General features: G+C 38.0%; 1 protein-coding gene and 1 pseudogene across 1 annotated transcript; one reads left to right on the top strand and one right to left on the bottom strand.

The window, feature by feature from the left end:
• Positions 1–304,345: 304,345 nt before the first annotated feature.
• NXPH1 (neurexophilin 1) lies at positions 304,346–552,181 on the bottom strand. Its single transcript, XM_004582342.4, has 2 exons — positions 551,818–552,181; positions 304,346–306,291 (listed from the first exon to the last, which is right to left on the bottom strand). Exons 1-2 carry the CDS (start codon positions 551,869–551,871, stop codon positions 305,530–305,532), a joined length of 816 nt encoding a protein of 271 aa, XP_004582399.1. The 5' UTR covers positions 551,872–552,181; the 3' UTR covers positions 304,346–305,529.
• On the top strand, positions 363,730–364,507 carry LOC105941650 (small ribosomal subunit protein eS1-like; annotated as a pseudogene).
• Positions 552,182–576,716: the final 24,535 nt, after the last annotated feature.

The raw sequence follows: 576,716 nt of genomic DNA, 5'->3' as shown, positions 1-576,716 counted from the left end.
CTGTCAGCCACAGAGCAGAGCTTTCTTTGTCAATTCCTGGGGTGCAGGAGCCACAAGATGTTCTCAGATTGCCACACTCAGGCTGCAGGGTGATTCCCTTTATGGTGGGACCCCAGGGTGCTGTCTGGCTAAGATTTGGTCTGCATCCTTGGGTGCTTTCTGGCTAGTACCTTATGGATGGTGGTAAAATACATTACTCATTTTTTCATTATGTGAGACGCAAAGGGACAGCTCTGACTCTCAAATAGGACTATGCATTCATGGGTTTACCAAAACTCACAGGATCTTCCAGTTCACAGTCAGATCTAGTTATTAGATAAAGTTTTTCTTTCCTTTTTTTTTTTGGAGTTACACTGTTGGTGAATAACAATACATTAAATTCATTAACTCCATTACCCAATATAATTACACTATGAAAATTATAATTAGTTTGAGCTGAAAAGACGACCATTCTAACCACAAAAAAATCAAAATCATGTTTAGCATTTGTGGCTACAAAAGCAAAAATAAAAACAATTGATGCAATACTTTTTAAGCATTTATGTGTATTTAAATTATTAAGGATATAAGATAATAAATGAAAACATAACATTCATACAATACATATTTGATCAAAATTTACCATCCCCCCAAATTTTGTTAAAATTTCACTGTTCCTGAACTTTGAGAAAAGGATCTAATGCAGTTCCTTAGGTGAGCCCATGATATTACATTCTTATTTTTACATTTATTATATTAGTGTAGACTGAGGCTGTTAACTTTTGTTTGTATGCATAATTCTAATGAATAATTTTGCATTGTGAATGCTACACCAAAACTCACTTCATTCCATGTATGTCAACTTTTTAAACTGCTTTCATTGTTCCAACGTGAACATTACTGGAACGGACAATTTTATGTGTAAGTTTCTTTCCCATTTTTTAATGACAACCTTTGTGAAATTAGAATTAAAATTATTGACTAAAGGAAACAGTTTGTACTGAGGGGTTTTACAAGCACAATGGAAATCACTACTATGAGAAACAGATTAATTTCTTCTCACTCTATTAAACAGATATTGTTAGATTTATTATGCCTACCTGCTTGGAAATTGTTTATTATCTGACTAGGAACCACTCTATGATTAATAACAATGTATTTGCTTCAGTAAAGCATATCCAACAATTTAATCTTGTGAAATTTCAATTCATGTTCTCAGATTAAAGTGTTTCATTACTATTTCTACTGTATTGTGGATTTTACTTTTTCACCAATGTAAGACTACCTTCATAAATACTTACTTTTTTTTCATTACTTCTTGCCACTCTGCCCACTGTTTTTCTGAGTTTGGTCATTTTAGTTATCATATTACTTCTAGATACATGTGCATGTTAATATTTTCCCATTTAGTTAAAACAGTAAAGCCAGTAAGGTATTTTATGAAACCATTCCTGTGAGCATCATGTCTATTCTCCACGACACCTTGTGGCAATCTACTCTAGCATTTTTGCTGGCTGAGTATTATTCCTTTACAAGTTCTGTTTAATAAAATGCCTATTTTCGCAAGTAGTATAAACTTGAATGTTACCTATAGTACAACATTTTTTAAAGTAAAAGAAGTCAGAAGTTTTCATAATATCCATGTTTTTAGCAAACTGATTCTCTATCCATGCCTTGTCCATATTTTTTTATATGTTGTGCATTTTCATTAAATACACAACTTACATGTTTGTTTTTATATTATGTAATACTCATTTAACTAAATCTATTAGTGACTTTATTTACTAATAAATTTTATTTATAATTTTATTTTATTAGTAGTATTTGATAGCAATTTACTAGTAAGATAAATCGATTACTAATTTTACTAGCAATGGTTTATGTCTACCTTTTATGTATTTTAATTTATAATTTTGCAATTGAATAATGATCTTTTTAACACTTATATATGTCAAATAAGAACTAAGAATCACACATTAAAGCATTTAATATTTAAAATTTTAATTTGTAATATTTATTTTTAACAGTACATATTATTGACTTATTTGTCATGCTATATATTTACTTATTTACACAGCCAATCACTTAGGGAAAGACAGTGAGAAAGAGATCCTCCAAGCGCTAGTTTACCCCATAAATGGTCACATCACTCAGGGTTAGGACAGGCTAAAGCCATGAGCAAGGAATGCCACCCTGGTCTCCCACCTGAACGGCAGGTACCCAAGCATCTGGGCCACTGTTCGCTTTCTCTCCTGGCACATTAGCATGGAAGTTGCATCCGAAGCTGAGCCAGCGAGCCAGGACTTGAAGTGACATACCAATATCAAGTACTGGAGTCACAGTGGCTCTCTAATTGTTATATTTAAGCTATTGCAATTTTTCTCTTGACTATTTGTTCTTTATAAATCTTTGTATTTAATTTTAATCTTATGCATAAACATCATATATGTTTAAACTTGTGCTTAATTTATCTTTATACCTATCAGCACTTAAAACATTTACAGAAGTTTTAATTGTGTGTTTAAGAATAAATATCTTTTGCAACAAGATTTTCTAAATTACTGTATAAGTGAAAGTATCATTAACCTATCATATTCTACAGTGGTATTTCTGGTGCTTTAAGTAACAGGAGATACACTTTTCATCTATCTTTTTGCAATAAATGTGGCACGGCTAGTACCACTTGGCAGTGCATCAGGTTACGGTGGTCGTTACACACACACACACACATACACAAACATGCACACACATTCTCTCTCTCTGAGAGTCATGTAGTTTATCATTACAAAATGCTGACTAAGTCATGTCTTAAGCTATACTATAATATTTTCTTAGGAATTTCTGGAAGAGTAATTCTTCCCCCAGAGCTTCCTGTAACTTCTCTACCACATCCCAACAGAATAATGCAGTATGTGGGTTTGTACTTTCTGGATAAGTGGGGAAAAAAAGGAGTGGAGAGTGCAACCAAGCAGAGGGCATCAGAAACCACATCATTTGGGTATGGCTTCTGCAGCGATGCGGACTATGCCTGGGATGCCTGTGTCGCTGTACTGGAGTTGCTGCAGAGGAGTCTTGTCTCCGCTCTCTACTTTGAGCATCCTGCTAACGGGCAACCCAAAAAAGTGAAGGCGATGGCCCATGTAGTTGGATCTCTGACACTTGGTTATGATCTGCATTGAGTTCCCTTGCTTTGCATAGTCATGTCTGTCGAAGGCATTTGAGGAAGGAACCAGTTGATTAGAGATCAACTAATATCTCTCTTTTTATTTTTCAAGAAGTATTTATTTTTATTGAAAATGCAGATATATAGAAAAAAGGAGACACAGAGAGAAAGATCTTCTATCTACTGATTCACTCCCCAAGCGGCCTCAATCTCCAAGCGGCCACAACAGCCGTTCACAGCTAAGCCGATCCGAGGCCAGGATCCAGGAGCTTCTTCCTGATCTCCCACATGGGTGCAGAGTCCAAAGGCTTTGGGTCATCCTGCACTGCTTTCCCAGGCCACAAGTAGGGAGCTGGAAAGGAAGTGGAGCAGCCAGGACACTAACTGGCATCCATAAGGGATACCCAGAGTGTGCAAGGTGAGCACTTTAGCTACTAGGCTATCACACCAACCCCAAAATCTCTTTCTTATTGCTTGTCTCGCCCTGTCCATCTCCATCTCTTTCTACCTTTAAATAGGCGAAATAAATAATTAGCAATAATAAATAATAAAGCACACTTCATTTCTTCAGTGAATTGCTAAATTCGTCAATTTTTTGTCTTGTTAAAACATTAACTTATATTCATTAACTAGTAGGCCCAGTATCTTAGATGAGATTTATATTGAATTATTTATTTGCTAATTGAAAAGTCAAAATAGTTGAATAATTTGCATATGATTATTAAACATCATTTTCTTGATAAAAATTCCTCCATGATCATTTCCAGTACATCCTGTGCATTAAATCAGTATCAGTCTCACTTGTTTCAGATTGCAATCATTCTTCACATTCCTCACCGTGTGGAAGCATCACAGTTTGGTCCACAGTCACACAAAACTCTCCTGATACATGAGTCTGAGTGTATTGGTCCATTTCTCCCCATTTTTCCAAATGCATTTATGTATTTTCAAGTCATATCTCCATTCAAGTTTTCTTAAATTACCTAACAATGTGCCATGAGTTCTTGGCAGGCCCTCAGCCACCTGAGAGAGAAAGAAAACACTAGGACCACTCTAGCTTTGGAAGCCAGTGCTCTGATTAAGTTGCTTCATATCACTAAGATTAGCACTTCATCTCCAGCTACGTCTAATACTTACTTGCCAAGTTGTGAGAGAAAAAAATACACAAGTCACATGTGTGACATGGCATACATATTATTTTCATCTTTCACTGGCCAATGCTAGCAATTACAACTGAAAAGTAAAACATGTATGTATGTAAGGATAAATGGTATCAACTTCCTGCTAATGTAGATATTTCTTTGAATTTTTACTTCTACTTCTAGCACAATATTATAAAGTTGTTTTCAAACAACATCTAGTAGTAGCAACAGACACTCACATTATATATTATCATTTGTAGTCAGTCATATATCACAAAGACGAAAACTTGAAACTTCCATAAAAATTGTATTTTGCAATGTAACCAAAATATCTAATAATTACTGAATCCTACTGATACACAAGGCAATGTAATACAATAGCTGCTATTTTTCAAATTTTATTAAATGATCTAATATAGCACATGCAAGTGTTATATTGGAACTGAGATGTAAATTTAGTACAGAGTTCTACCTTCACACATCCTATCTTCTTCTAGTCATTGCCAGGGTTGAACTACTTTTGATTCATTTACTACTGAAAATAACAACACTGTGACATTGGCATTAGGTTTAGTCAATAAATGTAATGTAAACTTACATATGAGTATTGACATGGATTCCATTAACATGTGTTACAGTCCAGGAGCTGCATAAACAAAGCTTTGATTTTTCCACTTGTGGATTTCAATGTTGCTGTAGGTATTGGAGATCTCTTTTAACACAGTGAATTTGGCTCTAACACCCTTTCACTGCTGCAAGCATCAACAAAAGCTTCAATCAAAACACTTGATTCAAATTTTAAGATGAAAATACATGCCAAATGTTTCAGCATTTAGCAATGTCTAAATTATACAAACATTGAATGTTTTTCGAAGCATGTTTGTGTTAGACCATAAAATATTCAAAAATAATCTTTATAGAAACTTTGACCGTAACACTGCCTTCATTTTAAATAACTAATTAGAAACTTAACAGCAACGCTATTCTCCACTAATCTGTATGAAATAAATTTTATCAATTTTTTCCTCTGATTTTAATAATATCAGCTACAATTTTCAGATATTTATGCAAGAGAAAAGGCTGATCTTTTGGGTGATTTGGGTATAGAAATTGGTTACACAGACCTGGCTTTAAGTTTTTGATATTCTTTCTTCTCAACCCTCATAGAAATGGGAACACAATGATACCCCTACTTGTTCAAGATGAGAGATCTGATGCTGATTTGCAAACTAACTCGGATCCACAATAACAGCAGCAACATAGTGTCTGGGGTTGTGACGTTACTGGTTAAGTCACTGACTGTGGAGCCATCATCTTGGATGAGTGCTGGTTAGAGTCCCAGCAGCTTCTCTTTCTACAAAGATCCCTACCAATGCCCCCTGGCAATCAGCAGAAGCTGACGTGAGAATCTGGACCTCACCACTCACGTAGGCAACCCAGATGGAGTTCCAAGCTCCTGCCTTGAGCCTGGCCCAACCCTGGCCATTGCAACAATGTGGGGAGTGAACCTGCAAATGGGAAACCTCTGTTGAGCCCTGCCTCTACTTAACTGTTTCAAATAAAAAGTTTTACAAATCCCCTAATACACAGAGAGCTTATTCTACTCTTCATCTATTTTAATTACAAACCTGTGTAATAGTTTTCAGCCTAACCTTTAAAGAAGATTAAACAGGGAGTTAAAAAATAATTCTGGCCATCTGTATTAACAAAACAACTAATAAAAAATTGAATACATTGGTAGCTTTCTGCATTGGTTTCCATTGATTAGACTTTGGAAATGCTGGATATTATATCTGTGCTGACACGATGGCCATTCATTTCCACTAAAAATACATCCTTCCTTTCCATTGGAAAAAAAAAAAGGCTATATGACTAGATTTTTGGTTACTGTTTTCGTGTTTTGTGTTTTGCTGATGTTGGTGGGTATGGCATAGAAATACTGATTAACTGAATCAGATTCACTGTTCGTGCTTGTTCCGGGTCACCATGGTGGGGCCTGAGGCATTAAGATTTGAGGGATGGGCCCAGCGGTGTGGTGACCTAGCAGCTAAAGTCCTCGCCTTGAACGCCCCAGGATTCCATATGGGCGCCGGTTCTAATCCCGGCAACTCCACTTCCCATTCAGCTCCCTGCTTGTGGCCTGGGAAAGCAGTTGAGGACAGCCCAAAGCTTTGGGATCCTGCACCCACATAGGAGACCAGGAAGAGGTTCCTGGTTCCTGGCTTCGGATCAGCACAGTACCAGCCGTTGCGGTCACCTGGGGAGTGAAACATTGGATGGAAGATCTTCCTCTCTGTCTCTCCTCCTCTGTGTATCTGACTTTGTAATAAAAATAAATAAATCTTGTTAAAAAAAGATTTGAGGGACAGAATGTGAAGATCCATGCAGTTCTTAACATGAGATAATTTACAATAACATTCGGCAAAAACAAGAACTCGAGATTGTGAGGGAAAGTGCACAAGACAAGGAAAAGTGTAGTTTTCAGACCTCACTCCCTGCAGGGGTTTGTTGTCTGGGCGGGAGTGTCCCTGTGAATTCTGCTGCTGAGACTTTATAACTTGAGAAAATTCCTGAGTAAAACGATAAAGAAAGGAGAGCAGAAATACAGATACTTCATCAGACAGGACTTTGGTAAGTGCTCCAGGCTGACATTTCTGGAAAGAAGAAATCCAATTTTTGGCATTTGTCGATCTCCATGGTATAAATGGTTCCACCACCAGCAATTCTAATTTAGCAATATGCATAGATCAACACTGAATTTGGAAGAGCTGATTACACAGATTGTGTGGGAATAAGCATAAGTCAGCTAGGCATGCCAGAATTTAGTTCAGGATGAAACTCATGTATATGAATCTGCAGAAAACTATTGGGGAAACTATCAGAAATACACTATATATTTCTAGAAATAGAGATTGGCTTGGGTTTCCAGGCTATTACAATTTAACCAAAGACAGTAACTGGGCTTTGGGCAACATCACAGTTCTACTAGGCTTATTGTTGCCAGATATGAAAAGTAGTTTGAAGTGTTCTGATCCTCCTTTATAACTTTAAGTACAGTCAACTCTATCTTACATCATGGGTCACACTTTGCCCATTAGGTCAACTCTGCATTCCAAGCACTCTTCTTGTCATTGGGATATAATGAGGAAGAAGACAGACAAGCCTCTTGCCCTTATCAATTTTTGCTTCAACTGTGACAAGCTTCTTGATTTGTTTCACACTACCTGGTGTCTTCATTCAATCACTTTGAACACTGTGGCCAGATGAGTTTCTCGACTGTAAAAATCATGACTTCATCTCCCAATTATATTCAACACACACAGTTCAGGATTAACCCTTGCCTAGCTTAGCCCAACACATACATTTACTCTTTCCTATTACAGTGGTACTGAGTCTCTTGTCACTCTGAACATACAATAAATCCAGGATTGCTTTTCTACATATTCTGTTTTTTGCCTGCAGTGCTTGCTCTCACTTTTCCTAGAACAAGTTGTTTCTTCATTGCCACCTCTACTGTACTCTATGAGCAATTATTTGTTCTTGTCTTAACAGGGCTCCCCAGTGTGTGCAGAGCACCACCTAAGGCCACCGTTCAGTGAGCAGTCTAAGTTGTGATGAGTGTGACAAGCCATTGTATAAATGGTACCTCCAAGTTTTTTTTTTTTAAGTAGAGCAATTTTATTTAGAATTAGATGTGAACACACCAAGATAGCAGAATGGGTTTTGAATATTTTGCACAATTCTCCTATAAAGACATCTGAAACCTCATTTTTCTAAAACGTTTTACTAAATCCAAGGAAAGAAAGTTTTCAAATCTGAATGTAGTGCACACATAACACCTTAAGGACTAATGCACAACTATTCCATAATCTATTTCTATTCAACGTGAATCACCTTCGGTTATTAAAATTAACTTTTTCAATAGGTTGTTTTTGATATTTTATTAGCTCTTACATATCTCTAGACTCCAATAATTGTATGTTGTTATATTTTTCCTTCTACCTATATATTCATACAGCAACTGGTAATAGTCTCTGATGATGCTTCGAATCACAGTTAATTAGCAGAGCAGAAGATTCTGCGGTCACTATGCCTCTCCAGTAAATCATGATAGACACATATTTTCAATTTCTTTTTATTACAGCTTGTGTCGTGAAGAGTGAATGGCCTCAGAACAACATCAAGCACGTGCAAAGTGGTTTCATTGCTGGAAACAGAAAACGCTGGAACCAAAGCAGGTCATTCGTTTTACAGACCAATTGCTTTTTCCATTTGTATTTTAACATTGTGTCCACAGCATTTCCTGGCTGACCATTGGAAAAATCCGTAATAAACACATCATGTAAAACCTGTACAGTACACTAAGACTGTGCTATACTACCTTATCAGATAATTAGTCTAATCAACACTACTATTTGTTCTGTTGAAGAAAAGCCTTACAGTAGCTTAGTGAATATTATTCTAATAAGCTGTAAGTATGACTTGGATCCGTGTACTACATATGTTTTAAATTCACTTTTTGGAAATATGATAATTTTCAGCATTTTATACAAAATTCACTTTTTTTTCAAATATGCTTTATTGTGTTTTTTCTTAAAACATGAACCCTAGATTTTACAGTTGTAATTTCATTACACCCTATAATTTCAAGAAACATCTAGATATATGGCAAATGATGTGTAGGTGTGAAGATTTCTATGGAAAATGAACTAAAAATACATTTGGGGATGCATAATTTTCTCAAGGCTCACAGAGTGATTTGGCATTTCATTCTAATAATAAGTATCATGATCTCACAAATCATTTTTTCCACATGTTAACATGATTCCACTTAAAAGTATTTGGACAGTTTTAATATTTATCATTATTGTGTTTTGATTTACTGAAACAGGCTTAAATTGATAGATATTATTAACTGTACCATATGTATATACATACACACACACACACACACACACACTTCCTGGTGAAGAAAGATATAAGACAGCCTCCACATTAATGCAGTCTAGGGAACTGTCAACTTCCTATTTTTATACTGTGATAAATTAAAAGTCGTGAGCTTAATAAAATGCCACTGACTAGTCCACCATGCTTTGAGGAGTAGACAAAGCAGTTAATATTTACTCAGAATTTTTAATTAATACATAGTCTTTTGTTTTGTAGCTTAATTATATAACAAACAAATGATTAGTTTGGACTACAGATGGATATAATCTTATAATGGAACCTGAGGCTTTTTTTTTTTTTAACTGGGATTGTTTTTCTTGGCCAAATATTTAACACTTCATTTAACTAGCTTTCACTGGATTTGCCCAGACAGTAATTCAGCAATATGAGTGATACTTGCAGCACATCTGACACCATGGTACAGTTACTCCTGGTGTCTGAACACCTGCGAGACAATGATGCCATACACGATGTTCACTGGGGCATCCCTGATGTGGAACTGGATGCCATGCTTGTCCGGTTGCATGCTTTATATTCACCGGGGGAGAGAGAGAGAGTCAGAGAGACAGAGAGCGAGAGACAGAGAGACAGAGAGAGACAGATAAAGAGTTGTATAGATACAGATATATTTCTGTGATAGAATCTTTGCTATTTGTTAAGGAATTATCCAAGTTTACTATACCAAATTACTTGGTCTTTTTTTTTTCAGTTACTTAAATTCCAAATGACTGCTTCATTTCATTGTATTTATAGAAAAACACCAGTAACTACTGTATTTATACGAAACTAGAGATAACGGATACTTCTTCCCTCTCTGCCCACAGAACTGTTGTAAAACAATCTTCAACTTTACATAGGTAGAAAAGTAACAAAAACACTGATACCTATTTCATGAAGTAAGGGGGGGTCACAGGAAATTAAAGAAATGACTTTAGTTACTGAACTTTCCAATTAATACGAAATTCACTTTTTCAAACTCTTAATCAACCCATAAATATATTTCACCTGAGCTGAGGCCTGGATTACTGTCACAGGTGGAACGCACAGGCTTTGTCTGGGACTATGGGGTGGCTGGCATAACAGAAGCTGAGCCTATAGGCAGACCAAACACCACACTCAATGATGAGAGCTGTGTTTTCCTTCAGTTTTGCAGGCCAGGCCTGATTTTCAATTAACACCATGACGTGTTTTGAAAATATTTGCCTGACACAGTATTTAACAATGTGTTCTCACAATATGGTGAGATTTTCTTTTACTGGCTCTCCATTAAAAAACATTTGGATAAAAATATAAAATCTAATCTGTTGGGAGAGTGCATATTTACATGTAGCCTGTGAAACTGTAAAACAAACACCACTCAGGTTGGGCCACACATATAAGGTAGAAAGTGTGGATAATATTCCACTAGCATTCACCTGAAGGCTTACATAGAGAAAAATCTACATAAAATGATATTTATCTATGTTAATATTTACTGATGTATAGTCAGGAGCCTAAATAATAGTATAATGAGACACCATTGCACACCTGAATATCTAGAGACTAGTGAAAAAGAAAGGAACTTTTAAAAATGTATTCTGGATTATTTTCTGTAATATACTTTAATACATAAATTACTGATGATTTTTTAATGAGGTAGAATATCTAAATACCAAAAAATAACCATATTTAACAGTTGTACATACTGCAGGATCCTCTCTCTATATATATAGATATAATTTGTATAAATATAAATCTAACTTTTATAAATATAAAAACATACATACTGTGTTGTGTATTCAAATAAAGATAATTAAAAACTAAAACTTCACAAAATTGAATATATTCGTTTAGGCATTTCAAGATTAAGCACCCACTGTGTCAATTTTTATTTTTCAGTGCTTTTCTTTTTTAACTTTTAAGACACATTTTGATTTGCATGAGATTTAAATGTATGTAGGGTGTGACATTTGGTGTGAGTCAAATCTCAGCAGCTTTTATTGTACTTTCACACCAGCTTTTTACTCAGATATTTCTGTATACCCAATGAGTAACACAACAGAACACCACCGAATAGCACATTATTGGATTTGCAGAGAAGAATTTAACATTTAAACAGATTGAAAACAGAGTAATACTCAAAATAGCATGACAGTGAATTTGCATATGTTACTCAATCAATTATACATCTGAAGTTTATACATTGTAGTAGCTCTGGCTGGCATAATAAAATGCCAGAGACTAGGTGGCTGATGGAGGAAGAATTTGTTCCTTCCTGTTGAGCAGCCTGGCAGCTCCACTGCCTCGACACAAGCAGAGTCAACTCCCAGTGAAAGCCCCTTCCCAGCGTCAGGGTGGCAGCAGGCTTTCTGCTCACTTTTTCTTCACACAATGTGTACAAAGAGAAAGAACACTTTGAACCCTTCCTCTTCTTGTATGGAATATATTCCATCATGGGAACTCCACTCCCATAACCTCATCAGTAGTCATCCATTGTCTTCCAAAAGACGCTACCTCTAAATGCTGGTAAAATGGGCTTAGGGCTTTATCATGTGACTTCTGGGAACATACATTCAGTCCAAGACATGCAGCGCAAGTTCCTCACAAATTTTCTCTGATTTTAGTAACTTAGTTTGGAAGCACAATACAAATTCAGGTAATATGAATACATGGAAACAGCTACCATTCAAAAATTTGGACTGTACATTTAGAAATAATTGCCAGCTCACTGACTGCAATTGATTCGACAATTTATAGTATGCCCCACTAGGATAAAAAAATACAAAAATAAATATTTCTTTCAAGAGCTTATAATCCTGCAGAAATACAGATTATTTAAGTTAGGGAGAAAATAAATGACAGAAGCTAAGACAGTTGCATATTTTGTGTGTAGGTTGTTTCCTAAAAGAAACTACGGTTGATTTTACAAATGGGAAGTAACGGGCAGTTCTTGGACTAAACTCAGGCGTCAAGAAAACCAGATCTTAGCCAGACACTGCCATCTTCATGAAATGTATTCACGATCACATTTTAATTTAAGCTTGGTAAACAAATTCCAAATGGACAGTGAGGCATGTACATGGAAGATATGGTATTCATGCTCGCTGTTCCTTGCACCCGGGGAACAGGGTGCACTCCTAAACTCATGGCATTCAGGATCCCTGCACTGCGGCAAGCCCACAGCCATGTGTGGGAGTTTACCAAGAAGAGATGAGCATAAGGTAAGTACTCTGCTTTCCTTTCCAACTGAAACACATTTCAAATGCAGAAAGTCATGATGTTTCAAAACAAACAAATTTAAAAGAACCTTGGATCTCTTTTACACATGCCAGCTTCTTCTGGCTAACTCCTTGTAATAAAGGTGATGACTGAAGAGAAAGCAAAATGTAACACAGCCCTTACTTGCTATCCCTCTCTGCCCTTTCTTCAGCATCTATAAAGTAAAGGTAGAATGCTGATAGAAAATGTGCATACCAAGGGGTGAAACACAACAGCTCAGTTACATTTGTGTGCAACTCTTTTAGTAACAAAGAAATTCACAGTTCACAAAATATGAGTTGTATACTTCATGATTCTACATGCTACCATTTAATGTCTAAATTGAAATTGCAGCATGATAGAAGAAAATTTTTAACTTATTTGCTTCATTTAATGGAAATCAAACAAAAAAAGATATTTGATATGTCTAAAGATCATGCCAGAAAGGAAAATACATATTAATATTACTACCCTTTTTCCTGCTTTTTGAATTATCATTTTGCATCACTTCACAAATTATGGAGTTGGCCTTAGAGACACTATTTGATTGGTCATGTGGGAAGCATTAAATATGCACCTTAAGGTTGTTTTTGGTAAGCCAATGCATGCCTGTCATATCCTGGTCTTTCCCACCTTTTGTGCTTCCTACAACTATACTGATTTTACAATTCCATATGCCCCCCAAATTCAAACAATAATTGAGATAAGAAAAACATTTGAAATTTAAACCTTTGTTCTCATTTTTCATATATGACTGCACATGGCTACCTTCACAGCAGAGTTAAGCAGTTTTAGACAATATAGTATAAAAAGCCAAAAATACTTATTTCTCTACAATGAAGGCATCTTGATCCCTACTAGAGAAAAACAAATTACAAGAACTACAACAAAGAATTCCACTATTTTGGAGTTTACTATGCCCTTTTTAAATTATTATTATCGGATCTACAGAGAGAAGGAGAGACACAGATTTCTATCCACTGGTTCACTCCCGAAGTGGCCACAATGGCCGTGGCTGAGCACAGGAGCCCGGAGCTTCTTCTGTGTCTCCCACATGGTTGCAAGGGTCCAAGGCTATGGGTCATGCTCTATTGCTTTTGCAGGCTGCAAGCAGAGAGCTGAATGGGAGGTGCAGCAGCTGGGACACAAACTGGCACTCATATGGGAGACTGGTAGTTGCAAGGTGAATATTTAGTCACTAAGTTATTGCGCTTATACTGGCCCAAAATCTACTATGCATTAATTACAACATTAGGCAAGTTGATATTCTAGGAAAATTAAAACAACACATCTGGAAAGAAGTATGATTCTTCCAGTATGAAGAACATGGATTAAGAGATTTCTAATCTGACTCTGGGGAACAGAACTGGGTGGTTAGCAAGCGCTGCTGACATATCTGGCAGCAGGTCCAAACTATGATCTCTACACTGGCAACCAACTTTCTAGCACCAAGCTTCCCCCAAGAACCTACACTGAGTTTCATAGCTATAACCAAACAAGACAAGTTTGTTTTGCACTGGGAAAAAGCAAGGGATTGAAAAGAATGCAGTGTTTTATAAATTTACTCATTTAGTTAAATGTAAGTAATAATGTAAAATTTTCCTTTTTGGAGGTTTTTGATTTAGTGTAAAATTATGAATCCAAATGTAGAAGTAATTATTTGCATGTTTTAAAAGTTATATTGAAGAGAAAATTTAGAATCATTAATTATAAAGGCAGATACACAGAGAGGAGGAGAGACAGAGAGGAAAGAGTTTCCGGCTGCTGGTTCACTCCCCAGGTGGTCACAAGAGCTGGAGCTGAGCCGATCGGAAGCCAGCAGCCGGGAATTTCTTCTGGGTCTCCCACATATGTGCAGAGTCCCAAGGTTTTGGGCCATTCTCGACTGCTTTCCCAGGCCACCAGCAGGGAGCTGGAATGGGAAACAGTGCTGCTGTGACATGAACTGCTGCCCATATGAAATCCTGCTGCATGCAAGCCGAGGACTTTAGCCACTAGTCTACTGTGCTGGGGGACAAAGCACTTCATTCTTTTAAAGATCAGGTTAAAAGGCAGAGTTGTAACTATACACTTCTAACTGTACTAAATGTTGAATTAACTGCAGTGTATAATCATGCTTAAAATAGGTCAGAAGAGTCTAGTTGGGCTGATTATCAATATGCCCCTAGATGCAGTATAGTATGCATCTCTATTTGCAAATAATCACTTTTGTGTAGTTTTATATTTTTGTAGTTACCACAAATTATGGAAAACCTAATATTTTTCTTTTGTGATTGTCATATTTCACTAAGTATAATGGTTTACAGTTGTATTGACATTGTTTCAAAGATTTAATTTTTTTAATGATGATTTGGTTTCACCTGAATTGCAATATTCATTAAAGAAAGATATTTTTGTTGCTTCCAAAAAAAAAAAAGGCAAGGGATTAGAACACCACGCACATGCTGATGACTAAACAATCCTACTCGGAGTTACTTTGCAAAAACACATCTTGTTATTTTTTCCCAGAGCTAACAGTGAATAAACATGACTAGGAAAAGGTGTTACTCTGGAATTTTGAAAAAATGTGTTAAGTGGCATCAGGTAAGCTATTTATCCAAGAACTTTGTAATGCTGTGCTCATTCTGCACATTCAGCTTTTGTCAACCTCACTCCTCATTCTGGAAATTTCTTACTTGAGTTTTAAAGTAATGAATTCCACATAGTATAACATGGAATTGTTGTGACATTCTAACGTCATGTAACAGAACTAGAGTGAGGCAGGAGTCTATTACACCTGAAATGCACTTCTGTTATTCAAGGCAGGCTCAAAATCTGTAAAAGTCAAGTTCAAGGAAGTCCATTTTCACCACCATTGATTTTCAGTGAAGGCAGACTTTTTCACCTCATTGATTTTGATGTTGATTGAGTCATGTTCATTTGACTGGTATTTGGAAGCTTGTTCATTTCTGATGGGTTAATTTGCCTAGGATCACTGAACACTTGCTTGGATCTAAAGCTATTATTAGCTAACACTATCTTAACACACATATTAAGAAAGTTAAAAAGCTAATAATTAAAATAATTTAGCTTTCCAAAAACTTTACTTACTTCAAATATTTAACTTTAAATAAATTTGTAATGTTAAAATAAATCACACACACATATGTTTTCACTTCAAAATTCATACAAAAAACAAGAACTTTAGAGGGGAAAATGACTTCCACAAATATGTGATTTACAAATGTCAAAAAGTGTGATTGAACATTAATAGCTGAAAGTGAAAAAGAAAATTTTGAAAACAAAACTAAAATACTCAGATCACTTTCCAACTTTGAAGTCATGCTTTTGTTATCTAATTATCACCACTCAGCTTCTGTATTTATTCAAAACTCATAAAATGGAACCTTTCTTCCTAAATAGAACTTTCTACCTGTGAATATCAATAAGCAGTCCACTGGAGAGCATCTGGCCCATGTCTGAGATAATAATTGCATTTGTGACACGTTTACGGTCCTTCCTTTCATTAATTTTTATCTTGGAAATGTTCACTGTTCTAGCAGTCAGGTCTGCTAGTACAACTTACAGTGAAGTCCTTTACAGCTATGTGCCTGAAGCACTGACAACTATGTGTAAGATTCTGACTCTGTGACCTCATTAGAAACTAACTCATCTCTGCACCCCCTATGATTTTAACTGCCTTACAAAACCAGAAATCTCTGGAGTTGGTTATGCAGAACAGCCTGTGTGCTGGCTTCCCTCAGCCCTGTGTGGGGCGCACTTGGATCTCCTGGGCCCTGGCTTCAGGTGAACCCTGTCCTGGATGTTGTAGCAACTCCAGGGGTCTATCAGAATGCAAACAATCTCCATCACAACAAGAAAGATCTCTCTCATACACATATCCTTCCTCCTCACTCTCCTCCATGTTTCCTTCCCTGTGTGTCTGTCACCCTCTAATGCTTGACCTTTCAAAATAAGCACATACGAACACAAACACACACACATGCGCGCGTCATTTGGAATGTGTGCCATGTAGGAAATTTGTTTATTATCACCACTCCCCTTCAACTAAGTTTTGTACATAAAATGTAAATGGTTTCATTTCAGTATGGACATATTTCTGAAACAACTTGTTCAGTTTTGCCACACTGCATCAAAATCTATGGTGTTGCCATTTTTGTCATAAGCAAGAGATCCATAGTAGCAAGAACACACATTCCGCATTCTTACTTTTAATTTCACTGTGTGCCTTGTACATAATACCTAAATTTCAAATATAATTTTGTAATCAGAAAAAAGGAACTGATGTATTAGCCAGCATATAATTGAGAACCTATTTATTTTTTAACTGCCATAATAAATTCTCACTAGGACATTTCAATATTTGAAGAACATTAGGAAGTCCAACAATTTCCATATTATACGCTAGAGCAAAGCAAGGGTTTTGTTGTATTGTTTCCTTTACTTGAAAGGTATATGTGTGTGTTGGGGGATGGTATGCACTTGGTGTAGCAGTTAAGATTCCAACGTTGAAATAGTCACAGTCAAGGTAAATAGTGCTTTCATTTTGCAAAGTAAAATATTCAACTCCCAGACTGGCCAGTTGACACACTCACTCTCCCTTTTTCTAGTAAGGGTGAGTTACAGAAGGGGAGAGATGGAGAGATTTTTTTCCATCTGTTGTTTCACACCAAAAATGGTCACTATGGCTCAAACAGAGACAGCCTGAAGCCAAGAGTTCCTGGATTTCCCACAGGGATGTCAGGGACCCTATCGTCCCTGATTCGTTCCCAGCTGCATTAGCAGGGAGCAGGACTGGAAGTGGAGCAGCCATGACCTGCACCAGCACCCAGGTGGAATGCAGGCTTGTGCCCTGGGAGGGCAGCTCAGGACAGCCCAAGGCCTTGGGAACCTGACCTCAACACAAGGACCAGAAAAGGCTTCTGGCACCTGACTTAGGATCAGCTCAACTCCGGCTGTGGTAGTGACTAGGGAAGTGAACCAGTGGACAGAAAATCTTTCTTTCTGTCTCTCCTCCTTTCCACAAATCTCCCTTTCCAATATATTTTTTCTTAAGGATAAAAATTACTCTATTCCAAATAGTTATGAAATCCATATGTAATTCCTTCACAATCCACATTCCCATGGGCTTCCTGAAACTCTCATTATAAGTAATTTATTTGCAAACATAAATTCCCAAGAATCCTAAATCAATACCTGAAATAATTATCTCTGGGATAATGAGTGGGAAGGTTAGAAAAATGGTGAAATTGCATTGATAAACTTTCAAAAATTTGGTAGTATTTTATTGTTTAAGGGGAGTAGACGTAGAAATTTATTGCTATTCAAATATGCACACATATATTTCTTTTCAAATTTTGTAATTTTAACTACTTTTTTCCAATTTTTTATTTCTTATGCTACAGTTCCTTAGGTTCATGGTTTTCCCCTACCATCTTCCCTGCTCCTCTTCTTCAGCATTTTCCCTTTAGCCACAGTCAGAGGTCCAACATTCTTCTATTTAAGTGTATCATGATATCGTAGGTAGGCAATGGATAAAAGTAATCAAGAAAATTAAATAACTAAGTAAAATCCAACATGTCTCTATGATCAAAATGTCTAAACAAAATGATTTGCAGAAGAAATATCATTTAGTATAATAAAAGTCATATAGAGCAACCAGCATCTAACATCATACTGCGTGAGGACAAATTTAAGGATTTTTCTGCAAGATCTAGAAAAATGTAAGTGTATGCCTTTTCACCACATCTACACAGCACAGGAATAAAATTTCTAGGCATAGCAATAAGGTGAAAGGCAGAAAGGAAGGGCATTCTAAGAGGGAGGGAAAAAGTCAATTTGCCACTTTTTGGAAGATTAAATGATCTTACACATATTAGGAAATCCTAAAGACTGCCAAAATTTTTGAATTAATAAACAAATTTAGCAAACTTGTATCAAAGTTAGTGCATAAAAATCAGTATCATTTTTATAAATCAGCTACAAATTGTGAAAAATATCCTTTCGCACAGATGAAAAAGAGCAATAACTACTATAATTTCATAAAAAGGAAATATTTCTACATTGAAAATAAGGAAACATGGACCAAAAAAGATTGAAGAAGACATAAAGAACTGGAAATTCATTTTAGGTTCACAGATTGGCAAAATCAATAGTATTAAAATACCATATAAAGCACAGTAATTACACCTTCAGTGCTTTCCCTATCAAAATTTCAGGGACATTTTCCCCAAAACTAGAAAAAAAGTCTGAAATTTGCATGGGACCAAAAAAAAATGACTAGTCAAAATAATATTGAGCAACAAGAGCAAATACTCCTCATATTTTAAAATTATTATAAAGTTACAATAATTAAAACAGCATAGACACAAAACCAGACACATATACCAATGGAGAAGCTAAATAAAGGTAAAAAAAAAAGGTTTAAAAATGCACTGAAAGAATACTGTTGAATTTAGAAAGTAGCAAGGATACCGGATAGCCACATACAGAAGAATGAAACTAAATGAAAATTACAAGAAAATATATAGGAAACACTTTAGCACAATGAAATAGAGCAGGAATTTTGTAACCAGTTTCAATAATCATAGGAAACAAAGACAGGCATAACCAAGCAGACAAGGAAATAGAGACCTCTGGCTTCTCATGTAATACAGGTTTTAGAACACACAACATTCCTTTTTTGTTTCAGTCCAAACGACACAGCTGACAAGGGTGCATTGCAAATTCATGAATGCACCTCTCTTTGAAACAGCATGGATTTGTGAAAACAATCATAGTCTTCCAGAATGATGACATTTTACATTTTGCCATAGGCTCTTCGTTAAACTGCTGTTTGATTTTGTGTATCTCCAAGTGGGAGTTTGGTGCCTCAGACAGAAACAAAACATCTAGTGTGAACAGAATCCAATAGGCTCTTACTTATTTTACCATAGCACTTCTGCAATTGGAGCTTGCACAATTATTGTCATGACCTGTCACTTTTCAGAAGAGTTTATGAGTACACTCACACTTTTAGGAAAGAAACAATGGCTTTATGTTGAGATATTTCGTAAATATTTTATGCACATACAAAATGCAAGCTAAAACAGCAATAAATCATCTTTCTAGTTTGAAAACGACATTAGGGGGTCCATCTTCCTCATCAAAATAGTAATACATTTAAATAAAAACACTCAACATTAGAATGAATTGTTACCTAATTATCTGAAGGAGTCATTACACTTCAATAATTGTTTTGTCAAATAGAAGCTAATCTGAATTGGAGAAACCAAAACCCTATAAATTTGTGTTACAAGCTGTTTCACTGACATATGATCTCAGAAATATGATTACACATAGCTGGATTTCATGTATGGACAAATTTTAATTTGGTCTAAGGACACTGAATACATTGTCTCTCCAGGCAACGTAGTATTAGGCAAACAAAATATACAATCTTTGATCATCAAAACGGACTTAAGATTTTCAACAGAAAATTCCACTGCTATTAACATTTGTCAAAACAGTGGTTTCCTAGATAATATGTATGAAATCAATGTGATTATGAGAGAAACCCCATGTGAAAGTTCAGCATTACTGTCCTTTTTTCAAAGTGATACAGAATTTAGGTACTACGTCCAAGATTGGTGAACTCTTCAATGGAGATGAAAGATTTGAAATGCACACATAACTAAAAGCCCAAGAATCCCCCATTTTCTCATTGGAAATCACCGCAGCATATCAGTTTGAATTTTGCATGGTATCACTTTTAAACAGAAATTCTTCTGAAGGGTTAATTTATTTTAAAAACTATAAAAATAAGGCAAGAAAAGCCAGTATTTAGTCATTACCTTTCATCTGTTCTATCCCAAGTCAGACCTCTGCAGGTGTGCAAGTATTATAGCACAGACACCCTGCTGACCCTGGGTGTGCACCGGGCCCATTCCGTGGGTCTACATATGACAACTGTGACAGTCCTTGAATGATACCATTTGGATAAGCACTTTTTTTTTTTACTAAAACACAAAATATTTATTCTTTGAAAGGCAGAGACACAGAGACAGAGATACAGAGTTATTCATAGACAGAGAGGGCTTTGACCCGCTGGTTTAATCCCCACATCCCACATTTGCCACTGCTCTGGCGACCTCAGAGCATTTTGGAAAGATTGTCCTTGTGTGCTCTAAAGCCACATTAAATTCTTATTATTTCATAGTTTAAATGGACATTTTTTCCCTTATGTTTTATAGTTTAGGCCTCATTGTGAGGAGGAAGGAGTGAGGGGCTCCTCCTTTGCCTTGGGAGTAGGAGACTTGGATCTGAGTTCTGGTTCTCCCTGTAGACTAAAGGCCCAGTGAAAAAATTTGCCCGGTCTTCATGAGACTGTGGCTTCTTTTTTATTATTATTATTAATTATTTTGCATTATGTGACAGTTTCATAGGCTCTGGGAATCCCCCCACCCCTCCCCACGCCCCTCCCCTCTGGTGGATTCCTCCACCTTGATGCAGTATTACAGTTCAAATTCAATCAAGATTCTTTCCTTGCAAATGTATACCAAGCATAGAGTCCAGCTACTTATTGTCCAGATGGGTTGAACAGTTTCTTGGGGAGACCATTTCTGGTCTGAAGTTAGAGCTGGTAGAATTGGATAAGCACTTTTCAGTGGCTTCCTTTTACTTGTGTTATTTCCATCGTTAAAATGGACACACACAAACATAAAAAACATAGGAGCACATATGATTTCCCCCTCTCCATGAATTTATTAGAGAAGGGGTCACTACACACCTTCACCATGTATTTTGGTTGGGCTTAATGTAAAATTAAAAAAAAATAAAGGAGAGAGGGAGCAAGGGAGGGAGGAGGAGGAGAGAAATAGAGTGAAAAAGAGAGCGAGAAAGGGCAGAGAGAGATCAAAATGTATGGTTCCAGTAATCATTGTATTACTCATGAACAGTATAACATTTATACTTTCTGCTTTTGTTTAGCAGTAAGCTCCAAGTAGCTGGAAATGAACAACTCTGGGCTTCTGAATCCCTCCTTATTCAAGGAAGCTCAACTTGATCTATTTTGAGGCCAGATCAGGGAAGCCTTTTTCCTTTCTGCTAGAAACTAACACATCAGCAGCAGAAGCTGAAAAAACACCATTACGATGCTCGCTAGGTGTGTTCCTATAGGCCACGTGCATGCTGTACTGTCAATTCAACCTGAAGACCTGCTTGCATTTGCTGGAACATCATTCACAAGCCCCTCCCAAGATAAAGGCCGAAAGGTCACCTTCTCCTCCCCAAAACTTGTGACTTTTTTTTCTCTTTTCAGCTATCTCCTGAATATTCTTTTCATTTACAACAATCTAATGTAGAAGTACTATAAAATTATGAGTCCTTTTCCATAAATTCTGAGATGCAGTGATAACCATGAAGGGTCATCTAGCTCCATTAGAATGCTCATTCCACTTTAGGAATTACTGAATTTTCTCTACATCTTGTCCACAAGCTACAACAGAATAGTTTCTTTCTCATAAGTGTAATGCTGTAATTTAATCATGAATAACTTTACGTATTAAATACAAAAACTGGTATCACAGAAGTGACTTGGTATTGCACAAGAAGGGATTCTCTTTCATAAATTTATTTTTTACAAGGTGAACATATTTCATCTGTTTCCCCATACATTTTTAGGAGCACACTGATACCTCCTACCTTACACTCTCTCCTACATGTTTTTATGTTTACAATGACATACTTTGTTTCCTTAACACTCCATCAGGTAAAGAATTGAACAAACAGCAAGCAGAAAAAAAAGCCTGTTCCTCCAAAGTTCAAACTAAGATGGTAAATAATAACCAAATCCAGGAATTTTCTGAGGCTAAATGTTCTGAATAATGGTAAAAAAAAAATAAGCTTGTTCAATGAGTCTTGGTGTACAGTATTCGGTATGTTTAAATTTTTTTGTGTGTTATGTTCTTGTCACAAAAATATGAACAACAGAAAATATGTGGGTGCTAACGGGAACCCATGTACCACTCAGGCCCTATGTACAAAATTTTATTCTTCAAAAAGTTATATTTTTAAAGCATCTAAAATACTCATTTATAATAAAAGATGAAAAATTACAGTAACCAAATTACCATTTTCTAGTAAATAATTTAGTCTAAAAATTCATATGCTCTTTTAGTATCAAGTAAAAAATAATATTGTTTCATTAGTGTTCAATTAACTACACATGCCACTGGAAAATAAAGTGTACAGCACACTAGTCTATACATTCCTTAAAAGAAACTTTTATGTAGACGAGTCATCATTCTCTGAATACTAGTGGAAGAAATGCTCAATCTCCATCCAAGGTAAAATTTTAGTTATCTTACTAACATCTCTAGATTATACCTTGAGTTTTCCTATTTCCATTGATATTCTCATTTTTAACTGGCTTATGTGGAGGGATCTACTGGAACTGTCTTGCAAAGCATTTAATGAGACAATAGATTCTAGTAACCAAGCAGTATCTGCACACAGGAGTTCATGAGTGCATGCTCAGAAAAGGGAAAACAAGGGTATGTGTAGTTTTCCTTTAAATTTACTGCATTAAAAAAAAAGTATAAAGTTCAGTCTTGACAAATTGGAAGAATAGTGTAGTTTATTACTGTTAATTTTACATTGACTTATTTCCTTTGCTACTATAAATTTATTAAATAAAAATGGCTTTTCAAAATTTCTGCCAATGCTTTTCTGCAAGCACAGTGTTAGTGTTCATTTTGCAAAAGAACCAGGCCTGCTGTGTTCCAACAGTATCACATGGTGACCAACTTCTTCTCATGAAAAACCCCAGGCCACACAGCCTTTGCAATATTATCCAGTTTCTAGGTCAATGAGCTCCTGTTGCTTTATTCTGATCTTCCTGGAACTGATTTGGTTTCTGACTGGGCAAGTGCCGTTTAACAACAACAACAAAATCCTTGCCTAGAGGCTTTAACACCAATGGATCTGTTTGTATATGTTTTCAACATTATCGAATCCCTATGCTTTGTTAGTCTGATTATGACAAAGATGAGTAGTTTATTTCATATATAATGAGTCAATGGTTATATATGCAAAGATTTCAAATTCAAAAATGGATTTACTTATGAGAGCAAGAGAGAGAGAGAGACAGACAGACAGACCCATCATCCACTAATTCATTCCTCAAAAGACCACAGTATGTAGGCATGGACTAAAGTATCGAGTTAGGAACTCAATTCAGGTCTCCTATTTGAGCAGGGACTAACTACTTGCACTATCATGCTGTCTGCTAGGGCCTGTATTGGCAGGAAGTGGGAGTCAGGGGCCAGAACCAGAAATCAAACCCAGGTACTCAGATGTGGGCTATGAGGGTGTTAGTACTGTAAGCACCAAGATACAGGCTAACACCCTAACTGCTTTTAAAACATATGACATGCTATAGGTTTTTAATATGCAATCACAAAAAAAGTGAAAATGAAGATACAAACCACTGTAGGATGAAGTTTCAAAATCGAGACTAATACATGAAAAGCAAATGTGATATTCTAAGTAAACGCACACTTAAATCTCCTGGTCAGTGTGCAAAACTGATTATAAAAATGTTGAACAGTTATTTCTATTGGGTTTATATGGTTTAGTTATTTTAAAATGGTTTTTGTATTTTTTCAGGAACTATACACGTCACAAATACAAGCATAGTGTACTATGTATTACATAACATATACATATCATCTCCAGATCGGGAAGGAGATATTTGAAAGAGAAATATAAGAAAAATCATAAGGCTGATTTATTTGCCACCCAGTTTTCAATAATCGCTTATTTACTATAAAAAAGCTCAATAAATCTTATGTGATTCCTTCACTGTCTATATGCAAAAGTACAGATTTTCTTCAGTAATAAAAAAATTGTGGTAAGATTTAAATTTTTAAAATTTTTTCCATGACAGTTTTGTAGGCAGAAGAATTCCTGCCAGCTCTCCTTCATCTTTCTCTATTTCTGCCCCACACTATTTTCCCCCATTTTATCACAACAGTATAGTCCTTCAGCAAAGTGACAATTCCAACATCCTGCTATATCATGGCCTTGTAGAAATAGGCAATAGTAGAAAATCTAGTTTCATATTGTCAAAGTATATTTCAAGCTTTCATTGGGAATCCTCATTTATTAAGGAGTATTAATGACTATCACATCATATCTTCACTTCAAAGTATGTTAGTCTCCATTATACAGTTCATCTGAAAAATGATCTATCCTATGACCCAGCTATCAAATTCTTGAGAACAGATCCAAAGGAAGTGAGATCTACATATGAGAAACTGACCAGCAGCTTCACTTACTGCAGCAAAATCCACAACAGCAAAAGCATGGAAACAACGCAGAGGCCTATTAAAAATATGAATGGATAAAGAAACTGTGGCATATCCATTCCATAGAATACTACTCAGCCATTAAAAGAATGAAATTCTATCACTGACAATAAAATAGTCTCATCCAGAGACAGTTGTGCTCAATGAAATAAACCAATCCCAGAATGATAAATTATCATGTGTTTTCTCTGATAAAAGGCAACATCCATCAAAGTATAAAACAAATAAATATATAGGTAAACATGTATATACATATATTCTGACAATTGTGATAAGTTTTAAAAAGTTTGCTTGTACTTATCAATTATATGAATAGTGAACATGGAAAGCTATGTTAAGTACAATGTACAAAATGGTAGCCTTCATCACGAATTATTTGCAAACAACAGCTTGGTGCAGATATATATTCCAAAGAATCTACATGGTGGGAAAGGACGAACACATGGCCATGTACCTGAAGTGTAGACTAGAATCATGGCAGGTGTATGCAATTGAAGCTGATACTTGGGAAAAGAACAAGTTATATAAGGATGGGTAACATGTAGATGGTCACTATTAATATCTGCATCATGTCTAACTTTTCTAATTATAGTTTCCTGCAAAAATAAATAACAGCAATAGGCACTTATGGAGTACCCTGTTGTTCAGTCAGTTCTTCACATTTGATATTACATGCGATTTTGCCAAATGTCTTCAAATATATCATTGTATTAACACCCATTTTGTAAGACAGAAAAGGAACCAGAAAAATCTGTCCAATGATATAGCTATCAGGTGACAGAGAGCAGGGTGTTCTAACACCAAATCTTGTATTTTGCATAGGATAATATTTTCCACCAACATAATGTTTTTCCTTTTATGTGGCTAGAGTACATAATGTGAAATAAGTACCATCATAGTCACCTTCCATTTTAAAAGACCTTCAAATAAAAACACTGGAAGAGATTTTAAAAAGGGTGGTGACAAGTTCTATAGAATATATATTGTTATTTTTAAAAAAATGTTATAAAAGCTATTTAACAACTTTATAGTAACTAAGAAGATAATACAGATTGTTGTAAAAGTGGCTGTTCATTTTATTTATATTACCATTATAGAATCATTACAGACTTTTGGTTTTCAAGTTATTACAAGAACCACAGAACAAGGGCAAGCATCATCCTAAATATTAACTTTCTCTTTAACATCCATACACTTTATGCAATGCTACCAGTTTTTTTTTTAATAAAGTTTGAAAGAGAAAGTGGAACACCACCACTTATTTTAATCAGATGATTCAGAAGTTGTTGATGAGAAAAGTGCCAGATATCGGCTTTGACAATCAATTTTCATGGTAAAATGGGGAGTTAAAAAATGAATAAATGAAAGGAATAGAACAGCTGAACTACACTGAGATTGAATTTGTAGTAGATAAAGCCCTTGCAGTCCTGTCCTATTTTGTAGAGGTAACTTGGCTGAAAAGTAAATTTGGAAATCCACTAACGCAGATGTAATCTGTAAAAAAGCTTTTGAAAGACTACAAAAACAGTTTTATCAACTTTTTGATGAAAATTCCATTCTAAGCTTGAAATTGTTCAAAATCTTGGAATTTAGAATTAAAGTAGGGGCCTGGCACCATGACAAGGCAAATTAAACAACTGCCTTTGACACCAGCACCAGAAGCCTTTGAGTCTCTGTTTACCCATTTCCAACCCAGCTTCCTACTGAGGCCCCCGAAGGCAACAGATGATGACCCATGTATTCTGGTCCCTGGTGTGCCCATGGGAGGTCTGACCAGGATGCAATTACAAGATGCTGCCTTTGACCTGGCTCAGACCTGGCTGTGGAGGCTATTTAAGGAGTGAACCAGCAGAGAGAGAATATACTTTTCTTCATCATTCCATTTTTCAAGAATTATCTTTTTTAAATGTAGGAAAATATACTGTCAACCTTAAACAAAAAAGGAAAGAAGTACCACTAATCTATTGTTTAATGTATTATTGCTACAACCTTTAAAATTATCCTTTTCACTGTGAACAGTATGCCAGTGAAGTATGCTCGAGACTATGTGTACAGGCTCAGCATGATCAATGCTCAGAACATCAGCAGCATGAGATCCAGCCTAGATTCCATTATAACTTAGCTGCAGATTTTCCATGATATATCTTTTCTTGGCCTGCAATTCAGAGATCTAATTATAATGAGCACTAATCTCCATCCTGGAAAAAAACAACTTTACAATTTATTTTAATTTATGCTTTTATAACAGGAACTCAATGAGGCAGAGCATTCAGAGGCTGTTATGCAACACTTTTGGCCCGAAAATTCTCTAACAGACAAGAACATCTGTGTCATGGGATTCATTCTCCTTCTCACATGTCTGTCTCTTCTGTTGCCTCTCTCTCTCTCTTCTACTCTCTCCTCCCTAACCTTTACTAATTCTGTTTTCTTCAGGATTCATTAATGGTATGTGAATGTGTTCAGTAAAATGCCATGCAAACTTGTGCAAGATTAATAAGATGGATTTCCAATCTATCAGGTCACTGTCTTGTTAATGAATTCTGCATGTACAGATGAAGGTTTGCTATTAGACATATGCATTCCACAACACTGTTCTTTTAGACGAATGCCTTTATTTTCTTAGCCCTGCCTTAAACTGAAATCTATAATGCGCAAGTTAATGGTTAACTATCATCCCTTTATGAGGCAACCTTTACTTGTAAATGATGCTTGTTTCTCTAAAATAAATGCCACCATGGCCAATTCCATATTACTGGGTAGTATCAATTGGTTCAAAATTGCCTAAAAATTTAACAATTGACTTTCACAAGCCATTATGGACTTATTTCGGCAGGCCACTAATTGAAATACATTATTTAGTGACTCATGTTGAATCTAGTAATATTTTCATTCATTAAAATGTAATGTTTCGGGCCCGGCGGCGTGGCCTAGCAGCTAAAGTCCTCGCCTTGAACACCCCAGGATCCCATATGGGCGCCGGTTCTAATCCCGGCAGCTCCACTTCCCATCCAGCTCCCTGCTTGTGGCCTGGGAAAGCAGTCAAGGACGGCCCAATGCTTTGGGATCCTGCACCCGCATGGGAGAACCTGAAGAGGTTCCTGGTTCCCAGCTTCGGATCGGCGCATACAGGCCATTGCAGCCCACTTGGGGAGTGAATCATCAGATGGAAGATCTTCCTCTCTGTCTCTCCTCCTCTCTGTATATCTGACTTTGTAATAAAAAATAAATAAATCTTAAAAAAAAGGTAATGTTTCTTGTGAATCAAGTTTTAAATACTATGAAATTTTCTTAATTTTAGGCTATTGCTTGTAAGTAAATGTAAAATCTAATTTTGAAGACTTATTTTCAGCTTTTTTTGCAATTTTCATTGAGACATTATTGATATAGAATATCAATATTACCACAAAATAAAGCTGAAGCATGTATTTATCACCTCACAGGTTCCCCTTTCTTTTCATGGTTAGGCAAAGGATTTGCTCTCAGAAAATTTTTGCATATATTACAGTGCAGACACTTTGATGAACTAAGTATCAGACACAGAGGACAAATTGCATTATTTCATTGATAGAAATGTTGAACTTAAGTAGCCATGAATTATTTAAGTGTGAAATATTATGGGGTAAGGAATATGGAACAGAGAAATGCAGGAGGTATTCGAGGCTATAAACATGTGTTGATGGGATGAATAGGTTCTAGATCTAGTATACAGTATGATGCCTGTAATAGTTATGCAAATATTAATCTTGTATTCTTCAAACTGATTCAACTCCTTCATTTACATTAGTGTTCATATGATTGTTTAATCTCTAAGACTCCGTGCATTTGAATGCTAAGTATATCATTACAGCTAACATAGTTCTATAATGGATTTTTGTACAATCTGTCACTCCCTGCCATTTGACCACAATGTCTAGAACATTTATACTTAATGTAACTGACAATGATTTTGAATTGAGCTCCATTACCCGGTTTATGACTTTCACACATTCTGTTCTTTTCCTCTACTACTGTCTTCCTTTGTTCAATATTGAAACTCCCTTGTGAGTTCATGCCATTTCCTCTGAGAATTTCAATAGCATCTTAAAACATCCATTTATAGAATCAGCTTGCTTTTAATAATGTTAAAAAATATCACTCCATTATAACAACATTCCCACCTCTTTCTGTGAAATTAAAGTAATAAATATTAGGTCTTTATCATGATGAGCCATCAGTATTCTAATTATTTTATGTACAGATTTAAGTTATATGGCAAAAAAGGTCTGTGAGCAAATAAATTAAATGGAAAAACTACCGAGAAATTAGGGAGGAGAGTAATATTGTCTGACTACATCTTGCTTTACATTTTACTGCATCCCTTGCTTTAGTTGACACTGCAGCTTTTTGGGTAGTAAAGGAGAAACAGTGTAGTCTGTAAAACAACAGGCTAAAAAGTGGATGCAAAAACTTGAGATTCTTGTCATTGAATGGAAGGAAAATAAAAAGATGACTTTCAGATTTTGTACAAGAAGTAGAACAGAAATTCTTATCAGTTATAGAAAGAGGATTTACAGAAGAATTGGTTTGGCAGGTAAAAATCAAATGTGTTTATAATATGAAATTGGGGTTTGCTAGGCAATGCTGTTGCAGGAGCAGTGGTAGGAGGAGACTGTCTACATTGTTCTGGTTTGTGTCTTGCGCTTGAGAAATGTGGCAGGTTATTTTCACCAGATTTCACACACATAGAACTGCAGCATACTGTGCTAACAATCTGCTCGACCCTTGGGTCACAGTTTCTCCTCTACACCAAGTAGGTCAAGAATGTTGAAGTCTTTCTCTTTCACAGTCTCTCTGCTCTGCTTGGTTCTCTGGCTCATAACCATGAAGCAAGAAGTATACAGAGAAGGAAGAGTGATCAAAAAAAGTGAAATCTATTGAAGAAAGTAGAGAATGTTCCCTGTAGCTGGTAGAGGCTTTGTAGATAAAGGGCTGTGACCAGGGGTTTTATATGTTTCTAAATAAGTTTGATTGATTAATTGACATATATGCTAATGAAGCATTCAACATGTGTCCATCAGAGAACTGATGTTGGGAGTAGCATATTTAGTATAATTGTTAGAGTGTTCAGGTGGGTCTGAAATGGGCACAACATGGGCAGACACACCCAAAAGTATCCAAAGACTGCATTCTATTTATGTCTCCCATCTCTTCAGGAGTCTTCTGGATTACACTGTGTATGACTCACATTTTACGGGTCCTTGGGATTCTTCTCAAGATTAGATTCTGATCTTAGAAGTGTAAAATTAGATTGCAGTGGTTTTATTTAGAAAGTCTAACAAGATTAATTTCCAGGATTACAAAGAGCTTCAGAAATTCAGTGACAACAATACAATCCTGTGAAGAAATGGTCTGCCACATGACCCCGCTATCCCACTTTTGGGAATGTGTCCACAGGAATTAAATCTGCATATGAAAAAGTGACCAGCAACTTTACTGCAGCGCAATCTACAAGAGCTAAGAAATGGAAACAACCAAGACACCTGTTAAAAGAGGAATGGATAAAGTAACTGTGGTAGATCAACTCCATGCAATACCAATCAGCCATTTAAAAAGAAGGCAATTCTACCATCTGCAACAAAATGGTACCAACTAGAGAACATTATGCTCAGTGAATCCCAAAAGGAAAAGCATCACATGTTCTCTCTGATATAAGGCAACTTTCAAGCAAAATACATGAATAGATATATAGGTAAACATGTATGTATATGTGTGTGTGTGAGTTTATCTAGAGGAACTGCATAACGGAGGGAAGTATACCATGAAGTGGAGATACATTACAGTTTACACATCTCAATTCTGAGTAAAACATGGACTCCTGATGAAACTGTTAAATAAAAAGAGCAGGAAAATGTTTTTGAGGAGATATACAAAGAAATAGTTGCTATTATGGACATGGGAAAGCAAGGATACGCCATGAGGTTGAGCATTCCAGCTAATGAGATTGCAAGAATCAGAACATGATAAAGGAACTAACTTGAGTGATGAGTTTTTGTGATGGGGATAAAAGGCAAAAATAACTTGGAAATCACATTGCATAAAAGCACACCAATAACTTAGCTGCAAGAAATACTTGCAAAAAGATATTTTTGAATGATTTGCAAGGACACAGAGGAATTAAGATTAATGGTTAATTGATATGTACTCAAAAAACCATTTTCTCAAAGATGATGAAGCAGAAGCAAAGAATGAGGGTGGGGATGATGTTGTTGACGACCCATCTGGGCAGCTGGGGAACCTCGTGGTGTATCTACTAATCAAAGGGCTACTCCATACCAAAGTGTTGACAGGTAAAGATTATAAAGTGAGCTAAGAGTGATGTAATCAACCATTTACTGAATGGTTCTGTCAAGCTGAAAGTAAAGCAAGAAAGGTATCCATGGAAGACGGGCATCTATGTAGACCTTAAGTTTTATATCAATTACATAATTAAAATGTCCATTGAACCTGATGAAGTAATCTATTAACTTTTTTCTGTAATTTCTTTCTACAGAATAATAAACCAGTTTAAAAGGAAGTAGAATTCCCAGCCCAAAGGTATTCAGTCACTTATTTCAAACTCAGAATCCAAATTCCTATCTCAGATGCCAGAACTTTAAACCACCATTAAGAATGCTTCTCCCCACATGCGCCTGTGACCTACAGAACAATTTTAATATGCAGGTGAACTAGACGTGTGTGGTATACACCCCCACCTCTATTTCTCTGTATTGAAACAGTCAGCTGATGATAAACTAACATAGTCTAAGTGATTCAGTCAGGCTGTAAATACATTGTTTAAGATGCTGAGAGCAGAGCGGGACTTTTAAGATACCAGATAAACGATATCTTTTAAAAAGAGCTCTTGTAAAATGCTGCATGTTTTTAGGGTATGAAATAGCCTGATTTCAAATCTCTAGTTCATTGCAAAAAGTTGGAAACTGTCTACTTATGAATACTTTTGTCTCACAGCAGAATAAGGAGAAAGGGATTAAATGAAAAGTTCCCATGGATTCTAGGGGGTTTGTCTGAGTGTGAAAGTGCTGCGGCAATTGAATATGTTTTATATACTGTAGCATTTTAAGATTTTGGAAGTATTACAAGTAAATGATTTAACTACTTTCAGCTGTCCTGTAAGTTGTTCATAATCACTGATTTTGCTTTTCAGATGAGCATAATAAAGTTCTCAATATAGCTCCTTCAATGGCAACAGCACTGCTGACTCTTCAGTATGAGACCATGCAATTGCTACAGGATATCTTCTCATCCCAGAAAAACAAAATTTTTAAAAATCTATGCAGAGGCTGTCTGATATGTCTTTGGCTTCATTTTTTTGTTAGAGGTGCTAAGTCTTTGAAAACTCAGATACTTTTAATAAAATTTCTTGTAGAATTAATGGCCTCTGAGCTCAGTAATGCGACAAATAACTGTTTCTCAACTTGGCAGTTTATTTTCCATGGTGTGATTGACAGCCAGTCCCGCTGTTGTTACATTACATTGTGTCAAGTGTGTGTGTGTGTGTGAGCATGCGTGGGGGGACCAATGACATCATCTGGCTTCTAACAACCAACCATGGTACCCTATTTTGTTGAGAGAGCCTATACATCTATACATTTCATTTTGGTCACAACTCTGATCATTTCTTTGGAAGACAACAAAACAATACAAGTATCTAGCGAAAGTAGGCACTGGGCCTAGAATTAAGGCTGCTGACATGCTTACTGAATATTGATCTGACATGATGAGTTTCCTCTCCTTTTTGGAATCTGCTTTCAATATCAAGGAATTCCATTTTTTAGATGAAAATGAGGTAATGGTAAATTTCATGAATACAATAAAATTAAGTATGATAAGATACTGTCAATTAGGTCTAGAAAACTCAAGTTTTATTTTTGAGTATTAGGTTGTTTGAAGTTTTTATGATTAACCAATAAAACTAGTAGGAGAGAACATGCGATTGATTGATTTTATTATTCAGGACGTTGCCCCCATCTCCAGAATCAGGATATGAGGAAGAAGCAGCATAGAATATTATTTCATAAGTGTCCATGACAACTGTGACTGAAGAAGTAGGGACTAATTTAAGCAGAATTTAAAAAAAGATGATTGTGCCTAGCATAATGGCTCAATGGCTAAATCCTCACCTTGCAAGTACAGGGATGCCATATGGACACTGGTTCATTTCCTGGCGGCTCCACTTTTCATGTAGCTCCCTGCTTATGGATGGCCAAGTAAGCACAGAGGATGGCTCAAAGTCTTAGGACCCTGCATCTGTGTGGGAGACCTGAAAGAAGCTCCTCACTCCTGGCTTTGGATTGGCTCAGCTACAGACATAGTGGCTAGTAGAAGAGTGAACCAGATGATGGAAGATCTTTCTGTCTCTCCTTCTCTCCATTAATCTGACCTCTCTTTCCAGTAAAAATCTTTTTTAAAAAAAGAAATGATGCACATTTTTCATAAGAATTGGATGCTGTTGATAATGATTCATGGCAGAAAGTTTTCATTCTGATAAAAAAAAAGATCTGCCACAGATCATACAGATTAAAATGATTTTAAATAACAGTAAGTATCTGTAACATAAAAGGTATCACTTTGGACTTTCTATCTTTGCCTCTAACTACAATGCCATGATATACTTCAACAACAGAATGGTAAACACTTTACTGTTACTAGAAGACTACACTATTGTTCTACCATAGGCTGAATGGTGGGTGGGGAATCAGGAGGGCAGAATCTCTGTACCTACAAAACTGTGTCATGGAATATAGTAGCAACAAGGAATAGAAATATCATCCTGGCTGCCACGATGTGTGATGCTGTCCTCACATATGGGCATAAGTTCATGTCCAGCCTGTTCCAGATCTGCTCCAGCTCCCTGCTGGGAAAAACAGCAGAAGATCATGCAAGTTCTTGGGCCCCTGCCATCCACATGGGAAACCAGGAAGAACCTTCTGGCTGTTGGTTGGGCCTAGCCCAGTTCTGACCATCTGGGGGTGGTGACGAGACACTGGGTAGAGCTCTTGTAACCCTCTGCCCCCATAACTCCAACTTTCAAATAAATGAATAAACTTTTTCTTCTAAAAGAAGCATTTCATTTCAATATTTTGCACTTCTGTCATGTTAATAGTAGACGTTTCAAGGTTATCTATATATTATACAAATGTATATGCACAGCTTTAAAAGCTCTTATTTTTAGATTATAATTTCAATATCAAATAAAATTGAATATTACTATATATAAACATTAAAATGGATAATATGGAAAGAATGGAACATTTGCACAAAATAAATCTAATAATGTAGAAAAATACTATAATTGAACTTACTTTTAAAACAAGATTTAAAATACATAAAAAAACATCAATTGCCCAATCTTAACATTTCCAAATATGAAATGATCTGTAATTTTTTATTAATTTTATTTTTTGTTAGAATTGTTAAGTTTGTCTAATGGGGCATCAGTTTGCATACTGCTTAACAGAAAATCATCTTTTCAAATTAAATAGATTTTATCAATCTCCCTTGATTTTGTCTAATGAAGTTAGCACTGCTTTTGATAACTTAAATTTTCGACACGGTTCTGACTTTATGTCACAGTATGCCACAGAAATACTTACATCATCACTTTTCAATCTTCTAACAAAATATTTGAACAGAATTATCACCTACAGTGAACATCTGCAAACTATAAAATACTGGCAAACATCACTGTGATCTATTTATTTATGGAAAGTTCGACAAAACTCTTCGCAGCAACACTCATACACGCAGGTATTTTATTTTCCTCAAATTTTGTTTTTAGTTCTGCTTTTTTCCTCAGGTCATCAGCATAGAGCTGGATTGCAAGTTCAGCAACTGGGCCATAAACTGGCCCTGGCTTCGTAGGTGGCGGATTTGCCTTCTCTAAACCACCATGGGCCTATTAGTCTATTATTTTTCATCTTTTAAAGGGAGGACACTTATTCATCCTGGATTGTCTGTAATCTTACCTGAGCCTCTCCCACACATTCCTGAACTTTTTTCTTGCTGTGACAACTAGTGATCTCACCAACATACACTGGAAACAGTGCACACTTCATCTCCTTGGGCTCTTAGCAGCACTTGGCTCTTTGCTTGGCACCTTTCATTCCTAGAGATTTCACTGAATCAGAATCTTCTAGTTTTCTTTTTATATCTATGAAAGATCTATGCTGATATGTTTTGTTTTTGTACATCAATTCTTTTATACATTTTTTTCATTTTGTACTTTTCTATGAAAACTCAATATCATGATCTACTTATGCATTTATTAAACATGACATCTGTCATGGATACAATTTTAAATTATTGTTTTTTAAAATTTATTTATTTGAAAGGCAGAGTGACAGAGAAAAAGGGCAGGAGGGAGGAAGGTCAGCTGCTTCAAAGGCGTAGATGCTCTGTGAGTAGCATCACGAGGGGAGTGTCAAACATCACCTTGGAGGGTGACTGATGCACAGCAACAAAAGTATAAACACAACATTACCATCAAATTCTCAAAGTTGAAAAATACATTCCATTGAAGCAGGGATCTGGTGAGTTTCACTTCAATATCAGATGTCATTGCACTGCCTTTGCAATCAGTTTTTAAAAAGCCAAATTGTCAGAAATTCTAGTAAGACTACTCTTATATTATTTGGGTTTTATGCCTTCTTACATTCCTGTATTTATACACATACAATACATGTATGAATGCATACACACATATGGCCCCAAAATATAAGAACTATACACGTTATATGTATGTTCTTTATTTTTTAATGTCAAGAGCATCTCTTCTGTGCACTAATCCATCTCAAGTATTCTGGTAGGAATTTCACCTGGATGTAGTATTCTCTCACTCTCCTGCTTCTACTCCCTTCTCTTTCCTTTATTTCATTGTTTTAGAAGTTTCTGACTATAGAATATACTAATTTTTTGGCCTTTTTTAGGTTTCAGTCCTAGTACTTGGCTTGCTAATCTAACAGCAATAGAACTTCATTATCACTTGTAGTCACAACTAGAAACTTTGTCCTCATTTACATTTAAATGACATTGCCTTGTAGCAAACATCAATATTTAAAATATAAACATGTACACATTTCATGTGTTTTTCTGTTTATTTTAAAAAAACAGATTCACAGGTTTTTATTTGAAATGTCAAAATTGTGAGATGCACCATTTATCAAATAGAAAAGTAAGGGTAGCACTTTGGGCCTTCTTGAGTTTCTTTTTACAGTTCTTCCATCGACTCACTTGGAACCGCCAGTTAATGGAGTTTGGTTGAGCTGACTGTAAAGTGAGATGGCCATGCTGACCTGTCTTCCAGAGCATACTAAAGTTCAATACATCAGAGCCTAGCTAGTTCTTTAAGGTTCTCTGATGAATCCTACCATGTAACTGAAGTGTTAGAGCAGCAAACTGGCGAGTGTTCTTTACATCAGTTATTACTAAATAGGTACCACAGAGGAGTAGCATTTCAAGACTTAATGAAATTTTCACTTTGTGAGATAACGTTTAGCTAAAGCCTGGGTAACAGGTTGTATTAGCCTCAGAAAACGTCTTCATTTCAATATTTATTCGTCAATTTTGCCCTGTTACATCTGATAACTGACACAAACAAGCTCTTTTAAAATGAATTGTGGATGAGTAATTGCATTTTGCACGGTTACATGTTTCAGTATCATCACTTGCTTCTCAGATCAGTTGTAGTTCACAGCCCTGTCACTGTTGCAACCTTAAATATAATAAGTTGGTGGTGTATTTTAAATGATCTAAACTCAGCGTTAAAATTAATTTTAGTTTGATTTTTAACATGTACTGATTAAACTTAAGCAGCTAAATATCTTAGACATGTAACTTCAATGTTGTGTCCTCCCCTATCAGAACAAAATTGGGCATCTTCCCATACACAATAGACGAAAAAAGTAATTACTATCAATCAGTGACTAAGCAACAGATTGGACTATTTAGACAGACTCATTCATACACAGATTTGCAGCAGTGTTCAGCTCCTCTGATTAGATTCCATAGATTTTAAATTGTAGCTAATTAGGCTGTCATAGGTTCATTAATGGCTCTACTGAATCAGCACTCCCTCACCTGCATGCATATTAAAGCTCATTAGCTCCCTTGTCTAAAATACCACCTGCATTAATTGCTGCCGATGCACCAGGACTCTTCAGAAGGCTCTTCTGACAAGGGTGCTACCTGCTCGTAGTGCCCTGTGCCCCTGAAAGCTCTTCAGGAGCGCTCACACATAAACTTCATGGTGCTGCACACGTGGGGAGACTGCAGCTGTTACAAGTGCAGTCAAGCCTGCTTTGCGCTTAACAGCAGGATAGAAATAATTAGTGATGCCCGTGCTATTCCGTTTAACACAAGGCCATAGGACCCAATGCTGAGCTTTTCCTAAAACCACCCCTGTCTACAGAATGAGCTCCCAAGTCACCTTTCTTGGTTCTTGATTCTTTAAGTAGCTTCCACAAAATCCTAAAACTAAATCAGAGAATATGGCAGTTTTCATTTAGTCCACGGCTTCTGTCCCTCAAGTGTGTGATTAGGCTATCTCAGTTCATGGCTGCCAAAGATACTACTTCAGTTAACCTATTATGACAGCATGTTGTAAAAACCAGCTCCACTGCCAAGTCAAATCACCCCCTTGTCTATTTCTACCCTTATTATTTGTTATCTACTTCCTGCCTTCATATTTTACATTCTCATAGAGAACCTCCCCTACCCCCTCTTTTTTGCTGGAGTCGGGGAGGGGTGCAGATGGAAGAGATGTTGAATTCCGAGTTACTAACAGACTCTCACGAGAAGTCCACTTTCTCAGAAAGGATCTTTACTATGGGTGAGCTGAACAGGCTGCTAAGACTCTGTGGTATTGTGACACAGATTATAGACAACACATGGACATATAAAACACATCAGTGATATAATCACAACCATAACACACCGGAGAGAATACATTAGGATTCAAACAGATGAAGCTTTAAATACTGTCCCTGCCTGCACTGTTGGGAGACACCACAGTGACAGCATGTTGGACTTGGGAAAGTTCACGAAAGACACTCATTGTAAGACTGGGGAAATCAGTGGGGACTGGAGGAGAAACTCCAGTGCCTATTAAACTGTGTCATAGAACAAAATAATAAAATAGTAACTTCCATAATTTATTTGTTTTGTGAGTTCTTATATATATATAATTGTGAGATTATTCATCCTTTATTGTTAGAATAAACTGAACTTGGATTTATGTTTTTTCATTCAAAAATTTAATACATACATGGCTTCCTTCTTAATTTTTTTCTTAAATTTCAACGAAGATGCCATCAAAAGAAGTGTGGATAAAGACCTGTGGTACATCTACTCTATGGAATATTACTCAGCCACTAGAAAGAATGAAATTCTACCATTTGAAACAAAATAGTCCCAACTCGAGAACATTATGCTCAGTGAAATAAGGCAATCCCAAAAGGACAAATATCATATGCTCTCTTCAACATAAGGCAACGTTCAGGTAAAACACAAGATTAATAGAGGTAAACATGCATATGTCTATATAGTCATCTAGAGGAACTGTATAATAGAGACCATCATATCCAGATGTAAAGATACAATGCAGTAAGCATCTCTACTTCCAAATCAAAGCTGGACTCCCAATTAAACTGTTAAATAAATCTTGACAATAGGATGCTATGCTTCTGCCATCGTCTATACCTACACTGTCAGGACACACTTAAATAGCAGAATGATGTACTTGTGACTGTTTTTGAAGGATTACACTGTTGTCATAATACAGGGGAAATCAGTGAGCAGGAGGGATACTGGGGAAGGTAGAAGGAAAAAATCCCTGAGCCTATGAAACTATATCATAAAATAAAAATTTTAAAAATCAACAATGGCTATGTCTCCTTTGGAATTTTATCTTAGTTGGTTTTTAATGTTTGCTCTATTTTTATCATGCTTTTGCCTCTATCTTCTTGAAGCCTTCTCTATATCTTACTCTTACATCATAATTTGGACTTAGTGTATGAATTAAAATATTGTATAAGAAAGAGTCTGAACTGCTATTTGAGATGAATAAATTTGTAGTGGCCATTAAAATGTCTTAATAAAAAAATTTTAATTTTCTAAATAACAGCAATTTATTTTTATCTTAATGTTTTTAAGAAAAACTATTTACCCAATTAATTTTGTTCAATTTTGTTGCTTTTAGGAAATAAAATGAATTGTTACATTTTGTCTTCTTGCCGAAGATTCAGTAATAGAGGTTGTTTACCCACTAGTAAAGATCTGTTAGTGCTGCAATACAGCGGTCCTTTGTAGTAATAACTACATTGTATTTTAGAATGCGTAAGTCTCGCTTTTTGGTTTAAAATCTTTCTACAATGACAAGCTGAATTTTTTCTTTAATTTACATTTTCAATGAAATTAAGGCTGGGAATTTATGTAGGAGTGATATTTACTAAGCATATTTACATAATAACACAATTGTAATTTTTTTGCTCATTTTTAATTATGGACTTAATTTCTAAAGGTGATTATGGATCTTATGTAAAGATTTTTAATTACTAGTTGAATGATTTTACATATTGTTATATCCGTATTTCTATTTCTTTTTTATTCAATCTGTGTCTTCCCAGGATTTGCACATTTCCTTTATTTAATTTGCATTGTCCTAGAAATTTCTGATTTAGCACACTTGTTCTTTGACACTGAGAACGTTCTCATAGTATCTTGAAAATTTCTAATATCCTGGAATCATGATTATAATTAAGATAAATAACATCCTTCCAAAACTTTAACAAAAAAACCTAAAATGACAAATATTGTAAGCATCATCTTCACCTTCAAAGTAAAAAAAAATATGAAATGACCTTAATTAAAGGAAAGGAGATTCAAGTTTGACAACACCTTCAATGCAATAGCAGCATGTTGGAGAACACTGCTGAAGGTGGCATTCTAGTGCATAAGCTGCTTCCTGGGACTAAGCCTGTTCCACCGTGCTCTCACTGTCACAATCCTCCATTATTAACACAACAACACTGCTTGTATCAATACTGAATTTCAGGGGATACACGTGGATTTCAATACATCATTTCATCTTTAGAACCAGTACAATTTGTGTGTAATTCTCTTGGCAACAAGGTATATTTTCTAGTCAGGGTTTAGCTTTCTCCTTTGCATTACTCACAGAAATAAAGTATATGGAAACACATATTCAATGAAATTAGCATTTTAACTCACATATCTTCAGAATTAGTCTTCAGATGATAAAAAAAAAAAAAAAAAACAGGTTTTTTGAGGAAACAGAATCCTCCTGGTGCAAACTGTGTGCACTTGACCGGTCCTAAGATCTCTTCCTCTTTGTATTCTAGGGATACACTTTTAGTACTTACATTACATCAAAACTACAGACTTCAAACTTTCATGTGCTTTGAAGTTTGGGTGAATAGACAGGTTGTTCTTAGAACATTCATAAATCCAATTATTTATCACCTTTTGTCCTAAAGCCTTAAATTGCATCCTTCTATAAATCTATTTTTAATTAACTAATACATAAAAATTATCATAGAGGGTCACATGTGATATTCCCGTCAGCAAAAGTTATAAAGGTTATCTATGACAAACCAACAGGTAGTGTTGCACAGAACACTGAAAAGGTGACAGCATCTCCTCTCAGATCTGAAAAAGACATTAATTTCAATATTCATTTAATATAGTATTAGGTTAGCCAGAATAATTAGGGAAATGAAAGAAATTAAAATTAAAATCAAGGAAGTATATCCATGCTTGTAAATAGAATGATTTCATACAAGAAAAAATATACAAAAGCTATGCCAAAAGCTGTTTGAACTGATAAAAGCAACTTAGTAAAGTCACAGGATGCAAAATTAATAAGCAAAATAATAGTATGTCTATATTCCAGTAATGATCTTCCAGAAAGGTAAAGAACTCTATCAACACCAGTCATAAAAGTTTTAAATATTTAGAAATGAATTTGAAGCAGTTGAGACCTCTGTGATAATTATCAAACACCGATGAATGGAATAATCAAGGACATAAATAAACTATATCCCCTTTCATGAGTTTAAAAGAATGAATATCATCAAAATATCAATCTTCCTTAGCACAGTGCACATGTTCAGTATAATTCATACGGAAATACCAGACATCGCTTATACATTTAACATTTTAAAATCCTAATATTCTCATGGGACCAGAACAGCCAAAGTAATCTCAAAATGAAAAGTCAAGTTGGAAGCCTTACAATACCTGATATTAAAGTGTACTAAAACTGTAGTAATTAAAACAGCATGACACTGCACTAAATCTGTCACCTACATTAATGGAACACAACAGAAATCCCAGTCACTGGTTCACATACACAAAAGCAACCGATTCTTGACATAGATGTCAAAACGTATGTTAGAGAAAGGATTTTCTTTCCAATAAAAGATGATGGCAAAACTTGAAATACACATGAGAAAGAGTGGAGCTGCATTATTTCCCATCACTATACACAACTGCAGAAGGGGGGCCCAGATCTAAATGTAAGACCTGAAACTATAAATTGTGCTAGATAAAAGACATAAAAGAAGCACCACAATACATTCATGTAGCCTTGACTTCTTGGAAAAAATCCCAGTAAGAATATGCAACAAAAGGAAAACTAGACAACTGGGATTAGATCAAATTGAGAAGCTTTGTACAGCAAAAGCAGTAATAAATGCGATGAGGAGACTGTTGACAACAGGAGGGGGGAGGATGCTGCAAGCTACTTGTCCAGTGAAAGATTAATATCCAAAATAGAGCATGCATTCAAAAATTGAAATCAAGCGAACAATCTGGTTAGGATGCAGGCAATGAATCTGAAAAGGCAGTTCTCAGAGGAAATACAAATGGCCACAAATATATAACTAATTTTTCATACCATTAGCCACCCAGGAAATATACAACATCTCAATGAAATATTACATGAGCCCTAATAGAATGACTATTGTCAAGAATAAATTAACACATATTCAAAGCAACATGGGAAAATATGAACCATTAGACGTTGCTTTGGGGAATGTAAATTGATAGAATACCTGATGGAAAAAGTCTGAAGATTTCTTAGAAACCAGAAAGGCTGCCAGATGATCCAGGAATCCTGCTCCTAAGAACACAGCGAAAACTATGAAATCACTGAATAAATAATTGCTTACCTTTTTATTGTAACACTGTCTGTAAGAACAAGGTTTGGGATCAACCAAGATATTCATTAACAGAAAAACGGATAAAGATAATGTGATACACACACACACACACACACACACACACACACACACAGAAATACTCTTCAGCCATAAGCAACATGAATTCCTGTCATTTAACAAAATTGATGGAATGGGATTGGGGGTACCATGTTAAGTGACATACACCAGGAATGAAGACAAATAATGAAAGTTCTTTCTCACGTTTTGGAGCTAAAAATAAGGAAGCAAGGGAGGGAGGGAGGGAGGAGATAGAAAAGGGAGAGAGGAAGGAAAAGAGGTAAGCAGGGCTGGAGGGAGACAGGGAAGGAGGGGATGGTCATATGTGGAGTGAAATAGTGGATAGAAGATCTTTTTCTGTCTCTCCTTCTCTCTATAAATGCGCCTCTCCGATAAAAATAAATAAAACTTTTAAAGAGAAACAACTCGATTTGAACACAGAATTTTAATTAATAGCTGCTGGGTGGAAGTGATGGAAGAGTTTGGACACCAAAGCATGTAAATAAGTTGCATGTGTGGCGCATTAATTGTGATAAATACATTGCAGTTATGCAAGAGGTTTATAGTAGGAAGAGATGCATGTGGCTTGTAGATTTGTCAAATAAATCACACTAATGTAACAACAGGGGAAACTAGGTTGGAGTGCATGGATCTTTGTAGTATTTTTGCTTTCTAAATTTCAAAATACTCTGAAATTCAACATTTAAAACATCTTTCAATCTACTCCAAAACACTGAAACTCTGCAAAGCTCTTCTAATGAGGCCAGCATTACTGATTAAAAAAAAAGATGCAATATAGAAAGAAAACTCAGAGCAACATGCTCAATGAAATAGATGCAAATATTATTAGCCATTAGCAAACGGAATCCAATATCACATCAAATAGATCATATATGATGACCAAGTGGAATTTATTCATGAGATGTGATCAAAAATTCCAAAACTGATAAAGTTCACAAAACATTAAAAAATTGAATGAACAAAAATGAACAAAAACTGCACAATCTTAATAGAGACCAAGAAGCACTTGATAAGATTCAACATCCTTTCATATTAAAAAATGGAGAAACCGTTTGTAAATCATAAAAACCGTCACTTTAAAAAGACATCATTTTGTCCATCCTTGTGATCATTAATTTCGTATTTCATTGAAGCATCCATTATGTAGAGCAAGTAGACTTAATAGCCAACGAATGACATCATTCTAGCATCAACCAAGTGTGATATGAAAATGAAAACAACTAAAGAGGGGATCATTGCAACATAAAAGCCTTAAGCAAATACAAACTAAAGACTTAATTAGGAACATTCAGCTGAGAATTTCAGCATCCCCAATGCTTATACATCTTATTCTGGCAAGAACTGTCGAAACTGAGTTGTAAAATCACATTGACAGAATGAATGTGAATGATTCAGCAGCCTGTTATGGGAGAGATTAATAGCTTCTGTTCTCAAACAAGTTAATCTCTCTGTAAAAATATGGTGCCTTTAGGTTACTGTGGGAGAAAAGAATGAACTACTTACATGATAGATCTGTAAAAGAGTGTGTGATTCAGATGCTACACCAATGTCTTATCAGCAGTGTTTTTCAGGGAATAAAGGTCCTAATACGTAGCATAGAACAAGTATATTCATCGAACTGCTTACCTACGTGATTATGCTGAGCCAGTGGATTAGTGAACATTAAGGAAACTGAACCAAAAGAAACCGAAGACTGAGACACACTCCAGGTCAGGGATTTTAGTAATTACCAAGCATAGAGTACTCAATGCATTCTTAATTAATTTGTACTAATACCAATTTGGTAATTAACTATCAGAACTAAATTCTTCATAATTATAAAAGGAAAACCAATTCACAACTTTAAGTGTGCTGTCCCCTAGACAGAGCTGCAAAAAAATATAAAAAACCAATTTTCTACATTTCTGTTGCATTGAAGTGCAACACTATTCAAGTGACAGATGTGCAGTACTTCAGCTAGGTTACTTATCACAGCATAGCAATGAGCAATCAATCTATGTTGGGGAAAGTCTAATGGAATGATGGGGAAAAAATAATAACTCAGAACTTCAGACAGGATTCTAATGGAAATGATTTTAATATAATTGTTTAAAATTATATACTGCTATAAATATGCATGTTTATGAAACTGGAAATACTTGTTAACATTAAGATTTATAAAGTGCCACATTTCTTGTTGCCACAGATTATTATCAAAAGCATTCAAAACACAATTTCTATCTAACAATGAGCTTCTGAGAATTAAAAATAATTGGCATCTTACTATCACTTAGGGAAGGGCAGCAGCAGAACATGATTTCCTTTGATTGAGTTCATATTGTACGCTAGACTCTGATAGTGAAACACTTAGGTACACATTTAGCTTTTGAAATTATGACAGTGAAATATAAATGTATACACACATACAGTCACACTTAGGCTTTTTTGACAGTAAGAAATCAATTAAATTCACAGTGACAGAATTTGCAGGAAAAAATATGAAATAATGCAAAATGATCATATGCCCAGGCAATAATAAAAAAGTAAGATGGAAATAAGTATGTATTTTCTTCGAACTTTTTAAATGTCTTTCACATGCATGCATTTCAAACTTGTTTTGCACAAAACTACACTCACCACACTTATCTTTTAATGAAAAACTTTTAAAAATGCCTCCATAACACGTAAGTCTCCCCTGGCTTCATTGAAATGGTCAAACCTTCCAAGTCTGTTTCCTCCCTGACTGTACCCATAACTAAATTTGTAAGGCTAACAACGCCAGTAAGTGTTTCGCAGACGGAAACTTCCCTATACAGAAGTTCACGGCTGAACTACACACATATGTTTAAGTCTACTGTTTTAATTGTTCAGATTCTTTAATTTCCTTAGAGAAAAATGGAACCAACTTGACTACATCAGTTAATTAAGAAATTATATTTCCTAACATTTTACAACTTCTCTAAGAAATATGCACATATTCATATATGAATATTCATTTATATATGAATTGCATACATTTATGTGTATATTATATACATCTGTGTATAGTTGAGAATATTTTCACTGCATGGGCCATTCTTCTGTCTACGGTATTCAATGTGAGCACTACTGCAGATTTTAAAGGCCTCTTCAGAAACAGAGGTCCACCTAACCTTTATTGTTAACCTGAAACAATGTTTAAATCACTTTTTTTTAAATTATTTTGCATTATGTGACAGTTTCATAGGCTCTGGGAATCCCCCCACCCCTCCCCACGCCCCTCCCCTCTGGTGGATTCCTCCACCTTGATGCTGCATTACAGTTCAAATTCAATCAAGATTCTTTCCTTGCAAACGTATATCAAGCATAGAGTCCAGCTACTTATTGTCCAGATGGGTTGAACAGTTTCTTGGGGAGACCATTTCTGGTCTGAAGTTAGAGCTGGTAGAATATCATTCCAGTCAATTAAGAGTCCCAATATAACATCAACAGCAATTTGCAACATTATGGAATCGACATGGTTTTGAGTAACCAGTATGTTAAAAAAAAAAAAAAGCAAGTTCTTAACCACAACCTATGATTAGCTCATTAGCTCACTGATATTTCAATTTTAGTTTATATACAGGACCGGCTGCTATATACCTTAAAATGGCTATAAGGTACCATTCAGCTGTCTCGTGTCTATTTCATTTTAGTATTTAGCCATTTGTTGTGTTGAAGTATAATTTTGTTGATCTTGGCAGATTTTAGGATAATCTAGACTGGCTTGTAACAGAACATTTTTTTTGGCGGGGGGGGGGGGAAGAAATCCTCAGCACCATGGTGAGGAGTGACTAATCTTTGTGTCCCACCCAGCAAGGCATGAGCCAATCCACGCCAGCTCTTTCCTGTCAGATTCCAAGCTCTACTTTTTGTTGTTTGTCTATTTATTTTAGTTTTTTTTAGTTTGTATGATTGTTTGTTTGCTATGAGGGGTTTTTTGAGTGATCCCGATGGTCATTGCGAGGGAGAGTGGGGGTCCAGAGGTGGAGCCTTACAAAAAGCAATTTGGACGGAAGGAAGCTGCTTCAAATTGTCACTAAACTGCCTTTTAATCAAGTTGACAGTAGCTATATATGTCTGCCAAACACAATTCAATCATGTGTATGTATATTATATGTGTAAGTATGTGTTTATATATATGTATATATGTGTGTATACATACCTCAATTCAAGTAGAGATATATAGATCAGAATCACACCTTCTACAGATCCTTTTAAAGGGCGATATTGTTTCTGGAGACCTATTGTAACCTCATAGGCAATCCTAAACTGCTGCTCTATTTACTGTACAGTTCAACCGAGGAGAACACCTTAATGTGAATCATGACTAGATATAAATGATCATAAAATTTAGATGCGGGAAATCTAAGATTTTGTGACCATTATCCATTGTACATAAAGACTGCAGAATGGACCAAAGTTTGGAATTCACCCTTAGGCCAGTGGTTGCAATAATAATCACCAGAACATGTTGATTCACAAGTGGAATTTGGTGAGAGAGCTAGAGTGTGCAGAAGCAAGAGTCGCTGGACTCTGGACACATTTACCTCCTTCAAACATTTCCCTAACCATACTTTCCTCTTTTGAACAAGCAAATGAACACGTAAGAAAAATTATTAAAAAAAAATCCAGGTAATTAAAGCTCCTTAAAATGGTGCCTTTAATTTTCTCATATATTATTTTCATAATAATATCCATTATCTTATGTTCAATTTTTCTCAAAATTTGCTGACATGGAAAATGAATATTTTTATATAATGATTAAAAGCTATATCTTGGCCAATTTTAAACAATGAATTATGCTTAAATATTTCCCTTGAGAAATCTTCCAAACACACCAATGGTAGTAAAGCAATCATCTCTTAATTCGGAATCAAACTGAATTAGCAAATAATTCAGTGTTGAGTTGTAAGACGTATTTTTTGCTTGCTTCTATAGCTCACATTTCCCCATTAAAGTTGTTCTAAAATACAAGTGTACAGGACATTATCTTCCTTCAATAAACTCAGCGCATTGTTTTCTATCATATCTCCCCCTTTCTGTATCTCCCTGGTGGGAGTCTTCAATGGGTGCACTGACTAATCCAGTCTCAGTCCTTTCCCCTGTGTTAGTCCCTTAGTTTCAGGAACAACCCCTTACATTTGTGGAAGTGTTTATCTAGTAGGAAACTACACAGAAATTCTCAGCTTTTTCTCTCAATTTTATGTCACAATGGCCTTTTCATTTTGGGCTCCTTCCTCAGCCTCTGGAGGCCAAACCTTCCTGCTCTCCACAGCGTCACCCTTCAGCTCACACGCAGGCAAGCACATCAACATTCCAACAACCATTTTCACCTTTCCACATGTGAAACTCGTATCTCTAATTTGGTGTGCTTTTCCCTATGTTCCCTGTGTTCTTAACTGAATGATTTCACCGATTTCTAGGCCATAAACTCCCACATATACTCATATCCCACAACTACATTCATAAGTATTTTATAATTCTATATAAATGTCTACAGTTTACTTCACTAAAGGAAGTGTTTCTGTCCCTCTCCAGATCAAAATGGTAAAATCGCACATGCATTCTCTCTAGGGAGGCATTAAGAAATGCCCTTTAAGGGGTGTCTCTACACACTGTATAAGATGACAATTGCCTGAACAAATAGGTGTGTAGAATGGGGAGATGAAACATTGGTAACACAGGGACAGAGAAAAAGCTTTTGCTACTTGGTAGCTTCATTTTTTTTTCCCCATTGTATATTTAAAGATAACGAAGAACAGCTATTGAACATGCATTAAGTCAGACTGCGTTACACTGACAAAATAAGGCCTTCAGTCAACCAAATATATACAAATACCTTACCTGCCATCACATAGGTAATATGGAAACGTTTATCTCTAAATGCTATCTGTGTGTGTGTGTGAGAGAGAGAGAGAGAGAGAGAGAGAGAGAGAGAGAGGGAGGAGAAATGTATTATATATGTTTGAGGTGTAGAACACGAGGTTTGACACATGTACTCATAGTGAAAGGGTGATCACAGCCAGGCAAATTCACATAATTTAATATATCACATAATTACACCTTTCTGTGATAAACTGCTATCTTGTTTTCTCAATAAATCCTTTACCACATGTGAAGTGAAAGAGTTGACAATCTGGGGTACATGCAAAAATCAAGCACCTATAACTGGCACTTTTTAAAAAAAAATTCAAACTACAAGACATGCCAGTTAAGAATAGGCTTTCATATTTCAGCCACTGGAAGCTCAAGGCTTACCTGCTGAATCATGAACTCTATTACATAAGGAATCATATCATAATTGGATTCCATTCATCAACCTTCCTGCTTAAGCACCATTTTAATGGCTGTTATTCATAAAGAAAAAAATGTGCCCGCATCTAAAATATCTAAAATGCAACCATTGGTCTTTGAAATAGCTCAGTGATAGGTCATAATTATGTTCAGGTACAGATCATTTTGTTTTTGGTTTGTGAAGGTGGATGACTGGACTGTTCATTTGTTCAGAGCACGTTTTAACGCGGCCACAGTTTGGTCACCTAGGTAAGCAGATTCGCACAAAACAGTCACTGTGTTCTGATATTTATTTCACCACACCAGCAATATCATTTAATAAACATGTTGTACAAATCATTTTATCTTTAGCAACAAAATATTTGAGAGTGTTCTTCATTAACTGATAAGGTACTGTGCTATGAAAAATGTTTTTCTCACTTGAGCATCAACATCATACAGTACGATTTAGTGATAACTCAAATTCAGCCATTTAAAATATAAAATACCAAGGTAAAAAAATTAGAAACTCTTAAATATAAAATAAATTCACAGTATAGGATAAACAGACATCATAATATTGGGGTCTCAGTAATTTCAAGATTCTATGTGAAGTACAGTATTCTATACTGTCATGCCCCAACTTAATACAAAATGTTAATTTATAACACTTTTATTTTTGCCCATATATCAAAGTGCAGTACTTATAGTATAAGGATACAAATTAGTTGATGTCATGGATACAGAGTTCCTGAACAAAATGATTTCTAGGGAAAAACAACTAAAATTGATCTTTGAATTGCACTTGATCAGTGGTCACTCGAAATGAGGAGCTCATAATACCACAGCCATCAACAGAAAGGCAAAGGGGAAGAAAGAAACAGAAAACTCAACTTTATAAAATTTAGCTAGTTATTCCAAAGAGAATGCCCAGTGCCTGAAGTGATAGTTAATAAATTTCTCATCCAGAGGTAGCAGACTCAGTATTATACTCTTTATTTTTTACTTAATCATTTATTTCACTTAAGAATCAGTGGTCAACTGATTATGATTGTCAAATGATTTTGGAAAAGCTGAATATTTTAAATGCTAATAATTCAAGTAAAAGGCAAATATCCTCTTTTATTGAGGTGTGTTTATTTTTTCTGTCCTTCAAATGTGTTTTTATAATTTCAGTACCTGAGTGTGAACAGCAGTTAGTGCACAATTTACTCTAATTACAGACAATCAAGATAATGAAGTTTAAAAAATCAGATACTGTGCATGTGTTGGCTTCTGGCTGCAGCTTGCTATGCTCCTACAACAAACATACAATACTTTTGAGGTGAGTGCTACAGGTCTCCAACTAAGAACTGCTAACTTAACAAGATGATAGCAAGTTCTTTTAAAAGAGAGGATCTGGCATTTGGTTATGCCCTGCTGTGTTAAAAAATTTCAAAAGTGGCAATTAACAGCAGGTCTTCCATCCTGGCATGGTAGGCAGAAAAGAGACGCCTCTAGAAAGGAAATGAAGCAAAACCTATACGGGGACAACCACAACAGAGCAGGTGACACCTTGCTTGATCAATACTCACAATTGTTACAAACAGCTTTTACAGAAAAGCATCAGAACTTTGTACCAGTGAAGCATTAGAAATTAAATCCATAAGGTATTCATGAATAAGAAAATGTCTCAGCTCTGATTTTTAAGCTTGATAAAAATAAAAGGAAGCATATATTGATTTAACGTCAACTATTAGAGGAAATGTTTTTATTTGCTTGATGATTTGAAATAATAGTTTCTGAATTTCTTCTGCACCACGGGTTTGATTTACTGCAACTTTAAATGTAATTTCGAGTGTACATTATCTTCAAAAGATACACACAAATCAGAAACTTCAACTCTTAGCAAGGACTTTAAGCAGCAACATTAGGAAGAAGCTTTTTATTTTACATTGTAAGTACTTTGTGGAATGCTATCAATGAGCAAAAGGGAATTCCAAGTGACTGCATTTGTTTTTAAACATACCTTAATACATATCTTTGAAACAATGTGATCTTTATATTCATCTAAAATTTTGAAGATTGTATGCTTTGCTTGCACCAAAGCCTACCTCTTATTTATTTTCATTTATGTATTTGGAAAGTCAGAGCTAGAGGGAAAGACAGGAGATATCTCCCACCCACTGGTTCACTTCCTTAATGGCCTCAGTGGTCAGGGCAGTCTGAAGTCATGTCTCCCACATGGATGGAAAGGGCCCAAACACTTGGGTCATCTGTTGCTGCTCTTCCCAGACAATTAGTATGGGGTTGGATAGGAAGTGGAGCAACTGGGATACAAACTGGTGTCCATTTGGGAGGACAATATTACAGCTAAGCCACAGCACCAGGTCCAATGCCAACGTTTTAAACCTAATCTCTTATCTAGCAAGATGTCTAAATCAGAAAGGAGTCTATGCATTCTCTATCCAGCCATCCTTCTATCTGAGCAGGACCTTGATAAAATGAGAACTCAATTTCCAAATTATCATTACTGTAATCCACAGTACAGGGATAGTTCCATCTGGAGCAAGCATTTGTGATAAAAGATAATTGCTTCAATTTAAAGAACTCATTGATATATCCCATATCCATTTAAAGGAATATTTCTGTATATTTAATACAGAAATTAAGGAAAAGGCACCATCAATTCCAGATACAAAAACTGAGTTTGTTCCTCAAGAAAGATTCATATATATGTGCATATATATCAATAAATACGGAAGTATATGTTTGAAGAAGTTAAACACCTTCTGGAATATTTCTTATCAGCACTAACACTGTTAATGTACAAATTCTTTTCAATTTTTCAGCAGGAGATTTCATTCTTCTCTAATTCTGCCCTAGGACCCACTTCAGCAATACTTTCTGCCTTAGATTAATTACCCTGATCTAATTCATTTAGTGGAGGACAGCTGCGGTACGTGGGTTGCCCACTGATGTATTGTGTTAAATGACGCCCATCTGTCATCGCAGCATATCAGCATGGATTCAGTGTCACCCACTTCATTGGCTCTGCTGAAATGTGAAATGCAGCTACAATGTTTACTACTGTTGTTAATTTAATACCTACACCTTTAATAACCTGACTGCTGTCACTCGCCAAAGAATGATACATGATGGCCGGCAAAGAACCAGATAGAAAGCCTCACCTGGACAGCAGAACAGACACCCTGGTACAGTTAATCACAATGCCAGTGGGCGAAACTGCATGACAAACTCCCCCCCCCCAAAAAAAAAAATTATGGAGAAACAAAGGGACAGTGTCAGCAACACTTAGGGCAAACTTAATCATTGGTTGTCTTGAAAAGGAATTTTTTAATAGACTTTTTTGCATTTTATGATTTTTATCTTGGACTTTTTTTTTATGTTGCTCTCACCACAGCACTCCCAATTTGTAAAACCCCATGTGCTTCGTTGGAAACTGGACGATGAAAGAATAATACTCTCTCTCTACCTCTCTTTTTTTCAAAGAAATATACAAAGTTGAAAAAAAAATGAAAATGCACTCCTGCCTTGTAGATAAAATACTGAAATATTTATATAAAAAGTATGTAAGCAGTTAATTTCCGCAGGTCACTAAGTATGTTCTTTTTATCCATTCACTTTGATATCCTTACCTATAGTCTGTGTAAAACAAGTATGTACACATTATGACTGTCAGTGATTGAGTATAATCACATGTGGAACTTGTTGACAAGCTTTGTGCTAACTGGAATAAAGTTCAAGCTATTTGGATGTAAATACAGGTAGAAATCCAGGCCTAAGTAGCCAACGCAACCTTGGAAAAAAAAGAACAAAGCTAAAGGTACTACAATACCATCTATCTGGGCAGAGTGAAACTACGTGGGCCATCACCTGCTTCCTCTCTGAGTATGCATTCACCTGGAATCACGTCAGAGACAGGGTGGGCATTCAAACCCAGACAGCTTCCTGTGGGGTGTGCAATGCTTAGCCAATAAATCAAACATGCATCTCAGAGATGGTTAATTGGTATTTCAACCAGTATCTTAATTGATAGGCTGAATGCCTGCCCCTCATTTCAAATGTTATATCCTTCTGGCACATGATTAATATTTTTATTAGCAGAAAGAGAATCCTTTCGTCTGTTGGTTCCTTACCTAGAAGCCTGCAATGTCTGGAGCCAGAAGAAGCTGAAGCCAAGAGTCTTGAACCCAACCTAATCTCCCACATGGGCAACAGAGACTAAAGTACTCAGCACGTCACCTGGTGCCTCTCAGGGTATACATTAGCACAAGACTGTAACAAGAAGCTGAGCTGGACTAGCGCTAAGTCATGGTCATCTTGGTTACAGATGTCCTGAGTGGCATCTTCGCTTCCATGACAAAAACCTATCCTGTGATCATTTGTCTGAAAGCATTAACTTATAGCATAGTTGCAACAAAGATACCAGGGTCACCTTTCCATAATCTATTGCATCTATCATTTTCCTGTAAAATGAAGCTCCTCTGAAAAGAAAGATTTTCATTAAAAATTGTAGTTAGAGATTACAATGATGGAACTGACGTGTGTAATACTGTTAGATGATCAATGTCCACGCACATTAGGAAATTGAGTATATGTATGTTTACTTAAATCTGCTTACTTCAAATATTATATTCTGTGTGCTTTGACATACACCTCCAGAAAATAAGTGAATGCCAATATCACAGAAATTCATTCTTGGGAATTCAGACCAGAGTTGCCATTTTTGGTTTTTCAAATGTACCATTATCTTATTTTGTTTGTTGTAGCATTATAATCTGCTCCAGTAGCAAATACATGCAGTCATATGCTTTTCTACTCTGCATAGAGGATGCAGCAATGCCTGAATTGGTGATTGTAGCCTGTTTATAAAGCATAGTTTCTGGAGATAAATTTTGTTCTTTTACTCTGCTTTGGGTATGAATGCATTCTGGGTAAGGAAAACTACGAGTTTCTCCTGTAAACAGAGCAGGCTGCCATGAAACAAGAACCACTCTCTCTATTCTGTAAGTATGCTTGGTCTCTTGAGAATAACGTGGACTAAGCTCGTCTCGTTCCAAACATACAAATATTTCCTCCAAGTTTTCAAAGTATCTGGAGCTAATTATAAAATGAAGATTGTTCTCCACATCCAACAACAAATCAAAATGAAGCAAAAGGTATAGGTGTACAATCTATAAGTGAAATCATAGAGAATGCAATTTTGAATGTTGAATTCTAGTTAACATTCTTTTTGTCCTAACAGCTAAATAGTCAGAAGTTGTTCAAAGTCAATGTCTCCAAGGAACCTATCTATGCTGATATATAGTGTTATTTTAATCAGTTCTATGAGTCTCTTCCTCGGATATTTGAATGTCTCGATACTGGTTATGAAATTTTGTCTTACTATTGCTTACTTAAAAGCCAAAAATAATACCATCACCAATTAGCTACTACAGAAAATAAGACAGAGGAATAATAAAGACCAATAAAATAAGCATTAAGAGGACTGAGCAACTGGGTCAATTCTGTTAGGGAATCTTTCACTACTACAAAGAAACATTTTAGTATCATTCCATTGAGAAGGTAGAGCAGGCCCATCTAACAACCTCCCTCTTCTCTCAAATGTGACAACTTCTAGCCAAATTTATATCCAATGAGAAACTATATAAAAACATGTTATTCACTCACCAGAATGAGATCAGGGTTACTATTACATAGCCTGCATATTTTAACAGCATAAGAAAAATACTGCATGTAACTTCATGACATTACATTAAAAAAAACTGACAGTGCATTAAAAGAAACTGATAAATTCTCAAAAGACAAGTTACCAAAGTTTAATTGTGCAACAATAGGAGTAAAGGAAATAAGTTACTAGAAACATCCTTATGTCCAGACCAGCCCAGTGCACATGCTGCCAGGCACAGGAATCACAGCTGGGAGCAAGTCCAGTGGGAGATACTGGGAGTCCTTCTGACTGGGCTGCAGCTCCTCCTGGTGAATGTGAGGACCTAGCATGTGGTGGGCAGGGTTAGGGTGGGCTGCAGTGCCCAAAGGTTTCCAGAGGAAGAAGGGCAGAACAAATCGATCAATTACCCCAGTGAAACTTGACAGCAAACTTTTGGGCAAATGAAGACTCTCAGGTGGACTATGTCAGCCAATTGACCTTGGAAGGATTTCCTCATCCTTGCAGCATCAATAGCAACAGCATCTCAGAACGACTGAAACCACTGAGCAGAACCCTCAGAACATGCTCCGCAACGAGGACCCCGGGATGACATCGGGTACTGAGGAGCCTAAGTGTGGTCTTTCTCATTTTATCCTCCCCTCTCCCAGATACAGAAAGATGAAAATGGAAATGTGGAAACACTGATCTTCACCCCATTTTCCTGATCCTCGACCCTTCCCGCTCTGATCAACTATGTAAACATCAAAAATAAAATTTAAAAGGAAAGGAAAAAAAGAATATGTCTTTATGTATGCCTTAAGTATGCCTTTATGTGTCACAGGCATAGAAGATATTTGAAATATGGGATTACAAAGGTCTAAAAAGAGAACAATATGTCAAAGTGTTGTCAAATATTCAATGATATGGGCACTTGGCAAGTTAAGGCTGGCATACCAGAGAATGGCTTTGGTAGAACAACAGGAACAAATGTCAAATTAAAAAAAAAAGATTAAGTGAATTGTCTGGCAGCTGAAGTTGAATTAAGGTATAATTTCAAGAATTGTATACATAAGGTAAATTTTTTTAAAAGGAAAATAAGGTCAAGGAAATACTTCAGTTCACAAATTTCTATTAATTCAATATAATTTGAAAATACTTTCTCTTGTGTACACTTTATTCATAGCAATTGCATGTTTACCAAAAAACCTGAGATATTTAAAATCAATATCATCAGTCAATATGTATATCATTGTTGACATTAAAGTATAATTTGGAACAAATGTTAGAATTTCTGGAATAGTCTGTAAATGCATGAGAGCAACCGGATCATTTTTAGAATATTAAACTAAGACTAATTGCTGGGATTTTTTGTATATACTACTTTACTAGGTTGCATGGAATCAGGAAATAATGGAACCGTCTTTGGCTTTAGAATCAGAGGCAAAAGACACACATTCCAGGAAGTATTTTAATCTCTGATAGAGTTCTCAGAAGCTTATCTGGTAGTTCTTCAGAAAAAAATCCAGAAGCCTGTGTGTGGGTATGTGTGTAGGCTCATTGAAGTTGGAAGTCAGGAAAACCAAGCTTAATTTTAGGAGGATAAAGTAAGCAAAGGTGTGGTCGAGTCCAGAAATAACTGTCAGGATTCATACCTCCAAATAGCTGAGTGATACAAGCTTTTAAGGAGTAAATACAAAACCAGAAACAAATTACTAACTAGAAGGACTAAGGCAAAGATCAACTTCCTAGGGGTCACCAGTGATTGCTCAATCTTCACTAATAAATTATAAACTAGTTTCTTACAAGCATCTCAAGTATTTTCCTGGCTCAAAGAGTAAACTCTATCACCCAGTCATCTCTCTAGTCTGCAATAATTTTAACTCTTACCTTCCTTCTAGCCCCTAAGCATATGCCATGGACGGCCTACTTCATTCACAACACATTTGCTTTCCTTTTGGATGTGGTCATGCCAATTTCCTCAAAGTTATGTAAACAGATCATCATTCTTTTTTCTCCAGGAACGTAAAATTCTCATTTCCTTTATACTCAATATCTCCTTCCACAGAATGTCATATGCTCCACAGAGGTTAATGCAAATATAAGTCAGTCATGAATTCAAATTGTAATTCACAATTGCTGAGATATGGAAACCATCTAAATGCTCCTTGACATACTAGTGGATTTAAAATGATGGTAAATACCAGACATTATTATTCCACCTTAATAAAGGAAGACCTTCGCTTGCAAAACATGTACGAAACAGAGTATGCCAAGTGAAACAAGCCAAAAGTCGACAGATCTAACATTTACTTAATCCCTATATAAAGAAAAAGATGCAAACAGAATTGAAGAACAGTAGTTATCAGGGGAAAGGAGGAACAAAAAATATGGACAATTAAGTAAAAGATAAATTTGAGTTAGGCTGAATATGTCTAGGCATGCAATATATAGTATGAGGACTATAACTTTGTATTAATTTTTGAAATAATATTGCATTTATATTGAAATGTGCAAAATGAGTAGACTTCAGATGCTCTTACAAAAACGAATGTAATTCCCAGATACATGAAGAAAACAATGTGAAAATAATAGTCTTACCCACTTTCCTGTAGCCATTGAACCTTTTACCCTAATTAACTATGTAAAGATGGTCAAAATATAATAAAAAATGAAAAAAATGAATGCAATTATAGATGATAATGCTTATGTTAACATGGTTATGAGCATTTCAGCATGTGTACCTAAATCTAAATGTTTACCTCTTTAATATCTATAATAAAAATGAATAAGAGAAGTCAAATCAAGTTAAAGGTGAACATCTTCTTACCTTTTCAGAACTGGCAGCTGAATCCTTCTTGACAAGGATGTTCAAATCCACAGAATCAAAACTGTAGACCGTCCCACACTGGAGTGCAGACACAGAGTGGAAGAGGAAGTGGTTATTGTGCCTTCTCTTACTGAAATGTTATTAACACATTTTTCTGCATACCCCAAGCAAAGAATTTAAGGTTATTCTTTACACATATTTCCCATTGTTTTGGAAAAATCATCTTTATTCTCGTCAACCAGCTGAAAACCAAGAACAGAACAAACAGTGAGTAGAGCTTGCTGTCTCTGCCACCTCCATTCTTTCCATGCCAAAAGATTCAAGAGGGTGCTTTTACACAGAATCAGACAGTCACCCTGGGATCCCTCCACCCTGCTGAGCAGAACCCTCCAAGCCTGATCACAGATTAAACCTACCCAGTAGATCAGGATGGGGAGCAGGCCTCTCCATCACGGTGCACGTGGTTCTCCAGACCTACAAAATTAGAAAATAAGAGTGTTTAATCTCTCTTCATCATCTATAGAACTAACAGTGGGGTGGAATAAGCACAAAAACAGCTCACACTCAAAAAGAGAAAAAAAAATAACTTAGATTTAAATGAACAATAACAAAGATAAAGTTGTTGAATCACTATTAATAAGAGCAGCTCCCCAATGAGTTCTTGGAGAGCCGATTTTTTTAGATCCAGCTTGTGGAATGGTATTTTCCTATGCATTTTCATCCATCACCCTTGGTTTCAACTTCTGTGACATTTCCTAGCCTCACGTGTCTCCAGTGTCTAAGGTAGTTGTCTTTAAGAACATCCTTTCAGCAAGACACCATGTCATAGAAAATCACAACTTAAAAAAAATAGGCAAAAAAAGAATATATTCATTGTAGGCCTGCGCATTCCTCCTAGAATGAAAAACAGAGGAATAAATTTGAGTGCAACATAGAGCTTTGTTTGTTACTTTGTCATGCTCTTACAAGTAGGCTTCTGGTATCTTCATAATTCGATGAAGGTACAATTACCCTGCCCTCAGATTCCTTTGAAGTACCGACCGTCAAATATCTCACACAGAAAGATGTTCAGCCAGAACATCTAGTTTTTAATTTTGTCTCTGCACATCTCCCTCTCAGGTTAATGAGTGCACAGTAAGGCCATTTGAAACAATAGCCTTGATTGGGAAAGAAACACCTTAATTTCGCTTGTGTAAACCATCTAGAATTTCATAGACTGACAGATAATCGTAGTAGGTCACATATTAAAAGGTCTGAGAAACAACCTTATCTACTGCTACAGATGTCATTTTGCTAACAATAGCATTTGTTTCAAGACAGAAAGGTGTGATTTGTCAAAGTTGCTTATGCGATCTTTTGAAATGGTCAAGTTGTAAGTTAGCTTAAACCTTAAGTCCAAAATGAGCATGCATTTGTATTAACTGATTTTCACATATGTCAGATGAATATTTGATATCAGTACCAGCTAGACTGAGATAATCTGGGGGTTTGGGAGAGGACATGTGTACAATCTGATACAACGAAAGTTTATTGTCATCATCAAATATGTAGTTTGAGTCACACTATTTATAAACAATGGCTCAGTTCTAGACAAAGGACTTGTCCTTCCTCATTGATGGCAGTTTCTAGCATATTATTAATGCATAGTTTTTGTGTAAATAACATTGTCCTGCTTATTTTTATATGAATATATATTTTAAAATTTTTAATACGATTTCTTAGGCACAGAGATTCACTTTCCACCAACTGATCTCCAATTCCTCCAAATGGTCCCCCCATTATAATAATACAGTCCTCCAGTAACAGTCACAAGTCAAAACTTCTGCTATGTAATTATATCATGCCATCATAGGTTTCCCAGGCCACAAGCAGGGAGCTGGTTCGTAAGTGGAGCAGCCAGACACAAACTGGCACCCATATGGGATCTCAGTACTTGCAAGGCCAAGATTTAGCCACTGAGCCATCATGCCACCCCCTTTGCTGCTATTTTAAAGGTGATTATACTTAAAAGTTATTTCTCAGCCATGGAGTTACTTGTATATTATAGGGCCATTGATTTATGTTAATTAATTTTATCCTGCTATCCTGGCAAACTTGAGTTCCAAAACTTGAGCTCCTTTTAATTGAGGCTTTTAGTTCTCTATATACAGAATCATGACCACTGAAAAAAAGGATAATTTTATTTTCTCATTTCCAATTTGACTTCCTTTAACTTTTTTCTTGCTTACCAGCTCTGGTGAGGACATCCAATACTATGTTGAATAGCAATGGTGAAAGTGGACATCCTTGTCTAGTTCCCGGTCTTAGTGCAAAAGCTTCCAGTCTTTCCACTCAGTGTGATGCTAGCATTGGACTTTTTGCATACGGCTTTGATGGTGTTGTAGAATGTTTCTTCTATGCCTATCTTACTTAGGGTTTTGGGCAAAAAGTGGTGTTGGATTTTACCAGATGCTTTTTCTGCATCTATTGAGATAATCATATAATTTTTGTTATTCAATCTGTTGATGTACAATATCACATATATTGAGTAGGAAATGTTAAACCACCATTGCATTACAGGGATATATTCCACCTGGGTATGGATGAATGATCTGATGAATTGTTGGATTCTGTTGGGTATTATTTTGTAGATTTCTGCACCTATGTTCATCAGGGATATTGGTCTGTAGCTTGCTTTCTCTGTTGTGTCTGTACCTGGCTTTGGTATTAAGGGGATGTTGGCTTCATAGTACGAGTTTGGAAGGATTATCTCCCTTTGCATTGTTTTTGAATAGCTTGTGGAGGATTGAGGTAAGTTTTTCTTGAAACATTTGGCAGAATTCAGCAGTGAAAGCATCTGGTGCTGGGCTCCTCTTTGTTGAGAGGGACTTAATTACTGATTCAATCTCTGTCCTGGTTATAGGTCCTTTTAGATTTTAATTGCTTCAGGATTAATTTTGGTAGATTGTATGTGCCTAAACAGCTATCCATTTCTTCTGGGTCTTCTGATTTGCTGGTATATGATTCTTGTAATAGATCCCGATTATTCTATGCATGTCTGAGGTATCCCACATTATATTTCCTTTTTCATATCTAGTCACTTCAATTCTGATTAGTGGATTTTTGTCATTGGAGCCAGTTTTTAAGCTGTGGCATCCACAGGTCTACAAGTCTACTTTACTGATGCAGCTTAGTGCCCGGTTCTCTGCCATCACTCAAGCCACTCCGTCTGGCCAGTACCAGTCCTGGGCTTCTCTGCTACACTTCTGTCATGACCTCCACAGTCGGTTCACAGGTTGCCACTCCATGTCTGCTCAGCCTTTTTCTCACTCCTACTTCCAGTGGTATCTAGGATTAGGGAGATGACATCTGTGACTTCAACCAAATCACAGAGCCATCAGTGGTGTCCGTTGCATGGATTTTTTTTTCCTCTTCTTGCAGGAACCTGCTAGCACTTAAGTCTTGGAACAACCCTGACATATTTTGAATGGAACCCATGGGATGTCAAGTTGGTATTATTTTAATGCTGGGACCACTGCAATACATTGAGCTGAAAGCAAGTTTTATTTCCCTGGCTCTGAGTATAAATAGCTCACTGCTGTCTTTCCCCTGGAGCTTTATCCCCAGTTCACAAGAATAACAGGGCATTGGTGGGGGTCTGAGCTGTGAATCCACCATGTTCGCACACCTTTCCACTAGATCTCTGCCACTCTGTTTCCGTTCATGGCTGGATTCAAAACATCAGCAGGACCCATGGTTCTATGGCTGAGTCCTCCTGAGTTCCTGGTGAAATCCCCTTTCCTCCTGGCCACCAGTGGAGTTCAAATATTGCAACTGGGGTTGCTGATCACTGCAGCACCATTCTACTTTCTCTGCTCTTTCCCCCCAGCCAGGGTCTCCAGTTGTTCCTCTGCCATCAACCTGGACTCTTATTTCCCAGGATTGCATCCCTTCTCTGCTTCTCCTTAACTCATCCTTCTCCAACCATTTGAACCTGTCCTCACCCTATTCCTCTCTTGCATTCGCCCAACTTTCTATGTCTAAATGTGTACTGCGTGCTTTAAACATCTGTTTGCTACAAATTTCTGCACTTTGATCTATTAATCTGATATATGGAGCTCTGTCTTCCTTAGAATTAAACAGTTTGAAATAACATGAATTATTAAAGGTTAAGGACTGTATTTTCATTATAAATTTTCATTGCACTGTAATAAAAAATGCAAAAGATTAAAAACTGATTTAGAAAGTAATCCTTAAATCTCTTTTTCAAGTGACTTTCGTTCTCAATAAGATGAGATTTTAAGATTTCATATTACTTGCAATGAGATTTGCATTATTGTCATGCTTGTTTTTGCAGATAATCAGGGTTTAGTTTACTTTAAAAATGAAAATAATCCTCGAATCCAATTGCAGTAAGAAATCTGATCAGTAAGAAAAAGAAATCACTAACCTGCACATTGCACTGGTTTGCGCTTGGAAACAAATTCTATCGATCTGAACTAGAAAGCATTGAATAATCAAAAATTAAGCAATAGTTGCAAAGTCAGGAAAGAAGTTCTGGGGAACAGAGATATTTTGCCAAACTGATTACCCTTTAAGCACAGTTCATCACTTCACTTAATTATTTCCAAAATAATTTTGTGTCAGATGCCAAAATTGACATTTATTTTTAAAAAAGTGTTTGAGGAAAGTATTGAGCTTGAAGTTTAAAGCACGTGGCAAATAAAAGTGTCCAGTATTTCCTTCAGAGGTTACTCTTAAAGACCTTTCCCTCTTTATGGAGCAACATCATTAACATTTACAGTTATATAACAGACACAAATAAAAGACTTAATTTGATAGGAATTTATTAATCGTCCTTGTATAGGATTACTCTCTACTGTCAGGCAAGGGATACATAATTGGGGAAGACTTTTAATGAAATTATAGCTTTACTAAAGTTAAGGCACTTACTATGGCAAAAATCTAAGCTTAGCAATTTGATAGCAAACAATTTCAAAGGAATCAAAAAGATGAAAGTGGAGAAATACCTAACGTTTGGTATCAGACTGATGCTAGTTTGCTGTTGGTATTTTCATTTATTAGATAAATAGCAAAACAGCATTAATTTAATTACTTAGTCCTGATCTTCTTTTCTATAATGTAGGAGTAAGAAATATTTCCATATTAAACACAAAAATAATTTTCTTTGTTGGCAGGTATCCAATAAAAACAAGAAGTTAAAAGATTATCACTCAAATGTGATATACAAAAGGTACAAAAAAAGCCTGAGGAAATCAGTAAAAGTCATTTTACTGAAATATTCATTTTAACTGTAAGTTATACCTCTGACCTTTGAGATGTGTGTGTGTATATATATATATATATATTTAAATTTTGTATCATTTTTTAAATGCAAGGGTATCTTTCTTTTTTTTATATTTTTATTGTATTGTTGTTGACAATCTTTACATAGTTAATTACAGTTAAAAAAAAAGGTTCAGGGGGTATAGGGAAGTGGGCAATACTGTTATGTCCATATTGTTTCCATCATGTATCTGAGGTAAAGGGGGATATTGAGGGAGAAGCCCCACCTGGTTTCCTGCCCACCCAAAGTCCCGGATGTGGGGCATGCTCTGAGATATTTGCTCAAGTGGTTTTAACAGTTCTTCAGTTATGAATCGCTGCCAGTTTCGCTCAATGAGGTCGTCCACTGATTTACACAGTCCATGATAGGGTCTTCATTTGCCCAGTATTTCGCTGCCATCATATAGCTGAGATGAATGATTGACCTGTTCTGTCTTCTGTCTTTTCTTGGTTAGAGTTCTGAGTCCAGCAGTTCAATTGGGGAGATCTTCAAAGAAACTTTGAGGTATTCCCAGATCAGGTTCCCGTATGTTCTAGTAAGCACAGGGCCCGGCACAGTCCATCTCCACGATCAGCTGGTGGTTGCAGTTGCTGGGTTGGTTCTGCTCTCAGTCCCGACTTGCACTGGAACCAATGGGTGTTGTAGTCCAACCTGGTTCTGCCCAGCACATACTCGGCCCTTTTATCAAATGATGGGAGCTGTAGCCCAGTGGAGGCGACCCACAATAACCCCCTCCAGCCATGCCTCCCACCCTGGCCTGCCAATGTGCATAGCCGACTAGTCCAGTCTGTTCCACCTCCCATTTGGCTCCTATACCTATCAATGGAATGGGTATTAAAGCTTAGTTCCTTCTAACCAACTCAACCATCTAGCCCTCACGGATGTTGCTGAGTGTCTCTTCATCTAGCCACTCCAGCCTTCGTCCTAGTTCTGATGTCCTCCCGCGGGAGTAGTGACCCAAGAGGGGGGAACCCACTACTTCCTTAGTCTGGTCTGTCCCCATTTCTGCCCATGCTATCCAGTGGGAGTGGCTGTCCGGCGAGGGGACCAGCCCCTCAATCCCCCCGCTGGCTCTGCCCTCTCCCTTCCTGGTTCTCATGTGTGCTGGTTGGGTGCTGCATTCAAATCTAGTACAGGTAACCTCACCTTGGCTTTCTGTCTCGTGTACTAGTTCTTGTCACGACCAAACCCGGCCCGACCCACACCCCGTTGTGGCGCCTGGGTTTGCCAGTGGATGACATGTACCGTTTCAGCCCAGTCCACCCCGACCCATGCCAAATGTATGCCGGTGGGAAACTTTCCATGGCCTATTCTGGGCAGTTTCCTATCCTGCTTCTTGTGCTTATTTTGCACTAACCAGGGGGTCCATGAGCCAGCCCTACTCAGTTCACCTTCTGTCCTAGCAGGGACAGTGGTTTATCTGGCTGGCTTTCACCCCGTTCTGGTTCTTGTTGGATGTATCAGCCTGGCCATGGCTCGTCCATGCCCACGTATAGCTCACAGATGGCTCAGTAGGGGATTGAGACCTTGCCTAGTCAGTCCCACGTCTACCCTGGTTCCCCAGGACACCAGTTGGTGTTGGTGTTTGGCCCGGCCTGGCACAACCAATCCCAGCCACACTAGTGCCACGGGAGAGTACAACTGTTGCCTAGCCAGATCGCAGCCCCCATTCCAGCACACTTGCTCCTTAGTGGGAACCTCATCCCATTTAGGGTGTCCAAGGGTATCTTTCTTAAGTACCCGGGAAGCATTACTGTAAAATGTAGTCATCAAGGAAAATCAGGCTTCATGTTTCCTGCTTTTGTAAAAGGACAGAAGCCTAACTTTTCTGGAACCAACACTCCAAGTAGTGAAATTACCTTCTGTGCAGAAGATAAGCAGAAGTTTACTGCTATGTTTGATCAAAGAACACAAACACCTTAAGATCTGACACACCATATGTCTTTAAAACTCCTTTTTGTATCTGTGGACTTGGCTACCAAATTTGCTCACGTTTCTCTACCCTATTCTAGTTTCCTTGAGTAAATTCTTCCTTGCAGTTTTTCCTTCGACAGAAATAGGAAACAGCCTAGACTTGCTTCCGCCATCTTCCCATGGGCAGCAGCCTTTCATTCTCAGATGTAAGTGAAGTCATAGCCTTGGGACCCTGTACCTGCATAGGAGACCCAGAAGAAGCTCCTGGCTCCTGGCTTTGGCTCAGCTCCGGCCATTGTGGCCACTTGGACAGGGAACCAGAGGATGGGAGATCTTTGTTTCTGTCTCTCCTTCTATCTATAAATCTGACTTTCCAATAAAAATAAATCTTTACTTTAAAAAGTACGTATCTAGAGTGCTAAATACATATGGACCTGTTTTAACTCATATAATCCAAAGTCCAGCATAATATCTGCTTCATGTCACTGATCACCTGAATGTATGTTTCTATGGGCAACGTGAGGTTCCAATACACTGAAAACCATTGGCCAACAGGAATTATGTAGATAAATGTGCCATCAGTGAGAGTGTAGGAAAATGAGAAGACATACATATAAGCCCCAAACAGTAAAAAGCTTGATGTGATTCAGACACTCTAACATTAACAATGAAAGATTAATCTTAAGAATGATAAAAATGAAAGTTCTATGAACCAAGACTGAATTAGACTGGGCTGAGATTGAGCCAGATAATAAATTACAACACACCAGATGAATCTTTGTAAAACATAAATCTATGTATCTTTTCTCTGCATCGAATCTCACAAAGATATTCTCATTTCCTTCAGAAATTGTAATACGACGTGCAAGAGCCTTCATATTTTGCTATTTATACTCACGTCTACATTAATCTATTTTCTCACATAGCTGAAACCTCAGTGATGGTAAACTGCCCCAATCTCTGCTGACTGAGTCAACGTTTTCCTTGAATTTACATTTGGCTCATGTCTTCCACTATTTTGGAACTCATCAGAAATGCAATCATTCCTTTTCTGCAGTGAGGTGTGGTGGACTGAAAATATGCCATGTTGCACTCACACAAATGTCCGTCACATGACTCATCACTGAATTTCCACGTGGCTTTCCTCTGTGTACGCTGCCACCTTGTCACACAACTAACCACCAACAATTGGCCAGGGAGGAAATCTACATTAACTGCCTTCATTACTCCATAATTATTGCCATACCTTAGGTATAGTAGACACTTCAGAATTAACCAGTAGATATTTAAGAAAAAGAATGATTTGACAAAGGGAGGAGGAGGTGGAAGAAGTTGCCACCATTTTTACAATTTCATCTTTTGCTTTACAAGCAAAATCATTAACATGGTATTTATGCCTTGAGAAAAAAAAAACCTCAAATTTACAGCCTTTCTGTTACACTCTAATTCAAGTTCAGAATTAGCATTTTATATTCCATGTGGTGGAAATGAGAGAGTGCCATTTGTGTAATTTAATAACTTGTGTAAGAAAAATCCAGTGGAACCAGCTTAGTGATAAAGGAGGAGACAGGGTCATTTTGTTAGAATTCAACTCTGCATTAGTTTCCTTTTGCTGCTATAAAAATGATGAGAATTTTACTGACAAAAATGTAGTATATTATCTTATAAGACTAAACATGCATCTAAATAAAATCAGTAGGCTCAGGAGGCTTTCAATGGCAAAATATTTTTATGTGCAAACTCTATATTCTGTTGTCTCAATATAAAACATGTTCTGATATCTGACTTTGAATACCTAATCACAGCTAAATAGTGATGTAAATAAATCGCGAGGAACAAAATTGAGTCCATATTACAGAAAAATGTTCAAATGTGCTGCGTGTCATGCTGACATCCACATTGGCAATGATTTGAACACCAGTTGCTCCAATCCTGATCCAGTTGCCTACTTACATGCTAGCGAAAGCAGGGGAAAATGGCTCATGTGCTTGGGTTCCTGCACACACATAAAAGACAACACAAAGTTTCCTAGCTCCTAATTCCAGTCTGACCCAACCCAGGCCATTGAAGTCATTTGGGAAGTGAAACAGCAGATGGAAGATTTGTGTATCTAGGTATGCATGTCTCTTCCCATCCTTCTCTCACCCTTACCCCTGTCTTTAACCATGCCATTCAAACAAATGAGTTTAACCTAAAAAGAAACAGATACTGTCATCTGGGTAAAAAGAAGTATGATAAATGACTGGTTGAAAATACTGTGTATACAACAATTTTCTGTGTTCTATTAGGAAAACGTGTTGTGTAGGAGAATATTACTATCTGTTTACTTGACCAAGAAAAGACAAGTGCAGAGTAACGACGTCTCCAAATTCATAGATAAGGATGAAAACATAGATACTGATCTGACTACATGTGTGAATATCAATAACAGTGAAGTGGATGTAGAGAAGTTGAGATTCAGTTTCATGCGCAGACCTACTATAACACAATGTCTCGGTTCAAATCTTAGCTCCACTTCTGATTATGTGCTTCCAGTCAATGTGCTCTGTTAGGCAGCACATGGTGCTTCAGCCACTTGGGTGTCTATCATTCACATAGACAATGCGGACTGAGTTCTTGGCTTTTAACTTTGTCCTCATCCAGGGCATTTATGGTATAAAGCAGTGGATAAGAATAGTCTCTTAGGCTTTATATGTTTCTCTAAATCTCTCTCTTTCTCTTTCTCCACCCCATTCCTACATTGCAAATGTAAATAAATATAATTTTAAAAAATAATTTCATATTCCATATTTATGCTTTTTGGAACTTAAAATTATTCTGAATATACTACCTCTGAGTTCTCAAATCTATTAAAACAATTATCTTTCCAAAATTAGATGATTTTTAAATTTAGAATTAAAATTTTAATTAACAGATCTATGCATGTCATGTTCTATATGTTTAAATGTAAAACAGAAGCAAGAGAATATTTTGCATTCACACCTGGTAATAAATGTTAGAGAAGAATTGAAGGAGTAAAGTAACCAACCACCCTCCCACCCCGGCCCCAAGCCAACCATCGGGTTCTCCTTCCAGAAAAGGACAAGCAGAGAATGGCATGCAATTTCTAAAATGGATCTTTTACAAAGTTGCATTGTGCTGTTTAGTGACACATAGTTCATGATGAGAATTCCAAACTACAAGGTAGTTATTCAAACAGAATTTAAACCAAGGGCTTCATTGATATGCTTCCTAAAACAAGGGGTTCTTTTAATTAGAAAAATCTATGCTGCTTTATTTCCTGGCAATATTTGTGGGAACTCTCACTAGAAAGTTCTCACAGACAGCCAAACACAGGAAACACACAGAGATTTCCTTTGCTTGGCATAGTTGACTCACTCTTCAGTCTAGATCTCCATGCCACCCTCCCCAGGCCAGACAGCAATGCTTGTTTCCTCATCAGACTGAAATCCATCAGATTTCACAGTCAAGGAAATAATTTCTTGGTATTCAAATAGAATATCCATTATGCTATTTTCTGTTTTATGAATCCATGACACAAGATATTGGCTCACTTGTTTTCTGTTAACTGTAGCCCAGAGAAGAAAACATAATTAGCAAAAAAAGTTTGCTCCACAACAGTTACAACGTCCCCATTAATCAGGTCTGAGTTCTCTTTTCACCATGAAAATGATCACATATACCATGCCACCTTCAGAAAGTTTCCTGAAGCTCAATTAAAGGATAACATTATTTTGGTTAAACTCACGCATTTTAAAGACCTTCAAACATTTCATGTAAAATTACTATTAGGAAAGGTCCATGCATGGATTTAAACATATCTTGTAGCAAATTAATCTGAAAATCTAGTTTCAGTTTTCATTGAACTTTTAAAGTACATGGATATTTATTTTTCAGGGGGAAAAACTCTTTAACCCCTAAGTCATCCTATAATAAGGATGATTATACAGAAAATGGTAAACTTCTACAAAAAAGCTTATTTTATGTAGATACTGAGAGAAAAGAATGTTTTGGATCATTTCATTGAACTCACTTATAGTCCTTTGTGTAACACTTGGATTTTAATTTGTCCATGAGAAAACTGAGTTGAAGCACATACTTATATTTTTCAGTTTATTTGAGGAGAGAGAAAAAATGTGTCTTCTGAGTTTATTAATCAAATGTCCAATGACCAGCATTAGGCCAGGAACTCAATGATTGGTACACACCCAACTCCTTGAGCCATCACCAATGATTTCCAAACTTTGCAATAGCCAAAAACCAGAATCATGTGACGAAGAATTAACACATGAGGCATTTGAGTAGTGACTAGGTTGCATGGACAAAGCCCTCACGCATGGCATTAACAACGTAAAAGAAATCAGAAAAAAATCCATCACCACTTGCATTAGCTAAGCAACTCATGAGAATACACTGTCTATAAACCAGAAAACAGCTTCTCACCAGGTAGAGCCATGCACCAGCCAGCATGTTGGACTGGCTTCCAGAAATGTGAGAAATGAATGGCATTTTCAAGTCATCTACTATGTGCTATTTTTGTTATGGTGGCTCAAATCAGCTAGAATGGTACTGGAACTTAGATTGTGCATGGATTTGCAATATCAATTCTCTATCCTACTCCATATAAACTTATATAAGCTACCCATTTTCATGTTGTCAATACGCAGACAATTTGAAATTAGAACACATACTGAATGGTCATGTACTAAGAACCACGTTTCTGCACTGCAAACTGATTACATTTTGGGGAAAGACGGATTCGTAATGAAACATTTTTTGGTATAACATTATATATCCACAGTTGCATAGCATTAATCTGGTAGAAACAGAAGTCTGAGGGCAGATTAGAGAATAAAATTCACCTATGAGTGTTCAATGTGCCATGAATATCTTTCAGTGATGAAGGATAGGAAAACTTGTGTTAACTGTATCAGTCAGTTTACTGTAGCTGAATAGATTTAATTGTAACAATTTTTAAATGTCTGGTTAGAAAAATTTCCTAATTTTTTAAAGTCAGACTGATTAGCCAGATGATTATAGTATCTAGCTATTCTCTAGTCTAAATGATGCACTTTCGTAGATTATTAATATGTAATTTCAATTATCCGAGTATATCAAAAAAGCAGCTGAAACCAGTATATCAGAAATTGCTTAGCAGTATTTACAATCGTCATGATGTGAAATCCCCTTACATGCCCACTGATGGAAGAATGTATGAAGAAAATTCAGTATGTAAATGCAACAGGATATTTTAAATCATAAGACATGGAATCCTGACATTTACAACAAAGTGGGTTGGAACTGAAGGACATTATGTTAAGTGAAATAAGCTAGACACAGCAATATATATAAATATTTATTACATATTTATGACATGTTCTTTATCATATGTGAAAGATGCAAAAAAAATTAAAGTTGACTTGAATTTAGAATCATGGCTGCGAAACACTGGGAGAAACGGATGTAGATGTTAAGAGATTAGGTAACGTATCAGCGACAGAAGTAACAGATTCTCATGTTCTACAGCACAGTAGGGCTGACAGAGTCACAACAATGAACTGTAAACTCTAGAAAGACCTAGAGAAAGATCACTGCAAAGGTCCAGATACACTGAAAGGATTTAGAAATAAGCATGTTAACTGATGGATGAAGCTACCTTACATCACATGCATTTGTTGGAACAGTGCACTATGCTCCCATACAGCTGAACGCATATAAAAATGCTAAAAATTTTTAAAAATATCTAACAGCTATCTAACTATTCTACTTTTACACATATGTCTGACCCTTTCTCTCTTTAGAAACCAGACTAATAAAACTGGTAATAAAACTTACCATTAGCCAAGCTGTTACACATTTGAACGTGAAAGAGACACTATTAATAATCACGTCAATAGGGCGGTATGAAACAGAGCATTGCCAATCAAACCCAAAGAAAATCATACCCTCCAGTCTCAGTCACTCAGAGAAAACACATTTTTATCCTTTTATGTTTTCTAAAGAAACAAAGTTATCAAAAGTTTCCAGAACTAAAATAAACAAATCATAATTTGGTGAGAAACCACTGATTGGCATTCTAGGAAGCATTTTCTTCTCCTCTGACATTTTCTAAAGGTCAGAAACTTTGAGTGCTGGGATGATTCTGCATCTGAGAATGAGAAATGAAACGGTATACCAGAATTTGTCCAAATAGCAGGCACTTAGACCTGGTGGATGGTTTTAATGTGCATGCACAATTATCCAAATTTAACCTTTCTCATTAACAATCTTATTCAAACCTGTTATCTATGACCAAAAAAAACACACCAGGTTTTATGTGACTGAGAATCGAGAAATAATTTCAATTACCTGATTCAGTCAGTTCCTCTTCCATCTTATTTCTGGCAGATCGTCAACTTGTAAATAACTTTGACAACTGGAAACCGTGGCATACCATTGTCAATCAAGTCAAACCATATTTTTCACAGACCAGAAATGTGATGAAAAGTGACTTCAGGGGTGGAGCTATTTGGTACAGAGTGAGCTGCACATCTGACTGAGAATTCTAAACCTGACTGCCTTGACTGTGCTGGGGACAGTTATGATTTAATGATTTAATACATTACTGTCAAACTGATGTGACACGATTACCTAGTCATTGCTAAACTTAGAGGTGCAGTTAAAGAGAGCCTCCATTAACATTCAAGAAGCCATCTACTAATCGGGTTCACCATGTTGAGAGCAAGAAAGCTAGAATATGAAATGGAGCCTGAACTCAAACCCAGGCCCAACAAGCCAGGATGTGTGCACTACAGGTAGCATCTTAAAAGCCATGAAAAATGTACACCATTCTATGAGCATAACATTGACTTGAAAACCTTGGTATAATTAGCATTCACTCCTTTACCCAGCAATGCAACCTCTACAACTCACACAAAACTTGCATAGTACAATTTCAGAAGATGTCCTTAAAATATCAATTCAGAATGTTCAAAAAAGAGAAACTCAAAAGGAATTTCAACTTCTAAAAGTTAAAAGGCAAGCATAAATTTGAAATTCATTAAAAGACAAAAGTATTATACAAAACATACATTTTGGGGTGTATTTACTTTTTTAGAATATGGGTGAATTCTCACTTTCAGTCAACATCCTGATCCACACGTTTGCTAAACACAGAACTACTGCAGGTGAGATGCCCATATCTAATAAAATTTTTAATATGAAGTATCTTGTGACTTTTTTGGTTGTTGAATAGTTCTATAAGAGCATGAGAATGTCACTAGCAAATAAACACGCCTGCAAAGCAAAGCTGGCATGCCCGCTATCAAATCACTCACTTGATTTCCTACTTTTCTGGATCCACAAAATCGTAAATCATTCTTGTTCTAACAAGTAATTGATTATAAGTTTCTTCTTAAGTCCTGTGAACAATCCGTGACCATTTATGGGTGCTTTCTGAAGGATTATGAAGGATCAAGGTGAAAAGCAGAGGACTCGGGGGCAATAGACACCCTAGAGTTCTAAGAAGTCCTAAAATGCTTCCCGTGCTGGTGTGTCCCAAGTTTGTTCAGCACTTGTCTTTAACCCCATCCTTTCAGAGTTCTGAAACTCTCATGTCTTAAATGTTTAGGCCTACATTCTCATCACCCTGCATCAGTCCCTACTCTTCATGGTTCAATTCTTTGTTACATGGATTACTGCTAGAGCCTCATTCAGAGTCACCTACAACTACCTTGGTCCCAGAAGTTAACAGAAAACCTTAAATCCACTGGAAGCAGGGGTAGTAAAATACTGATAATTGGTTGATTCCCACCACAATAATAAGAAACATGCTTAACAGAATGGATCATGCTATGCAATATAGCACAGGATAGGAAATTTAACATAATAATTTACACATGGATTAATGATAGAATTTATTTAGGATTTATTTAGGATTTATTTGTATAGTTTTATTTTTGAAGAATTTAGAAAAATCTGTAGAAAGTCAGGAAATCACTATCCATATGCTTATAGTAGTCTTTTAAACAGAACTGTTATGTGTGTTTGTATTTAAACATCAGTATGTATATTCATTTAATTTCTCACGAGAGTGCTAAAGCACTTGGAGCAGGTCAAGTTATTGAGTGCAGCTGGACTGATGTCTTATTTAAGGCAGAGAATATATATTTTCTTCCTCTGAACTTAGATGCACTCCCTGTAACACTTAGTACAGTGTAGACCACTAGGTAAGCACTCAATAAGTGTTCGAGTAAATGAATAGCACTAGGATAGGATGTGCTGAGAGAACAGATAAAAAGAGTATCAAACAATGACAGAGAAGATTGTTGGAAAGATAGCAATTGATTAGTAGTTGCCAGAAGCCATTCAATATTGTTCCCACGTCAACAAAAGAGGACAAACACACACAAAAAAAGATCAATTTTGCTTTTTATCATGCATTGCTATAGCAAACTCTCGCATCACTTTCCCTAACAGAGTAAATGCAGAAGGGCACTTTTGCGCGGTTCCTACATGAGGTAAATTAGCATCATTACGTATTCAGTTCTCCTCTCTTCCTCCACTACCCCAGAGTGGCATTATCATAGACAAAAGGACTGTGTAGGAAGACCTACCTAGGAAGACAATTGACTTCAATCTATGTTAAAACACATTTTGCCGCCTGGGTTCCATATACCAATATATTGAACTTCCTCTGCTGATTTTCTCTCATTTACAAAGCACTATATGTGGTAACTGTAGTTTTTAGAAATAGCAACCTCATATTTTCAAGAGGCTCCATAAGCCTACTGATTTTGTAAGTATTACTTGACGTGAGAAATGAGATTTGAACAATGTATAAGCTGCTAGGAGCAGCAATAAAATTGAAATTAAAATTTTCAGAGATATCGGGGATGTACTTATAACTCACTGGGTGGGACACAAAGATTAGTTACTCCTCACTGGGGTATGGAAGATTTCTCTGCACACCCCTCCTAAAACTGTTCACCTAAACTGTTGACATATGTCTTGTTCTAGAGTTATAGACTACCCAAAAAACAGTCAGGTTCAGAGAAACCATGCTTCAATGCTATAAATTGCTAAATACTAAAACTAAAATAGACAGGAGACAGCTGAATGGTAATCTATAGCCATTTTAAGGTGTATAGAACACGGTTGAATATAAACCGAAATGGAAATGTCTATGAAGAAGTCACAGGTTGTGGTTGAGAACCTGCATTTTTCCTACTAACATATTTGTTAATCAATACCATGTCAATTAATGTCATAATGTTGTAAATGGTTGTAAATATTATGTTGGGGCTTTTAATTGATCGGGATGATACTCTGCTGGCTCTACCTTCAGACCAGAGATGGTCTCACCAAGAAACTATTGAACTTACCAGGACAATAAGATGCTGGACTGTATGCTTGGTAAATACCTCCAATGAAAGAATCTCAGCTGGATTTGAACTTTGGAAATGCAACAAGGTGGAGCAATCCGCCGTGGGGGGAGGGTTTGGGGAAGGGTGGGGGGAATCCCAGTGCATATAAAAATGTGCCACATAATGCAATGTAATTAATAAAAAATAATAAAAATAATTTAAAAGTAAATTAAAAAATTTTTTTTCGGAGATAAAAAAATCTCACAGGCTTATCTAACCACTGAGTCACTCTGCACACAGGCAGGGAGGACAGCAAAACTAAAGCATCACGCACGATCAAATACAGAATGATCACTTACAAACTTCCATCCTTGAATCTGTGATGTTTACAATAGAAGTATCTTAGGTGCAATATGTCTACCTGAAGGCACCACATCATTTCTCTACTTACTGTTTTACCCTTAGGGATTCTACTGATCTGGCAAAGGCATTTGAAGTTAAAACTCCCTGGATGGTCATCAAATTTATCATGTTCATCAGAAGAAATTACTATTAAAGATTTTAAGCAGGAGAACCCAATATAAATTGGAACTTCATAATAATGTATGATCGTGTTTCCAGAGATGACCTCTGGCATGTATCTATAGATCTATCCAGATGGCTTTCAGGCCTAATGACTTACTGTCGTTGAGACAAATGAAAAAATAATCCAGTAAAATTAAAATTACTTACTACTTCTTAATCTCAACAAGTTTTTAATGGCAATGCTATGTATTGCTGTATTCTTCTAACATTCTAGTTTTCAAGATAACCCACTTCAACAGTGAAAGAACAAAAATGATTAGTGAGAATAGAAAAGATACACAGAGCATCTGAGTAAATGAAGCATATTCGTGAATACTAATAAAATGTGACTTAGATTAAAATGTCACTGTTATTAAACTACTTAATAAATGTCAAATAAATTATAAAATGATATTGCAGACCTTGTGACTGCCACTTTATCAGGGAAGGCACCATCAATTGTTTTCAAATTCTTTTGTGTGTTTCACCTGATACAAAGAGTTACATTCCTTCTGTGAAGGTAACTTTCTTCCTTGCTGAATTGAATTCCATACCATTATACTTGAGCAGGCAAACTTTGGGCCTAGATAAAATTTTCTCTCCTTCCCCAAAGCAGTTTGTAAATTACTATACTTGTACCAAGGCCTTCAACTATACAAACTTTCACAAATTTTCTCAGCATCCTAGGAAAAGGTATTGCAAGCATATTCAATATCTCCAGTATATTCAATCTACATAGGAAAGATTGATTTCCAGAGAAATTATTTTGCTCCAATGGCCAAATGCAAAAGCTCAGGTAGATATTTAAGAAGAAGAAGAGGTAACCAAAGAAAGAGTACAGTGTTTTATAGACTAAAACAATGTCTAATGACCAGGACCTTTGATAGCTGCCCTGTTTAAGTTTCTGTAAAAACAGCTATATGATTTACTGGGTGAAGTTCCAATTTGCATACAGAGTTACACCATAGAAATGGATGTAAAACTTGGATCCTATTCTGTCCATTTTCTTCCTCACATAATTTCAAATTGTTTAACTGATTATCTATAAATAGAAGATTTTCATTTATTTCTCATGAAATAACTGTTATGCAACTTTGAACTTTGCACTATTTCTTGTTTTGAGACAAGCTTTTTCTCCAATTCACGCCCACAGTGTATGCTGATACATAAAGTTTGGCTAACATGTTTTCTTCTAGATTTTACATTCATTCCTCCTGTGTATTTGTCCAAAATTGCATTTTCATAGACAGCATATGCCTCATGTTTCCCTCTAGCAGGATGACAAATTTGATTTCAGTATTTATTTTCTTCCTTTTTATAGCTTGATTCAGATTTATCAAGTAATTTCAAATACTATCTTCTATTTCAACTATTCTATACATGTTAAGTATATAGAGATTATAATGTATATTTATAATACTATAACCTGTATAATTTGTGTAGTATTTTGTTAAAATATTTCAAAAACTACAAATATGTGAAGTAGTAATTTCATGAAACTTCTCATTGCTTTATTCATTATTCCCATTCATCTTACGCTGATGTTACATTACAAATCAGAGAATTTTTGGTATCTTAAAAGTCTCTGTTCTCTTTAAGGAAATTAATGAGACAAAAATATGTCTACACAAACCTACATATTTACTATTGCCAATATTCTTCATTTACTTCCATAGATTAAGTTTTCCTTGAGTATTAATTCTTTGATCTTTCCTTAAATGTTTATTTTAATACATGATTGATTCGGAAAATTAATTTTAGTTTATTTTGCTGTTGACCTTCATTTCTGAAGAATTTGTTGGCAGTTTGGCATATAAATATATTGACAGACTTTCTCATGTCTTTCAAAAGATTATATCCCATCTATTGTTTCTCTCATTATCAGTTTGATCTTACGTAAAAGGGGTGATAGAGCTGTGCCACCCTTTAGTTTGCTACGTAAATGCCATCTTCCCTGTTTCAGAAGCAGGTCATGGGCAGAGGATATCAACCCAGACCTCCCAGGATTATGGCAGAGACCCAACCCCATGAGCTGTTCTTTGTCATTTTCTAAAATGCACATAGCAGGAAGTTGGAATTAAGGTAAGACAGGAATCCCTCATGCTCTGTCTTCAGGGCCTCATTAGCAGGAATTAGAATCAAGAGCTGAATCAAACTCAGCCATTCCAACACTGGATGAGAGCAGCCCAAGTGGCAGCTAAACTGTGCCAAATGTCCTCCTCCCCAGGAAAGCTGTATTTTTCATCCTCAGATTTCAATATCTACCTTTTCATTCCATGAATTTCAACCTAGAAACTCTGAAAATCTCCTGAGACTCACGACCTGTGCTTATAATCCATTGTTTTTCACTATGGACTAGAAATTATTTATTAAACAAAATGTGTAGTAAACGCAGGACAAACCTTTTAAATTTTCCTTTGCTCACAGAACTAACTAGTGATATCATACATTTTGTTTCATCTCATATTCGCTTCTTCTGGGAGACAACTTGCCAACACAGAGGTTAGTCGAATTTTGAATCTGAGGTAAACAAGCATTGCATTCAATTAAGCCTCTTACTGAAATAAAAAAAAATCAGCACGTAAAAATGCTCAAAATCTTACAATCAAGGAAAATGTCAACTTAAAAATATACAAAACAAAAACACGAAGGTGTGTCATTCAGACCACAGTGCAGATGAGTATCGAGTGGAAACCTGAGATGTTCAATCTAGAAAGATACCCTCTGTAGTTGTACACTCTCTGATTGTCATTATAATCAGATAATGTATAGTTTAGAAACTAAATTACTGTGTAGATGAATCAAAGGCAGAGAAGACAAAGGGGTACTTAAAAATTCATGAAAAAACAAAATTGAAAAATGAGTCTGTTTGGATATAAAAATGTTACAGTCACGCATGTTTTATGCTGAATTTTTGAAAATGATTTTGTCTTGAAATCATATTACCACCACCACTGACCACAGAAATCTTCAATTTCCAACAAGTCGCTGTGCTGAAGAATTTGAACAGAATTCAGGAATGAGATATATAAGGCATACTACAACCCTGTGGTTGGTCCTTGAAAGAGCAAAGACTGGATAATAGAGAAGTCATTCAAAATGTGTGAAGACAGTATAGGTTACCTGATTAGCTCTCCAACATTTAATAAGTATTTACTATTTAATATATTTTTAATTAAAAAATTAAATATTATGTAATAAATATTATTATAACATTAATGATGCAATGTAAATAATGTGGATAGTCAGGAATAAGTAAACTGCCACTTTCTGAAATAGCATCAGCTGACCAGTTTGAAGGGTAAACAGAACATTAAGACAGAGACAAAAACTCAGTAGATCATGTAGCCATAGAGATCAGGAACAGAACATAACAGGATACGGAAAACATGCATATGTATAGTAAGAATATAATAAATCTTGATGTACATATTAACGAAAAAATCATTCAAATATAAATTGAGTAGACAAAAGAATAAAATGCAGAAAAAGACAGCGTGAAGACTGAAGGGCAATTTCTCATCACAGTTTCCTATTCAATATTCACAGTAAGATTTATGGTTCTGCCAAGATACTGCTCTCTACCCTCGGAGCTGTGAAGGAATCTCATGACCACATAAGCAACTAACCTGCCCTGGAACTAAAGTGGGCAACAAGAGCAGCAGTAAATAACCATACTGTTGACTTGGAAATACATCTTTCCACTCAAATAACGCAGTAACAACTGTGTGGAAAGAGAATGAATGCATGTTTACAAACTCTCACGAAAGAATCAATTTGCTGAATATAACACAGTTCACTGGTTGAATTTCATTTTCATGAATAGCTGTTAAAGAAAAACGACGAGAATTGAAGGACTAAACATTAAATGCCAAAGGAAAACTACTAAATAACAAAAATTAGAATTATGACAACATTGCATGTGTGCATACACATATTCGCAAAAGCTCCAAACATATTAAGAGGAAATTGGTGCATTTAATATGCTATCATTAAATAGATAGGTAAGGACCTGGGACATAAGGCCAGCCATATTTCACAGGGGGATGAGAAGTCACCTGTGATAACTGCATTTTGTTCGGGCAAGTTCACCTCCCTGCCTCTCCACTTCTGATTCAGCTCTCTGCCTGAGTACTCTTAACAGTGTTTGGACCTCGGACATGCACCCACCCATCCATATGGAAGACCAGGATGAAGTTTCTGGCTGCTACTTTGTCTAACCAGCCAGCTCAGCCATTTCAGGCACACAGAAGGTATCTAATCCTCCTCTCTAACTCCCTTTTCTCCTTCCCTCTAACTCGTTCATCCTTTCTGTCTCTCCTTCTCTCCCTCTTTCTCTTCTCTCCCTTTCCTGTTCTCCTTCGCCCTCTCCTGCCTCCTCCTCTTATGTCTTAAGAAAGCACTCCAGAAAATGAAATATATTTGCCAAAGTTTTTTTTGCAGAATTCCTCAATTAGACATAAATTGTATGTGAGAAGCCAAGAACATCTGAAAAAAAAACGGAAGATGAAAAAGATGTGCAATATATGAATATACTGTTACAAAAGACATAATAAATCTAGCTATAACAGTAGGTATAGAGTTAGGGTTTTTTTTTTACTTTTTTTTATTAATTATTATGCATTATGTGACAGTTTCATAGGCTCTGGGAATCCCCCCACCCCTCCCCACGCCCCTCCCCCCTGGTGGATTCCTCCACCTTGGTGCAGTATTACAGTTCAAATTCAATCAAGATTCTTTCCTTGCAAACATATACCAAACATAGAGTCCAGCTACTTATTTAGACAGGCTTTATTAAACACGAGCAGAAAGAATACAAGAATCCCTATGCAAAGTTTTCAGATAGAACAAGACACATTTGCTCTTATTTAGCATGTAATCAAAGACACAAAAGATAAGTTAAATTTGTGAAGGGAATCTCTATGACTGCCAGGATTCTAACCAAAATCACGTGTACATACATTTACAGTTATAATTTATTCTCATTTAACATTTTTAACGTTGTAAGTATTCAATGTTGAATTTTAACATTCAATAGTATAAGAATTCTCTTGCTCTGTCTCTGCTTATCTTTCTTTAAAAATGTATCTTTTAAATGATTTTTTAAAGGCCTCGTATATTGTAAGCATAAAGTGAGTGTCACTGATTGTGTCCTATACAGTTTTCATGAAGCATTCTAAGGATTATCAGAATACATTGTATTTTCATTGTAAGATGTGTCACAAAACACTAATTAATTGCCACAAATGACTGCATCCAGTAGGTTCCCCAGGCTGTACCTTACTGTCAGCTGCTGGGATCACCTTTTCAGCTGGTGAGAAAATGTTACGCATCAAGACTTGTCTGATGTTACCTGGATTTTAGGGTAAGGCATTATTATCTATGTTAAGGTCAACATTTTATTTTCGTATTCCAAATGAAGACAGAAGTTCAAAATAGCTGCGTGTGATTTGAATCTATTTCACGGCACCAGAGTCTGACATTTCACCTTTCCAAAATAAGGAATCCCTCTAGAGCATAAATTGATGATAGCGTGCCAATCACGCTTTAAAGTTTCTCAATCATGCTGAAAGAAAGGAGAGGAAATTCAATAAATGTAGGAACTCAAATAGAGATTGAGGCCAAAAGGAGTGAATACGACTTATTTATGAGAGAATCCATGATTACTGTTAATTTTCCTTTTTGAGGTTCACGGTGAAATTCAATCTAATTTTCCAGATATATTCTGAAGATATAGTTGAGTAAGACACAAATCATTGCTGAACATTGGGTTTCATTACTGCGGCGTATCTAGAAAAACTAGTTTGAGTGTAGTATATATACCTCGTTTTAGTTTACAAATAATGAGTTCTTCATTATTCATCTGCAGTGCTGAGTAAAGGAAAATGTATATGAACAAAAAGCATACTAGCCAGAATTCTAACTTGTACCCCTGTTATTTCAATGGAAATGAAAGACTGTAAACATTTTCACGGCCAGGGACTGGCATTAGACTGCAGATGATTAAGCTGCTGCGGAAGGGCCCAATATCCTGTTCCCAGTATCAGTGCTAATGTTTCGCTTCCAATATAGCTCCCTGCTAATATGCTTAGGAAGCAGCACATAATGACTAGGTCCTATAACTCCTAATGCCTGTGCAGTAAGAGCTGGTGAGGTATAAATCAGTGAGAGTATCATACTCTGCCTTTCAGTAAAAAAAAATTTTTAAAGAAAGAAAAAGCAGGGAGAATCTGGCCTGAAGGCTCAATGACTAAATCCTCACCTTGCAAGCGCCAGGATCCCATGCAGGCACCAGTTCCTGTCCCGGCTGCTCTACTTCTCATCCAGCTTCCTGCTTATGAACTGGGAAAGCTGTAGAGGATGGCTGAAAGCCTTGGGACCCTTACCCACACGGGACACCCAGAAGAAGCTCCTGTCTTTGGTTCTAGACATTGCAGCCATGTGGGGAGTGAACCAGTAGAATAGAAGGTCTTTTTCTGTTTCTCTTTCACTGTAAACCTCCCTTTCCAATAAAAAAATAAGCAAATCTTAGAAAGAAAAACAAAGGGTACTACTGACCTTAACATTTATTTTACAGAATGGAAAGTTAGTAAGGTCATTTACACAGTAGTACTCAAGGCCTAATTTCCTGAGTTAGAAGGCCTTGATTCCAAACCCAATTCTTCCATTTGATGACTCAATGACCTCATAAGAGATACTTAACTCATTTTTTTCTCAGTTTGTCAATATAACGAGAAAACAAAAGTTCATGTCAGAGATCCTTGTTAAGGCACATGGAGTTCAAAAAGTAAAACTTGGCCCTGAACAAACTTTAAAAAGCTTTTTTTCCCCTTATGTGTACCAATTAATAACTACAGGAATCTTTCTAAATAAAATGTGCCTTAATAACAAAATGTGCTTCTAAATTGTATAAGTACAAATCACAATCTAAAATATTTTACTCAGCATTAGAATTGAAAAATTGCTGCTGCGTTTTTGTCTTGCTATTCCACCTTTTGCAAGATGTATATTTAAAGCTTGCCAAAATTTAAGCCATACTGAACTAGACACAAAATAACCAAGAGATAATTTTATTTGCTTGGTCATTCTAACCATTGATGTCAGTTTTTTCAAATAACATGGCCACAATAAATACTGAGTGCTGTTCAGACAATAGATTGGGTAACTGTTACTGATTATTGTATGAATGCATAAGCTACAAATAACACATTCATCTCGATTCAGAGTATATATGAAGTCAGTTAATTTATAGCCTCTCTGCCCATAGTTTTCAAAATTTCTCATTTTTGATAATAGAGGCTTCCAAACCAAGGCTCAAAATCAAAACCTCAAATTACGAAAATTAAACTGTTTTTCTCTTTTTTTGTCTATAATGTTGTAAGTCACTTCAAATGTAGAAATTAATTAAATCCCGTTGTATTATTGGGTTTCTACTTTGAGAAAATGACTTTTTGTACTTAAAGCTCTTAAGTGCTCTCTGGAGACTTACACTTTCATTCTAAGGTAATTTTTCCCCAGTATTTAAGCTCTTTTGCTTGCAAGGAAATTTCACAGTAAAATAGAACCCTGCAGCCTCATAGGAGTGTGAAGGTGTTTATTTTCTTTTTCGTAAGTTAGTCATTCTCAAATAAATGTAAAATAATAATAAGCTTTATCTATTGACAATGTGAACCAGGCAACCATACCTACTCCACTGACAATGATCGAGTTTTCAGGTTTGCATGAAGAATGAATCCCACAGTAAGTCTATCCATCGTCTTCCTCAGCATTCTCTTACGTGTGCATGTGTATGCAACACACAGGTGTTCAGACTTGAGGATTTCTTTCTGCTCTAGGAAACCTCAGGTTTGTCCCTTACTTCCATCAACTGGTTGGATGAGGCCGACACACTTTACCTAGGGAAATGTCCTCTGCTTGAAGCTTCAAATTGTGCAGTGTTTCATCTTGAACTCTTTAAATGAGACTCTGTACAAAACTCTGATGATGTTTACCTGTTATATTTTGCTGAGACAGATCTGTTATGCATCACAGAGTTTCTGAGATACAACCCCAAGGCTTGCAAAAGACACTTCTTCCAAATGTCTACAACACTTTTTGTTGTTGTGTGTGACTTCTCATGCTTTTATGTCAATCATCCAATAATTTTACTACTCAAATGATGTGTCTATCAATATTTGTCACCATTTTAAGATTACTTAGCTGTTTCTTACAGTAAAACTAGGTGAAATATCACACTTTTCTTAGAATGGTTTTGTTCAGTGTGATAAAATATATATATATAGCAAGGCTTAATATTTTAAATACTTTGAGGTATAATTCAGGATTTTAAAAAAACATTACATTACTTTTCAATTATCCAGATTTGGTAGTGGCTAACCACTGACCTAATGCTGTGTTTCTTTGTTTTCAAATATTTGCATTGAAATACATCCATGTTCATTTGTTTATGAAGTGACTGTAACACTAGAGCTGTTGCAAGAAAATCTACATGACACAGAGAGCCAAAAACACCTATTGCCTGAATCTTTAAGCAAAAATTCTAAACTATGTACTGCACATGATATTTCTGTCACATTTGAAAATTACATATTTCTATGGAACATTTTTAAAATTTCTGAAGCAGAACCAGCTCTATTAACTGATTATGACAACGGGAAAGTTTTTCCATGGATTGGTCCCCAGTCTCCTCGAGATGCATGTGTTGAATTAGATTGTTTCTATGATTTCCCTGTAAACTGAGCATAAATTAACCAGGCCATCTAATTCCTCAGTGGATATTATTCACAATCCTAGCTCCAATGTTGGTATCTTGACTCTCTAGTCTTTGAGGCTTTCAGAGCTCAAAGACTGGATTCACAAATGTAAAACTTATAATAACCTAGTAGAATACAAACTATTCAATGGAATTTGAAATATCAAAGAACTAAGTAGATAATATACATAATAATGTTACATAACACATAATAGATTATATAATGTTACATAATTAACTTTATTTATAATTGCAAGCTAACCAGAGCCATTTTCTTGTGCCTTCAGCAGCTCTGCTATTTGCTCCTTTATTGTTGAAAGTGAACACCAGTTTTGGCATGTCTACCATCCACAATTACTTCAGGTTTTCACAGTCTCCATGGATTTTCCAGACTACACAAGACTGCATTCAATAGATTGATAGGCAAAATAAGTGAGTCTTAGGAAACCTGATAAAACCAAACACACACACTCACACTCAGCTAAATAAATAGAATTATAAAAACCTTTGTGATTATTACATCATGCCATGTTTTTCACAATGATGAAACTAAAATCAATCCTTGCTGGAACGATGAGGCCACAGTAAGTAGAGCAATGAAAAAACAGTAGTTGGAAATTCAACTTTAATTCATCTTCAGTAAATGATTCCCAGGTACTAAGGTAATTTCCAGGTGGACACAGACATACCCTTGGTGGGAACAATTTCTTAAATGCATAAGAATGATAGAGGATACAAGTCTAAATGTTCTCACTTGCAAGGAAAGCATAACAAACTCCTAGAAATCAGACTAGAAAATAAATTCTTGACAAAACATAATGAATGAATTAATTTTGAGACAAATTTTTGTATTTGTACAAGCCTAAGAAAAGGTAAAAAAAAAAAACTCAGTCTTTAAACGGTTAAGAACATACTATAGCAAATGACCTCATGTTCTACTTTCAAAGTGTTGTAAGAACAGAACGCAGGACATGCTGCTCACATTCAGCAAGGCGTAAATGAGTATTTCATAGAAGACATATACAAAGATAGACTAACATTACCCCAACACGCAAAGGTGCAACTTCAAGAATTACCCACTTAGTCAACAACAAAAATGAAATGAAGGAACACTATTAATATTATGACTAGATGAATCCCCTGCTATAAGCTATCAATTTTGTAAGGCACATTTTTCAGTTGTCCTAAGTGGATGTATTTGCATTTCACTGAGTGATACAGCAACGACGACTATCAGTAAAACTACTAGACATTCTGTAGAAATCACCGTTGACAGATTTTAACTGACTTGAGTCTGAAAAAAAACCCATAACAAGATGTTAATAACATGAAAGATTTTGTAGCAGATTTGCTAAATCAGATTATTTTTATCAGTGAATAAAATAAGGCTCTTTGCTGCAAATTTATCTAGTTGGTCAGCTGGAAACACAATGCTTCATCTACACCTTTTCCATCTTACCATGAACACTGAATATGCTAAATAGCTACAACTTCTAAACTACAAAATGTGCTTAGGCAAAATCATCTGGTGAAATCTTAAATGAATGGCCCTAATATGTTTATATTTTGAATATACTACACTGATCTACACAAATAATCATTTTATTTACTCTAGAGAAGGAAAAAGGGATGAAATGGGTGTGTTTTCAGTCATCAGACCTACATGTCATTATTCATGAGAATTAAAATTGTGCCTATGTGTCAGCAGAAAGTATATACAGAAAAATGATAGGGAAAGGACAAAACGTAGAACGATTTCTTTTAAATTTGGGCAGCAGTTGATCCCTTGACAGAAGAATATTCACATCTAGAAACAAGTGCTAAGCACTCAACTTTTGCTTTTTTTTTTTTTTGACAACTACCAAACACTGGAGTAAATTAAAGTAACTAAAGTTAGAAAGTAATCAACAGCGTGTGTTTTCTCTTTTAATTTAAAAGAAAATGCAGTTCTGGTTCAGCAGCCAAGGTTTAGAGTTCCTTTTAATCCTTCCTCCGTTTTTCCTTTCAAAAATATTCTCCATTTAGCTGGTGGAGATAACTAGTAACACAAGCTTGAATTAACAAACAAAAAAGGCATAATAACAAAGCACCAAATATGCATGTCTGATATCTGAATTATATTTTATTCTAATTTGAACAAAGGTCTTTACCCTTTCCAGAAATAAGGTCATTGAAATCTGCCTCCATGTATTTATTTAGGATTATCTGTATACAGTCTTCCCCCTTCATTAGCGTCTTAGCAAATTCTTCTTCTATCTTGTGGTTATTCATTTCACCACAAATTGAAGTTTTATCTTGATAGATGGGTTTAAAAACTAGGTATTTTAGACGTTTCCAGATTTTGCTCAGTGTTTTTAAAAGATACCTTTCCATCAATGAACCGCGGATCATTTTTCCCCCATCAAAGGAGAAGCACACGGGGAAGAGAAGCATGAAGGTCATCACTGAAGAGTCATAAACCATCGTGAATAATGTCAGAACTATAATTTAATTAGGGCCCCATCTGTCAGTTTCTGTTTGACGAGCACTAAATGTCCAATTATCATTTAATATCTGCTCTAATCAGTTCTGGCAAATTTTGCAGGCACACAAGAGATGACATTAATACACGAAAGTGAGGCTACTCTTGCCACAGTATCAGATGGAAACCATGAGCAGCTCTGGCTTACAAAGGGGAAGGTAAGAATTTACTGCAATTAGCGCTGATGACATTTTATACCAACATTGCACAGTGTCTAAAACAAAGAAATTCCCTTTGTTCTCACGAGAACTTAAGACAACATCGCTACCCAAGGCGCTGTAAGAATTAATGTGAAGATTCTAAAAAATTTAAATGGGATTAGGTACTCCATGGTACTTGACACAATCTCTATGAAAGTTAGCTTCCTCAATGTTCATCCTCAATGTTTCAACAATCCCTGCTTCCCCTAAGGAAAGGCTTTGCTTGCATATGCTTGTCCCTTGAGAATTTTGTAAAGCAACGCACACATTGAATCAAGTTCGATTTAAAAACATCATTTTCAAAAGTATTATAACTTAGCTGATATTTATTTTAGTGAAATGAACAGACATTTTACATATTTCTTCCAGATCTATAAACAAGTAGTCCATGTGCAGGTGCTCATGATCAATTGTGTAGTTTTTAAACACTGGCGTAACCTAAAGGCTTTTGACTATCATCAAGTTATTGATACTGTGTGATAATCCACGCACCATTCTTTCATCACTAGCATCTTCGTGTCCCCTGGTGAATCCTCCACTTATTTTCTAACTTTTAATATGAGAAAACAGTAGACTTTTGTTGTTGATTCTACACATGAAAACTAAGAAGAAATTTCATGTTTGCCACAGATTCATTTTATCAAGGCAGGTTACTCTAGATGGAAGAAACGGAGGGTAAGAGCTGTTTGACCTGGCTACCACTGAGATAAACAGATCAGTAAACTGCTCCTACCTGTAATGTTTACAATTATCTATAACTATACATGGAATCAGATTTTGGAATCATGCATATTTACAACATATACAGGCTTATGCTAGTCAAGCCACAAGAAAAATTGCTAAGTTTGAGTTCTTGGTTTCAAGGTATAAATGATTGTTTACTGTAATAAAAATCAGAACTTAGTTTAAACTTGTATCAGTGTGTCTATGAAGTAAACTTCTGAATTACTTGGCACATTCTAACACACAGTCTATTCACTGTAGTCTTTTGAGCCAACTCTTCTGCAGGACACACCTTTCTCCATTTGCTCTATAACATGCATACTTAAAGGTACTAATCACATGTTCTGGCCTACTACCTGAGCCACATACCAAGCCTGTTCTCAAACAAAATGCACCGTGTGTCCTCAAGCATATTAAAAAATAATATGCATATTATTTTATAGCATATTAAAAAATAAATCTCAGTTCTATTGACTTGAAATTAGGCCTTTTTTTCTAACACAGAATTCCGCTAATAATCAGTACAGGGTATACCCTTTGCACAAAATTCTGAGTCCAATCTCAAATGTTCTTTCTAAATGACCTGACTTGCAAGTCTTCACAAAGTGACCATTCTTATGAAAACGCTTTAAGGAAACTAACGTTCTCCCTGTATTGCCTTCTGGTTGCTAAGAAGACAAAGGCTTTTGCCAAGGCCTCTGCAGTGAGCATCACTAAGCACTCAGACTAAACCTATCTGCCTTACACTCTATATGTAAACTAACCCGGCATTTCTGGTTGAAACAGTCACTACCAAAATACATTTCCAGCCCTGTCAGATAGTGGCTGACTGGACAGTTTGAGGGTGGGCTGATTCCAGCAAAGGTCTGTCAGGCTATGGCGGGTTTGTTTGAATCCTGACTATTCTGCCCATCCAGAACACAATCCAATTCAGAGAATTTAGAGAAACATAGGAAAGGTCAAATATGAGAGCACTTTTGCACTGCTACTGTACACGGCAAATTCTCATTATGTTTCCCTAAGTGCACCCTTCAACCTGTAACTTATGAAAGCCGGCTGCGCCTAGAAGCCAGAACTTTAATTGTCACTTTTTATAAACACTAGCAGGAGCATCCCTGGGTCACAACTGAAGGGAATTTTATTGAAAAAAGTAATGTAAAATAAAGCAGCAAATTCAAACCCCAAAACAATCCTTCCCCACAGAACAGTTAACTGCAAGCCTTCTTCTAGGAGACAGAACATTATTGATCCGAAATGCCTTGAAGAGCAGCCCTGATTTCAAAGAAAATGGACTCTATTTTAAAAGACAAGTTCCTTGATTCTTATTATTCTAAAATAGGTTTATATGTGTTTGGAATCAAGGAGTTCATTAAACTAATCCGTGAGACTGTTTATGTGTCATTTAATTAAGAAATTATACTTGAATCATAATCCCCAAAGCACTGTAGCACAGAATGCTTTCTGAGCTATGAAAAGAGCATTGATTGCACGTAGGTTGGGGATCCGTTAGCTCCCCCTGGTTATGACAGCTCCAGAAACTTCCATTTCAGAATCAAAAAGCAATTGGAAGAAGAACCACTACCACTGCTAACGTTCTCTTAAACCTTGCTTGAATGCATTCGTTTAGGGGAAGAGGTGCTACACACAGGAACTGAACTCGGGCTCTCTCTTTTCTGAGTTGTCATATTCAGGTATATCACACAGGAGGGAAGGAGGCTGAGTAGTTCAGTCACTCAGTATCCCTGCATCTTCCTTCCTCTGAAAAGTGACAAATTGTCTCACAAGCAAAAGCCGTTTCTCTGTCATAATCTCTAGGTTATTACACACTAACAACTGGTTAGATACATGAAGGCAGAATGCCAAGACAGGGCATTTCTCAATTTTCTCATGCTTTGTAAACTTTAAGAACTCTGAAAAATCCCATGTCACTCTGCATATTTACTCTGTTTAATCACTTAACCTTTGTATGGTTTTTATTTGCATAAAGAAAATCCTCCCGCATTTACTTTTAACATATTGGTTACTCATTACTATGTCAATTAATTCCATAATGATGTAAATTTTTGCTGATGGTATGTTGGAGCTTTCAATTGACTGGGATGATACTCTGCTGGCTCTGTCATCAGACCAGAGAGGGTATACCTAAGAAACCGTTGAACTTGACTGGACAATAAGATGCTGGACTCTATGTTTGGTATACGCTTGCAATGGGGAAATCTCAACTGAACTTGAGCTGTGGTTATGCAATAAGGTGGAGGAATCCACCATGGTGGGAGGGTTTGGGGAGGGGTGGGGAGAACCCAAGTATCTATGTAACTGTGTCACATAATACAATGTAATTACTGAAGTTAAATAATAAATAATTAAAAAAAAAAAAAAAAAAAAGAAAATCCTCAAGTGAAACAGAACTTGTAGGCAATCATAAAAAAATTTGCATACCTGTTAATCATGTCCAATCTAAGTCACATCTTATCATATATAGAACAACCAGGGACAGACAGTTGGTGCCTCAGTTGGCATCCTGGCCTTTGACCCTCAGGGGCAGCACTGCCTACTGAAGCAGTCAGTTCTCTGCCACACATGTGAGAGGCTCCCATGCATGACTGGGCTGCTGACCCCAGCCTGACCCAGCCGTGGCTGTTGCAGGGATTTTAAAAATGCATTTATTAATATATACAGCAGTTTTTATCTAGTTCATAGAGTTCTAAGAATATAGTACTACTTCCCTTCCGCCCACCTTTTACCTTCCTTCATTTTTTTTTTAAGTTTTGTGTTAACATAATTAAAATGACAGTCACAGGCTTAGCTGCTCCACTTCAGTTTGACATGTAAAAGGAAAAGCAGTGTTCAGAAGGAATATAGACAAGGGCTACAAATAATGATCAAATCCCATGATGTTGACTTCACTCATAAACATTCATTGTCTTCATACTCTACATTAACTACCACAAATCAGAGAAAACACGTGATACTTGTCTTTTTGGATCTGGCTTAGTTCATAAAGCATGGCAGTTATCAGCTGCATTCATCAAATACGAAATAGACTCTTTACTCTTGTCATAATCTGCTGCCTATCAAACGAAACCAAAATTTAATGTAGACCAGTATAAATAATTATGGAAAAGGTAGGGGTAAAATGTGATGTCAGATATAGATATAGATATAGATTATGAATTTCTTTTACTCTGACCTGATACAAACAAAAAGTCATGAAAAATCTGTAAGGAGTTTAGCTAATATTTATCAAGTATAAATAATTTACAGATACATAACATTTTGTCACCGTGCATTAAAATAAACTAATTAAAACTCACATTTAGGCACAGGGCCTACATTTCCCAAAGAAAGTATCAATCTAGTACAAAGGTAGTATAACCTAGATTGGAATGATAGCTTTTTTATGGCATGGATGTATTATTAACCTAGGATAAATGACTTTATCATCAAGAATCATGGGCCACACATCAACTCAAACATAAAAAGGAAAGAGAACACAAACCCAAAGCACGTACGAATTATAAATATCAATTTATGTTGAGTTTTTCTTTTAATTTTGAAAGTAGAAATATCTCACTCCAAAAGCTGCCTGAATTCCTTGAGCTAAATGAAAATATACTCACATTCAACCTACCTATTAATTATACCTGTCAATTTTGGTCTTTTAGTGGAAAATGGCAATTAAAATATCATATATAAAAAACAAAAAATCAAAACAGTAAATTTTTTTGCTTTAGAAACTTGTATTTTTGTCTATTTTCTTATTTCTAATATTAGGAATCAAAGCACACTCCTTCTTTAGGGTATTTCAACCAAATGTGTAATTTATTTAATTTTAATTTACTGGAAAATCATGAAATAAAAATGAAAAGGATGTATGGTCATTTAGCTTAAATGCAATGGAAGTTTTTCCTCTTTCTTACCTTAAGAAAAGACTTATCCACTAACGCGTATCTGGGACTGCTAACGTCTGTGAATTCATGATCCCATTAAGGGCTGGGTGCTACATTGAAGAACAAAGTTGCTCAAAACTTATCTGTTGCAGGTAAGTAAACAAACACATCCTTGTTCCTCAGTTTACCCTCTAGGTCCTTCAAAGCTCTGGTGTTTCACCTCCGTCTTTCCCCTTTTTACGCTCCTGTCGCACTCCCATGTTGGCCACACACACTTTCGATTCCCTTCTACACAGCCCCACAGCCAATATCCCTATTTTTTTTTTTAGCCACAGCTGAAAAACTTGGTCAGCTTTTCATTCTGTCTTTGATTTTTGAAGTGATCTTCCAACCTCGACAGGTAAACCCTGGCAGAGGGTAAATTTTGAGTTCTCTATAAATATCCAGCCCACATTCTTTGTTCTGAATTGGAAGAAGGAGATAAATAGACATATCTAACAGTCTTAATCTGTGCCTTGAACAATTCAAAACACTGTGCTCTATCTGGCACATCAGTTAAGCTATCCCTTGGCATGCCTCCACCCCAATCAGAGTGTCTGGGAGGTTCCAGTTCCAGCCGACTTACACTTGGAAACGGCAGGTGAAGGCTCGAGTACTTGGATCCTGGCCACAAACACGGGAAATGGAGAATGTATTCCTGGCTCTTGGTTTCAACTTTGCCCACCTGCAGCGGTTAAGCATCATTTGGGAAGCGAATAAATGGATAAAAATCTCCTGTTGTTTTCCTCTCCCTGCCTTTCAAATAAAAATGAATTAATGAATGTGTGAAATACTGGGTACTAAAATAGAATTTTATTTTCTACCCATTTTATCTTGTATTTGTTAAATCAGTATAATAGCGCATTTTTTTTTTTTTACAGATAGAAGGCACTGCCTGCTGAGATGGCTTCAAAAAAATAAAAATAGTACAATTATCTCTATGTCTATCCCTTTCCTATATGCAACCTTTAATTAAACATTTCTATGCTCAGGTACATTAAAATTTTAAAAAGTATGAATCCTGCATTCCAATAAATACTTTAAATTGGTGCTGTTAAAGTCAATGACAAATTTTAAGTCACCTATTATTATAATAGGAACCATCCCATGGGAGAAAGTCACAGTGAAGATGAGAACAATTAGGATTAATTGAATTTCTGATCACTGAAGGCAGACACAGGACTATCTGAGCTAAATACAGGAAAACTGGATTTTGCCTCCCTAGAAAAGGACATTAGTATTTAAAAATAAGACTTAACACACATCATAGCTCATAATTTTTTTAAGGAGAAAGGAGGCATTTTGGTAGATTGACATGAATTACAAAGAAGGTCAATAGGAAATCTAAATCTCAGAAAATTACTCAGGTTTCACTATACATCTGTATAAGAAGTCCCAGAGAAGTATGCAGCGCTTTAAGATAACACGTGGCTCAGAGGTCAAGTCATCACTCGGAACACCTGTTACCCCCAGTGTGAGTGCCTGGTTTCAATCTTGGCTGCTCTGTTTCTGATCCAGATTCTTCCTAATGTGCAATGTGGTGGTGCGGGGGGGGGGGGGGGGGGCAGTGGGGCTCCAGCCCTTGGCTTTCTGCCACCCAGCTAGGGCCTTCCATTTGCAGTCTGCCCAAACCCTGGCTGTTGCAAGCAATTAGGGACTGGTTCAGACAATGGAAGATTTCACAACGAAACTGTATCACATAATACAATGTAATCAATGAATAAAAAAATATATAAAAAAATAAAAAAATGAATATAGTATTCCAAAAACTATAAAACTACTTCCTGAAGTTGCTGAGACTGTATTCATTAATACTATATACATTTCTGCTTAGAAAAAAATGGTGCTATGAACTGGAAACAATAAAAGATTTACTTATTTACTAGGGAAGTAAAAGTTATACAGAAAAGGAGATAGAAACACAGAAAGAGAGATGATGCATCCATTGACTCACTTCCAAAATGTCTAACATTTAGAGCTGGGCTGATCTGAAACCAGAGCCACAATCTCCTTCCAGGTCATCCGCGTGGGTGCTGAGGCCCAAGCAACTGAACCATTCTCTGCTGCTTTCCCAGGCCATAATCATGGAGTTATATTGGGAAGTGGGGCAGCCCAGACATGAACCAGTGTCTATCTGGGGTGGCAGCACTTGCTAGTAGAGGATTAGCCTGTTATACCACCATGTTGGACATACGAACTGAAAATTTTATAAACCAGTTGGTGTGTTAGTTTTAGAGATGTTATGAAATGTAGTACACTGAGTTAACTGAACTGTTTAAAAGTATGTTTAAAAGTTGAAAAGTATGTTCTTATATTTCATAAAGGGGTGTCATTAGTTCCAATAAGATTCAGAGTTAAAAAAGATGAAGATGAAGATGTAAATACCTAGACTAGAATTACGCTGGGTAGAAGAGTTCCAGTGGTTTGTGGACACTTGTGTATTTATTGATAATTAGAACCAATTAAAGAATCAGATTTATATCCTCTTCTCACAATAAATTGACTGTACATATACATATATAGCATATACATACATAGTATATATACACATATTCATATATCTATGCATAAATATATATCAAAAAATCAAGAAATGATCAAATGTCAACAATTTGAATTCCCAAGTAGGAGACTGCTTAATCATGTACACTAGCGTTATACTTAGATTATATGGAATAAAGATACATCAAAATGGCATAGAAATAAAATACAGTAAAGGATATTTAGTACTTACTTTTTTAAATAAAATTTTCATTACCTGAACTTAAATGAACAGACTTGAAAATCATTTCTACTAAAATATGCAAAGCTGTGAGGCAAATACAAAAGGTAGCAAAAACACAAAGTAAAATGAAAGTAAATAAAAATGAAAGGGAAATTATTAATTGGAAATTCTGTTATAGTGTTCATCCTATGTTGAGCGCAGTACCAGGCTTTTCTATGTGTGTGTATCTGTTCCTAGTAACTATTTCAGTTGTGCAAGAAATTGATATATGATGATATCTACAACTGGATATGTAGTAGAAACTGATACATTGTGTTAACCTACAACCAGGCAGATAGTAGATACTAACTGGATTTGAACACGGGATTCTGCACTGCAGACTGAATTTTATGGGATAAACTATATTGGTTTTCTGGTTATATTTTCAACAAGTTTTATGCAAGAAAATGTAAGGAATTAAAGAGAAAAATATGAAAAAATCAAATATGACCTTGGGATGTTACTAAAACAAGAAAAGCAGTCACTATCCCTGACACATAAAACAAGGCTAAAGATACATGACGTGAAAGAAAAGACAGGCAATTTCCCCTTTTCCCTTTGAAATTCAATTTATGGTGTTCAATGCTTTAGATATTCAGCAATAGCTGTGATCTATAAATATTTAATATAAATGAAATCATAAGTATAACTCAGAGTAAATGCTAATTAAAAGTATAAAGATTGGTAGTTACTCTTCTCAAAAAAAACTTCCAGATGGTGTTTAATCAGTATACCTGACTATGTTTAAGAATGGTGTAATTTAAATAAGTCAAAAGCAATTTTTCAGGTATAGAAGCCAAATTATAAAGAGTATGAGTCCTCATCACAATCCTTTTACTAGACCATTCTTCTTTTGTAGTTACACACTTCACTACAAACATTCTTGTATATGGTTTCTTAAATTTAAAATATTTTTCCTCATGGACCTTATTTAAGCAATTTATAAACCAGAAACTATATTTATTCAACTATAATCAAACTATATTTATTCAACTGCCAACAACATAAGGAGGCTCCGGTCATCTCCATACTCTAATAATTTGAAATAATCCCAAAGAAAAGTCATCTCCAAAAGAATCTCAACTGGAAGTTTCTGGCTTATATATTGCTAAAACTAAACCCAACAGCAATCATGAACTAGTATCAGCAGCACCACCACACATAATCAGATTTAGATTAAGCAAGCAACACTGACTCAGTTACATTGGTCTTTCCCTTGCTTGCCTAGCTGTTATGAATATGTATGTGTAAATAGGTAAGTATGCACCTCTCTCTGATTTTTTAATAACAAGTGTACCTCTGGCTGACCTTCTGAACCCTAAGCATAAAAATTCAATTAGAATTAATAATGATTTGTGTATAAATTTTAACAAATGTCTACCCAACTGACCAAACACATACTGGATTTTAATATGTAACATTTTATATACAACACAATGCTGCTTTTAAAAACACAGAACATTTTAATTCCATAATGGAGGTACACTAGATTGATGCTTAGATTTCTGACACTTTTTACTCATAATGCAAGCCATACAAATTCTTGTTGGAAAAAACAGTCATTGCAAATTTATAGATCATCTAATACAGTACTTTGGCATGTGGGTAAAGAACAGGTGTATTTAACAGAACTCTGAGTCACCTATTGAACAAATGAACAAGTCTTAGAGAGGTCAACTGATTGAATCAAGTTTTCAAAGCCAGTTTTGTTAATAGTTGGATATTGTGCCCTGGCTTTTAAAAAGTCATTTCCCCTGGCTTTTTGAAGCCCTAAGGTTCTTAGGTTTTCCCTGTAATGTTGGGGCACTGATGAAAGAAAAAAAAAAATCTCAACAGTAAGGTTATGTTGAAAAGACCTTAATCATTACTAACTTATGGACAGATTATAAAGAACAGGTTATCAAAAAGGAAAAGTGAAGTATCTTAAAGCTATGAAATGTTACTGGGACAAACTAAAAGAATTTTTTTTTAAGGAGAACCTAAGAAAACAAGGAACGATTGAGTCAAATAAAAGATCATTTTCAGAGAAGTGCTTGACCATAAGGGACAAAATAGACAAAGGTGAACAATTATAATTGGAACTGGGGAGAGAAGCTGCTCATCCTTCTTGTTAGCATAATTTGAAGTGCTGAGTAAATCCATCTCCTGGAAATTTGCTGCTGTTACAGATACAAGTCATCCTCTCAAGACAGGGATTAGCGTCATTAGATAATCTACAAGAAGGGAGGAGGACACAAAACACAGGCTCACAGATTTTCGTAACAGTTTGGGAAATGTTATTTGCTCAGAGGAAATCTGAGAATTTTCAAATCTTTGCTGGAATCTCTAATTGGAAAATGGAGCATTGAGTGGGTTCCAAATCAAGTAAATCTTGGAAATTTCTTTTCCAGAAATATGTGTGCCTTTCATATAAAAATGGCATCATAATGGTTCGTAAAATTGAAGAACTCTCACACCCCATACAAATTTGAGGTCTTATCAGAAAGTATTTTGTAATTCAAATGTGGTCTTTTCTAGAAAGCATCTGATATTGTGGAGACACAATTTAAAAAATTTCAGGACTCTTACAGAAGCACTCTTGTAATAAGCTCTTAGTGGTCTCCTAGTTCTAAACCAAAACAAATTAATAGGTCCATAGGTCATTGCAATATTGCACTACACCTTTTTGTATTGTTCAAAACTTTCATCAGTACACACACACACACAGCTTACAATTAACATTGTTTGTGTTCCTTCTGAATGCATTTGATTTTATGAAAATGTGAGGATTTGGGGAGATAACTAGGTCACAGCCATGGAACTCATAGGAATGGGGTTGATGTAGGCATAAAAGCCTCTGAGGAGCAATCTCTCACCGTAGACTCTGAGAGGATACAGCTAAAAGGTACCACCCGTAAATGAGAACACGTCCCAACTTAACAAGGCACCTGGTGTTTCAGCAGTAGGACCTTGGCATTCTCAACTCAAGGACAGAAATAAACATCTTGTGTGTGGGCTCTTAGATTATTCTGTTTAATCCCAAATTGATTAAAACACATGGTTACTGTAACACTAACTTTAAGATTTCATTTTTATTAGAAAGTCAGATATACAGAGAGGAGGAGACACAGAGACAAAGATCTTCCATATGCTGATTCATTCCTGAGTAGCTGCAATGGGCAGAGCCAGGATCCCATATGGGTGCCATTTCTAATCCCAGCAGTGCAGCTTTCCATCATCACCCTACTTGTGGCTTGGGAAAGCAGTCAAGGACGACCCAGGGTCTTGGGACCCTGTACCCGCGTGGGAGACAAGGAAGAGGCTCCGTGCTCCTGGCTTCAGACTGGCACAGCTACAGCCATTGTGGCTGCTTTAGGACTGAATCATGAGATGGATTATCTTCCTCTCTGTCTCTCCTCCTCTCTGAATATTTGACTTTCCAAAAAAAATAAAGTTCATTCAGTAATAGATATGAATATAAATAGATGTGCATAATGTGCATATATATAGAAACATATATGAATACATATAATTTTCTTATAATTTAATAGTTTCTTGCTTATATAATGTTTAAATATATATGTATATATAAACTATTATATATATCAACTAAATATCAAACTAGTAGATTTAATGGCAATTTTCATATTCCAATAAGTTGTTTCTATTGTTATACAGTTTAAAATATTTTCTAATTTCTTCTCTCAAATGGTATATATGTGTGTGTGCATATATGTATATATACATATATGAATCTAATTAAAAATTTAACGAAGAAAATATCAGGCCTCCTGCTTACCACATGAGCAAGTTCTCTAAAATGTTTAAAAAAGAGGTATTAATTTCACATAATCTCTTTCAGAAAGCTGAACAGCAGGGAACACTTCCCTGTGTATGATTTTACCACTTGTTTAAATCTGCAACAAAAAAGTCTGGTGTGTGGGGCTAGTACCATGGCATAACATTTCAGACCTCTGCCTAAGACACTGGCATTCCGTGTGGTCACGGGTTAGCATTCTGGCCTTTCCACTTCCACCCCAGCTCCCTGCTGGTGGCCTGGGAAGGCAACTGAGGAAGGCTCGAATGTTTGGGTCGCTGCACCCACACAGGAAACCCCGAAACAGCTCTGGGCCCTGGGGATTCAGATGGACCTAGCGTTGGCCTCGCAGTCTTTTGGGAGTAAACCAGCAGATGGAACATCTGTCCCTCTCACTTCACCTTTACAACAGAAATAAATAATCTTACAAAAAATAGGCTGTTGGTTTTGGCTTAAAAATAGGAAAAACACAGGAGAGCATATTAGTGTACCTAGTGAGACACACATATCAAGGAGAACTGATTTAAAGAAAAGTGCAAATATAATTCAGGCTTTCTGGCAAATAGTATTAACTTCATTGTGTACATATTATGTAACTGTGTATATTTTATACACAATACATACACACCTATTTAAAAACTAAATATTGATTTATTCTTTGTATCATAGTTGAACTTTCTTAAAATTGATATGGATATGAATATAAAACTCAGAAGTACAATAATAATAAGGTGTGTAACATTATTTCAACCACTATTTCAAAGTAATCGTGAATATAGTAATTCTGGAACAAGAACTCACATGCTGCATTGAGAAAAGACATCACAGGCTGGTTTTGCGGCACAGCAAGTCAAACCACCGGTTGCAGTACTTGCATCCATGAGTGTTTGTTGGGAACTCTCAACTTCTCCACTTCTGGTTCATTCCCTGATAATGCTTCCAAGAAGCCAACCGAAGATGACTGAGATGCTTCAACTGTGGGGCCCGGCCAACCACAGGGGGACCATAATAGAATCCCTAGCTTCTGGCTTCAGACCAGTCCAGCACTTGCCATTGAGGCCATTCTGGTGAAGCTAAGACCTCTTTGTCTCTCGCCCTGCCTCTGCTGCTCCACTTTTAACTAAATAGATCTTTATCAGAAGAGAGTAGAGGAGCAATTTTTAAAATTTATTCGGAATTTTTTTCACTCTCAAAATTATTTTTTGGAGGAAGTAATCTCAGGTAGGAGAGTAACACTTTCTGTCTCTAACCTATGTCAACTATTTTGGAGACACTATCGTAACCCTTTCTAGATGTCAAATATAGAAATATGTGGAGTGTAAGTTAGGACATGGGTTTAATACCTGTATCCTCTATGAGAGCGCTTCCGTTCAAGTCCCTTTTCCTCTTCCAATTACAAATCCCTGCTAATGTGCGCTCTGACAAACAGAGAATGGCCCAGCTACTTGACCCAAGTAGTCCCTGTCCCCGCTGAGAAAGACCTAGGTCTAAGTTTTGACTCCTTGCTTTGGCCTGGGTCGCTGTTGGCAGTTGCAGAGTGACCTGGCAGGTGAGCAATGCCCCCTCCTCCCCTTTTTCTCTGTTTCCATCTTTCAAACAAAAATTTCAAAATGTTGTCTAGAGTTTAAGGTATTCAAATGTAAAAGATTTCCTTTACATGTACCACATCTGGAATGCGGCCAGATGCAGGTTCTTCTGGGCTCTCATGAGGGTAAAAGGGATCTATGTACTTGCCTATTGAAGGCCATTAGCAGGGAGCAGGATGGGAAGTAAAAGAGCCAGAATGAACTGGCACCCATATCCCAGGCTGGCATTGTAGATAGTGACCTTACCTGCTGTGTACCACTATACTGACCACTGGGGAACTCAATTTAAAATTTTTAATTAAAACATCAAGTAGTATAGTGGTACATATGTAGATATTGCTAGATAAGTTTACTAAATACATAGCACATCATCTTCAATGATCACAGCTATGGTTGTCATTGTTACTGTTTCTTCCTAGTTCTGGAATGTCTAGTCCCACCTCCCATTGCTTTATTACATTTTATAGTTTCAAGGAGCACCTGCTACTCATTCCAGACTCCTATACAAAGATTTTTAGGAATTGTTCAGAAGAAATTGCTTCCTTTTCTCAGCCTTGTCATAGAAGTAAAATTTCAATAGTAGTTACTTCTTTGAACAATGTTTTAACTGTGTCCTTAATATATGTTACACTGGAGAATTTCTTTTCTATTCTCCCCTACTGCCAAGAAGAGTTGGGAAGTTTTTCTCTTCCCACATGTTTAAAGTCTGCCTAATTTTGTCTATTTAAGCTTATCTTGGGCAGTATACAATTGAGAAATCAGTAATTGAGTTATGTTATCAGTGAATTATACAGCTAACCCAGATGCTTAGTTACCAAAAAATCATGTGAAGGGTTACATTATTCAAATCAGATCCAGTGCAGCCGTCAACACTGATCAAATTAATGGGATAATTGCTAAATCACTACTCTGTTTTGAGCTACAAAGACACACATTTGGAATCCCTCGCTGCATATTTCAAAGCACTGAGAGTTCTAATCTAAGTGGGACCCCAGAGCCAGAAAGACCTCTTGCCACCTTAGAGGGTGAGCGTGCAGGGAACAGCACAATACAATTTCTCTTGTATTTAAGGTGAAAATGGAAAATATTTTTTATCTATTCTTTAGGAGTCATTGAGATGTGTATTTTCTCTGAGATCTCATCTCCCATCACATATTCAAATCCAAACAATTTCAAAACCTAAGAAAGTAATTTTAATTAAGACAAGTCATGTCTTTTGACTTTTTAGGAAAATTCCAAAGACTGACAATAGACCTTAATACCCAGATTGTCTTATATGGGACATTTGCTTTCATAAACCGTGCAGTTATCTAAAGCTAATCCTGTAGAGAAACTAATCAAGGAAGGTGTAACACAAATGCAAAACATCTGATTAACGAGAGGGAAGGCAAATCTTGGGCAAAGAACTGAATATTATAATGAAATTGCTGCTGAATGGAGAGGTGAAGACTTCAAACTCATTCTAATTAAGCTAGTGAGTGGAATCCCCTAAGACCAACAAGAATTGAACAGCTAAGAATCAGTTTGTTCTTTACTGATTAACAGTTCATCATGTCCCAAGCACAACCCTGCTCCCTAATTATGAATATATTTTCAGGCCTCTGCTTTAATCTCTACACTTTTTATGGGTGCACAAGTCTTAATCAACTAAACGGAAAAGTGCCTACAACCACTAAGTGTCTTGAGAGGCCTTCCTACAGCTTAGGAAGCAAATATTTGCATCCTTTTGTGTCACAGTGGTAAACATAAGCTGACCTTTATCGAGAGAAAACGGCCCATAAGTGGCAAATACGTATCAACACAAGGCATGTGCTTTCTAAATAATGATTGTTCTTTATCAAGTTCTTGCTCTGAACGAAAACATGGGACACCACCCCCACGAGAGAGAATGAAAATGAGTATAGAATCATTAATAATTGGAAGGGTCTTCAAAATTTCTAGGAACACATCAATTATGGAACACAGCAACTATGAAAAACTAGGGATGTATTTCAACAAGTTTTGCACCAAAATAAATGTCATTCACTCCACTTTTACTAGAAACATTTTTAGGTATTCATGTTTAATTCTCTATATATTTGTGAACGAGATATATACTTCTTACATATTTTACTTTTGTAAGTCATGCTTCATTGTACTAGCACAAATTAACATTAACATTTTCTTAATGCACTAAATTTTTAATACTTATTTACTTGTCATATATATTGTAATTTATTAGTTAATAATCATTTAGTTTAACGTTAATAACAGCTTATTAAGACGTAATATGAAAAACCCCATTTTACATTTATAATTATTTCCTATAGATATCTCCCACAATGGGCTTCATCCTCCTTCAAAGAATTGAAGCTCAAAGAAATACTGTAGATTTCCAGATAAAGTTCTCTCATTTGCTCATAGTAATTTCCTTCTAATTAACTACTCCCTCCATTCGTATAGCTTCTGGAATGTTTTATTTTTAATATAGCTTAGCACCCCCGCTTCTAGGCTCCATAGCTGCAACAGTTGTTAGCATCATAAGTTCAATGTTTTCTCTATCTTCAATCTAGGAATAAGGTTCATGTGAGTATAGCCCTACCCAGTTTGGAAAGGCTAATATAATACGGCTACTTAAACAAAACTGTGTCAGTACCTATAGAAAGCAGCAGAAATAATTTGTTTTTATGTTTTATTTTAAGATTGATTATAATTACTTAATTGATTACTCTTTATGTACCAGGAAGTTGTCAGACACTTCCTACGATGTGAATTTGAGAGATGTCATCTCTTTCGGCTGAGACTCAAGGGAATTAAATAACTTGCCTACTTAATTCAACCAACATGCAACAGAGGTATTTGAGAGAGAAGTTTTTGAGTCCAATTATTACACTAATTTGATTTCATTATTTGTCCTTTTAATCAGGATAATTAGGAATGTATCGATATAATAAGATAATCAGACATGAAGTGATAAGGAGATGAGTGGTGGTTGAGTCAGTTTGGTGAGGGAAAACAGGTAATTCGATTGTGACAGATTGTGCAAACTAAAGTCAACTGAACGTTTAATTTTAATCTATTTATTCTTAGACCTCGAGACTAAAAGTGCTCAATTTTTAGTCTCAAAAGCCTATAGATTTCAACATGTGTATAAATCACTTAGTCCAATGTTTGGCACATAGTAAATTCTCCCTAAATTTGATCACATTATTACTGTTTTTGTCATTTTGTAGTCAATACTACATCTTCAATTAAAGTATTTCCTAATGTTAATAAGCTTGTACAAGAAAGTAAAGAGAAATGGATACACTTTGCTATAAAAGCCCCAGTTGCAATCCAACTGAGACTTATTGCCAGAATAGGATAGGGAGTCCTGCCTCCTAAGTTTGCCTTAACAACATTTGATGGTGGAGCTAAAAAAAATTGAAGTAGAAGAACTTTAAAAAGAATCTACTTTGACAAATCAGCTTATTTTTTCCTTTTCTATTTCCTACTGTATTTAGTAAATCTACATCCTTTTATGAAAAATAATATTCTGAAACCAGAGATCCAGAGAAAAGAGGGAGAACCACTCCCCAAATGGGTGCATGGTCATGACTCTGTCAAGTCAAAGCCTGGAGCCAAGGGATTGACAAATGGCCTAAACACTTGGGCCGCTTTTCTCAGCTTTCCAAGGCCATTGAGAAGAAGTGGGATTGGAAGTGGAGCAACGAGGACATGAACCAGTACCCATCTCAGATACTGTCACTGCAGTTGGTGGCTTTATCTGTACAGTCCCTAGAAAAGAATTTTGTCTTAATCCTCTAGAACAATTTTATTCTGTCTTTAAAAAGAGGCCTTATTGAGGTACTACTGACAAAAGAAAAAAGAAAAAAAATGGAAACCCTATATATGTATTCACATCACCAAATTTGGGTATATGAATATATCTGTGACAATACCACAATCAATGTAATAAGCGCTATGTATCACCTCCTAAAGTTTTCTTATATTCTTTGGTCTTTGATGCTACTATCAAACATTTAAGCACACAATGTCATACTAACTATATTATATAACTATGGTTTATGTGTATGTATGTGTGTGTGTGTGTGTGTGTGTGTATACACATATACCACAGTTATAGAATCAGCATCAGTGAATCAGCACCGGCTCTTAAAATTAAGCCCATATTGCATGAACTCCCTTCCTCTTTGCCTCTTTGCTTCCTTTATTTTTACTTTTGTTCTTAGCAGCCTCACTATAGGTCATAGGTACAACTTTCAGTACATAATGCATTTTACATATTGAATAAAATATTATTCCAGAACAATATTCATATTTCAGTCACAATCTTAGATTACTTGTGTCACTACCACAAAATGCCAGTGATATGAGGCATATAAATTATAGACATTTGTATGTCATAGTTCCAAAGCCTAGAAATAGACTCAGTGGATGGTGAGGATTGTGCCCTTGTTCACAAAAGTGTTTTGGTTGCATTTCCTGAGTAAGGGGTGCTCATAGGTCAGCGCTCCCCATCTTAAGGGCACTGAACTGATTGATTAAAGCCAATCCCCTCCCCAAGCTCCTATCTACCAACACTCTGACACTGGGAAGTATGCTGAAAAAGTCATACTGACTTTGGGTTGCAAAGACATTCATTCCGTAGCATTGAAGTGCTGTCATACTTTTCCCGCTATGAAACAAACAGGTAACTTACCATCTTAATAGGAAGTAACAAGAAAACTGTTTTTGAATCAATTACTAACTATTTTTGCTTGAATGTAATACTGTCTGCATATTTCCTTGACCCTTCTGTCATACCACAGTAGCAGCCACAAACAATAGGTAAATGAATAGGTATAGGTGCGGCTAAGTTCCTACACAATGTTTATGCATAAAACAAGTAGAAGGTCATTGGCTGAAATTCCATTTTGTCTTGAGATGTAGGAGACACACAGAAATTTCAAAACTGTAATGGCTATACACCATAATAATATGGCAGAGTTTGGAATATAAACTAGTTCGGTAGAGGAATTTAATAGAAAATGGAATTATCTAACTAATATTTCTCTCACTATAGGTTTTTAATTTAAAAATCAAATTAATACACATTTATTACCACTGGAAATAAATTTCCTCTGTAGAACACACCATTTGTTCAAATCTTAAGTAAAACTGGACAGAAAATGCCAACTTTCCCAGAGATCGCATCTCACAAAATAGTTAGTTTCAAGGCATTTCTTGAAAACATATTATGGCCTAGAGTGAATCTCCACCAATTACAAGGCTTTTCACCTTAAAGGCCACACAAGAGTTTGGTTCATAAGTATTTAGTTAACATTATATAATAATTAGATTAATTAAGCACTGGTATAATTCCTTTTGTAACTTCAATTCTGCCTTGCTCATTCTACATGCAGCAGAATGGCACATTCACCTCCACCCATTTGCCTGAGCAGTGAGGAGAACAGCCTGAGTTTGATCGACAGCACCCACTATCAGCACAAGGTTCTTCCATCTCATGGGAAAAATGCACAAGGTATGCTTCTGTCTGGTTTGTCCTTTGCTATACCAAAGAAATAAATACAAACTCTGGTTTTTTTCCCATGCTTTCTTCATGCTTTAATAATCCCACATTTTAATTTTTATGGAAAGAGAAATTAGTTTTCCACTCCCTGGAATAAGAATTTTTCCTGCATGCAGTACATGCAGTACAACCTCTGACAGGGATGTGAAAAGCCTGCAAATGAACTCTGGGTACTGGAAAGTCCACAGATGACGTCTTCCAGGAGACGCCTTTCGCTGCCATTTCCACATCAGATTTCTGGAAGCCAGAAATGGTCAAAGACAAAACTCCAGAAACCCTAATGTTACCTTTATTTTTCATAATCTGTAATTTATCATTACCATTTGGTCCAACAAGTTTAACATTTTTCCCTCTGACTCCTCTATGTTTAAGTTAATTATAAACACGGGCTTTGTAAGTGGCAGCGGCTAAATATGGATTCTTTTTTCTTTAGCTGGATAAAAATTTGCATTCTGCAGTCAGATGATACTTTTTTCCCACATCCTCCTTCTCGTGTCTTCAACCTCTCAAACCTACAGTGCTTTCTTTTTTTTTTCTAGCTTGATCTTTCACCATATTCCTGAATCTTAGGATAATGTAAGAATGGATGGTAATGATGTCACCCCAAACGACTTTTCCACCTGGCTACTTCAGGCAGTACCATCTCTACTTTATCAAAGCAGCTCTTTCCCTCCCATGATTCCCTGGCAGAGCTGAAGGCTTTGTTCCCGATGGCAATCAAATAACTTAGCAGCAGTGCCTCCATTATAACCTTTAAGGTGTAGTTTTAACTCTAATCCACTTGCACACGTCTGCAGCTCCATTAAAACATGAGCTCCTTCAAGGCAGGAAATGTATGTTTCTTTATGTCTATAGTCCCTATCACAGTATGTGACTTATAATATGCAATCAGAAAATGAGGTGGCGAAGAATGTGTGGGCTGAAGGCAGGAGTGGAAGCAGAGCTCCTAATCCCCTCCTAAATGAAAAACGAATAGTTGAAATAAACTGCAAAACTGGAGATCACTTAGTGAACAATTTCTGAAAGAGTAACATTTAGACACTATTTAATTCTGTATCAAAAAGAGAGGTGGAAATATTATTTTCTGTTTCCTATTCTAAATCTTTTTTTTTTTTTTAAAGATTTATTCATTTTATTACAGCCAGATATACAGAGAGGAGGAGAGAGAGAGGAAGATCTTCCGTCCGATGTTTCACTCCCCAAGTGAGCCGCAACGGGCCGGTGCGCGCCGATCCGAAGCCGGGAACCAGGAACCTCTTCCGGGTCTCCCACGTGGGTGCAGGGTCCCAATGCATTGGGCCGTCCTCAACTGCTTTCCCAGGCCACAAGCAGGGAGCTGGATGGGAAGTGGAGCTGCCGGGATTAGAACCGGCGCCCATATGGGATCCCGGGGCTTTCAAGGTGAGGACTTTAGCTGCTAGGCCACGCCGCCGGGCCCTCCTATTCTAAATCTTAACTATGCCTTTTTCAAAATTAGTTCAACATGCAATTAGACTTACAGAAAGACAATTTTTTTTTTTTTTACTTCAGGTAAAGAATAAGAAGTTAGAGTGGGAAGAAGGCAAAAACAGAATTTCTGCAAAAAAAAAAAACAAAAACAAAAAAAAAAAAAACTTTCTCATAGAGCAACCTCAGAGACCATAACCTCCTTTTTAAAAATAAAAATTTAAAACATTTACCGTTTTCCATGATTTGGTTTTAGAGGAATCGGGATTCAACACTCCCTCTCTCCCCCTCCTCGCTCCCCGTTCCGCCTTAGCACCATCTGTCCCTATTTTATCACAGCAATACAGTCCCTTAGGAAAACCTACAAGCTTAACTTCTGATATTTCAGTGTATCATGACATGTTCTAAGACAGGTAAACACAAAGTTCAAAACATATATGTACTTGCATATGAACTGTGCAAGGGAGGACAGCACAGCCTGAAGCAAAGCCTCTACTGAAGATGTCTCTATTCACAAAATAAGATTTTATGTAAAAAACGTAAATATACCTCTACATAATAACATCCGTTAAAGATACCCATCAGTTCCAAACTATGCACAGGCTATGGTAGAAAGGCATTATAATTCCAAACTATCTGCTTATCTCTTTTGGTTTAATAATTCTTAGCACAGCTGATGAAATTCATTGTGTTGTCAGAAAGTGAACAAGCCAGAGAGTTAATGTGTGTGTGACATTGTACATGAGCACACGTTTGTAGGCATTTAAGGAAGGCCAGCCATGTTCAGTACAACATAAGTGAAAATGTAAGCTTTACCTATACCTGCATAATGTTAGTATTTCATTATTATTGTTGTAAAAATTTTGTTTTATTATAGTTAATCAATAAAATCAATTCACATCTTCCAGATCGCTACATTATCTTTAAGGGTTTATCTTTCAGGGAAAAGTGTACTGGCATCTTTGTGTCATATTATTAAAATAACACATAACTAAATGACTGAAATATCTATGTCTTAATACAAGCCATAGCACAATAATCCCTGGATTATCTGTCCTCTTTGGCTCAAAGAAAAATAACTCCATAATTTTTGAAACCTAAATTGTACCTTTGTTCTCACAGGCCCGGTGTAAAATCTTTCTCTTTAATTCTTGAAGAGCAAACCTACTGGAGACCTGTTGAGATTAATTTGCTGCATATAGGGCACCTTCCAAAATTTTGCAAGAATTGGGTCCAGCATGATAGCCTAGCAGCTAAAATCCTTGCCTTAAATGCTTCAGGATCCCATGATTGCTGACTGCAATCCTGGCAGCCCCACTTCCCATCCAGCTCCCTGCTTGTAGCCTAGGGAAGCAGTCGAGGACGGCCCAAAGCTTTGGGATCCTGCACCCATGTGGGAGACCCAGAAGTTCCTGGATCCTGGCCTCGGATTGAGTCAGCTCCAGCTGTTGCAGCCACTTGGGGAGTGAATCAGCAGATAGAAGATCTTCCTCTCTGTCTCTCCTGCTCTCTCTATACCTGCCTTTCCAATAAAAATTAATCTTTAAAACAATTGTAAGAATTCCCACACGGCTACATATGGAGTCAGCTACTTATCTGTTCATTTAGTTAGCAAGCATGTGTCACATGCATCCTTGTATCAGACACTGCACTGGACTGCAGATGTTCAGGTTTATTTGGGGTGTATGGCTGGGAAACCATGATTTCACAGGGTTATAATAACATCCCAGCCTATGAAATCAGGTAAGTTGCCAAGAACAACCAACTTTATAAGCTACATACTACATCTATGTCAAAATAGAGTATCAAAAAGATGAGGATTTAAAAGTCTTGAAAGAGGAATTCAAGAATATTGAGGAAAAAAGATGCATTTTAAGGTGATTTTTCATTTTCAATACAGAGCATCAGAATTTAAGATTTAAAGTAACATCAGAAATATTACCCTACTTGAATTCCTCAACCTCAAAATCTGTCACCTGGGACAAATACATTCTGCTATTGCACAATTATCAGGATTAAGGATGAATTGGATTCAAAATAAATATTAAGTCTAACATTGGGAAAAGTTGGGAAAGTCATAATACCAATCTAGTAGTGACAGTATTGGCAGAAAATACAAGTTTGCCTCAAATAATTTAATGGAGGAGACAGGTGTATTTGGAGAGCAGAAGGAAGTATTTGCCTTCATTACAATTATGGTGATTGCTGAATGCTGCAACTCTACATACATATTCAATTCCTTCAAAGTAAAACTTGCGGGCAGTCTTATCACCTTGAAAAACATATATCTATATATGCTTAGGGATAAATTTTCCAAACAAAGAGCTATGAATACGAGATTACTTCAGAAAGCTCATGAAAAATGTTCATGCATTGAAAAGTTGATTTTCACATCAACTTTTGAAATTAGCCTTGAATGTTTTCAGTTGCCTATATGAATTCTGTTGTCCTATTGCTTCCCAAATGCACCTCTTTAAACAAATGGCTCATGTACTCTAAGCAGGGATGATACTGTCATCTGTTTTTAGTCCATGATGATGTCATGTCCTGATCCTCTGACCTACGTGTAATTATTCTGAGGTGAGTGATACTGAAGGCCCAAGAATACAGGACATAAATTATCTCCAAGGGGGAGTGAGAGCAAGCATTTACTGTATCAGGGCTGATGAAACACCTATTCATGGTTATAGACAGGCAGGAGAGGAGTGCAAGAAACAGAGACAGATCTCTCCGAGTTATACACAGAGGGCAGTGCAAGCCTAAGGAGCCAGAGCCTCAGTGTGTTTCACACCCCTGCAACGTCCAACATAATACTTCCTATTGACTGACACCTTACACATAGGAAACAACACTGGGCGCTTCCAGAGATGAAAAGCTAAGTCAGATGGGAAGCTGAAGGATGAATCGAGTTAGTAGGAGTGACATATATTGCATTTCTTAGAAACACAAAATATGTGTAATGCAGAATGATTAATTTTTGCCTGAAGAGATGTATACAATCACTATAGAAAAAAAAGAAAGATTGAATGCAGCAAACATCAGACCACTTAAGATATAAGCACTTGGATCAATATTTCTAGAGTATTCTTAGTCTAAACAGCAAGAATTTTACTTACATGTGCCCTGGGCTTATTTTCTTATTATTATTGTAGCCAATGTAACTTTCACCATCATGAAATATCATAAAAAAAACACACAACAAAAAGTGATATAGCCATTTCTGAGAAGGAAGAGAAGGAAACAAAACTTTCACAGATGTAAAGAACGATACAGGGTAGCATGTTTCTGAAGATAGTGACTATAATCATTGGCATTTAAACTTAAATGGTGTGGAGGGGGCGGGGGCAGCATGATATCCCAGTGGCTAAATCCTCACCTTGCATCTGCCAAGATCCCATATGGACACTGGTTCCTACACTGGCTGATCCATTTTCCATCCAGCTGGGAAAGCAGTAGAGGATGGCCCAAAGCCTTGCGACCCTGCATCTGCCTTAGAAACCTGGAGAGGCTCCCGGCTAGTTACAAATCTGGAATAGGGTCTGCTAGCACAGCTGGGAGCATGACCACTGCTGGAGGAGAGCGTGCACCAAGTGTCCTGTGAGCTTTCCCCTCCACAAAGGAGGGACTCCAATGATCACAGCTCTTTCACAGTGTTTTATCAGAATACACTGGCGGTTTTAAGTTTCTGGTTTCTTGGAGATCAAATTACAAATACATATGAAATCTCTAGACATTCATAGCCATTTTACTTCTCATACTCTGATGTCCTCAACCAGACTCTTTCCTCACTTTTAACACCTTAGTATATTGCTAGTTATATTTGGTCCACATACAATAGATGTATTTAGTTTGTGGTACAAAGCATGCCTGAGACATCTTCCTGGAAGTAGAAGTTAGATGTATCATCTTATATCCTTGATATTAAGTATTTCTAAACATAGAAGAATTGGTCATTGGTTTGCGTAAGATTTTTCTCCATTCCAGCATATCTGAAGTGAAGGAAATGTGTGGGCTGCCTTTCAGAGAGATTTTTAGTTTTGAATATAGATTAACATTTTCAAATATTAATTTTACCCCTATGAGACCTGTGGAAATCACTTTGCCAGTTATGTTTTCAACTAAAGTTAAGGGAGCAGATTAAAATCACAGTGGAGAATAGAAACTCTGTATGGTGACAGCATGAGATTTCTCCGAAGTGGAGTGAATACTTTGTTTCATAGCATTACGAATTAAATGTAAATGCCTGCTTTAATTCAAAGATGATGGAAACTGTCTAAATGCAGACGATAATTGATTTACCCTCTTCTCATCTGCATTCGAGAACCTTCAGCAACTTTCTCTTCCTTTGGTAGAAACCATTAGCAGCAAGCTGCAGACAGGAGAAGTCACCCCTGGGGCAGCTGCACACCCTCAGGGAGGACCACAAGATGCTGAGAGGAAGACTATGCTTCTTTGTTTTTGTTGACCCCATGCCTTTAATGCACAAGTGTCTGCAGAGTTTATGCCACATATAATGGCAAGGAAAGAAAAGAAACCCTCTCACACATTGCATGTGTCTTCCTACCTTAAAGACTTCTTTCATGGCCACTCCTTTTCTGGGAAAAGGTCATTTCAAACATCTTTCTTTCCTGAAAGAAGCCATGCTTTGCAGGCTATATTCATCAAGCACTGAAGTGTACTAAATTATAAGTTCTTGATTTCATTATTCATTGGTCCAGTGTTAAGTTCCGAGCATGTGTTTCGAAATGGCACATAATCCAGACTACAGGATGGGAAAAAAACAAAGAAGAAAGGAAAACTTCCGGCTAGCTTGTAGCGTTTTTCTCACAGAGTGGGATTTGTGAATCTATCAGGTATCTCAATGTAGAAAGACTTTGATTCAGATGCCCAGTTGATTAGTATCATTTGAAACATTAAACATAGAAGGTTCAGCTTTGGTTTCCTCCTCTTAAAGAACATGATGGAAATGCAGAAAAATACAAAATCATAAGGTACTATACATAATATAAAGAGTATGTAACTAGATTGACATCCATTATGTGTCATATGCTCCTATGTTAGACATGGCTATTTTTGTGCATATTTGAAACACAGTTACGGGTGTTCTGCTACACATTACGCATTACTTAAGAGAAGGAACCCAAGATTACTCAATTGCATCCTAGCTCCTCCTGCTCAACAAATTGTTGATGTCAATAATACCACTGCACAGCAACACACCAGTGCAATAGGTTGTTTACTACATCACTGACATTGTAAAATATGTGTAGAATAAAGAGAATAAAAGGATGCATGGTCATGTGCCAATTATCCTCTTAAAAAAATGAAGGCAATGATTAATTTGAAGTTCCATCCGCCCCCTCATACATTCTTTCCTCTTGTCAACTTTCTCTAATACATTCACAGGACTAAATGAATCTTGTGTCCACTTGTTCTTTCTGATTTTAATAAAAATGCCTCTAGTTACAAATACTTTGATTTTTTCAAGTATATCAACTTTAAACAAAATTATACTGTACTCATCTGTGCTTATGTTTATATATAATGTTTATTTTATATATAATAGTCTTGAAATACAGCATAATGAAAGTGATATTTTCATTTTAAATTACATCATACTGTCTACCGATCATCTATAGTCAAAACAAAATCCATAAAGTGTTCCCCAGGTGCATCACATTTAAGTTTTCAGACTGAAATGGAAATTTGGTTTTGAAGTAAATCCACAATATACATCTCTTACATCTTTTCTGTGTAAAACAAATTGCACAAATCTAGTTTATGAAGAGCATTTCCTGGGTTATCTGCGATGCCAGTTCCATCATATATTAACTTTCACATATCTGGATGTTTCTTAACACTCCTCTTTGGAATGATTCACTTGTTTCAATGTCATTGTCACACAATTTTAATTATTTCTTAAATAAAATACTAGTATACTTTTTTATATATTTTTCTTTTGCTTTTTTTTTAATTTAATTTTATTTTATTTTATTTTATTTTTAATTTTATTTTAAATTCGTTAATTACATTGTATTATGTGACACAGTTTCATAGATACTTGGATTCTCCCCACTCCCCCCAAACCCTCCCACCATGGTGGATTCCTCCACCTTGTTGCATAACCACAGTTCAAGTTCAGTTGAGATTCCCCCATTGCAAGCATATACTAAACATAGAGTCCAGCATCTTATTGTCTAGTCAAGTTCAACGGCTTCTTAGGTATACCCTCTCTGGTCTGACGACAGGGCCAGCAGAGTATCATCCCAGTCAATTAAAAGCTCCAACATACCATCAGCAAAAATTTACATCATTATGGAATTAATTGACATAGTAATGAGTAACCAATATGGTAAAAGTAAATGCGAGTTCTTGAAGGCTGTCCTGGGACCCTGAGGAGCAGATTGGGAATGCCTCTGAGCGCACCATGCCATGGGCTGGAGTGGGGGAGGAGCTAGCAGGATCCAGGCGGGGACCCAAGCGGCTTGGCCCCAGGCCGCCATGCGGCCCGGGTGCTTGGGTCCCTGCCATGATTCCAGCCTAACACAGCCAAGCTTTCCACCACGTACGTGCGTACATGGGGTGCGAGGCTCTCGGACGGCCAGTGCGCCATTTGGCGCCAGGCTTCGCCTGCTGGCCGCCCGGCCAGGAAGTTCTGGAATTTGGTTTCTCTGATATGCTGCATGAGACGCTCCGTGCAGAACCCACAGTACTCTGAGAATATGTATTAGTCCTTAAGCTTTTCAAAGGCATTTAATCTTCCTCTGAAGAACCTGTAGTCACTTTATAGTGCCGATCGCCAACATCAGCTCACTTAAAAGGCAAAATTCCGGGCTTGTCCAGCAGGATGCCCCATTACCTGATAGGATGAGGGATCAGCAGAGGGGTCACAGAAGGCAGGACTATGACATTGACTGGCATTCAAGAACCATACTCGGGGCTAGAATGTGTGAGGCATGCGTGGACCAATCCCCTGAAACTCTGACCCCATCGGACGGTTTAAAAGGGCCGGTGGAGTCTATGCAGGAGGCATGACAGTCTATAGGGAGCTCTGGGCCGACCAGAGCAACCTCTGGCATACTTAACACTGGCTGGCAACAGGCCTGGTTGGAGAGCATGGGGGAGGCCTTCGCTACGTGGAGCCTACCACTAAGGGGCACAGGAACTGGAGGGAGGCTGAGTTCTGGTCGGGTCACAGTTGTAATCCCTTGGCACAAATATCAATTCGGATTTGACGCACCATGCCGGATTAGACCACAGCACAGTTTGGTGCTCTGGAGGACCAGGATAGATGTTGGATGGGCTCGGCTAGGCATCAACCACATCTGAGCCATATATGAGATATACGTGGGTATGGACGAGCCGTGGCTGGGCTGAAACTCTCAACAGCAGGAACCAGAATGGATTGCAGAGCGGAGCTGGCCGAAGGACCTGCTGGAATGCATGAAGCCCGACACCATGAAGGAGTCGGAGGGAGGAACCTGAACAGATCCTCTGACAGGACACTGACTCTACAAATAAACGCAGGAAGCATGGAGGTAAATAACCCAGAAGAGGCTTTGGAATGTGACCCACTGGCATACACTTGGCTCGGGTTGGGGCAGACCAGGCTGAGTCGGTTCACGTCATCCACTGGCAAGTCCAAGTGCTGAAACTGTGTGGGGGCCTGGCCGGGTTTGGTTGCGATAAAAAAAAAAAAAAAAAAAAAAAACAGTACAAAACACAAAATGCCAAGGTGAAAGTCTTTGCCCCAGCTACTCAAACCTGCCTTTAAGGTGCTACAGTTTTCAGACTTCATAACTAAGAAATATTTTCCAGCAAGTAACTGGACAGAGAAAGCGTAGCTATGCTCTAAAACAGACAGCTTGTCGGATTTGATCTGCGAACTATAGTTTGCTGACACTTAGTTTAAGTCATCCAGCTCCAAGAGACACCACCTCGCTGTTTTGTACTTACATTGCTGAAGATGCTACAAGTCATGGAGACTGATGCCCCGACTTTACCTGGAGGGCTGTTTCTGAAGCAGCACCCTTTCCCACAGTGTGCAAGGAATTCTAATTGCACTCAAGCACATCAAGGTCTTGTCTAACTTCCAGGCGACTTTTCTTATGGTTCTTACTGCTTCTCCCAATTTGCACAGGTATTTATTCCTCTAGAGTTCAAGTCCAGGCCATTCCTTGGTGATGATGCTTTTGTTTCTGTCCTGTGAACTCATGCCACAGATATTAAAATAAAGCTTGAGTGACATAGTATCACTCTTAAATTTTGTTGGAATTGTTCAAGATCTCTAAGGAGTGATTGGGCTTGAGATTCTTGCTGTCATCCTCACAGAACCCAGGGTCTGTTACCAAAATGCATAAATAGAGAATTCCCGCTAGCAATGTTTAACTACTGTTATGACATTTTGGTTCCCCAGAATTGCAAAACATATTTTCCCTTGCAGTAAAGCAACTGATTAGTTTATAGGGTTGGGAATGTCCAGCCTGTGAGCCAGATAAAATCCACAAAAATTATTTTGTCTTAGATTTACAGGAGAACCATGGGAGGGACTCAAAATTCAATCAATTAATAACAGGCTAATTTTCCTTGATAACTTTTGTGGTGTGCAAATTATTCTATAAATATCCAAATCGCCCTTGGTAGACAAAAAGTTCCCCATGCCAGAAGGCAAAGAACATTAGGCTCAGAGAAAGTGATAGAAAAGTGAAGCCTCATCTCTGCTTTCAAAAATACCTACAAAAAATTAGATTTTCTAAGTCCCCCAACTGTCTCAGATGTTTAATTTAAGGCTTATAACACCAAGACATCCTGCTAGGTAGAGAGAAAAAGGTGAAATTATTAGGAACATGTGATAACATATGATACATTCTCAAACGCACCCTGGAAAACTCATTAAATATCCTCAAGTCTTCTCTAATTATCCCAGTGGCCTACCAGCAGTTTCTATAACATCGTAATAAAGAAGATATTTTTAACTGGCAAATGTTCAGGCTTTCATAAAATTTGGGGGAAAGAATTCCATTTCTTACTAAATAAAAAAAAGATTTCTTGTGTAGGAGATCCAACATAAGGTAGCAAAGAGCTTTGATTATTATATTTCAAATCCTGGGAGTCAAATGTAAAAGCTAAAAGCAAATTCTTTTCCTCTGTGGGAGAACACTCCACAGAACAAAGGTCTTGTACTACCCAGGACTTAGCTGAGTTTTCGGTGTTGATTTTCCTCACTTTTCTTTTCAAGATCAGAATGTCTCTATTAGTGCCTTTTAGACAGGAATATCATGCAGAGAATTGAAAGGGCACCACGGACTGGAAAACATGACTATTGTATAGATTACATACATTGCCATTCATTTAATTATAAAGTGATTCCATTTCATGTATATTTTGCACTGGCTAACGGTATCTGTTAAAAGCCCAAAAACTGAGTAGCAAAAGTGAAGACTGAGTTGATCATTTTCTTAAAGACCTTCACTAATGGGCTTTTTATTTCTAAATGAAAGAAAGGCAGGGACAAGGAACACAGACTGTCATGTGCTAGGAAATGAATGCAGTGTTTTAATGAAGCATGTACATGGTTCATGCATGTGTGCCTATGTCATGCTGAATACACACACAAATATGCATACACCTGCAGGTAAGGGTACACATATGTATGTTTGAGTTTATGTTCATGTACATAGAAACTGTTTACATAGAGCATTTTTCTAATCGTGTATAGTCTGTGATTAAGCATTCAAAATTTTCTAGTTTAATCAAACTGAGACATTACAAGTAAGTCATATGTAAGAAATTGTGGGTTTTTTAGGAAGATTCAAAATCTGAACATGAGTAGAAATTTCAGTTGTAAATCCTGATAGATTATCGATCATTCATATACTTTATTTAAATTTAAGTAAAATATAAGGCCCATCTAAACCACTCTTCATCCCTTTGAGAGGACTCTTGGGAAATCTGTGAGTCATGCTGAGTTTTAAGAGTCAATAATGAGATCGGTAGCCAGAAATAGAGTGCACATTTTAGCAGACTTACCAATGCCAAACTTCTCTTACAAGAGACCTATTTCTTAATGTTCTGAAAATGTAGCAGCCAGTCTAATTTCAAGTGAGCCATCTTAGATGTTTTGTTTTGTGGGGGAAATATGACAGAGCATCGCTAACTGTCGCTAAGTGTCAGAAGTGAACATAAGTGTCAGCAGATGTAGAATGGATGCTGTCGCTGTTGAGAAGAGCGTGGTCACAACAGACTGGATAAGGCAAGAGTTAATGTGCCAGACCCATGCAGAGGCAGTCCAAGAACACACCAAAGTGTCCCTGAACCTTTGTTCCCAGTAAAAGTAAACTCCAGGGGAGTCACTGTGTCAAAATGTTTTCCAGAATCCTGGGAGTCCTTGGGAAAAGGCAGCACAAGAGTACAAGTATCTGCCTAGGTCCATAGGGAAACTCCGGACAAATTTTCACAGGAAAACAGCATTTGCAATGTTTGATGGCACTAAGAAGAGAGGGTTCTTTTTCAGCCTAAAGATAGAATGTCTATTGGAGCTCTTACAAGGTAGAATGTGTATTGGAGCTCTTGCAAGATACTACTGGAAAAACCAACAGGACAGTGCCAATTTAGATGTGATGTGTTATAAAACCAAGAAGCAGATCTGCTTCCTACTCATGACCAGCTACAGTGAAATGAAAGGTACGTTTAATGCTAGGGAATATAAGATAGTTTCTGAAAGATTGGGAATAAAATAATTTCACAAAATACTTAGAAATGCATGCATACTCTTTTCAGAATACATATTGTCCATGATTTTTTAAGAGATCTCATACAAGTAAAAAGATGCTTAGTATCCATTATTCTCAGAATAAAAATTGTTACCGTTATCACAACTGAGCTCTGAAATGGCAGCCTTCATTTCTGTAAGTTTCAGACGTAAGCATCAGATTCTAGGTGTGTAAATGTATATAAAAATGGCAACCATATTACAGATCTGGTTAGAGAGTTAAAGTAAATATATATACCTGAAGGTTTTCTTTGTAATGCATTTGACACAGAGTAAGCACTAAAGAAACACTAGCTCAAGGTTTTGCTTAGCAGCTTGTAGAAAAACAGTAAATAGGGCTCTAAACCCCCGAATTTCAATGAGACAAGGAAACAGTGAAAAAAGGGCTCCATTTTGATTTCATAATTCATAACTCAACCAATACAATCATTCATATGACTGCTTTATCTTCTTAACCACAAATAACAGCAATATTTAATAATAATGCCTATAACTAACTAATTAGAGTATATAGGAAATAGGTCTACTATTTTACAAAAAGGCAGTGATTGGGAAAATTTAGAAACCTGAGCAATTCAGTTCCTATTTTGTATATTCATGGGCCAAGTATGATTTCAGACTTCTTGAAAGACTGTCATGCTGTTATTGTTTGTGCTCCTTTCCTAAGGATACCATTAAGCCCCTTGAAATCACCCCATTTCTATAAAAATGACTTTTCCTGAGCACTCTTCATTATTGCATTACAAATGTGATATTCTACCTACTTCCCATCAGTAGTCCATGAAGCGTCTCAGCTTTCATGACAATTTCAGAGCTGTTTATACATAGAATTTCACTTATGAGGCCATTTGCTTATACATGTCATACAAAAGGTAATGTTATACACTTGGAAATCCAGAGTTGAGGCAGAGCAATTATGGCTGTTTTCATGGAAATTTTAATTTGGGAGGGGATCCCAAAGCATCGAAATATGTGACTTATCTATAGCTTTGTCCAGACAAACCAGCTATTTGTAACATGCTCACAACTGAGACGCAAACAGTGCCTTCTGCTGCATTTCCAATGATTTCCAACGAAATCCCATCATCTTGCAAGAGTCAGTACTTACTTTTCCAAAACACACTACAGTTTTGTTTTTACAATTTTTGGAATTCAATGGCCAAAATATTGCAGGAAGGTCATCATTGGTGATCACTGATTGCTTGGGGCAGGAGAAGATATTTATGTATAATTTTTTCAAATACACAACTGAAAAGCTCTGTACTATGTCTCATTCTAAATGTTGTTTCCCTTACTTTAACAGCAGCTTAGGTTAAATGGTCTTCTCTTTGTTAATACTTTCTTGTGTAACTTTTGGTGCATACACTGCTAATAGAAAATGTATATTCAGATTCTTTCTTGGTCATATATGGATTGTAGGATAGGGATTTTCCTACCTTTTCTTCTCATTGACTAAAAAAAAAAATGAAGCAGGCTACTGGAGATACTTTTCTTATTTTGGATTTCCTAAAACCTTAAAGGAATCAAGACAATCAGGCACTGAGGGGACTGGAAGTCAACAACAGCAACAAAAGTGTATTAGAAGGTCAAAGTGTATTCACTGGAGGACCCAAACAGGACAGGATGGATGACCAGTAAGGATCACATCCAGCCTTCCTATCAGTGGGGGATTATGCAAAACACTGGTGCCCTGGGCTATAGATCCCTGTGTCCCCAAATCTGAGCATAACAGGGTGGGTGGGACCAGGGAGGTAGGGGTGGCTGCACATTGAGCCACTGCCTTCCTTATATCCCCTTCCAACCCTGTTCTGAGTAAGTTCTTCTAGGCAATCAGGGGGAGACTGCCAAGATCATGTTCTACTTTTCTAGAATGCTGAGAGCTATGGCATTATAACACCCAGCCCGTCAAGTGTAACAGAAGCAGAGCACATTTGACATGGGAAGAAAGAACTGCTATTTCACAGGGCTACAGAAAAGTGGTTGAAACAGGAACAAAATAACAAATGTCACAGAAGATCAAATGAGACACACACTCCTCCTAACATCATCTCAGCTCGCTGCTATCTGGGCTCCTAAAAGAGAATTCAAAAACAGAAAAGGCCCCACAACTCAAACATAATTGTATTCACTAAGAAAAAAAAAAAGAAACCTTAATTAAATTTCCAGCAAATGGGGTGATCCAGATCAGCAGAAAATAATTGCTCCCATTCGGCATTATTTATTTTATCAGGCTATTGTGCCTTCTTATGCTAGTCTCCATGAATCATTTATTTAGCAGTCGCTTTAACAGAATCATGTGAGGTATGGTTCCTTTTTCCCAAAGGCAATCAGCTCTTGCCTGGGCCAAAGTGTACACAGACCTCTTTGGTAATATGAAAGCCTATTCAGGCATAGTGCTTCACTGTGGTCACACTTCATCATCCTCAACGGGGCCGGCCGTTCATTTAATCATCGTCAGCCGGCTCCACCCATCCTCGCTCTTGCCCAACTACCTTCAGGTTCACAAATGGAACAGACGCATGGATGCCATTAATGATGGTTAATTTTTTTCCTCAGGTTGCACAGATGGCTCAGTTATTTTAATTCACGAGAAAGCCTCAGATTTCTCCTTGTCAGTATGAGCTCTTCCATTGTAAACCTATCTTCAATTTACATATTTCTTTATGTTTATTGATTTTATATCATTCTTTCATATCTATGTTTACATATGCAGACTTATATGCTACTCTGGAAATAAATTTGAGTGGAAAGAATTTTTTTTCATCATAGGCCAGTTCTGGGCCCACTCTTTCTCAGTTTGTGTATTTCCTATGTCCTTATTTGACTGCTTTGATCACCAAACAGTGACTGGAAACTAGATTTTGTAAACAAAAGGAGCTTTGGAAAACTTTGCGGAAGATTTGCATTATTGAAAACCTGCAGCACAGAAATGCACTGTACCACAGGGAGCGTCTTTCAGTTCATTCTGTACAAATCTTGCAACAAACAGTTGTGTGCTGTCGATGTTAGGACAGAAGGGCAAGAACCAAAGACCAAAGACTAAAGGCTCCAGCCTGGTGGGATCCAATCTAGCAGACCAGAGCTTTTCAACAATGATTCACAACCACTGACTAACTTGTATTTTTAAATACTTGCCTGAATCTTTGTAAAGATTCATTTATTTTATTCGTATTTCAGATTTACAGACAGAAGGAGAGTCAGAAAACTCTTCTGTGCACTGGTTCATTCCCCAAGTGGCTGCAATGGCTAGAGCTGAGCCAATCCAAAGCCAGGGGCCAGTAGCTTCTTGTGGGTCTCCCACACAGGTCCCAAGGCTTTAGGTTGTTCTCAAATGCTTTTGCAGGCCACAAGCAGCGAGCCTGATGGGAAGTAGAGCAGACAGAACACAAACTGGCATCCATATCGAATCCTATGCATACAGGGCCACTAGGCTACCGAGCTGGGTCCTTCCCTGAAACTTAATTGTGATTTCAAATTTGAGTTTCCTGGATAAAAGGCCTAAATTTGTTTTTGTAATAAGACTTAACATCCTCAAGTACTTTACAATATTTCAAAGTCTTTTAAAATACCTCATCCTTAGAATAAATGCTATTTTATTAAACTCAATCACAAAAGGAACCAGTAATCCATTAAATACCCAAAGATTATTATGCCAACCAGAATTCGTATTTCCATAATTTGGAAAAACAGACAAAACTTTATTATTAAACAGTCATAAATATATAAAGAAAATGGAATAATGCAATCACCTTCCAATTCTGCTGGTTTAAAACATGTTTTCCTGTCCCTATTTCTTCATTTAATAAAAATGCAATTTTTCAAGTAATTAACATTTCAGACCACAATAAAAACAATAGAAGTTTTGGACAGAATTGTATTATATTCAATGATTCCATTTCCAAAACAGGAAATACGTATTTCAAAAATAATATATAATAAGAGAATGCTTTTCCTTCTGAACGTCAGAAACCTTGCTTTCAAACAAGGGGCCGTTTCAGTTCAATGAAAAGGATCTTTGTTGTGACTTAATTTCCTGTTTGTCAATCCATCTGCCATGAATATGTTGTTGGATAAGTAAACATATCCTGAGTAATACCTTTGGGTACAACCTAGCTGTGAGGGTACTACAGTGTGCCAAATGAAATTAAAACTTAAAGCTTATTGTTCACAATCAGAAATTTTGAGCTTGAATGTCCGTTCTCAACATCTTTTGCCAGTGTACAAAGCTGGCTGATGCACACACTCTGTCCAGCAGGCTGTCAGATATTCACATCTGAAGTGATGCGCACCTTCACTTACGCTCCAACATCCACAAACACTCACATCGAGCTCTTCGCAAGAGAGAAGTATCCGAGGGCTCTTTAACCCACAGCCCACCACATGCCACTTCGTTGGTTGATGAGAAATTATCACATGAGTACTGTAGTCATTGACTCAACTATCTTAATTTCACAAATGACAAATCTGAGACCCAGGAAAATTGCATCACTCAACGTTGTATTCTGTGACCTAACTGAGCCATATTCTCTGCTTCTGAACCCCAAATCTTCCCACGATTACACATTTGAGCTACTCAAGTTTCTGGTAAAATAAATTCAAGTCTGATGGGAAGTAGAAGAGCCAGAACACAAACTGGTACCCATATGGGATCAGGTATGATGTATGTTACCATGACCTATTGGCCTAATTCTTCACTGCCACTGAAATATCTGCCATCAGCAATAATAATCTAATAATAAACATGTAAAAATAAGACTTTCCTCACTTGCAACATTATTTTTCATCATGCGCATAGCTATACTCTTCGCAGTTGAAGAGTTCTTGGATTGCCTTTCATTGACCCCTTCACTTTTTCAAATTATTAAACTATCTTCCCATATAAATTCTGAAACAATAATTTTATTGCTTTGCACACTGTTTTTTCAATTCACATCCTGAATAATCATTACAGCAGAATAGGCATACTTAGGATTTTACTGACATTTCTTTATGAAACTCATCACTTTTGTCCCAAATCAAGAAGGCCAGGGCCCGGCGGCGTGACCTAGTGGCTAAACTCCTCGACTTGAACACCCCGGGATCCCATATGGGCGCCGGTTCTAATCCCGGCAGCTCCACTTCCCATCCAGCTCCCTGCTTGTGGCCTGGGAAAGCAGTTGAGGACGGCCCAAAGACTTGGGACCCTGCACCCGTGTGGGAGACCCGGAATAGGTTCCTGGTTCCCAGCATCGGATTGGCGCAGCACCGGCCCGTTGTGGCTCACCTAGGGAGTGAAACATAGGATGGAAGATCTTCCTCTGTCTCTCCTCCTCTCTGTATATCCGGCTTTCCAATAATAATAAAAAAATCTTTAAAAAAAAAAAAGGCGGCCAATATTTTTTCTTTCTTTTAAGAGATTTATTTATTTCTTATTGGAAAGGCAGATAGACTGAAAGGAGGAGAGAGAGGAAGATCTCTGTCCACCGATTCACTCCCCAGGTGGCCACAACAGCCAGAGCTGAGCCGATCAAAAGCTGAGCTGATCTGAAGCCAGAAGCCAAGTGCTTGTCCGGGTCTCCCACGCGGGTGCAGGGTGCCATGGCTTTGAGCCATCTTCGACTGCTTTTCCAAGCTGCGAGCAGGGAGCTGGATGGGAAGCGGGGCTGCAGGACACAAACCAGTGCCTATATGGGATCCCAGCACATGCAACATGAGGACGTTAGCCACTAGGCTACGGGGCTGTGCCTGATAATTTCACTTTTTAAAATTTCATCGATACTTTTATAATTTGACATTCATGTGTTTACCCACAATCTATGGCCATCTCTGGATCACGTGAGAAGCGGGTCTCAGATGGTGCTTAAAGGAACAAAAAGAAGACAATGCCCAGTGCATGCTCCATCTGTCCACTGTCCTCAAATCCAAGACTGTGTTGGAGTGACAGCAACTTACAGACAGTAGAAGTATTTCAGTCTAATTTCATTCCCCAAGGATGAAAATCACTCGTCCCGCTTCCTTGCACAGTATCAGTTCTTTAGAGGATACTCTTCATCTCTCTTGTCTTCTTAGTATCATACTGAATTAATGTTAAAACTCAGAATCAGCAACCTAAGAGTCACCCTATAGCCAAATTGCCTCTATTCTGCTAGATGATAAAATAAAGTGATATTGTTATGCCAATAGTTATATAGGGAGAACACTCTCAGGCACTCTTCAGCCTCTGTACCAATCATTACCCTATACTCATTACAAAGCAACTAAATTTCTGAAAATATGAATCATTACTTCTGTTGTTTCATTCTTAGAAGATTCTTGAGTTTCTGAGTGGGATATTTAATAAATATGCAGATAAGGGTATAAAGTCCTCCAATTTGTGCCCTGATCTGTTTCCAAGTCCTTAAAGCAGTCACTTCCTATTACATGAGATTATTCAGATCCACTCCTGCATCTAATGCTTACAGAGCCTTAGCCTGAAGCCATTTTTCTGTCCCATTTATTCAGGGTGAAAGTAATTTGGAGACATAACAGAGAAAATGGGTGTTTTCTCTCTGGATAAAAATTTTGAGTTTCTCTAAGATGGCTGAGAAACAACCCCATGAGAAAAAAGTGAAGTTACATGTGTGCTAAAAAGCGAAACAATGATTTTGTCATTTCTGGCACCAACCCAGAATCCTCAAGGCTTGTAGTTGTCTTACGTTTTCAAAGTGTGCTCTCTCATTCTCTCCATCTACAAACTTACTCATGCATTTTCCATTAATGTTTTGAACTTTGACATACAGGAGTTTCATTTTGCTTTTACAATGCCAACTTTTAAAAAGTGCTGCATTAGAGATTTGGCATAGCAGTTAAGACACATCTTTGGACACAAATATTGCGGGTAAAATCTGAGTTCAACTTTCAACCCTGCTCTTCCTCTCTGAAGATGCTGGAAAGCAGCAGGGAATGCAAAGTACTTGGATCCCTGCTACCATCAAGGGAAACCTAGATTGAATGCCCTGTTCCTGGCTTCAGCCTGGCCCATCCCACTCACTGTGGGCAACTGGGAATTTAACCAGCATATAGAAATCTCCATACCCCAATCTTGAAAAACAAAAGAGACAAATATCATTGATACTCTCCTGTCTGTGGTAACTAATACAGGCTATAAAAATGTCATCCTGTGTGGGATTGGTATCTTGAGCTTTTATTACTGATTACAGCCCGTTTCTACACTCCTGAGGCATAGAGAGCTTTCTTTTTTAATTTTATATTTGTTGAAATTTTTTCTCAATGGAGTGGTAAGCCTATGACGATAAAGTGAAATGAAAGTGTGCTATTGTAAAAAATAAAGAAGGAAAATGAAGGTAGTTGGGGGAGCAGGCAGCATGTATCATGTTCCCAAAACTGCATCATAAAAATACACAAAATTGATGCATTTTATGTAAGTAAAGCAAACTTTTAAAAATTTAAAAGCTAATTAAAAAATAAGTGTTTTACACTTTTGAGTCACTTTTTTTCCCTAAACTGTCAGCTTAAGAGAAGACCAAGTGTCACTAAGTACCTTGTCTACTTGTTGGAAAACTGGAAAGGTGCGATCTCAGAATGCCAGTGAGTTGTTGTAGATCTTGTCCTGTCACACCTTTCTACAACAGATGTCATTGCTACACATAATGGACCAAACGCATTACCTTAAAAGTGAAAGAACTAGTTTTTTAGGAATCATATAAAAACTGTTATATTTGTCTAAAAAACAAATATACGTACTAGATGGAAGATTTTGTTAAAGTACAAAAATATTGAAAATTAATTTGAGAATAACCAAGTCAGAAAAGAAAACTTCACCTCTGTACAAAATCAAAATGAGTGCTGGCAAAGATCTTGTCAGTTGGTTTTCTAAGTTGGTAATTAACCAATGTCTTATTTTCAGACTGTTTATTCAATCTATCATGCAATAATTTGTTCATTCTTCCTAAGCCAAGGATTCAAAACATAAGCTGTTAAAGAAATGGCAATATATTTACTAGTGCACAAGATAATCCAAGGCACTTGTCAAAAGTAAATGCCTCAGTTCTGGAATTAAAATTTCTCTGTAATAATTTAGACTGCTCTCATTATTCTTGAGGACAATACATGGAAAAAGAACAAGTCCAATTATTAAACACCTCACTGATATTGGTTAGAAACAGATCTCTGTACTTGCTTAGTTAAGTTCTATAATAGAGATATTCTTTCTAGAATTAGCTTAACTTCAAGATATTTGATGATGTTACCCTTCTTTTGGACAATGGAGGACCAATCCTTGAAAGTGCCTCATGAATTTACTATTTTAGTATTTTATTGTAGTAATATATTTAACCTCATATCAGTGGTTTTTCTGATTATTATCTATCCCAGAACTGAAGATGCCCATGTTCTCTTATCAGAATACCTGATGGAATTCTCACCTCCATCTCCCAAGTCCACCGTCCTGGTGAACCAGAGGCAATGACCATGGCTCAGATGATTGGCCCCTGCCACACATGAAGAGATTTGTTTGTGTATCTAGCTTGATTTTAGCCTGTTGTATGCAGTTGGGAGTAGACCAGTTGATGGTATAGCTTGTTCTATTGACTTACAACCTGTTTGTCTGTCTCCACCTATCTGCCTGCCCATGTAAAAGTTATATATAGACACTATGGACATGGAAAATCAAGGCATTAAACAAAGTTTATGAGCATTTTTACTCTTCTTTTCAAACGCATTTAGTAACCACAATTCTGGATTAAGGCTCACAATGCCAGTCTAATCACCTTAAGTTAAATCACTTCTTTCTGTAACTAAATTAAATTTTAAAAATAAATACCTAGGGCCTGGTGTGGCAGCCTTGCAGCTGAAGTCCTCACCTTGCATTGCCAGGATCCCATATGGATGCCGGTTCTAATCCCGACAGCCCGGTTTCCCATCCAGCTCTCTGCTTGTGGCCTGGGAAAGCAGACAAGGATGGTCCAAAGCCTTGAGACCCTCTACGTGCGTGGGAGACCCAGAAGAGGCTCCTGGCTTTGGACTGGCTCAGCTCCAGCCATTGTGTGTATCTGTGGAGTGAATCAACAGATGGAAGATCTTCCTCTCCATCTCTCATGTTCTCTGTATATCTGATTTTCCAATAAAATAAATCTTTTTAAAAAATACATACCTAAAAGGTAAAACAGAATGATTACCTACTCCTTTGTTTTGTTTTCTAGATTTTCAGAAATATTTATCTTTTTTTTAAAAAAAAGATTTTATTATTATTGGAAAGCCAGATATACAGAGAGGAGGAAAGACAGAGAGGAAGATCTTCCATCTGATGATTCACTCCCCAAGTGAGCCACAACGGGCCGGTGCTGCGCCAATCCGATGCCGGGACCAGGAACCTCTTCTGGGTCTCCCACGCAGGCGCAGGGTCCCAAAGCTTTGGGCCGTCCTCAACTGCTTTCCCAGGCCACTAGCAGGGAGCTGGATGGGAAGTGGAGCTGCCGGGATTAGAACCGGCTCCCATATGGGATCCTGGCGCGTTTAAGGCGAGAAGTTTAGCCACTAGGCCACGCCGCCGGGCCCAAGATTTATCTTTTGTTTGAAAGGCAGATTTTACATAAAGAGGACAGAGGTCTTCTAGCCACTAATTAACTCCCCAAGTGGCCGTAGTGGCCATAACCTGAGCTTCTGTCAATTGAAATAACTTCAAATTTTTTTCAACCTGTCACAGTTTACCCTGTCTCTGGATATTCTTTCAGTAATAGTCTTTCTTCTTACATACACTGGATTATTTTATATTATTCTTTTTCAAGTTCCAATCACATGCTATCTTAGGAAGAATGATTTTATTTTCCCAGTCAAAAAAAAAACTACAAATCTCTTCTGTGCCATTACCACTTAAAAATAACATCAGAACACTTATCATATAAATGCACATGTTTGTGTGTTATCCTAATCATACTGGGGTAAAAGCAGATACACGACAAAGTGTGCAGGTTGCCAATAGGAACGCCTACATTCCATATTGGAGAGCTTGGTTTGAATTCTAACCCTTCTGTTTCAGATTCATATTCCTGCTAATATTCCTTCTAGAATGAGCCAACAGGTGACAGGTCACATTTTGGGACTTCCTGCTGCGCTCGCAGGAGCATCAAACAGAATGCCTGGCTTCTGGCTTCACTTCTGATTTATTTAGGAAATGAATCAGCTGATAGAAGATCTTTCACTCTATTTCAAGGAAATGAATACAGATACCGTGATGTCTGGTCATACAAACGTTCATGAATATTCCAATTTAAGGATGAACAAGTTCAAACCAATGAAATAAACTGTCAACCATCTCAAACTAAAGATTACATAAACTGAGTTGCTCTAGAGAATAACTGAAAAGGTAAGGGTGGTAAGGGTGGTTACTGTACCTGATACTGTAATATCTGAACAAAATAACACGCAAATAACTGCACATCAACAGTCTATGTGTGCATATGCAAACATACACACACTTAGTCAACCAAATGTTATATCATTTTATTTTGCTTGCCTGCAAATAACATTGATTCTTTGGTGTGTTTGCGTGTGTGAGAGACAGGCAGACAGAGAGAAAGACGACGAGAAGGAGGAAGATGGAGGGAGAGAGGACACAGGCATGGAGAGAGAGACATGGGGACACAGAGGCCAGAACAGAGGCCATCTCAAAGGGCAATCTGAATTCAACCTTTAATTTAGGCTGAAATGTAGAATAAAGATGACACTTGGATAAATGTGAGAATTTCAGTTCTTAGAACTAACTCTGCAACCAAGGAAGCATTTTCCTGCGTAAGTCCAGATGTCTATTTTCATCATTAATGACTTTTCAGATTGTCTAATAGGAGCTTTGAGAGCACAGAAACTAATTCACCACCTCTCATTTTTAGAGAACCTTTCTAATGATGTCCTGAATATGCAACGCATGTTGACTACTAGGAAGAATTACAAAGCACTGGGGAACCGAGGATAGACACCTGACATGCTCTGCAGAGGGGGTGGGATTCCCCCGAATAGTAAAAGAATTCATCTAATTATATGTGATCTCTTCTCAAGATGACTTCAAAATTCAAAGATTAATTATTTTTAGAATTTCATTTTCTTCCAGGAACTTGGGATTTAGGTACAACAAAGGATATTTTTTTCTCCTTGAACACAAACTTCATAAGTAAGTCACAGGACAAACTTCATTTCAAAATCTGCTGCCAACTTGAGTCTGAATTTTTAGTGAGAAGATTTTTCTGGAGGTTTCTCAGGAAAATACCTTTTTAATGAAGCAAGTTCAACTCAAACTTTCACACCTACACTGACAAAATCAGAAAGCTCAATTTTTAATTAAGTGGGTTCAAAATCTCTACACCATCATTGTCCCTGTCATATTTGGTGGTCTTTTTACTTATATGGGCCAGCGACTATGATAATGAAAATCCTTAAAAGTCGGAAGGTGCTGTTTCTAAAGTAAGAAGTGGCATTTTTTTTCTATTTAACGACACAAAATGATGCTTATAAAATTAAAACTGTGATGTACATGCACGACATTCTGTCTCAGCACAGCACGTGCTAACTTCCTACAACATTCCAAGCATTGAGACTGGAAGAGTACGTAAATTCAACAAGAGGATAGTTATTCTACCTGAAACTATAGCATAGATGAGAAAAACAAGCAATCACAGATAAATTTGTCAAATGTATGACATATCCTGCCATATTTCATTACTTGTCTGCAGAAAAACAAAGCCAGGGACAAGAACACTACGTTCTGGGTAGAACAGATGCGCTTCTCAACTGAGAAGACCAGGAATCACGCCAGAGAGTGTAACATCTGAGGACCAACTAAAGAAGGCATTGGGAAGAAGACAGAAAAGACTAAGAAAGTATTTGTAATAAAAAGTATCTTACTTTTATCAACTAGGTGGTAATACCTAGGAAGTATTGGGAATAAGAAACTTCAGAGTAACTCTTCCTAGAGCTCCAGATACTCCTCTGACAAGTGACGCTCTCATACAGGGTAAGCAGGGTACTTCCCTGTTGATGCACCAATTCCAGTATTCCTAGGCCTTACTTGTGATCACCCAAGATAATGGTGAAGCCAGCATTCAGTCTAATTCAAAGGTTACGCCTTCAGCCAGGCGGACACTGACAGATACAAAATCTAGAGAAAAATGTTGCAAAACCTCAAGTGTCTGCTGAATGTGATGAATCAAGAATTAAATGGTAGGCTGAGAAAATTAGTGGTATTAAATCAAGGAAGTGGGGCTGATCTACAATTTGAAAGGAAAGAACACTGGGCAGCAATTAAGGGGAAGGAAGTTGTTTGATACATTTAGGATCAGCTGGATGAAGGCTTGCAGATGGTAGAAGGGGTACTGAGTGTGAGCAAAAAAGAAAGTGCAGAGCCAAGTTCTTTGCTCAAACTCTCACACTGTTCAAAAGCTAGAAAGGCCCTCATCGGGGCCTGAGCTGCCTAGCTGGTGGTGACCTCCACTAAATTATAGACCTCAAGCAGTTGGATTATGAATATAAGGATATAAAACTCAGGAAGATGGTTGATAACACACTTGATACTGGTTCAAGCTTAATTTTATAAATTAGTTTTAAAAGCAATGCTTATGAAAATTTCATAACTAAAAATAAGTAGCTTTTTTAAAGTTCCCTATTCTCGGTATCTAGCCTTTAATTTTCATTATTTACAATTCTAACGTTTTAGATTATTTTTCTGAAAAGGAGATAACTTCCCTGATTATATATACATTACATGTTTAATAAAAATAAACCATGTAATCAGTAAAATATTTGGATATATGAATGATTTCAATCTTAATGACAGGGTATGTATTGATTAAGCCAATTAAAATTATAAGTTAAAAATCTGTCATATCACAGGTATGAAGTAAGTATGTGCTAAATACTTAAGGAATGGAAACTGTATTCATGTACTCATTCATCAGTCAACATTTACAGATCTCATACGATGTAACCTGGACTAATGCTATTACTAAGATGAGGTGGTGAAGGGAATGTTCCCCTGTTATGAATTTACCATAGAAGTAAACCAATATTGAAGTGCTACTTTAAAAGCCTATGCGGATGTCTGTGCTTGGCTGGGTGTTGGGTCAAGTGACAATGATGTTACTACGTAAAATGGTGACAACTGAATTGACTAACGAATGTTTAAACATTTGTATTTTTTTGTTAACTCTATGAGTGAGGAAAATAAATGTCAGACCACTAAAAGCCACAGATACGACTGATGGTGTATAAGGAGGATGAGAAATAAAAACTTCTCGTTAAATATTACAGACTTAATATCTTAAGTTTTACCTTATCACCTTATGGAGAACCAGAGACCAAAAGGTACAACTAAAATTACACAGTTAATAGTCCAATTTGGAAAACAGACACCTTAAATTAGGCTTTACATTCTCCAATATTATTTTTATGATATTGACTCATAACTAATGTGTTGGCATGGATGCTACACTGTTCTGGCTTCCAATGTTTCAGAGTTAATCACTGCTTGGAGTTGATCCATTGGGGATCAGCTATGGTGTGGGGACTATACAAGTATAAAATACCACCCACAACGACAGACTGTTTTTAAATTTTACTTAACCTATGAAGAAAATCATCCTGGAGTAAGTCATCAAAAGAAATGGTTTTAAATCAATAGCAACCCAAAATAAAGATGTTTCAGAATGTCTTTACAAGACAATCAGAAATCAACTTATTTCTCATCTTTAGAATCATCTACACTTACTTTATGATTCTCCAAAGTTAACTATTCTTAGAAAAGTACTTCATATTTTCTATAATCATATATTAAAACACTTGAATATAAGTCCTTTGTTTCTCAAAATATTATTTAAACACTGCAGTTTATATTTGAGTTACACTCATTGAACAATCACACATCTTGTTTCCATATCATCTTGAGAACGTACTTGGGGGCATACTACATTTTTGAGGCTTTTATCTTTTACTATTTATTTACTTAGGTGAAACAGATTGGACAGAGAGAAATGAGAGGGGAGGAAGGGATGAAGCAAGGAAGCGGGGGGGTGAGGAGAAGAATAAAGAAAGGATGAATGGAGGGAAGGAAGAAGGAGGGCGGAAGAAAAATATGGAGAGGGAGGCAGGAAGTAAGGGTATCTAACCTTAGGGTCAGTCCTCAAATGCATACAGTGGCGAAGGTATGACCAAGTTAAACCCAGGGACCAAGGATTCAGTCTAGGTTCAAAGAAGGTGATGGGAATCAAACCCCTTGAACAATCACCACCTGCAAGCACGGTACACCTAAGCAGGAAGCTGGAAAGGATAGTGGAGTTTTTACTGAACCCAGGCTCTCCAACATGAACTGTCAGCGTCCTTAGCAGGGTTTTAACTGCTATACTGCTGCCCACTTCTAAGGTTTTCTTCTTTCACTATTTTTCTTTCCCATTTCTAAGTAGATATTATGAATTAAAATGAATTAATCAAGTTACATGACATGCAAAACAGAAACAAACATTGCTTCATAATGAGGGAATATAAATCTTTAAAAAATTTCCCCAAAAATATTATTAAAAAATTTTTTTCTCCACAGATATTTGTATTTTCTTAAATGAACTTGAGGTCTTTTGTAAGAAATATAAACGAAAACTAATACATACACATAGGAAAACTGTAGGTGAGTCCAACTGACAGCCTAGTTACCCTTTCCCTAATGAAAGCAAGAGCTAGTAGCTCTGCATCCACTACAACCAAGCTGTGGCTGAGGTAGATCAATCTCATATAGTTCACTGGTGTAGGAAAAAAAACATCATCCACCAAACTGGGCAGTTAACTCTACGACATAGTTGCTATGTCCCACAAGAAAATTGACATTGAAAAGATTATACTACATGTCCATGACCCCCCAAATCAATACAAATGAGAAGCAGATGTAGGCTTCAACATTTGTTTAGTAACGAAGCACTTTCTAATGTTCTTAGAATGCAGTTTCTCTGAAAGAAAACATCCAAGTCAACAGATGAAACTTTAGGCAGGTTAGCCCTTGACATGCAGCCCACTTCCGCTTGGAAAGGCTACAGACACACACAGCCACATTTGTCAGTGAGTCAACATCCTGAACCAGGATTGCCTCTGGAGAGCTTTTATCCTGGGCAGCACAGGGATGCACTTGCAGATTCTTAAGATGAAGCCCTCAACACCCATATGAGACTGAAGAGAACAACGGAGAGCAACAGAACTTTTGACTTATCTAGTTTGCACCTGAGAAGAACATCAACCAGCAAGCAAGAAAGCAAGAAAATCAACGACAACCTTTTTTCCCCTTTATCCATGCTTGTCCAACAGCCAAATCAGAATTTGTTCATTCACAGGCAGGTGTATCAGGGACAGGTGGCTGGAATCCTGCTGCCATAAACTCTATGGTAAATGACCACTAAAGTGCAATGTTCCTTTTCCCCCAAGTACTCTTCAGGAAAGACTCTCGCCCTAACTACTTGCATGGGCTCCTCTGTCTCCGAAGTCAGAGAATTTTATATTGAAAATTATTTTTTTGTAAACCTTTATTTAGATCATGGAGATAATGTGGAATATAAAAGCATTTCAATATAAATACATCCCAATCATGATAATCATCAGGTCCCCCAACCAATCATGTTGTATGTTAGTTAGCATTATGTTCCCAAATGTAAAGTCTGAATGGGTAGGGGGTGGGCAATATATTATTAACATACAACTTTGGTGTTAAATTTCCTTTGGTTGACTTGAAATACTTTTTATCGCAATAGAATGGCACTGGATGCTCTATCTAAAAATAAAGTATGTGACTATAAAATGCATTCATCCGTTATTTTTCCCTCTTTCATCATTTAATTGCCTGATTTTCCATAAATATACTAAAAAGGAATAGAATGGATTAGTTGAGCTCAATTTACTTCTCTGGACAAGATCTGAGCAATTAAAGAGATCAATCCTATTTATAATACTTTCTGATTCCAACATTTCCCAGGTTAGAATGTCTTTCTTTGTATTTAGAATATAAAAGCTCCACAGATCACATTACTAATTGGAAAAGTTTTTTTTATCAATTTCATTAACTGTGAATATATTTCGCATTGTTATATCATTGAACAAAGCAGCATACTTTAAAAAGCAGCTTTAAAGTGAAGGAAATTAACAATATGCCCCATATTAACTTTAATCTGCCGAAGCATCTTGGTAGGCGTTGTGCTATGATAAACTAAATCACAGATCAGTGCTGAACTGTTTTCAATTTCAGCAATCTAGTGAAATGGCTACTTGTTCCATATGTTGTTTGTTCTGAAATGTGAAGGGTATTTTATATTAAACATCTGCTTGCATATTGGTTCCATAACCACATTCATCTAAGGAAAAAATTACAAACTTCATTGAGAGCATTTTATGACCTTTAAATATACAATATAACAACACTTCCCTTAGACTGACAATAAAGCAAGCATTCAGCTTTGATAGAATATTCTCAGGGCTAACGTTGCCAGAATCCATGGCATATTTTATATCATTGCAAACAAGTGTATGAATGCAACCAATAAGAACAACAGAAGGCTTGAAAGTAGGGTGTGATTTTTTTGTTTTCATTTCTTCATTTACAATATGAAAAAAATCTCTCAAAAATCTCTTAATGGGTGGAAATTTTCACTCTTGTCTGGACGTCTAAAGCCTTCTGTACTGATTCTAACAGACGCTTTGAGTACTTCCAAGTGACATTTTTACACTCTCCCCTTTTTGGAAACAAGCTATGCATTTATTTCTTGAGTATACCTGGCATAGTCTACGTTTTACGCCAGTTTCACACCAGCCGTCATTCAGATTCTGTTTTATGCTTACTGCCTTCATGTACCAAAGAAAGGCACTCAAATGTGATCATAGATCATAGAATTCTTCTACACGAATCCTTCCTATTAAACATTTATTGCCTGTTAAAAGTCTCAATGATGTGAATTCCTAAAAGCTATCACATTTGCACTCTTTCAGTAAGCGAATTCTATGATCTTCCTTAGATACCTCGTAACTATCATTTACTGCCATACAATCTTATATCCATGAAATTCTTAAACTGTTACTGTTGAAACTGGAAGCATATTAAATATAGGTGTGTATATTTTGTTTTCTTGTCTGCCTATTTATTGCTTATCTTGGCATTATAATCTAATATGTATTTTCACATTTAGAATTACATCTATTTGTCATCCAGAAAAATACAAGTTATGACTTTCAAACCAAATTCCACTTATCTTTGACAAGCTACCATAATAGGAAAACAGCTTGCACAAGAACTGCTATATCCATGCCTAACAATCTGAGAAAAGTATACTGTTTTGTGCTGTATGAGTAGATACATTTGACTTATTTCTTGGAACAACCAAATGACATACGTTGAGTGATTGCTTTATTTCTCCTTGTTGCAAAACAGAATTTCCCTCATTCTTAGGTCTTTATTCAGTTGTTCTCAATGTTGTCTGCACATGAAAAAAAAAATGACCTGTGAATCATTTAAAGTCATAGACACTCAGTCCTCAACCGGGACATCTAAACCAGATTCCACAGAGATGAAGTTCACGAATCTGTTTCTTTTTAACGCTCTCCAGGTGATGTGGCACTGGATTTAAACAGCATCAGTTTAAAGGTTAGGTATAGTCACAAGAACAGGATGAAACTGAGTCAATGAGCCCTGCACTGAAGACTGTTCTAGAGTAGTGAGGGTGCACCCTCTAATCCCGTCCTGGAAGACAGCAAGGCTCTTGTGCGCCTGCATCTGCATGCTCAGTCAACTCCAAGAGGAATATGAATTTCTATAAATTTTGGTTATCTTCTCAGCCCAGTGACACAGTTGAAGCATGATTTATTTCTGGCCTATGAGATAAATAACGTCCATCCAATTAAACTCAGTTCATGAAACTGTAATAAACGATATTGTCTATCGTGACCTCCTCTGGACTTTGTAGTGTTGGATTTTGTGCTTTTAAACTTGGTAGGTTGCTATCAGGAATCCTAATTCTTCCAAATTCCAGTGACACAGCATACAGCTATACATGTTCATCACTGTATGTCAAGAAACCATATGAGTAAAGCAGAACATTGACAGCAGAAAAGCCTGCCTTTATCCCTCAACTTAGCACAAATTTATCTCAACCTATGTAAGTCAGTGAAGCCTGGTTTAAGGAGGATAGGAATGATATGAGGGTTGATCCTTTTTGATCCAGTAGATGTGGAGGGGTGCCTTGTGCAAATATGATGCAAGTGTAGTCTGAGCACCTCTCCAGAAAAATCTTGAAACCTGATTACACTTTCAGTCAACAAGGGATACTTCAAATGAGAGTACAGAATGGGTATCATTCTGAGGCAAGTGTATCAGATCCTGGAAACAGAGCCTAGCTACTTTATAAAATGTGTATTTATCTGAAACAGAGATACACAGGGAACAAGGGAAGGAGACAGAGCGACATCAAGATCTTCCATCCCCTTAGCCAGGGCTGGGCCAGGCGGAAGCCAAGAGTCAGCTGCTTTATCCAAGTTTCCCCAGGAGTGCAGGGTGCCCAGGACTTGGGCTATCTTCCACCATATAAAGCAAATTATAGAGTTGATAGCAGAAACTAAGCTTGGAGAAGAGTGATCATGGAGCTCCAACTCAGATTTCATTTATTCATCCTCTAATTCAAGAATTTGGAAAACATGATTAGATATGTATGTTAAGTGAGGAAAGTACACCACATTCTAGAATAACAGCCATGATCTCAACCATAGGATGCTTGTATATTGAAGGGATAGTACCGAAAATGAGTTCCATGACTCATCATCCTAAAGATGAATTATAAATGCTGGTTAACCTCATGAAGAATAAGACATTCTAAGAAGTATAAACTGAAATATAAACAAGAATGACTTCCTCAAATTTTGACATGAGTTGAAGAAGGAAGCAGATAGTGAGAATGAAGAGAGAACAAAGATAGAAAGGAACAGAACCAGGAAAGGGAAAAATAAAAAAAAAAACAAAAAAAGAAGGGAAGGAATTTTTACAGTAAGTAGCATGAGCAAACATGTTGACAACTGTTGAGTCAGCCAGATGACGTGAAAAAGAAGTGCACAGTGTTTCACAACCTAAATTCGTTGATGAGTGGGTAATTTGGTGAAACTGGAAACTCCATTGAATATGTAATTGAAAGCAGATTTGGGGACAAAAATCTTTGTGTACTACAAAGCTTTTCCATAACTGACATTTTACTTGCACTATTTCAAACACCCCTCATAAATGTCAATTATGTATGGATACTTTTACATAGGAGCTGAAAATTATGGATAGGATATGTGCAGAAGTTTCACTAGAAAGTAAAACAAATCGTTGGAGAAGGATGTAACATGATTTTGGTCTTCACATAGTTTAGTTTAAATGACTGAATGTGCTTGAGATACAAGGATAACTTACTGGAAGGGCAAACTGGAACTATGTTAAAGACAAGCAATGACACATGAGAGGAGAGATACAATCTAAAGCTAGGGGTAGGGACAGCTCTGCTGGGATCCAGGCCACTGCATTCATGCCAACTCCAGACAAAGGGTGGATGTGGACAAGAAAAAAAAGCACAGAGTAGGTGGCTATTTGTAATCTTTCACTCAAAACTGAATAAAACAATTGAGTTTTGGAGGAGGAAAGGAGAAAACTGAGTAGAAAAGACGCACACACAAAATTTTAAAAACAGTGAAAAAAACTGCTAGGCAAATTCGTCACCACTTGAAACAGAAAACAAGACTCACAAAATTCTCAGACATTGAATTTTCCCTCCAACACACAATAGGCCCAAAATCCACAGCAATGGTTCTGCAACTGGGTGACATCCAGGGTCCTTATTTAGATACGGGTCACTCCTGTATGTCTGGAGACAATGGGTTGCGTAAACCTGGAAATCCTACTGCAATTTAGTGGGTGCAGGTGAGGAATACCACCATATATTCTAAACAAGAACCTCTGATCCGTACTAACGGTGTGGAAACTGGAGATTATTATTAATTGGAAGATAAATGCAAAACTTAGAATGCTGTGCCACTGAATGCTTTCAAATTTTAAAGAACTTTAACATTAGCATAGGTTCCAGTTGCTTTATATGCCTCTAAGTAAATAGATTGATTTAATTACTAAAAAATTGGTACTAGTGATTCAGGCCATCTTTTTGTTTTTCCTTTCCTGAGACCATGTGAAAAAGAATTTCTCATTAATATCAAAAAAGTAAGTGTAACAAACTAATTCATCCCTTGCTTTCTCGATCCTCTACTTTCCCAACACAGCTTGCCTTCTGGCAACAGAAGTGTATGTTTTCAACACCAAAGCATTTCCATGACCTCGACTATTGCCACAAATTGGGAGTGTTCCAGAGACTTTCAGGATAAGAATAACTAGCTTTCTCACATCAAGGGCTAAGGACAAGATATTGCAAATAATGCTACCAATGTGTTCCTTCAAATTCTAAATACAAATTCCTATACTGCAATATTAGCAGTATAATGGGTACATTCCCTACTGCAGTGGCTAAAGGATGCATAATCCATCTTTGATGTTGAACAATATTCTGTAACTAGGAATTATTAAAGATCAAAGCAGAAATATAATGAAGCCACAATCCTACTCTGCTAAAAACAACTGGTGAAGAACTTTCACATGGGAATGCCTACAATATTTTAAGCCTGTGTTCTTTATGCAGATAGGTCAAATAAATCAATGGAAAACATACATTAAAAGGGGGACAATATTCCATTAAAAGCCTGAGGCTTAAGATATAAAATATTGTTTGCTTTGATATTTATATTCTACTGCTATCTTATTAGTAGTTGCAGTAAATTGCATTTCATGGATAATTTGTTTCAATACAAAATCACAGTAACAATATTCCTGCAAGTTGAAGACTTGCAGATTTCATCTTTTAAAAATGTATAGAAATTTTGATTCCTTACAAACAGGTGAAACAAAGTAAGTTCAAACCTTCAAACCCAATTGTGTAAACTGTACGAAAACTTAATTCTTTTTCCATGCTACTTAGATGAATAGCACATTTTTATTAAAAAATTACCATTATTGGACATGACACAATGTTTACATGGACCAAAACAGATAGGTTAACTGTCCTGTGTTTGTGGAAATGTAAAAATAACATCAATTTCACACAAACTATGTAAATAGTATTGAAATCACCTTTTAAAAATGTATTGATTTGAGAGGTAGAAGCATAGAAGTCAAATGGGGTTTCAACCAACCTCAAATACCTAGAAAAATGACTCTCCATAAAATATTTATTTGAAAAGCATTACAAAGAGAGATTTTTCTAGTGGTTCACACCCCAAGTGGCTCCCACTGCTGGCTCAGGACAAATTCAGGAGCCCTAAACTCCACGCCGGTCTGTTACCTGGGTGCCACGGGCCCAAGCGCTTCTATCATCTCTCCTTACTTTCCCACAAACATTACCAGGGAGCTGCCTTAGTGACACAGCAGCAACCAGAAACTGCACTGGACACCAACGTGGATGTAGTTTCTTGCTAGGAGTGGTCAGTACAGAGGGAGAGAGAGTAGTTCACTCCACTTAAGAGCCTGTGTTTTATGGTGAGTGACAGTTTACTAATTGATCAACTTGTTCTCCTTGTTACTCAGGGACTCCAAAGGGACACAAAAGGTCTCATGCATACTGAGGGATAAAAGAGGGATATTATTCCTCATCTTTTATAAATGGATTTAGACATTCCAATGCAAAGTTTGTATTTTAAAAGCATTTTTTCCACAAAGAAAATGTTTTTGCTATATGTAATACAAGTCATATTAATAATTTAAAGTACTAAAATCATGTTTTTCTCTTCAGAATAATGAATATTCCAGATTATTTTTCTTGAGTGCTATTAAACTTGATACAGCAGATTCTCCTCTCAACATAGGAAAATTTCTAAGGTCCTTCCAATGATACAAGCATTTTTTGTTCAAAACTCTAAACAATCAGATTTAAATTAATAATCAAAGAAATTGTCAGTAAAGTTACTAATAAAATGCTTTAACAAAATCTACCATGAATTGTGACAGACACAATTAGATAAATTTCTGGTCTCCGCTCAAGCACTGTTTTACAATGAATAGATGATTCTTCAAGATGCAGCAAAGACAAACCCTAGAACAAACATGCCTGTTACCCCTTACTAGTTCAGGCAACCAGGACAATCAAACAGGTAGCAGGCTATCCATGCCCAGGGCAGAGGAAAGGTTCTGATGCCTTCATCACTTTAGAAATTAAACTGATTTTTCAGCACACGTGCAGACAGAGATTTGGAGAAATGAACTCAACTGCACAATTTCCTCTAGTTAATAAACACAACACACGATATAGTTTGAAGCACCCATTTTGTACGTACATTTTTTACATACTCTTAGAAAAACACTTATTCACTTTTACCTAAGTGAATTCATGTTTATACATACTGTAATGAAAGCATACCTCAGAACGCATTCCTTGCACAAAACAGCTATTTTTTTGCTTTTGTATGTTTTAAAAATTTAAAAACATCCCCAAATGGTTTAATGATATGTAAGAGCACATAAAACCTCCATTAGTATTTTATTAAGAGATTCTATGCATAAAAACAAGTGACTTTCTCATGCTGCTCTTACAAGTGATCTCCTTAGTAATAAACGATATCTATCCTGTTGTGGTCTTGCTTTTCAATCTTTGATTACAACAAGATTCCTGCTATTGTTTGTAATTGATCATCATAACAGATTCTGACTCGGACCCTTTAGTGGTGGCGACTCCCACAGAAGACCCAATGCTTCTGCTCTCTCTCAATTCTCCATTGCTCCAGTGAGCATTCAGCCTGCCAACTAAGGCACTGGTGAAAACATCACACACGAGTTCCTGGAACTCATATCTGACTCCGCATTTCCATAAACACACACAATAGGAGGCAGCCATGTCATTCGTACCCTGGGAATTCTGGGCATCCAAATGGGAGATCTGGATTGAGTTTTAACCTCAGGAAATCTCTGCCCTGCCTTGTGGGCATTTGGAGAAAGAACTTAAGAGTTCTCTCTCTCTCTCTCGCTTTCTTTCCCTCTCAACTTACATTTTTGTTAATAAAATTAGAAAAACTTTTCCATAACTAGTCATACTTCTATCTCTGGAATTTGTATATTCTGAAAAGTTTCCTTGGGCCAGGCAATGCCTTGGGAAAGGTTATTTGAAATGAGACTTCTCTGGCGATCTGATAAATCAGTTCGTATATGACACATTAAAACTGCCTCTCCGAATGTGCACACAGTCAACTAGAAATTATTAATGTATGAAAAAATGGAAAACAGGCTTCAATTGAGATGCCATAATCTAAATGATACACATTGAAAGCACAACAAAATCCTACAAATCTTAACAGGACTGCTTTATTAAAGAGCAGTTGCTTTGCTTTTGGAATCACTGTTTCAAAAGCAAAGTGTATCTCATTTCACTTGCAATTTGATAATGAGATTCAAGCCAACATTAAAGAATGGCATATTTGTTTTCTGAAGGGTATTCCCCAGGCATGCCCAAAGCCAGCCTGGTTTCCTCTCCGTGCCATTGTTTGCACAGATTGTAAATATCACTCGAGTTTTTCTGTATCCTATCATAAACTCCCAAATTCCAAATGACCTCCCAAATCTACCACATAGCAAATGTTGCTTTAATATCTCGAAAGACAGTTTTTAAATTAAAAAATAAAATCCCTTCAACAAAGGTCACATAAGCACCATCTTTACAAAGGGAAGACGTTTCTACTGTCTATTCTATCTCCATTTTGATTGTGGACTGCCTGCTGGTCTACTTAGCATTCTGTTCTCTAAAAGGCTTATTAATGGGGTCTAGAGGGAAGCTGTCAGAAATGGCAGGCTGAATCAAGGGATTTTCCTTCAACAACCAAATGACACACTGAAGCTGGAGAATTAAGCAGATGACTAACTGGTGCCCTTTTGTCTGAAGATGAAGGTGGGACTGCCAACTTGCGAATCAGAGACTGACATTTGGGTGGATTAAACCATCCTGCTATTGTACTGCTAGTTGATAAGCACTGCTGTTTTCTTGATCTCAAGTGCCCCAACAAAGCCTTCTCAGTTCTTAGAGTCATGTTTGTAGAAACCCTCAGCTGAGCTTTCGCTGTAAACATTTATCCACCCAGAAACAGTGCTCTGACACTAACTGAGAAGAAGCGCTGGCTTCCAGGTATTTAATTAAAACATTAAGGAAAAAGCCTTCATGTCAACATTCACAAGTACTTTCTTATAGCTGAGGGTGGCTATAATTGACTTTCCCTGCAAATGCATCCCTCCCCTTCCCAGCCGCAGTTGCTGGAGGTTCACTTGGCTTCACGCTGTTAGTTGTGGCTTTGAGACTTTGCCCCATGCTGTCACTTTCCTGATTCTCTCAATCTGGTTGTTAGCTTTAATTTCTAAAATCATGATTGGATGGCAACAAGGGGCTTTAATGAAGAGTGAAAAAGTCATTTGTTAAATAGCATTAAGAATTCTTATTTGCACTGCTGTATAATGTGGTCAAGTCAAATACTTTCGGCTTTTATGAATCATCCAATTTCTTTTACCATATAATTAATGTTAATAAGGAGAAGGCATTGTATAGGAACTAAATGTATCATAATAGCTGTTGGCTCTGGGTGTAAATTCCTGCTGGGCTACTATTTTCATTCTGAGGTACTGGCATGACTGTGTGTTACAAGGAAAGACATGGAGAACAAATCACATATGGTTATTTGTTGACGAAGTCCATACAATACAAGTACCTATTTTGCCTGTGAAGTTGCATTTTTCAATAGACAGTGAAAAGATATCCTGTAATGCCATGTTAGTGCACCTTCCTGAACTGCAGTATTTCTAAAAGAACATTCATCTCATCTGTGCTTTGAACCATTGAATGTAATAAAGGGAGATTGCCCGTGATATTCCCATCAAAGCATCAAGTAAATTGAGAGGATCTTACCTCTCCTTCCATGAAATGTGTAAATTTCACAAAACATTGTAAACCAATCAGGATGTTAGCAACCAAGGTTTCTTGAGAGGGGCAGTAAGAGTTTTCCTAAATCATGTGCTAAACTCACAGAGAACACAAATAATTTATGTACTTCAACATGTTCAGTGAATTAATCCATTTAAGGATAATATGGCTTTAACACCAACCTCTTCATTAGGCAAAATACCATTTATCTGACACACACAAAAAAAATTAACGTGTCAACATAACACACTCTTACTGAGGGCTTGCCAATTCAGAACCACGAGCCTAAAAAGTGAGTGTGTGTGTTGAAGACCAGAGAAACAGGTGTGCTGAGCTGAATCTCTTCATTTCTTTAACCTTCTATTTTGTGAAAACTAGATGGAAGTTTAAAGCCTAAATTACAGATAAGACTCAATTCGGCTTGGAATGTGGTCACACTGGCTGACTTTGCTCCTCGTGTGTGAGTCTCTGCCTTAATGAACCACAGTTTGCCAGAGTTCTCAGATCCTTTCCATTATACTTTTCATTGGCCTGGCTTTTAATCTAGTGTTTAATGTAAATATGTTCTGTTGCTTTCACAACCACATTAATGGCAAGCAACAACTTCAGCCTTCTGCTTCTACCAGGATCCTGGCCTCATTTCTCATATGTGTGTGTGCGCGTGCGTGCATGCGCCAACCATACCACTCTGCACACTGGCACTAGGTCGTCTGTTGCTTATGGATGCCATCTGCCAGCTAATGTTACATACCCAAAGCACAACTACTCACACCATCCTGCACATGACCCACATCTACTCAGTATGCATTCCTTGTTTGATTTGGCCTCTCATACTATCAATCCATTGGAAATGGGGACTACACATTTCATTTCCTCTAATATGCTCTTCCTCTGCTCTGATTAAGGCAGAACAGGAGAGAAGATTATTTTGGTTAAAGGTAATTTAATATCTCATGCAATATCATTCCACCTGTATTTCCTCACAAGTGCATTTCACTGTGGCTTACCAACTTCAAAACTAGCCTCTATCTACTATGCATCCTTCTTTATTGGCTTTTAAGAGATGTATTTTTTATTGGAAAGGGAAATTTACAGAGAGAAGAGAGAAAAAGATCTTCCATCCACTGGTTTACTCCTAAAATGAATGTAACAGCTAGAGTTGATCCAATCCAAAGCCAGGAGCTTCCCTTCTTATCTTCCACACATGGAAGCATGGTCTCAAGGCTTTGGGCCATCCTCCTCTGCTCTCCCAGGCCACAAGCAGGGAACTGGATGGGAAGTGGAACATTCAGGACACAAACCAGAGTCCACATAGGATGCTGGTGCTCACAAGCAGAGGATTAGCCAGTTGAGCCAACAAATTAGCCCTATTAACCCCAACTAATAACATCCAATATCATATACAGCCACTTGTTTAATTTTTGGTTAAGTTAACCCTTTATAATTTCAGTGTAACTGAAACATTGCCTGAATAGCTTTTGTGTACAGGTACCATGTAAAATACTACACATATAGTGATGGAAAAAAATTCTGATTCTGCAAAGTGTTCTCTAATGAAACACAGCTCGATTACTTTCTCAAATCTCCTCATTGTGTTTTGTTCCCTCAACCAATAGTAAATTGACATTCCTGCTAGAAAACAACACACACATAACTCAGTTACTAGGAATGTATTTACAGAATTCTTATTTGCCTTGAGTATTCAGTAGATCAGTCCATTGCCCTTGAGAATTTGGGTATTCTTGATTCCTTCTTTAATCCTCCAATTGCATCTAAGTATCAAGTTAGTGTTCATCTTTTGAACCTAATTATGCCACTTGGAGGTAGCATCAGATTCAAAAGTGAATGTATTCAAATTATACATGTTGAGAGAATAACTAGCGCCATGATCCCCTTTCCCTCTATTTGAATACTCTGAGTGTGCCTCTTACACTCTCACACAAAGTTTATCAGGCTGTTGTGAACTACAGTCACCCTATTCCTCTAACTGTATTTTGGTATCCAATTTTCCTCTACTCCTCCTTCCCTCAATTTCCAACCTCTAGAAACCATTTTTCTTTTCTCAGTTCTACTTGAACAACATACTTTATAACTCAATTAAGACGACAAATATATTACAATTATTTAAAGAGTTGCCTTTATTCCAAAGTCTAAAATAAATCACTGTTTACAGAGTTGATAGGATTCTACACATTTCTGCTGTGTCTCAAAAATATTAGCAAAAAACTTGAGAAACTTGTTACTTTTCTTCAATAATTTTAGATTGACACTTATTATACTGTCCAAAATTTACAAGAAGTAATCAGCCCATTTAATGGCAGAGGAATTGATTTCAGTCATTTTCATTTAAAAGCAAGCATAAATTAGCATACATGTTAATAAATGAGGTTTTGATTTTGGCCTAAAAGCTGATTATTTTTAAGAAAAGTCAGCCTATAGATGACAGTTAAAGATAAAATTGATTGAATAGAAAGAAATGAGAAATATGTTTTAATTCATTTACTCTCCTAAATATGTAACATTAATTGTGTAAATTTCTTAATCAGAGAACATTTCAAATGATACAGGAAAAAATTGATGAACAGGACTTTTCTCAGGTACCCATGAACTGTCATTGTTAACCACGACTTTCAAACCTAATTGGAGAGACCTATGTGAGTTGCCTTGATGCAGGAGTTTTTTCAATCCAACATTAACTTATGTCACCTCTGTTGAAGAATTAATTAACCCAAAAAGGTAAGGACTGCAAACAGCCTTAGATAATTTACATGTGTAATATAATTTCCAGGATGTAATGTTGTACCATAAAATCGGTAATTTCTTTATTACCGTGAACCACGATGAATTCTAATAGCTGAAAGGAAATTATGAGTTGTTTGGAATCTGGTTTTCAGAGAGCTCCCTGGGAATTATCACAGACCTTGCCATATCACAACATCTCACTTTCCCTCTGCAAACACAGAGTGTCTCACGTTTGCTCCTTGTTTTGTCCTCACGACTTGACAATGGTCTGAGTACAGAAAACAGCAATCAGGGAGACAGGAACTGCTCATGGTTTCCTGAAGAATGTGGGAGGGAGGATACTAGGAAGGGTTTTCAGCATTCTAACCCCTCACCTGCCTCCACCTTTCCTAGGCTGCCTCTCCAGACTGCCCGCAGCGCTGGTGTTGTCAAGATATCACTTTATCCTAAACAAAGATTTATGAAACTCATTGTATTATCTTTTTCTTTCAAAATAGTGAAATGTGTATGTTATAGAAGCTCTAAGTTGGAATATATCACTTAAAGAGTTCTATTCTTTTCTGTTTTTCTCAGATTTTTAACCTTTTCATGATTTCTTCCCTTGAATTATAATAAGGAAAAAAACCCTAGACCTTATTTTAATAGATTGAAGTAACCCACACAAATAGAAAAATCCAACATTTAGCAATGTGTATTTAAAATGCAGGTTACACTACCAAGCTGGACTAGAATCTACAAGGACACATACATACTTACGCTGCACAACAGCTTCTAATGTACTAAAAAAATGTCCATGTTTTCCAGAACTGTATCATGCTGAACTGTGTATGTAGTATGTCAGTCATTGGAATTTCATCATGGATCAAAATTGCTAAACTAGCTGTTGTTTTCTAAGGCTTTCATGTAAGGGCTTAACTTTGGGAGCCTTGGAAATAGATTCCTGCAGCTGCAATGACTACAAAAGCATGCTGAAAACCATATCCCAGTGGAACGTCCCTTGCCTGTTAGGGACTGCCTAAATGTTTAATGACATTAGCTCTCTGCAAACGGCATTCATTTCCTGCATATGCAAATTTTCTTAATGCGAACACCCCCCATAACAGGTAGAATATATAAAGTTAATGAAGCCATGTAATTACAATCTCTATGGTGACTGCAATCCCCTGAGAACAATAATGTGATAATATACATGAGTTTTGACTTTCTTTGGAAACAACAGCTTATAATTTGAAAATAGATAGTAAAATATTTTCACTATTTTGCCTTAACTCCTAAGGCAAAAACAGGTACAAATAGATTATGCTCTTTACGAATGAAATACAAAATTATAAAAGAAAGGAAAAACACCATGTTCATAATTGTCTATTATCCATTTTTAGTGCTTTCATATGGCTTCGGTTTAAGGTCTTCTTTCCTGTTAATCAGGAAAACACAAGGGCCTGTTGGATACAGATTTTTCTTAAATCCTTGCCTTTTTTTTTTTTTTTTTTTTTTTTTTTTGCTATTTTCAATGATGTAACTGAAGCTAACAAATTTTGACTATTAAAAAATCTGAGGTAACTAAGTCTGACCCTGGGTCTCTGACCCATTGTTTGATTAACGATTTTATTTGAACCCTGAAAACTGATGCAATGCTTAGAAGGACTGGGATACTGGCCACAAAACAGGGAGCCAGGGATGATGGAATAGATAGGAGGCCTCACTTCTTAGCTCTCTTTTCCATATCTGTAATCATGTGGCAGCATTTTTGCTTCACTCTACAAATCCTGATCTTCCCTTCTGAGGACGGATCCCATACGGAGAAGTCATCCTGTACCTCCTCGTATCCTAGCAACCTAGATAAACCCTCTCTATTTTCCCCCAAATCCTCATTCTCTGTCATTGTGTTTGCTTATAGTTAATGCTTGGTTTCAGCTCAGTAATAATCAGGCTACCTAACCGTATGTATTACTAGTATACTAACTTTGTAGGACTAATCATATTAACCTAAGAAACAACATCTTCAAGTATTTCTCAGTAATTTAGAAAGCCTTGGAATAGGAGTGAAAAGATAATTTTTAGAAATTTTTGACATATGGGCTTTCATTTCACTATAATTACCTTGTTTTTGACAGAACAGGAGCAAACAAGCAACATAACGGAAAGTCTACAGCTACGTTGCTTTGTCCCTAGGAATCAATCTGTCCTCAGCCAAAGTGAAAAATGACAATACCAAAGTAGATTTATAGCTCACAAAGCTTTTTATCCATTAGATGCGATGATACTTCAATTATCTTTTCCCACTTTCACATTTGTCTGCTCCCTCTACCAGAGCACCCCCATCAATAGTCACACTTGCTGCATATCACTCAGAAACTTACAATGGTACATCTGATACTGTTCCATACAATGAGATCCAACAGTCTACACCCACCTGTATGAATTTGGCCAAAAGGGAATCTCCCTTTACACAACAACTGATTCCACTCACCTTACCTCTCTCTCACACACAATGAAGGACATTTTGTCAATCAAGCAGCAAATTTGGTTGAGGGCACACAGCTACTGAGAACTTGGTATGCCCAGAAGAGCTCAAAGGTTTATTCACTCACAAAAATACAAACTAATAAAGCAATATTCAGCTTTACACAACTACATGTTTGAAAAATTAATCATTTGAAATTATTTTGAGAGTACTAACTGATTTTCTTAAACCTTCCAAATTTAACACAGCACAGTAGAGATACAAGCAGATCTGGTCAAGCCCTGCAATGGACGGACGGACACACATACACACACACACCATTGTTGCTTACTCTTTACTAAGCTTTCTTCTTTGGAGCAGTTTTGACTCAACACAGTATATCAAGAGCAGAAGTCCCCACACGCCCTCTGATCCCACACATGTACGACCTTCTTGGTGTTTACATACTGCACAAGACGGGTAGAAACTATGTCTGAACATACAATAACACACCCTTATTGCTTGGAATCCATAATTAAGGCTCACTATGTGATACAGCTTACAAGTTTTGACAAATACGTAAGGACTTGTATTCACTCCTGTAGCATCTTAGAGCATAGTTTCACAGTACTAAAAGTCCTCTACTCTCCACCTACTCATCTTCCCTCTCCCAACCCTGGAAAGCACTCATCTTTTACTGTCTATATCGTTTATCTGTCTCCAAGATGTTATATAATAGTTGGACTTGGAGTGTACAGCCTTTACAAACTGTCTTCTTTCATTACCAATATGCATTTAGGTTTCATCCATGTATTTTCATGACTGCCTTGAGATATATTTTATGAATCACAAAATAATTTAAATTTTCTGGATATATAATTTATATTTATATCCCTACTAATGATTTCTTGGTCATCTCCAAATGATGTACATGTAAAATAAATCTTCCAAAAATACATCTTTTGGTGTGGATGTAAGTTATCAGATATTTGCTTAAACTTCGAGGAGAGGATAGTACTTGACTAATTTTCATAAGCTGGCTTCTGTATCAGAACAGATTTGGGAAAAGGAGTATGTTCATCTAAGTAAATGTTAAAAATAAGCACAAAGAAAAAATATCTTTGGTTTTGGTTAATATACCAATTATTTAAAAGGAACATGTGGAAAAGTAATAGAAAATATCAAATCAATAAAGTAGATATGGCTCTCCCACACAGGTGATAGGAACGTTAGAATTTTGCCAATTTTCTGAAGTTTTCCCAAATACATCAGCAGGAGGGCGGATCAGAAGCCTAGCAGGCAGGACTTGAACCAGCACCCTGCTATGAGGTGTGCACACACAGGCAGTGGCTTATTCCACTGTGGCACACCTCAATATTTGATTTTAAAGTCTGCTGCTTTGGGGATGATCATTTTATTAAGTTTTCAAAGTTTTTTTCAAAACTTATTATTCTGAATACTTTAAATTTTGAGATCTGTAATCAAAATCAAAATTAACACTGAATACAAATAAAGCAATATATTTTTATTGGGGAATCTAAAGACCTTTGGAGCCTTGGCAATATTTTCAAATGTTTAGAAATCTTAATAATTAAGATTTCATGAGCCAATAGCTCCATGAGGTCGCAACGCTAATATCTTTCAAATAATATATAATGATGGATTCAAACCTTTGACGCTTTCAGTAAGAGTTTCAAAACATGACATTTAGTTTAACTTTTAACAAAGTAGAAATTTTTCTAGTGCACATTTTCCTCTGTGGCTCAGCATAGACAGGAGGGAATTCCTGCTCACTGTTTGAGGTCCATCAGATTTTGTTGGGTCACATTTGAAATTGAAGATGCTAAATTGTACCTAAGCAGTCCAGACAGCCTTAACGTATCCTTATTTAAGAGATAAAATGCTCACCCTCCATAATTTATCATAGCCATTCAAGGTTAAATCATTGTTGTAAGTTCTATCACAGGGTCCCTCATTCCCTGCCCTATGATTACATAGGAAGTGGCTCCAATTCTCCTGTCAATTTTATCTCTGAGTTGGCATCCTTTTTTTCTATTTATTCAATGCATGACTCCCCTACCATCGAAGGCATTTCAATAAAAAATATTATTTCAACAACAGCCTAGCTCTATGTTTCTGACTATTCATAATCTGAAAAGCACTGAAAACACTACAATGCCCGTCTATCATTTACCAACTGACTATGACTTGCACAAAACAGTGCTATAACATGATAAAATTGGTTCTCAGAAAATTGTTAGCCACCTGAGCGTAAGTGAGTGTTGTCTGGAATAGGGATGGGATTGCTCTCTGGAATGGAGTGCATAAGAGTTAAATGACCAAGAACTACTTGGAAAGTGAAGTCCCCAGTGTTCAGCATCCCTGAAAGGAAGCCTGGGATGAACACACTTGCAACAATCACCAACCATGAAGAGACTGCGAAGAGGAAATAAAATTTTACACGTGGACACCGACCAAAAGCAGGAGAGAAAACACTGAAAGTTTTTGAACACTCCTACATCAATTAACCACAATATTTGGCTTGGCATTATTTTACTCAGCTGTTTGTTTCTCATTCTTCCTTCTGCTCTGCCCTCATGCTTTCACATGCTTTCAGTTCTCTTCCTGCTTGGTTTGCCATAAGCTAAATAAATCAACTGCAATGCTAAGTGTCTGATTTCTAAACTAAAATATGTGCTTCATGTTTAAAATGTACACTACACTCTGCCTAAATGTCTTCTATCAAGTGTCCCAATCCTATCCTTCTCTAGAAAAGAAAATTTACGTTAATTATAGAATTATGAGAATTCAAAAATTAATCCTGGTTTTAGAAAACACTGTACTGGGTTCATACATTCCTTAATATGGTTTAAAGTTACATCTTGAAAGCTGTAGTCATAAAACTACATCTCCCATGTTGTAGTCAGAAATATTTTTCTATAAATGAAACTTAGAATGAGAAGCTATGAAAGAGAAGCCAAAACAAAAAGCCTCTTCCAAACAAAAGCCTCTTTCATATTTCCAAGGTAAACATGATCAAAATAACAAGGCTGACTAAACAATAGAAGTTCTACAGCCATGCCACATTCAAGCATTTTCAGACAGACTTAACACCACACGAAATATCTAACAAGCTCCCAGTTGCCATATTACAGAGAACTGCATCAAACACGAACAATCCAACTTTGTTCCTAAAATGGAAATCTAAGCAAAAATAAGAACTTAAAAAAAGGAAACTAAGAAGTTTTCGCTCAAAACTGGAAAGGAATAAGAGAAACAAACAAAACAAAGCCAAAAAAAGAAACAGACTAAAACCCCATAGTGGAGGATCAGCTATGGTCAGAACATATGTTGCAGATTCATGAACTGGCATTGCATTGCTGCAGAAAGCAAACCAGATCAATGGCTGGTTGTACAACCTAGCAAATGTGTTACCATACCCAATCAACAAGTACTCATACTGTCCAAATTATAGTACTGGGAAGAAACATATGTGTGCATTATAATGGTTGAAATTGTTGAATTTTTTTTGTTTTGGTCACACATTGATGTAGCCAACTTAAAAGCACTGGCTATACAAATGAACCATGATACAAATTCAAGTTCCGCTCATATGCTTCCAGATGTCTTCAATAATTGTATTTTCAGAATATTGATCTGCATTTATCAGTAACACATGGAAGTTACTTACCACAAGGCCTAAGAATATAAACACTGAATAAATGCTAATTGTTCCTAGAGGAAATGGAACAGCAGAGAATATCTGATAAAAGTGGGTTCATGTTAATACGGATAAGATACACTGTGCGTAGGAATGAATTTGCTGATCATGTGGTACATGAAACACCTCAGGAAATCACAAGTATGTCTTCATATTTAAAGATCACGTCCTACCTCCATTTGTGCACCCAGCTGTTGTCCCAGATTCTCTTGGAAGTTTGCAACCAAAAAAAAAGTTCCTCAATTCTTAACGCTGTCATCTAGAAAACAAAACAAAGTGGCAGTGTCAACCGAAGTTGAAGATGAAATTACAATGTTCTACCATAGGAATGATTAATTTTACGAAGAAATCAAAATAAGTCGCCTTCCTGGAGCACAAAGTAGCCACTACTAACCTACAAATAACCCAGCCAGAGTGGGGAGACACGCAGCGGAAAGATCGTGTAGCTCATGGCATCCTTAAAAAGCTCTCCTTACCAGGCTCTGAATCAAAAATGGATTATTCACCCAAAGCTTTTTGATACTTGAAGGGTTTCTTGGCTGTTTCTTTCAAAGTGATCACTGAGCAGGTCCCACCAATGCAGCAGCAGCCGTCACTGAGACACGGACTTAAAATTGCTGCCACATGGATGGAAAATCAGGAAAGAAAAGTGCCTTCATACACTCAGAAAACATTTTCTTTAAAATGATAAAAGCTTAGCACGTGAAAAACACTTTTCATATCATGGATAAAACCACTGCTACTTCTGCAATTACCCACCAGACCAGACCTCTGAGACCAATAGCTCTTAATTTTTTTCTTTAGATCACATACCTGATTTAACTGGGTGTCTTTACAGCACCTACACCTAGCAATTCTCTCCTTCACCTACCCAGTTATTTTATCATTCTGCTTCAAAGAAGAGCAATTAAAATAACTCATAGAAAATAACACTTTGAATCAAGATGAAAGGAGCCCAGGGTTATTCAGCAGACATTAGGTGGGAAATGGAAGATTTCAAAGCTGGTAAGTATTTTATGGTGGTTCAATTTAGTTCATTAAATGTTTGTTCAATACCAAGCATGCATGCTCTGCACCATAAGGGTATATGAAAGATAAACAAATGAGAAGCTGGCCTTCAGTGGGCTTTAATATAGGTGTCAAATATTTTTACACATGCAAGTAATTTTCAGTTTGTGGCAAGTGTTTCACTGGATCTACAGGATATTCAAGACAATTAAGGAGAAGTGGTGATAAGAAACTAAAGCTTTTGACTGATTTTACCAGAAAAAGCCAAACGGAATTTAGCCTGAGAAGGTAGACATCAAGGTTCAAGAGGATTATCTACAGGCCTGGTAAAGTAGCCTAGTGGCTAAAGTCCTTGCCTTGCACACTCCAGTATTCCATATGGGCGTTGGTTCATGTCTCGGCAGCCCTGCTTCCCATCCAGCTCCCTGCTTGTGGCCTGGGAAAGCAGTAGAGGGCAGCCCAAAGCCTTGGGACCCTGCACCCGCGTGTCAGACCTGGAAGAAGTTCCTGGCTCCTGCCTTTGAATTGGCTCAGCTCCGGCCATTGTGGCCGCTTGGGGAGTGCATTAACAGACAGAAGATCTTCCTCTCTGCCCTTCTTTAAAATGAGTATATCTGCCTTTTCTAATAAAAATGAATATATATCGGCCCTTCTAATAAAAGTGAATATATCTTAAAAAAATATATGCTCATCTAAGTTTGGAGAATGCTCAAAGGCAATGGATCCTGGGAATGCTGAGACTTCAACATTGGTTGTGGCATTTGGGCAAATGAGAAAGGATGGGAAATGTCTAGAAAGTAGACCTAGTATTAGATGTTACACTGACATGCTATGCCAGGGAATCTGGATTGTAGAGGCCCTTCATGACTTGAGAGCCTTTGCTGTTGTGCAACAGAGACATGACACAATGGGAACACCGATTAGGCACCCACGTAGTGAGCCATTTGTCATAGGTGGTCTTAGCCAGGCTGACCTGAAGATGATTTGCAGCAGGAATCCTGAGAGGAGAAGGCTGAAGCAGGCAATGGATACGCAGAAGGGAACCAGCTGTACGTTACAGCTGAGAGAACTAAGTTCCATGGGAAAAATGATATGAAGATTATTCTAAAATTGTAAGAGTAACTCTCAACAAGAGAGGTGCTGTCTTCTGAAAAATTTGATGAACTGAAATTAAGAACAATGAATAACAAAACATACATTGTTGTTATTTGGTAAGTGGATTGCATCTTATATTTGATGAAACATGGAACTTTATTTTAGGGCCTTCATTCTGAACTTTCTCAGCATGATTTAATAAAACTGCAGTATGTGAATATACAAACTAGCATAAGAGTCATTACTTTCATTAAGAATATCACAGTGAATAAATTAACCCAAAACAATAAAACCTGAACAGTTGATATATGCAAGTCATTTACATCTGGTAGACTCATTTGGGGCAGGGAAGAATAAATGGGTTATGGTGGAGGTTTCATTAGCACTTGCATTTCAATTGACTTCGAAGCACACAATAAGAGTACAAAAGCAATAAATATCATCCATAAACAAGAGTACCATACAGTCTGTGTGTGTGTTTTTCTTAACAAGATGTTCTGTGCCATTACACTTTAATAGTCCTGTTGAATTTTCAATATGAAGAAAGCTAAAGAGGCCTGCCGTGGTGCCATCACTGTATTCTGCACCCATATTTTATCTTCCTTTATTACATCACTCGACATTCAAAGCTACGCACATGATGATGTCTCCCGGGAAATGCCACAGATGCTTCAGGAAGACGGAAGCTACAGGCTAGCCTCTTTTGCATTCTATTCCTGATGCTAAGGGACTTGGTTCAGGTGATGCAAAATAAATTCTTATTCTAAGTTATTTAATAACACCATGTCATAGCTATCCAATTTATAAACCTGAAGATTTATTGCTAGGTACAGATACTTTAAAGGTTTTTTTCATCTAGCATCCTGTTAATATCCTAAACTCTACACTGCTCACTGCGATGTTGGGGGAAGAATAAAGCTGGCCATGTACTGCTCAGTTTACATGCCAGCCTATGGGAACAAGTTTCTGTTTCAGCTAGTCTAAATCAGCATTCTTTTTCAAAAGGTTTTATATTCTGTATGAGACCAGAATAATGATTCTTTGCTTCAATTTGATAATGCAGAATTGCATTCTCAATCTTGGTCCAAGAAAAAGCTTATAGAAAGCAAAGATGCAAAAAAAAAAAGATGCTCGTCATAAAATCTGAGTAAAATTAGCAATATTCATGGAATGTACATGTACAGAAAGGGACCTTGGACACAGATCGAGGTTAGCAAACTAATACAGGGCAGGTCATTTTTCTGTGGACACAGTAGCTAAAGAGTAGAAAACTCCATACAATCTTTTCCAGAACTGCCATTACAAGCCCTAACTACCATTCAAGGTAAAAACGGATGAGCCCATTCATTGCTGGTAATACACCTGCACAGCTTACATATCTCTTCACTTGACAGGATGCACTCTGCCTTTGTTGCTCAGGAACACTACCCCGACCCCCAGAAGTGCATCAAGACCATCACGCTTAAAGTAGTCCTACCCCCAACACACTTGGCTCTTCTCATATTGCCTCATCTGTTTGTTCATAGTACCACAACCTTAGTCTTTAAGATATTTGTGTCAATGCCGTGTGCTTGTTGTCGCTACTAGAATGTGATCTTTAAAGCAAACAGGAATCGTGTTTATCCCTCCCTTTTCAATCTTCCACAAAATGTGAGGACTGGGTAAGTTTGCTCTTTTAAAGATGTATTTACTTATTTGAGAGTCAGAATTGGAAGGGGAGCAGGAAAGACAGAACAGGGGAGATACAGAGCTCCTAGCCACCTTTCATTTCCCAATTGTCCAGAGTCCAGTACTGTGCCAGGCTCAGGTCAGGAACCTGAAACTCCATCTGAGCCCCCAGTATGGGTGGCAGGACCCCAGGCACTCAAGCCATTTTGTACTGCTTTCTCAAGTGCACAGCTTGGAGCTGGATCAAAAAAGTAGCATCCGGGACACAAACCAGGGTTTATAGGGATGCTTGCATTACAGGCAGCTGCTTAACCTGATGAGCCACAATGTTAGTCCCTAAAATATTTTTGAAGGAAAGAAGAAACAAAGACAGGAGAGGAGAGAAGAGGAAAAAACAGAAGCACACTATGTTTTTGGTTTGTTTTATTATACACATTAACTGGCACTAGAGTTTGATTACCACTGCATAATTTAACTGCTTTAGGTCTCATTTTTAATATGAAAATCACAAGCTGAATTGTTTTATTAGTGCCAAGGCTAAATGGTACAATAATTGTGAAGTACTTACAAATTTTTCAACATAATGCTTAGACTGTGGCAATCTGTAAATCCTTAAAGAAAGTTAAACAATTATTGTTAGCTATTATTACTGAATATCCACTGAACATAACATCATGACTAAGTTTCTTCTCTATATCTGTGGTAAGGAAATTAAAGGTCACTATTTAATGCATATTGGGTCTTTATTAATTATCAATCCTCCACTTATTATGCACGTGAGTATGTCCTTTCTATGAGGCAACATGATAATAATGTATATTTCTGAAGTTATTATGAGCCTGCAGCCATTCTGTGATCTTCATATCTTTTATCTTATTCAATCTTTACAGATTGCCAGAGGTAGTAGCTAATTATTCTTATCTTCATTTCCCTATGACTAAACTGAGGAATAGAGATTAATTAATCAACTCAAATAAGTAGCAGACATTGGTTTTCCAGAGGAGACCCAGCAACAGGGATAGCCCTGCTTAGGTACGGTAAACAGTGCTCACAGGGTTTGGCAGTAACATGGCCTTTGGGGTTGCTCCTGGAAGTGGTGATTACTTCTAGAACTGTTCATGGAGTAGTACTATGATGGTTCTCCTACATACTCAGGAAGCAGATAAGCCACAGAATTCAAACTGTCCAAAGTCTAGAAAGCATTACAATGATACTTAAACAAACCTTGACCTTGGGGCTAGTCCTGAGAGTGTTTCTTATTCTCTCAAAATACTTCTCTTGTATTTTACTTGGAGGTGCTCAAGCAGAAATTAATGTGCACCAGAAACACTAAGTATCTCCAATAAACTACTCACATCTCTGTGATCCATCAAACCTGCTCATAGTGACTAGAACACTCAGTACTAGCTGGTGAATGCAGTCACCAAACAGCGTTCCACACTACTGGTATGTTAGGCTTCAAGACCAGTGAGGAGTCACTGACTTACTCAGTAACTACAATAGAAAGATGAGAAAATAAATTTTGTTTGACTATAGATTATTATTTCTAAGGCTTCTGCTAAAAATATTGTGTTAGCATGATAAACTAATCAATATTTATGAAATGTTTAATCTGTATTTAGTAACAATTCTGTTAAGAAATTTAACACAAATTAACAATGACTCCCTAACAACTAATCTATATATACTCACATTTCAATTTTCCCCATTCCACTTAACAGGAAAAAAAAAGTTTTAGTTATGCCCATGATGTCATGCAACTTTGTATATGACGGATTGGGGACTTAATGTCATGCATTGCCAAATCCAATCCCAAAGATCTATCTCCATGCAAACTAGACGGAGGAGCACCCTGCACCACTGTCTGATCACTGTCTCTAGCACCACCTCATGATACCACCACAGCAACCTAAACATGATACACAGATTGCTCTGCTTCCAATTGCCTTCCACCATCACTGAAATCTTGGCTCTGTGAAATCCACATCTACCAAACACAGAGGGTACCCATGTCTAGGCTTAGGGGACCCTAGGAATCCTTTTTAAATGCCTGCTTGAGTAAGTGTTTGAGATCAGTGTGTGAGACACCATTTGGGGCAAAAGCAAATTATGTTAGAGCGTCTCGGTTCCACTTGTGATTTTAGATTCCTGCTGATACATACGAGGGAGTGGGAGACGGTGGGTATTCCTCTCACCTATGTGGGAGATGGGGATTTCATTTCAGGCCTCTGGTTTCAGTTTGGTCTACCTCCAACTGTTGAAGGCATTCAGGGTGTAAGCCAATGGGAGGACGATCTGTTTTTGTGCCTTTCTAAACAGTATTTTGATATTTTTATTATTATAGAACAAAAAGCCAAGCTCCTTTTCAGAACACGTTACTAACAAGAAAGTCATATTGGGTAATGTTATAAATCAGAAACATACTCAATTTTCAAAATGTTTCAGAACCAGAAACTAAAGCTTCTGGTGCTGCTGCCTTCACACTTGTATTTTCAATTTCTGTGAATGGATATGCTGCTGCTGAATTTTAGGAATATCCCTGCTGCTTCCTACAAGCTGGTTAACTCGGCAGCACAAGCATCTGAAACAGAAGCTTTTAGTGTCCTGGGATATGAAGTGTGTGTCCTTTCCTTCTTCTGTAACAATCAAATAGCATTCCTCCTGCTCCCTGTGTACTTGGTCCAAGAGCTTCTGGATGGACTGAGAAAATGAATAATTAAGCCAAGTAGAAATGTTCTATTAAATGAGAATTGGTTAGGGGTCTGAAGGGGAGCAGCATAGGAAATAGGGTCGCAGGGTTCCGAGTGCTGAGAAGGACGGCCAGCTCTTTCAGACCCACAAAGCCCCTTTGATGAGATAAAGAGGATGTTAAAGTCCACAGATTCCTGGATTCCTCATTTGCAATTGGCTTTCATCAAGAAACACCTCTGCTACGTGATCCTTAAGGATCAATGAAAACTTGATTTTAACCTCTCCTAAAGCCGCTAAAAGAGCTAAGATTCTCAATAAATTATAAAATAAATACTGCATACTTTAATTATCTCCTTGATTTGAGCAATGATAGTCTTTTACATTTTTCCCCAGAAATGACACATTTATGATTAATTTGACAACCACGGAAACACTTAGCCTTTATAGCATTTTGCACATTTAGAGACATTTATAAATATCCAATTAATCCCCACATTTTGGTAGGCGGGTATTAAACTTTTTTTTCCCTAGGAGTATGGCACTGGCTATAGAAAATACTGTGGCTTCTGCAAAACCCAACACTTGTAAGACTTACCTGGAGTGTAACTCAAAGCCCTGCAGGAAGATTTTAAAAGAAGGCTTTAAGAAAAAATAATTCTATCATTTCACTGCTACAAGAAAGAAACATTTTAAGTTCTAATTAAGCTTGGTCAAAATCTTAAATTATATAGTAGTATTTTTACATTTCAAAACTTGGCATTTCAATAAACTCCACTGCACATAATGCTTTGAAGAATAACAAAAGTATTTCTGATTGATTTTATGGACAAGTAAAATCACCAACTAATTGCATTTGTGAACTTTAGAAAGTATTTATGAACCTTAGATACATAAAGGTTTCATTTTAAAGTTAGTACTTATTGAATATATAAATGTGTCCAGAATTTCTAAAAGCAGATTTCACTCTCACAAGGGAATTAGACATGAGCCTCAGAGAGATGAAATTACTTGTGCTCATGTAGCCATCATGCAAATCTACTCCCAAGAGTGAGTCCACTCAGTTCAGAACGCTGACTCTTAAACCACCACCTTGCTGCTTTCTTAGGAAATGTACATTTAGATTAAGGGGCTACAGTACTTTAAACACATCCAGTGTCAGGAAGTTAACAAATCAAAACTCAAGTATATTTATAAGATGATTACATTTTAAACTTGGGGCTGGTTTTGGCAAGTTAAGCTGGCATCTGAGATGCCAGTATCCGATTTCACAAGCCCTAACTTCAGTCCCAGTTTCTCAGCTTACAGCTGAGCTCCTGGCGCCTGCGCCAGGGAAGGCAGCGAAAGATGACCTCGGGTTCTGAAACCACCACAGGAGGCCCAGATGGAGTTCCACGCTTCCGGTTTTAGCTTGGTCTAGCCCAGGCCATTAGAGTTGTTTGTGGACTGAATTAGCAGATAAAATAACTCACACTCTATCACTCTTCTTTCAAATAAATTTTAAAACAATGTATTAAAACTAATGAAATAACTAGCAAATTGTTGCTTTATGGCTATATTGTTTTATAATCTCTAAAGGAGACTCAATTTTTCTTCATCTCCAAAGGAAATACTGGTTAGGTCTCTATTTTCCATTGTAGGTCTTTGATTTTTTTTTACTTGTACCAATCACATCTCTTGTTAAGCCAACTCTCTCCATGTTCCAGCTTCCAGCTGCACAAAGCATCAGACGCTGTCTTGATTAACAAAGCCTGTGTTTTGCAGCAGGTCATGAGAGAAAGTCAACAAAAGCATCTGTTTCCACAGAACATCCACGTTTGTTTCATCTATAGGCTATTTCATCACATGCTAAAACTTATAGACACAATTTTATCCAGCATAAAATCTTAGAATGCCTGAACCAGATAGTAAAATTGTACACCAGGAGCTTGTTTTGGCTAGATCAACTGGCAAAATGTACGTGACATCTAAAAAAAATTAGAAAAAATTCAAAAATTAAAATACAAATATCTCATCTAGGGTCTGGATAGAGACGTAGAAATACACAGATACATAACAAGGTATACCTAGACTGAATACTTATGTGGGAGAAGTATACTGACCACGAAAGCACAAGGAAGAGTAAAAGGAAAAGGGTTCAATAAAGAGAAGAGTTAGTGTTAATCCCTCGAGAGTCAACAGACCGCTGAAAAAGATTTCTAAAGGAAGGACTCTCCACACCAGTTGTACACCAAGTTGAGTTTGACTAGAATAAAATAAGCAAGGCACAATTCAGGAGAATAAATCTATTTTTCCACACACATCTTTAATTAGCTGTTTTACGTCTATTTCTATATAGCTGTTTTATTTCTGTATTTGTTTCATGTTAAATATATGTATTCATTTAAAATAACCTGACATCTTCATAATCCCCTGTGTTTCTGTGCAAGATTATGGCATGTGTGCCATTTGTGTTCATCTCTGAAGCACTGTGCTGTTTTCTTGATCCAAGCCTGAACTGTACCTCCCTTCGCCTTAGGGAGTACTTCTATTATCAAAACTGTACCTTTGTAAGATCTTGTAGCCTTCTTTTCTACAGCGAGGCAAATGGCAAGGTTCAGAGCCCACCTTACAGAATACTTTTGCTCTCAAAAAATTGTAATTTGTCATTTATACTTGATGATTTTCAGCTTTCCAGAGAAAATGATATAATATGTAGGTGGCGGACTTCATTTGGCAGCACTAGCTGCTAACTCAGAATCATGTTAAACGGTAACAGTATAAGGGACACTTGTGACTTCCTCCTTATAAAGAGAAATGCCTATGTCAAAATGACATTACACAAAAGCATAGGATCTATCAGACTAGAACAGTAAGAGGCGTACAGAAAAAGAAAAGCTCCACAAGAAAACAATAATACAGGGCAGCCAATGAGGGAATGAAGCGCTTCTGTAGACACAGGTATTGATTGGAGGTTGGCTAATGCAAAAACAAATGAGGTGGCAAAAATTTATTAAAATAAGGGTTGATATGCTGGCTCAACGGGCTAATCTACCTACAAGCAACAGGATCCCATATGGGCACCAGTTTGTGTCCGAACTGCTCTGCTTACTATCCAGCACCCTGCTTATAGTCTGGGAAAGCAGGGCGCATGGCCCAAACCCTTGGGACCCTGCACTAGTGTGGGAGAGCTGGAAGAAGCTCCTGGCTCCTGCATTGATTCGTTCCCAGCCAATGCAGTCATTTGGGGAGTAAACCAGACGATGGAATATCTTTTTCTCTACCTTTCCTTCTGTTAATCTGCCTTTGTAAGAAAAATAATTTTACATAAGAAAGCTTAACTAAAAATAGTGTTAAATGTGAGCGGAGACAAATGAAAGAAAGGAAGATTCAGTGAAATCAAACTTTTGCTAATGTGTCCAATAGGGTTAGATTTAAAACTGAATTTCATAATCGCCAAATACCTAAAATATCACAACAAAGTTAATGAGGCTGACTTTCATCTAAGATTAGTTTCATCAAACTACTAGGAACCATACAAGATCAAGCCATTCTGACCCGTGTCTCTAGGACTTGGCCTTACACAGCATGGGAATTCAGATACGTCAACATTTTGAGGTCCCTTTCCCTATAATAGTTAAATGAGAAAGTACACACACTGGAATGTAATACAGAGTGCACAGTCAGTGACGGACACTGCATAAGACAATTCCTCAATCAATTGGGCAAATCCATCAGGAAGGCTTTCTATCTGGGCTGAGTCCACACACACATCTGCAGAACAGGACACCCTTTGATTGGCTGCGAGGTACTTAATATAGCGCATGTACAGTCAGGCAATGTGTTCTTGGCATACCCTAGGTGAGGTGAATATGAAGTATGTCATTTATTAACAAAAGCTTTTTTGTAGAGGGGCAAGTCAAAGTTACTAAAAAATTACATCAGGACATAATAAGCTAAATAGAGTTTGGGACATAACCCTTGTTGGTAATAAAATACATTGTTGGAATATTCCTGCTTATTTATTAACAATAAGGAAGAAGAATGGATTGAACAAGAAGCTAACATTGTCCAGCACATGAAATTAAAATGTTAACTAGTTTTTCTTGTCTCTTCATTCTAGTCACGGCAAGAAATCTGCAATTTTCAATTTGTTATTTTAATTTTATAAAATCAACTTCTAAATTATTTCAATATTGAAAAGAATAATAATTAAACATCCTCACTTTTATATTGTCAGGTTTTTCGGAGAGGTACTGTGCTCATTCAACTGAAAATCTAAATTAACTAGTAGGAATGAACAATACAGTCTCAGATTCTCTTTAAAATATATTCCTACGCAAGTTATAATTTTTAAGATAAAATCAAATCTTGTATTTTCCTTTATACAATGGAATTAGTGGTTTTGATTTTGCTAATCCATAAGTAGAGTTACCACTGCCTAAAACTACATAGTTTTTTATATAACTTAAATAAATTTTAATTCATAAGAGGGAAAATATAAGTATATCCTCAGAATACATATGTAACTATAGAATAAGTATTGCATTTCCTACATTTTTGGCTTCTTTTGTTAAAGTTCAGAATGGAAAAGCATACTCGTGCCTTTAACAAGTGGAAGAATAGGACCATCCCTGGTCAGGTATGTGTGGTAGGGCAGAAGAGAATATGGGCGGTGCAGTTGGCTGGGTTTGGGGGATAGCATGTGAAACAATTTGGCTCTGGTGTTCCACATCATCTTTTCCCAGATCGTTTCTTTCATGAACCCCAAGCACACAAAATGAAAGACAAATGGTGCCCATATTGCAGAGTCCCATGCCATGGAAAGTGTGTCGGCATTATAGACTCTGCTGTATCCTGACACATTCAAAAGCAAAGGTGACGAGTAACCAAGACACGGGTCCCCACAGAGAACGCAGGAAGTTATAAACAGGTCCGTTTCCCTTTTTCTCCACTGAGCATAATCTATTCTCACTGAAAATCCAAAGTATTAAACAGAAATTCATTTGTGTGTTAAGAGAAGCTTTAGATATATTAAAAAGGAAAAAAAAATACCTCTTCAAAGCCTCCCTTTCTTTGAAATAGACAAAAAGGAAGGTGAGCTCCATCTGAGAACTGTTCAAAGAATCATAATCTAAGTAAAAGGGGAAAAATGAAAATATGTTCAAAGTCATCTCTGTTTCTTCAGAAACATTTTACAAATAGAATCAAGGGAGTATTTGCTTAGGGCAATAAAGCCAGACTCACAAGAGAATGAAAACGATACACATGATGTTTACAGAAGAACGTTATTCATTTGAAGTAAATTCACCTTACAGAACACAGAGCTTACAGAATTAAGGCGAATCATCATTACATTTCAGGAAATGGGCAACCTGGAACGTGGGAACTTGCTACATGAAATGCATTACAAAGTACACTTTATACTTATATATGAAAATGTGACTATTTAACACTATTTGTAATAATTTATGAACAATCTTAAGGAATACACATCGCATCCCCTGTCACTAAACTGGAATCAACTGGCTAGTGGGATTCTTCAGTTTCTATGCGAGCATGTTACATTAACTACTAAAACTGATTACAGTCTTATGCTGAAATATGATAAAATAGGATTTTGCTGGTTTTGGCTGAAGCATAACTATAAATGAAATAGATTCTTGCATTCCCCATGAACACATTTCTGACTTCATGCATGAACAGGGAAACTTCGTGAAAGCTGGCAGTGCTTGGGTTGGATGAAGGATTTTTCAAAGTCATCTGATCTTTAGATTTAGGTGGGGAAAGCTTAGAATGCAGGCATCCATGTTCTGCTCAAGTTTCCAAGTACAGACATGCACTGAATCATTCAATCAAAATAGATACGTAGTTCTCTGACTGCAGGAAGCAAGTATGTATCACATAGATATCAAAGTATCTGCTAAGAACAATTAGTATATGGTTTTAAAACAAAAGATTGTATTTAGAATCATTCTGCATTTGTTGTCTGAGAGCTGTTAGTGGAGTTCAAGCCAAAATTTCTTCTTCTGTGGGAGGAGGATGGCAGTGCGTACGTCTCAGTTATTTTGAGCAAAGTACTACTTAATGGAAACAAGACATTGTACAAAGAGTATGCTCACTCTATTAATGCAGTTTTCATGACTATCAAAGTACCTGAAGCTAAATACATTAAACAGAAAAATGATTTTTTGTTTAACTCACAAGTTGGGGTTGAGCACCCACACTGCATAGTATTGGTTACTATGTGGGCCCCTTCACTACATCACACCGTATCACACCAGAGCATCATGGTATGAGCAAGTGCAAAAGTATGGAGGTCACAAGCCAAGGCACAAAAACTAAAATGTGCAGGCAGTAGCCAGTCTTGGGCTTTTGCAGCAATTCCCTTGCAAGAACTAGCAGGGGTTCTGTGAGAATCACATTAATTCCGTTCAACTGTAGTATCTGAGGATCCTACTACGAGGAGTTTAGATCATAACTCTTAAAGGCCATACCATCTTTCACATTACCATACTGGCAACCAACCTCCAGCACATGAATCTTCAGAGACTGAATCACATCAAAATTATAGAATTTCACCCTTGGCCCCCAGGATCCATAATTTTTGAAGTGCAAGATAGTGTTACTCCATCTCTGATAGTTTCAAAGTCTCACTGCAGCTCAAAGCTATAGGTCGCAAGTCTCATAGGAGGGTCAAAGCAAAACTATTCCTACCTGTGAGTCTGACAAGACAAACATTGCTGCAGTTTCCAGGTATAAAGACATTATTGGCAGAAGGTGAATAATTTCGTTTCTAGAAAGGTAGAAATGAATAACTGGCTCAAAGCAGGACTGAAGTGCAGCAAGGCAGACAGTAAACCCTGAAGGTCAGTGCCCTGTACACACAGCAGCAAGAAGGGGGCCTCCTGGCCTCTGTGGCAACCCCATCACTATTGCCTGGGTGACCACAGTCAGGATGGACACTCATTCTATACAGTGATGGCTAGGACCTTCTCAGACTGCTGTTGTATAGCACCAGCGTCACCACCTTGCTGGAGTCCTAACTCTGTTATGGTTCCATTCACAGGATTTATTAAAGGATTTGTACAAGAACTCTTAACTTCTGGCAAGTTTCTGCAAACATGCCCCAAAGTCTTGATAGAAACTCCCATGACACCATAATTCTTGCATTCTATATATTAACACAGTGACTCCAGCAAAAGCCCTGCCTGGACCTGCCTAAACCACAAATGAGGGAGTCACAAGCCACTTCCCAAATATCAGAAAGTAGAATCCAGGGTTAGCCTGCACAGCTAGGCTGCAATGAGAATCCGGGGGGGCTGTTTTGGAAGCCAGCATGTTCTTTCAACTTTCCGAACCTGTGTGTGCAGAGATGGCCTCAAAGAATTCTTTGTAATAGCTTAGCAAGGGTGACCTTTACTGGACTTTCCAATGGGATCATTATTTATATCTTAGATATTTATTCTCCTGTTCTAAACCCAACCAGAAGCATCCATAATACTCCACTTAAAACCCATTCTAGATTTTTTCCCATCCTAATTGTCTAAACTACTCCAATCTTTTCCCATTATCCAGACAGATTTACAGTAATGACTTAACTGCTCAATGGCATTTTCTTATATCCTTCTGTGTACCACCACAAAATACCTCAGTCCATTTAGAAAGAAAGAGGTTTACTTAGCTCACATATTTGGAACCTGAAAGTGTGCATGACATAGAACTGGCTCTTACGAAGCTTCTCTGGGCTGTATCACATCACAGAAGGCATTGTGATTGACTTTGATGTAAGGGGAGATCACCTGATGAGCTAGGAAGTTAGGGAGATGGGGGGGGCAATTTTTGCTGTTTTATAGCAAACTTTTGCTTTTTCAAATCAGAATCACATCAGTATTGAATAAATCCCTCCAAGGTCTGAAAGACCTAATTACTTTGCACTAGGGCCACCTCCTTTACATCACCACGTTGGAGACCAAGACCCAAGCATATGAACCCTTGTAAGACAAATCACTTGGAAGTGAGAGCGTGTGTGTGTTTGTTATAAACACACTCAAAAATATTAGTTATCCTGTTTTTAGTGTACCAAAGGTTACATATGATATTATAGGAAAAAATAAAAGCACATGAAATCTCATATGCCTCCTTCAAGAGAAAGGCATAGATGCAAAGACTTATTGTACATATACTAACCACTTCCACAGAAATAGCCACAACAGCCATGGCTGCCCAGGCCAAAGCCTGGACTCCACCTGCAGCTCCCTGTTGGTGACAAGGGCGCAAATATTGTCCCAGGCACAAAGAGCAATTGAGAGGTGAAACTGTTGGTATAGAGACATTGCACAAAGTGGCTTAATCCACTGTGGCACAACGCCCAATTAAACATTTCTTGAAATTGATATCCACATAAGCGTAATGTTGTTATTTTTTTATGCTGACACTACTGCATTTACAGTTTTTTTTTTTAACGTGGCATAATATATTTGCTTCAAAATCTGGCAAGCAGAAAAAAAAATTGATACAAGAAAGGAATGCCTGAAGCTGTGAAGGTGCATAAGAGGACATTTTCTGCTTTGTAATGTTCTCATGAAATGGAAAGTAGCGTTTTGTGGGTGGAGGTAAAGAAAGTTAAGGAAAATCAACATTTAGCATAGGTTTCCTACGTCAGAAATGATATCAAAAGGATGTCATGCAGTGTTAATAACTTCCTCTAGTGATTTGCCAGACAAGCGAGCAACTACTACATACAGAGCCATTTACTAAGCACTTTAAATACATCAGCTTGTTTATTTAACTAGTATACTAGACAAGCTTTCTTGCCATTCCAATTTTGAGGAAAGACTTAAAGCTTTAAGTTTTCCATTTCTTTACACAACCAGTCAGCAATTAAGATTCAAACCTAGACCTTTCTGAATTCAGTGTTTTATTAAAATATCCAACTGACTAATACAGACTACATACATTTCAAGTTGTGCAGTGTAACAAGATGCACTATGCTTACACTGTGTTCCGACAATGACAGTCAGATGAATTTACACCCTCATTACGATTCAGAGATAGTCCTCATTTGTGCATGGGGACTACGAGGATATTTAAAAATCTGCTCTCTTGCCAAATTCCAAGAGCAAGACAGTTTTAGCTACAGCTGCCGGGCTGCACTTCTTTACCTACTGTGAAGTCCATGTCCTTTACCCAGCATCCTCCTACATACCTGGGAACCACCATTCCGATTCCCGATTCTCAGAGTTCAACATTTTAGATTCTGCATCTACATGAGATGAGGCAGTATTTGCCTTTCTGTATTTGACTTTCTCACCATCATGTCCAGCACATTCCTTCACATCATTGCAAATGTAAGATTTTCTTTACCTGGTGGAGTAGTATCTTGTTATTTTTTTAAACAACAACAAAACCACATTTCTTTTACAAATCTATCAACAGGCTATTAAGTTGACACCTTTCACTGGCTACGTTGAACATGAAGGTATAGCAATCTCTTTGTAATATTGATTTCAACTCCTTTGGATATAAGGTCAGTATTAGAATGCCCAGTTTCTCCTGGTAATAGTGTAGGGTGAAACATGGGAAGCACAATGCTATGTGAGAGACTATGAGAGACAACAAGGTGTTCTTGGGATTAAAATGGTAAAAATACCATCAACAGAGAATTCAAGTGACAGATAAAGGACTCCCCAGTTTAAAATATCTTGAAAATGAGAGGTAATGATGGCAAAGCTGTAGAGGTGGAATATAATTTAGGAACATAATGAACAAGTTACATTGAGACTATTTTTACATAGAATTCAACAGAATTTCACATTCATGGGTTAAAAAAAAATGGAAAATTTCTTTTGCCAGCCTGATTCTATATTTGAAGATGGAAAGGAAAATGGGTCTCTCCAAAGTGCATTCCTGCAGGTTATCAATAAACTCTCAAACAGCATCAAGGGTAAAAGCAGGCAGTTCTGTCATTTATGAAAATTAAGAATACAGTAAACATACTTGGATCAGTCACAAGTGTAGCAAGTAGCAAAAACCAAATTTTTACCTGTATCTCCTCTGTCTATTAATTGTTTTCTTTCTACTCCATCACACAACCTCACAGACCTTTGTTTCCCTATCACATCAGAACATGAAGTTTGCGATATGTTTCTGAAGGGGATCTTGTGACATTATAGAAAATTAAACATTATAAAACACTAAGCTTCATGAACATTAGAAATGTGTTTTATAAATGTAAAATGATAAGTGCCTGGTATATGTAAGAGCTATGCTTTATGCTTCTAGCAAGGATTTAACACGACTTTTGAGAGTTACTTCTGGGGGTTTCTACTTACATTTAAATTCAGTACTTGTCATTGCTCTCTGTTTATGTTACCTTTGGTATTGGTTGCACTCCCCAATGAATAAAATCTGTGTTGTGTTGGTAAACACAAATAGAGGGGATGTAATTCTCTTTTCAAAGATTATCTTAATTGGAACCACAATAAGAAAAACAGCGAGGATAAATGATGTGAGGATGTTTGGATCCAGGAAAGAGTGGACTCTGTGATTGTGGGGAACAGCCCGCTCACGGGGAGAGTGGCTGCTAATGAGGACGGATGCATCACCTAAGTGTACATGAAACAGCAGCAGCAAAGAAGAAACAGTGATGCATGCCGAGAGCCCCTTCTCTGAACAATGCCTGTTCGAGCACTGCGTTGACGCCAATGAACAGCATTCTCCTATGTATTGTCCAATAAGTAAAATGGCACGATGGAAACAAATATCATCAACTCTAAGAAGCCAGAAACTGGGAGTTCTTCTGTTTTCCAAACAAAAGAATTTTCCACTGTCTAAATGTCTGACAAGCAGACACATCTTTTACTCAGGTGAGAGTTTGTTTCATTCTCAGTGCAAAGATGAATTAATGCCAGATAAGAAAATTATTTCCATAGGAGGGTAAAAGGTATCTATTGGGTTGAGTATATTAATAACTAATGACTACAGCCAAGTTTTACTGAAAACAGTTGAGAAACATAAAACAATAGAATAAAAGCTTGCTTGTCTAGTTCTTGCTAGATATGGAAGCAACTGTATTTATTTATGTTTTCCAGTAAATTCAGATAAAATGTGCTTATGGATAAAAACATTTATCACAAAAAAGAATGTGCCACTTCATAATTTGAAGAAAAAGAAAAGGCAAAAACATTTTGTCCAGCAAGCTATTATGAATGGAAAGCAATAATCTGGTTTCCAAATAATTACAATACCACCTTATGGTTATATTATATATTTTCTCTGAGGGCTCAAGAAGTCAACTCCTTATAGGGCATAATGGAATTTTTTATCATTGAAATTAATGACATTTCTGGTAGGGAAACACAAAAATGATAAATAATATTTGACTTTTGCTGTGTTGGCACAATATAGGTGCAGAGAAAAATTTAGAAATTTGCGGTTTCATATTTTCAATCGTAAGTAGATAAAAAGAACCATCTAGGGACTCCCATAAATTTTACATGAAATCTTTGGGAGTCGAGTTTGAATTACAAAGGTGAAAATTACACCAAACATAAAAGGTTTATCCTCAATTTAAACTATCCACTGGAGACCTAAGTCTCTGCATGAACTTAGATATCTGTGAGATGATACTCAGTTTCAGAAATAAAAAAGACAAAATATGTATTATAATGTGACCTGAAAATCTGACGTATTTATCTGCTGTTACTATATTGACAAAAACAGTCAACTCAACATTTGCTTTGTCCCAATCGATGTGTTGTCTGTGGTCAAAAGTCTCATGGTTACTGCATCTGTTCCTACCCTCCAAAAAGAGACCCGGTGATGTACTGTCAGCGAAGATGAAATGACGAATGACTGTCAAGGTCATGTGCTTCCTGCAGATGTTACTTACTGGGAGCACTCCAGTATGACACCCACTTCTTCAGAAGAAAAAGTGGAACTTAGAAACATCCAGTTCCATCCCTCGGTTATTGCTAAGGCAAAGAGAACACGGAACACATGCCTTATGTAGGCTTCACAGACATGCTTCAAAATGTTCAAGGACCCAGTGGAACTAAGTTCTATTTTGGTACAAGAATTTGAAACTCATGAGAAATCTTCAAAATGGTCACTGGAAATACTTATCATGAACACCGTATGCATATAACTCAAATGATTTTGCACCAAAACATTCCATGAACTTTCTGGAATATCCTCTTATAATACAAATTTCTAGAAAAGTTAGTTCAAAATTGTTTTACTGATCACCCATATTATTCTTGATCGCTGATTTAGACTAAATCAATATATGTGTGTGTATATATGTGTTGTGTATATGTATGTATGTGTGCACATGTATATATACATGCTTATAATCAAGGTGATGCATATTCCAAGAAGCGAAGCAATTTTTAGTATAGGAGTGTCAATATCAATATTCTTTAATAAATTTTGAATCTGATTAGCTTAATTAGCACTACACTGGTAAATAAGCTGTATCCATTTATTCTTTCACTCTTTTTACATGTAGTAAGTGAATGCTGTTGTGTACATTCAAGGAATAAGGCCAATAAAAAACAACCAATTTTAAGCAACTTAGATTTTTAAGGAGAAATTGTCCAAGGTAAATATATTGGTTGGTGATATCATTTTGGAGAAAAAGAGTAAAACACTGTGTAAGGTAATATGAATGGAGTCTCACCTAAATACAATAACCAGAAAAGGCTAATTTGGAATTAAAATTTGAGTAAAGGTCTCAAATCAGAAAGGCATGAGGAAGAATACTCCAGGCAGCAGGAACAATGAATGCCAAGGAGCAGTGCAACAAGAGAGAGGAGATCAAAGCAGAAGTTTTTGGGAACCAGGAAAGGGACTGATTGCTAAGGCCCCGAGGCCTTTGAAATGTCTTGGACAGTTAAACATCCTAGATCTGTAAGCAGAGAAATGAGCTGACCTTTCTTATGTAACAACATCTTCTGGCTGCTGAGCTGAATATACTGTTAGCTGGAGCAATGTTAGGAGGGAAATGAATCAGACCTTTTTGCAAAAAAAGGTAAATAGAAGACGATTGTGACATTTAGGGAGGAAAAAACATCACTGCATTATTGAAATCATATCTACAAAATACATTAAATTTCAAATGGTACGCTGAGAAAATTCTTCAAACCTAAAACACTGAATTTATTACTCAAGTTTCTATACTCAGATCTCTTCCCTAGTCTTTGATTATGCATAAACAGATAAGCACTCAAACTGTGATGAGATTTGATCGGAGGGATCATTGGGGCAGGGTAAGTTGTAAGGATGTCACCAATCAGTAATACAGAACATTGGGGCTATTAATAGTAAAATAAAATTCTACATTTCCGTCTGAAGAAACAAGAGGTACAAGAAGCTTCTTGAATCTGGACAGGATTTATCTATAGGGAAATGTCCTCACATAAGAGTCTTTTCTGGAACCCTAATTACACCAACCGATGGACCAACAGGGGAATGACCATTCTTACATTACATTCCACACATTCAGGAATTACTGAGCAAGTGTGGGGTATTTTAGAGGCTATCCAGAAAATGAAATCATATTTTATTTGCCCAAATATCTATTTCATATTCTTTACCAATTTCTCTTATTTTGACCTTCATACTGCCAGTCTAAAAATATCTTAAATACACTAAAACTCACTCATTTTTCCAAGTTAAATAAATTCTCAGGATGATTCTCCTTATACAGTAAGTCAAAGTAAACTCAAAAACTCTTAGGCCAATAACGTTCTTTAACAAGAAAATAACAAGACTGAGAAAAACAAATAGTGTCTTTATTACCTTTTATCTTTTGAATATTTTCATATATGAAAACTCAGTTGGAAAAAATAGAAAAAGATGCAAACTTGACTGAGGCACGGAGATCTCCACATTGTGTGTAAAATGATGTTGTTAGCAATCTAAAGCCAACACCACTCTCTGATAGTCTAACAAGTTCAAATGCATTCAGTTACTCAGAAACCAATTCACTTCTCTACAATTCAGTGATGACTGGAGTGTGAAATATTTCACTTGAAAGATAATTTTCATTGCTGCCCTTTTCACCTACACATTCAGATCCTTTCCTGCTGTGTGGCTTCTAGGAGTATTTCCAGATAGATGTATTAAGCTCTGATTGAAATGAGTCAGGCAGACGGGAAAGCACAACCTATCAGTTAACTCATGAAAAAACATCCCATTTCTTCCCATTTCCCTTATTTAATGAACAAGCACTTTGCAAAGCATCTCTCAAGTTCTACGTGATAATGTACTTGTTTTTACTTCTGTTAGAAAATACATTCCAGGTTCCACTGTGATCACGATCCCTACTTTCTTGAAGTAATTCAGAATAAAAGCCTGTGTCATTTACGATTTACCTAAACGACAATGTTAAAATAATTATAATTGATTATTTTCTCTGGGAAAATTATCAATCTCAACACAGAATTTAAGAAATCGATATAGTTCTGAGCTGGTTGAGCGGAAAGAGTGCGTGCTTCATAATCAGAATTATTTTTATTTTGCAGATACTACTTCCCATGAGATTCTAAACACCATTTTGTAAATGTTAACATTCGCTTCTCACAAAAAGCCTTTGAAGTCATTAGAATTGTTCTTATTTAAATATAGTGGTAATGGCAGCAAGGTATAAGGCATCAAATAACTAGCCAAAAGTATGGCTTATAGGTAGTACGGTAAGGGTTCGAGATTAATTAGTTCTCATTTCTAACATCTAGAAAACAAATCCCACTTAAAACATCAAAGAAAGTATTGAGTTCTATCACCCTAGTGTGCACCGTATTGCCTGGAATACGTAAACATTATTGTTAGCTGGTTTTAGCAAAATGGATGTAAATGATGCCAGTTCTTTCATACCCTTGGATTTATGAAAGACTGTCACACCACAGTTTCCCCCAAACTCATAACCAAGGATTATCTTTCTTATTAATTTACTACACATGGCCCTGGTAGCCTATTGGCTAAAGTCCTTGCCTTACACATGCCCGGCATCCCATATTGGTGCCGGTTCTAATCCCAGCCCCACTTCTTATCTAGCTCCCTGCTTGTGGCCTGGAAAACCAGTTGAGGACGGCCCAAAGCCTTTGGATCCTGCACCCACGTGGGAGATGTGGAAGAGGTTCCACACTCCTGGCTTCGGATCGGCACAGCTCCGTTCACTACTATGGCCACTTGGGGAGTGAATCAACAGATGGAAGATCTTTCCTGTCTGTTTCTCCTCCTCTCTGTATATTTGACTTTCCAATAATTTTTTTAAAGTAAAACAAACTGTACAAAAATTCTTTATTTCCCACTACACATTATTCAAAACTGGAAAACTTCATCTTACCCCATTTGAGTTTCCTCCTTTCATCCGCCAAGGTTTGAGAAGGCAAATCATTAGCTCTATCCAACTAGATGAACCCATTTGTGAGACAGCAAATCAGATCTTACATCGTCTGGGTCAACTTTATTAAGCTGGAAGGAAAACTAGGCATCACTATGGAAATTCAGAGATGGTCTTTGCCTTTTCTCCATCACTTCTACTACCATCTTACACCCTCCTTTGGTGGACACTAGAATTCCCTCTTGGCAATCCTGAGATTTGTCTAGTATTAGCTAGGAACGTGAAAAACAAGAAGCTTCCTTCTAGAATCTCTTTAAATTCTATGACTGAATTTACATATATGACAGACAAGAGAGATGGGCAAGATCAAGAACAAGGTTTTTTTCCCCCCTTAACTTTCTGTCTGTTCTAGCAGCGGAGATGGACACTTTTGCTTTCATTTTGGCTACTTCTGATTTCACTTTCCAGAGCTCAAAATTTGTTCATTTCCTACGGTCAGGATATCAATACATAAATATTATAACCAATGAAAAGGCTAAAGACTTGACTCAAGTATATCCTTAATACACTTTCAACAACTTCTCAATTCCCTCAGGACTGCCCCCCATGATTAGGAATCATTGCTTTCATTTCGTCTCACCTGTACTTCATTTCCATTTTGAAAATAAGCTATGTCGCCACCCTGACACTTCCTGAGAAGTACTCTAGGCCCTTCACGTAGACCTTCCAATTTGCCCACATCCATTTCAATTCCTCTCTACTATTAATACTGAGTTGAAGCCATGTGACATTAGGGTTTTCTGTGACACACCTTTCATGTTCTTTAACGCCACCTCCATAAAGCATAGCTTGAGAAGAAAATTCGCATCTATAAGGGTTACTACTCTCTGTGCCACAATCATGTTTTTCAGTCCCTTTTGGATAAAACGAAGCTAAATGAGATAAAGTAAACGTACTTCTACTCTATTGGCATGTCACTTGGATCAACCAGGTGTCACCAGCAGCATTGGATCTGTCTACTTACCTCTTCCCACCCCAGACTGAAGAGCAGGTTTGGAAACTGAATTTTCTTTATACTTTCTGTGGCACCAAACAGTAACTGGTAAATGACCATTTGCCTAAGGGGGTTATGGTGCATTTGGGATACCAACATCCCTTACTGGAGTCTCTGGGTTTGAGTTCCAACTCAGTTTCTGATCCAGCTTCCTGCCAATATGCCTGGGAACCACCAGATGATAGTACAAGTATTTGGGCACCTGTAGAAGATCTATGTGGAAGATCCAAATAGATTTCCAGGCTGGCAGTTATGGCCTGGCCTCACTCCAGTGGCATTTGGGAGAGTGATCCAATGCCTGAGGAATCCCTCCCAGTTCACCTCAGTCACTTCTTGAATTTGTCTAAAGGACAATGGAATAGATAGTTTACATACAAATTCACTGAATCCACAAAGAGTATAATTTTAAAATTTCACAAATTTGAGGTTTGACATGAGATTCTGAAATTTGTATTAAAAGTCACTGAATGTTTGGAAATGGCATTCTCTAAAATTAAAGTGGAGTAGTAATGGTCATCTTTATTTGCCAAAGGCATAGTTAGCATCTAAAACCAACCTGGCTCAGCTCCGAGCTGCATCTAGAGAAGTGTTCTAGCTGTGACTTCAGCTACTTGAGGTCATTTAGATTAAGTCCTTTCTCCTTGACTCAAAATTGTTTTACTACCTTCCACACTCTTTTGTATGCAAATTATGCAAATAGTGGAAGAACAGTAAAGAAAACTTTTATTAATTTGCATTTGTTTTGTGTAATGTTAAAAATCATTCAAGAGGTGGTTAAAATGGGAAGAGTCCATGAGGTAAGTTCTTAAGTGAAAATTTGAAACAGCATGCATGGGGTATCCACCGAAACTGCTTCCCTATAAACAGCCATTGGAATAATTAGGAGAGAATAAACGCAACAAAAAAGATTTAGAAGTTTGATATACCAAGTGACTCCAGTAATTGCTTAAAACAAATTCCTTTCAAAGTGCAAAGCGAAAAAGTGTTGAGAAAGCAATTATCACCTGTAATCTAAATATCATTTGATCGCATGTGGAAACTAATGGATTTATGAATATTGAAAGCAACTACAGCTTCTTCAAAGGATGAAAACATGTATTCACTCATCTATCCATTAATTCAAGTCATTAAGAATGTGATGTGACAGGCCCTAGCATTCAATGGCAAACTATAATAAACTGATTAGACAAAATAAACCATAAAACACAGGGATAAACAAATTATCCAAATATTAGGGCAGTCTCTATTGAACAAGTAAGTAGTTCTTTTGATAGGAATCATACATTTACCGGTGAGAAATCTGTCAGAGCAGCCAGGAAGCACCACCCTCAGGATTTGACTTTTTGCTCGAGACCCAAAGAATAACAAGGACAAGAAATCCAGGTCAGGTGAGGTGATAGTGAACACATTAGATCTCAAACACAAGCTCCATGTCTTTGAAGAAAAGACTAAAAAGGTAAAATGAAAAAAATTCCAAAAGAAAGATGATGCTTAGAAATCCGGCCATGAGCTGAGTCACTACATTAACTTTGTAGATGAGGATAAGGAGTTTCAGTGCCTTCTATCATGGTTAAGATTTTTAACAGGAAAGTAGTACTTTCTAAAAGGCTTTTCAAAACAAGGCTTTGTGGCAAAATTAGAGAAACAGAAAAAATATTCAGATTAATATAGAAGGCTACTGAAGTGAGAGAAGCCAGAGATTATCGAGGTTTGCCCTTGAGTATGTTAGCAGATGTTCTTATGAAAGAATAAATGGCATCAATGCAAGTGCAGTGTCACTTCCTGTACAGATACGCGTCTGAGAAGTAGACCCGGAGAACTGTTCATTGACCAAATGCAGTTTTGACAGGAAAAGAAGAACTGAGATGATTCTTGATTACTGCAACTGAAGTACCATGTAAAAATGAGAAACAGCCTCAGTGGAGACCTCAGTTAGATGACTGGCTGGTTGGTGTTCTGTTTTCCTTTGTTTTAGTAGAGGTTTTCACTGAATCTGTAAAACATCACACATGGGTTTCAGGAATTACCAGCTTCTTGTTTCTGTAGCTACACAGCACTTACTCTGAATCATGCATCTGCTGAACCATCTCTTTTTACAGAGAAAATCCATAATTTTTCTGATACCTCTGGTTTCAACTATGACTTGCCGAGTTAAGACAGCTGAATTTGATTAAAGTTCAATGTCATGTCCTTTAAAAATTGACTCACCTCTTGGCACTGGACTAGCGAAGAAGCAATAGACAGCCTCATTCAGAGTCTGTACTTAAATCTTTTCCACTCTATTTCTTAGTGGAAAAAGATTTATCTAATTTCAACAAGAAATCCATCCTTCTCGATAATGGCAATAATGAAAACACAAACACATAAAAGCATCTCTTCTTGTGGTGGAAACTTAGTGCAATTCCCTTGAAGTTCTGTTGATGATCCAAATATTGTGAATGATTACTCTCTGCTTTCCTACCATTCATCAGCCTCTTGTTACCAAGAACACTGAGGTCTCCCTGAAAGCCACTGAAAATGCTCCAGTTTCTTAGAGCCCCTTCACCATCACGGCACATCCCTGAGTCAGGTTCATATTTCCTGACATGCCAGATTGCACAGAATGATCTACATTCTTATCCTGGATGTAGCAAAGGTTCAGAGGATTGGTTCTGAACTACTATTACCATAAGAAATACTACCATTGGTTCTGAACTCAATTACCATAAGGAAGATTCACTAATATTACCATTGGTTCTGAACTCAATTACTATAAGAAAGATTCAGCAAGATAGCTAAGTAATATGACGAAAGCTCACAAGAGATAACCTGGAGTCATTAGGATATAGTCACATATTTTATCATGTTCTTGAGACAAAGGATTATCCAAGTACCAGCTGTCAGACCAAAAAGATATGACGTGCAACGATCACTCAAATGGTCAACAGAAAAAACCTGAGACTTAAAAACACTTCCTGTTAAAGCACCACCCAATAGGAGTCAACTAGTACTGAATTTGGGCTTTGTTTCTGGATTCAACTGTGCTTGAACTCCCTACATTTAGTTTTAAGATTTTTCACATATCCAAAGAAGCTCCTGTAATTTAATAAACGTATTTACTATTTTCAAAGAATGAATTAACACGTTAATTTCAGCGCTTTGCATAAAGATTTCATTTTAACAAACTAACATGACAAAGAGCTGGCTGTTGTTTAACAAAAATATGGCTAAAATGTCAAATGGAAACAAATGCTTTTTTGTGTCAGTCTTTCAGGATACCTGACCTGGAATATTAGAAAGAAATGCAGCTAGTGCACAAAGGTACTTCAAAAGTTTCACGGAAAATCAATATCATGATAACATCATGCATGAAATTCAAAAATTTTTTTCACCAAAGTAAATTCAGCTGTTATTCATTCATTTTGAAAGGAAATGAAGGAGGAAGATGAAGAATTTCCACACGTTGCTTCCCTCCCCAATAGGCCACAATGATCTGGGTAACCTCATTTTGAGGCATCAAGAATCTTACGCACTCTGATCTTCCTCTCCATATTTTATTGGCTACTCGCTCATTTTTCTTTGCTCTTCTTACCATATCTGTGTGACCTCGAAAACCTGGAAAATCCCAAGTCTCAGTTCTGAGCTTAGAACCTTCCCTTGGAATATTGTTCCCTTGGGGACCACTTAACATGCCCCAAACTCCCAATTCCAAGTCATCACGCACATTTCTTTGCTGAACCCCAGACTTGGTTCTGCAACTGCGCACTTGATTTGTTAGTGGATGCTAGATATTTCAAAGACTAAAAGTGTGATCTGTAACTAATCCTCCAAACACAGCCTTTTACAGTCTTTCCAAAACACTTTATCCTTCATGTTTATTAGAAGTTTCCCTTACCCCAAAATTCCACTCATCATTAACCTTTGCTTTAAATTCCTCTGGGAGCATATTCTTTTGGCTTTACTTTCAAACTGCATGCAGTGGATGAATATTTCTTACTATCTCCTCCACTCTTATCCTAATACAGACCACCAATACCTTTCAGTTGAATTATTGCATAGCCTTCCAGTTCAGAAGTATGCATATTCTTTTCTGTTAAGAGTTAGATAGAATTTTTTTAAGCAATGTTGACCCTAAGGTCCTTGTTGCAAAAACTACATACATCTGTCACAATGTGAACAAACAACTGTAGGCAATGGAAAGAGTGAAAATTCTAAATAGTTTTTTTTTTTTATTTAATGGAACAAGCAATTCCCGATCTGCTCTTTGGAGAACTGTTGGGTAGTATCTGTTCTACTCAGTCTCCATGATGTTCGTCCTTGTTTTCCAGTAAATATTCTCTATGCGAGAACTATAGTAATCCACTTTAAATACAAATTGTAATACATGGTATGCATTTCTAAACTCTGTACTAATTCCAGCTCACTTATACCTTAATATGGTGCTTTGAATTTCTGGAGGGAACCCTGTGATTCAGTCACTGATATTTCTGCTGCTGGTTGAACTATATACATGAGGGCATTTGTTCTGTCCTTGGGGCAAAATCCACAGAACTGAAGAATTTTCTCTCTACCTCCCTTAGGTCTTTCCAATTTGAGAAAACATCAACCTTTTCTAACCATGTTCTACTCCTGCTTTCCTTTCTCTGCTGAAATTTCAGCGCCATATACTGACGTAAGAAGTCTTCTGCTTTTAATTCATCAGCCCTCACCTTAGCCTATTGCTCATTAGAACATTAGGATATAGTTAAGGACAATCATGTTTAAATTGTCCCCTCCTCTAACCAGCTTTGAATACATGGCTAAGGACCAATAAAAACACACTGAATGAAGCATTCTAGAAGAACATGGGGTAGGAAAGTGTCTTCAGTCTAGATTAACAGAAACTACTGCATTACCATAGTCAAGGTTATTTATGATTTTTGAAGTAATTTACCAAGCTTTACGTCAAAGTTAAATGATTCACTTGACATCTGGATGGCCTATTTTTCCATCATGAAAGGTAGAATTACCGTAACTGCCTTCAATGTTAGTCACAACAGAAAAAGTTCATATGTGTAACATTTGTAGCTTACAAGTTTGTTTTTCATTTTCTCATATGAAGTTCACAACTAAACTAGGCGAACCAACTATCTTGCTTATGGTCATAGAATCTCAGTGACCTCTTCACAACATTCTAGGAGTCACAGCCCCATTCATCTACATTCTAATCGTGCTGTCTAGAGTCAGACTTTCGGGTTCTGTCATGATAATGCAATCAGCTCTAACGTGAGATCTCCAACAGTCTCAGTCATGAGAAAAGTACATAATTAATAAGTGCTTAGCAGCACTGGAATCAGGATTTAATCTTTCTGCCAGCATGGTTTCTTCCACCTTGCATGCTTCCTTTATGGCAACTTCAGAAGTAGTAAAAGATCCCTGTATATCAAGGCTAAAGAATAAAGACTATATATAAACTCCTATACACGCCTAGTGGTGATACACCTAGGCAATGAGACTCTTGAAATAAAGACTGATACACACCCACCACAGAATTGGTCTCTAGACGCTTGTTGTAAACACAAACAGAACATGAACAGGACAGGTGAGGGATTGGAAGACAGATTCTTTCATGATTCTAAAGCAATCTTGGAATGTACTGTTTCAGCCATGGAACTCCGGTGTCAGTACGATGTGAGATGCAGTTTAAGAACGTAGAATTTGTGACCTTGCTTTAATCCTGAATCTTTAGCGTTAAGCCTGGAATTGAATTTCTAACAATTGATCAGATTCCTATACATAGGAAAGCTTCAGAAATTTCATTCAACTTGCATTTTGTGAAAAAAAAATAATGCTAGTATTTTTAAATTTAAAAAAATATTGTCTCATTTCACCTTTTAGTTTCATTTCTCACAAAATTTTTTCAAGTATCCTTATTTACTTTAGCTTTCCAACCAGAACTTTCCTATTCAAAATCTCATCTGGAACCAGCAGCAAAGACATTGCCTGGATAATGTGCAGTGAATGCGCATTCTCACATCTTCTCCCCCAAGCTACTGCATCGGGGTCTAAGATCGCCAGGTGATCTACACAGAAATTACAATTTAAAAAGCACCAATTTTGAAAATATCTTCCTATAAGCAACAAAACAAAAATTATTACTTCCTCTATTAGCTAGTCTCTGCTTTATACCCTTAATCACTCTCCGCTGCTCCTTTAGAGCTGCACATGGAAAATGGACCATTAATTTAACTACGGTAGGATTATGTAACCCATGCAAACAGAACACTAGCAGAGGAAAGAACCTTGGGGAATTTCTTCTCAGTGAGCACTTTCATTTCACAGATTCAGAAAATTAGTCTCAGAAAGGTCATCTGGGCCCACAAAGGTAACTATTGGCTGGGTACTAATGGCTAACTAATATACTTCAAGCCTTGTAATTCTGAATTCCCAGCTACTTTAATTATATACTGCTTCCTCCGAGTTTAACTTAAAATTGGTATATTATTAAAAATTCAGCCCGTGCCTTATACTCTTTCAAAGCAACATTAAGTATATAGGTAATTCATATGTGCTACTCAAATGTGATCTCACCGCAGGTCTAAAGAGGGACTAAATACAAATACAGAATAGGCTCCTCTATAATCTGGAAAATGATTTTTTTAATCTAATTCCTCTTTCAGAATAATTATTCAAAATCAATCACTGTCAGTTTACACCAATAAGAAGAGAAGAGATAGACAATATTGGTGATTTCTGTGAGGTTCAATTACTTCCCAAGATGAGAAGATGAAATCATTTCAACAACTGGGAATTGCATTGTAACTATTTCTAAATGGAGTTTAGCTGCATCATTTTACATTCCAGGGCCTTTGGTCTCCAATGTTCATTTTTTGTGTGTGAAAAATATACGCACAGTGGTTTTAAGATGGTATTTTAGAACTAATTACAACCCTTTTCAGCATTCCTAAAGGAGGCTTTCTAAGCAGAAGCAAATGCCTTCTTTTATTTCTTTTTGTCTAGTCAAAAAGGAATGACAAGCAACTGAGTATTGAATGATTCTCTTTTCAAATGTGAAAGGAACGCACAAGAAAGGAATGTGCCAGTAAAGCAATGATATGGTGAATTTACATATTAATGATGAGCAGCCTGTACACATGATTAAATTCTCAAGTAAGTTATTCTGTCTCTCCACCCCAACTTGTGTGAAATCACTTAGTATAGTGCCTGGCTTAATGGTTCAAAATAAACAGTATTGTTTTCATATGACCTAAACCCCACCACAAGCAGTGCGCCCAGTATTAAGTCAGGTTTTAAAACATCTAATTAGCATCTTCAGAACCGAAAGTATTGTGTAACTCAAAGTGTCATGGTCTTCACTTGAAAATTGCATAGTAATGTTGGTCAGGAAACCAACAATATTAGTTCAAGAACTCAATTAGTAATTTTCAAATTGTGAGGTGGGGCAAACACTGTGCCAATTCATGGTCCATCTGACACCATTTCTGACCAAATGCTCTATTATGTAAGAATTTCTTGTTTTCTATGGAAATTTACTATTGCAACTGCAGTAGCTCAGTGCTTAGACCTCAAATATCAGAATGAACAAAGCACACTGGGTTACGAAGAATTCATAAGACTAAAATTATTTTTAAGAAACTAAATGAGATATAGCATTAATTATCCATTTGATGATTATTTTGGACAATTGAAGCCTCACTTTTTTCTGTGAATTGCGTATGTGAGGAGTGGTTTGAATATCAGTCATGGAGACTAAGACCATCCCATCTTGCTCCAAGAGCCATTTCCTGCTTCCCCTTCCCCACAGCTTGCGAAATTTGCATCATTCTGGTTACCCACCAATCAGATTTGACCTTGCGCATAACCTGAGAATCCCACTCCCCCATCTCTGGCCTCTCACCCTAGTCTCCACCCACCTACTTGAGGTTCAGATAATCTCGTCGTCCCCCCACCCCTGTCTTCAGAGGAAGCACACAGCCCACAGAGCCCTTCCCTTCTTCCCCATCTCTACCCCTCCCCCTCTCTCTCCCCCATTCCCCTCCATCTTGACCCTTCCTCTGCCCTGGCAGTCCCCAACCTGCCACCTGGCAGTCCCCAACCTGCCATCTGGCAGATCTGTCCCTTCCAGTTTTCTCCCCCTCCACTCCTGCTTCCATTCCTACCCTGCTGGAAAAAGGACCTACTAAGCACCTTGCTGCATCTGTGATTTTCGCTTGCGGTAAACTAATCGTGAAAAGAGGACTTGGCTGCGGGAATTAGCTGCACGTAACAATGTAAAAACTTTAAATGTGCTCAAAACCTAAATTGTCATATCAAGTACCTGGCTCATGTTACAGATTGAGAATCTTTCTTCCTTTTCCCACATCAGACCTGGGGATCCTTGCATACCTACTTTAAAGACAATTAAAACAATTTGTAGTTTCTAGAATATTAGTTCAATTCACACTAATTCTCACACTCAGGTATCAGCACTCTATTGGGCAGAATGGCCAAAAAGGGTAGCCAACAATCTGAAGGGCAGTACAATTTGATTACGTGTAATACCATATTGCGAACAAGTTTGCACTTTAGAGAAGGCAAAAAAAGTCTGAGCTTTGCAGCTTTATTTTCCTAGACAGAGATGACCAAAATTTATGTCGTCACCAAACAGTTTCCACATGAAGTATCAGTTGTTAATGCACAAAGTCAGACATTGAAAATGTCAGACCAAAGAATGCTGACTGGCTGGGGATACATTACTGACAAACACCATACATTCTTCCTGGAAAAGCATGAAGACAAAACAGCCAGAGGACGCCTTTATCCACTTTCCTATGCCTTTTGCCTGAGAGATTTATTAGTAACAAATAAAATCTGCATCTCCATTCCTTCCAGAATTAATAAACTGACTGTGCTTGGCATTTGAGGAATTCAACAAATCTCACCTCTAGTATCTTACATTCAATTACAGAGGATGTAACACAGATTTGAGGAAGAAGCTGAAAGTTGAGTAACTGTTAGTCCATCCTTCTATAGTCACTCAAATAAGGGATCTATAATTGTGTTAAAGTCCTTAAAAAGGATAAGAAACAACAAAAATATATGGATTAAGTGGGACTACTCAGGTATTAGCATGAATAATTCTCGAAACTATTACTACCCCTGGGAGACTTGAAAACAGAAAGTGGTACTCTGAGTGCCTCCAATCACCATACTCCTGTGATTTGGGGAACAGATGTGTAACATGTGGGATGTCAAGAGAGAATCCTGGTTCACTTCAACAGCAAGATAGAAATGTCACCCACTAAAATAGGCAAATACTTGAGGAACAAAATCAATCACATGTGCCAGTATGCAAAAATTTATACTCCTACTGATCTTACTGCAGACCAGGAGCCTACAGTAACAGCAGAAGGGAGCACAGAGAACCCCAACTGACAAACAACATTTATAAGGGAAACAATTTATAAAAATTGTAAAAAGGAATCGGGGCTGTAGAATACTGGGTAAAGTTGCAGCCTGTTGCACCAGCACCACTTATAGAAACTAGTTTGAGTCTTGGCTGTTCCACTTCCAATCCAGCTCACCGCTAATGCACCTGGGAAAGCAGCAGAGGGTGTCTTCAGTTCTTGGGCCCCTGCTGTCAAAGTGGGCAACCTTAAAGCACCTCCTGGCTCAGGCTGGCAGAGCCCCAGCTGCTGTGAACATTTAGGGAGTAAATCAGTGCAAGGAAGACCTGTATCTCCAATTCTGCCTTCACAAAGGAAAAACTAAACAAAACAAAAAGTATATTAAAAGTATTTTAAATTAACATCAATTACCTAATAATTAGAAAATCAACCAACATTGTTTAAAATTATCTTGACTTTGTATCTAAGTTTAAAGAAATAAAATATTAGCAGCCATTTAGGATCATTCCAGAAAAAATGCACATCTATAATGTAGCAATACCAAATTTCACACAGATTGATGAGGTTAATGATGAGATTAAAAGCAGAACTAACATTGAATATAAACGCTACAGTTCAGGAGGTAACATGAGGCATAGGCAGATTTAGTTTTCTGGTTTAACTCCTCGAGAAACCAGGATCTTTACACAGAGCCTGATTAAATCATGATTCTGAACAAGAAAAGGATTTAAATATTTAAAAATCAGCAATTTCTCTATTCATCTGTATTCTTCAAAGAAAATATCTTTCTACTTGTTTTTATTTTTGAAGTTTGCTATTCCTTTTTATCATTTTATGATACAGTTCCATAGGACCTCTCAGTATCAAATTTTATACATTAGATAACACTGAATATAAAACCTGTGCAGAAATATCCAAGTTCGCACACTGTTGGTAAAATTAATAAAATCCACAGAATGATAAAGCTTCTTCTCGCCCTCTAAAAAGCTACCAAATTTTTAAATGCATGTATTTTTAAATGTAATAATTCAATGTTCAGGGACTTTTTTTCTCCAGATGTTGTCCAATGTAGGAGAAATAACTGAGTGCAAGGATACTGGCTGCAGAATTTTAGAGATCGGAAAATATCTCAATAGTTATAAGTATAACATAGTCACATTTTACCCCATTTTATTCATAAAATATAAAGGGATCTTGTCAGGGCTGTAAATACCAACATTATTGAGTGCACATACTACATTTAAAAAACAAAGTGTATACATTCAAAATTTGTTTTCAAAAGGTAAATTTCTGTGGCTGCCATTGGGTAGATCAGGCAAAGACATCACCCACGTGTGCTTTGGTCCAAATCCCAGCTGCTTCACTTCTGATCCAGATCCCGAACAAGCCTGGGGAAAGCAGTGGAAAATGGCCCAAGTGCTTGAGCCCTGGCCATCAACAGGGAGACTCAGACTAAGCTCCTGGCTTCATCCTGGCTCAAGCCCAGCTGTTGCAGCCACTGCAGAAGCGAATCGGTTAACAGATCATTGCTGTCCACTCCCCAAGTGGCCACAATGGTGAAGCCAGGAGCTTTCGTCCAAGTCTCCCACAAGGGTTCAGGTTGCCAAGGCTCTGGGCCATCTTCTATCACCGTAACTCAAGTAATAACTTGTAATTTCAAGTAAATAAATCTCCTCTTTTAAAAAGGCAAATTCATGCGTATTTATGTAATGTTTACATCTTTACTCAGAATCAACATAGTCTGCCATTGTCTTATTCATTTTCTTTTGGGCTGGCAGCAGTATCATGATGGTGTCAATGGTAGTTGGAGATGTCCCTCTCAGAGAGTCCAGTCATAACTCATGGAATTTCATGGAATTCAGCAGGTAACTCTCCTGAACTTGTATTAGTATTTCTTTGAATCAGTATTTAAAAGCATTCAATTGTCTTACTTATTAGAGCTCTGGATATTTTCCTATTTTTTCTGAGTCACTTCGCATTATTTGTCTAATTTATTACCATACAATTAATCAGAATTCTCTTACAACTTTCTGTAAAAACTGCAGTAATGTCTTGAGTTTCACTTTCTAAATTTCCATTATTTGTATACCATGCAGTTAGGTTTTAACTTCTTTCTCAATTTCAATTGAAATATTATTCTAATATTTCAATTTAAGAAACTTGTCAAGATTTTTTCAGAATTCTTTATAACTACAAAAACTTATAACCCATCTAAATTTTCCACTAAAGATTGTAAATAGAACTCCTGTGTCTCTCAGCAACACATATTACACAGATAAAAATCTAATATCACATTTGAAATATTTGAGTTGAAAATGGTTAAAATACAGCTATTTTTAAAGGGAAGTGAAATTACACATGAAGTATGAAGATACCCTTAACTTTGAAAGACATCACAGGACATGAAATTTTCGAATTTTTCTTGGCTCTTTGTAGGAGGACATTGTGACCGTAGAAGGTCAGTGAGCACAGGATTACAGTTGGTTGGACCTTATTGGATATCATTTGCATAAGAACAGTTGAGTGGACAGTATGTATATGAGATCACCTGGTGGAATATACAAGACAAAAGAGTTCCAAACAAAAGCATTGATGGTTTTGTTGATGTGCTCAATACTTCCTCGCTAATCCTGTATGAACCTCAGTGTATAAAGTCTGATGCTACTAATAAACTACGGCTTTTGACCATCAGTCAGGGTCCACGCGTGTTATTATCGGCTCCGTGCACCAAGTCCATCGCTGCGGGACAGCGACACCCTTAACTTTGAAAGACATCACAGGACATGAAATTTTCGAATTTTTCTTGGCTCTACTGAGAGTATTCAACTTTGAGCTAAATATTTTAAAATTTTCGATCTTAAGGAAAACAATTGAGTGAAATGATAATCAATGAATTATCCTACATGTGGTTTTGGATACCAGTCAGGTCACCAAGAATTGGGTAACTTAATTTGGCTAATGTTGGCCAGATTTGTACATCACACTGTCAGGCCCAGAGTCAGAAAGAGAAATATGAGAAACATATTTCACAATTATGTTTTGCTCCAACCTTGGCCAGCCTCACTCATTCCTTCAAAAGCAATATTGTCTAACTTGAAATAGTTGATTCTGTATTAGTAAAATATAACTGATTTTTCTGGATCTCTATGTGGTTTGCAAGACTTAAGTGTTGGCATTTGCAAATTTTATGGTGCTCCAGGGCTTAAGGCAATGCACTAAGAATATAGCAAATGGAGAACAGAATTCTAATTTTGCTCCACATGTAGGATGAAGAAGATATTTTTCAGTGGTTTAGACTGAATCCATGTGAGGTCTGACATGAACAGTCAGTGCCATTCTTGTCTCAGCCTCACACAGACATACTTATTGACTTCCATCCTCCATTTTGGAATGAGAGATACAGAGGATGTAGCCTCTTGACCAATTCTGCTTGTGCAATGTGGCTCCCTCCATGCCTGCGGACCATCTTCCCTGTGTTAGCAGATCTAAACCTATTGAAGTGATGTCCTCCTATGCATAAAACCTGGAATTTGGTTGCAGAAATTACTTGAGCTACCCTATTGAATAACATTACTCTAAACTGTTTTATTCTAATCTTGAGCCCCAAAAAGCAATTAAAAGATTACCATTACTGCATCTGATACTTACATCATTTTTATGCATAAACATAGAAATGATAAACAAAAAGCAGAACAAATTTTTCTTGGTATGCTGGCATTTTTTTGTTTGTTTGTATGCCTGCATGTTTGCTACTATCAAGAGTCCAAACCATTCTGCCACTTTCACTTCTTGACCAAAGAACAGAGAATGAGCCAGGCATATAACCTTTCTTTAGGGGACATCAGCACTTGCACTGGCCTTTTCTACAAAGCTCCGTTCCTATCAGGTTTTTCACCTGATGGAAACCATCTGCTAGTTGAAGTTGCCCTGCATGAACCCATGATCATGTCCTAACACTTCAATCAAAGGGCCAAGAAAGGTGACTTGAACCCATTTTCCTGGAAAACTCAATTCCTTAGGTTTACAACATGGACATAAGTGAAAGCATGGCTCACAGTAATGGCATTGGCACAATGACTGATAAGAATCCTATTTTTTCATTTCCCTTAATTATATCACTATTTTTTTTTAAATGAGCTCTTAATAGAGGGTGATAAAAGAACAAATACAGGGCACAGAGTGGTATACTAGTGGCTAAATCCCCACCTTGCATCCACCGGGATCCCATATGGGCACCAGATCTAATTCCAGCTGTTTCACTTTTCAACCAGCTCCCTGCTTGTGGCCCGGGAAAGGAGGATATCCCAAAGCCTTGGGACCCTGCACCCACATGGGAGACCCACATGGGAGACCCACAAGGAGATCCTGGCTCCTGGCTTCAGATTGGCTCAGCTCCAGCCATTGCAGCCACTTGGGGAATGAACCAAGTCAGAAGATCTTCCTCTACGTCTCTTTCTGTGGATCTAATAAAAATAAATCAATCTTTAAAAAAAACTAAATATATTCTAAGAAATTGAGAGAGCAACATTCATATCCTGGGTATGTTAGGACACTGGCTTTCTTCCTTATTTCTTCGCTGTATACACCCATAGAAATCACACAAAGTTCACTTGAGAAGCCCAATACAAAGGATCAGCATATGCAGACCAAAACATTTTCACACTTACTGTTTGAATTCTCATCTCACCACAGGTTGACTGCTTATCCACTATGGCCTTTGCAGTTGACATGTAGTGACTAACCAATTGTTCACTCAATTGCTTAACAAAAGGCTTCAAGTCCTGCTGTCCAAGGAAGCAATATGATGTGGTTATGTTGTAAGTCATTGTTTGCATTTTCTGTAAATTCTGTTTTCCACTGACTATATCTCTGTAGTAATACTCAATTTATCTGAGTGTGCTCACTTTGCTTGAAAATTTTATACCATTAGTATATTCTGGATTTTATCATTGCAAATACATAAAGAAGAGATGAAGTAATACAATTCAATTTAAATAAGGAATATCATTCAAAAAATCAGGTGATACTGATGTTAGCAAGATAGTTCTGAGATTAAAATAGAAAATGTGAAGAACAAAGCTAGCAGCATTAATAAAAAAAATTGCCCTATTATCTATCAGTGTGTCACGCTTATCCTCACCAGTGATACTGCTTTAGAAGTAAATATCATACAAATACAGGTTTGACATCTTTTCCTGAAAGATTTCTATGTCTTTCACTGATCAAATAAAATAATCTTACTTATAAACAAACTTATGCAAAGTGGAGTCGACTTCAATTCCTGAAGATCCTTATAAGTCACTCACTAGAGATTACGCAGGAAATAGAACTTTGTTTGCATTTAGAATGTGGAAGATCTGGGAGGATGTGCAATACACCATCTCTGAAAGAAATCAGTTGAAAGCCAATGATAAGCTTCAATAAATTTATACAAAACGCATTTACCAATCCTTCGAGTGGGAAGAAACAAAGGTGTTGCAGTCAACACACGCAGATCAAAAATTGCACATTCTATAAAGAGCAAGAACTCAGTTTGTCAGCAGTGCAGGGTTGAAAACAGATCCTGCCATCAGTTCTGTGACTCCAAGGGTGAATTTATTAACCTCCTGATATCCCTGTTACACTGTAAGCAACTTGAGGGCAAAGAGTCTATCCTTCTCTTAGCAGAGCCTGGTACATAGTAAAAACTTAATAAACTTCTAGGAAATGGAAGAATCCAGCAAACCAACTACTGTAGGATATCTTATCACTTACTAAACGCACATGTTAGCCTAAAACCAATTTACAGTAATATTTTAACAAGACATATATTGGGCCTGGCGGCGTGGCCTAGCGGCTAAAGTCCTTGCCTTGAAAGCCCCGGGATCCCAAATGGGCGCCGGTTCTAATCCAGGCAGCTCCACTTCCCATCCAGCTCCCTGCTTGTGGCCTGGGAAAGCAGTTGAGGAGGGCCCAAAGCTTGGGACCCTGCACCCGCGTGGGAGACCTGGAAGAGGTTCCTGGTTCCCGGCATCGGACTGGTGCAGCACCAGCCCGTTGCGGCTCACTTGGGGAGTGAAACATAGGATGGAAGATCTTCCTCTTTGTCTCTCCTCCTCTCTGTATATCTGGCTTTCCAATAACAACAATAAAATCTTTAAAAAAAAAAAAAAAGACATATATTGACCGAACCCTTGCTGCAGCGTGAAGTGGGTCTTGTGGAAGGTAAAACACAGAGATGCAATTGCAGTACTTTGAAGTAGTCATTGCCAGGCGATAGCAGGAGGAAGAAAGCAGGACCGACACTGGAGAGGCATTACCAACAGTGACTAAGAGAATTTTGTGACTGCATGTGATTTAAGACAATCAATATAAAAACAAAAATAGGAATGACTTGGCAACACACCTTATAGAAGACTTCATTTAAACTCACAGATCTTCATTTCCAACTATGCATTCCTTAAATGGCCCCAGAATAAACTCACCGCAGTATTTTCAGGATTACTAAGCTTAAGTTCTTTTGCCTTGTTCCTGTCCACATGGATTGTCTATTGGCTTCAATTCCCTTTCTTGCCTGGTAAACTAGCACGACTGCCTCTAAGCTTGGGTAAATACTGCAGATAAAAAATGGGTAAGTTTCTAATAGCTGGTAACAAGCTACATTTTTGAGCAACCAACTGAGTTTTTTTCTCTCTCTTCAAAACTTTATTATAAAGAAACCAGATCTCATGTGTTTCATAGGTATAATTCTAAGATCAACATGCTTCTCTCACTTCTCCCTCCCCATCCACTCTTCCTTTTTACAAATCTTTGCAAAACAATTTCAATCAACTCTATAACCAGAGGCTTAATGCATCACGAATCTAATACTCAACAAGCAAAAAGCAGAAAACCCAATCCTATAGGAGATTAAACAGCTAAAAACAAATCGCAAGATGCTCATTTCATTCCTATGACCCCTTTCATTATAGTATCTGATTGTGTTTGTATTAAGATCAAGAGAAGGGAGCCACATGACACTGCTATCCAGGAATGTTTGCAATGCCCAACCACCCTAACCTTGTCTTTGCAAAAGGCTAACACCCACCCAGATGAGTATCCCATGCTGTAAGTCACAAGCATGCAAACTGAGGGGCTTCTGCCTTCTCCCACATCCCCACCCCTCACAACTAGGATGTATAAACGCCCAGTGTTGTATACTTTGGGCAGCCAGTTCCCTCCCGCGTTCACCCCACCTTGTGGAAGTGGTCATGGAAGCTGTCAATCAGATTCTCTCCCCCAAGATCCTTTTCCTGAACCAAAAGCCACTGTCTGTCTCTCTCTCACTTATGTTCAGAGTATTATCAGGGCTTGTTTCTTTGGGAAGTCTCTCTCCTGGACTACAAGTGGCCTTCTCCTCCCCATGTGCTCACATGGTCTTCCCTTTGGTGTGTCTGAACCCCGGTCTAACATAACAGCGGTCACATTGAATTAGGGCTCTCCTTAAGGACCCTGTATAATCATAATACTCTCAACTCAAGGACCGACGTCCCAGAGCAGCCACCTTTTAAGGTAAGCAGAACTACAGCTTCAACCTATGAATTTTCAGAGGATATCACAGCCTGTAACATTCAGGTAAAGTTCATTCTAGAAGAATTAAGAAATCATTCTAAAAGAATCGGAATCTGACCTTTCTGTCCTCAAGTGATTTCAAAGAAATTTGAATTTCTATGAATTCCTTGAGATCACAGGCAAAATACTCTGTATCTAGGAATTTTAAGTTCAAAACACTTTCTTTCATAAGTTTATTTGATGATATTTGTAAATTTTGTCTTTACTTCAGAATGCAAACGTGTAAATTTTTTTATGTTGAAGCGTGTAAAGACTACCTGAGCATTTAAGAAAACACACACCATAAAGGAAAATTTAGATGGATTTGATCATACAAATCATCAACATTTTTATGGAAAAAATCAATTGTTAAGGCTAAAAGCGAAAGTCTTGGGGGAAACAATTACTGCATAGACAGGGAGGTAGCATAAATTGCACTTACATATACCGGTTTGAAATGAGATCTCCAGCTCTATGTTAGCCTGGTGTTACCAGCTATGTGACTTTCAACAAACTGTGTTTCTTTCCAGATTTAATTTTTTTAAACTTTCTTCAGTTCTACAATGGAGATTGCAATACTGTCTAATAGTTCAAATATCAAGCAAGTTATGTTGAATATAACTGCAAACAGTCCAATGGCTAGCTCATTGCATTTCATCAGTTTTTAAAAAGGAAATGTTAAAACATACTGATGTGTAGAGTTACACGTATCACTTTTTAAAAATTTTGCAAAAATTTAATGAAAATTGGCAATATACATGAGCCAAAAAAATGAAGCACCATAAAAATAGAATTATTAGAAACAAAATTCAACCTTATACTCAGGCTAAAAAAATGCCAATGGAAGAGAATGCTTCAAAATTGAACCTAACTTAGAAATTATTAATGTAGAATGTCTACCATATAGCAACTACTGAATATTAAATGAACAGTTCTCACATTAAAAATATGGATTCATTTAATTTATAACTTAGAAATCATGATAGCATATAGACATAATTAAGTACTTTTGAAGGAAATAAATGTATTCAGAAAATGGCAATGTAGGATTTTAAAGGAATTTCAATGTATTTCTAAATCAAGGCGGGTAGTTAATAATTTCATGCTTACTCAAGGTAAGTATCTGTACACAATTCTGTTGTAATAGTTCCCAATGTAATTGATATGAGAGGGTTTCAGTCTCCTGTTTTTGAAAGTAACTTTCCTGGGGAATACAGAGACATTCACCCTTTCTACCACCTTCACTCACCTGTCAGGGCACACTCTCCTATCGCAATGGCATAGCAGGCACCAAGGCTCTAACTAGGGTCTACTGAGCTACATGAGCATGAGCCCACCACCCGTGTTTGTCCACAGGCACAGCTTCGACGAGGAAGATGTCCTCCTTCATGGGTTCATAAATGTCTTGTCCTGGTTTGTTTCAGGAAGGAAATTGGAAGTTACATGTCAATGTGCTACTGAAAGCACAAGGCAATGGACTATCTCAACAAAACAGCAAAATGGCTATTCCAGAATTGGTGATTTCGGATATTATCTGAGCACAGAAGTTTGACAGTGTTCTGTGTAATGACTCATACTCTTGTGTTTCATACTTAATCACTTCATCTCTTCAGCATTGGTATACTTTCATCACTCCACTAGACACAAATACGGAGAATTGGGATACTAGCTACCTTAGTATACTCAGGCTGTTAAAACAACACAAAACAAAAAACCCTTATATCAGGTCTTTTATCAGGAACACATAGTTATTGCTATGATTCTGAAGGCTGGGAATTTCATGACCCAGGCTCTGGAGATCCAAGGTCTCTTAACAGCTCTTTCCCTATAGATAGTACCATCTAGCTGACAAAAGCAAATGCCATTTTCTCACGTGACTGAAGGGTAGAGGAACCCCCTCGTGTGTCTTTTAGAAGGACACTAATTCACCCATGAGTGCTGAATCCTCCTCAACTTGGTATCTACTGAAGAACTAATCTAAATAGAGTTACACTGGACATCAAATTGCAACTCATGAATTTTGACATTATAATTAACTAGTACATAATACCAGCCTTCCATAAAAAGTAAAGATTGGCAGTTTAAAGACCTTTACAACTGAACTGACAAAGAAATTAGACCACAAAACTCCTAAAACCTGTATACTTGAAGTAACTGTACTGATTCTCAACCCGTGAAGTTTCATTATCTTTAGTTTTGTTCAACCAGTTTATAGAAAAAAATGAACTTTCCTAGAGTGTGAATACAGAGTGGCACAATGCTTTGATTCAAGTCTGATGTAGCAGCAAAGTACAGAGAGTAACCACTCACAGGCCATCAGAGTGAAAAGGCACCTTGAAATACTGAAGCCTTGGCAAAACTTCTACATCCAAGGCCAATTCTCCCTCCAAGTCTTGCCACTTCCCATTATTTCCTAAGTTTCTTAGCATGAGTTACAGAACGGGTCGCCTCACCTAGGAATTTATGAAACAGACTTATCGTAAGCTTGGAACACAATAAACAGACTGGAGTAATGTGAAGTTTCAAGTAATACACAGAGAGGAAAAGGGAGCTCATTGTAAAATATTTATAAAGCATATGCTTTCAGACTTGAAAAAACATCCATGAGACGAGCCCACATCAGCATACACCTGTCTCACTCTCGTGTTGGGGTATATACGAGTTGACACATGACAGAATTATCCCGAGACTGCTGTGGTGCTTTTTGATTGCCAATTGCTGCTGCTCCCACACTGCAACGAGAGCACTGGCCTTCCTGTGACAGGCTCGGCATGAAGCGGGGATGGCAGGATGTGTCCCTGAATGCATGTATCCTCCATCTGGCTTTGACAAGCTACAAATTTCTTCTGTACTCTGAGTCACATTACTAGCAGTGAATTTTCATCAGCCATGATTCTTTAACCCCCAAAATCAATTTTCTCCACCGTTAAAGTGTGGCTTACTATCTTAATATAAAATTCTTCTGATCCTTTTCCATGTTTAATTTTGCCCTATTCAGAACCCATTTGGGTGGAGTCTTTTAAAAATTTTGATAGACTGCAGATTACCATGTAAACCCTATAGACTAGGTAGAAAATTCTGCACACTGAATATGTGCGCATGTGTTGTATGTATCTGTATGGGTATGCAGTTATAAATGCATTCATGCTTTATGCCATTTTGCAAAACATTTTATCCTCAGGTGGGCTCAAGAAGACATTTTTCCTTTTAATTCTCTCCGAAGTAACAAATTGTCTAGCTCCCAAATGTTGCTTACCATGACTCATTTGTAGCCTTAGGGACGGTTACTTTATTACCTTTCTGAACTGTACTTCAAAGGAATTAATTAATTGATGCTGTTAGCAGCCTCATCCTGACAAAAACATATGATACTCAAATGTTAAACATGGAACCTCAGATGAAACTGTCATGAAAAAGCTCAAAGTGGTTATTAATATGGCTCTTGATAAATATCTGCTCAGCCTCACACTGAGCCTCGTCTGTTTTCATCTCGGAAAGTAGTTAATCTGATTGATGAAGATCCCGGTTCAGATTGTCTCCCATGCTGAGTTTAATAATGGCATTTCTTTTTTTTTTTTTTTCAAAAAATTCTTATGTTGAAGTGAAGATGTTTGTGCCGCCTTACTCAACAGTTTTTAGGAACACAAGCCTTAAATGTTGTTCTAGCATTCCCTTAAATTACAAGAACTCCTTACTGCCAGAATCTCGTCACCACAGATGAGACTGGTTTTCAGGCCTGCCCTCTTTACAAACTAAGTTTCATGTGGATACTGCCAACGCTGTTGCCAAGCCTCCAGGCACAGACACGCAAGCCCATCAAGATAAATCAGGCAGCCAGCAGCGATGGGTTGCAAGCTTGTACTCATCATCATTATCCACCGTCTCCATGAGCCATCGTCTTTTTTCCCTCTTAATTCAGTTCAAACAGTTCTAGAATAAGTGTAGTTCTAGCAATAGCCAACACAATAGATAATAACCAATGCAATATGGCTTTATACTCAAATAATGTGAGTTCCCTCCAGCCACCCTAATTCTGAGTGGTAACACATCCCTGAGTGTATTTTACTGAAAAAGTCAAATAATATTGGCCTGGTACGCTAGCCTAGCGGCTAAAGTCCTCATCTTACATGCACCGGGATACCATTTGGACACCAGTTCTAGTCCTGGCAACTCTGTTTCCCATCCAGCTCTCTGCTTGTGACCTGGGAAAACAGTCAAGGATGGCCATCAAACTGATAATTGTTCATATATTTTTAAATTTACAGTAAACCTAAAAGGACAATACCAGGAAGTTTAATTTCTTCACAGGCTCAAGGATCAATCTACTATTCCCTTCCTTTCTCAACTTGGGCTATCAAATAAGCTTCCAGGAGGCCAGAATTAAGGAAGTGTCTACAAGTACAAAACTGGATTGTGTGCACACATTCTGAGTTCTATTGTTCTTAAGGTCTTTGCCAGTTGAAGACTACTCATTTTACTCACTGAATAATTTTTGTTTCCCAAATTTTATTTGCCTTTTTAAATTTTGTAATGTTTCTATCACTGTCATTGTTTTCAGGGGAATGCTAATCTAGGGAATCAAGTACTTGATTTTTACCTAATTTCTATCAGGGTTTTAACACTGGGGCTTTATATACAAATTTACTGTAACAGTCCTTTTCAATCACATCAAAATTTGCTTTGTTATGGTAACCTAAGACCACCCTCACTCAATACTCAGCAATATGCCATAGTTTTCACTTCTCAATTTAGGTAAATGTACATGGAGAAGTTCCTGGCACAGACCATCATATTAACCCTTATTAAGATAACTGTTTACTGAATAATTCCTAACAAAGCAAACCACTTAAGAAGATATAGAATTTCGCATTAGATGCAGTCTTTTCTTTTTAAAGATTTCTTTTTACAGAAACGCAGATTTACAGAGAGAAGGAGTCTCCCAGTCACCAGTTAACTCCCCAAAACGGGCACAATGGCCAGAGCGGAGCATTTGTGAAGCCAAGAGCCAGGAGCTTCTTTCAGATCTCTCATGTGAGTGCAGGGTCCCAAGGCTCTGGCTCCGGGTTGGCTCAGCACTGGCCGATGCTCCCACTGGGGGAGCGAATCAGCAGATGGAAGATCTTCCTCTCTCTCTCCTTCCCTCTGTATATCTGACTTTCCAAAAAAAAAAAAATAAGCAAATACTTTTTTTACAAAGGTAAAAAGCACATAACTATTTTTTAACAAATGAGAAATTTTCAGTTGATACATTTCTTGTATCAACAAACTGGAACAATTATTTCTCATCAATGTCACATGTTCACAATGGGTTACATAAAATTTTTCTAAAATGTTGGGCTTTATTTCAGGAATGAAGACTCTCCAATAAAGGATCAGCCTTTATCAAGCGAACTGCCAGTTCTGAAGAAGGAAGAGGAAACAGGGCAACATCAGAAACAGCACAAAGTCCCTTCATTCAAATGCAACTGGCCCAGGTAAATTGCGGAGAAAGAAATCATTATATTCTGTACCAGGAACATCCAGAGTAACATTAAAATGTGAGGATATTTAATCCCAATATTACAAAGACATATTTATTTTAACCTTAAAATTACTGGATGTTTGCTTTAAAAACATTGGTTGTATGTGAATATGTCTATTTTGTGATCAAGTATCAATTTTAACATATGGTTTCAAGGTCATTTCCATTGATAAAAACTTATACTCCATTATGATTAATTCATCAATTTACCTAATCTTAATAATGTATATTATTATATGGATTTTCTGGAGATTGAGATTACTATTTATTATAAACTGGAATAAGAGACCTTCCTTGCCAGAGTGTGTCCTTAAATGGAAATGGACATAAACTAAGGCTATTTATCAGTGAACTTACACATTGAATCAGATTCATTTTCATATAAAAATATATACAATTTCCCCTGTTTATATTAAAAAATCATCTGCTATCCTTGGAATCGATACAGGGAACATTGATCTGTCTTGTTTATATGTCCAAGTAGGATACAAAGATTCAATAATTTTTGTAATTTCATGGAAATTTGCAAGGAAAACTACCAATTTCATGGTGATATCTAGGGAAATGTGATGATTTCATGCAGATTTAATTCTCTGTCCCTAGCCAGCCACAAACACAACTCACATGAGTTTAAATACAGACAGCTTCTAGTAAGATCCACAGCATTTTGATTATGAAAATGAATAAGCAAAGTAGAGACTTTAAAACTTCGAACTGTTTGTTAAAAAATTAGGGGAATGAGAATATATTTCCTTGAAGCAGTCTTCAAAAACATAAATCTTCATTTAAAATCATCTTAAAGAGAATTCCCACAAATTCACAAATCAGTATGAGCACAAATTGAGAATTCTTTTCTGTAAATAACAGAAATTAACATTTCACATCTCATGCTAATCAATCTATATAATGCTGACTATTGATAAAATCACAGGAGAGATGGTAACTTTAAATACTTTCATGAATCAATAATGGAGTGTACTACTGAAAATTCCTAATAATCAGAGATTTCTGTGCTGTTGAGTATAGCATTTATTGTCAGTTACATTCTCTCCTTCCTCTTTTTTAAGTTGGCATCATACACAATTTTCCTGCAATTTCAGTTAGTGCTTACATATTTTAGGGCGGGGAGGCAGTGGTACACTGGCTCAAAGGGTTGATCTTTGCCTACAATTATTGGCATCCCAGACTGGTGTGATTCATGTCCCAGCTGTTCCACTTCCCATCCAGCCCTCTGCTTACGGCCTATGAAGGCGGTAAAGGATGGTTTAAACCCATGTACGTTTGCAACTATGTGGGAGACATGGAAGAGTTGGTTCCTGGTTTCCCACTGGCTCAGCTTCACCCACTAGGGAGTGAACCAGTAGATGGAAAATCTCTCTCTGATGCACTTCTGTCTTTCCATCAAAATAAATGAATCTTTTTTTAAAGTACTTTATAAACTATGCAGTCTTCTTTATCAAAGACAGTGTTTCTAGATTTTAACAAAAAAGACTAGATGGCACAGAAATTCTACCAGGCCCTGTATAATAGCCTACTGGCTAAATCCTCACCTTGCATGTTCCAGAATCCCATATGGGCATCACTTCATGTCCTGATTGCTCCATTTCCTATTCAGCTTTCTTCTTGTATTCTATGAAAGCAGTAGAGGATGGTCCGAGGCCTTGGGACCTTGTGCCCAATGGGAGATCCAGAACAAGCTTCTGGCTCGTGGTTCCAGATTGGTCTGGGCCCACTTGGGCCCACTTGGGGAGTGAACCAGTGGACTGAAGATTTCTCTCTATATATCTACCTTTCCATTAAAAACAATAAATCTTATTTTAAAAAGAAATAAATCTTATCAAGACAGGCAAGTGCTCAAAGCTAGGTACTTATTTGTAGGTGAAAGAACAGAGGCTGGATTGGACTCTAGCAGCAAGGTACAGTTTATGTCATTATAAATAAGCAGTACTAGACATGCTTTCATTCACATTTTAAATCTGCGTGGTGTATATGATGAGCATGGCTTGTAAGGACGTATAATTACGAGCAGGAAAACAACTGAAGAGATAGTAATGAGTGAAGGGGCTGCCTGAAACATCAGGATTAAGAGCTTTAAGTGACTAAATCTTACGTCAAAATGAATGGATTAAATCTTTATGAGTTTCTAAGCAGACCTCTGAGAAAGTATGTTGGATGGCTACTTCAATCAGCAGGATGTACACACATATACGTACATGTTAATATGTATGCACATTAACAATGATGTAAAATAGAGAAATGGCATAAGAAATAAAAACTAGACCACCGTTATTGGAGAAAACAAAAATTTTGCCTACTTTTTAGTAAGTTATAAAAATGAAGCTCAAATGACAATATGTTAAGGTTAGCTCCCAAAGCAAACAATCTGCAAAATCTAATTCTAAGAGAAACTTAAATTTCAAAGACACTATAATAACAATTGTAAAGAAAGATAAAGAGTAAATTGTTGTAAATTGCATATAGGATAAAGAACTACAGTTAAACCATGAAAAGAGTCAAAGTCATAGAATAAATTCACTGAAGACATGTGTGAATGTTAAACATGAGAGATGGTAACAAAAGCTTAAAGATCATTTGCATTAAATGAATGGGTCAGGTCTTCAAGAGTTCTACAGTTTTCTCTTAACAGTCTGTGATGACATTTTGCAATCAAGTGATAAGTGCATAATTCCATATAGAAAATATTGTTACTGTAGCAAAATTCCAAACACCAAACTGAAAGCCATGTGGCTCCTTAAATATGTAATAACATTTGATAAATTTACTTTTAAATGAATGCCTTTAGTGATCGCATAAATAATGACAACCGTTTATATTTTAACTAATGCTTCCAAGGATATTGGGTTTTAGCTGTTTATAAAAGCAAATTCTTAAAACTACAAAGACCTGGGCACAGTGTGTTAGCGTACTGGCCAAAGTCCTTGCCTTGTATGCGCCAGGATCCCATATGAGTGCCGGTTCTAATCCCAGCAACTCTTTCCCATCCATCTCCCTGCTTGTAACCTGGGAAAACAGTCGAGAACGGCCCAAGGGCTTGGGACCCTGCACCCACATGGGAGACCCAGAAGAGGCTACAGGCTCCTGGCTTCATATCAGTTCATCTCCAGCTGTTGCAATTACTTGGTGAGTAAATCAGATGGAAGATCTTCCTCTCTCCTCCTCTTTGACTTCCAATAAAAATTTTAAATCTTGTAAGAAATGATGATCTGAACACAAATCTGAGATGACATAATCGATATGGAACCATATTATGAAATGCAACCCTAAGTATGATGATGATATCAGAGAATATATTTCCTACAATCATACTGCAACATTGAACAGCCTTTGCCATGACAACAATAAATCAAAAATCAATCGGGAATATTTTGCTTTCCTAAAGCTGATACTGCGTTCTTTCAAACATGGCTACAGATTCAAGAAAGACTCTCTCAGACAATAGGTAGATAGGAAGGACAACTTGTTTCAGGGTAAAATATTATATTTCCAAAATTAATTATATAAGGAATCATGGTTCTTTGGATGATAATAAATTTTATAGTAATATCAAAGTTTGATATTATGCAAACCATGAAGGTAATAATTACTGTTATCTAGCTCTGAATAAATTTTGCATTGTTTATTGAATCAATACATGAATATATGAAAGCATACAATGGAATAATTTAATCATAACACAATTAAATTTATTTTAAGAAACATGTTGCTATCCAAAAGTAGGCAACAGAGACTCGGGAAAATTCAGTTCCAGTTACATTCTTCTGTACGCAGTCTTATCAATGTCCTCAAACCTGAAGCTACATTTCAGGTTTTGTGACTTTCTACAGAAAATGATACTGACTTGCTGCTTAAATTAATTTTACACTTAAATAGTGTATATAACTTTTTTTTCAATGTAGTAGTTCTAACAGACAGCTACGATTACACTGTCTAGTTAACTGATGGTGCTCACTGATGTGATCGGTGCGCGAAGCTGAAACAGAGAGACAGGATGAAGGCTAATATTTAGAGTTCCATTGCAAAGTGAAGCAAATGAATAGTCATCCTGGTGTTTCAATTCCATTTGAAATGGTGCATGTGGCATTTTCCAACAAAAGATGCAATTAACGTCATGGCTAGCACTGTCACATTACATTGGAAAACACTTCACTAGTTGTCTGTCAAAATCAAAGCAGCTGTCACAATTTAACATAAAAACTATTTTAAAGAATTTCCTGTATACTGATGTTAAGTCAAACCAGTAATTACAGATAACAGCCAGAAATTCAGGCTAGAAAATTAACATATATTCACCCCCAATATTGTTTTACATCTACCCTTTCTTGAGACTTTTCTGAAGATGTGACTTTGAAAGAACAGCTTACAAAGATAACAGTATTGTGTATAGTAATAGTATTATGACAGTGATTTATTATTCCAAAACACAAAAGGTATTTTCTTCCACCAATACCGCATCAGATGGCTACCATAAAAATGTAGACTTTATTCCATGTAACTTTATAATCCTTAGGACAATGTTACCCCTTTCAGTCTTGAGAGATTTTTTTAGGTTTCCACATTTGCTTCACTGTCTAAGATGAGACATATGCAAATAGGATAGCAAGGACATTGTGATAGCCAGTTTATATTCCTTTTTTTAAGATTTATTTTTTTATTGCAAAGTCAGATGTGCAGAGAGACGGAGAGACACAAAGAAAGATCTTCTGTCCATTGGTTCACTCCCCAAGTGGCTGCAATGGCTGGAGCTGAGCCACGTGGGTGCAGGGTCCCAACGCTTTGGGCCATCATCTATTGCTTTTCCAGGGCATAAGCAGGGAGCTGGATGGGAAGTGGGGCTGCCAGGACAAGAACCAGCTTCCATATGGGATCCTAGTTGAGACAAGGTGAGGATTTAGCCAATAAGCTATCATGCAGGGTCTGTCAGTTTACATTTCTAACTCCACTTTTCTTAGGAGTGTCCTCCTTTTAAGAGATGATAGTTAGACAGATAGAGATAGATAAAGATAGATGGATAGATAGATAGATATAGTAAACATTATTAACACATCAGTCTCAAGAGCAACTGTGACAACTGATATCAAGCCGAGGTAAACACGAGAAACTGTCTCCTTCTCAGAGTTTAAAGTCCTCTACGTTGCTGTAACAGCTATAAACTAACATTTGTTTACTTGGTGAGAGCAAGACCAAAAACCTTGCCATGCTGATTAGCAGTCATCTTGATATTAGCAACACTAACCTCCCTTGGAATGATGCACTGAGATTAAGTAGTTTAATCAGGAAAGGCCTCAGAATACATTTACAGCCTCCAAATTTAAAAGCTAATTCACCTAGTCCTTGAGCAAACCAATGGAAGGAAGTAGTTCAGCGATGAAGAGGTATTTCTGAGGATGGAAGGTGATATTTGCCTAAATTAGGTTTGATTCCCAGTTCTGTTATTAGCTTGAATCAAGGTGAGTGACGTTAATTGAAAGACATGGGTTGAATTCTCAACTTCAGGATCTCCAGCATGGAGCTCCATTACCCAGGGTGACACCAGTGAAGATCATTATCCCTTCAGGACCACAACAGCTTTTGAGAGGAACTGGACGTACAAAGTCATTAGAGCAGAGCCTGATCTGTGAGGTCTGTCTTCAAACACATTGTTCGGCATTAACACAAGATGCTGGAACATATACAGCATGACAATTGGCTTAGATCCACAAAAATAAGCAACTTTAAATTCTACAACTAATCATCATTTGACAATACAAATATAAAATGTGTAGGCAAACGTTAAGGGCACAGTTAATACTCCTGTTCATACAAGTGAGGCTTCACGCAAGTGGAAAAATAAAAAAATTATTAATTTTTGCACTTTTTGCCCAGGCACAAAGACATGAAATGATACCCAGAATGTGAAAGAAGCTTAACCATAAAAAAAAATCAACAAAAGGTTAATGTGGAATGGATTGATACTCTGTGCTACATTTAGAATTCATATTAGGGGAGGGATGGGAGTCGAGGACAAGAGAAGTGGGGAAAAAAGTATTGCCAATGTCAAACGGGGACTCTATGATGGACTATGTCAATCAATGGATTCTTCAAAGACCTCATATGCTTGGAGTGGCAAGGTTGCCAGCGATTCATAACTGGTGAACTATCAAACCCACTTGAGCAAGAACCTCGGAGCATGCCCTACATCCGGGACCTGGGGAGGGTGGGAAATTGGGTGGGCCTTCTCCCTTAATACCCTCCTTTAAACATGCAAGAAACAATATGGAAATAGTCGTCTTACCCACTTTTCAATAGCCCTTGAACCTTTTTTTTTTTTTTACCATAATTAACTATGTAAAGATTGTCCAAAATATTAAAAAAATTTTTAAAAAAAGTACTGCCATTATTTTATTTTATTTTTTTTACAAAGTCAGATATACTGAGAGGAGGAGAGATAGAGAGGAAGTGGAGCTGCCGGGATTAGAACCAGCGGCCATATGGGATCAAGGCGAGGACCTTATAATGGCATTGCCCACTTTCCTATCCCCCTGAACCTTTTTTTTCCTTTTTTCTTTTTTTTTTCTTTTTCCTTTAACTGTAATTAACTATGTAAAGATTGTCAACAACAATACAATAATAAAATAAAAAAAAAAAAAAAAAAAAGTACTGCCAATGTCAAAGCCATGTAATTTTTGCTATGAAAACATTAGTCAACTAAAGCACTCTGATTACATTCATTGAGCATTTTTAGAATGACTTAGAAAAATGGAGGACTGATTAGTCATTTTGAAGAGTTAAGGAATTGGAAGAAGCAGGTGAGAATGGGTATGGCTATAAATGCCAAGCTAGAGCATTGCATTGAAGAGATGTCTGCCTTGGTGCATCAGTGTACACATTCTGGTTACTCTGGTTTTGCAAGAGGTTACTACTGGGGGAAACAAAGCAGAGTGCACGGGAGTCTCTACTTCCTACAAGTACATGTGAGTTCACGGTATTTCAAGTCTTTAAAAATCCAACTGAATGGATCTGAATCAGAACAGGGATTGGGAGAGAAAGGAGAAGAGGGAGAGAGAAATTCAAGGAGTTCCATGAATTTGAACAAAATTTCCAGTTGCAAAAAGTAATTAGATGAGGCAGAGTCCTCACTTTCCAATTTACTGAGGACCCAAGGGAGAATGTTCTGGAGAAATTCCCCATAAGGCAAATATTCTTTGCTTTCAAAATGGAGTATGCTTTAGAATAAACCATAAGCAATCTAAAATGGATAACTACCTTCACAAACTGCCAGAGATTTCATCATTGTTGTGATTTTGTTAAACTATATGTAAGAGAATTTCCTTTATGGTTCTGCTAGCAAAAATAACAAGCAAGGAACTCCTGCAACAAAACCACTTAAATCTGCAAACTATGATTGGATACTATAATAAATAAAAATGAATTCATTTTATGCTTTAGAATGTAACTAAATGCTTATCTTCCCCTAACTAGGTACATAAATGTATTAAAACTGATTGAAATTTACATATTTTCCACGGCAGGTATGTGATCATTTGTCAAACAGTAAAAAGGAAGGTAGGTGATAAACTGCTCACGATTCTGTTTATTATTTTACCCCTTTACTAGGTAAATTTCCATTAAATCTTGGTGTTACGGGCAGATTTCACAGCAGGAACACCCAGAAGCTGACTTTAGAAAGGAAAGAATTGTCCTTTTAAAGCGTAAAAGAATCCATGCATTGATTGATTTTCTTGTCTTCCCCTTCAAATCCTTTGAAAAATGATCAAAAAGTGTCTCCATTTTATATACCACAATTTCTTTTCAATAGCTTTTCCTCCACAACAGAGTCAGAGCTCTGCCTTCCTAACTAAAGAGCAAAAAGCTGGCTGAGAGGGAAAACGGCTCGACTATACCAGCCCTGGGCTGCCATTAAATGTGCCAACACGGGAAAGGTCAAAGAAAGGGGCTCAACTCAGACTCAGGGCCTCTGCCCAATGAGCCTTACTAGATAAAATGGTTTCCCTTTGTGGTTCATCTCCTAGGCATCCCTCATCCACATGGATTTCCACTTTTCTATTTACCTAGTATACTTCTGTTTGCTTTCAATGTTACACCTATGACATCACATAACCACCCAGGCCCAAGATCTAGAAGGGACAATGTTCGCAGATTTCATGAAATGCTTCATCACTGGAGGGTATGTGCATTTTAACCATTTCCTGATAATTATAGCCCACAAAACTCATGCCAAAAGATGTCAACCAACACAATGTGAGAAACTTTCAGATATATGGAAATTGCTCTGAATAAAAGCTTTTTTGAAAGTATCTTAGTTCTGACAAGTGTAAGTAGCTTTGTTACACTTTTGGTAAAATATGTGCCCAATGGTTTTAATTTTTTTCCTGGGGCTATTCAGCATAGGTTGATCCCTCCTAATTTGACAGTCAATATTATACCTGAAGACAAATATGCCTTCCACATGTTTTCTGTCATATCTATCCTTTGCCTTCTTGACTCATTGCAGTTTCAAACAGCCTTCAAGTTCATTTTAAGTAAGTTTTTGGTACTAATTTTTTGTTTCATTTTGAGTTTTTGTTTCGAATTTTGTCATCTTGATCATCACCCATCGGACCTTTGCCATTTTAAAGACTGGTGAGTGTGGTATGACAGTTAAACCCAGACCTACTCACTCAATATACTACTTACTGTTAATTGCATTGCCTTTGTGAATAGCTTGTCATCTCCCTGAGTCAATTCTACCTTTGTGAAATATTAAGAAAGCATGCACATACCTCCCAAGATTTTCACCTGGGTTATAGTAACTATTCTCACCTACTCAGAGCATTTAACTAATGGCGGCAGATAGTGCTCATTCAACATCAGCTGTCACATTACCATCATCATCATCCCCAGTCTCAGAAACAGTCAGCCAAGTTGAACAGGACTATCCTCACTCACTCTGCTCCCTTCAATATGACCTAAGCGCTCATTTGTGAGATTTGAATATTATAATCCATAAAACCTGCAACTCTTCAAAGTGGACCAAATACAATCACGGAAGGCTTTACTATGAAGTTGGTCTTGAAGCAGTAAAACGACAGAACTACATGAGAATCCTTTCAAGATGGATAACGCAAACCGATACATTGCTCCTGAAAGAGTGCTTAGTCGTGTCTGCTTGGAACAGGAAAGACCAATAGCTGAAGAGAGGACAATCATTTTGGAAGGGTGAACTAAGACTGATGTAATTACAGAAACACCTTTGATACCAATGAAGTCCCTGTTTCAGCATGGTCTGTGGATATTGGACATTTCAGACACAGGTGTTGGAACTAGATATTGGTAGGCAGTAGTCATGTCTCCTATTGCACCTCTGGAATTTTCAAGTTTGGATGAGGAAAGTGTCCAACTACTGGGAATTTACCCAAAGGAAATCAAATAAGCATATGAAAGGATTATCCTCGTCAAGTTATAGTATCTCAATTTCTAACAGCCAAGATACAGAATCAATACAGATGCCATTAACTGATAACTGAATAAAGAAAATGCAGTTTATATACATGATGGGATGCTACTCAACCAAAAAAGAATGAAACACTATCTTGTGCATAAATGAATGGATGTAACTGGAGACCATTAAGCTAGGTAAAATAAGCCAGAACAAAGATTGGTGTCAAGGTTTCTTAGATACCTGATAGCTAACACACAGAGCATAAAAAACCTGAATGGGTAAGTAAAGGTGCCATTTTACAATTTGATTGTTTATAGTCCTTGTGTATATTCCTGTGGAGAAGACTTTGTAGTCTTCCCTGGTTGGATACTGTATTTAGCTGAGCATTAAGCAAGTGGTTTTAAGTGGTTGTAAGCAAGTGGTGCAGTGGAACGGCAAGCTGTTCCTCTGCCTGTGGCACCAACATCCCATAAGGGCACGGTTTAAGTGCTGGGGAACTGTTTCCAGTCCAGCTCCCTGAGGTTGGCCTGGGAAGGCAGTGGAGAATGGCCTCTGGTCTTGGGTCCCTGTGCCTATATTGGGAACCTGGATGAGGCTCTTGGTTCCAAACTTCAGAATGGCTCAGTCCTGGCCATTGTGACCATTTGAGGAGTAGGCCAGTGGATGGAAGATCTGTCTCTCCCTGTCTCTCTGTGGCTCTTTCAAGTAAAACAAACACATCTTTGCAACAACAACAAAAAATATGGTCACAAAAATCTAAAGAGGGAATAAGGAAAAGGAGATACGTTCTTAGAATTGCACATGCAAAACAAAGGAAAAATGTTATCTGTACATGAGTAAAGTTAACAGAAAACAAAAAGAAAAAATAAACATGACCAAAAATACAAGGGCAACTCAATGCTTCAGAAAAAACAGAATTAAAAGATAATGCCCATTTTCTACAAATACAATGAAGACATCTTAACAGAACAGAATTCCTTCCTAGATCTTTTGTTTAAAACAACTATTAAATCTTAATTTTCGTATTCAAGTGAAAATGTGGAGAGACAATCTTTAAAAACTTATGTAATATTTTTCTAAAGAGAAGAAAATATTTGAATTGGCAGAGGTGAACATGAAAAAGTAAGAAATTACCCTCAATGGGTCAGATTTATCCTGACAGTAGGAATATTCATTCTAGTCAGAAACACGAGCGATTGTACAGTCTCCTTATTTCATTACAACATTAAGTCCGCTGAAATCCTACATTCTGGCCCTTGGTAGACAAACCTGCTTGTATTGAAGCAGATTCCTGTCCTCTAGTTTATAGCGGAATCTGTCTTTTACAATACATTCTCACAGGTAGTTCTGCTGCAGAAAACCTTACGTGGCCACGAATGCACAGCTATTGCAAGGTACATGCAGTGTGACTCAATGGAGCATGGACACAATCCTTTTGACAATTTTGCCCTGGGAAACCCTAAAATGAACTTGCTAAATCTTCCTTGGCTCATTGGTTGAGGAAATTCTCCCTGGAACCTGAGAATAGCAAACAGAATAAGTTGTTGAATTCCCACCTGCATATTAGCCCGTAGTTCACACCAAGATTACTTAACCATGTCCCCTTAAAGGAGCTGAGTTAGAGAAAATCAACCTCTGGCAGAAGGAAGAATTGCACCATGCAAAGATGAGAAAACCCATTTGTCTCCATGATGGTGACATTAAACGCAAACCAGAATAGGGAACCCTCCTTCATCACTACCAGTCCCCATTAGGCTCTGAGACAGCCTCCTCCTGGCCCTGCTGAATACCCTAGTGTGGAGGAGGAGGGGAGATAAGCCCTGCTGGTGACCTCAGCATCCTACAGATCATGGTCATTTACATATACTGCAACCTGTCCTTCATGACTCTGCTGATCGTTTCTCTCAGCACCACTTCCTCAGACACAGTGGCATAGTAAATGCCAATTCTCTACTGCTGTAATAACATTTCTGGAAATACTGTCAAGAAATGCTCCATGAAATTGTGTTTCGGGGGCCATGTCAGTGACTGAAAAATCAAGGAGGTAAGCTCATGAAAACCATACTGTATTATATGAAGATGAATTGTAACTAAGAAGTCAAAACTCGAGTCGTTAGTACTTTCTATTTTCTTGTCAGAAAATGAGGAAAAGCTGTAAATGAAGCCGCACTATTTCTTTTCATTCATTAAATTCTGGTTACAAATAAGCTATACCTATGCAATATTTAAGGTAAGCATCATAATGCAGAGATCACACAAAACTGGTAAATATGAACTTCATCACGCAGTAAGTTTTAAGACTTTGTATCAATGTATGTATACATACGCTTCTTAAAATTCATTGACATTTAAAGATCTTCAATTAAGCACTTTTTAAATTTTAAAGTAATCACAAAGAATTTTAGGATAGTCATAAATCTGAACAAGCAAACATGGTTACTGCATTCTAGAAATTGAAGTTTCTCATTGTAGAAATTCTTCTTCCAAGCACTTACAGGGAGCTTTTAAGGACTGTGGTCATTGCTATTTTGATGTTTAAAAATGAACTCCCAAACTACTTCTTTCTCATCTCCGAAATTTTCTGATCTTTCTTCTATTACACTGGATTCAATGATTTAGACACTTGATTAATGTTAAATTTTAAAACCTAATGGAATATTATCAATTTAAATAAATCATAAGGCTTAACTGGTAATGATTTGAAAATTAAGTAAATCATTAAATTGAAATATTAATGACGGTTGAAAATGTAAGATCTATTGAATCCCTTCAATGACTATACTTTCTCATAAAATAGCCAATTCCATGATCTTCTTTTTACTTTTACTTTCAAGATAAATGAGGAAGGTAGAGAATTCTGGGCCTGGACATACACCATCCTATCCCAAGGAAGAGAGTCTGGGGAAGTATTGGAGTGGGAGCAGCTGAGGGCATGTTTAACAGGGAAGTAATGATTTCTGAGGTCTTCCACGGACCAGGTCACTGCACCCACAGGTAGCAGAGCGAGCTGAAACAGTGGTTTACAGGGGACCAACCAAACGTCACATCTGAGTCAGGCCAAGGCACCTGCACACATGGGGGACTGGGCTGAACTAAGTACCATCACCTGCGGCCACCTGGCACTCAAGAGCTGGGCTGGGCGAATGCCTGGCTGAGCCAGGCTGCGGTACTCACCTGTGAGTGTTGGAGCAGGGGATGGGCCACAGCATCCACTAGAATGCCAGAGAGAAGATTCCTGACAGGAACCCTGAAGGGGAGCTGGAGCTTGGGCTGGGAGGAGGCTGTGCTGGGCCAGGCCAGGCAACAGCACCTGCCAGCACATCCATGGTTCAGGAAGGAAGGTAGACCATGCCATGCTGTCTCCACTAGCATATGTGAAATCCAGGCCTGGGAGTAGGACTGGTGGAGAACTTGGGGACATCCCCTATTAGGCCACAGCTCCAGCTGGGGAACATAAGTGCTGGGGCTGAAGGCAAAGCTGGCCAGGCCAATCTGTAGCACTCACCATCATTTGTGTGGGCCAGGTCTGGGGATAGCCTAGGCTGGGTTAGGCCTCAAAAAGAATTCACAAAGTCAAAATTAAATTCTTACATAATTTGACAATTCCTACAAGATGCAGAATTCATGTATCTGTCCTATTCTAATCTGCTATTCTTGATACCAAGAATTTTGAGAATGTTTAGGGTACTTTAACTTTTATTGGTTTCTATAGTTTATTTCTGTAGTGGTTTGCATTAGATTTTTCTCATTTTGGCCTACCATGTCATTCTCAAATGATGCCCAGTTTGATCAAGATATTTCATTTGTGGGGCCCAGCATGATAGCGTAGCAGCTAAAGTCCTCACCTTGAACGCACCGGGATCCCATATGGGCACCAGTTCTAAACCTGGCGGACCCGCTTCCCATCCAACTCCCTGCTTGTGACTGGCAAAGCAGTCGAGGACAGCCCAAAGCTTTGGGACCCTGCACCCACATGGGAGACCTGGAAGAAGCTCCAGGCTTCTAGCTTCAGATTGGCTCAGCTCCAGCCATTGCAGTCACTTGGGGAGTGAATCATCGGACGGAAGATCTTCCTCCCTGTCTCTCCTCCTTTCTGTATATCTGCCTTTCCAATAAAAATGCATCTTTAAAAAAAGATACTTCATTTCTGTACATTATGTTACAATGGTACTTGGAAATTGTATCTGTTCATAAAGCTAAGCTGTAATTTTAGAGACTATCAAATTCTCATAATGCTTTAGTATCAAGGTAATAAACAAGGAACTGGTGAGAAATTTTCTCTTGTTATTTGGAAGAGTTTGTATGCAGCATGTATCATGTGTTTCTTCAATGTTTGGAAATAAGAACTTCTGAGATTATGGGAATTAGGTAATTAAACATTAACATACAAAATCCTGAATTTTCTAATACTACTCAACGAAAAGCCCTACAATTTTTTTTGAGTCTTCAATATAATTTTTTTAAAAATATGCAAACATAATCCTTTATTAGAAAATACTATACCACTATCAATTTTGCCTTTATTCTACTCCTTTTTTCTGAGTTTACCACATTATATTAAATTCTTTAATATTCCTCCAGATTAAACTCATTTTTTTGAAGAATCTTATCTGGTCCTTAAAATTCAATGTTAATTTGGGTACAGAAGTATATGAATAACTAACACACAGAAAAGTTAAGTGCAAATTCTAGGAGGTCCTATGGAGATGAGAGAATGAAATGACAGGGTTGTTTTTGTGGGAGAATTCTCTGTATGGGAAGATTTTAGGGGAATTCAGCAAGAAAAGTGTAACATGTGTCTTTGCAAGCCAAGCAGAAACCATTTGCCAAGGTTCTTTCTCGGGCAGGAGCAGTGGCCATCGAAGGCAATGTAAGAATTCAGAGGTAATTGCGGCTCAGCTACTGAGAGAGATCAACTGGAGCATGAAACAACAAATCATATTACTCTACGGGACATGTTCAGCCGTTACACATCTTTGTTATTTACCAATCAATTTACAGAAAGGTGAAAATCAATGGTAAGCAAAGATACAGAGAAGTCAGGGACTTAGAGGGTTTTGTAGAATCAATGATCTATTAGCGGGGCTAGAGACAAAAGAAATGGAGATATGGGAATTAATTTGTAACATTTTCAAGGGAAGGAAACATTAGTCATTATAGAAGTGTGGCAAGTAATTGAGGCAACAGTAATTTTGAATATTATAGGTAACTGACATAAAATATATCATTCAACGGAAGTACTTAACAATTACATTTTAATTCATTGTTTCCATTATGATGGCCAAGTGTACACTAGCTTGATGCAAAGCAAAATTTCAATAATTTGAATCATTTAGTAAAATTGAGGTTTGCAAAAGCCAGCACAGTTTATACATCTGTGATCCTTAAATTCATAGAGCTACAGTTGAAGCCATCAAGCCATGCTTTCTTGGAAACATTTTGCTTATATAACAAAATGAATTGTTTTTTTCTTTTTTAAGTTTTATGACAGATCACACTATTCTTCCCAAGTATAAGGATATTAGGGAATTTTAAAATTCACTTTTGTCATATTACATATTAACCAAGTTTGATAGACACATAGAACTTCATATACTTTTGAGAATTGTTAAAAGTATCCCACCAGTAGCTTGAACTTCCTGTTGTATTTGCATGTTTTCCAAAGTCACTAGGTAACAATTCACAATGGAGGTCTTGGGTATGGGTAATCCTAGCAACTTAATAGAATACTCCAGCACAGGTGGGCATGTATGGACTCATACAATTTGTTCCTTTTTTGAAAAGGTGACAATGAGTTTTGCATGTGTCTACTATGCTATATATGTTATATTACATGTTATAAAAACAGAAAATGTTAGTAATAAAGTTAAAGTTTATTGTTATGCATTATATCATGAATGTTGCTTTTGGATTTTTGAGTTAAAGAACTGTATAGGATATTTGAATATTTTCATCCATTTTAATCAACACTTCTTCAGAATATCATGCCTGTTTTAGAAAAATTATTGGGGTCCTGAGAAGCAAGCCTTGCTACTGACTTGTCAAAATTTTACGTCTTAAGAATTGAAGGACTTAAACGAAGCCTGTGATTTCTGCCACAAAGCTGATCTAGTCTTCCCTGTCCAGTATTACCGCTGCCAGTGCCTTTTCCCCTAGAGTGGCACATGCCAGTATGCGCAAATAGCCTGCCAACACAGCCCTTTGCATGGTGTACTAATCACTGCATTTATGAATAGATAATATGCATGGGCATAACACATAACTGAAAAGATTTAGAAAGAGCAAGCCTGGAAACAAATAGCAAATGATCTTCCTTCTCACCCTGTTCACCAGATACTGATTTTCATTCCAGAAACAAGCACTATACATTTCTTACCTCCACCAGGAAATTTATTGTAAATTTGATACTATGTGTGCTTGTGTGCATTTAACCATTTTACATTTGTGTGCAGCTGTTAATGTCTCCCCTCCCCAAAAAAACCCCAGTTATTGCAAGTCACTAATGTATTTGAAGAGCAAGTGACTATGAGAAAGACCATTCTTCCATCTACTGGTTCCTTCCCCAAATGTTTACAATAATGGGCTACTCTGAAGCATTAGTGGCAGAGACCTAAGAACTCAGTGCCAATATGGCCCCTCAATGATTTGGTCAAATAGGTAGTGTTCATTAAAGGAGCTGAGGTTTGACATCCCCAGCCTACCACCATAAGACTGTTGGCTCTTGCAGCAAGTGTGGCCAGCCCAACATGGCATGCCCACCCAGGTAGCATGAAAGCTCAGTCTGTACCATTCAAATTCACTTCTCTGCATCACCCAACCCTCCCTTTCTTTGTACTATTCAAACCTACTTTCCATGTCCTGCCAAATTCCTTCTTCTCTATGTACCAAAATAAATACATAAAGAAATCTCATGTTCCACGATGTTGTATGTTTAGAACTCATACCATCTGTAACTGAAGGCTGTGTCTCCACAATGACCTTCAGGTTATTATTGTAACTTCATAATAAAATCACCATGGGCCTCTACTTCACTCCAATCTTGAATCTGATGGTACTACTTTATTTTTCCGAAGCAAGATGAAAAAGGCAGTAACCAAGTCTCAAACCAGTCTGTCTTGCCTGAACCTTCAACTAAGACCCATCCCAAACACTACCCAACAGCATAAAAAGGATGGCAAAAACCTTGCAGAGTTTTCTGGAAACTGGATTGGAAGTACATCAGAAACTTAAATACAACCACTCCAGTATAAGATCCAGTTATCCCAAGTCTTACCCATTGCACCAAAAGGGATAGTCTACCACAAACATTTTCATGGGACATTAATGGTGAAGATGTGGAGGTTCTTCAAAAAATAAGAGTTCTACTAGTGAGTACATGACCAAATGAAATGAAGTCAGTGTATCAAAGAGACACTTGCAGTCCCACAATTACAATGTTATTCAGAATATCCAGGTTATAAAATGAACCTGAAAAACCATCAGTGCAAAAGATCGAAATATGGTGCATGCTTACATATGTACAATGAAATACAATTCAGCCAAAAAAAATGACCCATTATTTGCAACAAAGATGCACCTGGAAGACATTCTATTGAGTTAAACAACCCAGAACTGAAAGCCAAGCTGAAAGCCAAGCACATTATCTTGCTCATATGTAGATTTACTATTGGTTGTAGAGAATAAGTGTGAGAAAGGAGCAATTCAGATGATACTAGGTCACTTCCATGGAAGATGTGTTCATAGCAAAGTACTCAAAAGGACTGACTTGAAATCAAATTATCCAATGATTCTTAGGCCAGAAGTCCCAAAGTTACTGTATGATCAAAGTGTAAGTTATACCATTTTATGGCACATTTAGGTAAAAATGGTTAGACATTCTGTACCCGAGGGTTTGATATCTATTTCCCCACAAAACGATAAAAGTTCAAGATGAACTTATTAAACAGTACATTCACAAGTCAAAGTATTACAGTGTACCCCTTTAGCACAATTATTATGTGTCATTCATATGGTTTTCTGTCACTAGGACCTCAAATTGGGTTGAAGAAACCAAAAAGACCTCATCCATTTATCAGTGCTCACGTTGTTTTACCATGTTCTCTCATCTTAAAATAACCTATTCATATAGTAAATGCAAGGCAGTAAGCAGAAAAAGCATGTGTAGTTTCTTGATCCTAGACTTAAAACTCTTAGAAAGCGATGTGGACGATGTACTGTTTGTCAAAGCATGTCACAAAGGCAGCCCAAAACCACTGGACTGGCAGACAGAGACCTACCACCTGTCCATGATAGAGGCCATGATTTTCACAACTATGTGTGTACACACATGTACACATGCACAAATTATGATATGTTACACAATGCTATGATTCACTTTTTTATAGTTAACAGTATCTTTTGGTTTGGTTATATTAATTAGACATTCCTGACTCTACAGCTGTCATAACATTTATAGTCTTTCCTTCCAATTACTGTTACAATCAATATTGTAATGGAGTTCTTGGTTTTATGGCTTATCCATGTTAGCTCTTCCAGAGATAAATGCCTAATGTTAATAGGGTATGTGCATAAATTAACCTCTACCCCTAAAATCTTGCAAAATGAAGGCCTAGCCCCAGAAATTCAGGGTATGATTTTTTTTTTGCATACAAGGTCACTACAGTTATAATTAAAATTAGGACATACTATAATAGGGTGGACTTCTAAACCCATGTGACTGATGGACTTACAAGTAGAAAGTCTGAATGCAGAGAATGATCTGTAAGAACTTAAATAATGCTGTTACATTGCTTGAGTGCCAAGCAACTTCCAGAATCAAAGAGAAACCCTTACCCATTTCCCTGATTTTCTAATCAACATGACAAGGCTGGGAACCTGATTTTGGAATTGTGGCCTCCAGAATCATTCGACAATAAATGTCTATGGTTTTAAGTCAGTTGGTTTTGGTCTTTGTTATGTGAGCAATGAACAACTCACATTTCTGTGGAAGTGACGTATACTTTATTCTCCAGCAACATTTGACACTGTTGTTTAGTGAACTCTTTGTCCACTTTCCTGCAGGTTTTGTACTTTTGCCAATTTGACAGGTAAGAACAAAAAGATCTGGTGGTGGTATTCCTCTTCTTTCTCCCCTACCCTTTGAGTACTTTTTGATATGCATAAGGCAGTTGTATTTTCAGAGCATTAACTTGGCATAAATGAGATGCTAGCAATAAAAATTTCATAGTATGTTCTTTTCAACATGCATTTCTTAGGGACTTCAACGCTCCATGGAAATATTTTTAGAAGTCCTTAATTATAAAGGTTCTCTTCCACTTTTCAGTTGAGAACATTGAATCTTCTCCATTTTTAATGCCCCTTTTCCTTTATTATTCTATTTATATGATAATACACAATTTCTACGAGTATCAGTTGAGTTTCTTCTGAAGTGTCAGGAAGAGAGAGAAGCATTTGTATGCCAGAGCAAGGGTGGACAACTACAGAGACAATTCCAAAACCATATTATATGATCAAGATCGGTGCAGGTATATGATCATTAGAATCATGCTACAGTGCTTGCCCTAGTCAGGACAAAATGGAAGCTCTGCTAATTTCTAAAACTTGACTCCTACAAGTTATTACAGGCATGGAAAGAAACCGGTTCCAAAGCCAGGACAGACCAATTGAGGACACTCCAATAACTAGAAGAGAGCAGAAACACACCTATGAAAGGTTCAACATACCATCGCACCCTTGGAATAAGAATCTGAAAGCTTCCATGTGCCCAAGTTGTGTCTGGTGATTGAAATGCTGCTTTATCAAGCCCAATGAACTGTTTATATCTTGTTTAACAATAATCCCCCATCATCTCACTTAAGACATTTATGGAACATGGAAAATTGTCCAATCTAATGAAATTTACTATCTGGTGAAGGGGAAATGATTGATTATAGTCCAAGTAAGAAAAATGTGACTTACTCATAGTTTTAAAAAAATCATACAGTTTTTGCCAGGACTTGTCAAAGTTATCTGTATGAAAATTAGTTACTGAATTCAACCTGCTACACAGCTAAGATTTCATTGCCTGAAGCAGAATTGGACCTCGTGGAGAAGTCAATGAGTTCTTACTTGTAACTTATTTCATCCCAGTATTAAATTTGCTCTAGTTCTCTCCCTCCAAATATGTTTTTGAAAAGGTTGTAATGTGCTATCTTTTTACTTAGTGTCACTTTCATTTTCACATACCCAATGTGGCACTAGTAAGCATACAAAAGGCAAGAGATGGACAGAAGAGGTAAAAAGTGAAAATGCATCAATGAAAATTAAACTGACAGTATTGCCTAAATAATGGAGGGAGAAATGTATTTTCTCCACACAATTTAATACCTTTTTCTTGTTATCATATACTATGTAATTAATCACATTAAAATCCAGTGTCTTACAACACTAACATTTACCCTTCTTAAAAGTCTGCAATTGAAGCAAGGCTTAGTTGAGGCAGTTTGTTTGCAGCACTGAATGTCAGATGGGACGGCTTCAGGCTGCAGTGGGATCATCATGAGGCTTGCTCATTCACAGATCTGGCCGCTGACGCTGGAACGACTTGAGCTACCGGGGGCTTTAACAGCAAGAGGTCTTCTGGCATCTGTCTTCATTTCTATGTGGCCTGTAATTGTGGTTTCTCTAGCATGACAGCTTCAAAAATCCTACTTCCTACACATGCTCTCTGAGATCCCAGATGTAGTTCCTGAGCGACAGAAATCTCCAAGAGGAAGCTCATGACACAGCCTTAAAAGACAAGCCATGTCATATTAGCACATTCTACTCATTAAGACAGTCACAAAGCCTCACTCGATGTAAGGAGGGACTCCAGTTCTTCGTGAAGTTTGGCAAGGTTTTGGAAGAATATGTAGTATAAGAAACGATAGTGCAGCAATTTTGGAATAGGTGTATATTTCCTAAGTAATTAGTAACTGATTTTATTTTGCATTGTACTGCAGAGGAGACTCTACATGTATGGACATAAACACACACCATCAGGACAGACTGGGCTACAATTCCACGGCATCATTTTCTTCAAATCATATTTGTAGTCTGGATGTGATAGGATTAGTGTATCCAGTGTGTCATTCCAGTATTGCTATGTTCCTTATGGAGTTAGTGTATTTCCACAAATATGTACCATTTTACAGTACAAGCTTCTTGGCATCCTCAAGTGACTGATTCAATCTAGTTTATTTAAAAAAAAAGAGCCCAAATAATTCCCAATGTTAGTTTAAAAAAAAAAACTGGACAGAATGGCAGATTTCACACTAGATCCCAGCTTTTGTTTACCGTCTGATTCAGCTAAAACTCAGATTTTAATTTCCTCTGCTTCCAAAGCGTGAATAGTACATAGTGAAGAAGATCGATTAAAAAGTTCAAATGAAAAATGAAAAACCTGTTCCAGAACTGCTCTGGGAGGGCTTTGAAGTTCATGGCTGGGGGGAATTAGGAGACTACAGACTTAAGCTATTTGTAATGAAAGGAATGGTTTTGGTTTCAGCAGCTCAACTAAGTTCTTGCCTTTAAAAATAACTCTTCTTCAGAACTAGTGTTGTGATGTAAAAAAAATTTCAGCTGTCATTCTCGGTCTATGCTACAGACTCAAGTGATAAGTTTTTAATACACTTGATGTCTTTAAAAGGAAATTACCTAATTAATACCACTGTCAAACTCACTTTTCCCTAAGATAGATCAAGAAAACATGCTTAATAATTCACACGATCCATGTGCATAAGGCAAACCAAGTGAAACATGTGGATCCCCGCAAGAACACAGAAGCCCAGGATTTTAACTGAAGCTGATTCCTTATTCCATTCTTGAGTTGCTCTGTGACCCTGAGTAAGTTCATTTAATCACTTTCCTTATCAGCAAAATGCTAACTCCCTGAACGATTTTCTTTTGGAGTGAAATATAACACTGAAATGTCTATGAAGATTGTAAATAATGATACAATTTCATATTTATGTGGCTTATAGTGGACATGTTCTTTTTCTATCTGCCTATATTCGTACCTGGAGAAAAACATTACCACTTAATCCAGAATCCTGCATTGTTCTAGAACCTTCCCTGTTAGCCAACCTCTATGTCCAGGCTTCTCCCTTTGTTAGACCTACACTACCTATGCTTCTGGTGCTAACTCGACCAACCCAAGCTATGCAACTTCATTATGTAATTTCTCTTCTGAAACATTCTGATATTCACAGTAGAAAAGTGAAGGTTTTTGTGAATCTTAAAATCACATCCATCACATACCTCTTGTAGTATGTTCACTGAATTAAAAAAAAAACCCATACCCACCCTTACACCATATATGTATCAATAGTAAGACCTATGGTGGGCTTTCTTTTAACACATTAAATGTTAGCTTGTCACTCTTGAGTAGTACAGGGAAAATATCAGCAGATATGCATCTGGCTAAGGATTAACATTTATAATACACAAACAGTTCAAGGGATGCACCAGTAACAAAACAGGTAACCCAGTCAAAAAGTGATCTAAACATATGAATAGGCATTTTTTTAAAAATGATGATGTAGAGATGTCTTAAACACACACAAAAATGCATAGGATTGCTAGCTATCAGGGCAACGGAAATAAAAGTCACAATGAGGTTTCACTTACAATGGGCATAATCCTGAAACCAAAAAAAAAAAAATAAATGCTGACAAGAATATGGAGAAATAGGTACATTAATGCCTTGTGGACTACAATGTAACAGTACAACTCTATGGAAGACAGTATGGTGACCTCCTCACAAATCTGAAAATACAGCTACTCTATATGACCCAATCATTCCACTCTTCAGAATTTTACCAAGGAAATGAATTTTGCACAAAGTTACCTGTACCCCCATCTTAAAGCAGCTTAATCCACAATAGTTAAGATACAAAATCAATCCACATATCTAGTAACTGGATTGATGACTGGGTAAAGAAAAGGTGGTACATTCACATGATGGAATTCTAAGCTATTAAAAAGAATCAAATTCTGTCTTTTACAATCTTACAAAGCCTCAAGTTTTAAAATGTCATTTCAACAAACTTCCAAGTCACCCCTCCTTTTTTTGGAAACCAAATATTTTCATAGAAACTGTCATACTGAGATTCCACAGAAGCCTAAGAAAACCATTCTTTTAAAATTGAGCAGTTGATTCTCAAATTCATGCAAAACCATCAGATGGCCTAACCAATGTTTAGATTAGCTTCATTGAATATGAGAAAATACAACAAATTTCACAAAGGTGACCTAACATTGATTGGATAAAGGCATTTTCAATAAGACTCTAATGCCATTAGCCATGTTATACTAACTGACCCATTATCTTCATGGATGTACCATATGTGAACCAACTGTACATGAAAATTTGTGAGCTTAACTTCAAAGGAAATTGGTGACAGACCTCACAGGCTGCATAGTAGCATTAACAAAACTGTCACACACAAAGCCTTACTCTCCACTCTTCAAAATTAACTAAGAAAAGTTAAGAACTACAGACATGTTGAACATAAGAATGATGATAGAAACACAAGATCATTCCATACACTCTTGTTCAATGGCATGTAGCAGGCATGTTTCTCAAGCACAATGATTGTTAAACCAAATAAATGGTAGCATGTATCCCACAGAGCTGAATCAAAGTCATTTTATATTGTGTTATTGTTTCAAGAAAATTATTCCTTCAAAAAAATCATTCCTGGTAGTAGTTTACTTACTATGGCTCTTCGGGACGGATTCCTTAGTCACCAACTTATAAATCAAAGATTAAGTCCAAAACATCAGATCTTTAAAAATAATGCTTTCTTTACATATAAGATAGTATCAGAAGTACTATGTCACAGCTTGGCAATATTTCAGTGGAGCAGCTAGAAACTCAGATATCTATATTATCGATAAGCTTGACGCATGGGTCAAGCTGAAATTATAAAAGGGGATGACTGTCATAATGCACAACAGTGGAGAAATCACTTATTACTACCATGGGATCCACAAACAGCTGGAAGCCAAATGCCAAGTTTGGCTGTGACACATCTCTTGGAATTACAACAGTTACAACTGACTTTCACACTAGTTTGTTGTGTTTCATAAATATTTTCTTCAATGCTCAGATCTGTTCTTTGAAATCTAGATACTAACACCAAGACGGTAATTGTTTGATTATGTGAGTTATAATCATAGCTTAAGTCCCATCTCTTTCATCTCCCAGCTCTACTACATTATGGATGGGAGAAATTGACACCATCTCTGTTAACCTTTAGAAATGCTCCATAAATCATTCCTTGTTTGTGAAACCATCTAATTGTTAATCTATAATTCTTTAATATGCTTTGATTTTGGATTGATCTGTTGTCAGCTAACAGAAAATGCCTATAGCTGTATTAATCCTATTATAGAGTGCCAGTGAAACTGTGTAATGAATTCTGAAAAGCTTGCTTGCTAGACCCCAATATTAAGGGTGATTATACTTGCATTCATTCTCTTATTCTTCATTATAAAGCTTCTGGTTATATTAATTGTATTTAGTGAGATTCAGTATTTCTTTTGTTCCTAACTATCTGTGAGCTGATACCAGTATCAGTTTTGAAAAATGTCATTACCATGCATATTATTTAGATCCTTCTCAATGGTAAATAAATTCACAACCAAAATGTTACAATTTATCAACAGATTAAATCCTGCTGTAAGAAAATAAAGTATGGGATATGGTAGAATTAAGTAGGGTTTATCAAGAGTAGATAAAATATTCTAGAAAAAGTTCTGCATGTTGAGTTCCTGCTATATTCACAGTACCATTAATCCGCTAATAGATGGATAAATCTGTCTTAGATAAGACTACTTGTTAAGGGAAGTACAATTTCTATTGCATTAATCACCCTATATAAAAGTACAAAGCATCGGCCTGAAAACCTATGATACCTTATCAATTTTAGTTTGATGAGTGGCTTCAGAGAAGCAATAGTTTTCTTTTTTAACCCTGATGAAAAGTATTGTCAATAATATGTCTTATTTTTTAAAAACGGAGTAGTTGCATTATAGAAACAATTTTGTTGATAGTGCATTTTATGAAAGCCAACAGAGTTTTAGAACGATTAATAGTTCTGAGGCTCAGAGCACATGGTCACATACACAGTTTGGAGCCTGAAGAAGAAATGCAAGTGTCCATACAATGAGAGTCAAGCCAGGATGTTACAGGAACATGAAATACTGAATTTGGGAGAACCTAGGCTCTTGGGTGTGTCAACATTTTGTTACTTTAACAGAATATCTGGGAGGAGCATCTTAGAATGGTTTATGTTGGATTGCAGGTTTGGAGATTCATAATATGGGATCAGGAGCCCTCATTAGTCTGGCATTTGATGATGATAAAATCCAGAAGGGAGGCTTGCACAGTGTCTTCAGGGAGCAGAGAAAGACAGCAAACTCAACTGCCGTTTACTTTGTCCTTAAGGAACAATCCAGATTCTAGCATGAGGCTACAGCCCAGAAACCTAATCCAACCACATACAGCTACATAAGGCTTCCATCTTAATCCATCACCTAGTAACATCAATTTATTAATACTCTGTGATTAGAAGTCTGCACAAGACAGGTGAGAAAAATCTAGTTAATGGCCTTTATACATGTTTGAACAATTATATATAATTTTGACAACTCTAGAAAATCCTTTGTGTAAAATTTTCAAAGCCATTTTTAAAATCTTAAATTTAAAGCCATCGTCATCCTCTTGTATCAATACCAATCATTTTGCAAAAAATATCATGAATTATTATTAAAGACCGGGTTTCTAAGCAAATTTTTGCTGTTTAACTCCATTTAGACTTTGGTTACAAGAAGTGCCACTATTTGTTTCCTCTTGGGATGTTTGAGTGTGACAAAAATTGGATGGCAATGCCAATTAAGTGAATTCTTTCTTACAAAAAATGGCGTAAAATGTGTAGGAAAATATTTACAATAAAAACCCAGGTTTATAGGAAACTCAACTTCAACTTGGTGCTCTTTATTTGGATAAGTTTGGTAACTAAAAAAAGAACCTGAAATTTTGGAGAAAATACTAGAAGAAAAATCTATACCAATATAGCAAGGTACTATTACAGCTATGGTATTTTTTTATACTAGCTCAACATTAATCAAGATTTTATCCAAAGGTCTTGTATCTGGATAAAAGTATTAAAATCATCCACATATTTGTTTCAATATTCTAGTGGGCATTTGCTTTTTTTTCTACCTGATTTTACTTTAATTTCCACTTTGAAGCAATATATAACTCAGCCTTTTGAAACATGATTTTAAAGACAGACTATATGTAAAGGTAAAGTAATATTGAATTAAATGAGACCTTTCTCTGTATAGGTACAATTTTAAAAACAGCAAGAAAGATTTAACACAGTAAAGTAAATGCATTCAGGATTGAAACTCAAACCAACTAAAATAAATTCACACTTCCATTGTGACCTTCATACTCCCTAAATGCATTTTAAACAGTAGGTTGCCTTTCTTTTTATAGTGCAGAGCTGTATGCTATCAGAAAGAACAGAAAACTTAAATATACTAAACCAGTTACGCAGGGAACATGCCAAACACATGTCCCCGCCTGACAGCCCTCTTTATTTCCCAATATTTATCTTAAAATAGGACTAGATGTTGATTAGCTATCTGGAGTCTTTACCTTAGTAAAGGAGACAATGAATGCCTATACATTTATATATGTTGTCCATTAGTGAAAATGGCTGGCTGAAGTAGAAAAAAAAAAACACAGAGCATATAGTTAAAGTTGAGCAGAAATTGTGGTTTCCTAGATTTTCCAAATAATCTAGGAGTTCCACAAATCTCTCTTCTATAGTGTTGCCTTTTTATTTTATTTGGCAGTTTTTTCGGGCCCACCTTTTGGGAAGTCCTTTATAAAATGAAATTAACTTAAGTCCTGATACTAACAATATTTTTTCAGAAACAAGAGAAAAAGAAAGCTGTAAGATTTTTACTTTTCTTTACTGACAGAACTCAAATGAATTCCCAACTCTCTTCTACTATAGTAATAATCACTTTTTCACAGTAATAATGATTTTATTACAATTCTTATTAATGCATATTAGATATCATTAAATGCTATCTGGTTCATAGCATCCTAAATTTGTTCAAAAGTGTTCAAACTAAGTATTTTCCATAGTTATCACAAAGGTTAACATACAAATGAGGCCAGTATGTATTCTGAAGGCTTAACAGTTTGTGTGTTGAAACACAGAACAGATGAATTCAATAAAAACATACATATGGAAAATGCCATGCCAGCTCCACTATTCAGTAAGAAGACATATTATTTAATCAAAAGTATTCTCAAGAACTACTTGTTTAGAATTTTTGGACAAGGTATATTCCAGTTTTTTTATTTAAGACAAAACTGTACAAACTAAATACACATATTTTAATATAAATACTGCAACCAGCTCTTTCAAAACACGCATTTAATAACCTAGAAAATCATCTATCTCACATTCCCTCCAATCAGCTCCTGATATAATCTTTCACTATCCTAGAATAGGTTATTTTTCCCCTAATCTTTTTTTTGTCTTTTTCGTCTAGTTTCTCTCAATCAACACAGTGTCTGAGACTGACCTGTTATTCTGTGTCATTCTTTTAGTTACCGTAATTTTATTGCGTGCATACTGTGAAGTCTAGTTGAAAATACTATAAACAACACTGGGAAAGACAGCTGTATTCCAATATTGTGTGGAAGCTGATTTTTATTACTTGTGAGTAAATATGTAGGGATCATAGAGTAGTTTCATGTTACTATTTACAAGGAACTATTTAAAAGTGTTTTATACAGACTGTGGGAAAGCAAACTTCTACAAAAAGCCTCACACCAAAAATCTAAGCTTCTGCTAATCATGTGATACTCAATTTCATCATATTGTCAAAGTACCAAGAAACCAAAACACCAGAACAAACAAACTGCTCAAGAAATGGGCACGGGAAATGGGAAGACATTTCACAAAAGAACAAACCCAAATGGCAAACAAGCATATGAAAAAATGCTCAAGTTCCCTGGCAATAAGCGAAATCCAAATGAAGACAACAATGAGGTACCACCTAACTCCAGTAAAGATGGCACACATAATACCACCAACACTTGCTGGCAAGGATGTGGGGAAAAGGGAACCTTTCTCCACTGCTGGTGGGACTGCAGACTTGTACAGCCTCTATGGGAATCAGTTTGGCGAATACTCAAACAACTGAAAATCAACATACCATATGATCCAGCAATAGCACTCCTAGGGATATATCTAAAACATCTACACAAGAAACCAACATGCACGCCTATGTTCATAGCAGCACAATCTACAATCGCAAAAACCTGGAAGCAACCAAAATGCTCATCAATAGAAGACTGGATAAGAAAGCTATGGTTCATCTACTCTATGGAATACTACTCAGCTATTAAAAACGAAATGCAGTTCTTTGTGGCCAAATGAGCCCGACTGGAATCCATCATGCTAAGAGAAATGAACCAATCCCAAAAGGTTAAATACCATATGTTTGCCTTAATCTGAGATGAAAAGATGACAACTTGGAAGATAGTACCTGTATATTGTAATATTAGTGCAGTCTCTAACAACCTGTATCCAATCCAATAAGATAATGCGATATAATCTATAAACCAAGAATTAATGTCAGAATACGTAAGATCTACATCGAAAAACTGTAAAACCTACTATACCCTCAATACGCTATGTTAATCCGTGATGGGGAGGGAGTGCAGGGAAGTCTTTCAGGACCATAAAAAGAGTGAGAAAAAAAGTACAATATAGCCTATCAAGATCAAATCTGGTAATTCATAGACAACAGACTCAAAGCAGCACTAAACAATAGCAAAACTACTATACCAATGCATGAGGGGGAAATTGGGTGCGATCCTGACAACCTCTTAACAGGAGGTCATGTGCGTGGAGCAGGGGGGCACTCCAGAGTGGAGCAGGTGGTAAGGAGGAAGCTTGGATCCCAACCATGAAGACTCCCAGACCTTCACCACAAACTATTAATACAAGCAACAAGGACTATATCCCAACTGCCAAGGAGGCCACAGGGAATTGGATACCCTCGGAGGCCGAGTACTCTGAGGTCACCCATCCCCAACCGGAGCTTCCGCAGGGGATGGAAGAAGTCCAAACACTACCGTGCAGAAACCAACGTCGTCGGAAAGACAACCAGAAGCCCTGAGCGGTCCGCAGAAACAGAAGAACAATAAACGTCCTTCGAGCTCTCTCTGGTCCGAGCCTGGCTCCACCTCTGGACCCCCACCCTCCCTCGCGATGACCACCGGGATCGCTCCGAAACCCCTCATAGCAAACAATCATAGAAACTAAAAAAATCTAAAATAAATAGACAAACAACAAGAAGTAGAGCTTGGAATCTGACAGGAAAGAGCTGGCATGGATTGGCTCATGCTTCGCTGGGTGGGACACAAAGATTAGTCACTCCTAATCATGGTGTTGAGGATTTTCCTGCACAGTCCCCCCACAAAAAAAATGTTCTGCACCTTAATTGTCGACAAATGTCTTGTTGAGTTACAAGCCAGTCTAGATTATCCTAAAATCTGCCAAGATCAGCAAAATTATACTTCAACACAACAAATGGCTCAATACGAAAATGAAATAGACACGAGACAGCTAAATGGTACCTTATAGCCATTTTAACGTATATAGCAGCCGGTCCGGTCCTGTATATAAACTAAACTTGAAATGTCAATGAGCTAATCAGAGGTTGTGGTTAAGAACTTGCTTTTTTTTTTTTTAACATACTGGTTACTCAAAACCATGTCAATTCCATAATGTTGCAAATTGCTGTTGATATTATATTGGGACTCTTAATTGACTGGGATGATATTCTACCAGCTCTAACTTTGGACCAGAAATGGTCTCCCCAAGAAACTGTTCAACCCATCTGGACAATAAGTAGCTGGACTCTATGCTTGGTATACGTTTGCAAGGAAAGAATCTTGATTGAATTTGAACTGTAATACTGCATCAAGGTGGAGGAATCCACCAGGGGGGAGGGGAGGGGAGGGGAGGGGTGGGGGGATTCCCAGAGCCTATGAAACTGTCACATAATGCGAAATAAATAAAAAAAATATGCTGAATAGATGTAATAGCATTCCAATAAAACTTTAAGGAAAGAAGTGACTCATGAATCATACTGTTCTCCATCTTACTGAAGCTCCAGCTATATACAGAACACATCACCGTGGAAAGTTTCTTTCATTTGTTTCTATATTCTTTCAAAATTTCTTCCATTTGCCTCTATGTTCTTCAGATTAGATAATTTCTGTAAATAACGATTCCTACTCAATGGTGATTAAATACATCTATATACATCTTCATTTCAGAAGGTTTAATTTTACTGTCTCCTTTTAAATGTATTTTCTTTCTATTTGCCAGGTGAGAAACAATCTTCCATCTACTGATTCACTCTCCGAATACCCAGAACAGTTCAGTATGTGCCAAGTAGAAGCAAGGAGCCTGGCACTCCATCGGGATCTGGTATGCCAGTAGCAGGAACTCGAGTGCTAGGGTTACCATTTGTTGCCTTCCAGGGTACAGAGTTAGTAGAGTGCTGCATGAGAAGGTTCACGGTGACTTGAACCAAAATTTTAATACGGTATTCAGGCCTACCAAAAAACAAAAGCATTGTGATGCCAACCACTTACTCTTAGAATTTACACTTTTATATTTCCCATTGTTCTTATGGGATAGAGGTATTTATTCGTAATAATGGTCATTCCCTTCATAATTTCAGTGTTTCTAACATCTATTTTGAAAGTGCCTTGCACTAATTTCAGTATTTGTGTTATTACATGTTCTAATTCCATCGACTTTTTCTCTTGACCTGAGAAACTTTTCCCCTGCCTTTTTGCAAAGAATATTGATTTGTTTTGAAGGATTTATTGTACACTTAGTATTACAGATACAAAACAAACTTGGGATTCTTCAATGAGAATGAAGAATTCCTCCTGTAACTCAATTAATGATCAATATTGTTTTTATACCTATTAAAGACCATCTCTTGGCTTTGCTTTTAATCTCAAAGTAAAGCTTTTAGTGCTGAAGTCTAAATACAAACCCCAAAGTGTGGCCACTTATAGATTTCAATGGAAAACCGAACGCATTTATTATAAAACATCTCATATATGGAAGAGAATTTTAAAATGCAAACTATATATTTCTTGGGGTGGGGGTGTCACAAATTCCTGCTAAATTTTGAGTTACTGAGATGTGTTTTCTTAGATATTTGGAGTCCCATCTGTACATATGAAAGATTGTCGGAAAGCATATAACACATTTAAGTCCCCCCTCTGTAACAGCACCACTTTCCTAACTTTCCTTCTAAATTTACAGCCCCATTTGCAACGCTGAAGTCCATACTGAGGACTCACGTCTGCATCTGTCAGCTCCCATACAACACAGGGAATGCTTCAATGGGAAAGCCATACCGACATGTGTTTCACCCAAGGAGGTTAACTTATTTCAAATTTGGAATCCTCACATTGCTGCCTGCTTTAATGACTTTCTAGTGCATTAAAATATGATTCATTTTTCAGAGATTATAACTGTTCTAACAAGGAGTAATAGTTGATACAAATTTGTTTTTTCACTCCTAGAATGAATAATTTGTTTTGGAGTAAATTGCAATTAAGTTATATATCAATCATCATGACTGATGCTGAAGTTTTTGACATTTGGTGAACAGATCCCACACATACCACTAAAAGACAAATTTATAGTGATATGAAGTTACAAATTGATAATCATATGTATAGATAAATTATCCCTTAAAATCTGATATTCTTTCAACTATAAGTAGTTTTTATGAAACAGAATATGAAGATACATAAGATACATTTGCTATTCAGAATTATCTTACCATTTACTTTGTTTCATGTTTAGTGGAACAGATAGGATACAATTTAAGAACAATTTTAAAACCACTTAGGCAATTTGGTTGCATAAACACTGAAAATTGAGGTAAAGATGAGAACTTACAGATCTGGTGACCACCTGCCCACAGAGACATCAACAGGAGCAGCTGTATACAACCCAGATCAGCCAAGAGTAATGGAAGCAAGGCAGTGCACAAAAATGAAGTCTCTAGTTGTGCCCCTTTATCAAGTGGAAGACTGTGCTCTGGTGGCACTAATTTGTTTAGGCATGTAGCAGCACCATTCGATTACAAACCTGGTATGTTCCTCCAAGGTTACAGAGTGCCTGGTGAGTGTGAGACCCACCTGTGACCCACCTAAGGTCTGCCAACGAACAGAAGAGCAGCTCCTTTCACCAACCAATCTTGAACAGAAAACAAAGCATCCTAGACTCCCTTAAAGCTCAACATCAAGCTGATAAAATCCACCAGGGAATACATTAAAATGGTCTGTCTGCAGAAAGTGACATTAGACCTATTTTAGTGGCCAAAAGAGTTCCATGTTCCTAGCTTAGAAATTTGATCATCCAAAAGCGTCAGCAGTGGCAAATGGTGTAGAACAGGGACTTGAGACAACCCAGCAGTACGAGTTCCAGAAAGAGAACCGCAAGTTAGATTACGAAAACTAAGCCTTCAGTGCACGAAAGATTAAAGGTTCCAAGAGCATCAAAAACTTCCACGGAAATCTGATCTTACCTAACAGCAAAGTAAGATACCAGGAACTACTCATTAGGAAGCTGGATTTTTGGAAAGCCTAGATGAATATTTCAAAATAGTCGATTTAAGTGAAGTCAGTGAAATTCAAGGGAACACAGGAAATTGACTCAACATTCTAACAGATCAATTTAAGATGGACATTGAAGTAAATGTACAAAATCTAACTGAATTCCTTAACTGAATAATGCACTAAGTGAAATACGAAATGCAAGAAGAATACTTGATAGCAGAATAGGTGAAACAGAATAAACAGTCAGTGAACCTGAAGGCAAGCTTTTGACAATATTTGGCTGGAATAAAAAAATTAAGATGAATGAATAAATTTATGGGAAATACAGGAGATCTTGAAAAGAGAAAATATTCAAGTGGTTTGGATTCAAGGACTACATGAGGATGATAAAGAGATGGAAAAATCCTTCCAAGAGATAATATTGGAAAACTTTACAAACCTGCAGGCAGAGTCATCTGCCCAAGTACAGGAAAATCAAAGGTCACCAGCCAGAGTCAAACCAATCAGGACTACACACACATGTAATCAGGTTCTACGAGATGGAAGATTGAGCATTTCAAATGCTGTAAGAGACAAGAAGGCAGTAACACTTAACAGGAGTCGCCACCTTCTGCTTCTGTGTTTTTCAAGTTGAAACCCAGCAGAATAGGAGGAGGTGGAGTAAAAAATGATCTCTGAGTAGAAACAGAATTCCAGCAAAATTTCCTTCAGCTATGAGCACTACGGGCATTCCCAAGTAAAGCCGAGCAGATTTACACCAGACCTGTGTTACAACAAATGTTCAAGGGTGTCCTTCCAGCTGAAGAGTTGCTAACAGAACAGAAGGTAGACAGCTCACTAGTCAGTAACTGTACCAAAAAAAAAAAAAATCACAACAAAGTAATATTCTTAGTGTGGTATAGCAATCATTCATACCTTTAATTGTGATAAGCAAAACACTTCTGTCATCACTAAAGCATTCAGAGACACAAATAAGGGAGGTAAATGTAACAAAAATTCAAAATATGAACTGCAATGGTTCAGAAATGTCAAATATTTTTCCAGGATTTCTTGCTTTGATTTTACCTCTTCTCCTAGTTTTAGAATCAATGTTAAGATCGGATCTATACCTGATAGTATGTTATAACCCAAAGAACATTTTTTATAATCAAGAAAGCAAACCCTATGTATTGGTTTACTAAAAATAATCAAGTAATCAAAGCATATCACCAGAAAAAAGATCAGTTAATCACAAATAAAGAGTACAATTTTGGATCAAGGACAGAAGTAACTACCATTAAAAATAAAGGCCAAAGCGCCCAGCACAGCAGCTTAGCAGCTAAAGTCCTTGCCTTGCACGCACTGGGATCCCATATGGGCATCGGTTCATGTCCCAGCAGCCCCGCTTCCTATCCAGATTTCTGCTTGTGGCCTGGGAAAGCAGAAGAGAATGGCCCAAAGCCTTGGGACCCTGCCCCTGCATGTGGGAGACACGGAAGAAAACTCCTGGTTCCTGGCTTCGGATCGGTACAGCTCTGGCCATTGTGGCAGCTCCTCTGTTTCTCCTCTTCTCTGTATATCTGACTTTCCAATAAAAACAAATCTTAAAAAATAAAGGCCAAGTATCAAAATGCAAGAGTAAGGCATTATCTGCATCTAACTCAAACACCAATGAACCAAATTCTCTTCTCAAAACAGATCAAACCAATGCTACTTTGAAGAAACTCATTTCATCTCTAAAAACCTAGACTATGAAAATATGAAACAGGACATTCCATGCAAATGAAACCACCACAGAAGTAACCATACTTCTATCATATAAAATGCTTTTAAAGTACTAAGAAGAGACCAATAAGGTCATTATACCATGAAATTGTACTTGCAAATATGTTTCCAATATAGAGATGACAGATAGTATAAAAGCATCAACAAAATGAAGAGCTCGTTCTTTTGAGAGATGAACACCACAGATAAATCCTTTTCTAGACTAACAAATAGCCAAAGTTAAAATAAAATACATTCCACAAAGCAAAGCCCAGACCCAGAGTTTCATTAATAATTTTGTCAAACAATTAAGGAAAAATTAACATCAATCATTCTTAAATTATTTCTGAAAATAGAGAATTCATAATCACTTCTACACAATTCATCAATTCTCATGTTACTGTGATATTAAAAGATTTTCTATGTATTCATAGATACAATTCAGAGACTCTTTCACTTAAAATTTACAAAACAAATTGTGAGGTAGTAATACAAGGAGTTCGTGTATACCACTACCACCTTCAATTATTAACATCTGCTATTAGCATATTTCACAATTATTAACCATTCACATACAACTTTCCTTGATCTAACTGCTGTGTACTGTAACTCCTGCTTGACCTTGATCACAAATTCAAGAAAACAGCGATAGTTTTATCAACTGCTAAGCCACTTGAAATGCATTAATACAACTGCTACTTTACACACTTTGGATTAATAGCTGGTGTGAGAACAAGCAATTCACTTTTTCCTGACTAGAGTATTATACACCTTTACACAAAAGCATCACCAAGTAGTGAGGTGATAACTACCTTCCTCCTAACCCAGTTATAGTGGATCTACTTATTTTCTGAAGTATGTAGTGTTTGGTGCTATGAACAGAGATTTGATTGATCTAAGTGATAATCTCTGAGCTCCTACTGAACTCTGTTGACATTTTTTTGAAAGATTTATTCATTTTATTACAGCCAGATATACACAGAGGAGGAGAGACAGAGAGGAAGATCTTCCGTCCGATGATTCACTCCCCAAGTGAGCCGCAACGGGCCGATGTGCGCCGATCTGAAGCCGGGAACCTGGAACCTCTTCCGGGTCTCCCAAGCGGGTGCAGGGTCCCAATGCTTTGGGCCATCCTCAACTGCTTTCCCAGGCCACAAGTAGGGAGCTGGATGGGAAGTGGAGCTGCTGGGATTAGAACCTGCGCCCATATGGGATCCCGGGGCTTTCAAGGCGAGGACTTTAGCTGCTAGGCCACGCCGCCGGGCCCTGTTGATATTTTTTAAGTCATCATTTTGTGAGTAAATAGCCAGTAGAGCAATCAATGCAACTAATGTTTTCTCATGGCATACGGAGTCTCTGACGTCTCCTTTTTCTTCCCTAACATACTACAAAAGAAACCACCGCACACTGGCGCAAGATAATTTTGATGCTTGATTTTCCCAAGTCAACATAGTGTTTTTCACTCAAAGGGCATATTAAACTGCTGCTTTATTTTTCCTCCATAAATGGAAAATCTTAAAGCCATCTTTTATATGTTGTATGAAAAATGACAGTGCTCTTTATTGGCAATGACTCAATAGATGAATGTGCTGATTAATAAGCTACGGTAAGTACAGCATACAATGACAAACCTGTGGTACAGCATAAGCTCAACACTCATTTGTTGTCTTTTTGTTAATTTATCAATTGTGGCATAAATTACAAGGTATTTATTCTGGTTAGTATTAGCCCATATAAATCTGAATACCTCCCTTTGAACTTCTAACTTCTTTGCCATTGAGTTAAACAAGATCATCCAAGACACGAGGATGTATCGCTGCAGACAGACTCCTGTCATTTGATTCATTGCATAAATACATCCAGATTTCACATGAACTTTCCTCATCTGCATCTCAGGCTATTGATCTTTATCTCTGCATTTGAATGTGTGTGTGGCATTACACTGCAACACAAAATGTTTTCAGGATAATTAAGTACCTCGTCTTTTGAAATAAATCACAAAAAGGCTTTATGCCGAATACACTGATCAATTTACAACTAAAATTTTTTAACATGCTCTATTCTGCAGTATCATTTTTCAAATTCAACTATTTATAAAGTTTTACCCACTTGATTGGCTGATTCACATGAGCAACAGTAAAGTGTCTTTGAAAATTGTTTTGTAGCTTTCAGATTAAAAGTTGCTTATAAATGTTTATGATTCTCTGATATGGGAATTGATCGATCTAACAAGCTTAAACTGCATTATATTTCACAAAAACCATTAGAGCCTTGAGGCAAAGTCATCAAATAGAAATAGCAACATTAATCAAAAAACGACCCTCCACAATAATTGGAGCATTAATAAGAATGAGTGTGTTGAAGTAAAACAGTTAACACTGTATACTCTGCTGAACAAGCTACCTCCTCTTTCCTTTTTTTAAATGGAGATGATCCTCTTCCGAATAATGGACTGTAATCCCTTTTGGCAGCCAGGAACCACCATCGAATAAGCTTTCCTTCTCTACTGAATACTTCTGGTCAACAAGTATTTATGTGCTGGAAGCAATGCAGTAAACTAACCATGATTCCAGACTTTGTGATCGACTTTGTAATTGCTAGTTAGCTACTCTAAGGGCACAGTTTTAATTGAAAAAGCTGGGAGATGCATAATTATGAAACACATTTTTTTAAAATTCGAGATAACATTTTCAATTTTTTCTTATAGTCAAGAATTTTAGGATGCACTAAATTAAAGAGTTTAACAAAAAACTAAAAACAGCACATTTCAGCAGGAATATACAAAAGCCTAAAAACCAGAATCGAAAGGGTAAATTTCACTCAAATGCATTAAATCTTAGAATGGCCACAGGATGGCAAATAGCACATATTCTTCCATATGTGAGATAAAATTATTTTTTAAATCAGAAACTAAAGCTAAAAGCAATGTCTGCTATTTCTTGTTGCAAATTTACAATGTTTTGTCAGACTCGTAAGTCTGTCCAACTGCTAAGAATGATGTATTATTATAGTTTTAAAGATCTGTGATAAGTATATATTGATCAAATATTAAGAGGTTTTACATTATACTTTTATTTCCAGTAAGTACAAAGTACACATGCACACTCAACTATATTGAGTATGGAAAACTAGCCATTGTATTACTAATGTTTTCAGTTATGTTTTAGGATTGCATCTGTGCTGGTATTCCAAGTCTTGTAAATGTGCCATGGTTAGAACCTGAGATCTAAGCGTTCTTTGGCTACAACTACTGAAAATGTATCAGGCCTCTTTGAATCTCAGCATGCCTGCATTCTCCATGATGCCCACACTTCCCCAGGGAAGAGGTGCCAAGTATGTCTCTATGGCTCTGCATCTTTCCATTACGGTATTTACTTATGGTGTGAGATGTTTTCCAGTTAGCACAAGCCAGGAAGCAATCAAGACAGTGTTAACTCCAGTTTTGGTTTTCCATTCTGAGTACATGCATCCATCTCCGTGAGTGCTTTGAGAATACAGTATCATATTCATGATGTGTATATATACATATATACATAAATATATACATATACATTACAGTGTCATATGCATGTATCATTACATTGGATAAAGAAATCTGGTTAATGCCAGAATACAGTAAAAGAGTAAAATAAAACCTAGTCCTTGTTTTTTAATAGCCATACCCTAGAGCACGTTCTTTTACCACCAAAGTTGAACGCACTTATGGGAGCTATATGTCACATGATGAAATATTCACTGGAATTGGTCTCTGCCATATCTAAGAAAATAGCTTCAGATTCATAAATTCCAGGCTGATTATCTTTGAGAGGCAGTAATGAGAAGCACTGTAACAGGGAGCTCTAAATTAGAACACATATATTTTTCATGACAAAAGAAATGCAAATATGATCATAGCTAATATGCTAATAGTACTTCTCTATTAATAACTATAAACTCAAGTCTAGCTTGGACCAACAGCATACGCTTATATTCTCTTCATAAAATACCAAAGATTCCTGAGGGTAGGAACAAAGTTGTGTCTATAATACATTTTTTACAGACTATTTTGGTTTTGAGGAAAATGTACTGTAAGTATATATTGTAGTATAACTTAATCCACAGAATGTCTTAGGCTTTCTTAAAAGAGATCTCATTAGTTAATGAGAAAAGCACCTTTGACTTTTTAGGTGTAAGAGCCATCAAGTGATTCAGTTGATTGTAAACTTACAATTATTAGTTCACTTAGCCACTTTATACTGTCAGAAAATTGACTGTATCTGAAAATGGCATAGAGTTCCAATGCCCTGTCCAGTTGTGTGTGTGAACATACCTATGTTTACAATTTAGAATTTAAATGACAATCTTCTGATGCAGAGTAATAGAAATGCCTTTTTAAAAATCTGAATTAGTTTAGATTTTAAATTGCCTTATAAAGAAGTTAGTATTTATCTACTTTGGGGTTGCTATCCGGTTTTAATTTTGTCAGATCTTCAAAAGAATACACCAGGATCTCACTAGAAACTATGCAAAAATTTTCCTGCAGCTTATACAGAACTTTTAGAAAACATGGTGTGCTAATAAGTCCTAAATGGAAATCTGATACGAACTTTAAGGGGTTCAAAGACAATCCCTCCCTGGCAGTAGTCTTAAACCAGGATAGCAGATAAGAGAGAACGCAGCAAGAAAAATTTGCAAAGAAAAGTTTTCCATGCAAGCAGTTAGTGAAGCAAGAAATCTTCATTTATTAATTCACTTATATTCATGTAACGGTGTGACAAGTATTTGCCAATTCAAACATAATTGGAAATGATGGCAAAGCAACATGCACTACTTCAACCTGACAACCAACGCATCTAAGAGGGGAAATCCCCTTCTGCTAAGAAATATTAATAGTTACTATCTACTGTGGTGAAAAATTCAATTATAAGCCCAAGAGGAATAATCAGTCTTAGTAATGGATTTTAATCTAAAATGGAAGATAAAAAATAGGTGCATGCATTAAAACATGTTAATTTCAGTGTATACATGTTATGTTTTTAATGTACTTTTACAAACTGGAAACAACCAATATTAATAGAAAAGAGATGAGGTTAGTCTATGCATCCACTTGTTAATTTACAAGCAATGATTATTATATATACTTCTTGCTATAAAGTTATAAAATAACTGCAAAATTAAACAGTACAGAGTGGGCACTGTCACTAAGCTTATCTGCATGCCAAAACCTAAAAAATAATGAGCACAAATATATATGTATTACTATCACAGAAGAGTTCAGTTGAGTGTGTGGAAACGTTGCCAGAGCACTGGGAAATGTTTTCTGTTTTATCTGTCAATAGCAAGCCCCATCAGCTTAATTGGAGCCAATGTTCAGCTTCCAAAATGGATTCAATGACATTGATAACTCCATTCACCAGGAATGGTCAATGTAAAATATGATTTTCTTAACAGAAAGGGGCATAATACTGATAAATAAACTCCTAATAATGGAAATGTCAGAGACAGAGAAGTGCAACGAATCATTTATATATGACTTGAAATAAAAGGTGAAAATGGTAGACTCATGTACAGACCACTAACTCATGCACATTCGACCACTTATTAACCACTTGGTGGCCAAGTGTCATCGAGTTTCCATGTATGGAAGAAATCCACTCATTATTTCTTTGTTTAGTCCATTCAATTATTCAAAGTATTACTAATATCCAAAAGGAAGAGCAGATATTTGACCATTGTTTCTTAGTCATCATGGGTAACACAGTTTTCAAGACAAAGATAGGAATATTGATAGAGCAACAAGACTCAATCATTCATCTATTTATTGCTATTGCTTGGATTTGTAAGCATTTCTCAACTGAATTTACTTTATATACAAGGGATGTGCATTGGAAGAGGCATTGTAAAAATTAGCACTTCAATGTCATTTGTCAATAAAAACATTTTAAAAATCTAACAAACTTATTTTTGAGTAACAAAAGGCTTTACATATTTTCAAAATAGGGAGATGAATTCATTTTGGTTGATTTTTAAAGATTTATTTATTTTTTTTTTATTACAAAGTCAGAGGAGGAGAGAGAAAGGAAGATCTTCCGCCCGACGATTCACTCCCCAAATGAGCCGCAACGAGCCGGTGCTGTGCCGATTCGAAGCTGAGAACCAGGAACCTCTTCCGGGTCTCCCATGTGGGTGCAGGATCCCAGAGCTTTGGGCCGTCCTCGACTGCTTTCCCAGGCCATAAGCAGGGAGCTGGATGGGAAGTGGAGCTGCCAGGATTAGAACTGGCGCCGCTAGGCCACGCCGCCAGGCCCCATTTTGGTTGATTTGCACTTATCACCCCTCTCCTCAAAGAAAAGGGGAATAATCCTGCTGCTTAATGCCTACCTAAAATTTTGAGTTAGTTCCTGAATGTATCAACAAACTAAAATGGAACCTTTCCTGCATATTATAGAGCTGGAAAGATCAACTGAGATAACCCATATTCAATATATAATAGTTTCACTTTCCTCACATTTCTACATTTAGTCCAACTTCGACTTTCATTACTATTATCTAGGGAGTGTGAAGCCTAAGTGTGGCCTTCCTTTGCATTGCTACAATCCCTGCATATTTTAAGAGACTAGCATTAGTCACAAGGAAGCCATTGGGAGAAGCCACTAGAGCACAGCACTGATGGTTTCATGCCAGTCGTTTCCACACCTCCCTTCTGAGATGTGCTTTGTGAGGGAAACTTCAACTCCTTGTTACTTCCATTCATTCATCACTATATGTATTTTTCCAATCCAACTAAAAATTGATATTCTCAATTTAAACGGCAGTGCTTTAACTGGTCTCCCTGTTTTCTCCTATAGTAGGAGACCTTAAGAGTTTATTGAAATAGAATTTCAAACAAAGTTTATTTTGGTGCATTTTATATGAAATCCATGAGAAATATCATTCCATAAGCACTTACTGAAAAAATTTTAAATATGCTTGAATTTCAATTTGTGCACAGTAAAAACAAACACCTTTTAATTCCATTTTTAAAAATCCAGCCAATTTTTCATTTACCTTGTATTCTTTCTCTGGTGGATGTGGTTCAAAACTATAAAACATTTTGAAATCTTTCTTATCTGCCAAACAAGACAATTTTGACTCCCATGGTCTAATTATTACTCAATATTTCCACTTCAGTTTCACATCACATATTCTTAAAAGATCTTCTTGAAAACACATCTTGTTCCCTCTCTTCACCTCCCATTCACTACCCACAACATGCCTTCCTGACTACTTCTTTCCAACTAGTGTACCAGAACAACATTACAAGTGCTTACAAAATACCTCTGTCACTGAGTCATAAAGGTAGTAAACTGAATACACCCTTTTTATCTGTTAGCACGGATAAAATGCAACTTGACATTAAGGACATGTTTATCAGCGTGAATGGAGAACATACGTATTTGTATAACATTCCTCTGCAAAAGCAGTAAAATCCAGTAAGTAAGGCTCAGTTGTGTACTTTTATCCCATGTGTACTTTTATCCCATGTTCATTTCCCTCTTATTTTTACCCAAACTGTCAGCATTAAAATGGAGATATGAGAATATTATACTTTCAGAAGGCATCTTAAGCTTATGAAATGTTTTTAAAGCAGAAGTTAATGATACGTTAGCTTATGCTATTTAATTCCTAGAGTAGCGTAAGAAAGTGTGCAATTGATTTTAGTGTAATATTTGTGGTTTATTACAGATGCCAGGAAGTGTACTTTTCCTATATAAAGCAATCAAGCACACCATGGACCTGCCTTTACTGTCAGAATTAATGCAAGATTTCCGAGGACACTGTCCAATGCTAAAGAATATGTATACGGGAACCGCCTATAGAAATAGGTTTTAAGGAAGTGTTACCTACACAAAATCTTCAAACACAGCTGTGTGTTCAGGAGACCTCAGAGTCTTTTACTATGTCAGGATTTACTTCATATAAAATACAATCCTGTGATACTGTCTTGTCAAAACTTCTATCTGGATCATTTCTGCCCAGATTATACCTGCACTGACTCTTCATTTTAGTCACTCTATCCTTGAATTTTGCTGACCTCCAATTGGCATAGACATGACTATCCTACTGAATTTGTAATTCTATGAAATGGTCATTTTTAATTGTTTTTAAACCTCTAAAGGAACACACTCAACAACGGCAACCATATCTGGTTTCATCACTGTAGTGATGATAGCCACATCCAATATGGATGTGTGTATGTTTGACACACAAACAGGACACAGTATGACAGAGAAACACCTAACTAGTGTGCCATCTGCCTAGGGTAAATTCTATTGGTTTGCTTTATAGAAACGATTTTGCCACGTAAAATAACAGCTTCTACAATCAGGTCAAATTTTTTTACATCAACTTGCAAATTGAACTGTACTTTTCATTTTACGTTTTCACCATGAAGCTTCAAGAGAAAACATGAAAGTATGTCACAGAGCTTTCTCTTTGATCAAATTTACAGAGGAATTTCTCAGTAATAGAGTTTGTTGAGGTCATTTAAAATCACACAAAAACAATGAATGAGACACATGCGAGTATAAATTTGTGATAGCATAGATTTTTCTTCTGAAGCTTGGGTTTAGTCTGAAAATTCCAAAGAACACATTTTACAAATCTTCACTGCCCCAAAGACTGTAAATGTATCCCATATTCAGGTGGCTTAACTGGATAAATATCACAACTGTGTAGGGATTTAGCAGGTGTACCAATAGTTCTCTCCCCATACTCTATCCAATGCAGGCACATTCTAACACCAGTGTCAACTACCCCAGAAGTTTTAGCCAATCTCTCTAAACACAGGAAACACTTTTTCCTCTTTGATCTGGTTTATATGATCACAGAAGACTCTCAGCTTCTAAGAAAACATGTTAAATGCTTCTCTCCACTGAACTGGAGATTCATGGAAAGAATGATCAGCATTTCAGGTTGCCTGGTTCCTGAAGGATTCACACCTCTTGACCTTGACCTTTAGGCATGACTATTCTTAATGCCTATGCAGATGTATAGGCCATTCCCCTCTCATTTTATCATGTAATTCTCAACTACTTTACTTTGGTAAATCTTATTTTTTCTCCCTTATCTGTACGGCCACACTACGTATTCATAGCAATACTCAGAACTCTTTCTTTTAATATAGCATGTGGATGGAGACCACATGGGCAGCCCCTAGTTGAGAGTCATTCACCAATGACTCTAATGGATGATTGGTCATTCCTCCCTGAGCTCCTTCAAGGCTTTCCTCAAAATACATGTCAAATATGTCTCAGGCTGAATTAATTTAATGTGTGGAATACTTGTTTTGTTGATATTTACTTTATACATGAGAATGCTGAGCCTCAGATAAGTTCAAACAATATATATACAGGTCAACGTGGCTACTACAGGAAAGAAAAACACCCCCCCTCAGCTCTAACCTAGCATTCTCAGAGTTTCAGGAAAAATCAATCATTTTCTATTTTGCTGCTAAAAATTCTTCCTAGACTTTTACTTAAAACCATTTATGAGTCTTTAAAATACATTACAACTTGTAGACATGTTCATGTTTGTTGCAACACTAAGACAATTATCCAAACTGTCAAAAGTATACATATAGTCAAAGAATTAGTCACACTTAAGTATACATAGTCACACTCAGAAGTGAACAGTCACACTAAGAAAGTCACACTCAGAAATGTGCAGCCACACTCAGAAAATTATGCAGTCACAGAGAATTGTGCAGAGTTTCACAGACTATGCAGTACCTAGTCATTTAGTATACACACAATCACACTCACAAATGTACAAACTCAGCGAAGTATACATGTATTCACACTCACAGAAGTATGCAGTCACACTCAGAAGTAGAGTCACATTCAGCGAAGTATACAGTCACACTCATAATGAAGTACATACACAGCTACATTCAGAAGTATGTACAGTCACACTCACGTGTACAGTCACACTCAGAAGTGTACAGTCACACACAGAAGTGTACAATCACACTCAGAAGTGTACAATCACACTCAGAATTATATATATAGACCCAATGAGAAAACTCCTTGTCAAGAAATGTGTTTAAATAATGTATAAGTGTTTTCCAGTATTTTAAAAATCTAAAAATTTAAAAAATTTAAAAACCTCAAACAAAAGTTGACTAAACCCCATGTTATCTGCTAGAAGGCTATTATTTCTTGGTTACATTCATTTTTTTTATAAAAATACTATTTGAAATCAAGCAAAAGGAAAGAGGGAGAGGAAGAGAATGAATACTTCATTTGGAAATCGCTTATTTATCTCTCAATTTTCAGATAAATTTCTGCTTCCGCTTTCCAGGAATGCATTATTTTCCTCATCAAATGACACTACATTTTGTTACAGCCCCTGTAAGTCCCAATCAAAACGTGTAGTGCAATTCAACTCAAGAATCATAAATACGTATCTTCGAACCAAACAAAACCTTTGCCATAGTGTGTGTGTGAGTTTTATTTTTGGTTAGTATTGTTCATGACATCAGTAGACAAGACCCTCAAAAAATAACTAACATGCTGGTGTTAAAACCAGATCACGGGCCCGGCAGCGTGGCCTAGCGGCTAAAGTCCTTGCCTTGAACGCCCAGGATCCCATATGGGCGCCGGTTCTAATCCTGGCAGCTCCACTTCCCATCCAGCTCCCTGCTTGTGGCCTGGGAAAGCAGTTGAGGACGGCCCAAGGCTTTGGGACCCTGCACCCGCGTGGGAGACCTGGAAGAGGTTCCTGGTTCCCGGCATCGGACTGGTGCAGCACCAGCCCGTTGCGGCTCACTTGGGGAGTGAAACATCGGATGGAAGATCTTCCTCTCTGTCTCTCCTCCTCTCTGTATATCCGGCTTTCCAATAATAATAATAAAATCTTTAAAAAAAAAACCAGATCACATAATCTTGACCTTAAAACAACACTAATAAACTAGATTGAGGGGGAAGCATTTTTCTTTAGCCACAAATCAGATCTATTCTAATCACCTTGATCTTCTGCATAATAATGTGGCAGAAAGCACACAGAACACAGAAATTGCTTCTACTCATTTACTTAGGTCTTAAGATAAATAACAAAATATGCAGGAAAATTAAAGAGAAGGCAGGATAACTGTGGTTAACCCAAAACTATAAAAATTTAATGCACCAGAACTTAGACTTACATATTGTTTCTATATTGAAATAGAGCTAAATATTAAAGAAAATCACTAAATATGGGTCAATTTCATCTAAAAAAGCCATAATGCCTGAATAAACATCCTAGCAGGTACATTTGTGAAGTATTAATTTACTAACAAAAACAAAGCGAAGAGTGAAAGCACTCTTGGTCTTGGTCTTGGTCTTGGGTTTGGTCTTACAGCATCTGAACAGATGTATTTGCTAGAAATGCATCTTTTCTCCATCTTCTTTACCCCACAGTCACCTCTCCAGGACTGGCATTGTATATTGCACAATGTGTCTCGAGCAATAAAGGAGATTTGAGTTGATCAGTAGCCAATGAGCAGCTGTTCACTTTGATCCTACCGTTTCGGGTATCTAGACTTGATCAATGAACCAAATCTTCAATATAGACAGAAAGCAAGGGAGAAGCCAGCATTGCTCAACGCCCCATCTTCAGGTATTTAGTTTGTGTCATTTTTATAAAAACTCATTTGCAGTAGTTGAGGCCTGTTGGTGCCACCACTGAAGTTGGTGAGATCACATGATCTGACTCATAATCCCATTAATTTCAATAGCAATTCCGGATATATTCTTAACAGTCCAGAATAACTGTTAACTTTTCATTCTACAGAATGTTCTTGTGCTAGCCGAGGAATCACCTCCCCAGAGTGAGCCACCCAGTTATCCCGAAGCAATCACTCAAGAGTTGCTTTGCATCAACTTTATCTGGAACTACTCATCAGCGAAACCTAATTAGATGTACCATTTTCCTATTCTTCAATTTCTCAAAGTAAATCTGAAGACTTTTTCCTCACTTTTTCCAATTAGTAAGTCTGGTTTTAGTACAGATATAAAATTTGGGTGTTGATTTCCCTGACATCTCAAACTAAAATTTTCAGGTGAAAAAAAAAATTAAAAACTTAGTTATCTTATAATAAAAATTATGCTGGCTCTACTTGACTAGATTGCTTCAGAACTAAAGCTTTGAAACCTGTCACAGGTCTTAAAAATAAAATTGCTTGAGTAGCTGAGGAGAACCGTATTAAAATGCAAATTTCCAGCTGTTAATATTTCTTCAAAAACCAATAATCCCTTAAGGCCACCAATATGTCATAATACTTAATGGAAAAATATCCCTTAGGCAGAATGGCCTTTCTAAGTTGACTTTTGATTAAACTTAAAATATTATATGGCAAAAATTTTTACATAAAAAATTGAACATAAATATAGGACTCCACTGAAATACCATCCAATTTGCAACTGGAAGAATGAGTGAGCCCAATTTTAACGTTCCAAATTGTCAAGAATACTCACTGTTTGAGAATTAACAAAACACATGTCCCTCCCAAAAGACTGATTTTTTCTATATATATATGTGTGTGTTTCTATATGTATGTGAAAGATACTAAAGTTTCAAATGTTACAAAAGTATCTTGGCAAAATATATCTACTGAACAAAATGAGAAAAAAAACCCTAGACTTAAATACTAAATAGTTACATGGTTAAGTAAGACTGCCAGAGGTCTTAAATGTCAAAAATGAAGATTTATGAAGAATGTTCTCACTGCTATAGTATTGTATGAGACTTATCAGCAACACCCAGTTCTTCATTTTCAACTCAGCCACATTTGCAACCCAAACATTTCTGTAGATCTACCGAAAATAACCCAAGTAGCAAAAAATGCAAACACAGAACACTCCCTTATTCATGTTTCCTGCTCTAGATTACAAGACTTCAATTTGTTATTTAGTACCTTTAAGATATTAAACACCCTACTGGTTTTCTATCCAAAACAGGTAAATACCTCTGAATTTTATCCCTCCTTTGCAAGTGCATCTTGTCCTATCCAATTTCATTTTTCCTGCAAGGTGTTATGACCTACCAGCTAAGGGCAGTAATGGGAGTAGTAATCCATTTCAACATGTGCACATATCTACATGCAGGTGATCAATGAAAACTCACATTTACTGTATACCAATCTCACAGATATAACTGAATGTAAGTGGTTCCAGATTGCAAATCAATTGCAAGTTGGTGTGCAACAAGTTATGCTTTAGAATCCAAATACACCAATAAATAAGCAGCCAATGGTATTTATGGGCATTTAAACACTCTTATCAAAACTGTTCCACTGTTCCTTTCCTTTAGTAAAAGCTTAATACAAAAGTCTCATAGTATGTTTTCTTAAGTAAACACATACAAGTTGATTAATCTCACTGAGTCATTTCCAGCTCCCCAAACTAGTATGAATTGTTCCATTGTATCTAATTCTTATAGCTTCCAACAAAGTTCAGATTTTCTCACACTGATTTCACCCAGATTTCTACCACATATACATGTAGCTTGAACTATTTTCCCATATCTGATTCATTTAAAGGATAAAAACAAATCCTGGATTAATATTCCTGAAACCATCTAAGGTTTTGCAATGAATCCTTAAATTTTATAAGCTATGGGCCAGCGTTAGTGGCTAATGTCCTCGCCTTGCATGTGTTGGGATCCCATATGAGGCACCAGTTCCTGTTCCAGATGCTCCAGTTTGCACCCAGCTCCCTGCCTGTGGCCTGGGAAAGCAGTCCAGAATGGTCCCGTGCCTACGGATCTGCATTCGTGTGGGAGACCTTGAGAAGCTCCTGGCTCCTGGCTTTGGATTGGCTCAGCTCTGGTCGTTGTGGTCACTTGGGGAGTGAGTCAGCAAATTGAAGATCTTTTCTCTATCTCCTCACTATAAATCTGCCTTTCCAATAAAAATAAATACTTGCAAAAATTATATGCTGTGTCTACATTCTAAAGAAATAATTACAAAGCTATATACACTACCAATAAGAAATTCACATTAATTATCATTACTTTTAACATTAGATATAGCCAGTACATGAGCCCTTTCAGTGTTATCCTTGCATTTTCATAAGTACATATTCAGAATAAAAATATTTTAAAACTTTCTAAGTTTTTAAACCTTTCACACGGATTGCCAGGCTGAAACTACTTCACTACCAGTTTTAATTAACTAGTAAGGAAAAATTAACACTAATTTATCCGTTTTTCATTGGCTATCAAGAAACACTTTCATTACCTGAAGTCAGAATACAAACTTAGAAAAAGAATTAATGAAATATAGGTTGATATTCCTTATACACAGATTCAAAACTTCTCAACCCCCCCCCAAAAAAAACTAGCAACATCTATTAAAAGGGGAGTGAATTATAACTAAGCAGGTTTGTCTCTGGACTGTCAATAGAAAAATCAGTTGAAAATTACCTCTGACAAAAGTCATCACCCATTCAATATACACTCAGTATTTCCAAAGTTTATTAAAAAACGGGGTTAAAATAATCGATTGTTCTAGCATAATTTGTCAAGTGACAGATGTGATAGTGTTTATTTGGAGACACTGTACTTCTAGGATATAGAAATTTTTTCTCGAATTTGAGGAGCCCTAGCCAATAAGCTGCTTCCCCACCTCCTAATGAACTACATACTGTCAATCTACTGGGATCCTCAAAGTTGCACTACAGGTCTCTGGAGCTTTTGGCATTTTCCCTCATTCTTTTCTATGCCCTTTCTTCCACTGATCATTTATAACTGCAAGTTTCTTTCTGATAAAAGTGCCTCTCCCTCCTAAATTTCACATTGCTGTAACTGTTACCTTTAACTTAAGTAGTTCAATTTGTTTTCTTTATATTTCCGTTCTTGATACTCTTTATTTGAAGAAGAATTGCCACTTTTTCTTAAAATATGACTTTATGTATTTTCCTGGTTAGAGTTAGCCTAGTGTAACTGAATGTCTTCCTGTGTTGAAAACCTGTCATTTCAGATACTGTATTATAGTGCTTGGATTCTGATCTATTGTTGGATTTTATTGGGTTATCAGAAAGGCAGATTTATAGGGAGGAGATACAATGACAAACATCTGTCCACTGGTTCACTCCTCAAGTGGCCACAATGCCCACAGCTGAGCCTATCCGATGCCAGGAGCCAGAAACCTTTTTCCCAGGCTCATCCTGGGAACATTCTAGGCTTTGGAACATCCTGTTTTTCCAGGCCATAAACATGGAGTCAAATGGGAAGTGGAAAAGCCAGGACACAAACCAGCACCAATATGGGATCCCAGCACATGCAAGGTGAGGATCCAGCCACTGAACCATCACTCCAGGCCCTTCTGGGATTTTTCTTTAGTAGTTTATTTGTTTACTTCAGTACCAGGGCTGGCATACAAAGGTTTGTATCCAACATGTAGTATCCTTATTTTCAAAGTCATTTCTCAGATGTCGCACTCAACAGGCAGACAGAAGGTTTAGAAGTCAATTTTTGAGAGGCGCTACACAAAATCTGTGAGCTAATCTAGCCGCTTTGCAATCGATATCTGAATGGGTTTAGAAATGCCTGCACACTTTTAACAGTATACAGCAATCTTTGGCTTTTCTTATCTGCTATTCAAGGCTGCAAAGTAAGGGGGAGGATGTGTGGGTGGGTGGGTGTATAATGCATTTATGCACCTGAGAATCTATCCAACCAACGAAGCTGAAGAAAACATGAATGTCCATAATCCAAAAACACCTAACAGTATCTCATTCAACAGGCAAAATGTGATTTGAAATGCATGACACTAAACTTAAAATTCCTCCTTTAACCTATTAACATGTAGGTGCTGTCTAAGCTCTCCCCAAGCCTGTATAGGTTTTTAACTGCTTTGCCCTCTGGCCATAGTGAAACTGGTTCCTCAAAGGTGATACAATCCCAAGGAGGATCACCGAAATGGACCACACTTGATGCCCTGTGCAGCCACAGAAGCAGCTCAACTATTCTGGAGTTACATGCTGTATGAATCCTCATGTCACATACAGAAGCTCCATGTTTTACACACAGCTCAGCTAAGCCTTAAAACCATCCTATAATTGGTGCCAGGCTCGTGCCACTTTTGCTCGAGTCACACATCCGAGCTCCAAATATTAAGGAGAAAATTCAAACTTTCACAATTATGACTTGTTCAAATTCCTGTCTGACAGAATCCATGGGTGTTTAAATAGACTATTTTCTGATATTTCTAGGGTTTGAGATTTTTTTTTTGACACAAACCTGAGATGAATACATACAGAAATGTATAAAACTTTTCAGTTTACACAGTGTGGGGAGACTGTCATTTTTATCAGCGATAAAATAAGTTACAAGCAACTCCACAATTTCACAACCTTGTGTAGACAAGATACTAGGTTCCAATTGAATTTTAAATATTCTTAGCACCATTATTTTGTAAGATAAATAGCTTTAAAAGCAATCTTCATAAAGCCTTGGAAAACTGTTACTTGCTGTTTTTAATCCAGCGCTTAAGAAATACATTTTTTTAAAGATTTATTCATTTTATTACAGCCAGATATACACAGAGGAGGAGAGACAGAGAGGAAGATCTTCCATCCGATGTTTCACTCCCCAAGTGAGCCGCAACAGACCGGTGCGCGCCGATCTGAAGCCGGGAACCAGGAACCTCTTCCGGGTATCCCACGCGGGTGCAGGGTCCCAATGCATTGGGTCGTCCTCAACTGCTTTCCCAGGCCACAAGCAGGGAGCTGGATGGGAAGTGGAGCTGCCGGGAATAGAACCGGCGCCCATATGGGATCCCAGGGCATTCAAGGCGAGGACCTTAGCTGCTAGGCCACGCTGCCGGGCCCAAGAAATACATTTTATAAAAGAATTTGAAATTGAAAGGATTAGGCATTCCCCTCATTATCTGGTATTGGAAAACAACCTATTGTATTCCAATTTTTTGATGAAGTATTCGAGAGGGAAAATGCTTATATTCATTCAACAAGGACATATATTCCCATTTTATGGATGAGTAGGCTGTGATTTGAAGTGATTAGCAGCAAGTCAAGGTGTCAAGTGTTTGAAGACAATATTCAGATGTGGTCTTACTCCAGCAACCTGGAGACTGTACCTTAACCAACTTCAAAACAGGTTGTCACAACTGGACTGTTGTTTTGCTTGTTGTTTTATATACGAAAGATTGTGTAATGGTGTTATTCAGGAGCCTCACTGTAGTAACCATACGAAGTCATTTCTCAGGACACATGAGCACAATGCTGTGTGACAGGAAGTAGGTTAATGACATGTAATGATAAAACTATGACAGCATGTCAGAAATAAAGGAGAGAAACTTTAATTCATTCAAGATCTCATCGGCAATAACAAAGTTTGAGTTACTGATCCTACCTTTCTAACTCCAAAATACTCTTGTTCTATGCCAGTTCGTTCTGAAATTATCTGTGGCACTCCATTACGTATGTCGGGTTGGTTAGTTAACTTTCTTTAAGCATTCAAGCATTATCTAGATGTTGTTGAGTTAGTTTGTAGGTGTGAAATTATGCCAACGATCAGCTGTCCTTGGGCTTACTGCCCCTCTTGCTACCTTCTTTGTGGACTTCACACTGACTTGCCTGCCCTCATAATCCTATAACAGCAATGTCTGCAATAGACTGACTGAAGTGTATGCCTGTGGATTCTTTTCTTCGGATCAGGGTATGACAGATACGAATACAGAAGTGTTAATTGCTCTGGGCCCTCAAATCACATTTAGTCTCTGTTCCATGAACAATTTTTTGACAAGTTCCATGAGTGATTTCTTGCTTTGTCAGTGTTCATCAATAATGAACACCCAATAAGTACCATTTACATACTGTCAGGGTTTTCAGGATCATTTTTAATGCATTTGGAAGACATCAGGATATTAACCACTCCAAACTCAAAAAGGAAAAAGTAAACTTTAAGAGTCTTGTATCAGGCAAGTCTAAGTTTCCATAAAAAAAGGAAAAAAATGTTGAGATATCAAGTATAGATTGGGTATTAAATGTTTTATTTTTATGATATCTTATGTTTTCTAGCTTTTCTATTACCTTCTACCATTTCATTCAGGAACTTTTAATTGTATGAAAAATACAGAAATCAAACATTGACCAAAGGCTAAGAAAGGCAAACAGACTATAGAAACTCAAGAGATCTTCATAATGGTTTGCAAAGTGTTGGTAAACTAATCCTTACACAAATATTCCCGAAACACACATGAACTTCTGACATCTCTATATAAATAATGGCTGATTCTAGATACAAGAATATTAGAAAAATGAACAAAAAATATACTTCCTTTCTATGTTTATTAGCCATGTAGCTAAACAAAGAATAAATATACAGAACTCAGGAAAACTGAAGTCTGTATCCCAACCTTTCTATTTGTTACAACGGTTCAGTGGTTTAAAGGTTATATTTATACTTCAAATTTCATCTTTACTGGGTAGAGTTTATCTCCCACGTACAGTAATGCTTTGTTTCTGGAAAATTCAGAAGTCTAAGTAACTAAGTCCTAGAAACATAAAGCCATAAAATTGTTCCATCATGATCCCATCAACTACTCTAATACACCTGAGCAGTTGAATCAAATCTTAAGTGTCAGTAATTATAATAAGAAAACACCTTATGTAATCTTCATAGTTCTCATATGAGACATATACCCAATCTTTCCAAAAAAGGGCTCTAAAATTATAATGCAAGCCACTATGAAAGCTTCCTAATCCTAAAGTTCCTTTTAAGCAGAGGTTGGTGCTACCAGCTGAGCTGCTGCGTTTTTAGCTATCATAATATATTTCCTTTTTTCCCCCCTTTTCTGATCCTCTGTCTTGCTGAGCAGCCTCATGCCCAGCAGGATTCTTTAGTCCCAAACTAATTGGCAAAAATCCTCCTGAGAAGACAGATTTCACTATCTTAACATCTCAGATTATGTCTGTGATCTCACCTGTACAAGGCTGTTGGACACAAGCAACCCAGGCTGCCATTTGTCAAATGGCATAATTACTGGGAATCTGTATTTTATGGTAGGACTTTTTCCTAGAGCCCCCTGATGTTTGCATAATGCAATTCACTCAGATGCTAATATTTTTCTGAGTTTATTATGTTCAGAACACTTAATCTTTTTTATGCATTCAAACTAGAATAGCATTCCGTTATTTTCCAAATTGTTCTCACGGAGATTATGTACTCTCAAAGTCATATTAAATTCTACAGCAAAGGATAAAGTTTGTTTTTCCCTAATTAATTCAATCTGTTTATGCACATTTGCCCAGCATACATTTTCCCCTCTTTTCCTGTGGATGGTGACATTTCTTCCAACAGAATATAGCCAGATGAAACAAACAATAAAATACGTATGCCAACATAGATCCACTGTCCCACTGAAGTGCAGAAGACCCCTGCACCACTGCTATCATCGTGTGGCAGGTAAGTAACACGAAATGCTTCATGGTTTTGAGATGTCCGCAAGTTTCTCAGATGTAAAGCGTGATTATAACGAAGTATTCTTTATCCTTGTCTAGATTGATATGTGGCAAAAGATTAAAGGGGCTTGGCTTTATAGCTTTCAGTTTAAATATTCTCTCAAGTTGTATTTATTATTCCCTATTTTTTCTACTGCCTCAGAAAAAAGTTACATTCTGGGTCTAAAGTATTTCAAAATAACTACAGAATTACAAACGTATGTGAAATACGACTTGTAGCTCAATTTATTGTATGAGCCATTCAACAGGTTAAGGCTACCAGATTTGATAAAATGTCCAAAGTATGATGCATTCATTACAAAGTAAATGCTTACTGTATAAATCTTATTTATAAAATACTAATATCTTAGAAATGAACCCCCAAACAAGTAATCCCACTGTTTCTCAGATCAAAATCAATTTGATTCTCAAAAAACTTCTGATGCTTTCAAAGAGGTTCAACTTTAAAAACTCTTGTTTCACACATTATATTCATCTAAGAAATTGAGATTAGAACACAGAATTTGAAACTATGTTAGTATTCATAATATGAATATAGCATAGTACAACTACTCTAAACCGTAAGTCCAGATTTCATGTACAAGCTTCCTATTAAGTTTTCTATACTGCTGATGGCTTTATTTAAATTTTAGAGAAAACCACATACTCTAGACCTATTAAATAGAACTTCAAAAATCACTGCCAACAGTACTTAGATTTTATACAATAAATATGTAAATAAAACAGTATATTTGAACAAATTAGTAACCCTATGGTATTTTTACAAAGGTTGCTTTCATATCTGCTTTCCAGAGATTGAGTTAATACCAAAGAAGCCATGTGATTGAATTACATCAGACTCTCTAGAGTTACTATCCTTACTTTCTGCATAAGGATCATGAGGGAGAAAATAAATTTGTTTGGAAATGTAGTGATTTGCAACTAGATCCGTTTATTGTTTGCTATAATATATCAGAAAGAGGCTGGTAAATATTGGAGATTGCCTAAATGTGATATTATTCAAAGTAATCTATCATGACAAATGAAGAGATCATTTCATGGTATTTACTGGTGTCACTCTGTAGCAAACATTATACATCATTTTCCCTGGGCTCAGGTCATTACAAGGAAGAACAAAATCACTCAACTATCGTTGCTTGAGACAACACTGTTTGAAATTAAGGGATAGCTTGTTTTTCGTTCTCGTCAGTTCCAGCAAACAATCCAATCTGAACAAGAGAGCATGTTCAGAAATGCTCTCCACACGGCAAAGAACTACGTTTTTAAAATGCCATTCATTAATTTCTGGATATGACATATCAAACACCTGAGGATGACTGTCTGATATACGCAGAAATCAGCCATGATCCTTCAACACTGTAGCTAATTATTTCACAGGTTTATGTGGTATCTTAGCTTCAATAAATCAAATTGCATAGGAATGGTGTGGTAGCATCATTAATTCACATTAATTCACCACAGGCATAGCATCACACAGGGTCACCGGATTATGTCCCAGCTGCCTCACTTCTGATCGAACTACCTGCTTAAGGCCTGGGAAACAAGTAGAGAATTGTTCAAGTCTTTGTGGCCCTGCCACCCATGTGGGAGACCTACAGGGAGCTTCTGATTCCTATCTTCTAACTTTGGACCGGCTCAGCACTGGCCATCACAACCATCAGGGGAGTGAAGTAACAAACAGAAGACCTCCGTCTCTGCCTCCATCAAACCTACCTTTCAAGTTAAAAAAAATTTATAAAGCAAATTGTCCTTCAGTAATTGTTCTATAATACAATTAATCAGTAGTTGCAACTGAATTTCTCAAGAGAAAATGTTAGTAAGAACATAACTCAGTACTGTTAAATTTTTGCCTTGAAAACACTGTCAAAAAAAATACATCACCGCTAAATCCCATGTTGCTTCCCAAGCTATAAGACATGCAGCACAAAAGGAAGCTGGGAAAGTGGTCATGATTCACCTTGGGGAGCTCCACTCCCATTGTGGCTTGCCTTTATGATCTCTCCTTGAGAACAGGACACACAGTACCAATAGTGGGAGGCCGCCCCAAGGCCCAAATGAGAAGCTTAGTATTAAAATTAGAAACCTACTTACTACACAGTTTAAGATTACGTTTATTGGGCCTGGTGCAATGGCGTAGTGGTTAAGGTCCTCGCCTTGCATGAGCCGGGATCCCATATGGCGCTGGTTCTAACCCCGGCGGCCCCGCTTCCCATCCAGCTCCCTGCTTGTGGCCTGGGAAAGCAGTGGAGGACAGCCCAAAGCTTTGGGACCCTGCACCCTTGTGGGAGACCCAGAAGAGGCTCCTGGCTTCCCACTGGCTCAGCTCCAGCCGTTGCGGCCACTTGGGGAGTGAATCATCGGACGGAAGACCTTCCTCTTTGACTCTCCTCTCTGTATATCTGCCTTTCCAGTAAAAATAAGAAAGATTACGTTTATTGCCAAAAACAAGCCCTGGATTCAACACAATGCATTCAATAAATGACACTGGGAAAATGGGTGTAAATATGCTGAGAATTGACTTTCTCCTCCCTCACCCTGTCCAAAGATCAACTCAAACTATATCAGAAGTATCAATACATTAGGATCTAAATTATGATATTAGAAGAACACATAACGGAAGCACTTTGACGGCACTCACATAAGCAGCGATTTTCAGCCTAAGACCCCAAAAGCACAGGCAATAAAAGCAAACTAGGCCCGGCGCAGTAGTGTAGTGGTTAAAGTCCTCGCCTTGAACATGCCAGGATCCCATATGGGTGCCAATTCTAATCCCAGCAGCTCCACTTCCCATCCAGTTCCCTCCTTGTGGCCTGGGAAAGCAGTCGAGGAAGGCCCAAAGCCTTGGGACCTTCATCCACGTGGGAGACCCAGAAGGAAGTTCCTGGCTCCTGGCTTCAGATTGGCACAGCACCGGCTGTTGCGGCCACTTGGGGAGTGAATCATTGGATAGAAGCTCTTCCTCTGTGTCTCTCCTCCTCTCTGTATATCTGCCTTTCAAATAAAAATAAACTTTTAAAAAGGAAAAAGGCATACTAAAGAAAGACAACTGTATCAAGCTAAAGTTTCTACACACCAAACCTGATCATCAGCAGAGTGTAGACACAACTGACAATGAAATACCCTGCAACTGGCGGTGAGATCCAGCACACATGATGAGCTCAAAAAGTCAACAGAAACAAAAGCAATATTATTACGAATTGGGCAAGATAGAAATAGGTATTTCTCAACAGATAGTCAAATGATCAACAAATACATAGAAAAATATTCAGTGTTTTTGGTTTTCAGGGAAATGGAAATCAAAATGAGGTGTCAATTTACTTCAATCTCAACTCAAAGAAAAAAGTAACAAATGGTAGAGAGAATATGCAGAGGTGGCTGGTAGGAATTCAAATTGGTACTCCATTATGCAAAACAACATAGATGCTTTTCACAAAGCTAGAACTATCTGCCCTGTGACCCGAATATACGTATTAGAGTTGAGACCAAAATGCAAAAATGGTCTCTCAAAGCAATAGCAGACCTTTTGTTTTTCCTGAAGATTTAAGTCTATCTCTGGGAACTCATCCTAATACCTAATTTGGTCTACATTCACGATGGTCTGATTTCACATTTCTTCTAGGCTCAAAAAATTAGCATGAAACTCAATGGAATTCTTTTGAAATGCTAGCTGGAAGCAGCTAGGGAAGCAAAGGATCAGTGAACAGCATTAAACAACCCCAGCCTTAGTGCAGTAAACCAAGTTCAGGACCTTGAACTATAGACTATCACCAAAGCTACCAAACTTTAATTCTCAATGTGATCTTTTGTTCATATTCAACACTTCTCATGAGACGTGTGTACTCTTAATTTGCTAAATCCATCTGTTAGCTCATTTATTAAAAGTAAACATTCATTGTAACATCCTTATTTTTTCTAAGTTATTTTTATTAGAAAGGTAGATTTACATAGGAGTCAGAAAGATCTTCCTTCCTTCTGCTGGTTCACTCCAACTGTCTGCAACAACCAGGGCTGGATCAATCCGAAGCCAGGAGCCTGAAGCTTCTCGCAGATCTCCCACATGGGTGCAAGGTTCCAAGGTTTTGAGCCATCATCTAACTTCTTTCCATAGCCAAGAACAGGGAGCTGGGTGGAAAGTGAAGCAGCCAATACACAAACCAGCACTCATCTAGGATCCTGGCACATGCAGCACAAGGATTTAGCTACTGAGACTGCACATCGGATCCAGCAATACCCTTTTTGGAAACAAGAAGCCCATACATAAGTTGTTTATCTTCTCCTGGCAGAAGACTGTCCCACTCTTGACAACTGAGCTGTCAGTGGTTCAAATCCGTGCATGCTGTTGAGGTTTGGTCATTTACAGCATTATGGGTGCTCAACATCCCCTAGCCCATCTTTTCAAGTACCTACAACAATCATTGTAAAATCAAGCAGAGTTGACACGTAAGAGGAAGCAGGAGGGAAAAGAGGGGAGTAGACAGTTTGGTATCATTCTATTAGCCATCATTATTGAAAAATGTGTGTAGCCACTGGAGAAATAGGAAGACTTGAAAACTGAGCAAAAACCTTCATCACCACACAGGTGAACTAGTTGGAAAGATGGGGAAAATATAGGATCATAAATGACAGTCAACTTATCCAAAACATGTCAAAGGGATGAGAATGTATGCATTAGTTTACGTTTTCAGCATGTGTAACTTTTATGTTACTATCCATCTACGCTCATAGTCCTTCCTTTAATTTCTCTGACTTTTGAAACTTGGATTGCCTTTCAACTGGTCATAAAATTTCAAGGTTTTGCTTTATTATTTTTAATGGATTAACAGTCATCTGTACTTCAGGAATGTTCAACAACCCCAGGAACATGTGTAAAATGAAAGGTCTGAAAGAAATGATACAATGAATATATGTGCAGTGAAATTTAACAGAATGCGCACTGGCATTTTAGTAGAGCCTAACTGTACTTTTTTCAACTACAATAACTGAGGAATATTAAACAATCTGAATGTAATGCTGCCTGCCTCCCACATGAACTTCGTTCCTTCTTCATGATCAAGTGAATTGTTTTGTAAACTTTTGTCAGGCTCACTCAAGCTCTGCTAATATTTTACTGATGGTGTGATTCAGTGTAGCAGACATTTGATCTTTTCTCACATTTTCAAGTATCTAGTTGTGCCACGTGGGATTTGAGTTTAGCTGGTAAGATGCAGGCAATAATTCATTCTTGGTCATCTCACTCACAGACAAAACAAAAGCACATTATTAACTCCCCATTTAAATTCTGACTACTTAAATTATGGCTAATGTCAGTGCAATATAGCTCTAATTTTATATAGATGTTTAAGAATTGCAAACAAAAATACTGTCTGAATTTCCATACAAAATACCAAAGTCTACAAGATCCTGTTTTGCCTGTCTCAAACATATCTGCGAGTACTCACTTCAATAACCGTCATAGCTCATTCTGCAAAGCAGCACTATCCTCCCTTGGAACAACTTTGGGTATATTGCACTTTTCGTTGCAAAGATTTTACTGCCTCGTTTCACCTATTAATTCTTGTCTTTTCCTCAAATCTCAAATTGAACAGCACCTTATCAAGACAGTCCTTGCACTGCTGCACATTAGCCAAGGTTCTTCGGGGAAACATAAAACATTTATTTATAGAGAAAAATAATTTTAATTGAAGGAATTAGTTCACAGGATTGTAAGGTCAAGCAAGCCCAGAATTTTCAGGACAAGTCAGCAGGCCTGAGAACTAAGAAAAGGCTGAGAGCATGTGGTATTATGTTCAAATGCAATTCAAAGAAGAGTTTCCTCTTGGAGACTTCATGATTTTTTCTTTGTGTCCTTCAAAAGATTGGATGGGACTCTGATAATTGCATTAGACAGAATTCATGTTTTTGGCTGCTAGGTTTCATTTTTGATAAATCATTAAACTGACAAAAATGTTCCTACAACAGTATTTTTCATGCTTTGTCTCCATATATTTCACAGCCAAGTGTTTTAAGATCACAAATGTTTATTGTAGTAAGGATTCATTATATCAAGTGAAGGAAAAATGTAACTTAAGTCATTCGTGAAGCTTTCCATAGGGTGTCTGTTATGTGAAGGGACATATCTGAATTGAAGTTGGGATAACTCTACTGAAATACAAAGTATTATTAAAAAAAGAAAAGTAGCACAAGCAAATGTATTTCACCACAATGCATAATCTAGATAAAGCAAATTTATACAAGCACATAATCTATTAAGACTAAATCCACAGATAAATGTGAAATTGAATAAATTCATAATAACTACAAAGTAATTAAATTCTCCCAACAACAAAAAAAAGACTTGGAACTAATGGCTTCACTTGTGAATTTAAACAAATATTTAGAAAAGAATGAACACTAATCCTTTAGAAATATTTCCAAATATTTGAAGAGGAGGAACGTTTTCTAACACATTCTGTAAGACCAGCATCTCCCTGCCAGAAAAGGATATCATAAGAAAACATTCCAAAGGATCATTTATGAACAGATACATAAATATTCAATATATTTCCAGTGAACTATATTCAACATCTCAAAAGTATTATAAACCACAAGCAACATAGAAATCACACGAAAATGCCATTAGTTCATACAATGAAATGAAAAATGGGAAAAATACCTAAGACATTAACACAATGTTTGGATTCCTCATTTTTTCCTGTATTATGCCCTTTGCAACTCTAATCTCCCTCCAAAGATGCCAAGTGACAGACCGTGTGCACTGTATCATCTTCAAATGAATGAGCCAGAAGTTGTCCAATGTTGAGATGAGCATGTACGTTTCAAACAGAGCAAAAAGTCGGCCCCCAAGGCAGTTCCAGGAGTGCTCAGACACGCTCAAGCCAAGCCATCTGCTGAAGCTGGACCTCAGTTCCCTCACCAGTTTTGTCCTTATTGCTCTGTTTTTAGAGACTTTCATCCCTCCCCAGTGGTTGTTAGCTGTGAGACTTGCTGGGAAGTTATGTGGGAGAGACAGGAGACTTCTTAGACTCCTAGTACAAGCAGTAACAAATGTTGACTTCCCTGGTTGCACTAAGCAGCAGATATTTTCCGTTCATTTTCAGTAAGTGAAGACAGCAGACAAAAATGCATATAGGAGTAAGAAAGCGACAACCACTTAGAAAGAATCACTCTTATTCCAGTTGTTTCTATTCTGGATGTATTATTCTCCATGCCCCCACCCCAAAATGTAGGCTATGGAGGACACAGCCACATTCATAACTACATTATTCACAACAAGATAATGTGGATACAGCTTGAGTCCCCACTACCTGGTGAACAGACATGCAAAATAGGCTGTCTACCTTCAATGTTTATTCAGCCAGAAAAAGGAAGGAGATTCTAACACTTGTTCTAACACATCAGAATGTTATGCTAAGTGAAACCAATCACACAATAACAAAATGGTATGATGACGTTTATGTGAGGTACTTCGAACAGTCAAAATTAGAAAAACAAATTAAGATGGTGGTAGACAAATGCTGGTCAGTGAGAGTAGTGAGTTACTGTTCAAAGAGTACAGCATTTTTTAAAGATTCAGGAAATGGGCAAGAGTGCATGTATAAAGTAGAAGTGAACACCCAAAACGCCTGAGATAATTTTCATATACAAACGCTTTTTTAAATGATAAAATTACAAAGAAACAAATAACAAATGCTCAACATATGAAGAAAGTAAAATGATAATACATTAACCATAAAAGGAAATCCTTAATCAGTGATAACTTCTCATAGACGGGAAGATGATGATTTTCCAAAAACTAAGCTATAGATTAAAAATAATTCAATTAAGATCTGGGGAAATAAGCTAATTACAAAACTCATGTGAAATGTAAATTGTCAAAAACACTCAGTATTATTTTGGAAAACTTGACAGTATTCACAAAATATTGACACTTAGACTTTTAGAAATATTCCTTTTAAAAGTGGGAAAAAACACAAAAATGTTTAAAGCTACATTACTCAGAATCTGACAATGGAAATAACCGAGTCAAGAGTTCACCAAGATAAAATAGATATATAATTTATGGCATTTTGCATAATATGCAATCTAATTTACAACAATGAGAATGGATCACCTCCTGTTAGATGAGATAACAGTAAATAAATATCACAGTCACTGAGATGGAAAAAGTCTTATTTTGAAAGATTAAGAATTATATGACCCAATTAATATGAAGTTTAAGCAAATATTAAAAATCAGGATGGCGATTTCCCTTTGGAAGATGAGAAAGGGCAGTGATTGAACGAAGGCGTGAAATGACAAGAATGGCCCTCTGATTCCTGACTTAGACATGATAACATCTATCTTTACCAGGAGCTTAGCTTTGAGCTAAACACTTACCACTTGAGCACTTTCAGGCCATCAGGAAAAAATACAATTCTAGAAATAAAACTGAGAATATATTCCAGAAACTAGGAAAAAAAATACATAACAGCTAAAAATGGATAAGGAAGTAAGAACTATCCAGAAGGATCAACTCATCAGGACAAAACAGAGGAATGTATTAAAATCACTTAAGAATATGATCCACAGAAATTAAGGAAAAATATAAACAGACTCCAGATTACATATTAACATTTCAGAAGATGAGTGAGAATAATGTGAGATGGAAAAGGACTTCATGGAAAAGAGATTCTGCAGCAGTTTACAAAAAGGAGATAGCCACTTTGCTTTTCAACAGCAACTCAGTAAGTCTACATCACTCTAAACTGCAACCTAAACAAAGTTATTTAGTCAGGAGTAAAGCTCTACCCGTAAGAATTCCACATCCTCTTTCTTAGAAAGTAAAGATGTACAGCCAGTAACAAGTGAGTATAAGCTAATGAAGACGAAAAACCCTAATGTTGTATACAGCACGTAGTGCCCGATGAGAAGAGTATTACACCAGTCAAAGCGAGAACACTCAAGTATAGACTCAAGCAAGACAGGTGGAGCTCAGGGAACCATCTCCAGCAAAACTGAGATGGGGAAGAATTCAGTAGATTTAAGCCTATGTAAAATAGTTTCTAATTTTAACACAAGTTTAGTCAAAATGATACGGGACTATAAAACAGAAAAGAGCCAAGGTTATTACTAATTACAAGAGAAACTGAACAACAAAAACAAAAAAAATCTATCTGTAACACTTGGAGAGGAAATGGCAATACAGAAATACAATAATGTGAATGTTGAAAAGTATAGCGACTAGAGAGAAGGATCAAGGTGCTTCTACCTGCTTGAATTGGAAGCCTATTTTCTAAAATCAGTAAATAAGAAATATGAATATCAGCACATTATTTAACAATAGAAAGATACAAGTTTTGACATGGGTTCTGGGAATACTGATGACTGCATAAAATGTTTTTCCTCTTTGGCCATATGAATGCGCTTTATAAGTCATATACTTACATAGGTGTGACAATATTTAAGCAAAGTTTCTCTGCTCTCAAATGGATTATAATTTTGCCTAAGCATATGAAACTCCAGTGTTTACAATTTAAAACCTCCAAGAACATCACCAAATGTTCACTTAATTTCAGAAGCTGTTTCATCTCTGATATATTGTATATCCAACTTAGGGCAGATGTTGGTATCATCCTACTCTCTGGTTATCCAAGCACATAAATTTAAGTATTTCATATCTTGATCCCTAATTGAAAGTTTCCTTTTTCACTTTGATAAATGTGATACGGATTTCTCTACTGTTGAACAGTAAGGATTTGGATGTCACACACAGACAACCAGCATGGAAGCACTGGTTTGGTATAATGTTCTTATTGCATTACACTCTCACTCTTCTTCATTGCCCTACTTCCTCTCACCTGTGTATTTATGCCCGCCTAATCTCCAAAGAGATTACGTCAGTATTCCTAACATCGAAGCCTATTGCTGTGTCTAACTCATCACTGTCCCTTCCCCACTAATAGCATGCAATGGGAGGGTCCACCTTTTAACATCAGCTACACCAAGTTACTCATCACAATTATGTCTCCATAGTTCAGGTCCTAGGTATATCAGATGCATCCTTCCACTCCATTTAAGAAAGATCAATCCCTGCTTCCTACTTCCAGCTCTCAGGGTGAATTACTAATCTACACTTTCTTCAATAATTCCTCTTTTTATTGTGCAGTCTATATCAATTTTAATTCTGAACTGCAAGTACTATTAATCTTTTTAATTTTGCCTTCAATGTAAGGGATTAGTAATTCGCAAGCACTGCAATTCTATTAATCAAAAAATTTATCTTCAATAGAAAAAAATTAATGAGCCCACTCAGAACACACTGATGTAATCTACAGATTCACTTCCACACTACAAGGAACTGCCTGTGTGTTACCAACCCAACAAAGCATTGTGTTTATGTAGCTAGAAAATGTAGGCACAACATCAAAAACCATGAGCACAATGGAATTCCCGAGAAGACCACACACCGTCAACTGCTTTTATTTACAAACCCATCACTTCCAAACCTTCAGCCCAGAAAGTAAAAAGCACGAATCATTGACTCATGGAACTCAGATTCCAGAAAACACATTTTACAAACTAACTTGGAATGTATAAGTAGTACTTTTTTACTATTACACAACTCAGAAATATATTTTGTGACTAACACAAACTTCAAAAATGTTTCTAAAAAGAAATCAAATGGCCCTGCCACTAGACTTTACATGTTGGCAGTCTGGCTTTGTCAATAATGGCTGTGTCATGCCAGGCAAGTTGCCTCAAAACAAAGCGTGACACTTTCCCTCCTCTGTAAAATGTGTATAAAACGAGGAATGGAAGTACCAACTTCAAGGATTATTTTGAAAATAAATATTACAACCTGTACATTACTTAGAATATTCCTAGCATATGTAACTTTCCAAAAAAAATTGTCTTTAATACAATTCATGACTTTGACAAGTTTCCTAATCATTCAGTATGGTTTCAAAATGCACATAAACATAGTTGTGTTGTCGTCACATGAGGATGCCAAAAGCTTTAACAGCATCATGCCAATCCATTCCAGCTAAGATATAACCACTTCAAAGAGGCAATGAATTGGACTACAAACAAAGGTTAGAGTCAGCAGAAAAATGTTATGAAAGTAATTAAGAAATTTCTCCTATAGAAGTCTTTCTGGGTCCAGTGAAATGGCTTCAGTGGCTAAATTCTCACCTTGAAGGCACTGGAACCCTATGTGGTCACAGGTTCATATCCCAGCTGCTCCACATCCCATCTATATGGCCTGAAGCCTTGGACCCTGCACCCAAATAGAGGGACCTGGAAGAAGATCCTGGCTCCTGGATTTGGACTGGCTCAGCTCCAGCCATTGTGGCCACTTGGGAGTGAACCAGCAGATGCAAGATCTTTCCCTCTGTTTCCTTTTTTCTGTAACAATCTGCCTTTCCAATAAAAAAAAAGTTTTTCAATTATTCCTCTCAAGAAATGCCCTTGATTTTTTAACCCCGGCCTTTATGCTCATGAGTATGTATATAGCAAATATTTTAAAGTGGGCCAAGAAAACCAAATTAAAGAGAAACAGAGCCATCTGGATAAGATACCAGTTTCGCCCTCTGCATTCATTCTCAGCACATCCAAAAACATTGTAAAACCAGTAATTAGCTTTAGTGACATGAGGCTGGTTCTTCAGAGTTTGCAGTGATTGAATTTCACAGTAATATTAGAAATACAACGACAATGTAGAAACAACTGTTTGGCTAGTCTACTCCAGTCAACGGTAACTTTTGGCAAAAGGCAAAATAAAAATACAGAATGATGTCATTCCATTTGGAAGACAGAATAATTATAGTTTATTTTTGCTTGTTTTTTCCTATTCAACCACTGATACGACCATCATCTTCTCATGGCTATTGCTGCAGAAACCACAAAGAGAATAAACAGGGGAGCTATTTGCAAATACTTGTATTTACTGCACTACACTTATGAGATGCTACAGTTCCTTGGCTAAAGAGAACATTTATTAAACTCCCGTGAGAGTGACATTCCAAGTTAGATCAGCACACATTTCATGGATGAAATGGATCTAATTTTTATCTACAAAACATTTCATCCCACAGCTACCAAATCCATACTCCTTTCACTGGTGCATGGATACTTCCCTATTACAGACTGTACGCTAAGTCACAAAACCAGTCCCAGTAATGGTCCATGCATAGACATGTGAATCCATGGGAAAGAATAAAACCCACCAAAATTAATACACACATCTGCAACTGATTTTCGACAAATGAGCTAAAATTGATCCCACTGAGAAAGGACAATCTCTTCAACAGATGGGGTTGGAGAAACTGCATCTACATATACAGGGGTATGAAACAGAACACCACGCACAAAAAGTGAACTCAAAATGGATCAAGATTTCAATGTGTGAACAAACAACATCGAAAGAATAGAGGAAGTCATTGGGAAACGGCAAGACATGGACCCAGGCAAAACCTGCTTAGAAAATATCCCAACAGCGCAAGCAACAAAACCAACACACGATTGCTTAAAGTTCAAAAGCCTCTGTACTGCAACAACAGGCAACTGACACCAAGGAGAAAATATCTGCAACTGGCATAGCATTAACATCCAGAATCTAGACACAGCAAGAAATTCAACAAGAAAAATTAACAAACAAGCAAAAGATTAAATAGATTTCTCAAAGGACAAAATACAAATGGCCAGACACATACGGAAAGGCTCAGGTGATCAGACTTCAGGACTATATAAACATCACGATAAAATGTCCCCTCGCCCAGGTTAAATGGGAGTCAAAAATTCAAAACTTCATTCAACAGAGAAAATGCTATTCATACAGTGTTGCTGGCAGTGTAAACCAGTACCACCATTATAGAAGACAGTATTGAGACTACTCAGGAATCTGAAAATAGATCTACCTTATGACTCATCCATACCACTTCTGGCAATTCACCCAAGGGCAATTACATGAGCGTCTGAAGGAGTTAACACTGCCAGTGCTTATTTTATCTCAAGTCACAATAGGTGTGACACAAAATCAACCTAAATGTCTTATCAACCATCTGGATAAAGAAAATGTGATACATAAACACAGTCTCTAAAAATACTACAACTGTAAATACAATGAAATCTCTTTTGCACCAAGCAGAAGGAAAATGGAAGCCATTATGCTTAGTGAAATAAGCCAGTCCCCCCTCCAAAATAACACCATGTTTTCTGATATGTTTCAGTTAATATAGAATGCGAACACACACAGGAATAGCATGGACAGCTTGTGATATGACTCCTGCTTTCAGCCCTTGTTGATACTCCTGCGGAACTGCGGTCTTCCTACAGATTGCTTTGTTCAGTAGCATGGTTAGAGATGAGTCAGCTTGAGAGTACAGGGTGGACTGAAAGCAGGTCGTTACAAAATTTATGAAACAAAACATGAATCAAGCAGGGGAACAGAGGGTAAAAGAAGGTAAGCGGGAAGTACAGCTAGAACCGTACCTAAGAAATACATGAAGTATGGTTTTTATAGTAATAAAAATAGAAAAACGGGTTTATAAGTGATGGCTACATCCACTGAAGTTTTCAAGTCCTACCTGTGGGAATTTCACCAGCCTGGCAAACAAAGTTTGCTTAATGGGCTTGTCCTGGATAAGCCTTATCTGGAGAGGCAACAGCAGTAACTAGAATACCCTTACTCATACCCTTACTAAGTACCTCCCTGGTGCCAGGTGCTGCTCATGAATAATGTGCAATAATGTGCAGTAAGTGACAACTCTCAGGATGTTTTTTTTCTTTAGTAATTCACTTATTAGTAAATTTAATTATAGTCACGGGAGAAGTCCAACGAAGGCCTGAGGCTGCTCACATACTGGGACAGAGAATCAGTATCTCCAGGTTAGAGTAGGCCTTACAGAGCACCTGGTTCAACCACGTGCAGGTGAGGAAGTCAACTCTACAAAAGCTCAGGTGAGTAGAGCTGACTTGTGAAGGACTCCTAATTAGCTCCCAGACTTCTCCGGTCTCAGGCCAGTATTTTTCCTACCCCACAGTAGCTTGTCTGCAATCTTAATGACTCACCTTTGGCTCACCGAAGTCCAAGGGATGACTCAGATCAGACAAGGCAGAGAGTTGTATCCTGACAGGACAGAGTAGAGAGGCAGAGAAAACTTCGCTGTGTCCTGTAAGTCATTGCACTTACGCAACCCCATCTGGGCCGAGGGCTAGTCCTGACTTTGCAACTCTTATTACCAGTGTCTCCTCTAAGTAGAGGAAGGGAGAGCAAAAATAAAGAATCCTCCTTGCATGGCAAGGCGCTTTAGTACAGAGATTCACCAACGTTATCCTGTGAAGAGCCAGTTAGGATGTATTTCAGCCTTCCTTAGCTTAAACATCTTTGTTGCAACCTCTTCATATTGCCACTGCTGCATAAAGATGGCCACAGACTCAGTATGTACCAGGAGTGTAGCTCTGATCCCAGAAGGCTGTGCTGTGGACACCGAACTATGAATTTCAGATAATGCTCATGTGTCACTAGAGATTACTCTTTTGCTGTTTTCAACTATTTAAAAGAGACATTCTTATCTCTCTAGCCATACAAAATGGGAAGTTGACCTTAATTTGTCAACCTCTGCTTTACAGGAATACAGATAAAAGTAACAGAGGGCCCCAGTGCCATTAACATAATGTGCTTACAAGAAAAAGACTACGTGGGTCCAGCATTACGATATTGCTGTGATTTTACTTATGTACTTTAAGGACGTCATCACGCCCTGTATAATACCAACAGCCACCGCTCAGATACAGCTTTGAAATTCGTTTTGGGAAAAGTCTTTTACTAGATACTTCTTAATGCAATATTCTACCACTTCTAGTGAACAATAAGCTACAAACTCCACAACCACTCTGATTACGGAGCATGTCAAATGTAGCTTTTGCAGTCCAAAGATTCAACTTTCTCCCCCTGCCTCCTTCTAGCTGAAGCAGCACCCTATTAGGCTGATCACAAGTCTAACAAAAAGTTTCAATTCTTTCTAAATCCGAAAGAATGATCTGAGGCAAATACAAAATGCCCTTACAAAGCCAAGCAAGATAATTTGAAAAAAAAAATGTAATGACTTTCAGGTTCATGAAATGTGATATTGACAACAGCAGAAATAAATTGCTCCTATTTAACTGCAGTCCAGCTCAGAAGAGATGAGCTTCAGCCATGCTCCCACAATGCAGCGGGAGCCGGATGCTGAGAGACACACTCTATTAAGACCAAAGTGCTATTACAGAGACAGACTTAGGCTGTAGATTTGGAAATGGTGGAGGAGAAAAAATGCCTCAATCTATACATCTCAGGGACTGACAGCACTTGGCTTCTTATAAATCTAAGTAAAGTTATTAAGTGGCTGAGAAATGTACCACTGGCAGCCAACCTGAGACAACAATGGAAAATGGATAACCGACAGACAAGACAGACAAGTAAAACGCCTAGAAAAGATGCTTGCTCACAGACTCTGGGAGGTAATAAACTCTGCAAATGGGATTTGGGCTGAATCTTTCGGCACCAAGTAATAGCAGATACCGAACAGAAACTAAATAGCTGATTATCACCTGCTATTCCCCAAATACAGTAGAGTTAGATGATCTGAATCCTATTGGAAAATGTTCTGAAACTTACTAGCTGGGAGAAACGTGCTGAACGGAGTCAGAACATACTGACACAGCTCTAAGCTCGCTTCACTAACTGCAGGAAATGAACAGTGAAACCCACAGTGATGCCTTACTTCTCCATTCCTGAAGCTTCACCCAATAGTATCAACTAGGGGGAAAACTACGCATGTATGAATATCGAGATAAGAAATCAGCTTGACAATTTCTCTGCTGTCACTTCCTCTAGGTTGAAGAATCTTAGAAAACAAACATTTAAGAGGTCATTTTTCATTTGCTACAAAGTTTAATGCCAAGTATATGCTTGCGTTCTCTTACAGAATACATATGGGTGAGGATGGAATCACACTAGCTAACTGTTATTGAGCCCCATTTCCCGGGATGAATAACAAACCAATTAAAAAGCAAATAGGACGCATCAGGTAGAGGGCCTGAGTGTGATACTCAGGAACTCTGAGTTCAAATCCTAATTACCACCAACTACATGCCTGATTGTTAATCAGCTGGGTTTATGCTCAAGGGAACTCAAGTCGCAGGAGATAGGAGATTGTCTCTACGACGTCCAGTCCTGCCATTCTCACCCTCTTCTTTACGGGCTTCTGTCTCAAAAAGAACGTGTCGCTTTATAAATCAAACTTAGGTGCTGTAACTAGGGGAGTAGCAGCACTGGGGAGACCGAAGCTTATGAATTTCTCATCTCCTCCCTTGACATAATTGGGCCCTTCCCCAATCCCACCCCATTCATTTCTCCCAGCTGTCAGACAAGCCAGAAGCAACCACACGGTCCCACACAATTCTCTTCTTAAATAAAAAGCCACAAATTCTAAGAACTTTAATTTTAAAGTGCAAAGTCATTAAGTTCTTGAATGCTCTCCTCACTAGAAATACTGAAAAATATTGAGTAGCCCATGAGTGCCCAGATGAAAAAAGAACTGAAAATTCCTCAGCCAGTTTTATTGCTACATTTTATGCTCTGAAGTGCAATGCACTGCAATTTCTGCTACAATTTGCACATTCATTTATAAAGTAGATCAATTAAAGATAACTGGACAAATGCTTGATTATATTCTGAAGCCTAAATTTAATATTACTTCCGGATGGGACTCTAATATTATCATAGATTCAATCTCTCACATTTTCCTCTTAGAGTTTCAGCTGTTATAAATCAACCAAGTGGTATTTACAATGTACATTGGATTTTGTTTTCTATCACAAAAACAGCAAAGGGGGAGAAGGAGAGTGAATGTCAAGAAACTCCCTGATATCAGATCAAAAATTTAATATTAAACAAAAGGGATTTAAACACTTAGCAATCAAGTTTGGACAACTTCAAGAAAACCTTTGTTTCTACATCCAACTCAAAAGTAGTAAAACCCCTAGTCTCATTAAGTGCAACTTTGCATCATTGGATACACCTGTCAGGTAACTCGCGCCCTTCTGTTCTTCTGTAAATCAGCAGATCAAGACAGAAGTAACGAGTGGTTGTGTACAGTTAAATATATTCTCGGAAATGCTAATGCACTGTTTAAGCCCCCAGTGCACCACAGAAGTATCTACAAATTAACATGTGTCTTCCAGCAGACTGTATTGAAATATATCTTAAAATTCTTAAGCTGTGCATAATTTATTATCTGGGATTCCACTTTAGGAGTTTGTCCTGAGTCATAAAATTCAGGGGTGACCGTCTCCCTTTCATTATACTGTGCCGCAAACATAACAGCAATGATTAAATAAATTATGAGACATGCTGATTTAATAACATGCTATATTAAAATTAGATTACAGATATTACTAAAACCCTCATTAATATTATGCATTACAGCTATCAATGTGTTCTATAGATGCTAGAAACCTTCCCCGGTTTCCATCTGTATGCCAGCAGCCAACTCCTACCCTGAGGCCTGCGTCTACTGCCCCAGAACCTGGGAGCCCAGTGTAGGCCAAAGGGCCAATCAACCAAACCCACCATCTGTTCACTCTGGGCCCTGAAGTAGCGGCTTAAAGCAACCATGACAATCTAGTGCCACCCTGTCCTCTTGCCCCAGTTCTGGGTGAGCAGGAAGTCTGAAGTGGGCAATGAAAATATTAAATTTGGACCCAGGCTCTTATCTTCCACAAAAATAAAATTACTGACTCATATCGCGTAAAAACAGTAACAGAATACAACTGGGGTCATGAAGGAATAAAGTCACATCGACGCACGAAGAGGGGGAGAGAGGGCTTTCCCACACCCAGAAACAGCCCACATAAGTGGGTCTAAGAGTTGTCCCTAAGCTAGAGAGAAAATAAAAACCAAAAAATCGGTACCTGTATTAGGGAACAGCCGCCAGAACGCTGCAGTTGAAGCACAAACAGGTGAGCAGAGACGCCACGCGACACCTCAAGGAAGGTCCGGGGCAGAAAGAACGCTTCCTTAACTCACGCGCCTCCTTTTATAAGGCAGGGGGCGGGCCTCTAATTGAATATGCAAATACATTGTCCCGGATATAACAGAGGCATTCTGGGAAGGCAGGTGTAAGCAAATGAAAATTAAAGAGCCTGCCTTTAAATACCTTGCCTGCCTGTTCCCTTCATACCAAGTGTTTCAAATTCCCCAATCACCCACCTCTTTCCTTTGCCCGGTTTCAGAAGAGTTTCCTGTAGCAGAGGCCCTCCCCCAATGTTTTAAACCTTTTCCTTTTCTCTAGTGAACTTCTTTGCGTCTGGAAGGTTCTTGTCCAGAACCCGGGGACACAGGAGATCAAACTATTCAGGGAATAAATACGACCCTTCCACCCGAAGATGCGGTCGCTCATTGGGGTTTGTGTGTAAATACCACGGCTCACTCCTAGACAGGGGACTAGGGAGGCGTGGAGATGAGTTTGAGTCGGATCCTTTACCTGATCTAGTAGATTTCATGGAGGGCTGAGCCCAAGTCACGTGATGGGAGCAGGCTCAGGAGTTGCTTGTTTTGTCAGTAACGCCTTCCCTCTCCTAATTCAAGGTTTGCTACTCTCGCCCGGGAATCCCAGGCATAGCAGCCTTCTCTTAGCATCTCCTTTCGCAAATAGCCTTCATCATTTCCACCTGCGTGCTGCAGCCATCTCAACGCCCACAGCCAGCCTCTCTCATCGGAGGCAAACACAGCAAATTCCCTTCTTGCACAAAATTAGGACTTTCCCAAAGGCATCTGAGAACACAGAACACCAAACACTCAGATGTTTTCTCAGAGCAGTAAGGGAAAAACACTTTTCTCTGTACTTACATTACAGCTTTCCCTAGTCATAGAGAAAAAATGTAAGAAAAAAATGTATCTTGCCCACAGGAAAAAAATTATTCTATATTATTTTTACATAGTGGTAACTTTCGCTTTTATTTTCATTGTATTTACTATTAGGTATGTATGTATGTATGTAGCTATTTATATAAAGAGTCCAGATTTCATGTATTTCATGTACACACTTAAAAGAATATAATCATATTTCCCTCTCCTGCCCTCAATACCCTTCCCTCCATTTCCTTTCTTATATTTAAGTTTTTTTGATGGCATACTTGCAGTATACTTCATAAACAAGAGCTTAATCCTCCACTAAGTAGAGAATTCAACAAGTGGTAAATAGAGAAATCCCTGCTCCTCAGGGGAACACACAAGAACTATAAATAATGTCAAATCCCAAAGCTGTCATTTTTATTCATACACATTTCATGTACTCTATATTTCACCTATTACAAACAAGAGAAAAATACAATGTTTGTCTTTGGGGATATCTGTGAGAAAATCGCCAATAGCTTTTTATTATGTGAAACAAATTATTCTAAACAAGTGACTTGAAACCAAATTTGTTAGTTCTCATAGTTCCATGCTGGACTGATTTGGCTGATGAATGAATGCTCTGCGATACGGGACAAGTCTGGGTTGATTCAGAGATTGGAAACTTTCCTGTCTCTGATGCTTGCTTGGCTGGGTTGGAAAGAGCGTCTCCAGAACCCTGGAGCCAGGGTAGAGCCACTGGAGTGAGTGGCACCTGTGCCCTGTTTAGGTTAGCTGTCACCACACGGGTCTGCATTAACGTTGTATACGTTTGTGTTGACACAGGGTGTAAGAGTTACTGTTTTTTTTTTTCCTCAGGCTGATCAACATTTCACAATCTAAAACATTTTTTAGAGGAATTGAGGCAGTATCTTATTGATTTTGTGTTTGCATTCTGCTTTTTTTTCAAAAATAGCTTTGGATACATCCAATCAGGCTTCATCTTTCTCAATTTTAATTCTTAACTGAGAATGCTTAAGGTATACAATATGATGTTTTCATATATGCATACATCGTGTAATGATCGAAACAAAGTATTTGGGCTGGGCACATTAGCCTAGTGGGTAAAAGTCCTTGTCTTGCACGAATCCCACATGGGTGCCAGTTCTAAGCCTGGGGGCCTTACTTCCCATCCAGCTCCCGGCTTGTGGCCTGGGAAGGCAGTCGAGGACGGCCCAAAGTCTTGGGACCCTGCACCCACATGGGAGACCCAGAAGAGGGTCTAGGCTCCTGGCTTTGGCTAGGCTCAGCTCTGGCCACTGTTGCTGCTTGGGGAGTGAGTCAGCAGATGGAGGCTCTTTCTCTCTGTCTCTCTCCCCCTCACTGTATATCTGACTTTCCAATTAAAAAAAAAAAAATCTTTACAAAAAAGTATTCAATTCATTTATTGTCAGAGAGTTATCATTGTGGGTGTTAGGAGCATTTACCATCTACTCCCTTAGCAATTTTTAAGCATACAGTTTTATTAAAGTCACCCTGCTGTACCATACAGCTTTAGAATGTGTTCCTACTATCTCATCGGGACTTTATACTCTTTACTGAATATACAATGCGTAAAATTTTCCCTTACATTTTCTTTTTACAACTTTTATACATTTTTCTTTGGAGTTATATGTTGCTAAATGCAAGAATTTTTACATGAATGCTCAATGTTTATCTCATGAATTGCAAATTCTGTTCCAGCCTCTGGCTTGTCTTTTGCATGTTGTGTATGTACTCCTTTATTGTTTTTTGCATGTAAATTACTCCATTTGTAATACAACAAAGGATTCACATTTTCTTTGTGTTTTTATATTCAGGTTGGTTAATCTGACCCATTAATCCCCCAAATCTAAGGGTGGAAAGTGAGTAATATTGGCACTTTAAAAAGGTACCCCAAATCATTTCTAAACTACAACAAATATACAAATATTTTCACAAATTTTAAAAATCATGAAAGTGTATGTAAACTAATTTCTTCCTTGATCCTACACGATCTTTGAAATTTTCTTTTTCTTTTTGTGTGGAAAAAAGAGAGTAACTTTGTGGCACCAATGCCAAAGTAATTTTAATACGAGGGCTTCTTCCATTTTCTGCAGTGTGTTACACTCTTTCTCATAAATTAGTCTCGGGTATTGAATCAGTTCTAGAAATTATCAACTCAACTACCCGAGTTTATTTCTAAAAAGGACTGAATAATTTCCTACTCTGTGATTACAGACAGAACACTGAGAACTCTAAGTCAGGAGGTGAGCACAGCAATGGAAAGGTTAGGTCCCTTCAGTCAACGTCCATAGCATTGCCTCCAAAAGGAAGGCCAAAGGGAAACAAAACTTAAAAAACAGGCAAAAATGTGTCCCTGAAAAAATGCTTTTTTTGATCCTACTTGAAACTATAAAACATCAAAATCCAAGCAAAAATAACAATTGCTTATCAGCCTAAAAAGTCGCATGCCATTCTATTTTTACTAGGAAGATATTCCATAGGAAAAATATAAATGATATCATAGCTCCCATCATCAGTACCCATTTATAAAAACTGAGCAAAGATTTATAAATACTTTGTTTATAGTAGCAAAAAACAATAATGTAAAGCATTCTTACGCATGACTGATTTGTAGCTATCAAAATTATTTTATGGAGGAATATTTAATAACATGGAAAATTTCAAAACCAGTTTAATGGGAGAGTTCAGCTCATAGGATACAATGTTACCCCACATGCACATCATCAATGTGCAAGAAAAATGAGAGCAAAATATATTTTAGCCTTTCAATAATGTGATTTGTATTTTCAAGAAGATAAGATGCCTTAATTTTTGTTTTATTTTACCTTCCAATATCATGCCACTGTAAATTTGTACTATAAATTAATACAAAACCAAACCAAAATTTTAGCCAAGCCTAAAGTTAAATTAGATGATATTCTGGTAGCTACATTAAGTCAGGTATATTTTTCCAATGCAAATGGAAGAATAAGGTAAGTCAAATGAAGCAAAAATATCCACGCGTTGTGGCTAGCTTTATATTACCATCCTTCAAACTACTTGCATTGTCTATGAATGAGCTTTGTATGCCCAGAGATTGTCTATTTTTAAACTCTACAATTAGGGAAGCTTAATATTAATAGACAATTACCTGCAAAAATGGCAAGGGAGCAGTGTTATGGCACAGAAGTTCAAGCCAATATTTGTGAAGCCACTTATGATGCCAATAGGAGAGTGCCATGGTGAATTGAATGACTACACTTAAGGTCCAGATTCCTGCCAATACATCTTGGATGACATTAACAGAAGACCCAAGCCCTTGAGCCATTACCACCCACGGAGGAGACCAGGATAGAGTTCCTGGATGTTGGCTTTGGCCTGGCCAAGCCCTGGCTTTTACAGCCATTTGGGTAGTGAATCAGCAGGTGGAACAGCTCTCTCTCTCTCTCTCTTTCTTCTCTCTCTCTCTCTCCCTTCTTTCTCTCTCTCTCTCGCTCTCTCTCTCTCCCCCTCTTCATCACCCTGCATTTAAAATACATAAATATTTACACAAAACACTTATTATAAAAGTAACAGAATACCCACATCTTGACATCTGTTCTGCATGTTAACAGTGAGGTACATGTTTTAGTCGGGCAGTAAAAGAGAAGTACGAAGGAAAGGGTCAGGAGAGATAAAAGGGTGAACTATACAAGAAATTACAGTAATGGAATCTTAAACTCAGACTAGAGACAAAGGTGCTGTGGTTTTTACACACTTTCTTCTATCCAGAACTGGTGAGGGGTTGCTCCCAGTATTTGCAAGTTGCCCACTTCCTGGGACGCACTGAAACAGTAAGAGCAAGGGCGCACGAATCAGGCAGCGGACGTGTGCAGAAACATGAAAACTGAGACTTGATGCAGAGGGTGGGTCAAACTGCAGATCACTTCATTGCAGCTTTAGAGGTGCAGAGAATGCACGTAATACGGGGAATACGACTCTGAGAAGTAGCCCAAAATGCATCACAATGGACTTATTAACCTACTCCTTACCCTAAAAGCAATGGGAGAACACTGAACAGCTTAGCTTGGGTTTAAACATCTTACTTTCTTTTATAAATACTTGGGAGCAAGGAATATTAAGCAGATCAGTACCCCAGAGATAACGGTATGCATTGACAACTTTAGAGAAGCGAGAAAATATGAATATATTTGGGATATATTTAGTGAACAAAAAACTGAAAAGGAAAAAATTCCGAATGTTTGGTTTCATATCGTGGATGAACATAAAGCAAATACCAGTAGTGATCACAAAGGCAGTATCTTCTCTGTTCTGAAATTGAGGATTTCTTACGTCTAATGTTGCAAATTATGATACTTTGTACACTAGATATTTCTTTATTTGATGAAATTGAAGCATGTAATTCAATTATGAAATTGAAGGAGGGAGTGGTAAAGAGAATTAAATATTCATTAGGAAGCATTTCCCATCAACCACTTGTTCATTGCTTAGATCTAACACATCTAATAATTTCTTGTTAAATTCATCACTTTTCATTAGAAGAGTAATTGTAGTTGGTAAAAGGTAATGGTTACAGTGTGTTACACAATTAACACAGTGTGAAATGAACTAAAATATGTTCTCTATATAAATGATTTTCTGGGAACACTGGATACTGGGTTTAGGATATATAAATGAAACACTTTGCTAAACACTATCATTTTGTTAGATCAAACCCAAGTTCATTTATATCAGTTATAAATGAATGCTGCCATCTGAACCTCATAAAGGCTGATACTCTTTCAGCACCTTACTTAGGATAAAGGGAATATTTTTCAAAAAAAAAAAAATCATGTTGCCTGTATTCAAGATCAGAGTCAATAGTTTAAATCCATGTTGATAATATGCCCAAAAGGTCAAAACCTAAGCTGCATGTTTAACCCAGACAATGAACCATTATTTTCTATCATAATTTTTCTGTTTGTATAGTCAATATGAGTTTATTTGAAAAATAGGAAAAATAAAGAAAAATACTGAGAAGAAAAATGTGCTAGTTATTCAAATATATTACATACATTTTTAGTCTTTTTCTCATATTTTGCATTGTATACATTGTATAAAATGTACCTGTAACATTGTTTATGCATATTCACTCATATATACTAACAGTGTAGTATATGTATATTTTATTATACTTTCAATATACTTTATCGAAGTGTAATTTAATTCGATAGATTGCACTGATTTCCTGTGCCTAGCGTAGTGATTAGGGAAAATGTGTACCAAGTATGAGTACCACCACAATCAGAACAACTTCAAAACTCAAAAAGAAGTTTCTTTAATGACCCTTTTCAGTCATCACACTCAGCTGAAGTTCAAACTCTAGGCAACATGCTAATTCTGATTAGTCCCAAGAAATTCTTTAGAATTTTGTATTATACAATTTGATGTTTGGTTACTCACAGCTTGTATCCCTACCCATCCTTCTTCAACATCTTTCCAGTATCTGTGCAGACTGAAAAGAAAACCCAGACAGTCTCTAGTTCAACAGGGGCACAGAAACTCTTAACACACTTTGCTTCACAAACCACCATAAAACCTTAACCTATGATTTGCTTTCCTAGCACTCTCTAGCCATATGAATATTAGCTTAGACGGTCAACATATTGACCTCAAAAAACCTCATTATATGAAAAACAAATATTTCAATATTCTCTTTGAATGTGAATGTGTGTCACTTGTGCTAACACTCAACACACTTTGGATTAAGGCCCTATCTTTTTTCTAGGGAATAGCTAGAACAACAATCATGTATATTCACAAAGAAAAATTGCTGGTGAAGAGTTGGTTTTTAGTTAAAATGCCCATATAAAGCATGTGTTTTCCATTGCAGAGTATCTGTTGTTTTACTGCTTCACTTGCCCACTGCATTCATCTAAATCATATTACCAATGAATACTTCAGTGGAAAGAGTGGGTAGCCTTGTCTTATTCTCAGTTTGGGGGGAAAAACAAAATGAACTCAATATTTTATTATTATAAATAATAGTGACAAGTTTCATAGATAATTTGTACAAAGCTAGGAAGGCTTCTTTCTACTACTTTGAATTTTTTTTTGTAAATGGATATTTTGTCCAAATCTTTGTTAGATCAGCCATGTAGTAGACTAGAATAACGCTACTGACTCTCCCTCTACCTCCAGATGCAATAAAAATATCTGTCACCCTGAAAAGTTGGACACCAATCAAGAACACAATAAAGACATGATTGAGCCAAACTGCATAAATGCAAGTTGTAGACTCAATAAACACTGAAGCCAACAGGTCATACACAGGTGACTTATCAATGCAAACAGCCACTAACCATCTAAAAAGAAATAGTAAACTCATTTGCATATGTAGGATATTTACAGGTCCATCACCTCTTTCTTGTTGACAATAATTCTTAGTGTCTTGAATGAAAACCAAAATCGAGCGGTATATAAGTGCATAAAAATCTAGCGATTCAATAAAAACAAACATTCCCAAATATAAGAACAAACTAATTCACTAACTGTGATCAGATTTTTCTTATCTGAGGCCAAGAAACCAAAGTTGGTTTATAGAACTTAGGAGTTACTTACACATTCTTCCATGTCGTGCCCTGAATTACTCCCTGTAAAAGTCTAAGGGAGGAGAGTTGCTGCAGTCCCTCGTCGGACCTGGCACAGTTCCCGACACCCGACTGACACGCAGTGAGTCGAGGACTAACACAGACGCAATGCCAACGCCCCCGAAAGTGAGTGATTTAATCTGACGCACTGACCTGTACCGTTAAAGCAATGAAAACTATGAGAACAGAAAAGCATCAGCATTATTCAACTAAAAACAAGATATTCATCAGAAACTGTAGTAAATGGGGTAAAGGAAATGTTAAGATTGAGAAGATATAAAGAATTAAGTACAAATAGATGCTGCATGTTCTCTTTTTTAAACTTTCAGTGTCCTAGTTTTGCTGTTATGCTTAATTCAATAATGCTTTTAACTAGAAAATGAAGGAAAGTACTGTGCAAGTTAATTTTCTATTTTTTCTATTTCTATATATTTCTAAATATCTATATCTATTCTATAAAATTTTCTGTTTTTCTGTGTCCATATTAATTTTTCTTCAATGCCATTTTTAATTATTCTGATTACAAACTATATTAATGCTGTTTGATGCACACATCCATGTGCTGCATTCACTGATACTGTACTTAACCTTATTCTATGTGGTGGTATTTTCTTCTGTGTGCTGTTACCATATTCAGAACACTCTTCTATAATTCATATTTAATCTGTGATGACTACCGCAAACACACTAATAAACATATTCTATTCGTGAATATGAGTGAACACCTTCTATTATAACCACCAACAAATCTCACTAGGACATTTCCCAACTCTCTCTCAAAAACCTTACCATATTACTTCTGTTAGTCTAATTTCCTGCTATACTGAATCCAGTGCCTTATCTAGTTTTATGAAGAGCCCTGTTAAAAATGCAACCATTCATTATTGTCTATCGCCTTGGCTATATCTTAGGAAGGTTAATTTTCAAAAATACAGACCTACTTTGCCAATTGTAAATAAATCGAGAAAAAAAAAATCACAAACAATTCCAATGAAGCTGGACCATTTTGCAAGCAGAAGAGACTGAGCCAGAGCCTGGGTCTTCTCACACATTGCAGTGGAGCAGCCTGCTAGCTCACCGCAGGGTGAGAAACACGGACAACGTGGCAGCTCAGGAGGGATTTCAGGGTGCAAGGACGGCCACCCCTCTCACATTGCCAGGTGCCCAGAAGACAGAAGGGATTGGAACTTGTTAATAGGAAAAGCCAAAAACTCAGGAATTTGCAAACCGAACAGGTGACAATGTAACTGGTGATAATTGAAAGCTAATTACCATCAGCGAGCAATTGGCAGCCAGGTGTTCTGAGTCACCTGAAAGGCAAGGCGGGGAGGTCTGGGGAGAGATTTGCTTTTGGCAAAAAAGAAAAAAATGTGTTTTCCGATACAGGCTTCGGTGTGGGACAATCAGTCTGTTAATTTTTGCTAGGCTTTTGGCGTATCTAAGATCTAACACGAGAGCTAAGATTGCAAAGCAAGATAATTATGAACTATGTGCACAGGGTGGCCTTTTTTTTTTTTTTTTTTTTTCTAAATTGGCTTTTCCCAAGTGAGTAAAAACAGAAACGCAGGAACCACTACAACCACAGGCATTGGCTGAGGGCCATCGTGAAAGTAGGCTGGCTTCAAGCCTTTCAGTTTTTAATCAGCACTGAAAACACAACATTGTAGCTAAAAACAAACATACTAACAGGCAAGCCAGGAAAAGGCAGAATGCCGTACTACCTTGCACTTGAGGTCCACATCCAAGTATGTACGTTCAAAACCTACCATCAGCTCGCGACTCTGGCTTCCTGTTAACACAGACCACAGAACCTGTGTGATGAGGTCTCGGGTGACTGGACTCCCTCCATCCTCCAAGCAAACCTGCCTTGAATTCCCAGCTCCCAGTTTGGGCCTTGCAATTGCAGGATAATAATCCGTTTTTAAGAAAGAAATGAGTCTAAAGTCAAATGCTATTTATTATTTATTCCTAAAAAGATATTGTATAGCAGTCAGAAGCTTAGATCAATTTAAGAAATACATTCTCGATCATACTAACCAGTAAACAGTAGAGGCTGGCTCAATCCTGCTGAATCTGAAAGACACGCTTGGATTCTGCTTCTCAATGAAAATTTTTCTCATGCTTAAACCAATAATAGGGTTTCAGGGGGGTTCTTTCGGTCATATAAACCCCCATCATTGGAAATACTGTTTATAAAGATATCCAAAGCTTTTTTTCCCCCCAAATAGACATTTACATTCAAATGCTGTTTAACAACAGCTTCATGCAGATCACTTTTGAATATACAGTGAATAACCACACCTCCACAGTGAGGATGATTCTTATATAAGGAAAAAAAAAAAAAGAACCACTGTTTTATGTGAACTGAGAAGACATTCCGAGAAGGTGTGTCAACACCGGGAACTCAACACAGGGAAAAGAAACAGCAACAATTTCACACACAGACCTCATGTAATACTGAACAGATGTGGCGGTCAAGCATAGGATTTTAGGTTTATTTACAGTTAAAATTCCTGTGCAATTGTAGACTAAAATGGGAAGAATTCACAAAGTTATATTTACGTAAAAATTTTGGAGAAAACACCACACTTTTTTTTTTCAGTAAACACATTAGTCTTCATTTTAACCTCGCTTTGCAGAAATTTTGTTTAAAAATTTCAAGTGTTCATATTCACACTTCAATAGTGCCATGTATATACTTTTAAGTAGCATTAATCAAATTGTGTTGCTAATTATTATTTTTTCACTGGTTTCCCTACTAGTCCATCCCCTTTGTACAGAAGGATATCTTAGACATAAGCATTCAATGTCTTTAAAGCTTTTATACAGTAAGGCTCCTTCTCAAAATAAAATATTTTGCTAAATCAAAAAATATGTTATAATAATTTCATTTACTAAAACTATCGTGTGTTGGCCAATGAATATGGATGAAGCATTTGAGAAGATGTGCTTTACAAGGCTGCTTATTTCTTGCTTTTTGGGTTTGTCTTAACAGCAAATGATTAGAACCTTCTTAACTGTCCTGGGGAAGAATTCAGTAAAAAGGGACGACTGGACATAATTAAAAATGAGGAGTAAGAAAACAAGCAGTAGCACATGGCTTCTGGGAAGATAAATGGAGATCAGTGCTTGCCAGCCAGTCACCAAGGGCCAGCTCTTCCAGTGTAAGAGAAAAGATGTTGAGTAGAAATAAAGTAAGTTTGTCAACAAATTCTCTTTTGTCTACCCACATGTTTTGTTTTCGGTAAAAATAGAAATTAATATGGTCACACCAATGAAATGAAATTGGGCATGGAAAAGCAGAAATTAGAGATCTGAGAAGAAATTTTGAAAATCCATTGTAAGGACTGTGCATACCCCTGAGAGAAATGTATTAGGTTTGCTAGGAGAGCTAACACTTGCTTTGAAGTTGAAAGACATGAATGTATAGATGAAAAAAAAATGCATTATTGTAACCGCTCAGGAATAGCACTCTGACACAAAAAGGAAAGGAAATTATTATAATCCTGAGTATAATAAAGTTTTAAGTTTAATATGAAGGTAGTGAAAGAAATACAAGAAGTCAAAAAGATCTGAGAAGAGACATTTGGGAATTACTGAATTAACAGGCAAGAAACAAGCTGAGTCAGAAGGTGAGTGCCTCTACTTAGGAGTTATAGAGCATGTTTGGTGACAGACATAATGCAGAGGTGGGAGGCTGAATAAACAACGAGTCACCAGAAATGCGAAGGTCAGTGAGCTAAGGTAATGACCTTGATTTGGATTCCATGTAGATTTGAAATAATTCAAGATTATTAATCTCTTCCGTTCAGACAGATTGGATGACTCAGTCCCAGTGCTGTGTTTACTCCAGACTCATCCAAGGACAGATCGTTATTCAAGGAGTTGAAAACTACAGATTTAATTCAGCGAATGGACTCTTTATAAAAATTAGATTTTCCTCTATCTTTCCACCAGCATCAAACAAGGAAACACTCAAGGGAGGGGGCATAATCTCGGGCAGATGTTTCTTAACACAGTCATAACTATGTAAACTCATTGAAAACTCCACTGAAAATACACATTCTTGAGCTGTTACTTAAGCATCAGAATGGCAGTGACTGCTCCAAGAGGTGGAAGTGGGAGGACCATGACCCATCACCACTTGTTAGACCCCTGGACACCCGTAAGAGAAGGGAACCATCCTCATCGTTACCTAGTAAAAAGGAGAATGATATTCCAGAAAGCTTTTTTTTCTTTCCTGCTACATAAAAATACATTGAGGATAAAATTTTACATGATTTGCTTCTGGGGACCGTTATATTCTCATTATTAAGAAAGCAAAGTAGTATACTGAAGATGCAGTTTGTGAAAAGAGGACTAAAACAGCACCAATAGAAACAAGACAAATATGCACTTCTGAATTGCTAGCATAAGGTGAGGAGAGGTTAAGTATCAAGCAGTTTCCAGGAAAGATTCATGGAACTAATTCAGCTTTGCTACATTGGCTGGGAAAATTCAGGTCCCTGTAACCACACCAGCGGTCCCGGCAGTTGAGTGAACCCTCCTGCCCTAGATAGGAGGTCACACATCCACCAGGTACTGCTGGATTATTCAAGGTTGATTCTCTCTTTCATGAGTTTCCCCTTAGACCTTTGTTCCCTGTCTTCTCCTTATTCATGTCCAAGGTTTGTTCATGTCACTGTTCATTAGCATCTAAATGAAACAGAGTTAGAAGCCAGGCTAAGTTAAGAACTGTTTAGATGCCCTGTGGAAAAGATGGAGGATTTGCAGCATGGTCAGGGATAAGACTTGGCTGGTAATCACTTGTTTCCTTTTGCAGCCCACAAGTACTCCTCAGAGCACCACTCCATTTTCTCCTCTTAGACACTGCTCTACAGCCCTTCACTGGCCCCAGGGACTTTGCCACCATCTCGGCTCTAGACGAGCGCAGTGGGATGAGAGCCGATTGAAGATGTACCAAAATAGGGGTTTCTTTCCTATGATTTTGGAGTTGTCACAAAAAGAAGCCAGTGTTTCCGACAGGGACATTGGCTGGAGAAAACGTGTAGAGCCATTCCTAAGTACTCCAGTTCAGAGCTAAGCAGAGAAGAAAATGGGAACAGGGCCATGGAGAAGAGATGCGTGACGGGATCGTAAGAAGGCAGGAAGGAACAGGACAAGGACTGTCAATTCCTGGATCTCACAGCTCACAATGCTTGACCAATCCTTCCTGTCCTTGAGTTTGATGACTGACTGCTGAACTTATATAAAACAAAACAAACAAAACCTAACCCCTAATTCCTTTATTTTAGGCTAGTTTATTTAGTTCTATTAGAAATGTTAAGTACCCCTAAAAATCATGACTGACAGTGGCACAAAGAAATCTTCGATTCCAGCTAGGACTGCAGAGTTTTGAGAAATAAACCATCCATGCATCATAAAATGATGTTCATCGCATAGGCAATGAGATCACTAAAAAATGTATTCTCCAAACGTAGAAGGTTGATGAAAAAGTTTCAAGGAGAGAGGTTCTGACAGCTCTGTAAGGGATGATGGGATGACTAAGGGGACATGTCTGAGCATCTGACTAATAAAGATCCACAGGACAGTGCAGCTTTCATTTTCATTTAATAGTCAACTCCAGCTTTCACTTTGGAAAAATCTAACTAATGTAACAGAAAAAAAAATTATGGACATGAGAAACATCAAGAAGTCAAACAAACCTATCAAAAAAGAGACGTGAGCAAGAAAGCAGACCAGGCTGTGGGCCAGATCCAAGGGACATCCACCATCTTGTTAACCACAAAACAATAGCAGAAAACTCTCTGACCTTTGTGACCAAATGGTGAATCGTCCCTGATAACAGAAATGAACTGTACTTTCATCTATCAGTTGTATAATATGCCCTTCATATCTAAACAGCCTCCCCCACCACTCAACTGTTAAACCCTATAAATGTCTCTGCCATGAGTTCTCAGCCTCTAGCTCTCTCTCTCATTGGTGCACATGCAACCCAACCACCAATCTATTCATCATCAACTTTGTCACTTCTTAGACCTGACAGAGCCCAGTTCACGACATCTGTAAATAAGAACAGCTCATGACCCTCACTGAGTGCGAGACAAAAATCTTGACACCTTGGCATGACATCAAACATCCCCTGAGACCTTTGTACTTCATCCTCGTCCCTTGTTCACTTGGGCCTCATTCTAACCGGCTTCAGTTAGCAGAACTCAGCACCATCTTTCTCTCTGTACCACTGCACACACTTCTATCACTCCCACTCCTGGCAGGCACCTTTAAAACTTCAGTTTAGGAGGTCATATACACAGAGCAGGGGGGGACCTCAGTGTGGAGCAGGACAGGAGGAGGCTTGTACCCCAACTCTGGAGACTCCTGGATCCTCACCTAGGACTATCAGTACGGGCACCAACGGCTATATCCCAGCTGCCAAGGAGACTACGGGGAATTGGACTACCCTTGTAGGCCAAGAACTCTGAGGTCTTTCGGATCTCCCACTTGGGATGGAGGTGCCCAGATCCTTCCTCACAGGATCTGATGTCATTGCAACAATGGCCAGGAGCCCTGAGTGGTCCTCAGGAACAGCAGAACAGTAAACTTCCTTTGGGTCTCAGGAGGGAAGCTTTCTCCGGTCCTTACTTAGTTCCAACCTTGGATCCCCACCCTCTCCTGCAATGACCAGCAGGGTCGCTCTGGTGCCCCCCCAATAAAAAAGTTAAAACTAGATTAGATAGACAGAGATCAATAAGGAAAGCTTAGAACTAGACAGGGAAAGGACAACTTGGACTCACTTATACCTCACTAGGTGGGACACAAAAATTAGTTACTCCTCACTAAGGTATAGAAGATTTCTCTGCACACCCCTCCTAAAACTGTTTTGCGCCTCAATTGTTAATACATGCCTAGTTAGAGTTATAAGCCGGATTGGACTATCCTAAAATTCGCCAAATTCAGTAAAAATTATGCTTCAATACTATAAACAGCTAAATATAAAACTGAAAATTGACACGAGACAGCTGAATAGTACCCTATAACCATTTTAAGGCCTATAGCAGCCAGTTGTGTATAAACTAAAATTGAAATGTCAATGAACTAGTCACAGGATATGGTTAAGAACTTGCACTTTCATTCCCTTCAGGACTAGGGAGAGAAGCTTTCTCTGGGGCTTACTTAGTTCCAACTTTGGATCCCCACCCTCTCCTGCAATGACCATAAGGGTTGCCCCGAGGTCCCCCCCCCCCCAGACAAAACAAAACAAAACAACAACAAATTAGAATAGAGAGACAGAGAACAACAAGGAAAGCTTAGAACCAGACAGGAAGTAGTCAGTGGGGACTCACATATACCTTACTAGGTAGGACACGAAAATAAGTTACTCCTCAATGGGGTATTGAAGATTTCTCTGCACACCCCTCCTAAAACTGTTCTGTGCCTCAACTGTTGACATATGCCTTGTTAAAGTTATAAGCCAGTTTGGACTATCCTAAAATCTGCCAATTTCAGTAAAAATTATGCTTCAGTACAATGAACTGCTAAATACAAAAATGAATATAGACACAAGACAGCTTAATAGTATTCTATAGCCATTTTAAGGTGGATAGAAGCTGGTTGTATATAAACTAAAATTGAAATGTCAATGAAGTAGTCACAGGATGTGGTTAAGAACTTGCATTTTCTAACATATCAGTCACTCAATACCATGTCAATTAACTCCATAATGTTGTAAATTGTTGTTGATGTTATATTATGGCTTTTCATTGGACGGGGTGATATTCTGCCAGCTCTACTTTCAGACCAGGGATGGTCTCCCAAGGAAACTATTGAATTTATTTGGACAATAAGATGCTGGACTCTTTACATGGTTCATGCTTGCAATGAAAGAACCATGACTGGATTTGACCTGTACTACTGCAACTATGCGGAGGAATCCACCATGGGGGAGGGCATGGGGAGGGGATGGGGGAATCCCAGAGCCTATGAAACCGTGTCACAAAACAAAATCAAATAAATGAAAAAACAAACAAAAAACTCAGTTTAGATTCCCTTCTTCTGTAACCTTCCACACGTGGCTACCACTTCCTGGCTCCTGAGACAGAGTGTGGATTTCCTGTATCCTGGACTTTCTCCTTTAGTTGAAAGAAGCCTCTTTAGCAAAGCAAGCGTAACTTGGCTTCTGTTTCTTTAAAATTTATCACAGCACCTTAGGAAAGATTCATGCACGCCACTTTGATAGATATTTAATAAATTAGTTTCTATTAGCTATACGAACTTCAGTTTAGATCTCTAACTCCATAGGATTACTGGCTAAATGCTTGCTGTCTCCTCCTTCGAAGCTTCATTGTTTTCCTGAAATTTTTCAGAGATAGCAAGGTACAGTTGTTCTTAATCACCTTCAAATGCAGAGCTTTATTGGAATTTCACTCCAGAACAAGTGACTTCAATTCTAGAATAAAACATTAATAGTTTTAAGTGTTAATGAGATCCTAATCAAAAGACAGCAGTTCTATTCAGAAAAAGAAATCTATTCATTAGCTTGATAATTTTAATTAGCAGCAAAAGCAAAAAAGCCTTGTTTCTTTTGCCCACAGGATACTATTATTCCTTCGGAGAGGCAGTTTTGATGGTATTAGCATATTTTGCCTGATGTGTAAAGTCTAAGCTATTACCAAGTTGCACTAATCGTGCTGCTCCTCATTTTTAATAGGACATATTCTCAAAGGAGAAAAGACTCCCAGGTGGAGAAACCAGCATGAGTTGCAAAACAGTGTAATTCTACTCAAGATGGCCTTGGGATGGAATCCATTCATGGATTTTAGCACCCTTGAAATTAGAGGAATAAGCATACCTTGAAAATGGCTTTATTTTCTTTTAGGAAACCAGATAGCACTTTCTTGCTTTGCTGCTTCTTGAAAGTTTTTGGATCTTCAAATGGCATTAAAAGCTGGAGAATGGGGGAAAAAAAACTCTGCAAGCAATTGCCCAGCTAATGTGTATCTCAGATGCAAAGTCGGAGAAAAGTAGAACATCTTCAAAGAGTGTAATCAGCTTGAAATGAGTGATAAAAGTTCGATTATCTACTGGTGCAAATTTGTGCGACAAATTACCATCCACCATGTTGTAAATTAAACTTAGCTATTTTCAAATAACTGACTTTCGATGGAAAGAAGCAATCAGAAAGACCTAAAAAATAAATGGTTCTATGCAGCATTGATGAACTTTAAGTATTTTCTCTTAACATAGTTATCCTTTCAGTCTAAAATGTAAATATACATTTTGGAGTATTGTTTCCAAAGTATGTTTGTCAGATAATCATTGATGTTTCTAGAAAGAAGACAACATAACAATAAACACGTTCCACAAACTTCTAGAAAACACTGAGGAACACTGAGGAAATGAAGCAAAATGCATTCTTTTATGATTAGACCTCTTCATGTTGATAATAAATCCATATGCTCTGTGAGCCTTCAGGAAAGAAGTTATTTTCTGAACAAATGTGGCCAGAAAGATAAGAAAAAATAACAGGTCTCTCACAAAGCCCATTTGCAACCAAGCAGTAGTAATGGATTTGTTACTGGGTTTCTCACTGGATTCTATCTGTGTGACTTCATGATGTTTGTTTCTCTCCAGTCGCTTCTGTGACTGAGGAAGAGCCAGCTCTCAGTGTGATGTCAAGTCTTTTACCAGATGGTCTGACCATTTGGCGTGGGATAAATAAAATTAGCAGCGATGGAGGAAAATCCCAGATTTTCATGGATTCATTCTACCTGGCAATTTCACTGTGTCCTAGACTATTCGGTTTACTTTAACAAAATGTCACAAAACCATGTGTGTTTCTCCCAGTTCAGGACCCTGAGCAGCTCAGGGCTGTGACGCCAGAAGACCCAGAACTTGTGAGTTCTATGATTTTGGTTCATAAATGATGAGTTCCTCTTGTCCTCATATGGTGAACAGTGTAAGACATTTCAGGCATCTTGAAAGGGCAATGATTCTTTCCTCTGTACTCAGTGCCTGATTACTCCCTCCTGCACACCAAAGGACTAGCTCCTTGCACCATGACCTGAGGTGTTAAGACATCTTCACTGTTAATTAATTGCAATCTAACCACCTGGCGAATTACCTGGGCTTGAAGCGTTGGAGGACTTCCCGTTGGCCCTTAAATTCTAGAACTCCCAGTACAAAGTCATTTATTTGTTAGCAAAAGCAAAACAAAAAGCTGAATAAGACTGTGTTCTCCTCCTCCCCGGCCAAGGAAAAAGTTCCTTAATGTTAACACACACACACAAAAATGACAATTTTCCTTCTAGGGTGTGGTTGGCTGGACACATAATGGCAAGTAAAGTCTGTCTGCATTTCCACAAATTGGCTACTTTTTTCTCTGTGCTCCTGAAGTTAAAGAGGTCGTGAGTCTGCAGCTAGTGCTCTTCTGTCTGCTGGTTTCTGTCATCTTCAGTACTAGTAGCAGGGCCTGCTATCAGAGAGCACAAATCAATGCTGGGTGAATGAATGAATTTTAGTAAATAAACTCCTTTTTCATTGGGCTGTTGCAATCCTCTTTTAACTTTAAAAGTAAAAGGAAATTTGATAGGGGCAAAGAAAACTGATCGTTCCAATGTTATGCAAGAACAGCAGGAACATGATGGAGTTCTCACGTTCATAAAATACACTGAGCCTTTCACAAAAATGAACTTGTGTCGATGGCTTTTTCCCTGTACTTGGAAATGGAAACAACACTGATTTTGCCAATCAAATGTGAAAGACATTTCTCTCACGGTCTCTGAATTCTTGGAGCTTATATCTTCCATGTCATCAGTTAAATCAAGCTCTCCTTTCCTCATTAGCCCTGGGCGTCTTGCTGCCCAACCTGAACTGCATCCCTCCCTCCTCTAAGCATCCCGATTCCTTCATTCCCCCAGTCACTCATGTGAGGAAGGCAGACAACTACAGATGACTTTTCTTGGAAGGTCCGGGCCATGTCTGAATTCACAGCATGCAGCGTAAACAAACAGGAAGGGAATGCTCTGTCTCCCGGCTCTCCAAGTCTGTGTCTGAACCACTTCCAGGGCTGTGCTCCCTCGTCTGCTCTTCCCAAACCTGTGTGATCCATCAGGTCACCCTTCCCATCTCCCTATTCCTTCCTCTTACGGGAACGGCACGGATTGGGCTCATTTTCCATCCATAACTATCTGTGATTATTCAAATGAAGAAAGAATTCTAAAACATGTTTAACTAATTAATGGTGTCTTATTAGGTCAGCTCTTCAAAGACATTCCCAGACCAGCTACTGGGAATGACGTGTTCTGACGTGACACTCAGATGTGGACTTCTGGGAGCCTGAGTTTCTTTGCAGATGGATTTTTATCTGCCCTGGGAGAGAGGGATCAGGAGTCACAGAGTTAAATCTTAGTCAACAGCATGGAGCATTGTTAAATAGCCCGTTTCTATGGGAAAGATCTCATTCTAAAATCATACATAAGCTTTCTAACATCATTTATGTTGTGCTATAAAAAGACATTCAGAAAAGAAAACTTGGACTCCAGAGGAAAGTAAAAGAAAACAAATGTCCTGATGGTTTTCTACCACATATAACACACTATTCTCTCTGCTACATTTCATGCCATTATTTTTCCACACAGGATTTCTTTATGCTAGATCCTTTATGTAGTTTCATTGACATGTGCTTCTTTTGCACTTACGTGTTTTTAAAGCATTATTACCCATTTTCTAATAGTATGGTCTGTGTGATAATTCATCAAGTAAATATGCTGCAATCAATTCACAGTAGATATTTAGCTCCTGTGTAATAATTTGGCATGTAAAATAATGTTTCACCAAGCGAATTTATTCAGAGAATTTTCTCAGTATTTGGAATCAGCTCGCTTCTTCAGGATTATTCCCTAAGAATTGAAATCAGCCCCTAAACATGAGGATTCTAAAGACTTTTGTGATTTCTTGCTAACTTCTTCTAAAAATATTACAATATTTGTTATCTTGCAATGTTTAAAACCATATCAGACCAGCTTTTATAACCTTTGGTCTCAATTAAATGTTGGCTGTTGAACTTGACAACAACTGACCTGACAGAAACTCTCTGAGCTGGGCGTGAGGGCGGAAGAGCCTGCGAACGCCTATCATCTCCCGCTGACGGAGGTGATCTTTGCTCTTGGCAATGGAACATTCACTCTGCGCCCTGTGTTTCTCTACTTACAAACACCGTGCTTGCAGCTGACAGTCTTTGGGGTTCGTGATTCTCTGCTGACTTGCACCAGCACCAGGGCTTTAGGGTGTGTGTCTGCCTGATAGCAAAATAGTATTTACTATAAAAGCTTCAGAAAAAAGATAGTAAGAAGTGTAGGACTGACATGACGAATTTTTGTATAAGGTCACTTGTTAGCAATAATCTCTTCACTCTTGCTACATTTCCTCACAGATGACACATTCACAACGCCACCTTCATGGTGCCTCCAGCAACACACCACAGCACTCGGAACCGCATCACACAGAAGGACCGCATGCCAAGGCTCTTGGTGAATGCTATCAGACTTCCTCATGTCATGACACAACCCTTAAATACATGAATTTTAAAAGGATATAATATCCTGCAGAATGATTTTATAGCAGTTTAACAGTCCTGCTATTAAACATTTACCCCTTTTTACATTTTGTAAAAAGTTAGAAAATACAAATGAAGATACTTATACATATTAATTATAACATAATTCCTTAGATGAATTACAAAGTTCATAAATATTTTTGTGTGGCATTCAGACACAGACTTCCAAACATCCCAAGGTTTATATCAGTATACCTTCCTGGGGTGTTGCAAGTTGGAAAACAGATGGCAAGCATGGAAAGGATGAGTAAAAGATGATGGTAGTTTAACAATATTTGTGAATAACCTGCTACCAATAACTTCAGAAATGAGTAACCTAGGCTTAAGTATTTGGGATGAGCCTGATTGTACTTTATTGACTGCCTAAAAGGTAAAAGAGCTCTATTTTTAAAAACAATAATAATTTTTTTAAAGATCTTATTATTATTATTGGAAAGCCGGATATACAGAGAGGAGGAGAGACAGAGAGGAAGATCTCCCATCCGATGTTTCACTCCCCAAGTGAGTGCAATGGCCGGTTCTACGCCGATCCAAGGCCGGGACCAGGAAACTCTTCCGGGTCTCCCACGCGGGTGCAGGGTCCCAAAGCTTTGGGCCCTCCTCAACTGCTTTCCCAGGCCACAAGCAGGGAGCTGGATGGGAAGTGGAGCTGCCGGGATTAGAACTGGCGCCCTTATGGAATCCCGGGGCTTCTGCCATGTAGGCACCAGCATGAGCCCTGGCTGTTCTGCTTCTGATCCAATTTCCTGCTGATGTGCATGGGAAAGCAGTGGAAGGTGGCCTAAGCACTTGGATTCCTGCACCCACCCAGAAGCAGCTCTGCACGCCCTGTATTGGGGTGGCCCAGCTTGGGCCATTGGAGCCATTAGGGGAGTGAACCAACAGATGGAGCATTCTCTCTCTCTCTCTCTTTCGTTCCTCTTTCTCTCTCTCTCTCTATTCATTCAAATATTTTTTTAAAAGGGCAAAACCATGCCAAAATTGCTTCCTTACACAACAATTTTGTTTTAAAGAAGGCTCAGCTATATATCCAGTTTTAATACATTTCTGCATAGTTATTTTCAAAATAATATATATAATAAAGCTAAACTGTTATGATCAAGGGCAAAATGGCATTATTTATCACAATTAATGAGCTAATCAAAGCAAATTTAAGATCTCTAGGATAAATTATATACACAAACCATATTTAAAAAGAAATTAGTCTTATTTTTAAACAAATGAAGAGTAAGAAAATTATAGCAGTCCCTGCTTATCTTCTGAGGATATGTTTAAAATCTTCCAGTGGATGCCTGAATGCCCAGATAATATTGAACTCTCATTTTAATATTTATGTGTGTGTACACTTATACATATTTAGCTTTTCCTTATACACCTGATAAAGTTTAATTTATAAATGAAGTGCACTAATAGTAAAAGAACCATTATAGCATGTAGCAAAAGTTACAGGAGTGTAGGCTCAGTCTCTCAATGCCATACTATAATGTATTTTCTTGTAATGTTGTGAGATGATACTTAAAAGAAGGAAGCATTTTATCACTTTTCCTTGATACATATCCAAATTCACGTCGTCATTACATTTGCCATTTGAGGCCATTATTGGGTAAATAAAGGTTATGTTAGCAGAAGCATAATACATGCTTGCTGAGTGTCTGAGACGGTAGGCGCCATATACAGCGTGGACATGCTGAATAAAGGACGATTCATGTCCTAGACAGAACGGAGCAAGATAATATCGGATTACCTCCCTCTACTCAGATTGGCAGCCAATTAAAATCTTAGAAACGATTTCTACAATTTTGTATGCATTATTTTCAGACTGCAACTTGACCAAGGGGAAGTGAATCTAACAAAAGCAACATTTCTCTCAGGGCAGAGGAATAAAGGGGCTGCCATACTGTTTCCCTAGGTCACAGAATGGCAAAACTGAGCAAATCAGAATTCGATGAGCGTGTGAGCCATGTGCTGAAATTTGCAGTAGATTGTAATAGATCCCGGGAAATAGCAGAGGAATGGGTAACCTAGGGGAAAACTGTCCAATTACTACAGGAACTGATCATATGAAACCATATCTGAAAAGAAATGACTTAGAAATAAAGAATAAACAAAGAAAAGTCAACCAATTTATATATTTTTTAGTTCACAGTAGACAGTCAATTTAAGACTAGTTTTCTTAATACAGTGCTATGTAATGATGAGAAATATTTTCATTTGCATTTTTGCCATTCCTTTCACAATAGTCTGCATATCAATCTCTCCAACTCTGCTAGATGATACCATTTCCTTCTTTGAAGAACTACACCTCTGACACTGCCCCCAAACATCACGTACTAATATAATTCACTGCTAGAAATTCCCAGCAACGGTCAGTTTTCACGAATGGTCAATTGTGGACTTTCCTACTTAGTTCAGAGATTATCTTGACCAGTGTTGCAATGAGTGTGTACACTTGTGGAGGAGATATTAACCACAGCTCGATGCTTTGAAAAAACAGAAACGGCAGCCATTTGCACATGCTGCATAGGTGTGTTGTTGTATATATTCACTGTAATACATATGCATCTACAAAGAAATGTGTTGTTTTCCTCATCTAGGATATAGAACTAGTTTTACATCAAATGACAACTATGGAAACCATGAAGGGATAAAAAATCACTGATCTCCCTCACTGTGATTACTGCTGCAAAAGTTCTTGAACATCCAGATTTACAGCTCCAACATGGACAGCAAGATTGATGCCCTGAATGAACACCACTATTGCTGACTGCCTCTGCCTGTGGGATGTTAGTATCATCTAAAATCACAAACATTGATTAAATCCCCAGCTTTGTAGTCAAAGTAAACTTCAGCTCTTCATCATCCAAAGAAGGCACTAGTCACCTTCAGTATGATCTGATAATGGAACATCGCTGTTATTATTATTTTTTTTTACATTGGCTACATCAAACAAGCCTCCAGGTGGGTGGCTTACATTACCAGAAAGTAGTGCCAAAGACAATACCAAGGAATCTCATTCTCCTCTGTTAAAACTTTCTGAAACCAGCCTTGATAGAAATAGTCATTATTCTTGAAACAATAGTAATATTGGAAGGCTTATCACAAATCAATAACTATGACTTTTCAGCTTCTCCCAATGAAAATTCCTTTATCACTCATCTTCTTATACTATTCAACATGCTATTCACATACATTCTGTTACGTTTAATTTCCCAACCCTTTCTAATGTTGTCCATAATCCAGGCAATACAAGCTTCAGTAAATGTATTAAACATTATGGTTTAAGTTGCCACTTACATCTTTAATGAAATGACTGACTTATTGCAGAGAATTTATAAGAGATGCGTTAGTACTGGAGCCAAATGGATGGTAGGCGGTAGGCCAAAGGTTGTCAGAAGTGGTTGCACATCTTCAGGGAGGCCTCTGGCATGGTTAATGCACACACCTCACCCTCAAAATAATCATTTCACACGCTGTAGAGGCCTGAACATTGCTAAAGCTTATATGCCCACTTGTAGAATCTAACATACACAAGGTTAAGAATGGTTAGATTGCATGTGTGTGTATGTGTGCATGTATTGAAAAGAACAAAACTGTCTATGAAAAGCTTGTATCTAAGGACTTCAGAGCCTATTTTGCTTGCTTCTGTGGTCAGGTTACAATAAGCAATGCTGTGTTGTTGTTCTTATTCTTACCACAGCATTGGGATTCTAAGCCAGAATTGATGGAGCGCTCACTATAGGTAAAGCACCATGCTGGGTTTCTTTATAAACTTGATTCAATCCTTACAACCCTCAAAGGTAAACACTATTACATCTATTTCACAGATTAAGAATCTGAAACTCTAGAGAAGTAAAAGCAAAACAGCTTATAAAGCAAAAACGTATAGAGCATCTCTTGTAATCTCCTACATTCCAATCCTGCTTCCAGTTCTCAAACAAAACTTGACCTGGTCTTACAGCTACTAGTCCTGGAACCGAGTCAAGAATTTCAGAATGCAGAATCATGCTCTTCAACTAACTAACATAAAGAATTGAAGACTGACACCATCACTATCTTCATTTTGGCTTTAAAATTGTCTCAGAAATGGTAACAAACTTCGTGAGAGTACCTTCAAAAATGCGTGTTAAATACATTCCCTTGCAAATTTGAATTGAAAATGAGACGCTCCTCACTGCAGAAGAGCCGTGGAAACAAAGATATTTGAAGCCATAAATCTGCTTTGGGGGATGACTTTCAGGATTTACGTGCACATAAATCATCCAGGAAACAGACTCACATCCTATTTATTTCCATGTAATTCTCAGCTTTTGGTAAATAGCAACCTTGAACAAAATGCTCGTAAAGGGCCCAGTGCAGGGGCCCAATGACTAATTCCTCACCTTGCATCTACCTGGCATCCAATATGGGTGCCAATTTGTGTTCCATTTGCCATACAACTCCCTGCTTATTGCCTGTGAAAGCAGTAGAGGATGGCCCAAAGCCTTGGGACCCTGCACCCACATGGGAGACTTGGAAAAATCTCCTGGGTCCTGGTTTCAGATCGGATCTGTTCGACCGGCTGGGCTTTGGCTGTCACAGAGGGAAGAGCTTTCCCTGTCTTTCTGATCTGACTGTCCAATAAAACTAAATAAATCTTTTAAAAAAACACTTCTAAAAAATCAACTGTACCCGAAAGAGCAGAGCCCTCCATGTTAGTTCACACATAGTTTGTCCAAAAAGAAAAATCTTTTCTCAGACTAAATGTTCCACCAGCCTACCTTATCTGATGGATATCCTTAGCCCACAAAATGCCAAAAAAAAAAAAAAAAGAGTAGAAAATGTTCTAATGAGTTAAATATTTGTCACAAATACTTAAAAATTTTCAAAGAAGTTACATTATCAATTTATTTTATTTAAAAATAACTTTTTCAGACAACTGCCTAATAATTTTTATATAATTGCCAATAAAAAGTATCTGTACATATTTCCTCTTCAAAAACCAAGTGCAAGACAAAGTTTTCTAATGTATGTATGAAAAAAATGACTTAACATCCTGTTGCAGTTTTCCTAGAAAAATTAATACTACCTCAGTACTCAAAGTCAGAAAAACGAACTGCATTCAAAGTTAAGAAACTCATTTGGCACAAATTCTTATAATTTATTTCTTTTTCCATGCCTACAAATAAGCTTATCAATGCAGAATGGAAAAAAAGAGAACTTTAGCATCTATTCTGAAGGTTAATTTCTGCATATTTTACAGTGTTTTAATAAGAATCTCACGATGAATGAATGGGAATCAGATGCCTCAAGCTCATCTTACAGCTCTCTCTCTTTGTGACTTTGAAACTCAGGGAAAGCTAAAGCCCACATATATCATAATCACATAGAACAGAAAGTACAGTAGGACAAAATAGTTTTTAAAATCCTTAAACACTTGCAAATGATTATTTGATTTTCTATAACATTTAATGAAAGCATCAGAATAAAAATTAGATAAAAATGTATCACAAAAGACAAGAATATTCTACAAGAAATCGAAACAATCAAAGTAGTCAGATCAGCTGGTCCTATATGCCCTGGAGCCTGAAACAGAATATTTCCCTAGATCTGATGAGGCAACTTTCTGGGGCTGCAGCATTTTATAAAGGAGCAGAAATCGGAAGCGTGTTCAGTGCCAGCACTCTCCCACACTGCGGCCATCAGCCTTCACTGAGGCATACTCATGGTATCTGCTACACTCCAACGCATGCTGTCCATACGAAACTTAGTCATGGCTGGGCTAATGATAAAGTGGTTTTTTAAAAGCTTATGATAATCATGGTAGTCAAAGCAAAGATGGATTGCCTATAGCAATATTTACAACTGCATACTTGATACTCAGCAAGGTTTCAATCCGGGACAAGGTTTCCATTTGTTAAAAAGATGTAACATCCTACATTTGTTTATACCTATTCAGAAAGCATGAAACAAAAAAGTGGCAGAAAGGAGAGAACAAAGACATGAGCCTAAAAATAAGACTTTCGGGTTTCAACAATCTTTCATTCAAAAAAATAAGGATACGAAGACTTCAGAAGGCCACAGCATGTCGTCACATTATCAATGAGCTTGCTGATTGCAATGACACAACACTGCAACTAACAGTACAGCACATGTGTTTGTCAAAGATAGAAACAAACCATCCACCAAGTAGACCATATGCTATGGTGTAAACTGTATCTCACTAAAGTTAGGAAAACCAATCACACGGTGTCTCTGACCACAGCAGGTGTAAGGAGGATGTCAGAGAGGTTTGAAAACCCCCCGTTTGGAAACCAGACCGAATATTTCTGAATGAGCCATTAATCACAAAGTGACAGGGCAACAAACTAAAAACATATTAAAAGGAGAAGGAAAGCCAAAATCTATCAAAATGTATAGATACAAAAAAAACCCAGTGGCACAGAGTACAGTTCAGACACAAACCTCTTAGATTCAGTTTTTGTAATAATGTCAAGATCCTTCAATGAGGAAAACATAATATTTCAATAAATATTAACAAAATTTCTTACATCCATTTATGAAAAAGGACTTCAATCCTTACCACAGAGTAACACAAAAGCTAACTCGAGTGCATCATAGGAAAAGATGCAAGAGATGAGTTTCTGATTATTGTTTATTGTTTACTCCTTTTGAACGAGCTCTCTCTACTTTCTACTTACTGGGTTCTTCATTTAGTGGTGGAGTTAGTCTTCGACTCTAAAGTAAACTGAAAATGTTGCCAAAAAATCAGAAACGAAAAGGAAGGTTTGGGGAGTGGGAAGGAGGGAGAAGGTGGGAATATGAATACAGGATTAAAATTGTTCATAAGAAATACATGAAGTTGGTTTTCTTTATATAAGCCAAATAAATAAAGGAGTAAACAAAGATTTCCTAGAGGGGAATTCCAAGGAAGCACTAATCAATAAAAAATGATGTTAGACTGTCTTTCCAAATACTTCATTTTAAAAGATTTATTTATTTGTTTTGATTCAAAAGGCATATTATACAGAGTGAAAATGGAGAGGCACAGACAGAGATCTTCCACTCATGGATTCATTTCCCAAATGACCATCCCCCAGAACTGAGCTGATCCAAAGCCAGGAACCAGGAGCTCCCTCTGGGTCTCCCAAGTGCGTGCAGGGGCCCAAAGATTTGAGACATTGCACACTGCTTTCCTATGCTATCAGCAAGGAGCTGGATCAAAAGTGGAACAGACAGGACTAGACTCAGTACCCACATGGGATGCCAGTGCCACAGGCAGAGGGTCAGTCTTATACACCATGGCAGCAGCCTCCAAAGAAATTAAGAATGAAAAAGGCAAGTGCACTAAGGGTTTTTATTTGCAGAATATGTATCTGACAAAGGATTAACATTCAGAATGTACACAACCCAACAATTATTTTAAATATATATTTATTTTACTGGAAAGCACATTTACAGAAAGGAGAGACAGGAAGAAAACTCTTCTGTCCACTGTTTCACTTCCCAAATGGTCAGAATGGCCAGAGCTGAGCTGATCTGAAGCCAGGAGCCAGCAGACTGTAAGTGGTAGCTTCTTCTAGGTTTCCCGCATAGGTTCCAGGGACCAAGGATTTGTGCCATTCTCTAATGCTTTCCCAGGCCATAAGTTGGGAGCTGGGTGGGAAGTGGGTAAACTGGGACATGAACTGACGCCCAAATGGGATGCTGGCACTTACAGGTGGAGGATTAGCCAATTGAGTCAGCGTGTCGGCCCCCACAACTCAATAATTTTTAAATGAACAAATACTTTAACTGACACTTCCACCCAACAGATGTTGTATAAACAGCCAAAGAAACATTTAAAATGATATTCCAGATCCTTAACGGCTACGAGAATGAAAATGCAAAACGGGAGCTACTTTTACACATCACTAGAACACCTAAGCTTTGAAAAGACTGACTATAATGTTTGGAAGTGTAACAAACTATTGGTGAGAAGTTAAATATTTAAACCTACTCTTAAATTAATTTGTTATTTCTTAAAAGTAATTATACGCTTATAATACAATCAAGCATTCTATCCTTAGAGTATTTACTGGAAAGAAATGAAACAGGTCAACTCAAAGGTTCCTTTACAAATTTTCAAAGCAATTTTCTTCACAACAGTCCAAATCTGTAACCAAAGACCTTCAACAGCCAGTATACAAATCAAAGTGTTTCTATGAATTGCAATTGTAGTTAGCAATTTTTAAAAAGACGGAAACTATTAGTGTAATGAATGAATTCCAAAAATCGCAGTGGTGATTCAGGCAAACGGAGAATGTTTTCTGTGATTCTTTCTATGAAATGCTAGAACAAGAAGCCCAAGCAATAGTCAAACAGGGTGGTTGGAGTGTGACATATAATTAGCTCAGGACCGCCTCCTCACTGTAGCACTGCTGAAAGCCTCTTTGTGGGGACCTGAGTCACAGGCTTTCCTGCTCACACTGGGCTGCAGCGCAGGGAGCAAAGTAAGGCCCAGTAGGCAGGAAAAGCTTTCAGGAGAAGCAACGAGGGCAGTGGCACCCAGAGGCTGAGCTAATGCGAGCTGAGGCAATCAGAGGAGTGGGGTCAAGGGTGGGACACTGCCAACGTCTGCTCCAGCATTACTGGAGAAGCAGCACTGGCTATGTGCATTGCTATCCAGAAACTCGAACAGGTATTACAGTTAAAGACACCTTTAAATCTTTTCTACCTTTATTTTCACTTGCTTTTCCACATTGACACATCCTTTTAAAAAAGAGGTACCCAAAAGAAACTGACCATAAATTTGAAATTCAGTTTTATGTGCTGCACATAGTCTGTAAGGAACACATCACATTGAATTTCAACATAAAAGTGAATACACATCTCTACAAAAGAGAAAGCAGAAATACAACGTACAAAAGTTCTATTATTCTTCCCTGCAATGGTCTTTATTGGCATAGAACATCTTCCTCAGGATCCCTCAACACAAACATATTTAAAGATCAAGGATTGAAGACACTTGTTTTAGCTATCAAACTATTCTTGTGCAACAAAACAGTAACTATTACCACATAGGCCTAAGAGAATTAATATGAATTTCCACATATGACATGAAAAAATTGTACTTATTTTCTCAGTGATATGAATCAGCCTCCACTCACTATTAAACCATCACATGTATCAGTGTTGCGTATTTGATCTGGGAGTACAGTGCCTTTAAATCGATTGCCTCACTGTAGCATATTCATTTATATGTCAGCTTTGACACAATAGTATACTCAGTTACATAATTTTTTGCACAATTTTTTTAACAAATGAATTAAGGCAGTATTTCAGTTTTGTGATTTGTAGCTAATATTCTGGTTTTCAAGCTTTATTTGCACATTTTAGGACAATCTGAATTCAAGTCTAATGCTGTGTCCTTCTATTTTGAAGAGATTGTGGACGCACAAATGGTTCTCATGCCAACAACAAACTTTAGGTGATGCACCAAATTTATTTCTAGATATTCTTAAATGAAGCCATGTTGCTAACAGTTTAAATTATTGCTTTATGTACTCAAGTCTTATTCAGTTAAAATACAGACTTAAATATAATTGTCTAAAAACATCAATAATTTTCAATGCAAAATCATACATATAACTAGAAATAAAGTTATCTCCATAGAGCTTTTAAAATTTCCCCCTGCTAGTTTAGATAATTACCTGATAACCTTGACTGAAACCATCATTTCATAATTCCTAATCACCTAATTTTGTTGTCCTTATTCTTTTTTTACTTAAAAGCAGTTTATGACAGTAAACAGGATCTGTCTTTCAAGAAAAAAGAATATATGTACAATTTTTGCAGTTCCTTTTTGATCCATAAAAATCACCTTTGCAATCTCTACTCTATTTGCATATTATATGCTGATCAGCTAAGAAAAGAATTATGGATCATGGTCTAAAATTAAGCATAAAGAAATTTACACATTCATTTTTCTGTTTTACTTGTTCCTAGCAGTTCGTACAATACCAATTTTCCTCTCAAGTTTGCAACAATGTATCAATGTCATAAATCCTATATCACATGAATTCTGTATGTATTTTTAAAAGTGACACCTAAATAAAGTTTGCAAGCCTCACAATAATTTTAGCGGCAACAAAGTGAGTCCATGTAATTGAAGACGACAAACAGACTTTGAAAAATATAATTTATTTCTTTTCCATGAATTCCAAAGAGATGAACAAAACATGTGAATTTACAGAATCAGAATGTATATTTTGGGGTCACCATTGTAGGTCCTGAATAAAGCCATCACCTGCGACTTCACCGTTTTACATAGGTGCTACTTATTTCATTTGCAATTACCTCCATGGGGAAGCTTCAGAGGATGGCCCCCACGTTTGGGTGTGGTCACCTTCATGAGACACTGGCCTGTAGCTCCAGCTCCTTGCTATGCCCTGGCCCAGCCCTGCCTGTAGGGTCATCTGAGGAATGAACCAGGGGATGGAAAATTGTTTCTCTCTGTGTTTGTGTTCCCCCTCTCTGTAACTATGACCTTCAAAATACATAAATAATCTTTAAAAAAAAAGAATATAAATGGAAGTCTGTAACTTTCAGGCAGACTTTATCATGCTTGTAATCTCTAAAACATCTATTTTTTTATGTAACTTGAACAATAAAAACAATACGTCCAAGTCGGTGTTTGATGTGGCCTTTAAACGGTCAGTTTGGACACCAGCATGCGTGGAAGTGATGCTCAGTGCTGGATCTTATGTCCAGTGTTGCACTAAGGCAGACTCCAGAAAGTAGCAGTGATGGTCCAGGGACCAGTTCCCTGGTGCCTGGGTGAGAGAATGAGGACTGAGCTCTTTGCTCCTGGTTTCAGCATGACTCTATCCTAGCTGTGTGGGGCAGCTGGAAAGTGAATCAAATCAACAGCTAGAAGCCACTTTTCTCTCTAATGAATAGGTACACATTCTAATATATGAAGTATCTTTGACTCCTCTCTCTCACCCAACACAACCAGACCCCTGACTTGCGCTGATCACTCTTGTGACACATTCAAAATCTGATGATTTGTCACTGTTTGCATTGAAGTCACCATAGTCTAAATGCAAACCTTCATTATCTCTCACACGTATTATGAAAAAAACCTCAGCACTGGCCTCCGGGCCCCACCCCTACCCCTTACAAACCATTAACCACTGTGCCATGCTCCCTGTAAAACATGCCACTTCACGTCTCTCATCTTTTCAAAACTCTCCGAAGATTCCTTTTCTACTTGTAAGTCAAGTCAAAATATTGCTTCCTTGCTTGTCCTTGGGTTTTTCTGGTTAAGCTTTTAGCATTCTCTTCAGTGCCCACCCTGCTCCAGCTGCTCTAGCCATTTTGTGTTCCCTCAGAAGCACAAAGGGACAAGCTTGTGTCTCAAGCATCTCCATTTGCCAAGGCCTGCCCTCACAATGCCCTGTCCCTGGATGCCCATGGGACTGGCTCCCTCTCTCAGCAGAAGAGAGAAGTCACCTCTCCAACACACTGCAAAAATTAAATTGAAATTAAAAAATTAAATGGTCTAATGAACTCTACATCCTCCCTCGGTTTTGTTTTCACAGCATTTGCCACCACCTGATACAGAGCATGTCTATTCAGTGAGTAATATCTTCTCTCACTAGGTCCTAAGCTCCATTAATTCATAGTCTTATCTGTATTGTTCTCTGCCATAGTCTTCGGACTCAAACAGGTGCATGACACACCTGCAGCCTTTTGGTAAGAGTGTTGAATGAATACATGAATACTCAGGTGAGGCTGTAAACAGGCTGCATCATTCCCCTCTTATCCTCCTTCATGTCCTACTTCACAAGTGTAGGAAACATCTCTAGCAAACACCCAGAAATATCTGGAACACACTTGCACACCATGAGGTGGCTGTAGAAATGTAACTTTCAAAATACACATTCCTGAAAAGTGAAGGAAGTGAATTTGAAATGCAACAGAAAGAATGCTACACTTGCAGTCCCATGAACTAGATTGAGTCCCATTAGAAGTCAGTATCTAACTTCTCCTATATTAGATTTCCTGAAAATCCTACAGTTCCTTCTAGTGGGTCACTGTTGGAAAGTGATTTCTCTACTTATTTCCAAATCATAGAATTATGATTTAAAAGGGGAAGAGAAAAACATGGTTGAAGGTTGAGTTGAAAACATTATTTACCTTCTAACCACCTCTTTCACATCCCTATAATTAGTGCTTTTAATCCAAAATCATTATTTATTACAGGTATTTGAGCTAATACGAAATTACAGACTTGCTGGATAGAAAACTCCTCAAAGGTCATAAAATTCTCCCTGTCTTTTTAATAAATTCCTTTGTCCTTTGGTGTAGGTATCTCGAATGACAGGTTGTATTTCACAGTACATCTGCATTTGTACCTTCCATAAAACACACAGCAACAAATTTCATTAAATAAATTAAAAAGTAGTTAGCACACGTTAATTTCAAGTCACAGAATTAATTGTAGAACTTAAGGGTAAAATTTAATTTTACCTTTGTCTAACTTTCATCTGAAGCTTAACTTGTACTAAATGGAGAAAAATAAAATATCAGCCTACTAAGGTTGAGTTCAATTCATTTAGTTCTTCCCACCTATTCCCAAAGTTCCATAAAACTTTCACAGGACATATACAACACCATGGTGTTGGCTGGAGTAAGAGATAGTGCCTGATTATACTGCCTCCTCAGAAAACATGTGCTATCTGGTCTTTTTTTTAGCCAGACCATGAAGATTGTTCCTTCAAATTCCTTATCCCTGTCTCAAAAGGTCACAAGCACAGGGCTCAGTCCATTGACTTTCAAGAAGGCTTCGAGCTGCTGCCCTGGGGCTTGCATGCCAGGCCCGATGGTGTACTGCTCCATGTGAGACTCTGAACTCTCTTGCAGGGCTTGCTACTTCCCAGAGAGCATTCCAGAAGCAGTTACCTCTGCTCTCGGGTCCCTGGGCTCCCAGTCCACCTGCCTCCTTCCCAGGACACGCCACCATTTACAATCTTGCCTCCATTCAAGAGCTTTCCTCATTCTGTGAGGAAGGAGCATATATTTCAAATCTGGAGATTTAGCAAAGATGAACTAGCTCCATACAATCTTTAACTTTTTCCAGAAAACTCTACCAATGTGATACAGAATTCTTTTGAGGCCTTCCTTTGATATACTAATTCAAGCTAAAAGTAAACAAAGCAACAAATGAGAACTTTTTTGTAAAAAAAATCAAAACCATTAGCTTTGACTTTTTTTCTAAAGGAAAATCTTCAAAAATGAGCATTTCTGATGCTTGCTTCTGCCAGAATATCAATCTACATGTGGGAAATTTCAGTTGCTTAAATCAGGGGAGGCTCCCATGGTACAAAGAAGTGAATGGGGGCTGAGCCAGTGGTGAGCACCATCTTTCAAAGATGTCACTAAAAATGACTGCATGAGCACTACCTAGAAACTACCTAGTCACAAACAAAAAACAATCTTGCAAACTAAACAAAATGGACATTTTAAATTCTTAAGGCATTTTGAAGCATTTAAAAAAAATTAAAATTAACAAAAAACAGCCATTCAAAATCAACCACTGGAATGTAGAGACAGAGTTAACTCTTTATCACCTAAGAGTTCTGCAGCTGTGAGAAGCTTACCTTGCCCTTCGAGTCATCAGTCTCCTCTGGCAAGGCAGGCACAAGCCCAGCCTAGCCGGCAAAACTGTGATTTCTACGTCAGGGATTGTGCGGAGACTTCCCAGCACAGTGAGCCCTTTGTCTTTGTCATGGACTCCTAACCATCTCTGTATTAAGTATAACAGGAAGACTAGCATCTGCCTACCTGTTTAAGAAACTTTGTCAAACACATTAAACCTCCTTAGAAAATGGCATTTGACAATATTTTCCATTGAAAATGTTTACAAAATACCAAGAAAAATAATTTGACAACTAAAAAACAAAACTTCAGAAAATGAACAGATTGAATTTTGGCTATATCAGAAACTATAGGCAACTTACTATTTTTAAAATACTTATTTAGCAAGGCAGGCCCTATCATAGTTAGTGAGGCCTGCAAGGTCGGGTTTGAGTCCCTGCTGCTCCAATCCCAATCAAGCTCCCTGCTCATGCAAATGGGAAGGCAGTGGAAGATGACCCAACTACTTGGGTCCCTGCAACCACGTGCGAGACCTGGAAGAAGCTTCTAGCTCCCGATCAGCTCAGCTCCAACTGCCGCAGTCATCTGGGGGATGAAATAGCAGATGGAAGATCTCTTGCTGTCTTCTCTTCGTAAAATTTGCCTTTCCAATAAAAATAAATCTTAAAAGTGACGAGGAGAAAGAGAGAGAGAACAACTCCATCGTTGGCTACACCCACATTCTAACAATTGCCTTGCTTCGTCTCTATAGATGACCTCAACCACAAGAGCCAAGTTTACTTCTATGTTGGAGAGGAAGAATCTGGTGACATGAGAACAGTGATGTCCTAGCCAGGCCTATGACACCCTGCTGTAGATTTAGGACAGCCAGTAATTGTTGGGGAAGGAGACGATTATAGATATATGTCTAACTCATTGGTTTAGAATTTGGGGAAGTAACACTGTGCCCCAAGGACAGCCGCTGCCACCACTTTGAGAAGGTAACCAGGCCTTGTGAAGCCATGCATGAGCAGCACAACACCCTACATCAGGGAGAGAAGCAATATGCTTGCAAGGGAAGGACTACAAATACAAAAGTTATTTTCATCATACTTTAAACATTTGGCCAGCTGCTCAGCACCAAAAACTCCCTAATTTACATTGCTTCTTTATTCCTTGATTTTAGAAAACAACAAACAAAGAAACAAAACGTAGAAAAACCCTAAAGCTCTTACATTGATATTTTTGTTGATATCCTAGGGAACAATAACTATTATATTTTATCACAAATATATTGAACATTATTGAGTATAAACTAAATGACAAACCAGTTTCTAATTCATTTATGTATCCAGCCCCTACCATCATTTTTGATTAAGTATGGGACTCCCAAGAAAAGCCAGACTAGCAGTTTTTTCAGGCTTTGATCCAAACTATGAATGTATTCAGTTTTCATCACCTACAAACTAGGTAAATAATAATCATTCTCTGCATATTAATGCATTTTAATTTTTAATTTTGAATGCATCCACTGATTTGCATTTTATTTGAATAGCAATATTAAGATAAATGACAAAAATAAAAATAATTAAAAGAGGTTGCTGGCTGAATAAATAGATAAGTATATTGAGCAACTGGTACATCATCCAAATCTTTGTAAGGTTTATAAACACACCATTCATATTTGTTTCAAGCTAAAACTTGGCATTCAAATTTTATGGGGAAGATGCAAATTGTTTTCCCAAGGGTCTACTGGTATTGGTTACGCTGCTTCTCACATGAAAAGCAGTTGGAAAAGCGGGAAAAGAAAAACACTTTCACAGGCTACCCATGACTTTCTAAATCTATCCTGTGCAAAAATACAGCTTACAATTTATTGCCGAAATGTAGGAATCAAAAAATTCTTGGTCGACGGTTTTAACTTTGACAGGTGTTTCTGTTGCTAGCACAACAATCACTTTCAGAACTTTAGCATGTATTGTTAATACTCATGTCCCTTTCACTCACGCAAAGCAATTTTCAGAGGCCTCCCAATCCAAAAATGCCCACATGAACCCATATCATGACAATTCATTAATTTTGTGACAAACAGATAAACCATTAGCCTCTGTGATTTCTTTGTTCTCAGGAGGCAGGAAGTTGAAAATGTCATTCCTTCAAAACAATTTCAATTTTACTAAACTGTTTCTGGAAAGACAAACAGATGATGACAAATTCAGGAATGCATCACATTATTTCCACCCAAAGTTTTTTTCCGATATTTTACCAAAGGTATGGAATATTACTTGAGGTTCTAGACAAGGTTATTTACTTAAAGTTGTAACAGCATGAAATCTATTTTTCCCTAACGCCAAGATTATTTTCTAGCACAGTAAAATTTAACCAGTTTGTAGAACCAATAAGTTTGTCTAATGACATTTTTTGACTTGAACACCTAAGTCTTCATATTGACTCTCTTGCTTCATTCAATTTTGCATAAAACAGGGAGGATCTATTGCATACACATAAATTTTGGGTGAAAAATGAATACCATCATAATTTTTCCACATTGTAGCTGGAGGGTGGTGATAATGTAGGAGTTGGAATTATGTGTACACACCAGTCTAGAAAAAGAGTCCTAAAAGTCTGAATGTTTTAAAAACTGAAATTCTTGTTGGAAATTGACCATTTCTTTGTTACAGTATTTTTCTTCTGCAGGAAAACTAAGGACAATTGAGTCAGTTTCCTTAGTGGCTATATTAGCTGTGTTCTATGCTTCATAAAAATGGGAAACAGACATTTCCTGGGGAGTCTGAGATCAGGCAGATGGGTGGTAATTGAGGAATTTTGTTATCTCTTGAATTTTGTAAAAGCACAGAGAGGCCACACAATAAAAGTTACATGTCACCATATCAAATGATCCTTTAAAAAAATCCTTCCCCACTTATCACTCTTGTTCGCTGTCAGCCTACTATCTTCTAAATGATTCTGTTGATAAATAAAATCCACAATAACATGATTTATCTGTGGCAATTATGTCCAGAGGGTTGAATTCAAAAAGCAATCATTGTCTATTCTGCCTGAGAGTCTATTCTATACCAGCTTTTAAAATGTGTGACAAATTAATTAACATATCATATACATGGTTGTCTAGCTACATTGGAAGATTTGGAAAGATGACCATTCAATAGTGTAATAGGCACTTGACTTGCTGTTAAACAGTCTCTGTAGTCAGATTAGTTTACAAGTTTTCACTTTACTGCCTTGCCTGTAATTCTATTAATGTGTATACCCTTATAGAATTTATCTATAGGAGGGATACAAACAGGAGCCCTTAGGTTTGGCTCCTCTGGTTAACCACTGGAACCCTCCTCATCTTAATACCCAGTAAGTGGATTTTAAAATGGGTTACCTTACGTATTTTCTGGTCTGCTTCATTTACTGGGATTATTGGTAACCATTATTTTACGTATATGCCTGAAAGCTATGTAGATCAGGTTCCCCATTGGCCCCAGGTCCATTGAGTTGGGAAACCCTCTACTGCTGTTGTACTTCCTGCAGCTGAACCATTATAATGGAACCAGAGATCTTCAGCCACACTCTTCAGATCTCTTGATCTTTTTTAAATGAAAAAAAAAAAAAATCACCTACATGCCAATCTCCCACTTAAAGAAAGACTCTGAATAGGAAAGATTCAACAAGTTATACTTAGAAGAAATTTCAATTACCTCCTCTATCTTCATTGATTTTTGATAGTCTGGAACTGGAACTAGTATGACAATTGAGTTTCAGTATTCTGGAATGAATAAACCAAAAATGTGTTTAATGTCATCTGCCACAACTGTTTCTTCAATTTGAGAATGAAACTCTTAAGTTATTTTGACTGGACCTCTAATAGCAATTTAGATAGTTCTGCACAAAAATCAGAGACATGAAAATGATAAGGCATGACTGTTTTCCAGCACATTCTTCTTGTCAGAACCATTTAAATCACCATCTTACACAAGTACATATTGAAACTCAAATTTTAAGTGTTTATTTTATGTACAATTCATTTTATCCAGAAATAAAGTATCTAAATACAGACAGACTGTAATGTTGTATATGTATAGCTTTCAACAATACTTGAGCTGAATAAATGCTTTGTACATTAATTTTGTCTTTTTAAATGGAGTTCACAGCTACATTGATAAAATGGGTTCCTCATATCCTTTTTTCTTTTTTAACCAATGACAAGCAGAATGACAAGTACAATTTAATATTAATAAGCAGCTCAAATAACACTTGGTTAAACTATGTACAATACAAACCATTCATACAAATGAAGACTAGGATATTGAATTTGTTACAATATGGGTAGTAAAGATAAGACAGACACTTTCAACTTACATGGTGTCTGTCAGGCATTTCCCTTCTCATTTAAGGATCAGAACTTGTTTTAAGCAGCCTTAGCTGTTCTTGACTTTGCCAAAGTCCAGACTGGTGATGAAAGCTGCAATCCCAACATAGGCCCACATGTAAATTCCAAATGTTTGCTCATCTTTACTGAGAACAGGTTCCCTCCATAGGAAAAAAAAAAGCCATCTTATATCACCTTGAATGTGCCTACTATATGCTGGGAAAAAGTTACTACATTTTGCTGTGTTCATAAAATAAAGAATACTGAGCTCTAAGACACATTTTCCATTTTAACAAGCATATACTCCTACAGTAGTATTTACCAGTACAGCTACTCCAAGCAGTAGGAATGCATGAGTGGGGGCATTGATTAGCATGAACTGGAGACTTTCAGAGACTTGCATACAGTGAGTGTTAGACACCTTCTCTGTCTGGTTAATCCTTTTGTTTCATGACAGTGGATTCTGAACCACTGAGTCAGACAGTGACAGCCCTCTCAACAGGAATCATGACGGATGCGGCTGAAATGTGCACAGGTGTGTGTTGGGGTACTTCTAGATGTGAGAGCATATCTACGAGTGTGACATCAGAATCTGTGATTTACAACTCTACTGAGAGATGAAGCTGACTGGGCAGAAAGAACATCGGGTTATTTTCTGTTAGCGTGTTTGCAGCCAGTTGACGAGAGCAGCAGTGTAGACACATTCCAGGCAACAGATATGCCCATCCTCTTTGAGGTGACAGCCCTATCATGTGACCTTTAATTCAACAGGCTTCAGTCTCACCCCCTTGTTCATCCTCATCCTGAAGGGAAGTAGGGTGTGTCACTGTGGTAGTTGTAGTCGGGGCACACTTTCTGTACTAGTTTATAATCTGTACTATAAAAGGAAATGTAAATACAGATCACCTTAAAGGGCTTGGAGCAGAGCCAGGACACATGACTTTGGGTCTGCTCCTGGTAACAGGTTTTTGAAGGGTCATAGTTGCAGAGTGTGTTCTTGGTAGCCTTGTCAACCTTTTCATATTCGATGCGGCAGTTGAAGGACTTAGAATCTTTGGCATCAATCACAGTTTGTTGTGCCAAGTCGAATTCCACGATTTTTGTAGGGGGCACCAGGCTGACAGATACATTCCCTTGACCGGTGGAATTGTGCCTGAAATAAACGCTGAACGTCCCATTGCCATGATCTACAATTTTCCCAGTTATTAACAGGTTTAGCTTCACTGTTTTGATGTTGGAATGAAAATCACCCCATCCAAACATTTTCTTAAACTTGCCTGTCTTAACTATGGGCCTCCTCTTGGCCCTGGGCCGAGGCTCTTGAAGGTCTGTGGAGTTCCTCAGCCAGTCCCAGAGGTCTTGCTCAGAGTAAGGTTCTGGGGTGTCATAGCGCAGGTCCAAATCTGTATCATTTTCTTTCCCACGGAAAGTCTGTGACAGGAGCCGGCTGATAGATAAATCTTTGCTGCTTTCTGTCCATATGTGCTTTAGTGTGGATTTGCTACTTCCTGATTTCAGAAGGTCTGATTTCCCACCGTTCGTTAAATTGGCACCTGTGACCTGAAAACAGAGAAGAAGATCTGCATTTATATCTCTGCCTCTTTGAACATTCAATACCCAGATCCAAGTCCTTAATCAGAGGCTCAGAATTTAATATGACACATTTTTAAGGTGCCTTTAACATCTGGACAGTATTTATTAAGACGTGATAAAACATCACTTCTATTTTTATATAACAATGAAAAAGAGGAGGCATGGGTAGACAAAACCCAGAAAACAGGATCTAAAGATTTGTCTAAAACATTGACTAATGGAGGAAAAGGTCCTTTGTATGAGTAACCCAAAGAAAATTCAAATAAAACAAGCCAAAGTAATGATTTCTTAGCACAAAAGTACCAATGCTTCTGCAGCATTTTATAAACCACTGCTTACCTATTTCAAAATGATTCTAAAAATAGTTGTCAACTGAAACTCAACAGACGTGATGGAATTAGAAGATACAGTTTTGCAGAGACACTAGCATGCTGTAACCAATCAAACCAACACAATAATTTAGTGTCACTGATCAAAGGCAAGGGATGTATTGTATATACTGCGTTTTTTTAATCTGAAAGGTCTGAAAATGTGGTCTAGGAAAAGGAAGATAAATGACAGCATCTAATAAACAGTGCTTTCTTGGGATTTCAGTGTTGACACTAAAGAGAATTAGGCTCACAGGTACACCAGTGATTTAGGGAAATCAGTACGCACAGTGGCCTCATTGGCCTAAAGCCAGGGCAGCAAATTTTCACTTGAACAGAAATCCCAGGGATGGGAGTGAACACAACCAAACAGTGAGTACAGAAAACCTGTTTAAAACCTGGACTGACTGGTGCTGGTGATGGCTGCTGAAGAGATTTCATAGATGCCTACTACAAAGGCAACTTCTACAAGAAAATTCCACACTGCTTGAGAACTTCTGGAAGTAAGACAATGAATTTTCAAGTTACACAGTTACACCCCCTGGAGTTCTCTCCTAGCTCTAACTCTTCTAATACGTGTGCTCTTGGTCAAGTGATTCAACCTCCCTTATGTCTGAGTTTCCTGTAACACGAAACTACTAATGGTGACTATCATACTGGGTTGCTATGAGGAGTAAATGAGCTAACACATATAAAGCTTCTTTTATAGCGACATTTATAAGGGGAGAGTTCAATACATTTAGTATAGTTAGAAATTTCAAGCTAATACATGTTGACAATTAATGAACACAGTCCACCAAGTGATATATGTTGGTACCTGATCTGAATAACTGTGCCCAGGTTTACACAGCCACGTGCTGGGACCCGGAACGCAACAGCGTTCCCTCAGGAACATGGAAGTTGAGGCCTTGACAATCAAACCTGAACAACTTCTCTTGAATGTAATCTTGTCTTTTTAAAATTTCATCAAGATGAAGGAGCTCTTCATTCAAAACCAGCAAATACTCTATGGCTTGCTCAGTCCAGGCTAAAACAATGTGAGTGTCGTGGGAATAGTCCTACCTGTAAAGGGATGTCTGACAAAGTGGACTCTTTTCAGGAAAGGCCAAGCTTAAGAAACCCTGCCAATTCATCCTCACACATGAATTTATTGCATCTAACATAAAATCAGATCTTAGATTTGCACCCCGAAAACCCTTGAGGCAGGTACCATAAAAGCTTTGTCAACTACTTCAGGATGTAAGCCCAGGTCCAGCTGCCGGTGCTATGGTTGGGAACGCAATATTGACACCTTCAGGTAAAGAAGCAGAGAGCCATCGTGTGTAGAGCTGGACAAAGGAGAGAGACAAATTACCAAAGGAGAATCAGACCTTAGGGATGCAATGAGGGCCTCTCAAAGGATGAACTTGCAGGGTCCAGATCATAGCCACAGTGAGGTCAGATCCAAGACAAGCACAGACTAGCCACATGAATGAAGTCACTCTGCAAATTTGAGAACATCTTCTCCTCCTCAATAAACTAACCACCTAGTGTGGAGTCAAAGGTAGCTACCAGCAGTGTCACTACTGATCTGTGAAAAACTATAGGGAATCCAGAAAAAGTTCTCCTTGCTTCCAACTTTACTTCCTATCTTGTACTAACCTCTTGCATTGAAATCCCCCCTTCTTTTCTCCTGCACCCAAGTGGGCTGCTTCAGTGGGAGGGTTTTTTAAAGCAAAAATAATATTATTCCTGAGTAGATAGAATTGAGATGGAAAAATTCTTTGGTGGATGTGATTATTATGGAAACAAATACAGAAATTTGCAAGAGCCATAAGCAAGAATTTCCACTATCCTTCCTTGCCTAATAACAAAGCAATGTCCACCAAGGTGATTTTTACTCTCATATCACAACTACCGTAAGTTCCATCACCAACAGCATTTTAATATGATTATTTGGCCAATAGAAAGACTAAATTCACTAACTGAATGCAGCTCATTTTCAAATACAATATTTTTTATAGCACAGAGAAATAATGACGTTATATTTAAAACTAACATTGATAGAGAAGAGCTACACAGGTTCTTTAGTTTTGAAGTTTTTCTTTGGGTCCAGTTAGATTTCTGTTTTGTTTTAATAAAATCTAACTGGTTAAACGTTTCACTGTGTCCTTGCCTGATTTTACAAGCCTTATCCTTTACATAACTTCCATATCTCACCAAAATGTAAAAGAAAGAACTGCATAGCCTCTTCTATACTTTTTCCATGGAGCTGCATAGTTTTCCACTACTTAGATGACAAGAAGGATAACTAACAGCATGCATTTGGGAGGGTTTCATGTTTCTCTGAGTTTACACACACAGTAACACTCAGATGCTATCATGACACATTGGCCAATAAAACAATAATGCAATTGTTCCAGAGAATGAAACGGAAAGGGACTGACACAGCAATAGCATATGAATAGGTGAGAGGAAAAAATGAAAGTGTGATTTCAAGGAAGAAGACCCAATCTATTCAAGACGGATGCTGAGACAGTGATTCAACCACAACCTCCCATTTTCAAATAGAAATTGTTTAGTTTTGAATTCTTTCTCCACAGCCATAGCGATGATGAGCGTAAGCTCTGGAGTCAGACTCACTGAATCCCAGCCCAGAGTCTTGTCTTCAGCATCTGTGTGAAGTGGAAAAATCTTTTAAGTTGTTAAAGAACCCCTTTTTCCCTTCTAGAGACTCTCAAGATACAACGGATCATTCAAAGTATGGAGGACCTTTTAACTGCATTGAATGATCAACACTGGTAATGCCAACCGTTATCACCTTCAAATTTGGTACCTCTAAATCCCATTACATTATAATTTATGTAAATGAATGACCTGGAATAGTATTTGAAAGTAGAGGCATTCATTTTTTGTTTAAAAGGCCTCTAGTATTACCATAAAACATATCATTTAAAAAGACAATGAAATAAGAGAAAGAATTAGAGGGAAATGAGTATGCACAAAGTTCTGGTTAGGGGAAATCGAACAAGTTCTTGAGATCTGCGGCACATTTCTAACTTCCATCAATTCTGTCTGATAAACTTACAATGTTGCTAAAAGGGGCTGGATCTTGGGTCAATGTCTCCCTCACAATACTGTGTATATATATAAAATATATATGCATGTGTGTATAATATGTATATAAGTACTATGTACAAATACATATGATATATACAAATGCATGTGATATATACCTTATATACCGTATATATGGTATATATACTATATACAGTTTGTATATATGAAATACAAACATATCATATATTACTTTATTTATATATAATATACTATACTAAATTACCTTAAGAATACATACATGTATACCACATCACCTTAAGAAAACCATTGACATGCATTGGAATCTAAATAAATGATGTGAACTAAAACGTTAAAGGAAAATGAAAAGAAAGCAAGTACCTGCCTTCCGAAGCCCCAGCCTAAAACCATGACAGTTTGTATGGGCAATAAAACTCCATGTAACAAAGAGTGAACACAATCAGCTGTGAAAGAGCTCAGCTGCCATGGGTACTGCACGTATGTGCCTTCATTGATGTGAGATACTTAGCTCTGAGTGCTGTTGACAGTCAAGAAAATGTTCTGAAATATCTGTTTGGGTATAGAACCAAAGCAGATTTCTGCTGTCAGCATCAATACTGTCTTGCATATCCCCATGCTGCTTCTCTTCCCTCTGTCTCTGGAACTATGGGAGTATAGTAGTATTTTTTTTAAAAGGAATATTAACCATACTAACCCATGGGTGATGTCCTTTATAAAGGTCCGAGATTGGCTCATTATTAACAACAAAGCTAGGTCTTGTTTTACCAATTCAATAACCACGTAGTTAAAAGCTGCTGGCTCAAATAATGAAAAAAAAAAAAAAAAAAAAAACCTAAGATAAATGACCCAGGGTTCTTACTCTCAAGGAGCTCACAGTCTCACAGAAGACTCAAAACTCAAAACTCAGTGTGATGCTACCAGTGACATATGTGATATCCTAGAAGCCACAGTCAAAGTTGAAAGGTAGCAAAGTATACCAGAAGAGAAGATCTTTAGATCTGGAAAGATAAAAGAGGCTTGGGAGTTCTCCAGATGGAGATGGACCAGGTGAGTTCTTCCAAACATGAGACAAACAACTGTGCAAAAGCACAGCCTCTTGCTGTCTAACTACAATCCCATGTCCTTTGACAAACATCTCTCTACTCTCCTCAACCCTAGCCTCCCACAATCACCATTCGAGTCTGACTTTTTCACATACTGAGTAACAGACTAACTTCAATATTCTGACCATAACAAAAGGTAATGTGCATGTTACATAGCTCAGTTTAACCATTCCATATTGCATCCACATCTCAAAACAGTATGCTGTATGCCATAAATATGAGGATATGTCAACAAGTTTGTGGAGAGTGGAATTAAAAGAAAGATTCATTTTAATGGAAAAAATTTTGAAATGCAAGCATAACAGTTTACTCATAACACACTTCTTCATTTACTTATGTAAAGTGAATGTATTTTATGTGTTTCATATACACAGTGTTAGGCCCACAATGATAGCTCTCAATCTGTTACCCTCCCTTCATCCCTTTTTCTCTTTTAATCTTTTTACAGTAACATACATTCCATCCATAGTCACCAGCTTGACCCTCGACTAAAAAGAGAATCTATCAAAGCGGCCAGTGCTGTGGCTTCATGAATTAAGTTGCTACCCACAATGTCAGCATCCCGAAAACGCACCACTTTGAGTCTCAACTGCTCCAACTCGGGTCCAACTCCCTACCAATGCATATGGGAAAGCAGTAGAGGATGGCCCAGATTTGGGGACGTCAGCATCCTTGACAGATCAGGATGAAGCTTCTGGATCCTGGCTTCAGCCTGGCCCAACTCTGGCTGTTGGTGGCTGTGGGTAGTGAACAGGACAATACATATCCCCCCGCCGCCCCGTGTCTCTCCCTTTCTCTATCTGGAACTCTGGCTTTCAAAGAACACAAAATAAATCTTTTTTAAAGATCAGCACACAGATGGGCCCAGCGGTGTGGCCTAGCGGCTAAAGTCCTCGCCTTGAACGCCCCGGGATCCCGTATGGGCACAGGTTCTAATCCCGGCAGCTCCACTTCCCATCCAGCTCCCTGCTTGTGGCCTGGGAAAGCAGTTGAGGACGGCCCAATGCATTGGGACCCTGCACCCGTGTGGGAGACCCGGAAGAGGTTCCAGGTTCCCGGCTTCGGATCGGTGCGCACCGGCCCGTTGCGGCTCACTTGGGGAGTGAATCATCAGACGGAAGATCTTCCTCTCTGTCTCTCCTCCTCTGTGTATATCTGACTTTGTAATAAAAATAAATCTTTAAAAAAAAAAATCAGCACACAGAAAGTAGGCATATAGACAAGAGCTATAAACAACAATCAAAGTCTAAGATGGCAAATTTCACTGATATTTGCTAATTTAAAAAACTTTTGAGGACTTTTCACATACTTAGTTTTTTACTTGACAAACTGGAAGAAATAGAGAAAGAGAAAAATTGCTTCTCTGCAGGACCTCAGAGTGCACTGCTGGGCACACTGAACAGAAGAACTTGCCCAAGGCTGGTAGAACTTGCAGTGAAGGAGAAGGCCAAATTGTGAAGGTCTTGCGGAGACATGTAAACTTAACCTTAGAGGTAATGGGGAATCAATATATTTTGGTTTGCTTTTGACTAGATCATCATCTTGGTTTTAGAACAATCAATGAGTGAACACTGAGAGATTAATGTGGAGAGATTTTGTAGTAAGTGATATTGTTTAAATAGCCCACTGAGCTGGCTGAAATGCTTCATTTAACAGAGAAATGAACACACAAAGCTTTTAGCCTAGTGGTCAAGAAGACAGCTGACTCAAGGGATCCCATGTTAGAGCACTTGAATTTGATACCCTTCTTCAGCTCCTCACTCTAACTTTCTGCCTATACAGACCCTGGGAGCCAGGATTCATGACTGGATCCTTGCCCCAACATGGGAGAACCTGTGTGAGTTCCTGGATTGAAGCTTCAACCCTAGCCTCACCCTGGCCATTGCAGGCATTGGGACTGTGAATCAGAAGATGGACACACCCTCTCTCCACCCCTATCTGAAATAAATATTTTAAAAGGAAAAAGAAAGAGAAAATGAGCTTGAGATACGTAGTGGCAGACAAAATGTGGAAGAATATATTTAAGAGGTATTTCAGAGGTGAGATGAACTCAATTTGATGATTCATTGACTGCAGTGAAATATCAAAATGTTGGTATTTAATCAGATTGCTTGCAACCGGAGAAATACATAATTAACAAGCTTGCTTGGAAGTGAAACTAATCTCATATGATATTGTGGGTGGAAGTGTTTGCAAGTCATTTTGAGATTCCATCCAAAAGGAATTAAGCAATACAGGTCTGCAGGTCTGATAAAATGAAGAGAATGTCTAGAATCAGAACTGCCTGAAAAGAAGCTTCCCAACTCTGATAACCCACTAGTATTTACTTTATTTCAGTCGAATTTCAGTAGTGTGAAGAGACCACTGAAAATAAAGAACAAAAGCAGTTAGCTAAACATACCCTTTCCCAAAGGCATGCGGCCTCAAGCTATCTTACTGCTTTACATTTGTTTTAACATATAAATGGTTATGCAACTTTATCGTATTCTTGTACTCAAGTTAGCTTTCCTGTCTTCTGTAAAGGCTAGTCTTTTAATTTAGCTTTTCATTCTCTAATTTCACTATCATTTCTTCTTTTTAAGAGTTTTTTATTGGAAAATCAGATATATAGAGAGGAAGAGAGACAGAGAGGAAGATGTTCCTTCCGTTGACTCACTTTCCAAGCAGCCTCAATGGCTGGTACTGCCCTGATCTGAATCCAGGAGCCTGGAGCCTCCTCTTGGTCTCCTATTTGGGTGCAGAGTTCCAAGGCCTCGAGCCATCCTTGACTGCTTTCCCAGGCCACAGAGAGCTGTTTAGGAAGCGTGGCTGCAGGGATTAGAATAGGCGCCCATATGGGATCCCAGCACGTGCAAGGCGAGAACCTTAGCCATTAGGCTACCACACCTGGAATGCTTTATCTCCTAACAGCTTTGATATTTGAAACACATACATGTAAACATGAAATTGAAATAGACACAAAGCCTTACCAAATTGCATCATTGGCAAAGAACATCTCACACCTGGAATAGCACCAAACATTGACTTTGCAATCATATTCAAAGATTTTATTTTAATGCTCACCTAAATATCTATGGATTTGAGCACATACAAATTATAGACATCATAGGAACTATGGCATAAGGATGTGTGTGAATGGAGAAAAAAAGGGTAATAAGTTCTAATTGACCCAATTCCAAAATGTCAAAGCATTATGAATCTTTTTTTTACAGATAATAATTTTTTTCTGTAACACAATAATGCCAACTGTACCAGCAACATCATTACGCATTTCAAAAGTCTTCAATGGCTGTTCCAAAAGTGCTGGTTCTCCAATCAAATCACACCATTCCTGCCAATTAAATGCAGTGATTGTCTCATTGCTTTAGCAACTGCAAAGTGCCACAAAAATTCATTTTTTAAAAAAGATTTATTTATTTATTTATTTATTTATTTATTTATTTATTTAGAGGGAAGTGGGGAGGAGGAACAGGGACAGAGATCCTCACGCTGCTGATTCACTCCCCAAATGGATGCGACACCTGGGAACTGAGTCAGGCTGAAGCCAGGAACCCAAACGTCCAATGTGGTCTCCTGCATAGGAGGCAGAGGCTCAAATACCGAAAGCATCTCTGACTGCTTCCCGGGTACCTCAGAGCACAGTAGCCAGGACTCCAGCAGTCACTCCAAGAGGGATTTGGGCATTCCAAAAGTCAACATAACCCTTTGTACTACAGTATTTTTTCATGAAGGTTGTTGGAATGATTAGGTAGGTACATTTTAAAATTTATGTTTCTTTTCAGAATGTCCAAAAATAAGAGCAAAGAAAAGCACTATTTTCTTCAACCTTAAACAAAGAGAGCATTTGGGTCTTACATAAAGGGAATGTACTTAGGACAAGATCTGTGCATGGGGATGGAGGGGAAATGACTATAGGATGGTGACAGTGTGAGTACAAATATCATGCTTCCTTTACCACACCTGAGTATCATACTTTCACAATTATTTCTCTCATGTCTTTTCAGTATAGGCTTGCAATTATAATTCCAGTGTATTTCTTTTTAAATATTGCTGAAACACCTCACTTCTTAAAATCACTGCCCCCTCACCAACATCTCCATGAAATCAATGTTCTCTCTCATATACAGACTCCATCTGCTAGGTAGGACTCCAGATGTTTGTGCATTTTTTTATTAGAAGAGTGGAGAAATGCCTTTTAATTTTCATCAACCAATACATTTTCCTGCCCATCTATATAAATAATCTCAAAATTGCCATAGAAATTTTGCATTATTTCATCAATGGATACTTGAATTTAAACAAAAATTGTGAACACCATGATACTTAAGCAATATTGCTCATCAGAGAATAACTAATCAACAAAATGGCTTTTCTCTGGCCTTACTCTATGTTTACAAAATCATTTTAGCAGATTTATCATTAGCTATGTGGAATACATGTTGCATAATATTAACCACCATTGCTTAAGAGCACACTATATCCAGGATATTGTAATTAGCATTAACATATGACATATTATTTCAATTGAAACACACACACACACACATTCGCGAGCATAAAAAACAGACTTCCCTTACACTAATTTTTTTTCAAAAATCGCCTATAATGGCCACGGTAAGACCAAGCAAAAGCCAAGAGCTGGGGACAATTGAAGTCTGCCACATGGGTGGCAAGGGCCCATGACCAGGTTGGATCTGCCTACTCCGGGCTATGAGTGTAACTTCTTGCAGTGAAGGGTGGCCCATGTGCTTGTGTTCCTGTGGTATGTGTAGGAGACCTGTATGGAGTTCCTGGTCCCTGGCTTCAGCCTGGCCTATCTTCAGGCATTTTAGGATGCTGCAGGCATTTATAGAGTGGGCCAAAAGCTAGAAATTATCTCTCCCTCCCTCTGTGTCTTGTTCTCATAAGGTAAAAAGTGGGATAAAAAATTAAATGCTGCATTAGATTGAGGTAGATGTTTGGCACAGCAATCCCTAGCAGAGTCCCAGCTCTGCTTCTAATTCTTGTTTGCTGCTAATGTGCACATTGGGAGGTAGTAGATGATGATTCAAGTTCTCGAGCCCTATGATCAGTGTGGGAGACTCAGACTTAGTTCTGGGCTATAGCCTCAATCTGGACCAGCCCTGGCTGTTGCAGGCATTTGAGGAGGGAACCATCATATGGAATATCTCTTCATTTGCTTTTTCATCCCTGCTGTTCAAATAACAGTAATTAAATAAACAAGTCAGTCAGTATTTTTAAAAGAATATTGCATTAGAGATTAGTTGTATCTAATGGATAATGATAGTTTTCATTTGACACATTCTTCTATTATATTTTCTGAAAATGTCATTGGGGGAAAATAATTTGTGAATATTTGTGAACTATTGATCCTACTAGTGACAAACAGAAATTTTCATCTTAGAAAATGTTTCCCCTGTCATTGTGTTTATTTTATAGGGACACATGAATACATGAAAGGGTTGTCAGACAGACACATCATGTTGATACTGCTGATGACAAGGGAAGACTCAACAGCATGCATGGTCCCACTTAGTCTTTAAAAATATCACTGAAGATTAATCAGCCTTACAAAAGTTGTTTCTTTTCTTAATAAGTATAGAATCTACCACCAACAGAGATAAAATAACCTAACAAAAGCAGTATGTTTATATATGTTTTATATATAATTGTCCCATATTTTATATTACTATATAAAATAGTATATATTAAATAGTATATGCATATGTTATTTTCTTTTAAAATGCTTAAGTGATATATCATGTGGGATCCCTTGATACATGGTTATTAAAATGATATAACACTTGGGTGTCTCTCTCTCCCTCCCCTTTTGAGAGGCACCCACCTCCCGGCCCTTCGGAGGTGCTTTCCCCTTCCTCTCCCTTCCCTGCTCACCTGGCCCCTTCACAAATAAACTTTTCTGTTTGCAACAGAAAAAAAATGATATAACACTTAAAATAACATACTGAAAAACTATTTCTTCATGGCCGGTACTGGGGCATGACAGGTAGATCTGCCAACTGCAGTGCCGATATACCACATGGATGGTGATTTGAGTCCTGGCTACCCCATTTCCAAATCTAGCTCCTTGCTAATGTGCCTGGAAAAGCAGTGGAGGATGACCTATGTACTTGGCCCCTACACCCACAAAGAAGATCCAGATGGCTTTAGAGCAGCTCTGGCTTTGCAAACATTTGGAAAGTGAGCCAGAGGATGAAGCATCTCTCACTTTGTATCTCTTCCTCTCTGTAACTCTGATTTTAAATACATAAACAGGGGCCAGTTCAATGGCATAGCAAGCTAATCTGTTTCCTGTGATGCTGGAAGCCCATAACTGGAACCTATTCCAGTCCCACTGCTCCACGTTCAATCCAGCTCCCTGATAATGGCCTAGGAATGCAGCAGAAGATAGCCAAAGGTCTTGGGCTCCTACACACATGTGGCAGACCCAGACGAAACTCCTGGTCCTAGACCTAGCCAGTGATCCAGTATTCTACTTTAGAATCACTTTAGTAACCACATGATATTCAATGTTTCAAGTAAATCCAGATATCTTTAGAAAATGGGAAATGTAATACATACATATGAACTAGAGATCACTGAGTGACTGCTACAACCACACTCATGAGAATGGGTAAGTTTACAGCGTCTTACTGTCTAGCAAGTTACAGATCTGTCTAGAATGGACCAAATGAGAACTGAGTCATGTTATATATAGCTTTATACGCTTTTTCTTCCACATTTTAAGTTCTGGAGCCTGGTCTCCAGTTTAACAGTGTGCAGAAATGAAGCAACTTTTAAGACATAGGTTATTAGGGAAGCAAACTAGGTCATGGGGACCTACCCTCAGAATGCTTGGTCTCCACAGACTGGATTATTTACTTGCTTTAAAGGGAGGCCACCTCCACATGGCCTGTGGCTGCCCCCACATATGCTCCCTCCCTGAATTGTCATCTAATGTGTTAAGACATAAGGTGAGGCCCTCATCCCATGCAGACTCTTGAGCTTGAACTTTTCAACTCTGAAACTGCAAGCCAAACAAAATAAAATAAGAACAAAACCCTTTCCCTACAAAAAATACAGACTCTTATATTTTTATTACAATCACACAAAATACTCAAAGTGGACTGAGACACTTTCTAACATGGAAAGAGCTGCATATTTTGTGCAACCTGTATGTATTTGCATATGTGTTTTTCATAGCAATGGGGTATATGACAATATAGTGAGTAGCGAAAACCACAGTTTCTATAACAGAAATCCAAACTCCCAAGGGAATAATAACTTCTGTCTTCAACACACATTTCTGCCTAAACCCTCTGGTATGGACTTTTTGGACACAGGAAGAACCCATTACATAACTGAAATGATAGACATGAGTAACAGGAGAGTGTCAATACTCCACCATTTAGAGCTTAAAATTCTGAAAAATTCTACTGTCTGTTTCTAATTAACTATTGAAGATAGAAACTGTTCAGACCACTCCCAGTGTAAAAGGGCCAGTTACTTGAACAACAGAAATATGAAAGCACAAAGATCCTGGGAAGTGTTGGACACTGGGAACCTCCAGTTCCCAAAGTGGAGCAAATGCAGTGTTCTGTTGTGGCAATGTTGAAGTAAAAGCAAAATCCAGTAGAGAGAATGGATTCCTCACACACAGAGCAAGTTTTAGTAATCCTGAGTTTTCAGTCATATAAACTTATGACATTAGAGTATAAATATATTGGAATCATTCATTGGTCAGGTGTGGCCAAGACATGGTGAAAAGTACATGGAGCTGAGAGCACCAGCACGGGCAGGGGACTCTTTCACATCTCTCAGAAGAGGCACGGCTCCTGCACCCAATGAGCTTTGAACACCACCAACTCATTGCAAAACTGGTCTCTGCAAAATTCCTGAACTAGCGTAACTTTTCTAAATCTCTTCTCATAGGAAGATGGATATCCATTCTTGACTATCAGTTTCTCCTTTGCAAAAATCCTAGTGTCACACACTACCACTCTGGATTTGACAAATCCCCAGCAGCGGCCAGCAGCGGAATCACACGTGGCTGCTGTGCACAAGCCTGTAGCAGATCCAGCTTAGCTCTTCACCATCCCTTTCCCCTCAGTCCCATCTTCTTGAGGTGCAGTCTGCAGAGTCTCATATTTTAGAGCACAAGCTGAAAAGATGTTCAGGCAAAGAAGCCTTGCAAACAAGTACAAAGACACCTTCTAATTTTAGGTTCCACGGCTTAAAAGCAAGTCCGTTAGATATGAAAGTGAGCCATGAGCCTGGTGTCCAAAAAGAGACTTGGCTCTTTTTGTTGTCAAGGAAACAGAATAAACAGTTCCACTAAATCAAAGAAGGCTACACATCCAAAGTTTATGTTAAAGGACACGAGTCATGGAAAGCATGGGAATAAAACAGTCCATCAAGTCCATGCATGTCTTTATATTTAACTTCCCAATACTGAGAGCTTATTTATTACCCTTTTGGAAATTGCTGGGGAACATTCCAACTGCCACTAGAGGGCAACGCAGGACATATGACCACTGCCTCAACTCATGGTGCTCAAGTCAGACTGAACTATGCCACTCAAGGTCCACAGCAAGCAGAGTGGCAGAGACCATCATGTTCACTGTTAGCTGCTGACCAAACCGGCCTCTGGGAGCTACATCTGGGAGTTGCAGAGCTCAGTAAGGAGCTGCTGCTCCTCAAGAAACTAACAAAGAAGCCGTTGTGAGCCCTGGGTTGCTGATACAGGATGCATTCAAGGATGAACAGATTCATATTTACTATTGGGAATGTCATTCAAGTGAATGAAACTTAACTGGAAGGCCGGTCAGGACTGCGTCCATGCGTCCAACCTCATCTTGGCTACTCTCACCTTTGATCTCAGGATTCTGCACACAGAAGACTTTTTCACCTGCTCTCTTAATTATAGGACCATAGCATGTTTTGTTTGCCCTTCCTTGAAACTATTCTACTCATTCTCATCAGCTAAGCAACCCTCTCTTTACGTCCACAGGAATTGTGGATCCTCTCATATCATCCTGTACTGTTCCTTTAAATGCACACATAAATGTATACCCCTCACATGTATATTTTTCATGCATTTTCTCTGAACTTTATGAAAACCTTTCACATACATATTCTTCTCTGGACTATCATCTCCATGAAAGAGCCATCTAATATCTTACCAGTATTTTTTACTCCACTTTATATAATTCCTCATAGAAGTCAGCACTCTACCAACACAAGTTGCATGAGTAAATGCATGTTTGGATTGAGAGCCTATTTGCACATAATGATATTGCCTTACACATAAGCTTGCCCCTTAAGCAAATAACCAGCTCACTCTTGTATAGATAAATGTGTTTCTATTCTAATCCTCCATGGCAGCTTTGTATCACTCTATCAACATTTACAGTGATGCAAGAGAAATTGTAGTATTTTTTACAGGATATTACAATTGATCAGGAACACTACTTCAAAACTCCCCCTACAAAAAACAATCTTACTTATTGAGAGCAAAGTGCATATGAGCAAAAATGATCCATATAAACATAAAACTTTATTTGGGGGCATTGAAAAACATTTACAAAGTTTGAATGAAAGAATGAGTATGGTGTTTCAGTTGACAAGAATGTTAGCCTCATGTAATGGATACTTTTCTTGAATCCTAGAAATTTGATCCTAAGACAGTAGTGAAGGAAATACTCACGGGATTCTGGAGAAAAATACCCCTTGAATAAAAGCCTGCCAAACGTCCTGGGGACATTTTCTTTGCAGCATTCAAGAGGGCACTGGTATTGACAAAAATTATCTTGAAACACAAAGGACATGAGTTAACTTCTTTGTACAAAAGCTCATTTTGTAGGGAAATGCAGTGGTATTTATAAAAGGTGAAGCAATGCAACCAAATTTTATGCATATGTTTATAAAGGCTTTACATGGGGGCATAAAGTCCATCCATGAACAGCACAAGTTAAAATACGAAAACATTACTCTTGAAGGCATTGCTGGCTTTACTCCAGACCTGACAAAGTGTCAAGAATAAACACAGTTTGACTGTGACACTTGTGCTATGTTCTGTGCTGGAAACAGCATGACTGTGGAGAGTTAGAGTCACAAATCTTCCGAAATCAAAGGAGCCTTGGAAAGTATTGTACCTTGAGAATAGGACCCCCATAGGACTGAAATAACTTGCATGAGGCTACCTCAATGGTTAGCAGAAGAACCAAAGTTGTGGCAAATCTTTCTCATAGCCCCAATCCCCTTGGTTTCCAAGGTTTTCCTTCATAGAGACCATGTACTTAATTTCTCCTTCAGAGTTTGCCGAATCTCTAATCCCTAACCCTAACCCTAACCCTAAAACTGAATCTCTGGAAAACAGTGTGTCACTGCCAAATAAAATCAGCTCATCATGTCTGAAGGGTTCTAACACTTGTGGGGGAAAAAAGAGTTGGTGGTAAGGGGGTGGGGTACGAGAAATGCGGCAACATTTGCAAACCCTACAACAAAATGCTATGAGCCAGGTGCAGTGTGACCACAGCTCAGGGTCCCCATGTTAAGCGTGGAAACAAATTTGTTCTCAGCCCTTCCCAGGTTCAGGCTGTGTAGGAGAGGAGAACCGATGTGACAGAAGCACAACCACAGAGTTTGCATTTAAACATGGCCACCCACAGAGAATTCCTCCTCAGGTCCTGAAAAGGGAAACACTTCCTATTTGCTCCAAATATCAGCATTAGTTCCTAGTTTTAATATTCATTTTTAAAAGGGAAAGTGAAAGCAGGAGATACATTATTCCATCCCAAACCATAAATACCTAACATCAGCAAAATGTGGCTAACTATGATTTGTAAATTTTCCACGAATTATGCCAGGGGCAATATTTTATTCACTTTATATCCATATACAAGCCAACCTATTCTTGTTACTATTGTTCATCCCTTATTGATAAGGTCATAGTATTTTGGAGCCTCCTTCATGTTACAGACTTAAAAATCAGTTGATTCTTCAATGGAATTATTAAAGCAAACCCCAGTTAATATGAGCTGCAATACACATCATGGAACCTTTCAGAAAAGCAATCCTGGCAGTGGTATGCACTTGATGCTGAATGGTACATTCTAAGTATGTCCTGATTTCCTTTTCTGCCAAAATGTTCATCTCATAGTTTTATGTGATATCAAACACGGTGTGACATTAGGTGTGTCTCTCAAAGAGGTGGGTTTTATTATAGATAATCAATGCCATATTCCTCCGAGTAATCTTGGTCCCTTAAATAATAATTCATCCTAATTTGATTCTGCACAAGAAATAATTTTATAGTTTCTATTTTTATGTAATTTACAGAAAATTATTCAAAAATCCATGTGTCCCCTCACTTAGCTACCCAGATTCACTAATTAGTTTCATTTGATTGTCTGATACCTCATTGATATCTTACTCTGATTGTTGTCCATGTGTATGCGACTATCTCAGAAAGTTCGTTAAAATGAAAATGTTTTGGCTGAAGATTTTTGAAAACCTACACATAGCTTTTTAATAATATGAATTTTCATGAACATTTTGAATCCCCCTGATATGCCTCCAGATATTTTTGCATTATAATAATAATCTAATTCCATTTCGCCTTCCTGAAGTACTCTCATTTTGCGTGTGCATTCGTGTGCTGTATTTTTTCTGAGCCATTTTGAGTATACAGTGGAGACATCATATCCACTCACACTTACGAAGGTCCAGGAAGTAGTTTCTATAAAAATTTATGATCTGTCACATAACCACAATATAATTACCAAAATGGAGAAATTTAACCTTGATATATTATTGTAATTCAATTCCTAGTCAGTATTCATATGCCAAATGCTATGTTGTTTATAGCTTTTTATGTTGAGTCATTTTCCTGGTCCAGGATCCAATCTAGAATAATGGAATGGATTTAGACACAGTGGCACTTGAATATACTTCCTATCTCTTTCTCATCCTTCACGTCTTTGAAGAATAGTCAAGTTAATTTGTCAAATGTGCTTCAATCTGTGTTGCACTTATGTGCACTGCAAATCACTTGATAATGAATTTCTAGAACTTCATGTTGACAAAGATGATAGTTGAAAATTTATATTTCTTCTACTGAGAGTATAGAAAGGAACACTTTTAGTAAAGAGAAAACAATATGTACTAGTATGCTATATACCATGCTAAATCAAAGCCTTGTAATTCATTTAGACTATTTAATATAATTTCACAGACAATTAGTTTGCATTATATACAATTTTCCCTATTAATAATAAACTCATTAAGTCTTCTCATTTTGTGGGCTCTTTCATTTCACATTTTGGTCTAATGAGGCTAATATTTTAAAAAATCTATTTGCTAGTTTCACTAAATTTATCTATTAATTTTAGGCCAGCATTCTTTCATTTAATCAAAAGGAGTTTTAAGCTAATATTTTCATAGTGTTGGTCATTCCCATCACACACTTGCAGGCCATAGGAGTGAGTCGATTTCCAACAAGTTTCCTGGGTTGTAAGTGCTAGTCACGACAGAATGCCTAAGAGACTTCCTAAAGTCACATGTTTAGCAAGCAGCAAGCAGGTCCTGCCTTGGCTCTTTTGATATAAAAAAAAAATCACATTACTACTGTTCTGCTGTTTACAAAAGAAAAGTGGTTGTGCTATCTAAATATATATAAAATTTGTTCAGTCCCTTGAATGAGTATAAGCCAAGGATGGACACTTGATCTTTAGGCTTCAATCCTGAATGTGGAACTTGAAGTTCAAGCCTAACTTCAACCTTCAGTCTCCAGAAGGATTTGGCAAGCGATCATATTGTTTATAATACACAGGGGCTCGCGCATACAGTTACCCAAGGTACACAGCAAGGCCTTCATGGCCAAATGATATTTAATGTCAAGGATACAATCTTGAACCTAAATGTTTTCATTCCAAATTAGAGGTAGTCCTACTCTTGTTCCAGTATTATTATGAGAGTTAAAGACAATATATGCGGGGTATTTCTTGTTAGTAATTGGCAAGTTCAATGATATTTATTTTGTGTCATCAAGACAGCTGTATTGATTAGTGTAGCTAACACTCTATGAAAGCATATTGTTTGCAAAACATTAAAATTCATGTAGAAAAATTGTACATTTTACATAGTGTGGCATAGTGGAAAGGGCATACATTAAAAACAAGCAAACAAAAAAGAACAAAAAACCCAGACTGCAGATTCTCCCATCTTGCTCTTAAAGCAGATGTTCTTGTCTGTGGAACTGCCTAAATGGGGACTTTCCAGGTCATTTTGGCAGTCATGGAACTGATACCTTTTAAAGACCGTTGTGCTCTTAATATAACTGAAAAATACTAGTTTTAGAATATAAAATTACGGCAGTATACACCAATTTTTTGTCTTTATCACACATGAGAAAATATTATCCAATGTCCTCATCAGGGCTGTACTATCCAAGTCATGACATTTTTGATCTATGCTTTACAGAGCATCCCATTAGAGTGCCAGAGAAACCCTTCCTTTCTATTTTGTCAACGACACCTTTGTTGGCCCGGAGCCATCACCAGCTCTCAGAGCACTGAACCATGAAGCAATATCCATGGAACTAGGCCAAATAGGCCATGACCTGACAGGCTGTAAAGCAGTCATTATCTACTATTAAGTCTGAAATCTGCACTTTGCATATTAAAATAACTATCCAGTTGTGCTATGGAGGTGTATCTGCCAAATGAATAATTAGATTTTTAGGAGACTAAGAAGGAGATCAAAATGCTTTCTACTGTGCCAAAAACAAAGTCAATTCAGATTTTATTTTCTCTCCTCCCATGTTTTTATCCTTACTTTCTGGCAGCCAAACCAAAAATATTTCAAAAACAGACAAATACACTTCTGTGGCAGAGTTTACAGTGTCAAACCAAGTCTGGGCTGATGTTATGTATTCCGAGTGCCAATGCCTTCTGTGCATGAACTGCAGGTTGCTTTCTCATACAGTTGGGTAGAAAGCTGTAGATGGTTGGCACCTAATATTTGCTTTGTTTGGTGGATGTGATTACAAAGAGAATTTTATAAAACGTAAAATGACTGAATGAGCCACTTAAATGTCAAAGCTCAGAAGAGATTTGCTTTTGTGGTTTATAATTTAAGTGGTTTTTCTTCCCTACTCCCTGGAGATGTCTAAGTAACTCATTTCACACAGCTTTAATGGTAGATATGCAAGTGACTTTAGGAAGATTTGGAATAGGATTGAAATGTAACTATATAAAATATCCTATTAACTCTTGCCCCCTGTTTTACATTTTGAAGAAGATTTTAAACTCAACTCTTGAAGCTCAGTACCTATGATGTCATTAAATATTTTTCACTCCAGTGCACTGTAGTTCTAGAAAATTTGCAACTATTCTTTTCAGCAGGGGATTAAACTTTCAGGGAATAAATTAAATTGGGTTAAAATGTCTAACAGAGTTTGCAGATGAGTGCTTTATTCAAGTAGCACAGAGACGTGTTAACTTTCAAATGAAGCTCTAGTTAGGTAAATAATGTTTTTCAAGAACCAATTGCTTGGGTGCGACACTGCTCTAAGCCTACTTTATTGATATTGGTTTGCAATCTTCAGCGCAGGTGCAGAAAGGAATTCTAAATGCAATTAAAGCTGAGCTAGAAGGCCACACAACTATGTTTTAATCAAAAGCCGAGTTCAAGCCTGCTTTACATACAATATGTGCAAAGAAAAATCTTCCACATTAAATATAACTGCATAAATACGCTATTTTGAGAGAGAGCTAATGCATTTTTAAGAAGAAATGCAAAGGAAGAACAGTTCTACATCACAAAGAATGTTATAAGTACCTAAAGAAATACGGGGCCAAGAATACATCAATGTATTATTGAGTCTCAGTAGATGTAGCTTTTAAAACCTGAATTGTTGAGGCAAAATAAATGTGTATTTGTATGGGTATGTATGTTTGTGCGTGTATATAGATATTTTGTGTGTATGTGTGTTTATACATGTACTATATACATATATATACACACACACAAATATGACCAAGTCTTTAAAATTGTATGATTAAATATTACAAAAATCTAACATCTTTATGCTCAAAGCTATATTAAACTAGATATGAATGTTATGAAAGAGATTTACTTTGACTTCTTAACGATTATTTTATGTATTTAGTGGAAAGGCAGTGACAGAACAAGGAGGGACTACAAAGCTCAGGAAAGTGAGCTTTTATCCACTGGTTCACTCCCTGAAGTGGTGTAAACAGCCACGACCAGGCCAGGCTCAGGACAGCAGCCAGGACTCCAACCAGTACTCCAATACGCAAGGCAAGCACATCTCACAACTCTGATACCCACTTTGTAATTATTAAATCATATATTCACAGGTAGTAGCAAAATTAGTTTATTACACTCTTGTGTGCCAGGAAGGAGCCATGAATTTGAGTTTGACCTAGCAGTAGCATGCAGGCTTTTAGGGAATAAACCAACAGATGGCAGATTTTCTCTCCTTTTTGACTTGCCCTTCGTTTAACTAATCAGTACATAAATTTTCATATTTCTGACTAATTCAATGATGGTGTTTCAAATATTTTTCAGATACATTGGAGACATTAAAATCCACAATTCTAGCAATATTTTGCAGTTTCACTCACTGAGGAGGGAACGAAGATTAAAAAAAATTACTGTAACTATACTGAACCTTCCACAAAAGTGCTTCTACCTCATCCCAGGGTGTCTCTCAGATACGCGGACTATTACACCAGACTGCAATGCTACTCTTGATAAGAGACTGCAAATAATCCAGGGAAAATGCTATTGGGATAACTGAATAAGTAGCAAGACCCCCACCTGTTACCTTATACAAAAACCACTGTACATGGATCCAGTACCTAAATCTGCACCAAGAAGCCATCAAACTTTTACAGGAAAACATTGGAAGCATTCTGTAAGACACGGACAGTGTTTGGGGCCCGGCGGCGTGGCCTAGCGGCTAAAGTCCTCGTCTTGAAAGCCCCAGGATCCCATATGGGCGCCGGTTCTAATCCCGGCAGCTCCACTTCCCATCCACCTCCCTGCTTGTGGCCTGGGAAAGCAGTTGAGGACGACCCAATGCATTGGGACACTGCACCCGCGTGGGAGACCCGGAAGAGGTTCCAGGTTCCCGGCATCGGATCGGCGCGCATCGGCCCGTTGTGGCTCACTTGGGGAGTGAAACATCGGATGGAAGATCTTCCTCTCTGTCTCTCCTCCTCTCTGTATATCTGGCTGTAATAAAATGAATAAATCTTTAAAAAAAAAAAAAAAGACACGGACAGTGTTCAGGACTTCTTTGAAAAGTCACTAAAAGCATAGGCAGGCAGAGCCAAAATAAATAAATGGGACTACATCAAACTAAGAAGCTACTGTACAGCAAAAGAAACAAACAAATCAAAGAATAAACCAACAGAATGGAATAAAATGTTTGCATACCACGCAACAGTTAGGGGAATATTATTCAGGATTTAAAAAGAGCTTCAGAAATTTGACAGCAGTAAACCAAGCAATCCTGTGAGGAAAACGTGAAGGAAATGAATAGACATTTTTCAAAAGAACAAATTCAAATGGGTAATAGACATATGAAAAATGCACAGACTCGGGCCCAGCGGCATGGCCTAGTGGCTAAAGTCCTCGCCTTGCACGTGCCAGGATCCCATGTGGGCGCCGGTTGTAATCCCGGCAGCTCCACTTCCCATCCAGCTCCCTGCTTGTGGCCTGGGAAAGCAGGAGAGGACGGCCCAATGCATTGGGACCCTGCACCCGCGTGGGAGACCCGGAGGAGGTTCCAGTTTCCAGCTTCGGATCGACACAGCACTGGCCGTTGTGCTCACTTAGGGAGTGAATCATCGGACGGAAGATCTTCCTCTCTGTCTCTCCTCCTCTCTGTATATCCGACTTTATAATTAAAATAAATAAATCTTTTAAAAAATGCACAGACTCCAACAACAATATTGAAAAAATATTTTTCCTTTAAAAAAAAGGTTACTCTTTTGTAATTTTTAGGTAGAGTTGGTTCTGTTAGGAGGGGGTTATTGATATATTAAGAGTAGGTCCCTTTCTTGAGGTCTTAATTGTTTTAAAATGCAATGATGTTTCAGCTGAAAAAAATGAGCAAGACAAGGTGAGGGGCACCATTTAGGAAACTGAAAGGTGGGGCTGGCCCCTAGGCCTACCTGGTTAATCCTCAACCTGCAGTGTTTACATCCCATGTGGGTGCCAATGTGCCACTGGTCCACTTCCCATCCAGCTTCATGCTTACGATGGGAAAGCAGCAGAGGATGGCTCAAGTCCTTGGGCCCCTGTGCCCAGTCCTTGGGCTCTTTGCTCCTGGCTTCAGATTGGCTCAATTCTGGCCCTTGAGGTAATTCTGGAGTGAATCAACAGGCAGAAAAATCTGTCTTTGTAAATCTGCTCTTCAAATAAAAATAAGCAAACTTCTTTTATAAAAAAAATATTTTTGATGATGCTTACATAGTTGATTAGGGTGGGAAGGGTTGAGGATTAGGGGAAAGTGGGTGAGATCACTGTTTCCAAATTTGTTTGTTCTTTCTGTATCTGGGGAAGCAGAGAGATAAGGGGAGAAGTCAAACCTAGCTTCCCAACCACCTCAGACCTGGGGATGAGGAATGGCCACCCGGTATCATCCCAGGGTCCCAAATGTGGAGTAAGCTCCAAGAGTTCTGCTCAAGAAGTTTCGATGGTTCTGAAATGCTGTCAATCTTGCTGGTCCAGTGATGAGCAAATTCTTCCAAGGTTCACTGGTTGACATAGTCCACCTTAGACTCTCCATTCACCCAGATATTTGCTGTCAGTATTTGGCTGAAGTAGTTAACAAATCTATCCTCTGCCCTTCTTCCTTTTCTATGGTGCCAGATGTCCTCTGAAGGCTCCAATGGACTGCCATATCCTGCATGTGCATCTGGGTATGCCAGCTTTTGCTCCACCACTGAGGAGACCCAGTTCTGACACATGCACTCCATGGTCAGGCCACAGATCCTGCGGTTCTCCCCATGTTTGGAGTTCTGAGTCCAGTGGTTGAGTTGATAGTGGGGTACAGGATCCTCAAAAAAACCTTGTCTGAAGTGATCCCAGAACTGATTCCTGTGTATGCTTGCCAGTACATGATCTGGCTCCATCCATCACCCACATCAGCCTATGCACACATTGGTAGATGGAATTGCTCAGTCAGTCCTGGCTCCAGATCTGTTTCTTGTAAACCAAAGGATACTGTAGCCCAGCCCAGCCCTGCCTAGCACACACTCAGTCTTCACAAACACCAGGGGGAGCTGCAGCCTAGTTGGAGCAACCCCAAATAACCCCCCACTAGCCAGCCTCAGCTCTAGTTCCTGTGCTTGCCAACGTTTAGCAGTCTGGTACAGTTTGTCCCACATCCTATTCAGCTCTGACACGTCAATGGGTACTGAAGGCTAGCTCAACCAACCCAACCCAACTATCCAGCCCATACTCATGCCAATGTGTGTCACCACCTGTCTAGCCAGCCTGCCCTTAGCCCCGGTTCTCATGCTCACCAGTGGGAGCTGTAACCTACCAGAGAGGTACCCAGAGTTTACCTACTGGGCCCACTCCCAGTGCCAGATCTTGCACTTTCCAGGTGGTTTCGCAGTCTAGCTTAACAGGATTTGCAACAAAGCCCAATCTGCCTGTACTTACTCTGGCCTATGCATGCCTATGCGGGTACAGTTACTTAGCCTAATCTAGTTCTCACCACCAGAGACTACATCCTGACAGAGGAGCTTCCTCAAGATCTTCTATCAGGTCTCCTCCCATCCTCCCAGTGGTAGATTTTGCGCACACTAGTGGGTCCTTAGCCCAGACTGACTTATTAGTCTATCCTGTCCTGGCAGGAACAGTGGCCTTGCCCAACCGGCCCACACCCATTCCAGTTCTTATTGTCATGTGCTACATCCCAGCCACACCTGGTCCACGCCCAGACACAGCTCTCATATGGTTCAGTAGGTACTGAGACTTAGTCCAGTATATCATACATCCTCCCTGGATCTCACGAGCACTAGCAGGTGCTAGAGTCTAGCCAGTCTGGCACCCTTCCCAGATCGCAAGGGACACTGCAGTCATGTTCAGCCTAGATCACTGCCCCAATTCCAGCTCTCGCACTCACAAGTGGGAACAACAACCACTTAGCTCCCCAACCAGGCCTGTTCCCAGCCACAGATTTTGTGTATGCCAGTGGTTGCTCTGACCCAGCCCAGCATAGATCATAACCCATCTTGGCCTTTGCCATTGGATGCTGCATCCTGCCTCAGTCTAGCTTGCCCCGAGTACCAATTCTCACTGATATGCTGCTGCCTAGTCCTGCCCAGTCTGCTTGCATCCCTGGCTCACACAAACTGGTTGGTGAGATATCCTAGCCCGGCATCACTCACACTCCAGCTTGGCTCCTGCACATGCCAGCAAGTTAAGGTTGGCCTGGCATTGCCCAGTCTGTCTATCTCCAGAACCAACCCAGACACTTGCTGACAGTTGGAGTTTCAAATAAAAATGAATAAATCTTTAAAAAAAATCCAAAAAGCAATTGCAAACTACATTGGATAATTGTGACTTTCAGTTTTGTATGAGTTCAATTTTCATATTTTTCCCAGTTCTGCTTTCTCCAATAAAACTTTTATTTTTTCAACAACAACAACAAAAATAAGGTGGAGAACTGTGACTGAAAACTGTAAATCTGCCAAATATTAGTAATGCCATCATGAACAGGATGGCCAATCATCCTGTTTGATTCCTTCTCAGCTAAACTACAGATGTTAATAACATAATCCAAATGGTTGACACAAGAAGCAAAGCAAATGTTGCTAAAGTATTCAGTTTAGAGATGTTATCATCATTTTAGAGAACTTTCTTATTCTTTCAGAAATTACTGCTTGAATTTTTTATTTCATTCCTAGACAAAAAGGTCAAACTTCTTCACTTTTCTAATTCTGTTTTGTTATTTGCTGACTCTTTGAAGAAGTTTGAACTACTTGCCTATTTGCCAGAAAAGTTGATTTATTTTACTATCTTCGAGTATCAGGAGAATGTAGTGAAATTAAATCTGGTGATATTGTGATAGTTGCTGACACACAGATTTATTATCTGGATGAGATACTTAATGTATATCTAATCTAAAAAAAGCATCCTTGTTAAAATATTGGTAGCTTTCTGGGAAAAGAGAATTGATTCTGAAATTAAGCATAAAAACTCAGCATTGCTTCAGGGACATACACTTAACTGAGATCCTTGTCAGTCTATGTGTAAAGATTCTTGAACCCAGTACCTAATGGGCAATGCCAGTGCTTTGATCACAATAGCACACACCCAGAAAACCAAACCCCACCTTTCATCTTTTTCAGAGAGAACAAAACCCGTATGGCAGTCAAGAATTTCTGATCGAGAAACTTAAGCAAATATAAACACAATTATCTCAGAACTGGCTGGCATTGTAGCCAGAAGTCCTGACCGTAGTCCTTCTCTGCTCTAGTCCAGATTCCATAGTACAATCAGATTATTCTTCTCAAAATTTGCTTTCAGCAAAGGTTTCATCATCCCCGTGCAGTATCACTTGCTCCAACACTCAAGTTCCTCAGGGATCATGCTTTCCTATGTCTGCCTCTGCCACCATTAGCTGATTAATCCACCAATGCTTCCAAGTATCTTCTCAGTTTCTTCATAAATTCAACTCCTGGTTCATCTGCAGCCACCCTCATTAACACTGTGAACGCACACCAACAAACATGCACATACTCATATACCCATGGGTGAAGGCTCTCTTCCCACACTCCCACAATACAGTAGCACTTACAAGCACCAGCTTCAGTCTTGCTGCTACTTCTAATCATGCCACACTATGCTGGCACCACCTATTCTGAATGGCCTGTAATAAGAATTAACTGAATTTAGTGGGTAAGCACTGTGTTCCCAGCCAGATTGAGTTTCTTGCTGTTTTTCATTTCAACTTCCATGCCTGTCTCAGCGCTGGGCCCGTAGGAAGGACACAGTAAGTCTTTTCATGAGAAATCAAATTATTTTGCATTCCAAACAAATATATCTAATCCACTGCCAGATGAGCCACATGATATTAGACTGATTCTGAAATGAAAAGAAATGAAAAGCAGAGCTAAATGTGCAAAAATTCACCAGGCACTGGGGTCAATGAATAGGTGTGCTAATAAAGCCTTCGCTTTCTTCCCTGGAGTACTGAGTATCCAGGCCACTCTAGGAAATTGTTATTTGGAATGGATTATTTCTTCAGTTTTCTTCTTGGTAGACATGTTCCTGGGAAACAATCTAAAGGATCTTTCGCTTTATCTAAATTGAACATTGCTAAAGATGGAGGTGATGCAGAAGGCTGTAGAGAAAAAAAAAAAAGATCTACTTTCCAGTGGAATACAGCATTCTTGTGTTCCACAAACTCACAACATTTGACATGCTTTGTCCAAGAACCACATAGGAAAACCTGAAAAGATTTATGTTTGGCAGTTGATTGCACTTGGCCTTCAATGTCATTTGATTAACAGGTTTCCCCTTGAGCCTGCTATCTAGAAAAAAAAAAAGATCTCAAGGTTTAATTCCCCAATCCTAGAAAAACATGCTTCTATAAAATGTAAAATGTGAACTGCAGGAGATAGAGAATGAACTGCATACCTTAGTAAACCATCTCCCACCCGTTTAGAAAAGACTTGATTAAAAAATGAAAATCCATCTCAAGATTTCCAGATAGACCAGGAGGCCTATTTGCCCCCAGCTGCCTGGAGACATTTCAGCAGCAGGCATTTTAAGTTTTTAATGAAAATCAGGCTGAACAGTGTGGTATCAGGATGCTGCTCAACTTGCAGCAGCCTTGCTCTAACCAAAAACTCAAGCATGCCCACAACGTATCAAAATTGTTCTCAAAATGAATGCTGATGCTTCAGAAGGCTGCAAAAATATCAATAGAGCCACTGCCTAATTATTCAATTTTGTTCATAGGGCAAAAGGAGATTCTTCTCTGACCCCTGCAGTGATTAATTTATGCCCTGAAGGTTAAGATTTGATTATCTCTCTCTTAGGATGTATAACTTGTGCGCATTATTACTGGTCATAAAATTATTCAGCTACCTTAGTTGGTTCAATGGCTTCCCGAGGCAGTAAGTTCCACTACTTGGCCGCCTGGTGAAGACAGAGAACCTGACACAGCTCAGCCTTCACCTGCTTACTTGTTTCATTCTTGTGTGTTTGCTGTAAACAAGTCCTAGGAAGCAATTACATCTTGGTGATTTTTTTTTGTTTGTTTTTAGAAAATAACTATAAAGGTAATTTGTGCATGAGACTAGAGAGATGGATATTCTCCAGTGTTCTCCTAAGGTGGGCTGTTTTCATTGAAGTGAATGCTCTGATTTAGTCATAAATCTTTTGGGTTTTCCACTCTAGTTAAAATCTTTTCAAAGTGTATTAGTTCATGTTTCTGGCTCAGTAAGTACGGTACAGTGTGCTGAATGTAATTAATACTCCTCTGATAACTGAAAGCCCCAAAGTGCCTCAAGATCTTCATATTGAACCTTAACTGTGATATTACAGAAACCTAAGTGGTAAACAGGAAAGGGACAGGACCCAGCGCCGTGGCCTAGTGGCTACAGTCCTCGCCTTGAATGCACTGGGATCCCATATAGGCACCGGTTCTAATGCCGGCAGCTCCACTTCACATCCAGCTTCCTGCTTGTGGCCTGGGAAAGCAGTCAAGGACGGCCCAAGACTTTGGGACCCTGCACCCGCGTGGGAGACCCGGAGGAGGTTCCTGGTTTCCGGTTTCGGATCGGCACAGCACCAGCAGTTGCGCTCACTTAGGGAGTGAATCATCGGACAGAAGATCTTCCTCTCTGTCTCTCCTCCTCTGACTTTGTAATAAAAATAAATAAATCTTTTTTTAAAAAAAGGCAAGGGATAGCCCAGGAATTTTGCAACGCTCAAGTCCTATAGCAAATTGTGAAAATATTTGGGCTATTTAGTGTTTTTGTTTCTTCATTCTTCACCTCATCCAACACAGGGTTTGAGATACCCAATATACCACACTGTAACTTTACAATTTAAAAGTGTCATGGCAAAGTGAACAAGTGGATGGCATACAAATGAACATACAAAAGAAAAAAAAAGATACTTCCAGAAAGGTCTTCCCCACAGAACTCAAATGTAATATGAGGACTACCTATAAAATGGATCCAACGCAAAGAGGGAACAGAATTAATCACAAGACACAGTGTCCCAGTGAATAAACTATAATTAAAAAAACTCTTGTTAGGAGCAATCTCTTTCTTGATAGACTATTTGCACCCATGATAATTTTATTATTACTATCAGTAAATCAAGTAGATCACTGATGTCATCACATTTTTAGGTGCTTACAAAAGCCTTGGTGATCTGGTTAAAAGGCAGTGACTGAGCAGAAGATGTAAAACAAACCCGTAGGTAAGGTTAACACCACTGGTCCCTGGACAACATGTTGAGGAGCAGGGCTCAGAGAATACCAAGGTGGTGCTTGCTAACAACCCATCATCCACTGAACTTTACAATTTTTATGCAGCATCCCTCATGGTACATTACTAGCATGACATCAATTCACTAGATGTATTTCTGTAAAATTAATTCTATGTACTCTGGGGTACAACGCACCTCTCAATGTCTTCTTAGGCCCAAGGGCACAATTTAGAACACCTAGCTGAGTAAAGGGTGAACATCTTATCTCCCTTTATGCCAGCTGAGTAAACAGTAGGCATCAAGTTCTTCACAGCTGGTATTTTTTTTAAGTACTGGAAAGAATTCAGGATATTATGTAGGCTATGAATTGGTTCTTTTTCACTATATTCAAATTATAGGATGAATTATTTGTAATAGGATGTTATAAATATTTTTAATTTCAAATTAATTCAATTTAAAATTTGCATATTTAGTTTTAAGCACATATTAATTTAAAGAGATTTATGTTTTCTATTCTAAGAAAATTTCAAGCATTTATCATTTTCAAAAGAAAAAAAGGATTTTTTTCTGTACTATTCAAACAATTATTCTAAACAATGTGAAAACAAATAACAGAAAAAAATTAAATTGTTTGTCTACTATAATTTATTCCTTTTGATGAAATAAAGTCCTGAAGCAATAGAATTACAAAGTTAAAAGTTGTCTCTTTTTGGGGAAAATGGAACTGAATTTCAAGGAATTTAAATGACCTTTTCAAGTTTACTTAGTCAACTTATCTCAGAGCCATGTCTTTCCCTACAAGACCAAAGCTTTGTCTCTTATGGCACACTGCTCTATTATCATTATTTCCATTGGTCCATCAATCACAATATCATTGCCATTCAATACAATGGTGAGCCATACCCCATTAACTCTGAATATATATTAAGAGTCAACAATGTGATTTTGATTTTTACTGATTTTGGAGGACAAAAAGGACAGGATGTGACAACAGATTGCGCTCCTGGTTCCTAATGGAATATACAGCTTAGGGGAAATAGGTGCACCAGAGCAGGTGTGACTGTGTAGCAAGCTAATCCTCCACCTGCAGGACCAGCATGCCATATTCGGTTTTTTTCCATTTTTTAAATTATATTTTTGACAATTTTTACATAGTTAATTAGGGTAAAAAGGTTCAAGGGCTACAGGAAAATGGGTAAGACTATTATTTCCATATTGTTTCCTTCATATAGCTGAGATAAAGGGGGATTTTAAGGGACAAGCCCCACCCAGTCTCCCACCCACCCCAGGTCCCAGATGTGGAGCATGCTCCAAAGGTCTTGCTCAAGTGGTTTTGATAGTTCAACAGTTATGAATCGCTGCCAATCTTGCCATTCTAAACACAATGAGGCCGTTGAAGAATCCACTGATTGACATAGTCCATCATAGAATCTCCGTTTACCCGGTCTTTCACTGCCAACATAAAGCTCAGGTGGTTGATTGACTCGTTCTGTTGTCTGTCCTTTCCAGCATGACATATTTGTATCAGATTGTGTTGCAGCTGCTCCACTTCTAATCCAGCCTCCTGCTTATGGCCTAAGAAAGCAGTGGAGAAGGGCTCAAGTTGGGATTCCTCACTCATGCGGGAGACTCAGAAGAAGTTCCTGATTCCCAATTTTATATCAGTTCAGCTCTAGACATTGCAGCCATTTGGAGAGTGAATAAGCAGATGGAAGATCCTCATTTCCTTGTCTTTCGTTCTCTTTGTAAACCTGCCTTTAAATAATAATAAAGTTTCCAAAGGAATAAATGAACACACATTTATAGTAGGCCCTGATGTCATGAATTAAAAGAGGGTCTAATGTGAGTCTTAACTATTGGATATATTTTGGCTAAGAAGAATAGAAAACAAAATAATCACGCTGGAACCTGGAGAATACCAAGTGTTCAGAAAAAAACAAACTTCTTGAGACTCTAAGGAATACAGGTAAGGAAAGAACAAAGCTAGAGGAGAGTGATGACTATCAAAAATACACAGCAATTTCTGTCTCAAAAAAGTAAGAGCTAATTCAATGTAGTCAATAGTTATTAAAATGCATTTGGCTTGCCAAAAAGAGCCCTGTTGAATGTAATCAATCCACAGATCGGGGGGTTCCTCCTTACTCTCCAGCTGGATTTGATATTCTTGGTAAAAGAAAATAGTCTATTCTTGCTCCCATAGCCACTCCGTCCCTGGGCCCAAAACACAAGGTGGCAAGGCAAAGAAGAAAGCTGACAGTCAGCATCAGCCATCGAATGCGTATGATTATTCTTTAGTAGATATCGTTTGCATTTGGATCACTGCAAGAAGATCTTTCATATAAGTCAACCAAGTCTTTCTCAACTATTATTAATAAATTCCCCATGAAAGTTGTGCTTTAAAGGAAGAGATAATTCACTAAGAATGTGCGTAGGAAAAGTCTGAGATACCTGCTTGTGCCTTCTGTATCTGGTGAAGCTATGCCTCACACATATTCTCCTATTAATCAAAATTTGCTGATATACAAATCTGATTGAACACCTAATTTCCTGGTTGCAGCCAGCAGTGCATGATCATACAATGCCTCATAGTCAGGCATTCCAACTCTACGAGGTCCTAATCTATTGCCAGAAATTGATTTCATTATAAAAAAGATTAGTCAGGCCCGGCGGCGTGGCGTAGCGGCTAAAGTCCTCACCTTGAAAGCCCCGGGATCCCATATGGGTGCCAGTTCTAATCCCGGCAGCTCCACTTCACATCCAGCTCCCTGTTTGTGGCCTGGGAAAGCAGTTGAGGACGGCCCAATGCATTGGGACACTGCACCCGCGTGGGAAACCCGGAGGAGGTTCCTGGTTCCCGGCATCGGATCGGCGCGCATCGGCCCGTTGTGGCTCACTTGGGGAGTGAATCATCGGACGGAAGATCTTCCTCTCTGTCTCTCCTCTCTGTATATCTGACTTTGTAATAAAAATAAATAAATCTTTAAAAAAAATAAAAAAATAAAAAAGATTAGTCATCTAAATAAGTTAATGCAACTTTGTTCCAGTCCCTAAAGATCGTACCTGTGACTTTCCTATAAACGTTCCATAGAAATCCCACAAGAATCTCTACTTTCGGGTATATCAAATACTATTGGATTCATTAGGTCATCAGACTGAAAGAAAAGCAGTTTGTACTGCAGCATGATTAGCATTTGTTTACTGTGAAAAGCCTTCTGAGTTAATAAATACAGTGGGGCAATGAACTCAAATGTGGTGTGCTTTTTCCAAAATGCAAATAAGCTAGCTGAGATCTGTGCCACTGTCATTCCTGGCAACTAAATTAAGGCAGAGAGGAGTGCTGGTATAGCCCTAAGACAAAACTATGCAGAAGCATTGTTGATCTTTTCATGCAAAAGCACATTGCTGCTGGTGATGTTTGCAAATTGTTATAGTGGCAAAAGCATTTCCCAGACCAATAGTCATGAACCAGACCCATGAGACTATGTTAATTCACTTCAGTAAAGAAATCAAAGCTGCAATTGGAATAAATGCTTGATTACATTTAAGATAATCCACAGTAATTCTCTAAGATACATCCATCTCCTTCAAAATTTAACCAAGTGAAGTAAATGAGGACATAATAGAAACCACAACTCTTGCATATTTCCAGGTTTGATGGCAAGGATGCTCTGTAATTTTTCTATGGCTATAGTATTGCTTTATGGTCACCATCCCAGCAGGGATGGAAAGTTCTAAAAATTTACACATACACCCTTCTGCCAGAATACCGCTCACTTCAAGAGTTAAGAGTCCATGTGTGGAACCAAGGAGTTGTCACATCCATGTGTGACAGTTATCCCTACAGATGCCAAGGTACTATTCATAACGAGATTATCGGGATATGATACATCCAAACAACATAGCTAACTCAGAATTGAGACCTCATGCAAAATCAGAACTTGCATAAACCTGTGAGTGCATCCTCATGTTGAACATCCTAAATGGTCTTCCTAAACCCTAGTGCTAGCCCTATGTTACTTGATCACTATAATCCTCACTTTAATTATCACTTTGGATCCCCACAAATAAGCATAGAAGTAGAAATAATGTTTAGTACTTCTTAAGTATTCTTTCCGATGTGCAGCCACTATACCAAGTGGCTCTAGTTCCTGTTGAGGAAAACCCTGAAAGAAGATGAAACATACATCTTCAGGTCTGCAAAACTGACTTTTAAGAATTTTATTTTTCATGATATAATTCCTGAGGCTCAGGAATTTTACTTTCCACCCCTCCACTTGCTCCTCCCCCAGTATATTTTGGCAATAGTACAGTCCTTTGGCTATAGTCACAAGTCCACTATTCTGCTGTTTCAGTGTATCATGACATTTGTAGGCATAGACAATGGTAGAAATTTGGAAACTCGATAATATCAAGATCCTCCATTTTGGTGGCATGAGTCAGATTCCTGCCACAAGATCCAGGGTTTTGTCTTTTTTAGAAGCAAAAGGATATTCTAGGAAGGAGTCTACATCCTTTGATCTTAAGAAAACTATGATTAGTAATGCAAGCAAGAGTCTACATAATTAATAAAAAGGTTTGACAATAATTATCCACTGCTTCTGTCTACTAATGTTCTTCCCTTAATTCCAATGGCTTAGCACTGCCACTTGGACACCTATTCTTCCCCCCAGCATTCCAACACCTCTAATGAATTCAGAAAGGCTATTTCAGTGGAAGCAACTCCCATCATCACCTATCACCTTAAAAGACAATCATTTCTGGAGTAACCAACTAGTTCATCTGTTTCTCCATGCTTAAGCTAAAAGAATGGGTACTCCATGAGAATATGGTTCCCAATATGGTGGTGACAGCATAGAGGGAAGAAACTGATTATGTAGATCACATAGCATAAGTCTACCCTCAAACATTTACCTATTTTTATACACCTTTTGGTTCTTTCTTCAGTACCATTCAAGTGTTTTGAAATTTTAATCTTTTTTTTAAAGATTTATTCATTTTATTACAGCCAGATATACACAGAGGAGGAGAGACAGAGAGGAAGATCTTCCGTCCGATGATTCACTCCCCAAGTGAGCCACAACGGGCCGATGCGCGCCGATCCGATGCCGGGAACCTGGAACCTCTTCCGGGTCTCCCACGCGGGTGCAGTGTCCCAATGCATTGGGCTGTCCTCGACTGCTTTCCCAGGCCACAAGCAGGGAGCTGGATGTGAAGTGGAGCTGCCGGGATTAGAACCGGCGCCCATATGGGATCCCGGGGCTTTCAAGACGAGGACTTTAGCCGCTACGCCAAGCCGCCAGGCCCCTGAAATTTTAATCTTACAGAACATAAGCCATCATGGAGTTAAAGATTCAGTTACCTCAGTCAATTTTTTAAAAACCACTTCTAGTTACACAAACTTAAGCAACATATCTCAATTTTTTTTTACCAAGTTTATCACACCTTTAAAGGTTGGCATTATCCACTCTCAAGCTTTTCTCTAAATAAAGTCTTAAAACCTCTGATAGAAATTAGTGAAAACTTGCAATCACTTTAAACTATCTTCATCCCATATCAGACCTCATACTGTTTCACTGGATTATTTTGAGATCTTATTCCAATTGTGAGTGGAGAAGCACTAGGAGACACTTAAAATAGATCTTGATAAAAGTTACATTCCCTTGTATGGCAAATGCCCAAGGTGAAGTATTTACAGAAATATCAAACAAGGGGAGACTTGCATGATTTTGTGTTTGTTTTTAGTGGGCTGAGCTTATGAAAATTTCTTGGTTCTCTAAACACTGACTTAAAACAAAGGTTTAAAGTCATGAGTCTTCCATTTTTCAAGCTTCCCAGTTAAGTAATTAAAAAGCTACCTCACCTCATAAATCTTTGTTTGACTACTGTAATAATCAAATGTAACACCCGTTTGAGTTCTCTGACCATTCCCTTTAATCAACCACAGATAACTATGTACTCATGTGCAAGCCCACTATAAGCAAAATCAATGTCAGGTTCTAAACAACTATGTACTCAACTCCATCCCATAATGCCAACAAGTTCTAGAGCCTCTGGCCTGAAATCACTCATGGTACTAAATACCCTGCATGCAGAATTTTGTCAGGAAGTCTAAAACCAAAAGAAACATTTCAACAGAAGCATCCCATGTGGGAAATTAGATTTGTAATCAATAGTTCAGGAGGACTGGAAAAGCAGGAAGGGAGTAATGAGACAGAGGTAATAAATACAGAAAGTAGCTACCACTGTCAAGTTCGGAGAGCTCTAAGGAAAGTATTACTAGAAATCAGAAGTGCATACAAGGAACTGTCCTTAGAACCTCTGAGAAGAGGCAAGGTCCTGCAGGTGATAATAGCACTGGGGAGTTTGAAGATTCAGGGCTGGGCAAAGCCTTAAGTTTCTATTTAACTTCATTTGGTGAGGGGGGCGATGACAGTAACAGCAAGCAAACAGGAGGGGGAAAGTCTCTTTATTTCTTCTCGATACTTCACTGAATGAGAAGAGCCACTGATGCAGCAGACTGGGCTTTCCCGCTCCTGGGAGCACAAATAAAAGTTCACAAAGACAGCTTGACAGACAAGAAAATGTACTTGATAGCCAGTCTAAGTTTTACGCAAAGAAAGCAAAATCGTGAAAAAATGACGCTGAGTCAGGAGAGAGAGTTTAGTCACAGCCATGCTTCTCACTAACAATATGAGTTTTAGCAGGTAATTTAATGTTTAGAATATCAATGTCCATGAAAAAAATCCTTGTAACACCAGCTATGCCTTGCTAGCAGGAGGCATAATGTGAATAAAAATGTTTTGAGTAAGTGTTGAATACTACATAAACACAAGTTTGCCTCATTATTATCATCCATACTAAATGGACCAGGAATTTAATTGGTGAATGGAACTCACAGATAATCTTAAAATCTTTTAGATAGTTTCACATTCTTTCTTCCTGACCAGTCTGTACCAAGCATACACAATACAGTAGAACAGCGCCACGTCTAGTCTGCTGTGAAGACTCTGAGAAATAATAATGTGAAACCAAACTGAGTAGCAAGGAGAGTAAGACAGAGCAAGCACAGCTCAGTCCGCCTAACAGGACCGGTTTCAATAACTACGACTTTCACATACAGTTTATACATGACCCACTGCCCTGCTCTTCCAATCTTTGAGATGTATGCCAAAAGCCATTCAAAAAAGTTGAATTTTAAAATTTAAGTATTGCTTCCTGCAAGAATAAATCAAACAGGTCATGAAACAAATACATTTCCATGTTAGGGAATCACAAGTTACATAATAAAGACACTTTGACTTAGCCATGCTTCTCCAGAGACTTCTGGATAATCACCCATTGATTATCCAGAGGTTCATTACAGACCCTCTAGAATGCTGGGCTTGACTGTTACATTTTAGAATTTCAGCTCAATGGAATAAAACTGAAGAGCCTATCTGAAAGTAAATAAGCACCTAGCCAGCCAGGAAGGATTTAGTACTACCTTCTTTATGACAAATGCTATGGTCTTAGAATACAAAGTGAGGAAGAGTGTGATATCTGTCTAAGTGATTACAATATCAGTGGGTTCAGAAATGAAGTGCAAGAACCATTAGTGTTATTTGAAGATCTTAGCATAGGATTCTCAAATGTGACACTGCATCAGATTCTCTAAATCATGGCTTAAGTCTGCTGTTCATAAAGTGTTAAAAGGCAATAAAGCTACCCTGAAAAGGCAGAGGGCCATGAACAGCAGCGACATAGGAGGGGCACAATAAGCAGCACTGTGTTGGAAGAACTTAAGATGCACAGGGTGCAAGCGCAGGATACAGTATACTACTGGAGACGAAACTGGGTCCAATGAAAGAAGGGATTTGTTGCAGCATTACAGGGGTTGCACGTGATTCTGCAGGAAGCAGGAGCCCCATGACAGTGTTGAGGCTAAGTGCAGGGTGCTATGGGACATACATGTAAGGATATTCTGAAGGCAGGTGTACAGCTCTGGCCCCAGGAAAGTGAGCTGTCCCAGGTGCTCTACAAATACTGTCTTCATGGCCATAAAGAATCCAAACTATCCGAGAGCCAGATACAATAGAAAAATGAAAGGCCATATTGTACTCCAGCACTGCTTTTAAAGTACTTTTTAATTGAAGTTAAAGCAGCATTTGAGGTCTTCATATTATCAAATGCAGGCATTTATTTCTATAATAGGCAGTTAGAAGTCAAGGCCAAAAAGTTAAAACATTTATGACAGAACTTATAAGAACAATGAAAGATGAGAGAGTGTTGAAACTGTCTGAGGAATAAATAATGCTTCATCCTTTATGGGGGAACGACACAAATGAAGTCTGATTTAATTTCAGAAAAGGAATTTCATTTGTTATCTGTCAAGCACTGATGCAAAAGATAAATCGAAATTCTAGAAACCACCTTCTTTGGCGAAATGTAACACTATTCCACAGCATTGTGCCTGTTAAGTAACATTTAAACCACTCATCCAGGACCCTAAACAGGAAGAGTTTACAATTCAATTGGGTAAAGAAAAGATGACAGTTTCTCAGGTGCCTCACTGGAGAGCTTTTAGACATGTGCCTCCCTGCCTTTCACAGGCAGGGTAATGAAAAGCAAATTTATCTTCAGGTTTCACAATTTATTTGGTGGAGGCACAGTATCTCTGGTCCACACTGGATTTTTGAACAGATGAAATATTTCCTAAACCGAGTAATTTGATTCTGTGCAGATAGTATCCACAGGCAGTGTAATTAATTTCTTTTCTATCTCCAACACAGTAAGTAGATCTTCCTCTTCCATCCATAAGACAAAGGCAGACACAAATTACCATGAAGAGCCAGGTGCAACATAAAGATTAAGAAATCTATGATGCTATGCACCTACCACTATTTGCTGCCTCACAATGAAAGGAAAATGTTAAAAAAAACCAATCTTATAGTACTGTGGACATTTCCCATGTAAAGTGGCCAAGACAGATTTACTATGTGAACTTTATTTTTTCCATTATCAAAGTTCTATCAAAAATTATTTGATAGGGGACCAAAAGCATGTTGATAAAAGATCTGGCAACTACTTTTTCTTAAATGCTGCAAATGCCTTCCATGTTAAAATTCAAAAGCTTTGATGGTAGTCACTAGGACTCACAAAGCTGTCAGATCTGCTCAGTTACTTTTTTCAATGAGAATTATTGCCAAGTTAATTCCTTCTCTGTTATTCTACAGAATAATAATATTTCCAGTACCTGAAGTGAGAAAACAGTGACACTAAAGAGAACATTATAATATGCATTTCTGCAAAGGAAAAATGAGGGGTAAAACTACATAGCATTTCTAGGGAACAATTACCAGTTGTAAAACCTTAAAGTAAAATTTTGTGCTTTTGATAAAAGTCACAAACTATTTATCCAATGCACAGGGAGACAAGGCTGTATCAAGAGGAGATAATTAGAAACAAACAAGACATGTTTTCAAGTTTAATTGAATACCATTACAAAAAAAAGTCTTTCTGTAAGATATACCAACAACTGGGTCTAAATGGGAAAAAAAACCATAATTGTGATTTGTTCTTTATATGGTTCCCAAGATGAATGTCTGATCTGTCCTTGTAATTTTATCCCTAAAGTGGCTAACTGACATGATTTCTTTCATTTGCTTGGAAAGGAGATTGACGGGGAGAGGAAGAGGGATGGAGACAAAGACAGAGATCTTCCTTCTGTTGGCTCACTATGCAGATGGCAGCAAATGCCAGGTCTAGACCATGCTGAAGGAGACAGAAAGTCTATTTGGGTTTCCAACATGAATGACAAGGTTGCATGAGCGTAGGTTAACCTCTACTGCTTTCCCAGGAACATTGGTGGTTAACTGGATAGGAAACAGAGCAGCCAGAACTCAAAACAACACTCCCATGGGATGCTGGCTTTCAGGTGGTGACTTAATGTACCACCACACCAGCTTTGACACCTAAATTTTATTACTAGTGGATACACAGGTTCAAAACTTATCTCAAGAATTTAGTTAGGCAACTCTATTGTTTTATTTCTGAAATGTAAGCATTATAATGATATAATGTAATAAAACTGATTTTGAGATAGTCTTTGCTAAATTCATTCATAATCGCTATAACTAATTAACTGCATTTTCCTGGGAACATCACTTTTCTCTAAGAGACTCCAAGTTCAGGCACAATCACTCAAAATCAGAAACCTAAGTTTCTTAGCTTATCCAACATTACCTCAATCTGTGGATCTCAAGTTCTCACAGCAATTACCGCCTGTATACACTGACCATGTACTATACTAAAATAAAATTTTTAGATATATTCTATACACATTACCAAAAAAATTAAGTGTCCCATAAGTTATTATTCAATGTGCAAATGCATGAATACAACTATTCTACAAGACATCCTTAAATTAGATGTTTATACCAACACTTAAGGCATTGATACAGATAGAAATGGGAGACACTGGCCATTATATGGGTGGTGCCACCGTACTGACTTGATTCTCCAAGACAGTAAACAACTGTTGATGCTGCATTGAACCAATCAAAGACAACATTACCTTCAATATGCATACTAATTACACTCTTAAATAATTTCATGCACTCTGAATCTTTGTCAAATTTTCTTGAGGTCATGTGAATTGAAGAAAGGCTTTCATCTCCATCTTCAGTGGAGTATTCAAAGATCATGCATAATGTGGATGGGAAAAAAATCTGTCATTTAAAACTCAAACACTGCAAGGTGTCTAATTCCTTTGGCTCCAATGGTCTACTAACTAACTTCCTGTCTTCCTTGCTCTACTCTTGTTTCCTGTACCACCATTTTTCATTAATTCTTCACATGACAGCCAGACCAACTTTTTAGATCCAATGATGTTGCTGGAATTTACCAATGATTTCTCGTCTCACTGAGAATTCAATCCCACATGCCTTGCCTGCTTCTGCCTGTAGCTTCGTTCCTCTGTAGTTTCACTCACCCATGTCTTACTGTTCCTTGTTCCAAACATGTTGGCTCTCTTGCTAGTCCTAAAGTTCCTAAATTTTGCTCAAGGCATACCTGCAGTTCTCTGTGATCTCTCTTGTCTGAGCCTTCCTCTGAGTTTCATATCCTACTTGACTGATTCACCTTGGTGTTGATCATCTTTCCCAAATTAGAAACTTTGTTCTTTCCCTAAATCATCAACCTCCCTGTCTCACCAAACAGTACACCTTACTGTTCAGACTAAATATCTGACAACTCTCTTCTCCATAGCCCAGCAGTTCAGTCCTTCTAATTACTAAACATGTCATTTTGCCTTCACTTCTAGAATGGATCCTAAATTTATCACACTGACAGCTTAGCTCCTATAATTTCCCATCTGTATCATTCCATGGATCCTCAACCAGTCATGCCACTCTCATTATAAACCTCCATAATCCAGTCTTCACTCAGCATCACATCAACTGTGACTTCAGCTAAATTACTAATCTTGTTTCACTATCTGTGAAATGGGGATGAAGCCCAGCTTTTGGAAAGTGGCAAGCACTGTGAGAGGTAGTATTTTTCAACAACTCAGTACTCTCCATGCACTTCAATGTCAACTGCCCTTGTTAGAGCAAACTGCAATACCAATAAAAACATTTTTTAAAAACCCCATTATCATTCCAGATTCAATATGGAAGAAAGTCTAGCTTAATATTAGCCATGAATATTTCATATTTTTCTAAAGGAATTATTTTAATAAAATTTGATACCCCAGTTCACCAGACCTCCAATATTATATCTAATACCTTTAAAAGTCTGAATCCTCTAACCCTTGGTCTGAAAATACTAATGCATTTCGAGATATTCATTCCTGTGTGAACTGAATTATCAACAGAATCTCAAACCTTGCCCTGAAGTATTAATTTTAAACTTACTTTTGCATTTTTGTACTGTTATTTTGCTCAACTTTGCATGTGCATATCTCCAAGAAGCTGCACCACTACCTGACAATGGAGGCTTTCCTGTAAGTACTTTTATTTCTAAATTTCTAGTTTCACAGTTATGGGGAAGGGGCTAACATAGATGTCTGATACGTGTTTATCACATTAGTTTCTTGATTTCTTTCCAAAAGTCAACTGAATTGTGAGTCAAGTATCATTCTATAAAGAAAATAGACAATAAAATTTATTATAAACTCCTTAAGGAAAAATTATATTCTGGATTCAAAGTATGGTTTCTCCAATCTGACGTGGTAGCAGGGCAGGATTTTGAGAGTTGTTTTTGTTGGTTTTGTCTGTTGTTTTTTTTTTTTACTGTATTACACAGATAAGCTGAAAAATAAAATCACTATCCAAGAAAAATGTCATCTTAAAAGTTCCCTCAACACAACTGACTATGCTTTCTGTTGGATTACAAAAAATCCAGTTTTCCAAAATAAGGCTATAGCTCTTTGATAGACATACATGACAGAGATCTCAAGGGACAACTCAATTTTCCCTCCAAAGCTAACCCTCTACCTGCACTCGGTTAGGGGGAGAGCAGTGCCATGGATATGTTCCAGCATCATGAGCACCTTCGTGACAAGTCATCACCAGCCCACTGCAAGTTGCCACCATTTCTCACTGTGGGTACCACAGCACTGAATGCTATCCAGGCTGCTACTCTGGCTTTCCTCATTGCCAGTTTTCCACTCAACTTCCAGAGAGATCACATAAAATAATTTCATGTACACATAAAATTATGTAAAATTATTTCACACCCTAAGTACAATAGCATCCAATTATAATCTCAGAGCATTCAGAATAAAATCAGAAGCTTTTAACCTGACGCACGAACCTAGAAGGACAAGGTAGGCCCTGCTCTAATCTTACAATACTCTTTTTGCCCATTTAACCTTCCCTGTTCTCCTTCCTGAGCCTAAAATGTGCCAAGAAATTTCTGGCCACAGAATCTATGCCAACTATTCTTGTTGACAAGAAAGGTCATTCACTTGTCACTCAGACTTCTGAAAGTCACTTACCCCAAAAGACCTTCCTTAACCCAGAACAGCTACTCAGTCGCTCCAGAACCTAATGATCTTTGTGCAGTGTTGCGTAGTCTCCACTGGCTTACTTTGATTTACTTGTTTTATATTTGTTTGTTGTCTGTCCCCACTACATAAAATGTGATCCTATAAATGCCTTTGAAAAAGAAAGTTTCATAGTGTCAAACTGTGTCAATTCCTTGATTATTCTTGCAAAAGTGACGCTGCAAAATTCTAGAAAGAATTCATTATAAAGTTATTAAGCACTCTCCCCAAAGGATTACACCCTGTATTCCAACGGGCTTGGAAAACCCCAGAGCCAAGTGAGCCATATGTCACTCCAACCAATTAGAGTAACAGCCAAGTGAATCTCTCAATTGCTCACTAAAAGCAAGTCTCCAGAGGAGGGGAGAAGTCACTCTTGGAGGATATTTATTTAAATCTGGATGAAGAGCAAAAGAGCAGTACAAGAGTGTATAAACAAACTGACTCACCCAAGCTGGGCAAAGTGTTAAAGAAAATGAAGCCACATGTTACCAGTGTTGGCAGAGCTCTCCCAAACAGTGCTGATCCATGTTCCTGTTAGCTAGAATATTAATATACAGAAAAATCTCCAGAATTATTTACTTCCCACACATGTTGTAAAAACTTTCTGCCAATTCATGTATAAAAGGTAAACCACATAGAAGTCTGAAAATTAGAAACACCTTGGTCACATATGCGTTCCATCACATTGGTTTATAAGCGCATTTCTTGGCTTAAATATAATTATTTTACCTACAGACTCACATACAGCCATCAGAATATTCTGAAATATCTGTGATTTCTTTAATTCCCTTTGTATTACTACTGTCTTTTCTTGATTGGTGCTAAATACATATGGTAACATTTAAATACGACTCTTGGTCCATCAGCAGTACTTACACAACATAAAAGTACTAATCCAAGATGTTTTTAAAAAACAAACAGCAAACAAACAAGCAGCAGGTAAAATATTTGGGTTCAAGATATCAAAAAGACAGAAAGGTCATGCCCAGTAAAGGCGTGAATAAATGAGCAAACCACCAAACACTCTAAGGCAAAGCATGCACACCTTATTTATTGATTAACCAACCCTGCTGTCTCTAACATCGTCAGCATTTAAAACTGGTTTCTAAGCAGTAGGAAATACCTAGTAAAAATAAGAGGGACTTAGGTTGAAAGAAAAGCATAAATCCTACACTTATTTTTTCAGACATATTTGAACAAGAAATTCAGTAAAAACTACCAACTTTGGAAAGCTTGCCAGGGAAAAGAGTCAATATTGTTTGTAAAAATAACAATCTCCTTTCTCAATGCACTCACATTATCTTATGACAAGAGCAAACCAGTCTGAGAGAAAGGGGTCAAGGAAGGAAAAGAAATGCCCCATTATTAAGGTTAACATAACTCCCTTTTCCTGGCACAATTCTGTATTTTAGCTGTTGCCTCAGTGCAATTTTAATAGCAGCATCATTTTTTTGTCCTTCAAAGTGTTTCAGTCTGGATGGGGAAGTATTTAGCCACTTCATGTGTTGTAGAGCAATCGCTATGCTCTTGATAGATCCACAGACAGCTCCATAGAAGTATTCTCCCATATCACCCCATAGCCTGGAGACCCAATTGTATAACCTTTCTTAGCAGGTTCCCTTTCGAGTGGCTTTGGTGAGTAAGAAGCACTAGAAAGAAAGAGGAGGATGTGAACACAGTGAGATCCCCATGTGTGCTACCTGATCTTTGTTCCTCTCTGACTAGGATCATGCTGTGTCCCTGGACCAGAGGCCACAAACTGGGGCCGGGGGACAAGGGGAGCTCTTTCCCACACTGTGTAACACTGTTTGAGGGCCGTGTAAAGTTCTTCACTCCCTTTGTCTTACATTCCTCTGCATGGTAAGCACTGTTCATTTTGTTAGCCTCAGGATGCTTCACAATACTGGTAAATATTCCTTAGCCTTTCCCACGCATACAAAAAAAGACAGTTTTAATGCTATTCTCCTGTATTTCTGGGTTTAGTAAGATTAGCACTAAGCACAGGTAAAATAATGTCTTTTGTCCCTGTCTTGCGCATACTTGGATGTTAAATCTATCATTCCCCCACTCCAAATTTTCACAGCATGGGTGTTAATTCCAACGTGAGCAATTGCATAAACAACTTCAGCTTTCCTATGTACTGATGAGCCTCTTTCATCCAGACCTCTCCACTCATTCTACAACACAGCCAGGTGCTACATTATTTTCCCAAAGGTCATATTCAAGTGTAACAAATACACCTGATATTTTCTACATTATTTGCATGTAATTTGCTTATGCCTAAACAGACTGATTTGAAGGAATACAAATCTAATTTAAATTTTCCTGAACTACCAAAGTGAAATGATAACTGTGCTTTCTGAATTTTGACAGCAGAACAGAATTTTCATTAGAGGTAAGGAGAAAACATCAAACACTTGAGGAACAGAATGTATTCTAAATGCAAACTAGGTACAGGAAGCTTGTGGGGATAAAACATCAGGCACATTTGCTAAACTTAAGGTCATACATAACAAGCAGAGTTAGAAATATCTAATCAAATCCTTAATTAAAAAAAAATGACTTTTTGGATAGGGATGGAAGAGGGTAAAGTAAACGTTACTTATTTTAGGGAGCCAGGAATATCTTACCTTAGACACATACCCAATGTGTGTCTCACACCCTTTGTAAAAGCATTTTCTTTGACCTAACAGGGTCTTAAAAGTCACCAAAAGGAAAAAAGTAATTATGAAAGACATCTACTGTAAATTATTAATATATAAGCTCTTCAAATCAAATAAACATGCAAACATAATTTTTGAGCTGTTAAAAGCAAATAAATATGATAGATTATTAAAAAGTAAATAAATTTGCATCAGTTTATGAAACAGTTATGTGAATGAATGGAAAGGAACATAAGGAAATATCACTAAAGAGAAAATTTTGAAGGGAACAGGCAGAGTAACTGCTCCTAAGACAGAACCCAGGGCTACTGGGAAGAATTAAGATAAAAAGGTTGAGCATCCAGAACAAAAGTCTTCTGTACCAAGCTCTCCGATGCAGTTTCAAATAGAATCAACACCGTTCAATAATGCAATATGGTGAATTTGAATTCTTGATAACATACATTCTTGATTAACCAACACTACCAAGTAAACCCACACACTGTTTTTGTAGGATGACAGTTAAGCAACATAGCAACTGCATGTCACCACTGGAAAAAAATAGATTTAGAAGACAGAGACCCCTAGCCACTAAAGGATATTGGTAAACAGCACCGAGGAAATTGGTCACTGGGAGGAACTGAGTACAACTTTCATCTCACCACTCCAAAAGTTGGTTTCAAAGTGTAACTGATGATAGTGTCCTTAAATTCAAGCCTCTCTGACACATAAAACTGCTTACAGTCAGTTCTTGGTAGAACCGGACTGCTAACAAGAAAGAAATGAAGCCAGAGACTTTGTAGCAGGTGCTTTGTAGCAGAAAAGCTGCATTTTCTCTTATTCAAAGCAATGGTCTGATTGCAACACACAAACCCTCTTCAAACATACTGAAGGGAAGAGATTAAGCATTAATAAAACCATAACAAGGGCAAGGAGGAAACAGTCAAAAGACTGAACCTACGTTTTAGCATCAAGCATCACCCATCCAAAGCCAAGTTTCAAGGTCAAGAGACCAGTCAAATGTCTCCTGAGAATCAGCCTGAGTATGGGTAAACATCTCACATTCTCCAGAGGATCACAGCTCATGGCAAAGGTCCTTCAGAGGCATAAATAAGAAATTAACAAGCACCCAAGAAGCCAGAGATGAAGAGGCTGCTTGCTGGAACTCAAGCCTGAGAGTCTTGTCAGAGTTCATCATCACCAGCTCTGCCATTTCTTCACAGGCCCCTACGGCAAATCAAATTACTCACTATTCTCTAAACATGAACCTATTCCTTTATCTTTCAACGCCTGAATCTATGCTCCACCAAACATCTATTTCCAAATTCTACCTAAATGTTAGGATGCCACATCATTTTTGGAAATAAAAGTAAGTTCCCCTATTCAGAATGACAATCAACATTTGATAGCATATTGCTGCTAGCATATTGGCCATTGGAATACCTTACAATCTCTGTCAATATCTAATCTTTGGTAGTAACTCTTTCATATTAAGTAGGCAGATGCTTTAAAGATAGTATGTGTCAATACATGAATGAATGGACAAATGTCTAGGTGCTCCAGAAAAGTATCAATCAAACAACCTGGAAAAATAGGTCGATGTTCACTTTCTGTTTCATCATTTATTTCTTTCAAAGCCATAGTAACAGAAACAGAGAGATTCAGAGAGTTTACATCTGTTGGTGAAGTCCTTGGTGCCTGCAAGAGGTGGGACTAGGCTAGGCTAAAGATAGCAGTGTGGAACTCCATGCAGTCTCCCCTGTGGCTGGCCGGCAGGAACCTCGACGTGTGGAACCATCACCCGCTGCCTTGCAGGTACAATAACAGAAAACGGGGTTGGAAGTGAAGGTGGACTCAATTCCAAGCACTCTGTTATGGGATTTGGTTACCAAAATAGCTGCATAACCTCTGTGCCACAATGCCCTCTTAGCATTTATTATTATTATTATTATTATTATTTTTATTATTATTAAAGAGTTGTATTTACACAACATGAATGATCAATCCAGAAATGATGCTTTCACTTGGAGCATTTGACAGAAAAAACAGAAGCTGTACTGACATATTTATTGCCAGCCACATTAGGACTGCTGTTATCTGACTTACCATTGTTTTTGAATCTCAAATCACAAAGATGAACATCACGGAATAGCAGTCTGTGGAAACTGCAGATGAAGTGTCATTCTTTTGCGGTGGGGGAGGAGATTTAAGTGTTACAGTGTACTCTGCCCAGATAGTCATTAGCTGAAGGGGGTCTGAATCCCAGATTTCTGGGTTGATATCTAGGATTTGTTCGGCTCAAATAAGCTGCTTCATGGAAAATTCATCTATTAATATTCCAAAATAGTCAATACTACATTCTAATGATTTGACTATATAAAGGTTAATAATGTGTGTATTCTTTAAATGGCATATTTTGTGCTACATTTCTTAAGAAGCACCATTCATCCTTTATAAAATGCCATAATCACTTTCTTCTATCAATCCTGCTATTTATTTACGCCCAGAGCCCAGGCAGTATGCACTCACTACCATTAAGCATTGGGTTCATCTTACAGCTTTGTTTATGCATTTTGATACCACTACTGATTATTTCAAGTGATCCCTCCGCCATAGTATAAGAATATACAATTTTGTATTTTATTGCAATAACATTTAGAGAGACCAAAGCAATTTTGTAAAGTGACACTATTTTGTAAACAGAAACTTTGGCAAACATTCAAACAAAATCATTTATGCATTTTATGAGTACTATAAAGAATTTCCTAACAGGTGCAGTTCAAACCTGCTGTTGTGTTGTGATACTTTAGAGTGCTTTTTTTTAAAAAAAGATTTATTTTGTTTTTATTGGAAAGGTAGATACACAGAGAGGAAGAGAGAAAGAGAGGAAGATCTTCCATCTGATGGTTCACTCTTCGAGCAGCTGCAATGGCCAGAGCTGAGCCACTCCGAAGCCAGGAGCCCAGAGCTTCTTCCAGATTTCCTATGTAGGTGCAGGATCCCAAGGCTTTGGGCCATCCTCGACTTATTTCCCAGGCCACAAACAGGGAGCTGGAGGGGAAGTGGGCCACCAGAACTAGAGCCAGCGCCCATAGGGGATCCCGGCATGTTCAAGGTGAGGACCTTAGCCATGAGGCCATCACGCTGGGCCCTAGAGTGCTTTTTAAAACAGACTCCTAATCTAGGTCCAAGTCCTATGAAGTCCATACATTTCCTAATCATCTCCTTGGGAAACTATGGACAAAGAGGTTCTGGTCCACAGTTAATTTGGAGGATTACTATCCCCAAATCCCGGCAATTCTTCAGTCTGAATTCTCTTCCCACCCATTCCTGAATATTCAGATTTTGCCTTTACTGGACCACACACCCTGGAGTACCCACCCAACACATACGCAGCAAGTTTTTGTGTGTTAATTGTGTTTTGTTTAGATCTTGAACTCTCCTCTCTACCTACGTCCAGAACCCCATGCACAGCACCTGCTCTGCAGGCAACTCCCTGCTTGTGGCCTGGGAAAGCAGTCGAGGACAGCCCAAAGCCTTGGGACCCTGCAGCCGCATGGGAGACCCGGAAGAAACTCTGGGCTCCTGGCTTCAGATTGGGTCAGCTCCAGCCGTTGCGGCCACTTAGGAAGTGAACCACTGGACGGAAGATCTTCTTCGCTGTCTCTCCTTCTCTCTGTATATCTGACTTTCCAATAAAAATAAATAAATTTTTAAAAAAAGGGAAAAGGGTGGTTCAATATGAGGTACGTAAATAGGATACAAATTATTTTCCATAAAAATGTCTATGACCCCAATACCTTCAAAACATTTTGTCTAATCATAATGTTGTTATGCATGTTGAAATACATTTTCATATATTCATTATACAAATATTTCTCATTCAAGTTTTTTTTAATTTTTTGATTGATTTATTGATAGAATGAAGAATTAGATGAAACACAAAGTAACAAGAAAAGAAGGAGAAGCAGACCAGGAGTGCAGGGTGGGTGTTTTGGTTCATTCCTCAAACGCCTACACTAGCCAGTGCTGAACCAGGCCAGAAAGGAGCGGACGTCTGCAGGGTAACAGCATTCCACGTAGCTGTACGGCGGGACTGCTCGAAATAAGTAAAATAACAAAAACGCCAAAAAACAGTATTTTCTTGGCTCTTCCTTGTTTTTGTGTAGACCACAGACCTGGAATCCCAGGAACAGCCTGGAATCGGAGAGGGTACGCCAGAGAGGCACAAAGGTTAACTGGGAATTACTCAGACTTAATTTCCATACAGGAGAAGTGTAACAGTACATACTGACAATGAGATCAAGCACTCAGGCTGGGGTTTGAACTTCTGACCTTACTACCAGCCGCACGTGCTGCTGCACTCATAACCTGGGGAATCTTGTAGACCCTCATAACCTGGGGAGTCTTGTAGACCCTCCAGCTACTAAACAATGGCATGTAGCACATGGGAAATCGCCTTTAGAGAGTAATTGGAATGACATTGAACATGTTACACAGGCTGAACAAATTATCTCAAAAATGTCCATATCTCCATCACACTGTAACTCCTTGTAATTATTCCTCATTTAACAAAATTTGGATACATATTTTATCTGATGCTAATGATTATTTTTATAGTCCTACATGCATTATTTCTTTGGGCAAATATTTGCTAGTATAATTACTTTGATGCCAACAGATTGTATTCAGGTTACACTTTAATCATTCATTTTTAATCGTTTCAAGTAAATTTAATTTATATCCTAAAAGTATGGTTTTTATTATCAGCAAAATTATCTTATTCAAAAGTAAGTATACATTTAATTCATATATTCTAAAGTAAATGGCTTAGAGTCAGTTTCCATATTGGGCCTTGTTCCTTTGGATCCAAACACGAAGATCTCTTTCTTTTTCCATTTCACAGTTATGGGATGGACTCCATATGGCCTGTGGCTTTTGTCAGACTTTGTGTTCTAATACCTTGATCATCTGGTTGTATGCTATCATAGTGCCTGCTTCCTTCTCCAGGGAAATTGATGTCTGTTGCTGGCATCTGTCCCCGATTTTCCCCGTAAATGTCTTTGCAAATAATTCATTTAATGTCTTCTGTTCCTGTGAGCAAACTGTCACTTTCTTTCTGATCTGTCATATCTTGAAAGTACTTCTAAATACTTTCCCATTAATAATCTATATGATTTCGATATTTACAATCTGGTAACCTGCTATTTAAATGGAAACAAACCAATGTATTTTCTCCTACTTAAAAGTGAAGAATCTAACATAAATAAAATACCCGAAGAAAAGATTTGGTTTTCATCTAATTCTTTAGTTCTGCTACTATCAACCAGAATAAATAGAGCATGGGGAAAATTTTCAAATATCCTTCATAATTGTTCTCACAGTTTTGCCAAGTCTCAACTCAAGGAAGATATAAGGTACATCTATAAATTAACTTTGCTCTTTGTTGTCAAGACAACTATGAAACAGACAGGACATCACAGATTACTACATTTAACCTATATTGTTCTTTCTGAGACTACAAGTTAAATGAGGCTCTTGAAATACACAAATTTAGAGAGAATATTTGCTGCACAATGTAATTTGTGCCAGGTTCGGATTTCTGCACTGGACTGTGTATAAGTATATATATGGTTCTGGACCTTTTCATACTTAATCACATTTTCTGGCTTTCTCTAGTTTTTCACAAATAATGTATTTTGAAACTAGGGTGTGAAAGAAGAGATTCCAATCAGGTTGACTTCTCTGTGGTAAATATTTCATCATGAAATACCAGCTTTATTCAAATTGTGCTGTTTTACCTAGTTAGGCAACTAATATGTCAGACAGCAGAAAATATACAGACTCACCCAAGTTCAATATAAATAAATATTTTTTGAAACCTTGAGTTATCAATCACCAGTTCCCTTCTTTCCTAAGCATTAAATACATATATTGAGAATGTCATTGCATACATACACATTCATTCTTCTGTGCTTAAGATTTTGAAAGGAAGAGTGACATTTTAAAGAAATAGATTCCAGTACCACACAAACAGAAGGGCTTTTTTTGTCTGAATGGCCTTCTCTAACACTTTTCTTTTCCTAGCTAAAATAAAACTCACGGTTGTATGAGCGAGAACTGATTTGGGGCTCTCAGGTGGAGCATTATGCAAATAACTTCAGTTTACTGCTACTCACTTTATCTCATACACGCCGACTTAGGTACAGAGCGCCAGAATTCCATCCTTCGCTAGGACAGAATATTTTCAACAAAATTTAAACACTGCTTCTAAACTCACTCCATTATTGTACACAATGGAAACATAGGATAACATGCATCTTGGGAGCAGGGAGTCATACTCTTTCTTTTTTTTTTTTGGTTATTCAATTTATAATTCTGCTTTTGAAAGCAGTGTATAAAGTATGGAAGTGACTGCTTTGAAATGTTAATATCCAATACAATTTTGCATATTTTTAAACTAACATATTTGTAGTACTGACCATGGTTAAAGCGTTTAGAAAAACATCTATTACTGGGGCTGCTGCATTTCTAAAGCCTAGCCCTAGAGCTATGTTAGTTTACACAGCCAAATAGTACAGAGAACTTGATAATTAAAAGTAGCTGAAGTCAAGGGTGGGAGGCCATGATTTGCAAAAAAAGACCAGATGGAAATACAGATGAATTGATTAATTTGCTGGAAGCCATTCAAACATTAAAATATACCTAAAATTTCTGGAAGAGAGCTATGCTTCTGTGCCAAGACCTCCATATTTCCATACCTGTTACTCTTTTCAGGAAACATGCTTACTTTTTTTTTTTTTTTTGCCTGGATAGCCCGTATTTGTAAATGCAGTGTGGATGTTAACAACTACTCCAACTTTCCAAGGTGTGCTCATGTCTCTCACTGCTCACCACATTGCATGGATCAACTCAAAAGCAAGGCCCTGTCCTTTGCAGAATCCCTAACCCTGGCAAGTTGCCGGCACATGTATATATTCAACACCTGATTGTTGAATGAACAAATGAATGAATCCTAAACTTCCGAAAGGGAGCAAGAATGTGAGCAAATTATAATCAGTAAAAGATAGATAGTACATTGCCTATCAAGTCTGATCTCTAAATTGAAAGAGATTCAAAGAACCAGAATTTATTAGGTAGATACATGACAGAGATGTACGCATATTACCTTGGGTAAATTGAAGTCAATATTTTTAATTTCATTTTAGAGGTGAGGCGATTACAGCCCAGGCACATTAGCAATTTTGTCAAAAACATGGGTAACAGAGAACCTGAAATCCGAATGCAGCTCCTCCTGACTCCAGAACAGTTGTTCTCTACCCTATAAACAACGCCAGGAAGAATCAGCCTATCCCTGCCTTGCTTGTTTGAGGGTTTATCCATGCACACCCACTCCAAAAGACCCCGTCAACCGTAACAGGGACAGACAGGGCAGCTCCGTCACTGAGTCGGCTTAGAAAGATACCACGTTTCATCTGGAGCTGCCTACACCAGTGGGTTCCCCCTTGAAGCCCTGGCCTCAGCTTCTAGGTCAATTGTTCCTGATGAGCATCCATACCTCATCAGAGTGATGTATGGAGTCTCATTAGTTGCATCCCTTCTGTGATAGGCCTCCAGAGAGCATGATTTACTCCAGTGCATGCTGCTGGATGTCAGCAGGGTTCACCCAAAGTTGACAAGAGCTTGCTTCATTAACACAGCTACAATCCAACCCCTCTGTTGCCGTGGTCACACTTCTCCAGTTTGTCTGCTGATCAGCTTCTCCCATGCTTCTCATCTCTGGCCTTCTCTCTGTGTGCATGCCTGGATTCCTTTTAAGCGATTTTACGCTCCTATCCACCTCCAGGGATTTGTTTGCCACACCTCAGACCTCAGTGTTCTCCATATGAAAGCACCCATGTTTCTTAATAAAAGTTAATATAAGAGACTACACTTTCCTTTATAATATGATGCATTTTATGAACATAACAAATTTCATATCTGCAGAGTCTCACAAAAACAATACCCATAGGAAATCAATATAATTCTAAAGAAACAAAGTGTCATAATGAAAGTCACAAAGACTCCCATCTACCCAGCATGTGACTTAGGAGCACCACAAATCTTTTAATATCCAGGTTTCCCACTTTGAAGCAGAGATATTGGACCTGATGTGATGGCTCAGTGGTTAGATCTTTGCCTTCCAAGTGCCAGGATCCTGTATGGGTGCCGGTTTGTGTCCTGGCTGCTCTACGTCCCATTCTGCTCTGTGGTTATGGCCTAGGAAAGCAGTCAGGATGGCCCAAAGCTTTAGGAGACCTGGAGGAAGCTCCTAGCTCTCGGCTTCAGATTAGCTCAGCTTGGGCTGTTGTGCCCACTTGGGAAGTGAACCAATGGATGGAAGATCTTTCTCTCAGTCCTTCTCTCTATAAGTCTACCTTTCTGAACTTACAAAAGGTTATTTGTAAAATAACCTTTTACAAATACACACACAAAAAAAACCAGAGATATTATTATCTGTTTTACATAGTTGTGGCAAGGATTGAACTGTTTGTGTGTATGTGAGTTTGTGCATGTTAGTGTGTGTGTGTATGTATGTTTATGTGCATGACGATGTGTATATGAGTAAGTGTGTTAAAAATACCAGGGGCAGGGCCCGGAGCGGTGGCTTAACAGCTAAAGTCCTCACCTTGAATGTACCAGGATCCCACATGGGTACTGGTTCTAATCCTGGCAGCCCCACTTCCCATCCAGCTCCCTGCTTGTGGCCTGGGAAAGCAGCTGAGGATGCCCCAAAGCCTTGGGACTCTGTACCCATGTGGGAGACCTGGAGGAATTTCTTGGCTCATGGTTTCAGATTGGTGCAGCTTCGACCATTGCATTCGCTTGGGCAGTGAATCATCGGATGGAAGATTCTTCTGTCTCTCCTCCTCTCTGCATATCTGACTTTGCAATAAAAATAAATAAATCTTCTAAAAAATGCCAGGGACATACAGATGCACTTCGCAATAAAATAAATATATATTTAGTGTCTCCACAGATTATATCAATCTTTAAAAATACTTTTTAATTTAGGCACAATCTCGAAACTGTATCTTACTGCAAATGTAAATAAAAGACCTTTACTCTCCGATATGGAGTAATTTTTCAAAGTATAACTCTTAAATTCATACATCAATGAATAAACAAAGTATTGATAACATTGGTTGCTTCATTTTAGGCTAAAATATTAACCTTTTCTAGTCTCTTAAGGTATTCAATGCTTACATTGATGTCAGTTTTAGAATAATGCTGGGAAATTTATCAAATGTAACTGCAAATACCATTACCTCTCTGAAACCATGACTACTAATGATAGCATTAATAGCATCAAACACCAATGCTGAACCTTTAGTCTTTATCAAAGATTATTGTAATCCCTTTTGCTGTATTATATTATAAGCATACAAACACAGCCTATATTTTACAGAAGTGTTACTATTCCAAGTTTATACATGAAGGCTACTAGCTACTTTGTCCCATGGATGAACCTGCAAGACAAACCCAAGCACTCAGCCCTAGAAGCCACTCTTTTAACCCTCACACTACACAGACCCTAGTACATGGAAGGTATCCCTCTTTTCACAAGCATTCACCCAACTTGGAGGTACATTTGTGTTTTTAAGCACATATCCAAAAATATTCTTTCTTATGCTGGCCAACGATTTTGCCACACTATCAGATACATTCATCTTCAGATTACTTCAGATGATGTCATGCCATTCTCAGTATTTAGAGGAAGAATGGAAGTAAATGAGAGAACAAGGCAAAGCAGAGAGGGAAGAGCTAGAAATGTCATTATCCTCTTGAGACTATATGAAACACAGGTTGATTTACAGAAATAAAAAGTAAAAATCAGAAAAGAAATCACATGATGACATTTCAAGAAGTTTATAGAAAATGAAATTAAAACATTGGGTCAGGAGCCAGAACCATGGAATAATATGTTAAATTGCCCATAGTGCTGGCATCCAATATGGACAATGGTTCAGGTCCTGGCTGCTCCACTTCTGATGCAGCTCCTTGCTAAAGTGCTTGAGGAAGCAATGGAAAATGGCTCAAGTACTTGGGCTGTAGCACTTATGAGGAATACCTGGGGGAAAAAAAAACTTTGGGCTTCTGACTTTGGACTGGTCTTGCTCCAACCATTTTGACCATTTGGGGAATGAACCAGTAGATGGAAGATCTTTCTCTATCTCACTTTGTCGCTCTGTAAATTTATATTTCAAATAAAATTTTTAAAATTTTGTTTGAAAAAAAGGTAAGTTCATTTTGGTGCAAAATGTTTTAAACTTAAAAAGATTTTAAAGTTGGGGCTCACCACTGCAGCCTAGTGGCTAAAGTCCTTGTCTTGTATGCACCAGGATCCCATATGCGCGCTGGTTTGTGTTTCAACAGCCCTGCTTCCCATCCAGCTCCCTGCTTGTGGACTGGCAAGGCAATCAAGCATGCCCCAAAGCCATGGGACCCTGCACCTGCATGGAAGACCTGGCTCATGGCTTCGGATCGGATCGGTTCAGCTCTGGTCAGAGTAGCCACTTGGAGAGTGAATCAGCAGACAGAAGACCTTCCTGTCTGTCTCTCCTCCTCTCTATAAATTTTACAATAAAAACAAATGCACCTTTAAAAAGTTTTACGGTTGGTATTGATATAAAGAGGATACATGCTATTTCGCAGCTATAATTTTCACTATGCACAATTTTCTTGAATAGTTTGAATAACCATTGATATCTTAATTGTAAGTATTAACATTGATAACACTTGTTTGAGATGTCTTTTTATACTTGTTTTGTTTTTATTATTTATCCCTTTTTCTCTACAGCCAATTTCTGCTCCTTTTATATGACTTGAAATAATTACATTCAACTTTGGCAGTACACTTTTGAGGTAGCATATGAAAATATAGCACTGATGTCTAATAACTATTTTAAGGTAAATTTATTTTTACTTCAAAGGCAGGTTTTATTGAGAGAGAAGGGAACACACAGAGAGAGGTCTTCCATCTGTTGGTTCACTCTGCAAATGGCTATAACAGCCAGAGCTGAACTGATCCAAGCAGGAACCAGGAGCTTCTTTCTGGGTCTCCCATGTGGTTTTATGAGACTAAGGACTTAGGGCAACCTCTGCTGCTTTCCAGGGAGCTGGACTGGAAGTGGAGCTGTCAGGACTTGAATTGGTGCCCACATGGGATGTCAGCACTGCTGTTGGAGGATTAAGCTATTATACCACCTTACCAGCCCCTAGAGTTACTATTCAGAAACCATGATACGTCAGCATCTATGCTAAAATATTCCCATACACTCAAATGTAATCTCATTTCAAAACATCTTTGGGAGGTAGAAATTACATCACTGTTTTCAGAGGAGACTATTTTAATTGAATAAAGCAATCTCAATACTAAGTAATAAAGCAAAATTCAAACTTGGGTCTGTTCTAACTCAAAATACATATATACTTCTTACTCTACCATCTTGTGGCCTCCTTAACAGCATACAGGAGAAAGAGGACAGGAGGGCTGGAATGAGTAATGAAGAAAGAATGGCAAAGAGTTCCATGAGACAAACACCCAGCAGAGAGGAGCAAAAGCAAAAAAACCTCTCATAGCCTGTGACAGTGAGTACATCAAGTATGGCTTCCAAGACACTTAAAGGTATGATAAAACCATGGTCCCTCTTGACTTTTCATTCTTACTTTTTAATTCACCAAATGCAGTCTTATTTTAAAAATGTATCTATTTACTTTATTTCAGAGTCAGAGAAAAAAAATACAGAAACAGACAAAGATAGCAAATCCCCATCTACTGATTCCCTCTCCAACTGTCCACCATGCGCAGGAGCCCCGAAGTCCATCCTGGTCTCTGTCTGGATGTAGGACAAAACTATGAGCCATCACCTGCTGCCCAGGGCATGCGCTAGAAGTTAGAATTGGCAGCATAGTCAAGGCTCCAAACCGAAACCCTTGGAGATGGCAGGTGGGTGACCCCAGTGGCATCCTACCTGCTAAGCTAAATGTCTGTCCCTACCCCACCCCTTCTACTAACTGCCTCAATCACCACAAAAGTCCAGCAGCACAGAGATTAGGAAGCTGTTGGACAGCTACTTTGAGTCTTTCTCCTTTGAGCCCCGTTTTAAAAAGACAGCAGAAAGCTGACATTTATTATTTTATGTTTCTTTGATCACCCTTTTTCAGAAAGGGCAAAAGAATTAAGATTTACACAGCAACTTTAGGCTAGGTATGACAGACCCAATTTTATATAACAGGAGTATTTTTCTGAACTCAAACATTAAAACTATACAAGAGAGACCTAAAATGAACTTAGAAGGCACCATAGGACTGCCTTCAATCTAGAAAAACCTTCATTAGCACAACTCCTGCGGTATAAATAGAAATTCTGTTTTTAAAGGCCTTAATTGGAGGTAATTGTATGACCTTCCAGGCGGGACACCTCATTGTGTTGCTCCAAAATGTTTCTCCCTAAAACAAGGGAAAGCATCAGTGTTTTCATTCTTTCTGGAAAATACATGAGAGCAAGTCCTTGATGCCAAACTTTGTGTTGGCAATCAAAAAAATGTATTTTTAGAATGCTCAGGGATCTATCTGTCCAAGAAAGCTTCAAAGGCCAAGAACAGCGGGGTGCTTAATATGATAAAATCCTCAAACATATGGTCTGCTCCACATGAAAGGATTTTGCTGTAATAACTTACCCAATTTCTTTTCTTTCATATAAAAAAATAAAACTGTTCATTAAAGCATCAGCAACACACATAAAGAGTATATGGAATTTAAAAATTGTACTATTTATACTATATCATATAATGTATAATATGACATATTTTCACAGAAATGTTCTTGTCGTAATAAGGCATCCAGACAATGTGCATATTTTGTTAGAGTTGAATGGCAGGTATTCGTACAACACCTGGGTTGTCTGTCCACAGACCATGGTTGAGCCATTCTTGAAGAATGTTATTTGACAGTTCCAGCTGATAACTCAGAATATGGGTATGTCTAAAGCAAAGTAGACCACAGAAGAAGCACTATGAGTTTCAAGCCTTAAGTTTCCTAAAAGAGGAAAATTTTCTGTGCCCGGCCTTGCAGGTGTTGGTGTGACTAAGTGGAAAGGAAGGAGAGGGATAACAGAACATGTTGAAATAAGTTTAACAGGGAAGGCTTTGCATTGGACTATTCAGAAAATAGTTGGTTCTCTTCAAACAAAGTCTGAGTGTTGCAAAAAGTCAAGCATTTCAGTTAGTTAAGTTCAATTCTATATAACCTTCAGTAAGACCAATTTTGTTTTTAAACAATTGTTTGAAGAAGTGCTTGGCAAACAAAAAAATTATAACGTGTTAAGATTTCAACACAAAAAATACAGACTTGGGAAAGTGATTTCTTTTTACACAGGAAAGACTATTTTATAAGAAAGCCAAGGATGTTACTTTGAGTAACAATCACACCTAGTGCCTGAGAAAGGAACACAGATCAAAGCAAGTGAGGTCTAAAGCTAGGGAATGTCCATTGCGGAAGAGGCAGTGACCAATCCCAACAACAGAAGGCCTATGTAACTTCATTAATGTGAGTAAGTTCTGAATTTCAAGTGAACAGTTCCAGCACTTGTTTATAACAAAATATTCCCAAATTTTGAAAACTGAAGGCTTTTAGCTCTGAGTGGCACCATGGCAGTTGGTAAGAACAAGCGCTTTATGAAAGGTGGTAAAAAAGGTGCCAAGGGGAAAGTGCTTGACCCATTTTCAAAGAAAGACTGGTATGACATGAAAGCACTAGCCATGTTCAACATAAGAAATACTAGAAAACCCTAATCACAAGGACCCAAGGAACCAAAGTTGTGCCTGATGATCTCAAGGGTCGCCAGGTCTTTGAAGGGAGCCTCACTCTCCTGCAGAACAATGATATTGCGCTTAGGAAATTCAAGCTGATCAATGAGGATGTTCAGGGCAAAAAACTGCCTGACCAACTTCCCTGGAATGGACCTTACCCAGGACCAAATGTGTCGGAAGTTTCAAAAGCAGCAGACTGTGTTGGAGGCTCATGTTGATACTACTGGTGGCTACGTGCTGTATCTCTTCTGCATTGGTTTTACTAAGGAACACGGCAATCAGGCAAGTGAGATTTCTTATGCTCAGCACCAACAGGTCAACCAAATCTGGAAGATGCTGCTGCAAATCATGACATGGGAGGTGCAAACAAGTATCTTGAAAGTAGTCAATAAATTGATTCGAAACAGCATCAGAAAAGACTTAGAAAAGGCATACCAGCCTCTTTCTCCTCTCCATGATGTGTTTGGTAGAAAAATGAAAATGCTGAGGAAGCCCAAGTTTGAACTGGGAAAACTCAATGGAGCTTCATGGTAAAGGTAGTAATTCTGAAAAAGCCACTGGGGTAGAGACAGGTGCACAACTTGAATGATCTGATGACTATGAGCCACCAGTCTAAGAGTCTATTTAAAATGTAGACGTTTTAATTATGACAAATAAAAAGGTTTTTTTGTGATGTTTTGTTTCTGAAAAAAAAAATTAATGGAATAAAACCTGAGGAATGAAGTCAAGATCAGCAACACATCAGAAAGATAACTAAGTAGCATATTTCAGTCTGTACCCCCTCAGGGGACACATCAGTCTAAGCAACAATCACAATGTTACAAAACCTTTTAAGAAGTTAAAAAAAAAACCAGAGAATATAGCATAGATGAAATTTAAAAGGGCATTAAAAAGCCTAGGGAAAAGTATTTCATATTATTTGGACCCCCCTACCTCAATCCCAGCATGTAAAATACAGACCTGGATATCATACATTTGTGGAAAGGGAAATGAGCACAGACGTTGCCTTTGGACTCTCCCTGACATCAGGTAGAAACCATGGCCTCAGACTTGAGACTGGTCTCTGAAGAGAGATACACCAATTGCAGGTGCCAGGCCTGTCCAGTGAACTTAGACAGATGCCAGAGGCTCCAGGATTGGGACTGGCCCCAGTGTGGAAACTAGACTTCAGGCTACACTGAGGACAAGCTGAGCAGTTGAGTCCTTACTGTCAGGCTAGCGTCCATGAATTCAACCTCCAGCACAATCCCTAGGGACTTGGGTTGCAGGCCCATCTCACTTTTTAGACCACTTCAGAGACAATTCAGACCACATATCCTCAGGCTTCCACCTTGCCTCAGTGCCAGGTTGGCACTCCTGGGCTCAGGCACCAGGCTAGTATACATGGATAAAATTCCAGCTCTTCTTGGTGCCTGACCAATCCATGACACCCATCTCTATTAAACCCAGACCTCATTTGGCTGACTTGAGATTCAGGTCTATTGTAGCACTGGATGAGCTGGTACAGAACCAGTCTAAAGGACCACTCTTGTGGAGACAGGTCTCAGGCAAACACACACAAGTTTAGTCCAGCACCCGTGGGCACTCATGAGCCCAGGCTCCAGATTATGTTTCATAAATGTTTATATCTGCCTCAGCAACAGATTGCTTCCAGAGGACTCAGGACTCAGGCCTATTCAAACTCAGGATCCAACGTTCAAGCTCAACCCACTACATTTGGCTCCTGTTGACTGATGTTCCAGGATTCCATCTCATGAGTCAGGGTCAGGTCATTCACACACCCGATTAACAATTCCACAGTGCAGGACCAATTCTGTGGGGCCTAGATGCCAGGCCTAACAACTATGTGTAAGCAACACCTCAGCCTGACCCTGTAAGCAACAAGTCCACGCTTGGACCATATCTGATAGCCTGTCCTGAATCTCTGGTTAGGCTGACTGACCAAGTTATTTGTAAGATAATAAACATCCTGAAATTATCCCCTATTCACTCAGATGTACAGGGATCAACATAGAACAACAAGAGTTGTGGAAATAATGGTCCTAAAAAGGGGAAGTAATAGCTCTAAATGAACAAAACACTCTCCCAGATTCTTCCCAAGAAACACACAGCTGCCTGACAAGTAAATTAATATAATGTTAAAAGGAAGCACAGTGAACTTAAAGAAAACACAGAAAAACAAATTAGTAAAATCAGAGAAACATGTACAATGCAAGATATTCTATAAGTATTCTTACAAATCAAATTATGAAACTGAAAGTTATCACGAATGAAAAGAAAAAGTGCAACAAGGAACATCAACAGCTGGTTTATTAATGAATCAGAAAAAAGTATTTTTTTAAGTACACAGCCATGGTGGTTGGGAAGGAGGGAGGAAAAAAAGGATGAAAAGCAATGACTGAAATTTGTAGAACACAGGAAAGCATCAAAACATCAAATTTGAATGATGACAATTCAAGAAGTAGAAGAGAAAAACATACATATAGGAGAATTCTAATCAGGCTATCAGAGAATTCCTTGTTCACGGACAGGGAGAAATTAAACTTTTTTAAATGCCAATAATGCTCAGTGTCTACATATCCAATGCAATCATGATCAAGATTTCAGTGGTATTTTTCATATAGATCCTAAAGAGCTAAAGTCATCTTGTGCAAAAGGAACACATCAAGAGACAATACACTATGTGTCTTCCAAACCTACTTCAACTTTGTAATAATCCAAGTAGCATAATACTGGCATAAAGGCACAAATACATATCAACAATACACAAAAGATAACTCAGAAATAAATTAATGTACTTGCAATTAATTTACTTCCAATATGTGTATCAAGAGCATATAATGGGGAAAACATTCTCTTCAACAAATGTTTGGAAAACTGAATATTCATATGCAAAATTACGTAATCACTCCTTTTCTTATATCCTATAAAATACCAACTGAAAACATATTAAATATTTATTTGTAAATCACAGAGCTAATAAAACTCTAGAAGAAACGAAATAGAAAGCTCCATGACATTTATCTGTGCAATAAATTTTTATATGAATCCTAAAATACAAGCAACAAAAGTAAAAATAGACAAATAGGATTACGCAATACCATACGGCTCTGCACAGCAAAGAAAACAATCAGGAGGAAATACTTGCAAATCGTGCATCTGATAGGGTTCTAACATCATATATATCTGGAATACGTATATATATATATATTCAATAGAAGGAAAATAAGTATGATAATTGAAAAGTAAGGATGGGATCTGAAAAGATATTTCTAAAGAGAAACATAAAAGAAACCAACAGCCATATGAAAATGTTCAACATCACTAATCTTCAGAGAAGTACACATCGAAAAAAATCATGGTCTCATCCCTGTATCCAGGGCACCTGAGGACATGATGCTAAGTGAGTAATTCAGGCACTGAAAGACACATAATATAATCTCACTTATAGGAAGACACGTCAAAGCAACCACAGACCAAAAAAAAGCTCATTTTGCTCAAAATAATTTTTGAACTTCATGCACGATTTTTTCATACTATATAGTTCTATGAATTTTTGAAGTATCCTCTTAGAACTCATAGCCATTCAAAGTAGAATGTTGGTCACCAGGGATGAGGTGATTTTGGAGGGAATAGGGAAATAGATGTGAAAAAAAAAATGAAATTTTAATAAGGTACAAGGCATAAATTTAAGAGATATATTATATAACACAGCGACTACAGCAATGTGCTGTACATTTGAAAATTCCTGAGAGTAAAAAATGACAGTTTGTGAGGTAAAATACCTTTCGTTCAATTCAGCCTCTCATTCATGTATACACATCTTTGAACATCACACTGTATATGACAAATAAATACAATTTTGCCAATTAAAGAATTTTAGGAGCAGGTGTTTTGTTCAGCAGTTAACTCAGCCCATGAAGCACCTGCATTGTATTATCAGAGTACCTGATAAGACTACATAGGTAGGTTTTAAATCCTCCAACTGTGTCACCAGCGGCAGCAGTTGACGATTTAAGTACCCGGATCTCTGTCATCCCCATAAGACACTCAGATTGAAGTCTGGGCTCATGGTTTTAGCCTGGTCCACTTCGTGCTACGTGGGCATTTGAAAAGTGAACCAGTTGTTTGCCTCTCTTACTCTCCTTTTCATATTAAATGAAAATAAATATTTAAGTAAAATTTAATTTAATTTTATTTATTTTTTATAAAGATTTATTTATTTGATTACAAAGTCAGATATACAGAGAGGAGGAGAGACAGAGAGGAAGATCTTCCTTCCGATGATTCACTCCCCAAGTGAGCCACAACGGGCCGGTGCGCGCCAATCCAAAGCCGGGAACCTGGAACCTCTTCCAGGTCTCCCATGAGGGTGCAGTGTCCCAAAGCTTTGGGCCGTCCTCAACTGCTTTCCCAGGCCACAAGCAGGGAGCTGGATGGGAAGTGGAGCTGCCGGGATTAGAACCGGCGCCCATATGGGATCCCGGGGCTTTCAAGGCGAGGACTTTAGCCGCTAGGCCACGCCGCCGGGCCCAAAATTTAATTTTAAAAAGCAACTAAATAGGAAACCTTGAGGCTATCGTATATAATATTCAACATTAAAATCATATTTTGAAAAAAAATGGGCTTGGAATGTTTTCATAAAAGTATACCAAAACAACAAAACCTATTACTTTAGAAAATAATTTCCCAAACTGAAATGTATAGCACAGTATTGTATATACATATTAATATTTGCTTACATTTTTATATTATGTATATGTTTACACATTCATCAACAGAATATGCACAACAGATAAAGACTGAAAAACATACCAAGGTTGACAAGTAAAATCAATTGTTTTTAAATATTAGCTGTGGCTATATCCACCACTAGGGAATGGACTTAAGTTTTTTCTTTTTTAATCTTCTTAGAGTGTTTACATTTGACAGATATCACTTTCCAAAGACAAAATAAAAAATTCCAGGCAAATCAAGGTGGAATCAGAGGGGTAGTGTGAGAGGACTGTGAGTGGCTACAGCTCAGAGTGGACAACTGAGGCACAAATGATTAGGGGCTAGTAGACACAGATAACCAAATAAAATCAGTATTAATAAGGAAATAACCGCCTCTGTTCGAGAGAGTGACACTACCTCCATGGATTAAGACCACTGACATCAGGACTATTGTATTCATGTCAAGGGATTAGACTTCTTTCAGTTTAGTTTGGAGAAAGCTAAAATCGGCTTGCCTGCATGATTAGTCAAGGAATTATTGTACTGCTTCGGAATTTCTGTAAATTAGTATATTAAATTAAGTTTATTACATTTATAAGCAATATCTCCATCTTTTTGGCAATTGAAAAGTCTGGAATAAATTTAAATCGCGTTTAAAACCTTAAAATGGAGTGATCTGAAACAGAACCTGAATTTAGCTATTATTTGCAATGACACATATAGCCATCACATTGCAGATTAAAATGCCAGAAATTTTTCATTTTTTCTCTTCTTCCTTCCTTCCTACTTCCCTTTCTCTCTCCCTCCTCTCCTCTCTCTCTCTCTCTCTCTCTCTCTCTCTCTCTCTCTCTCTCTCTTGAAAAAACAAGGACCTTAAAATCCATCTACAGCTGAAGTTCTGTAGGTGGGAAACACAGAGATTATAAGATTAGAGACAGTGATAAGACTGCATAAATGATTTAAACAGCAAAAGTGTTCACATCGAGAGTGTCAAGGCAATAAGAAGGCGGGCTGAGCCAATAGTCCCAAAGGGGAACCAAAGTCTCTCCAGTCTTTTTATTTTAACAAGAAAGGATATTTGATGTTTGCACACATTTACTCCACGACTGTTTATTACCTCTTAGGTCCCAATCGCTAGTCCAGATCTCTCGGCGGGGCCTCATGCTAAGACCCTCCGCCTTGGCTACCAGTCCCTTGGAGCAGACGTCTCCCAGCACACAGAACTGTGTCTGTGTCTGTGTCCAGAGCTTGCATCCGGTCTCCTCCCAGTCATTAGCACTCTGAGCTAACCAATAATTTCTTGAGAGAAAAAGCATGGTTGATCTTATCTAAAAGCACCTTCAGTTATTAGAACAATGCATAACCTTTTGTTGTTGACTCTTCCAAGCACTGAATAAACATATATTTATGAATATTTAAGTTAACAGCACAGGTAGAAGAACAAATATCACAAACCGTGGCTCATACGTAAAAATTTGAAAAGATTTCAAGTATTACTTGTAGTAGAATGCAACAAACATCGAAACAACTTAGATGGCCCAGGGTGAAGCCCTGAGTGACATTCACTTGCCAGCTGGTAAAGAAACTACTTCTCAATATAATTATTTTCAAAAGGGCAACACCATAACTTTCTTCATGAACTTTACCCTATTGTATTGGGTCTCTTTCTGTTTAAATAAAACTATATTTATATTTGAAGTTTTCACAGTAAATCATCTTGTTCTGATTAAAAACACTGGCAAATATATTCTAGTAATGAAAACTAAACCTGTCTCCAAAGTTTGAGGGTCCCAGTTCTCATAGTTATGAACTGAATAAAATCACAAAACAACTGTCCCCTTCCCTGACCGAGGGTCACTGCAGCAGCAGCATTGCACAGCTCTCGCTATGTGTGCAGTGAGGTAGACTACACATGATATTTGTTGTTCATGAAGACTGCAAGATTACAAACACCCTCTTGATGACAAATCCATGTAATACATATGTATATGGACATATATTCATATTCCATTCCTCAAAGGTACATATGATAATCTTTCAGACGGAAATGTAAATCAAGACATGAGGCACTTTCTGTAGTCTTTTTGAAGCTCATAAGCAAATTTTTGATTGTAAGCTCAGTGGAAAATCTTTATATTTTTATCTACTAAATATGAGACAACTTTAACTTTTCTAGTTTCTTTACTTGTGTACCAAATGTCTTCAAAAGGTCCTCAGTATTGCAATGTGTATTTCTATGGGCCAGTCCTATTTGGTGGTACATTATTAAGACATATGCAATGGAGGATTTTAATTAAAAAAGAGATTAAGGCATCTCACGTCTTAGAAAATGAAAAAACTCAAACTCACCAATATATTTATACTTGAAAATGTTTTATTTGTCTTGGTTATTTCTACAGATCTTGGGAAGCTGGGGTATAATTGAATCAAAACCCTTTATCCCACCTACGTGGTGGTGTTTTTTTCCTTCTTTTGCAGTGCCTTTCGTTGCTCTAGGCAGTTGTTCTGAACAATTAGATTGTGTTCTTCTGATAAGCCTAGGTTTGATGAGCCAAGCTATTCTTTAAGAATCAGTAGATGCAGGAAAAGACCACGTGGATACTGTTACCGCTTGGAATGAACAGACAACTTCCATAATTCATCCTCCATCGCAGCTGTTTCACACCACCATCATTTTTACCAAAACCGGAATTTTCACATATCTTTTGAGGATAAACAATGGATAAAATGTTCTGAGGTCTCCATAGTCTGATTTATTCATACTTTGCTTTTTGTTCAGACACGGCCTGTAGAGGAAGAAGCCACTCTTATTCTTTTCTATGTGACTGAGCAGCATTCTAATCACAAGAGATAACCTCAGGCAAAGGTTGCTCTATCTAAGAATTGTGGTCTCAGTCACCTTAAAAAAACAACAACAAAAAACAAAACAAAACAAAAACTAGAGAATTCATGGGCCCAGCCCAATAGGCTAGTGGCTGAATCATCACCTTGCAACTGCCAGGATCCCTGAGTCAGTTCATATGCCGGTTGCTCCATTTCCCATCCAGCTCCCTGCATGTGGCCTGGGAAAGCACTTGAAGATGTCCCAATGCCTTGGGATTCTGTACCCGCGTGGGAGACCCAGAAGCAGCTCCTGGCTCCTGGCTCCTGGCTTCAGACTGGCTCAGCTCCAGCCACTGCAGCCACTTGGGAAGTGAGCCAGCAAACAGAAGATCTTTCTGCCTCTCCTCTCTTTATATTTGCCTTTCCAATAAAAATAAGTTAATCTCCTAAAAAATCAGAGAATTATATACATAAATCATGTCTTTTGATTCTCCAATAATTGGGATTCTCTCATCTGTAAAGTTAACCATTTTTAAACTGGGAATTTTTGATACACAGATAACAAACAAGAGAGCTAAAAATTGCTTAACCTTTAAATTAACACACTTTCTTTTAAAAAGTTTGCCTACCTCAAATCTATTATTAGAATGGCTGTAAATGTTTCCTCATCTGGTAGTACAGCTCAGCCATGCATAAATATTTTACAATTATTCTTATGCCAAAGAAGCCTCAATTGTTATTATTGAAAAAGATTTCTGTTCCAGTGAGTGGCTTCACTACTGTCCACTTCATTCCAAGTATATATTTCCTATTCTCAGATGCCAAAAAAAGAGTTTTACATTTAAGCCTTATTGGTCTAGAAAATTCAACAGTTATGATAATGTAATCTTTAAAATTCATTACTTGAATTTAGAAGGGTTCCCTTTAATTCTGAGTATCACTTGTAATGCAAATACCATATTTCTTCTTAGTGTCTTCTTTCCATAAATTTCATACTTGCACTTATACAAGTTGACACAGTTTTCATTTGAGCCCTAACTGTAGGCACCAGTCTGCCATCAGCCTTCTGAAGTGTGCAAAGAGGACTACAAAAAATTAATAATGATCTGGTAGAGTGTTTTTAAGGATGAATATGATGAAAATGAAAATGCATACGAACACTTCCACAGGGCCAGCACAAAGTAATATGAATTGTGAATTAGGGCATTCTGTCATTAGCGTTAGCACGTCCTTAGCAAGTTAAATTAATGTATTGTTATAATACAAGATGAAGGAAGTCACTCTGCTTTTTTTTCCCAAAGCAGGATTATGTCACTCTTCTGTGTTCCCCACGTGCTCAATACCAATCGCCTGCAAGTCCCTGTACCTGGACCGAGGTACGGAGGCGGATATTTGCTTCAGAAGGCTCGCACACATCACCAGCCTGGGACGATGGGGGTAAATGGGGCTGAGACCATCTGGCATAGTCTGCACCCTCAAGTAACTATGTATACAGCAAACAGTAATTTGAGTCCATTGAAAAGTACATTTTTAAATGTATATTTATCCAGTCCTGGAAAAAGCTATTTTTCTCTGACAGCATTTATTAAAGGAAAGTCTCAGAAAAAAAATCCTAAGCACTGGGCAGCAGAAGCTTCTCTAAAGCATCATTTCCTGGCTGTTCAAACATCCTTTTTTTCTTCACCTTCCGCCTGTCAGGAGTTCTCAAGTAATCTTTCTTTTTAATTACGTTAATTAGCCTTGAAATTTTCTGGAGTTCGCTTACAGTCCTCAAAGCAAGTCTTCAAATTATAACCACACAGACAACTGTCACGGGGTTCCTAAGCGTGAAACACATCCACTTCCTAGGATGTCTACTTCATCCAAAAACAAATAAATAAAAATGTGTGTCAGCTTTCTCTTTACCAGTCTTCATTCACAGCATTATAATTCTAAGAATTTCATATATATCTTTCCTATATAGTTCATTTCCTTTAGGCCATTTTAAGCTAAATTATCACATAATGATTTTATAGAGACATGAACCGATATCATCTTATTTTTCCATAAATAAACTGAATTGGATGGCATTTTATTTCCTGTTAGAGTTAAGTATCTAAAAGAAGAACCTCATGTGATATTATGCAATAATGTTTGTTTGTTTGTTTTAGCAAGAGCTGAATGGTGATTGTTATAAATAAGTGGTGATATGGGGACCAGGATGAATTTCAACTGAATGCTTAATTTTTACTTGATTGTATAGTGTTCAAGCTAATGACAAAGAGGATAATGGAATTATTTTTATAGCATTTGAATGAGGCCACACTTAATCTACATATTGTCTAAATCTCAAAATCAATTTATAATCAGAAATCATAAAGCAATGCTTTACCTGGTACCTGCAGAGCTTATCATATTAATTCAACAGTGGTTACAATATGTTCTGAAGTTTTAAACTGACTGAAGCAACTCATGAAAGAATTTTAAACATACAACATAGCCATATAATAAATAGAAAATTTGTTTAAAATCAAACACTCATTGTGCACTTAACATAAATCAGACTCAATAGTAAGTACTGAGAATACAATAAATAAGAAATAGCCAAAGGAATTTGTCATTTTGATGCTAAGGTTATTTATCAACATTTAAGCACTCAGTTCGATTTTATTTAAAATTTGCTCGAAAGTTATACACAGATGTGCCCATCAGAAATACCATTTTAAAAGTCATCCAATACTGATCTGAAAATGGGTGTAAGGAGTAAAGTCAATTTTGGATTAATTTATTATACTGAACATCACTGCTGTTGTAATTATTAGGCCAAGAAGCATTTACCTTCTGAAACTTGAAATGGGGACACATTCTTGCTGCCCCTACTGCTATCTTGCTGCTTGTTGGTGATAACAACTGAAATTCACACTCCACCACAGCGTCCACTTGCCTTTCGGGTCCATGCCCCAACCTTCTTCGGTGCTATCTCCCAGGTCCACCGTCCCGACACTACCTTTGCCTACTGCCTAAAAGTAGGACAGGGCTCCCCCACTTTCCCCTTCTGATGTTTCCATGACAAGCAGACATTCCTTATGGAAGGAACTGTCCTACAAATCACTGCTGAAAAGCAGTGAGGAATTGTGAGAAATCGCCTAAGAGGACAAGTTTCAAAGTATGTTAGAAAATGATCAAATCCAACTAGCCTGAAAACTCCCACAGTATTTTGCTCACCCTTGAATTAACAGTTTACTTTGTTTGCATCATTTCTTTGCCACCTGTTCTACTTTGAATTCTTCACGGTGTTGAGTTTTGCACTCTTTGAATTCAGGGTGTCTTTTTAAATCATAAAAACATTCAATTTGCCAAGTGCTGTGTCATGGAGACACCATAAACTTATAAAATTAGGGAAATGTAATTCATGTCTTTAAGTGCCTAAATCAATAGGTTTCTCTTATTTGTTTGCTTTTATTATTTTTCATAATATGGTTCCACAGGCATAAGGTTCCCCGTCTCATATACCTCCTTGGCCCCATCACTGTTTCCCCACATATTAATACAATAGTATAGTCCTTCAACAGCAGTTAAACGGCTAGGACAACATCACACACATACAGAAGATAGTAAAATAAGCACTGCCCAAACTAGAAATGCACTACTAGTAGAAATAATATCTTACTGTGTCATACATAAATGGAATGAGAGCCAAAAATAAACGAAAGTCCATTAATGAAGTACCAGCTGTTAAGAGGCAACACGTAGAGTGATACAAAGAGCACAGGGGAAAGCAAGAGATGAGGATTAATTCAGACACTGTGTTTAGTGCATACACCTAGAAATTTTGGAAAAGCTACTTAATTTCTTCCAGCCTACTAATGCAAGTCTATGGTAAGAATAATATCTTACCCACAGAGCAGTAAAAGCAAAATCAGATAACGTAATCATTGTCTAGTACATAGAAAGTAGTTAGTAATGAGATCCTTGTGTTGATTATTCATTTTCCCTTCATATATTACTGGGGATATATGCTGTTGTTTTGTAGTGCAAAAGCAAATGATACTTATCTAATCATTCTTAACTGTCCAGCCATTTATATCATCTGGAGGGAACTAGAGAAGCATGCCTTTTGCTAGGTACCCTTTGTTTTCATTTCATTGTTGTATATACCCATATGTTTTATTACCAAAATATAAATCTAAAAAGAAACTAAATTATGTATACATGATTTAGATGAAGATCACCCATCCAATAACATTTATCTTACGTTTTATTTGGAAAAGCATATTGCTAAGCACTAGAGATGCACTATTCAGGGCCTGTCTAGCTCTGTATAATGTAACATAGCTAAGGATAAATGCACACACACACACACACACAAAACACAGTAGTATAAAAAATTATGTTTACAAACAAATTGTAAACATGCTAAAGTAATGTCTTGAAGACAACAATTAATTCTGCAGAGATCAAAGGACATACTTTTGAGGCACTAACGTCTGCTTGACAGCCTGATAGTTATCTGTGTGCAGAAGCTGAGAACTCCAGGCAGAGGCAGATTCTGCACAGAGGGCCACGTTCTGCAGGGCAGGCCTGGAGACGCCTCCTCAACTATCCGTCACTCTCTTCCCTGGAGTCAGTAATTACAGTAAAAGACAGCATCCCACGAAGAAAAGATTTTAATAATCGCAGGTCAGATATGACAATTACCTGTGCTTTTTATAGACTCGGGAATTAGTCAATTTCTAGGGAAAAATAAAACTCAGTACAGAGCCTTACCTTCTTGGAAAGATTGTTTTTCTGATTCTGAAATAAGCAAATCAGATAATAAGGTTTTTCTCTATACTGTTGCCTTTTCATTTCTTTTCCCTTGGATTACTTGAACCTGTCCCTGGGAAGAATCTAAGGAAATCACCCAGCTCTTATAGACATGATTCCTCCTCCTTCTGTCCCCACTCTGAATTTCCAAATCTCAGACAGAATCAGGCTGCCATAGAAAACAATGGGAATTACATGGAGTATACTGAGTTAGTCTACTTGGAGTACTTCACCCAAACATGAAGTCTGCACTGCACACAGAGAAATCTTGGATGGGAAAGAGAAGATTAGGATGAATGAGATCATTATTATTGTAGTTGTGACTGTCAGATATGAAATGCTTCATGGGCCACATAGAGGCAAGGCACATACTTCTCAGAGTAATGGGGGTTGAGCTGATTTGAAATAAACAAACAAATAAAACCAGTGCTACTTTTGTACCTGCATCATTCATTGGAACACTGTAATAATGAACACATCATGTATTTATTCAGTTGAATACACTTATATTCATTTTGTGACCTATTTAAAATCAGAATTTCTAGACTACTTGAGTTATACGTTCTTGTCCCTTAGTACCATATATTCAACTATAAAAACCCTTCCTGGGTGCCAATTAAAAATGTAAATGCTAATCAGAATATGAACTCAACAGTAGTGTGATGGTTCAATTGGCTAAGCTTCCCCTTGAAAGTGCCAGGATTCCAAATGGGTGCCAGCTTATGTTCCTGATGCTCCACTTCCCATCCAGCTCCCTGCTTGTGGCCTGGGAAAGCAGTCGAGGATGGCTGAAAGCCTTGGGACCCTGCACCTGTGTGGGAGTTCCAGAAGAAGCTCCTGGCTCCAGATCGGCTCAGCTCCCACCACTGCAACCATTTGGGTAGTGAACCAGTGCATGGAAGATCCTTCTTACTGTCTCTCGTTCTCTGTAAATCTGCCTTTCCAATAAAAAAAAAAAATGAATTTTCTAAAAAAAAAAAAAAAAGAATCTGAATTCATGAATCCTGCAGTAAGTAAATTACTTGAAAGGATATAAAGTTTCCATTCACTGAAAGTTTGAACGCTAATTTTTTTTCTTTCCCAGGATAAATGGCAAAAGAAATTATAACTACTCAATAAAAATATCTTGAATGGCTTTTCTAGAGTTAAGGGCTTGAAATGTCCTTGACACCTGCTATCTTTTCCGAAGTCCATCCTCTAAACACAGGTTTAGATAAGAGCAACAATCAATGAACCACAATGAAAGCCCAACTAATCCTCTTGATTTTCCAAATTTTGAACTGAAACAAGGTTGACTGTCTTGTTACAGTAACACCTGTTTTAATTCACACATATCCATGCACATCAGTTGATCCTGGCAAGCAGGAAAGGAGATTGGATAACAGGTAGTAGGTCATAGTGAAGCAGAAGTCATCAGTTCTGCTGCTCCACAGTACAGTGGAATAAATACATAGTTCTTGACAATGAATTATGTTCTGAGTAAAGAACTGAAGAGTAGTTGGAAAGTTCTAAATTTAAATAAAAGAAACTAGAAAGATTCTTTGCTTGGTTTGCTCAGTTTATGCTGTGTATATGTGCTAAAATATTGCACTGCATCTCAGAAAAAGGTACGCACACTACACAACATTGAAAAAACATTTTAAATTATTTAAATGTTATAAATTATACAGAGAAAAATTAAACAATGAGGTAAAATGAATGAAAGTAAAAAAAATACATAAGATGCTGTAATATGTTTTGTTCTGATAAAGAAGAAATTCTGAGAACTTCCTTTGTAGCTTATCAAGCAACTAACTAACTAAACTCTCCAAGGAAGAAGATAAGTTATCATCTACATTTGAGTGGGCAGATTTGTACCACCCAAGACTTAGGGAAGAGAAACTGGGCTTATGTATATACAACAAGTTGTTGGTATGAACTATTCCCTCTTTGAAAATCCTCCAATCCTGTGACTGAGAAACACAATATTACATCTGTATGGAAAATGGAAGAAGTCAGAGATCCCATGGGAATGTGCACTTGAAAAGGATGTAACATCATTCACGCCAGAGTCTTAAGAAGTATTTTCTGGGCGTACAATGCCTCCCTGTCCGAAGCTGGCAAGCACTGCAGGCATCAAATAGTCAAACTCTGTCTTATGGCTGAAGATATAGAGCAAAGCAACACAAAGCTACACTAAAGTACAAAATGGCTTTTAAAATTCTACCACCAAAACACTGCTAAAATGTATCCTGTAAGAATCAGATAAAATTACAGTGCAATGTGTATATTCTAAAATGCATTTAACTGGGAGCATTTACTAATTTTTTACATGTATTTATTTGAAAGCTGGAGTTCTTGAGAAGGAGAGTAGAAGGGGGAAAAGGAGAGAGAGTAAAAGAGGGAGAAAGGGAGAAGAGAGAGAGAGAGAGAGAGAGAATCTTGTATCTGCTAATTTATTCCCTAAGTGACCCCAATGGCTGGGGCTGGGCCAAATCAAAGGCAGAAGCCTTTTTCAGGTCACCCACATGGATGTGAAAACCACAAACTGATGATGGGAGTCAAACCAGTGCCATACAGGATGCCAGCCCTGCAACTGACAGAATAACCGACCATGCCACAACACCAGCCACGAGAAGCATTTACTTTTCATAACAGTGACTTTAAAGCTGATTTTTTACAAGTGCCCGTCTCTTACATAGTGCTTCCTATGTTTTCCTCTAATAGTTCGATGGTTGTGGGTGCTGACTTAGGTCCTTGATCAATCTGGAGTTGATTCTTGTATAAGGTGACAGGTGAGCATCTCAATTCTTACTTCCACAGGATGCTATCCGGTCATTCCAACAGCATTTCTTGAAAAGAGAAACCTTTTTCCTAATTATTTTCGTTTCTCTTGGTGAAGACAAGCTAGCGGTACATGTGTGGGCTCACTTTTGGAGTTTCTATTTTGCTTCATTGATCATCCCTGTTTCTGGAGCAGTACCAGATTGTTTTGGTTACGACTGTCCTATAGGGTGCCTGGAAGCATGGAATTGTGATTCTCCAGCTTATTTTTATTCTTTAGGGTGATTTTGGCTCTTCATGGACTCTTATGTTTCCAGATGAATTTTTGCCATTAAGCAAAGATTTCTTAGAAAACTCACTAAAAGTACAGGCAGTCAAAACCAAAATAAACAAATGCGATTATATCAAACTAAGAAGCTACTGTGCAGTAAAGGAAATTATCAATGAAGTAAAGAAGCAACCAACAGAATAAGAGAAGATCTTTACACACTACACAAGAGTTAGGAGACTAATATTCAAGATTTACAAAGAGCTTCAGAAACTGAACAACAGAAAAATAGACAAGGCTACAAAGAAAGGGATGAAGGAAATGAAAACATTTTTTGAAAGAACTAGTTCAAGTGGCTAATAGACAAATGAAAAAATGCCCAGGTTCCCTAGCTAGCAGGGAAATACAAATAAAAACCACATTAATTTCACCTAATTCCAGGGTGATTGGGTACATTTGGAAATTTATTAACGACCCCTACGGCATGGATGTGGGGAGAAGTATAGGCTGTGCAGCCATTATGGAAGCCAGTAAGGAGAATGCTGAAACAAGTGAAAATACATCCCACTTCTGCGAACATATCCAAAGGAAATGAAACCTGCATATGAGAAAGTGACCTATTTACAGCAACACAATCTACAAAAGTGAAGACATGGATACAACCCAGATATCCATTGAAAGAAAAATGGATAAAGAAACTGTGGCATATCTACTCTGTAGATTACTACTCAGCCCTTGGAAAGAATGAAATTCTACTATTTGCAACAAAATGGTCTCCATTATGTTCAGTGAAATAAGCCAATCCCAAAAGAACAAATATCATGTTTTCCCTGATGTAAGGCAACCTTCATGCAAAATACAAGATTAATAGATACAGAGGAAAACATGTATATAAATATATTCATCTAAAGCAACTGTACAATGAGATTAGCATACTGTGAAGACATTGCAGTATGTCTCTCCACTCTTGAATGTATTCCAAACGACAGTGTGAAATATATCTTGACAATAGAATGCTGTACTTTGTATCATTGTCTATACCTACAATGTTACATACCTACAAAGATACAAGTAAACAGCACAACAATTGACTTATGACTGCTATTGAAGGACTATTGCAATAATACAGGGGTAAAGAGTTTAGGGGAAGTCCCTGGTGGGAGGGGAAATCCCTGAGCCTAAGGAACTGTAAAATAAATTTAAAATAAAAATAAAAAAAATTTTTAAAGATGATTCTGAATGCTACAAATAACATTTTTTATGTGTGTCACATCAAAGACTCCCAGCTTCAGAAACACAGAAATCTGATGATTACTCACAAGGTCAGCAGAGGCAACGGATGAGGCTGGGAAATATATGTGAGGTTTCTTTTTGTTTGTTTGTTTACTGTTGTCGTATCAAAAGGATCATTTGTAAACCCAAAGATAAGATATGATAATGAGGGAGAAGTGTTTAGTAAAAAGAGATGTTTCAGAAGTGTAACTAAAAATGGCTTCCATACGTGAAGAAGTTCTCCAGTCATATTCATTGTTAAACTCCATGCCTAGAACTGGGGCTGTCAGATGGTGGGAACACAAAAATCATGTTAATATTTCAGGAATCTCCTGAGTGTCAATAATGGATGAATATTTTATTACAACTTACCATGTTTATGTAATATTATTGGGTAGACATAAATGATGTTTTAGAAGTTAATTTATTGATGCAAAAAAATCCCCATGTTATAGGTTTCCCAATGTTGGTAAATCAAAAAAGAGTAAAATGCCAGAGACATGCAACACTGTTCTTCCATCAAATACAGACAAAACAACAATTATATTCATATATCTTCTATGTAGGAATTATCTGCCATTCTTTAAGTACTCATAAAATCTTTCAATGAGTCACATATTCAGTAAAAGTATTTATTATGAAAAGAATAAAAGCAGATATAGGAATTTCTAGCTCATTTTCATCTGAAAACTTGCAGATAAAGAATTTTAAAAAGATGTTTATTCAGAATTACTCTAAGATATCTTTGTCTTTTTTAACAGAAATAAAAATGAAAATATTGAGTACATCATTTTTACAACTGTGCAGAAATATAAGCAATAGATGCCCTGGTTGATACAGACAGAACTCCTGATTGATGTGTTTCAGCAAGTATTAATGTACTATGTTCAAGTCACTGCTACCAATGCTTCTCACTCTTTCATTCCACTGCTGTTTACCTGTGTGCGGGAATCATACAGAAAAGACATGCAGAATGAAACTGCATGTAGGGTTTCTGCTTCTGGCAAGACGGTACATTACTGACAACTAGGTACCAGGAAATGTTAGTGGTTAAAACATTTCCTTTTCAATACACAGTTTATAGCAGAAATAAAATACCCAAAGGAGAATAACAAGTACAAATAATGTGAAAAAACCATGAGGAATAATCTAAGCCTGGAGCTATTACAGATTATCTGTGGACCCAAGAAATCCATTTCTCTTCTATTAGCCAATGAGGACAAGTGAAGAAGGCTTCAACCTACTTATGTAGACATATAAAGATTAGGGGCAAGAACCCTCTTCAAAAGGGTAGTTTCAGACATCTGTCTTGTGATTGCTGACACAAAATGCCTATTCATAAAACAGTAGCAATCTAGGAGTTTCTTAAAATAATGTGTTATAGCCACAAATTATATAAGCAATGAAATGTTGCTCACTTATTCACATATGAAAGTATTTAAAAGTAAACTTAAGGATTTTTGTTTTGATTCAAAAACATGAAGCTCATGTAAGTTTCTTTACAATGTATATTTCCATGAAGTATCTGAAGACCTTCATATGTATTTGTACATGTATGTATGTATTATTAAAAAGTAATTCTAAAATAAGTTAGCAAAAAGTTATCCTATATTTCTGATTCTAAGTATATAAAGTTAGGAATGGAAAGAAACATCTACTGAAATGTTTGTACCCAGACATCTACAGCAAAATATTAAGAACATTCCTGTTACATGTAGCAGAAGGTAAAGGATATATGCTGTTACAGTTACTATTCTCTTTTAAACCAAATATCTGAGATAATGATATATGACAAGAAAAATCAGGAATGAATATGTAAAAGGAAAACATTACAAAAGATGTTACTTACTGGTGACAGTATTGCTTACCTAAACTACCCAAGAAAATTGAATAAAAATTAAGTTGGCTGACCAAAAAAAAAAAAAGGCAATTTAAAAACCCCAAATGCTTTTATACATATTATTGCAAAACAATTAAAATATGAACAAATCTCAGAGGAAACTGACCAAGCACTGTCTCTCAAAAGGCTACCAAATGAAGGTGAAAATTTCAACTGTGATGTATGGTTTCAATATATTGATTAAGTATTATTACCCTTAGTTTGGAGCTTTGGAAACTGACATTAAACAAGTTAAGGTATTTGTGAAAGACCCACAGTTAGTTACAAGGTGACTCAAGCCCACATTGGGCTGACTCCATGATACCAAGAAAATCCCCTATGAATGTGAAATCAAAGCAATAGATTGATCACAATGAGTAAAGCACAATGCAGCCAGGACTGCACAAAATTAAATAAGTTCACTATTAAAATAACACACTTGAAGCAGGAAATACAATAATCACTCACTGCATTAACAGGCGTGGCACAAAGAGCCTTTCCCAGTGTTTGTTATCTAGCCAAAAGCACCACCATGTACACAATGTGTGATACAACACTTGATCCCACAGTGAGGTTCCATCTTCCTTATTTAAAGGTTCCTATTACAACTGCATCATGCATAATGCCTTGGTTTACTGGTATAAACAATAATATCAGCAGCAGTGGCTACTGTGCAAAACAAACCTCAAAAGCTTTCATGGCACATGCAAGAGGACTTTAATTTTTTTCTAATGATCATAGGCCCACAGCAAATGAAGGCAGACAGCCTGGCGATTGCTCTGCTTTTTCTGATATGCCCAAGACAACCAGCGAGGCAGCATCGTTTGGGTTCCTCACTCTACAACATGGTTGCTGAGGTGTTTGTTGGCTCTTAGGCCATGGTAGAGTCTTCTGGCTCTCCTCCCAGAGTGTGTGCTTCGTTTTCTCAGCCCCCGTTGGTCTAGACCATCTGCTTCCCCAGATCTTCTCTAGGTCCTGCACTGAAAGCCATTGTAAATCAAAACGTTTTCAAAGCGATGGTCAAGATAGTCAAGTTTGTGTTCAGTTTTATTTTCTTCCTTTTTGGAGGAGTTTAGCTTATTTAATTTGATGCCTAGACTGAGATTTTTCTTCCATGTATAGGTCTGAGCTTGCTCAATTTATTTTTATTGAAAAGACCCACTATCACATATAAAATAAATTCTTTTGATTTGTCTTTAATCACATCACAATCTCTACTATTCATATATGACTCAGTTTGATAGCTTCATTATTTTTGTCTTAACACATTTAATAGAAATAACAAATTCAGCAAGGCTCAAGTTCATCTACAGATAAAGGCAACCGTATATCAAAACCTAGAAGTTATTCGTAAATCAAAACCAAATCTAAATGTAATGCCTCAACAGAAGGGAGTTATTAAAGTGGCAGAGCACTCTGTGTTGATGGCAGGTTAATCTGAAACAACTCCTAGACCAGACCATGAAAAGAATCCATCTCAGAATCAGGAAAGAGGACAAATGAGAGGCACGAGACATAAGAACTGGCACAGTGATTTTTCTGGTTTACGTGTAAAACCTGACCACTTGTCTATAATCAGTGCCCTGGCTACGCAGCCAAAAAAGAGAAAATAACTCAAGCATTTTTGTACCATTAAGATGAGTCCCAGAGATAGGAAGCTTGGGTACTTGATTAGAACTCTAACTCCAAGTGGGTTGTGGTCATAAAGATCAAAGAAATAGCCATCAGTCATCAACTGAGGGAACATGTTTGCAATGCTGGTTTATTTTTGAGACTTCAACTATTGCTCACAGCTTAACATTTCACTGATGTTTGGTAGTTTGGGTATGTTAGCCCAAACTAGGATATCATGAATTATATAGATCAGAAAATCAGGCAGGTAAATAACAGGCCCATACAAAATTAATGTTAAGGATTGAAGCCAAAGATAGAACACAACATGACAAAGATAAAAAAAAATGCATGTGTTTTCACTGAATAATCACACATTGGCATCATCTCTGTGATTTGTGTGTAAAGTCATACACAGTGACTGGTTGAAACTGGTATTCCATTGAAATTGATAGGAGTTTGTTATCCTTCATTTGTCCTTTTCTCTTGAACCTTTTGCTGCTAAGTTTTTATGGAAAGTTTTAAAGGAATATCATTATCTGCAGTGCACAGATGCTTGTACTTTCTCTACCTATTAATATGGGGAGAAGGTGGCTAGAACAGATCAGAAGCGCTGTTGGAAATTCTGCTGACTGATGAACATTTTTGCAGACCAAAAGTGGTTTTGGATCTTATCTAGAAGACACTCCTACAGATAAATTTCTTTAAATATTCTCATAGTGTCCTGAGTTAAACTTTTGTTTAAAAGGAACACAGAGACAAACACAGGGAGCTCTCACTTACATTTACTCAAATATCCCCGAGGGCTGCCTCTGGAGTTTGCCTATTGAGTGCAGAGTCTCCTGGGTCTGTAAGCTCAGACACAATTCTTTTCAGGGTGTAAATGAAATTGGGCAGAATTAGGCAGAAAACTCTATACTTAAAGGAAAAAGAAAGTCTATGCAGGCTGCAGTCCAACTTCAATAAAAAATAAAAAAGGAAGGAAAAGCTTTACCCTTGGATACAATAAAGTGACCTTCAATGGGTGCAATGAAAAGCATTACTTTGAAGACTAGCACACTCTAAATTCTCTCTCTCAAAAAAAAGCATCTCTTGTATAAATGGAAGGTTAAAAAAAATAATGCACCTTTCAAAACCCTACCAGTTAACATACTATTGAACAAACTTTTTCACTTGTGTGTATTTTTAATTCAGTTTAGACCAAACTTTTAAAAAAAATTTAAAACAAAGTTATATCCTATCATTAACAAACAGTTCCAAAATAATCCTTATTTTCAAAAGGTTTTGATTTGTTTTATTAACTTCTTTTTAAGCATTTCGATGTAGACCCAGTGTTGCCATCATGTTCCAACATTCTGGTGGATAATTGAGTGATGGTTCTTCATCCAAATTGTCAATGTTGATATGTTTTGTTTTTATTCTTTTCCCCTATGGCCATGTCATTGTCCTTAAAATTGAACAGTGGTTTTGACAACAATTCAAATGGTGTTCAAGAGCATGAACCTATTTATAATACCGAAAAGAGAAAGAGAAAGAGAAAGAAACTTGAAAGAAATTGTAAAGTTCTTTTGAGTTCAATAGCTGTCTAACCAAATAGAATGTGATGTGAGATTTTAGGGCAAAAAGCAACAAGGACTGCTATGCATTAGTTCTTAAAGAATTGTACCTTCAGCTTGCTATTAGCTGTCAGCCCCATAACCTTTGAAGAAATATGTATAGCACTCCAGCTCCAAGCTTACCTCTACCTAAGTGATACAGCATTTTTTCCATTTACAATTCTTATTCAGCACTTTAGGTTGTTCTTGAAAATTTGCCTACTGGTTGACCACTTCAAATAGATAAGACTTCTAAAATATATTTGAGAAAAGTGATTACAGATTGCTAATTACTAAAATCCCCAGTGTTATAGTTGTGTCCTCAAGATGCTGTTTGTGCTTCAAGTAATCTCTATATTTCAAGGATGGGAAGCACAAGGACAATTTATACAGTTAGAGATTTATTAAAATTATTATTTAAGTCCTTTAACCTTGGTTTATTGCAACCTTTGAGTCCTAAAGTTTCAAAGGTCCTAAAGAGAGAAACTTTGTAGGCAACTGGATGTTTTCCTACTAGATAAACAGATTGACACTTACGGCTTTCTGGAGTATTTTCATCTCAAATCTAATCATATAATGGGGAGAAATCTCTGTTCTCTTTGGAGAAAAATCTTCTAGGTAGTTCTGGAGAATTTCCATATCACAGCAAACATTGGAGTGAAGTGAGTGCATTCTCTTTGGAGAGAAATCTCTGTGATACAGATCATCATGGAAGAATGTGCTCCTAATACTTTGTACATTAATGCAAATCATTATTGATCCAGATCTGGCCAAACTGTAGGCCTGATTAATATTATTTGGGAAAATCAAAGATAGACACAGACTACTCTGATACAGTGGCCAGACAAAAATGAAAACCTAATTCGCAACCATTAGAAGGGTTTTTAAGGGAACAAATGGCTCCTTGGTGAGAAGAAATCCCTACTTACCAATTCCCTGAAGACCAACCAATAAACCATGGCTTCCAACTCCTAAGCAGATAATTCATACAAATTAGAAAAATATTGAATACTAGTACAATTATGATACCTATTCACTTTCCAGACATTGGTCTTCCCAATGGCAAAAGAGGATTCATTCAACTGAAGCAACTGAACCAAATCAGGTAAGTACATTTTGTCAGTTGACAGAAGGATCAATTTGATGAACTATCCTTTCTTCAGTTTTTATGAGTAAATTACTGGAAATTTCTTTTTACAAATTACTGAAACTTACTAGATGTACTGTTAGGTAAAGTCAGGTTATTCACAAGTCTCAGTGCATTACCAAGCTTTCTGAGGCAATGAAAGTGAGACTCAGTATTCTACTAACAAATATGGTTGTCACACAACACAGGGATACATCAAACAGGTGCTTCTGCATCCTCACATTTTTAGAGCAGTTGTGCCTTGATTGACCTGAGAGTTTCTAAGCGATTCTTATTTTTATCATCAACATTACTTGATTTTAAGAGAGTTGTTTGATTCTGTGTTAGAAGTATCAGGATATGTCCTTTATAGTGTCTGCAAAATTCCATTAGCTAATCTTCCATAGGCTAAACTAGAGGTAAAAATTGATTGAAATTTGGAAAAGAATCATCCCAAACTATACATTTCCTTTTCATCACTGCTTACTTGATCTAATAGGATAAGACTGTGACTTAAAAAAAAAAAAACTAGAGATGTATGATAGAGAAAAATGTTCTAACAGAATGGAATGTTTCTAACTCAACTTTATAGTTCTAACTTCATACCATAGACATCATTTTCAAGGATAGAGAAATTTGAGTGAGAGTTAGAACAACAGTGAGTCATTTACAGAAATTTATCTACACAGGTATCATCTTTAATAAAAAAGGTAACTTCTAGTTCAGACAAAATCATGAGAAAATTAAAAGCTGAATTATGTCCAATCACTGCTCCAACTACTACATTTGAGAAAGAGGCGACAAGGGGTAGACACCACGGCATAGTAGGCTGGGCTTCTGCTACTGGTGCAGGCATTTCATATTAACAGCAGTCTGAGTTCTGACTGCTCCTCTTCCTGATCCAGCTCCCTGCTTATCACCTGGGAAGGCAGTGATGGATGACTCAAGTCCTCAGGCTCCTGGCTGCATGGGAGAACCAGAAGAATCTCTGGTTCCTGGCTTCAATAGTCTCAGCTTCAGCCATCACAGCCATTTGGGGGGTGAACCAGAACATGGAAGAATTTATCTTTCTTGCTCTCTTTCTTTCTTTTTCTCTTTCTCTCTCCATCCCTGTCTCCCCTTCACTCTGTAAACCTGTCTTTCAAATAGAAATAAAATCTTAAGAAAAATTAATGCTAGTAGAAATGAGAATGTGTGAGAAAAATCAAAGTTTAGCAAATTCCCCACTCACTTGTTGCAAGTAAATCTCAGCTAAAAGCAAGGTGATCAGAGAAAAAGCCATAGATTTATACATGAACTTGCAGGAAAATAGGAGAATCATGAAATCAAGAATGAAAGCAGAAGTAAATGTAATCCTAGTTATAAATACTGGTGGAAAATACTATTGGACAAACTGTAAAATGTTCCATATCTTCAATCCTTTTTCAGGCTAAGTCATAAATAATTTTTTCAACTCAGTGTCTTGATATTAAACAAAAGCATTGGTTAAAAGGCAGAAAGTTTCAATTATGAGGAAATTTCTGTTCCCCAGGCATAAGTTCCCAGCGAGAAAAGGAAATCCAAGCCAAGGTTCAAGTTGAAACAGCCACACGAGGGCAGCTCTCTGAAACGTAGGTAAAAGGCCTGAAAGCTGACTTTACATGGACCTCTAACTCTATTACCGCCATAGATCTCAAGGTGCCGCAAAGACTTCCCTGCCACCTAATGCTGAATTACTATGCCCTCTTTCAGACCAGGAAACAGGATATTTTGACGATGAAAACTCTTAACAGGGACATTGATGAAATGTAACTGAAACACAATGAAGTCACATTAGAATGATAGTTTCAGTGTTATGCCCTAATAACAGTTGGAAGAAGTACACTGGCTTTCATTCAGAAAATACTGGAAACTAAACAGTAGGAAGAAGGTAACAGGAATCAATATGTAGAATACCTAATATTTCATGGATCTCTGGATGTTGATCACATCACTTGTAAGTATTGAATCATCGGACGGAAGATCTTCCTCTCTGTCTCTCCTCCTCTGTGTATATCTGGCTGTAATAAAATGAATAAATGTTTTTAAAAAAAGTAAAATAACTAAGCAAATCAAACTAGTAGTAAGTGAAGTTTGAAATGTGTGAATTCTATTAATAATGGCATGCCAGAGAAAAAAATCTGCATTTGTACTTTCAAACTAAAAGTGTTAGCAAATTAGGCATAACCTTCAGTTTTTCGTACTCTTGTTTATTAATATTACTAGACAAAAGTGAATTGGAAATTTTCAAAACATAAAAATTAGCTAAACATTTTTATTAGATTTAACATCATTTCTTTCCCTTACAGAGTGAAAATTCATTAAGAATATTAGGGTTAACATTGTGCACACCAGCTGGCGTTGCTGTCAGTAACCCCAGCATTCCCAGATGGGCACTGCTTTACGGCCTGGCTGCCCCACCTCCCATCCAGCTCCCACCCAGTTACTGCGAAAACAAGCAGAAGATGGCACAAGAGCTTGGACCCCCACCACTCACATGAGAGGCCTGAACGAGAGACCCGGTTTCGGATCACTCCACTCCAGCCACTGTTGCCATCTGAGAAATAGACTCGTAGTTAAAAAGTCTCTTTCCATGTCTCTCCTTCTCTTAAAAATTAAAAAGGATGTTAATGATGCATTCTATAATCTACATCTTCACAATAAGCATATGCTAAACTATTTCTATCTGTGTTATTTCCTCAACAAATGTGTTAGCTATTTTTTTCCTCCTTTCTTTTTTCATTTGGTCACATACTGGAGCACTATTGGGTATACATTGTTTCTGTAACTACATCTAGTACTAGGCATCATTAGATATCTTGAGAATTATGAAGATTATAAAAACTTTGCAGTTATAACTCAGTAACTTTTTGTATAATGTTGGATTGAATTTAACGCAACCCTTAATACTCTAGAAAAATGTCACAGTAGGCAAGATTTTCTGTGTGAAGTCTCACAATTAGTACTGGGCTCAGTACCATAATGTCATCCACTGATAATGTGACTATTGTCGTAATTTTATATCAACAGTATTCTACTGAAATAACATCAACAATTCTTACAACATGACTTATCCTGTCAAAGTTAATAGATTGTAGTTTTTTGTTTTTGTTTTTTTCTAAGACCTAAGGCAGAAATGTTGGGGAGAGCGAAAAAACAGGGGAGGGAATATTTACCAACCCACCCATCTTAGTTCCTTCACAGTACAACCAAATCAGATGAAGAGATATGTAAACGTAAAGCTGTTATATAAGATGCACAGGCAAAGGAAAAAAGAAAGCAAGAAAAAATTAGCTAATTCTCACAGAGGCAAAGAGTGAGAGTACCTCAATTAACACAGTGGCTGCTTAAGCTGACAAATGCACCAGATAAATTTTTAAACGCTCAGCTTCACTTTGTCTGTGTAACTACATCTGTGTTTAGAGAGTCCCACATGAGGCTTTAAATGGACTCATCTGTAATACACGATAGGTGGTACTTCCATTTATTACTGGGTCTGGCTCTGTACTGCCTCATAACTTCAGCATTTGGACAGCAGTCAGAGCATTTTTCTCATCAATGCCCTCTGCTTGAGACAATACTAGATGTAGTCATTGCCTAACAATATAAAGGAAAAATTTCAATGAATTATCTATATAGTAGTTTATGAAATTAATGCACCAAATTCAAAATGACTTTGCAGTATTTTTAACTAGCTATGAAAAACTACACCAAGAGTTTAAACAAAATCCGAGAGTATCTTCCCAAACTGCCCCTAAATCATTATAAGCCTCATACCAGAAAATATTCATTGTGGTTTCTAGCAATTCAACTTTCCTAGAAATTATAAATTGGCTATAATTTCCAGAAGTTAGTCTCCTTCTGAGAATAAATTTCCAGAACTAAACACAATTATTTGAATTTCCATGCAACAACACTATACAAAGCCTCAACTATAACCTCTGGAAGCTTTTGTGTATAAAAAGAATGCTTAAGAAATAAATGTGCATAACAACTTGTATTTGCAAACTGGATTTTATAAGACCTGGGTAGAATCATTTCTGTGATAACAAAATTTTATAATGTGGGTCAAACTTGGATTAGTTTTGACAATACAACAGTATCCCTGAAATGAGATCTCTTGTATGTGAATGTATGTTTTTAGCATTCCTTATTTTTCATTTCTTCTTTTGAAAACAGCACAATGCTATCAGATGAGTTTATCTTAAATTTTGCCAAGAGTTAGAATGCATGTGACCTTGACCAATCTCATTAGCCTAATGATAGCGAGATATATGAAGCTTTCATCTTCCCAATCCCATATGGGTCTGGCTTCAAGGGAAAATGCAGTCTTCATAAAATAACCTCAGCAGATAACAACTGCACTACCGTCTGTTCAAAGACGTCAAGCCTCACTAAATTTATACATTCTGACTCCAAACAGTGCTTCTTCATATTCCCAGAAAACATTGTACTAAAATTGCTTTGTTATGCCAGTGTGGTGGTGGTGCTGCACACTAATCCCTCCACCTGGAACTCAGGCATCCCATCCAGGTGCTGGTTCTAATCCTGACTACTCCACCTCCTGATTCAGATCACTGCTCATGACTGGGAAAGTAACAAAAGATGGCCCCAAAGCCTTGGGCACCTGTAACCACTTGGGAAATGCAGAAGAAGCTCCTGGATCCAAGCTTCAGACAAGCTCAGCTCTGGCCATTGCAGCTATCTGGGAATGTGCACCAGCGAATGGAAAATGTCTCTGTTTCTCTGTATCCCCTGAGCCCCCATAACTCTGACTTTGTTTAAAATTTTAAAAATCTTTTTAAAAATGCTTTCCTTCAAATTTACCAGGTTCTTTGCATACTATCCAACAATATAGTTGAATCTATCTCAAGATAAACTACATATGGCTTTTGGATATGAAAATGAAATAATTTTTTCTTAGCCCCACAGCTCTTTTTCTACACACATGTACAAAAAAAAGACTTCCTTTAGCTTAAAGGGAATGGAGATTCACATTTAAACTAACAATGCTTTTAGAAGTTGTTACCAACAGACATGTTACATCAGACCTTCTTGCCAAGATTTTCTTCTCTTTTTTAAATACGTGTTTGCATGGTTTAGGGCTTTGTTTTTGATTTGTTTTTTGTTTTTTTTTTTTTTGGTTCATTTATGAACCCTCTTACTTATTTTTTAGAATCAAGGAATTAATGTGTCTTAATGTCCCCACTAAATAGCAAGACCTTGTGCATAATTTCTCTGAAACTTTGAACACATCTGACATCAAACTATACACCACATCAGTGACGCTGTTATTTGCACCTTTTCGTCTCTTTGCTGTGAGAACCATTTGAGAAACTATCGTTACGAAGGTATCCATATATTCTTCCTTTACATTTCCTTTACCTTGATGCAGGAAAGAAGTTACATCTCTTCTACTTTAAAATAATGAGCACTAATGATTCTGATTGTCATGATCTTCTATTATTTCGACATTGACAGCTATTCTCCTATGTAGCCAGGATGACCTACCCAGTCTAGACATCGCTACTTCCGTGTTCTTCTCTTTTTATAATGCTTTATACCTATGCAGTGCCTTTTATCTGCACATCTCAAAGTGGCTCTTTACCTCTAATATACCTCTCTATTCTCTAGAGAGCCAAAGAGGCTTCTTTTTTGTAGCTCTAGCTTTCTTTTATGGATAAAATCTGGTCCGGTTGCTAAGAAGCATGGATTTGAATACACTCTAGCAGTTTCTACCCTTTTGCTTTTAAAATGGTAGTTCTTTTTAATCCATTGAAGTACATTTGACTATCATTTTTAAAAATCTCTTTTTAAATGTCAAAATGCAACTCTCTGGAAACCAATGAATCTTATTGTTATGGTAGGGTGGGTTCTCTTGCTTGCAGATCTATAATCATTTCTTCACTGTCAGTAATAAAATGCTTCAGTAATTCTCCTAGGCCCTAGGCAATCTGCATGTTAGTACCAGGCCATTCTCTATTGAAATCCTACTACACGAAGATCCAAAATGATGGTGCTGCTGCCATGGCAACTTGGAGACTTGAAGGCCTAGTATTTCTTCATTTTATTTGCAATATTAACTGCAGAATAAATGCTGTATATTAAAATAACTATTTCATTAGTAGCACTGCCTGAGTTTGTTTCCTCTCTCCATATAAACTTGTCTATCTTCTCTGGCCCTAGTTTCAGAATAACAAATTGTTTGGGATCTTGCCTCCTTACAGGATGTTTTCTATTATCAAGCCTAAAGATATGCGTGAATCCTCAGACTCCTAAATCATAGTTCTTGGATACCAAGCATACATAAAAATTTGCATGAATCTCAAATGTTGTCTTCCAGGAAGATTATTTACACATATATTAATCATTTTCTGAATCCAAGCACTGAGCTAGGTGTTGAAATGATCTCAAAGAGATTATTGTCTGATAGAGATAAAATTCTTATAAATAGCTGGTGGTTTTAAAAGAGTATAAACACAAGGTGTAAAAGAGTATAAACAAAGAACCTCTTTGTCCAGTTGAGGAAAGGAGATGGGAGTTTGGGAGTGCAACTTGGTAGGAAGGAAAGCTCAGCAGCTGTGTGAAGGATTACAAACAGTTATGTAAACAGAACTTGGAGAAAAGCATCCCAAGAATAAGGAAAGTGCAAAAACAGCTTGGAGGTGATAAACACCACTGCATCTGATGAGTTAATAGCTGACTATTATTAAACATAAAAATTGAGTAATGTACATGAGTACAAATTACAGAAGATATTGTGGCATATCATGAAGCAGATCATGAAAGCTACACTTTATCTTACCCAAAAGGCCAAGAAGCAATAAGGTCATGAAGGCTAAATGCAGCATGTTTGCAGAATATTGACAAAATACATAAACAAAAATCTGTTTTATATGAGAAGAGGCCTCAAGCTTGATTAGCACAAGGTACTAACAGAGTGTGCCAATAAAAGCCATCTCTATTAGTCATTGTAGTGTTACTTAAAAAAATGGGATGGTGGTGCATGCAGTTGTGGTTAATACGCTGCTTAAGATCGCCACATCGTTGTTCATTTCCCAGCTACTGCACTTACAATGTCCTACTAATGCATACCCTTGGAGGCATCAGATGATGGCTCAAAAATTTGGGTCCCTCCCACCAAAAAGAAATTCGATCCTGGGTTCCTGGCTTCACCCTGGCTGAGACCTGGCCTTTGCAGGCATCTGGTAGATGAATCAGCACAGAAAATCTCTCTCTCCCAATTATTCTTTACATGAAATACAAGTGCTTGGTAAGACATCTCATAAGGCAATTGAAAGGTCACTGAGCCTAAGCTGGATGACAAGTTACCCACAGTAGAAAAAAAAATGAATTGGAGTTGGTGAAATAAAAGTTACCAAAAGTAAAAGGATAAATCATTGCATGACAGTTATTATATTCCATTGATACAACAGAATCATAGTGCAAGAAGATAAGCAAGACTGCTTTGCAGCTATATAAAACAGACTCAATATTATGTGGCCGCCTTAAAAATTCCTCTTCTTTTCAGGAATGATTTTTCTCATCAGGTTTAGTATGTTGTTTGCTTGTGAGTGAAGTCCACATACTTGAGAAAGAGGTCCATGGGAAGAAATAAAAAAAAAAAGAATAATTTCCAACCACCTCATCCCCCAAAAATCTTGAGAAATAACAGCCCCTGGTGTCTCCTATATACTACACCAAAAGTCAGAAGAGCAGTGCCCATATATCACTGACTATGTGCCTAAAACACAAGCCAAAAGATCAGGCAGCTAATTGAAGGTTATGCAGAACATCAGTCATCTCAAGCTCAGAGTCCATCCTCTGATTCATTGTTTAAATCTTCCATTATGTCACTTAATCTACAATTGCACTTTGCCAATATCCTTTCCAAAAATCCTTAGGTTGACATCACTCTAGGATAACAAATGATGCTTGAGTCATAAAGATTTCAGACGTTTTATCTCTTTTTGTGACAACAAAGATTTGAAAGGTTTGTTAAGAAAACTGGTGATGAGCCAACTCCTACTCAGGCCTCTGGTAAATGTTCTGAGAAATAGGGAGCCATGGAATCAAAGAAGTGGGTAGTCTTCTATGAAACTCTGTCCTCTTCACAAGGCCCATAATTGTGCATTTTATAGTCTAGTCGAGTCTGTTCCAGAGCATTTGATTCCGTCACTGTGAGCTTTGCTGGGCGTTAATAGACCAGGGAAAACATTTGTCATCCCAGATTTGTCATTTAAGTAGAATGCTACCATCTGCGTAAATCTTTCTGCATATTTGTATCTAGCAAAAAGTGGAAAAGTTCACAAGAAGTCGGTCATAGTACAGAGTTTGAGTTGGTATTCTCCAAACATCCTACTAGAAAGGTCTAGTAAAGCATATGAATCTATTTGAAGGTTTTTAAGAGCCCTCAGCTCTTAAAAAAAAAGCCTTTAAAACAAGATTTAAAAAATTAAAAGCATCCGTTTGGCACACGAATCAGTTCCATTTTCCTTAAAACAAAGTGTTACATAGCAGAGTGTAAACCATCCCAATTTGAATTATTAAAGGCTACCATGTTTCCATTTGTACATCTGATCTTGAAGGTCAAGGCAATCATGACACACAGGAAATTCAAAAGGCTGCGCTCATATGCATTGAGACATACAATGATGCTTTTAACTGGCAGTCAGTGAAATGTGAGTGGTAAAAACGTCCAATATTCCTTATTCAACTATAGAGAAATAAAACATTAAAGCCTCCAAGTTGATGGCATTTCAGTTCACAACACTTAAGAACCAGCCCAGCTGTCCATTAACTGATGACTGAATAAAAAAAATGTGATATATACACTATGGAATAATTCTCAGTTTTGAAAAAAAATGAAACACTGTCTCTTGCAACAAAATGCACATAGCTGAAGATCATCATGTTTAGAAAACTAAGCAATATCCAAGCAAATAACATTTTTCTCTGATTTGTGATAGACAATGCATGGAGTACAAAGAAATCTACTATACATGAGTGAAATAACATCTTACTAATTTATTATTGTTTATAAACCCTGTCTATATTCCTGTAAAACTGTGTAAGCATCACTTAAGTAGCATCGCTAAAGTAGCATCATTTTCTTCCAACTATGGAAATGCAGACATTTCTTAGGGTTTTTCTCAATTTTCTTTTGTATACCTCCTTTCTCACAACTTTATTTCCATGATCTCAGCCATGACTGTCAAAATGACACCTCTCTCACAGATATCTGTGGAACCTCCACTATCTCCAGCAAGTGTTGAACCAGAGAGCTCCTACTCACTTAAATGAAAATTTTCAGATGGTTTATTTCACTAAGCATAATGATCTCTAGTTAGGCCCATTTGGTTGCAAATGGTAGAATTCCATTCTTTTTAATGGCTCAGTGAAATAAGCCAAACCCCCAAAGAACAAATATCATATACTCCTTCTGATACATGGCAACCTTCTTGTAAAATACAAGATCAATTGCCCCTTCAATTCTGTTTTTGCTATATCTCAGGGGGTTGATATTTTTGTTCTTATTTTCATTCATTTAAAAGAAGTTTTTATTTTTATTATTAATTTCCTCACTTATAGGTCACACAATAACATCGATTGTTTCAGGAAGGTCTTTGATTTTCTTCAGTGACACATTGGTCATTCAGTAGCATCTTATTGAACTTTATGTTGCTTTAAATTTTTTATTGTTCTGTTTGTTGATTTTGTTTTATGGCTTTTCATTTAAGGGAATGTATACTAACTGTGTAGTAGAGACTATCACATGTAGATGTGAAGATACAATCCAATGTGCATCTCTGCTTCCAATGAGACTGCTAAATGCATCTTGACAGTAGCATGCTGGACTCTCTGCCTTTGTCCACACCGACAATGTCAGCATACAGTTAAACAGCATAATGATTAACTTATGATTGGTTGTGAAGGACTATACTATTGTAACAGCATGGGGGATATTAGTGGGAGTCTGCGGATTTGTGGTGAAGAGAAGGGAAATATCGGGGCCTATAGAACTGTATCGTGGAATTACTAAATAAGTAAATAAAATCAGTCATTCAGAAACCAATTCAATCTCTCCAGCTTTTTCTCTGAAGACTTCATGTCCTCTCTTCAAAGTGCTCACATACAGGCACCAAGGCCTTAGAACCCAGAGACCCCTCTGATGCTTTGATTTCAACAACTGACCCAATGCTACTAATCACACCTAAGCATCTGGTCCTTCCTTTCTGGCCACACTGCTTCTGCTTCAGGCTCTCGGGCCTGACCTGATTTTTTCACTTCCCCCTAGCTCTGTAATTATTACAAAAATCTTCAACACACCAATGAATTGGAAGAATAACAGAGAGCACATCTGAATACCTATGAACTAGATTAAATACATTCTAATATTATGTTACATGGGCTTTTCCTATCACTGTACCTAGTCCTATCTAGATGTATACAAATAGCACCAAGATTGACTCTGGGTATGGTCCAGGTACAAATATGGATCGAAACATGAAACATTCTACAAACAAGATATGGATTCACTTCATAGGCAAGATGTAGATTTAGATATAGATTTAGATGCAACACAGATTTGACAATGATACAAATATATACATTTGATAACTTGAAAGTAGCAGGATAGTATCATGAGACTGCTGAGCACATAATACTTACGAGTAAAAATTCTCTCTTACGTTATCACAAAATTGAAAACCAGTAACACTATACTAATATCATATGAATCCAGTGCACTTTCAAATATTCCTCCTGGTCCCACCAAGTACCTTTGTGTAATGATTTTTTTAAAAAACTACAATTCAATCACAGTCAACGAATTGTAGTTCATTTAGTTAATTCATTTCCCTGATCTTTTTATTCCTCCTCCTTATACTTGGCTTGTGTGCATGTGTGTTTAAGAGAAGCAATGCATTGAGTCTTACAGATTGGTAGTAACTTGTTGAGTTTGCCTGTTTCCTTGAGATGTCATTTACCTTTTTCTTCCTTTCCCTATAATAAGTGGGAGTCTAACCAATCACTTTCTGAATTATATTCTTTATGTCATCTAAGTTTCCCAAGCTTCTAAGTACTAATTGAATACTTTTCTCTACTCCCCTAACATTTTAGCTTCTTTCCTAAAGGCATCTATGTCCTCACACTTACGCCACATCAGTCATTCTTCCTATACCATAAAGCCCAATGCTCTTAGTTTTCTTTTTCTTTTACAAACCTGTTAAGTAGTCCCAGATACGTAGTTTTATCCTTATTTTTCCCTCTACTTAATACCATTCTTTCTGCCCTGTAAACATTTCCCATTCCCTGCATCATCTCATGGACAGATTTCTTCAGCAGCCCAAACCTGAAGGTTTCTCTCCAGGGCAGTATGTAGACAAAGAAGGCACAAAATTTGTGTCCTGGAAGCTCCATTTCTGAATGGCTGGACAAAAGCAGCAAAAGCAGAAGATAGTACAAGTGTTGGGGCCTCTGCCCTTCACGTTGGAAATTGAATGAAGTTTCTATCTCCTGATGGGTGTCACAGGGGAAGTCAATCAGCAGATGGAAGATTCTCTCTCTCTCTCTCTCTCTCTCTCTCTCTCTCTCTCATTCTGTGTGTGCCCATAGCTCTTGATTTTTAAATAAATATTTTTTAAATGATTTGATCCCAACTCTCTCTTCTTTATAGAATTTGATACTTATCAAACTATGCTATTCTTGTCCTTAGAAGTCCTCTAGTGACACATGAACCATTTTGTTTTATAGATGAAAGAAAAAAGATAGGTGGATAGATATGAACTTAATTTTCTTTCCACAAGATTATTTTCTACATATTATAAAGATTTCAGGGCAAGAATGACATCTTATTCTGAAGCCTAATTCAGTATTGAAACAATAATCATTTGTTGAATTAATAGGTAACTGACCAGCACAAAAAAATCCTTTTGGAAACTTTAAAATTGTTTGAAAATGTATAGTTAATTTTGTTCATAACATGCAAATCCTGTTTTCAAAGGTAGGGAAAAAAAACACTTAAACTGAAAGAGATCAGATGAAATTGAGACATTCACTCCCGACTCCCTTCTGTCTCCACAAGGCCTTCAAAGTGATAAATCAGAATTTTTAACAAGCTAAGAAACATCTTCTTTTCTTCTCTTATCTTGAAACACATTAGGGGTATTTGATCTTTAAATGGCAACAATTTAATACAATCATTTAAAGAAAAGAAATGTTTACTGAGATACAGATACAGATATAGCTTATAGATGTAGACATACATGTATAGATGTAGATATAATTTGATATGTAGAAGATTGACAGAACTCCCAGCTGCTGGTTAACACTTCAAGTACACACAGTTGGCTGGTGCTTGGCCAGGCCGAAACCAGGAACTCAGAGCTCAATCCAGGGCTCCTACACTGGTGCCAAGAAACCAAATTGTTGAGCATCACCATTGCCTGCAAAGGTCTTCATAAGCAAAAAGATGGAGTTAGGAGTCAGAACCAAGGACCAAATCCAGACAGTCCAACGAGGGGCAAGAATGTCTTAACAAGTCTCTGAAATGCTAAGCTAAATGTTTGCCCCTGGTTCTTACAATTTTAAGGTGTAAAATTAGACTTTTTTCTTTAGTTTGCTACCAAATGGTATTAGCAAGGCTAAGTTTATCTCACAGCTCTCCTTGGTTCATAATTGGCTTTAGTCTTAAGTTACAGGAGGTCCCAGGGGTTCTTAGCCTGCATGCTTCCAGTATCAGTACCTAAAGAATAGGAATATTTCTTTTCCCAAAGTCAAAATGTTCTGACTGAGTCTGGTTGTTCCTATGACTGCCTTTCAAGCAATCACTTTAGCCAGACAGGCTCCACAGTTTCAGAAGTCCCCATGTGTAGCCCAAGTCAGAGATGTTGCTAACTTGTTTCCTGAACTACACAAACCAGGAAGGACATTGGTGATTCCATAGAGTGAAAGGGACACAGACATCAGACAGTAACTGAATGGATACTATAAAAACATTTCAGAACCCTTATTTCCAGGATTGCTATGCCCCCAGAAAACTTTCAATCAACTCACTTGTGCTTTAGCAACCTCTCTTTTCCACCTTTTGTTAAACCATGCTTCTGAGATTTTCAATATCATGCCACACAAAAAATAACAGTAATTCTGCATTATATTGAGTCCAGAAGACTGCCTGCAAATAGAAGTCAACAGTCCAGATGTGTGCTTGATTCTGAGTTGTTATCTCAACAAAGCAGAGCACTGCAGCACATGAGTATGGAAGTTCTGTATAGGAGACAGCAGATTTGGAAAAGGACAATCACTGGAAATTTCTAATCCTTTAGGTCCAGTTTTACCACTAATTGCTATGAGTAGTGCTTGATGAAAGCCTCAAGCTTTATGTATTGTAGTCACCTAACACCCAATCAGTTTTCTTCACAGTACTTTTTAAATATCATATTCAATAATGCTGTTGGTTTAGTTTGTAAACTACAGGGTTTTAGGTAAATACAAGGACTCATCCCTATTTTCCAGGATGTGGTTTCCCATTTGAATAACTAATTAAAGTATAAAATAGAAGAACTGTAATACTTATGATACTGAATGCATACTACGGTGCAATTCAGCTTCATATAATTAAGTTAATCCATAAAGGTGAATGAAGTTTTAGTGCAAATAGTATCACAGACTTACTAATGCTAGAGCTATTGATCTCTTTATGCAATATCTGAAAGATCATAGACATCATTTGCCTAAGCAAACAGGAATAAATAAAACCAGGATTAATCAACTCTAGTAAAGCATTCTCAATGAATATATAATTAAAGGCTTCATGCTGTAACCAGGAACAAATGTTAACAAGAGAATAGAAACAAATCCTAAGAACTAAGTAGTTGTAACAGATAACCTCAAGACCAGTCTGAACAAGGAGCCTAGATGGAAATGCTTACTATATAGAAGTTCTAATTTATGTCCAATATGAATCAATGCCCTTTCCATGCACATGTCACCTTGCAGCTCTGACATGAACATACATAAAATGTAAAGATTCCAAAGCAAAAATAACCCTAAGGTTAAACTCAACAAGTCCTCAATTTGCTCTATGAAGAGAGAATATAACCAAGTTATGCCATGGGAATTCATGGATGCTACCTATCTTGCACACACTAAATGTTTTCTGTTTAAAAGTTTGTAAGAAATCAAAGAAAAACATCTCTATTTTGTAATTTTCTTCTTGTTCTAGATTCTTACCATGAAATATGTGGTGGCAGAAAGTAAGAATTCGGGGTCCAGATAACTCCAATAAAGGCACACAAATTTAGGCATTACTTGAATTCTGGATAGTATGCCTAGCTTATATTAAAACAAATAAAAAAGAAAAGAATATGCATTTTCTACTATTTCTTAGGCAGATTCAACATATAAAGATATTGATTTAGATACCTTATATAATCTCAATAAGTTCTCAAGATGAAATAATGATGCAATGATTACACTTCTTGGAAAAATGATATGCTACCAAAGGTTTCCAAATCCTCACCTAGTTTGCAAGTTAAATCCATGTCTCATGAATAGCTTATTGTTCCAAATTTTGCTCTAAAAGACAATACAGCTAATCTGGCATTTCCCTGGGAGGAAAAAGAACATTAAAAAGAGAGTAAAGGAAAAATGTATGTCAACGTCTTTTGGACTCTTTTATATAAAGTTAACAACCTATTTTTTTTTATCTTCACATACCCACTGATTGCCACAGAACATCAGAACATCATATTCGAAATTCTGTTAGAAGACAGTTGGATTTCCAAAAGACAGTTTTGATAGCTACTGAATCAGTGTGATGTTCACAAAAACCAAAATTGAGAATAAACCAAGGCATCTATCATCAGATGTATGGTAAAGAAAACATGTGCATGTGTGTGTGTGTGTGTTTGTGTGTGTATAAATAGATAAAGAAACAGACGTAGATATACAATGGAATGTGGTTATGAAAAGGAAAGAAATTCTATCATCTGCATCAAAGTGGACACATCTGGAAGACATAATGTTGAGTGAAATAAACCAGAACCAGAAAGACAAATATCAAATATTCTCCTTGTTTCCATGGGAGTTAAAATTAAAGAAGAAAAGCAGACAGGTAGGCAACCTGGGAGGCAGACAGGCAGATTGAGTATCAGTATTGTTGCAAATACAGATTCGCAAAATTTTGTTTTATGTTTGTCGAAACAATATGTAACAATGTTATACTATCATAGTTTTAATGATCTGTAATCGCTTTTAAAATTTATTGTATATGACTAAAATTATCATTTTTTCCATTTAACTATTGCTTATAGCCATTTTCTGTATTCTTCCTGAACTAGAATCTTTTTTCTGTTTATTTGTTAAAGTTGTTTTTTGGATGAAGTAGTAAGCCTTTTTGATGCAATGTAAATTCAAAATATTTCATCTCAAAATATGAAAAAACTAGGGAGATGGAAGAACAATGGAAGGAGAGAAGGGAAGATGAGGGTAGCATTTGTTCTTAGAATTGAATATATAAATCAAATTGGATCTGTTAAAAAGTAATTAAAATAATGGTTAAACTGTATTTATTTATTTGAAAGTCAGGATTACAGAGAGAGGGGGGTTACAGAGAGATCTTTCCCCTGCTGGTGTACTCTCCAGATGGCAGCAATGGCCAAGGCAGGACCAGGTCAAAGCCAGGAGCCAGCAGCTTCTTCTGGGTCTCCCAGGTGAGTGCAGGGAACAAGAACTTAGGCCATATTCTGTCTTTTTCCAGGCCATTAGGAGGGAGCCGGACTGGAAATGCAGCAGCTGAGACACCAACAACAACCCATTTGAGACACCAGTGTGGCAGTTAGCAGTTTTACCTACTATGCCACACCAGCCCCACCAACATTACTTTTTACGAATTAAATCCTTCTAACCAGTTATCAGGAGTTATCTTACTACAATTTTGGTCATCTGTGACTCTCTTGAAGTTTGTTGTATATTGGTGAAGTTGAACCTTTTTTATTTGATTATTGCTTATGGACTCCTTTGTTCCTGCTCAGATAGAGTCTTTTGTTTTTTGTTTGTTGAACTATTTAGTGAAGCACTAATCCTTTGACTGCAATGTAAACTGAAACTACACTATATTAAACATAAGAACATACAAAATTAAATACATGATGATGTAACAGATAAGATGAAATTTAACCAACACCATTCTCCTAAGTCCCTCCTGAATCTATGAACACATAATTGTTGCTCATTCCTTTCTACAGTGATATCCTGCATCAGGCAGACATTCTTCATAATCTGCATTTTTTCTCAGCTTATTTAGTTAGTTAGGGGGCTGAATCAAGTGTCTTTATATGATGAAAATGCCCACCGTGTTACCAGTCAGCTCGTTAAGAAATCAAAGAAAGAAATTAAGTTAGTTTGGCGTGATTTGCTTTTGATGAACCCATGTCGCCTCCTAATTATCACATTATTTTCCTCCAGATGTTTGCAAATTGAGTGAGCATAGGGATTCTCTTTGTTGAAATGCACCACGAAAGCCCTGAACAATAGACTGTGTTTGCAAGCTTCCAAATTGCTGAATCACTCGGTTAACATGGAGCTCCTCTGGCTTCAAAAAAAAAAAAATGTCCATACACCTTAAAACCTAATCATAGCTATTTATATTGGTGATGTAAAAGTAACAGAATTGGTGTTTGAAAAGAACTACAGTATACACTATATACTAAGAGAGACACAAGGCTATTTAACAATGGTTATGCAAATGTAGTCATACACAGAGTGATAGGCTAAAAACACAGGTACTACAATTTGGCAAAACATTGATCATCTTTCTTATGATCTATCAAGATAAAAATTGAAATTAGTTTATATTCGCAGATCATTTACTGGTTAACAAAATACCCTTACTGTAGCATATAATCTTTTGCTTAATTGCAACGTAAGTTTCAGAAACAGAAATGAAGTTGAATTTTTGAATATTTATATCTATTATCAGCAGTAGCAGTGAGAGAAAAAAAACATCTTCCAAGAATGTGACCTCTGTGTCTCTTTATCTACAAAGCAAGGTTAATGATACCAGAATGGGGAAAGGGTTTAATGAATGAACGTAGCATACTGTGAAGACAGAATGCAGACACAGTAAGCAGTTTTCTAATGTTAAAGAATCAGAATACAAAGAATATTCTCATTGTTCTCTCCGGACTGTAACAGAAGTAGAAGCTAAAGGCACTGCTAGACTGTAGAAGCAATAATATTTTCTTTTAGTTAAGAAATAGAATTACTTATTGACTCTTGGTAATATTAGGAAGCCAATATTTATACACTTATTTATAATGGACCTAATTTAATATAATTGTTTGAGAACGCTTACAAAATTTCAAGAAAATTCAAGTTCCTTTGTAATGTCCCTATTAATGCAATCTCCACTGTTCACAAATATTTTAGACAGAATGAGAGAAAAGTAGGAATTCACCAAAAGAGTGTCTATCACAGCAAAACTGCTGGAGTTGATTGATCATATTACTGTGACTAGTCATTTGGAAAAAGGAATTAAGGAAAAAAAGAGGGAACGAGTGAGAGAGAACAGGGAGAAGGCTGAAGAGCAAAGTCAGGAGGGGAAGAAAACAAAGGCAATGTAAAATAGAAGAAACTCAAACACTGAATATGCCACCTCATACTCCTGCCTTTTGAACATCCTGACTTCTCATTTCTTGATATTCTTTGTTACCCTGCACATGCCAAGAAATTGACAATCTTGAAAAATTTATAAATACATCTGGTTTGTTCTGAGATTACACTTCCTTTCAGAATTACATGTGTGCTGAGAACTTTCTAACACCACAAATTAAGTGCCTAAAACTTTGCTGCTGAGACCATGCTTAATGAACTTCATTTTATTCTTAGCTTAGTTCTGGAGAATCATGCAACAAAACTCTCTTGAGAAACAGATGCTGGGGATCACTAGGTTGTCCTTCTGAGCTAATCAAATTTTCTTTCTACCGAGAAACATTACGGACTTTATTCAGATTGAATAGATTTACAAATTATCACCTGCCAAGAGATCACCTGGAATTACTGGAAATATTCATTAAATGGGCTACGAGGGTCCAGTGCACTGTACATACTCCTAAATCATCCACTCTGCTTTTCAGTGCATTCCTTCACAAACTCCCAAGCACTGATGATTCTTCATTTAGATTTTTCACCTGATTGCCATTAATAGTGATCCACTATCCAGACCTTTCTCTATGTTAGTCAAGACTGTTACAAGAGATGTCATCCTAGACGATAATCTGCACAACAGTCTTTCCTCCCCTATAACATGCTTAGTTTCAAGACATTTTCTGAAAGCACAATGATTTAACTCCAAGAAACACAGGAGTGATTGAATGTTCTATAGCCAGTTGAAACGAGATTTGAGGTAAGAGGAAACTTCCCAGAATCCTTAAAATACATAATTTAGATACATACTTGCCTAGCCTTCCATATATATATAAAAAAAAATGTCCACAGTGCCAGAGTCCTTTGGTTTTACATGTCAAATGGGACGTAGCCATTGAAAGGGAAGCATGAGAAACTGGCAATAACAGGTGTGGTTGACACATAAATTCCTAGACAACTCGGCCTTTTGTGCCATGGAGCACTTCCAGAGTTCCTACACATTGTCAGTTCACGAGTAAGTTGGTTGAAAAGTTCCTAGTTCTTAGCAAGTTCAAAGGGAAATATCCACCGCTTCCTTAATTGAAGTCAGCCCTCTTAATGCTGTTTTCCAACTGTGAAATTTCAATCAAAATTACGCTGTAAGAGTATAAAGTGCAAGTTTTTCTGTTAACAATTTTCCACTTAAAATATTATAAATTCTTCATAGCTATCATTGTAGCAAGCAAATAAATCAAAATTAAAGTTCAAAACTCTAACCATGTCCAACAGCAATACCTGTAAGTCAAACAAGCAAATCTTAATGCAATACTCTCTACACCAAGGGATTTAAAACTCTGAATGTAAAAATCAATTGCTCTAAGTTATTTTAACTGTGAAAATGTTTTTCTTCTACCTAGCATAAAGTAAAATAGAGATGTGTGTGTCTTAGAATTGTACAAACTTACCGCCTGCTATATTAAAAAAACTGAGAGCTTGGAAAATAAAAACTTTCATTATGTTGTGATACATATTCTTTGCTCATATAAATTCATGATGTCAATAAAATCCAGACACGCAATAGAGGACTACACGTGTGATAAAGATTTTTCCTTTATAAAATTAGTTCAAATATAATACATTCAGCAATAGCATACATTCTACCAAAAAGTATTTTTGTTATTAAATCTTTCTGAAAGTATCTCAAGGTACTTCACGGTTGCTATCTTAGTCTGCAGCTCATTCATACTTACAGCACCTCTTCACAGAGCACCCGCTTCCTGTTTGTGACGCCACTGTGCAAATTTCTTAAAGGTTTTTCTATCTATTAGAATCTTTTAGACTGTCTCTTGACTATCATATTCTCAATCTACAAAAATAAAATGTAAAACACAGACATAGTGCCTGTTATTTTACAGAGAAGACTGAAGAATTACACAAATATTTAGGAGATTGCCTTGTTGGTGCTATGTTTTGTGGCTTACTTGGCATAGCTGGTAGACATCAGTTAATTGTTAGGCAGGCTAAGATAGATATTCAGACCTCATGTATGATTAACATAAATATACCTGTGTAATATATACTCCTAGTTCTCATTTGAAAGACCTACCTACTTGCACAAATGATTTTAAATGTAATCCAAAAATCCTTAATGTAAATGTCAATAATTACTATATGTCTTTGGATTTACAGACACATTTTAATATATAATCATTTATTCTTCATGTCACATGTTGAGTAGATTCCTCTTTGGGGTTAAGTTCACCTGAAGTTTAGAACATTTTGTCAGGTAGATTCTCCCATGATTCCCTGTAATGCATGGAAAACACTGAAGTTTTCAAAATGCACATTAGAAAAGGGAGGATCAAACCTGCATGACTTACAAAAGCACAGATGGGTCTTTTATATGAGTGATTTGCTCAAATGTTTATCTTAATATATTTTCTTACATTTAATATATTTTTCCATATTCTCAATCTACATCTCTTGTACTTTGTTACTAACTCCATTTTTACTGCTTTGGTTAAAAAAAAAAATCACTAAATTTTTCAGCTTGTCCATGCCCAGTTGTTTTGAAAAAATATATAGTTGCTTATATCTTGCACTTAATAATCTATCTTGGCCAATAATTCAAGTAAAAAACACATGTTTATTGTCTTATGATACTATAACATAGTACAACAAACTGAGTGACTCAGAACAACAGAAAAGTACTATCTTGTGATTTTTCAGAGCAGACGTTCAGAAGTTATGGATCCACAGTACCAAGCTCTGCGAGCCCCGCAAAGAAACGTCCTTACGTTCCTATTTCTGATCACTGCCCATCTTTTACATTCCTGGCATGCAAGTATGCCACTCCAATCTCTGCCCTGTCATCACGTGTGGTTTTTGTGTCTGTTGTGTCTGTTCTTTTGGTAAAGATTAACTTACTACATATTTGAAAGGCAGAGTGAGTGAAAGAGAGAGAGACAGAGGAGGGTTTTTCATGTGTTCTATCTCACTCCTCAAGCTGGTCCAGCCAAAGTCAGGGGACTAAAACTCAACCCACATCTCCCACATGGATCACTGGGGCCCAAATATTTTACCCAAGTTTCACTGTTTTCCCACATGGATTAGTGGCAAACTGATTTAGAAGCGAAGCAACTATCATTTGAAGCGGTACTTTGCTACAGGACACCACTGTTATAAACGGATACTTAACCTGTTGCATCACAACAGACCTTTCTGTGTCTCTATTCTAAAAAGGACAATAGACATAATAGATTCAGGGTCGACTTCACTGCACTTTAGTCTCATCTTAAGTAACATATGAAAAGATTTTAGTTACAAACAAAACACCACTCACAAGAGTCAGGACTTCAACATATGTTTCTGGAAAACAAAACAAAACAAAAATCTCAATACAGTTGTCTGCAAAGGCACATCCAACACAATCATATTGCAATAAAGGAGTCTACAAAAAATTTTCACAATGGCCCAACACGATAATCTGGTGGATAAATCCTTGCCTTGCATCTACTGGATCCCATAGGGATGAGAGTTCCTATCCCAGCTACTCTGCTTCCCACCACCTTTCTGCTTGTGGCATTGGAAAGTAGCAGAGGATGACACAAAGTCTTGGGATCCTGACCCATATAGGGGACCTAGGGGAACCTCCTCTCTCCTTGGCTTTGAATCCTCTCAGCTCCGGCCATTGCAGCCACTTGGAGAGTGAACCAGTGGATGGAGGACCTATCCATCTTTCTGTCTGTGGATCTGCCTTTTTAGTATAAAGAAGTTAATTAATTAATTAATTAATTTTAAAAATCTTTTAAAATTTTTCACCATTTAGAGTATGGCAAATATCATAGCTGTGCTTCTATAGGATGGAATGAGTTTGGATATAAAGCATCTACGTTATTTGCCATAGCTAAACTGAGTTTCTCTTTTCCTAGGAAGTTCTTCCAAGTTACAGATGTCTGTTGTATTAATAACCAAAGGCAAAATGCAAGTCTGTGGTAATTATCCTGATAACATGATCAGCTAATGAAGTTCATTAGTCTAATTGATGGAAACAGGGATTTATTGACTTTTCTACTCACCACTAGTAAATGAGTACTGACTGTATGCTGTGACACCATCCAGGCCAAGCAGGAAGGAAATGCATTTTTCTAGCAGCTCATCAGTCTCAATTAAATTGTGCTTTTAATTTGCTTAAGTTAAAATCATCCAGAGCATTTAAAATTTAAACACCCATTTCAGCCATGATACATTTAAATGCAGTATTCATTATGAAAAAGCTAATTATTGTTCTTACATTTAAAACAATACAATGTGATCACACATTGTTTGGGTTCAAAGTTCTTTGAATTCATTTTATTAATTCTACCACATATTTAAAGACTTTATAATTTCTGAACCAACCACAATTAAAGCTTTAAGGAAAACTGCTCAATGAGATATTTGCTCAGATGTTCAAATTTACTAGAATGCAGTATACATTTCTAAATGCACTAGAGAAAGATTATATCCAAAATCCACCAAAGGGCACATTATTGTTCAAATTGATGTCCTGCTCTCACAGTAGTGAAAAATACATTTTTACAAAGTCAGTAAGATATTTTTCAATACCCTAAAAAACCACAGATCCTTATCATTGAATCATAGCACCCGACCAACTTTGTACCTTTTAGGTTTTCAAATAGTGTCATCAGTAGAATTTTTGTGTTATTCTGTGCATAACCATTGATCTAATAAGACATACACTTAGATTTGAACCAAGGACCTGGGTGAATATGTCAAATTTTAATACAGCAAATCCAATTCTTTCAACGACGTTTGGAAGGCAGTGTCAAAGGGCAGCAGCCCTGTATCTTGTCCCACTACCAAGAGAGGGTCAAATCCATGCCTGAGCTCCTGATACCTGGCCAGATTTTTATGCTCTTCTTGTTCCAGACTGCTTTCTTGATCCTCCTTATGTTGTTAACTCAGCAGAGGAAAGAGACAGTTTAAAAAAATGTCACGGTGGGAAGTGTTTCATATTGAGTGGTAAATCCCTACAGGCAAAGGCAAAATACATCCACATTGTTAGCACTGCCTTTGAAGTAGACCTAAGACTGTCAAAACCAGTGACTGGGATTTCCTTCCTTTTGATTTAAGTTGTTTGTGGTTTGGGGTTGCTTGCAGTGGGGACAACAGAAGTGTTTTTCATTATATATAATTAATTTTATATCCCCATGTATTTTATAGTATACTGCAGGATAAAATGATTCCCACCTTGTTTTCTATACATACTTTCCAAATTTAGCAAAATAAAATACATAGCAAACAATAATGTTCAACTGAGAGTTCATACCTCAAAAGATAGATATGTCTATTGTTCCATGTTTAGTAAAGACATTGTAGGTCATTGTTATCCAATCTCCAAACACACACAATCACCAAGATCTATTTTACATATTAGATACAAGAATTATGAATATTCTAATGTGAGCCAATTAATTTTCTGGAATGGCAGATTCTTTCAAGGGAAAAATGTAGGCTTCATTTTATTCACTGTATTGGATAAAATAACAAAAATTTTCCAGATTGTAGTCTCTACAGATTAAAATCAAGAATGGTGCTTTTACAGCAAGCTGGAAGTACAAATATTAAGATCTTCAAAAACTTTAACGCATAACCTTTTTCTTCCCAATCTCTTTTGATTTTTGTTGATTCCACTCTAAAAGATTTAACTTATCTATTTTCAAAGAGTGCTTAGATTTTCAGGATCATTGCAACTCCTTTGTAGACAAAATTGGTATTTTGATCTCTGACGTTGAACATCTGCAAACTAAATTTATATGCATGATAATGACACACAATCATAAAGGATGTGAAATAATCTGGCTGTGTTACAACAGATGTCATTTTTTGTTGCTTGTTATTACTAAAAGGGGAAATGTAGCTCCTCCCTGTGACAAGTCATGTTGCTTCTAATCCCAGCACTGAATGTACCTAGAATATGTGCAGAAGTGGCACTCAGCCTGGATATCCATCACTGTTTTGATTGTTTAAAATGCATCTGGTCCCTTTGAGTATATTTACTGTGATTACCCAGTTCAAGCCTTTTCACACTACTGTATGTGTCATCAAATGACAGTAATGAAAATAACTACAACCATTATTATAGGTTTTAAGACTTTGCCATCTGTTGAGTATTAGCCCTTGCCATTCCCCAACTGGCATTCCAGTGAGCCAAACTGCACAGAAGTTACCCTGCAACACCACATTGTTTCATCACCTTTCATTTCCATACTCCAAAAGCAAGACACTCCCTAAGCAGTCCTTTTAGGAATTGACTAATTAGTGAATATGAATGAGCTCACTTATTGTCAAATCTTAAAGAACATGTTTAAATTTTATAAATACTGCATATGATATACAGTTACAAGAATTAGCAGCAGTATACACTGTTGCGATATATAAGCATCAATTAAAGTAGTAAAAAACAGAAAGCACATTATCTACATATGACATAAATTATGTGGAAGTATCCAATATATTTCTTATTAAATATAATAGCATCAGGTTTTTGAGGCTAAACACATCAAATTATCATAATATCAGCCTTTGCCAATCACAAATTTACAAAGAGTTTACATTTACTAAGTCTGTAATTCTGTGTCTGACCATGCTACTGCAGCAGTAGTCTTTTGACTTAGAAATGTATTGGGGAGTGAGCAGTTGGCATTGTAGTTAAGATGTCCATTGAAATGCCTTCAGACTGGGTCTCTGTCACTCACAACGGGAGATCTGAGTTGCCAATTCCTTGGTTTTACAGGCCCAAAGATGCTTGCTGCAAGCATTTGAGAGGAAAACCAGTAGATTAAAGATTAACCTCTCCGACAGGTAGCTTCCAATTGCATCTTTATCAATAAAGAAACAAACAAATTAATAAATAAATAAAAACCACTCACATTTTTGGCACTTCTGCTAATACAATACAGTCAAACCACATCTTATTTGCATTTTCCCCAGGAAAGAACAATAATTTGAGACATTCACTTTAAGGAATGTGTAAGAATATATTTAAACAAGACTTTTGACACTTGTCAGATAGAACTGAATCTTTTCTTATGTAAAAATAGTTTGCAAAAATGTAAATGAGGAAATAATGACTAATCATGGTATTTTTAAACAAATTAAAGTCTCAACAAAGAAAGGGGGCTGTTGGGACTGCAGTCAAACACAAAATGTACACTGTTTAGGAGTAAAACAAGTATATGTTTTTCAGTGTCATTTAGACAGCAACCAAAAAAATAATTTTCTCTCCAAGTACAGATACAGGAAAACCTCAACCTAATAAGTAAAAGGTGAGAAAATTATTATTGAGTAAGATCTAAACAATGATAATAGTGACCAAAAAAATAAATCCACACAAAATGATAAAAGTAGTCTTGCGTGGTCTTTCTAAGTAAATGGATGGTGCCCTGCCTGGAACGCAGTAAAGACACAGCTATTGATCCATTCTTAATAATGATGTGGCCAGCTGAACAACAATAAAAACAATAAAAATAGTAAGAGCGATAATGTTTCCAAAGGGTATAGTGGCTACGGAGGTCAGTAAGAACATCTTGTAATACACACGGCTGCCTGGCACAGCATTTAATTACTGCATTTCTATTTTAAATGTTTTATACTAGTGAGTATATTTCAAACTAATGAGTTTATTTTCCTTGAAAATGCCCCCAAAATAATTTGGACATGTCACAGTCTTTTGACATTTGACTCAGAGATGTTAGCTGCTTACAAAAATTTTTTTAAAAAAATACATAAACCCCTATTTCTTAGGCATTAACGCTTTATAGACATATACAAGGAGCTACAAAAGACACAAAGGTAAAAACAGCTCAACCGTTGTTGAGTTTGTACTACTATGTTTTCAACCAATATGAACATGACATTGAAGCTCCAATGGTGAGCTTTCTTCTTTACATACTTTAAAGCAGTGTGAGGGTACTACCATTCAAAAGGCATCACCATAAATTATAAGAATATTTATCTCCAGCCATACTCAAAATTTAGTGGAAAAAAAACATTTATGCACACATCAAGTTGTGGCTGAGCCAGAGATAGGCTTAAAAGAGAGAAATGAGCTGTACAACACAGCAAAGCAAGATAATAATTCTGGGCCCAGCACAGTAACCTAGTGGCTAAAGTCCTTGTCTTGCATGCACCAGGATCATGGGCAACAATTCTAATCCTGGCAGCCCCACTCTTCATTCAACTTCCTGTTCCTGGCCTGGGAAGTGGTCCAGGATGGCCTAAAGCCTTGGAACTCTGCACCCACGTTGGAGACCCGGAGGAGGCTCCGGGCTCCTAGTTTCGGATCGGCTCAGCTCTGTCCATTGCAGCTGCTTGAGGAGTGAATCAGCGGATGGAAAATCTTCCTCTCTGTCTCTCCATCTCCGTATATCTGCCTTTCCAATAAAAATAAAATAGAACTTTAACAACAAAAGATACTAATTCTAATGGAGCATCAGCTGAAGAAAGGTGGATTTGAACCAGCTTACAAGGATATAGAATGATATGGAGAAGCTGTCAGGACAAGGTGACCGAGGACCAGAGGCAGCACGTGGTCATTGTCATGGACCAAAACCCCAGGCTGCAGTGAGACCAGTGGATTCCGCAGACAAGGAGACCAAGTCAAGATTTTCACATCAGGGAGTAATAGGATCAGATCGCTAGACGGGAAATGTGTGGGCAAATTTCAGGACTTTAAATTTGGAGAAGTAAGTAAAAGAACAGAAACCAAAATCTTAACAAAAGTGAGGTTCTTGAATAGTTGGTAATTTCTCTTTGGCTGTTTGTATTTTCTAAACATTGCACAAACAATGAAACTAGTATTTTTATTTATAAAAGAAGTGGTGCTCTTCTCTGACACCCTATATACATTAACAGTAAATATACTATTTATTATCACTATTAGATCAATACAAGAGATTGGAGAGACAAGCATTCCTAATTCCATAGAAGTCTTTAACTTGCAATATTGATTAAGCCAAATGTGGCCATTGGCCTTCAGTCAGGACTTTACTGAAATTGATTTAAAGCCAAATATTTACAGCAGCCGGAAAATGACGACATTTTCCCAAACATGCTAGAATAGCGTTGTGACTCCTTGCATTACGGGAAAAGCCAAGGTGGATCACAAATCTGGGAAGTGAATGAGTTTTTCACCACAGAGCAGGAAGATGCTTAATAAGCACAAGGGCACGCTGACTTACCAGGCCCAAGAGAACCAAACCCTGACAAGAGCCATTCCAGGGACACATACCTTCCCTCGTAGTGGTTGGTCCCCGTTTCTAATGAAAGGAAAATAAGGAATAATACTGGTGAGGACATGGAGCAGCACCTTCTCCCTGTCCTGAAACAAAATTTCTCACTTCTTGTGCAGAGAACAAAAGAAAGATAATAAAGTCATTTATTAGGGGGTGCCATCCCAAACAATGGGTATAGAACAGTGAGAACTTTGACAAGTTCGTGTCACTAGGCAGACCAATTTGATAACATGTTCTTTTTAGTTCTTTAGCCTTCATGTGTTGATAATTGATAAGTGATGACCTAATATTACAATATATGAAAATCCATATACTAAAAGTTTGATCTTCTTTTTTAACTTGAAAAACAACAAGAAATCCAGAGAGGTAGAATTATGCTTAGTGGACAAATTTCAGAAAAGAATATTTTGTGTTTACCATGTGTTTGCATTCACATATAAATGTGTGTATATAATATAAATATGTATATACATATATATAGTATAAGCAGAATGTTTGCATTCATATCAAGCCTCCTAAAGAGAATAAGGTAGTTTTTTACATTTGTAACAAAATTTAAATATTTTTCTCAATTCAGAGATCAAACAAGTAGGAAAGCAAGCAGATTCAATGAAAGCAACTCTTTCAAAGTTAAAGATTTGAGAGTGTCTGGTTATCCCATATAAACCACAAACCTACCCTGGACATTTCAATTGATCTATCGCAGTGTATCCTGGGCAGACTGAGCTTAGACATTGCTACAGATATACACAGTGAGATCTGTGAGCCCATATGTGGCCAGAATGATCAGTCTTCCACGGGCAGATCTAGGCCAGTAAGCGAATGGCCCAGGAATACAGTCTCAAGTCTGGTAACTACATCCAAAAAAAAAAAAAAAAAAAATCAGCGGAGAGCCAAAAGCACAGAAAGCCAAGTGGGTCAGGCAGACACTGAGTGAGCTGAAGCAGCAAGAAAATATAAACTAAGCCTGGAGAAATTTCTCTGAGCTGGATTCCAGGTTTCCAAGTAACACTAGATATGGTTCCTTTTAGTTGCTGGCATGAATCATCCAGGATCCATAGAAAAATCCAACAAAAAAACAAGCATGAGATCAAAGCCTTGAAAGAGGGCTTTTTTCAAAATATTGACAAAATTAAAGTATGAATAAATTCAACTTCTCATTTGAATAGCAGTCATACAATACATATGAAATACATGTCTAACCCATTAAAATGGGACTTGTGAATACTAGAAACCATCTTCCATCATTTCTAACTCCTTCTCTACAAACTAGCAGTCAACTCTGATACTATCACTTCCCAATCCCAAGCCCTTTCATATCTTACATTCTTCCTTCAAAATGAATAGAAACACGTATTGGCTTAATTATCATAATATGACTGGAAGATCATAAATGATCCCTGAAGCTGAAAGTTTTATCTGCATTTAACATCAACAATCCCTCTCACTCTTCACTCCCTGCCCCCCATGAAGTTAACACAGGCATAGGATATGCTTGGTTAAGTAGCCTCAGTAATGATACTGTTTGCCTGCTCTAGTCAGAGTAAGCCACAGTACTAGTAGAGAAAACTATCCCAGTAGACATGAAAGTGATTAAACTTACTATTGGTTGGCAGATGATAAAGGCTATCACTAAATGCAGAAAGACAGTTGATGTAAATATTTGAGTGTATCTGAGAAGCAGATAACTCAGAGTTAGAAAGGCAAGACATGGCAGAAGACGATACCTACCAGCCATGAAGCATACTAAGCTAAGAAGCTGCTTGTTTTGGGGGGAGGCAATGAAACATGACGGAAGTTATTACACAAGGATGATAAAATGAAACTTGTGAGTTATAAAGCTTGCAGTGGTAGCAAGCTGAAAAATGAAATTTAAAGGAAAGAAGTACAAGATCATAGGAAAAAGATGCCACATTGCAAAACAGAAGATTTTGACAGGCAGGACAAATATCAGCGTAATTCGGATTAAATCAGATCGGCATTGGTGCGGCTGCTAGTGAAGTCATGCTTTCAATACATGCACCAGCTCAGGCTTTGGCTGCTCTACTTCCTATTCAGCTCCCTGCTAAGGTGCCTGGGAAAGCAGCAGTGGATGGCCCAAGTGCTTGGGCCCCTCCCTCCCACATGGAGGACCTGGATGGAATTCCAACTTCCAGGCTTCAGACTGGCCCTGCCCCAACTGTTGCTCACTTCATTTAAGGACTGAATCAACAGAGGCAAAATTCTCTCTCATTCTGCCTTTCAAATAAATAAATAAGCAAATAAATATTTTAAAGAGAAAATGAAATCACAGGGGCAAGGATAAATTTTGAATCCTCATGGAATCCCTCAGTATGAATGTCTGTTCACATACTACCTATAAGAAACACTCTAAAAATTTAGTTTCAAATCTTCCAATCCCATTAAATAGTTTATATGATAGTTTCCACAGCCTTTCCTTTGCTCCCTCAATAAAGCACCTAGTTAGTTTTGCCTTGCACTAAACTTAGCTTTGGCACAAAAGAATTGGCATCAATGGACTAACCGTAGAAAATCCACCTCATGCTAGAGAGACCAAAAGAGCAACTAGAAAACAAGATATTTGTAGCTAAGTACCATATATATTTCTTATGGAAAAGTTCGTGTTTCTCCATAAAACACAACAATAATTAGAGATTCAAGGACATGTTATTCTTAAACAGAAATACGTATATATTGGCACTGTACAGACTGATCTTTTCTCTTGCCCTCTTCCATTCCAACTTGAAAATGGAAAGATTCACCCTAATGATTTCTCAGTTCTAAATGATCAAATCCAAGCCCTTGGGGCTTCAGCAGAGTCTAGCTATGAAGGGTAACAATTTCTCTTATCTCTGACCCCACCAAAACTGGAAAGAAATATGTCTATGGGGTGTGTTCCATGGCAAGCGAGATAAGCTGCTCCTTGCAATGCCTGCATCGCACATCACAGTGCCAAGCCCTGGTTATTGTACCTGTCATTCAGCTCCCTGGGAGGGCATCAGAACATGTCCAAAAGCTGGGATTCCTACCACCCACCCAGAAAACCCCGAGGCACTTGCTGGCTGCTTGTTTTGGCCTGGCCCAGCCCAAGCTCCAGCTGCTGCAGCCACTTAGGGAAAGAAACCAGATCAAAGAACTCTCACCTTCCTTCTTTCTATCTTTGTGTGTCTGTGCATGCCACTCTATATGCAAATAAATAAATACATAAATAAGAAAAACAGGACCTATCTCTGTCTTTCCCAGCATTAACCAACGAGAAGACTGGACACTGAAATTGGGATAGCTATCCATTAGCAACTTATCTAGGGTTTTGGATCTCATAATGGAGAAAAAGAGAAACAACATAGGAGCCATCTAGGGTTACTGGCTTCCTAATACCACTCCTCCTAAATCCCTTTGAGAATAACTGCATAGATGCTGAGAACAAACAATTGCACAATTTCATGGTGACACTAAACAGCAGCTCATAATTGACCTCACTATGAATAGCAATAAAGACAGAGAGAATGACATATGCTCCATAAGTGAGTCTGGGCAGGATTCAAACCCTAATGCTTTGAGCTGAGTCAAGGAAAGACACATGAGAAAACTGCTAGAAAATTATGCAAAGCCAACTTGCTTTCTACAGCAGAGCTGTAGGTTTCCATGTCACTTCCGCTGACTGATGACACTGAAATGATAGCTCCACTCTCTGTAGGTAAAGAGCTGTCGTATTTACATCAGTCCAGGAATTGACCAATTTGGACATGCCACTTATTTCCTAAAAGGGCATTTCAGTGGACCAAATTAAAACAAAGTGTTGTACATTTTTCTGCATAAGTTTAACAGCGGTTGAAGAATGACTGTTCATCAGAGTAGTAAAGCGTGGTGCCAAATATAAAGGGCAGAGCTGCGACTTGCCTGGCTCCTTCTCATATCTTAGACCTGAATGTGTAAGCAGAGCTAGAAGCATTTACTCATCATGTTCTAATTCACCTTCAGACTGCTCAACTCTGAGTGAAAAACAGACAGAGGTCCTTTGCCTTTATTTGACTGGCTCCCAGGGTTTCTGTCCCCCCAAAAAGATCCATCAGAGTGAATATTTAAAATGTGCATATTCAAATTTGCATTAAAGGAAATGGACAGAAAGGAAATAAAAAATATTACTGAAAGCTCAGTCTCTATAACCTTGACACTGATTCCTTCACAGCCTTCCCCAAGGCTGCTCCTACTCTTGGGTTCTCTAATACAGGCATTCCACCATCCACCTACTTGCCCATCACAGACTTTGCTCTACCACCAAATTCCTGCACTGGCCCCTAATTGGCTTCCCACTACAGGTTTGTCTCACTAAGCAATCCAACTAATCCATAAAGGTGACTACTGGATGAAATCCATCAATAAAGCTAACAAGAGCCTTGGTTGTCACCACATCTCTTTATTATTGTCTCTTGGACATTCCACCCACTCCCACCCAATCTAAAATGTGTTTCAATTGAACAATCTGAGGTTAAGAAAGCCTGTGCTGTAGTTTCTGTCTTCCTGTATTTGTTGTTCTCTACTCTACTTTGTCCACATTGGAAGACACTCCTCAGTACGCCCCCCAAGATACACTGCTGACACAATGTCATCCATGCAAACAACACCGACAGTCCCTTTCCTGTAGTATTCCTGAATGTTGTTTACAGCTCTTTGCTTGTATTTGTCCTACCACAATTAAAAATATGTGATCCTGGTCTTTTCTGAAAGGTCTGCTCTTCCAGTACCTCTTGTGACATGAACCAGATTTTACGAACACCAGCTTTTTACACTTTCCTTATTTCTAACCCTGATCTGGCATGGAACTTATCAACTGTATGACCATTGCAGGTTACTTAACCTCTGTACTTAAGTGTCCTCAACTACAAAGTAAGGATCATGATAACATACACCTTGAAGAGCCGTTGTCAGAATTAGGAAATATTACTGTGTAAAGCACTTGTATAGTAAATCCAGCTCCCTGCTAATGTGCCTGAGAAAGCAGTGGAAGATGGCTCAAGTGTTCGGGCCTCTGCACCCACACATATGAGCAAAAAGAGGTTCCTAGATCCTGACTTCAGTCTGGCCCAATCCTAGCCATTGTGGCCATGTGGGGAGCAGATGAAAAACCTTTCTCTCATTCTCTCTCACTCTCTTGCTCTCTGTAACACTGCCTTTCAAATATATATAATATATATATATATATATCGCATATAATATATAATTGAAAATTTTATAATATATTATATATAAATATGTTTATATATTTATTCTATAATATTTATGTATTGATTACATGTGTTTAATTAAAATGTATTTTATTTACACCTAATGAATTTATTTAAATAAAATGTATGTTTCTTAATTAAAATTAAATATCATAGTTATTAATATTTTGTAATGCATATATGTATTAATTATATAACATAAACATATAAAATATATATTTGAAAATTTTCAAAAATCAGTGGCATACAGCCTCAACTTTCAGTGGACATGGGTAAAAATTCTATACATAATGGAATAGTTGGACCTGACTTAATTTAAGGAAAGAAGTCACGGTAAGGTGTATTCCAATAGAAGCACTCTGACAATAGTTAAGGCTAGATGTTTAGGGCCACACAGTAGTGAACACCCTTTGCAGAGACGTCATACCTAAGTGCTTTTACTAGCATTCCAGGAATGCTATTCTGTGATTCTTCAAACCAGGTCCCAAGCACAGTCCCCTTTCCAGAGGCTTATCCTGTGTCAACATTGTCATTGTTTTCCTGAACTTCTCCAGAAAAAAATAGAACAATCTCGGGAGATTATTTAGCAAACTAATTCACTGCTTACCTTGTAAACAGCAGTATTTCAATGCTCTCCAACCATACCTAATATTATATGTACTGAACACTATAAGAATAACTAGAGTGCCCGGAGCAATGGCTCAGTGGCTAAATCTTTGCCTGGCATCCACTGGGATCCCATATGGGTACTGGTTCCTGTCCCACCTGCTCCACTTCCATTCCAGCTCCCTGTTTGTGGCCTGGGAAGGCAATAGAGGATGGCCCAGAGTCCCAAGACTCTGCACCTACATGGGAGATCCATAGGAAGCTCCTGGATCCTGGTTTTAGAACAACTCAGACTCAGCCGTTGTGGCCACTTGGGGAGTGAATCAACAGATGGAAAATCTTTCTCTCTGTCTCTCCTTCTCTCTGTAAATCTGCATTTCCAATAAAACTAAATAGATCTTTAGGGGAAAAAAGACTAATATAACCTCAGAAAAAGAAATGAGTGAATCTGTATGTTTTGCCTGTTCTGTGATACATATCACAGACATCTCAAACTTAGTATTGTTTTTAAAAGGGTTGTGTTAGCAACTTAAGTTTATAACACACCTAAATAATTTAAATAAGTAAGTTTGCTATTTATCTAACCTCATAATAGAATTTAAGAATAGAGAAATTTTAAAAAAGGATTTATTTTATTGGTAAGGTAAAACATGCAGAAAAGGAAAGATAAAGATGTTCCATCCACTGATTCACTCCCCAAGTGGCTGCCACAGGCAAAGCTGAGCCAATCCAAAGCCAGGAGCTCCTTCTAGGTTCACACAGGGCAGGGTACCTAGGCTTTGGGCTAAACTCCAGTGCTTTTCCAGCCCACAGGCAGGGAGCTGGAGGAGAAGTGGAGCAGCCGGGACACAAACTGGCGCCCATATGGGATCTTGGTGCATGCAAAGTGAGGATTTAGCCATTGAACCATCATGCCAGGCCCAAGTAGAAACAAATTTATTAAAAATTAGACAAACACAGGGACCATGACCTATCAAAGGAGATGGTAACAGGCCATCTTTGTTCAAGGCTCTTCTATTTGGGAAATAACACCTCCAAAACTAAACATCAGGGCCCAGCACTGTAGTCTAGTGGCTAAGGTCTTCACCTAACATAGCCAGGATTCCATATGGAGGCTAGTTTGGTATCCTAGCTGCTCCACTTCCCATCCAGTTCTCTGCTTGTGGCCTGGGAAAGCAGTCAAGAATGGCCCAAAGCTTTGGGACCCTGCATCTACACAGGAAATCCTGAAGTAGCTCCTTGCTCATGGCTTCCTATTGCCTTAACACCAACCACTGTGGCTATTTGAGTAGTGAACCAACGGATGGAAGATCTTTCTCCAACAGATGGAAAATCTCTCTATTTCTCCTTCACTCTGTAAATCTGACTTTCCAATAAAAATAAATAAATCTTTAAAATTAAAAAAAAACGTAAGAAACAATTCCTCCAGAACCATCCTTTCACCCCCAAGGAAACACCAAAACTGGGTTCAACTCACTATATTCCAAGTTCTGTAGATGTCAGTTAACTTTCCCAATCTGTTGAAATTTACTACATTAAGAACTAAATTTTACCAAATTCCTTCCAAGACAAGTACCTATCAGATTATGCTGAAATCATGTACCCACTAATTTGTATTTTAAATGTCTGATGGATTTACAAAATACAAAGTATTTTTTTCCAAATTTTAGATAATTTCACCAACTTCCATGCTATTATCATTGTTCATCTTTAACAATATAGTTTAAAAATATGAGTTTAACATCCAAGTTTCTTAAATTATTTGTAATTTGAATCACATTTTAGAAATGTTAATATTCTTTGTATTACTTCTTTAAATGTTTATTAATCTTTATTGCATATGTTCTTCTACTGAGGCTACTCCAAATGAAATAAACTAGAATTCTTCAAATCAAAAGTTTATTTATTTAATTTCTTTTTTAGCCCAAAGTAAAAAATGTGACTTTAAAAAGACAGATAAAGTATGCCTCCAAAAAAACATGATAATGATGACACAGCTGAAAGATAAGACCAAATAATTTGCTAGAGTGAAGCTGAGACTGTGTCACAGCATGAGAGCTACTTCTTCATCTTTGTAAACTTGGGTAACTTTTAGGAAGGTTCAAGAGTTCTCTTCTCTGGGCTTGGTCATCTTTTCCTTTCTTTGCTTCTTGCATCACCAATTAATGGAAATACATACTCAGCCTAGAGCAATGCAGGGATTGCATTGCTAATGAAAGTCTGAGCCTCCACAGGGCAATCATTTGTTCAAATTTGGAAGTGCCAATTGCAAGCAGCAGTGATTCCTTGGGGACACCAGGCTTCTATTAAGAACAATGTTCTTTCACTGAGTCAAAGTCAAGCCGACTTCCAAAGAAACACAATTTATGACCAAACAGCATCACCTACCCTTTTCCCTGCAAGAAGGTCTCACTGAGGCCAGCCTTACTCTCAGTTCTAGCTTTCATTTGGTGGAAAGCAACACATAAGTCAGAACCTGCTCATTTCATCTCTGTTTGTTTACAGCCCTGTCCCACAAACGAGCAGAGAGAAAAGTGTTTTGAAGCTTGAATGGCTGCACAAAGCATATGCATCTATTCTGATGTTCTCTGTAGTTAAGAAAAAATGTTTTTTTTCTGTTTCAAGATTTCTAAACAGGCTACTGCTAACCACCTTCTCCAGCTGTTCAAGGCAGTTATCTTCTCCAGCTGTTTACCATTTCCAACAATGACATACTTCTGCATGTCTTGAAATATGTGAAACTTTGAAATAGCTATTCCATGCTCCAATCCAAAGTAAACACCCAAACATTTCCTGTTCCTACAAATACTGAAAAGTGTGAAAGGCATTTCAGAACTGCCATAACTTGTGTGTGTGTGTGTGCCATTTTATCTCCAAATCTCTCCTGTCTGCATTTATCATTCCAGTAACCTTGGAGGGAGGAGTGGCTTGGTTCAGAAAAGCATGAGCCCTCGTCAGAGAATCATTAACTTTCCTGAAAATGTCCAACTTTCCAGAAGACATTTTTTTAAAGAAATATCCTCAATCAGTGGTCTTCCAAACTTGTTACTATCAAACTCTTCAGAAGAATTTTGACACACTGTGCCCAACTTAAAATTTGGCATATAACATTTTCACAATAAGCTAAATGTTTGATAGATAAACCTCCTCACTTGCACTATATATGTCCACTTTCAATGTATCTTACAAAGCTTTAGTACTATATTTAGGGTATTCTAATTTACAGAGGATGTCTGCTCTATTCAGCATTTTAAATAATAAAGGCAGTTCTTATTGCCAAAGAAAACCAATTACTTTTTGTGTGTGAATACAACCCTGTGAAAATTTTGTCATAACTGAATGTTAAGAACTGGCGAGGGCAATGAAGACATGCACAGACAACAGACACAGAGAGAGAGAGAGAGAGAGAGACAGAGAGACAGAGAGACAGAGAGACAGAGACAGAGTGTTGACTGCTACAGCAAGATGGTGAGACTTGCTCCCTGTAGATTATTTAAAAATGATGAATCTCTGCAAGGTTTTATGCACTTATTTACTCATTTTTAGTTTTTAAAAGTCCTTTCATTCACCTTTAATTGACTCCACAGGCACAATTGAAAACAAGAAATTACATAATCCCCTATGGCTTAGGGGACTCAAGGGCCATTTATTCCACAAAGGAAGAGAAATCAACGTTTTTTGTGTTTTACAAGATTTGAATATGAAAACATACAGTTCCAACTAGAATTTTAGTCATATTTCTAATCAGTTTTCATGGCCAGATTTTAGAAGGCTAAATTATGTTGGTAATATAAATATGATTGCTACTTACTCCCTAAAATACATAATTCATATTCACTTTCATAGAAGCCACTTGAAGGACAGTTAAGCCACTGCTGAATCCCTTCTAAAAGTCCATTGTTCCTGTGGAAGGAATAAGACAAACAGAAGAATCTGTTCCTTAGAAAAACACACAATCTGCTCAGGGGTTCATACAGATACACCAGAAAGAACTAGAATATTCCATGAGTCCAACAGATTCATTAGTGATTGAGAGATTTGAGTTAATGAAATGGATTTTGCAATCTACCAGAACTCAGTGATAAACTGCTTCCGTGTAATCACAGCTTGTTTGTAATAAAACGGAGACAATGAGAAGGATAACAATGGGCAAACTATGACCCATGGGACTAATTCTGCAAAATTCCTGCTTTTGAGTCACATGAGGTAAAAATGGCATCAACACTTAAAAACTGCAAAACTTAAGACAATTGTCAAACTTAAGACTACTTCACAATATGAAAATCATATAAACCTCCAATTTCAGTGTCTACATGTGCAGGTTCATTGGGTTATGGCTGTTATTACTGATTTATATATTCTCCAAAGCTGTTTTTTAGATTAAAACAGCAAACTTAAATATTTGCAACAGAGAACATAAAGTTTGCAAAACATAAAAATGTTACCAATTGACCCTTTACAGCAAATTTTCCCAAGATCCTTTTTTGATACTTTCGAGAAATAATAGAATAAAATCGTTAGTATATCACCCAACATGTAAGCAGTTATTAAAAACTAAATATGTTTGATCAGAAATCATAATTTCAATAGGTAACTTTCAAGGTAAGCAAACACAAAAAAGGCATTAATTTATCACTAGGTTGCCATAAGACCCTTAATTTTTTAAAAATGTATTGACTCAGATTTTAGACTCTCACATTTTCAGATCCTCATTTGTTATGCTCTGCTGGTTGAATGCCTTCCTTGCTCTGCTCTTTGAGTCTCTCCTTCGCTCCATCAACTCTCCCCTTACATACCAGCTACTCAATCACTGCATTATAACACCTTTTTAGCTTTCCATAGCACGCTTCCAGTTTTTTTCACAACTAGCTTATTTTCACATCTAGCTTTCAAAACATTAAGATAACAATGAGTTATGAGAGTACTTCAAAGAGCTTTTGGAAAATGGAATTAAAGACAAATTAATATTGACACAAAAAACACTTGAAATTTATTCACATAACGAATGTTCAAACAGCTCATGGAAATACAATTTATGCAAAGGCTATGCAAAAATTTCAAAAGATTTTGCACCAAGATGGAACACTGCTCAATGAAATTTTTCAAGTATACATACATCTACTGAAAGAATGTCTAAAAATTCAGAGGTCCTCATTAAAAGACAACAACTTGTCTCCAACTCAACTGAAGGCACTGTCAATAAAAAGGCTCAGCCTTTTCAACTTACCAACCTAATGTCAGAAATACACTGCCCATTAAACAGTGAACTTCCAAAATCATCAAGAAAAACATTTGAGTACCTACTCATTTCAAAACATGCTTCTAGATGCCAGCAAGAATAAAACTTATAAAACTCTCCAGAAGTTTGTGGTACAAACACACAATTCTAATGCCATGGCTGCAGACTTTGCGAAATGATACCCTGTAATGGAGGCACAGAGCGTGACAGGAAGAGCGGAGGAGGAGAATGTTCATCCTGGCTGGTGACATATGCAAGTCTTCTTGAAGAGATGAGATTTAATCTGAATCTTGAAGGATGGCACAACTTTCAAAGGCAGCCAAGAACAGAGCTTTTATAGCCATGCTTTGAAACACTCACAGATTAGAAAGCAGAGAATGCCAACAATACATAGCTATCTTAATCAACAAACATTTTAGAGTAGTGGCTGAAAATGTAGACTCTAGAATCAAACGCTATGTGCACGAATGCTAGATATACCACCTACTGTCCATGCCACTGTGAGTCTCATTTCTTCATCAGAAATAGTAATGATAACATGAGGCAGATAGAATCATTCCTGTGAAGGTCAACATTTTAAAAAGGGGAATATGAAGGAATAATATGCTGTAATTGTACAGTGAACACTAAAAAAAAATCTTAGTTATCAGTTTTATTCTCTTGATAATGGCAGGTGTGAGAATAGACAGTATCCCGTTTTCTCCTTTTTATCCTTATGCTACTGTGAACTAAACTGTTCTCTAGTAGCACAGCAAACATTTCTAAAATTGCATGAGCATTTGGAAGCTTCTAGGGTGCCACTGTGTGCACAGAAGTCATGCCTAATTGAACAGTAGCCTAATAGCCTCAGAAAGCTACTGCAATTAAAACAAAGTGTGGTGGGCCCTGCGGCGTGGCCTAGCGGCTAAAGTCCTCGCCTTGAAAGCCCCGGGATCCCATATGGGCGCCGGTTCTAATCCCGGCTGCTCCACTTCCCATCCAGCTCCCTGCTTGTGGCCTGGGAAAGCAGGAGAGGACGGCCCAATGCATTGGGACACTGCACCCGCGTGGGAGACCCGGAAGAGGTTCCAGGTTCCCGGCATCGGATCAGCGCGCACTGGCCCGTTGCGGCTCACTTGGGGAGTGAATCATCGGACGGAAGATCTTCCTCTCTGTCTCTCCTCTTCTGTGTATATCTGGCTGTAATAAAATGAATAAATCTTTAAAAAAAAAAAGTGTGGTGTTAAAAATAGAAGCAGCTCAAAGATGGGAGAAGGAGATTCCATAAGTTACCCTAATATTTTCTCAGCATCATTTCTCAAAGAGTAAAACCGGAAAAAAATATATACATATATACACCTATACATATATATATAAATCCAAAAATCTTGCCACTTTAATAAAATAGGAGACAATTCCTGTGGTAAAGTTACTATCTCTAGGAAGAATCACTGATGAAGGCCCCCAAAAATTAAAATAAAGTCAAAGAGTTAATATTTAAAAGTAGTACAATGTAGGCTCTGCTTATGACTGTTTTCCCATGAAAAGATTGAGATCTACAAGAAAATATGGTACTTTAGTGTCAGAATCTTAAGCTATTTCATTCTTGGAAGAAGGCAGGTACCATTTGCACATGAGACCTGGGAGAGTGTTTCTCCTGATACTGATGAAGAATTTTCTTTTACCACTAAAAACCTGAGAAAACTAACATTTTGGGGAAAATCACAAAATGCGTAAAAACAGCTCTGTCAGTCAACTGTGATTATGGTTTTGAAGCAGCCTTGACTAAAAGCAGCGGGATTTGCAGTAGGGGTTAACAATTACTAATGCAAGTCTGCCTTGTGGAAGCCTAATGAGGGAACCCTTTTTCTGAAAGAGAGTGAATGCCGTTGGTGGTAGATTTACAAATCCAAGCCTACCTCAAGATCCAACTCTCTAGCCATGCTAGATGTTTGAGCCCAAATATCATATCTGTCATGATCCACATGAACTCCCAATGAAACCACTTTTGAACAACTGTGAAAAGTTGAATGAAGCCGGGACATGGGTTAGGTCTCTGGAATCATGGCCAATTTATACTTAGTGCCACAGCCCTCAGTATTATCCAATAGAACTTTCAACAATGAAGAGAATGTTCTGAAGCTGAACTAGCTAATATGATAGCTTCTAATGTCCTGTGACTACCACACTGAAGGACTGAACGTTATTTTAGTTACTTCTAATTAAGTCAGTGAGACCCATGTGGCTAGTGAATATGGAATTCCAGCCCTGCCATTTCATATGTTTGTATTTTTCATCAACTTATTCATTAACAGCTTCAGCCAACCCTAGCTCACACTTGGTTCAAAACATATTACTCATCTAGGGGCTGGCGTTGTGGCATAGTGGATTTTCAATGCTTGAGTTGCTGGCGTGCTATATTGTTGGTGGTTCATGTCCCAGCTGCTCCATTTCTCATCCAGCTTCCTGCTAATAGCCTGGGAAAAGCAGCAAAAAAATGGCCTTAGTGTCACTGATAGCCATGTAGGGGAGCTGGATGAAATTCCTAGTTCCTGGTTCCTGACATGGGCCTGGCCCAGCCACAGCCATTGCACATAGCTGAGGAAATGAACCAGTGGTGGAAGACATGTCTCTCTCTCTCTCTCTCTCTCTCTCTCTCTCTCTCTCTCTCCCTCTATAATTCTGACATCTAAAAAAATGATTGAAAATGTACTGCTCATGCTTCACCTTCTCTTCAGGTTATCCTTTTGTCTTTCTTTCCCTGACTGATTGGTCCATCCTGTGTATGACCGCCCATGCTTTCCTCTGCCATCCAGCACCAGTAACTGACCTCTTTCTCCTGCTTGGTGGGACACAAGCTCTTCAAGTCCTCCCCTAGGTACACCCGCCTTCTATCTTTAGCAGTACTGCATATTTCTCAGCTATTTTGCCCTGATCAATGGTAAGCACCGTTACTTTCTCCCTCTGGACAGTAATGATTTAGGAATGTATATTGTACTCCAGAGAAAATTGCAATTTCTCTAAGTTTTGCAGTAAGGTCTTATACCCTGCAGCTTAATATAATGGAAGTATCCAAGCCTGACAAAGATAGCTCAGCTCCATCTCTAATTCTCTGACTCCCAGATTCTGTTCTAGGTGTCTATTTTCATCTTACCCTTTAAGATTAGTCTCCTTTTTGATTATTCATCTATAGCCTGCTTTCCACAGCTCAGAGCATGGAAAAAAATATTTTAGAAGTTAAATTTTGTATTTCTAAAGGTCAGTTAGCCAGGTGTGAAAGCAGGCAAACTTTATTCCACTGGAAATCTGTTTTGATCATTTTTTTCTGCACTGATAAATACACACTATTTTATTCTTACTTCCCCAAGAACTAGAATTGGATCAGGCTAAAGCAAGGAACCAGAATTCAAGTCAGGTCTCACAGTTACTATAGAAAACCAATTACTTGAACCACCATTGCTGTTTTCCAAGATCCTGTTTACATTGTTTAGAAGCTGAAGTCAGGAACTATTAGTGAGTCTTGAATCCAGATAATCTGATACACTTTAACATATTCCTAAACATGACTTTCACACCTCTTATACATTAGTGCCACCTTATATTTCAAATGTCGTATCTCTCAAGCCTAACTCTTAGTAAGCACCTCTCCCCACACAATGATCAGTAAGTTTCATCCTACCTACAGAAAATTCCATCAGGGAGTTAAAAGCACCATGAATTCAACATCTCCCTGTGTCAGACCTTACCAACTGCTCTTCTCCCTGCTATGAGCACAGCCACATCAACATGGACACTTATCTATGAAGCCTTTTTTGATCCTTTTCCAATTTTCCTCCAAAATAACTTGAGGATCTGTTTTGCTTCTGCTCTCCCCCAGCTCCACAAAATTTCTCATCACACTGGACCACACTGGTGTTTCATTTCCGTCTACATTCTAAGCTATATGAGGACTTCAGCATACCACATTGGTTTCCTGATGCATCTTAAATGAATACTAATGATGTATCTTAAATCAATACCCATGAAAAGGAAGGATGAAAAATGTGAGGAAAGAAAAACATAACATGTTTGCTTCTTCTCTTAGGTTTATCCTAGCAGTATTCCAGGATTTTAGACCCAATATCTGTAGAGTGGTACAGGCAGAGGATGACGAGTGGAGTACATCTGCATATAGTCTCTGCAAGTAACTCCCTTTCCTGCTCAGTTGCTTAGCATCTCTCAGGAATGAAGACACATACATTCAAAAACTCCAGAGAACTGGACATGTTAATGGCTGAATATTTTAAAATTCCAAGCACAAAGTAAACTGCTTAAAAAAAAAAAGAACAATTCCATCTGCCAGGTGCCAGATGTTAAACTATTTCACAGATAGAAGGGCTGAAACATGAAGGAATGAGGTGCCCTATATGTTCAAAAAGAAACTTAATTAAATCAGAAACTGAGTGAATTCCAGGACTGTACACCGATCCTTGTCTGCCTCCCCAGAAGAAAGGAAAAAAAAGTGACCCATACCATCCAGCCTACCTGAATAGAACAGATTTGGCTCGGATGTCAGGAACATTGCTCAAACGCCAATCAAGAGAATGCTGAGCTATCTAGAGGTTTGGCTGGTTTGCAGCCAGTCAGTACTACGACTGATATCTTTTTCTTCAGACATTGCAACATTCAAAAATAAAAGGAAAATATGTTCAGCTGCTGTCTCTTCAGCAGCTTTGCAATTTTCCAAAGATCAGCCTCTCTCCTATTCTCAGCTCCCTAATCTCCAAGCAAAGTAATAGCTTCTCCTTGCCTAGGGAGTTGTCTTTCTGTGGTAACTCAAGAATCTTTAGTTTCCTAATTCTTTCCTGCCAGGAATAAATCAGCAGATGTTACTTACAAGTAAGGTACCCTATAATACTCTATTTTCATCTTTCCCTTAAATCTTTCATGGTGTCATATACAATGGAAGTAAAACTCTTAATAAAAGTAGCTTGTGACTGTACTTTAAACTCCATATTCAACCAGCAATATTTTCTCACTCATGCTCATTCTTCAACAGTGAGTGGATGAGTATTGGGCACCTTCTCTCTGTTCTCACACGTAAACTATGAGCAAGCTCAACTCGTATTCTTAAGTACTTCTTTCTCAGTATAACAAATGACTAGAAATCACGTGGCTAATGCTGCTTAACTTACTGCCTACCTTACACTCTTCAGTTCTTGGCCAAAAGCAGACACGGAATGTCAGAGATTCTTCCCATCTGTCTAATCACTGCTCTTGATGACCACTATTGATTTTTAAGATCTTGCTTCTGCTCTCTACAGATAATGAAGTCAAGGACATTCAAAGCTGTCCAACACCTGGCTCCTGTCTGGATGGCACCTAAGCTTCTAAGAAGTTTAACAGAGCTGGCTACAGACGGGCCTTTGGGTTTCCTGATAGAACTCTGTGATCTGTTCTTTGCAACACATGCACTGAAGATGCTTCCAGCCTTCTGGCAGCACACCATGTGGATTAAATGAAATTACATGGATAAAAGGAATCACATTCTGAATTTTGAGTCATAAAAGTTTAATTCCACTTCTTAATAATTAATTAGAATTAAACGATATCCAAGTTCCTGGCTCTAGAACAGATGAGCTAATTTGTTAAGTAAGACTTGTCCTCTTCACTCTGTTTGCTTCCTCTCTCTTTAAGCAAGTATTTGGTTGTTTGCTACCTGTCTGTCAAGGATGCTGTCATAAAGAAATGTGAAGTACCATAAAAGTAGAGAGATGGAAAGAAAACCTCAGTTCAAGTTCAAATTCAGCCATAAGCAGCTTAGCAGTTGCTATCAAGTTGCTCCCCTGAAGTCTAATAAGGATGTAGTCTGAAATCATAAATGGCTGATCCCTAGAGCTTTTCTAGCATCCTTTAGCATCACTGGTTCCCTTGTTTCAATGCATCCAATCCTAAGTTTTTTCAGCCTTTGAAACAGAATCTTCTACTCTAGTTCAGGGCTTTAAAATACTTAGATTATACTGTCTCATCTTCACCAGCCATATTTTTTTCACCATAGGTTATGTGTTACTCATTAAACTCCAACTGAATTATGTGTCCAAAGCAGATATTTTGGGACCACAAATTACCTTTGTCTTCCCCTTTTTACACTCACATAGCAACTTATACTTGAACTTTAACAGGAGGCTGAACTCTTGTGACATTAAGTATTTCTCACATTTGAAAAATAGACTGTCCTCACTGATACCTACTATAATTCCAGAACCCAACTCACTGACTTCCATGTGGTACTCATTCAATATATATTTATTAACTGAGTGATCACCTGAAATAAGATTCTAAACTTCTTCCAGGAAAATACAGTTATAATATATGTTGTGAAAGTTATTTGTCACCTGCAAGACTGAATTGCAAACTGCTATTGAAATCAAAGCCACAGCCACTATATGGATATGTTATGGACTCCAAAACCCACAATCATATGTTGATCTATGAACTGAGGCGAGGTTAAGTTTTCTTTAGCATTGTTTGACACATGTCTGAATGTGAATACGATCCTCCCCCATTTTAAAGGACAGAATGATACGGAGGTAGTTGCCAGCAGCAAAGCAAAGCACTCAGAACATGATGACTTAGAGCAACAGAGAGTATGTGTCAGCTCTCATGATTTTAGAAGGGAAAAAAATTAGGAGTTGGCCAGGCTGGATATTTCTGGCTTAGATTTTCCCATGAGGCTGCTGTCAGGTGTCATCTGGGAGTAGACTAGTGATTTGAACAGTATGTTCTCTAACATGAATGTGTGAAGACACCTGCGGCTGGAATCAGGACAAGCAGATTCTAAGGTGGACATGGAATGAAGGTTACTTCATTTCTGTTGTGAGCAATGGAAAAACAAGGATACTGATGCAGTTAAGGAGTCAATACATAGTCTCCAATCCCATAGAAATATACACGTTTGGGGCAGAGATGTTAGATACTACAAGGAAACACAAGCCCTGAACTCCTTTCCAAGTTTCTTAGCCTAGTCATAATTCCTCTTGAAACTGTAGCAATGATGAGAACAAAACATAACGCACATGCTTTATGTTTTATGTTAAAAACGATGACATTTGGGGACTGCCAATTTTGGGACAGTGGATTTTATTATCCTTGTTACAGAAGTTCATAAATTTTTTGTTCTTATGAATACTATACAAATTCATTCAAAATATAGCTGGAGGGATTCCAGCATTTTGAATTAACACAAGGATTACAATTATCATTTCAAAGTTCTAAAAATATCATTATTTTCATTTTCCTTGAGGCCATTTTGAACACAATTTCTGAACAGACAAGTAAATATTTTCAAATTTTGACCATAAGACAGCAAAGGTCATTCATAACAAAAGGGGAACATTCTAGATCAGAATTTTATTACCTTAACATTCAAATGGATAAACACATCCCAGAATCACTGCTTTGGTTATTTGGGGGTTTGTGAGCTAATGACCGCAAAGTAAAGCAGTGGTTCCCTGAAAAGCCAACCACCATGCACACAGGGAGCAAGACCAAAACCCGGTAGTTATCCGGGGCGTTTCCCTCTACCTCACTGCTCTTATCTAATGGATCAGCATCTCAAAAGACACTCTCTCTACTCAACACCATCATGCATGAACCGGTCCCAATATTCATCTTCTTTCCCTTATAACAGCCCACTTGTCTCATGGGTCTCAGCTTTCTGTCCATCTTACAGCATACAATCTCATAATACTTGCTTCTGCAAGCTAATGTGTTTAGCTTACTTACACCTTACACTACCTCCTTACACTTAAATGTCACTTCAAGCAAACTATCAAGGGCTTCAGTGGAAACTAGCTCTGTTACACGTCTTACAGCACTCTGTATATTCTTGGCAATTCCTACCACAGTTGTCAGTTTTATTCCCTACATTTGGATAGTGCTGGTCTCCATGCTCACCTCACTTTCATCCCAAGGGCATACACAAGAACTACTTAGCTCTTTATGAGCCCTCAGGTCCCACACAGGTTTCAGCACGTAGTTGACAGAATAGGGAAGGAGTTGAGAAGTGGATTTTGGAGAACATACATAGAATACAGTGTAGACCACGGGAAACTTAAGCAAAAGAAAATAAAAAACAAAACCAAATGTCTCTCTTGATGATTTTTGCATCACTATCAATGCCTAGAATGAAAAGAAACAGAAGGAGTTTCAGACAATCAAGAAGCGGGTATTGCCACCCTTAATTTGAATTTTTTTTTAATGTTGTAAACTCTAGTCAGGTTTGGAATGCACATTTGCTGATGACTGTTCTTTTTAACACACAAGACTTTAAATATTTTTGTAGAAGAGGAAAGGAAATAATAAGTAATAGGAAATGACGATTTACAATAGACTGGGTAATATACCCACCAGTGCCCAGAGCACATGCTGAACTGCCATCAACCTTTTCCACTGTTCAGCTACCCTTCATCCAATAAGATCATTCATTAAAGATAAAAATTGGATGATAGAACAATTTAAAATCATGTGGTAGAATTAAAAATAATGCCCAATGCTTCTAAGACAAAAAGGAAATTACAGAAAATCATATGAAGTACATAGGGCAAGTGCAGTTAATTTAAATGGAGCAAGCAGATGCATAAGCCTTGCAAAATTTATGCTTTTTCTGTAGAAAAGTTAGTTTCAAACATTTAAGATCAGAGTGACAGCATTGACTGTAAATAGAAGTAATTTCACACACTTCAACTCTTTAAGAAGGATTTCTATGCTTCCTACTCATTTTAACAAATTCTAAACATGAACTCCAAATTTCTATTAGAACAATCACATATAAAACAAAGGAATTTTAATGAGTTTTCTCCCAAAAAATACCCAGTGGTACAAATTCACATTAAGGATTAATGACCTGTCAGTGTACTTAAAGGAGAGAGGAGATATTTCAGTTGTAGAAATTTAAAAATAAAAGCATTTGAAACAAGCTAACTGATCTTTTTTTTTTCCTTTTGTGTCATAAAAAGAATTGGCCTGATCTACTTGCTTTTAAAGTGGTCAAAAGTAAAATGTATTAAATGGTTGGCTTTAAGCTTAAATTCATTTTAAGCAAAGTTTTATGACAAAATTAGGCCTAGTCAGAAACATTCTTTTTGTCACTTGAAATGGCACAGCATTAATGTCGAATACTATCAAAAGGAGGCACTATCTGCATTGTTAGACTTCACAGAATGTCTCTGGTGACTGCTGTAATGTGGAAGGTCTGTTCCCTCCCGTGTCTGGTGGTAGAAGGCATAAAACTTCTCCACGAGCTATTTCCAATGATCCACACAATTTTATTCCTGTTTCCTAAGGTCTTACCTATTTCAAGAAAAAGTTAATACTTTGTTTTCTGATTCATTCACACTTGACACAGCCATAGCAGAGAAGCTCTATCTGAGGGGCAATGAATCTTTTTCCCCCTTTGAATTGAGAAATGATGTTGTGACAGCAGGAGACAGAATCTAAAAGCTGAAGAGATCAAGCTGAATTTGAAACTCAGAACTTTCAGCATTATAAGGATTTCAAATGCAATTGTTCACATGCTCCTATCTTCTTAGAGTAGAAGATCCAGAGACACTAGGAAAACAATTCATGAAGCTGTTCGATCTTCCTTTTCCATAATACACTCACAAATGTGAGCAAATTTCATATTTTTCCTTTTTATTGTTTTCATATGTATTAATTTAAAATGCTTATATTTATATTTTAGCTTTCTCCAATGCTCTACATGTAGTGATATTCCATCCACTGCATTATTCCCCAAATGGCTGTAACAGCCAGAACTGGGCCAAGCCAAAGCCAAAGACCTAGAACTCATCCTGGTCTCCCAAATGGATAGCAGGGCTCCACGCACATAGGTCTTCTTCTTCAGCTTTTCCATTTAGCAGCAGCTGATGCACAACTGGGGATGCTATGTCCCAGGCATGTAACCAGCTATGTCACAACACAGGCCCACTATTTTCCTTCAGCAACATCTCTAATAATCACTCCAACAATACCTCCAACAATCTATACCTGCACCCTGAAAACATCTTTGTAATGGGAGAAAATAAAACAAATAAAATTAACTAGTAGTTGTGCTGAGAAGATGTTAAATAAATCTGAATATTTAGGGAATTGTTTTCTTTAAATTTTCATAAATATATTCAGGATCATATCAAAACTTATGTGCCTAAATAGTCTTTTCTTCACAGCATTTATGCTCTTTTAATCCTGCTTGCAGCCAGGAAGTTGCAGGGCACATCATTAAACAAGAAGGTCCTGGAAACATCTTAGATCCTCAATAAATCTTTATCACACTCACAATTCTATATGCCACATTTGAAGGTTTCCATGACATGCAGCTGACCTCTCATTTTTCTACCTTCCAGGAGCTTTATTCAGTAACTGACAGAAGTGTGTAAAAATCAATTTATGTTCAATAAGGTAAATGTCAATGATACCTTGAACACAATTAGCCAATGGTATAGTTTATTTCCAAGACATTCAAATTTTCATAGCTGATGACCTTGATAGTATTTTGGCATGATCCAAAAGTTCAAAGACATTTAATAGCCTATAATTAACTGGAAGAAAATTCTAAAGTCATGGTCCTATCCTTCTCAGAAGTCTTTCACGGATCACACTGCTTACAGAGAAAACAGGCAGGCATTAGTTTAGTACTGAAGATCTTCCAAAATCAAACTCTATACTACCTTTTTGACCAAACTCTATGCCTTTGTCACTAACACCACCTGCTCCAAAAAACTCCAGCTATTTCCTATTTTTTACTTCATACCATGTTTTTTTATTACATGTACATAGCATGATCTTAATTATGTAAACAAAAGCAGAAAAAGGCTAAAATGAACCTCATTAAAATGATATTGCTATTTCTAGGCCTTTAGATTTGAGGTCACGATTTTCCTCTTCTTTTATAAATTCTTCACTCTTTACACCATTATGTACATATAACCCTGTCCAAAAAATGCAGTATTTCCTCCAATTCTGTATTTTATAAAAAATACTCATAAGCGACCTTCTGGAAAACCTCTCAAAAGACCCCTGATGGAATGAATGTGTCATTTCTCTGTGATCTCATAATATTTTGTACTTCCAAATATTTTAATCGAATTTTTGTTTAATATACTTGTTGAATTTAATTGAAGAAAATTACCTAATGCAGATCCTTACCTTTGATACTCTAAAAACAGATACAATCGTAGAGGTTTCCATATATAGTAGACACCATCTGTGATAGTTTTACTTTCAATGCCATGTTGTTCAATGCAACACCTGCTAACCAGCAATCTCTTTTAAAAACCAAGCATCAAGCTTATCTTCATCGCTCTGTATCTGCAGTGTTTGATAACTTATGCCTTAATTATAGGCTGTCTTCCCACAAAATGTTGTGCTAAGATTATGAAACAAAATGCTAAAACGTAGACAGGGTTTGAAAAAAATAAGTCAGTAATTTTATCATAATATAGGAAGAAAAAAATATGACATAATTTCCCAGAAAGTCTGTTCTGGCTTTTTCTTCCAAATTAAATATATACATGTTTGTGTAAATCAATGTTACAAATTTCTATACAACATTTTGTAAAAATGTCAGCTTGGTCTTCAGTGTTAATATTTGCTATATTTTCAGTATAAAAAGTCTCCAAAAATTCACAGAAAATACATATTATGAAATATTGATAGAATTTAAGTTTCCTATGAAGATAAACTTATTTTTAATTCCATTTTCTATAACTTGTTTCATATAGCTTCATATACTATTATATATCACTACATGTAGAGCATTGGAGAAAGCTAAAATATAAAATAGTTCCAGCTGAATTTCAGATAGATACTGAATTTTTAGTATATGCATGACACACAGTATTTGGGACATGCATATACCAAAATAACATATTGCTTAACTCAGATTTAGATTTAACTTTGTGTCTTCTATTTCTATTTGCTAAATCCGAAAATAATGGGGGGGGGGTAACGGTTGCATCCCACATATTGACACAGTAACCTTTCAATTCAGCAGATAATGAACTGAGGTAACTAAATTTTTCACATTTTTCCAAACCAAGTTTAGGGGAAAAAAATCCAATAGTGGTGCCAGGAATCGCTAGGAATCCCTAATCTCTCCAAATTCTAGAGTCTGAATTCTTGCCAAGTCAATAGGAGAGAATTAACTACAAGATCAGAGTACCTTAGTGGTTTATTTTTATAAATTTATACCCAACAAAGGAGCCACAGATCTTAGAGTGTATGAGCTCCAATGTTTTCCAAATCTTTAATGCACTCTAGAGAACCAAGTTCATTTGCCCTGTTCTGTCATAGAACAGTAGAGATGGCGAAGATTTGTCATTTTTGGACTTTCCCTTTTTGATAAGAGACATATTTTTCATATTTTCTTAACATTACAACTCCATTTTCTTCAGCTCAAGTTTTACAGATATTTTTCTATGTGCCATAGACTCCTTAAGATCATCCTTAACAAGGAATCACAGGTTTATTCTGTGTTGTCTTCACCATCACTTACCCCTCCATATTTTGTCAGTCAAATCTTTCCCATTTCACCTCTTAAAGTACCTATGAATGGTCCTCATCCTATTCTTCCCATCCCCCTATCCCTGCCTTTGCACAGAATCTCTGCTGACTCTGGTGTTTTCAATTCCAGTATACTTATGACTCCACTGGGTACTTGTTAAAATGCTGATTCTGATTCTGTAGTGGGATGAGACCCAAGACTTCCCATTTCAAACAACTACTTTGGTGCAACTGGCAACTGGTGCCGTCATTCTGTGAATCACCCTTTGAGTACTTCTAGTTTATTTTTACAATCTAGTCCAACTAATCGCCATATTCCTGTGGATTTTCTGCGTAAAATTTCCATATGATTCATTTTGCCTGCTGCCTTATTACCACTTAAACTAGTTAGTTTGCAATGATACTTGGTGCTACATTTTCCTCTGTCTCAAAAGACCCACACTCTAACACCTAACCCCACTCCACTTCTTTGTGCTGCTGACTCACTTTTTAAACTCTCCCACTTCCAGGTCTTTATGAATGCCGGGCCCTTTGTCTAAAAGATGCTTAGGGTAGTCTCTGAGTGGTCCTTTCATCCAGTTGAAGCTCTACAGTCACACTTTCTGCGAACCATCCGCAACCCACTAGGGACCAAGTCCTTAGCGCCCAACAGAATCACCAGCACCCGTCACAATGGGCTGCTTTCAATATCACTTTATACATATTATGAAATCATATGTGCATTATACATTAAGTACTGTTCTGGATAATTTATATAGAATGCTCATAACATCCTATAAGCTAAGCACACTTACTCCCCAGTAAACAGGCAATGATACTGAGGCACAAAATGTAGTGCCTGCCTAAGATAGCACAGTTTATTCACGGCAGCACAGAGTTTGAAACCATAGTCTATCAGCTTAACAAGTCTTCTTTTACATCCCACTTCAGTTATTAAGCCAAACCACAAGAAATATTGTATTTTGTAATAATGAAACTACAATTTTGTACAAGTCCTGATTTTTCATAAGTTAAGAATAATTCATTGGCAAATATCACATTTTTGTCATAAAAATCCCTTGGATTAAGCAGAGATTCTGGTACATAATTAATGCTCACTAAATTTTTGTTAAACAAGGTAAATATGATACTACCTCCCTTTACTGTGAAATGAATGCAGGTTGGACACTCTACCAGGCAGTTTACATATACAGTCCTATGCAAACAATCACATACACTATGGGACCTTTGATTTTCATGTAAAAAATGATGATTTTATAGCTCAGAGGTCTTATTGCTAATGGACACAGAGCAGTAACATAGCAGAGCAGTGACAAATTGGTCCTACACTGAGAGAAGAAATTGTCAGCTTTCAGGGCTGAGTACTGTGGAAATTGGTCTAATATTTACTTTTGTTACCAAGTGCTTTTGAAGTCTTACACACTGTAAAAAGACAAAAATCCTTCTTTGTTCACATATCCTGTCATTTTCTTATTTTCAAAATTTTGAATATACATAAAAAGACATGCCCGTATGATAGTGTCACATAGAATTATCCCCCAACTCCAAAAATTAAATAATTCATCACACATGATCACATCTCCCTTTTCACATGCTATTCATTTTTTATCATTGCTGTTTTTAAACTCAAATGTAATCTCTTCTGACTTATAAGTTCATGAGTAATTCTCTAACAAATGTCTTAAAAAACAAGATGATTATCATGCTTAACAAAATCCTAAATATAATAAATATTCCTAAATATGATCATAAACCTATTTATATTCAATTTTGGAAAATCCTCCTGCATTATGCTTGAACTAAAGAGCTAATAATATTTACCAGTGGTTTGTACCTATGCTACTTTTCTAATTCATGATGGATTTCGTCGTTTTCCTTTCCTCACTCCATTCATTCGCTGAATAAATGGTAACTAGGTCTAGAATCTTTTTTAGATACAGTTTAAGTATATTTGACAAAAACTTTCAAAAATTTTTAACAGGTCTTGTGTCATCAATCACTATGTATATAATTTCTGGTCACCCTAAAGTTGGTAGGTTAAGTAGGGGGTTCAACAGTTGTCAACAATTACTCTATGTGCAAGTAAATTATATTGAAGTGGTTTTGGAAGCTATAAGCTTTTAAGTGATTTTATCCTAAGAATTTCTAAAACTTTTTTCTACTTCTATAATACTTTCCCAGTTCTCATCAATTATCAGCCGCATATCACATGGCTAAGTAAATGTGTCAGAGCACAAACATATCAAGTATTGCATCAATACTGACTTAAAAACAGATAAGGATCTCCAGGCTCAGAAATTGTAATCAATATCAGGATAAAAAAAAAGAAATGAACGAAATTATACTTACTATAAACCTCAAACACCAGCAAGGTGTTTCATTCATTGTCATATGTTTTGGATTCAGTAAATTTATCTTATTAAAATAAAGGTTTTTTCACTAAAAACGTAAATTTTCTTTTATGCATATGAAAGAGATGAATGTAAATGACTGATTATTTGACCAAGGCATGAAGCTTGGAGAACTACACATACACAGAAATGAAACCTCATTTAGAAAGTCATGACAGTGTGAACAAAAACTTCAATTAAAAATAATCTTTCCATTGCATTAGCATAATTTACAAAGTACAATCTTTCTTTATAAATCTACATGATAAGCATCAAGGCAGAGCATTGTGTTAAAACTTATATTTATAACATTTGCATCCAGGATCAGATAAAAAAGAATCCATGGCACTGGGGAGAGAATATAACTAATGAAATTCCACTATTTGTCTTGTTCACCTACTCAGTGATAAAGCAAGTTAGGTTCCAAAGAGAGACATACGAAAAGGAAATGCTGAAAGAATTTGAAGAAATTAAAGCCCAGCATCTTGGTTATGGACTAATTATAGCAAAAGTGTTTTCTGCCAACCCTAGAAGAGTTATAGTGAATTCTTACATAATTTGCTCTATTTTATTCATCTATATTTCAAGGTCTTAGCATGACTGTTAATTTCATGTTTCATCTATCTTTGAAAATAGCAAAGGACACTGGAAATGCCTCACCCTTCAATTTTAGCATCTAATTTTCACACCACCCAGATCATCTGTATTACACAAACACTTCTTTTAAATTATGTTTATTATTTGCCGTGATGCATTTTTATAGTTATAGAGACATCTCCTGCCCTTCTTTTCTCCGCCCCGAATTTCTTCCCCCATCATTTCCTCCCATACAAGTTTAATATTCTGCTATTAAGTACATCTTGGAATTGTAGGTATAGACAAAGAAAGTCTAGAATCATATTGTCAAGGTATATTTAACTGTTTCATGGAGAGTTGGTTGTTGTTGTTGTTGTTTGAGAGTAGAGATGTCTACTGTGATATATATTCACTTCCTGGCATGCCAGTCTCCATTTTACACTTCATCTATGAAAATACATGTATATACTTCATCACCTATATATCTATTTTGTATGAATATTGCCTTATATCAGAGAAAACATATGATATTTGTCCTTATGGGTTAGCTTATTTCTTATTTGAAGAGATTAGTCTTGATTTGGTCTAGATGATGTAAGGCCACTACCATGCAAAACTATCTGTGGTTTTGTTAAGTGACACATGAAGATTATTCAATGAAACCCTGTTCCAAACTGTGTTTAGACGTAACTTGACCACCATATTCCACACAGCCTCATTCATAGAAAACTAACCTTGTAGTAACAAATACAGTCCACTACAGAAGAATCTACAGACTTCTGTTCAGTAAAACTTTGTATCCAAGAAAGAAAAAACAGTAGAATTCAAAATGTTTTGGTATAAATCACAGTAAGTCAGATTTTGTTTCATAGTTTTAAAACTTTATTTGCATTATTCAAAATATTAAATGTTGTTATAAAATATTCTAATTTAGAATAAAATTGAGCTTGTTATACTTAAATACTTATTTGAAGGAACCTAAAAAAAATTTGAAGAAATAGACTTTAAAAAAAGCTTACTTTGCTGCAAAAATTTTTGAAATCCATGGATGCAAGGGGTTTTTAAAAAACTCTTGAAGGGCCCAACACGATGGCTCAATTGGCTCAATCCTGACTTTGCCTATGTTGGAATTCCATGTGGGCTCTCGTTCTAGTCCTGGCTACTCTTCTTCCCATCCAGCTCCATGCTTGTGTCCTAGGAAAGCAGCAGAGGATGGCCCAAAGCCTTGGCACCCTGCACCCACATGGGAGACCTGGAAGAAGCTCCTAGGTTCAGATCAGCTGAGCTCCAGACATTGTAGCCATTTGGGGAGTGAAGAAGCTGATGGAAAATCTTTTTCATGGACCCGGTTCAGTGACCTAGCAGCTAAAGTCCTCACCTTGAATTTGCCGGGATCTCATATGGGCGCTGGTTCTAATCCCAGATGCTCCACTTCCCATCCAGCTCCCTGCCTGTGGCCTGAGAAAGTAGTCGAGGATGGGCCAAAACCTTGGGACCCTGCACCCATGTGGGAGACCTTGAGAAAGTTCCTGGTTCCCGGCTTCGGACTGGCACAGCACCAGCTCTTGCAGTAACTTGGGGAGTGAATCATCAGATGGAAGATCTTCCTCTCTGTCTCTCCTCCTCTCTATATATCTAATTTTGCAATAAAAATAAATAAATCTTTAAAGAAAATCTTTCTCGGTATCCCTCTCTCTGTAAATATGATCTGCCCTTCTAATAAAAATAAATAAATCTTCAAAAAAGAAGTTTATGATAAAGCCATGTTATAAAAATGAAATATCAAATCAAATTTTGGACCAAATGAGTGTATCTTTCACTTACATTTTCTCATAAGCTTTTTTTATCTAAATTCATACCTGATTCATAATGATCCTATAAAAGTCATGCTCTTTTAAAAATGGCTAGTCAAGTACACATTTGTCAGTCATTACTGACCCTATACACAGCCTCCTCTGTGGAGATATGTGCTAGTATTTAACATAAGACCCCTGCGAGAAGTATGAACAACCATCAAATAATTCAAATTCATCAACTGGTCTTTGGAAGGAACTGTTATTCAAAATTAAATAGTATGAAACTTTTAGAAAATTGTTTTTGGAAAGCCCTAAAGACTTTTAACTCAATTGCAGTTGGAACTGTAAGACTTGGAACAAGTTGACAACATAAGGCACACAGCCTGGCAATAAACAGAACACAAACTAGTTAGTGCACAGAGTACTATGGAAAATTAAAAGAAAAGCTTCTATCAGAGATGTCTATGTTTGAGAGAAAGCACCCACTGAATAGAGAGACCCAGGTCATTCAATACTCCCACTGACACTTAAGGCCACCTGAATCTTTACTGTAAATACTGCCTTTCTCCTTGGAAAAAATAAAAGGTGACAGGGAAGAATCAGTATGAACTAGAGTGAGTCTCCAGGTAGTGGAAGCCTACCTGGCACCATTCTGCCTTGTCAGAAGGTACCAGGATGCCCAAAGCCAAAGGAAATTCAAATTGAAAAGCTCAATATTTGCAGATACACACAGAGTCCCCTAACCTTCATCCAAAGAAGTTTATTACACCTGAGTGCCATAGAGGAGACAAGACTAAACTAAAAGAACAGTTGGTTATTCATCTTGTGACTCTTACCAGGCTATAACCATTCATGAAGTTTCCCAAGACTCAAGGAAATACAACAGTGGGCCAAGAGACAATGTGTACTGATTCTACAAACTATGGAGTGGGAGCACCTTAACACACCAGTGAGACCCAAATCTTCTGTAGGAAGCAAACACAGGCTCTAACCTTCCATCTTGCTGTTGGCTTAGGATTTTGGTGTTTGAGGCTTTAAAAATGCCCAAGTTCAGGGGCAGGCATTGTGGCACTGTAAGTAAGGCTGTCACCTGCATTCTAGCATCATATTTGGGCACCAGTTCCTGTCTTGGTTGCTCTACTCCCAATCCAGCTCCCTGCTAATGGCCTGGGAAAAGTAGTAGAAGATTGCTCAATTATTTGGAACCCTGACACCCATGTGGCAAATTTGAATAAAGCTCGAGGCTTCAGCTTGGCCTAACCCTGGCTATTGAAGCTATTTGGAGAGTGAGCTGGCTCACTCTCTTTCTCTCTTTCTTTTCCTCCTACTCTACCAGTAATTTTTTTACATAAATAAATCTTTTTTAAATGTTAATATCATATATTACATGCATGCTGAAAATATGAGTATAAGACAGTTTTCTAAGTCATTTTTCTGGGAAATACTCTTGAGGGAGATGGGGAGAGAAAACTACAGTGTCAGCAGAAGCATTTTCTTTGTTTTGAAAGAAGCCCTCAATACCCCAACACCCCAACCTGCAGTGATCATAGAGTGGTATTTGCCCTGACTCACTTGTCAAAGTTTCTATGAATGTCCTTGAAAACTAAGAAGAACCCATAATAAAATAAAACATACCAGGTCACATGAGCTTTGAGATGCTGTTTTATAAGCCTAAGGTGATAGGGTTGCTAGCCATCTTTCTGTTTTATCTCTATTTTCCCCTCTAATTCAAAGCTTACGAGCTAGAAATCCACTTCTTGGTAGGGCTGTCCAGTCTAGCAAATAATAAAAGGAGATTCATAGAATGATTCCTGAACTGACATACCAAGTAAACAAAGAACAAAATGATCCCATGTTTCCTGCTCCTCCATCTTATTTCCACCTAAGACTGTTTCAAATTCTATTTTCAAACAGCACAGAACATACTCTAAACTTGAGCAGGAATTGATTGTTTCTAAGGAGATTCAGAAGGAGCATAGACCCCATTCTTGTCTGGACTGATGCCTGGAATAACATAAAAAACTGGGCTGCCTTAATGAATTGCTGGTCGGCAAAGCATTCCAAGGATGCTGATCCTCTGCCCTCCTACTTGATTTTCTCTTCTCATCAGGAGTCTGAAGTAGATGTTCAATTCAGTGGGGAAGCTACCATGTTTACTAACTGAGATGGCAGCCAGGAGCTCTCAGTTTGAGATATGCTTTCAGTGAGGTGTTGCCAACTTTGCTTCCAGATGGCTGTTAAGCACCCACAACCGACAACTGACACAGCTTCTGGCAGCAGTTGGGAAGAGCTGTAAGCGATGTCACATTCCACAGAGAAAGCCAGCAAAATCTCATCTTCTGCATAGCAATTCTCAAGCACTACAAGAGTTCTATTTTTATTAACAGAATCATTTAGAAGAGGCGTGAAATTAATTTATTGCTACACTGGTTTAAAATATTTTCTTTTAAATTATTTCTTGCAATTGACTTGGATCTGTTTTGCTAGAGGAGATTGGGATGGCAAATAGACAATAAACAAGGAAAGACTGCAGCTCCAGGACAGCAAGTGATTGGCAAGGTTGTTGGTAGTTTTAGTTAAGAAGTGATGAGTCTGTCAGAATGCATAGGCAAAATCTATTTTCGTGTTCTGGAGACAATAGGGAGAATTCGGGGTACAGTTCTTTGTTCTATGAAATGGATGGATATCTCTCGTCCTTTGCACACATTTCCCCCTGTTCAAAATCCAACTGGCAAGGAAGAGTTTTGACATTGACTAACTGAAAAATGCTCACTTATTCATTTATTTCATGGCTGTTTGTTTTGCTCTTTTAGTCTCAATGGCCCATCAATTTTTAACTGCGTTCTCTCCAAGGTTTATAGTCTGGGCAAGCCAGTTAGCCAGGAAAAGAGGCATTCCTAAAGAATGTCTGTTTGTGTTATTAGCAGAGCATGGGGCCCACCATGGACTCTCTAGGTAAACAGATAAAGCACTTGTGAGTGAAATTTGTCTCAGTCCGTGAGAAGAAGGAATTTCCAAGTGGGTAATCTTTCTGCCAACCAGAATCACCCTATGGCAATTTTATTCCCACAACTCTCTTTACCAGCCCTTTGCATTGCATCTCAATATTTTCATGTCTTCTTGGCTGAAGTTGCAAAGTGCTCAGTAAAGTCTCATTTCAATCCCTCTGCTTTCACCTTTCCTATGAAATACATGAAAGTGAGGACATCAACCTACTGGACTTTCACAGGCATGGCTCGCTGTTCTCCACACTGATTTTATTCCATTCTAGGAACAAAGTAGAAGTATGTCTAGATCCAAATTCTGGACATTCTCAAATTTTTTTTTGATTTATTCATTAGTTACATTGTATTATGTGACACAGTTTCATAGGTACTGGGATTCTCCCCACCCCTCCCAAGCCCTCCCCCCACGGTGGATTCCTCCACCTTGTTGCATAACCACAATTTCTGAGGATTCTGACCCAATGACTAAAATAAATAAATACACACACACACACACACACACACACACACACACACATATATAGTTGAATTTTGTATTAAGGTACATGTTTTCTGAGGCTTAACTAATTCCACCATAGGTATAAAAGTTAATGTTCTATCAGGGAGTGTTCATAAAGTTCATGAAAACTTCATATTATGGAAAGATTATGCATGGATTTCAAAAGCTTTTCTCTCATAAGAAGGATAGTATTCCCGTTTTAGTAGTTTCCCTTTGTTTTTGTCTATTTATTTGTATATTTACATATTTACTTCTTTAGGAAGACAGACAGACAGGAAGTCGGAGAAAACACAAAGAAAGAGAGCTGCCTTCAACTGGCTCCCTGCCCCACTGCTTGCAACGCTCAGGGCTGACCAGAGAAATCCAGGGGCCAGGAACTGAGTCCAGGATCCTCACTAACTTCAGGGTAACAGAGGCTCCGCTAGATGTGTTATCAACAGCTGCCTCCTAGGAGACGCAGTGACAGGAGCTAGTGTTGAACACAGCATTCCTTAGATGTGATATTGGAGTTTAGTTTCATTCTTATACACATATTTTGTGCTTACAGATATAATACATGTAATTTTTAAAATTGAGGTATTCAGAAGTCACCAAAAACAACTGGAAGTATATCTTCACTGTCCCTTTGAATATGTGCACATACAGATGCACATTTTTTGTGAAACTGGGCTTATACTAGACACTGTATATACAATGTGTACTCCTACTCACATTATGTATAATCTAATACTGCATTAGCCATATTCACTTTAACATTAGTTTTAAAGCTTTCCAGTTTACATTCCTCAAAAACTGGGCTGCATGCCTTAATAAAGAATTTATGAAAATCATATTTAAGGCACTGAAGGTCTAAAAAGAATAGCAACAATTCCCTTTTACTATCAATGGGGCTGAATGTAGATGTATAGAATTCAGTAAAGGTAATATAATTTTCAAAAATAAATCAACTACTATAGATCTTGAATTTACAAAGGCCTACTTTTGCAAGACCTTCCTTCTGCTGAGTTACTTTTCTTAATATTCGTCTGCCTGGAATTGGCATTAGCTCCCCTGCCTGGTTCAATCCTGTAGACTGTTGATGACCAATATTTTCCATCTGGCTTTTCCAACTGCTCCAGCCTTTTCTTCAAAAAGGGCTCTGTGCCTCTAGAGAGCAGCTGAGGTGTAATGTTTCAGTATAAAAGGGTAATCTTGAGCAAATTGTTTCAACGTTTTGTGTCCCAGTTCCTCATCTGTAAAATAGAAAAAGAAACGCTACCTTCCTCACAGCGTTGTTGTAAAGATCATGACTTAACAGATGTCCAGAGCTTGCACTTATGACTTTAACCTTACAGGTTTTCAGCTAATGCTGTAATTATCTATAACCCTCCTTGGGTGTTTAATCACGTATTTGACTTGGCAACTTTCATTATGACATGATGTACACCTTAAATATTCATACCATTTTTTTAAAAAAATCATTGCTTTATTCTTTTCTTCCTTGTCAAATACTTTTATTTTCACATTTCCTATAGTTTTACTCTTTTGGTACTGCTCTCTCTTGGGACAAATAACTAAATTTATCCTTTCCTAGTGTCCTGTATTTTTTTCTGTTTCCTTCCTGTTGAGAACTCACAGACCTTTACAGAACCTCATTATGCCCTCTAATAATCCAAGTCTTTGGACTCTGAGCCTGGGGTTCAGGAGTAGTCTAGCAGAGAAGTCAGGCTCCCAAGAAGCGGCCTGTGAACAGGTTTCCGCTGCACCCTATGATCAGCCCATGTTCTAATCTTTGCTCATTTGTTTCCAGCCTTGGGCTGACTGTCTCTGGGCAGAGGGCCTGAATCTCAGGTGATGGCTGAGTCAAAAAACAAAACCTACTACTACATTCCCTGGTACACTCTTCTAATTACTGAAAGAGCCCAAAGGAAAGAGGAGGAATTGAGAGAGCAGAGAGGCAAGTGAGTCATACAAGCTTCCCTCATCCTAACACTGACTGGCATAGGCAGAGATGTGAGGACCCTGTTATGCACCTAAGGGTGATTTCCAACACAACTAGCTCGGCAGTTTTGGACAGTTCTCCCTCACTAACCAAATTTCCTTGCTAGAATCATTTGTTTCTTTTAGAGCCTCAAAACAGAGAAACACACGGAAGCATCGAGTTACAAGTTTCAGAACCCAGTGGCGTCCCTGTGCCTGCATCTGTGTATCCTACTGGGAGAGTATATAGGATCCCTGTAGTTATAATTGGTGCTGTTGCCCTTCGGCTTAGAATTGCATTACTTGAAAAGCAGAGGGGTTGCTGTTGTACTTGTGATCATTAATATTTCAATCTAGAGGGGCCTGTTTCCTAAGCCCTAGGAGAGGTAACAGAGGTTAGCATGCGAAATTCAGCCAAAAGGCTATAACCTGGATCTGGATGTGTTATGAATAACAATGTGTGGAAGAAATAATAAAATCGGATAAGGAGGACAGGCTTCTAGTGTTAAAAACCTTAGCAAATTGAGGTTTTGTTTAAGTATGTGGGAGCTAAATGCCAAGGAAAAGCCCCCTGACCCCAGCAGCTTGCTGAAAATGGTTGCACATAATTCAACAACTCTGGCAGGAAAGTTATACACAAAAGGTTGAGAAAAGCTGATCCAATAGATCAACTAATGGCCTGGAAGGAAGTTATAGAACCAAACACCTCATCCAAGCCTCCTTTCACTCCCCTCTCTCTTTGACATTCCCTTAGGGCCCCATTGCCTCAGAAAAGGGACTTAACACACACCGCAGAAAAGGGCAATAAATACTTGCCAACAACCTACCATTGGAGAGCGCAGCAGAAATAATGCAGGCTCCAGTAAGTGGCTGATTTTGAAATTAAAGCAATCCTGTGACCACAGGGTGCCCTCCCTTGCAGTTTATCACATCAGATACAGCCATAAAAATCTGACCACCCTCCTTCTAGAATGACAGTGTATTTCATATAGGCTAATGTTCAGCTCCCCTGGTTTCCAAATATTAGCAATCTTTGAGGTCTCAACTACCAAGCAGTAAAGCAGGCTCCTACAACTGTCTATATTTTCATAAAGCAAGAAGCTTGGGCCTGAAAAATCACTCCTTAAAAATTACAGTTGCTTTTATAATAGTATAGGTTGATGTATGCCACTTTTCAATATGACCTGACTTGACTATGTGTGTTGAAGTTGGGTAGGTGTTCAACAGGTTCCATAGTGACATATTAGCATTTCATGTACAATCCTGCTTGGTAGCTGAGACACCAAAATGAAACAGAGTCATTCACTGTCTCAATAAATAACACCTAGAGTAAAGATGGCGCTCTCATGAATCCTTTTACCCTTCCCAGGTATGTGCCAATAATCAATCCTGTCATCTTTGATCTCAGCCTACTTTTGATTTTAGAAAAACCAACACTTCCAGAAATCACTGCAGAGGAACCAGAGGTGGTAAGCAAGTTAAAAACTTGTCCAGTATGGCATTCCCAGTTCAAATGGGTGACCTCATGATGGCCCCTCCTGTGCTCAGTAATGTAGATGAGTTTCCATGACTAAAATCCCTCTCTCTGTAGCACTGATTTGAAGAACAAGGATGAGTTAAAATGTGTATCCCTGAGTCAATAGGGGCTACCTTGACTCTGGCCACACCAAGCCAAATCTCTCTCTCTCTCTTACTCAGCACTCAATGTGTTAATGGCATCTGAAGGAGGAAAGCTTAGATTTAAGTATTAGAAGTGTTGGAGAACTCAGATAAAGGACAACACAGAGTGTTCTTCACACATGCCAATCATCATGTGTGATGAGTTAGAAAGCAGGAGCTGAAAGTGTGTTCTATATTTAATCTTAGGATACGAATACTGTGATGTTTCTTCAGTAACCGTGAATTCTAGCAAAAACCATTTAATCAAAAACATACCATGCTAAAACAGGAGAAATTGTAAATACTGATTTCAGACACAAATAAAACAGAAAAAGAGACATGCTATTGAAACAATGAAGATATTTCATGCACATGCTGATGTTGCAACATTAGATCCCAATATTGCAGTCATTATTCCAAGTTTTCTCTAAAGTTCACTATACCTCCAAAAATAAAATATACAAAGATATTTATGTAACAATAATGGGTAAAAGGTGTAAAAATCATCTATGAAATAATATGTAAAACAAGTAAGAAGGCAAAGAAAATCAATTGATTCTAACTTAAAAAAAAAATAAAATCTCTCCTAGGCTGATAAAACAAACAAAAAAAAATAAGATGAAGTTACTACAAATGACTAAATATCAGTAACAGCCACATAAAAGGAAAAGTGTGGGTTAATAGTGGCTTGAGCCTGTGAGATGTAAGAATCCAGCTGAGTATGGAGCCAATGCAGAAGAACTGAACCCAGTGAATTCAATAAACTGAGAAAGAGACCAAACTGGGAGCACGGTCACTGGACTTCTTACACAATAAGTCAGGTTTCAGTGGTTCCTGTGTCTCTCAGACTTTAAAAGATGAAATTGAATCCTTACCCCTTTATTGGGCCTTCATCCCCAAATCATAGTTGCTCTGACTCTCCAAGGCCAACAGGATGTCCAGTGGCTTCACAAAAGAAGCACTCTGAACAACTCGCCAATTTCATCTCTGTTACCTGCAGATGAGCCTAACTCCCATAAAGACTTGATAATATCTGCTCTTGAGAATGCAGACCAAATGCCAACTGGAATAAATAAAATATAATTATGTCTCATGAAAACCGATAGTAAGGAACATATCCAAAATATAAAGAAATATAATAACTGAAAATAAAAGTGCTTGCTCAGATATGAACTTCAAATAAAAATCTGCCCCATCCTTTAGTAAGAAAATATCAAATCAGGGTGGGCAGGAGAGAAATTTTAATAACAAAGCCTATTTAAGCATGAGAAGTGCTTTGAATACTTTCTATGGCAGGTCTTTGTAGGGGGTGGAGGGCTAATGCCCTATGCAAAGAAGATTAAGTACATTCAAAGCTGAGAACAAACCAGAAAGAATAATCCGAAAAAAGCAATTGGCTTTCTGTATCCCTTCCCTTGGTACAAAAGCTGCTACAGGACCCAACATGCTGCTAAATACTGAAAGCCAATATTGGCAGTTTATACAGCTGTACACAGTGATCCAACATAGGAATTTCATTGGACATTTGTCCTGGCCTTATGGGGTAACAGCTACTTGAGAAGAAAATGCTTTTTACTGCACTAGTTCTGTGCAACACTCAAAATACCATTAAAGGAAATACAGTGGTTGAAAACCTATTACTGCTAGGTACATTACACACAGTATATTATTCTGTCCTCAAAACTCTTAAAGGTGGTTACCATTAGCTCTATTCTATAAAACAGGAACTCAGGCCCAGAGGAGAAAGGTCAGTAATTCACCCAAGATTATAAGGATTGCAAAGGATTTTTGGTCAAGTCAGTTACAGAATCCAAGCACGCATCCCTCCACCATACCATTCTTGTTTCTTTATGAAGGTTTTAAGTAGTGGTGTTCATGATATTTCAGTCTAGGCCTGCATTAGGAAGAGACAGAATTTACAGTGCATGCCATTTTAAACCTTAGTAAAAACCAGGGACAAACACACATGAACAGTGCTACAGAATATTTGATATAGATTGCTGTAGAACATTTGATCCACATCCTGTTTTTGCTAACAGTAGTGTCCTGAGAATGTTACAGCATCTCCTTGTATCTCAGTTTGTTCAACTATAAATAAGGACAATGACAAATGCTCAACTCATAAGCTTTGTAGATTGAGTAAAATTACTTACCCAAGAATTTCAGACTTACTGTTTTACACAGAGTAAGGAATAAACATTAACTACTACACTAGTGTCAAAAGTTCAACACAAAATGACTCTCTCCACTTAATGTGCTTTCACGCATTTTTATTAGTGAAGCATCATGTGGCAGTCTGGAGTTTTCCAATCTTGTTCAAAACTCTTGTGATCTTTAAAATTATTATTGTCTCATGCCCCCGTAAAGATGCGGAATTCATTTTGGATGGCAATATTGGGCGTGTCTGTTCTAGCTGTAGCCCATGCCTGGAGTATTGGTTTTTACTTCTACCTTTTCATGCCCTCTTGGAAGCTATTAACTACGCTGCATAAGAAAGTACAAGTAGCCCTGTGGAGAGGCCCATATGAAACAAAGCCAAGTCAGTAGTGACAGCTGAACTCCCAGCAGACAAACAGTGCCAAAGCACCAGCCAGATGAGTGAAATTCTTGGAAAGAGATCCTCTAGATTCAGCCAAGAGGGACTCCTGCTAACTTCACTTGGAGCAGAGGTAAGCAGTTACTTCCAAACACTGCTAAGCGGCAGATTATTGTGGTGTCAACTTCCCATGTTCAGGAGCAGTCTGTTACACAGCAGTAGACACCCAGAACACAGTCGTGTTGAAATCAGTTGTTCTACCTTGGAAATAAATACTCCCTCTGATGGGACCAGTCTATTTTCTGTTTTAAGATCCATACGCGCACTGTTATAATGTATTGATTACTCAATACCATGTCAATTAATTCCATAATGTTGTAAATTGTTGTTGATGTTGTGCTGGGGCTTCTAATTGATCGGGATGATATTCTGCCAGCTCTGCTTTCAGACCAGAGATGGTCTCCCCAAGAAACTGTTCAACTCATCTGGACAATAAGACGCTGGACTCTATGCCTGGTATATGTTTGCAACGAAGGAATTTCGACTTAATTTGAACTGTAATACTGCAACAAGGTGGAGGAATCCACCATGAGGGGAGGGGATGGGGAGGGGATGGGGAGGGGATGGGGGAATCCCAGAGCCTATGAAACTGTCACATAATGCAACGTAATAAAAAAAAAGATCTATAGTCATAATTTATACTGAGTAGCTGCTGTTTGCCCATCTCTGGCCTGTCCTGACTTAAGGGAAAAGGGAAGAACACACTGCATTAGCATGTCCCTGCCCTTGTGCAGAACCAACCAAAACAGTGTACAAGTTTACAGCAGTCTAAACCAGGTCCTTGTGCTCCAAATACAGATGCAGGGATAAGCAGAGACATAATCCTTGGCAGGAGAAGCTTCATTATGAAATGCATCCCCAAGAGTTAATTTAAAGCATATTTTTTAAGGATAACAAAAAAGGAGCAGTCACAGAAAGAATAGAAACAAAGCAAGCATGCCCTGACATTTAGAAGCCGCAAGTGCAAAGGTTCAAGCTAGCAAAACACACCATAGACAAAATTCTAGCAGAGGTCCTTGCTAGGAACAACAACATCAAAAAAGAAGTTGGGGAGTCTGGGATAAAGAGTCAACACACCTCTACTCCAAGTCTTTATAGCCTAGAGTGTTTAGGCCTTGGGAAACTTTGTCTTTACTGCTTTCAGATGGAAACCTTCCCTCTAGCGCTCAAAGGCAAGCAGCCTGAATATGGACGCAGGTGCTTCTGTGACATAATGCTTGGTCTCTTTACAAACTGTCTGCTGTGTTTTACTCAGCAGCTCATGGCAGCTCTTTTGTAGCACCAGGATGACTCAAAATCAAGTTGCATCTTCTGCCTAGTATCTTCTTTCATAGATGTCTAAGTGAATTCCTTATACATCCATCAAAGAGACATTACTTCAGAATCAGAACTGAAAGCAAAGTGACCATATCAATAAAAGCGGCTCCTAGCTGATTCACAAATGCAGCCCCAAGTGGAGGGCTGAGAAAAAAAAATCCTCTTGGACTCCACTCTATTTGTTGCCTGGGGGTTTCTCCAACCCCCAAAAAAGTTAACAGTATTCATTGCTGACCACTGAAACCAGAGGTTTCCCACATCCACTTACGGGAGCTTCCTACTATCTTTTCACTCCAATCCTTGTACGGAGGACCCACCCTTTATCAGAAACAAAGTTGACCTGGAGGGTCCCTGGCACACAGCTGTCCGCGCACTACCCTTCCTCCTGTCGCATCTCGGTGGGTTCTAATCCAAAAGGGCATGAGGCCCACTGAAGTCAGGAGAGCATAGCGACTTCCTCTCAATCCAACCTTCTCAAGAATGCTAATGAGATCAGGGAAAACGTGGAAGCTGAAGTTAGAAAGCAAATATCTTTTCTTAAAAAAGATTTGTTTATTTTTATTGGAAAGTCAGATATACAGAGAAGAGGACAGAGAGGAAAATCTTATGTCCATCGACTCACTACGCAAGCGGCCGCAATGAGCAGCCAGAGCTGACCTGATCCAAACCTAGGAGCCAGGAGCCTCTTCTGGGTCTCTCATACGGGTGCAGGGTCCCAAGGCCTTGGGCCATCCTCAACTGCTTTCACAGGCCACAAGCAGGGAGCTGGATGGAAAGCAGAACTGCCGGGATTAGATGTAGTACCCATATGGGATCCCAGTGCATGCAAGTAAGGACTTTAGCCGCTAGGCTAACACGTTGGGCCCAGAAAGCAAAAGTCTTGATAATTTCTCTCTTAGTTTAAATACATTAATCTTTGTTCCAATACTATCATAAACCCCTTTGTTCCAGTGACCAGTGAATATCATTTCAAGTAATGTGTCTTCCTAGAGAACAGGAGGGTTTAGAATTGAAAAAGAGAAAAAAAAAGTGTAGGATATAGATCAACCATGTTCTATATGTATTTAATGTTTAAAAAGGTGTGTCTAGAAACTTTTCTACCGAAATTTTGTGTTGCTGCACCTGAATTGTGAACAAAATAAAGGATGTAGAAGCATGAAGGAAGCAAATAAGAGCCTTTTATTATGAAAATACTTAGGTGTCATAATTCAGGATGCTGAGGACAGCTGCTCGTTTTGCATATTTACATATACCTGAACACACGTACAATCCCACCAGCACAACACCTTCCATTTCAAATCGGAAGAGCACCGAAGGGCTCATCCTGATGGATGTGAGTTGATCGCACACCATATGGTCCACATCTCTCCTGCCTGATGAGTGTATCATCCTCAGGTTAGAATCACATCTGTCTCATTAGACTAAAGCACTGCCTCTGGCTATTGTATTTTTATACAATTCCAGTATCCTCCCAACTGCCTCAAGGCTGACACCTAAGCAAAGACAGCAGCAAATATTTACACGCACTTGTTTTATTTTTGAATATACTGTCTGTTTCTCTCCATCACTGTATCAGTTCCTGGGGTTCCATATCTTATCTTTTCAATAAGCACAGCTCCTACCCTAAGCACCTTGTGAATCCCTTAGAACTTTGTGGATTAAACTAACACTCTGGCCAGTCATAAGACCATCTCAGCTTTTTTGAGATTCAATTCCAAATTCCATAGTCAAATGAAGTAATTTCTTGTAAGAAAAGTTAATAAATAGTAGATAAAAGTTTTCCATACCTACACACACACACACACACACAGAAGAAACACCCTCAGCAGGGAGTGATGACAATTTTGAACCAGTAATCAGTCAAAACTACTGAGAACCCACCGTAAAAATCAGAACTGGACTGTGGCTCTAAATAATGGATTTCCTTCCTGCAGCATCTTAGCCTGATGAGTCTGCTGAATAGATGTATTCAAGAAGATAGACTAAATGAAAGACTGAAAGACACAAAGGAAACTGGCTAGATAGTTTGATCTGTATTCCCACATGAAACCTAAATTAGTACTCTCCAAAAGTTTAATACCCATCTCAGTTTATGCCAACAATCTGATATGTTTCACATATATTAAGCAATCGTGAGGCTGGCCCAGGCTTTGAGCCAAAGTAACACCAATAGAATTTAACCCAGCAAGCATTTATTGACAAATGCTGATGTGTCAGAAAATGTTTGCTCCAACATTTAAAAAGTGAAAATGTTTTATCATGTTTTGGTTTTTATAATAGATCTGCATACACAATTACATAGAATAACAAAACTATGCTCACCACCTCCCTCTACATGTAGCAAAATATATGAAGTATTTTCTAAAATGCAACAAAAATTTGAATCCTCAGGAATTTCAATTCTTTAAAACTACAATGAAGTCGAAACTCTCTGAAATCCATCATACACTTAACATATTAAGGGTAGAAAAACAGGCTTGTTTGTCCAGTTCTGGCCTTGCTCTGTTTTGCTCTGTTATTTCAGCCAAACAGAATCTGTACAATTTCCTAAGGCAGTTTCACTAAAACTATTTTTCACTTTCTCTTTGTCTCGATACCATGTTTATGGAAGGGGCCACTGGAGGTGGATTAGCTATGCACATGTTTTATTTTCCGACATTTCATTTTGCAGATATATTTAGTTATTGCTTAAATGACCACCTGAGTTATTAAATAATGGACTTGTAAGTTGATACTTCTCAATACACTTCACATATGACCATCAATTTCTACATCTTTAAGTGCAAAGACAAAAACAAACCAAAAATGTCCCAATCTGTTCTGCTAAAATGTATTACATAATGTCCTGAATTTTAATATCTGGAAAAATGCAATTTCAATTAAGGGTAGTTGAGTGGTGACATTGAAGAAATGAAGCAAACAGATACAATGCAGTAATCATGGTAACATTTAAAAACACATTGAATTTTTTTCTGTACCCTTAACCCGAATGAAAAACTTGACAGCAAAGAGTGTATTTTTAGTACAAAAACTGACCATTCCTTACAGAAGGAAAACAGTGTAAGAAATCATAACTCTACATGGTACAGTGTTAATGTGATTGAAAATGCAAAAGCCGAGAGATGGTACTCATATTACCTGGTATGTTAGCCATTTATGCACCCAGGAGCAAGCATGTTTATCTTTCACTTTGACATATGATTGCTGTGCTAATGCCATTTAAAACTAGATGGAAGAAAATTATATTCTCCCAAGGAGTTGACTGATTTTTTTTCTTTAAAGAAAAGAAAAAACTAAAGATAGCCATTTTGATTCAAACAAAGTGCTACATAGAAATCTCTGGGCAAAAATCGCCTCTATAATTTTTGCTTGCTATCGGTTATTGCTGGGATAATTGCATAGGAACAGCATTTGTGTAATTGTCAGCAATAGTACTCCTGGACCAAGGACCAAGGCCTCCTGCAGGTTTGCACAAATCATTACTCTCCTCACATTTGTGCCATTTTTTCCCGTGCAGATCACAGGAATTAAGCCAAATAGAATTATTGTTCTCTGACTTGGGAAGATTCACTTTAATTTCTGAAAAGTACAGACAAATTTTGCAGCTAACCAAAGTTGTACCCTTTAAGAAACAAATAAAAACACCAAAGAAGTGAGGTGGCAGGGTAGGAAATGTTCAAAGAAACAGCACATTTTCAAAGCTGCAGATCCTACTTGAACAAATTGAAAGCTCATTTGGCAAATAGGGGTCAAGAAAGCTATTAGACTGTTTAACCCGAAGGGGCTGGATGGGGGGAAAGACATTTGACAATATTTATACAGCACTGGTTTCTTGCCCATTTGTTTCTCATTTCCACATTGCTGCAATGCGTAATCGGTATTCAGAAGCAACGAATTACTACATGCTTACAGCAAAAACTGAGACTGGGAAATACATCTGGACACAAAGACCCTTCTTCCAAATTCATAAAAGATATCTCTGCCCTATTTATAACTGACCAACTTCTAATGAGACATTATGAACCCAATCTTGAGACTAATCTAACAACTTCATAAAGAAAAATCCCTATTTTTTAAAGATTTATTTTTATTGCAAAGTCAGATATACAGAGAGGAGGAGAGACAGAAAGAAAGATCTTCCATTTGATGATTCACTCCCAGCAGCCAGTGCTGCGCTGATCAGAAACCAAGAGCCAGGAACTTCCTCCACATCTCCCACACAGGCACAAGAGTAAATGAAAATTCTTTTTTTTTTTTTAAAGATTTTATTGTTATTGGAAAGCCAGATATACAGAGAGGAGGAGAGACAGAGAGGAAGATCTTCCGTCCGATGATTCACTCCCCAAGTGAGCCGCAACGGGCTGGTACGCGCCAATCCAATGCCGGGACCAGGAACCTCTTCCGGGTCTCCCACGCGGGTGCAGGGTCCCAAAGCTTTCCGTCCTCTCCTGCTTTCCCAGGCCACAAGCAGGGAGCTGGATGGGAAGTGGAGCTGCCGGGACTAGAACCGGCGCCCATATGGGATCCCGGGGCTTTCAAGGTGAGGCCATGCCGCTGGGCCCAGTAAATGAAAATTCTTAAACTCCTTGTGCAACTGATTAGCCTTGAGCATATTTTACTGTCACCAAGTTTGCTCAGAATTCCCAGCTTTTTTGATGAAAAATATTTCTCTAATATTTTAAACCTTAGAGAATATAAATAGCTAATTCAGTTGTAAAAGAAGCACCCAGATAACAAACATATTGTTTATTTATTTTAGATTTCTTTTTATTTGAAAGGCAGAGTCTCACATGTAAGGAGAAACGGATCTTCCATCCATTGGCTTGCTGCTCAAAAGGCCACAGTAGCTTAAGCTGAGCTGATCTAAAACCAGAAGCCAGAGGCTTCTTCTGGGTCTCCCATGTGAGTGTAGTTGCCTGGGGGCTTGAGCCATCCTCCAATGCTTCCCTAGTGCACAGGCAGCGAGGCGGACAGGAAGTGTAGCAGCCAGGATGGAATGCAGGTTGCACAGATGAAGCCTTAGCCATGATGCCATGGCACCAGCTCTGAGGGCAAACATTTTAAAAACTGGGAAATGAATGGATAACAACTGATCTATTATTTAATCAAGGAATTTATAATAATAATTTTTAATGTTTGTGGGGACTTGATGACATCTTTTGGCACAGCCAATTAATATTTTAATGGATATATTATATATACATATAAGTTATTATGTGATATTTCCACACATGTATACATTGGGTAGTGTCCAAATAAGGTGAAGATATCCATTTCTTTATGGTGAAAACATCCAAAGCTATCCTGTCTGGTTTTGACTGATTTTACAGAGAAATATACAATATATTAATAATATCTATAGCCACTTTGCTATGAGAGTCCCACAATTATTTTCTCAGTGTTGAATCATAACATTGTTTCAAGATACCACTTAAAATCTAACATTAATTTTGTTCTGAGCTGAGGTTGTCAGTGAAACTATTACCATAAGACAGATCCTCACAACCCCCTTTCGCCCCCAAGCACTTCGTGTTCTGTCACTTCCCTCTGGATTCACTAATTGTCTCCTAGTCATTTCTATCTTGTTGTCACTTTCAGCTGTCACTGGGAAGACACATCCTCTAGTGGCTTTAGCCAAGAACAGATCAGCCAGACACCTGTACCTGTCCCTGCTGTCCGAATGTTTCCAGATCACCGCAGGCAAGTCTTGTAACCACCATTAACTGATTCTCCTATTTAAAAAATGAGTATCATTTGATGTCATATTCCTTCTAAGAAATAAAATAAGACAGAAATATTATAAGGTATGATTCTTCATTCTCTGGTACCAATCCTTACTATGTAGTAGTTAGTATGTTTTCTGCTTGAGATATGGTATCTGCCTTATAATAGTTTAGAAGGAATTTGAGAAATGCCAGGTTAGTGGTTACAATCACTTTTCATTGGAAATTTAGCTTTGTCACTAACTATATGATCTTGCACTGGTTGAGAAATTTCTCTGTGCTTCTATTTCTGATTCTGCAAATACAGATTAAAGAGTTAATTCATCTATATATACATAACATTTATAACCATTTTGGTGTAAGGGTTAGCAATTATTATTAGAAAGGCATTGTTTCTTCTCTTTTACAAAATTATAAATATGCTTGAAAATTACTGATTAATAAAACATATACATTACACTTTGGAAGATCTGTTTATAAATATTCCCATATGACAGAAGGAGGAAAATGCATTGACTTAGCCTTAGTGACAATTTACTGAAAACTAAGTTAACACAAGAGTAGTTTTATGTATTATTCGTGTTGGCTAGGCCTCACTAACTACACTTGGTATTCAGCATATTTACTCAGAATAGAGACTGAATAAATGAAGATTCACAAGTTGTTTCACACATGTTAATATCTGTCTGTGATGGGCAACTAGTCCAAGAGGAATAGATTTTAAGTAATTATATTTCACTTTGACTCATGTCAGCCACGAGTTAGCTGTGCGCAATTTAATGGAGAGGTGCAGTGTTTGTTGCACTTCATGAGGCTGCATTTGGTAAGAGACTATGGTGAGGCCTGGAATCCTAACAGTAATGAAATCCAAGGTTCAGGTTCCTGGTTCATTAAGCAAGAAGACTGGTTCAGTATCCTTGCTTCCAAAGGGAAAGAAGGAAGTCACTTGCTGGATTTATTCATTTATTTTTTTAAGATGATTAAGAATGAGTCAGTTTTATGTTTCAATCCTTAAATAATGGAAATCCATAATAACTTTGATTTAAAAATTTTTTTCTGCATTTTCTGTGCAGTGATCCAAGGCTACGCTTAACGTTGAATTTTTATGAATCTTAACTATCATTCAACTATTCATTTCACTGACAAGGAAAATGGAAGTATAAATATGTGCTTAACAATGTCAAGAAGCTAGTTAGTGTCAAAGACAAGACCAAGTAAAATCACAGCAATTATAAGTATTTATTGAGCACTGACTGATCATTATATTTTTCATGCAATCCTCCAAGTTTCATTGAACAGATGATGGAAACACAGTAGCACAGTAAGTTTAAGTGAATAACCAAAATCACAGTCAGCACTCGAGCTGTTGAGAACACAGGAATGCCAGCTTCAGAAAGCACACTTTTGATCCCTGTATGCTACAAGTTCTAGGGCCTGATGCAGTAGCCAAGTGGCTAAATCCTCACCTTGAAAACCAGGGATTCCATATGGGCACCAGTTCATGTTCTGGTTGCTCCACTTCCCATCCAGCTTCCTGCAGGTGGCCTGGGAAATCAGTAGAGGATGGCCTAAAGCCTTAGGACCCTGCACCCAAGTTGAGGACCAGGGGTAAGCTCCTGGCTCCTGGCTTCAGATCAACTCAGTTCCAACCATTACGACCACTTGGAGAATGGATGAAGGATCTTTCTCTCTGTATCTTCTTCTCTCTGTATATCTGCCTTTCCAACAAAAGAATAAATCTTAAAAAAAAAATAACATTGAAGCTCCTCCAGGTTACAGGAAGCAACAGAAGTACATTACGAAGTCTCATTAGGAAAGCACTTAAAAATTTGACTATCAGCATTGACACAGCCACTTCACAGCCTTAAGAACTTACATGCTGGGCTCGGCAGCATGGCCTAGTGGCTAAGGTCCTTGCCTTGATCCCATATGGCCGCTGGTTCTAATCCCGCCGGCTCCACTTCCTCTCTATCTCTCCTCCTCTCAGTATATCTGACTTTGTAATAAAAATAAAATAAATCTTTAAAAAAAAAAAAAAGAAAGAACTTACATGCTGACTGTATCTTCAGAATTGATGTGAACAAAGAATGGGTCTACGGAGACAAAATGTTTTCTTAGCAAAAGAATGTTTTTGCACAGATTGTTCTCTGAAATCTCAGTAATGGCTAACCTGGAAATCAACCAGGAAGTATTCCACAAGGAGCCCTACTCACTAAAGAGCATAAGACAGCCCATGGGGAGGAAGTGAGCTCTTGGATTCTAGAACCATTGCAAGAAGTGAGCAATGTGACAATGGTCAACTTCAGTTTCTCATCTGGACATCTGAGAGGATAGAAATAACACTTTCTTGGCAGTCTATTTATTAAAACATTGCAGTAGCTGCCTGGCGGCTATTCCTGAGTTAACATATAAGCAAATGTGAAGGAAGTTTAAACTGAGTCCTTTTGAGGAAAAGGCTGGACAAGCTAACAATGGGTTCTTACAATCCCACATTTTTTGAAAATTTGCAGAAGATAACAAAATTCCCTCAAGACCATTCTCTCTTTCCTCTCATTCTTCTCTCTCTCACACTTCCTGTCCTGTATACTGTGGCAATCCAGTAACTGTAAGGGTTCAGTGTATCTACCTAAGGGGTAATTGAGTAGTGAATAGTAATGTGCAGTTGGACCTTAATGATAAGAATTTATGTGACTTAAACTCACTTCCATGTAGACCTAAGTTATTGCTGCCCATCTCAGTATACAGGGGTACCCAGGAGTATTACCTCTTGAAGCACTAAATAATCACATAAAAGACAAGGCCAAGGTCATTTCACAGTATGAAAAACTCTCCAGTCTCCAGGACCAGAAATCTCTGCACAGAGCAGCCATGACTTGAAATGTAGAGCCAACGGCTGCTCTTGTGGCTGCTCTTGGGGAGTTTGAGTTTCTTTAAAAGGTCGACATGTTGCTCTTGGCAGTTACACACCTAAAGCATACTGCCAAAGTGCTCAGTCAAGATACGTATCTAAGTCTCCACAGATCAATCCAAGATCCATTTTTGGACCTGGGGTGGTAGCCTAGTGGCCAAAGTCCTTGCCTTGAATGCACTGGGATCCCACATGGGCACTATGTCTAATCCCAGCAGCCCTGCTTCCCATCCAGCTCCCTGCTTCCCATCCAGCTCCCTGGGAAACCAAGGAAGGCCCAAGGCCTTGGGACCCGATACCAACAGGGGAGGCCCAGAAGTGGCTCCTGGCTCTTGGCTTCGGATCAGCTCAGCTCTGGCTGGCCATTGCGGCCACTTGGGTAGTGAATCGTTGGATGGAAGATGTTCCTCTCTGTCTGTCCTCCTCTCTGTATATCTGAATTTCCAATCAAAATAAATCTTTATAAAAAAAGGAACCATTTCCCAAGTGCATAATCATTTATATTTTAATTAGCTTATATCAAAATATTCCTGACCCTTTGGTGCAATCTTTAGGGAAAAATCAAAACTGTGACAGCTGGTCTCCTTACTCATTTTGCACATTTAGCCTGTTTACAAAAAGGTGAATTATTTCGTTCATCAACATAATTAAGCCTGGATATTGACTGGCTCTGTCAGCTTTGGCCAGGAGCAAACTTGTATGAAAGCTTGATGTAATTGTATTGAGGGCTGACAATGCTCAGTCCCACAGGCTGAGTACAAAAAATGATTTCAAATGGAATGTGTATATTCTTTCCTGCATATTAAAGAATATAATATAAGCAATTGATATAACTTCTGCAATATGAAAGCTATCATATTGTAGTAAATGACAACTTTCCTTTAAATGTTAAGTCACTAATAGACAAAAAGTGAGCAGAGCATTATATTAATAAGCGGAAATCCAATACTTCATTTTGACCAAAAAGGGAAGCAAATAATTTAGAAGTTTGTGTTCTGTTTTCTCTTAACATTTGTGTGTTGAGGTCTCTTATATATGTTTTTCTAATAAAATCTCACATTCAGCTCTCGAGAAACAGTTTTCTCTGATAGGGTATACTACTAGGTGTTTTTGTTTTGTTGTTTTGCTTTTGTTTATTTAGTACTTTGGTCTTTCAGGTAAAAAATTTTTATTTTGCACAACACAAACAATTGCAATTTGTGCTGTAGATACACAGTATCTACATATGCAAATCTACATATGCAAATCTACATATACAAATCATGGAGCCAAACACCAACAGCTGATGAATCAAACTGATTGCAAGATCAGAAAGTGTTCTAATAACAAAACTAATGCTGGAACTTGCCCTTCTCTGTATCCCATGGCTGCTTGTGTTTGATCAGCTACTTGTTTGGGTAAAACTTTCCTAATGTAATGTTTCTCTTTTTATTTCAGACTTTTAATAGCACTAAAAGGACATTTTTCTAACTATTGTTTAACAATATGTTGCTCTTCTACTAAATCTCACTTCATAGTTCTTATTTTGTGACAGCAGAAAAAAATTCTTTTTCTCTCAACAAACATGAGCATGCAACCATTAGGAAATTATTCTATTAGGGTCTAACTTGACTAAAATGTGTTTATATGAACTTTCCTAGTCTTGCACATTTAAATAAAGGTATGACTGCAAAAGAAGACATTTCGTAGAACAAAGCAAAACGTGTATTTAAATTTTCCAAAAGATGGAGCTACATAATTTTCCTTGATTCTTGAGAAATCCACAAGATAAATGTTTCATATCTAGAATATACATACATTGGTTTACAGATGACAAAACATTCTTTATACAATAATATATAACGTTCTACTGAAAGGAGAAGTTGGCACTGTAGTAGCAAAAATAATATTCACAATGAGCATAACAAATTCATAAACATAAAAAAACAGAAAAATCTAAATCACAGTATCATCTGCCTTAGTTCATTGCACTCCTCTATTCTGCTTATAATGTGTGCATATGATATCTCCCAATAGACACTGTTTCCAATGCAATTCATCCTTCCACATACACATCCATTATGAATCTTTCCCCAAATCAATGACCCATAGCCTGGTCTGTAAGAAGAGGAGGTTTTTAATTGGGGGTGAGTTTGCTTCCCTGGGTGACATTCATCAATATCTAAAGATGTTTTGATGGGCACAGTTGGTGTAGAAGGTGCTTCTGGAAGCACGTGATTGGAGGCTAGGGGTCCTGTTAAAGTATCTACAAGGCACAAAAAACCTTCACAACAAACATTATCAGACCTCAAATTAATCACATTAAGCAAGCTAAAGCAACAGGTGTTGTTCTTTAGAATGACATCCATTTTTTTGTATGTAACACGGACAGGTGCATATTTGAATATTCTCACTCATAGCAAGATATAGTATATGCGACAGTAAGAATTCCAGGGGATTTAGCTTCTGCAGAGGTAACTGTTTCACTAAAAACCTGTGTGAATTTGTATAAGTCATTTAGCCTCACATGCCCTCAACTGCTTCGACAAATCTGAACCAAATTAAATTAATTCTTGGGACTCTTTATTATTCAAATAAGCTACAAAAATCAATAGTTCAGAAAAAATTAAATTACTTAGCTCTACAATAATATCCATAGTTTTAAAAACTAACTCTAGAATACATACACAAAACATTAACTGCATAATATCATAAGTTGGTGGACATTTATTAAGCACCTATTATACACTCAGTATGCTCCCCAGTGAAATAAATAAGGATGAAATACTGTGCGCTTAAATGTGTGAACTAAATTAATGAAGACCACTAAAGAGATTTGCCTTTTTCCCAAAGCATGAAATGTAAATCATCACAGTAGGAACTTTCACTATCTTTGACAAAATGAAAATCCATAAATCTGAAAATCTTATTGGGTTGCAGTCTCTGAGAATTTAACCCAAAACCTGCAGGGTTACCGTCCCTTCCACAAGTGATCATAATGCATATTACAGTTTAATACCCACGAGATTCAAGATTAATGATACTTTTAGGTGGCTTTGGTATTGATCAGAAAACATTTTTATAAGAATTCAAAGAATTCCTAACGAGTTACACAAGTTGAAGAAAAGTTTAAAAAGTAATATTTCAGCTTGAATAGAAGTCTGGAAAGCAAGAGAGAAGATGGAGAAGCGGAGTTTCAATGTGTGCAAAGGCACAGAAGTAGAGCGATTGAGACGTCACCAGAAGCCAGTGAAGGGTCCTAGGAGCAGTGCTTGCGTGAAGCAAGAAAGCAAGCCAGTTCTAGGCATGTGCTAGAACCACTTTGAAAGCACATGTCCCCAAAGTGCATTTATGTGTGTTTATATATACTTGTATATACAAAGGAAAATGTTTCAAAGGATATACTTTAACTTGTTCACAGTGATAACTTCTGGGGAATGGGATTAGAGGGAAGGGGATTTATGTGGTTGTCTGTATACTGGGTGGGATATTGTGCTTTTATTTCTGTATTTGAATTTTTAATAAATATGTATTATTTATAATAAAAAAAGAAAGCACATGTCCCCAACTATCAGGAGAAAGAAATAGCTCAACGTTGTTTAAATCCAATTTAGACACTATCTGTTTGAAATGTGTCTCAGTGACTTTAAACTGCATGTGCAATTCAAGAAGAGTTCAACTACTGTATGCATTAGATGTTCTAGAGATCTAGAATATTTTTCCAAAGTCTCAAAGTCTCCTAATGCATTTCATTGATCAAAAGCATATATCTAATTTTAACATAAGTCTTATTTTCCTCTAATATTCACATTATTTTCTCATTTCTAAAGTGATATTCCCATTTGGTCATTTTTGCATATCATAACTGATTATCTCTTTCTTCTGGGGAAGAAGAGAGTTTTTTTTGTTTTCATTTGTTTGTGTGTTTGGTAACAACAATATCCAAAAAATGCCTTTTTCACCTGAAGTGCTGTTTAATATAAATAATTCAATCTGTTTTTTTTTTAATTTCATCCTATGAACTTTTTTTTTTACTTTTTTTTATTAATTATTATGCATTATGTGTCAGTTTCATAGGCTCTAGGAATCCCCCCACCCCTCCCCACGCCCCTCCCCCCTGGTGGATTCCTCCACCTTGGTGCAGTATTACAGTTCAAATTCCATCAAGATCAATCTGTCTGTTAAATGGACTACTTTATGAATTTCTAATACCTCATGAAAGAAGATGCTTCCTGCAACATGAATTCTTTAAAATTTACAGAGACTGTTTTATGGCCTAGAATATGGTCTATAGTGGTTAATACATTATAACCCTTTGAAAAGGTTCTGAATCCTGCTGTTGTTGCATGAAATTTTCTAGGCCTGGATATTAGGCCAGTCAGTTGATTGTGTTGTTCAAATCTTCCCTATAGTTCCCTGAATTTTTTCATAGACTTGTCAAGTATTGAATATATAGTACAAAGTTTTGACTGTTCTTATGAGTCTGTCTCTATTATTGTTATAAAACTTTTATCATTGTTCTTCATATATTTGATTCTTTATCTTTAATCTATAAAGTGTGTTTCTTTCAAACAGCATATGATTACTTTATTCTCTACCTAATTTAATTATCTCTGCATTTTAATTGGAACATTTTGGTTATTTGTATTTGGTTATATTTAAATTTAAATCGTTACTATCCTGTTACTATTCTAAATGATCCTATGCTCATTGTTTTCTTTCCCTATTTGACTCATTTTTAATAACCTAATTTATTCATTTTGTTTTAGTTACTGCTTTTCATTTAAACACAATTTTAATTTTTAATTTTATGATATTATACAGCTTCAAATGCAGTATAAGGATCTAATAATGAAAACTTCCAAGTTTTTCCCTTTTGATAGTTTTGCTATTATTACCATACATTTTACACTTATTTTATTGTTTTGGGTTAAGCAGCTAATTATTTACTGATGAAGATTAAATAATATCCCCAAATCTTCTAGAATTACCCATATGATTGCCATCTCTAATATAGTTCCTTCTTTCTATTTATCACTGATTTGAATCAATTTGCTTATGATGTGCCTTACTGATTCTGTTTCCCCTCCCTTTCACATGCCTGAGTTGAAATTATTTTCTCTAGATCGGCTCTTTCTGATAGTCTAGTCCTTTGAGAACCTACAGTAAAGCCTATAATGGCAGAATTTTCAAGCTGGAATGGAATCAACACGACCTCCATACACCTACTTTTCAGATGAAAAAATTCAGGCTCAGAAAAATATTCATTGGAATTCTTAGTGAAATAACCAAATGGAATGATTCCGAATTCAGTGACATATAGAGTGAATGGCAGGGAAGGAAAGATAGGTAAGACAGAGAAGTTAAGAAAAAACAGTGTGGAAGTCTCTACGGCCATCCATCCATTGACTAAGTTAATTCAAAAACCATAAATCTAAAGAGTACAAAAGGGAACACAAAAACGTTGCACCTTGAAAAGTAGCTCATAATAAAAGAATTGGTTAGGAAATTATTTTTAAAACTTTCTAATAAATGCAATCATCTGCAGATTTAGCCCACACATACAATATGTGTAATTGGACATCTTAGATTTAAACTATTCATAATGGCCTTCTCAATGTTACTCATCCACCCCCTAAACTTACCATCTCAGTAAATGGTGCCCCCATCCAGCTAATCACCAACGCTAAAAGCACACATATGTAGCTTCCCCAAAACTTCTATTCAAATCAATGCGAACAGTCCTATTGATTCTATTTAAGATACATCTCAAATATTTCCACTTCTCTTTTCCACTTCTACAACTGCGGTCCAAGCCAGCATATTTTCTTTCCTGTTATTAAAGTAGCCTTCTCAGTAGTAGCTGCTCTTCTACTGTGCCCTCCCCAACAGCACATTTTCTACCTAGCAACCAGAATATCTCTTAAAACAAGTGAACTGAAACATGTTACTCCCTTTAAGTCTACCAGTGATCATAACAGCTTTGGCTCTTTAAGTGTTTTCTAAAATAAACCCAAACATTACAAATAGCATCTCTAGTCAACTATTAGGAGACTAGGCAACCTAGCAGTAAAATAGCCATGTCATCAGTTGCCAGAATATGTTGATTATATTTCCTTATAAAGGCAGACTACTGCATTTTTAGTTATATCTTCAGAAGGCAGTGACAAAAACAGAAATATATATATATTTTTATCAACCCAGAATACACATAGCGTCACCCTCCTCTGCTCCTTGCAACACTTGAATGTGATCTGAATTGAACTTCAAATATTCTGTATTACTCTTTGTGTTTATACATGCAAGCCCAATCCTGCCACTGAAAGATAAACTCTTATTTTCTTATCTGAATGCTCCACAGGAACAGAAGAAGATAGAAAAGGCAAAAGTGACTGAGCAATATGATCTTAGTGGCTCTTAGGATCTGTGTAGCTCGATTGAGTGGGTATACAGACGTTAAAAACATAATTACAAGTGTGATTACAATGAGCAAAGCGGAAGTAGGAGGCGTGTAGGCAGAACTGAAGAGACAAAGCCCACCTGAGCAAAGGAGCATGTTAGCTGTGATTGAAGATGAAACAGGGGTTAACAGAATCACTGGGTGAGGCAGAAGATGAACATATGACTAACTTGTAATATTGGCAAATAATATACTTATATCTACCACCTATGAAAATTTCAAGACTGCTTTCATAATCATAAATTCGTTAAAAGCAATATGAGTTGTCGCTGTGGTACGATATCCCATAAAGGCATCAATTCAATCCCTGCTAATGCACCTGAGAAAGCAGTAAGAGAGTTGATCTAACCACCTGAACCCATTCCACCCATGTGGGAGATCCGAATGAAGCTCTTGCCTCTTGGCATCAGTCCAGTACAACCCAGCCCAACTCTCACCACTGCTACCATTTGGGAAGTGAATCAGTGGATGAAAGAACTCTTTCTGTCTCTCCCTGTCTTTCTGTAACTCATTCAGAACAATCCATTAATCTTTAAAAATAAATTATTAAAATTGTCCTTATCAAAAAAAGGACTTTTTCTGACTGCTTATATAAAAAAACAAGCACCTCAACCACTTTATCTTTGCTTTTCTTTATTTTCATTTTAATACTTACACTACCTTCCAGGACATATAATTGGGGGGTGCTTTTATTTTCTTACTCCTCTAAACATCATGAGAGGAGTTTGTCTCAGTGTCATATTCCAGTCAACCCCAGTCCATATTGGGCCCAAGTGACAGGAATGTGCTGGTACTGACCACCAGCACCAATTCAGTCTTTATTCGTGGACAAAGTAGCCAGCAGCACATTGTAAAGGACTTACACTGGGAAATCCCTTCAATGTTTTTTTTTTTTTCAAAATGCCCAGGTAAAATAAACTCTATTGTGTATCTCTAAACTTGTCTTCAATGTTTCTGAATTACCGTTTCTGTGGTTGGTTGGATTTTTTTTTTTATACAAACCTAAAGGTGATAGGCATTTAGGTATAGTATAACCTAGGTCAAAGTTAAAACAAACTACTAATAAAGCATAATTTGATAGTCTTTAATATTCATGTCCATGTCCCTCTGTATTGTTACTGCAACTGGGTCCAAGGGATAACAAAACATCTGCATGAAGGGGAAAACAGCACTAATATGCCCAGGCTTTCATAAATAGTGTAGAGACTTTCACTAACTTGGGCAGAGCTGTTTACCAAAGCTTAGATGCCAAGTTTGTTGTTTTTCATTTATTTTCTCATTTTCTTTTATGTTTCCTACAGGAATGCTTTGTGGCACAATGACATATGCTCAAGATAGAAAAATGTGGAAATACGCCCCCGCTGTAGTAGGTAGAATAGACTGTGTTGTAGCTTTACCCTGCCAGTGACTTTCTGCAGAAGACTTAACCAAGCTTCATTTCCTCATCCAGCAGGGGTGAAAATGCCTGCCTGGCACAGTGCTATAACAAGTTCAGACAGTTAAAACAGATATGGCAACAAATATGAGAGTGTTATGATTCTTAAGGCTCTGTGTAAGCTTTCTTCTTTGGTGTATACAGGTAAGTGATTTTTCAAATTCTCAGGAATTTATAACACTTCTATTTTATACAGTATGCTTTTAAATAGAAGATAACAAAATGTCTTATCCAAAGACTCTTATCCTTTTAGCTACTAAACAACTCACAAAGCAGCTTAACATATCAATTTGGCTGACAGAGTACTACTGTTGTGCAGGGAGTGATCCATGCAGTCTACAATTTCTTTATGCCCCAAGCTTTCTAGCCTAACAGTAAATGGATTATACTATTCTAAAAAAGTTAGTAACTGTTTTATTAGAGTATCTCTGATGATTGTTTTACAGTCCTAAAAGGCTCTATGACCCTTTCAACTGCATTACTTTTTGCAAGACATATTTTCATAATTTTTGTTTTTGAGGTACCAGTATCTTTTCAGAATCCAGTGTGAACTCCAAATATGTCTCATAATAACTAATTATGTGTATATGTGTGTGTGTGTCTGTACAATATCAAGAAATCTTATTTATAAAATCACAGCTTAGGGGATGGGACAGTGATATAGCAAGCAAAATCCACGCATGCAGTCTACACGAAATGCAGTCTATGCGAAATCTACACTTTCCATTTGGATGCCAGTTCTAATCCTGGCTACTCTACTTCTGATCGGTTTCTTGCTAATGGCCTGGGAAAGCAGCAGTGAAAGGCTCAAGATCTTGGGCACCTGCACCCACATGGGCGACCCAGAAGACTGTTAGCAGCTCCCAACTTCGGACCACTTCAGTTCTGGCTGTGAACTAGTAGATGCAAGATCTCTCCCTCTCTCTCCCCCTCTCTCTCCCTCCTTCTCTATAATTATCTCAAGTAAAAATAAATTAATCTTTTCAACAAATGATAATTTAATGTGTAAAATAACATATACTGATTATTGTGTCTTTTCAATGACTTGACTATTGTCATTTTTCATTAAACTAGTAACTTTGGGCATCATGGAAACACAATATGCTGTCAACATTTGGTCAAAATTAGAAATGAATTATCTTGCTTGTTTGTTTATTCTAAGGCTTAGTCCTACAAACACCCTGGGTTAATTTTCAAGGTCAGTGAACTGAGGCACACTTCTAACAGTGCTCACAGAAAACAGTTCTAAAATATTCCCTCTCACCAGTGTCTTCTTCCTCCCTTCAGCATCAAAACATTGCTCAGATTTTCTCTCTGTGTCCTATGGAGGTGATCAAGGCACAGGTTTGGTGGTGAACAGCAGGCCGAAAAAACACACAAGATTCTATTTACAGCTATTTTGCCTTTTATTTGAAGAAAAGTAAGTCTTTTGTCGAACAAAACTTGAAGAAAAGACTAAAGAATTAAATTACCTTCAACATCAGTAGCCATAGACAGCCACGAACAATACTTAATTTTCATTATGGTTTGTACATCTTTCATGACTCCTCCTAACAATGCACACTTGCACTGATTTTTTTCTCTTAAGGCATGCTAATTCTTCTCATTTGTCACCAAATGTTGATTTTAGGGAGCAGAGAAAATAACACATTATCGACACGTCTCTAGTTCTGTGAGGCAGGTTGGTTTAGAATGCATATGTTGAGTTTTCTTTCACTAATGAGGGGCAGAATCTGGAAGAGAAGATTAACCAAGAAAAGGGCTCCAATGCTGAATTGATGACCACTATATGCAAAACCAGAAGAAAAAAAGAGGTGAGCTCTGGCTGAAAAGTAAGTAAAAAGAGTGAATAGAGGATCACACAAGCCTGAATCCTCATCTTTACTCACCACTGTTTTTCTTAATTTTTACTTAATAATTCTTAATTAATCCCACTGTGATCTTATTTTCTTAAATGTATTAAGCAAGCATAATAGCAATATAAACTTGATATTGAAAAAGAGTAAATACATGTAAAGCACTTAGAGCAGTACGACCCACCCGCACCCCAAACAGTAAGCTCTCCATAAATCTTAGCTGTGAGCAACAACAATAGCACAATATTTACCAGGCTCTGAACTGAATGCTTTGCATACATTACCTCATTTAATTCTACGCTATCCTAGAAAATAGAATTAAATGAAAATACACCCAAATCATTTTATCATCCATTAGCTTGAATTACAAATGAGAAAGTTGATTGAATAAAAACATTCATTATTTCAACCAAGGCCATAGAATTTGTGAATGATAGTTTGGATTTTCACTCAGGGCTGTAAGTAATAGTTTTTCAAAGTATGGTTTTAAGATCACCATTAGCATAATCAGAACCTCTGTAACCAAGCCCAAGAATCCACACTTTTAACAAGTTCCCCAGGTAGAGCTCTGGATATAGATCATAATTTGTTGCTACATACACGTTTACATGGTAAAATGATTCTCTGTCATTTGTCCAGAAAGAGATAGCATCAGAATTTGAATTTAGGGATGGGTACCTGGCACAGGAGTTAAGACATTGTTTGGGTCTCCCACATCTCATAATTGAGTGCCAAGTTTGAGTCTCTGGTCCTACTTGCAATTCAGGTTCCTGCCAATGCACATGATGGGAGGCAACAGGTTATGGCTCAAGAAGGAAGGGTCCTGCCACTCCTGTGGGAGTCATGTATTGAAGTCCTGGATCTTGGCTTTGACCTGGCTCAACCCTGGTCACTGGGAAGCGGAACAGTGAATTTTAAGATCAATCTCTCTCTTTCTCATTGTCATTCTCATTGTTGGCACTTTCAAATACATAAAAATAAAAATTTGAAACTTTAAAAAAAATCTCAATTGAAGTTCAAAGATTTTTTAAATTTTATTCACAGCCCAAGGAAAATTCACTCTTTTCAAATAATGTCAATAAATAATCCTTCAGAGACCACCACCACACAACATAGGAACAAGGCTGTCACAAACACATGTCTTTTTACTGCCTGGAGGTATCAAATGTCTGTTTTCATGCCAACTGACTTTTATCTTACAGTTGATGGATTGATACGTAGATTTAATTATATCATGTGTTGTCCCATCAATACTGCTTTGCAGCTATTTTACATTCAGCCTGGATGCCAGATTGAATTAAATGGATTTTTTTAAAGCCAATAAAACAAAAAAATATCTTTCCCTGGTTGGTATTTTTTACATATTGGTTACTAAGAGTCTATCAGCTAAAAAAAGGTTGTAAAGTTCATTTGCTAGTGAGAAAGCTGATTTGACTTTTATAGCTATTAAACTTTTATGGAGCACAGAGCACAGTTACTGTCAATGTCCCTAACTTCGACACTTCTGTAGCTGTCGGGATAGAGGATACTTTTCTGTGGGAGGCAACTATGCTGACCATTCCTCAGGAGACACCTTCCAGGTCCTAGTCATCCAACAGAGTGCAGCGATACCTGCTGTAAGCCACAGAGAAAACTCACTGTCATTGCCTTGACACCAGCTGCATGACACCACACGTTTTAAGAAATGGTGGATACGGATTTGATCATTTAAAGTATCATAGTTCAGGCATTCCTCAAAAAATATTAATTCATTCATCACCCCTTCATGTGGTCCTACATCTGCCACATGTGGTTTACCAATGTAGTTCTACCAACCATGAGAAATGACAGTCAATGGAACTACTTTCATTGATCTCACATTCCAAGGAAGCAAGTTAGTCAAGTAACATATAAAAATAGACTCATCATGTGATAATAGAGGTTAAGATCATATGACAAAATAAAGGGTAGTGAGTAACTGGAGGAAGTTTTATCTTACAAAGGATGTTATGAAAGGTATCTCAGATATAAGATGACATACTAACAACTATATCCTCCACCTTGCATAGAGAAAACATTAGGTAAAGGTTGAAGATTTTTCTACAATGTTGCCATATATGTACGAACAGTGTTTCATTCAATCAGCAGAACATAATTTCCTTATGTGGTATTTGATATATTAACTTGCTTTGAACTACACTAAAACATGTTTTCCTTCATTAATTCAATAGCTGCTTTTTACTGTTTCAAATTTTCCAGGGACTGTGCCAAGGCTAAAAAATCAACAGCTCATAGTTAGGGTGCATTTAGCAAATGCAACTTCGTGGAGCATACTTAAATGACTTCATAGACTGGTAGGGTAGGAACTGTTAACTCCTCATCACCAGTAATTCTGAAATGCAGATGGGTAACAAAATATCCAGGTTCACATCTCTATTTGGTGCCAGAACTAGAATGAAAACCATGTTTCCTGATATCTATTCCAGATGCCTTTAAACAGTGACCCACAAAACATCAGATTACATTTTTTGTTCTCTTTGGATATAAAAGAGTTAATATACATCCTGTAAAATATTCACCTCCACTTCATTAATAAGTGAACCTCAAAAAGTTATATATCAACCCCTTGCCTTCAGGCAAATAATTAGTACTAGCTTCATTTGTATATGAAGCTTTCACCAGAATAGTTCAATCAGTTCAGGAAACAGGCTGGTAACTTTATAGCATAAATAAAGCAGATGAAATAAATAAATAAATAAAAAATAAATCAAGCAGAAGTCCACATGGATGAGCCCTGTATTCAGAGATTTTCAACAGAGCTGGACAAATGGGCAGGGGCCTAAATGGCACCCTTTGCTTTCTCTCATCCACGAAACCATGTTCATTCACCTCCTCTTCTTGCCTCTTCAGGAACAATTCTTGTGTCACACAATCAAGTCTCCACTGTTCACACAGAATCCGTACATCAGTCTTTTATCCTGTCTACTTCCTACAGCAAACCTGGAACACCTGCTCCTCATCAGAACTGGTATCTAATTTTTATACACCAAGGTCAAGTCTCAGTAGCCTGATTCATAGAATCTTGAAGAAGGAAAGGACCTCCAAGACGACCTTAGATCAAACAACTCCATTGACAAATGGGAATTAGAGAGGACATACAACATGAACCAAGTTATTCCTACCTACCAATAAGCACCCAGATTTCAGGTCTTGGGTCAAATGTCTTTGTCTCCCAATACATGGCTTTTGGGCGCCTTAAGATTGTGAAAGAGCGAATGTCTAAGATTAGTACTCAGGGATTCGCTACCAGTTAATGGAAGACATAGGGAGATGGAGTATGACTTCTTGACATCTCTCAGCTCATTTACTTAACCATCCAGTGCTTTATTCCCTACACTCTCTTCATGAGGATTGATTTTCTCAGAGTTGCCCATTAGTTATAGAGCAACACTGACAAACTTAACAAAGAGAGGACTTGTTTCCCTTCAAATGATCAGACACATTTCAAAACTAGGTAATGATTATTTCAAAGCACTGTAAAGTCATCAACTTACTTTTGACATAAAGTGTATAAATGATAGTATGTTTATTGTAAAAAAATGACAAAATCAAGGCACAAAGAAAACAAGATCACACAGCTAGCTGGTGAAAGACAGAGGACAGAAATTAAATTCAAGCCATTCTAAGCTGAACATGCATTACTCTGGAAAATTTTTCCTATTCTAGAGAAAGGAGGAAATAAAAACAAAATTTATGAAATTTATTGATCAATGAAAGACTATATGCCAATATGTGCCCTAGTTCATTAAATCACAACATCTCTAAGTATTATTATTGTTATTATCATCATAATTTCCATTAGTCACATGAGAAAATTCAAACTTAACAAAATTAGATAGTTTTATCAAGGAAAGTAATTTTTTAAAAGCCAAAGCCAAATTTTGAAAGCAAATGACCTAATCAAGGGTCCATATTTAACCTATTCTGTATTGGTAGAAGACCCTTTTATGTCAGCATGAAAAATTGGCCTTGGTAAGTATAGATTCCCATTACAACTGATGAACAGTCTCCTTGTTTCCTATAATCAGACTAAACCACAAGCTAATCATCTCACTTGCCCCGTTCATACTAATTCCACAGCTTTACTCACAGTGGGCTTACAAGTTGAATTCCCTCCTCCCTCTCTATGACCAGAATAAATTAAGCTATTGTGGCCACATCTATCAATATGCTATCTTAAGTGCAACAGTGGCTTAGCCAGTATGATTTAAGATAATGAGACCATCCCAGAATATTTGCACGAACCCAATGTCTAGCACAGGAACCCTCAAAAGCAGAGGTCAAAAGAGAAGCTCAACGAGATGTGATGAAGAAGAAACTGAAGCTAGTAAAAGTATAATAAAGATTCAACACATCATTACTGGCTTTATGATGTGTCAGGGACATAGAGATCTGCAAGGAACAGGTCAAAGGGTTATATTCTTCCAACAACCAGCAAGCTTAACAGGGGACGGCAAATCTCATCAACTACAGCCTCAGTTGATACCTTGATTGTAGCCTGCTGGGTCCCCAAGCAGATAACCCAGTCGTGCCGTGCTGGACTTATGACCTGCAGAAACTATGACATGATAAATGGGCTTTGTTTAAAATTCCCAAATTTCTAGCTATTTCTTAAAGCAGCAGTAGAACTCACTAATATGCATGCCCTTGTCCTCTACTCTCCTTTTCTGACCCAGTTGCAACAGGAAAAGAAGTCTTACCTTTAAAAATAAATTTAAAAATATTAAAAACATGTGCGATTTTCATGAGATGTTTCCTTCTACTCTTCAACAAAGGAAAAAAAACTTACGCATTTCAATGGTAAACTAGAGCTGTTCTTTCAAAGAAAAAGGAGACAGAAGAGACCACTGCAGAAAGGAACATATTTCTCATATGCAAATGAGGCATCATTTCAGCTCAAGTGTCTTAAAACAAAGACACTTCAATATGGTCCATGCCTTGCAGTTCATTTGTGCAAATTTCATGTAAAAACAATTTGTGTGTCTGTACACGTCACATACTTGTAGGATACAATCTGTTGGAAAAACAAGTGTTTTTGTAATCAAAAGTCAAGCCTTTAATCCCAGCATATCCCCTTTCAATACGTCCAACCTGATCGCTTCTCAGCCTTTTGGCTAAGATCAATACGTCCAACTTGAAGCCTGGGCTGCATGTGTACTTGCCAACATGTGGGCTCCCCACAGAGCTGTCACCACGGCAGGCAGCCAAAGCTCCATCAACAAGGGCATCACCTATGCCACATGTGTTCGACACCTTCACAGGCCTCCACACTCAGCCTTCAGCCTTTCAAAAGGAAGCCTCTGTCTCTATCTTTTCTACAACCTTTGTTTCATACACACACAAAATCACTTCTTCGCACCATCGCTCCTCTCTCTCACACTGTTGGTTACTCTGCTTTTGGAGCTGTGTCAAAGAATCCCTCTTGTGAGTTCTGTAAGCTACAAAGCAAAGATCAAAGCAAAGAAACTACACTACAGAGGCAAGGCTCTTCCCCACAAAACTGTTTTCACCAAATGATCCGTTAGAAATAGTCCCCATGTCATGGACCATTAATGAAGGAGCAAAACAATCTGGGCAAGTCCCACACCCCACACCCCTTGTCCTATCTACCCTGCTAGAGTGCATGCCAGGTTGTGGCTGTCCTTTTGCCATGGTAAAGTATTCTAATGAAGTCTCTTAATAAGGGGGAAAGTACCCAGCAAACAAGGTCAGTTTGTTTGCTGGATGAACAGACTGTTGATGCATCTTTTAAAATTTTTATTAATATAAAGAGAGCAATTTTATGTAGTTCATAAACATAATCCTAAAATAAGCATACCTTTCTCTCTCCTTTACTCACTCTTTCAATCCCCCTCCTTTCCTTTCTTAAATTTTCTTAGATTTTTCAAAAACCAATTGATTTCAAGCCCATTTCTCTCCCTGAGTCTGAATCCATGAAAACAAGCCTAGGTAGGTAAAACCAAACAGAAATGTTATCCAAAAGTATAGCTCACCTAGAATAACTCTCATCCAGCTTGTAAACCAATTACACAGATCCCTTCTGACTGTATGGGTCTGACTTTTCCTCTCAGCGGTTTTACCAAAGCTGCACTTGCCGCCACTTTTAACGAGAAGATGTATCACTTTCATGTAAAATCCCAAGGTGTGAAACAATCCATGTGCTGAAGACAACATGAAGGCAATTTCCTGCTTCTGTGTATTGTTATTCTGCATGGATCAGCCAAGAAAGTGAAAGTGGAGGCCAGCACACTACATGTGAGGTGACAGTTGCAAGTTGCCTACCTACAGTGACCCCAGCCAGAATTTCTGCATCATCAGAAGCTGTCTCTCACCTTCTCCACCCAATGGCAGTTATTTCTCCAGCCACTAATGAGAGAAACAGGGATTAATAGATCTGATTTAGCTGAACTTCAGTTAGTAGAAAAATTTTGTACACTTTCCAGTGAGAAATTGCTGTAGGGAAATTTATGGTATACCATAATGAATCTAAATGGTATTAGAACTGCATTTAAAAGCTACGATAGTCACATCATTCAAGAAACACAGGTTCAAGAAGAGTACCACGTTTACTGTTTCCTTGCCTCTGTCTCTCTAGCAATGGCTCTTTATTTGGGCAAAAGGTAGATAAGCCACACTATGATTTTTCAAAGGGAAATTGCCAAGTCTGTGTGAGGAAAAAAGAAAAGATGACCTCAGAGAACCTCTGAACAGATCTTCTAAACTGACCACTCCAAGGCCTGCTGGGATATTCCTTTGAAGAGCTTAGCATCTTAGGGAAAATGAACAAGACCTTAAGAGGACACTGATAGGAATTTATTGAGGTCATTAAGTACAAGCTAGGTAGATTTATAACCATGGAAATAGCTTTTCAGTATCCTTAACACACCTGAAACAGTGCAGTTTTATTTCACTTCTGACATTTTTGACAGGAGCATTCAGATTTGCAAAAGCATATGCCTAATGGAGAAGAAGAACAAATCCTATGTAGGCCCATAATAAAAAAAAAAATTGGGTAAAAGAGGAAGAATGAAGGAAAGTTAATGAAGCTCCAAAACTAGATCTATACAGAGTAATCCAGGCTCATTTACTCAAGGAGCAAATATTTGCTTCAAACCTACCCTATGTCGGGTCTTTTGGACTCTTAAGAGTTCCTTAACATAAAATAGGACAAAACCTCTGAAAAATTTTGAACTCAAAAAATTTAATCCAAATTTCGCAAAATGTATTTAATGCTTACACTTCTATATCCTATTTTTTCCTTCTAAGAACATTTGAATATTTCAAAGAATTAGTGCTTCCTGGGACATTTTTGGAAATTCTAATATAAATTACATATAAATATTAAACAAATTATGCTAATTCTCCTTAAAGGGCCAGAGTAAGGTGCTATTTATCAGGAGCTCCAGTTGTTTTTACACAATCCTGAGAGAAGAAAAAACTAGTTAAGAAATTTTACACTGGCCTCAAGATGAAGGTACCAGCAGAAGTCAGATGAGCAACAGCCCCAAATATTAGGAAATTCTGAGTCTGCCTATCACAAGATACTGGGTATATAAAAGGCAGCAACAATATCTTTGCTCCAATGTGGAAGGTGTGAGATCAATGTTGATACTAAAAAGTAGGCCCAGTGTATTCAAAGGTCTTGGGACAGACTGCAGAACCAAGATTATATCCATTCATCCAAAAACCAAACTGACTGCCAATTGTCTTCACCCATGAAATATGCCATCTTTTGAAATTCTCAAAACTACCACTTCTGAAATATTTCATTTTTATAAATGAGGAAACTTAAGTACAGAGAGTTGATAACCAAACTCACAATTAATACATGACAGAGTGAAGATTAAAATCCAGGCCATCTCCCTCCAAAGTCAAGACCTGTGTTGAGTTGCAGAAAAACTGTACCATGTAAAGCAAATGAATGTGGCAGAGACATCAGAATTCCTGTAGCTTCCTCAATCAACCACACATGAACACAACTTGAGATCACCACTACCACCACCCCTTTTTTTTAATGATTTGTTTGTTTTTATTTGAAAGGAAGATTTTACAGAAAAAAAGGTGAGACAGAGAGACATGTCGTCTATTCACTGGTTCATACTCTAAATGGCTGCAATCACTAGAGCGGAATTGATCCAAACTTGGGAGCCAGGAGTTTCTTCCCATTCTCCCACATGGGCTCAAGAGCTCAAGGTCTGGAGCAATTCTCTGCTGCTTTCCAGGCCATCAGCAGAAAGCTGGATTGGAAGTAGACCAGCTAGGACACAAACCAGTGTCCATGTGGGTGCACACACCAGCCCTGAAATATCCCCTTTTATGACTTTGTATTCTAAGACAAGGAAAACAGTGATAGACAAGGCCCTACTGAAAAGAAAATGAAGTGACAAAACCTGGAAAGAAATGTGTTTATAACATAATGCAACAAAACAGCATACCTCCTATCAGGCAGAGATGTTCAGAACTAAACCCCTGTTATCCCATTATCAGATGGGGAGAGTGATCCCAGTAAAGGTTAAGCTTCTTGGACATGGTCAAACAATCACACAAGAAAAGCCAGGGAGAGTACCTGCAAAGGTTGTTGGCTTGGAGCCGTTCCTACTAAATTAGATGATGTTCATTCGTCACTGACAGCTTTAGGGGAGAATGGATCAATAAGAACTTCCCTTTGGGTCACTCTCCTACTGTGTTGGATTTATATCTGCAAATGTTTAAAGAGTTCCCATTTACCTGGGGTTTTATGACTTTGTTATAATTGCCAGAGCTGGGAGAAAGCTGCCTTCTGTCTGGCTTTTCCTCCTGCAGGGAGCAGTCCAAAAACCATGTCATCTCAATCATAGAACAAAAATGCTTTGAAGGAAAACAAATGCTGCTTTTTCTTTTCCCTAAAAAGAAACTGTTGAATTGCCGAGAAAAGTCAGACAGTGACTTGCAAAAAAAAAAAAAAAAAAAAAAAACCTTTCTTTTAAGTTGTCTAGCTGCTGGCACGATGGATTTTCAAGTGCCTCATTCAGGTCATCAGGAAGGATTGAAAGATTATTCCAGGATCTTGAGATTCCATGGTTGAGGGTCTTACATGTCCAGATTTCTTATTTTAAAAATGCCAGGCTCATACTACCATTCTTTTTTTTGTGATGAAAAATACACATCAAGCTTCACCTTTATAAATGCTATTACTATTGGTGTGCATTTTTATGAAGACAGTTGGAGAATAACACAACATATTTATCTATCTCTGCTTACTTGGTATTCTGGCATTGCTTTCCTATTTTTTACACGATACTCTTTTATAAATAAGCTTTGCCATTTCAAGCGAAGTGTTGATTTGTATATAAGTGCATTTCTATAAATACATTTAATACATACATCTCTGTATATGTGTGTATACACATACATGTGCACACATATAAGTATATATAAAGTCCTTTATGTTAACAAAAATTGACAGCTTTTGTTTGCCTGCTTTCTTATTTTTTTTTTCCTATTGCAAGATCTTTCACTCCATGCCTGGCTTTCAAGTAACGTACACACACAGGGAAAGGTGGAGAGGAAAGAGAACAAAGTCCAGAAAAGGAATGCCGCTCTGCAATTTATCAAGAGCAGAATATTGACAATTCAATTACATGGCAAAAAGCAGCGAGTGAGTTTGTTCCTCAACTGCAACCCCTTTCTTTGTACAGTTGGCTCCCATTCTTCTCTTGGAAGCCCTCTAAGTGTGTTTACAATTTTTATGTGTTCCTTGCTGAAAACAAAACAGCATTTGTAATGTAGGAAAAGCTCGTACAAAATGTTACTGAGTCAGATAACATATAGAAGGAATTATTAACTTAAAACTATGAATTACAAAATACATATTCCTTAATTCTTAGGAATTCCCTACATACAACGGGGCAGCTTTAGGTAATGTCTATGTCATTTGCCACAGCATTTTAAAAAGTATATTTTTGAATCACGTTAACACATTTCCCATAATTTTATTTATATCATGAATTTGTTGAAGAAAACCTTCCCCTGAAAATTATACAAAAGTATATTCTGTGACGGTCATATACCCTTGTGGTTAGGATGCCCATGTTCTACTTCTGATTTTGTAATTAGACTCCCAGCTCACGATCCTGACTCCAGGCTTCTACTAATGTAGGCTCTGAAAGGCAGAAGTGATAGCTCAAATAATTGAGTTCCTGCGACCCATGTGGCAGAATGAGTTGGACTGAGGTCCTAGCTTCCAATTTCAATTACAACTAGCAGCTGTTCTGGGAATTTAGGGAGTAAACCTGCATGTGGATTTGTTCTCACACCTCTCTCTCTCCATCCCTCCCTAACCAGCAACATTTAAATTTAGAAAGAGTCAATTCTGTGTGATTAACAAACAATAAACACTTCAGAATAAGTGAGTAACACTAATGAGACTGAGCTGCACTGCTCTACAGCTTGACTCTTCAGCAAAGGAAAGGACAGAAGAGCAACAGGCAAATGGCCAGCACCCTATCCACATCAACCATGCTGCTGCTGTGCCTTGACAAAGGCAGGAATCTCATCACATCTTCACCAAGAAACTCTGTGAAAGCATCATTGCTATCCATTGTGGGGAAAATGAACACATCACAGGGGAAGCTAGAAAACTGAACAGCTTGCCTTCATGGCTGTGGTGAGGAAAAGCACAAACTGCTGGGGTTCCAGAAGCCAGGCAGTAGAAAGTGACCCAGAACAGCAGATTAAGAGCTTATTTTGAAAATTCTTCTGTTTCTGCCATTGATATGTGTGTTCCTCATTTCTTATTTTTTTATGAGTTAGGACAGAGATGTAAGAAAATATTTTGAAAAACATGAGCTACAGTAAATGTGGTTGATTTACTCCTTCAATGCATCACAAATGTTACCTATCAAGTACCTGGAAGAAAACAAGCTTCCGGGAAGTCATTAGTAATATACTCAAAGCTGAACTTAAAGACACTAATATTTTTTCATACCTACTATGTACTAGTTCTGAGTCATCAACTAGATGAGGTCTAACCCTAGACCAGCCCAAGTATCACAAACACAACTATTAAACTCAGTTCTTAAGCACTGCTACTTCTAGCTACCATTTATCTGCATATTAGACAAATACTGCAATACTGAACCGACCTACTTCAGAGCATCAGATATATGTGCACCCATTTCTAACACAACTTTGTTCACCAACGCACAGTCTCGGGCAGCTCTGTTCACTCCTAGCAGTTCTCCAGAGGTCTCCCTCTCCCCAGCGTGTGCTTTGCTTTATCTCCCTCAATTGCCAGAAACTACCAGTATATAAATGCCCCAAGTGGAGCACAAGAAAAATAAATGATATTCCTTTCTCCTCCTCCCTCAGTCCTGTTCTACCATTCTTATAAACAGAGGCACAAGTAAAACTGTGGAGAGAGATGTCTTCTGGGAGGGCCTTGGATTCCAAGCCCAAATGTTCTTTTCAAAGAAAAACAACCTCCCTTTAGTTTTTGCGTCAAGCTCTATCTGCTGCAAACATGCATTGATTTAGAAATACTTTTTTATATTAAATCCTAAATTGGGGCTGGCATCGTGGCACAGAGTGTTACGCCAGCACCTATAAAGCCAGCATCCTATACCAGAGTACCAGTTTGAGTCCCAGATGGTCTGCTTTCAGTTCAATTTGATAATGTACCTGAGAAGATGGGAAAAAAGTGCCTCAAGTACTCGGGTGAAACCCAGATGGAATTCAGGCTTGGCCTAGACGTGACTATTGTACCCATATGAGGAGTAAAGTAGCAAAGGGAAGATTTTTTTCTTAATGTTTGTTCCCCATTCCATTACTATAGCTTTTAAGTAAATAAAAATAAACCTAGCAGGGCCAGGCACGTTGACTCAATGGCTAAATCCTCGTCTTGCACATGTCAGTATCCCTTTGGGGCATTGGTTTGTGCCTTAGCTGCTCCACTTCTCACACAGCTCTCTGCCTGTGGCCTCAGAAAACAGTGGAGTATGGTCCAAAGACTTGGGACCCTGTGCCCCCAAGTAGGACCAGGAAGAAGCTCCTGGTTTCATATTGGCTTAGCTCCGGTTGTTGCAGCCACTTGTGGAGTGGAGCAGTGGATGGAAGATCTTTTCTCTTTCTCTCTATAAATCTGCCTTTCCAAAAAAATGACTAAATCTTTAAAAAAATAAAGCTTGTGAAATGATAAATTCTATCTAACTGTAAAGGACAAAAATAAGCCCCAATATGGTCAAACCTATGATCTCAAAAGAACTGTTCTTCTTTCCATCCTCCTGTACATCACCCATTGGCTCTCTCTGCAGATATCATGACTTGGTTTAATCAAAACCCTTATAAACCTATTTGAGAAGAAATAAATGTCAAGAAATTCATTCATTCTCATTTCTACTTCTCAATGTTCAATTCTCAATGTTCTGAGCAAATGTTCTTGACTGGTTGTTTATTGATTGATAATTCTAACTTCCTTCAACTCAAAGAGAAATGTCAGGCAGTGAAAGAAGTTATTCAGCAACTAACAAGCAATCCCCAACTACACAGAGCATTAGAAATGGCAGGGAGGAAATAAAGAGTTAAAGTTGATCTCAAAAATATATAATCATAAAAAAGAGGGAAAATGGAATCCTTCAAAAAAAGATCAAACTTGAGTTCTAGTAGAATTTGAACAACTCCTTAAAGATACATAAGACTTAAAGCAAGCCAAACTTGGAGTTTTGGCATATGTTACAAATGAAAAAAAAACAATTAAATCAAAAATTTGATAACAAGAAAACAAATGATGAATGCAGAAGGTTATGAATAGTCTAACAGGACAAGGATAGAATATGTGTGTGCCTGAGTGTGTGAGTGGCTGTGGGTGGAAAGGGGAGGGTCGTTGGTAAGAAAGGACTGGGAGAGGATTTGAAAAGAACTGTGACTACAGAGAAACAAGCAAACCTCTGGCAACTCTTTTTTTTAATTTTATCCAATTTGCTGTGACCCGCAGGGTTGATCTGATGACATCCATGTTCCACATGTGAGCATAATGATGGCATTTAAATGCTCAGTGCCTAAGGTCTGCCTTGAACGAAGAAGGTGAAAATACCTGCAATAAACAATTCCCACCAACAATTCCGAATATGTTTTTCTAATACTTGAGAACACCATAGTAGAGTAGTACAGAGTTTAGCTGCTATGCTATTCCTATACTCTTAGTGTAACATACACATTCCTTTTCCCTCTGTGATTACCAATTAGACATGACACATAATTATGAAAGGTGCTCCTGATTCCAAAGATCATGAAAACTTTTTATAAACATCATGTTAATGAGTTTCTCTAACCAAAAGCTCCAGTATTCACTCTTTAGCTGTGAACTGTAACAACACTCGAGGATATCCTGGCAAGAAATTAACTATTTTCCTTCTGAGCAGTATGCAGTGCTTTGCGGCATATGATCTGCCGTTCAATAAATATTCATTGATGATGAAGTGGAACAACACAGATGCATGGCAGTTCTGCAGAACCATCTCACCTCCCAGTTGTACACACATCTGTCCAGAAGCGTAGATTTTTGAGCTGACTCAAAATCAGACACTTGGGAAACATTTTTAGCCCAGCTAGATTAGAAATTCCTTTAAAAGATCATTTTAGCCAGAAAACATTTTGTAAACTAGAAACCATCTTGATCTCTTTCATTTTATCTCTTTCATGTGTGTACTTACACACACATCACTCTCTGAAATGCTCGGTCCACTCTAATGCTTTTAGAAAATGAGAAGAGCCACTAACTGCAGCAGGTTCTTTGTGTGACAGAAGACATATGAATGATACAAATAAATTGACAATAAATGTCTGGAAAATAAGGTAGCAAAGTAAATCTCCTTGAGAGTATGTAATTGTGTTAAATCATCATCACTGAACTACTGGCTTGTAAAAAGTCAAAGAAGTGGAGTTCCAGGCACTGGAATGGGGTGGCGCTGCATGATGCAACGGAAAGGCACACAATTGGGAACTTCGGTATGCTGCCTTGCAGAGCGCCTTTCTGAAGGCAAGACTGATGGAGAACTCGTGTCATCTCACAAGCTCATGGTTTAAGGCACAGAAAAGAAGACAGATCCAATTGTCTCATTGAAAGACCCAATGAATCCCATGAGCCCACAGTCTTGATGAGAACAGCTCATGACAGGAGTGCAATGTTGTCTACTATCTCAAGAAACCAGTTGCACTTGTGGTTTCACAATTTTCTAATATATTGAACTAAAAAAACTCAAACTATGTCTTGGTAGAAAAACCTGAAACTGAATTCCAATTCTGTGATTTGCTATGCAAGTTTAACAATATGGTGTCTTTGAATCAACCTTAAAAATAAGGATAATATTATAAAAAAGAAGACAAAAGAAGAAATGGATATGTTTTCAGATATTCATTGTCTTAATTAAATGCCTTAGATGAGCTGCTACTTTCTTTCCAAATATTATTTCTTTATTTGTTCATGTATTTATTTAACAGCTAGTGTAACACGGACATTTTCCATCCGTTGGTTCATTCCCTAAATGTCCACAATGGCTGGCACTGGGCCAGGTGGAAGCCAGAAGTTGAGAACTCCTTTCACATTTCCCACATGGAAAGAAGGAACTCAAGTACCTGGGCCATTCTGTTTCCCAGACACATGAGCAGGGAGCTTTATTGAAAGGTAAAGAGGTAAAGGTAAAGAGCCAACCATAGCTCTGATACGGGATTGAGTTGGAAGGAACAGCTTAACATGCTTCACATAATGTCAGTCTTGATAGGAAGAAAAATGTTACTCCAGCTCACAGTTTGAAGGTTCACAGTTCAAGATTGGCAGGCTGTTTGTCTGGCATCCAGGGGAGGCTAACAATGCTGAGTATATGCAGTGGAAAGGCACATGGTGAGGCAGGAGGCAGAGTGAGAAGCTAGGCAAAGCTTGGCTTTCACAACCAACCCTCTCACGAGAACTACATCCGAGTCTATAATCAGGTCAAGTCTTCAATTCATCTGCTGTTAGCATTAATCCATTAACTGTTAACATGAGACTTTGGGGCTTAAATATTCACATGGTTTTGGAGAGCTGAATCTTGTTTGGTTTATAACAAAGGCTAATAAATAACTTACAGGTTTTCCAAATATTAAAAATTTACTAAATAATACAGAAGGATAAGAAATGAGCCTGAAATGTTTAGATTACCAGACTAGGTATGGTGATTCAATTACAAGCCAGATTCTTGACTAAAATAAATCACTCAACAACCCCCCTTGAACTTTCCCTATTTTGAGGAAAAGGTGAGGGTTGATGACCCAGTGTTTTTATACACCTTCTCCCCACAACTAGACTGTTCGAAATGAAAACAGCTCCTGAAACGTAAGTTACTTCACCTTTATATATCCCTGTATTCTCACTGCTTGCCATGTAGTGTGTATTTGTGATCAATATTTGTCAATTCGCTGAATGAATTAATTCTTTAATTACCAAAATTATGTTACAAACATATAAAGGGTTAAGCCTCACTCCAGCCATTGCACTGTTAGGATTATTATACTATTCTTTGTGGTTCTTAAAATACAGGAAAACTACCACACTCTCTTATCTTCTCTTGAATGCTATATTTGGAGTAGAGCCACAGCAATCCCTCTGATTTCTTACTGTCAATTTCTTTAGAGCAGCCAACTCATTTGGACACTCAGGGGGGTTGGCTGGCAGCTGTCAAGCTCAGGATTATGCATCTTGAGCCTTGGCATCTGCAGCTTGGTTAGACTCATCTCTAGCATCTGAAATGGCTGGGGTCCAAAGGCAAGAGTTGCCAGTACAAGGTTGCCCATTCCTTAGGTTGTCAGACCACCCAGTGGCTACTTTCTTTCAGGCAACCTTGATAAAAAGAAAGATGGCATCACTTCTGTTCCCTGGTTCATACCTGATGGCAACTGCCTGTAACAGCACTGAAATCGTGCCAGTATCTCAGTAGGATATACAAACCTGCTGCATGCGGACTTATCACTAAGGATTTAGTTCATCACCAGAACAGAAATAACTGCTATTACCTGCATCATATCGGTGCCAACACAATAAGTCATGGTGATGTATAACTCACAAACTACCTGGTGCCAAGGGACTAGAAGATATGTAAAAAAATTTTCCTCAAAACCTTTGAGTTCCATTACTGGCTGCTCATCTTTTTATAGAGTAAAGCAGACATTTCAAGGTCCCTAGTCCAATGAGTGATCAGTCCACTTGTACACAAAGGCTTCACACCTGAGGGAAGGGCAGGTTGCCAAATATCACAGGGCCAAGGCCACTTACACAAGAAATCTGAAATCAAAGGCCAGAACAACATTCATACACAGCGCACGTTCTACAGTTAGGGAAGAAATGTGAAACTGAGTTTGGCATCCTGTGTATTAACAATTGTATCTTGCGTTCAAAACGGAGATAAACTCTTCAAGAACAAACCCACAAAGTTTGCAACAAAAAATATGGCATGGATTTATCAGTGTAGTAATGCAACATATTTCTTGTTATCACTAAAAAGTTGCTTTGATTTTATATTGCTAAACATAGCACATTATTTCTTCAGAGGACTTAACCAGAATTGTAATTCAAGTCATATTCCTTTTGGATTCTAGTTTAAACCAAACTCATGTTTCACTTTGTTTTGTTTTATATATATTTGTTTACAAAGTTGGTAACATCTATTTCACTCCCTTTATCGATCTAAAAGTCAGGGAAGTAAGGATGAAACCAACATCCACATAATAAACGTATGTATTTCCTAAGAGCCCACTGCAAAATAAGTGGAACCATCCAAAAGCAAGGGTTCAGAAATTCAAACTTAACTGAATTGGAACTAAAAGGCACATGACTACTGACAGGGTCTACACCTGCAGCAAGAGGTACCAAACACCTTAAATTTATCCTAGTATCTCACTTCAACTTATAACAAAATGTTTAAAATATTAATTAGGGGTATATATTAATCAATATAAAAATGAACACATAGATGAATATTTTTAGTTACATATGCACATATATTCTAAGAGTATTTAATATAATTCTCTGGAAGAAATAGGCCTATGCCTTGGTTCACACTGTTCTTATGTCACCTCAAAGCAGGATCATTCATTTCCTCAATCACCAAATTTCAAAAACTTTCAAAATGTTGTGTCTGTCTTCATGGTCCTCTATTTCAATGAGGCTAATACTAGAATTCTGTAATTCAGCCTATGTCTCAGAAAAAATATGCATCAATTTCTCCGAGTCCCACTTTTTCCTAAGATGGAGATAATAATGATTAGTGATAATCGCATGTTACGATGTCTGTGAAAGTCTTTCACTTAATATTGATGTTCGTTGGTAAATATTAGGAACTTCTACAATGACATCATTCACCAACAACTTCCAGTCAGATTCAACCCAACCAGCTCTACCATAATACATATTATGATACATTTCTCTATAGTGAAAGGGAGGATTCTCTAAATCACAATAGAAATGGGGCAAACAACACACTCAAGCATCCTAACTCACTTGGCTGCGGGCTTCCACATAAGGAGCGTGATGGTACTTCTACAGTCATGAAGGAAACTGTCAGCCAAGAATAGAGTACTCAGAAAAACTATCCTTCAGATACAACAGATAAAGACATCCCCCCTCAAAAAAATGTTAAAGGGAGTTTTTCAAACTGAAAGAGTTGCTACCAAAAAGAAATATCAGAAAGTGGAGAAAACTCACTGGTAAAAGTAACTATACCAACAATTCAAGAATACCCTGATATTATAATTCTGAGGGGCACATCATTTATATCTTTCCTGGATGACTAAAAAATTGTAATGACTAATTTTAAGAGATTGGCAATATGTGAAGAGCTCAGATGTAACATGAAGCATTCAAAATGTTAACAGGAACAAGGCACCAATGTGTACAGTGCTATTAAAATTTCTTCACTGTTGTCTGTTTCTTCTCATAATGGCATAAACAACATTATAATCACTTCAAGATAGCTTGTTATAGCCAGAAGAAGTATATTGTAAGCTTCAAGGTAACAAGAGAGCAAAACCTTTAAACAGACTTACAGAAATAATAAGCAACAGAGACAGGCTTTGTCTCAGAGTGGGTTAAACTACCATCTGCAAGGACGGCATCCAGGAAGAATACGTGATGGAGAAACAGTTGCTCCATTTCCTGTTAAGCTCCCTGCCAGTGCACCTGCAAAAGCAGCAGAGAATGAACCAAGTGTTTGAGACCCTACCCTACCTTTATTAAACAGAGATGGAGTTCCAGGCCCCTGGTGTTGGCCTGTTCCAACCACATTTACTGCAGCCATTCACAGAATTAACTAGAAGATGGAAAATACCCGTATGTCTCTCTTATCTAACTCTGCCTTTCAAGTTAATACATAAATCTTGAAAGAGAAAGAAGAAGAAGCATTAGTAGCAGCAACAAATCAAAGCTTGTCATTAGAAAAAAATCATTTAACCACAAGTGAAGATTCAGGAAAAGAAGGAGAGTTCAAATAAAAATGCAAAACAAGTATCAGAATGGCAGTAGTAACACTTTACCTATCAATAATTAATTTAAATGTCAATTATCTAAATTCCTTAATTAAAAGACTTGGAATGATCAATAGTGCTTAGAAGAACCTCTATTCATCTCTAAAAATGCACTAAGACCTAAAGTAAAAGAATGGGCCAAGGAATTCCATGTAAACAGAAGCCAAAAGAAAGGATAAGTAGGTATAGATTTGCTGTATGGAACCATTTTAACATGCAGGGGGTAAAAAGTGACTGGAAATGTCATTATATAATGATAAAGCATTCAACCCAGCAAAAGAAAATAACTTACACATACATATACCTACTATTGAAGCATTCCAATATATAAGCTAAATTATAATAGACCAAAAAGGAAAGATAGACTCCAACACAATAAAGTAGAAACTTCAACACACTAATTTCAGAAATAGACAGAAAATCAGGAAAAAAAGCAGCAAAGTTAAATGACACCCCAGATCTATCAGACTTAATATCTGCAGAACTTTCCATCCAACATATACAGAATATGCATTCTTCTTAACAGCACATGGAGCATTTGAAAGCATAGATGCTATGGTAGGTCACAAAATGAGTCTCAACAAATTTAATAGAAAAGCATAGCAAGAGTCTCTTTTGACCATAACTCAATAAAACTAGATAGCAATAAGAAAAATATTGTACACACATGAAAATTAAAAAATTTCTTCTGGATCATCAGCTGATCAGGGAGAAATCAAGTATAAAAATTTTTAAATGCTAAAATGAAAGCAAGTGAAAATGTATATCAAAATTTATGGCATACACCAACAGCAGCACCAAGAGGGAACTTTACAGCTAGCAATAAAGAATTTTTTTAAAAAAAGATCTCAGTAGAGGGAAAGCAGTAGAGGAGGGCTAAAGTTTTTGGGTTCCTTCATTAAAAGGGAGACCCAGAAGAAGCTCCTGACTCTTGACTTCAGACAGCTCAATTCTAGCTGTCGTGGCTATCTGGGGAGTGAACCAGCAGACGGAAGACCTCTGTGTCTCTCCTTTTTCTGCAAAATCTGTCTTTCAAATGAAAATAAATGCATCTTTTAAAAAAGAAGTAATCAAACGCAGAGTACAAATAAATCATGCAGAAAGTAACAATACATACATACATACATACATACAGAATGAGTTGGTCCTTTAAAACAAAAAGCTGATAAACCCTTATTTAAAATTGTCAAGAAAATAGAGGATTAAAATATATAGACTGAGGGCCTGGCTCAGTAGCCTAACTGCTAAAGTCCTTGCCTTGCATGTACCAGGATCCCTATGGGTGCCTCCTCATGTCCCAATGGCCCCACTTCCCATCCAACTCCCTGCTTGCAGCCTGGGAAAGCAGTGAAGGATGACCTAACGCCTTGGGTCCAAGACCCTGCACCCATGTGGGAGACCCAGAAGAGGTTCCAGGCTCCTGGCTTTGGATCGGCTCAGGTCCGACTGTTGTAGCTGCTTGGGGAGTGAATCACCGGACGGAAGGCCTTGCTCTCTATCTCTTCTTCTCTCTGTATATCTGACTTTCCAATAAAAATAAAATAAATCTTTAAAATAATACATATAAAATCAGAGATGGTGATAGAGACATTACCACTGACATCACAGAAACACAAATGATCATTAGAGATTACTATAATGAGTATGTGGCAAAAAAAAAAAGTGATAGCATGGAAGAAAATTGAAAAGTTCCACATACCTTGCTCATACTGAATCACAAGTGAGTAAAATACAAAATTAGTGGCAAGACTGAATCAAAGCTAAAAACTGTCTCATCAAAGAGAAACCAGGACCAGATGGCTTCACTGCGCAATTCTATCAAATATCTAAAGATGAATCAACACAAATCTTTCTTACATTATTTCCCAAATACATAAGAATAGAATTCTCGCAAATTCCTACCATGAGGCCAGAATTACCTTCTTGCCAAAACTATTCAAGGACATAACAAGGAAGAAAGCTATAGGCAAATATCCTTCATGAGCATACCTATAAAAATACTCAACAAAATCCTAGCAAATCAAAATTATGGCATATTATGAAGATCATTAACCAAGATAAATGGCATTTGTTCCTAAGGGAGCAGGGATGATTCAACATATGCACATCAATATGTGTGATTAGCAAAATGAAGGACAAAGGTAATGTGATCATTTCAATAGATTCAGAAAAGGTATTTAATAAAACGCCTTCATGGTAACAACTCTGGCCATATTACCTATAGGAGGAACAGATGTCAACATAACACTGTCCATGTATATTAAAACAGCAGTTACTGAATGAGAGGGAAACTATGTTTTTAAAGTACGATAAGTTCAAACAACTCAGGAGCAGGAAGGAAAAAAAAAGTCCTAACTGCTATAATGCCATGCCACTACTCCCAGCCTGACTTGTTCCTCCTTCCTTACTCACTCCATAAAGCCAATGAAAATGTTTTAATTCACTGCATTATATATTACATTGATTGACCCTTGACTGTACACAGAGCACAAATCCAGACAGTGGACTTATGAAATAAATGAGGAGCCTCTACCCTCCAGGATACATCCTCTAACTTTCAGGGGAAAAACATTAAACAAAATGAAATCCCGTAAGTGAAAGGCATTTTAATTTTACATGATCCATATTCCATCCACAAAGCTCACCCAAAAATGAAGACATGTGTATACTCTCTCTTCCCATGTATTGCTATCAAGGGGTATTTCAACAACAGTACAGCTCTTTTTGAATGAATGTATTTATTGGCATGGCAGGCACTCTTCAGTAAATATTTTACATATTTGCAATAGATATTTTCTTTACTTGACTCTAGTAATCACCCTGTTGAGGAGATAATATTACAATTTCTTTTACAGGTGAGTAAAACAAAACTTAGAGATGTAACTCCATTTAGTCAATCACTGACTTCTAATACCCTTAGCAGTCAAGCGAAATTTGGTATCCAAAATGTCTACATTTTCTGTTGGGTTGAAATGCATCTGTAAGATGCAATATTTACTTAATTGCAATTTGTTTTACAGATGAAGCACAACCTATTTGGGTCCAGGGTTTTGGCATAGTGGGTAAAGCTACCACTTTTGATGTCAGCACACAATAATGCAGTTCATGTCCCAGCTGCTCCAATTTCTATCCAGTTCCCTTCTAATACACTTAGAAAAGCAGCAAAAGATAATCCAGATGCGTGGGCCCCTGCATGGATGAGGGAGATCTGAAAGAATCTCCTTTCTTCTCTCTCTCTCTCTCTCTCTCTCTCTCTCTCTCTGCTTTCCAGTAAATAAAATAACTATTTTTTAAACATAGCCAAATTTATAATGGAGAGAGAACAACCAATTCATGAATCTCTGAGTACTGTTCTACTAAAAAATGTAACAGTCATGATTTTGTAGTGATATACTGTGAACTGTTCAAAGTAAACATGAGAAATATTCGACGGGCTCCAGGTGACTAGTAATATGAGATTCACTTAAATCAGCCTGGCAAAGCGTTAGCAATCTTTCCACAGGGTGCTCCTGATTTCAGCATTAATCAGCTTATTCTCCTTTTCCCTATTGACTGGACATCTACTTCAATAGAACACTCTGGCTGTTCAAAAAGCTTTTTCATTCAGCCTTTAAATTAGCTAACTGCCCAGCCACAAGGCAGGTAGCGATTTATGCCCAACAAATCATGAGGCAGGAGGTACTGAGGAAAGTCTTCTTATTTTCTTTCTGCTCTCCTGTGGGGAGGGAAAGGGATGACAAATGTCTGTGGATTGGTAAACTGTACTAATTTACAAACCTGCTGTTATCTCTCTACTGTAACACTCCCTAGAGGAACTTGGAGGGATGATCTAGCTGTAGCTTTCAGTTTCAATCAATAAACTTAGAAGATTATGAAACATGGGAACTTATTTAATAGAGCAGAATCCGGCTTTTACACATTAGGGGAACTACCAGAAGATTCACGTTGTCCATGATTTTAAAGTAAAAATATCATGTCAATTAATTCCATAACGATGTTAATTGTTGCAGATGGTATGTTAGTGCTTTTATTTGACCGGGATGATACTCTGCTGTCTCTGCCCTCAGACCAGAGAAGGTCTACCCAATAAGTAGTTGGACTTGACTGGACTATAAGATGTTGGACTCTATGCTTGGCATATACTTGCAAAGAGGGAATTTCAACTGAACTTTAACTATGGTTATGCAACAAGGTGGAGGAACCCACCACGGGGGGAGGGTTGGGGGAGAATCCCAGATTCTATGTAATTACAACACAATGTAATTAATGAATAAATTTAATTTAAAAAAATCAAGGGAATGAAAACATGAATTGACATTTTGTTCGCTAAGATTTTAACCAAAAGGATAGTAAAACACACACACACACACCATTTGTATAACTCAGTACAGGTCAGAGTATCCACTAGGATGCCTCAATAGCATCTTCAAATCATTCCTGGGGACAGAGTGCATTACCTGCTAAGCAGCAGGCTCTGAGTGCTTTGCCAGTGTTTTACTCAGGACATTTACTTTCACCTTAAAACACTAGGTTCCTGAGTATCATTCTGCATCAGGGAATTAGCAACCAGCTATTCAATTATACAAGTCAAAAATCTGGGCACTCAGACATTTCCCTCTCCCATCACCAAATACAGCCCATGCCTAAACCCAAAGAGTTTCATTCCATAACTCAGTCTCTAATAAGCCCATATCTCTCCAGGTCCACTGCAACTGTAACTACCTTAGCCCACCAACTCTCACCTGAATATCTGCAATGGTTTCCCAGTTGTCCTTCTGGAATCCTCTGCTCTCTTCCCATCACCCTCTCAGTTCCCCAGAGTGGATAGTGTAAAAGAAAATATGGTTGTATCACACATGTATCCCTATAATATACACACCTAAAATCCTTCAAAGTCTAGGATTTGACCCAAACCACACAGGCTGCAAAGTATAATGAACTGGGCTCTGCCCAATATCTTTTTTTCCTGTTAACTTTTCACAAAGCCCCAGAAAGGAAATACGAATAGTGTTTCCCCTTTATAAATGAAGTAGCTAAGCTTCCCTTACCCTGAGATCTCAGGCAACTAGGTGATGCAGCTAAACCTTCAATTTGGGTTTTCGAATTCTTTAGTAACCCAAAATACACTGGTGCCATTCAAATTGGAAACTACTGCATTTTGTCACCAGTTCCATATTGGACTATCTCAACCCAGGCAAATCACAGGAGAAAAATGATTACAATGATAGCTGCATGACTCAGAAAATACACTGAATATATGAAACTGTACTAATGCAGGTGAATTTTATGGCAGGTAAACTGTACTTCAATCGAATTCTTTTTAAAAATTATGTTTCCTCACTGATGCTTTAGAGGGTAGCTTAGAAATCATCCATAAAATTGTAAACAAGAACAAGGAACTCCTATAAAACAACTTGTTGATTGTGAAAGAATGGTCCTCAGACAGCACGCATGAGAACCATAGTAGATGCTGTCAAATGCAGATGCCTCGGCCCACTTCTGAACTTAGTGAGTTGTAACAGTTGGGAATGAGCTCCAAGAAACTTAAACATTTAATGTGCACAGAAAGTGACCCTACTACACATTACTGATTGGAATACAGATACATCTGCATGCTTTTCCAAGTTAATTTTCTAGTGAACAATGAGACTTTCCATAATCAAGGATAAAAGTGGAGCCAGCATTGTGGTCCAAGATAAAGCTGATGCCTGTGATGCCAGCATCCCATTACTGGAGAATCAGCTCAAATCCTAGCTGCTCAACTTCCAAGCCACCTTTCTGCAGCTGAAGGTGGCCTGAATGTGTGGGCCACTACCACCCACATAGGAGAACTCTGCCTGCCCACCCCCAGCTGTTGTAGCCATTTGCAGAGGGAACCAGTGAATAATTTTCTTCTCATTTTGTCTCCTTCTCCCTCTGGGTAACTCTATCTTACAAGTAAGTAAGACGTTTACAAAGAGAATACAAAAGAAAATCATATGTAACATAATCTACCCAAGAGCTAGCTTTCCTCTCCAAACCCCTATGATTCTGGCTTTGCTAGACCATTCTCATTCTCAATTTATTCACCTGTAAAACATTATCTTGGAACAAATGTTACACCAAATGCTATGATTCTGATATTGAAATTATGATCTCAAAACTTTGAAATTATTTTAATGTTGATGCTTTGGAAATTGATTCATCCATATCACCATCAAATTTTAAAACTAATTCCTTTAATAAAGATGTGGACACTAAAATTTGAATTGACCCGGGAAACAGCATAAGACCTTGTAAATGTAGCACGTGCCCAGGACTCATAAAAGGTGTGAGAATCACTTCATTCATGCACTTGGATTCACTGTTTTATATTCATATTGTGTATGACACCACAGCTAAAGGTTTGCAGGAACTAATTATATGCCATTTCATTACTCAACAGCAAGTCGCAGGTTCTCATTTTTCTTCAACATGCATGTGAAAAGCCTAACTACAGCTCAGTGGTGAGAACTGAGAGCCACATTGCATTATGAAATTTAAAAATGATGGGACTTTAGTGCTTGGAAGAACCAGATGACAGAAATCCAATCCATGATGGCTGACAGGTTTTTCTGAAAGCCGTAAGAGCAAAAACACTAAGTGTCATCAAAGGGTTTCATAAGACACCTTAACATGATCATAAACGAGACCTTTCAAGATCTGAGTTACAGGGACCTTGTCCATACTGTTTATCTTCGAGCACCATGTTCTGCTGAACTTCTAGAGGTAAACACAAGAAGTTGTATATTGAAATACTGACTGTAACTACTACCCCGCCTTACTTCTTTAACCTCTCTTACGTGTTCTGAAAAATGATCAGACCTAACAGAGGGATGTCCACATTTATGATGTGTGATTTCATGAAAGGCAAATTGAAAGTAAAAGATGTTGATCATGGATAACGTGCAAGTTGACTCCAACAGTAGTATTATGACTGCCACAAAGAAATAATTCCTTTCAAAAATTCTGTATTACAGCAGCAATCAAAACTCTAAACAGACCAAATAATATGTCCTTTTCCAACAAAGAGGCTTGTATTTAGAAACAACAGCAAACATGTGTCAGACACTCAATGTTCAAACCACAGCAGCTCATCTAAGGCTCAGAATAGGTAAAGAAGGCAAACATCCACAAAATACATGTTTTGATGCACAAAGAAGTTAGCAACCTATCCAAGATGCTGCAACTTGAAATGCCATGCTCAGATTGCAAGTGACCGGACCCTAAAGTCTGTGCTCTGGAATATTATGACATGCCAACCTTTTCAAGTGGGCCAAACTAAAAATTACCTCTCAATAGTTATTTCCACACTTCAGTGAGTTACCAGTTTTCCAGAGAAACCATACAAAGACAAAATTCAAGCATGTGATTGATCCAAAGTTGTTACACTGGAGCTAATCGACATAAGGAAAATGATACTGTTGAGGGGGAAATTAAAGATTTAAGATTTAAAAGAGAGCACTATTGATGTCTGTGCCAAACACCAAAACACTCTTATTTTGCTCTGCCTGCTTTGGGTTCCAAAATCTTGATATGATGATCATGAAACTTCTACTAGTGCAAGTCTAACTACCAGATTTGAACCCTGCTTTTTATCCAGAAGTGTTGAAATAGAGCTACAAAAATTATTTAGAACATACTTCCTTTCATGCTCATGTAGTGTCTTGGAAGGAGACATCCCTCAAGTAAGCTCACTATGGCCCTTGCATTATTGGGGCGTAGGTGGCGAGAGGAGAGCTGAAATATCCAGTAATATAACCCTCGCCATGACTAAACCACTGGAGTATAAAGGGCCACAATCTCTTAATCATGAATTTGTCCTGTCTCATAGAGACACTTGAGAGAATGGCGCATTATCCATCACATGGTGACCCAAGATAAGATCCAGAGGGACCTTAAAAGAAACAGGAAGCTTTGCTCCTTGAAAATGAACTTCCCCTGTTCATTGACTCTGATAGATTACATTTTCGAGGAGTACAAAGAGAAGGTCTTCCTTTTTTCTCTTTTTTTTTCTCTTTGTCTGTTTCACTTAGAACACTCTGGTTACAAGGGAAATAATCGATAAATAGAGTTTCCAGCCAAACTTAAGGGGATAAACTAGTAAATGCTAAGCTTTGGAGCATTAAAAAGTTCATTGTGCAGTTTCAGAACAATTTCCATGTCATTAGCTCTAACTGCTCCCTCCACCAATGGGACTGTCAGGAACAGCATCAGCATTATTTTGCTTCCCACTCTCAAGCATGACAATACAACAACCGTGATGGGGGTGCCACCTCTGCCTATGCATAACATACTGAAGGATATGCAGTGTCATTTGGTGCATGAAGGCAGGACTCATGTCTGTCTTATTCACCATTATGCTTCCCAAAGTATGTCAAACTCTCTGGTAGATAATTGCATGTTTTGGAGTAAGTCAGATTTCTTCTTCAATCTTCTGAATTTGGATTCTTCATTCCATTTTACAGAAGCTAACACTGAGATTCGTAGACTTAAGCAAAAATTCCCAGGGCCACAGAAGTAGTAAGTGACAGAGTCAGAAACCAAAGTGAAATCTGTCTTCATGTCTGTTTATTCATTTTTATCATAAGGTTGGCAGAGTGACAGAGAGGAGAGAGACAAATACAGAATGAAGGAGAGCCCTTGTACCTGCTACTTCAGTCCCAAAATGCCTGCGACAGCAGGTCTGATCCAACCCAAAGACAGAGTCGGGACTCCATTCAGATCTCCCACATGAGCAAGAACCCAAATACTTGAATCCTTGGGCTCCTATGTTACCTTCCAAGATCATTAGCAGAAAGCTGGATCAAAGTGGAGGCAAGACTACTCCAATGGGGGTTTGGCAACCCAGACGGGAGCCTCTCTGCTGTGCCACAGCGCCTCCCAACTAACTACAGTCTTCTGACTCCTTTGTATTAATCATTCTACAGTGTTGCCAAACTTGATGATAGTTATGTCACAAATATGGCAAGTGACAAGATTGATGCTCAAAACATAAGACTAATTATCCCCGGAAAAAGAATGCCAAGAGAGAAAAAAAATCTAAAAATCTAAGGTCAGATCACAATAAAAGTACAGTGAGAAGTCAAGTTCATGAAATTGGTCATTAGTAATCCAATTATAGGTCAGCCCCAATAGCCACATATTTCCTCGCACTTACACTCAAGAGATCCTTCTGTAAAACATTCAAGGAAGAAGATCGATACCTCTCAGGAGGTAAGTGGCATAAATTATGTCTCAACATATACACCACAGGAGTTTTACCGTGTGTTGTATAGAGTAATTGCATTTTCTAGATGGCTGTGGAAAGCTTCAGTCCTCATTGATTTTGATCATAAACTAAAAGGCGACAAAAAGAAAGGAACAGCACTTTAGATAAAGAAGTCAGTCAGCTGGAGCAGCAAAAGAAAATGAAAATATGGCATGCTGAATGTGATCAATTCACATTTCTTGGAAAATGAATGTAGATGTTTCTGTACTTGCATTATGAGTTGATAGCAAGACTTGAAAAGCACTATGAAAATCCCTGTTCATCTGACAGTCAGTGGTAGAACCTTTCAGCAGAGTGGGAGGTGGCAGGAAGCCAGCCTAAGCTACAAGCTTTCTGACTTACACATTTGAGAAACCGTGAGAACGGCTTATGAACCATGATAACTGCATGTCAGTGTTTTTTTATTATTACTGTAATGAACAGATCTTTGGGGTTTACATTAAAAATCAAATGAAAATTCTGATGCAATCTAGGATCTTCAACATGTTGTTAATGTTGGTACATTCCAGAGCCATATTTTTCAAGCACACCTCTCTGTTTTCCTTCATTTCTTCATGCCCTTCACAGCAAGCAATTCTGCAGGGATGTTAATGTGGCATAACAACTCTTTACCCTTTTTCAAGGCCAATTTTGCAATATGGGCAAAATGATTGGAAATGGAGGCCTGAAAATACTGAAACCATCTGTCAGGGACTCAGTTAAGAAGATACACACTGTTTCACAGCCAAGGATATGGATAAATTATTCCTGGCTGGAAATAGCCAAAGCAAGTGGGTTCCCCTTCAAGCTTATTAGGATAAATTACAAATTCTTTTATTACCCATTGTCCTGATAAAATTGCACTTTTAAGATGTAATAAACCACAAATGACAATGACAAGGAATAAAGCAAAACAGTGAACATTTAGCAAAATAAAGTTTCAAGTAGTAAATAATAATGAAAGCAGGTGTCATTAAAAGAAACTGCAAGCTTCCATCAAAATGTCTGTAGCCCTATTTACATCCATGTTCCCATGCATTCTGTAAAAATAACCCTGTGAATATTCAATCACAAATTCCAGAAGTACTTAGTTAATATTTATTCATGAAATGGATGAAATATTAAGTATCTAGAAGGTGAAGCTGTTGTGATTAAATTATATGGCCTGAGATGTCAAGCTTTAGAGTAAGTTACATACTTTGTCGTCCTCCTTAAAATATTTATTGCCATTTTAATACTATTGGCATCTTATATAGAAAACAGTGATTCTTACATTTCACGATACAGATTTTTATACTAGCGAAACATGGGTAGTCAAAATGCTGCCACAGATGTTAGAACAGATCTGCTTCCTAGGAATATCTCAAAAACATCCCAGTTTTAAGTATACTATTACCCAAAATCTATGATTACTTCTACATTTCCTCACTCAGAGATGGCTATATGAAAAAGAAAAATAGTAGTCTTTTTCATGAAGAACTAAGTAGATACTTTGGGTACTAAGCTGAAATCAGAATTGTTCCAAAGTGTTAAGAAAACAGGGCTGGTATTGTGGTGCATTAGGCTAAGCCTCTGCCTGTAGTGCAGCCCATATGGTCTCCGGTTCATGTTCCAGTTGCTCCGCTTCCAATCCAGTTTTTGCCTCTGGGCTGGGAATTCAGCAGAGGACTGCTCAAGTCCTTGGGCCCCTGAGTCCATGTGCGAGGCCCAGAGTAAACTTCTATCTTCCTTCTCTAGATTTACTTATCTCACCTGTTGCAGCCATTTGGGCAGTGAACCAGCAGATGGAAGGGTGGAAGGGTGTGTGTGTGTGTGTGTGTGTGTGAGAGAGAGAGAGAGAGAGAGAGAGAGAGAGAGAGAGAGAGAGAGATTTCTCCTCTCTGTTGCTCTACCTTTCAAATAAAATTAAATCTTAAAGCAACCTATGTTCCTATTATGTTCATATAGCTCCAAGCATAGTCATGCCTCCCCTAATGCCAAACTTCTTACTGAAACACTGGCATACAGAAATGAAGTTAATCCAGTAATCTCTGTATTAATTAGACACCAATCTACATACTCCTTTAATTCAGAATTATTATTTAGACTTAATCTGAAGAATTAGCAAAGTGGTTTAGTTATTTTCCTCTTAGAGACATTCCTGAAATCCTTTTTAATAACAGAGTAACATTGGAATATTTGATGTGAAATACAGTGGAACTTGAAATCAGGAATCAACTACATGCCTTAGGAGAGATGTTCCAAGGAGTGACACTGAGTCAGTAAGAGGGTACCTAAGGTACAGGCTCAAGGGAACAAGATGAGTTCTGCTTAACTAAGCCAGGCATCTAATTACTCTAATTACTCTGAACCAGGGTATAAAACCAAAATATGACCCACCAAAGCTATAAAAATGCAGAAAAATGCTCCAGCCCCATCCTTTTAAACTGATAGTGCCTGAACCCACAGCAGATCTGAATTTATGACTGGAGGTTGAGTCTTCATCTCAGGGAACTGAGAGTAGATTGAGGCAGGTACACTGAGAACACCCATAACGCCGAAAGTCCCTTTGCACACATGGTTCTCAGCTGGAACACTGAGGCATAATCTCGTGCTTTTCTTCCTAAGTAGGGGGCTCCTGATAGTTTATAATCTTTTCTTTTTCAACATCTACCTCATTTATTTGAAAGGAAGGCTTACAGAAACAGGTTTTAAATGAGACAAAGAAAGAAGGATTTTTTTCTATCTGCTGATTCACTACTCAATGTAGAGAACTAGATTGGAGGTAGAGTAGAGAAGCCTCAAACCAACAGTCTGGTATAATACCGGCATCGCAAGCAGCAGCTTAGTGTACTGCTCCAGAACACTGGTCTTAACAAGTACTTTAGGGAGCAAAGAGCATGTTCATTCCACACAGCCCAGGGACTCATGAGTGAATAAAACAATTCAAAAAATAGCAACTACTCAATCATTAGCCTTATTAGATCTCCAGAAACACTGAAGGGAGTAAATGTTAAGAATGGCTGTTAGCTATCTAAGTGCAGTGCTTGGCATATGACACACTCATTATATTTGCCTTTACATTTTCTCATTCTTTTCTCTTCCTTAATATTATGGCTAAGGGTTTGAAGCTCTGAATTTTACCACCAGAATCTTCTCAAACTGGAATGAACGTTTCGGTAAAGTTATAAAACTCAGACACCTCAGAATGAGGACGGGCCCTTTTCCATACAACTAGGTCCCTCATTTTGCAGTTTTCTTTTCTTTCTATATGTTCCTGTATGGAAAATTGAGAGAGACAGAGAATATCCACAAACACATAGGCCAAATCTGCCCTTGCTCCCGGGGAGACGGAAGTTGCTGTGATTTCACCCTTACATCTAAAATCTGATCAGAAAGCTACAAATCACCTGAGCCCCTCTGAGGCTTTGTTGTCTTGTAGTTGCACCCCACTTCCAGAGCTCCACATTTCATCATTGATACATACGAAGAATCACATGAAAGGCCCCTTAAAGGTTTGAGTCTGCAGATTCTCAATTCAGAACAAATACTGAGCAGTTGAAAAGACTTACTATAGAATTCAACACAAATCATTGAGGTGCAGTAGGTTGCTAACAGGGTTGTAGAAAAACACATCATCATTCATCTTTACAGAATCAGTAGCATTGGCTATTACTTACTGAACTCTACTGCCTGCCAGAAACTATAGGCAATAGAGTAAATAGATCATCTCATTTAACCCTCATGAGCTTCTAGGTGAGTCCTACCATCATACCCATTCAACAGATGAGGGAATTCCATCTGGGTTTATTTGAAGCCCTGCAGCTTTCTGCTGAGTGACCTGGATTAGGGAAACCTATGTCAAAAGGAATGTGAAGGAATAATTTCCTTGTTAAACGAAACACCCCTTAGGTAGCTTATGGACCCAAACAGGTCATAGTTGCCAGACTGAATACAAAATTAAAAGTTATGAGGCCAATCACTTGTCTTTCTTTGAGAAGATCAGCTTTGCACATTTCAGAAAATTACATAATTTCTAGGGCTAACCCATTATGAAATGACCAAATGATAGAAATATTAAAAGGAATAAGCATTTCTGTATTTGAAATTTTATATCACAACTAATATAAACTGCTGGGTTATAGCACAGTATTACCTAGAAACACAAAATGCAATGTGTTTGTAAGACATCAGAGCATGGACTGTGGCGCAAGAAGAAAAAAGATGGAGGTTCCTATTACAGAAGCACCTGCTAAAAGATGATGTCTTCTATACACTATCTTCATGAGGCTTTAAGTCATCACCAATAAATAATTCACTATGAAGGATTAAGTAATGGGGAAAAAAAGAACCTTAGTAACTTGTTTGCAAAGCCTGAAAAGCACTGAATCCTACTGTGAGGTAGCTAACAACCTGCGTAAAGCTTATGACAACTTTTTAAACAATATCATGTAACCCGTAAAATTCTAAAGATGGGAAAACTGAGTTTGGAAGTTTAAATGATTTAATCATGTGACTGAGTGTTGGAAGACAGACTCAGACAGATCTGACAAACTCTGAGCCCTTTTTCCTGTCCCTCACAGGCTCAAGGCCTCAAGGTCTCACTCCGAATGCGGACATTTCCCTTGTTCGCTGAACTCCAAAGTTCAATGTTCTAAGATGCTATTTTGTGCAGAGCTACAGTTTTCAAGAAAACTGCTGACTATAGTAGAAAGATTAATATTTCAAGATATTTAAAAATCTCCCATAGTGATTAAAGAGACAGAAGTATTAAATCATAAGTAACACTCTACATGTGGAAGTAGAATGACAAAAACTAAGGATAAGAGAGAAACTGTATAATGATGGATGTTCCATCCTATAAACCAGTGACTTGATGATTTGCTAAGAAGAAAGAGAAAGAAACTAACATCTACGGGTCACACACACTGTGCCAGGCATATTATACATTCATTCAGTGGGCAGTGGTAAACAAGATGAACACTGGTCTATGCTTGTGTTCATAATGCCCAGCCATAAAAAATAGATTTTAAATAACTGTTCCAATAAATACATATTCTTAATCATAAAGCCCATAAGAAAATAATACAGGGCTTATAATTTAAATTAATGAAGGAGTTAGGAAAGTCTCAGGAAATAATAATTAACCTGAGTATTGATGGGAGGTTAGGAATTAGCTAAATCAAGATAACGAGAAGTCAGTCCTTGTAGAGATTATTGCATATCAAAGATTTTGAAGCCAGAAAGAGCCTGAACATTCCAGGAACTGAAAGAAGGTAAAGCCTGGACAAAGCCAACGGTGGTGAAACAATCAAAGCACACTATATACCTACAGAATGAGCAGGGACTGATTCCAGCATATAAAGTGGGTGCTACATTGACTAGGTTTGACTTACAGAGAGGACACAGATTCAGAAAAGTCTGATTTTTTTCTTAGTTCACGCAGCTGGTCAATAGAGAATTGGTCTTGTTCAAATAAAGTGTGTTTTGGGGGAATACTGTTTCCCTTCCAGATGATTCCTACAAGGGAGGGAGTTCACCAGCACAGAACTTGGGCTCTCCTCTCCTGCAGAACAAAGAAGCCTATCAGTTCTAGGAGCAGGTGCGGAGGGCAAGCAGGAAGTCTGAACCGAGGCCTTCATTCTTCTCTCTGCTCCTAGAACTGCCTTCCAGATCCTGCCCTGCTCCTCTACATTAGAAATCACATCATGAAATGTTTCTACCTGCCCCTATTAGGAATTCTTTTATCAGGCTCTAAAGTCAGTTTTATTGGAAATAGAAATATTTTAGAGCATCTTTTTAATCTCACTCAATTCATAACACAAATCCCATTTAAAATCTATAAAATAATTTTTGAGGCATTTGTCATTTTAAGATTTCTTTATTTTTTACTGGAAAGATTTACAAAGAAGAGTGACAGAAAGATCTTCCATCTCCTGGCTTACTTCCCAAGTAGTCACAACAGCTAGAACTGAGCCAATTCGAACCCAGGAGCCAGGAACTTATTCCGGGTTGCCCATGGAAGCCCCAAGACTTTAGGCCATCCTCAACTGCTTTCCCAGGCCACAAGTAGGGAGCTGGAAGGGGAGTGGAGCAGCCAGGATATGATCTGGAGCCCATATGGGATCCCAGAGCATGCAAGGCAAGAACTTTAGCCACTAGGCCACCACGCCAGTACTAAGTAGATCATTCATTCTAGTAGCCAGTTGTGTTTCAATAGGCATGGCCATAACTTTCCTTGTTTCACTATATTAAAAATGTTGATCAAGGTAACTATAGTTGAGTATTCACATACAGTCTCAGAATGACATAGTAAAAGGCACCTTAGAGAATATCTGATCTTGTGGTTCTCAAACTGCAAATGGTCACATCTGAGCACTCTCAGAGTTCTAAAAAGCAGTTCTGCAGTTCCCACTTACACATGATTTAGCTCAGCTGCTTTTACACACTTCATTTACATTTTGCAATTTTATAAGATTTTATTAGAAACATGGTTTCAAGTGCTGAAAACAAACACTCAATGGAAATCATTTAATCCAATCTTCTAATTTTGCATATGTAGCAGTAGAGTTCAAATACCCAAGATATTGTAAGCAATAAGCAAAAGCCCAGATACATGGACTCCCAGTCTAGTGTTTATTCTACGGCATACTTAATTGAGAATTTTAAGGTCTTATATTAAGAACCTAACACCTAATAGTTCCTATAAGTCTAGGAGATAAAGAAAACAGTCATATGTAATATATCGATAACATTAACAGTATCATTTATATATATATATATATATATATATATATATATATATATATATATATAAAACAGTTGGTGTTGCCAGGCAACTTGCAAAGATACCAACACACATGTATTTATTTCTGCATATTGACAATAAATAAATATATTGAAAGCAGATATTTCACATATTTGAATGGAGAAAACTAAGTTTAAAGGTACCCAATAGCTCCCATAGCCATAGCTAACAGGTAAGTCAAAGAGCTGGACAAGTACACAGTTCCTTTTAACCATTTTCTCCAGGACACTACAACATGAGGGCAAGGTCCACCTACCAATCTCTTAGACCTCTATGATCCATTCTTGTTCCTACCACAAATAACAAATATAAATCAATACATGAGCTAGTTCATTGATTGGTCAGAGTAACAAGAGTTTGAGGTCAAACACTGATTTGATGGAAAGAAGACAACGACTACACACCACATTAGCTTTCAGCAAAGGAGAAATGGAGACCATGCCAGTCAAGGCTTTTCCATCCCTAATGGAAAAACACCAAGATTTCAGATGACAGAGAAAAAGGCTGAAAACCTGAGATTTAAGTCCTAAACTAACTTTCACTTTCAGTCATGCTATTTGCCACTCGAGGCCCAGGAGAGAACCCACTGGCCCCCAGGATTCTGTAAACAGTATGTGTTTCCAGATCTCTCCATGTCCTGAACAGCTCCTGGCTAAAAACAGAAGTAAGTGGATCTGACCCAAGACAGTTTAGTTGTGCAGGAAATGGATGTTAGAAAGGGAGATGGAAGCACTCTTGTCTCACAGAGGCACATGCAGACTGCTGTGTCTGGGCACTGCTGACAAGGGCCAGATTGCCCAAAGTCCCTGGGAAAGCCAGCAAAGCTCGTAGAAACCTCTCCCCTGCAATTTGGCCCCAGCTGTTCAAGCTGAGGCTGCTCTTCAAAGTGAGGCAAAGGAAGGAAAAAGCTCAAGTTCAGCAGTCTCACTCTGCTGGGCCAAAACTTCTGTGCAGTCCCAGCCCACAGATTTTGTTACGTTGGCCAGATGCTCAGGACCTCCCCAGCCGGCCTTACAGAGAGCTCCGCAAAAGGGATGTGTACACAGGGTCCAGTTCAAATGAAGCAGCTCATGGTGGGGGTATGGGTCTGGGTGAGCCTGTTTTGCCGGCAGTCTGGTCTGGGCCAAAACTGAAGTCATCAAAATAATTTTTATAAAATAGTTTTTGAAACAATAGACAACATGTTTATGATGGCAAACAGCCGGGCTCTTTATTTCAATTTCATAAATTAAATCCCTGACTCTGAATGTTAATTTCATCCCAGTGGCTGTCATTAAGTTGCAAATAAATCCCAAAGCAATACAAAAAAGCTTGCTATTTCCCCTCTGATCTCGGTTTCACTGTACAGTATTTCTTTTATTCTAAATACCCCTAGCTTCTAAATGAAAAACTCTTTCCCAAGCACAGACATATATGTATAAAAGGTTTTTTTTGAGGTGTTTTTCTCACCAAAGATGTTTTTATGTCCATCCAACTACCAATGCAACTGGATTAATGTTATCTTTACAAAGACATCTTTCAAATATGCTCTACAACCTCATGCAAGTAAATTGTTTTCAGCCCTCTCAAGTTCCTTTGGTACTATTTTTGATTACTTCTGTTCCTGCATAAAAGAAAAGAGGTGATCAGGATAATCATTGCTAGGTATTTTGTTCACTTTTTTAAATGTTGACAGCAAAAGGAGACCCCAGGAGTTCCTGAAATCTCCATCCAGGAGTTAAGACACCATTTAGGATGCCTGCATCCCATGCTTCCAGTTTGAGGTTCCCATTTTATGCAGACCAAGAGAGGCAGCAGTTATGGCTCAAGCACTTGGGTTTCTGCTACCCACATGGAAGACTCAGATTGAGTTTCAGCTTCCTGACTTCAATCAGGCCCAGCCCCAGCTGTTGCGAGCATCTGGGAGCTGAACCAGCAGATAAAGGCACTCTCGCTCGCTCACTTGATGTCTCTCTCTCTCTCTCTTTCAGCTGTCTCAGTCTCTCTGCCTTCGTAATAATGTCATAAATAAATCCCTCTCCTTGTCCACAGCAGAGACCACTGTGTGCATTAGACTCTGATGGGACACCGTCTGTGCGTGAGCCTCACCACTGAGTGCAAGTGTGTGAATGAAACTTTCTATTTGAGCCTCTTGCATCCGGCTCTTGTCAGTAACTGAAGGGTCTGGAAGATAAAGAGTCTCACCATAAAGTGAAAAAATAATTCCTTTGGGACATCCATCGTGAAAATGACAAAATGTGTGGGCAACAGTTGCAAACACTTAGGGAATCAGTACAGAATAAAAGATTCCATTTCCAGGCAGGTTTGAGGGAGAGGGGAGCATGTCTTGCACAATGCACAAACCTTGGCAACTCATTTTTTTTTCATCTTACAATTCCTAGGTGGCAAAGTTGACACAATGGATGGATGGATTAAATAAAGATTCACTGTAGCTTCTAGAAAGCAAGCTTCAAAAGTATTGTCAGCGCTATTCAGGGAGGGCAAGGGCATGTGTGGGCCACTTCGGGCAATGGTTTAATCCACTGAGATTTATTGCTTAGCTTCATGATACTGAGTGTTAGAAATTCTCAGAGGTAACAACAAGACCATGTCACATTGTTTTCCCCAGAGGCAAATAAGCACAGAAAATTCTGGAATCCAAAAGGAAATAGTGTGTGTTTGTATCACATCTTTTCTCTGGTGTACTGGGGACACCCTCGTCTAACAATAAACATGCCCTATACTTTAGGAGTTTACAGACTGTAGTGAGATCTCAAACCATCTCTATGAGGAAAGAATCACAGAATTTACCTGGGAGAGGAAATAAAAGTTCCAAACAATCTGTAATCCATTCTGTGTTGTTGTTTTTAACATTTGAATTGGAAAATAAAACACATACAGAAAACACAAATCATATGCAATCTTAGAGTTTAACATCATCCATAATGCTATTAGTCAAATATTCTGCAACCCACACAGAAGTCTAAATATAAACCTTTGTGAGCCACCTAAGAAATGTCATCCAGATGCTCTATCCACGTCTCAAAAATCTCCCTCTCAAAAGTTACCACTGTCCTGTCACAGTAATACCTTTGTACAGTTTTGTTACATGAGGCTTTTCCCAACTTTTATTTAGTTTTTCGAGAGACAGAAACAAGAGGTGAGGAACATGCTAAACTCATTCCACATCAGTCAGTAATAGATGTCTTATTCATTGATTCACTCCCCCAAATGCCCACAATAGCCCGAAGTGGGCCCCACGGCAAAAACCTGAAGCTGGGATCTCAACCCAGGAATCCACATGAGCATCAGGCACTCCAGTTACCTGAGCCATCACAGTTGCCTCCAAGGGGCTACATGAGCAGGAATCAGAAACCTGGAGACAAAATGAGGAGCCAACCCAGAAACCCTGATGTGGGAATCCAGCTTCTGAATCACTGGGCTAAACACCTGAACCAGACTGACAGCAGTGTTGTTCAAGGGTTTGCAGCATTTGACCTCTCGAGTTCCCCACAGTCCAGACATTACTGATTGATGTGATATGGTTCAATATGTCACTCAGCTCTTGATTCCTACAAATCAACAGCTGGATCCAACCCTTGAAAAGTTCAGATCCATTCCTTTCTAAAACTTACACTTTATATGGTCTCGTATCAAACCCAACATGTTTAGATTTGTTTTTTTTTACGGTAGCTGTTAATACTTAATGAATATACCTAATGATTCATTTTGTTTTGCAAAATGGTAATAGTTTATCAATTATTTTTAATTTTTATGAAAATACACTTATAAATAACATGCTTCTCACATACTATTTGGGTTTTTAGTGTTACTGTTCATACTGGAAAGGTAGGAGAAACGTCTTGAAGTCTTCTCCTGTGTGTACCTATTTTTAAGATAAGGAATTGTTTCTCTAGAATTTTCTGAAGGCAACCAGTTTTTTTAAATATCGCTTTTTCTTAGTATCCAGTAATAATTTGTGCCCTTTTTACTGAAAACTTGGCTTTTCTAGCCATAAAAGTGTTTTACTCATGTTTTCTTTGAGTCTCTAAAATTTCTTATTTCACTTTCTTCTGCTTATGCAATTATTTCCCCTCCAAGAAGTCTGATTATAATTTAATCTTCTCTCATCTAATAATCATTTCCAGTTCTGCCAAGAATGCTCAAATAATTTTGATTTTCTTCCTTATCAAGGTTTACCCATTTATATCCTAAAATTAATTGTACTTGGGATCAGCATTGTGGCACAGCATATTAAAACCAATGCCTGGGCTCGGCAGCGTGGCCTAGTGGCTAAGGTCCTCGCCTTGATCCCATATGGCCACTGGTTCTAATCCCAGCAGCTCCACTTCCTCTCTGTCTCTCCTCCTCTCAGTATATCTGACTTTGTAATAAAAATAAAATAAATCTTTAAAAAAAAAAAAAAACAATGCCTGCGATGCTGGCATCCTATCTAGGCACTGGTTCAAGTTTTGACTTATTTGCTTCCAATCCAGCTCCCTGCTAATGTAAATAATAAAGCAGCAGAAGATGGCCCAAATCTTTGGGCCCCCGTTACCATGTTGGAGATCAGATGGAGTTCCATGTTCCTGGCCTTGACCTGGTCCAGTCCCAGCTAGTGTGACCAATTAGGGACCAAACCAGCAGACAGAAGAACTCTTTCTCCCCTCCAAATTCCCTCTAACTCTTTCAAATAAGTGAATGAATCATTTTTATAAAATAATTAGTTGTTTTAAATTGATATTCTTAGCTACAACTTTTAATATGTAATTTCAAATCTTTTTTCTTAATTCCAGGAAACATTTCTTAAATCACAGCTTTCTGAAGTTATTCTGTTTGTTTCCTTCCTTGGAAATTTTTAATAGACTTACGTTAGATCATTTTTCTAATAATTTGCTTCTTTAAGGTTTCTTGTTTTTATGTGTTTTCCTTTTTCCCCCCTTATATTTTATTTTTGGTATCAACTGCTTCCTTGATTCTGCTTTGTGTTTATTCTAATTTAGTCTTCATTTCTGGACTGATTTTTCTTTTATTTCAGGTTCTTTGTTGTTACATCCTCTCATTTCTAAGCATTTTTATTCTTTATCCAAGTGTCAAGCCACTTTCTTAATGATTTAGTCTACTTTTACATAATACATAATAGGTTTGGGCTTTTTAACTACATTTTCTGGTGCTTTCTGTTTTTGCTTTAAAGATTTGAAAGAAAGAGTTACAGAGAGACAGGAATAGAGACAGAGAGATCTCTTCCATCTACCAGTTTACTCCCCCAGTGGCACAAATGGCTGGGCTGGGTTAGGTAGAAGCCAGAGCAAGGATGCGTTTCTTGGTCTTGGTCTCCTAAGTAGATACAGGGGCACAGTCACTGGAGTCAATGTTTTGCTGCTTTCCCAGACCATTAGCAGGGAGCTGATTTGGAAGCTGTATGGCTGAAAAGCACATATAGAATGTCAACATCACAGGTGGAAGCCTAATGCAATACATGACGATGCCTGTCCCATGGTAGATCTGAAGGGAGAGGTGATGGCAGCATACTTTTCCAAGTGTCCATGCAAGACAGCTTTCAATTCAATAAACTCCAAATCTCCAGTAGGACAGGCTTTACAGTAGAGCAGTCATTACCTTCAATACAAGCATCCCCTTTGGGAACAAGTTCAAGCCCCAGATGCTCCACTTCAAGTCTTTCTCCCCACTAATGACCTGGGAAAATAGCAAAGGATGGTCCAAGAGCTTGGGTCCCTGCCATCCTCGTGGGACACCTGAACGAAGCTCCTGACCTAGGAGCTGTTGCAAAAAAACAGCGAATGGAAGATGGACTCTCTCTTTCTCTCTCTCTCTCTTTCAAATAAATGCATAAATATTATTAAAGAAGAAAGGAATAGGAATTCTCCATCTATGTCTTCAAATCTTCACACCTTCATTCTTTGACTCACCCAACAAACCCTAAGAATATCCACTATGTTTTTAATAAGAGAGATCAAATTATTAGCAAAATTATTAATGATTGGTAAGATAAATATTAATAACTTGGGCATATTCCAAGCCACGGTAGATATATAACCTAATACAAAAGTTATGATATGAAATGAGCAGTTAGAATGAATCCTTGAGGACAATCTATGTCCATGACGCAACCTTCTCTACCATAGTATGAGTACATATAAGGGGCAGCAATAGTCTCTTACTAAGACAACGACGATTTTTTCAGCTCATAAAACACATTTACTTAAGGCAGCACATCAAAATCTTTCCTGTGATTCGGACACAATCATTCTCCCACCACCAGCCCTGCAGCAAGATGCAATTCCTACTAAGAATATGGCTTTAATTCATGCAACAGAATGTCACTAAATCTAGTTATATTAAGATGTCCATTAAAGACCTGAGGTAAAATTTGGTACATTTACATATTCCTTTTCTAATTATATAGTTTGTTCTGTCCTATAGTGCATTAACACGTACTGCTAGGCAACAGACGAGAAGAGAAAGAGAACTATTGTTACTTCCCCAGTCAACCTCACGTCAAGGATATGCTTGTGTGGCCATGAGAAGTGAAGACCTACAGCCATCAGTCACCTACACCCTAGCAACATGATTGTGAAGAGACATGAGAAAAGAAGTCAACACAACACAAAGAAATACATTAATCTGTGGATAGACTTGGGGTTTTTCTCTCTTTTTTAAATTTCTTATGGGAATTGTGAAAGTTTGCTGTTCTTAGTCATCTAGCAGAGAAATGGGTTTCTAGAATTTGCCCTCATATTGTTGGTATCAATTTTAGAACCAAGAAGGGGAAAGATAATTTTTCACCTCTTTCTTCCCAGATACAAAGCTACAATGCATTTTATGGTAATATTTTATATACTCCAAGATACAACAATATGTCCACAATCAGACACAGGAAATTTTCTTTGGAATAAAATATCCATCCAATCCTCAACCTGAAATGAACTTAGGAATGACAGAAAAAAGAGATGAGCAGTTATGATTTGATCTGCTCTTATATCCAGCTCTGGGAACATTTCTGTCTTGTTATATTTTAAATGCAATGACAGATTATCTTTACTAACAGAAATCATACCTTCTGATGGCATACTTCATAGATTAGGTAAAAATGAATAAATAAAATAACAATGCTTTTAGGTTCACTTAAGGATGTCAGATCAGAGGAAGTTTAGAGTAAAAATATTCTTTAAAAGTAACAAGAAAAAATAGTATAATGATTTTGAAAAATCAAATAACAAGGCCAGCACTGTGGTATAGCAGATAATGTTGCCACCTGCAATGCCAGCATCCCATATGGCCTTTTGTCCTGCCTGCTGCACTTCTACTCCAGGCACTTCCTGCTAACTGCATGGGAAAAACAGTGAAAAATGGCCCAAGTACCTGGGCCCCCACCACCCACAAAGAAATACAGAAGAAGCTCCTGGTTTCTGTATTCCACTTGGCCCAACACTGCTTGTGGCAGTCATCTGGGAAATGATTCAGCAGATGAAATATCGCTCTTTCTATCTTTTCTGCTATCCACCACACTCTTCCCACCTCCCACCCAGTCCAATGACTCTTTCAAATAAATAAAACGTAAAACGACAACATATGTATCAAAGAATAGCAAATATAAACCTTGGTAACTTGAGAGAAAAAGGAACAAGCTAATACTTGAGTAATTTTAGAAAAAGGGAGAAAAATAATTTGTTCTAAACTTAAGTAAGAAATACATAGCGTAAAAGGCTTCGTAGGGAGACAAAGAGTGTGTGTGTGTACAGGGGACATAAAGACACAAATCCAGGCCTGAAAGAATAATAGAAAAGAAAAGTAGATCAAGTGTTTGAGGAAAGAAATTAGCCATCTGACAGAGCAAGAACAGGGCTTTACCCTGTAAGTGTCAACACTAACACCACTCACAGTGCTTCTAAGAATAACTTTCCAGAGTCAAGCATTCATGAACTTCCCTTAAGTACACACAGACTAGGGAAAAGGAACTGAATTATTTAAAACAAAGAACCCATAAATATCTTCAGACTGAGAAAAAATCTTCAGACTGAGTAAGAAATACATAGCGTAAAAGGCTTTGTAGGGAGACAAAGAGTGTGTGTGTGTACAGGGGACACAAAGACACAAATCCAGGCCTGAAAGAATGATAGAGAACAAAAGCAGATCCATGTAGGTCCATGATACCCAAAATATTAAGAAACTTGCTGTGCAGGTTAAACAGGATCTCAGAAAATGTTACTGTCATTTCACACCCATTCACACCCACCTACGTTGCCATAAAAATGGACAAAAACACCCTCGTGGACAAGAAGAGTGAAAATTAACTACTCTGTAGCTGTTAAAGTCATATTTTGCAAAATTGGGGAAACATTCACAAGATAATGATTAATTATAAAAGCAGGTTACCAAATGTGCATCCATTTTATGTGTTTAAACATACAGAGAAATATGTAATTATGTGCTATTTTTAGGTATGGGTGAAGAGATGTAAAGAGAGATGCCAAAAAACATGCACACAAAACGCATGAGTTTACTTTACATGATGGTATTATAAGGGATATATCTTAATGCTTCCCTATAGTTACCAATTTTAAAGTATTATACTTACTGTATTTATGCTATTACATGCATTTTATATACTAGTTTTTGTTACACACTTAATAAATGATACACTTATTATAATCTAACATTACACATTATTCAGTTGTGTAAAATAATCATGTGCATTATTTATTTAATGTATAATAATTAATAAAAACAAGGAAGCTTCTCTTCTACCTCTTTTACTGCGTCCCCTATCCTAGCACTCATCCCATGGAAACTTGGAATCAAAATTATACCAACTCAAGAAAAATCCATAACACAGCACAAAAAATGCATTACAATCCTGAAATTATCTTTACATACCTGATGCTTAATTCCAACCAAGTCCTTTGACATACACAATCACATTGACTAAAATAAACACCATTAAAAAGGACATCAAGCTCAGAGTTCTGATAAAGCAATGGTTAAAATTCATGAGAGTGCATTTTGCTCTTAATTGGCCCTCCACCACGAGAAGCCTGGCTTTCCGACGCTGAATAGTCACAGCAGGCCCTTGCAGATTGGCTAATGAGCTGTCCACTCATTGGCAATCCAGCTATTCATCAAGCCTCTGGGTAATTTGAAGGAGCTCAGGATACCTGTAGCAGTTCAAGTGGAAAATGAAATCTGAACAGCCTAGAAAGGAGAAATGACATCCTGCCCAAGCTAAAACATCTGTTCTTTTGGGGTAGATTCATCTAGACTAGTCAGATTGGGCTGTGGAATTACCAGAATACAAAATCTACCATCCCTGGGTCTTGGCACCTTGCCTTCTATGGAATTCGCTGCAGCTCTGCCTTCTACCCTAGAATGACCTCAAAAGCTCATTAATGAGAACATAAGCATATTCAGCAAAAGGAAAAGGAATTCTAACAAATAGAACTAAAGTTTGGGGTAAGGAAAAGATGTTGAAACTGATGATGCTATGTACTCACAAGTGTTAAGGAAAAAATTCAAAGACAGAAATTATTTAAGTAGGTTTTAATCTGAATCGCACCATTCATGTGCCAGTTTCAGATGGAGGGGAGTGCAAAAGGACACAGGAGTTTAGCAACGTCAGCCGACTGTCATCCTGTCAAAGTGCAGACAAACAGTCACCATGTGAAAATCAATAGCAGTGGGGAAAACCTTTCTTGTACATTTATGATGGATAACACAGCCTGGGTGTAATGCATTGAAACATCTAACTCCAATGATGCAACCTGTTTCAGTCAATGATTTTCAAGCCTTGGTTCGTAACAGCTGTACTCCTAAAGCATTTACAGCTCTAGGCACTTGACAGTGGTTATTTCCCTATGTTGAAGAATTAATCTGAAGACTGTTTCTGAAAATTCCAGGTAGGAGCATGGAAAAGACCATCCGTTATGCCATGACTCAGCATCATCGTGGGAAAAGTGACTCCTGGCCACAGAGCTTCTTCTGATTCTTAAATTGGAGAGTAGCACACAATATTAATAGTAATGTCTCCTTTTATTTACTTACCTAAGAAGCAGAGAGAGCAGCCATCCCCTGGGTTATTCCCTCAAATGCCTGCAATAGCTGGGGCCGAGGCAGGTTGAAGCAAGGAGCAGGAACCTCCATCTGGCTTTCCCCACGTGGACGGCAGGTACACGATTAGTGAGCAATCACACTAGCCTCCCATGGTTTACATCAGCAGGAAGTTGAAGCCAAGAGCCAGAGCTGAGAATTGAACCGAAGCACTCTGAAGCAGGATGCAGACTCCTTAACCCATAGGCCAAATCTGTTCACTTCGATGGAAAGTCCAAGGAAATGTTTCAGTGAAGAAGTAGATTGGCTCTCTTGTTGGGCTACACAGAAACTGGATTAGAGGAATAATGGCTTCTCAAAATTTCTAGAAACTTGTGGAAATGCCAGGAGTAGATGCTAAAACCAAATGAGTTTCCCTCTTTCAGTCAACATTCTATCAGAGCTTTCTGCATCCTTTAGGCAAACTGGAATCTATCGTGACTAATGAGCCAATGCCTTCAGCAGCCTGATTTCACTTTCTATTATGCCGAACAGAATGATTTGCAACCAGCAGCTTTTCTACCTTGACCTGGGATATCTTCCATCCCCTTTCTGACACTGAGGCGGTCTTGGGGCCCACATGCATAGTTCCACCTGCAGATAACCTGAACTTCAAAGCTCATTAGAGGCAATGGGGAAGACAGCGCAGGGGCAGCAGGCTGGAACCACAAAAGGACAGTCACAGCTTCACACAGGCTCTGATCCTGATTATGGGTGACTTTGGATAAACCATACAACCCCACTGAGGCTCAGCACCTCCACTGGAAAATGACAGTGATCTTGTCTCTCTCGCTGAGTGCTCAGGGAACCAACTGAAACCATGAACATCAAGTTCTTCAGAAAATGTTCACACATAAAGTCCAAGAAGGACCTTGGAGATCATTTAGTTTGGTCTCTTAATAGACAAATGAGAAAACAGTCACCAAGGACCTTAAAGGACTCCTGTAAAATCAAACAGAAGCAGAACTTCTACAGAAGGCCAATCACGAGTGTACAAACAAGTGCAGTCCTCGTGTGAGTGCTAAGCACAAGAAGGCATTCCACCCACAGAAATGGAACAACAAAGGACCCTACCAAGACTGGAATACATAATAAAAGGCTTACTTCCATTTCATTGTAAACATGATAAAATTCTCTTGCTTGGAGTTTTCAGTATTTGAGGACGGCAAAAAAGAAAATGAACAGAAATTACTCCTAATTCTCTCAGGAAAAACATCCATAGTAGCATTATGCAGAACACCATTTTCCACAGGCTGGATCATCTGCATTTTGAATGTGAAGAATTTTAAATACTATTCTTGTGTTCTAACAAAGGAGTATCTGAGTGTGTTAATAATGAGGAATATAAAACATTATTAGGAGTTTTCATATATCATGAGTAAAAGTAAATTTCCATGAAGATCTTAATGCCTCAGGGAACAAAAAAATAAATACAGGTGGTTCCGTTAGAAAGTTAAAAGATTTCTCCAATTAGATGAAGCCCAGAGACAAATGGTTGCTCCAATAGAATGAGCTTCTAACAGACGCCATCTTCTGTTGTATTTACAATCTATTTCCAAAGCAACAATCCACTTAGTAGTCTCTACACAGAGTAGCAAAATTTAGATTGTAATGCTTTTTTCAATATTAGTCACGCTCAGTTCTCTTAGATCTCTCCTCTGAACAAAAGGTGAGCCTCGTGGATCTACGCCGTCTCTATTGGTGGCATTCCAGTGATCTAGAGTCTTTGCTCCTCACTCCCCCTGCAATGAGGGTTCATTGCACTGACTAATTCCCTTACATGCAGTTTTAATCCTCCTTTGACCTAATTCTAACTTAAAGTGTAAGACTCAAAGGTGACTATGTCCTATTATCTGTTTGATTTAATCCTGAGATACTAAACTGAGATGCAGTTTTACATAAATCATTTACATCCAATTTGAGTCAAACCAGGCCTGCTAAATTAGCTGTGGTTTTCACACCCAAGATGATTGGAAATCCAAAAGCCCTCACTTTGCATCTGCTCTCACTGACCAATCACCCAAACAGGAAATGTCTAGTTATAAGTGGACATTGTCTTTCCTGTCATTGCCCTAATTTTTACAGAATTCCATAGTATCCTGAACTGAAAGATTTTGTAAGACAACCATGGCAATCATTTTGCTATTTTTTTCTTATTAATAAATTTAATTTCATCAACTCAGAAGCACAAGCAATAGGAAGGAGCCAAGCTACAGAAGTATCATCTACAGAAGTGTCATCTTTGCATAGAAGTTTGGGGAGGCTGTTTGGGTTTTTTTTCCTAATAGATCCACAGAATATAGATAAACTTGATGTTTTATAATGACTAATGACTCATCATCACATAAGAACACAATTGTAGGGCCTAGTGCGGTAGCCTAGCAGCTAAAATCCTCACCTTGCAAGCACCAAGGTCCCACATGGGCACTGGTTCTAATCCCAGTTGTCCCACTTCCCATCCAGCTCCCTGTTTGTGGCCGGGCAAGGCAATCGAGAACAACTGAAAGTCTTAGCACCCTGCACCCACGTGGCAGACCTGGAAAAGGCTTTTGGCTCCTGGCCGCAGATTGGCTCAGTTCTGGCCATTGCAGCCACATGGGAAGTGAATCAGCGGACAGAGGATCTTCCTCTGTCTCTCCTTCTCTCTGTATATCTGACTTTGCAATATATTTTTTTAGAAAAAGAACACAACTATGAATACATAAGCAAGGGTCTTAGAATATGGCGGGAGAGGGGGGAGAGCTGTTAATGCTCACTCCCCATCCCCCTCCAGTACACATCGACCCTTTTGACGGGTCCAACACGTTACCAGACCTCCTGTCCTAACTCCTCCCTTTTCCCACTCCACATGTTGTATGGAAAATGTTATAACATTCAAAAGTGATTTCCCTCTAATCAAAACGTAAATTTCCTGAAGGTTTTGGAAGTTCATCACAACTTGGATAAAAGGTTCCTCTTTATAGAATTTTTTTTCCAAACTCAGTTTTCTTCGGGAATGTTAATTTGTTATTAACATTGTGCTGCTACTAACATTGTTACTACATCTTGTTAGTCTATGATCACACATATCCAAACTCCAACTACTTAAATCCTTCTAACCCTTGATTGATATGTAACTGCATTAATACCACTTTTCAGGTGTGTCAAAGGGTTGAAACACACATTTCAGCTTATCTTTGTAGTTATAAAAGTAGGTCTCTGCATGATCAATCTAATAATTCACATACAGCATAAATATTAAAAGGATCTTTCTTTATAAGCTGGACATGTTGAGTCATAACCAACTGGAGATGCTTCAAAATTGCTCTCAACCAACCTGACTACACGTGAGCTGGATTCCATGACATGCACTCCAGCTGCACTGGCAGAACACACTTTTTATATATTTGATGTTAAACTTAGAACTGAGGGACGCTGCAGATTGAGAGTCACAGGTTATAGAAGCAGCCCAAACTTAGATGAAATTACAACTGTTTAATCACAGATTGTACGTCCATGAAAAAATCCATCACCCTTGAAGTTCAGCCTCCTTGGCTGTAAAACTAGAGTAGGATAATCTTATTCCACAAAGCCGGTTACACGGATGACAAGTAATGTACGCAAACGCTCAGCATGTCTGGCCTTCAGTTAATACTATACATACAGCGAATGTCTGCAGCTAGCAAAAATATCCTCACACAATTTATTACTGTGCAGGAGACAGACAAACTGAAGATCTCTGGACCTCTTCACAGAACCACTAACTTATTCAAGACAGTATGTTAAGTTAGCTGATTATCTGACATCGCCTGCTTTCTGAGATCATACTTTGAAGAGAAAACAGACTGGTAATGTAAAGATGGGAAGACCAAGGAATGGAACCATTGTTTGGGCAAACAGGACTCAGAAACGAAACTGAGAGCACAGCCACAGGACAGAGAAGGACAGCCACAGAGTGAGACACATGAACAGTGAGCAAGCACAGGACAAAGCCGGAAGCCAGGAACCTAATCTAAGCCCTCTGTGATTACAACCACTAAACCAGCACTTCTAAGCTAGCACTATTCTGTCCAGCTGTATCTCTGGAATTTGTCAAGTACCCAATAAAAACGTATTAAAGTTCTTTTATTATGATTATGTATTATCACAGAAGAAGCTATTTTCAAACTCTAGATAAATTCATACACAAGTCTTAGAAGTCCAAATATTTTATTTCCAAGACTGGGGCAGGCACCTGGACTGGCAGTAAAGATGTCATTTGAGATTGACATAGCAGAGTGCCTGAATTCTAGTTCTGGCTCCTCTTCCAATGCCAGTTTCATGCTGCTGTGTATCAGGGAGCAGAACATGAAGAAGGCTCAAGGCGTTGTGTTCCTGCCAGCAACATGGGAATCCTGGTCTGAGTTCTCAGTTCCTGGCTCTGGCTGACCTGACCCCAGCTAGGGACAACTTTTGGCAAGTGAGCCAGCAGACTGGAACACTCTGTATCTCTTGGAGGGAGTGTGTGTACACCTGTATGTACAGGACATGCCATTGTATCTGTCTCTGAAATAAAATTAATCATTTAACTTGTGGAGATTATGGATTTTAAAAAGATCATTACCATGATGTCTTTCTAAAGAATTAAGTTCAATAGCATATGCAGTATTTCTTTGAATAAGGAACACTAAAGAAACAGACACAAGTTTTCCACATCACATTTTTCTCTGTATCTTAAAGATATTATGACTTCAATATTTTTAGATAAATTTTATTTATGAATTTAAAGTATTTCAACAAAAACCTTAGTTTCAAAAAATTATTATATGAATCTTCTGTAAGAGAATAATCCCAAAGCAACAGATAAAAGTTAACAGTCTTAAAAGGCTAAATGCTGTATTTTTCCCAAAAAAAAACCTAAAACTTCCAAGTGAACCTACATTTCCATTATTTCATCATCTCAAATAATTTTTACCCTGCCTTTTACACTAGTACAATTAGACATAACTCAAACCTAAGAACTGAAGTGATCATAACAGCTTAGCCCTTAGGGAAATACGTATGAATACTTAAAGAAAAAAAGCATCTTCAACAAACCAACTGCATGGAGTACAGAAATCTCCCCTGAGGCTCTTAGACATCTAAGGACAGTGTTACTTGAGGGCTCACGGAAAGTGCAAAGCTCGGGTGTACTGAGGCATTTCAGGCCAGAGCACCGGAAATAGTAGTGGGTAGAGGTAAAAAAATAGAAAAATAGGATGGGGACATTTGCTTGGGCTTACACAACACACATTCAAAACCAAAAAGCAAGCAGATTTATTATTCAAGGACTAAATATCTTAGATAGTATGAGACACAACAAAGCAAATGCTGAGTTCTTTGAGCCTGGCTTTTATCTGTAGGTCAGCATTTTCAGAGAAGCTACCTTTTTAAAAACTTCCTGTTATTCATAATCTATTCACATAAACAGAACAGAATGCAAATAGGCTTTAAATTTCTTCACTGGTTTGAAATCCCCTTCACTTCTTTAAAGTCATCTGCATCCCTACTTATCTGCTTTTCCACTTTAAAATTTTTTTTATTTATTCATATTCTTTTTTTTTAATATGGAGATAGCGATCTTTTGTTTGGGTCACTCCTTAAATGCCTAGAGAAGCTCAAGCAGAGCCAGGAAGCTAACACTCAGGTTGGCTCTCCCACACAGCAGATCCTTACTCCATCTGGTACTGCCTCCTAGGGTTTGCCTCAGCAGGAAGCGGGATCGGAAGCAGAGGACTTGGGACTTGAACAAAGTGCCTGGATATAGGATGAGTATCCCAAGAGTCATCTTAACTCCTGAACCAAATTTCTGATCCTGTTTGTTCCAATTTTAAGGCTCTTAGAAACTTCTGGATTTCATTTTATACAGTATAATACAAACTTACTCTTGAAGTGTATGTGTTTATCCTTTAACCTGATTTGTTCCAGAAATTTTAGAAACATGGCACGAAACACTTTTTGTATGGAATGATCATAATTCCTTTTTATCTATTTTTGATACAATTTATTTCACAACTACACATTCAGTAAACTCTGCTAAAGAACTGTGTAGAAATGACAAACATCCTTACAGAGAATCCATAAACCTGATAGTGTGACACACCTGAGAAACTTAGAACTGATGATGTAATAGGTTGTTCCTCCATCTGCCGGCACTGACATCCCATGCGGGTGCCAGCTCATGTCCAATTCCTGATCAAGCTCCCTGCTTAGGGCCTGGTAAGGCAGTATAGGATAGCACAATTCCTTGGGTTCCTGCATTCATATGGGAGATCCAGAAGAGGTTCCTGGATCCCAGCTTCAAACCGGCCCAGCTCTGACCATAGTGGCAACTTGGAGACTGAATCAGCAGATCAAGAATCTCTTTCTTTGTCTCTCCTTTCATATAAATCCTAAAGTGAAAGTGGCCACTATTTTGTCATTGATCATTTTATTAACCAGCCAAATCTAGGCGTAGCCTGATCTCTCTAAATATCCAACACGCTTGAGCAATATCAATGAAGGCTAGGAGAAAAATTCAATATTTTCATGAACAGGCTAAAGTGCCCTGACAAAGATGTAGGCCAGTCTCCTACTAAGCCCCTTGTATTTTTCACATTTGCTGTCTTAGGCTCAGGTTTTTAGAAAAAGAATGGCATAGAGTGTGAGAGATAAGGAAGTTTGCAGGAATATTAGCAAACTAGGAAAATTGGAGTCCTAAAGAGGGACATAATAAAAGCCTAAAATGAAATTAGGACAGGAAGCTGCTATAAATTATGTCTATATGCAAATGTTCATGATATGACCTCAGAGAGAATTCCAGAAGATAACTCATCATCTGATGTAGCCGGGCTTCCTCATTTCACAGCATTTAGCTACTAATACCCTTTCATAGTCTTATAAAATACATTGACCTTTTAAACCAGATTTTAGTTAAATCTGGGCATATTTTAAGAGTCATAATCAGAAGAATTGAAGAGACTTAAATTAGTTCAGACTTCCATAAAGAAAAAGCTTTTGGGGATGGCACAATGTCTTAACCGGCTAATTCTCTGCCTCCAAGCACTGGCACAGAATTCTGGGAACCGGTTCATGCTTCTGATCCAACGGCCTGCTTACTGCCTGGGAAATGAGAAGGGGACGATGCCTGAGACCCTGTACCCACATTGGAGATCCAGAAGAAGCTCCTGGCTCCTGGTTTTGGGATGACTCAGCTCCAGCTATGTGGCCATTTGGGGAGCAAACCAGTGAATGGAATATCTTTCTGTCTCTCCTTCTCTTTGTAAAATCTGCCTTTCCAATAAAAATAAATCTTTTTTGTAGGATTCGTAAACAAATTATTAAAAACTAATTCACTCAGCACTAAGTACCTGGCCATGTGGCTTGTGTTTTACAGTTCTCTCAGCTGTGTTCTCCTCAAAGTAGCCCAAGGTGAAAGGAGAACTGTTAGTTCCACGTTGCAGATACAGGTCAGAAAGGTTTGGGGAAGGTTCATGAAATCAGCAAGGGGCAGATCATACCCCTTGTCACTGTCCCACCCCAGATCTCATGCTGGGTTCTGCTCTCCTGTATCACCTACCTGACATATAACCGTGGGAAGCAAGCTGAAAGAATGGTGAATTGCGGGACTAGTGAATAAGCGGCTAGGACTGAACCCCTCATAAACTCCTTTCGAGTCTAACGTTCAGTTTCTTCTACTTATTTTTTAATGACTCATGAGTTATATCACAGAAAATCAGATAGGTTTTTTCTTACCTAGCCTTCCTTAATAACATATTAAAAACTAAGAATACGTGAATGCATAATACCCTTTCCAATCTTAATTTAGATGTGAATCTAAAGAAAAACCGAATGTGAATAGATCAGAACTGCAGCAAATGTGGCAGACCCCTTTATTCTCCCAAAGATAGCTACATTTTATTTTTCTGTTCATAAAAATTCATAATTAAAATTGCACAGGGCAGCCTAATCTGTTCCCTCATTTTAATGCCTACATACATCACTGGTTGTGCTGACCTAATAAAAAGAGCCCATCTTTCCCATATCAACAGATGTATAAAGCACCAATCAGCTAGTGTCCATTTTGTGTACAGACTGGGGTTGTATTTAATATATCAACTCCATTAGCTGCTTAATACCATTTTCAAGATTTGACAAAGCAGATTCAAACGCCCATTCAATAAACTGCCTGATAATATCATGGTTCTGCTCTTGATTTCCTTTAACTCATTAATTCTTTTGTGTGTTTTAACCACTTTTCAAGATGCCCACAAAGTCCAGGAGGGTCAACAGAGGCTAACAATCCCAAATCCTATGGTTGCTACTGCACATTTTTGACAGATCATTTCCTTGGGAATGACCTGATGGAACTAAAACCAGTTAAGGAACAACCTCAGGATTTTCCCCTCAAACCCAGGAACTGAAGACTGAACACTGAAACCACCCTGTCCACTCCCCTTCCTCATCAAGGCTGGAGGCACAGCAGCCTCCACTTCTGCTAACAGCACGCCAATACCATCACATCTGCTCAGGGGGTGGCTGTAATCCCCAGGAGAGTCACATTGTGTGACATGAAGCCAGATAGTGCTAAGTGAGGTCTGGGGAATAACTAAAAAGCAAGCATTTTGACTTTTAAATATTCTGCAGTCTTTAAGTGGTTTAAATAATTCCTAAGTGTAAGTGTCACCAGGGAGAGCAGAGTGTCAGCCGCAGAATGAATGTTGTTGCTAACAGCCAACAGCTGGAAAGAGACTGTGACAATGCCCCCTGCCTTGCGATACTTCCCTCCTCTCCTGTGCTAGTCTAGCTCAGGAGTCTAATAGCACAATATGAGAAATGAGAGCTCATCTATCTACTTGTCAGGAGCACTGCAGGCATCCCATGTACAAGCCTTCCCAGCTGGACCAGAGCTGAGCTGGACCATGACCTGAAAAGGAAGCCTTTCAGGGGTGACAAGCCTTTGATGGTAATTAATCCTCCAAAAGGTACAACCTCCAATGTCACGGACCATAGAGGAGCAGGTGGTAAATTCCACTATTCTGAATGTTTTGTACGGATTACACTGAAAAGAGGCTATATCAGAAATTCAAGGAAAAACTGTTTTCTTTGGGATACCATAATAATCTTCTAGGGCTTTCATAAACTTTCACCCCTGCTGTTTCTAGAGAATTCTATCTTCCTGTGCACTTGGAATCCTTTCTTTTTGAGTTTGGGAAGAACTCCTAAGTCACCTCTCCCTGATGTTCTTTCTGTTATATGTATAACACTCCCAGATGAAGCTTCTCCCCAACTCCTGTTGGCCACATCAACCTCTTAGCTAGTCACCATGTCTCCTCCTCTGTCTCCTGACTTACTCCACACCAAATTAATATCTCAGTGTACACTCTTATTTTACTCTGTTTATCCAAACAACATCAAAAGTCCAAACTCTAAACTATTTAGATAAACTTTAAGGTCTTGAAGAGCATAAGCTTTTGATTTTTTGACTGTAAATGGTGCTGTTCTGGTGAGTGAGCCATTTTCTATGTGAGTTCTCGGGACAGAAATAAATGAACACTGAACTAAGCTGTTAAATACAGTCTTCAAGGAGTAAAAATAAAGTAAAACTAAGGGTGGGCATTTGAAGTTAAGACATCAATTAAAACACTCACAACCCTCAAAGTATGTGGGCTTCACGTCTGGCTCCAGATCCCACAAATGAAGACCCAGGAAACTAACAAGTGACTGCTCCAGTAACTGAGTCTCTGCCACTCACACAGACCACTCTTGAGTTTTTTGATCCTTGATTTGCCCCATATCCTGCTTTGTCCAACGTAAGCATTGGATAGGGAATCAGCAAATGGGATGGCTGATTACAGTATGCCCATCTCTCTGTGTATCTCTGCCTCTCAACTGAATACATAAATTTCTAAAAAGGAAACAAAACTATATGTAATTACTGATCTATTATCTGTATCTTACTCCACTAAGCTATTTTTATTTTCATTTTATGTGAAAGGCAGAACAACAGAAAGTAACAGAGCAAACATTTTCTACTATCCACTGGTTCACTTCACAAAGCCTGAAGCAGTTAGGGCTGGAGTGGGATGGAGTCAGAAGCTCAAAACTCAATGCAGGTCTCCAATGCAGGAATGAGGAATACTGCTGCCTCAAACTGTCCATTGGCAGGAGGTTGGATGAATTGGATGTGGATCCGGGGCTTATGATAGGGGATAGTAATGTCCCAAGTTGTAGCTTGATCACCACACCAGAGATCCACCCCATCCACCAAACTCTTGGACAAGCATAATGCCACTTTGTCATCCAAGATACTAATGAATTGGGCAACTGGGGCTGGTGAGACTACAACAAATAAGTGACAAATGTGAGGGGAACAACATGCAGGGAGTAGACAGCAATTGATTAGAAAGTTAAAGAACCAGCAAGATACAGTGAGGTCATAGGTAATTATACCCCAAGATAATGGGGTAAAAAAATGAAGACTAAATCCCAAAATGCTCAGAAGGCCTGAGTGAGGAGTTTGGACTTCAGCCTGTGAACAACAAGTAACTAACAATTAATTTGAAAAAATATGCATATTGGGTAGTTTTAGAAAGAAAAACATTTTACAGAGTAGAGGACAGATTAGAGAAGCGACAGATCGCAGCTAGGAGAGGCTTAAAAGGGGACAGATTCTTCAGGTGAAAGTGATGACTGGAAAGTGTTTTACATATGGGAGGAAAGGGAAGAGATGAATTATCAAACTTGATTGGACAGGAACATGAAGTCATTTAAATAGAAAATAAACATAGGAGGAAGAAAAGCAAAATTTCTAGAAAGATAGTGTTTGTACAGAAGCTGTGGATAGAAATACAACCTGGAACTATGGAGAAAAGTCCAAATGGGAGACTAAGACTAAAGGTACAAATATATTACAGCAGTAGTAACAGTGACAGTCAATATTTATTGCCCGCCTATTTTCCCTCAGATGCTGTGAAAAATTCCTTAAATGCTCAAATGATTAACCCAAGAAAGAGTTTTTAGACGAAGAAGCTTGGTTTACTGATTTGAACACAACTGATGAGGATCTAATAAGGAAACAACAAACAGCACACAATGAACGGTACTCCCAAGAAAAGTCAATTACTCTATTAAACTTCATGACTCGTCATGGCACGTTTCACTGGCCATCATGTTTTATATAGCTCATGTCTGTTTTATTTTCCAAGGAATCTTTGGCCTTTAATTACATTCAAGCAATAAACAATTAAATCATATCTAGCTTTACATTGGCTTCTCCCATACACTTCCCAGCTACACAGACCTCATAATGGCAATTTATATCTACTGCCCTGTTCATTTTTACTTTCTCCCTTAAAATTTTTACCCTTCCCACTCCATTCCATGCTTTTGCTTTCCTTAAACTCAGTTTCTTCCAGATTTGAGAGCCCACAGTAGACAAGTTCAATAGACTGGAATCAAAGCTGAAGTCATTAGTTGGGAAAGCAGAACATACATTTGCATTAATGAATCTAGAAAGGAAAAGATGGCAGGGGCCTGTAACATTACACATCTTCCTTTATTAGACTGAAAAAATGCAGTTCAACATTTCAAAACTCTAGCATTCAAAGTTGTTTTCTCTGTTGAGAAACTAATTATACTATTGGGCAATTTGATTAATCTTGTGTTTTATTACAGATGCCGTGATTCTACCTAGAGGCAAACTAACGGAATATAAATCAGTTTGTCAAATATCCAAGAAATTTCAAGAAGTGTGTTCGACTTCAATTTGTAATATCTCCACATAATACAATGTATCATCCATCTCTCATATCATTGCATCCAAACTTTAGGTAAAAATGAATAATTTTATGTTCCCATTAACCAATTTTCTTAAAAATACTAAAATTCTTAAATCAGCATTTAACTAATAGACTGTAGAGACAACCCAGGGTATTTATTAAGTTAGCTCCTTCTGCTTGTAAAAGCATCAGGGGGAAATCATGAACAGATCAGATACTGTGTGGTGAAGTAACTGATATATGTAATTAGAAGTTTATGGATAAGAACACTCCCAAGGTAATCATCAGGCTACAAATTGCTTATAAAAGAAAATTGTCATTTGTGTCTTCTTCACCTTACTTCAAAACTCTATTCCATGCCAGAAAGAATGTTTTTCAAGAATTTGTGTAAAGTAGTTCTTTCTGTCAAGATAATTTCAAGACCGGCACAGCAGTGTGGTAAACTAAGCGCCTTTTGTCTGCGGGGCTGGCATTTGGGTGCTGGTTCAAGTCCTGGGTGCTCCACTTCCAGTCCAGTTCCCTGCTAATGTGCCTGGGAACACAGCAGAAAACAGTCCAATGTGTGGTCCCCTGCACCCAGGTGAGACAACCAATGGAGCTTTTGGCTTCTGACTTCCAACTAGTGCAACTCCAGCTGTTGCGGTCATTTGGAGAATGAACCAGCAGATAGAAGACTTCTCTCTCTCTTCCTTCTTTCCTCCTTTCCTCTTTCCTTTCCTCCTCCTCTTTCTCTATGACTTTGCATTCAAATGGAAATAAGTAAATCTTTTCAAAAAAGATTATTTCAACTTGTCAAATTTATTTTAACCTATCCCTTACCCTCTCCGTCTCCTCACTCCCTTTGCCTCCTTCTGCCTCTCACTGCAGGATATTGTTTTCAACAACTACTAAATAGTAACACAGATACCACGATCTACATATGTAACTGACACTTGGAGTAGCTGAGTGGCTTTGAGAGCAGTTTATTGTAGGAGAAATACTGAAGGCTTCTTGAAGTCAGAAATCAGAGGTTTTATTCTTGTTTTCCCCTGTAACTAGCCATGTGATGCTGAATCAGCCACTTCATTATTCTTCAGATCATTTTTTTTTAAAACTAATGAGGTGAGGGACTGTTGTAAATTAATTCCAGGGTTTCTGTTGCGGGAGGGGAGGTGGGAGGGAGTTGAGACTAACAGAATTTGTACTAGGATCCATGTCTTCCTTTCTTCATCTCTTCCTCTTTCCACTGTTCAAGACTATAAGTCTTAAAGAAAAAGTTCTCCATGTCTTCTCACAGTAGCATTATTCATCATTACACATCAGCACAGCCTCACAGACAATATAGGAAAACAAGCAGACTATATGCAATTGTATTAGACCTCAATTGCATTAGCACAATTGTTTTATTTGTGTGGGCTAGTCCTCATTTTCATAATTGTTAAAAGCAGACTAATTTCAAATGAAACATTCCTCAAAGAATTAAATAAAAACATTTACTATGATATCAATAAGAACTGCTCTGGGAACTTGACTCTGACATCTGACTGACCTTCAGCAAGTCAAGAACTACACTAAACCTTGGTTCTTTCATCAAAGGTATTGGTCTAAAATTTTCTCTTAATTATGTAGAGCTCTAAAATATTTTCAAATGTTTTAACCAACAGCAACAAAAAGTACAGAAATGTGTACCTTATCTTTAATAAAACATGGTGCAGGTGTGTGCAATCACACATGAACACATAGGAGAAAATAGCCTATGTCTAATCTTGGGCAGAAATTTAAGAGGTAAGGAGCAGATCTACAAATATTCCATTTGGACCCTCCTGAGATTCATCCAAGGAGGAGGCTGAGGAAATACAAGTATGAACTGTAGGAAGACTGCCAGGAGCTAGAAGACCAAATGGACCAATGAAATTAGCTTACCTGTCTTTGCAGTTCCTCTCAGGTATTTTTGAGAGGGGGAAAAAAGAAGAGAATTAGAGCAATGAAAAGCATTCCACCAATGAAAAAAATGGTGTGTGACTAACCCTCAGTTTTTCAACAAAATTAAGAACATGGACTCCACTTCAAGCTGTCATGGACATTGTGATGCTTTGCTGCATAGCTTGACAATGAACCAACTTTTATCCAGGACAAACTAGCTACAGATGGCATCACCTTGTTGTTGGAAAAAGGCTCTGGCCTGTGTAAAAAAATTAAACTATATAGGCCAGATAAGGAGAGATTGATTTCTATTTGCACCAGTTGCCTACTCTGCTAGAATGGTTGCACAACAAAGAGTCTTTCTTCAATATCACAAGAAATTAAGTGCATCTCCCAGGAAGTAATGCTTCTTCCACAACTAAAGGGTTTAAAAAATATCTAAGAGTTCTTTTAAAAATGTGAAGAACCTATTGTTCCTACACAGTCATTTTTTTTTAAATCCACATATTGGGCATAAAAAATTTCAACTGAGCTTTGTAAAAGTAAGAGTCTCTGTTATAAATGGGGGATTGTGTTCAGCAGTACACCTGAAGTAACTGGCTGCCATTGTGACAAGCCAATGTGGTTAAACAGCCAACGATGTCACAGAGGCAGTGCCAGGCAAATGGTGCAAATAAAGAATCAAAAATCACTGGCAAAGCAGTTCAATGAAAATACAAGTCAAAGGCAAAACGTGGTATCACCACAATGAATCTGATCACAGAAATAAGTGTAAAAGAACAAAGCAACTCCCAGACTAAGTCTCTTGAAATAAAAAAGAAATCTTTCTTATTATAACAATTTCATATGGCTTTATGGATTTGAAGGTATAATTATGGTTAATAAAAACTATTTTTGTCTTAGGTTAGCTTTTCAACTCAAAAACAAACAGACCAACAATAAAGCTACAATTTCAAGACTGTCTAGTTCCTTTTCCACCATGATTCAATGAACTTGGTATGTCATGTCTGATCTGGAAGAGGAGCAGATGTCATTCCAATAAGACCTTTGTTTCCTTGAACCTGAAACCCCATTCATCATTCTGTCACATGCTGAGCAGACATAGCACTTGGACCAGACTCAAGGTCCCAGAGTCTCTGGGACTTGCAAAAAGACAAGAAAATTTTCAGGAAAATGCTGAAACTACAGCAACCTTAGAATCATAAAATATAATGAACTATTATAATTAGTCCCAGGAAAAGAATCAATGAGTTAATCATCGACTGTGGAGATTAACCAGAATTCTTTCTCTGCCCTACAGTGTTTTATATTTTTTTTATATAGGATTCCATTTAGTCAATAGAACAAGCTTTCACTGTTATGTAGATGGGAGATCAGTAAAACAGTATAACTTCCTTTGACATTGAACTTCTCTCTTTGCAAGATGAAAATAAGTATACTTGAGCTGTAATTCCCACATGTGTAACCCATGTAAGATATTTAACTACTACTGTGTGCTCTTCCAACACTTATAAAATGATTTTTCCCCAGATTAAGCCTCTCTCTCTCTCCCCATTTCAGAGCAGAGTTTACATACAGAAAAGTGTCTGATGACTTACAGGAACTGTGTTTGCCATCCCAAAGCATCATGCTTTTCTGTTAGGGTCAGCAAATAAATAATTGGCAAAGAAATAGCCCTTTGGCTATTTCTATAACAAGAAAAGAAAGCTCTACCATTTCACATTCAGTTTGAACAAATGATAAACATGCCAATGTGCTTTTAACAATTCACTTCATATTTTACAGGTTAGTGGCTTCCAACATAATCTGATATTGAATATTGGCCTAACCCCTTTTGGAAGATGTGACAAAAAGTGGATGCCGATAAGCAGCAAGCAATTTCCTTCCAACTTGTGCCTGCAAAAGACTGTAAACATTACAATTCCAGGCTAGAGCATCGCTCAAATTCTGATCCTTTCTGGGAAGCACCATTCTCTCTGGGCAGTAATGGCCACTGAGGCCACGAGATTGTACAGATGGCATATAGAAAGAGGGAAGTCTGCTTTCATTTTGAGCTGAAATGCCTCAGCTTGGAAATAAAGCTTTACCTTTCACCTTCCGCTAACACTGAAACAGCCCTGATTTTCCACTAAAAGATTCACTCATTTCCTGTCTCAATGGCACCACAAAGCAAAACAGGAGCAGAGATTACTTCCCCAAAACACAATATACATCAATTTTTCATGCATAGAATACCATGCCAGATGATTAATGTCTCAGGATTAGTCTTTTTTAATGGCTGCAAGTTGTTCTTTAATTGAAAGTGATTTTCCCTTTTTAGCACTATGCCACAATACTGCAAACACAGGCTAGTTACCTTATAATAGGTTTACATATATGAGAGCTAATGATGTAGTTCCTAGAAGAATATGTTGGTTTATATGGGGTCTTATGGAAAATAATGACATGGCATAGCAACTGCATGCTCGCCTTGGACACTCCTAGTTCTTCTTTCTCCCAATTCACTCTACCGTATGTGGCAGCTCAAATAATGCAATTGAGTTTTTCAATGTCCTTTGCATCTTGCAAAGAAAGCAGATTTCTTTGTGATCTTCTCAAATCACCATTTCCTAATTCTGAAACACAACTTACATGAGCATATCAACATGAGGCAGCTGTTCCAGGAAAGATGACTCTCCAAAGAATCATGGTGTGAGTCAGAAAAAGGAGCTGGTAGCCAAAGCAGGTATCAGCAAAGAACACTGTATACCCCCAGTGAGGAACCTGTGTTCTACTGCTGCTCTAGTCATCATGAAACAAGTCAGAAAATGAACTAAGGGTTTGGAAAAGCTGAAGAACTAGGAAAACAAAGAATTGTGATTCACAATACAGAGGAGAAGTACTTTTTCCACATCTTATATGGTTAAAAGAAAAAAACTGCTTATCCCCTTAAAAGTCTAAATACTTAAAACCTAGGAAAATATGTGTTTTATCATCCACTTCACAAAGTTCCCTGACAATGTCACAGATCGCAGAAGAAATATTCTAATCTCTTTCAAAACTCAACAGAACAGATTTCTTAGAACTGGAAGGTAAAAGGGATGTATCAGAAGAGTCAGTTTTGGAGCTCAATGTTACCAATATCATGATAGTCCCCCCTGCAGTTACAGCCTACACAATTCAGATTTTCCTTAACTAAAATAATTTAATAAATAACATACTCTAAATTTTCTTAAAGTAGATGGCTCCACAGATTCTACTTCAGACCACATTTTCCCACATACTATATCTAAGAAAACAACCCATTGCATAATGCTGTGGTTGGGGTACAGAGCACCATGGAAAGCAGTGTTGCAATTCTATAAAACATCTGGTCATTATATGTGTCTTGTGGGTTTTTTTTTCTGGAGTTTTTTGGTGTGGTTTCTGCTGATTATCATTTTAGAATGATTTCCAGACGTTAAGTAGCTAAGAAGGCCGTTCATGTCCACTGTTGAGTTCATTTGAGAGGTGATCGACCTTAATGTCCATCAAGTGATGACTGGATAAAGAAAATGTGGTATATATACAACACACACACACACACACACACACACACACACACTGGAGTATCACTCAGCCATAAAAAAAATGAAACAGTAGCAATTGCATCAAAATTGATAAAAAATAAAATGGACACAACTGGAGGTTGTAACTTTGAGTGAAATAAGCCAGGTGTGGAAGAATCATGTATTCTTGCATGTGTAGAAGTTATTATGTAGGAAAAAGAACGGTATGACAGTTCATAGTTATAAACATTATCTCTGCTAAATTTAACCATCTGATTTATAATTATCCTTCCTTCATTCTTCCTTCTTCACTATAGTCAGTGCCAATAATCCCATATTAGGTGATTATTAATTTACCTGTTTTCAAGAATAAAACAGTACATTTGTGCATGCATATAATATCTACATGAATATGGAAACTCTTAATTGTTAAATCTAAAAATATTTTAATCTTCTCAGCATACAGAATAAATGTAAACATTTAATAGCTCGCCCAACTCCTCCTTTTGTCTTTATCTGTCCCCCCTCCCAACTCTTTAAACAGGGGGAAGCATACTTATTTGAAAGAAATCTAACTTTCTTCTGTTTTAGTCAATTTTAGTTTTCAGGATGCAGTGAAATTTCTGGAGTGTCATTATATGTGCTATTATTTAACTCAGTCTTTGCCAGGGATTGCACAAATTCAGTTCCTGCAGAGATGTTCCCAGTTATCCCAGGAAGGAAGCACACACACGTCCCACACTGACAGAAGTACCAGCCTGCCCTGATGCGTCTGGGCAAGGATCATCAGCTCATTTTTGCCAGTGCACTTGCAAAAATGAGGGAATACGTGAAGCAGATGTAGTATCGCTCCTTACCACCTTGCCCTTCATTCTTTTTAATGTCTCAACTTCCCAACTTCTATTGCCCCCAAGAACTTTAGAAAAACAAGATATGTCTACAAGATATCGACTAAAAACAGGTCTAGCAATGGAAAAGAGGCATGAAAAATGCTTTCCTTGCTTCCCACCATACACATAGCCTTGTCTTGGAACCTAATTGCTGGAATTCCCCACCACGAAAAACCTGTGAATTGAGGCATGGCAGTCTAACTTATTAGATCAACATCACACATTCACATTTGCAGCCTAGAGCCCTAATGGGGCCCTAGAAAAGGAAACGGAACACACAAGAGTGAGGTTCTAGACCATCAAGAGCCAAAATAAAAAGAATGTTTACAGACGTGAAATCTACAAAGACCTAATTAGGGAGAAGACTCAGTAGGTCCACAGGTACTACTATTTGACTGAAGTCTCATCAGTGTTAATAATACACACTTGCAGAACATTTCGGAAGAGACTGAGTGGGTTTGTTAACCTGGAAAACGCAACAGGAGACACTGAGCACAAAAATGGAACTTGAGCCTTATACTGGGCTCCACCAAGGCCTGCCTCCTCTTTTCACTCAAACACAAAGGCATGCGCACACGCATGCACACATGCAGTACAGAGCCACTGCACTGAAAAGCAAGATAGCCTGAACAGCATTTCAGAAAGTCCTTTTGCAGAAAATGGGCCTCACCAAACTGGCATTCTGGACAGCATGAGTCTCTCTCTGAATATCTGTTAAGTCTAGAAGCTCTGACAACATTCATTTCCTGGGCCCTGAACAATTTCACCAAGATGATGTAACCCCAAGGATCTTTGGGTGGCTGCTAATCAGGCTTCTTCCATCAGTTTTCCCAGGACTGACCATTCACTGCCCAATTTTCATTTCTAAAGCAATTCACTGTGTTCAAAAAAAAAAAAGAGTACAAGCTGTGTTTTATGAGGCATGCCACAGTGGTGAACCCTGGGTACCCAAGTGCATGAGGAGCCTGATTAGGCAGTGGGGAGAACAAGGAAGACAAAAAATACTCTGCCAACACAACGATCTTTCACAACTGGAAACCTTTCACCTGAAGACTCAAATTCCACCTTTCTAAGTCATCCATTTGAATACTGAGTCACGGGTAACATAAGCACATAATTTACGTTCCAAACCAACACACTTTTGAAATAAGGCAATATAGTGTTGAAGTAGGCAGTGGGCATAAACCAGGACCCGCTCATGTAGAGAGGGATGAAGAGAGATGTATTCTTACCTTAGTTCTACGTCCTTCACTACTGGGTAATCATCACGACTCCTCGGGGAGAAGATAAATGCTTTTTACAAACAGTTAAAAAATATCTTTAAAAATATTTTAAAAGGCCTTTCAGAAGAGCAATCTCAATCAATTAATCAAGAAACAGGGACCCAGTGATGTGGCACAGCCAGTTAAAGCAACACCAGCACTCCATACAAGTTCCCCTTCAAGTGCTGCAGGCTTCACGTTGGATTTCGCTCCCTGCTAATGTGCCCGGAAGAAGGTCTGAGTGATTGGGTCCGTGCACCCACACCTGGCACAACCACTACTGTTGTAGCCATTTAGGGAGTTAATTAGGAGATGAAAGCTTGCTTGCTTTTTTTCTCTCTTCCTCCTCCCGCCACCCACCCCCACCTCTCCTTCTTTCTCTCTTTGCAATTCTCTCTTTCAAAAATGAAACACTTAAAGTGTTTTTAAGGGCCTGGCACAGTGGCCTAGCAGTCAAAGTCCTCATCTTGCACGCACCAGGATCCCCATATGGGCGCTGGTTCATCTCCCGGTGGCCCCACTTCCCATCCAGCTCCCTGTTTGTGACCTGGGAAAGCAGTAAAGGACAGCCCAAAGCCTTGGGACCCTGTACCCATGAGGGAGACCTGGAAGAGGCTTCAGGCTCCTGGCTTTGGATCGGCGCTGCTCCAGGCATTGCGGCCACTTGCAGAGGGAATCAACACATGGACGGAAGATCTTCCTCTCTGTCTCTCTTCCTCTCTGTATATCTGACTTTCCAATAAAAATAAATCTCTTTTTTTAAGTTTTTAAAAGAAAAAAGCAAACAAAATAATCTCCCAAAGACAGAAAAGAAAGCTTTAAATGATGTTGGCCTGCTCATTTTCTCAAAAAAAAAAAAAAATATGTTCAGTTCAAGGTTAGTAGAAAAACGAAACTTCTGCAGCAGCTGATCAAACATCTGTGCTTCAAAAATGACTGACAGGTGCCTCCAGAAGAAGCAATCAAAAGTCATTAACGATCAAAATTATGACAATTAAATACAAGAATCTATCGGGTTCTTATCCAAATTGCAATGGAAGGATCTCAACGCCCTCTTTCTCAAAGAGAGCAGTAGTTACTTGACTTTCCAAGTTCACTGACTGCATTTTGCTACTGGGATTCTGAACGATCTACAAAAAAAAAATAATAATAAGCAAAAGATGTTAATTGAAAAAAGGTGAATCCCTCAATGACTTTCAAAAGCCCATTCTTTCCTTGTTGCAGAGTTTCCTTCAGACTGCTTTTGTAACTAAGAAAGTATATTCTGGGAACATTTGGCATTTTAAAAGTTCAGAGTGGAAAGCACACTTTCTATAAATAAATCCACAATGAAGTACTAAAAGATTTATTTCTGATTTCTTATTTCACAAACTAGGGAACTAGGCGTAAAGATATTGGGTCATAAAATGCTTTAAAAGTAGATTACTAGAAACTAATAGAACACGTTATTATCTATTGAGCCAATGATGGGTCAAATGGCATTTTGAATTCTTGTGGAGAATATGAATGTGACCTTCATGTATACCATTTAGAGAAAGCAATTTTATTTACATTTTTAAGTCCACATAAAGGTGAAAGATGATACTGCTACAAAATGGAACATTTAATTTTTTGCCCCAAGGCATAACTAAGCTTCCCCAAGGTCAAATGTAGTACAAGGCTGAAATGAAGCCAGCCTCTAGTCCTCATCTTCTGCCAGAGGACTTGCACTTTGGGCAGGAATACCTTAGATATACTTATATACTTCAGAAACAGAAAAATTCCTTGATTCAACATAAACTGACTTCATACACTATTTTGTGGTCATTTTTCTATTCTATTTTTAAACCTTCAGAATTCAATAGACATCTAGAATGGGACTATTTTGACAATAAGGTATTAAGTTAAGCAGATTATTTTAAAGTATCTTACTTTGCATCATTGTTCAAAGGTTTCACTTTTAGAAGCATGCAGGTTGGTACACCTCCCGTAAGTTGGCAGCAAGCAGAACTGATGAGAACAAATGCCAGGGGAACTGGTGTGTATGTTGTACACATGTGATTATCTCTTGCCCTCCTAGCCCTCTTCCGCTCAGACATGGCAAATAATTTAAAACATGTGTGTGATTTGTCAGGAAAGACACAGCTGCTATGAATCATTTTAAATTCTGCCACAGATGATGGTAAGACTGTGTTTCATGCCCCGGTCTCACTTACTACTTTACCCTGAGGCCCAAGGATCATTTTTCACGTTGGCCAGGTCAATACAAGCAGCCTCCTAAAAAGCTTGTGTTCCAGATGCTCTCAACAAATGCTGGAGCCACAACTATCAAAAAACCTAAGCTTGTCAGCCTCAAAAGAGCAGATCATTCAACGGGAGGCCCCTTAAGAATAAAACTACATTTAATAAAACTACTAAATTCTAGTAATACAACAGCCATTTTATGCACACTCCTGTACCCAAGAGAGGTCTGCCTAGGACTGGGGAAACACAGTCTATTTACTAAAATAGAAAGCAACACAGTCACTTACTTTAGAAAAAAAAATGTAAGATTTATTATCCTGTCTCTCCATTATGTATGCACATGCGCATGTATGTGTATTTGTGCACACACACACATATATACACACACACACAATATGCTGTAGTAATTAGAAGCCCTAGCTCAAAAATAACATTGCCTGGGGCAGGCATTGTGGTGGAGTGGGTTTAGCTGCCATATACACACAGGCATTTCAGCGCCAGATTGCTTCCAGGCTGTTATACTTTGGACCAAGCTCCCCGCTAATGCACCTGGTAAAGCAGTGGGAGACAGCCCAAGTTCATGGGTCCCTGCACCCATATGGGAGACTCAGAATAAGCTCCTGGCCCTGCCTTGACCATGGTGACATCCGGAGATTGAATCAGCAGGTGCAAAACTAATATCTCTCTCCCTCTCTCTCTTTCTCTCTGTCTCTCTCTCTCTCCCCCTTCTCCTAACTCTGCCTTTAAAAAAAAATGATAGAACCTTATCACTTGAACTGAACAATTATACTCTCAATGCCTCATCTCTACAATGGGGTCTTATTAATATACAAGATGGCTATATTAATATTTAATAGTAATGATATTAGTAGGAATTCAATACTTGAAGTGTCTATCATCTCATAAAGTTGTGAACAGAACCACATGGAAAACTCCATAGTGAAGTCTTGAGGCTTTACTTTGCTCTGTGTTTAAACAGGAAGGTAGAACACATGATCCTTTGCAGTCATTTCTACACTTTCCCTAAACCCCTACATTTTCATCAAATCCAAGGTACTAGTGTTTGTGCAGGAACTTTTTCTTTGGAACCCAGGGAAATGCTCTGAAAGGTCACAGTCTACAGAGGATACATGAGCAGTACATGAGATGCTAATTCTATTCCACCAAACTGTTTCATCCGATTGTTCTGGAGGGTTAATGTGCTGCCACAATCAGGTGTTCAGTTACAGTGAATTTCAACAGAGAAAAATCATCAATGGTCCTTGACCAAAGGTCTATGAAGGTTAAAACCCAGGAGGCTACCAGCTTTTATTACACTGTTGGCAACTTCTAAAAGAGTTCCAAGTGTTGAAAGTAATTAAAAGCAAATACAGTGCACAAGTCAATCAATACTTAAAATCAAATCTTAATAGATGCCATAGTGTTTAAAGCACCTGAAATTTGAAAATCCCAAAGATACTCATTTCAATCAGGCAATCTATTCATTGAACCTTGTTGATGATTTCTCTCATTCCTAGAAACAGCTGGCTAGTGGCTATAAAAACTGCCGTTTTCTTTTGGTTTTAATCACAACGGTTACTATCCACATTAAGTACATATGGCGTTCTGGGCAGCATTGGACAAGTGCACAGAAATCAACTAGTAGAAAGAGGAAAACAAGTGATAGAATTAGGTTAGAAAAAGCACTTGAGTGTCATTCCTGTAACAGATGTCCTGGGAACATATGCAAATCTGCTCCTGAAACCTTTCTCCCCAGAGGGGAGACGACTGTTCTTTACTCGTTCATACTTATTATGTACCATTTTCCCATGCTCTTTGTAACATATTAACACGTGAGCCCTCAATAATAAACTTACTGCGTAATACATATTAGACCCATTTTATATATAAAGAAATTGAGGATCTGAAAAATTGAGTTTACCCAAGTTTGCACAATTTTTTAAAAATGCAACTTTGCACAATTTTTTAAAAATACTATCATTATCTTTTCCCTTTTTCTCTTATGACTCTTTTAAAATGCTGCTTCCTTGAAATTGAGAGAGAGAGAGAGAGAGAGAGAGAGAGAGAAGGAGAGAGAGATGATTCTGAGTAACTACAATGGAGTTTTTCACTTCCCTTTTGTAGCCAGTCTCCTTTGGAACCAAAACCACTTCTTCCTCCTCACCTTTCTACTTCTAACACTGACACTTGATCAGATCCCATAATGTTACCCACCTGGGTGGAAATTTGGTGATGGTCTTTGGGAGAATATCAGCCATTTTGCGGCATACAAATTTTCCCTTAAAGTCTCTATTTTTATGATTTATTCAGGAAACACTAAGAAAAGGGAAATCCACGAATCTATGCAAACGTATCTGGTTACATATTACTTGGTTGTTCTAATTGTGAAGGAATTCAGTCAGAACGCAAGGCAGGATTAAATATTCGGGACCAAATCATTCACTTTTCATGCTTCCTCATCTCAAAATATTTATTTTAAGCGATGCAAATCCAAAGTTGTTAGCTCGGTTCACATAAATTAATATCCGAACTACATCAGTTTGAGAATGACTTGAGATTATGGCTGCCTCTCTGGGGCTACAGCTCATAACTGACCTTGTTAAACCAAAAGAAAGGAGTCAGAATAATGCAACATGAGGTGTTCATTATTCAATTACATAATTCTTACGAAACTGGCAAAGATTCTGCAACATCTCCATATCAATACCAATTAAACTTAACACCAAGATCAGAGAAACAATACACTAGCCGTGCATAAGCTGTGGTTTGCATCTTTCCATGCAATTCTTTAAAACAATAAATTACAGTGCCACAGTGCAAGAACCGTTCACAAGTAACTGGAAAAAATAATTGAGTACAAATACTTTCTATTTTCCATTTCAAAAATCATGTGGGCAGTCCTGTTACCAATACACAGCAGCTTTAGCAACACATCGCAATATATTATTCTGTAAACAGGTTTTAAAATCAAAATTATAATAATTATGCCATTATCATTGACAATATAATGGGTCTCATATATACCCAGAACACACACTTTTGTTTTCATTCAAGTACTAGGCAGCAACTACAATGTTTACCACCAATTTGTAAGTCGAAGAATTGTCTCTAACTTATAGGAGATGCTGGCACAATAGTGTGGCTTTTTTTCCACCATAGCAAAGGGATAAAAGCTGTGACTATGCTACTTATACTCAGAGTGAGAAGGGGAGCAGAACTGCTTCTGTTAATGTCACCATGAGTTTTGAACATGTGTAACCCTCAAGTGAATAAGCTCAGCTGTTTCTTAAATCATTCCTACAATGAAAATGCACAGTAAGGAAAAAAAGAAGCTTGCAGTAAGGTAATGACATTTCCTGTAAATGCTTAAAGCAAGTAACAGAATAAATGAGAGGATTTACTTTTTAATTTGTCTGGAGGAAGGAAGGAATGAGAATGTCAAACTTTTCTGGATTTTTGCCTACGGAAAACATAAGAGATTTGTTTTCATGAAGTGTGATGCTTAAATTAAAACATACCCATCCAGTTATTTTTAAAATATACAAAATAGCAATAGTCTACAACCTTGACAATATAGTGTAAAACAAAATGATGGAACAATGCTGTAGAGAGCTTTCCTCTTTCTCATTTATGACTTCAGAGTGGTCTATGCGTCTCTATGTAACCTGATAGGTCAAAAATAAATGCATCTCTCCTAAAACTGTGATTTTGTACTTAGATGTTACCCTGAAATGAATCTTCGCAGTGAGTTGCAATACAAATCAAGTACATAAAAGAAGGGACAGTCTTACGATTAGCACATCAGTGCACAAACATGGACAATAAATTTCCACCACATTGTCAAGCTCACCCAAAACAATCAAACATTTTCACTGAACCATTTACAACTATTGATTGCACACCAAACTTGACTTTATATTCTTTCTAGTTTAAATTCATGCGATATTTTACAAGAGCCTCACAAGTAAGAGACCGTGGATGTAAAGCAGTCCATTAATTTTATATAAGTAGTTTTATATATCTGTGGGTCTCTAATAACATCCAGCTACAAAGTTACAAAGAGAGCAATCACTTCTAAAGTTCAGTTAGAGTATGTGTGTGTGTGTATATATACTATATATATGGATATAGATAGACAGATAGATATACAGAGAGATATCCAAGACATCATGCCAGTATATTCTACCACAATTGCTTTCAATCTATATCTGAAAACTCTGAGCAGGGTAATAGTTCAGTGTCAGAAATCAAATTTCCTTTGAGAAAATGGGTAAGTGTCAAATCCAAGTTGGAATTTCAAATCCAGAAACTTAGGAACACATAAGAATGTTCCGGGCCCAGCGCAATAGCAGAGTGGTTAAAGTCCTTGCCTTGAACGCACCGGGAGCCCATCCGAGCGCCGGTTCTAATCTTGGTGGCCCCACTTCCCATCCAGCTCCCTTGCCTGTGGCCTGGGAAAGCAGTAGAAAACCGCCCAAAGTCTTGGGACCCTGCACCTATGTGGGAGACATGGAAGAAGCTCCTTGCTCCTGACTTCGAATCGGCTTAACTCCAACCATTGGGGCCGCTTGGTGAGAACCATTTGACGGAAAATCTTCCTCTCTGTCTTTCCTCCTCTCTGTATATCCAATAAAAATGAATAAATCTTAAAAAAAGAATGTTCCACAATAATTTTCCGTGGAATCCCTCAAAGAGACAGCTATATAAACACATACCAGGCCTGGCTCTGCTCTGTATGTATTTGTTTAACCTATTCATTAAAAAGCCTCCTCTAAGATGAAATTTTCTCCAATCCTTTCCATTTCATTTCTCCTTTCAGCATATGATCTTGAATTTCAATAAAATCCTTGCCAATTTGCACTGTATCTTTGTGTTGTCTTTGGAAGGCCCTGTTACTCTATGTGTGAATTTATGCATTGCAAAGGCTTACAGGCAGAAATGGGTAGAAAATGTTGGATCCCACAACTGTTTCTAACCAGCTCTTTTCATGCGGCTTCCTCCATCATACTGTCCTAAACCACAGCGTTCACCTCCCACAAGTGGCTAGTCTGACCTTTTGTTCCTCTAAGTTAGAATGAACCAATAAACATCCTTTTCACTTTGTTGAAATCTCCTTGAAACTGTGGCATGACTGTGGAATCTGACCTCACAGAGACACACCCTCTAGACATGGAAAAAGTAAATTAAAGGGGCATTTCTGTTAATATCAAAACAGGCTTATTACTCCAACATAAGCACTTCCTTACTTTTTCCTTTCTCAGCACGCAATGTAAATATAAATAAAAGGGCGTTCTACTGGATGTATCTTACACATATCTCACAGAGTTTAATTACAAAGCCTCTAAAAGGGAAGATGGTAAGAGGAAATGATGTCAGTAGATTATGCAGTCCAGTATTGCGTTGCCTGGCTATCTCTGGAACAAAGACACCCAGGGAACCACCATATACCATGAAAGGTTGCATTCACAAGAAAAAACTCAATGACAGGATGGGGGGAAGGGAGGATTAGTATTATTCATTTCATGCCCGGAAGCCCACAATTTTTAATTTTGTTCTCATTAGTGCTATTATAATTGTATGTTATAGTGATTTTACTGCAACAAAGGAGGGATTCAGTTTTTGTTTTGTTTTTTTAAGAGCCACATCCTGCCTTTTCTGTAGCAATGGATTAACTGTGACGCAGGAGGAACTCTTTCCAGGAGGAGCACGTCAACCCTAGGAACTATGGCATTGTGGGAAACTGTCGAAGCACCAATACAGTCACAAGTTTCAACTCATAAGTTTCTTAGCCGGTACTTGAGCCAGCTATTCAAAGTGAGTGCACGCTGCAGCTGGGAGGAGAAAGGACGATTAGGACAAGGACCCTGGACAGCTCCATGACCTCTGCAGTGGGGCTCTTGTTTCCAACTGCTAACCCTCCAAGATTCTGCCGCAGTTAAGGGGACAGACTTTGGAAAAGAGAAGTGCAGGCGCGTACGGCCAGGGCCTAAGAGAACATTCGGCAGGCGGTTTTCCTAAACCTTTCCTTCGCTTTCAATTCCGTCCCGTAGCCCTCTTCTCCGTGAGATGGATTTCTTCGCGGGCTGGTCTTTCTACAAGCCAGTTTCTCCTCGCGGTTGATGGACAACTACTTGTGGGATGTCGGCTCCTTTAATTCAGCAGGGATGGGCAGCATAGGGCATCCGGAAAGGACCGACTCCGGCGCTAAAGCAAGAGAAACGAACCAGACTTCTAGCCAACCTTCGCCTTTGACATAAAGCAACCCCTAGCGCCACTGCAGGGTACTATCCGATTATTTCAGGATCAAATCCGCTGTGCCGTGGCAGCTGAGGACCAGCAGCTCGTGCTTCAAGTGACCATGGTTGGCCTCGGGGCGCATGGAGAGTCCCCGGGGAGCGCGCGCAGGGGAGCGCGCGCAATAGCAGGTGGGGAGGTGAGACAGGCAAGGTCGCGGCTGTGTGGGCCAGAGTGCTGGGAGGAACTTAGAGGTGGTTGTTTGCGAAGTAAATAAAGACACTCTCCCGCCCCATCCCGGACTAATGATGATAGATTCCACGCTGCGTAGGCCTGAAGCCGACGAGCCTGAACACGGAAAATAATGAGGCTGCATCCTCATTCGTCTGCATTAAAGGCAAACCAGGCAATTTCGATAGCAAATACATCGATTTCCTTGCCCGGGTCGTGGTTTATCCTGCTGTCCATGAATAATTACTGCTTCTTTAGAAATTCATAATAATTAGGCCTCTGCCAACCCAGGCAACCCCGGAGCGCGTGTGTGGCTATTTCAAGGCGCCTGATGCCGGAGATCATCTGAGTGCCTCCAGTCTTGCTCCCTTAGGTGGGAGATGAGGCACGGGTCCAATCCCGCGCGCCTCAGTTTCCTTGTGTGTCCAATAAGGCTTCCACTTGCAGCTCTACGTTACAAAAATGCCATGCGCTGTTGTGGGCAGGAGGGATCGGTTAATGAACTGGGACGGAGGGGAGGAGGGGATACCGGGAGGGAATCAGTCTCCTTCCCACAGCTGAACTCTGCGGGGATCACATGACGCCGCAACCACGGAGGGGCGGGGGTGCGCACCCGAGGTTCTGACCGCAGGACACAACTGGGGACCTGGCGAAGGCTGCTAGGTATTCCTGATTGCGAGGGCAAGCAGGTCGTTCCCACCAGGACCTGGCCACAGCGCCATGTCCACTCTAAGATACTGGGAGAGCCCCGGCGCAGCAGCAGGCCCAGGTCGCGCAGAGCTGGCCATGGTCCTGAAGAATCGCCATCCCGGCCTCGGCTGCCACGCCGCCCGCCCGCGCCCTTCTCTTATCTGGGCGTCGGTGCTCTCTTCCAGAACTGCCGCAGTCCATTCTGCTGTTCCCGGCGCGCCGAAACTCTTCCGCGTCGATACAACTTTCCACAAAGTAACGCTTTAGTTTGAGCGGCTTGAGGCCCGGACGTGCGAGGCCTGCGCCTGTGTCTTCCTAAATCTGTCGGGATTGCTCAGAATCACCAGAGGCTAAAAGCAGCCAAGACGCGCTGCTGCGGCGGCATTGATGACTCCACTGGAAAACTTGCCCCGGCCCGAACACCGCGCTTCTGACAGAGGACTGAGTTTCCGAGTCGAGAGTAAGAAGTCTACGTCGAAGAAAGTTCCCGGTTTCTTCCCACAGAAAATGCCTTGAAAAGGCCTTTCAACTCAATTGGTTGCGAGGGCATCAAGGCACCAGCCACGAGGCCTGAGGGAGACGCCTCCTCCCAGCGCCTGCCTCCCGGTGCGCCCTTGGGCCGCCGCCGCTCGGACCCTTCCTGTCAGCATCCATTAGGGCGGCTCAGGTGACCGGAGAGGACCGGCGGAAGGCAGGTTCAGCCGGGACGCGCACAGCCCCCAGCGAGCCAGTTTCTAAGGAAACACTTGGCTTTCCTAAGCTGCAATTTGTCATATTGTGGGAGAGAGAAGCAATAAAAGAAAAGGCTCCCGGTTCTCCATTCTCATGCAGATGAGGCGATGCGCTCTGGCAGCGGCCTGTGCATGCACCGCCCCCCCCTCCCGATCGGATTTCCGGCTTGTGCGCGTAAAACACGTTCATTAACTTAAAGGAAGGAGCCGAGAGAAGCTTTCCTCTAGCCGCGGCCGGAAAGGCACCTGCTGCTCTGTCGCAGCTCCTGGGACCCCCAGGGCACGCACCCTGCCCAATGCCCCTGCTCTGACTGCTGTTCCGCCATTCCGAGCCCAGACCAGACTGGCAGTCCAAGGAGCTTTCCATAATAAAGGGCACCCGAGCTAGGGATTTCTCCCGGCCCCACCCACACACACCGGCCTTAGTGGTAAATATACTAGGGAAAGCTGTTTACAAAGGAGGTAATTAGGTTTTCAGCCCGCAGCAAAGACGCGATGCCTTGGCAGAAGTTTAAACAACAGCCAGCAACCCACGGGAGCGGATAGCAAACTTGGAAAATGAGCACACGCGCTCTCGCACGCACGCGGGGGCCTGGAGAAAGCGCCAATATATATCATCTCAATAAAAAGCCGCTCCTGGAAGGCCTGCATAGTAATTGAGACGGGCGCGCTTTTCTGATCTAAGTTGGCATTTCCTCATCTCGAGCTGACAGAGCCAACTCAGGAAATTGCTGGTAATATTCATCTGGGGAGCACTTTCATTAAACGTAATTCATTCGACTTTCACAATAAATTGAGTGACATCCTTATAGCGGAACCTTTTTATCCTTGATTAAGTGCTTGCCAAGCTTTGGTTTCCCACTTTATCGTCACATTCCTTCAAGCGGAGTCGTCAACATGCCAATCGAAGGCAGAAAAATGCGCGCGCTGTTTACCAAGCTCCGGGAGGGGCGAGTGCTGACTCGGAGAGAAAGAGTTCCTGGGCAACTCGACTAGCGGATAAATCAAGACCGCAACTTCTTCAAACAGGCTGCGGGACGTAATGGTGAAGCCGAAGCTGAGGAAGGCGGGGGCGCAGACCCGCCTGGCGACCCGTCTGCGCCTCCGAAGCCGCTGCGCTTGCTGGGCGGTCCAACTCTCCCGCCCCGTCCTAATTAAAATGCTCAGAGCTGTTGACAGTCTGAAAATGAGACCCGACATCCCTAAAGGATGTGGCTTCTCCGAGGCAAACTTTGATAGCTGGAAGCAAAGCTAGGACCTGTCTTCCCTTCCTCCCTCCCTCCCTTCCTTCCTTCCTTCCTTTAAGATTAAAAAAAAAAAAGAAAGAAAAAAAAAAAAAAAAAGAATGCCTGTGTCCTAAGTTGGAGCAGGCCAGCTATCAGAGCATTCATTGACTTGCTTCCTGGGCTGGGGGTGGGTAGAAGCAGTGTCGTTGCGGTTCCCGGGATGCCCCGTATGACCTGATATCATGGCCTCTGGAATTGAATTCATTGGGGGCTCTTCAGACCACGCGATTCCAACGGAAAGCACCTCAGTATTTCAGGACTGGAGTCGCTCTGCCCTTCTCCCCTACTGCTCCCCGACTCCACCCCAACCCTATAAAATCAAAGGAACCCAAGAAAGAAAATTGCTTATTTGAAAAAGCAATATCCAAATGCTTTCATCTCCCAAATGCCCTTTAGAAAATATTGTCGACAGCGGTTATTACTCGGACAATGCTGTCAATTTCTATAGTCTGCGGGAAAATCTTCCCTGAGAAAAGTAGGACACCGGGCACCCATCTAAAAAAAAAAAAATAGAATAAAGCCAACCAATCTCCCAACCACCCGGAAGATTTTTTTCACCCAGACAACACTTTCATTAAGGGGGAAATAGCAGTCAACAATTCAAAGCCAACTAGAAATCAACTTCACACAAAGAGGAGTCACGCATTTAATGGCTTTCCAGGAAAAATACCTGTGACAGAGTTGTAGCAGTTCTGCTTCCCTTCCAATACTGAAACCGGATCCTGGGAAGCTTTCACTGGAAGGCCCAGGGCCGGGATAATCTGCATGGAAAGCCAGGAACAAAAGCCAAGTTCTCTGGCCCCCATCCCCTAGAACCCTGGTAAACATCTGGGGACTGGTGAGTTAGTTATCTGAGTGCTACTTGAAGCATCAGCCCTTTCACAAACCTGGATCTAATCCTGCGTCTGGAAGGCTGGCCCTGGGCAGAAGGGTCAGGAACTTTTAGTACCTCCTCAACAAAACAAAAACACTTTAGACTGAGACTCACAGTGAGACAGTGAATTTATTTTACTTAATTTTATTTGCAGAATAAGTTCAGTGAGCAGCTAATTCAATGTTCGAGGGATGGGACAAACCAAGGACTAGTCATTGGTGGTCTCCCTTTGCTTTGGCCCCAGCTTCCATAACCCTTACCAGCCCTAATCCTGAGTGTCATTTACCCAGATTGTCTAGCTTCTAAAGGTTCTCAACATAGATCACCCATTTTTTCTTATCTAAACCCTCAGTATAGAATTCACATGCTGTGGACAAACTCAATGAAAGGGGATAGATAGCTTACAACATTCCTGAATACTGTGGCACAACACACAGAAAGGATATTCAGTTCTTGCCAATTTTTTTTATCTAAAGGACACCCAGACTACTGGCAATTTTAATTCCTATTAAAACCGGTGGCAACTTTTCTCCTTAGTGCTGCAGATGTCTGGTCACAATGATACCGCGCAATGCCTCGGCAGAGTCTCGGACTCCATTTCTGAGTAACTTTCGCATTGTCATGCCCAGGAAATACTCCTCGGACTCAGATCTCTGAGAATTGTCACAAGAGAGCCTCCAAACAGAGCACCACATTTTCTACAAGAAAACATTCTCCCTGTGTGGTCTGTTTCCTCTGATTCACTGAGAATGACTCAATTTAGTGCACTCATTCTTTAGAGGAAGAAACTATAGTTGCCTAGTTTACGCAGAGTGCTTCAGGCCGATGCAAAGATATTACATCATACTGAAGGTATCTTGGAATCAGTCCAGAAATGACAGGAGAATGAAGGTTGCGAGACTTTTCAAAATCTTAACAAGCATTGTTCAACCATAGATTCCTCTGCAGCTTAGACACTGAGGTCTGTAACACACAACATTCAGTGGACTGAAATTTTCCCCTTACCCTGGTATGCAAAAGCCTGTCCCTATGTATTTACAGTTGGATCTTGCCCTGAGGTGATTTTTGATATTTTAGCTAATATGCTTCAGGAATAACTTCAAAAACATAATTCTAATTAGCTCTTCATTACAGTATTAAAAAGGAGCTTCTACTTTAAACTAAGGTGGATCCATTTCTATATACTGAGAAGCCTTAACCTGGGCCAAGGACCAAGTGCTGAGAAGCTTCATGCCAACAGATAACTGGTATAATCTAGAACACTGAGTTCTTACAGAGTTGCTTTTATCATAAAAACCATTCCAAAAGGTGGATGAGCTCAAGATATTTTTTCTATAAGCAGAAGCCTAAGCTTCCCCATAAAGGAGATACCTAAGTCTTGCTCCCTTAGATGTCATTTTAGGGGTTTCTCCTTGGGAAACCTAACTGGGATCCCACACATTTTAAGGGAAAAAGAAGACGAAAGACATCAGCTGGGAGACAATGTAATGTTTCAGTCATGTAACCAGTGTTGTGAGCTCACCGAAACAGCCATTCACGAAATTCTTCCCTGCTATGTCAGTTATGGGGAACACAGACAATACTGATTTTGCCACCTTTGCCTTCTTAAAATTAACTCGAAGCAGCTCCTGGCAACCTGTGTGCAGCTACAGAAGGCTCTTCCCAAAGGGTGAGACATGACTGGGTGCAGTGACAAATCAATGCTCAATTCAGTTCACTGTATCTGAAGTCTAAGGCAGCGGAGAGAAAGCTGGGTTTCTTGATCTGTTCATCACCCGGGAGTTTGCATCAAGGAATGCACCCTGCTTATTTCCTGCTCACAAACCAGCCTGGAAGTGACTGCCTAACTCACCCTTATAAATTCATTTCCAAGGCAAAAGTCAGTTCCTTGCTTCTGCAAGAAACAGCTCCAAATAGTGCTGGCAAACAACCAGGGGATTGCAATCCCTGGAAATACCACCTTGGGGGCGCGGCCATCAGCCTTTTGTTTGGGGGTTCTGTGCTTTCTAATCCCCAGCACACAAAAAAACAAGTTTAGAATGGAGAGAAAAGAATGGACTTCTAAATCGCCATCTCTATTTTATTGTCAACAGTTTGCATTGTTTTGAGTGAAATTGGAAAAATTGTCTCCTTTCTCTGTATTGCCAAAAGGCATTCAGGTAATGAAGTCTGTAACTAAACGGTAATTGAATCAGCATAATTTGCACACTGAATGGTTTTCAAATGCTCCCAGTTTACAATTAAAGGAGAATTAATGTGCTTGTTGTTGAGAACGCAGCGCATTAGAATAAATCCAGCACTGTTGTTATAATGAGTGGAGAGCGGTTTAACTGCCAACAAACACATTTAAAATTTAACACAACGTATTGATTTCACTTCTGCTTTTGATAGATTATTTTCCAGACTATCGAAATACTTGCTCCAAGCAATAAACTGCACCACAGCCACGATCCCTTGCTGTGTTTGTGAGCACGGCCCAAGGACAGAACAGTCCTGAGGTACAGGCCATGCCTAAAGTGTGCAGAGGAGAGGAGCAGGCAGGTGGGGACGGCCAAGGAAATCATTAATATTATTCCTCTGTTGCTCTCCCCCTCGCCTCCCCATTACCAATACACATCTGCATTTCTTCTAACCAAACTTTCTGTCCTCGGCTTGGGGCTCTCAATGTCAGTGTGCTTATTGGACACAGGTAGGGGCCAGCGATTGAAATGGGAGCTGGGAAGGTCGCTCTCTGCATTCCGCGTGCGTTCCAACCCGGGAAGGCACAGACTTCGGTGACGGTCAGAGAAGCTGTTCATTTCATTGGCTGCCCCGGCTTTCACCTGTTTACCCCAAGGTGTCCTGTAGGCGAGGACACTGATGCGCAGCGCCCTCTGGCGTCCCCAGCTGCTACAGTCAGAAGATAAAGGTGCAAAGATGGGGTTGAAGCTGAACCCTCTTGAATACCTGTATTTGCATGCGTGCACGCACACGCGCGCGCACACACACACACACAATTCATACAACTCGCAGCAATGCAGTCACATGTATCGCGGCAACGGCTGAGAAATTGCAAAGTTAGAAACCCTGTCGCTCGCAGGCCTGTGGGTTCTCAAGCTCTGGAGGTGAGGGACGCCAGCATCACTCCCAATCCCGTTATCCGGGCCCTCCAAAGTGTTCAGGCCGCTCCGGCGCTCCTCGTCCCTGCTCAGAACCCTCTGAGCCCTCAGTGTTCTCCCAGCCCGGGATGGTCGCTCCTCTGAACACAACTTCAGCAGCAGGGTTTGAGTGTCCCTGGTCCTCCCAGGAGCCAGACTGGGGCAACCGCACGCTGCCTGGGCTCGACGTAGTGCCCACAGCTCCCAGTTCATCACAACAAAGCTTTTATTGGTTCCAACCGCCTGAGAAGTCACCACTCCAGAGCCCCTGCTCCAGCAGCAGCCCGGCCGCGGCTTTGTTTAGGAATTCTCGCCTACTTAAGCAGGCCGGCCAATGCCTCCTTAGGGGCACTTTGGTAGGGAGGTCAGGAGAGAAGGGAGGGGTGGGACATTATGCATGAAGTACCTCGGACCTATCTCGTTGCCCGCTGTGCCCCTAACAGTGAAACTTAGGCTGTCTGAACCCTTCCGAGAAAGTTGTCTGCGTTTCTCTACTCGCTAAGTCTCCAAGCTAGACTCACTTTCAAAATCGCAGACCCCGGCAGACTCGTGCCTCGCACTTTCCAGCCTCGAATTCCATTTCCTTTCATTTAAACTCGGCGGAGAAACTGCTCAGAGTTCCGTGTCTTGCAACCTTTCTCACCTTTCTCTCTGCCCTTTGCCGGAATAGCATTCCGTCCCATCACCTCCGTGGTGTCTGGGTGCCTAGGGCACCTGAGCCACTGCTCAGCATCACGCGCAGGACGGGGGAAACTGGGGCAGGAAATGGGGAACCCCGGAAAATCCCGCAGGGATCTGGAGACCAGCTTGCCAAAGTTGCTTCAAAGCAGTCGCCAAGAACGCAGCTGCTGTCGCTGAACCCGCCGCCTCAGCCTCCTCCCGCGCGCGCCCAGGTGCCTCGCCCCTGGGCCGGAGCCGGGTGGCAAAGGCGCCGCACACGCAGTGACTTACCAAGTACACGGTGGGCTGCAGGAGGAGAAGCACGTACCAGCACGCAGCCTGCATCCTCCCGCTTCTCAAACTTCCTTGGCGGTGCCTTCTCTGAGTCTTTGTTCCTTCAAAAACATAGATCCACCTGACATCCACTTCACAGAGCCAGGAGCCCTGTCAGCAGCCTAGATACAAATGAAATTAGACATCCCATGACCACGCGGGCAAGGTTAGGCTTGGCGATCAAGTGGGGAGAGAGGGTCGTGGCGGGGAGGGAGACGAACTAAGAGGTTCGGGTGGGGGTGCGAGAAAACCAGGAAGCGAGTAAATCCAGCGCCTCAAACCAGCTAGAGCGCGGTCCGCAGGCAGCCGGTGGGGCGGGCGAGGGGCTCCGCGCGCCCTGCGCTGCTAGGGTGCGAGTTCCCGGGCGCCGGGGGCCGGGAGGCGGCGGGACACACAGCACCGCGTGCACGCAGGCTGGTTCCGAGCCCAACCGACTCTGGCAGCTAGACCTGTCCTAGGGTTTGCTGGCCGGGCGGCTGGAACTGAAGGCAGCGGCTGGTTCTCCGCCAGCCCTGGCAGTGCTCACACACGTACACACCAGCAGAGAGAGACAGAAAGAGAGGGAGAGGAGAGGGAAAGAAGGGGGTGGGGAGAAAAGGTAGGTAGAACTGACCAGGATTAGGTGCAGGGCATCTCCAGACGCTGGGAGAAGTGGGGGTGGGGGAAGGAGATACAATTTGCATACAGGAAAACAGGGCTCAGTTTACCCACTGGAGCCCCTGCACACATAGAGATGCACACGCGTGCACAGTCACATCGCTAGCATCACTTTGGCTCCAGCCAAGGGGGCACAGGCAGTTCCTAACTTCTAGAGCGGAAGCCTGCCTGGGGCTGTGAGGATCGTCCTACCAGGCATCCTCGATCCCCTAACCGGAGCCGCCCTCTCCCGCCACCCCGTCCTCCAGCCCACCACCCCAAGGTGTCTCCTTCGGGAACACTGGAGGAGAAGGATACCTACCGCCCAGGACAGGGGGCAACGCTGGCGAGCAAAGCACCGCTCTGGGCGGGCTCCATGGAGGAGCTACTGGGGCCTGGCGTCTCCAGCGCCCCAGACATGCCCTCCCTGGCGCTCCGTCTCCATTCTCAGGCTCGGACCGGTCCGGCTGCTTCGTCCAGCCTTGGTGGAGCCGGGGTCCCACAGCCGGGGTCGCGTTCGGGATCGGTTCGCGGGAGCCGAGGCTTGGCACAGTTGGATTCCGGGTGCAGGAAACTTAATAGGCAAAAGGAGAGGGGAGTGGAGGAGGAAAGAGGAAAGGAGAGAAAAAAGAGAGAGGTGAACGCGCCGAGCTGCGGTGCCGGACCCACTGGGACTGCGAGCGCTAAAGCTGGGACCTGGAGCAGCGCAGGGCTCCCGGTACTCGGCGGCCACTGGAGGGTGGTGGGAATGACTTAAGGAGAAGAGGCTGGGCCAGTCCTAGGGACTTGAACTTGACAGATAAGGCGCTGGCCTTTAGGGGGCGGGAGAAGGAAGCGACACAGCAGGCGCGGAGTTTTCGAGGGAGGGAGGGATGGGGGGTGGATTTGGAGCTGCACCTCCACCCGCACCGCCAGCGGCCTGGCAGTCACCAGGCTTGAGCCGCGGGCGCTGTCCGAGGTGCTGCCCGGCCTGCGGGGGACGCTCTGAGGCGCTCAGGGCTTCGGGGAGCAGCGGCGATGGAGGTGTCTCAGCAGGGCCGTGGCTTAGCGCGTCCGCCTTCCTAACACGAGAAATCACACCGGCACGTGGGTGAATGATCCCTCAAACACTAATTGATGCCTCGTGTAAACCCAAGCCCGCAGGGAGAAGCGCGTCTTACGCCTGGTCTCTGGTGGTCACAGCTCCCCCTCCCCAGGGGGCGTAGGGAAGACGGCGCCGAGCTATCGCAGCGTGGGCACCGTGGAGGCGCGCAGGGCGGGGACCCGCTCGGGCGGGAGTCGCACGGCCGCACTGGCCTCGCTCCCTGACACGGGACGCGGCCGACCTGTGGCTGCACGGCGGGAGGCGAGGGTGCTGCAGACCGCCAGCCATTCCGCGCGCCACCGCCCGGAGGACTGTGCGACCTTGGGCTCCGGACTCAGCCCGCTGGGTCGAGCGGGCGGGGGGGGGGGGGGGGGGGGAGGAAGGTGAGGGATGCTTCAAGCTGTGGCCGCCTCTTCTGATACCTACACCTACCACGCAACCAGCCTCGCCGCCTAGCTGTATGGTGTGTCTTTTACAGTCCTTGGTGTCTCTCAACCTCTCCCATACAAATAGATATCTCTCAGTATCTCTACCAGCTGCCTATCCATCCACACATCATTCGCCTACATGCCTAAGGGTCATCTCCTAACCTATGTCTCCGTTCTTGTGATTCATGCCTTTGACTCTCAGCATCTTTCTCTTAACCTCTGTCTCTCTAGGTGTCTTTCTCTGAATACTACAGTCAGTCTCCGGGTTTCTGTCTCTACTCCGACCCCGACACCTCCCTTCATGTCCGTTCTTTCTTTCTTCCCTTGACTCTGCAGCACACAGCCATCAGTCCAGCTCAACAGTGTCCGATGGGACCCAATGTCAGATCATTCTGCTTAGGGTGAGGTTGTCAGAGCCCACGGGAAGTGGCCCAAGTCAGACCACGAGTCCCCATGTGTGTGAAAGCATTTCTCGTCCTCCAGGCAATGGGTGACTTCTGTAAGCCTACCTCTCACCCAAGCCCAGCCTGTGTGCACATGGCGAGGTGGCATTTTGATATTCACGTGTAAGAACTGAGTTTAAAATTCATCACAGAACTCAAGTTGCTGCCATGAAAAAAAAATCGTGATTTTTGTTTTCCTGTTTTCTGTGCATTTGGGGATGGCCTCTCCTGGGAGCCTTTGTGTGGGGTACCTCAGGCTCTGCAAGTGCCACCCCAGCCAGCCTGGGCCCTGACGCAGTGTAGCTCTGGACAGCAGGTCACAGGGTGTCCACGAGCTGGATTCCTCTGGCGGGGAGCGGGGCACAAACAGCAGTACAGGCCAGAGCAACCCCACTGTCACCTTTACCTGACGTCGGATCTCCAAAAGTCTGCAAACCAGACCCCCACCTAAGGCATCTCTGTCTTTCAGCTAAAAAAAAAATCACTCCTTAAAAAGCCCCCTGGTCTAAGCTCTAAAGTGGAACTGCACCCCTGTGATCTCAGGAAAGGGCAGCAAAGCATGTCTTCCAGAAGGAACTCTACCAATCCACTTTAGGAAAACTATCCATGGGCCTGCAGGATAGCTGCAAGGCTGTGACTTTCATTTTCACTCACCGGGCTTTTTGTGTTCTTACAAAATATAATAAAGAGAACTTGACCTCTTTTGGTACAAATGTATGAAGATGACAGGTCAATGTAGGGGAAGGAAAGTTACACATTCTTCTACCCTCCTGGATCCATGCAGCCTTCCTACAGGCACTGCCCACCTGCACATGTGCTCCAGGCCCTCCCAGAGTCCGGGCTGGAGTGCCTCTATTCAGAAGTCTAAGTACATTTGCTGCCAGAGCTGAACTTCTGTCTGACCTTTGGGAAAATGAGAATCTGGTCAGCTTTGGGATATGTCAAGTTCTTTTCTAAACCTTACTTCAAAAACCACTCTGCCTCCAGTGCCATTTAGCCTTAATTTTTTTTTTCTCGTGTGAAATAGAAAGATGATCAGAGACCTTGAAATCTCAGGCTGAATGGGACTGATTATTTAAGAAAAGCACCACAGGTACTCAGTAATGGGAAGTGGGTCTGACACTTTGTTCTGTCACACAGGATGCCAAAGAGCTTGTTATGTTAATGACCCAGACCTTCTGGCAAGACATCCAACACCCACTGGATCCTAGCAGACCCTTGGACTGGGATATAAAGTCGCAGCGCACTGCCATCTTTTAGATCAGCACAGGAATCTTCGTTTTCGATGTCACTCAATCAGAAAAAAAAAAAAAACAGACAGACAACTAGTAACACTGGGAAACTTACTGTTTCTGCGAAACCTCTCCAATTTTAATGATGTAACATTACTGGGGAAAGGGGCAAGGATGGCTCATTTACCTACTCTTCAATGATTTGCTTTAAAAAAAAACTCTGCAATAAAAGCATCACTCCCACACATTCTACGTAAAGTAGTCCTCCATATGCAATGCACTCATGGAATACAGAACATGAACAACCCGCTGCACTGAGATAGAACACAAGTGTGATTTTCTGTGAGGTGTATAGTATGCTTTCAGACGTTACTCAGGCTAAGAATCCTTTCGGAAATCATCCTCCTTCTAAGTGTTGAGGGCAATGCAACTTAGTATGCATACAAAATCCAAGTGAATTATAACCATTGTAAAATGTAACTGTGCCATCTGGTTTTCCCCAGGTATGCCTGGTCAAACCTGAAGTGAATATATAAAACAACAGTATACATTTATCTCCAGAAACAGAAATATATTCCTTTAAGACACTGGTAGCAGAGGGCAAGAATCTGACACCAGAAATATATTCCTAAAGAAGTACAGGAGGCTACATTCAAAAAGAAATAGCAATAGTAAGCAACTTTCATGATAATTAAAATCAGACAAAATTAAAATTAGGATTCGTTTACAATATACTAATACTTTTGTCAAACGTGGTTCTGCTTTGGTGGATTTAGCTTGGTTCATTTGTTTGATTTTCTTTGTTTGTTTGCTTTTGGCTGGGGAGCAGGAGGGTTAGAGTTGAAGATCTGGATTTTCTTGGGCTGGGGAAAAGAGGAAGAGGAGGAAGCAGGCTTGCTGTGAGTGCTGCAAAGCTCCATTCCAAAATGAGCCCGTCTTGAACACATGACTATCATCAAATGTTAACAAAAGCCTAAGAGGGGACAAAATTATGATTATGAAGCATTCAGCTATGGTCTTACTTAAGCTTCAGGCCAGACTGAATCTCCTTGTGCATACTACTGCTTTAAACTTATCTTAGAAACCTATTTTTTTCTTCATAGCCCCCCCAAACTTAGACGCCTTGTCTTGTCCTTCTTCTCTGATCTCAGTATAACCTGACAGTGGCCTGGTATACCTTCCTGGGCAGTGTCTGCAGATTCCCCTGGCCTCAGCTCCATCTTCTATGTGGCAGGAAAATAAAGTGAGATAATTTTTAAATTGACTTCCAGTTAAAAACTAACCTTTATTCTATTTTATGTGAAGTCATTCCTGATTTTCAAATTCTCCTACTTCATGCAAGGCAATTATCTGCTGCATTTTGATTATCAAAGATAGAATTTAAAGGCATTTTGTTAGTACCTTTTAAAGATTTTAAATCAAGTATGCTTGTAGGTTAGAGCTGAAGTTTTTCATATATTTCTTCCTGCCCCACCCATATAACCTTCTTGTAAGTCAAGGGCTGATTCTGTTATTAATCATATCATTTTTTCACATAACTTGTTCTGCACATGTTTTAGTATCATTGATTTATGAGAATCTATATTCAGAGTGGCATCCTTATTATACTTATGAATATTTGTTATGAGAAATCCAAACCTCTTTCCACTACTTTTGCAGAATTCCTAAATGTCACTCAGGACAACTAAGGGATCTCTGGCATTCCCACACTCGGGATATTTTGGTAGTGGAAAGAAGGATCATTTTCAATGTGATTTCCACCAGCCTAGAGTATTTAGTATTTGAATGTAGTAGAACTTGGTTAATAACTTGAGGCACGTATGCTAAATTGTCATTACATGAATGCTATAACAACAAGATCACTGGGCTAGAGAGAGAGAGAGAGAGAGAGAAAGGGGGGATTAAAAAAGGAGGGGGGAGAATCAAAAAGCTTCATGTAGAAACCATTTTCTTTTCTAGAAGTAATTTATATACATACATATTTCATTTCTTCTGTTAGGGGAGGACAGAAAGTTCTCAAAGGTAGGGTACTTTTAATTATGCTCACAAACTTTAAAAAGAAAATGAATACAATAAGAGAAATTAAAGAAAGCCAGTTAAATGGCAGTTGAATATAAAAGGTGGGGAGATTGAGGTCATTGCCCCAAAATCATAATTAAACATTTTTTAAAAGTATTGTGACTAAACAAACCTTTGCATTATAATCTAATTACAGAAATTTTTCATGGTGGTTCCTCCAGAGATCATTAATTGACAGTTTCCTTAAGCAGAATCACTAAAGACAAAGAACTTGATAACCAATGTTCTGTTAACAAGGCAAAATACAGTATCCACTTTCAGCTGAAAACAAAACTGGGACTCCAAGCACATAGAAATGAAAAAAAAAATTACGGGGACAGAGGCAACAAGCTCTGTGGTTACCAAATACTGAAAATGAGTCTGTAAATGCATATTTCATCTCCCTAATCTATTGCAACTAGATATTTTGAAACACAGGTGTTTTTCCAGCTTTTATCTTCAGTTTGCATTATGAAGACAGACTCTAAAGATATTCTATAGAGGCAGGGAACAAAGGGCTGCTTCAACTCAAATATCCTAGGGAAAGAGTTTTGGTTCAGAAACCGTTTAAATAAAAGATATCCATAAACCCAACAACTATTTCAGTTCTTCATTTTAAATACCAAATTCATGAAGCTAATTCTTCTTGCATTTCGTTATAATTAACTTGAGGGATCATACCACAAAAATCATATACTATACTTCCCTGCTTTTTCCATTTCCAATTGTAAAATGATTTTGATAAAGTGCAAGATAAAATGATCTAACATAACATTTTATATGAAATAGATGGTTGTTTCTGCAGGTTCTTTCATTCTTCCCTTCCCTCTTCCATTTATTCCATCCTTTACGCCCTTCTTTATTCCTTTTAATCCTAACCAGGATTAAACAGACATGGCAATCTCCACTAGCTATACTACCCAGGAGGAGATCCACACACAGGAGTAGAATCTACACCCTTTAGTGGAGAACATGAAACAAGAAAAACACACACAGCAAATCCTGAGGTTGGCCTGGGAGCTGTTGTTCAACTGCCATGAACTGGTTGAGGTTTACTGCACACCATTATCACAGCCTAAGCCAACAATCGTAACCCCATCAGAATACTGGAAACCATGTCATATTCTCTTACTTCCTCTTTGCACCCAACATGAAATGTAAAATTACCAACCCCTCTTCAGTTGACAGCTAATTATCTTCAGGTTCCTGCTCCTGCTACTACCCAGAATCATGCATCAGTCACCTGCACTATGACAACAGCCTTCTATTTCACATTCTTGAGCTTTAACCTCCACACACCTACTCCTCATCTCTACCTGACTGAGATGAAATGAAAACTAAAACATGTCTACACCTCATACTCCTGTAAATCTCTTCCTAAACTTCCCCTTGAATAACAAATGACGCCTGCAACAAGGCCTTTTCTGAAGAGGCCTCGGTTCACACCTTGGCCACTGACACACTTCACACTCTCCAGCTGTCACTCTGCTTCTCAGCATGGCGCCTCTGCACAGTCCTCCCTGTGCACTCACTCTCCCTAACTCAGCCTCTGGGGGGCAGCCAGTCTTCCTCACTGACCACCCTCTTACTTCTCACTTTTCTCAGGGATTCACAGACTGCAGTGGAGCCCCAATTGCAGCACCCCGTTTCTCTGCTTCTGAATCATCCCCCCAGTAAAGTAGCTGAAAAGCCAATGGAGTTTTGTCCCAGTGCTTGGGCCCCATCATCTGAGTGACCAAGATGGAGTCCCTGGCTCCTGGCTTTGGCCTAGTCCACACACAGCACTGCAGGCATTTGCAGAGTGAATCAGCATAAGGAGGTGTGCTCTCTTAGTCTCTGCCTTTCAAATAAATAACAGATAAATTAGTTTAAAAAGAAATCGTGGTGAACACCATTACCATAATTACTACCAACCCTGGATCTGGGAAATGGGGCTTAACCATATCCACAGAAAAAAAACGCACATTAAACTTCATTGTTCTGGGCTTTTTCAATGAAACACCTTGGAAGAGAGAACTTTGAAGTCTTTGGCCAGTAACTACCTTTTTCCTTTTGCAGTTCAACTTCTGAAGCTATATATCAGCCATCGGCGTCCTAGTCTCCCGTATTCCCATCTACAGACAAGACTCTTAACAAAAGATTTATTTACTTTTATTAGGAAGTCAGATTTACAGAGAGAAGCAGAGACAGACAGCAAGATCCTCCATCTGCTGGCTCAATCTCCAAGTGACCACAATGGCCAGAGCTGAGCCAATCCAAAGCCAGAAACCAGGAGCTTCCTCTGGGTCTCCTATACAGGCACAGGGTCCCAAGGCTTTGGGCCATCCTCTACTACCTTCCCAGGCCACAAGCTGGGAGCTGGATGGAAAGTGGAGCAGCCAGGATATGAACTGGTGCCCATATGGGATCCTGGCACATGCAAAGCGAGCGACTAAGCTACTACATCAGGCCCAGTAACCTGCACTTTTAACTGTATTTTACTCTAGAAGAATATATGGCACCCATTATGAGCTAAACAAAATCACCCTTTGCAGTTTCTTTCCTAACAGTTACTTCGCATCTCCTGCTACGATTCTACCTACTACTCTCTCCCAGACTGAAAAAAGTTCTTCTTTCCAGCTCTTTTTTGGCCTAAACTAAGTCTAGTATCTGCTACCACTGGCATCTTCATTCAGATTTCTGTGTTGTTTCATACAGTGTTCAAGGTCAACTCAGTAACACCCGCCCCCACACACACTCAGATACACCTGTTCTGTTCACAGACAGGTCCCAAACTTTTTAATGGCATCCAGATTTAATTTGTTCATAACCTTTGTACCCCAGCATCAGTTCTTAGTATCTTAATGTCTGTGTGCAGCCCACACACCAGTTAAGTACATTGTCAAGTCTTCCTCAGAACACTTCTTGTAGCCATCTCTTCACTGCCTTTCCAGAGAAGGTCTTTATCATACCGTAACTGGTTAGCCATCTCCCGAATGTTTTCCCAAATTCTTTTTAAAGGTTTATTTATTTTTATTGCAGTCAGATATACAGAGAAGGAGGAGAGACAGAGAGGAAGATCTTCCATCTGATCATTCACTCCCCAAGTGACCACAATGCCCAGAGCTGAGCTGATCCAAAGCCAGGAGCCAGGAACTTCCTCCAGGTCTCCCACACAGGTGCAGGGCCCCAAGGCTTTGGGCCGTCCTCGACTGCTTTCCACAAGCAGGGAGCTGGATGGGAAGCAGGGCCACCAGAATTAGAACTGCCTGCGTATGGGATCCCTGTGTGTTCAAGGCAAGGACTTTAGCTGCTAGGCCACCACGCTGGGTCCATTCCCAAATTCTAATTCCGTTCCTAACTCCCATTAGTCTAATCACTGTGAGCACCAAATTGGTAAGAGGCGGTGTTTTATTCATCTTTGTGCTTAATGCTGTTATTATGATGCCTAATGTACAGCAGAAACTCAATAAACATTTGTCTGATGCACAAATCAACTCCTTTTAACACTCCCAGGTTTTTTCTTAAACAACATTTGAGTATGTGCCCTGTGGCACACACACACACTCTTTTATTCTTCTCTCTCTTTCTCTCTCTCTCTCTCACACACACACGAATCTATCTTTAGCACTGCACATCTAGAGCAGTTATTTTTACTAATATATTTTCCCAAGAAACAATTTATTTAAGAGAGTATGCCCTCAGAAATATAGCAGGTAAAATACAGAAAATAAAAGTAAATAAATAAATAAAATCAAAGAAACTCCAACACTTTTCTGGCTGAGTCTTAGCACAATGCTAAAACTGAGACCAGTAAAATCTCCCACCCTCCTCTTTCCTTGCATCCCTAAGCAATCCAAGACCTAGTAGCCATCTAGAAGACCCTTCGCCAGTAGTTCCCAAACCTCAGTTCACTTAGTTTTTCATCTTGAAGATAAATTACAACGTCTATCACAAGGTCCTTTTTTTTTTAATTGCTACTTTTTGGACTAGGTTTTGAGAAGGTAACAATTGAGTGAAGATGAAAGACACTATTGTGAGTAAAATCTCCGGTAGAACGAAGAAGAATTGAGAGGAAAAGGCTGAGGTACGAATGCAGTGGCCCATTAGGGGGACATCAAGAACGCCAAGGATTCTGTGAAGAAGTGCGACACAGGGAGGCAGCAAAGAACGGCGTCAGAGGTGACTGAGGAACATCTGAAGGGCACCTGAAGTACTCAGCTTAGTCTTTACAGTATGAGCAGAGAAGTAATGAACCTTGGCTCACACTGCAACACAACTGTTGTGTTAGCATGTCAAGAAGCACCTTGAGAGGGCCAAGAGAAGAAGGTGACCACAACAGTCTAAGCAAGAGGTGATGGGAAATTGGTGACTTGGATTGTAGTAGAGGTGAACCAGTTCTGGATATATTTTGAAGGAAAGGACACATGATTTGCTGATACAGTGAATGTGCAATGTGAGAAACATCATTATCACCAAAGTTTTCACCCCACGTACTGGACAGGATAGAGTTCTATTCATCCAAGGAGGTCTGTGGGAGAGGAGGGTAGCCAGAGGAAGAAAAAAATCACCAACTCAACTTGATAAATACTTAGAGATGTAGACTAGATACCCATATGTAGATATTGAGTACAACAAGTGAGGGGTTCAGGAGATGTATCTGGGCTGTAAATACAGACCAGGGTGTGTTTAGGAAAGAGACAACTATCAGTGTAAGATCATCGTAGGAATAGTACAGGTAAGAAGAGATCCTGGACGCTCCGTGTAACATCCAGGAGAGGTGACTGGGAATGGGTCCTCCCTGACGCAGGAGGAGTTCAAGGAAGAGAAATAAGCCGCTGAGTCAAACGCTTCGATAATCCACATGCTGCTGAAAATGTTCACTGAATTCAGAAATATGGAAGACTTTCGGTAACCTTGACAATGATCTCATCCACCCCCTTGCAGTTTTAGAACAGCAAATTATGGAGAAGTTTGAAGGGAGACAATTTAAGAGAAAAACAAATGTAAGACGAGGGGGTGCATGGCTAGAGAGTCCAGAGCACACGCTCCAGGTTTTACTTTCATCCGTCTTCATTTCCTTCTTCCTGGATTCTATTCCAACTAGTATCAGTTGGCTAAAGTCTCTTACTGCATTTCCTCCTCAAGGGTACTCAGCTCCTGCCTGTGTGTATGTCCTCTTCCCATTTGGATACTTTTAACATAAAGAATCCGTGTCTGCTCTCACATTCGCATCTCAAGAGCTGGCACCATTCTGTGCCCACAACAAGTGCTCCAAAACATACCGCAAAGAGTTTTGCCCCATTTTCCAGCTCTTCTACTTGTTTTTTTTTTTAAAAAAAAAACCTTCAAGATTCAATTTCTTCCTCTCCATTGGACCTTTAAGGTGTTTCATAAAGTGACTCAACCTAGACTGTGTCATTTAGAACTTTCTTATCCAGCCCATGCTTTTGTCATGATAATTTCTTGGCCATTTCCAGAAAAGGAGCTGATTATTTTTACCTGTCATTTTTATTATGATAAAATTCTTGTCTAGAAATTCCTCCTTTAATGCAAAAATCTTTCTCCTCTCAGAAACTAACAAGAGTCCCACCATTATCTCTTTTTTTGCTCTTTGTATAATATTCTATTCAAAATTTATATAAAAAACTACATATTATCCAATTATATATAATATACAACATAAAATATATATGTATATATGCCACCCAACTTTTAGGTCTTACTATCTGTATGTTGATATCACGTGTGTGTGTCTATGCATTTCAATCAAAACAAAAAAAAATTAAAAGAATGCACTTGATCTTAGCCAAAAGGCCGAGAAGCAATAAAAAAAAAAAATTAAAAGAATGAACAAAGAAAAACTATATGGTTACATACAATGTTACAATGGAACTAAAATTTCTACTAAGCAAGACCAACTAGGTAAGGCAACCAAGCACTCACTTCACCTGGCATCCCAGGAGCCTCCCCAGGATACCACCAAATCGTCTCTCCCACAGCCAGAGGGGAATGGAAATCTTAATTTTAAGATAATTGTAACATTGGTAAAGAAATATGAGACAAAAAAATGACTTAAATTTAACCATACACTCATCATTAAATCACCTGTTCTATTTTCACAGTTAATTATAAATATACAACGTAGAGTTTAGGATATTAGCCTCAATAATTCAAAATAATATAAGCTATATTTGACTTATATTGATTTCGTGAAGGTGATATTCCTACTGATTAAGATACTGAGATATTATTGCATCTTTAGGTTATATTGCTATGTATTTCTAGTTTCAATTTCAGGTTTACTATCTATACCTTGTGTCTCAGAATGCAGAATTAATGAGTGACACAAGCACTTTCCACATATTGCAGACAAATTTGACAAACAAGGTGATGGGAAACTAAGCCTATGTTTTCTATTATCTTTTTTTTTTAAGGGGAACAGATTAAACAATGATAATTAACCCTGCACACAATCTTTTCTCTTTCTCTCCAGAATCTTAAGTGGGTTCTAGGAAGTAATCTTTCTTGTAAAAACAGACAGATACAGACCTCAATGAAATGATTGTGAAATAGATTTGGCCATTGAGGAGTAGAGATGAGCTATAAACGGGAGCAGCTCATGCTACAGACATTTTTCACCCTTTCCTGACAGCGTGAGCAAACGGAGGCTGAAGGAACAGCCTCCACCCTCCTCCACATTTACAGTGGCCTTTTAAATGAAAAGAAAACCACGAAATAAGGAAGTTGTCCATCACAGGAGGGAACCCAAGTGTATCTCCCCGAGGATGATTTGAGGTAAGTTGATGATAGTTAACTAAACTAATACCACGACTTCCAGGATCAACAGAATTTGCAAAGGAGAGCATCAAACAAAAGGATGTTGTTTCCCCAATGTGATTTGTTTTAAAAAGTTACTGCATAGTGAGCAGTGCACAAACTCTATTTCACTCACGAGAAAGCTGCACTTGGATCTTTATTGAGTGAAACCATAGTCAGAAGAGAAAGAAATCTGATGATACGCATCATTTTTAATGCAAAAATTCACCCTGTTCTTGGTTCTAACAATGAGGGGATTTGTAAAGGGCTCTAATTGTGGTCAATTATTATAGTCCTCCAGCGCCACCTAGTGCTAGACATACATTCCTGTATTCTGGTTCACCCAACCACCCAACCAACCAACCAACCATTTCTTACAGACATACATCCCAAATAAAACATCAAAATAGGAAAACATCAAAAACTTGGTTGTAATAACTTACAGCCAAACTACTTTCCACTATTTTATTTTGATGCTTTTAAATTGCCTATGGGCTTTTTCAATAGGCTCTCATCGAACTGAATGTTTTATGAAACTTTGGGTTCATTCTCATTATTAATGTCTAGGTGCCACTGTTTCCTGGCAAACTGGTACAATTTTTTAAAAGATTTATTTATTATTTTTTATTACAAAGTCAGATATACATAGTGGAGGAGAGACAGAGAGGAAAATCTTCCGTCCGATGATTCACTCCACAAGTGAGCACAATGGCCAGTTCTGCGCCAATCCGATGCCGGGAACCTGGAACTTCTTCCAGGTCTTCCACACGGGTGCAGAGTCCCAAGGCTTTGGGCCGTCATCGACTGCTTTCCCAGGCCACAAGCAGGGAGCTGGACGGGAAGTGAAGCCGCTGGGATTAGAACCGGTGACCATATAGGATCCCAAGCATGTTCAAGGCGAGGACTTTAGCTGCTAGGCCACTGTGCCGGGCCCCGCAAATTGGTACAATTTTAAGAGTGACTCTGCATTTGATAGAAAAGGCAAATCATTTCTTACTTGGATCACCTGGGCATTTCAGATTGGAAAACAGAAGTGCTGAGTCCACATGAGTAGCCAAGAAACATGAACACAGCCATGACGTTGAATTCCCAAGAAAATGGGGTGAGTACGCTCTCACGATCTTATTGTTATACATGTTAGTCACAAAGAATGTCTAACGTAGGTGACAGCCACTCACCTACAACCCCATTACCAGATTATAAATGATCAGACCAACTCATGCCCCTTACGGAGAAAGTTTCAAATAAATATTCAACCGAACTCTTCATGGAAGTTGATTCTGTAAGATTAATAAATTCTAAGCACTATTTGGGTTTTATAGATTTTCATACCAAGTAAAGTTTTTAGTATTTTGTAAGTTTAAAAATTACTTTTAAAGGATAATTTACTAAATATCTCAGTTTGTTTCATATATACAGGTTCAAATAACTCTTTCCTTTAGTTTTAAAAAGTAATAGTGGGGCCCAGCGCAGTAGCCTAATGGCTAAAGTCTTTGCCTTGTGTGCACTGGAACCCCATAAAAGTGTCAGTTCTTATCCCGGCCGCTCCACTTCCCTTCAAAGTCTTAGGACCCTGCATCTATGTGAGAAACCCGGAAGAAGCTCCTGGCTGCTGGCTTCAAATCAGCTCTGCCCTGGCCATTATGGCCACTCGGGGAGTGAACCAGCAGATGGAAGATCCTTCTCTCTGTCTCTCCTCCTCTCTGTATACCTGGCTTTCCAATAACAATAAATAAATCTTTCAAAAAAAAAAAGGATCATTGGAATACTGCTATTCACCACCTCCATGCTGTGTTGATTTTCCTTGCTTCCCACTGGGCCCTTTTAATGGTCCAGGATCCCACTCAGGACATGCAATTGCATTTAGCATCTTCCCCCAGGTAACTCTTGACTGTGCCAGCCTCTCAGACTTGCTTTCATGGCCTTGACAGTTTTGGGGGGTACCAGTCTGAGAGTTTGTAGGATACCTTTCAATTTGATTTTGTCTGATGTTTTTTTTTTTTTTTCTCATGAGTAAACTGGTATTATGAATTTGGGGAGAAAGACCTGAGATGAAATGCACTTTTTTAAAAGAGCGTATTTATGCATTTGAAAGGCAGAGCACGAGAGAGAGAGAGAGAGAGAGAGAGAGAGAGAGAGAGAGAGAGAGAGAGAATCTGTTCTTTTACTCCTCCAAATGTCAGTAACATCCCAGTTGGGCCAAGCTGAAGCCAGGGGCTAAGAACTCTATATGTCAGCTCCCACAGGGACAGCAGTGGCCCAGCTCTTGGGCCATCCTCTGCTGCCTTCCCAAGCGTATGATCTTGGAAATGGAGAAGAAACACAGCAGCGAAGCCTTGACCTTGGCCTCTGACACGCGGTGCCAGCACTGCAAACAACAGTGCCGATCAACGTGCAGCAATGCCAGCCCCGGAGTGCTCCACTTCCTGACCTGTTCCCGTATGTGTTATCTACAGAACTTGGCGCCTCCGGCAACACTTGGCACCTTGCTAAAGCAGCATATTCAGATTCCCCCCCTGAAAATGATCATTTACCCCTTTGCATTCTTTCATTCCTCAGAAGCAAGTCACTCGGCACGTCCACATTCAAGGGTAAGAAGAGCTGGGCTCTGCTTGAGCATGTAGGATCTACATTAAGCACTTGTAATCTTTCTATAAGGAATGTTTGTTTCATCTTTGTTTCCCCTACCCCAGCCTCTTCTTCAAAGGGTTCTAGTTTATTTAATCACAGCATGGTATTAGAACCCAAGACCTGTCTTTTGTATATATTCACTAATGGAATAGACTGCTTTGATACCCCCTCAACAGAGTAAGAAAATTCATGTATGTATTTTCGTAACATTCCAGGATCCCATTCAGCCCATGACATTACATTTAACAGCCATGTTTTCTCAGGTAACTTTTCATGATGACAGCCCCTGAGACTTGCCCACATGTGTACGGAGGCCCAAGGACTTGAGCCATTGTCCACTACTTTTCCAGGCCATTAGCAGGGAGCTGCATTGTAAGTAGAATAGCTAGGACATGAACCTGCAGGCTGCAGCACCTGCAGGCTGAGAATTAGCCTCTTAAGCCACCACGCCAGCCCCAATTTTGCTGTTTTACATATTGCTTCCCAACGTTATAAAAGAGAAAAAACTACTTTGCAATATAGAGTTCAAAAATAAGTATATGTATTGAGCCTTTACCACAAAAAAATATTCATGCTTATTATAAAAATCCGGGAAAATGTATTTGTGCAGTCATACTATATCATATATACAATTAGGTACACTGTTCTTCTTGAATGCTGCGTGCATTTCTGTACCTTAGTGTACGCTTTGTATTATAATTTGAATGTCTGTTTCACATTCTGTGTAGCCAGTAGATCACAATCACTTTTACTTGGCCTCTATTATTATTAGAAATACAGTTTCACATTCTTTGCCAGCATAAAAAAAATCTGAAATTCTTTACGTATTTCCAATAAACAGAATTACTGAGCCAAACTGTTTAAGGTTTTTAATGTTTTTTGTGAAATGGCTACCATGGAAAGTTGAATTACATTATTCCTCCTCGATATTATCAGAGTGGCCTTTTCGTTTGTATATTTAACATTATTATCTAGCAGCAATCATTGTTTTACAAACGGTCATTAAAGCTGAGCCTTGTCCTTATCGCGATCAGCTACAATTTAATTTACTCAAATCCCTTCCAGATATTAATTGATTCAGAAAGAGTTAAGCTCCTTTAAGGAGACCCCAATTAAGTAATTGAAAAGTATGTGCATCTATTGATAAGGTGGAGTATTGTTGTTATTAATAAATCTTTTGTGCAGATATACTTCTTTGCCTAAAGCTTAATCTTGGTTTGTTTACCACCCCTTAATTAAGAACGCCCGATAAAATCAGTTAAATAAATCAGCCACGTTTGCATCAGGAGTTGTTTGGCCCTGCTGCTGAGCCTGTCCCCAAGCTTTTTGTTGTAGTGAGATTCAGAATCTACTTATTAACCAAGTTATTTGTGCACTGAATAGAAATTATGGGTTCCATAAAGACATAGCATTATTTTTCAGTATATGTATATACACTTGCATTATGGTTAAAATACAATTTTTAAAAATATTGCTAAATTCATAATAGCTTTTGCTAACAAGAATTTTCTAAGGAAAGTCTCAAAATGTAGTGATATTATGGGGGCTTTGGAGATTGAAAAATCATGAAATACATTTGTTACATTAAAAAGGCTGACAAGGACTTAAATAGGCTCCAGAGCACACGTGTAAATTGGGTGGTGTTAGACAAGGCCTGTGCTTGCTCAGCGCATTAAGCAAAGTGGCACTCAAGTAGTCCTCCTTTAGCTTGCTTTGAAAACTAGGTAAAAATGAATTCTTATTCTATCTATCTTACTCTATTGTCACTGTTCAGTAAGAGATAATGCAACAACCTAAGAATTTGATGGCATCCAATTTCCAGTTCACAGTTTTCATAAACCCACAGCATGAATCTGAGCGAGTTGAAGCACAGCCACGCCTACCCTCGGCTGCTGACGTGAGCGTGCCCATTCTCCGTATGGAGGTCAGGCAGTTCCCACAGGGTACACCAGGGACATGCCGGGCCAGCACAGGTGACAGACTCCACAGAAGCTGAAGCAGCTGGGTGGCTTTCCTGGACTCTTCTGCTACCATGTATATACCCTCGGAGCCTGAGTCGGGCTCCAGCAAGTGCTAAGGCAAAGAAGCAACAAGAAGAAGGCTTATTTTTATAAAGAGAAATAGAAGTGTTGTTACCTGACTCTGCTGTAAGTCTATGAAAGCTTACAGCTTGCTTTATAGGAGGAGCAGTGAAGCAGGAAATTGCTAATGCAACACACATGGAAAATGAGACAAGATGTAAAGATATAAGCCAAGATGCAAAGATTGGAATATCTACCGGAAGCCGCTGCTGCAGACTAAAGGGGGCAAAGCACACGTCCGGCTAACGAAAGACCACTTCATCGAATGCAGATTGGAACTGTTGAATCACAAGGAAGCTTATCAAAAAAGGCACTGGTGTTAACCCGCAGCACTCAGCTAACAGGCTTCATTTTCCCCAACAGATTTTATCTTCTATTTCTTTTTTTTTTTTCTGATAAAACATTACAGTCCCCATAGATGGCATGTATTGTCAACAGATGGTCATTTTCAGTATTTTATAGAATCTACTTCGCAGGTACTTCATGGATGATATCTTGAAGACTTACAACAGCTAATGTTTGACACAGTACAATTTCCAGAGACTATGAGGACACGGACAGTTTAAAGAGACTATATTTCCAGATCTTCAACATCTACATATGTTGTTGATATGTCTCTCTCTTAAAACGAATTTGCCTAGTTAGCACGCAGATCTTGGATTCTAAATGTTATTCATTAATAAATGGAAATATGACTTCTTTGAGAAATGACTGTGTGTAGGGCTGGTGCAAACAAAATACAAGATAATCTTGGGGTTGCTGTGATGGGTCAATTGGCTAATCCTCCACCTGCAAGTGCCAGCAACCCGTACGGGTGCTGGTTAGTGTCCTGGCTGCTATGGTTCCCATCCAACCCCCTGCTTGTGGCCTGAGAGAGCAGCAGAGGATGGCCCAAATGCTTGAGACCTGGTACCCACATGGGAGACCCAAAAGAAGCTCCTGGCTCCTGGTTTCAGATCAGCTCATTTCCAGCCGTTGCGGCCATTTGAGGAGTGAACCAGTGCTCGAAAGATCTTTCTCTCTGTGTCTCTTTCTGTCTTTAAATGTCTTTGCAATAAAAATAAATAAATCTATAATAAAACCTTAATAATGCCAGAAAATAGGAAAACAAATAGAGTTGAGAGTGAAAAGGAAGAGTGGGCGACAGGGAGGGAAGCAGATGAAGAGAAAGGAAAATGAAGCATGTGCAATGCTGTGGGAGTTAACTGATACGCGTTCTCAGTGGGCAGAGCTGGAAGAAATGAAGCAACAGAACAGTGTTTCTTATAACCCAAAGAACAAAATAAATATTCCTGAATCTGTATGATACAAACAAATGGTTAAAGGAATAAAGGAAGAAGGGATAAAACAGAGTAAGAGAGGATTGAAGAAGGAAGGAAGGAAAGAAAGAGGGAGACAGGTCTTCCTTATGTAGTTGCTAGGTTTGAGTGAAGCCAAGGAGGACTGAGTGAAACAAGCAAACAAACAAACAAAAAATCACTGTTTTAACATAGCAGCAATAATCGCTGCAGATAAAACCCACTGGTGAATACTGAAATTAGTGTGAAAAACTTTAATGAGAAACATGATAGTTAAATAACCTCAAAAACCTCCTCCAAAACATTTGTTAATTGCAGTGGCGATTCAAACTCTTTCCTCCAAGAGCTGGAGTTTAATTTCCCTAGCCTCAAGTGCAGACAGAACCCACAGTAACTCTCTACCACCAAACAGCAGATGAAAGGGAAAAAAGAAACTTTACAATGAAGTCATCAAGGTTAACATCGCCAGCACTAAGTCATGTTGCTATCAGGAAACCCCTGACATGGTGACATGGTGTAAGAACACCCCAGCCCTGTAGTCTTCTGCGTAACTCCACACTCAAGCTAACAGACATGCTGCAAAACACCTAACAGATGCTCTTCAAAAGTGGCCTCAAAACATCAAGAAAACACAAAGGAACTGTTACAGTCTGAAGACGCTAAGAAGACACATGGATGAAATCCAACATGTGCTTCTAACACACACACACACACGGACCTCCGATGAAAAATTCTGGTGAAATCCGTGCCGTTTGTAAAGTCTGTGCCCATTCTAGGGTCCAAGGATATCTGCTTGTTGAGGGTATGTGGTGCCATGTACTGAGCTGGGCCTCCTGAGCATTCCTATAGTGAAGCCTTATGGCCAAGGCAATGGTCTTCGGAGGTGATCTTTCTTGGACAAAGTCATAATGACGAGACTCTCATGATGGGAGAGCCTCTGTGAGAAAAAGCACACAGAATTTTCTCTTTCTCCCTCTTTGCCATGTGAGGGCACAGACAGAAAGCCACCATCTGCCACCCAGGCAAAGTGCCTTCACTAGAGAGTCAAATCAGCCAGACAATGATCCTGAACTTTCCAGCTTCCAGAATTGTGGGAAATGCATTGCTGTGGTTCAGGCCAAACAGTATGTGATATTTGTGATGGCAGATCAAGCTGTTACATGCAAGTGGATAGATATAGAGAATTTCAAATCCCTTGAACTTGAACTTTCACTGAAGGCCCCCAGCTGCTCTCTGATGAAGTTTTTCTTGTTGTAATTGAAGACCCTCTGATAACCTCATAGGAAAAAGTTTCCTTGCAAGAAAAAAAAGTAAATTCTTATTTCCTTTATCTCCACAAATCTTAAAATTGGAGCAAAATCTCAGAATATCTTAGAAATACAAACTCAAAGATAAACTCTCAAGAGAATGCTTAAACAATGAAGGAATTTCTTGACCCTATAATTTCATATGAGAAAAATCTAGAGAATTAATATGCATGGGAAAGAATTCAAAAATGTTCCATTCAAACAGGTGTACTCACGAGAGCATTCACCACTGATTCTAGACTTGATTAATTCATGCAGGTAACTACAGTGTTTCTGAACAACTTTTGAATGCTTTTCCTGAAACCTCAACAAAAAAGTAGATACATCATATGAAAAGACAGGAATATATAACAGCACAGGAACGGATTAATTACATGTGATCCATCCACCAGCCATACTCTTACTTCTTCCTTTGAGCAATTCTGATGTTCATTCACCAAGGTCCTCAGAAACACACTGGGGACAACAGTGCGAACATCTTTGAAAAGCACTTACATGATTTTTGTCCTAACTAGGAACACTATTGTGATGTTCTGAACTGGAAATAAGAGATAAGTTATCTCAGAAACCTTTTGAAAATACCTTGGCAGATAGATCCCAACCTACCTAAGGATATAGGGACCTATCAACTCAAGGAATTTCATATAAGCTCAATATCAAACTATTTCCTCCAAGATGAAAGACGGGCTGTTATGCATAAAGAAAAGAGGCCATGATTGTTGCGTCCGTGTGCGTACCGAAAGCAGCACTGGAGTATGACATGCAATGAACTGACAGGATCGGAAGCATGCTCTGTAGTGTGATCCTGACTACATCTTGCCCCCTGACTCCCACTCTTCCCTTCAGTCCCATAAACCACCTGAATACCTTTTCATCAGAATGACTTTCTGCTTACACTATCCAGAGCTGATTCCTTACATTCGAATGCAAGTATCCTCTTTTATAATGTTCTTAAATTAGAGAATATTGCTCATTGGGGAATGGCAAGATTTGCAGTTACAATAAGCTCAGTCATAAAATAAGTATTTATATAATATCAACTGTAGATAGATAGACAATGTTATATACATACATGAGCGCAATGAATACAAAACTGTTATAGAAAATACTGGAAAGAAATACATCAAACTATTGAGGGGCTGTCACTTATAATCAGAAGATTAGTGCTTTTTCCTTTTACTTCTATGTCTAGTTCCAATTTTCTACAAAGAATACCTAATTTTGTATAATTGAAAATGCTTATCTTGTAAAACTCAGGTTATCAGGAAGATAATACAATTTGAAAAGGCATCATATATTAGAAGTTGTTCATGCTTTGTATGCTAAGCTAGACTAAAATTCCTTCTAATAAAAAAAGTTAGGATAAATGAACCAATATGGAAAAGTTCTTCGAGTTCATTAAAAGTCACACCCAGTATTCCTCTCCTGGGCTGACTTTATTATTTCCCCTGCAGAGTTCATGGAAATCACTAAATGAAATGATGAAAAAAGAAGCAGAAAGGTACCATCAAATGAGAGACTCCAGCCTAGAACCTGGGACTATTAGTTTCTTATTGCTACTGTTAATAAGTTGCCACAAACTATTTCAGAGATTCTGTAGTTGTGAAGGTCAGAATTCTAGAACAGGTGCCACGAGGGCTCTGTTTCACCCAGAGATCGTGGGAGGGAATCAGTTTCCTCACTTTGTCTGTCTCACAGGCACCTGCACTTCACAGTGGATGACGCCTTCCTTACCTAATCTTTTTACTCAGACGCCTGTGTCCATCATCACATTTCCTTCCCTGACTCTGGAACCCCTAACTCCATTTTGCAAGAACCCTTAGGATGACACTGGGCTGGTTCATATAATCTGAAATAATCTCCCCATCTCAATATCCTTAATTTAAACACACATGTGACAAATAAACAAGCATACATACATACTCCCATACACCCATACATCCTATAGTGATGTGAAATCATGCGTGTGTAAGTTTCAGGAGCCAGAATGTAGACATCTCTCCGGGTTGGGGAGAGGGTGCTATCTTGTCTACTGCACAGGGGCTTTGAAAACCTCAACTATCAAATTCAGGAAGCACTGCCTTTCCACGATAAAGGACAAGTAAGGATCAATGTTTTCAGAGCAGCTTTCTCATTTCAGTGCCTGGGTTTTGGTCAGAGCATCTAAAAGACCACTAAGGCTGACGTGACCCCACCAGCCTTCAAATGGGCTTTCACGACATGGCATTGTGCAGAGATTTGTTACTGACTTCTTAGAAACTGTGAAGGCCACTGAGTTTCTTGAAAATGCTCAGGAATGCTAGAAATTCTTGATTTTTGTTCTTTGGTTGGAACTACAGTCTATCAGACTACCTTGTTATCTTACAATATCCACAATAGAGAGTATTTCTCATTTACATTGTGACCCTTTCCCATAAAACATTTTATATCTGCCTCAGGGACAAGTAAAGAACAAGACATGAGTCATACTGCAATTAACCAGGCATCTTGGGAAAGGAAATAAAAAAAGAAAGTGATAACAACTCTATTTTACAATGGTGTTTGCCTAATATCAGTAGCAATTGTATTAACACAAGAGAAAAAAATCTCCTGTTCACAACGTTTTTATAAAACCTTGCCAATTTGATTGAGTTGGGAGGAAATCTTGCATGTTAAATGTCTCAGATCTTAATGGTTATTATTTCAAGAATTACATTAGTACACATTAGTACAGTATTTCATGATTGCAACATATTTTGCATACATTCTTTAATATACACATTATTTAGCATCTTTAACGAAGCCATTTTCACTTTTAATATCTTTCTCTATTAACATTTTTGTTTAGAAGCTGCTGTGTTGTTACAAATGTGTCCTGAAAAATCCCTGTGTTGGCGCTTAATCACCAAGGTGATATGTAGTGTTAACACTGGGGGCTTGTAGGAGGTGATCAAGTAATGAGGGATAAGAGGGGATTCCTCCCTCCTGACCATGTGAAGTCCCAGTGTTCATGCCTTGCAGAAGACGAAGCATTAAGGCACCAACTTGTACACAGAACAGCTCTCACTGGACACCACACCTGCTAAATCCTGGATGGTGGACTGCCCAGCCTCCAGAGCTGTGAGAAATATATAGATAGATATGAATTCCTTATGAGTTACTGGGCCACTGGTGGTATATTAGAACAGCACAAATATACTAAGACACCATTTAAGCAATATGATGATAATTGTCCGATAAATTGCTCCTTCACTCCCATCAAAATAGTTTTGATTTGTAGTGCTCAGATTTGCGCATGTAAATACTCCCACTGTAACCAACTTTTATTTATTTCTTTTTATCCATTTGAAAGAGACACATGGAGAGAGATAGTCCATCCATTTGTTTACTCCCTCAACACCCACACTAGCCAAGGCTGAACAAGGTTCTAGTGAGAAGCCCAGAATCTGATGTGATCTGTCTCACGTGGGTGGCCATGACCTGCTACCTCCCAGGACACTCATTAGCAGGAAGCCGGATCAGAAGCAGAGGAGTGAGAACATGAGCTAGGCGCGGCAATTAGAGTTACAGGCACCCCAAGAAGTGTCTTAACAAAATCATCATCCCTAACAGCCTCTAATTCACCTCCATCACAACTTCACTCTCTGAATACTTTAATAAAATATGAATCCATGAGCATATTGTTCTGCATTTCTGATTAACTATAAGAATTTGACATACTTATAACAGAATTTTTACTGGGGCTAAATATCAAATTCTGGAAAATGGAGCCAGGGAATGCTAAATGGTTTAGGAAAAGTGTGAAAAGTTTTTATACTTATTGTCTAAATCTCCTTGGCCAACCCTGGTCCTTGCATTGGTAAAGGGCTGTTTGATCATAAGAAACCAATCCAGTTATATGCATAAAATTGTCAAATATGCACAGTTAGAACACTATGTCATAATGCAGAGGAAGTTGCTTATTGTACAAGCTAACTTGATCTTTCCTCCAGGATAAAAAACAAGCAAACAAACAAACAAAAAAAACACAAAAAAACCCAAAATACCATTATCTCCAGCCTCTATGGAAAAGATGCAACTTATCAGTGATAGCACCAAGGCACAGTAGGCTGAGCCCGGGCCTGTGGCACTGTCAGCCCACATAGGCACTGGCTCAACGCCAGGCTACTCCACTTCCAATCCAGTTCCCTGCTCATAGCCTGGGAGACAGTGCAAGATCACCCAAGTCCTTGGGCCTTTGAACCTGCGAAAAACCTGCCAGTTTCAGCTGAATGGGCCCAGATCTGGCTATTGCGGCAATTTGGGGAATGAAACAGAGAACAGAAGACCTCCTTCTCTGTCTCTCCTTCTCTCTGTAATTCTGCCTTTCAAATAAAAAAAATAATAATTTTTAAGTACGATGCAAATTGGGACCAGTGCAGTAGCCTAGCAGCTAAAATCTGTACCTGGCATGCATCGGGATTCCATATGGGTGCCACTTCATGTCCCTGCAGCCCCATTTCCCATCCAGCTCCCTGCTTGCAGCCTGGGAAAGCGTTTGAGGAAAAGCCTTGAAACCTGCACCCACATGGGAGAACCCACACGGGCTCGGGGCTCCTGGCTTTGGATCGGCTTATCTCTGGCTGTTGCAGCCACTTGCAGAGTGAATCATTGGGTGGAAGATCTTCCTTTCTGTATATCTGACTTTCCAATAAAAATAAATAAATAAATCTCTTTAAAATGTTTTTTTTTAAAAAAGATACAACTTGTCCTCAGAAAGTTCTCCCATAACTAAGTGCAAAGATCCACCATGCTTGTACATTTCATGATGAGTAAAGACTCTGTAATGAAAAAGCTCTGTAATTCATTCCTACAAAGCTAAGACACAACTTTGGACACTGGA

The sequence above is a fragment of the Ochotona princeps genome, chromosome 20 (assembly GCF_030435755.1).
Source record: "Ochotona princeps isolate mOchPri1 chromosome 20, mOchPri1.hap1, whole genome shotgun sequence".
NCBI classification, from domain to species: Eukaryota; Metazoa; Chordata; class Mammalia; order Lagomorpha; family Ochotonidae; genus Ochotona; species Ochotona princeps.
This window is presented reverse-complemented; position numbering and strand designations above follow the sequence as displayed.

Bases quoted from the DNA above. Each gene is read 5' to 3' on its own strand.
- NXPH1 (XM_004582342.4), bottom strand. From the start codon at position 551,871: ATGCAGGCTGCGTGCTGGTACGTGCTTCTCCTCCTGCAGCCCACCGTG. The intron at 306,292-551,817 runs GTAAGTCACTGC...CTCTGTTTTCAG, and splicing joins TGCAGCCCACCGTGTACTTG to GTCACAGGTGCCAATTTAAC.